At 52.4% G+C, this 549505-nt stretch overlaps 4 protein-coding genes across 7 annotated transcripts; 1 reads left to right on the top strand and 3 right to left on the bottom strand.

Moving 5' to 3' along the window:
* Positions 1 to 1031: 1031 nt before the first annotated feature.
* Positions 1032 to 17378, bottom strand: CPSF4L (cleavage and polyadenylation specific factor 4 like). Its single transcript, XM_060081470.1, has 6 exons — positions 17276 to 17378; positions 16669 to 16719; positions 14310 to 14462; positions 9471 to 9566; positions 8504 to 8597; positions 1032 to 1077 (listed from the first exon to the last, which is right to left on the bottom strand). Exons 1-6 carry the CDS (start codon positions 17376 to 17378, stop codon positions 1032 to 1034), a joined length of 543 nt encoding a protein of 180 aa, XP_059937453.1.
* Positions 17379 to 30623: 13245 nt separating this feature from the next.
* CDC42EP4 (CDC42 effector protein 4) lies at positions 30624 to 52470 on the bottom strand. 2 transcript variants are annotated; one of them, XM_060082512.1, is made up of 2 exons: positions 52324 to 52470; positions 30624 to 33300 (listed from the first exon to the last, which is right to left on the bottom strand). In XM_060082512.1, exon 2 carries the CDS (start codon positions 33179 to 33181, stop codon positions 32135 to 32137), a length of 1047 nt encoding a protein of 348 aa, XP_059938495.1. In that variant the 5' UTR covers positions 33182 to 33300; positions 52324 to 52470; the 3' UTR covers positions 30624 to 32134. The 2 variants fall into 2 exon arrangements, with proteins under 2 accessions (XP_059938495.1, XP_059938496.1); XM_060082513.1 differs by lacking the exon at positions 52324 to 52470 and adding an exon at positions 51317 to 51623.
* Positions 36764 to 52773, top strand: LOC132479126 (basic proline-rich protein-like). The gene is made up of 2 exons (XM_060082715.1): positions 36764 to 36932; positions 52061 to 52773. Exons 1-2 carry the CDS (start codon positions 36764 to 36766, stop codon positions 52771 to 52773), a joined length of 882 nt encoding a protein of 293 aa, XP_059938698.1.
* A 20647-nt stretch (positions 52774 to 73420) lies between these two features.
* Positions 73421 to 337370, bottom strand: SDK2 (sidekick cell adhesion molecule 2). 3 transcript variants are annotated; one of them, XM_060080968.1, is made up of 45 exons: positions 336943 to 337370; positions 215434 to 215593; positions 185599 to 185705; positions 171796 to 171943; positions 166398 to 166531; positions 158883 to 158994; positions 156725 to 156915; positions 156514 to 156597; positions 154452 to 154646; positions 153810 to 153926; positions 152022 to 152189; positions 151004 to 151106; positions 143935 to 144111; positions 143453 to 143589; positions 142356 to 142503; positions 138441 to 138581; positions 136621 to 136802; positions 135964 to 136079; positions 126027 to 126222; positions 125729 to 125827; positions 125151 to 125342; positions 123408 to 123529; positions 122534 to 122643; positions 122282 to 122432; positions 119323 to 119560; positions 118211 to 118326; positions 117358 to 117547; positions 115769 to 115867; positions 114536 to 114730; positions 113276 to 113477; positions 112016 to 112119; positions 111432 to 111502; positions 109367 to 109502; positions 107729 to 107785; positions 106074 to 106175; positions 105786 to 105901; positions 99138 to 99324; positions 96388 to 96525; positions 93962 to 94123; positions 91173 to 91298; positions 87096 to 87260; positions 85679 to 85819; positions 85263 to 85401; positions 82580 to 82706; positions 73421 to 74073 (listed from the first exon to the last, which is right to left on the bottom strand). In XM_060080968.1, exons 1-45 carry the CDS (start codon positions 337004 to 337006, stop codon positions 73723 to 73725), a joined length of 6516 nt encoding a protein of 2171 aa, XP_059936951.1. In that variant the 5' UTR covers positions 337007 to 337370; the 3' UTR covers positions 73421 to 73722. The 3 variants fall into 3 exon arrangements, with proteins under 3 accessions (XP_059936951.1, XP_059936953.1, XP_059936954.1); XM_060080970.1 differs by lacking the exon at positions 107729 to 107785; XM_060080971.1 differs by lacking the exon at positions 138441 to 138581.
* Positions 337371 to 549505: the final 212135 nt, after the last annotated feature.

The raw sequence follows: 549505 nt of genomic DNA, 5'->3' as shown, positions 1-549505 counted from the left end.
TAGCAGTTTTTTGTTAAGAGTCTTTAGGATTTTCTGTGTATAGTATCATGTCATCTGCAAACGGTGACAGTTTTACTTCTTTTCCAAATTGGATTCCTTTTATTTCTTTTTCTACTCTGATTGCAATGGCTAGTACTTTCAAAACTATGTTGAATGAAAGTGGCAAGAGTGGATATCCTTGCCTTGTTCCTGATCTTAGAGGAAATGCTTTCAGCTTTTCACGATTGAGTGTGCTGTTAGCTGTGGGTTTGTCGTATATGGCTTTTATTATCTTGAAGTAGGTTCCCTCTGTGCCCATTTTCTGGAGAGTTTTTATCATAAATGGATGTTGCATTTTATCAAAAGCTATTTCTGCATCTATTGGGATGATCATATGGATTTTATTCTTCAATTTATTAATGTGCTGTATCACACTGATTGATTTGCAGATATTGAAAAATCCTTGTATCCCTGGGATAAATGCCACTTGGTCATGGTGCATGATCCTTTTAATGTACTGTTGGATTCAATTTGCTAGTACTTTGTTGAGATTTTTTTTTTTTTTTTTTTTTTTTTTGCAGTACGCGGGCCTCTCACTGTTGTGGCCTCTCCCGTTGCGGAGCACAGGCTCCGGACGCACAGGCTCAGTGGCCTTGGCTCACGGGCCCAGCTGCTCCGCAGCATGTGGGATCTTCCCGGACCGGGGCACGAACCCACGTCCCCTGCATTGGCAGGTGGACTCTCAACCACTGTGCCACCAGGGAAGCCCTTGTTGAGAATTTTTGCGTCTGTGTTCATCAGTGATATTGGCCTGTAATTTTTTTGTGTGGTATCTTTGTCTGGTGTTAGTATCAGGGTGATTGTGGCCTCATAGAATGAGTTTGGAAGTGTTTGTTCCTCTGCAATTTTTTGGAATAGTTTCAGAAGGATGGGTGTTAACTCTTCTCTAAATGTTCAGTAGAATTCGCCTGTGAAGCCATCGGGTCCTGGACGTTTATTTTTGGGGAGTTTTTTAATCACAGATTCAATTTCAGTACTTGTAATTGGCCTGTTCATATTTTGTTTCTTCCTGGTACAGTCTTAGGAGATTGTACCTTTCTAAGAATTTGTCCATTTCTTCTAGGTTGTCCATTTTATTGGCATAGAGTTGCTTGTAGTGGTCTCTTGCGTCAGTTGTAACTTCTCCTTTTTCATTTCTAATATTTTTGGTTTGGGCCCTATCCCTTTTTTTCGTATGAGTTTGGCTAAAGGTTTAGCAATTTTGTTTATCTTTTCAAAGAACCAGCTTAGTTTCATTGATCTTTTTTATTGTTTTATTAGTCTATTTATTTTTTCCATGACCTTTATGATTTCTTTCCTTCTACCTATTTTGTATTTTGTTTGTTCTTTAGTTACTTTAGGTGTAAGGTTAGGTTGTTTATTTTGAGATTTTCTTGTTTCCTGAGGTAAGCTTGTATCACCATAAACTTCCCTGTTAGAACTGCTTTTGCTGCATCCCATAAGTTTTGGATCCTTGTGTTTTAGGTTTCATTTGTCTCTAGGTGTTTTTTGATTTCCTCAGTGATCCATTGGTTGTTTACAAGCATATTGTTTAGCCTCCACGTGTTTGTTTCCCGTCTAGAGAAGTTGCTCTAGCATTTGTTGTAAAGCTGGTTTGGTGGTGCCAGTTCTCAAGCTGTTGCTTTCTCTGTCAAACCTGAATGAGAGCCTTGCTGGGTAATCTTGGTTTTAGGTTTCTCCCTTTCATCACTTTATAGTGTGCCACTCCCTTTTGGCCTGCAGAGTTTCTGCTGAAAAATCAGCTGATAACCTTATGGGAATTTCCTTGTTGCTTTTAATATTTTCTCTTGATCTTTAATTTTTGTCATTTTTATTACTGTGTATCTCAGCATGTTCCTCCTTTGGTTAATCCTGTATGGGGCTCTCTGCGCTTCCTGGGCTTGGGTGACTGTTTCTTTTCCCATGTTAGGGAAGTTTTCTGCTATTATCTCTTCAAATCTTGTCTCAGACCCTTTCTTTCTTCTTCTTCTGGGACCCCTATAATGTGAATGTTGGTGCATTTGATGTTGTCCCAGAGGTCTCTTCAACTGTCCTCATTTCTTTTCATTCTTTATTCTGTTACACAGCAGTGATCTCCACCATTCTGTCTTCCAGTTCACTTATTCATTCTTCTGCCTCCTTTATTCTGATATTGAATCCTTCTAGTGTATTTTACTAGTTATTGTATTCTCAACTCTGTTTGGTTGTTCTGTTTTCTAACTCTTTCTTAAAACTTCTTGTAGCTCCTCACTCCACATGCATTCTTTTCCCAAGTTCTTTGCCTCGGTTCGCAGGCTGCAAGATTGTAGTTTTCTTGCTTCTGGTGTGTGCCCCCGGTGGGTGAGGCTGGTCTAGAGGCTTGTGCAGGCTTCCTGGTGGGAGGGGCCAGTGTCTGCCCTCTGGGTGGGGCAGGGCTGTAACATGGGGCACATTGAGAGGTGTCTGTGGGCTCTGTGGGCTTGGGGAGTTTTTAGGCAGCCTATCTGCTGATGGGTGGGGCTGTGTTCCCTCTGTGTTGGTTGGTTGGTTGGCCTGAGGCCTCCCAGCACTGGCGCCTGTAGACTGTTGGGTGGGCCCAGGTGTTGGTGCTAATTACCCAAGCAGGAGGGCTGCCCAGGAGGGTCTGGCCCAGGCTTCTATGGAGTCACTGCTTTCGTCCTGGGTCCTGGTGCACCGCACCCTCCAAGAGTGGAGGCTCTGTTTCCCTCCCTCCTGTGGGGCTCCTGCAGTCAAACCCCACTGGCTTTCGAAGCCAAATGCTCTGGGGGCTCCTCCTCCTGACGCCAGACCCCCAGGCTGGGGAGCCTGATGTGGGGCTCCCAACTCTCACTCTTCTAGGAGGAAGTCTGTGATAAAATTATTCTCCAGTCTCTGGGTCACCCACCCAGGTGGTGTGGGAATTGATTGCATCACAGTTGCACCCCCTCCTACCATCTCGTTGTGCTTCCTTCTTTGTCTTTGGATGTAGGATATCTTTTTTGGTAGGTTCCAGTCTTTTTTTAATCAATGTTTGTTCAGCAGTTATTTGTGATTTTGGTGTGCTCGTGAGAGGAGGTGAGCTCAAGGTCCTTTCTACTCTGCCATCTTGTCACCAGTCTGAATGGCTTTCTCCCGCTGGTAAGCCATCAGAATGCAGTGACCGAGCTTAGCAGGGCCTTGATCCCTGATGTCTCCCAGGCTGTTTCTGTTCCAACCAAAACAGCGTTTTCAGTTGTAGGTGCCCATGTTTTTAACATCACCTAAGGAATAGTTACTCTTCAGTTTCTGTTGTGGAATGTACTTAATTATCTCTTTTTTCTGTGCTTCCAGTGCGAATGTCAGTGTAAACTATCTTTGTGACGTTGAACAAGTGATTTAACCTCTTTGTGCCTTGGTGTCCTCATCTGGTGTTTGGCAGAGATGCTTTGCAGCTGTACGTTGAGAGAGATACAGCAGTCGACAGCCCCAGACCAGCTCCACCTTGACCCCAGGAATGTGCCTGTGCAGATGAGCTGAGCATTGATTCTTAAAATGATGTGGGTGACTTTGAAAAAGCCGTCTGAAGTTTGTTCAGATTCTGGAATTATTTGATTACGTCCACAAAGTAACAGGGAAAGGTTTCCCTGTCTACGCATTGCTGCCATCTGAGGTAGGGAAATCCTTGAAGACCTTTTATCAAGTCTTTTAATGATTTCTTAGTAATGTTCAAAATAGTTTAAGAGAGTTAAGGTCAGCTGATAACTGATTGATTCTTTTCTTAGATTCAGATCTAAACAAACGCAGCATGATCCAGGGATATGCCTCTTGGCTCCAGTTTGCAATATTGTAAACTTACCTTACGAGGATGCATTTGTTGTTCGTACTACGACATAAGTTTGTTTGCACAGCCAGGCCCACCCATTTATGTGATCTGGCAGAGTCCAGGCTTCCTTAGGAAGACTGAGGTTCTTTTCAAAGCTGGAGTTGTCCATGAGTGAGGCGCTGCTCCATGCAGGGCCAGTGTGCTTCAGCCAGTCGAGAGGAGCTCGTGTCTCCACAAAGCCAGGCGAGAAGTCTGGAATGCTCTTAACATGTTGTTCCGTTTTAAACAGCCTCCTACATTTTGTCTCTTAAAATCGTGCTCCACATCTTCCCGGGCACTGGTGGGAGCTTCCCTGGGTAAGCAGCAGCGCTTCGATTCTGCTTCCAGGGCAGCCGCGTGCCTTCCCAAACACGGCTTCTAGCAATGTGTGTAGAAACGCAGCCTAAGAATTCCCATCCACCCTGCAGAAGAGTTAACAGTGATACCCAGGCTCCTCTCCATCCTCGAAGATTTACCGGGAAGGTTCGGTTACTGGAGGCTGGAAACATTCACAGGCACGTCTGGACACCCTGCTGTAACGCACATGGTCTGTGTGAGGTGGGGTATCTCTGCTGCCTACTTGAGTTTAATCCTGAGTGGTAATACCTGAAACACTGCCTTTTTTCTATATATATTAAAATATTCAGCTATTAAGAATAAATCATTTTGTATTATCAGTGGAGTGTTTTATACTTTATGGGAAGCCCTATCTGCTGCTACTATTTCTTTCGGTCCTTTTTTTCCTGATTTACAGATGATCCAGTTACTCTCAATACCTGCTCCCCCCACTCCTGCCATGTTCATCCTACATATTAGTTTCCACTCTTCAGAACAAAATATTTTCAAACAATATTCCTCTATTCTGGTTATTTGCCTCTCCCAGACACTTACCTGTGAAATGGGTAGTAGGTGTGTTCTCGGGCAAGTTATCTAACTTAATTGGAGCCTCCTTGGTCCGGGCTGTAAAATGGGGATAATTATACCTACTTTGTGGAGATTTGGTCAGATTAAAAGTCTTGCATCTGTTAATTCCAGCGAAGTGTCACACATAATAGGAATGAAATAATAACAGCTTTTCTAACACCTCTTGTGGCTTCATATTACATTCACATCCTGAACTTGAACTAAGCAAGCGAGGCCCCACCACAATCCACGCCAAAATCCAGCCACCACCTGGGTGCTCACTGTCAGCCCAGTGCCGTGCGGCCTCCTTTACCTGCAGAGTCTCTCGTTTTATCCTCAGGACCAGCCTGTGAGGCCGGAGCTGCCATCACACTCGTTTTCTAGAATGAGGGAGCAGACTCGAAGGAGGTTACGTAATTGGCCTGCATTGGCTGTGTAGGGTTTGTCACATAGCAGCCCAGGGTGGAGCTGGCGTTCAGACCCCCGAATCTGTCTCCGGGGCCGGCTATCCTCTTAGCCTCGGCCTCACCCTCCCGCTCCAGGCTGGATAAGGCAGCTGCCTCCATCTGCCAAAGGTAGGGAGCCTGGTCCTACCGCACACTGTATGTTGTCCCTCTTTTCTCCATTCCTCCAAAAGGCGCAGCCTTGCCTCCCTGCTCCTTTCCCCATGGATTAATAAGTTGCATTGGGGTTTGACTCAGTGTCCTAGACCACACGGCATTCACTGATCCACGTCACTTCCTTACGTTCCCGGGATAAGCCTCACTCGTACCATCCACCTCCCTGTAATTCCTTACAGAAGGCACGCACAGAATCTCGACTTACATTTAGGGAAGCCATAGAGGGAAGCCGCTGTCATGCTAAAGAAACCACTTGATTTAATTGTCCGTTTACAGCAGCAGCTGAGGCTGTGTGCACAGGAAGGCCACGTGCCACCCAGAACTGTCGGTGGCAGGGCGGGAGCTGAGCAGAGGACAGTGACTGTTTCCCATATCCTCGAGCTTTTGGTTTTACGTACATTGTGCTCCCCCGTTCTGTGAATACGTCGTTCCTGCCACACTCAGTCAGCCTCCACTCCTGCTGTATTTTCAGTAGCTCGTTCACGTACAGGAGAAGAGGAAATTGAAACACAGCAGGCTGCTTCTGCACCTCCTTTCCTGGTTAGGCAGGCAGTGGGCTAGCTGAGAACAGAATCCCCCAGGATGGCCTTTTGGTGTCTTCACTAGAAGGTCCTTCCGTTCCCCAGACCGACCAGGGGTATTTTTTGGTAACTTCTACCAGTTGACTCTTACTTACTGGCATAATGGCTCATTTTTCAACACTACAAGAGAAAAAGTTAATGGTGTGACTTTCAGTGAATTCAAATCCTAAGAAAAATCCTAAATTGTCTAGGGCACCATAGGAGATGGTTAGCTGGCTTTCTGAGGAACGTGATGGATTCTGCTCATAAATGAAGCTCCATTTCTGGCCTGAAAAAGGCCTTGAGATTCAAGCCCCATCATCACTAACCCAAAGAACAGGGCTGTGGACGCATAAAGACCAGGAAATCCATCGTGTGAGGAAGGCAAGGCCTGATGGTACAATTCTCTTGCAGACTAGAGGCAAAGGTCAGGACAGTTCAGAGGCCATCTCATGAAAGTGTAAAACATGATTTTCTTCCTGAGGAACCAGAAGATAGCAACCAAGAAATGTAAGGTGTGACACATTCCTTTCCTTACCAAGCCACCCCTTACCAAGATTGTGCCACTCTTAAGGCTGTTATGTATAAATAACTCAAGGGATCGTTAGGCAGCAAAATAGTGCATGAAAGATGTTTAACTTACTAGCCTTTTGAAGAAATAAACAGTCTTGTCTGGCAGGAGATGCAAATAAGATTAGGTTACTGAGAACTTAAAATTGGAACAATTTGGTCTCCCAGCTGAATTCCCCCATTCTCTCTTAATTTGCACTCCTAAACCTCAGTCCGATTTTATCTTGCTAATCACCCCTCAGTCTCGCCCTCAACAGAGCAGTAGCCCAGCTCATCACCACTCACCCTGTAACACGGGCCCTGCTCCAGGGCCCTGAGCCCCAGGCAGTAAGTGACTGGGGGCTCCTGGGGCCTCATCTGAGGGTGGAGAAGCAGACGCTCTTTCGGGGAAGGGGGCTTGTGAGGTTCCCAGGCAGAAGCAGGAGGTGCCGCACCCACTGGCCGGATGACAAGCTGCAGAGAAAGTGAAGCCAAGAGGAAACATTATAGACACTCCCTGTGTACAAAGAGGGCAGGGACTCCGGCCAGGTGTTCAGACTGAAACCAGGTTGTGAAATGCCTTCGTTTACACCTTAATTGCCAAAAGCATACCTTGTGATGGACGTTAGAAATGGGCTTGTGAATTCCCCAGTGTTGACGATCGCTTCCCGCCCGCTGTCAGCAATCCCACTGGGAACCAGCAGGGGTCGCCCTCCTCCTGTGCCAGCGCCATCCCAGCCTATGGCTGTGTACAGAACCCCTAATTAACAAGAGCTCGGTTGCTCCGCCCAGTGTTTGTGCTCCCTCCCCCTCTTTGGCCTCTGTCAGACTTCACTGGCAGGCCAGCATGCAGACATCCCCACAGGGACCAGCAAGCTTTTTCTGCAGAAGCCCAAACAGTAAATATTTTCCACTTTGCGGGCCATCTGGTCTGTTGGAGCTACTCAACTCTGCCATCGTAAGCATGAGAACAGTCAGAGACAGTATGTAAATGATGAGCTCGGCCCTGTTCCAGTGAAACTATTTATGAGCACTGGAATTTTCATTTCCACACATCGCAAAATGTTACTTTGGATTTTTTTGTCACCACCTTTAAAAAGACATTTTTAGCTCCCAGGCTGTACAGAAACAGGCAAAAGGCCAGATTTGACCCCACAGGCTGTGGCTTGCTGACCCGGGATGGAGGCTCTCATATCAAGACTTGGTATCAGTGGGAGGTGGATCTGTTCCCATAGGGACCAGGCACAACCAGGATGGCCCTGATTCAGAACAACTCTGGACCACAAGTCCTCAGCTAGACCCCAGGTTCTTGAATAAAAACCACACATGTGTTCTGCAGCTAAGGAGAAGGAAAGCCTCAGGGGCCGAGGCCTGAAGCAGAGACGATGGAGGTCCGAGGGGGTCTGGGAGGAGTGATCCCGTATATGTGCCTTTCCTAGGATCCGGGAGCAGATGGTGTGAGAGTGAGGGCATCTGGGAAGAGTGCAGGGCTGGGGAGCAAGGGTTCCCCAGGGAACCGTGCAGTAAAGGCGTGAGCCACATCTGCCCCCCTCCTACCTGCACTCACCTTCAGGTAACTTGGGTTGAATAAAAGATTCATCTTGGGGCTGAGGGAGGCATGGAGAGACATAGTTACAGCCGGGCTCTAGGCACCACCCAACTCACTGCTCATTACCATGTCCTGCACCAGCCTGATGCAGGTTGCCTGTTCTCAGAGCCCCACAGTGAAGGAGCCGGCACCCCAGCCAGGGAGAACTGCAGAGGATGAGGGTGGCAGGTGGGTAGGTGTTGAATGTCTCTACTCCTGTTTCTAAGAGCTATACACCCATCCCCAGCAATGGATAGACACTAACAGGATGGGTTAGAGTTCAGTGCAGCCCACAGCACCAGGAGGGGTGGGCGTAGGGTGAGCGAGAACACTGTGGGTAGGTGCTCGCCGGACACGTCACTCCCTGCCTCAGGCCAGTGAAGGTACAGAAGGATCTAGGTCTGGAAGCCAGAGTGAGCCCAGCGCTCGGGGGAGTCACGCTTACTGTGCAAATTGGCATTTGGGTCCCTCAGGGCAGAAGCCAGCTAAGTAGTTAATACACATTATTCTGCGGACGTGGCGATATTTACACAGGGGACCTGCTGGGCAAAGAGAAAACAGCTAGAAGGATCTTCTTTAGCTAATGGGGGAAACACACAGGACAAAGCTTACCGGCAAGGGGAAGCACCAACTTCCCAGCCACATGACTGAGATGGGAAAGGGCACCTCAGAACGTGTGGGAGTAGGTGTCAGCTGGCCAGGCCTGACACAGTAGCGTCAGAAGTGTCCCTAACACGCGGTCTTCGAGGACTTATATGGATGTGGACTGTAACATGCTTTTATTTAGCTGTAGAAGGTTTGTCTGAGCAAAGGCCAACCAATCACACATCTTACTAATCCTCCTTCAGCCTCCCTCCCCTAAAATCCTCCCCGAAGCAGGGCTGCCAGGAGCTCAGTAAGAACAACACACCCAGATACCGGAAAAGAAAGGACGGCGGTGCTCAGAGCACGGGGGCTCTGATGGGGGCCCTGCCTCCGAAGTTTGGCCAGATAGGGACAGTGAAATGTATTTACGTGACACCCAGATGGGTAAAAGGCACAGAGAAGTGTCTCCTATGGGTCAGACCCGATGCGCCAGGCTGCCCAAGGGGTCCTACTTCCACCCGGCCCAACGGCCCTCAGGGGAGCTGGTCCCCTTTTCATATTTGTTCAAGGTCACACAGTCAGTACATTCTGAAGCCATTGGGATTTGAACCGCAGTGAGCCTGCTCCAAGAAGCCCATCAGGTGCCGCAGAGGGTTTCCACTGCAGGGAGGCTGGGGGGAGCTACAGAGAGGCCTGCTGTGGGATTTCAACCTGGGGCAGACCTCCACAGGCTGCATCAGCAATGTGCATCCTTCCCCTGCCGGGAGACTCCCCCAAAGTCCTGCTCCCCCATGTCCCCTAGAGCCCCCTTTCTGTCAGGGCCTCACCGTCCTTGCAGAAACCTTGGTCATACCACGGACAGTCCCGGGTCTTGAAGGCCGGCTTCACATGGAGAAAGGGACATTCCTTGTTGTTGCATTCACCTGAAAATCCCAGTGTTCTTTGTGCATAAGTGGGTTCATCTTTGCAGTCACTTCCGCCCTCCTGGAACAAGACTGACCCTGCCCCTTGCATATAAGCCACTTATCTGCCTTCTGGTGGTCAGCAGATTTTTGAGGACAGCAAGATATTTCTAAACCTTCCTGCAACCTAAGAAAGGCGGATCGCAATCATACCGGCTAAGCGGGACTTGGGTGTGACTAGACACATCTGGAAGAGTTGGGGCAGGGCCAGCTATCCAGAGGTATTTAGAGGCTACTTGGGAGGAAGGAACGAGGAGAGATGGGGAAGGGGAGACCCAGAGCCAGCAGCTTAAGGTCCAGGAAGACACAGACGCTGCGTGAAGATGTTGCTGTGCATGTGGTTAAAGCTTCATCTCTGATGAAACCTACATGGCTTCCAGAGTAAAGGGGTGCAGTTCTTTCTGGGGAAAATGCCAAGAAGAGCAGAACACCGCTTCAGCGTTGGCACAGGGATTAAGATAAATGCAACACAGAGGGACACCTGTACTTTTGCAAAGCCTGTGCTGTAATCTGTCTGTGGATTAGACCAAGACCCTGGGCTCCTAGGAGGAGCCAGCCCTGTCTGCATAGACCACAGGAGTTAGGGAGGGAGTCTAAGCACTCTTAGCTTCCCCTTAGGGACCCAGGGGCTCTGAAGGAACCAAGGGGGAAGATTCAGCCCTGTTTTCACCTCATTCAAGTAGAGAATTGGTGAGTGTTTCCAATCTCATCCTCCTTAAAAGCCTACAAGTTAATAATGAAAGATCAGAAGGAGAAATTAAGGGAACAATCCCATTTACCATCACATCAAAAAGAATAAAATACCCAGGAATAAACCTGCCTAAGGAGGCAAAAGACCTGTACTCTGAAAACTATAAGACGCTGATGAAAGAAACTGAAGATGACACAAACAGATGGAAAGATACACAGTGTTCTTGGATTGGAGCAATCAATATTATCAAAATGACTGTACTACCCAAGGCAATCTACAGATTCAATGCAATCCCTATCAAATTACCAATGGCATTTTTCACAGATCTAGAACAAAAAAAAACTTTTTAAAATTTGTGTGGAAACACAAGAGACCCCAAATAGTCAAAGCAATCTTGAGAAAGAAAAATGGAACTGGAAAAATGAGGTTCCCTGACTTCAGACTATACTATAACGCCACAGTCATCAAAACAGTATGGTACTGGCACAAAAGCAGAAATATGGATGAATGGAGCAGTGAGGCAGGGCTCAGGATAGAAAGCCCAGAAAGAAAGCCATGCACCTATGGTCAATCTATGACAAAGGAGGCAAGAATATACAATGGAGACAAGATAGTCTCTTTTCAATAAATGGTGCTGGGAAAACTGGACAGCTACATATAAAAGAATGAAATTAGAACATTCTCTAACACCATACACAAAAATAAACTCAGAATGGATTAAAGACCTAAATGAAGACCAGATACTATAAAACTCCTAGAGGAAAACATAGACAGAACACACTTTGACATAAATCACAGCAGTATCTTTTTGGACCCTTCTCCTACAGTAATGGAAACAAAAACAAAAATACACAAATGGGACTTAATTAAACTTAAAGGTTTTGCACAGCAAAGGAAACCATAAAGAAAACAAAAAGACAACCTAAAGAATGGGAGAAAATGTTTGCAAATGATGCGACCAACAAGGGATTAATCTCCAAAATATACAAACAGCTCATACAGCTCAATATCCAAAAAACAAACAACCCAATCAAAAAATGGGCAGAAGACCTAAATAGACATTTCTCCAAAGAACACATACAGATGACCATTAGGCACATGAAAAGATGCTCAACATCATTAATTATTAGAGAAATGCAAATCAAAACTACAGTGAGGTATCACCGCACACTGGCCAGAATGGCCATCATCAAGGTCTACAAATAATAAATGCTGGAGAGGGTGTGGAGAAAAGGGAACCCTCGTGCACTGTTGGTGGGAGTGTAAATTGGTACAGCCACTATGGAGAACAGGTTCCTCAAAAAACTAAAAATAGAGTTATCATATGATCCAGCAATCCCACTCCTGGGCATGTATCTGGAGAAAACTATAATTCGAAAAGATACATGCACCCCTATGCTCATAGCAGCACTATTCACAGTATCCAAGACAGGAAAGCAATCCAAATGTCCACTGACAGATGAATGGATAAAGAAGATGTGGTACATACATACCGTGGACTATTACTCAGCCATAAAAAAGAATGAAATAATGCCATTTGCAGCAACATAGATGGACCTAAAGATTATCATACTAGGTGAAGTAAGTCAGAAAGAGAAAGACAAATACCATATGATATCACTTGTATGTGGAATCTAAAGAAAAAAAAACACAAGTGAACTTATTTACAAAACAGCAATAGACACACAGACATAGAAAACAAATTTATGGTTACCAAAGGGGAAAGAGGGGAGGGATAAATTAGGACTTTGGGATTAGCAGATACACACTACTATATGTAAAATAGGTAAACAACAAGGACCTACTCCACAGCACAAGGAACTCTACACAATATTTTGTAATAACCTATAATGGAAGAGTCTGAAAAAATAGTATATATATATATTATAGAATATATATATAGAACTGAATCACTTTGCTGTGCACCTGAAACTAACACAACATTGTAAATCAACTAAACTTAATACATTAATTAATTAATTAATTAAAGCCTACAACTTAGCGCTTTTCAGAGCCAAAAGGAACGCCACAGTGTCAATTCCACTGGTTTCCAAGCAGCTCCAAAGAGATCTATTTTTTACATTGGGCTTGTGCAAAGCAAGGTTCCACCTGACGCTTCAAGAGTACCACTCCTTCTCCAGAGTTTCAACCCCACCCTTACCCAGTTCTCTCATTTCACAAACGAGGACACCAGGGCTTAAAGAGGAGAAACGTGTCCATTTCCACCCACTTCCTCATATTGACCAAGGGTTTTCTTCCTGCTGTTGGTGCGCAGCTCTCGGTACAGTGCTAACTCTGGGCTCTATCCTTCTGAGGAATGGAACTGACGTCCCCCCGGGGGCTGGTGAACATGGGACAGAAGAAGACTATGGGAAGTCCTCTGTGCACGGGGGTGGCTTTTCCACCCTGGCCTGGGTGCCGGCTGTGCATCCCTCTCTCGGCCAGCAGGTGGCACCGCACCCCACCCGCCCGTCTGCCTGTCAGAGCCCCCTGCCCAAGGTACCTTTGGGATGAGGACATCCCGGAGCAGAAGCAAAGCCCCCGGGCTTCCTAGCTCCTTTCAGCTGCCCTTTCCCACTCCTACATTTCCCCAACAATATTTTTTAAGTAAAACGATTTACTTCCAATGAGAACTGTAATTATGCTTTGATATTAGAAAAAGGTATTCATCCATTTAGTCCAAGAGCAAAAACACGGGTTACCTGTTGTAACCACCGGTGTATACGTCCGCCCTCACAGTAGGGATTATTTGAGAGCAGAGCGGACCTAGTTCTATTCCCGTATCCATGCCCAGCACGTCCCCAATCCCCAAAAGAAAGCCAACCAAGGTTTTTGAAAGAATAAAGTAGCATTTTAAATTAAGAGCTTTTTAGGTGACGCGACCAAGCGGGACCGGGCTCCATATACACTTTGTCCTTTCTTACAAGGGACACATGCGGGCAACCCTCATGAATTACCACTGCCAGGTCTCAAGTCCGAGGAGCAGGCAGGAAACAGAATTTGAGCCTGGGGGGAAGCTCTTACTGACCTTGGGGGGTGGGGTGCCTTCTTCCTGGATACCCAGGAATGCCCCCCCATGGACACTAATGAGGAACAGCTGCCCACAGACACCCGAAGTTTCAAAGCCAAGCCGCCTCAGTCAGAGGTGCCCCTGGAGGCTGGCCCAGCTCTCCCTCCAAGTCCCTCTTTGGAATACAGTTTGAAAACTACTAGACTAGATCATCCGTAAGGCTCCTTCCAGCTCTGAAAAGCACTGAACTGTAAAAGTTTATGGAGAAAGATAAGACCTGAAACACATGCACAGATCCCGTTCTTAAACCGGCAGTGGCTTCACCCTATGTAGCCCCTCAGATGACAAAAGACGAGTCAGAGGGGGGTGACATGCGGGTCCAGACCTGACCACACAAGGTCATTTCAGGGGCTGAAGCTCGCGATCTCCCGTTTACAGTGACCTTGTATTGCCAAGCAGTGATGCTAGTTTTCCATTTACCGAAGCGATGTAAAAAGTTTTCTTCTAAAAGAAGAGTTAAAAATAGCAAGACGGTTGAAAGAGGAGGCGATGGTGTGCGTCGATGGGGCAGGTGCTTTGTGGGGACGTGGAGCACCGTGAAAGTGCCTGCTGTTTGGGAAACACTGGCTCCGACCCACCCCAGCCCATCCCGGGGCCCGAGAGAGGGCCTGTTCAAGGCTCGTTTCCAGACAGCCAGTCTGGGTGCGTGATTAGCCAGGAGTGGCCCAGGGAGGGCAACAATTCAGCCTTTGAGTCCAGCCCTCTCCTTCCCTCAGCGGGACCGGCTGCGTGTGCCTGAGCCTGCTGGGGCAGTGAGACGGGGCTCAGAGGACAGTTCCAATTTTTCTAGGGGGTTGGAGAAGCTGGCCCCCCGCAGCCTGGTCTGCCAACCTGGGGCGCGCGAGGCCTCCTTTGGGGGCCCCTCCCAGACTTCATCCCATCCTCGGCTCCCACTGCTACACTCTGGGGTGGGGGGCGGGCACCAGGAAGGGGCATTACCGACCGAACTTGGAGTAGAAGTAGCACACAGGCATCCTGGTGACGTCGTACTGGTGCAGGAACTTGCACTGGTCACCCTTCTTGCACAGCCCCCGGAGCCAGTGCTTACACACCACCATCTTCTCCCCTCGGTCGTGCCGGAAGGGGCACAGCTTCCCTGGGGACACCAGAGCACCCAGCTGGGGGTCCCCGCTCGCCTAGAGCCTGAGCCCAGCTCACCCCTGGAAGGAAGCCCCACCGTCCCTTCCCCTGGAGCCTGGGGGAGGCTAGAAGTGGGGGCCAGACACAGCTTAAAACACAGCTTCAAAGCCCTCTCTGCCTGGCGTGGTGCCCTGGCCCTTCTCGAACCCCGGGGAGCCCCCAGGCTGTCAGGACACCTTCTGCGGCACCTTCCACACCCCTCTCCTCCAGCCTAATGGGGTGCTCCTACCAGAAAGCAGGGCCCTGGTTTCCAGCCCTGGCCCCCTGAGCCGCCACCCATCCTAGCAAGGTGCCAGCACAAAGTAAGGCTCATAAAGGACCTGTTGAATTCACGTCTTAAAAAACCAAATGTTCTGTTTCCTGATTCCAGAGATCTAACATGGTGATGTAGGAGCCAGCTTGGTAACAATTCAGAAGGAACTGGAAATGCTACATTTCACTCTTTGTCATCTTCACTCAGGTGGTCTTGCCGTGGGCAGGTAGGACACCCCTCAGTTTCTTAGCAGGACCCGTCTCGTGCTCGGCCACCTCTCCGATAGAATTTGTGAGGTGCTGGGGAGGTGTTCTTCTTAAGTAGCCTCACCCTCCAGCCCTGGCCATTGGCTTGCCTGGGTCTGACCTTCCAGACCTAAGAACAGTTTTATTTCTTTGCAAGAGGGTATCTCTGTGAACCACTGTTCTAGAGACTGGAGGGACCAAGCTGAGGAGACAGGGCCCCAGGAGGCATCACTAGGCCTGGCTTCACAAAGCCTGGAGTGACCGACAAGCTCATTTCCCTCCTCACCCCATCGTCCAGGGCTGCCCCAAACACGGACGAGGCATGTGGCAAAAATGGCCCCAGGTCCCCCCCCCCCACCGTGCCTGGGCCCCTCCTGGCCTCCCAGCTTCCCAAGAACAAAATCACTTGGATCCCAAAAGCAGGTCCTAAACTCATTCAGAGTTTCTTAACCTGGATCTCTAGGGGGGACTGGAGACCCCCAAATTGGAGGCAAGACTTCTGGGGGCAACTGGGTTTCCATCGGAAGAGCCCGTGAGTGGTTCAGGAGCCAGAAGAAAAGCTGAGAGCCACTGCTTTTCAGTCAGGTACCCCACACCCACCGAAGCGCTGCTTTTGGGTAGAAGGGTTTGGAAGAGCGGTTTTTCTGTTTTGTTTTGTTTTGTTTTTGGCCACACCATGTAGCATGAGGGATCTTAGTTCCCCGACCAGGGATCAAACCCACGCCCCCTGCGTTGGGAGCTCGGAGTCTTAACCACTGGACCGCCAGGAAAGTCCCCACCGAAAAGCATATTGTTGAGCCACATTGGGATGGGGGAGAAATAAGGATGCTTGTTGCAGCAACTCAGAGACTGTGGCCAGAGCTTTCTTAGGACACAAGAAATGGATGCAGGGACTTCCTGGTGGCGCAGTGGTTAAGAATCTACCTGCCAATGCAGGGGACACGAGTTCGAGCCCTGGTCGGGGAAGATCCCACATGCCACGGAGCAGCTAAGCCTGTGCGCCACAACTACTGAGCCTGCACTCTAGAACCCGCGAGCCACAACTAATGAAGCCTGCGTGCCTAGAGCCCGTGCTCCGCAACAAGAGAAGCCACCGAAATGACACGCCCGCGCACCGCAGCAAAGAGTAGCCCCCGCTCGCCACAACTAGAGAAAAGCTGCGTGCAGCAACCAAGACCCAATGCAGCCAAAAATAAATAAATAAATAAACTTATTTTTTTTAAAAAAAGGAAATGGATGGAATGGCTGAGCAGGTCCCAAATTAACTCGGAGGACAAGAGTAGGGGGAAGGAAAGCACTCCCCCAGCTGGGGGAAAATAAATAAGTCAGAGGTCTCCTGGGAGCACACAGCTGACACCCACAAACAATCCCACCTCCAGCAAGGCAGAAAGAAGGGAATGTCTCCTTCAGGGCAGCCCTGCCTGCACTAATCAGTGCTAGTGAATCAGGGAAATGCTAGGGGGGTGGGGGAAGGTAGGCTTCTGGATGGAGCCCCCAACTTGCCCTTTGCCTACTTTTTATAAGACTAAAATTTTGCCCCGTCCCACCTTCCCCTCCCCAGGTGCAAATCCAACACCCCATTCCAGGCCAAGCTGAATCCCGTGTGGCCTAGACAGCCCCCGCTGTCACCCACCCCCCAACCCCAGGCCCACCTGCTGACCGACCTTTCTCGCAGAGCCCTTTAGCGAAGAAGTTGCACACAGCTGAGCTGGACTCTGGAAGGAGAAGAAGGCAAAGGAGGGGGGTAGCTTCTCCAGAGGCTGCGGCTGTCAAAGGGCCCTCACCCCTCCAGCAGCAAGTCTCCCTTCTACCCGCCAAGGCTTGGGCCTGGGGGTCCTCAAGTCCTGGCCCTTGGGATGCCGGCCTCAGGAACCAGCCTTCAGCCTCCACATCTAAGCCCCCCCAACTCTGAAACGGAGGTGCTGGAAGGGCCCAAGGCCAGCCTGGGAGCTCGGGAGGCCAATGTGCTTCTTCCCAACTTCTTTCAATTTACCTCTCTTGGGTCTGCTTGCCCAGAAGCCAGCCCCATTTTTTTTTTTTTTTTTTTTTTTGGAGTCCTGGAAAGGACGTAGGAGGGGGTCCTGAGAAGCGAGGGGCTAAGCTGGGCCTCTCAGATGGTGGGCCCAAGCTCCCCTGCTCCTTTTCCCTGGCGAGTGGCAGAGAGAAGGGGCCGCCCCATCAGGGAGCCAAGCAGAGGGGCCTGCAGAGAAGGCCGGGGGGGCGGGGAGGGAGGGGGAGGTGGGGGGCGGCGGGGTCCCCGTCCTCACTCACTGTCCATGCCCTGGAAAGGCAGGAGTCCAGTGCCCTTCTGCATCTCTACATCCTTCTCGAAGGTGAAGGTGATCCGCTCCAGCCCGGCAATGACCTCCTGCATCCTCTCTCTCCTGCTGGGGCTACTAAAAGTTGCTCAAGCCCCACGCAGATGGGCCTAATATAGCTCATCAGAGGCCCTTAAGGGGCCAGGCTCTGATGCGGAGCCCCATCGCCCCGGCTGACTGCCGAGCTATACTCCCCAGGCACAGCTAGACAGGCGTTACCTGATGCAGGTGCAGACGCCCCAGGGCCCCAGTCCCCTACACCTGTACCTAAGTCCCACTCCCAATGCGCGCTGCTGGGGAAGGATGAGCAAAGCCCCACACGCTGCTTATCTCTGCATGTTGGAGGGAGCTCCCGGCTTCGGGAGACTCCGGAGCCCAAAGACGCCCATGCAGACGTTACCAAGCCCGTGTTCGTACTTTTAATGTAAAGACACAGCCACAGGTGAGCTGTGAGGAGAGTTGCATGACCCAGCCCCCCCGGTAAGGCTGCGCTGAGTCTTCTTGATTCGCGCGAGCTGGCGCCTGGGAGCCGGAGGGCCTGGGGGCGGGGCGAGCGGTGCAGAGGGAGGAAGCCCCCCTCGGCCTCCGCATTTCCCTTCAATCAGGCCCCAACCCACCCCTCCCTCTGGGACTCCTGACGCCCCTCCTCTGGCCTGAGTGACAAACCAGAGTGAGCTCTTCATGGGAGAGAGGGAAAAGGACCGACATCCAGAGGACTCGGAAACAGCGGGATGAATAGCGCTTTGTTTACCACGCACACGATCCCGTGCTGGGCCGGGGGGTGGGGAGGAGGTGAGACCAACCGGAGGCTGCGGCCTCGCAGCCCGGGCTCCACCCGCCACCCCGGCGCCTCCCACCCCTGAGAAAGTGCTTTGTAAACGAAATTTCTATGCAAATGTTGTTTTATCATTATTACACCACCCCTGCCCCCAAGGCTGGGGACGTCGGAAAAGGCTTTCCAAGGAGCATCTGCGGGCTCTAACTGGGGCAGGCTTCCCCCTCCCCCTGCTCTGGTCCCCAACGGGCCTTCCCTGCCGACAGAGCTGAGGTTTCAGACTTGCTGGGGAGCGATGCCCGCAATCCAAGCGCCCTCCTTCCTGGACGCAGCAGGGCGAGGCGGGCCGCGCCCTGTAGGCCTGCGGCCGGGCCAGCAAGAGGGAGCCTGCTGGCTTTTGTTTCCGCCTGGCTGTGGCTCCCACACTTGTTGTTCTTTTGAACCCTGGATCAGAAAAGAAAACGGCCGGAGAGATAGACACCTGGAGCCCAGGCGGGGCCGGGAGGGGCAGGGAAGGGATCCCGGAGTCTCCCGAAGCCGGGAGCTCCCTCCAACTGCACCCCAGGGAGGCAAGGGGCGGAGGGTCCCTGGGGTAGGCGGCCTTGCTTCTTTGGGCCCTTTTCATGTACACTGATTAGTCTCCAAAACACCTTCATCTGTGGACACAGGCTCATGTCAGCCTCCTTCCCGCCAACCTGGCAGGGGGCAGCTACGTGAGAACATGGAGGCCCAGCAAGGCCAAGGGCACGTGGTTGGGAAGGTGATAATGATGGAATTCAAACCCAGGTCTCTTGGTTATTTCCTTCCATAAACATGCCAGAGCATCTCTGTGCCAGAAACTGGGGACCCCAAAACAAAGGACTGTGTCCCTGCCTTCAGGGATGGCCCAGTCAAGTGGGGGAGACTTTCACCAGCACGGTTCTACCACGGTGGGTGTTGGTAGCAGAGGGACAAACGCCAAGAGGGGAGCTCATGTGCAGGGGCAGGGACGGGTGGCATGGGGCCACGAAGCAACATGGCAGGGCGGGGGCACGGGCAAGGGTTTGGTTCGGTCGAAGCGTGGGTTTAGAGAAGGGCAGTGTGGTGACAAGACTGGAGAAGGAAGTAGGGCCCCGAAGCCGGAGTGCCTTTCAGGACTCGGTTTTTTAATCACGAAGCCAGCGGGGAGCTCCTGCAGGGCTAGAAGAGCAGCACACAACACCCTGAAGGATGGAGTGTGGGGAGACCACTTAGTGATGATAAAAAATAAGAATTATAGCCCTGGAGACATCAGCGGGGGTGCCTCTCAGCACCTTGGTGGCCCGAAGAGTTCATCAGGAGGGCGGAGAAGGAAGGAGGCCCCGTGGAGACCCCTCCCTCCATCCACACCCAACCCCGCAGCTCCCCTCCTCTGCCCAGCCAGGGTCCCACGCCCAACCCAGGCTCCCGCCCCAGAAGGTATGCACAGGGTGTGGCATCGAGGGACTCCCTCCTCCCGCTCCCTCACCGTTTATTTGCCATAGAGTGACAGCGTCTTGAGTGCTTGGTTTGTTTTTTCTTTTTGGCTGCGTTGGGTCTTTGTTGCTACGCTCGGGCTTTCTCTAGTTGCGGCGAGCGGGGGCTACTCTTCGTTGCGGTGTGTGGCTTCTCATTGCGGTGGCTTCTCTTGTTGCAGAGCACGGGCTCTAGGCGCGCGGGCTTCAGTAGTTGTGGCTCGCGGGCCCTAGAGCGCAGGCTCAGTAGCTGTGGCACATGGGCTTAGTTGCTCCGTAGCATGTGGGATCTTCCCGTCCCAGGGCTCGAACCCGTGTCCCCTGCATTGGCAGGCGGATTCTTAACCACTGCACCACCAGGGAAGCCCACATGCATGGTTTTTGCTTCCCCAAAATACCTTCTGTAGTGGGTTGACTTGTCTCCCCCAGGATGATACACCAAGTCCTCACCCCTGGTACCTGTGAATATGAACTTATTTGGAAACTGGGTCTTTGCAGATGCAATTAAGTTAAGGATCTCAAGGTGAGATCATCCTGGAATTCAGGTGAGTCCTGAACCCATGACTGGTGCCCTTATAAGAGAAGAGAGAGGGAGATCAGAGACGCTGAGATACAGAAGAGCCCCAGAGAAGAAACCTCGCAAAGACGGAAGGAGACTGGAGGCGTAGAGCTACCAAGGGACCCCACAGGTGGCCGCCCTCACCAGAAGCCAGGAGAGAGGCACAGGCCACTCCTCCCTCAGAGGCTCCAAAAGGGGGACTTCCCTCATGGTCCAGTGGCTAAGACGCCATGCTCCCAATGCAGGGGGCCAGGGTTTGATCCCTGGTCAGGGAACTAGATCCCACACGCCGCAACTGAGAGTCTGCATGCCGCAACTAAACATCCCTCATGCGGCAATGAAGATCCCGCATGCTGCAACTAAGACCCAGCACAGCCAAATAAATAAATAAATATTTTTTTAAAAAAAGGCTCCAGAAGGCACCAACCTATGACACCTCAATCTTGAGAGTAAATTTCTGTTGCTTTAAGCCACCACCTTTGTGGCCATTTGTTATAGTGGCCTTAGGAAACGAATACACCTTCCCACTTGGAAATTGAGTTTCGGAAGTCCTCACCCCTTTCACAGATGAGCAAGTAAAAATGCAGAGAAGTTGGGTGATTGCCAAGGTCTCACAGCTAATGAGAATCAGAATCTGGAGTTGGATCTGGGTCTCCCACCTCCCAGACACTTTGCTTCTCCTCTGTCTCTCTCAGAACTGGGGGAGCTGCCCACCTGACACCCCCCATTTATACTCCTACCTCACGGCTCCCAAGTGGACCAACACCCTCATTGTGCAAAGACAAAAAGCGAGCCCCAGGCCAGAGGAACCCTGGCAATGCCTAGAGGAGGGGCCGGCCTGGGAGCAGGGGCCTCTGGGGTGTCCCCTCTGGAATCTCCCCACTCACTCTTCTGTGCCCTGGAGCTGGTCCCGAGCATTTGTGTTTTCATTTCTTAATTAATTCATGGCTGCGAAGTGGACGCACAAATCACTGCACAAACAGTGGCATTAATTTTTAATCACCATCATTATGAGGTTCTCATTTAACTCTGGCTTCAGATTTCCCGAATCATCATCCCCCAGCTCCCTTCCCTTTATAAACGCACAGCTCTGAAAAGCAGTGGGTGCAGGGAGCTCTGGAATTCTCTGGCTGCCTGGAACTGGCCGAGGTCATCCTGCTCAGCCCAGCCATGGATCAGTCCCAGCCGGTGCTTTTCTGAGCACAGTGTGGCCACGCCCCCTCCACCCCAGTACCCGTGCATCTGCCTTACTCCCCACTCGGCGGGACCTGAGTTGGTGGAAAAGGGGCAGGCTGGCATCAGACAGATCGGGGTTCACATCCTGGTTCTGCCTGTCCCCAGTCTGCCACCCTAGGCCAGTCATTTAATCACCCCCTCTGAGCTCCAGATTCTGCATCAGTAAAAGGGGACCCACATGTGACCTCCCTGGGGGGCTGAGGTTAGTGAGAAGTCCACGCGGAAGCCTGACACTGGAGGTACGTGCTGTGAAGTATGAGCTGGTGCTCAAGGCCCCAGGTGTCCGCCCCTGGGTCCGTGGGGCCACCCCTTCTCCAAAATAATACAAAATGTATTATTCCTTCAGGCCCCTGATAAAAGGTGCTGTGAGAGGCAGGGGACTCCACACTGTCCAGGTGCTGCTGGAGGGGCCGCTCTAAGTCCCGTAGGGACGGGCCTGCCGCCAGAGAGCTGCTGGGAGGGGCTGGAGGTCAGAGGAGCCCCGGGTGACCCACAGCTGCTGCTCTGGCCCAGGGACAATGAGCCAGCGCACCCTGCCCCCTCCACTACCCTTTGTGCCCGAGATGCCACTTGGCGGGGACAGCTGTTGGCCTCCCAGTAGCCACTTGAAGTGCAGGGCAGGGAGGTCCAGCAGCTGGGATGGTCCTGCTCTGTCTTTGCCCGGGAGCTTGGCCTCTGGGAGTCCGGTGGTTCTAGAAACTCTACTCTGGAAAAGGCATCCCTCTTCCCTAGGGGTGTGGGCCCAGTAACAGGACAAATGACCCTGCCCACATTTCTCATCAGGGCCTCCTCTGGTCCTCACTGCAACCACTCAAGTTGCTTCTGCCCGTTTTACAGATAAAGAAACCAAGTCCCGGAGGGGTGAAGCAACTGCTTAAAGCTCACACGGCCAGTTGATGTCGGAACGGGGACCTAGACTCCCAACCATTGCCCCTAATTACTAGGACTTCATCAGGGGAGTGTCCCCATGTACACTGCATTCTCTCTAATTCCCACAAAACCCCAGAAAGAGGTATTCTTCTTTCTCTTCTACAGTCGAGAAAACCAAGGCTCAGCGGCTTACCCGAGCTTCCCAAAGACCATTAGCTCGGTCTGCATAACCCCAAAGCCAAGCTCCTTCCAGCTGACCAAGCTGCAGTGCAGGAAAGGGTCCCACCCCTTGCCAGGCCGGTGAGACGACCAAGACCCCTGAGGCCTGAGACTGTGCCCAGGCCTATCGGTGGGCATGTGGATTATATTTCTAGCCAGAGAGTCAAGGAGACAGGACCTTTTGGGCTCAGGGGGGTCAGTCTCGGCCCAGGGGTTTCCCAGTAGCTTTTCTCCTCCACTGAGAGAGAGAGAGAGAGAGAGGTTGAAATTTTTTTTTTTTTTTTTTTTTTTTTTTTTTTTTTTGCGGTACGCGGGCCTCTCACTGTTGTGGCCTCTCCCATTGCAGAGCACAGGCTCTGGACGCGCAGGCTCAGCAGCCATGGCTCACGGGCCCAGCCACTCTGTGGCATGTGGGATCTTCCCGGACCGGGGCACGAACCCGTGTCCCCTGCATCGGCAGGCGGACTCTCAACCACTGCGCCAACAGGGAAGCCCGTGGTTGAGATTTTTTTAAATATAAATTTATTTATTTTTGGTTGTGTTGGGTCTTTGTTGCTGCGCGCAGGCTTTCTCTAGTTGTGGCGAGCGGGGGCTACTCTTTGTTGCAGTGCGCGGGCTTCTTATTGCGGTGGCTTCTCTTGCTGCAGAGCACGGGCTCTAGGCACGTGGGCTTCAGTAGTTGTGGCACACGGGCTCAGTAGTTTGGCTCACGGGCTCTAGAGCCCAGGCTCAATAGTTGTAGCGCATGGGCTTAGTTGCTCCACGGCATGTGGGATCTTCCTGGACCAGGGCTCGAACCCATGTCCCCTGCGTTGGCAGGTGGATTCTTAACCACTGCGCCACCAGGGAAGTGCCAAGACTGAGATTTGAAGATACTACACTGCTGGCTTTGAAGATGGAAGGTGGAAGCATGAACCAAGGAATGCAGGTGCCTCCAGAAGCTGAAGAGGCAAGGAAACAACTTCTCCCCTAGAACCTGCAGAAGGGAAGCACACCTGCCAACACCTTGATTGTAGCTCGGTGGAGGCCCTTTCTGACCTCCAGAATTATAAGACAATACGTTTGTGTTGTCTCAAGCTACTAAATTGTAGTAATTTGGTACAGTAACAATAAGGAAATGAAGACAGAGGGGAAAGTCACTGATGAACAGGCAGTTGAATCCTACAATGTGGGACACAGGGGCATTTGCAGAACTACTACAAGACCACTTGGCTCTCACCTGGATGGCAAGGACAGGTTTCTGGGAGGATGTGAAACACAGCTGTGACAGGTAGAGCGTTGTCAAGGTGGTAAAGGACAATGTTCCCAGCAGCAGCAGTGCATTTGGGAAACCGCTTCTGGTTCTGCAGGGCTGAATCTGGCAGGTCGGCTGTTGAAAGAGGTTCAAATAGCTGGGGGCTTGGGAAGGGCCTTGACTCTGAGGCCTTGGGAGTCACAGAAGGAGCTGGCCTTGCAGCACTGCGTCTGCTCAGGGTAGAAAGTCAAGATAAACCATAATTATGAGCAAAGTTCTAATGTCTATCCCTGCATCCCGGTGGATGGTCCTGTGTACCTCCTTGGGTGCATGAGCTCCTCACCCTCACTTGGAGGAGGGAGAGGAAGGTTTTTCTAGAACACAGGCCGCCAGCTGGTTGCCAACACCGTGATGGATTAGTTCTCCCTGGCCCGGCCTGGTGCAGTCACTGTGATGGATTGGGGTCAAGGTCATAGGTTTGACCTGCCTTTGGGTCAATGGAGTTGGGAAGAAAAAGTCCATTTTCATCACGAAAGACTGCCCTCTGGTCTGTTATCTCTAAATGATTCTTGGGTCACAAGGCAGACAGACACGGTACAGATGGAAAAACCCTCCAGGGCCTGACTGTCGACAGGGAGTCAATGGTGCCCACGCTGCGTACAAAGCCCAGGGGGTGTGGGTGGCAGGAGCGGGCAAGCAGAGGGCAACCCCTCCCCGCTCCCAGCCTGGACAAACCACCCTGACCCCTGGGTGGGGGGCGGGGGAGACGGCAGGGCCCCGGGGGGAGAAGCTCTCTCACCCTGCCCTTCCCTCCTGTTGGGCGTTCATCAGATCCATCCAGCTGCCCTCGCTCTCGCTCTTTGGCTTGGCTTTGAATTCCATCTCTGGCCCACGACTCCCCATCTAGATGAACAGTTCCAAGCACGTGGGGACTCACCCACTGTCTCAGTCAGCTCGGGATCCACAGACAGGGCGTAAACAGCACATATTTAGTTCTCTCAGTTTGGAAGGCTGGAAGTCCAAGATGCAGGTACCAGCATGGCTGGCTTTTGGTGAAGGCTCTCTTCCTGGCTTGCAGAGGGCTGCCTTCTCACTGTGTCCTCACATGGCAGATAGAGAACACATTCTGGTCTCTCTTCCTCTTCTTATAAAGACACTAATTCATCATGGGGGCCCCACCCTCATGACCTCATCTAAACTTAATCACCTCCCCAAGGCCCCGCCTCCTAATACCATCACACTGTGGGACCACCTTCTCAACACACTCCTCATTCTGACCCCAGGATGAGAAATTAGAAAGCCACCTCCGTGTGGCTGCTTCTCAGATAATACCCACATAGTAACACGTTACGGGCTAAGAAGGGCCAGTTTTCTCAATTAAAGTACGTAACTGAAGATGCAAGTATATCCATTTTCCCCCGTGGGACTCCGTAAGCCTTTCTGTGCTTTGAATAAAAAACACGTGACCCGAAAACATTTTTGTCTTATATTGGCCTTTGTTTAAAAAAAAAAAAAAAAGGTGTCTCACCACTCCTATAAGAGCAGTGGTTTTCATTACCGCGGGGGTGTTTGGCAATGTCTGGGGCCATTTTGGATCAGCATAGGGCATAGCCCATTGGGGAAATGCTCCCAGCATCTAGTGGGCAGAGGCAGGAATGCTGCTCAGCATCCCACAGGGCACGGGACGTTTCCTGATAACAAAGAATGATCCAGGCCCCAGATGCCAATAGTGCTGAGGTTGAGAAATCCTGCTCTGTCTGGTAGAATCTAAATTGCATCTCTGGACTTCCCTGGTGGAGCAGTGGTTAAGAATCTGCCTGCCAATGCAGGGGACACGGGTTCGAGCCCTGGTCTGGGAAGATCTACATGCCATGGAGCAACTAAGCCTGTGCGCCACAACTAAGCTCTAGCCTGTGAGCCACAACTACTGAGCCCATGCGCCACAACTACTGAAGCCTGCGCGCCTAGAGCCCGTGCTCCACAACAAGAGAAGCCACCGCAATGAGAAGCCCATACACCTCAACGAAGAGTAGCCCCCGCTCGCCGCAACTAGAGAAATCCCGCGCGCAGCAATGAAGGCACAACGCAGCCGTAAATAAATAAATAAATAAATAAATTGCATCTCTTGGATGAATGACTTGGATGGCTTGGGTCTGACCCTCCATAGAGTTGGTTTTATTGATCTGCACCCTGGCATCAAGTCTTTGATTTACCCTGGGTGGAAATGCAGCTTGATGGGGTTTGCATGACCTTATCTGTCATGAAACTGTTTTGAAGACACTGATTGGGACCCCACCCCTGTCCCCTTCAGAGATCTCACAGGGATCCCTCTCAGACCTCAGTGTCAGAAAAAGCTTCTTCTGGGATTGTTCCAACCTCATAGACTTCGTGGTCTTGTAACGGGTGGATTTCCCTCTTTGCTTTGACTGATAGGAAGCTCAGAGCCCAATTTTCAGTCTACTTTGAGCCCATTTCTGTGTACCACCCTCTTGGTTCATTGTACTGTTTGTTCAAGGCTTGTTTTCTCTCTGATCTATTTTTATCCTATTGTATTTTAAGTATTTTTGTAAGCTGCCTCCAATCCTTTTTGGAACAAGGCAGGGTAAAAACAAAACAAAACAAAACAAAACAAAAAATTCAGCAGGGCCCTGTGGCCCTGGCGGGCATTTTTTTTTTTTTTTAAGATAGATTTTATTTTATTTATTTATTTTTGGCTGCGTTGGGTCTTCGTTGCGGTGCACGGGCTTCTTATCGCAGTGGCTTCTTTTGTTGTGGAGCTCGGGCTCCAGGTGCACAGGCTTCAGTAGATGTGGCACGCGGGCCCAGCAGTTGTGGCCCGCGGGCTTAGCTGTTCTGCAGCATGTGGGATCTTCCCGGGCCAGGGCTCGAACCTGTGTCCCCTGCATTGGCAGGCAAATTCTTAACCACTGCGCCACCAGGGAAGCCCTTGGTGGGCATTTTTTAACAGAGCAAGTTCATTTTCCTGCCGGGAAGCAGCCCTCCCTGGCTCCTCCTGCCCCTCCTGGGAGTCTCCGTCTTGGAAGACAGAAGCTCCGTGTGTAAGAGCAACAGGCTTCAGAGGCAAAGCCTCCAACCTCCATCTGCCTGCAAATACCTTTCCTCCCCCAGAGCGCTCTTTCCAGTCTCCCATCTGGCTGTTGGCAGGAAGCCACAGGGCCTTGAGAAGCCTGCAAAGGGGAAGTAGAGAGACAAGCTCTCCTGCTTTTATTCCTAACTTTGCTTTCCTGCATTTTTTTTTTTTTTTTTTTTTTTTGCAGTACGCGGGCCTCTCACCGTTGTGGCCTCTCCCATTGCGGAGCACTGGCTCCAGATGCGCAGGCTCAGCAGCCATGGCTCACGGGCCCAGCCGCTCCGCGGCATGTGGGATCTTCCCGGACCGGGGCACGAACCCATGTCCCCTGCATCGGTAGGCGGACTCTCAACCACCAGGGAAGCCCCTTTCTTTTTTATCAATTCTTTCTTTTTTTGTTGAAGTAGAGTTGATTTACAGTGTTGTGGCAGTCTCTGCTGTACAGCAAAGTGACTCAGTTATACACATAGATACGTTCTTTTTTAAATATTCTTTTCCATTATGGTTTATCCCAGGAGATTGGATATAGTTCCCTGTGCTACAGAGTAGGACCTTGTTGTTTATCCATGCTTTCCTGCATCTTAACTCAGGGTCTTTGGGGTCCAGGGATACTTTGCATGCAGGTTATTGCTGCGCCAGGAAGGGTTCCCGCCCAAGTGTGGAGTCCGGGCATTTGGGAGGCTGCTGTGTGAAGGCCGAGGTAAGCTGGGGAAGGGTGGGGGTGCCACACACACACCTGAAATAGCCAACCCCACCCCCTCCGCCACCCCGACAAGGACCGCACTCCCAGCTCTGCCCCACGCAGTCTACCGGCTCAGCCTTTCCCTCGTCTGTCACACCACAGAGCCAAGCCAGCCCCGTCCATCTCACAGCCTCTGCTCTGCTCCACTCACCAGACTTCAGCCAGCGCCGCCTTCTCCAGCCTCTGTCTTCCCATCTGTAAAATGGGTGGAGGCTGGTGGTGAACCAGATCCTAAAATGTGAAGATCCTGAGAACGCCTTTCCCGCAGGTGTCCCAAACCCCTCTATTCCTTTCCTATTCCTTGGTCCACTTTCTTCTGAGAACATGGTGCAACCCTGGTGAAGAGGAGGGGGTGGCTGGGGTGTGAGAATGGAGTCAAAGGGGAGCCCTATGGGACCAGCCTGGACCCCAGCAGGAGCACGGCCCTGAGGCTGTGGACAGAGACAGAGGCCAGCCCTGAGTGACCCCGGGAATGGCAGGGGCTGCTCTGCTCAGCACACTTGGCACCACCTGCAGGGCCCTTTGGATGATGCAAAGCAGGAGCTGCTGAAAGGGTCCTGGAGCTGCCAGCTCCTCACCTGGCAGGAAGCACACCCCCCTTTCTCTTGGGCACACCCCTACCAGCGGGGCTGTCAGCTTGGCCTCTCTCTGCACTACTCTGCCCAGCAGGTCACTGGCGCCACCTGGTCATTCCGGGCCCCAAAGTGGACATCACCAGATTGGGACAGTGATTGCAAGGAAGGGCGGGCTTTGGAGCCCTCGCGTGGGTCCGTCTCCACCTCCTCCACTTGCTAGCCCGGTGGGCCAGTGGCAGTCCTAGAACACACAGCCCTTATCATGTGAACAGTGCACAACAGCAAGTACCCAACAAATAAAGAGCAGAACCCCTTGAGGAGCTGGGGAGGCGGAGGGGAGACACCCCAGTGATGGCTGGACCAGGGTGGGACTCATCCCAGAGCATCTTTGGGCCATGACTGCAGCCCTGCCTGAGGCAGAAGGTTTTGGCATCCCATCACATTTTTGGAAGTATTAGCTGCGATCTGAATTAAAATTACTAAATGATTACCCAGAAAGAGTTCCCAGCTCTTGCTTTGAGTTGTCAGGGGTAGAAGGGGCCCTACAGAACATCTTTAGGGTAAGACGTGCCCTGAGGGGGCCCTAGGCTTCTCCAGCAAAACCCAGAGACAAAGGGGAGGGAGAAAGTATCCGCCCCCAACCAGGGAAGCTCTTGTTGAGTCTGTTTGTGTACCTCCGGACAAACAGAACTTCTGGTAAAAAGCTGAAAATGACTGAGCTACTGCCTAACTGTAAAGATGGAGAAACTGAAGCCGCCCAGAGAGGGAAAAAAACTGGCCCAAGTCCACACAGCAAACCAAGGTTAGAGTTGGTGGCTAGGCTCGTCCTGCCTGGTTATCCCATGCTTGTCTGGTGCGCCCGTTGAGCCCCCAGTCAGAAAGCATGCTCCCAAAGTGTGGGTCCAGCCGGCCCCTGGGTCTCCCTAAACAGCTAGCGCTTTCCCATCAAGTCAAAAAGCAGGTCTGCAGCCTTGAGGAGGCTGGCTGCTCCCAGACCCTCAAGAATCTGGGTGAGTGGATGTGGGTGGAATAGGGGGTGGGTGGTACCCTATGTCTGGGAGGCACAGCTCCCACCCAGGTACCATCCCCCTGAGCCTTGCTGAACAGTGCATTTCTCTCTCCATTCCCCCCAGGGCTGGGGGACCCCATCACTCCCACTGGGCTTGGGTGTGTGCCCATCCCCCCTCCCTCCCCCGGGGGCCACCATCCTACCTACTCATAACTCTTGTCTTAGCCACATCCCTCATTACCTCTAATGAGCCAATCTAGGGACAGAGGGACCTGGGCGACATTTTAATTATGCTTCTAATTGCTTCCCAGGAGGAGGATGAGTACATGCCCAAATTTCTTCCCGGGAGAGGCGCAGGGTTTCCTGGAACTCAGCTGCACTGGGGCCCCCAGGTGAAAAGGAGGGCACGCAAGGGGCTTCAGGGGCAGAGACGCACCCACCCAGGCTGACGTTCTCTCCTTAGAGACGCGCCCACGTCAGAGGGGAAGGGGTGAGGGAGGAGCTGGACCAGGGGCTGGAGGGGTTCCCGGGTCCCACCCAGGGCTGACACACCCCCTCCTCACTTCCCCAAGAAGCTTTGAGGTGCCTGTGAGTGTGGAAAGGGTTCTGACTCTGCCACTCGGTGACTTTGGAGAAGGTGGCCATGTGGCCTCTGGAGCACATCTCTGCTATAAAATGGGGACACCAGTCTACCTACCAGGGCCAGGAGGCTGAACGGAGACCACACCCCCTGTAAGTTGATTCTCCAGGTCAGATGGTGAAAGGGAGGAGGGGAAGGAGGTCGGCACCTTTCCCGGCTGCAGCCCCACGCGGGTCGGGCACCTCCCTCGGTTTAATAACAACTTGGGGGACTTCTCTGGTGGCGAAGTGGATAGGACTCTGCGCTCCCAATGCAGGGGGCTCAAGTTCGATCCCTGGTCAGGGAACTAGATCCCACACGCGTGCCGCAACTAAGAGTTTGCATGCCACCAACTAAGGAGGCTGCGTGCCCCAACTAAGAAGCTGGCAAACCGCAACTAAAGGAGCCCTGGAACCGCAACTAAGGAGCCTGCCTGCCACAACTAAGGAGCCCATGTGCTGCAACTAAGACCTGGTGCAACCAAATAAATAAATAACTATTAAAAAAAAAAGAAACTTGGTAAACACCACGGCAGTGACTGTGTCTGCAGCCCAGCCCTGTAAGAACAGCACGATGCCCATTTAACAGATGAGGAGGATGAGGCACAAGGTGGCTGCATGACTAAGTGCCCGAGGGCCCCCAGCGGTAAGTGGCAGTCAGGACACCAAATCCCAGAGCCCCCAAGGGCCTGCCCAGGCTGATGGGCACATGAGGCGTTGTCCTTCCAGAAGCTGGGGAGTAGTGCAGGAGGGGCAGGCCCCACAGAGACAGAGAGAGAAGCCACCTCAGGCCCCCGAGTGCCGTCAGGGCTCGGGCAGCCCCAGCACCCTGAATCTGCACCCTCACCCCTATCCACCCCCCCCACCCCCACACACACAAAGCAGAGACAGACACCAGGCATGCTGTAAGGCCTTTTATTTTAATGTTTCCTTGCTGTTTTAACATTTTCACGGAAAAAAAATATATACAGTTTAGAATCTGGAACTGACCGCTGTCTAGATGGGTTTCAAGGGCAGCAGCTGGCAGGGGCTACATGGCTGGAAACCAGTGGGCACCCAATTCAAGAACTAAGGTTGTGTCTGAGTCCAGATCTGGCAAAACGCAGGAGGCTAGGGCAGCTACACCCGCCGCCAGCCCTGGCTGGACCCCGTGGCAGTACTGTCCGTCCCCCTCCCTCCACTGGCTACAAGGCGACAGGAGAAGGTAAGTCAGCCTGTTGCCAGGACAGAAAAATCATCATCCGTGAATCCTGGGGGCTAGCACCCGACCTCCACTCAATCCCCTTGGGTGGGGTTCTAAGGGTGCAGAGTGAAATCTGAATTTCAGAAAGACAACAACTAATTTTTTAGCATGAGTGTATTACAAATATGGCATGGGGCATACTTACACTAAAAAATTATCCTTTGCATGCCTGAAACTCTAATTTAACTCAGCATTCTGCTTTCTGTTTTGTTTTGTTGCTAAATCTGGCAACCCTATACCCTCAGGACCACTGACTCAGAAGTGGGGAAGGGGGGTCTGCTGGCAGAGGCCTGAGAAAGGAAAGGGAAGTAGTCAGTCTGGGGGTTGAACAACCCAGTCAAAAGAGGTTTTATCCCCCCATAGGAATGACATTTTCTTTTTAATAATCATTTTCCAGAAATTTTCTACACTGGCTGCCTGTTGTCGTTAATAGCTATGGGGGAGGGGGCCGAGGACAGACACGCACAGACCTCCACCCCATACAGTTCTAAATAAAGTTTGGAAGCACTTAGTATAAAGGTTTTCTAAAAGGATTCGTTTTCCTTCTGGTGGCGGGCCTACAAACACGGTTCCCGGTATCGCTCTAAAAAGATTTAAACACAACAAGAACAAACAAACCCAGAGGGACTGAGCAAGGGCTGCAGCCTGTCCTAGTGTCATCCTGCAAGGGCCCCCTCTTGAAGTGCCTTCCTTCCGTTCTGCATCCTGTTCTCACCCCGCGGAAGGGGTCGCGTTGAGTGTACACATTCAGTCCGCCTTTCCTCCGAGGGGCTCCCCGTACAGGAGCTGGGGATAGAGGGAGGGAGGGGCCGGGACTTGTGACCTGCCACGGGCGTTTATTGCGGCGGCCACCGCCGGTCACTTATGGCTGCACGTGGCAGGGACTCAGGTTGACAGCGGACATCCACTGGAGGCCGGGAGAGGAAAGCCAATTCCCGCGGCGAGAACACAGCCCCGTCCTACGAGCTCAGGCAGGGCAGGGTGTGCAAAGCAGTCAGGCACCCGAGCCACAGCTCCAAGTCCTCCAAGGGCCCTCAGGCTCGGCCAGCGCCCCTTATCCATGAGGTCCAGGGTCTGTCTGGGGCCCGCAGCCAGGCTCCTGGCTGATCTTGCAGGGCTGGGGGGCAGAGGGAGGAGACAAAGCCAAGAGCCCCCACCTCCGGCCGGCCTCACACTCGGATCTCGTCCTCCTCCTCCTCGTCCATAAAGGAGAACTCGGGGTCCGGCTGCCTCGGGAGAGTGGCCCGGGCCCGGTCCGGCCCCCGGAAGGCGGGGCTGCGCTCCTCCAGGACCCCCGAGGCGCAGCTGGACAGGGAGCTGCTGTCCCGCGTGGTGTGGCTGCTGCCCCCGCTGCGGGCCGAGCCGGGGCTGGGGGCCCAGCCCTCCTCCGGCAGCGCGCGCGAGGGCAGCGCGGGCAGGTCCGGGCCCCCCGCGCCTTCCTGCCTTGCCGGGGGAGGGGCTGCCGCCACCGGCGGGGGAGCCTGGGTGGGGCTGCCAGCTGGGTCCTCGTCACCATGGCAACCGGCCTCCCCCTCCTCCTCCGGTTCCCACTCGCCCTTGTCCATGATGCTGAGGACGTCGCCCAGCATGGAGGGCCCCAGGTCGATGTGGAAGGACATGATGGACTCGGCGTGCTTCAGCCCAAAGCTGGCCTTGGGTACCACGGGCAGATCCGCCAGGTCCCCGAAGGCCTGCTCGTCGAGGAGGGGGTCTGGGGAGTGAGGGGCGGAGGCCCCATTCCGCCGAGGCCCCGCCTCCTCTGGGCTGCCCTCCCCGGCGGCCTTCCTCACGGGGCTGGAGGACAGGCTCTTGGGCAGCTTGCTGGAGCCCTTCTCGGCGGCCTCCTTCTCATTCAGCTGAGGCAGGGACATGGCATTCTTGACGAAGAGGGCCGAGTCCCGCAGGGGGCCCAGCACGTCCCTGTGCTCCCGGTCCCCCCTGCTCACTGACTGCGACCGTTTGCTGCCCCGGAACTTCCGGGACAGGAGGCCGCGTTTGGAGGAGGCGGCGGCCTGCTCGTCCACGGACTCACTGTCCAGCTCCCCAGCCTTGCTGTTGAGGAAGGAGGTGTCCCCAAAGGCGTCCCCCGCCCTACCCACGTGCATGGTGTGGCGGAAGTCGCCCAGCGGGGCACTGATCATCTCGGCCGTGAGGTCCACTCGGGAGCGGCGCTTGGAGTGCACGGAGCTGGACACCAGCTGCTTGAGGATCGGCATCTTGCCCGGGGGGCGGCGGGGGAGGGGAGGAGGGGGTCCCCTCCAGAGACAGCAGGCGGATCTGAGGTCAGATCTGAAGTCCGGCGGGCGGAGGGGGCGATAAGGAGGAGATCATAGGGCTGCAAGAAGAGAACAGCAGGGAAAGGGTTAACCCAGCTGTCCGCTCAGCACAAAAGCCCATCTGCCCAGGGGTTGTTGTTATTTAAACCTCTGCTCTCCTACCAAAATTTAATGTGTGAAATAAGCCGGCAATCAATTTCATGACCCTGCCTATTTCCCCTCGCACAGGCTCTCCGGTTAGGCGAGCGCTTTTTGGAGCTCAAGTAGCCACAGGCACGCTCTCCCTGAGACTTGAGCGAGAGAGCCCCCCGCACCCCGCAACCAGGACGCCCCTAGAGGCGGAGGTACACAGGCAACTCCAGGCAGCCGACCCCGGAGAGGCGTGACTCCAGTGAACAGCCAGTCTCGAGACACGTTGTAAGTCAGTTCTCCCTGCTGCCTGACCTCAGCCCCTGTGGAGTCAGTGGACACCTCATTCTGAATCACGGTCCTTAGAGGAGGGAGAGGACGGCACAGGCCCCAGGGAGGCGCTGCCTGGCACCTCCACAGACGTGGGCGGCAGCTCACTCTCTGAATCAGAATCGGGTGGAGCAGCCGGGACCCACAGAACCAGCTCCCCAGCCCTCGGGCCCGTGGTGGGTATCCCGAGGTGAGGATCCTGCCTGCGACGTCTCCACAGTGGAGCCCCAAGCTCTTTGCCAAGGATCCACCCTCCACCTCTCAGAGACCAAGACTGGGAAACTCCCAGTGTCTTCAATCACTAGGGGTGCAGGGAGGCGGAGACTAAGCCCTAGATGGCCGAGGCGCCCTGGGAACGCAGACCCCCAGGTGATTAATGAGCCAAAGAGCATCAGCAGGGAGGTCAGGAGAGCCTCTGAGATCTCCTGGCAGGTACCACCCATGCAGCTCCTGGCAAGGGCCAAGTTGAAGTCCAGTGTTGAAGCCAGACCAGCCCCCAATGCTAAACCCAGCAGCGCAGGGCTGAGCAGAGTGGGGTGATGTGGGCGCAGGGACTTAACCAAGGCTGGCGGGTGAGGGGGTGGTCCTGGGCCACCAGTCCTGCTAACAGCACAGCTCTCATCGGCCCCCGCATTCCAGGCCCATCCTCCCTGTTGCCAAGGGCAACCCAGGATGTCCCACCGGGTTTCTTCCTCACCCCCGATGCTGCCCTAAGCTAGGCCACCACATCCCAGTTGGCCCTGCTTCCCCTTCCCCCATCCTTCACCTTTTGGCTAAATCAAAACCCGACCAGGACTCCCCCGTGCAGACCCCCCGATCCCACCCCCAGTCCCTGCCTCACTCCTCGCTGCTCCCCCACCCCTGCGGTCCGCCCTGGCCCTGAGCTTCCGTCTTCTGGACTCCAGGGCTGGACATGCACAGCTCCCGGCTAGAATACCTGTCACCTGGCTCACCCAACGTCTTCCAGGGCTCAGCTGAGCTGTCACTTCTTACAGTAAAGCTGCTTTAGCCCGGGTGAGACCTCCCGACCACCTCCTGCCCGACCCCCTCCTGCCCGACCCCCAGCACTGTGGACGTCTTTGCTCCCAGCAGGCACTGGCTCTGTCATTCGACCACTGCTGGCTCGGCTCGACTGTCATCTTCCCACTGGACTATGAGCTTCCGGAGGGTTCCAAAGGGCCTGGCACCACTGAATCCCATCCAGCAGTGCATGGCACAGTCGGTCCTCAAACACCTGTTGAAAGGCCAACACCTCCCTCCTACCCCCCACCTCTACCCCAGCCCCTTGGTTGCTCCCTTTCTGCCTTCCTGAGCCCAAGGACAAGGTCACTTCAGCCTACGGCCCGGCTCCAGGGCTCCCAGCCTGACCTCTCTGTGCCCTCTAACCCCCTCCCCATGCTCTCCCGTTCTTTGCTCCTTGTCCCGCTGCTGATGCCCAGCCAGATGGTCCCCCCCCAACCCCCAGGCAGTCATAGTGCTTGTCGCTCCAGGGCAGGGGAGGGTGGCGAGAGCCAGGCACCAGGGCTCACCTGCCACACAGGTGAGCCCGGCTGGGCGGAGTCAGGTGAGGACTCCTCTGAAAGGCCTTGAGATGACCCACTACAGTTGGTCAGCTCCCCCTCCTCTGTCTCCTCCTTCCCCCCCAGACCCTCAGGAAAGTTCGCTTCCCCTACCTCTGACCTGGCCCCTCACTCCTGCCCATGCCCTGGGATCTAACGTCTAAACAATTAAGACACGGAACAGCTAGACCAGGTTTTGGCAAACGTTTTCCATAAAGGTCCAGACAGCAAAGGTTCTCAGCTTCATGACTGACACGGTCTTGGTCCCAGCTGCTCAGCTCTACCTTCGCAGTGGTAGGAAAGTAGCAGCAGACCGTATATAAACAAATGGGCATGGCTGTGTCCCAATAAAACTTTATATATAAAAACAAGTGGTGGGCCAGATTTGGGCCATAGTTTGCTGACACCTTAACTAGACACGTGAAAAGTACTGGCCTTAGGGTCATCCCCTCCACATCGCTCCGGGAGAGAGTCACCATATGTGACCCTCTGGGCCAGCCATGGGCTCTCAGGCCAACGTTGGGGAAAACTGTCTTTGGCTAAACAAGAGAGAAGGAGGATGGAGTGAGTTGGCCTCAGACATGTTCGGCATAGAAGAAACTCAAACCAGGTTTCTAAGGCACTCTTGGTACTGGAGAATCCCTCGGGCTTCTGCTGCCACCAGGGCAGTGAAGCAAGAATAGAAAGGGTCCACGTCTTCAACCTGCCTGCAGTTCAGCTCCTGGCTCTGGTCACAGAATCCTGTGTTCTTCAGCTCTTCTATTTTCCAGATGAGAAAACAAGTTCATTGAAGCAAAGTGACTTATCCAAATTTATGTGCCTAAGAGCAGAGCTGGGTTGGAAGCCGGTCTCCTGGTCCAGTGCTCTCTCTGCTCCGTGCCAGGCCTCTTTCTGGCCTTCGGTGGGTAGCATCTCCGGTCAGTTACCCTCCCCAATTCTGGCTGGAGGAGTCCAGAGAAAGGAGAAGCCTGGCCGCTGCCTCAAGAAGATTCCTGTATTACCCTGGAGCAGATTCTGACACTGCCAACACCTTTAGCCAGAGAATTCTCTGTTGTGGGAGCCGTCCTGCACATTGTAAGATGTTCTGCTGCACCCCTGGCGTCTACCTACCAGATGCCAGTAGCCAAGTGTCCCCTGGGGGGCAAAACTGCCCTGGGTTGAGAAACCCTGCCCTGGAGTGAGCGTGCACATGTGAAAATAAAACACATACTAATCACCAGGTGAACAGAAAAACAAACAAATCAAAAAAAGAAAAGAAAGAAAAATGAAAAAAAAGAAAGAAAAAAAAAAAAAAAAGAGAGAGGGAGGGAAGGGAGGGAACGTAAAGGATCAGAATTGTGAGATCAGTGACATGAAGCTCCAGAGTTGCGTAAGGGTTTCAAAATAACGGCAGGAATCCCCAGAGCCAGTAAGCGTCAGGCGCTGTGGTCTCCCTGATCTTAAGTGCTCATTAAAAAGAACAGAAAGGGAAACCGCAGGCCCAGATGCCCAGGGCTCGGCAGAGATGGTGCAGACCCGTGGCCACCGGCAGGGACCAGGCATCCTGGCCATCGCGGCTACAGGACAGAAGGGCCCCCACCCCTGGCACGTTCTCGAGGGTAGAGCTCGAGATCAGGATAAGAGGGCTGGCGGGGAGGTGCCTAGGCCCCTGCACAGCCCCACAGCCCAGGAAGGTAGAGCAGGTCTGGCCAGTGCTTATCTGCCGTCTGTGGTCTCGCTCCCTGGGGTGGGAACCAGGCTTTGCGGCTTGTGAAAAACCAAACCATCTTCAGTATCCAGCATGAAAATGTCTCAAGTCCTGAGAGATGGGGCCCAGATGGAGTCCCCCACTGGTCCCCCAGCCCAGCAAGGAGGGGCTGCAGCAGCCCTGGGGCCCTACAGCTAGAGCTCAGGCTGGACAGGCCAGGCTTCAGGGCTGGCAAGAGCTCACTCACCGGGTTGTATTAAATCCTTGGTTTTATGGTACCCTCATGACATTGTCACCCTAAGCTTTGACCAGAGAGCAATTTGGGGGTGAGGAGGTGGAACTCTGAGTACAAGTACGAGCAGGTGCCCTGGGCCAGTCCTGGGGGCAGTTCGGGGGGGCCTGAGCACCCACCCGGAAAGGGACTGTGCCTAGGGAGCTGTGGCTTCGGGAGGGGGCGTGGCTAAGCCCTGTGACCCAGCTCTGGGGGAGTGGCTAAAACAGGCCGCCAGATGACAGGCGGCTGCTCCCCACAGCCTGCCCTGGGGGTAACTCCCCGACCCTGCCACCCCGGAAGCCACATCCCCCTTTCCTGGCAAAGCAAGGGAAAACGGAGCAGCAACTTGCATCTCTCCAGCCTCTGCTGGAATCAGATTCTGCTACCATTGGCCCACTGACCACAGGACATTCCTGTAAGCCAGGGGCGATGAGCCCTCCCTGCAAGGCCAGGCCCCCGGTTGCATTGACATCAAGCACACCCTCAGCTCAGCTCAGCTCCCGGGACGGGAGAGGACAGCCCTGGCCTGGACCCTCCCTTAACCTCTCCGGCGGGCCGTCCAGAGAGCACTGCCCTCCCACCTCAGCCCAGCAGCTCCCAGACAGACCCGAGCTCTCCCGGGGCAGCCAGGCAGGGCTTCCGCCGTGCAGCTGACCTGGAAGCTCACCCTGGCACACAGAGCACACATGCCTCAATGCCCACTGCCACGGTCACCGGGCAGCCAGCCCCTCCATCACCATGCCCCCTTCTCACCACCCATCCTGTCCGATTCCAGCCCCCAGCAACGCGGCATTTGACACGATGACTTCGGTCGCAGCTTGGACTGGATGCAAGCGGCTTTGTTCCCTTATTCATTCATTCACTCACTCACTCATTCACTGACTTACTGCACACCCACCAATTTCCCCATAACTCCTCTGGGCCCTGGAGACAGAGCAGTGAACATAACGAGGCGGACAAGCCCAGACCCCCTGGGCACACCTGTGGTGTGAGTGTGGCTGGGTGGGCGACGGGGCTGTAAACACGCGAATAAAACGGTATCTCGTAGTCCTCAGGGTCAAGGGGGAAACGAGGGAGAGTGAGCACGGGAGTTATGGGCTGTGGGAGGCCCCTCAGAGAACCGAGGGATGAGAAGGAACCAGGCATGCCAAGAACATGCCGGCGGCGGGGACAGCATGTGCAAAGGCCCTGAGGGGGAAAACAAGCTTGTGTTTGAGGAACGGAATGAAAACCCAGGGGCCAGGTCACACAGGGCCCTCCCAGGAAGCCCAGGCCGGAGTTTGGATGGCGTTCTAGGTACCAAAGGAAACCTCCCTAAGCAGGAAGCCATCCCATCTGTGTGTTTGGAGGTTCCCATGGCAGTGGCTGGATTGGAGGGGGAGGAGGGGAAGCAGGAATTCAGGGCAAAGAGGATGGGGGCCAGGACGAGGGTGTGGTTAAGGAGATGGACAGAGCGGGGCACATCAGAGGCAGGTTTTGGAGCTGGAGACACCAGGAGCTGAGGGCCCGGATAGGGGAGGGGAGGAGAGGGCAGACTCAAAGGGGAGCTCGAGCCCAGGAGTCCTCTGCCAGGGGTGCGTCTCAGCCGGCACGCCAGAGACCTTTCCCTCGGGGTGCAACCAACTTTCTGCCACCAGAAAGAACTTGATTTTGCCAAAACGGGGGAAGCATTGTGCTACACAACATCTGTCAGCTGGAACAACAGGCTGCAGGGGATTGTGCAAGAAACGCAGCGCGATGCGGGCCACGATGCCCCGTAAGAGGTTAGGGGCTCTGGCTTCTGTCGCCAGAGAAAGATCCAGCGCTTTCTGGAATGCTCCCCAGCCTTATCCTGTGAAGATAAGGAGTCCCAGAGAAAGGGGAAGACTGTTTCGTTCCAACAGCTGATGGACAGCAGAGGGAAAGGATGAGAACTGTGGGTGCTTTGATGCACACTGTTACACAGAATAGGAGGAACTTCAGTGGGGGCTGTGTGGTTATTTTTAGCTGACTTCAGTATATTTGGAATCTTTTAGTTCCTTCACTAACAGTGCCACAAGCCCTCTCATATCTGAAAGTGTGCCGTTTGCACCAGGATGGTAGGAAGCACCGTCTTAAAATAATCTGAGCCTGAATATCCACAATTAAATTTAAAAAGAAGGGCTTCCCTGGTGGCGCAGTGGTTGAGAGTCTGCCTGCCGATGCAGGGGACATGGGTTCGTGCCCCGGTCCGGGAAGATCCCACATGCCGCGGAGCGCCTGGGCCCGTGAGCCATGGCTGCTGAGCCTGTGCATCCAGAGCCTGTGCTCCGCAACGGGAGAGGCCACAACAGTGAGAGGCTCACGTACCGAAAAAAAAAAAAAAAATTAAAAAGAGAAGAAAGAGCCCAGGATAGAAATGTGAAATATCACTATTATAACTCCTGTACTACTTGTGTATCTGTGTCAAATATCACCTTAAAATACCTGGGTGTGGAGCAACCCCACTCAGAGATAGAGGGGATAAATTCAGAGATTTGCCCTGGGTCATGGATGGAAGGTTTTATTCCCACACCCGGGCTCCAGCCACTAAAATAGCCCCGCAGGACCCAAAGTGCAGGGGCCTCCACACATCAAAATAGGGAGCGTGTAATTTATGCACACACACTCGTATATCTTTTATAGCTTATATACATGGCTATTGTCAATCCATGCAGCAACGAATATGTTTTAGTTTTCTTTCTTTTAAAGAAAGTCAATATATGACATAGAAGTTCTGGTGTTTTCTTATCACATCTCAGTGGATTATTCTGCACACCCCTGCGGGTGCCACAATATGGTACCCATAATGTCACGTGACTCCCACGGAGGCATCCACGATGCCTTCAACTTCAGAGATTCCTAAGACTGAGACGGAGGACACCCAGAGATTATCCAGCCTGGTGGCCTTGACTGGGCTACTGGGGTGGAGAAAAGTACTTGCCCAAGGCCAAGGTGCTGGTAAGGGGCCCAGATGGCACCGGCGCCCAGGTCCCCTGTCTCCCAATGTCTAAAGGTCCTTTGCAGATACCATGGGGGCTGACTCACTGCCAGGCACCGGGCTAGACCTTCTTGTGTCTGTTATCATCTTGGTGGCATTGAGCTTGGAAAGGGGAGGGGAAGGACTTCCCTCCCACCCAACAGCAGGTACTAGGTGCCACCAGGCAGGGAGAGTGGTACAAAACCAGGGACCAGAGCTTCCCTGGTGGTGCAGTGGTTAAGAATCCGCCTGCCAATGCAGGGGACACGGGTTCAAGCCCTGGTCCAGGAAGATCCCACATGCCACGGAACAACTAAGCCCGTGCGCCACAACTACTGAGCCTGCGCTCTAGAGCCCGCGAGCCACAACTACTGAGCCCGTGCACCTACAGCCCGTGCTCCACAACAGAGAAGCCACCGCAATGAGAAGCCCGCGCACCACCACGAAGAGTAGCCCCCGCTCGCCGCAACTAGAGAAAGCCCGTGCGCAGCAACGAAGACCCAACGCAGCCAAAAATAAATAAATAAAAAATAAATTCATTTAAAAAGAAAAGAAAAGAAAAAATAGGGATCAAATGCTGCTCAGAGACAATGGTCCCAGGACAGGGTGGTCTTGGGGCATCGGCAATTACGGCAGGTTCTTTGAATAGACTTTCAGTCAAGAATGATTCAGGAGTGCTGCAGTGGGAAGCCTACCCTATGGAACTATTTCAAAGCAGAAAGAAGTCCCTAACACAGACAGTCACTGAAGCCTTATTCATAATAGCAAGAGATTGGAAACAACCTAACACCCAACAAGAAGAAAATGGTTGAGCAAACTAGGAGCCGTTAACTCAACAGATTATCCTGCAGGCATGAAAAGCAGGGTCAGTGAAGACCATGCAGGACATGGAAAACTGTTTACCAAACGACATCAAGTGGAAGGAAAAAAGGCAGAATTTAGGCTTGTTTACACACAGTGATCACAAACTACACACACATACACATTCACAAATAAAGGCAAAAGGGCAGGCAGAGAAACTCAGGAGTGATGTCAGGCTTGAGAGGAAAACAGGCTTTTTTCTTTTTAAGTTTCCTTTAATGTGGTAGTGCTGTTTGGATAATAATAATAGTAAAAACCCCCAAAGCATCAAAGGCTTAAGGCAAAAATCTTAATTTCCAAACCAGCTTTAAACTCTCAAGTTCTCAGGGTCCAGCAGCTGCAGCCCATACAAGGCGCCAGGTGGGGGCCGGGCGGGGGAGCGCGGGGCTCAGACCACACACTCTCATATCAAAAAAATCTCCTGGTGAGGTCTGTTCTCTTTCTCTCCCGTCCCCCTAAATCTGCATCTACCCCAGATGGACAAGTTTATCACATCCTCGTTTTATTTTTAAGTTGTCTGGGAGGAGAAAGTAGGCAATCTATTATAAAACCTGGTGGCAGGGGAAATAGGGAGCTTAGGACCCCCCAAAAGAACCAGCTTCCCAACAGCTGCTTGAGCCTCCGTAACTGAGCAGGTGAAAAATAACCATCCCCACACCCCCACCCCGGAGACTGGCCAGTTTCCAGCGACACTGAAGCCCTAAGCTGGAGGCCAGCCTCCCTCCCACATGGCCATCCCCCAGTGGAACTCTGGGCAGGTGAAGGTTTGGTCTCTGCTGCTTCCACCGCCCCAGCTCAGCTCTCCTGATGGCTACAAAAGAGCAGAGGAAACGAGAAGGGGCGGGGTCACACAAGGACACGCCCATGCTCCAGCCACTGGCTGACCATGACCAGCAGTAATGCAGAAATAGCAGTGCTGTCAGCAGTTCTCATTTATTGGGTGCCTGCTGCATGCCAGGCATTGTGCGGCGACATCGTTAAGTTTGTGCCTCTGACCCTGCAAGGAGGGTGTCACGGTTGCCTCCATCGTAAAGAGAAACTGAGGCTCAGATGGAACGAATGCCCTCGCTCACTCTCCCAGCTACTAAATGGTGGTGTGAGCCCGTTTCTGGCAGACCTTGGAGCACAAGCTTTCCTGTATGAGGTGATGCTCTCTGGCTTATTCAGCTGTCCGCAGCTGAGAATATTGCACATGGACGGAGGGATACGGGTAGGGTGGGATTAGGGAGGCTGTTCATCTAAGATAAGACCTTGGGACCAAGACTCACTTGACTGACTCCCCCATCAGAGACCTGCTCCCAGGGACGGTTTGGATGGGCTCCTCCTTACACAAGATCTCATTCCAGCTTCCTGCTCTGAGGCCCCTCCCAATGTTCTGACCCCCCGGGAGGTAAGAGGTGGGGAGGACCACCCTGAAGCAGAAGCCAGGGCTCGCCCAGCAAAGTTAGAAGAGTGGGCCCAGCACAAAGCCCCACCTTAAGTGTTTCTCATGCCTGTCCTGCTCCAATCTCCATCTTGTGTTTCTTGATGGTTCCAGCTGCCAGAAAGGAAGACCAGAACCTTGACCTCACCCTTCTCCTAAAACCTCCCAGGCTGGGTGCCTGGTGCTTGCTCCACCCTCCCTGCCTGCCAGCCAATCTAGACCTTGGGCTCATTGGCCCAAGGGTGCCACTGTTCAGCCACAGTCAGGCAGATCCCGGGGAAGGGAAAGTGAACAAAGTCCCAATCTCACTACATGCTTTCCACAGCAGCAAACAGCCAATGTCCATTGTCCAGGCATCCCTGTTGGGGGGCAGGAGAGGAGTATTGCTGGGGAGGGTGATGAACTCACTCCAGGTAATCAGGACACCGGGCTCTTGTCAGAGTGGGGCTCACGCGGTGAACTACAGAACTTAATGATGCCCACTCTCTGCTGCTCTCTAGGGGTTATTAAATAATGTACGCCTACACTGTCCAATGTGGCAGCCCCCAGCCCGAGGTGGCCATGGGGCACTTGAAATGTGCACCCAAAGTGGAGGACTTGAAATATCCAAGTTGACATGTGCTAAAGGGTAAAATATACACTGGACTTCAAAGGCTTAGACTTTAAAAAGAGAATGCAAAATAGCTCATTTTAAAATACTCATCACATGTTAAAATGATAATATTTGGAATATACTGGGTTAAAGAAAGTGTTCATTTCACCTCTCTCTTTTTACTTTCTAAAATGTATCTATTCAAACTGTAAATTATGCGAGGGACTTGTGTGCTACTTCTCTGGGATTGTGCTGATTTAGACATGTTCCCTCTTTTTTAATACAAGCAGCACTCTCCATTGTAGAGGGATGAATAAAGCCAACCATCACTCATGTTTGAGTGAAAATAGTTACATGTTCATAAATAATGCTGCACTATTTTAGATTAAGTCCTAAGAGCCTCAGTTTTACATCCAGCAGATCACTGATGAATGCTGGGTTGTTTCAGTTTTGTTCAAACGCTGTAACAAATAGCCTTCCAGCCAAGTCTGTCCGAGTCCTTATTTCCGGAGGATACCTACTTATAAGTGAGTAAAATTACTTTTGTTTCTCCTTAACTTGTTCTCCAGAAGGTTTTACCACGTTGCAGTCTCACCAACACAGGATGACGGTGTCTAACAACAGGCGTTACTGTGTCCTCAGCTGAATTGAAAACAACAAAACTGCAATCGGCACCACGCTCAAACTTATAATTTTCATTTCTTCTGTTACTAAAGAGGGTGAGCATTTAAAGAAAATATCATTTCCCCTGTGAATTGCTTGTTGATGGCTTCTGCACATTTTTTGGGTGGGGGCAAGGGGGCTTCACCTTTTCCAATGGATTTGTATGACTTAAAATATGAAGGCTCTTAAAAATATTGACTATATTTTGCAAATATTTCTGCAAATGTATCATATGCCCATTTTCCATGTGGTGATTTTGTTGTTTTCTTTTCCATGGAGTGCTTATTAATTTTTACACGGTCAAATCTGTTTTACAATTTCTGGCTTTAGTACTATGAAGCAAAGACCTTCCCCACCCCCAAGTTTTATGGAAATATTCACTTCTTCTAAAAGTAATAGGTAAGGTAATAATGAAAAACTACTCATGGAGAAAAAATACTAACAGGAAATACAAAGATGTCTGTGGCTTATCTATTTTAAATGACCCACAATTTTATAAGAAATTAAAATATAACAGTAAAGTTAGTTACTGGTTCTGTATAAAACTGCTATAAAATATGAGTAAAGAATCAAATGCTACCTTCATCAGATATATATAGATACTTCCCACGGTTTCTCCAGACTTCCTTTTCTGCTTATTGATCTCTGTTTATTCCTAAACCAGGTCTATACTGTCAACTCTGTAAAATATGTTTTGAGTATCTAGTAGAATAATATCCTTACACTAACTTTCCTCTGAAAATTTCTTGTCTTTTATAATGCAGTTAGTCTTCCAGATGGACTTTAGAAACATTTTATTAAGTTCCAAAAGAAATCCTGACGGAATTACATTGGCATTGAAAGCAAACAATAAATTAATTTGGGAAGAAGTGACTTTATCAAAACATCATGCCTTCATATCCATTTATTCAAGTCTTTTAGACATTCTCCATTAAATTTTGTGGTTTTTCTTCCTACAAGCCTTACACACGTCAAGTTTATTCTGAGTTATTTTATGGCCTCTCGTTGTGAAAGTGTTTTTGTACCCTGCCCCTTTTATGTAGCTATATCTTCTGACTGGTTGTAGCTGGTATATGGGGAAGCTACAATTTTAAAATTTATATCTCGGGCTTCCCTGGTGGCGCAGTGGTTAGGAATCCGCCTGCCAATGCAGAGGACACGGGTTCGAGCCCTGGTCTGGGAAGATGCCACATGCCGCAGAGCAACTAAGCCTGTGCGCCACAACTACTAAGCCTGCACTGTAGAGCCCGTGAGCCACAACTACTGAGCCCTCATGCCACAACTACTGAAGCCCACCTGCCTAGAGCCCGTGCTCCACAACAAAAGAAGCCACCACAGTGAGAAGCCCGCACACCGCAAGAAAGTGTAGCCCCTGCTCGCCGCAACTAGAGAAAAGCCTGCGTGCAGCAACAAAGACCCAATGCAGCCATAAATAAATAAATGTATAAGGAAATAAATAAATAAATAAAATTTCTCTCTCTTTAATGGCCACCCTACTGAGCTTGTACTATCTTACACACCCTAATCAACCGTATAATTAAATATTTCGGGCTTTGCAAGTAGACCAGCCCATCATCTGCAACTAATAATAATTCTGCCTCCCTCATTCCTCATTCTTATCTCGTTAAATTTGCTACACTTGCCAACACAAAGTTGAATACTACTACTGACAATGAAGATCTCTGTTCCTGGCATTTACAGCGCTGTTCAAAACCTAAGTCATCCAACACAGTAGTCACTAATCACATCAGGCTGTTGAATGCTTGGAATATTTCTAGTGCCACCAAGGAACTGAATTTTTAAATTTTCTTTCATTTTAATTATTTTAAATGAAAAGTTAATGCTTGATTCAGTGATTGGAAAACTGAAGTATGTTTAAAACACCTCGAGTGTGTGAATCTACCTTTTTAGCTGTACATTTTAGGAAATCCAAATTCTGGTTATTTATAAAATATAGCCTCCAAATTGAGATGTGCTATAGTTGTAAAATATACACTGGATTTTTGAAGGCCTTGTATGAAAAAATAATGTAAAATATCTCATTAATTTTTTTATGATTACATGGTGAAATGACAGTATTTTTGATACACTGGCTTAAATAAAGCATATTAAGATTGATTTCACCTGTCTGTAGTTTTTTAAAATGTGGTTACTAGAAAACTTAAAAGTTCTTTATGTGCCTGGCTTTATATTCCTACTGACAGTGGTGCTGTTCTAGGGGTATTTCTGTTAATCATGATACTCACCACTGGATTCATGCAGATATTCTCAACCATCTCAGAGAAGTTACAGTTCTTACAGTTTTAGGAAAATGATACCAGTCACTTAGAGAGGTTGAGTTGTGGGAAAACACAATGTAGCCTGGATAATTAATTTACCCTTTGATTGCTGGAAAAGATAATGTCCAGTCTAGCTTAAAGAGTGGGAAATGATATCTTAGATCCTACCCATGGAGCTCAGGTGGCTATGCCCTCCCTGGACCATGGGTCACAGAGGAAGTATGAGAAAGGGAATGAACCTCACTGAGCCTTTACTCTGTACCAAGCTAGCTGCTTCATTTTGATTAAACTGCTTTTTGGGGAGCAAGTAATAACTCTGTCCTAGGCATTTGAAAGACTTTATCACATGTACTCTTCCCAGCAATCCCCTGGAGTTATCATCATCATCCCCATCTTGCAGACAAGAAAACTAAGGCTTAGAGTTAAATGCTTCACCCGAGTCACACTGCTAAGGACAAAGCTGTTGAAGTCTGCCTGATTCTGAACCCTGGGCTTTTCCCAGTTTACCGAAAGGTGTATCAGGGGAGTGTCATAAGCATCACTGGGGCGCTGGACTCTAAGATCTGATGAAAGTTATGGACGCATGAACATCCACGGGGCACTTTTGCATAGCATTTGACTTAAAATATCCTGAGTCTGGGCTCTCCCACACTCCAGGGAAAGTACAGATAAATGCTGGGAAATATAGACCACGGGCTCCCCGCCCCCCACCAGGAAGTCCATCCTGTTGGGAACCCCTGCCCGTCCTGGGCTGGGAATGGGCCATTCTCTCCACTCTGCTTTGCCACCTTTGTCCTTGCATCCAGCTCCCTCTTCATCCCAGAACCCTGTGCTTCTGGGCCAGAGGAAGGAAAGCAGCAGGAGGGATGGCAGTGAAGGCTTTGGATGGGGAGGGAGAAAGCCCCCCTCACTACTCAGGAGTTACAACAGCTCCGGAGGGAAAGGAGTGAGCCGTGACCTGGGAGTGACAGGAAGTGACAGCTCTGGAGCCAAGACTCCAAGAGCTAGTGGCCCGAGGGCATTCAGCAACTTTGCTTGTTTACAGGCTCTTCCTATAAAGAGATGTGTGTGTGTGTGTGTGTGTGTGTCCCTGGCCAGAAACCAGGGAAGGGGTGCCTGGTGGGAGCCCCACTGCTCCTCCCTCCTGCCTGGGGCCTCAGAAGGCAGGGCTTGAAATCAGATCAGCCCAACCTTGTCTGGTTTCACTTCGCTTCTACTGAGAGCGCAGCGCTCAGCTGAGGAGTGGGTCGCCAGAGGGAGCCAGGTGCATCTGGTCTTGCTCTGGAGCAGGCTGGTGAATTTCCATCTTGACCCTGCTGGATGGAACGTGCAAGCCTGAGGGACCCTGGAGCCAGACTCCCTGATCACGAGCTGGCTGGGCCACACTGCACAAGTTACCTGTGCCTCAGTTTCCTCATTAGTTTTCAAAGCCATTGATAATACCGTGTACTTCCTAGAACTATTGTGAGGATTAAATAAGCTAACACAGGTAAAGCCCTTACACAAGGATGCATAAGGGATGAGCACTCTTAACGTGTTTGCTGCGAAAATGACGCTACAACGTGTTCTTTCTCAGCAGGTGCCCTATGTCTATACCTTGAAAGGTAGAATTCCAGCATCCCCAGTGACACTCTGGCCACGGTCACCCCTCTAGTTCAAAGAGGACACATACCTTCAGTGTCACCTGAGGACACCTAATCCAAAAGGCTCCCAGGCTGACTCCTTTCAAAGTCCCTGGGGGCCCCAAGATGAACTGTTGCGGGGCGGGGCAGTGGGTGTCCTCTGGGCATCGGAAGCCCAGCTATAGATTGTAGTCCAGACCAGCAGTGGGATCGAGCAGCCCCGAGACTTGGTCTCTTTCCCTATCTGCCATCCCTTCTCTCTTCTTTAACCTTTTCAAGATGTGGGAGGAGCCTGGCTTTTCTTAGACAGGACTTCAGTTGAACACGGTGGATGAGGCGGAGGTGGGAAAAGAGAAAGCCCTCCTGTTCCTCCCTAGGATGTAGGTTAGCAAACGTAGGAATTTGGGGGACCAGCTACCAGCAACAAATAATGCACAAAATCTCAACATGATCAACCCCCAGTAAAATATAGCCTGGTCCTTTGGACCTAACCTGATTCTCATTAGAGGTGTAAACAAATGGTACCGCCAGCCCTAAGTGTCTTCTGTGCTCCCTCTGGTTCTCTACTCCCACCATTTGATTGAGCCTTAAACCCCAAGGGTTGCGGGGAACACAGGGGCTCCTTTTTTTTTTTTTTTTTTTTTTTGCGGTACGCGGGCCTCTCACTGTTGTGGCCTCTCCCATTGCGGAGCACAGGCTCCGGACGCGCAGGCTCAGCGGCCATGGCGCACGGGCCCAGCCGCTCCGCGGCATGTGGGATCTTCCCGGACCAGGGCACGAACCCGTGTCCCCTGCATCGGCAGGCGGACTCTCAACCACTGCGCCACCAGGGAAGCCCCAGGGGCTCCTTTTGATGCCTCAGGACCAAGGGCAACATTCTGAGGAACAGAGAAGGGCTGCAGGGAGTGGAAGCCTGAGTGTGGAGAGGAAGGAAAGGCAGGGAACAGACACCGGAACACAGAGCCTGGCTTCACTGTCACATTGGGGAGATCTGAAGCTGGGGTCTGCAGACCAAGTTCAGTTACCCCCAGAACTGCCTGGATGCAGGTATAAGAACCCAGAGACTCTCCCAGGGAGGCTAGAGGCTGCCCTGGCTGACACCATCTGTCACCCCTGATGGCCAGGGCAGAAGACGGTGGTCTGAGCAGCCCTGGCTGAGCAAGAGATGCGGTCCTTGAATACAGCCCCAGGGATCTTTCTTGCCCTGGCACTGTGGCTTTTCAGATGCCCTCAGCCCCTGGGATGAAAGAATGAGGGGGAAATGCCAGCAGTTTCTTACAGTCTGGGTAACCCCAAACTGTGCTCACCTGACCCAAAAGGGAGACCATTTTGCAGCTTGGGAGGCTGAGGGGAGACCACCAGTGCCCCTGTTGCTGGCAAAGGAGGGCTCTGGATGTCGGTGCTGCCACCCTGAGCTGCAAGCTGGCAGTGCCTGGGGGAGACTCTGATGTACGTTACTGGAAGGAAGCCCAAGGCTCCTCGTATTTTAAGCTAGAGCTTCAGGGACACCGTGAGTGGGAATGCGGGATGCTCATGGCTCAACTTCCTTCACAACACCCTGCAAGCCAAGAAAGAGCCAGGTCCAGTCATGCGCACGAGGCCCTCCCAGCACAATCCCACACCCCAGTTCCCTGTCCAGAGCAGGCTGGCAGGGGCCCAGCCTTCCGGAGCACCCCTGAGGTGCTGGCCCTCAGGACATTCTGCCAGGAAGGGTCCAGGGCTCGGTTCCTTTTCCCAAGGTTGAGGAAAAGCCTCCAGTACACAGGTCAGAAGACCGAGGCCCGGGTCGGCTCTCTCAGCTTCCAGGGCCAGATTGCTCAACGTCTCTCCCTCCGCCCCCAAGCCTTATCTCTGGCATCAACCCAGATCCTGTTCCTCCAAGGGACAGACTCCTCCCTCCTCCCACAGGGACAAGATCCTCTGAGCCTGGGGAAGCTCCAGCCACAGGAGGCTGGAGTCACAGCCCGACAGCGAGTCTGGCTGTTCCGGCCTCTGAGCCGTGTCCATTCCCACCTTCCAAATCAGAGGAGAGGGGGCACGGAAGAGGGCGATAGAGGGGTGGCCAGCTGCAAACATCCTGCCTGCCACACCTGGGCACAGCCTGTCCTGGCCGCAGAAATCAATCAACCACTCCAAAGGTGGAGGCGGTTAGGATCCCTGAACCAGAACCAACCCGAGGCCCTGCTGGGAAAGTTCCTGAAGTGCAAAGAAGGGTCTACGAGCCCTCTCCCAGGTCAACATCTGCCCATCCGCACCTCCCCACTTTGTAGACTAGACTCTCACGTGCTGGGGGCTCCCTGGTCTCCAGTCCTGTGAGGGCAGCAGGACAGAAGCAGGCTGGGTGTGTCCGTACATCGGACTGGAAGGAGAATCGGTGAGTGGGCGGGGGTGAGAGAAATGACAGGGAAATGGAAGAGGGGGGTCAAGAAAGAGAAAGGTGGGAATCCCAGAAAAATGGAAGGAATGCTCAAAGTCCAGGCCTGAACTATGGAGTGTCACGTGAGCTATGGGTCATCAGTGAGCAGGGACTCCAGGAACTCAGGGAGATGGCAGAGGGGCTGAGACCCCAAACCACTGGCTTATTTTCAGTCCCTGCAGGGGTCACCGGGATCCTTGGGAAGACCAGGAGAACCCGCTTGGGTATCGCCCAAGGCTCACTGAACCCCCTGTCTGTAGGAAGGAGCAGCTGTCCCCAAGGACTGGAGGGGCAGAGTCCAAGTTCGGAGGAGATAAACCACACTAATCGGTCAGTCACATGGCAGCTCACACAGGGCAGCTGATGTAAGCTGGAACCCACAGGCACCCCCAGACTCACACAGGATCCTAGCTGCCCCCCAGGGATGGAGCCTCCCAAGTCACAAGTGGGTGCCCCATTACTGCTTCGGGACCCCTGGGGCCACCTAGAGGCTTGGCTGAGTCCAGCCCCGGTCCAGCAAACTCCCCATTCCTGGGGGAGATCCACAGCTCGGCTTTCCCCTTCCTTTGTGCCCTGTTCTTTGTTCTCTTAAAATTCAGTCCATCCTGCCGGTGGTCCCCTCCTCCACCCCAGCCTCAGAAAGGGGGCCGAGGGGGTGGGGAGTTATTAGAAACCCAGACTGTGCAAAGAAGTTGCATTGCTGGAGGCCCTCCTGTAACCGGGCCCCTCACTGTTTACGCGGGCTGGATGGGGAGAGGCTTGCTCTGGTCCAGATGGCCTCTGGGGGTAAGGATGAGGGAGACTCCTGCCCCGCCCCCCAGCACCCAAACACCCTAAAGAGGAGCAGGGGGCTTCACACAGCTCAGGGACCCTTGCCCCGTTCAACTGCTCAGATAGAGAGCAAAGAATAGGCACTGTGGACGCAGCCCAGGGACGTGGGAGCCTGTCAGATTGCAAGGGGCTGCAAGAAGAAAAGAAAAAGCATTGTATTTCCCCTCCATTCTCCCGGGGAGAAAAAGAAAACTTCCAAAGCGCAGGCTGCGGCATCTCACCGGGAAACAAGGAATCTGGTTTTAGTTAGCAGAGAGCACCCCTCCCCCAGTCTCTCTCTCTCTCTCTCTCTCTCTCATACACACATACACACACACACACACACACACGCACGCACGCTCACACGCCCCGGCTCGGGCTCCGGCCTCCCCCAGGAAGCCCGCCTAGCCTCGGCCCTCCAGCCCTCGCTCCGGATTCCCGCTCAGCACTCACCGGAGGCGGCCCGGCCCGCAGAGTGGCTCACCGGGACGCAGCCCGGGCAGGGGGGCAGTTTTGTGCCCCCGATGGGGGGCGCTCCAGGGAGTGGGCGGAGCTAGAAACGGCCGATCCCAGTTCCACCCCCCCCGAAACGGGCGATTAAATCATTAACCGACCGCTCCCGGCTCGTGGCCAGGCCGGGAGCGCTCCGCCGGGTCCCGCGCGTAGCCCCCTCCCGGGGTCGGAAGAGGCCCCACCCTGCCGGTTGGCGCCTCGGCCTCCGGGTCTCCCGAGGAGGCGGGCGCGCGGGGCGGGGGCCGGGCGGGGGCCGGGCGGGGAGGGAGGGGTGGGGAGAGAGCATTTGTTCCCTCGGCCGTTCCCTTTCCAGGCAGCTCTTCGCCCCTCTTTTCCCCGGCCCGGTGACGTTGGGCGGCGTGTGCTGCAGCGCGCGTACGAGAGCTAGTGTACACGCCTCCGCCACTACGGGCGAATAATCCCGTTCTTATTCATGGAGTACTTTGTGCACTCACGCCCCCCTCGGGGAGACCGCGGGTCGCGCGCCGCCGAGGGCTGTGCTCCTGCCCCCAGGGACACACCCGGGCAAAGGGGTGGAACGTTAAAAGCCGGGTCCCCCGTCCCACCGCACCCTCATCCCCACCCCCAGCAGCGCCCGGGGCGGCACCGACGAATCCTAGTCTGGGGAGAGGAAGTCGACTGGGAGCGGGATTTCTCCGGACTCTTCCACCTCGTCCTCCCCAGCCCCGCTCTGCGCGGACACAGGGTGCGTGGCCCCGGTCCCAGACACCCGGGCCGCCCCGCACGCGGCCAGGCCCCAGCCCTGCTACACGGGGCGGGCGCAGAAGTGGGGAGCTCTGCCCCGCTCCCCTCCCCACCTCCCCTATCACGGTTTTTTCAATCCCCTCTGCTCCCTAGAGAGGCTCGAGGTCCCCCAACCGAGCCCACCCAGGCCCCGCAGGGCACAGGTGGCTGTCAACGGCCAGAAGCGGGTGCCCGTCGCCTACCTGGGTCCGCAGAGAGGCGAGCGCCGGGACGGCGCGGCTGCGCTCTCCCCTCCGTGGGCTCCGCGAGGCGCCGGGGCTGACGACCCATGTCCGCGCGGCGTCAGTTTCTCTCTGGCTCTCGGGCTTTCGGGGCTGGGAGCCTCTCGGACACTCCCCTTCCAGGCTCCTCCCGCGCCCCTCCGCGCTGATGTCACCGCGCCGCCGCAGCCAATGGCGGTTGGGAACCTCAGCCGGGCCGCTCGGCCTCCGCGGTTCAAATCAGAAAGCCCGAGACCCCGGGAGCTTCGTAGGGGGCGGTTCGGGCCGGGAGGCCAGCCAGGACCCGGGCCGGTGGGGCCCCGGAGCGCCCCCGCCTGGCTGCGCTCCGGCCCTGATCCCCCAACTTCCAGCCTGGGGCCACTGGGTCAGGGGCGTGACTCCCCCCGGGGGCCTAGCACGAGACCCTCCTGAAGCTCTTCTCCCTTCCGAGCAGTGACCAGACAACAATAGCCCCCGCCCCGGGGAGTTTCTGCTCCCTCCCTCCCCGACCCAGGACGAGGGAGATGGAAGCCCCCAGGGTCGGCAACGCCTGGGTCGTGGATTCCATCCCAGGCTCTTACGAGAAACGAGATGGGGGAGGAGCCGGGCCCCGAGGCCAGGCCCGGAGTGGTTAAGAAGGGTTTGGGCCTGGTGACCTGCCTTTGATTCTCCTGCTTTCCCATGTCTGTGTCCCCTGCCTCCTGAGTAGCCTCCCAAACTGAGTTCTATTCCAAGTGAGCCTCAGGGGCGATGCACTCCTGAGACCCGCGGCCTGCATCCTATGCGAATCTTTTTAGAGGAATAACTTCCATTGGTAAATGATCGTTACTAATAAAGTGGCCCAGGAGGGTACACAGCACAAAGTGAAAGCTCCCTAGCTGTAAGCAGCTCCCTCGCCTGGGTTTTTATTTTAAGAGAAGGGGATCCAGGGACTTCCCTAGTGGCACAGTGGTTGGGAATCTGCCTGCCAATGCAGGGAACACTGGTTCAAGCCCTGGTCCAGGAAGATCCCACATGCCGCGGAGCAGCTAAGCCCGTGCGCCACAACTACTGAGCCTGTGTGCCACAACTACTGAGGCCCGTGTGCCTAGAGCCCGTGAAGAAAAAAAAAAAGAGAAGGGGATCTGGGTGGCAGAGGCCACCAGACTCCCTCCCACTGACCTTAAATGGGACCCCTCAGTGGGTCCCTTTGGGCTAGTACCTTCCCAGACAGGGCTCCCAGTAAACCCTCCCCCATTGCTGGTGTCTGAGGTCCCTTCCACCTGAAATCAAAGCTGAAGTCTTATCTGTCCCCCAAAACTTTCCTGATTCTCTGAGGCACCTCCCCCCACCCCTTCTCTTTCCCTCCATTGTTAACCAATTATTTTGTCTTTAGGTCTAGCTGTTAGTAATTGGTTCTCCTTTAACAGGTGTCTGGGGTTTGCCCTTCCCAATTAGATGATCAATTTAGCATACCTCCAGAACAAAGACTTTGTAATTCTTCCACTCCTTATCCCAATTCAATGCTTTGCATCTGAGGCTCCTTCCACAAACATTGAACATACATTGAAGTTTGCCTTTGGGGATAAAGGTGAATTAAGTCCAATCCCTGCCCTCAGAATGCCCTCAGTGGTTACAGGCTGCTCCGGGAAGGAGCTCAGTAGATGCTTCTAGAGACTGGTCACCACTGCATTGCTAGCACACTGGCAGGGGGGCTTGATTGAAAGAAAGTGCCAGGAAGGATAAATTAGGAATTTGGGAGTAACATATACACACTACTATATATAAAATAGATAACAAGGACCTACTATATAGCACAGGGAACTATACTCAATATTTGTAATAAGCTATATGGGAAAAGAATCTGAAAAAATATATATATATATCTGAATCACTTTGCTATACACCTGAAACTAATACAACATTGTAAATCAACTATACTTCAATTAAAAAAATGAAATAAAAACAAAGTGCTAGTTTTCTCTGATAGTTGGAATCCCAGATTTGTGCAATTCGAGTGGCCTTTGCTGAGGCTAATTTCTGCTTCGAGCTTTCAGACTAGAGCTGCCTACAGATAATCAGAGGAAACTAACAAAATGGAAAACTTGAAGCTTGAATACCTACCTTGAAATTTCTGGCAAGTTCCAAGCCCCTGACTTTGGAGAAGGATTTGAGGTCTTAACTGCACCTTTGGTGTAACTTGACCTATAAGCCTTTAGGCCGGGACGTGTGTCTCTGCCTGTTCTAGCTGCTGGGACCTGCCCATGGGACTTGGGTGTGTGTGATCCTCCCAGCTGCACAGGCCTGCCTTCCCACACCTGTCCACCCACCCCAAATACACACATCCCAGCATTTGTGAACACTGGGTTCTGAGCATTTTGGTTCACATAATTTGGCCCCAACCCTAGCAGGGTCAGTTATGTTGGTTAATCCTGTTCCCTTATAGAGGAATTGGAAGACCTCACTCACTCTGGTCTGGTGTTTGCCATAAAGCATGACGCTGGGCAGGTCCTGTCACTTTCTGGAAGGTTCCTTCCCACACAAATGCTCTATGACTTCCCATATCTATTCTGAGTCCCCCACCCCCTGAATTTCCTTCTCTCGAGGTTAGATGAGAAGGTCTTGGATGGACACCTCAGGGTGTCACCAGGGCCTGACATCAGCACAGTTTGGGGTGGAGCCTCGGTGACCTGAGGCCCTGCCCCCTCCCTGGGCCCTTCACTCCCACTGTTCTGGGCAGAGGCTCTTTCATTCCTTGGTTCCCTGTTCTTGGGAATCACCTGGGGCCCTTTCTCGGGGCCTGGGCAACCTCTGCAGTGCAACCTGGGAAAATCCCCAGGATACCAGGCCACTGGCAGAGGGCCTGGGGCTCAGGGTGAGGCCCTCCACTATGTGCTGCAAAGGCCACCTCTGGGGGCTCTGTTGCCCCAGGCTCCAGGCACATGAACCCACCCCGTCACCCACCCTGAGAGTAAAACGTCAGGGCTCTGGGGCAGCCAGTGCACCTAGAGAATAAAACAACAAGTTGTCCCCATGGGATCCTTGGGGACAGGATGGTGTCTGATTGCTGTCTGAATCCCCAGTGTGGGTCAGAACTGAGCCGTGTTTAGTAACCCCCCAATGAGCTCGCTGGGTCTCGTTTACCCTCCTGAGATGGCAGCTCCTGAGGACTCAGAGGGTGAGGGAGACGCTGGGTTTCAGAAGACCCCTGGCCCGGAGGGAGAGACACTTCACTAGGCTGGGGACTCTCTGAGGACAGGAGGTGGCAGGAGGGTTGAGCTGAGCTGGGAGAAGGTGACGGGGGTGTGGGCAGGGCACAGAGGCCATGGAGTTTGCTGAAATGAGTCCAGACGTGGAGTCAGAACCTCTGGATTGCGTGACCTTGGTCTGAGTCACATCTGTAAGGCGGTAACAATCCAGACCACAGGAGGCGATCAGAAGAGCGGGAGGAGATAAGCATGTGGCCTTGCTCCGTGAACTGTCTAGTCCGATGGAAGGGAACCACAGTTACTATTGTCATCGCTGAGTCAAACTTCAGGTTTCTGGGGACTGTGGCTCCTCCACCCCCCTGCCAGGGAAAGAACAGATGACATAGCCCCCTCCCCGCCCCATGCCCCACTTAGGAGGCCTGTCTGTCACTGTGCATCATCATGTTATCAGCCCACTGCCCTGACCACTGAGCTGGGACATTTCCAGAAAGGTGGGCGGTGACACTAAATGTCTTGTTTATCCAGGAGGGAGAAAAGAATGCACAAGAAAGATACAGCCAGGGCCCTGGGCTCCACAGAGCCTTAGCATAGACGTCAGCTAAAGATAGTAAGTTTGGGAAACAGGGACCCTGGAAGGAATGTTCCATGTGGTCCCTAGAGTCCTGAGGCCCAGAGCTTCACCCACCAGTGACCCCTGGGACAAGCAAGAGAGCCTAGCTTTGCCCCCCACCAGCCATGCCCCCCCCCAGAGGCCTCCACTTGCCTCTGGATCAGGACCACAGGCCCTGGGTGTGACAATCCCACTGTCACCCTCTGACCTGAGAAAAGTCACTTGAGCTCCCGGGGCTCAGTTTTCTCATCTGTAAATGGGGACCACATGGTGTGAGGTTGGTGGATAACTCAGGTCAAAGGTCGGCATAGAGCTCGGACCACACCGAGGGCCCCCCCACGTGGACACTGGCCAGTCTCAAAATTAAGGGCCAAGTTAGACCTTCTAGAACAAATTTATTCCTGAGCGTCCCTCCTTGGGCACAGAGTGGGCCCATCCCCGCTCGTGTTTCCCAGAACTGAGCTAACAGAAAGATGAACCACATTATCTGCAAGAGGCCATCCTGGGCTTCTGATAAAGGTGTCTGTCGGGCTCTGGGGCTGAGGAGGAGGAGAGGGCTCCCGCAGATGGCCGTGCTTTCTGTTATTGTCTCTGGGGAGAGGTGGGCAGAGCCCCAACTCTGCTGCAGGGCACCCCTGACAACCAGATGCCCTCCTGGGCCTCCGGAGAGATGGACAGAAAAGGGACTGGAGGAAGGAAAAAGCATTTGTTTGTGCCCAGAAAAGGCTTGTCTTCTCCCCAAGAGACCGGCTCGGAGGCAAATGCAGCCTAAATCAAAAGCATTTAGAAAAGGCAAGGGTTGCTGCCATGTGTTGAGACTTTACTGGAGGTTAGGAATTCTGCATCGCAGTCCTCGTTGCAATCATGCATGAGTGCCATTATTCAGATTAAAAACAGGAAAGCCTAAACAACTTGCCCAAGATTGCACAGCTAAGACATGGGAAACCCTAAGCAGTGGGGCTCTGGAGCCTACAGCTCCAGCCACAAAACCACGAGACAACAGGAAAGGAAACAGATTCTAGCTGAAGCATGAATGATCTTGTTACCATAGAGCCATGGCGGGCAAGGCGCAGTCGCTAGGGGAGACTGGGCACCATCTTACCAAACCGACTCCCATCTGCCCGAGAAGGTTCCACATTGTTTCAAGGAGAACTGACACACCCTGCTTCAAGGCAGTTACGATAATATCATCACCCTCTGCCCTGTCACCACACTCCCCCAGCCCACATTCACGCCGAAGACCTCAATTAAATCTGTTCCTGGGGCCCAGTGCACAGCCCAGGGTTGAGGAGGAGCTGAACCGAAGGCATCGCTCAGCCTCCTCTCTGTCCCAGTGTGATTTGACACATCTGCCCAGATGTTCCAAGCACTTAAAGGAACAGCCTCCTCAAATCTGCAGGTTCTGGTGTCTGTGTGTATTTCGTTGGGGTGCTCCCATCTCCTTCCCTTCCTTTGCACTGAGCCCCCCAAATCCTAGACCTTTGGGTGGAACATCGGTTGCTTATGCACTTCTGTCTGACCCTGGCGTCTCGCTACACTTCCCTAGCCCCCTGGGCACACAAAGGGAGGCTCTTCTGCAAGAAAGGAGCTTTAAGGGACATCTGTCTTACCCTCCTGAGTCTGCTGCCCACGTTCAAGGCAAAGGCATTATGTCTTGAGCCAATGGCTGCAAAGAAGAGGTGAGAGTGGAGAAGGGTCTGACATCTCTGTATCTCTTCTCGTTGTGGGGACAATAAGAGGTGCAGAGAAACAGGTTTGTGGGCTGGGTGTAATTGTCAAAGCTCATCATGGTGGCTACAGAGTTTGTTTTCTCTTCTCCAGAGTTTTCAGTTTCCTAAGTGTGGTCTTGGCGCGCGCGTGTGTGTGCGTGCGTGTGTCTGTGTGTATGTCCTTCCTCTGCTCCTGTTATGCAGTTGAGTCATAACAATAACGCCTCCTAGCCAGATGGCAAGGCTCATTTACACTTCCCAGCTTGATGGCTTGATGCCGCAGGACGCTAGCCGTGTCCCCTCTCCAAGCCCTCTGTCCCTGCCACAAGCCAGTTGCTCTCCAGAAAGCAGCTGCAGCTGAAGGCAAAAGGTGTGTTAGGTAAGTGGGGAATGAGGAGTGAGTTTCAGGCAGCAGACTGCCCCAGGCCCAGTGCAGCAGATTTCTGAGTAGCAAGCAAAATCCCAGCTGAGTGTTATCTAGGGAGTACTCCAGCAAAGAAAAACTTTTCTTGTTCAAGCCCACCTGGGGGTTTCCCTGGTGGCGCAGTGGTTAAGAATCTGCCTCCCAATACAAGGGACACAGGTTCGAGCCCTGGCCCGGGAAGATCCCACCTGCCGTGGTGTAACTAAGTCCATGAGCCACAACTACTGAGCCTGTGCTCTAGAGCCCATGAGCCACAAATACTGAGCCCGCATGCCACAACTACTGAAGCCCGCGCGCCTAGAGCCCGTGCTCCCAACAAGAGAAGCCACCGCAATGAGAAGCCTGCGCATCGCAACGGAGGGTAGCCCCCGCTCGCCGTAACCAGAGAAAGCCCGTGCACAGCAACGAAGACCCAACGCAGCCAAAAATTAAAAACAAATAATAAGGGCTTCCCGGGTGGCGCAGTGGTTGAGAGTCCACCTGCTAATGCAGGGGACACGGGTTCGTGCCCCGGTCTGGGAAGATCCCACATGCCGCGGAGTGGCTAGGCCCGTGAGCCATGGCCGCTGAGCCTGCGTGTCCGGAGCCTGTGCTCCACAGCGGGAGAGGCCACAACAGTGAGAGGCCCGTGTACCGGGAAAAAAAAAAAATAAACACAAATAATAAAATAAATAAATTTATTAAAAAAAAATTTTTAAGGCCACCTGGAGTTTACTGGGAGAGAGACCTGGGGTGAGAAGACTTATAGGTCTTGAAATGGAATCTATAAGAAATTAATTACATGGAAATTTGCAGAAGAGAATGTTTTTCCCTTTTTTTTGAGCAAATATTTGGGCTAATGCTAGCAATCACCTAGGCCACTCACTTTATATAACAGAATGTAAAATCCAAAGAGGTGAAGTGACTTGTCCAAGGTCACACAGCCAGCTACTAGCAGAACCTGGGACAGGACGTGAGCTATTCTAAGCCTGGGGCAGTTCTTGTTCTACTAAGTGGCTGGTTTTTCAAGCATTTTATTTTTGTAAGCAGGGGAGTCCTTCCCTCCACCCTCTAAAGGAAACTGTACAAGATATTATATAATACAGATCAGGTGGTTCTGTTGTGTGTGAAGTGAAGCAAGGATCCCAGAACCCCACCTGCTTTACCTCTTTTAATGCAGTTCTTGGGGCATTTCTGGGAGGCCCTGAGGCTTCACGGCACTGTCTGAAAACCCCAACACTAATCCTAGCAATAGTAAGCCCTCAGTACATAGTTTCCATAAGATACCAGGCACTCTTTTAAGAGTTTTGCATGTATTAGCTCATTTGCTCTCCAAAAAAGCCCCCAGGAGATCCTACACCAGTGGGGTACAGGTTCTTTACAGAGCTCCCTTATCTACATTTCCTGGCAAAGAGCATCTCTTGGCACTTGGGATCTTAAAATGGGATCTTTGCTAGTTGAGGATGACCTCTTGCGTCCACACACCATCCCCACCTGGATGATCCAGTCCTAGTACCCTATCTCATCTCCTCCTCCCTCCTTCCCCTCTTTTCATTTCACCATTGTCTCCCCCTTCACCAGAGGGGTGGAAAAAGCATAGCTCCAGGTGGGTCACCTTTTTAGCCTTGCAGAGTCCACAGGCAGCCTTGCTGGTCTTATCCGAAGGCAAACTGCCGGCTTGTGGGTGGCATGTAGCCTGAAGATACATTCTCTTTGGCACACGCGATCATTCCAGTCACTTTTACTGCAAAACTCCTCCCCACACAACCATTTTATTATGCTTCTGGATTCCACGGGTCTCAGGAATTTGGAGAGAGCACAGAAAGAATGGCTTGTTTTTGCTCCATGAAGTAAGGGGTTTCAGCTGGGAAGACTTGAAGACTGGTGGTGACTCAAGGGCTGGGGGCTGGAATCATCTGGATCATCTTCACTCACATGTCTGGTGGTTAATGCTGGCTGTCATCTGGGATCCCAGCTGGGTTGTCAGTCGGGACACCTAAGTGTACCCCCTGCACACGGGATGGTTTGGGCTTCCTCACAAGATGGCAGCTGAGTGCCAAGCTCAAGCTTCTCAAGAGAACCAGGTGGAAACTCTATATGACCATTTATGACTATATTAGTTTCCTAGGGCTGCTGTTACAAAGTACCACAAACTGGGGAGGCTAAAACAACAGGAATTTACTTCCCCCCAGTTCTGGAGGCCAGAACCCCAAATCAAAGCGTCAGCAGGGTTGGTTCCTTCTGAGGTTTCTAGGGAGAATAGTTTCCATGCTCTTCCCTAGCTTCTGGTAGCCTCAGGCAGTCCTTGGATTGTAGCTGCATCTCTCTAAACTCGTCTTCACATGGCATTCTACTTGTGTCTTCACATTTTCTTCCCTCTGTGCGTGTTTGTCTCTGTGTCCAACTTCCCCCTCTTATAAGGACACCAATCACATTTGATTAGAGCCCACCTTAATGACCTCACCTTAACTCGATTATCTGTAAAGACCTCATTTTCAAATAAGGTCATGTTCACAGGTGTTGAGAGTTAGGACATCGACTTTTTTGGAGGTGGGTGGGGTGAGGGTGGGGGGAGGAACGATTCAACCTGTAACGTGATCTAGCCTTGAAAGTCACAAAGCATCACTTCTGTTGTAGTCACAAGCCCCTCCCACCAGATGCAAGGGAGGGAACATCGACTCTACCTTTCCATAGAGGAGTGTCCAAGTTACATTACAAGAAGAGCGCATGAGATGGGAGATACCGTTGTAATCATTTTTGGAAGATACAATCAGCCACAACAATGCTTAAAGAAAAAAAATGTATATATATATTTTTTTTAGTTGCTAATATCTAGGCATAAGGGGGAGTCACATAAAATGTGGATTTTTGGGGGGTGTGCCGTGCCACATGGCTTATGGGATCTCAGTTCCCAGACCAAGGGATCGAACCCACACCCCCTGCAGTGGAAGTGCAGAGTCTTTAACCACTGGACCGCCAGGGAAGTCCTCAAATGTGGATTTCTGGTTCGTGAAGAATAAGAAGAACCTGACAGCACGGGGCTCTCATTCCCCCCGGCAGCAGTGAGAGCTGCCCCTTGTAGGAGGCTGTTGTGTTCCGTAGCTGACCCACTTCCTAAGCCTCCCTTTTCCGAGGCCCAGTGTCAGTTGACATCTAATCACTGTGCGTGGCTGTTATTTCCCTCCCACTCTGCCTGCCGCTCTCCTATATGTCCTTGCTGCCCACTCCCGGGGCGTCTGTGTGTGCCCCCAGGTCCAGGCCATGCAGAGGCAGGTTCCTGGGGGCAGAACTCCCCCTGGGGTGAAATCCTGGTGTTGTGACTGGAGCAACTCCACCCCCATCCCAAGGGCAACAGAAAGGAGCCGGCCTCTGATTCACGGCCCCCATGTCTGCAGGACTGGTCCAGGCAGGAGGACGAGGCCAGACAAGCACAGGCAGCTGGCTGATTACAGAGGGCAGGGTGACGTGAACAGACGTGGTCACAGCCACCCTCGTGGGGCCCCAGCAGCCCACCGCCTCCGCCTGCCCCCCGCCGCACGGGTCTCCTTCCAAGAAATGACATGGGGGCTCCTTCTGAGGAGGCCTCCCTGCCTTCCCGCCATGCCCAGCCATCCACATCTTCTAGAGCCTTCCTGGATCGTCCTTGCTATTGGCCAAGTCCCTTTACAACACATGCCACTAAAGTGAACAATGCCAAGGTTGCCGCTCATATTTCAATGTCATCCCAAGAGCCCTGAACTTGAGCAATGACTTTCTCCCCAGAAGAGACAGTGGAACAGAAGCAGGCCAGGACCGGGAGTCAGGGAAGGGGCTCCAGCTGGGGTCTCCCACAGGGTGTGGGTAGGCCCCTTTACCCTGAGGAGCGCCGAGCTCCCTTCAAGCTGGGACACACAGTGTTTGAGCTCGGACAGTCCCCGGGCGTTGGGGATGTCACTGAAGACACTGGCCCTGTCACCTGGGGCAGGTTACTTGGGCCTCTCTGTGTTTCCGTGCCTGCCTCTGTAAGAATGAATGAGTTCATTGATGCAAAACAGTTAGGAAAGTGTCTGGCTAAGTGTGAGCCCTTATTCTTATTTACGTGTGTCCTTGATTGCCTTTGGGTGTCCTCCGGGGTTGCTCTGTGGTCAGGTCCTAGTAGAAGTTGGGAAATGTGGATCTTTGCCTTGAGACGGTGTGTGGTCCCAGGTACCAGAAGCCTACCCAGTCTCTCCACCGACCAGACACCATGTCAGGTCGAGAAGACAGGTGGGTCCTGCTCCCACTCACGTATGAGCCCCCTGCCCTCCCTCTGCTCCCCAGCCGCTCTCCCGACCCCCTGTGCTTACCTGGTGACAGCCACAGAAGGGAGAGAGGCCCCCAGAGTTCCAGTCACCAGCACCTGTGATTAATATTTTGCAGGTTGCTGGCCGGTGAGGGTTTTCCTGACCTCAGGGAACGACTGTTGTTTGACTCTTAGAGGTGGAAACAATTTGAGAAGGGGAGGAGGTTGGGGAGAAACAGGAAAACAAGCATCCCATAATTGCCAATGTAATTCAGGGCTGGCTGGTGCTTTTCTACAGAAATCTAAGACTGCTGGGGGAGGAGCGGGAAGGAGGCCCGAAGGTCTGGGAGGTGCCTGGTCCTGGGCCCCTGCCAGCCTCTGCGAGGCCACTGAACCGAAACTCCCAGAGATAAATGTTGCACATCTGTTCCCTAGGGCTGCCATCACAACTGACCTTAAATTGGGTGGTTTAATTCTCTAACAGTCCTGGAGGCTAGAAGTCCAAAATCCAGGTGTCAAATAGGCCACGCTCCCTCTGAAAGGCTCTAGGAAAGAATCCTTCCTTGCCTCTTCCAGTTTCTGGCGACCCTGACAATGCTTGGCATCCTTGGCTTGTGGCTGCATCCCTCCAATCTCTGCCTCCGTCTTCACGTGGCCTTCTGTGTGTCTCCTGTGTCCTTTCCTCTCCTTATAAAGACACGAATCATTGGATTTACAGCCCACTCTAATCTGGTATAACTGCCTCTCAACTTAACTAATTACACCTGCAAGGACCCTACTTCCAAATAATAAGGTCATATTCTGCAATTCCAGGTGGAAGTGGATTTTGGGGGGGGACGCCATTCAACCCACTACAGCACCCTCGACTACCTCATCTGGGGTCACACCACAACCCTGTAAATTTCCAGAAAGTATGGACTAGACCAGGAATCAGCACCTCGGATTGTTTTTGTGTGGCCCAGGAAACTAAGAAGAATTTTCACATTTTTAAATGATTCAGCAAAAATAAAAACCAGAACGATATTTCGTTACGTGTGAAAATGATAGAAAATTCTATCTTCAGTGTTCGTAAATAAATCTTGATTGGAACACAGCCAGGCACATTCATTTAGGTACTGTCTTTGGCTGCTCCCTCCCTAGGAGGGAGGCCTCGTGGCCCGAAAAAGCCTGAAACATTTACTGTCTGGCCCTGTATGGAAAAACCTTTGCCCAGGCCTGCGGACATTGCTATCCGTTATACTGAAACAATGTTTCCTGCCTGGCCTGTGGCCACCCGGAGGATGGAGACTTCTCCAAGGGCCCAGGTCTCCTCCTCCAGACCCAGCAGCGTCTGAACCAGGGGTGAGGCTGCTTGGTGGTTAAAGAGGGGGCACAGTGGAGCCAGGTGGGCCTGGGGTGGGATCCTGGCTCTGGCACTCACCCAGCAGGCAGGTCCCTCGCCTCTCCACTGTCTAGGTGTCCTTATCTGCTAAACGGGGAAGTGGTGAAATTCCTGCACTCCTGGTAAGCCTGCTGTGAGGGAGGCAAGGCTGCAGAAAACGCCTTCAGCACAGTGGTGGGCGGGGCTCTAGTCAACAAAGATCAGCTGGTGTCATTTTGTTGTGTGGCTCCAGCTGGCTCAGGAGGTTACAGGCCATAAATGTCAAAGACCTTTTTACATTCTCTAAGGTTAGATAAAATTCCACGTATCCTGGTGAAACCTTCCCGAAAGCCTCCTGGGTCTAATTCCACTCCTGATCAACACTGAGAAAAGGGAGGAAGGGGGGCATCTCTCCTCTGCTTGAGTGTCAGAGTGGGACTTTCCAAGGGGTTGTCACCATCAGAAGGCACAGGTGCTGTGGGCCCACCTTGCGCTGTCCCCCAGGGGAGCCTGGCCTGGATGGATGGTATCCCAGTGCCCCTGACTACCCGCTGAGTTTGGACCACAAGGAACCCCAGCAGGAGGGTGGAGGACGGAAGGAGAGCCAGTGGGGAGAGGGTGGTTCTCCAGCCCCCTGAGCTGCCCCTGTGCGATATCTGTCTCCATCCCGCCTTCTCTGTCTGCAGGTTCTAGAAACTTCCTTCACTGTCTGCCACGGCAGGCTTAGGGTGGTAGTGGTACCCAGCTGTCCCTAACCCTGGGTCCAGCAGTGCCTCTTCTAGCTTCCCCAAACCTTATCACGACGTGGTGAGTGGTCTTTTTATGAAACTCTCCTCTAATGATCCGAATTTGATGGCTCTGTTGCCTTCCAGCATGTCTGATACATGGCTCTAGAAAGCCAGTTTAACTCTCCCCTGCAAAACCCCCCAAATTTCTAAGATGCAGAAGGTTCCTACTGACATTTCCAGCTGGGAAGAGTCCTGAGGCAGGGTACAAGATGGTAAAGGTGTGGAAGCCGGGACTGACTGAACCAGAATTGTGCTTGAAGCCAGGAGCTCTTCGATGATTCCACATAAATGTCATTTTATCCACGAACAACAGCAATAATCCCTTACACGTGTAGCGTGTTGTATGGCTTAGAAATTATGCTCACGGGTAATCTCCCTGCTAACACCCACACGCTTTTGGTGAGGGATACAGAGCAGTTTTCAGCATCCCGCTTTTCTGGAGGAGGAATGCCCACATTTGGTATATAGTGAGGATTTGCGCCAGGTGGCTGATTTAACAAATAAAAAATAGAGGATGCCCGGTTAGATTGGAATGTCAGGTAACGACACATAACGTTTTAGGATAAATATGCCCCATGCAAAACTTGGTTTGTGTTTTATCTGTCAACCCTAATTTGATCCCAGGTTTGCTATGTCCAAGGCCTGTGTCTTCTGCCATATCAATTATGCTGACCAATAAGATTCCTGAAGATGGCCTAGCAACAGCATGGATTTCCCCCAGATTTCTACCAGATGTCACAAACAACTGGTCAGTCTTGGGGAGTGGGTGTGGAGATGGGGGCGGGGAGATTCTATAGAAGGAGGATCTATCTCATGTTCTCTTAGGCAAGTCTATTAACAAGAACCCCTCCATCAGAAAAGTCTGGGCGAGGCTGTGTCCCCAGACATTCGTGCCTGTGTCCTGGAGCCCTCGGTAGGGAGAACTGGCCTGGGGACAGCACAGACCCTCAAGGGGCAGGACAAAGCATCTGAGAAAGCTATAAGGGGGATGAGATTCCCTCTGAACCTGGGGTCACAGCATCCCCTCCTGGCTGAGGCCGAACTGAGCAGAAGATCCAGCGCTGGACGAAACCCGACTTGCTGGCCCCTCCATACCACTCAAATCATATTTGTGTCCAGGAGATGGTCCTTGGGTCCTCCCAGACCTTCAACATGGCCGTCCCAGGGCCCACCTGTAGGAGGCGCTTCTAGCTGGGCCAGCAGGCTGCCTCCATTGTCAAGTACCAAGCATCGGTAGGAGGACCAGATCATTTATAGACCAAAGTGAAAGGAAGCGCCACAGATAATTACAGAAGGAAAATAGGTGCAGAGCGGGACCTGCAGTGGCCCTATTCATCGGCTACTTTATCCGGGTCCCACAAGGTGCTGCTGAGCAGATCCCAAACCCTCCAAGACTAGGAGGCTGCAGGCAGTTGGAACAGAGGGGAAGTGCAGCCAGCCCAGTCCCCCACTGTCCTGCAGCAGCCCCCCACGCCCAGCTGCAACGAGAAAGAGCCCTTCTGTTCAGTTGGGAGTCAGGTCGGTACTAGATTGGTCCCACGTCCACGCACCAGCCTCCAGGGCAGAGTCCAGAGAGGTCACGGCCGAGGGTGTCCCTGCCTTCAGACCCTCTGGAGCAATGGGTGATATTCTTTGGGCTTTGACCTCCTGTGTCCTCTGGGGTAATCTGGGCCCTGGCTGAAGCTCTGGCTAAGTAGGAACAAGCCCCAACCCGAAGGGCTTGGTTGCCTGGAACGGTCAACTTTGGGAGGAAAGTGAATCAAAGACTATTTAGTTATTTCCATTCCCAGGGTACTGCTTAGCTGCTGAGCAATTGGCTTTAGACAACCCAAATGGCCCCACTGGGAAGTGGTATGGCCTCTCGGGGCCAACGTTTGAGGAGGGTGGGTGTGGTCTGTGCTGGGAGCCTTGGGGCAGGCGGTCAGCCCTTCTTGAGTCTGATGGAGCCAGTGGGCTGACCAAGCTGAAGCTGACTTCTGAGGCCTGCCCCCGGCCCATCCCCGCTTCTTACACTGCAGCTTAACACGACCTCCTCCATACCCAACCTCCAGAGCCAGCTGCTTTGAGTGATTCCTTCCTGCCAGAAGCTAGGATGACAGAAAGAAAAACATCAGTTGCTTTCTCCACCTGCAGACTCCAGCCAAGCCTCATTGCCAAAGTGCTTTGCCATCAAGATTGGGAAACTGAAAAAAAGCAGCTCTGATAGTTCTGGACCTGCCCTTCCACGTGCAGGACAGAGAAACTGGGAAAGGGATGGTAAAATGTCACCTCCGTCTAAGAGGTTATTTCCCTACGCTTCGTTACATGAGTCTGTGGTTGGAAAAGGTAGAAATTGCACCCATTCCACAGATGAGGTAGGGGAGGCTGGTGGAGGTTGAACTCAAGTTCAAACTCAAGCTGGAATTTGTGGGAACCCAGGTCTGCCAACCTCAAACTCTTTTTGTTTAGCCTTGCCAGTCAGAAGTGCTTTTCCTGGTTGGTAACTCGGGGAGTTCTAAGAAAAGAAATCTGAGAGGCCTCTTTGATGTTTTCTGGGTGAGGTTACCTTTGCTCAGTAGAGAGAAGGAACATTATGTATAATCCAAGCCAGTACATTATATCACCAGATATCTCCTTGGCTTTGGAAAGCACCTTCCTTTCCCCTCCCCCTTCCTTCTCAGCAGATTTACCTTCCTCATTGTTTTGGTGAAAGGTATTGTCTTTTTTTTTTTTTTTCCTCCTAGTGTATTTGACTGGTATTGTTGCTGGAAACAGCCAAGATCCATGCCCACTGGCCACAGTTAGGGAGGGGTCAGTCTGGGATTAGAAATGATGAGGAAGAAGACTGGAATTCCAGAATACCATGAGGCTTCTCCCCGGTCTAGAACAAACACACTTGTGCCACCAGGAAGACACGCTTCTGATGGTCCAAGCCTTTCCTTCAAATCTCATTATTTCCTTGGATCTTCCTGTCAGTCTGGTTGGTGGTAGATGACTCGTTTCCCCTGAGAAAACTAAGAGGCACTTCAAGGGGGCAGTGAGGGAGGGATAAATTAGGAGTTTGGGATTAGCAGATACACACCACTATATATACAATAGATAACCAACAAGGACGTATTGTATAGCATAGGGAACTCTACTCAGTATTTTGTAATACCCTGTAAGGGAAAAGAATCTGAAAAAAAAAAGACATATATGTATGTATAACTGAATCACTTTGCTGTACACCTGAAACTAACACAACATGGTAAATCAACTATATTTCAAAAAGAAAAAAAAAAAAGAGGCATTTCAAGTCTCAGTTTGCAAGTGACCATTCTAGAACCAAACCCACACTTCTGACTCCAGTTCTGGAATGTCTTCCCCTTACTACCCTTTAACCAAACATCCTCAAATCAGTTGTGTGGGGTCACAGCTAATGCGGGGCTTGGGTTCCATATTGCGTACAATGTAAAGATTATGGGTGGTCAAAATTGCCCTGGAAAAATCCCTTAACCACCTTGAAAACTAGTCATAAAGTACAGTGTGCAGGGTTTGTACTGTCATACATACAGAAGGTCTCTTATCTGACCTCCACTTAACAAATATTAGCCATATTAATTGATTCTCTCTGCAAAACATGGAGAAACCCATCATACCCTGGAAACTGAAGGCTTATGTCCTGCTTTCTGTGATACCCACACATTCCTGATCCTACCAAACTGAGCTGTGTTTACAAGAGTCACCCATCACTGCTCCCAAACTTGTTTATGCCAGTCATGCTTTTTATAGTAATTATGTAATTGAATGAAATATGATGTAAGTGGATAGGATAAGCGGCCAGAATGAGGACAGTTATTTCTTTGAAAATGACATCGAATGCTGTGGAAAAGGAGTACTTTGATAAAGCAAAGTTGCAAAAATAAGAGAGTGCTGAATTAGTCAGGGACAAGAACAGTAAAACATTAGGGAAAGAGTCATAAAATCTAGGATTCTGCTCTTATATCAACCCGTCACTTCTACTCTGGTAAGTGCAGATTCTCTGTATTCACCTAATTTTAGGGGCAGCAGTTGGTCCTGTGACTTCTCTTATGGATCTAAGAAGAGGTGTTGATCTTTGCACTCGCTTAGTTTTCCACCCGTTGTTAGGACGGGCTGGCACCTCCCAAGCTCCCCACATGCCAGAAACTGGAAGTCTCCACTTCAAAATTTCTGTATATTTTTGCTTTAAAGAGATAGAAACTGGAGTTCACTGATGATATATTATAGATGTGTAAGAAAGACCAGAACTCTACACATGGAGCCCATTCTCAAAAAAGAAGGAAAAATGCTGTACCCAACATGAACAGATTGGTGGATGAATTTACATTTGTGAGTTTTAAGTAAAAATAAAGTGGAGAAGTTGCATACATAATAGGTATTTTAAATTCCCTGCTTTAATTATGTTTTGATTAGTTGAACGGCCTCCGTATGAATAAATGTCTAATATGCATTAAACAATGTAGACTATATAAAATAAGTGTACTGTGTAAAATTGAATGGCTTTACATGTACTATTAAAATTATTTTTCCTTCACTGTTATTTGAATCCATCTGACTTAATTAATGGGAGGTAAGCGTGGTCTATTGTAACACCAGTGTACTCAGAAATTCAGAGATTCCAGCCCTAATTCTAAATCTGGGTGGATTAACTATGTTAGATCCACCAAATGCCAGGGTGGTTTTTATTACATCAAGGTCACTAGGGCCTGAGGTGCTGGCTTTGTCGAAATTAAAGCGAAAACGGGCAAGAAACTTGCCTTCACACATCGGAGAGTCAGCATTTGTCTCTAGAGCCAGACTGCTTTAGAACAAATCCTGGCTTTTCTAATTCTCAGGGGTAAGCCACTTACATTCTCCCTGATCCAGTTTCCCTCCTAGGGGGCGGGCACAAGCATGCCATGGGTTAATCAATGTAAAGTGATTAGAACAGTGCCTGGCACAGGGTGAATGCCATACAAGCGTTAGCTATTGCTATTACTATTAATCATTACCATTTTGCTTCTAATTGGGTGTAATCTGAGAAGCTCTTCTCTTAAAAGTGTAAAATAAATAAAACAGTGCATTTCACTTGAAGGCACAGATGTTCACTCACCTATGAATTAAGAAAGCAGAAAAACTTGAACCCTTGACTCTGCAACACCACAGAAACGCTAAAAAGGACTGTTTGGGGACCAGATTACTTGAGAGCCATGTGGGGCTGGGGAATCCCCATTTATCCTCCAGGGAGGAGAAGAATGAACGTCGCTTCAGGACTCCAAAAAAAAAAAAAAAAGTTTATTTATAAAATACTGACCAGTTTGACGGGACATGGGACTTCTCGTGGTATATATTTCAAATCAATTTTTTTGTTACCTTTCATTCAAAAAATAAACCTGCTAACAAGCTATATAACATATATATATATATTTTCTTACAGATAGACACCTGCCATAATGAATACTCTCCCCATAATTTTTCATTGTATCTTTTAAATCAAAAAAATAAAGATTTGTGTTGGTTTTTGTTCTTGGAGTCTATATGCGTAAAAGAAGGTAACACGTTTAAATGCTTTTGGTTATTCTTACAGAAACAAAGAGAAGCGGGGTGGTCCCAAGAGGGCACCTGTGCTCAGGTGGTGGTCAGGGTTGCCGCTGCCCAGGACCACACAGAGGCACTCAGGGGCAGGTGGCTGCTGTTCAGATGGTCCCCCCTCCCCCTCCAGCCCCTCACCAAGTGTGGGCACCTTCAGATGTGCACCACGGGAAGGTGAGGGAAGCCTCTGCCCAGAGTGGGCTATAGGGAGGCTCTGGCGCCTTTAAAAGCTCTGCCCAGGGAGGTGTGGACAGAGACAGAAGGCCTCCAGCCAGCGTGCGCAGGGCGGGGCAGCCGGCAGCATCCCTGTTTCCTCTGAATCACGGCAGTGTCAGGTGGGCTGATTGGAGGAGAGGCAGCCTGTGTTTGCAAACTCCCTGGAGCCCTGGGAGGAAGGTGCTTCTGGAACCCGGAGCAGCTTTTTGGTTCATCTTGGCAGTCTGGGTGTGGAGCTGATGTGAACACAGGAGGGTGTGGCCAGGAGGGCAAAGGCAGCCCTGGTGTGCCAAGTGTGAGCTGCGGGGTGCAACACCAGATTTCCCGAGGGCACAGCGAGGCAAAGCCAAAGGAGCCAGCGAGCGAGTGTCCTGATGTGAACCCGCTTCAGGTGGCGTCACACAAACACGGGTCCTGGCATCACTGGCCCAAGAAACCAAAGGTCAGGGAGGCTCCCTGTGACCCGTGGGCAGTGCCCACGCACCTTTCCAAAGCAGCCAGGCGTCTGGATGGGGGTCAGGAGCCTCCGCTGCCCCAGCAGGTATGTAAACAAGGGCAAAGAGATGTCCTCTTAGAAATCCAGAGGTCCACAGCTGGGGACCTGGGCTTCCAGATGTGGCTGGGCAGTGGAGGCTCCGTTTCAGGTGGGTGGGGATGGACTGAGGCTGGGACTTTCACCTCTACCGGGCCCGCCTTTCCAGCTCCTCTAAGAGTTCTGCCCTTTCAGACAACAGAACCCAGCCCGCCCCACGTGTGGGAGTGACTCAGGCTGCCCCCGCACAGGAGACGACACGTCAGCCCTCCGAGGGGGCTGCGGACACACGGACGCTGTGCATTCTGTGTATATCCGCGTGTGTGTGCACGAGCCCAGGCGTGTGTGTGTGTGTGTGTGTGTCAGCATAGGTGTGAAGGAGCACGTGGGGAGGGGAGGGCAAGCATCTTAATGCACAAGGTGATTCATGGAAGGCAAAGGGAATTTGGCCTCATGAAATATATACACGCGTACAGAGCATTTCTACTGATCCCTGCTTCCTCCTCCCACAGCCCTCCCTGGGCTACGAAACAAGAACCGAACCGGGAAGGGCTTTAAACAGTTCAACACACAGCAGATAGAGAAAAGGATGAGACTGTTTGGGGGGTGGGGGAGAGAGAGATAAGGAAAGAGAAAGCAGCAGCGTCATCACATGCCCTGCAGCTGTGCATATTCCCCTAGGGAGATGCCAGATGTGTACAGGGGCAGAAACTCAGGCCTGTGTCCTCCTTCGGGGGAAAGACTGTGCTTCCCTTTCTAGGACCCCTTAGTGGAGAAGCTGCTGTTTGGACCTCGGACCCGGGTGAGCCCATCTACGGAGCCATCTTCCAACTTTTCCCCATCACGTTTCGGGGAGATCCCAGTGCCTGGGAGCCCAGGGCTGAGTGTGCCCTTTCCTCAGGCCCCTGGCCCTGCTTCGGGGCTGTGGGGAGGCGTATAGGCCCACTCCTTCCTTGGCTTGTTTCCCAAATCCTCCACTGTTCTCCTCACCCCTCAAAATGGGGCATCACCTCCTCCCAGGCAGGGCAGCAGTGCCCATGCTTGGCGCCTCCAGGGAGCCCTGCACCACTAAGGGGCCCCAAGATGCACTAAACATGCCCCCGCCGGGCCATCCCCTCTCCCAGAGGCAGCGGTCCGTCCCGGACCCCGGGGGATGGGCTGCTTTGCAGGGCCTGTGGGGAGCACCCCAGGCACTAGTTGGAAAGGCTCCCCCTTAAACTCCTGCATCCGGAAGGTCTGAGTTGATGGGAAGATGCAGCCGCCAGAAGGAGCTTTTTAAGGCTTTGTCTCCCAACAGCTATAATTGCCCCTTGGTCCCATCTGACCTGCTCCTGCCGGCCAGCCTGGCCGTGCATCTTGGAAGCTTGTGTTCAGTTTGGATGGGGCCCCTCCTTGCTCTGAGCTCTGGCAGGCTGAGCCGAGTCTGGAAGACATTAATGGGGGCTGGGATGGTCTTTGACTTGTAAATCGGGTGCTGGGAGATCCAGCCTTGGGACCAGAGACTTGGCCCGCCCCTCTGGGTCCCTGGACTTAGGAGGCGGGGGTCTTAGACACAGAGGGCTATGGGTTGAGAACGAGGGACACAGATCTGAAAATGAGTGTCCTGCTGGCTAGGAGGACCCAAAGGGATTTCTCTTGGAGAGGATCTCTGGACCCTTTTCCTTGCCAGGGCATGGGTGTGTGTGTGCGTGTGCGTGTGTGAAAGTGTCTATCCAGGGAGAGGGGCGTGTCTGCCATGGCGATGCCTCACCCCCGTTTAGCCCCTCAGCCCCACAGAAGCTGAATTTCCTTGTCTCTGTAATTCCCTTTTCCCTCTCCCTTTAAGAAGGGGGTCAGGTGGTACCCGAATTGGAAGAAAAGGAGAAGTCCAAGCTTCCTCCTTCGGGTCCTGACTTCTGCCTTATGCCGTTATCCCAGTGATGCCGGGCCAGTGCCCCCATCTCTGTTCCCCAAGTTCATCTCTCCTAGTCTGTGCTCAGGAAAGTGAATTCAAGGAAAGGGAAGGCTGGGTTCAGTGGTGGGGGGACCTCTACCCAAGCCCCAGGGGCCCTCTTCCTTGGGTTCACAACAGAAAAGTCTGTTAGGAGCAAAGGAGCTAGCTAGGCAAATTCTCATCCTTCAGCTGGGTTCGTTTTTCTAAATAAACCAAATGCGTGGTGGGGACATTGAACAAGGGAGGGGGTAGTGGAGGGTGAGAAGCAGGGCTGCACAGGGTGGGGTGGGAGTGTGGGTGCAGGGGGTAGGGGAGCTTTGCCCTCAGGGATGCCCATCCCGGCGCAGCACCAGCCAGCAGCAGGCCCAGGGCTCCAGCACATGCCGGAAGGGAGCGGCCGGCTGGACGTCCAGAAGTTTCTTCACCTCCCCCCAGCCACGCCTGCCTTACAGCCCTCCAGTCTTTGCCTTCCCTCCCTCCCTCCCTCCCTCCCTCCCTCTCTCCCTCTCTCTCCAGGGGCCCAACCCACTTGTGTCCACCGCAGCCAGCCCCCCTACTCTGCTCAGCCCCCCGAAGGCGCAGCAGACCCCACAATCTCGAAGCCACACACGTCCTCTCGTGGTTTTTCTCCATCCTTCTCAACCCCGGCTTTGCTGGCCCTGGAATCTCTGGAAAAATAAACTCAGGAGGTGAAAAGTTGACTTGGTTTCTTGGTGTTTCTGCTTTCTGGCAGGCGGCGCGAGGAGGGGCGGAAGGGGAGTTTGCTGCTGTGTTTTCTTTCTTTTTCCTCTTCCGACAACGAGGATGACATCAAACAAATGATGAAAATCCTGCTATAGGAGCCCGGGAGCCAGGGGCGAGGCTGCTGGGGGGGCGGTAGAGGGTGCTCTGCTGACTCGGGGGGTTCGGGGGGTTTTGGGGCGTTGGGGTCCGACTGGCCTTGGGCCGGAAGAGGCTGCCCTGCTGGGCGCTGCTGCCGTTGGACAGGGCGGTGGGGTCTTCGCCCGGGTCGCTCTCCGTGTAGCTGTAGGCCTGGGCCCGCGAGATCCCCTTCTGCTGCCGCCTCCACGAGTTGTAATAGGTGGGGTCACTGATGTAGTGGTTGACAAAAGAGTGGGCCTTCTGGGGGCTCGGGTCGACTTCGTACTCGCTGTCGCTTCCCTGGGAGGGCAGAGAATCGGGGTGTCAGTGGCCCCCGGGGACAGGTCAGCAAGATGAGGGCTGACAGGCACAGAACACTTCTGATCTGAATCTCCGCTCGGCCACTTCCGAGCCCCGGACTGTGGGCATCTCGGCCCCCTCTCTGCCAAGGGGGGTATAATGCCTGCCTTCTCATGCGCCTTCAGAGCTCATGATGTGCATGAAGCCTCTACCCCAGGGCTGGCACAGAGCCTGAGGACCCTCCATGGGAACCAGAAGACCTGAGTTCTAACCTCTTACGAAAAATCGAAGTGAAATTCACATAACATAAGGTTAACCACTGCCAAGCGTCCGATGCACTGGCATTCGGTACATTCGCAGCGTTGTGAGACCATCACGCCTTTTCATTCCACAACATCTTCATCATCACCCCAGGGGAAAACCTTGTACCCATGAAGCAGTCGCTCCTCTCGTCTTCCTCCCCAGTCTCCCCCCAACCCCTACCCCTGGCAACCACCAGTCCACTGTCTGTCTCCATGGACCGATCCATTCTGGATATTGCATAAAAACGGAATCACACCACATGTGGCTTTTGTGTCTGGCTTCTTTCATTTAGTATAATGTTTTTGAGGTTGAATTCATCAAGTCTTTTCACTTTCTGTATTTCTGATGCTTTGCTATCTGGGGCCTTTGCTGACCCTGGGACGACTGCCCCTCCCAGGACTAGCCAGTTTCCGGAGAGAGTAAGCAGCCTTTCATACCCAGAGTCCATGCCTATACCACCTCCTCTAATGGGCTCTTACACACTGACTTGGACCCATCATTCCCTGTCCCCAGTCACCCCAGGGGCAGGTACCAGACAACTAGGGACAGCCCCTACCCACTAGGGCCCCCTGAATTTATTCAAACTAGCCTAAGCCTGCTTGCCCTGCCTTGCCTTTCCTGTGGGAACCACAATAAAGGCTCCTGCCTGCGTCTTCCTGTTTTCTTCCTGTTTTCCTCCGGCTCCTGACCGAACCTGGTGTCTCCCTGTGTGGTCCCACCTGGCCTGGTGTGTCCCCTCTTCTTGGGAACTGTGAATAACAAACTATCTTTTCACAGGCGGTCATCTCCTGATCTGCTGGCCTCATCACGCCCGAAAAATAACAAACCTACATTTTAAAACAGAGGTTCACGCGTGATACACTGAGTTCTAATCCGGATCCAGCCTCTGACGTACTGGGTGACTGTGATCCAAAATAAAAGCAACACTCAGTTATAAAAGGAGCAAGAGAAAAAGATCAACAGAAGTTCTGAATGTTCACACGATGACCACCCTGAGGATTTCAGGGAGAAACAGAAAAAAAATCAAATTGTCCTTAGCACGGTGATACTTTGGTGTCCTTGGCACGTGCTCTATCTGCCTTTTGGGGAAATCAGCACAGGAGTCAGTCTGGGTTGTAAGGTAAAGGAGCAGTTCGGCTCCGAACTGTGGAGCTAAAAATACCATGCACCCCTTCCCCCCATCCCAAGCTCCCAGAGATGTTTTGAGAACTAATAAGACAACAGATGGGAAGGCCCTGAGAACTCTCTGGCAGACATGCACTGATTTTAGTGAAGAGTACACTCTCGATGAATATGGTTCAGAAGACCGCGCTGGGATTGCTTCATCTCTGCCCAGAGAATACATGCTTGGAGGCAGTAAGTTACTTTTATCAAGTAAAATATACGTTGGAAAAACCCTGCAGCCCAGTGAGCCCAGTACAAACGAGTCTGGGATGATCATCTGTGTTTTGCTTCACAGGTAAAGAAAACGGGGAGTTGACCTTGCCCAAAAGGTCTGAGCTGTGGGAAAGGTAATGTGCGCGTGTTTTCAGGAACTCAAAGTTCTTTATGGCATCTAAACCTTCAAGAGAAATAGGTACAATGCAAAGAACTAAAATGATACTAACTCTGGAGCAGGCTCTTGGCCAGACAGCAGGAAACGCTGACTTGCATTCTCGTATTTAAATTTCACACCTCTGCGCTGTAGCTACTACACTACTTGAGTGCTGATGAGAGGGTGAGGGTTTTGCCCAAGGAAATGATGAGTTGGACTTGAACGCAGGTCTGCCTGATTTTCCAAAGCCCACGCATGCTCTGAACTCCCATACTGCTGCCTGGAGGTCACGAGACAGGAAGGAGAGCCCCTCTACCCTCCCATGGGGATTAATTGCTCCCTGGTTGATCTGCTAATTTATGTTCCCTGGCCCCTCCCCTCCCCCCCCACCCTTCCACAGTCCCCACCACCCCCAGCAGACACCCCCAGGACACGATCTTCTTGGCAGGCAGAGCCGGTTGCCCAAGACAATGGAAAGTCCCTCACCCTTCTTCCCGTGACGCAGAGCGGCACAATACAAGCCCTTTCTTTGCCTACGGCCCAGCTGCCAGCCCAGGAGGGAACAAAGGGGCTGCGCAGACTGGAGGGCTCCATATGGCAGGAGCCCAGCGGAGGGGCGGAGGGGTGGGCACCTGATGCCTGGGGCTGTGGTGAGGCTGGCCCAGGGGCAGGGAAAGTCTGAGCCACCTGTGGAGGAGGAGGCTGGGGTCCCTCCGGTCCAGGAGCAGTGAGGGTCTGAGAGTATGGGGGGCGAGAGGGGCGCCCCACAGTTTTCCCTACAGGTTAGGTCTCTCTGGGAGGGCACCTACCAACTGGCCGGAATCATTGCTAGAGGTTCTAGAACTTCGGCCAGCCCCAGGCCCCAGTTTTGAGGAGAAATCCCCAAATCACCGTGGGCCCGGAGTGAGTCTCCGGGGTGAGAGGGGACAGGGGCACAGTGAAGTCCTGACTCTGTCCCTTCCCAGGCAGGTAAGCTTGGACCCATCACTTAGCCTCTCTCAGCCTCAGTATCCTTGTCTGTAAAATGGGTAGATCCCGCAGTTCACAGGATGAAGTGAGCTAATGTATGAGAGAATAGTGTAAAGGTATTATTAGGGAGAAAGTGAGGGGGTGTCTGGGAGAGATGGGGCCTCGAAGCCCCCAGAGGAGGGATCAGAAGGGTGCCACGGGATGGGGGAGGCTGACTCAGTGCTCAGCTGGGAAAGGAAAAGAATGTATGGTTCCTGCTTCCCCACAAAACCCCAACCCCCAAGGAGGACTAGTAGGTAGGGAATGGGCCTTCTTGGCCCTCCTGGGGGCCCAGACCAAAGCCCATTCATCCAAATCATCTCCTACCCTCTGTTGAGCACCTACTGTGTGCCAGATGCTCTGTGGGGCAGCAATCCCGATGGGGATGGGAAAGCCAGAGGAGGAGGAGCTGGGCAGCTGCGCTGCGGGAGGGGTGTGGGCTACAGTCTGGTCTGCCCCTCCCCCAGCTCTCCAGTGCCAAAGGATGGGGTCTCTGCACGTGTTCCTCTCCGCCTCCACCTCCCAGAACATCTGTTTCTTTTCTGGATGGGGGTGGGGTGAGAAGAGAAGAAAGAAAGCGAGAGGGGTCCAGGGGCTCCCATTCCGGCTTTCAGCTCTTGCCCGGGCCCTCGGTAATTGAATGCAGCTTCCCAGTAACCGGCCCAGCACAAAGAGGGCCTTTCACAGGCAGTCCCTCCAGGCTGCCAGGCAATCAGGTGACTGCTTCAGCTCCCCGGCCTCTTAACAGCAACTCAAAGCCACTCCATCAGCAATCACCAAGGTCTGGGGGGGGGGGGGGAGCGCAGACACCAGGCCTGGCGATGGGAGTGAGCCGCATGGGGACCAGTGGGAGGGAGGACCCCGGAGAAAGGATGGAGACAAAAGAGAGGGAGCAATGGAAAGCCTTTAGCTTTTCTGTTCCTTTCTAGAAGGAGGGACTGTTGTATCAGACTCAGCAGGCGACAGGGTGGGTGCTGTCCTGGGCTTGGGGACCGGTGTTGAGAGCCCAGGGTGGGGCAGGGTGCCCTTATCTTGTTGAATCTCAAGAATTCCCGGCAGGAACGTGTTGCCCCAGATGACAGGTCACCCTGTGCAGCTCCTTGGGAGACTGGGAGCTGGAGCCCCTCCCCTGCCTGTGGCCCAGGGGCTCCCTGCGCGGAGTCTAGCCTGAAGCCTGGATGGGAGTCTGTCACCTTGGATGCTCTCACTCTGGAACCAGCCGAGGCCCCTCCTGCAGGGGCTGCTGCTTCCCGGGGGTTAGAGGTGGGGTGGGGGTGGGAGATGCCTCCTTGAGGCACATTCTTCTCCGGGGCTCTGGGCTCCTTACCCCTGCCAGGTGTCACGCAGGGCCCAAGCTGTGTGTGGCCACTAACACCACCAGGCCTCCCAGAGGGCTTGTGGGTTAAGTGGTACCATTCTCGAACAATCCTTAGAGCCATTCCTGGCTCCTAGTAAGGCCTTCGAAAATGTTCACTCTTCTGATGGTGTGCTCAATGAACAGTGTATAAAATCTAATACGGCCTATATATTTCCTTTTTCTCATAGGTTCAATTTCATTATAATGGGCTTAAAGGGGCTGCCCAGACATCACAAAGAACTGAGTATGGATTAGAAGAGATTTGCCATTGGCTTGGAATTCCTTTCCCATTGAGATTTACTTGTGTGCTAACTATGCGATTTTTCTACCCAACGTGGGCTCTGACTTTGAAATGAAGTAGCACAGTGGCCATACTTTCTTTTTAGAAGTTCCATCAAACCAGCCTCAGCCTTTGTGGGTCCCCCTGCCTGGAACCCCCTTCTCCTGTACGCCTTGAGACGCAGCCGCCAGCCCACCCCATGCCCCCTGAAGGGAGCCAGCCCCTCCCTCCTCTGCCTCCACCCACAGCCCTGTTATGGCCTTTCCCACGTTGTATCATGTGTGTTTGTTTATAAGAAACCTCGACTTTGTGTTTACTACCATATCACAGGAAAATGGCTGGGCAAATTTCCTCCAATTTTGGAGAGTGACTTTTGGGTGGTCTGACTTAGAATACCAGCCAGGTGGCATAGGCAAAATTTACTCTCTGGGGACGTGGGGGGCGGTTGGGGACTTCATAAAGACAGCTGGCCTGAGGGGCTGGCTGTGTGGCTGCAGCCCTTAGGGATGTGTCCTTGCAGAAACTGACACGGGCAGGGCTAACAGTGCATCCACCGTGAGCCCCAAGTTGAAAGTCGTGACGGTGGATGCTGTACATTCCAGACACTGATGTGCAGTACAGCTGCTTCTCGGGGGGGCGAGCGAGCAGCCCCAGGAGCATCAGAGGCAGGCCAGCTGCTCTGTCCCCAGTCTGTCCCCTCCAGCCCACAGGGAGCCCCTGGGAGGCAGGACTGCGTCTCCATCACCTCCTGGTCCTCACAGTGAGTGTTGAGAAGTCACGGTCTGCTTGCCCCCTGCACCCGCTGCAGCGGCCCTCACAGCCCCGGGCAAATGCTGACACTCAGGTCTCCTGAGCTGCTTAGGCGGGAACTTCAATCTGACCCCAGAGGCACAGAGGAGTGGCCCTGGCTGAACCAGGCGTGACCCCACCTGTAGCTGCAGAATCACCGAGTATGCTTCTTGGGGTCCTCCCGATGACACTTAGGGGCTCAGGGAGGTGGCTCTTTACCAACAGGCAATTCAACTTTTTGTTTTTTTGGGTCACACCACACGGCTTGTGGGATCTTAGTTCCCTGACCTGGGACTGAACCAGGGCCCCAGCAGTGAAAGGGCTGAGTCCTAACCACTGGACCGCCAGGGAATTGTCACCATTTAACAATGCACAACGTACCAGTGCCCTGGGGCTGGCGACACACGGGTGACTGATGGCTGAACCTCTCAAGGTCCTCCTGGGCCCTTTCACTTTCATGTCGGAGGATGCTAATGCTCTGACAGTAGCCTCCTGGATCCTATACAACCTGCCGTGACCCTAAAGCCAACTGCCTGGTTTTCAAGAACAATTCTAGAACAAACAGACCCAGGTGATCCTGGTTGCCTTTTCTAGGGCCCCTGTGATGAACCTGGCACTGCACAGGCCCGATTCCATCTCACCTAACGTACTCCTGTAACTGCCCCTTGGATAGACGGTCCTACTGTGCTGTGTGGGTGAGGGCTTGAAGGATCTCTCCCACCCCCATCCCAGGGTCAGTAAAGGGTGGGCTGGGATTCAAGTCCAGGGTCACACACCAACCACAACTAAGTGCTGCTGATTTTCAAACGAGTGTCGCCCTTCAGAGCAACCTCAGAAGTGGCTGGACAATCACTCCAGTGATCCATTGTCCAAAGCTGCTAGGGTGTCTTTCTTGGGGAAAATTTTAGTGCCTGTAGCACGTTCCTCTGAGTGTCTGTCTTTATCTTTTTTTTTTTTTTTTTTTTTTTTGCGGTACGCGGGCCTCTCACTGTTGTGGCCTCTCCCGTTGCAGAGCACAGGCTCTGGACGTGCAGGCTCAGTGGCCATGGCTCACGGGCCCAGCTGCTCCGTGTCATGTGGGATCTTCCTGGACCGGGGCACGAACCCGCGTCCCCTGCATCGGCAGGCGGACTCTTGACCACTGCACCACCAGGGAAGACCCCATATACGGTTTTGAGTCTGTTCAACCTGACTACCTGCCCCAGTGACCCTCTCATGCTTCCAACAGATATGCCCAGGGATCCCACATGCCAGTGCTGTGCAGGACCCTGGGGACACAGCCGTGATCAGACTGTCACGAGTCCCTGATCTTATGCATCTTAGGTTTCAGAGTACATAAACCCAACTCAACTCAACCCAGCCCCAAATCAAATCCAGAACCATCCCTAACGCTGCAGGTGGAACTCCAGGCCTGGGCTATGGTCCTCGGTTTGGGCATTCTGGAACCAGGAAGCCTCCTTTCTCTAGGGTATGTGCTCCCCGAAGGGGTGGCTGGTTCCAGGATGCTATGGAAACAGTTTTCAAATGATGGGCTTGTTCTGAACATATGAGACCAATAGCTAAATGGAGGATTCCGGGGATTCTGCCACCCTGGGGTAACTTCTGAAGCAGGGTGCTCTTGAGATAGGAATTCTTCTCCCAGCAACCTCTTCAAGGCTGGGGGACCCTGGCATGGCCTCAGGGACCAGTTCTGTATCCCATGTGAGGGTCCTCCAGACTCTTGCAGGGATGGCCACAGAAAGTTCCGGAGACATCGGGCAGTATCGTCTGCACTCAGGTGGCTTACTCTCTGAAAGGTCGGGGCTCAGCTGATAAGGGTGGATAATCATGCCCTCTGCAGAAGGTCAAGGGGGGCCGAGCAGAGCAACCCTTCCACCAGGCACCACGCTGCTCTCTCCACAGACAAGGAGTGGGGCTCAAGTAGCCCTTTGTTACCACCCCACGGGCACAGGGGATCCCTTTATCTTTTTGAATTTTACCTTGGGTACCTACAAACCAAGTGCTCATCACCATCTTTGGGGAGAAAGAAAGAAAAATCATGCTTTAGGAAGCATGGCCTTGTAAGTCCCCAGTATGGATATGGTTGCAAAGAGTTAAATACGCATAACAAGATGCCATAACCTGAATCATGTGAGTCCCCGTGTAACCCAGGCTAAGCTGGGGTCTCTGTCCCTGCCAGCTCTGAGCTGGGGTGTCAGCTCCAGCCTCCCTGGCTCTGCCAAGTCCCACAGTAACCCTGGCTGAACAAAACAGCCGTGAGCAAGAGGCCCCCGGTTCACGGGGCCGTGACTGGATCCCAGGCTTGCTGGCACATCCTGCCCGGCCAGCAGCCCCGCTCCCTGCTGGCACCTCTTCCTTCTCATCCTCTCCCAGGACCGGGCAGACAGGTCCAGGGCGTGGGACACAGTAGCCTTTTGCTACCCCTTCCTCGGCAACTGCCAGGCTTGGCCAAGGCCGAGAGGGCTGGGGTAAGAGGCTGTCACAGCACTTCGTTGGAATACACTCAGTCCCCCCTCCCTAAAGTCTGGGGCAGTGTCCCCGCTTGGCCACCTAAGGGCAACCTCTCTAAAGCTCTGGATCTCCCAAAGGCACCATCCCCTTTTCAGTATTAAGAGCTGGCATTTATGGAATGTAATCTCAGCAACTCCTCCCCACAACCCCATGAGCCCATTCTACAGATAGAGAAACTGAGGGTCCAAGACATTACTTAGCACGCCCATGACGCCCGTGGCTCCTAGGCGGCAGAGCCAGGATCCAGCTCAGGTCTGAACCTCCAAAGCTTAACGCTTTAACGGTCTACACTGCTTTCCATCCTTGGGGGTCCAGGGCACCCACCCCCCCATTTCTGGAGCTCATTCTGACCCCGACTAGCTAAGTTCAGTGGTCCTCTGCGCTCTGGCAAAGCAGGGCTGCTGTGTCAACCTCGCTCTCCTCGTCTTCATGCTCCTCTGCAGCCCAGAGCTACTGAGGGACGGAGCATGTGGGGTGACCCTTGCAAAATCCAGAGGGCCATGCTCTTGGGAGTTCCAGGGACCCCACTAGCCCAGGGTGCAAACTCTGAGCAGAGCTCGGGAGGTGGCAGTTGGCCTACACGCACCTTCCGGATAGCTTCCTGGGGCCCCTTGGTTTTTCCGGCCCGTAAAGGAAAGGAGGGAAGGAAGTGATGGGCAGGTTCACACTCTGGGGTGGGCTCTTCACCGCCCTCTCCGGGGCACCTGGCCCTCCTGCCCCTCACCTGAGAGTCAGAGATTTCCGAGGGCTTCTCGGTCAGGCTGCTGCTCTCGGCTGGGATGAGGTCGTTGTACTTGGTGACGTCCTCGTCGGAGTAGTGGAGGCTGCCCGGGCTGGGCCGAGGAGGAGACCTAGAGAGTGGGAGCCGTGGGGGCAGAGCTGAGACCCGGCCTCACTCACAGCAGCCTCCTCCAGCCCGGGAGGCACAGGGGAGCCTGGAGGCCCTCAGACTCCTCCGTCCTGTGTTCCTCCTTCCCGGGTCTGCTCGTCCGGCAGGCCTGGGCCTTGCAGAGGAGGGCCTTGGGCTGGAGGCCCTGCCTGGGGCTGGGGACGCTCCAGGTCTTGAAGGCCTAGGACCAGCCTCCCAAACCAGCTCAGGGAAATGGGGGGCTCGGGGAAGGAGAACCTTGACTCTAAGGCCCCAGGCACTGGGAGCGCTTGGCAGTGAATGTTGCAAAGCAATTCTGGGCGCCATTGAGACCTCCTGAATCGGAATCTCAGGTGAGGTCTGGACACCTGCCCTGCACACAAACTCCCCATGTGACTCTTAAACTCACAAAGTGAGCTTCTGAGAGTTAACACAGAGGATTAGGGAAAAAAGGAGACTCACGGCCTCCCTCCCTCCACATCTGCTCAGAGACCAGAGATAGGTTAAATCACACCCTACCTTGAAAAATCAGCCCTGGAGAAAGTTGTGCGTTTCCCAGGGGCTTAGCTCTGAGTCATCTGAACAAACAGCCAGGACAGGGCGCCTCCTCGGGCACTGAGGGTGGGGTGCATGAGAGGGTGGGGGACAGGATGGGGGCAGGGGAGGCCGGCTGGCAGGCTCCCAGGGGGCCCTGGGCAGGTGGCTGGGGTCCCCCATGACTCTGCCTTATTTGTGTCTTCTCAGGGTGGGGTGCAAGGGGGCCCTGCCCAGGGCCTGATGCCCCCACGATCTGCCTACCCTGTTTCAGGAAGCGTTTATGGCACTGAGGCCCTGAATCCCAGCTGTCCCGCTTGGGCTGGAGGCGGTTTGCTGCCGAAAGGCCACTCTGAGAACAATCTGGTGGCCTGGGACTGTGTCACAAGCAACCCCCGCTGCTACCTCCAACCTCTTGTACTGTATCTGCATGGATTTTATTCCAATCAACAAAGCTGCATCCTTAAACTACTTAAGAGTAAGATGGCAGAACAAGCAGCCGCTTCACGCAGACAAGACAGGCAGAAAAGGACCGTGGCAGGAGGGAGAAAATGGGGTGCCAGGCTAATGCAATCTTGGCGACATGCAGGGTGAGTGGGCGCTGATGTGTCACTGTGATTGGGTCAGGCCCCTGGAGCCTGGGGCTGGTTTGGGGGCCACGGACTTCTGTGTATACACAGCGGGGTAGGGGCCGCAGCGTGTGGACACCGGGGGGCGTGAGAGGCAGGCGAGGCCAGGCTGTGGGTGAAACGTTCTCTTGTTCCATGTGGCAGGGCCCCAGAGCCTGGCCGGCCACTGCGGCCTCAAACGGCTCTTTCTTTGGAAAGCTGGCTTTGGCAGGGGATGAGAGCAGGGCTGGCCGGCCTGCACACCCTTCCCGCTGTCCTCCCGCTGAAGACACACGTCGCTCTTCCTTCCAGGACCAGACAGAGGGAAGCTTTGTGAGCTGTGCCTGGGAGAAGCAAATCCCCCCACTCCCGCGGGCACCTCCAAGGAGCCGGGAATGTTAACAGGGCCGAGGCTGGAGAGAGGAGCCCCTGGGCTGCAGCCCCAGTGCCTCCCGCGCTCCCGGGAGCCTGACACTGCCGGGTCAATCCGGTGAGGCTCACACGAACCAAAGCAGCTGCCCCTGCCCTTGGATACAGGCAGCCTGGCCCGCCGCAGCGAGCGGGGCTAGGAGGGGCCTGGGGCTGGAGAGGTGTCAGGAGGAGACGGGAGCTGGACAGCCTAGACCTTCCCTGGTTGGCCGCTCTCAAGATGCTGCCCTTTGGGACTTCCCTGGTGGTCCAGTGGTTAAGACTTAGCCTTCCAACGCAGGGGGTGCGGGTTCGATCCCTGGTTGGGAGCTATGATCCCACATGCCTCGGGGCCAAAAAACCAAAACATGAAACAGAAGCAATATTGTAACAAATTCAATAAAGCCTTAAAAAAAAAAAAAAGAAATCTTAAAAAAAAAAAAAAAAAAGATGCTGCCCTTGGAGGATGATGCTGAGCCTGTGGACTTGAGGGGCGGGTGGGAGAAAACTGTCTACAACTACAGCAGGTATGAGTAGGTACCCGGGGGAGAGGGCGTCCACACTCTGATGGCCCTCTCTTTCCAGAAGGAGGACAAGTTAAGGCGTAAGCAGTCATGGGGGGGACTCCTGCCTGGCCCACCTTCGCTAGGCGCATCTCGGCTTCAGGGCCAGTACCTCTCACGGCTTCAGGCCTGTACTAGGAGCAGCCGGCCCCACACAGCGGTCGGTGGTTTGCAGGACTGTGCAAGTGATTTGTATTCTGCTGTGTCTGGCACAAACCCTCTGTACCCACCTCCTTGTGACCTTCTCTCCAGCCCCTGTGGAGCTGCCTGGGCCCGGCTCTGTCTTCCTCGTGACCATTCCCAGTGGATGCCGCTCCAGGACAGGGCCCTGCCTGCTCTGTGGCCCTCCCCGGAGTGCCCCAGTCCCTCGGCACAGCTGGCCCCCAAACCTCCATCCCCTGGTCCCCCACGCAGACAGCCCACTACCTGGTATACAGGCCGTTCTTTCGGCAGAAGGAGTTCTTGACGGAGAGCCGCCGGTTGTTGAGTTCTAGGGCAGGAAAACTGCTCTCATCCAAGCTCATCATCTCCCCATGGCCCAGGGCACCAGACTTGGCACTGTTCCCTGGGAAGGGAGAGGGTGGGGATCGACATCCATCACTCACTCCATCCCTTTAGACCAGGTGGCCTCTCCGCCTCCCCCATGGCTGGGCTGCCCCCCTTCTCTTGTTAGGGTCGAAACCAAAATAGGAGATGGGGATTGCGGGTAGGAACCCTAGGCTGCCACCGCCCCCCGCATCAGAGCAAGTGCATTTCCAGGAGAGGGAAGACCCCGCCCTTGCCAAAGGGGAGGGAGCCACGCGAAAGTCCCGTCCAGCCAGCAGGGCTCGGTGCCAGCTCACCTGAGTCTGTCTTCTTGGCATACTTCTTGCTCTGGCCTCGGATGATGAGCACAAAGACCAGAAGCAAGATGAAGATGAGGCCAACGAGCGCGATGACCACCAAGAACCACCACTCCTCGTAGAAGGGGTTGGCTTTCTGGGCTGGAGCATGGAGCGGGTGTCAGGTCCAGGACCGCTCAGCTCCATCCTGCCTCCAAACCTCCTGCTCCAGCTGGGACCCTACCACCTGCTCTCACACTTCACGGGTAGTTGGGTCTGTGCCCTCTGAATGAGGTAGAACCTAAGGTTGGTAGGGACGGTTTCATCTCAAGGGCCAGCTCTGACCAATCAGTAAAGCGCTGCCTGGAGGGCTGTTTTGAGAAAAGTTCTGAGGTCGGTTCTCGACTCCCTAGAAAGAGTGCTGGGATTGATTAGTGATGTCTGCTAAAGACACAGGCGGGAGGACTGGCAGCGTGTTTGCTATCTTTCCTTTCTTATTTTTCCTTGCCACCCATGGCCCAGGGGCTACCTTGACAGACAGACACCAATGTGGTTGGAAAGGTGATTGCCTGGCTTGTGATGGGCCTGGGAGAGTTTCTCCCAAGGTTCAGTTGTGACAGAAATCTTTTTCTGGTAGCAGAAGGCAGGGGGAGCTGGGAGGGTGGAGATGAGTGGGTCTTCAGAAAGCCTTCTCCAGGGAGACTCCCCTTCCTCCAAAGCCCCCAGTACTGTGCTCCCTGCACCCGGCCGGTACTAATCCATGCTGCTGCCTGACAGGGGCTGGCTCTTCTGTTTCAGTCTTGAAGTGTTTACTTCCCATGGTTTGTTTCTATCAGGGCAAGGGTGAAACTTGCCTGGTGAGTAGACATTTTGAGTTATATTCCTGCCTCGAGGGAAGAGGCCTTGGTATTAAAAATGGTTAGTGGTTAGATTTGGGGCCATGGGTTTCGATACTGGCATCCTCTGTGAGCTCGGAGACAATGGGAAGAGAAAGGCAAGGAGGAAGGGGAGGGATGGAGTCCTGCCCCATCGGGGAGCTGCTTGCTCAGGCCTGTGCTTCACAGGCTGCTGGCTCTGTTTTGGGGGGAGGTTTCCACGGAAACACGCAGTTCATGGCCTGGTGCCCTTGAATCTCCCGGGTGACAAGCTCAGGGAGAGTCTCATCTTGGTCCCGCTGATTCATCCTCAAGCCCACTGGGCCCCCCGCCCAGGGCTTCTGGAGTCCTTGAAAAGGAACCCAAAAGACCCCTGGCCCCCAGCTCCTTCCAGAGTCGAAGGCTGACTCAGGCCCTGGCCCAGGGCTCTCTGCTTCAGAGAATTGAAGCGGTCCCCACCCCAGTCTTCGGGAGTTGCTACCTCTCCTCCTTCATCCCTGCCCCAGACTCCACCACAAGGCTCTTCAGTGGGGTACCCTCCCCCCTCCCCCACAGGCCAGTACCTGGCACAGACTGGGAGGGGCTGCTGGGGGTGCCAAAGCCGTAGTCGTTGACAGCGATGACCCGGAAGTCATAGCTCACGCCAGGCTTGAGGATGTCCATGCTGAACGTGTAGGATGTCACCTCCTTGGGGATGTCTTTGATGAGGATGTCCCAGAGCCCCTCGTCTGCAGGGGCACAGAGAGGAAGGTGCCCATGAGGAGGGGCCCTGCCCGAACCTAACTGGTGCTCCCTGATGCTGGGGCCTTCTGGGTCTGCCCCTCCGACACTGCATCTCCCGTGCATGGCACCCAGTAGGTCCTCAGGAGACATTTTAAAAAAAGTATCTGACCTTTTTATTTTTTCTTTCCCTATCTATCTATCTATCTATCTATCTATCTATCTGTCTAGGCTGCACCGCACAGCTTGTGGGATCTTACTTCCCTGACCAGGGATTGAATCCAGGCCCTGGCAGTGAGAGCGCCGAGTCCTAACCACTGGACGCCAGGGAACTCCCTCTTTTTAATTAAAATGTCCGTAAAACATTAAAAAATGTATAATAAAAAAATGTATAATAGGCAGAAACTCCTTTAACACCCAACCCGATATCATCATCCAGAGAAGGAGCCTCACCATTCCAGCACTTTGTGCAGAAGAAATCGACAGATCCGTTTCCCTGTCAGTAAAACATGCTGGTCAGCATGCTTTCAAGAGGCTGCCTAATATGTTATCATAGGGGTAGACCCTCCTTTACTTAACCAGGCCCCTATTTTTCTGATCCCCCTTCCTATTCAAAACACCCACAGTAGTGGCATCAGACAAAAAGAACAGGACTTTTTAACACTCGCTGAGGTTCTGGTCAAGTTGCCTGGATGTGATGGGGCTCCATTTGGGAGCAGAGATCTGAGGAGAAGGAGGGACCAGTGAGGGCTGGAGGGGACTCCATCCACTCTCCCCCTACACCCCCAGCCTTTGAGCTCCTGACTTCACCTTCAGGCCTGTCCCCCTTTGTCTGTGGCTCTCTGGGCCTTGTCCTCTTGGGACATAATTCATTTCCACCTGCTTCAAAAGGAATGAGCGTTGCTGCCCATGCAAGAGAAGAGGCCGGCAGCATCCTCCAGGGCCCAGTGGCATCCTCCACAGATGTTCTGTGTGGGGCCCATGGGGCTGGCCTGGCTTGGGGAAGAAGGTGAGTCTTCCTGCTTGCGTGAGTGCAGGGCTGATTCAGCAACCCAAGTGTCAAGCCACCTGGGCCCTGGACGGGACCCGTTTTCACATGGGCCAGGTGTCCAGAGGTCTCAGAAGGGTCTTGGTGGGCTGAGCGCCCAGGTCTTCCAACCTGAGCAGCCTGCAGGTCATCTAGGCTCCCGCTGGCCTGGACCAGCTGCCACAACATGTCCTCCACTCCGCCAGCTTCACTGTCCTTCCTTGTCTGCTTCTCAACTCCTTGGCGTAAGAGCTGTCTTTCTGGCCCACAGGCTGCTCCCAGCTCGGACATCCCCCGGGGTGGATGGATTTTGTTTGTTTCCTTCCCCACACTATTTTTTTTTTTTTTTTTGCTGTACGTGGGCCTCTCACTGCTGTGGCCTCTCCCGTTGCGGAGCAACAGGCTCCGGACGCGCAGGCTCAGCGGCCATGGCTCACGGGCCCAGCCGCTCCGCGGCATGTGGGATCTTCCCGGACCGGGGCACGAACCCCTGTCCCCTGCATCGGCAGGTGGACTCTCAACCACTGCGCCACCAGGGAAGCCCTTGAACTGTTTTTGAATCAGTGAGTGCAAACCTTTCTTCCCTGGCCTTTCCATAGCATCATGAAACATAGGCCCCAATTTCAGTACTGCAGGCCCCAAAATACAAGTATTGGGGTACAAATCCATTTTCCTCCTGTGACTTTGAATTCTCTCATTCACCCTTGATGACAGGCAAGTGATGATAACAGTGATGATGATCAAACAGTGACACTCACTCCTTATGAAGCATCCTGGTTCCAAGGGCTTTACTGGCAGCCACAGTGAGAAAGAGGAACACTTGTACCCATGTTACAGATGAGGAAACTGAGGCTTGGAGACAGCTGAGCTCATCCTCCCAAGGTCACAGTGGCAGCGCTGGTGTTTCAGCCTTGAGATGTCTGATCTGTCCTAGCGCTGAACTCCCCCTCATGCCCAGGATGGTGCTGACCAGCATCAGCGTTTCCAGGTGGGCTCGGCCAGGACCCCGCTGCCTCCCAGAAGCTGGGGGCCCCGGCCTGCTGTCTGACCCTCCTTGTTGCTCCCCACGCAGGAGCAAGGGTGGAGCCGGGGCGGCGGGGCCAGGCCAGAAGCTGCGGGAACATCATGCTGTGTCTCTGGCCTACAGCCCTGGGAGTTGGCCCGAAAGAATCCCTCCCTGGTCTGCAGTGTCTGGCTTCTCATGTTTAGTTGGTTCTGCCCAGGAGGAAGCACAGGCGATGCAGGCAGAGCCAAGGACGCGAGCGATTCCGTCCTGAGGAGGATGTACAGCCGGGGGAGAAGCACGGCATTGCTCTCGTGTCCCATCCTCCTCACCGCCGTCCAGCCCCGTCACCAGCTCTCGGGTACCACCCCCAATCCCCGCCCTTCAGGGGGTCCCGGCTTGACCCTTCCTCTGACACTCAGTCCTTGACCCCAACTGTGTGCGCCGAGTCGCGGCCCCCAAACCTGGAACACCAGGTCCCCTGCCGGGCCTCGCAGGGGACGCTGGAAAATCCACAGGGCTGAAGTCCAGGACCAACATTCCGTAGCCTGGCGCCCCGGCAGGCCAACTTGGATGGAAACAACAGGCACAGGCCCTGGTTGAGAGAAGCACGCGGAGGTCTCCCAGCCAAGGCAGCAGCTGGCCCTGGAGGGTGAGGGAGGGACCATCTGGAGAGGGGCGGGAGCCAAGGCTGCGTGTATCTTCCGTCTACACGTTGGATCTGAGCTGCTGGATGTAACAGCTATTTGCGACTGCAGTTATTAGCCCAAGATTAAGGCAATGACAGGGTGGTAGCGGCTTCCTGGAACCGCTGGAATGAACTATTTGCTCTTGAGATGTTTAGCGCTCAGCCACCCCGCGGTATTAACCACGTCGCTGGGATGTGTCAGCACCCCATTAGAAGTATTAGCTACTGAGATGCTGGCTTCCCATTCCGATTAGTATTCGCTATTTGTGCTGGAGCAACACAGTCTTTTTGTTTGTTTCTCAACTTCAATCACCTAATCACAGATCCACGGAATACCGAGAACAAGCCTCCAGCCTGCGCTGACTCTGGCACCTTTGATTAACTCAGAAACCTAGCAACGGAGGGAGCTGGCCGCGGCCGGGAGCTCCTGGGGGTAAGGGGAGCCGGAAAAGCAGGAGCAGGTGTCACCGTGACCGTGAAACAGGAGCTCGGAGAACAGCCCCCTGCAGCGACTTATCAACTGCTCATCTCCTGATGGCTTTGGAAGTTCTTGTGATTCGATTTCAGGCTTGAGAGGAGAGACTGGGACATTATAGGAACTGCAGTGACAGCCATGATAGCGGGGACGAGCCTCAGAGAGGCAGCTGGGTCTCCGGGGGACAGCCAGCCTCCTTGTGGAGCACTCGTCAGTGGGGTCGTGTGGAGGACACGGGTGTTCAGCCGATGGGAGCCCAAATCTTTGTTCTCTGGCTTTTTTTTTTTTTTTTTTTGCAGTACGCGGGCCTCTCACTGCTGCGGCCTCTCCCGTTGTGGAGCACAGGCTCCAGACGCACAGGCTCAGCGGCCATGGCTCACGGGCCCAGCCGCTCCACGGCATGTGAGATCTTCCCGGACCGGGGCACGAACCCGTGTCCCCTGCATTGGCAGGAGGACTCTCAACCACTGCGCCACCAGGGAAGCCCTGTTCTCTGGCTTCTTGGATGACCCCTACATGAATCGGTCCTCACCTGGTGATAAGCGCTGTTCTCCGGGGCCTCCTGGGTTTTCCTTAACTAAGGGTGCAAGTCCCGTTTCCCACTCGTCCCAGGGCCACCTCGAGGTTCACCTGGGGGAGCACAAGCCCCTTCTCACGTGACAACAGTGCCCCAAGTGGATGGACTCTGTTCCCGAGGGCAAGCCGGCTCAGCCCGGGGGGGACATACCTGAAGGTCTGGCCTCTATGACGTAGCGGGTGATGGGGCCTTTGCCGGGGTCTCCGCTGGACCAGTGGATGGCAATGGCCGAGCTGTACCGCACGATGATGGGCACTCCGGGCGGTCCGGGGGCACCTGCGAACGGCGCACAGTGGGTGAGAGGATGCGTGGGGGCCAGAACAGGCGCCCAGCCTGTCTTCCTGAGCTCCAGCAGGAAGTGCTGGATGTGAAAACCAACCTCGGCCAGGGGCTCCGGAAACCTGCACGTGCCGAGGCCCAAGGACTGCATCTTGGCCAGGCCTGCTGGATCTGACTTATTCTCTGCCAGGTCACCCAGAGCTCCCACACTCCAGGAGAGGTATATGTGACAATGCCAGAAAGGTTCCCAGCTGCATTTGCTTTAAGGCTAGGCCAGAGAGGAGGCCAGGGCTACAGGAGGATCTGGAACCTTTGCGTCCAACAGGAAGAAAAACCTGGCCCCACTGCTGGCTCTCCTGGGGTGACAGGTGCATCAGGGCAGCCACCTGTTAAGTCGGCCACGCGGGGTGCTGGCCCCAGGGGCCAGAGCAGGAGACAGACGTTAGCCTCCGTGGGGAGAGGAGTGAGCCCGTGCTATCTGCTAAGGGTCCTGTACCCCTTCTTCCCTGGGCTGCCCTGCAGCACCGGCTCCCACTGCCCCCAGGGTCCCTGTCTGCTGTTCCCCACGACACCTGGAGCCCTGTACCCCCAGGGCCTGGCACACAGTAGGTGCTTCCTAGGTGCTTATGGGACGAGGGAGGGAGCCAGGGAGTGAGGGTGTGGGTGACTGGCTGGCCCGGTGGCCCCTGTGGACGCCTGCGGGGAAAGGAGCTGAGAGCCCAGCTTCAGACTGAAGATCCTCCGGGCCTGTGAAGGCTTGCAGCCAGACAGCAGGCCAGACACTCACTACCAGAGCGTGGCGGCCCATTGCCCAGCCCGCGTCCAGCACTGCCCGTGACCTCAGAGGGCCGCACGGCCTTCCTTCCTGCCCCCCTTCCCCCCCTAACGAGCATCCTGCCCACAGCACAGGGCAAAGGTGGCTGAGGGATGGAGGGCGTGGGACACAGCCCGAGGGACATGTGAAGGGTGGGGCAGGGGCCCTTGGGACCCCGAGTTCTCATTCCGCACAGGACAGCACTCGGGGCTGAGAGGAGCTGTCATCTCCTCCTGGACTAGAAGCTTCCAGCATTTCCAGCATTGCCCAGCCTGGAGGGAGGAGGACGCCCAGCTGCACATCCGCCCTTGCTGACCCCTCCTCTGTCGGGTGGGCGCAGCTCAGTGCTTTCTCAGAGCCCCCTCGCCCCAGCTCTGTACCTCCCCCCTCTGGATCCCCCCCACACAACCCTGGGTCATGTCAAGCCTCCGGTTAGAACCCCCTGTCCTCCAGGCGGCCCTCTCCTGTCCCCATGCCACTGCTCTGTCCTTCTTGTCTCTGACGGCTCGCTTCCTGCTTTTGTCTCCCAAGGAAGCCAAGCTGGCTCAGGTGAGAGGTGCTGGGGGGAGGGGGGGAGGCTGGGGGCAGGGGGAGGGCAGAGGCGGGGCAGGGGGCAGCTCCCTGGCAATCTTCCCCCTGCAGCCCTGCAGGCTTTGTTCCCACAGAGCCCAGGGGCCAGAGAGCTTTTCTGCAGAACAAGGGGCAGGGAAGAGAAAAGTGCCCAGTAAGAGAAAGTGAAGGGGGGCCGCCTTGAACTAGTCCCTGGGCAAACCCGCCAGGCAGGTGAGGCAGCCTCAGCAGGCCCAGCTCTCCCTGCAGCGGCTCTCCCAGCCCCCTGCCGAGCTGGGGCCTCTGAGCTGGGGCCTCGTCCACTCCTGGCTGATGGGTGGGGAAGACAGGGAGGAGGGATTTCAGGGGGACTCTGGGGTGGGCTGTGTACTTTCTCCGAGGGGGAAGTTCAGAGTGGCTGGGAGGTGGATTCTATGTTTGGGACACGCTGCATGGGTGACAGAGACGCTGGGGAACTAAGCCTCAACCTCAAGTGGCCCTGAAGAATTCCCCCAGCCTGACAATGACCCCAAGAGGCATCGCAAAACCCAGACCAAGCCACTCGCTCCTCCCTGGTCCCCGGTGTTCCCCTCCCTCCCCTCCCCTCCCCCCAGGCCCAGCGCACAGGGCCTGGCCTGTAACTGCCTGGCTCCTTTCTTGCCCTGCCCCCAACCCTGTCCCTCTGTCACCTCTGTCTAGGAAGGATGCAGCCAGCAGGTGGCCCCTGGCCCTGGCCAGTGTCCTCTTCCCAAACCTGAAGACCCCCAGAGCGTGGGTTCTCACAGTGGGTAGCAAAGAGCTACCTCAGCTCGCGTTCAAATGCACATTCCCAGGGGGGCTGCACAGAGATGCTGAACTTCCTGGGACCCAGAAATCTGTACTTATCACAGGAACCCCAGGGGGTCTGACATCAGTGGCACCTTGAGAAACACTCCAGAGCCCGGCCGGCCTTCCCTCACACCTGGACACCCGTCCCTTCCCATCCTGCTCTGCCATAGCTTCAGAATTCTGCAGGTGCCGGTCTGTGTTCCCATGCATCCATCTGAATGGATGACTTCACCCCCATGAAGTCTCCTGCAATCTCCCCCTTTACATGCCCCCCCTTCTCCTCCCCCCTTCCTCCCCCCAGGCCCACCCTGTACAACCCCAGGGACCCACATGCTCCACCAGAGACCCCGTCTTGCTCAACTCTGCACCCCCAGGCTCCAGCACGGCTCTGGGCACCCCCTTCCGCCTTGGGGGGCTGAACACCGTGTATGGAGTCAGCAGCCCCCGCGTCCGCCCAAGGCTCCCCTACCTTCTCCGGGGCCCGTGGTGACGTTGGCTTCGATCTCGGGCCCGTAGGCAAAGGTCTTGGCTCTGATACGGAACCTGTAGGTCATGCCCTCCGCCAGGTCCTTCACCTTCAGCCACAGAGGGCTGCTGTCCTTCACGTCCACTGTCACGATCTTACTGACTCCTGGGGGAGGGGGGGACACACAGCATGTAGGGCGGGGGGAGGCCATGGGGAGGAGCGGCGGGCCCTGGCCAGGGGCTGCACCCCCTTGCAGTCAGGCTGGGACAAGCACCCTTGGCCACACAGAGTGTTTTCCAGACTGCTCTCAGAACACAGCCCTGCAGGCTGTTCTCAAGAATATATATGTACTGCCTGCCTGCCTGCATGTCTGTTGACTGAAAACCCAGAGGGTCCTTTAGCATCTGGAGGGAAAAAACAACTCACCATCTTGCTTAATTTAACCACTGTATGCCAAACACATTTCACCCCGTTTATGGTCCCCCTCGTCCCATCCCATAGAATTCAAATCCCAAGGATCATCTTCCGGCGAGTGCTTCTGTAAAGACACCACCGTCCAGAGCTGGAGGGGACACCAGTGCAGCTGCCCCTAGAGCCCAGGACAACCTCGGCTCCGCCTGGGCTTCCTCCTTCCTCCTGGGCCAGCAAGAGCCAGAAGCCCACACCCTGCTCTCCACCAGCTGAGCCCGCCAGGCTCTTCAGGGCAAAAAGGAGGATGCTACAGCATTCCAAATCTCGGCAACTAGAGGGGAGGCCTGGATGGCTTCCAGGAGGTGAGAGTTTGCGCGCCGTGACTCCCAAGTCAAAATCCTCCCGACCGCCAGCCCCCCCAGGACCGGGTTTCCTCTCTCATGCACACCAAGCAGCTGGTCACCCCCAGGAGACAGGCTTTGTGGCCAGCAGACACCAGAGCTGCCTAGGGGGTCTCTGAGCATGTCTCCTACCCTGGCTTCGCTTTATTTTACTGAGTGAGGGTATCAATGGCATCTTAGGCCAGGTGTTACGAGATTAAATAACAGAGCATCTGGCTCAGGGTTGGGGCTCAGTGTATTGAATGAATGAAGTCCTGATGGACAGAAAAGTGGGCGATCTCGAGGGGCTTCCTGAAGGAGTGATGTACCCGTGGGGTCACGTGGTGATGTGCCCTGGGACCCGGAACAGCAGCCCTGGGTACCTGGCCCCTCGACTTTTCTGAGCAAACCCTTCATTGGCCTGGGCCTTGGTTTTCCCTACAGGGAAGCAGGGGTTGCTGCATCCTCGTGGGGCCTGTTTGCTGGACTGAGGAACAGACAGGCAAGGTGACCATGCCTCGCCAGGTGTGGATCCCCTGGGGCCACCGCAACAAGAGCTGTCTGTCCCCCTGCGTCCCATCCCCGTGACCTCTGTCCTCTCCATCCTTCCATGGGAGAGGTGGCCCCTTTCCTGCGTCCTGCACCTGACTGTCCCTCTTCCTGGGGCCCAGCTCCCCCTTGGGACCTTCAGACCCGGTGAACTGTTGGCACGCAGGTTGGGCCGGGAAGACTGAGGGCCATTGTTCCCTCGGCTGACCCAGAACTGCTGGCCGCCTCGGCTCCCAGGGCTCCGCCCCTTGTTCTGGTCAGGCTCCACTGTCGGGGAGAGGTGACCCCAGAAGCGGTCACCTCTAGCCACCAGGGTGCCACCTGGTAGGCCAGCCATACCCCCAAGGCCTCACTGGGCTCTGGAACTGGACATAGGCCACCAGGGGTGCAATCTCCTTCCTGCCTTTCTAAGCAAACAGCAGTAATCTTGGCCGGGGGGCGGCAGCAGGTGGAGGGGCCCAGGAGTGGGGCAGGGTCCCAACCGGGGCCTGGATGGATGGGGCGGGGCTGGGGCTGCGGGGAGGGCACTGAGGAACAGGGCTCAGGGCAAGCGGGAGGGAGGCTAGTTGCCGAGCAACAGGCTTGAGCTGAGGTTCCCAGAGGGCAGCGGGGCCGCAGTGACTCCTGGACTTGTGCACCTTCCTGGGGAGAGGTTCCAAGGCTCTTATCAGGTTCTCAGAGGGGTTCCTGACCCCACGAAAGGCAGAGAAGAACTAACCTGGAGGAAGGCTGAGCCCCTAAGGTTGGTGGGCACATGTAGGATAGGACCATCGGGGGATGGTCCATCTTTATTATCCATCTCAGGATACTGTATTTTGTCCAGGGGTCCTTCCACTCCTCCCCACTTCCATCCACTGAAGGGGAGAATGTATTTTAAAGTTCTCTCCCAGGACTCAGGAGGCCGCGGCTACTGTTCCGATTTTGCCTCCAACTTGCCACTGTTTCACTTTGGCGACGCCCCGGCCTGTCGGGGCCTCAGTCTCCCGTTTGTAAGCGGGGAGGGGCTCATGGCTCTGCGTGGTGATCACGGAGGGGACCTGTGCAGAGGGCGGGTTTGGGGAGCCCCGCGGGAGGGAGGGCCCCACTCACCATCCACGGGGGTGCAGGGCTCGTACACCAGCCGGTAGCCCTCCAGGACACCATTGGGGAACTGCGGAGCCTCCCAGGACACGTTCACTGAGGTGGTGGTCAGCTCACTGAACTTGACCGAGCTGGGAGCACTGGGGGCTGGGGGGAGAGAGCAGAGGGGCTTTGTTTCCTCCTTCCTGGAGGTTCAAAGCCCTGGGTTTGGTTCCAAGGAACCAGCAGGGGCGTTTGGTCCCGGGAAGAAGCAGAAAGCAGGGCTTCATGCCAGAGAGGGTGGGAGGGGTCACTAGAGGTCACTGGACCCCCTTCCCTCCCCCGCTGAGGTCATTAGCATTCTTTCCAACATCAGAGTCCAAGTACTGGGAGAAAAGGGGACTTTCTTTTCCCTAAAGTTGGAGAACGCAGGCTTCCTCCTGCTAAGTGGCCCTGAGCTCTGGCTAAGAGCGCAGGACACGCCTGGACTGTACCCCCGGGGTCACTGCGGGGCCGGGCGATGCCCTGGTTTCCCTGGTGGAGGAGGTTGGGGGGTGCCTGGGCCTCAGAGCATCAGGTGGGCCCTAAACAACCTGCCAGAACTGCCATGGACATGGCCTTGCTCTCGTCCCTGGGGCCCCAGGGATTATTGCCGAGAGAGACCACACTGTCTGAAGCAGCTAGAGCCAGGAACGGTCAACGCTCCGGAAGAGAAGCTTCTTGGCCCGAGAATCCCGGAGTGAACCCAGAAACATCGGTGGGGGGGGAGGGCGAGAGGTCAGAGGAGGGGGACAGAGAGGAAGGGAAGGCAACATCAACCGTGCAGCATCCCGAGCTGGCTCCAGGGGGACGACCGGGCTATTATTGTCCGGAGCTGCCCGCCCACGGAGCCGGAGCTAATCTGGGCCAGCTTCCGCTCCAGCCCCGGGAGGCAGCGTCAGGGAACCGTCTTTGAAGGACAGAGGCCAGCTCTGGAGGCCCTTCCTGCCTCCCCTCTGGTAGAGGGACGTGAGACAGAACACTTTGTCCTGCTGACGGAAGCGTCCAGGCTCCCAGGGGCTCACATCCGGCTGATGACACTGACAGAGAGCGGTCGGGATGGACAGGCAGACAGGCAGGCAGACAGACAGACCGACTGACCCTCGGGAACCAGAGCTCGTCCCCAAAGAGGACAATACTTAGGAACCGACTCCACGGGGTCTGACTCTGTCTTTAAGAGAAAGGTAATCGACAGAATGGGAAACAGCAGGTTGGAAAAGATGCTTCAAGCCAAAAGGCCTGTATTCAAATCCACGAGGGGAAAACTCGATGGCAGGCAAAGAAGGGGACGGGTGCCATGAAGACAACCCAGGACATGCTCAGATATCCTGGGCTCCAGGATCTGCTCCCCTATGGACCAGCTGGGGGACCTTAGGGGAGAAGCATCACTTCCCAGGCCACCCTTGCTCATCGTGAAACCGGGTAACTCCTGCCCTGCCCGTGCTCAGGGCTTCCGGAAAGATCAAGTGTACTGTTGCCAGAGAAGTGGCTTTGGATACTATCCAGAGGGCTGGCTCTGCACGCGTGGGCTGCAGGATTCTTAGCACCGCCCACTCCTCTGCCCCGCCCTGCCGTCCAGCCTCCTAATTGGCCTCCCTGCTTCCCTCCTCTCCCCTCCATCAGCCCGTCCCTGGTACAGCAGCCAGAGCAATCTTTTTTTTTTTTTTTTTTTTTTTTTTTTTTGCGGTACGTGGGCCTCTCACTGTTGTGGCCTCTCCCATTGCGGAGCACAGGCTCTGGACGCGCAGGCTCAGCGGCCATGGCTCACACGCCTAGCTGCTCCGCGGCATGTGGGATCTTCCCAGACCGGGGCACGAACCCACGTCCCCCGCGTCGGCAGGCAGACTCTCAACCACTGCGCCACCAGGGAAGCCCCAGAGCGGTCTTTTATAAACACAAACAGATCCTGTTGCCCAAATGCTTATCCCCACCACTGGCTCCCTGTCACGCGTAGAATTAATCCTAAACTTCCTTCCAAGGCCCCCAGACCCTCTACCACCTGACTCTTACGTTCTTTCAAGCCACCTGGCCTTCTCTCTGTTCTCTAATCCCCTCCAGCCTCCAGGCCTTTGCACCTGCTGGCCCCTCTGCCCGGAACACCCCTCTTCCAGAACTTCCCGCGGCTGGCCTCTTCTCACTGAAATCTCAGCTCAGATGTCAGCCACTCAGTGAGCCCTCCGCAGGCAAACCCACCCGAAGCCATCTGTCCACCCTCTGCCTCAGTCCTTGGATCACTCACACCCACTGCTACCTGAGGTTAATTCATCTAGATGCTTGTTTACGATCCGACGCCCTCCCTAGGAGGGGGCCCTTGTTGGTTTCATTCACTGTCGTGTTCCCAGCATATGGCACAGTGCGGGCCCATAGAGAACGCTCAGTAACTACTGGTGGAGGAAACAAAGCCAAGGAGATATGAGAAAGTCAGATGGGAACAGACAAGGGAGCAGAAGGGGGCTGGCTGGGCATGGACTGGCCATCGGCAAGGCGGGCTACTGGGGGAAGATGGGGGGAGGAAGGGCGAGATCTGGGGGCCTCTCCAAGGCTTTCTGGGGACAGTGCTCCTCTTCTGAGCACTCACATCTAGGCCCCTCTGGGTGGGCGGCGCTCTCCCACTCTGGAGGGCGTCCCACGGGGCCCGGCGACCCAGCCCAGATTGCTCAGCTGCCTCCACTCCCCCACGATCCCGGACGCCAGGTGCCCCACGCCCTCCCTGCCATCTGTCCCTCCACTCTCTCCCCCACCTGCTTGCTGGGTCTGGCCCCGGGCCGGGGTACTCCGAGGCCCGTCCCCCGCGGCGTTGAAGGCTGCCACGCTGACCATGTAGGCAGTGTAGCCGGTCAGGTTCTTGAGCTTGACGCTGTTCTCGGCCAGGAAAAGCGTCTTCACCCGCTCCGTGAGGTTCCGTCGCTGGGCCTCCCAGAAATAAATCTGTGGGCACAGAGGATCTGGAGTGAGGGGGACAGTCACCCGGCTTCCCCCTTTGCCCCCACCTGATCCCAGGGGCTCAGACACACCTTCTTTCGTACCATCCACACACCTGTATGGGAGGTGTGAGTCGCCCAAGAAGTAGTATAGGTGGATTTAAGAGCTGTTTTAGAAACCCTTCCAGAGTGTTCCTTTTCACAGCTAATCCTTCAGCCTCTGCTAGACTGTAAACCCCATGAGGGCACAGACCCCATGCGTCTGTTCAGTGCAGTGCCTGCAGGATTTAGCACAGCACGGGCATGGTTGGCCCTCAGAATGTTGTCACTGCAGGAATAACTCAATTCTGTTCTGCAGGGACCCTGAGTGCAGGGTAGGTAGACTGCTGGCGTGGAGTCTACCTCAAACCCAGCCGAGAGTCGAGAGTCGGGTTTGAGGACCAGCCCATCGGCATCACCTAGGAGCTGCTTAGGGATGCAGCGTCAGCCCACCCTGGACCTGTGGCATCAGCATCTGCAGGCTGACAAGGCCCTCAGGGACACACATGACAGCTGGCACAGCTCTCTGTAGAGGCAGGCAGGCCTGGGCTGAGCCCAGCGCACTACTGACTTGCCCAGGTGACTTCGCTGAGCCGCAGTTGTGTCGTCCGTAGAGTGGGGGTCACGGACACCCACTTCCCAAAACCAAGGTGAGGTGCAGAGGTCGTAAAAAGAAGGAAGACACGGCAATGCTGCAGAAAGTTTTAGTCCAGGAGCGCAGCAAGTGTCCACAGTACTTCCAATAATAGTTGAACCCCTGCACAACATGGGCTTGAACTGCCCGGGTCCACTTCTATGCGGATTTTTCTCAATAGACAGGTGCAGTACAACAGGATCTGTGGTTGGTTGAATCTGTAGATGCGGAACTGCGGATACAGAGAGCCGCCTGGGACTTGAGCATCCGCAGATTTTGGTAGTATCCACAGTGGGCTCTGGAACTGATCCCCCGCGGATTCCGAGGGAAGACTCTACTTCATATTCACTGGGGGTTAACACTCGCTCGTCGCCAGCGAAGCAGCAGATCCTTCACTATTTTTATTTTATTTTTTGACTGTGTCATTCTTCATTATTATTTTGGATATCTACACAAAATTTTACTTTTTTAAAAAATGTTTTATCTTTTTTAACACCTTTATTGGAGTATAATTGCTTTACAATGGTGTGTTAGTTTCTGCTGTATAGCAAAGTGAATCGGCTATATGTGTACATATATCCCCATATCCCCTCCCTCTTGTGTCTCCCTCCCACCCTCCCTATCCCATCCCTCTCGGTGGTCACAAAGCACACAGAGCTGATCTCCCTGTGCTATGCGGCTGCTTCCCACTAGCTATCTGTTTTACATTTGGTAGTGTATATATGTCCATGCCTCTCTCTCACTTCGTCCCAGCTTACCCTTCCCCCTCCCTGTGTCCTCAAGTCCATTCTCTACTTCTGCGTCTTTATTCCTGTCCTGCCCCTAGGTTCTTCAGAAGCATTTTCTCTTTTTTTTTTTTTTAGATTCCATATATATGTGTTAGCATATGGTATTTGTTTTTCTCTTTCTGACTTACTTCACTCTGTATGACAGACTCTAGGTCCACCGACCTCACTACAAATAACTCAGTTTCGTTTCTTTTTATGGCTAAGTAATATTCCATTGGAGATATGTGCCACATCTTCTTTATCCATTCTTCTTTCGATAGACACTTAGGATGCTTCCATGTCCTGGCTATTGCAAATAGTGCTGCAATGAACATTGCTTCACTACTTTTAGAACTCGGAATCGAGGCGTTGGGAAAGCTGCAAGTACCTGGCCCGCAGAGGATTAGAGAGCATTTGGCGCCACCTGCTGGCCAAAGGGGTTTCGGCATGCTATTGGCTTCTCAATTTCTCAAATTTGCCTGGAGAAAGCTCATAAAAGTGAGAAAGAGCTGATAAAAGTGTCCTCACCTGGCCTGTGTGAATGGCAGTTAGGATGACTCGGTACCATAAAATCCTTGCTTTTCTCTAACCCCTCCCTTTTTCTTTCTTCTTTTTTTTTCAGTCTTCTGATACAGGTAGATAGTCACACATGAAGTCATTCATTCATTCACTGGAATGAATGAGTGAACCTACTTGGAGTGGATTCAAGAGAGATGGGGCAGAGGCAGCGGGCAGACATTTTTGGGGAGGATTTCTGCTGCAAAGGGACCAACCAGAAAAATGGCTGAAGCAAACGTGAGGTCAGGAAGAGGCATTGAAAGATGCAACATATTTCAGCATGAGAAAAGTGATAATGCAGGACAGGGGGCTCCAGTGGCTGGCGTCACGTTCTTGGGAAGGGGAGGAGGGGGGTCCAGGACCCAGGGCCACCACACGTACATAAACGGGCACCCTCAGGGCTTCCCTGGTGGCGCAGTGGTTGAGAGTCCGCCTGCCGATGCAGGGGACACGGGTTTGTGCCCCAGTCCGGGAAGATCCCACATGCCGCGGAGCGGCTGGGCCCATGAGCCATGGCCGCTGAGACTGCGTGTCCGGAGCCTGTGCTCCGCAACGGGAGAGGCCACAACAGTGAGAGGCACGCGTACCGCAAAAAAAAAAAACAAAAAAAAAACGGGCACCCTCAGCAGGCAGGTCTTACCTGTGTGTACCGAATTCAGCAGACCTTTGTTGGATGAGGATTAAGTGACATTTGTGCAAGTAGCACAAGGGGCTGAGCCTTAACCCCAACCCCAAGGGCACACGGCCGAGTTGCCGTGCAGGCTGATGGGTAGCCAGGTGTCTGCTAGAAAACACGCTCCCTGGAGGGCCCACGTCTTTGGCTCCCTTGCATCTCAAGCACCTAGAATCATGCCTGGCACACCTGCTGGTGCTCAATAAATATCCACTAATGGATAAACACTTTCCTTAGACGGGAACAGGTGTAGGAGTGAATCGTCATCACCACCTTCTCCTATTCTCAATTCCCTGCCCCTTCGGGCTTCACCACAGGCAACAGGCCAAACTTCAGCCTCGGTTAAGTCAGGTTCATGCCCACGTGTCACATTGCTGGCTGTTGCTGGAGGAAAGCCACACTTTCAGCTCACGAGCACAGCCTTGAGCGGCCCGGCCACCGTGATACACTGGCCTGGTCCACTCCCTGCAGTCTCCGGCATCACGGGTCCACACAACCCTTCCCCATTTTCCCTTCCTCCCCATCCTCACTCCTGGCTCGGGACCCTTCACTGAGCTCTGGAAGCCATCACACAAGACTCCACAAGCTCCCTGCCCCAGCTGGACCACCTCCTGCCCTGTGTCCCCACCCTCCGCCTCCCTCCTGTGACCAGGGCTGAACTGCCGGCTCCCTACTAAGGCGGGCCCCACATGACTGCACTAAATCCCAGCCCCCTCACCCCCTCCAGGGCATCACCCCCCTCACAGCTTCCTCTCTTCCCTGACTCACCAAATTCCTCCTCTTTCCAGAATCATTTCTATCAGCACACAAACGAGTTATTCCTCCCATCTTAAAACCTCCTCCGTTGACTGTCTTTTTCCAGTCTCTACCCCATTGTGTGACTTCCTTTTAAAGCAAAACTCCTCAGAAGGGATATTGGTACTGGCTGCCTCTCCTCATTCTCTCATGAACCCACTCCAAGTAGGCATTCCCTGCCCCCAGCTCTTATCAGAGTCACCTGTGAACTTGGCCTGTTGAATGCAATAATCCAGGACTCTGGAAACTCCCTCTGTAAAGGGCCAGGTAAGAAATATTTTAGGCTTTGCAGGCCACACGGTCTCTGTTGCAGCTCTTCAACTCTGCCTGTGACTTGAAAGTAGCCAAAGGCTATCCTTAAACAAATGGGTGCGGCTGCATGTCAATAAAACTTTATTTACAAAAACAAGTGGGGGGCCGGATTAGGCTCATGGGCTGTCTGCCCATCCCTGAATAACTGCTTCCTAGATTTCATCTTGTTTGAGCTCTCAGTAGTAGTTGGCACATCTGCTTCCTCCCTCCTTCTGGAAGCACGTTCTTCATGTGGGCTCTGAGACTTCCATCACTTGTTTTGGTCCTGGGGCTCAGTTTTCAGACTTCTGGTGTTTTCTATCTAATCTCCGGGCTTTCAGGACCATCTATATGCTGAGGATAACACCGTTCACACCTCCATCCTGAACCTTCTCCTTTGGACTCCACACCTGTGTGTCCAGCTCCTTTGGGTGTCTCCCCTTGGAAGTCCAACAGACGTCTCAGACACCAGCTCTCCCTCCGAGCCTCCCCCTCCCACCGTCTCCCCTTTTCCTGCGCTGTAACTGGAAGCTCCGTCATCCAACTGCTTGGAAATCCTTGTTGCTTCTCCTTCTCTCACATTCCACATTCAGTCCATCAGCAAATTCTATCAGCTCTGCCCCCTTCAAATGGAACCAAGAGCAAATGCTTCTTACCTGCTCCTGCGCGGTCTAAACCACCATCACCTGGATGATGCCGCCGCCTCTTCATGTTTTGCATTTTCCCCATTTCAGACTACTCTCAACGCAGCAGCCAGCACAAGCCTTTAAAAACCCGAGTCACCCATGTCCCTCTTCTGTCCCCAAGTCCCCGTGGCTGCCATCTCATTCAGCCAAAGCCCTTGAGGACTCCAAGTGATGCGCCCCATCACACTGGGACACATGGGGCTCTTTGCTGGGCTTTGTACACACCAAGCACCCACGGATCCCAGGGCCTTTGCTCGTCTTCCCCCTCCTCTGGAACACTCTTCTCCCAGATCCACGTGGTTCACGCCCTGTTTGCCTTCATCTTTGGTCACGTGGCAGCTTCTCATTAAGCGCTCTCCCAACGACCCTATTTAAAGCGCCAAACCTGCTTCTTAACCCATTTCATTTACCACCACCTGGAGGTGCCCTTTGCTTTGTGCATCACTGGCTTCCTCCCCTACAGTCTAAGCTCACGTTGTCTCTGCTTTAATCTCAGCACCGAGGACACTGCTAGGCACAAAGTAACTACTCAATAAACACACATCCCTGAAAGGCCGGATGCATGGAGGTGCCTGTCCCTGCACACGTCACAGCTCGTTCTGGTGCAACCACTGGCTGGTGGTGTGAATGTGTGGTTAATGTTAAGGTCAGTGAACGCGGATGTTAACGCAGGTCTGGGAGGTGGCAATTCTGTTTCCTTTGTCAATGTCCATGGTTGGTTATGATGTTTCCCTGAGCACGTGGACGTCTGCTGTGTGATGTGTGGTGTCTGGGCACCCACAGATTTCCTGGGACCGTACATTAACTGGAGACTTCCGCACCTCCCCAGTCTGGTGGCTGCCAAACTGTTGCAGGCCCTGCCCGGCTCCTTCTTCTTCCCCAGGGAGGCATATGCTAGCGGCGCAATATTTAGTTCTCCCAGCTGGCGCTGCGCAGAAGCGTCATCCATCTTCAGAGCATCCTTGGCGAGACGCCTTTCTTCCTCTCTCCCGCCTCCTTCACCCCACACAGAACCAGACTCCTATACCAGATTCTGTCTGAAATGGGGTCTCCACAAGCCGTGGGACTGGGCAAGGCCCTTACCTTTGTGGAAACTCAGTTTCTGCCTGTGGGACGAGGGCTGAGCCGAGGAAGCCGGGAAGCTCCTGGTTGCTCCCACCCTTCCCGCCTTGCCACTGCACTAGGCTACTCTCTGGAATAACAAACAACCACTAGGAATCGGAGCAGCGCTGGACAGCGGCACAGGAGGTAGGCCTCAGACATGGCTGCGGGCTGAGTGTCCAAACGAGCAGCATGTGATTATTATTATTATTACTATTATTGCCATCTCCTCCAGTGGTTGTGTGCTCAGCGCTTCCTCCCCACCTTTCACAGGGTGACGGTAAGCAGACCTGGAATCTGACTCTCTGCTATCTGCTTTTTTTCTGACCTTGTTGAACCACTAACCTGGGTCTCAGTTTCCTCATCTGTACAATGGGCACAAATATTATAACCTACCAGCTTTAGCTTTACTGGGCTTTCAGGAGGATTAAGGAGCTCTAAAGAGCTTTGCGAATTTTGGAGACAAATTGAATCCTGTCATAACACAAGATGTTGCCTAAAACCTAGAAATAACTTTAAACAGAAATTTCCAACACCTGGCCGGTGGTCCTTTGCTAATTGGCCATTCGATTTGCATCAATATGGTAACTAGGGTTGCCCAAATAACCACTTTGAGGGGTCTCACGTTGGCATCGGGAGCTGGTGGGCTGGATGGGGGTGGGGGGGTGTGTACCGCCCAGGGATGATACAAGCTGGGGGGTGGCCTGAATTTCTAGCATCTGAGCGCCGCCTGCCCCAAGGACGCCGGGTGGTGGTGGGGGAAATGGGCGGAGTTTTGCTCCAGCTGCAGGTGTTTCAGGGGATTGGGTGCAAACAGCCAAGGGATCAGGTGTAGACCCGGGACCTCACCACTGCTGGGTCACTCCCAACCACCACCCGGCCCGGTGTCCCTCTGGACCTTGTTCTCTGCCGGAGCGCCTGTACCTTGTAGCCCTGGATGTCTCCGTTCTGGCTCTCCAGCGGGGGTGGGTCCCACGTCACATCCAGCTGCGTGGCCGTGGCGCCGTGGACGGCCACGTTGCGGGGCACTGCCGTGGGCACTGGAGGGTGAGAGGGGTGGTGAGTGCATGAGGGGACCTCAGGGAGGAGGAAGAGGAGGTGGGCTGGGGGTGGGGTGTGCCCCCCGCCCCGGCTCCAGTCTCTCTTCCCGCTGGGCTTCCGGTTTGGGGGGTGGGAAAGGTGTGCTGGGGCTGGAAGGGCAGCGGCGCTCACCTGCCTCCCCAACGAAGACCTCCTGGGGAGGGCTGGAGGGCCCCTCGCCCGCAGTGTTGTACACACTCATGCGTATTTCGTAGCGCCGGTGCTTGTTCAGGTCTGGGGGTGAGAGTGGGGGAGGGGAGAGGCACACAGAGGTCACTGGCCCTGCAGTGGACGGGGGTGGCTGCAGGGGGCGCTCTGATGATGCACCCCTGCGACTCTGGACCCCTGAGTGCAGGTTCAGGAAAGAACAGGTAAGAGGTGGGGCAGCCGACACTGGGGAGAGGGATGCTCTGACTCATCCTTGGGAATCCGGACACAGGGAGACACTGGGTGGCGTCCTGGCCAAGTGTGACCACCTTGGGCATTTTTTTTTTTTTTTTTTTTTTGCGGTACGCGGGCCTCTCACTGTTGTGGCCTCTCCCGTTGCGGAGCACAGGCTCCGGACGCGCAGGCCCAGCGGCCATGGCTCACGGGCCCAGCCGCTCCGCGGCATATGGGATCCTCCCAGACCGGGGCACGAACCCGTATCCCCTGCATCGGCAGGCGGACTCTCAACCACTGCGCCACCAGGGAGGCCCCACCTTGGGCATTTTTGAAACCGAAAGGGGCACTGTTAACATTTATGCTGGGCCAACAGGTGTGAACCAAAACTGTCCCGGACGCGCCAGGTCACAGGTCACTCCTTCCCTACCTGTCCTGGACACACTGGTCACTTCAGATGCTTCAAGTTCCCAGCTTCCCCCCCCACCACCCCCAAGTTTCCATCAACCAGCTCTTAACGTGGGGGGCAGGGCCCAGCCCTAAAGAGAAAAGGCTCATTGGATGCGATTCTGGGGCTAAGAAACTCTATGTTTTTGCTCAGTTGGGGGTGCTTGGGGGGAGATGTTTAGACGGAAGCTGGGAGAGGGGAGCAGCTGCAGGAAAACAGGCCCCGACACCCTGGGTGGGACTTGCTGTCCCTGCTGGGGGGTGGCTGACGCGTTCCCCCAGTCTCCTCTGCGTTCCCCTCCACAGCCCACCCTCCCCAGGTGGAAGTCCTAAGCACCCCGATAGCCCTGGCCCTGCACCCGCGAGGGCTGTCGGTTCAGGAAGGACCCAGAGGGACAATTCAGTGAAATGCGTGCTATTAACAGGAGGCCCCCGGCCCACAGCTCTGGGCCCTGGGGAGAACCGAATGTCCTCTGGGACGTCAGGAAAGAGCTAGGGCTCGGGGCACCAGGTGGGGACATTTCCTGGTCCCTGAGGGAAGACGGGGGCTCTGCTCACTCCAGGGTGGGCCTTGGCTTGAAAGACAGAGCTGAGCTGACAAGTGCCTCTGATGGGACAAGACAGAGCGGCAGCAACGTGGACGCCTGCCCGTCCAACCAGCGGGACCCCTGGCCCCTACCGCGCACCTCCTCTCGCCGTCCCCCGCCCCCCAGGAGGACGAGACCTTAGCCATTTCCCTGTCCTGCACTGATGGACGGTGGCCTGGAGCAGACCTTCCCTGGCGACCCCCTGCTTTTCTGTGTATTTCAGGAAAGTCACCCGTGTGCAGGGGGTTCCCCTTCTTCAAGCAGCCTGAGGTGGGCGCACCACTCAGCTGTGGTCAGGCGCCCTCGGAGGCCCCTCTCCCCTCCCCGTGGAAGGCGGGGCCCGTCGGGGAGCCGCCGTGCAGGGGGACTTACTGTCCAGCTCGTACTGTGTGAGGCTGGGCCGGCTCAGGTCCCGCACGGAGTACAAGGCTACGGGTTTGGGGTGGGGTGCAGGGGGCCGGAGGGAGACAGCAGACAGAGGAGGTTAGTACACGCCCCCCCCGAGCCACACAGACCCCGATGAGGGGGGTGGGATGGGAACACGCATGCAGAAGGAAGGGACCTCCAGGTTCCTGAGTTAGGGGCCACGGTGGGAGTGGGGATGGGGGGGGAGGTGGGAGGGGGGAAGAGGCAGCTCCCAGGACAGTGCCATCCTGTCCTGGTGTGCACCTGCTGGAGGTCACAGGGCACGGGAGCCCCTGGGAGCCCAGCATCCCCAGATGGGGACAGCTCTGGTCCCTTGTCTAAGGCTGAGTTTCTGCCATGATAGAGTGGTGTCGTTAATTTCCTCATATGAACCAGAAACCATTTTACTACCAGGAAATAGGACTGTATTATACACAGGCCTATAAAATCACAATGACCAGCACATGCCTGCCAGAAAATAAAAAAAAAAAAAACACAAGCTGTTGGATCAGCTATTTCTGAGTTTTTCTATTAATTCTCCTTGGCTACGTGTTCAATCATCTTGTCTGTTAATACCCGCTAGAAGACAAGGGGCAGAGTGTTTACGAGAAGGATGGGAGGAAAAATCAAAACGCAGAGGATCTTAAACTGTTCCTCTCCTCCCAGTGTCTCTGGTTTGGTACCACCACCCACCTGGGGACCAAATCCTCCAGACCCCTCCCCCTCCCACCGGCCTCCCTCTCCTCAACTTGAATCAGGGCGCGTGTGTGTGTTGGGGCTCAGAGCACAACATCTCCCCAACGGGCCCTCGACTGCATCTCAAGCCGGCTGCCCTGGCACTGACCTCATGCTCTTGCCTTTGTCACTATATTTGCCTCTAACTGGGGCACCTGCTTCTGGACCCCATCACCAGCCATGGTCCTCAAGACCCCAAAGTAACCATCCTAACCCAGAAGTACGACGTGTCATTCCTTTGCTTGTGTGTGACTCTCTGGGATTTCTACTTGGCTTCTTGAATTTTTTCCTTCCTGCTGCAGAGGCAGGCTGGATTCCGGGGAGCCCAGGGCAGAATGGTCATCTCCCTGAGGAACCAGAGGGGGCCAGATTGCTGCCCTTGGGACATGACCAGGCTTTGCTTTGGGTCCTTCCCACCTCAGGCCCTTTGCACATGCCAGGATCCACCCCCCCACCCCAACCTCCTCTGGACTGGTTGACCTGGAATCATCCATCAGTGTTGGCACCACAGCCATCCCCAGGGAAGCCTTTTCTGACACCTGCTTTAGGCTCTCCCGGAATATGTGCTTCACAGAGGCCATGCCAACGGTCTTAGATACCTATATCAGGGTTTTCTTCTCTAGTGCCTGGCTCCTCCCCAAGCCCGCAAGCTCTGTCTGAGAGGGCAGGGACCTTGTCTGTCTTGTTCACTGGTGTCCCCCCAGTGTCTGGGGCATAGAAGGTGCTCAATAAACATGCACTTGGGGATTGAATGGGACGGGATGAGAGGCAAACACAGGGGAGAGCGCCAGGGTTTCGGGTTAGTGTGATTCCAGGATGCTGAGAGCTTCACGCCCCCGCCCACCCCCGACTCCCTCCACTGTCACTCACAGGTGAGCTCCGCCCACTTGGCCCCCGGGTTGTTGATGCCACGCAACGTGAAGCCCCTCAGACCCTCGTAGAGCAGCTCCCGGTACCGGATCCGGAAGCCCAGGAGGATGCCGTTGATCTTGTCTTCTGACGGTGGCTGCAGGGAAGGGAGTGGGGGTGGGGCCGGCCGGGCTGGACCATGGCTGAGCATCCCCTTCCACTCCGCCCCTGCCTCCCTCCCCATCCTGCGCCCTGCAGCCACAGAGCAGGGACTGTGTCTTAACCGGGAAAAGGAATCAAAGTGGCATTGAGCATTCTTAATTTACGAAGCATTTCCAGTGAGGTTACTCCATCCCTGTAGCGTTCCCTGTGAGGCAGGGCAGGGTGGGAATCGCCATGCCATCCCCACCGAACAGACAGGAAAGTGAGGCTCAGAGATGGTGAGGAACTTGCCCAAGGTCACACAGCATCATGGGGGCCCTGAGCATGACTCTGGACGCAGAACCGTCTCAAAGAGTTGTTCCTTGTCTAGAAACTTCCTCACATGATCACCTGCCCTGGCCAGGATTTCCTGGAGTTGCCCGGGAATTAGGGAGAGTCCTCGCCCTGCTTTTCAGCAAGAACAAGGGTGGTGTGTCTTCATGCGCGGCTCCTCTCTGCCTTGATCGTTTTCCTCTTTGCTTTCTGCTCCCGTCCTCAGATGAGTTGGAGAACAGGCTTCTGGAGAAGGTGGAAACTACTTTATTTATTTACTTTTGGCTGTGTTGGGTCTTCATTGCTGCGTGCGGGCTTTCTCTAGCTGCAGCCAGCGGGGGCTACTCTTCGTTGTGGTGTGCGGGCTTCTCATTGCGGTGGCTTCTCTTTGTTGTGGAGCACAGGCTCTAGGCGTGTGGGCTTCAGTAATTGTGGCCCGCGGGCTCAGCAGTTGTGGCCCGCGGGCTCTAGAGTGCAGGCTCAGTAGTTGTGGCGCACGGGCTTAGTTGCTCCGCGGCATGTGGGATCTTCCCGGACCAGGGCTCCAACTCGTGTCCCCTGCATTGGCAGGCAGACTCCCAACCACTGCACCACCAGGGAAGTCCCAGAAACTACTTTGTTATGATGCCTTTTCTAAAAAACCTGCTGAAATGGTTCAGCCTTTTATTAGCTCCTTAACTGTATTCCTGGCTGCAGCTGGCCCCTCCCTGCCCCCTTCATCACGAGGGCCCCGATCTGCTCCAGCCTTGGTCAGCTCCCCACTGCACTAGGTCATTTTCACTTAAGGGACTGTCCTTCTCAGGTGGGGCCTTGAGCTGGGGGAGGGGGAGGGGGGTCCCTCCTGTTTTCTCTTCAAGGGCTTTCCCTTCATGGGGGCTGCAGGTGGGCAAAGGTTGGCACATGCCCCTCTAATCCTGAGAAAAGGAGACAGGAGTTCAGGGTTTTGGGGCCTCTCTGGGTGACCCGCTGAGTCCCGGGACTGGGCTTCAGGGGCTGGGGAGGGTCCTAAAGGCACCCACGGGCAGCTGGGTCTCTGAGATTCGACCCGGGTCTTCCTCAGGCCATGGAGGGACGGCAGTGCCCACCTGAGCAGGTGGCTGGGGGAGGAGAGGTGGGAGGCTGGTTCTTTGTACCTGGATGATGGGTTCCTGCTCATGGTGACAGGACCGAAGCCCGGCCTGGGTGCAGGTGAGGCAGGCACACCTGTGATTGGTCTCTGTCGGGAATCCCTTCACTCAGAGCAGGGCTGGGGTTCACGGAGACGCTGGAGGCCCTGACGGCCCCCAGCCCTTCTCTGTGCAAGGATTCTGCCGACGTAAGGGCACCGAACCTGGCCCTGCCACCTAGTAGCTGTGTGACCTGGGGCATTCTTGTCACCTCCCCGAGTCTGGGTCCTCATCCACAGAAGGGTGTAGGGTAAGACCTGATTATCTGGAGGTGGAATGAAGGGTGTGTATGTGCACGTGTACACACATCTGTGTGCGTGTGTGTGCGTGTCTATGCATGTGGGTGCCGTGTTCCAGCCCTGCGGGGGCTATTGTCTTTCTGGTCCCAGCACAGGGTGTGTCAGTCCTCGTGGGACACAGGCCCCTCCCCGCCTGCCCGGCCGTACCTGCCATCGGATCAGCACGGAGGTGGTGGTGTGCGGTGTCACCGAGACAATTGTGGGCGCTTCATCAGGGGCTGGGGGGAGAGGCGGACAGGTGAGCTCGGGGGGGTGGGGGTGGGACTTAGGACCCCTGGGAGCCACGGGACCAGATTCTTCAGACACCGGGCCCGCTTAAGCCCTTCCTCATGCCCACTGCCCCAAGCTCTGTACAACAAAGAGCCAGTGTAAAGTGGGAGAGGGGCCGGGACCTTGACCCCAGCCCAAACCCAAGGGCCCAGAGCCCCTCCTCTCCGCACCCAGTGCCACAGGCCTCCCCACTCCCACTGAGGTTTTCTGTGGTTGGCCACGAGCTTCGAGGACAGAGAAGAAACACACGAGGATGCCAGGCTGGGTGTGGGTGCTGAGCCCATGGCAAAGGCCCCTCTGGCCCAAACCTCCTTGGGGCTCTGCCTTGGGAGCCAGACCAAGGGCCCAGCATGCCCAATGCCCCACCCATCTTTGGAGGCTCCTCCCCCAGAAGAGAATGGCCAGTGCCCAGCAAGTACCCAGGGGACCAAGAGAAAGAGACCCCCGTGGAGGGCACTGACCGGCCTGCAGGGTGGTCAGTGGTTCTGACTCCTTGCTGAAATCGCTGTCCCCAATGTCATTGGTGGCCTTCACTCGGAACTTGTAGGACGTGAAGGGCTTGAGCCTGTGTAGGGGAATTGGGTTTGATGAACGGAGGTGTCCCCTAACGGCCCTGCCCCGCCGTCTCTGCTCCCCATCTCCCCAGGGCAGCCCCAGCAGCTGTGGGTCCATCACTCAGACAGGAACGTGGAGGCTCAGAAGGATGGGCTGCTACGCAGGCAACAAGCTCAGGCCAGGCCCTGGGGTGCCCTAGACCAGGCCAGCTCAGGGTGTGGCCTCACTTTGGCCGCTGCTAGATGCCAAAGGTTCCCAAGTGGAAACGTCCACATATGCCCTATCTCAGAGGGGCCTGTAGGTAGGAAAGCTCCAGTAACTTCCCCTCAGAGCTGACACCTCCCCCAAGAACTGCCAGCCCTCTCTTGCATTTAGTAAATTCAGGAAGGGCTGAGGGTCTCAGGAGTTAACCAGCACTTCATCTCTATAAGCCTCATTTCCTCTCCAGGCAAACAGCTTCCCTTCTGATTTATTGAGGGTGGGAGGGGGAGTGAGGAGAAAAGTACTGCTCAAAACTCTCAGTCTCATCAACTGGAATGTTAAAAATACATCCCGGGCTTCCCTGGTGGCGCAGTGGTTGGGAGTCCGCCTGCTGATGCAGGGGACACAGGTTCGTTCCCCGGTCCGGGAAGATCCCACATGCCACGGAACGGCTGGGCCCATGAGCCATGGCCACTGAGCCTGCGCGTCCGGAGCTTGTGCTCCGCAACGGGAGAGTCCACAAAGTGAGAGGCCCGCGTACCGCAAAAAAAAAACAAAAAACAAACAAACAAACAAAAAAACCCATCCCACTAGGAATTAAATTGAAGGCAGAATTTTGGAGCGAAGCTCCACTCCCCTATTAAGGATGGAGAGGGAGACTCCGCCTGGCCGGAGGAATCCAGCTAATGAAGGATGGCGAGCTTTTCACGGAGGGGGCTTCTAGGCTCCAGAAATAGATAATGAGAGGCAGCCCTAAGAAGGCTGCAGAGAGGGTGGGGAGGGAGGTTAGGACAGAGCTGGAGGGCATGAGCGTGGATGCGGAGAGGTCCCGGGGGATGCGGGCTGTGGAAGCGATCTGGGGGTGGGCGGGCTCCGGGTGTTCCCAGGGGCCCCTCCGATGCTGACGCTGTCTCTGGGCCGGGAGGGGTGGAGCGGAGATGCTGGCGGACAGACGGTGGCCTCACCTGTCCACAACGAAGGCGGAGGCGTTGTGGCTCACAGAGGCTGAGTGCAGGGCCCACCTGCCACTGGGCAGCTCGCGGGTCTGGATGGTGTAGTAGCGCACGGGTGACAGCCCGTCGCTCCCGGGCTCCCAGGACAGCAGCACGCTGCGTGCCTTCACGTTCTCCTGCTGCACCACGGGCTTGCTGGGGGGCTGCGGGCGGTCTGGAGGGGGTGGATTGGGGAGGAGCAGGTGAGGCCACGGCGGAGGTGGGGGTGCACTTTTTCGGCCCCCGGGAGGACTGATGCCCCCCACCCCATCCCATTTCTGCACACAGGTCCCGACAGTCAGCACAGTGGCTCCTGGCCAGCGACTCCTTGGCTACTCAAGGCCCAGGTGCCTGGGAATTTACACCCCGAGGGCAGCCCCAGCACAGGGCTGACAGTGAGGTGGTGTGAACGCCCCAGTTCCTTTGCCCTGGTCTGCACGGTGCTGAGATGGAACCTATGCTGTCCCCAGTGGGGTGGGGCTGAGCCCACATTTCCCTCGGTGGGGCTCGGCTTTGTCCCCTGCGAGGGCCTGGCCTCTTCTCACTTCCCCACGCCCCACGGTGGGGATTCTTGGTCTCAGCACTCTGGCACTTGGGTGGATGAGTCTTTATTGGGGGACCTATCTTGTGCATTGCAGGATGTGTAGCGGCACCCCGGCCTCTACCCTCTAGATGCCAGGGGCACTTCCTTTCCACCTGTGACACCCAAACTCTGCCCAGTATCCCAGGGTGGAAGCAAGGGCACCCTGGCCGAGAACCACTGTCCTTCTGGTTTTTCCTGGGAACACTAATAAATCACGCTCACAGGGATCTGGGGCTCAGGCCTGCTTTTGGGGAACCCAACTCTGGGCGAGAAGCCGGCTCAGGGAGGCAGGGCGACGGCAGCCAGGGCTCCAGGCCGCCGTCCCATCCTCCACCCAACTGGACACAGTCTCCTCTTGAGGAGGAGGGGAGAGAGGAAGGAAGCTGGTCTCACCAGCCCGCCCTTTAGAAAATCTGGGCAGGGCAGGACCCTGGGGAGGGGAACTCCCTGATCAGCTCTGGAAGTCTGCTGGAGTCCTTGCTGACCTTGGCCTCAGAGATCTGAGCCCACTTTCCGTTCTGGACCAGGGCAAGAGACTCACAACCAGCCCACCCCCAGCTGTGCACGAGGAGATGGTGTGAGCTCCTGGGCCGGCTGCGGGTGCCCCCAGTGAGGCCCCCCAGGCCTCCCCAGTCCCAGTGGGCAGTCACCTCTCTTCTCTGTGGTCACCACCAAGGCCTCGGCAGCCTCTCCCCAGCCCTTGCGGGTCTGGGCCGTGATGCGGAACAGGTAGACGGACTCTGGCTTGAGGCCGGTGGCCGTGAACTGGCGGGCGCTGGGCGCGAGCACCTCCACGGTGGCAGTGCTAGCCGTGGTGGCGTTGAGCCTGTGTGTGATCTGGTAGGCTGCGGGGAAGGAAGGAGACAGGCCGTGCTGGGAGGTGGGGCAAAAGCTGCTCCGGAGCCCCGAGCAAGGCTCATTCCTTTTTCGGCCACTACTGTGTCTGCCCTTGGGCCACCTTGGCTGTGGTTGGTCCGCTTGAAGCCCTCTGGGTCGCTCCTGCGTCCTCAGCTGTCACCTGGGGGGTGGGACTGTGGGGGGCACGAGCAGGTGCTCCATGCAGTGTCTGCAACCCCCAGCCCAGCCCCCCGACGAGGCAACTGAGGCTCAGAGAGGCCAGGCCACCTGCCAGGAATTGACCAAGCTGGAATTCCAGCCCAGGTCTTTCTAAGCCCAAACGCTTTCCCCCCACCCCCCAACCCCCCAGCCCCATCGACTCTGTCTCCAGAGACGCAGCTTTCACAGGGGGTGGGTGCTGCATGATGCCAGGACTGAGAGCCCTGGACTGGGCACAGGTGGTCCGATCCCCCGTTCTACAGGTGAGTGGCTGAGGCCACGGAGGGAAGCCGACTTGCTCAAGTTCACACAGCTGCTCATTTCAAGCCTGTGAGTCTTCTCAAGCCTGTGTGCGTGTGCGTGTGCGTGTGTGTGTCTGTGTGTGTGTGTCTGTGTGTGTGTGTTAGTAGGAACCGTGACTATGAAATGATGCTTCTGAGCTGTAGCATTCCTCCTGGGTGCCTTAGGCCTCGTTTCCCACCTGTGGGCGCGGCTGGGCTGAGCCAACCAGTGCGCCCTCACCTGGCTACACTTAGGAACGGCGGCCGAGGCTCACCAGATGGCCAGTAACCTGGGGACCTGGGTCACGTGGAGGCACAGAGCTGACCAATGGTCCCTAAGAGACCTGAGCCCCAACCTTGCCCTCCAGCTGATAATCTTACAGGCTGAGATTTCTAGTAGGAGAAATTAGACTCACAACCATTCTTGAGGACATGTGGACACTTGTCCTGGGCTTAGCCTCTCTCCTGCCAAGACTGAATCTACCTCCTTTACACCTTATACCTCCTTCTTCCTGCAGCCAGGGCCCGGGAAGGGTACAGGCTTACCAAGAATGATGCCGTTGGGGGCAGCGGGGGGCTGCCAGATCAGCCGCACCGATGTGGTCCTCACCTCGGGGAACAGGATGCCCATGGGTGGTCCCGGGACTGGAGGGGACAGAGGAGAAGCAGGTGACACTGCAGCTGCTGCTCAGTCCCTAGACCAGCCCAGCTCCAGCAGAGCAGCACGGCGCGTGGCAGGGGAAGGGGTTACTCTGCTCGCTGAAATTTTTTTTTTTTTTTTTTTCGATATGTGGGCCTCTCACTGTTGTGGCCTCTCCCGTTGCAGAGCACAGGCTCCGGACGCGCAGGCTTAGCGGCCATGGCTCACGGGCCTAGCCGCTCTGCAGCATGTGGGATCTTCCCAGACCGGGGCACGAACCCACGTCCCCTGCATCGGCAGGCGGACTCTCAACCACTGCGCCACCAGGGAAGCTCTCGCTGAACTTTTTTGAGGAGTGTGTGTCTGTGCCTGGCACCGTGTCCTCACACAGGACGTGAAGATGCTATTGGTGAGGTTTATGCATTATGTGACAGGAAATAGATGGGACCAAGGTGCCAGCTTTGGGGCAAATGAAAGTGCCAACCCCAAGCACACACCACTCCTCTTTCTAGACCTCACTCTGGAATCCTTGGATCTGGAGCTCCCTGCCCAAACAGCCCCAGGCATGCTTCCTGGTTCTACAGGGGCCCAGAGCCACCCTCCTGAGGGTGTAGACTTGTCCCTGTGGATGGAGGGATGGCCAAGGGGCAGGCGTTTTGGGCAAATGGATGGAAACTGAATGGTACGGGCCAGAGGTGATGGGGGCGGTGGGGAGACAACAGGGTGGCAGAGTCGGGGGACGGCTGGGGGGGCAGCTCTTCCCAGGCTCCCTCGATCTAACACGGAATGCCAAGAAATCTGAGATTTCTAAACTTGAACTTGGCCTTCCAGGTCATTAGGAGGGTATTTCTGTCAAGGCAGGAGGGTAGAACATATTTAATTTAACAGGTCATTAGCTTGATTTATCACTTTAGAACACAGAGACATATGGTGTTTGGGCTTCGTTTTGCACTCTCGTCCCGACCCCACAAGTGTTTTTGGTGAGCGGTATGCGGGGATGTGTGTGGGGAGGAGAAAGGGGGGCAAAGGACCTGTCAGCTCAGCCTCCGATGGGGAGCTTTGCTGCAGAGATGAATGCCTGGAGCCCGGCAGGCATCACTCGTTTGCTAACAGGACCCGTAGGCTTGTGTAAAGGAAAAAATCAAGCCTTTTGCTTGCACAGACCTGCACTCGGAGAGAGCCTGCCCCAGGTGAACAAGAAATCAAAGCGGGTACAAATTCTCTTTTCTGTTCACCTGTCCCAGAGAGACTGGATCAGATGCCAGTCTGCCCTTGCACTGTCATTTCTTCCTTAGGGATGCGCAGTTTGTAATTAGCTTTCCTTGCAGTGGGGTTGGTGGCCCTCAGTGACCTGCCTCCCCCAGCAGAAGCCTGAGGCCACGGTTCCCTGAAGGGTAGAGAGAGACCCCAGAGGGGCAGGGCAGGGCTGGGCAGGGTAGGGGTGGAGGAAGCGCAGCTCCCAGCCTTCCCCAGGCTCCCAGGGACGTGAACGTACCGTCATCCAGGGTCCGCTCCAGGATGGCAGGATGGCTGGGGCTGCCGTCCCCAATCCGCGTGAAGGCCAGCACCTGCACCTCATAGAGCACGTATTTGCCCAGGCCTGTGAGCTGGGCGCTGCGTGACGAGTTCCCTTCCACCAGCCAGAACCGGGGCTGGGAGTCCGAGTCCTTCTCCTTATACAGCACCTGTTGGAGCCCAGCGCAGGGGTGAGGGCCTCCGGCCTGGGTCTGGTCCCGCCAGAACCTCTCCTATTTCCTCCCCAGGAGCCAGGTAGGTGAGGATGAGTGGGTGGACCTGGGGCTCCCTGGAGGGGCTTGGTTCCCAGGTTACACAAGCCTAGTGCTCGGGGAAGGAGGGGGACACAAAGATGCAGTCAGCCATGGAGCTGGAAGGTTCCTTAGAGAGCATCCAGCTGAGAAAACAGGCCCAGAGAGGGGGCGTGACTTGCTCAAGGTCACACAGCCAGTAGTGGCAGAGCTGGGATGTTAAGCTACGTCTCCTGACTTCAAGGCTGGGGCGGTAGGTGCAGCTTTGGGAGGAATTCTAGAAGATAATGGAAATTGAAGCTGGGCCCATCGGGGCTGAGAGTGAGGCTTGGGGCACCCAGTGTGGCCTCCTGGGGGAGGTAGAGCTGCCCCAAGGACCCCCGGCCTTCATGGGAAGCTTCCCCACCCCCAAGGGAGGACTCCTTGGTTGTCATGGTGACCAGCGGATGCCGCCGGCAGATCCCCTGTGTCCACTGTAGAAGGCAGAGTCCTGGGCCCCAGGGGGTCACGAGGACAGGGCGCCGGGACAGGGAAGTGGGTGCAGGGCTCCAGCCCCCTCCCGTGCTCGGATCTGGGACTCACCTTGTAGCCCAGCACCAGCCCGTTGCGGTCGGCCTCTGGGACTTCGCTCCAGCGAACCAGCATGCTGCTGGAGGTGGTGGCCAGCACAGACACGTTGGTGGGGCCCGAGGACGGCACTGGAGAAAGGAGCGGAGAGAAGCAGCTCAGGACCCAGAGTGGACCCCACAGTGGAGGGGGTGGGGTCTGAGGAAGGAAACGGGGCACGGTCCCCAAATAGCAAATTATTCTGCGACGATGATGCCTTTGGCTCCAGAGTGTCGCAGATGCTGCTTCTGGCTTCAGATCAGCTTCCCCGTTATCCCCCCTCAGACTAACGTTAGGATGAGGCTGCATTTCCTGCCAGCGTAGCAGCGAGGGGTGGGGGAGGGGCTAGGGTGGGAAGGGAGCCATCATTTAAAGGGCGTTAGGAAAAAGCCACAGAGCTACACGCCACATGCGGCTGGATGAGGGCTGCCTGTAGGCCGGGAGCACATATTCTGTGGGTGTCCCCTTGCCAGGCCCCTATGAGCCGCTGCTGCTTCTGGAATGTTCTGAGAGCTCACCCAACCCGTACCCTCTCCCCACCCCTTCACCTCCAACTTGGGGTCTCACAGGCACTGCTGGGTGTCAGGGTTAAAAGTGGGGACACATGGGCTTCCCTGGTGGCGCAGTGGTTGAGAGTCTGCCTGCCGATGCAGGGGACGAGGGTTCGTGCCCCGGTCCGGGAGGATCCCACATGCCGCGGAGCGGCTGGGCCCGTGAGCCATGGCCGCTGGGCCTGTGCATCTGGAGCCTGTGCTCCGCAATGGGGCCACAACAGTGACAGGCCCGTGCACCGCAAAAAAAAAAAAAAAAAAAAAGTGGGGACACAGAGGTGGGAAGCCCCTCCTGGGAACCTTTGGAAGCAGTGCTGGGAAGATCAGGTCCTGGAAGGCATGGCCACACACACACACAGAGGGTGCTCTGCTAGACGCTGAGCACAAATAGGAGAATGAGCCCAGGACAATTTCGCACAACAGCTCCAGCCTTTGAACCCTTAGAAGGCCCCGAGGGCAGAGAGACAAAGGTCGGGGGGTATTCCCAGGCCCCAGGGAGGTGAAGCGGGTGGGGTAGCTGGCATGAGGGGGCAGTACCTGACTCCCGGGTCCTGCCCATCACCATCTGGCTCCAGGGCCCACTCCCGATGGCGTTGAAGGCCTGCACCTGGACGCGGTACTCCGTCCACTCCTCCAGGTCCTCGATGGTGTACTCCCGTTCCACGCGGTCTTGGACCACGTGGCTCAGCGTCTTGCCATGGCCGTCCGCCCGGCTGTACTTGATCTTGTAGCCCACTGACTCGGGGTTTCCGTTGTATTCCATCTCCGGGAGAGGCTGCAGGAGGGCAGGGGTGGGAAAAGCAGCTGTGAGGCCAGGCCCACCTAGCGTATGGAAGAACCGCCTGGCTCGTGCTGCCTCTTCCAGGCAGCCTTCGGGATTACCCAGCCCACTGTCCAGCCCGTCAGCCCCCATGGGAGGCGCTCTCACCCCTGGGTGGGGCTTAGTTGTGTAACTCTGTGCTTCTGACAGCCCCACAATCTCCCTGTCTCTCTACCCCGGGCTCAGAGGAGAGGCGGCATCCACCATTCATTGTGCAGGTGACAAATTTATGACCCTGCCAGGGGAGTTGGCCCTGGTGAAGAGAGGCATACAGGCTCTCTGTCCCACACTCAGCACCTTGGCAGTGGCTGTCTCTGCCACTTAACTCCCTCGCTCAGCCTGCCAACATATACGTATTTAATTGTCTACAGCACGCCTGGTCTCAGGTTGTGTCTGCCCTTGGAGAAGCAAGCATGTGAAGGCAGCATCTCAGGCGTGGGTGGAGCTCCAGTCACTGTCAGGAGGTCCTTCCATCCAGCACACCTCCGTCTCTCCTGCTGCAGTTTCAGCCTCCTTCTTTTTGTTTGAGTCTCAGTGAAGAGAAAAAAGACAGCTTCATCTCCTGAGCCTATGATTAGGCTGGTGGGGCTGTGGTCACCGGCTCAAGGTCATCTGGATGAACTTGGGCAGTGCTGATAAGCAGTGGAGGTCTTTGTACACTGGGGGCAGCCTGGGATCTGAAGCAGGTGCGAGCTGAGGGCCCAGCCCTCAGATTCTCCTCTGAAGGTGACAGGGGTGAAGCTGGGGCACCCTCAGCCCTCACCTGCCCCCATTCTGCTTCCCCAGAGGCTCCAACGAGCCCATGATCCACAGGCTCTGCACATTCTGACCTACTTTCTCTGGTTGCTCGGCCTCTGCCTCACTGCCTACATCCCCCGGTCCCTCCTGCCAGCCCCCGCGCCTACAGACACTTAGTGAAGCAGACCAGAGACCATTAAGACAGCAATCAATGGGCCTGAGAGCTTGAGATGGGCCTCGAGCACATGCTCTCCTACCTGCTAAGGAAAGGCAATGGGCTATGTGCCATTAGGTGGGACCGGAGGGGTCCGGGGCCCTGCACAGTGCAACCACTGCCTTTTATTCCCCCTCCAGCTCCCACCCTACATACCAGACTGTATAGCCTTTTAGTATTTGGGAACCTTAAAGTGAGATGCAGAAGGGACGTGGGGAGCAGCCTGGAGGGGAGGAGAGCTGAGGTGAGAAGCGGGGGGTCGGGGAGGGGCGAACGGGGCCTGACGGCAGCTCTGCCCGGTGCTGGTCCCAGCCGCCTGGGAGGGGCATCGTCATTCCTAACTAGCGCTCGTCTGGGCTGATGGCCATTAGCGCCTCCATCAGGCTGTCCAGGCAAGCGAAAGGCAGCAAAGACTTTCTGGTAAACCCCAGCCCACAGCTCGGGGCTTTGCAAGTTGAGTTTGGGGCAACTAGTAAGACATCTTTAGTGGAAGCAAAAAAGAGTTGCGTGGCCGGAGGGACCTGGTGAAGCGGAGCCAGGCAGCTCCCCCTGAAGCTATCATTCCTGGATTCTCTAAGGAGCCGGGCTGTTCGGTGCTGGCCCCATGTCTGCTTGTCTAGGAATTCCTCTTGGGTTGCTGCTTTGTGGTGCCTGCGCCAGGAAACGCAGTTCCAGGCAATGTCCTGGAGGAGAAATGCTCTCTCCTGTTCCCCAGAAGATGGGCTGGCAGCGTGCTCAGGGGTTAGGGCGGCGGATTTTGGGGGCCAGACTCCCTGGGTTGGGATTCCGAGCCCTGCTGTTAACTAGGGGGTGTGGGGGGTCTTGGGCCAGTTATTCCACCTCTCTCTGTCTCAGTTTCCTCATCTGTAAAGTGGGGGCCAGGATCACTGTCACAGGCTCATGGAGAGGGTTCAAGGTCCAACTTTGACAGCACTCAGAACCCTGCCTGGCAGGAGGAGAAGCCCTCTGCACGTATTACTAACTTGTGCAGGGTCACCGCGGTAATGACCCTTGACGTGGAACCCTGATCTGTGGGACAGAGCCTAAGGTCTCCCCGACCTCCCCCCTCAACCTCAAAAGCAACCCCTCACTCTCTGACTTGGTGGGTGAGACAACTTACATCCGAATCCCAGAACCACCCCTGGGAGCGGTGTGACTCTGGGTGAATTCCTAACCTCTCGGAGCCTCAGTTTTCTTAGCTGTAAATTGGGATAGTACCATGTCCTTTGCAGGATTACTGGGAGGATTAAATGGAAGAAAAAAAATGTAAAATGCTTGGCATGTGGCAATGCTCAATAAACAGTACTTTCGAGCTTCTTTTCACGTGGGGCATTTGTTCACTTGGCGAAGACTGATGCTCAGAACAGAGAAGGGGCCTGGAGGTAATCCAGGGGATGCCCGCTTTTTTTTTTTTTTTTTTTTTTTTTGCGGTATGCGGGCCTCTCACTGCTGCGGCCTCCCCCGTTGCGGAGCACAGGCTCCGGACGCGCAGGCTCCGGACGCGCAGGCTCAGCGGCCATGGCTCACGGGCCCAGCCGCTCCGCGGCATATGGGATCCTCCCAGACCGGGGCACGAACCCGTATCCCCTGCATCGGCAGGCGGACTCTCAACCACTTGCGCCACCAGGGAGGCCCGGGATGCCCGCTTTGAGGCAGTGACACCCCTGCGGGGTGCTGAGGCCCGAGGAGTCATCCCACCCCCCCCGCCCTCGCGGGAGCCTCACCATCCAGCGGAGCCACAGGCTGGTCTCACTTGCTGTGCGCAGCGTCACGTTGGCCGGGGCCATGTCCGGGGGCGCCTGGAGGGTCTGGATCTTTCTGGAAGGCTGGCTGGGTGGGCTAGTGCCCACGATATTCACCTGGCGCATGCGGAAGCTGAGATGGGCGGAGAGGGGCGAGCAAAATGGTGAGGGCAGGACCCCACGGCCAAAGCCCGTGCCAGGCCGGGCAGCCCCCTCCCCTTCCTAACCCGTTACCTGTAGTAGGTGAAGGGGTTCAGGTCGGGCACCTCCATGGACCGGGCGTCGGGCTCGTGGAGGAGCTGGTGAATCAGCAGCCACTCCTCTCCCTCCCCGACCACGCCCACCTGAAAAGGGAGACACCCTTAGACCTGGCCAGCCTGCCAGGCTGAGATGGGGGTGCTGAGCCCCAGCTCCCGGGAGGTATAGCCCGGCCCAGGGAAGGTCTTGACACAAACTCCAGGGCTCACCCGGAGGGCACCACAGGGGGCCCCCATCTTTCCAGGCCCTTAAACAAGACTTCAAGTGTGACCCTGAGCCCTCCTGCATCAAGAATCTCATGGGATGATTATTATAAACCCACTCCTGGGCCCTGCCCTTGACCCAGCCAATCAGAATCCCTGGGGGTGGTGCCCAGGAGTCTGCATATTTATCAACAGTAAGCTTCCCAGGTGATTCTCCCGAACAGCCTGGCATGCTTCTTAAAACCCCAGCTAAATCAAAATCAGAATTTCTGGGGGTGGGACCCAGGTGCTGGAACTTCTGAACATTCCCCTGGTGCAGCCAAAGGTGAGACCCATGGGTGTAAAGGGCTGCAGGAAGCAGCTGGTTATTTCTTTAGGCTAGCCAGTCACCACCCTGACCAGAGGAGATGTGTGTGTGTGTGTGTGTGTGTGTGCGTGTGTGTGCGTGCGTGTATGTGTGTGTGTGTATACACAGGTGAGGTGCAGGTGGAACTGTGGGCATTTTTGGTGTATTTGACCTTCTGATAGTTGCATGTGAAACTCACACAGATTGAAACACACATGTGATTTACTCTCAAGAGCCGGGGTGCCGCCAAGGCCAGGGAGCAGGCTGCCCAGGCTGTAGCACTCTCCTCCGGCAGCTTTACCTGGGCCTCCACTAGCCAGCGGGAGATGGAGGTCTTCCCATCATAACCTGGCCTGAACTGCAAGGTCACGGAGCGGGGGCCAATGTTGGAAATGCCCAGGTTGGTGGGGGCTCCTGGGAGTTCTGGAAAAGGAAAACAGGGCAGGAAAGGAGTGAGAAGAAGGTCCTTCCACCTCCCACAGGACTCTCCAGGCACGGAGGGGGCTGTGTGCCACACATTTCCTAGACACCTCGGAGGAGGAGCATGGCCGAGGCCTCAACCCGCAACACAGCCTTCAGTCATGCATCTATGGCTCACTGTGTTCAGACCAGGGACCGAGGTAGGTTCGGGGCTGAGAGAACCCCCCAGGGCCAGGAAACAGGGGCTGGGCTTCCTGAATGAATCCTCCTCTCCCTCTACACATAACCCATTACAGCCCTCCCAAACCAATAATGGCTGAGGGAGGTTAGAAGGAGGGGTGAGGACAGGAGGAAGACCCTGTATTCTTTTTTTTTTTTTTAAATTATTAACTTTATTTATTTTTTTGGCTGCATTGGGTCTTCGTTGCTGCACATGGGCTTTCTCTAGTTGCGGCGAGTGGGGGCTACTCTTCGTTGCGGTGCGTGGGCTTCTCATTGTGGTGGCTTCTCTTGTTGTGGAGCACGGGCTTTAGGCACACGGGCTCAGTAGTTGTGGCTCGCGGGCTCTAGAGCGCAGGCTCAGTAGTTGTGGTGCACAGGCTTTGTTGCTCCGCGGCATGTGGGATCTTCTAGGACCAGGGCTCGAACCCGTGTCCCCTGCATTGGCAAGCGTATTCTTAACCGCTACACCACCAGGGAATTCCCGAAGTCCCTGTATTCTGACCAGGAACCTTGGGGTTCAGGGTGAACAGAAAGAGAATAGATTCCGGGGTCGGACTGTCTGAGTTGAAATCCAACTCCACTGCTTCTGATGCTCTGTGCCTTTGGGCAAGTTACCTAACCTTTCTGTGCCACAGTGTCTTCCTCGGTAAAATGGAGATGATAATAATATTGCCTACCTCAGGGTTGTTGGGAGGGTTAAGTGCATGAATGCACTGAGCTCTGGGCCAGGTGAGCACTACAATTTATCACTTGGGGTCAACTGAAGCTCAGGTATCTCAACGACCTCGGTGGGCAGGTTGAGGGATTCTGGCCACATCGCACAAGCATAGACTTACAGACCCAGACAGGACCACGTGGCTATCCAGTGCGTCTCTCCATAGACACAGATGGGGAAACTGAGGCACAGAGGGGGACTCTTGACTTGCTCAGGGTCAGAGTCTGGCAGAAGTGGGATGGGGGCCAAAGCTTGCTGTTTACACCGGGGGTGAGATTATTCTCACCCTGCTCTATCTCCTTCCCAACCAACATTCCCACTGGTTGGAATCCGTTTGGACCTTTTGGGTGACAGTGAGAATTCTTCCCCTGAATCATAGATACCACTGCTTGATGCAGAGCCTGGAGCAGGATGGGGGAGCAGAGGGAGGGGCCAGTGGCGGAAGGAGGCAAGGGTGGGGTTCTGCGGGGGCCTGGGCTCCCCTGAGAGTCAGGGGAGGAAGTGCCAGCAGCCCACACAGCCTCCCCATCACGAGGATGCAGCCAGCCCTGGGAGGACCCGGGAACCCCAGACTCCAGGGAGGGGAGAGCTGTGTGGGAAGAAGCCAATCTTCCTGAAGAGGAAGGGGCCTCCTCCCGAAGAGGAGAACAAGAGGCTGGGAGCCCAGCGCTGGGAGCAGGTACCCACCTGGAGGCACCCCGGAGGAGATGGTTGAGGCAGACACCTGGCCCTGGCCCTTGGCGGTCATGGCGGCCACCTCGATGGTGTAGGTGGTGAGCGCGGTGAGGCCCGTGACACGGTACTCCAGGGTGATGTTGGGCAGGTAGTGGGTCACGCGGGTGTTGGTCCGGTTATACTCCTCCCAGGAGATCCGATATCCTGGGGAGAGGCCCCAGTGTGGTGGGAGCTTGGCCGGGACCTTAACCTGCTGCCCTGCTTCTCACTTCCTTACTAGTCTGGCAGTTAGACACACATTGGAAGGAGGGGGCCGAGGGAGGTGGGAGCATCATGCCTGGGGCCCCGGGTGTAACCTGGGTGGGTGCCCCCCGATGGGTGTGGATTGCAGGAGGGAGGGTGGGTCACTGCGGCTGAAGATCTGGGATGCGGCACAGAGCACAGGGGCTGAGAGCCTCCTATGAGTCCTTTTTAAGAAAGAGTGGTCTGCTGGGAGATTCTGGATGAACACTAGGTTGAAGGCAGGGGGGTGGACAGGAGGGCCTCTGCCGCCCGTCTCACCCCTGGGTCAGCGATGCTGTGGCGCCTACCTGTGAGGATGCCGTTCTTCTCCCCTGGCTCTTGCCAGCTGACCTTCAGCGAGGTGTCCAGGATTTCACTGAAGCTCAGGTGTCCCACGGGCCCTGGCACTGTACCCAAAAGCGTCCCCCACCCACCCGATGCCAGTTAGAGCTGGAGAGAGACCACCGTCCTCGAGACAGCCCGTGGGGCTCCAGGGGTGCCCCCAGGCTCGAAGACAAGAGCAGGGCCGTCCAGGGCCTGGAGCGCTCGGCCTGGCCCACGGGGCGGGGTGGGGGCAGAGGGAGCCGGGGTCAGGGCGCTGCCTACCGTCCTCATGGGTGCGTGCCAGCTGCGGGGTGCTGCGAGGCCCGTCGCCCGGGGTGGTGAAGCACAGCACTGAGGTGAAGTACTCAGTGAACTTCTTCAGGCCCGACACAAAGCCCACGTGGATGCTGTCTTGAAAGTTGGGCCGGGCGGTCACCATGGTAACCTCCTCTTCCTGCTCTGGCTCCCAGGCCATCAGCTGCGGAGAGGGCAGCCACTCAAGGACGGCGGCAGCAGCGAGCACGTGCCAGCAGAGGCCCAGCACTTTCCCACAGGCTGGGCCAACGGACAGAGAGTGTCCAGGAGCCCAGTTTTCCTAGGGTCCCTCTTCCCAGGGGAGGGGAGGCCGGGTGGATACCCACAGGCCACTGGAGCATCTGTCCTCTGGGAGCTCACTTTGGTGTGCTGCTCCATTCGCTGAGTGATTTACTCTAAGCAAGGTACCGGGCAGGGTGGTTTCAGTGAGTCATCTCCCACTCGATTCCCACAGCAACCCCACAGGGAGGCACTTGACTGAGACTGGCTACATAATTTGCAGGTCCAGTGCAAAATGCAAATGGAGGCCCCCTTGTTCAAAAATTATGAAGAATTTCCAGAGACGGCAGCAGAGCATTTAACTGAACATGGGGTCCTTCTGAGTGTGGAGCCCTGAACGCCTACACAGGCATGAAGCCAGTCTTGTTTTTTACAGATGACGAAACAGGTTCAGAGAGGCTAAGTGACTTACAATATATCACACAGCTCCTGGGTAGCTGAGGGTCTTTGCTTCTACACCTGGGCTCCCATGCCTTTCTCTGCCTGGGCCAGGGCAGTTCTTCCTAAGAACTCCAGTATGTAGATAACTCTCTCTTTTAAACTTGTTCCAAGTTGGGATTTCAACTTTAACCATCCTCTAGAGGTGGAGTGTAGGCAAGAAAACCCTGTCTGGAAATTCAGCATCACTTTTCCTCTCATCTCCACTCTACACATCCCAGCCATAATTGCATAAACTCCCCACCTCCCCTTCCTTCTCTTCCTGCCTCTTTTTTTAAAAATTGAAGAATAAAATTGATTTACAATGTTGTGTTAATTTCTGCTGTACAGCAAAGTGATTCAGTTATACACATATATACATTCTTTTTTTTTTTGCGGTACGCGGGCCTCTCACTGTTGTGGCCTCTCCCATTGCGGAGCACAGGCTCTGGACACGCAGACTCAGTGGCCATGGCTCATGGGCCCAGCTGCTCCACGGCATGTGGGATCTTCCCGGACCAGGGCATGAACCCGTGTCCCCAGCATCGGCAGGCGGACTCTCAACCACTGTGCCACCAGGGAAGCCCTATACATTCTTTTTTTAATATTCTTTTCCATATGGTTTATCACAGGATAGTGAATATAGTTCCCTGTGCTATACAGTAGGACCTTGTTGTTTATCCATCCTATATATAATACTTTAGCATTATATATAGCATCTACTATGTTAGCATCTGCTAACCCCAAACTCCCAATCCATCCTTCCCCCAGCCCTCTCCGCCTTGGCAACCACAAGTCTGTTCTCTATGTCTGTGAGTCTGTTTCTGTTTCGTAGACAACTTCATTTGTGTCGTATTTTAGATTCCACATATGAGTGATGTCATATGGTGTTTGTCTTTCTCTGTCTGACTTAGTTCACTTAGTAGGAGCATCTCTAGTTGCATCCGTGTTGCTGCACCTCCCTGCCCCACACTCCTATTTTCTGGGCCCTTCATCTGTCTCTAACAATGACAGCTGGTCTCAGAGATTTCCTCAATTATTTGAAATTGATTAAATAGCAATTAATGGTGAAAAGCAATGCTGGATGAGTTTTAATAAGCCTGGGTATTTATAGACATAAAACAATACCACGCCAATGTCTCTTGATTAACTCACGCCCGTAACGATGCTTCATCTCCTTTTCATGGCCGTGTGTTTATAAAGGATGTTTGGAAATTTAATTGGAATTGTGAAAAGGTAGCCTATAGCAAGTTAATTAGATACCAATTAGACCCTAAAAATACTAATCAGAAATACTACGTGGCGTTTAATATGTAGGTTAAATACCCTCCTTATTTCGGTTATCTTGTTTCATAGCAATTAAATTGCTGAACTTCGTTGGAGTAGATTAAGAAACAAGTTTGATGTTTTAATTTACTTTAATCAATGTAAATTCGAATTAATTACACCATTAGAATTGTGTGGTGCATTCTCCAGTAAGTGCAAAATCTGGATAAATATTATTTTTTCGGGTTTAGGCCAATAGTGATCACTACTATTTAAAAAAATAAGGGACAGGGCTTCCCTGGTGGCGCAGTGGTTGTGAGTCTGCCTGCCGATGCAGGGGACATGGGTTCGTGCCCCGGTCCGGGAGGATCCCACATGCCGCGGAGCGGCTGGGCCCGTGAGCCATGGCCGCTGAGCCTGCGCGTCCGGAGCCTGTGCTCCGCGGCGGGAGAGGCCACAACAGTGAGAGGCCTGCATACCGCAAAAAAAAAAAAAGGGACAAAGAATGTCTTGACAGGTGCCTTAAAGCAAATTCACAGGGAACTGTCTTCAGATATGACAAAGAAGATGGGTACAGGGTGATGGCAGTGCGGTTGGGTGGAGTCATGACCACATCATCTTCCTCCAGGTCCAGGCCCAGAGCCCAATACAGAGGCAGGACAGGGGTTGCTTCAAAATATTTACTCTGGGATGTGAACCACTTGTCCTGTAGCTGCATCCAAAGAGAAGGAGGCTAAGGGTTAAGAGGTCTCTCCCTCAGGTCCAGGAAGACAATAGAATTGTCTTCTGCACATTCTATTGCCTCCAAGGGGTTGGGCTCTGGGCAGCCATGGGGTGGAGGCTGTGCTCCACACATGCACTGGGCTCTGGTCCCATGAGCCCTTCCTGTGTGCCTGGTACTGGGTTAAGCCCATCACGGACCAGTCCCGTTTCACCATCACAATGAGGATGACATGAGAATCACTGTCCTGTGCTGCTATAAAAAGGAAACCAAGGTTCAGGAAGGTTGAGGACTGGTCAGTGCACAGGGGACCACCAGGATCTGGCTTCAGATTTGTGGACCTGAGACCTTAGACGCAGCCCTCTATCTGCCGAGGTACACACAGCTGCCAGGTGAGGGCTGGGGGTTCTCCATGCCTGCTCTTGTTACTGGGGGTCAGCGCTGATTTACTTCGTTAGGTCCTTGGTCTTGGATTCTAAGCAGACTGGGCTGCCCTGAGCATGGCTGGGGTGTGTGTGTGAGTGTGCTTGTGGGCAGACTTCAAATCTAGATGCTGGGACAGACAACTTCACCTTAGACAGCGGAAGGCTAGGGGGTCACCCCTGTAACTGAAAGGTAGGGGTGTGTGTGTGTGTGTGTGTGTGTGTGTGTGTGTGTGTGTGAGATGGTGGGGGGGCCGGGGTGCAGAATGTGCAGCCAAAGCCGAGAGAAAGGACGACAGAGCACAGCTTTGTCATTTACTGTGTGACCCTGGGAAAATCACTCAACCTCTCTGAGCCTCAGGCTATTACAGGAGACAGTATTAGCTACCTCGATGGTTGTAGAGAAAAGGGCTGAACTGACGTGCCTCCTGTTTCCGATGGAGGCAGTACATCGCGGGCTCGAGAGTCTAGGAGAGTATAACCTGCTAGATTCTAGAGTTAAAAACAAGTAGGGGAAATTCTCTTTTTCACCCTCCCTTTGTCTTTCCCTCTACTTTTCTATCTCTTTGCATTTGCACGGATTCATGCAAAACATCCTGGAAGGATATGTAAGAAATTAACAACAGTGGTTCCCTGGAGTGCGGAGAATTTCAAGGTTGGGTGGGATAGAACCAGGCAGATGAGGGACTGGGGTGGCATGGCGTGAGATGGAGGATGTCTGCTATAAGTTTATCTTTTTACATTCGTTGGCTTTTGAATCATGTAAATATATTCCCAGTTAAAAATTAAACTAGGGCCTCCCTGGTGGCGCAAGTGGTTGAGAGTCCGCCTGCCGATGCAGGGGATACGGGTTCGTGCCCCGGTCTGGGAGGATCCCATATGCCGCGGAGCGGCTGGGCCCGTGAGCCATGGCTGCTGAGCCTGCGCGTCCGGAGCCTGCGCGTCCGGAGCCTGTGCTCCGCAACGGGGGAGGCCACAACAGTGAGAGGCCCGCATACCGCAAAAAAAAAAAAAAAAAAAAAATTAAACTAAAAAATTAAAAAAATAATGGGGGCGATTTGGCAATAGCAGCAAAATTATACACATTTACCTTTTGACCCAGCAATCTCATTTCTAAGAATCTATTTCAGAGTTATATGTGACAGTATGAAAAAATGTATGCACAAAACTATTCACTGCAGAAATGTTTGTCATAGTAAAAGACTGGAAACAACCAAAATGTCATCACTAGGGAGCTGGCTGACTAAACAATGGGAGGTCCACATAATGGAACCCAATACAGATTTTTAAAAAAGGGACAAGGGGGCTTCCGCAACGGGAGAGGCCACAACAGTGAGAGGCCCGTGTACCCCCACCCCCCAAAAAAGGGACAAGGAATATCTCTATATACTCCTACAGAGAGATCTCCAGGATACAATGTAAATGAAAAAGCAAAATGGAGAAAGTATGTAGAGTACACTGTCATTTATCTAAGGCGACGACACACATTTATACATGCATAGCCTTTGTTTATGTTAAAGACATGGAAGGGAAAACCGAACCAAACCAACAAACAAAGAGAAATCACTTCTCTCGGGAAGGAAGAGGACCAGAATTCAGGCTGATTTTTTTTCTGAATTAACTTTGCTTTGTAGATTTAACTTTGGAACCATGTAAATATGCTACATAATTATAGAATAAAATTAAATAAAAAAATCAATCCATAAAAATCGAAACCCAAATGAAACAAATGAACCTCACAGTCTATTGAATCGTAGCAAAATTACACAGAAAGAAACCATTTCAGAGACTTTGTAGCACAGAAAGTGGGGACTGTATCCCTGGTGGGATACATCCTAAGAACTACAGATAATCTGAAACTATCTTCAGTAATCACAGTGTTGATATTGCTGTTCTGAAACTGTTGTGGGTATTTGTGGGATCAAGTAGGTGAGTAATTCTGTTGCTGTGGAAGAAACTAGATTTTCAGAATGGAGAAAAGAGAGACAAAAGACCAATGAGATTATTTTTAAAATGTTAGAGTCCTGAAATTGAATTGGAAGTATCAATATGTGTTTTATCTTTAAAAAAAATATTTCTGAGTTGTCCATTCACAGGGCCTTGAAACAACAACCAATGCTGGAACCAGGAGCACCCCCAGTGCCCAGATTTTGGTATCTAACTATCATTAAAAGAAACAAGGGCTCCTTGATGACATGGCTGATCCCAGGCACAGGGCAGGTAAAGGAGCTAGCTTGGGCCACCCCGTCATACCAGATAGCAAGGAAGCTATCAAAGACTCCTAGGACGGGCTTCCCTGGTGGCGCAGTGGTTGAGAATCTGGCTGCCAATGCAGGGGACATGGGTTCAAGCTCTGGTCTTGGAAGATCCCACATGCCGCGGAGTAACTGGGCCCGTGAGCCACAACTACTGAGCCTGCACACCTGGAGCTTGTGCTCCACAACAAGAGAGGCCGCGACAGTAAGAGGCCCGCGCACCGCGATGAAGAGTGGCCCCCGCTCGCCACAACTAGAGAAAACCCTCGCACAGAAACGAAGACTCAACACAGCTAAAAATAAATAAATAAATAAATAAATAAACTAAAAAAAAAAAAGAATTAAAAAAAAAAAGAGAGACTCCTGGGGCCACATCAAAAGGACTCACCAACTTGAAGAGGTGGGTGATGGGTCAATTTGGCATCAATAAGAGTAATAATGGCAGTGGATTGAAACATATCAGACGTATTAAAAATCCTTAAGGACATAATAATACAAAACAAAATACATAACAAAAACAAAACAAAAAGATGCCTCCCTCTGCCCCCATCCAAACTCATCTGTCACCTTAGAAGATGCTAGGGAACCAATTCACTATTCTGAAAATTGTTAAGTCATGGAAAAGAACTGAGCATTTACCATGCTTTTCCTAGATGAACTAAACCTTCAGGTAACCAAAAAGTTGTTAACGGAAAAATTCTTTTTTGGGGAAAGTATTTCAGCTCATAAATCAAGAAGAAATCATAATATTCAAGTATCCTCATTTTGATACTTGAATACATTTCATATCCTCAAGTATCCCCTATTGAGATAATAGAGTACACAAGGGTGGTCAATGGTCACCACATCCTAGTAAGAGAGACAGGCAGACTGTGCCTTCTAATGAGAATGCACAGCGCCATCTAGGAAGTAATATTTTGAAAAAAAAATCATCATATCTGAATATGATCAAGCCTCTAGTTCTAAATTCCAATTTACTGCAAATATAGTGTTTAGAGGAATATATTAAATGACCCCACAGGGATGCAGTCAGCAAATCCAGGCTGTGGAAAACTCTATAGGACAAATGACTGAGTTTCTTTACTAAATAAATTAAAAGGAAGAGAGAGTGAGAGAGAGAAAGGAGAGAATCTGTAGATCAACTGAGACCTAGAAAACTTCAACCAATTGCAGTTGTGTGGCTCTCATTTGGACCCCGAGGCAAATAAACCAACCAGTAAAAGAAATGACGTGGGTCTTCCCTGGTGGCGCAGTGGTTGAGAGTCTGCCTGCCGCTGCAGGGGACACGGGTTCGTGCCCCGGTCCGGGAGGATCCCACATGCCGCGGAGCGGCTGGGCCCGTGAGCCATGGCCGCTGAGCCTGTACGTCTGGAGCCTGTGTTCCTCAACAGGAGAGGCCACAACAGTGAGCGGCCCGCGTACAGCAAAAAAAAAAAAAAAAAAAAAAAAAAAAAAAATGACGTGGCAACTGGGGAAATTTGAATGCTGACCGGGTATCTGATGCTATTAAGGGGACTGTTGATATTTTAAGGCAGTGTAATGAGAATGTGGTTATTATGTTTAGGTTTTAAGTAGAGACTTTATCTATAATATTTCTCTGCAGAAATATTTATGGATGAAAGGATACAATACCTGGGATTTCCTTACAAATATTCTAGGGGAGAAGCAGAGGGCTGGAAAATAGAGGGAACACATTGGGCCATGAGTTGGTAACTGTCGAAGCCAGGGTGCATTGTGGTTTTATCAAGTCATCTTAGTCTCCTCACTACTTTTGTAGATATTTGAACTTGTTCACAATTCAAAGGGGAAAAAAAGGTCCCTTCTCACTGGAAGGATGGAAGGGACAAACACTGCTTTTTTTTCCTCCCTGTGATACTGAAGGCCAAAGGAGCAAGAAACAAAATCCCTACTTGTACCCATTTATACTTAGAAAAATTCAAGTTATAGTTATTATTTTACCATTAAATCATACAACACTTTCTTTTTAATGCAAGACAAGGTGCGGGCTCTGGAGTTTGAAGCCAAGCTTTGCAGTTACTCTGACTGTGAACAAGTCACTTGCCCTCATGCCTCAGTTTCCTCCTCTGTAAAATGGGGTGATGATAACAAGCCTTCCTTCTTAGGGTTCTTGTGCAGCTTGCATGAGACAAGAATGTGAGGGAAGCCCAGGCATCCTGCCTGGCATGTAGAAACTGCCCTGTAAGCGTGAGCTCTTCTTACGCACTAGTTTCTATGCTCAAGCTATCTGGACAATTCATTTCTGCTGACTTTCTTGGAGCAGTTACGGGGTGCTGGGCACAGACTGGACCTGGGAATCAGGTGGGCTTCTGCAGCTTCCTCTGGCTCTGGGTCATAATGGGTTGTTGCCCTAATTGTCCCGGCCACTAAGCTGGTCTCCTTGGCCCTCTGGGAGCCACTTGCCTTAGAAGTTTGCAGTCCAGGCCTCCCCAAAGTGGAAGGAAACTTAGAATCGGCAGCAAGAAGCTAATTGTTCCCAGCTCAGCTCCTCTGCATGATGCAAACTTCCCTCTTCCCTCCACTGCCTCCCCCCAGAGTCCCAATTAGGAGGTTTCTCCAGCCAGCCGGCACTACCAGCGAGCAGCTACAGCCCTGGTCCAGGAGGGCCCCGCTCGGCCTCAGTGATGCACTTTCCTGGAAGCGAGATGGCTGCGGCTGGGGTGTATCGGGATCTGGACCCTCCCTCCTTTACTTGAAACACCAGCAGAAAATTCTCTTGGTGATTTAATCTCAGCCCCTTCCTGTCCAGCCATCTCCACCTTGCAGCAACAAAGGCTAAGGCTGCTAGTCCTAGAAATGGTCCTTGTTGTCACACACGGGTGGTGTGGGAATCTTCTGGAAGTATCTGCGGTCACCTCGAGGCCACCAGAGCCTGCGTTTCCCTGCCCTTCATGGCTGGCTTCCTGGTGACATGCCTCTCACATCTGGAGGGAGCCCACTGCCTCCTCCCACCCGCCCCACTCAGCTGGGGCGAAGCTGTAAAACACGGCGTGGACCACACACTCTGTAATCTGCCATCTCCCATTCTCTTAGGGAAGGTCAGCTCCGTGCTCTTTGTAGGGTGAGAGGAGAGACCCAGGAGTGGCTGCCAGAAGGGGATGGTGGAGAAGTCCTGACTTACAGCCCAGCTCCAATTATAGCAAATTTACTACCATCACCATCACCACCGCTACTAGTGCTTTTTGTTATGGCTGAATTGTTTCCCCTCCAATTTTTATGTGGAAGCCCTAACCCCCAGGACCTCAGAATGTGACTGTGTTTGGAGATAGCCTTTAAAGAGGTAATTAAGTTAAAATGAGGTCCTTAGTGTGGGCCCTCATCCAATAGAGCTGGTGTCCTTCTAAGAAGCGGAAATCTGGACACAGACACACAGGGAAGACGCGTGAGTACACAGAGAAGGCGGCCGTCTACATGCCAAGAAGAGACGCCTCAAAAGGAACCAGCCCTATCAACACCTTGATCTTGGACTTCTGGCCCCCAGAACTGTGAGGAAATACATTTCTGCTGTTTAAGCCGCCCGGTCTGTGATACTTTGTGAGGGCAGCCTGAGCAACGAATCCATTTCTACTACGATTGCCACCGTTTTCTGAATGCTTGTTATGTGCTTGTCATTCTGCTCAAAAAATTACAAATATTCTCATGTAATCCACATGCAATCCTAAGGAACAGAAATGATCATCATCTTCGTGTGCAAATGAGGAAACAGGATGTCTCTTGGTTCCCCAGCAGCCAGAACAGTGCCTATGGTCGGGCTCAATAAACACTTATTGAAGGAAGGATGCTCAGACGGTTGATAGGACTTGTCCCGGGACCGGGCCAGAGGCAGAGCCAGGACTTTGATCTAAGCTCTCTGAGTCCTAGTTCTGCCCTTAAACCCACTGTGTAGGGTCAAGTACAGTCCGAGGACAGATGACCCTGCAGAGTGCCCACTAGCCCATGGCTTGTGGGTAAGAAGTGCGTTCTGGATTTTTCTTTTCTTTTTTTTTTTGCGGTACACGGGCCTCTCACTCTTGTGGCCTCTCCCATAGCAGAGCACAGGCTCCGGACGTGCAGGCTCAGCGGCCATGGCTCACGGGCCCAGCCGCTCCGCGGCATGTGGGATCTTCCCGGACCAGGGCACGAACCCGTGTCCCCTGCATCGGCAGGCGGACTCTCAACCACTGCGCCACCAGGGAAGCCCCGTTCTGGATTCTTCTGATGGGGCCATGGCTGTGTGGGGATCCTGAGCCTGAAGCAAACTTGGTTTTGTTTACAAGGCAGGCTCACTGAGACTGACTGCTCCCTGCACTGGGAGGTCACGGACAGGTCAGTGTCCGTACTCCCCGCGGCCTGGACGTGGACCTGGGGCAAGCCCGCATGCCCCTTGCCTTGATCATGTGTCCTCTGCTTGGCTTGAACCAATGATTCAGAGTCAGAGCGGGGACTCCCTCCTCCCCCTTCCTCGCCTTCTCCCTGCCTCTGCGGCCTGCGTCCTCCTTCCGAGAATCTCCAGGCTTCCTCTCGGGGCGAGGAGAGGCCTTATGTACCTTGTAGCCCTGGTTGATGCCGTTGATGAACTGGGGGCTGGGGGCAGTCCAGGTGAAGCGGATGGTCGTGGAGTTGGTGGCTTCTGCGTGCACGTTGCCCGGAGGGACCGTGGGGACTGGAGGAGAGCAGAGAGGTAGGGGTGTGTGTGGAGGAGGCACAGTCTGACTGTCTGGCCCGGTTAAGCAGAGAAAACACATGAGGTCTGCAGACACTGCTTTACACCCCTCCCCCCAGCTCCTCCCCTGCTGCTGTGGAGACTTCAGATGCCCTCTTTCTGTAGATTAGTTTGGGCTTAATAAAACCGGTCTGGCCCATTTCACAGGGTACCCACAAATAAAGGTGATGGATCTGAAAAATGCTCAGGGTGGTTTTTTAGGTACAACCCTAAATGTAAGCTGTTTCATGATCCAGTTAATGGGAGACTTTGCAGAAGGGCCCTGTACCCCCGAAGCCTCTGCCTTCATCACACCCACCCCGACCTCTTCATCTTTCCCTCCGTCCTCCCACCCTACGGGGTAGCTGAGCACAGCAGGCGACAGCCTGGGACTGGATAAAACAGGTGACACGTTTGAGGCCGTCAGGACTGGACAGTCAAGACCCATCAGGCACGGAGAGGGGGAAGCACCAGCTCCTCCACGGCCACTGTCCCCACCCACCTCCCTGCAGTGTCCACTCGGTGACTTTGCTGCTGTAGACGCCCAGTCCGGCGCTGTTGTAGGCGGCCACCTCGATCTCATAGTTGGTCCAGATGATGAGGTCCTCCAGCAGCAGGTTGTTGACATCAGCATCTGTTATGTTCTTAAACTGGTACCCAACAGGCAGCCCGGCCAGGCAGTACCTGAGGGGAGAAAGCCAGGATGCCATGGGTTGGAGTCAGCCTGCTTGTCCTCGTGCCCAGGAAGCTGTCTGGGATGGTGGAAGCCCACATCCATGCTGTCCAACATGGGACCTGCTGGCGCTTGTGGTTTTGGGGCACCTGAAACGTGCTTTAATGTAACTGAGGAACTACGTTTGTCATTTAATTTACTTTTTTATTAAGTTAAATGGCTGCAAGTGACCAGCAGCTACCCCACGGGATAACACAAGTCCGGGGGATGTGTCTGGACTCTTCTTTTTGATGGGGGAGGAGGACATTGGTAGGATGGCTAGCCAGAGATGCTGAGAGTTCCTGGGAAGATCTCACTGGTCTAGCTTTGAGGGGTCGCTGATCAGAGACTGGTCTCCAAAGGTTGGGCTAATTTTCTTTCTCCTTCTAGGAGAATGGCTCCCTCTTTTGACAGCCATTCACTGAGGTGGAAAGAAAAAAACCTGAGGCTACATACTCTACCAAGTTCCACCTTCCACTGGAAAAAAGAATGCAGGGTAATAAAGAAACGGGATATGTACAGGCAAATTTTGGAGGATGGATAGCTCATAGGAGAACAACGATGCGCACATACTTTAATGTCTAACTACTGGGAAATCAGAGGCCCCAAATTATTTTGATGCTTCACGAAACCCCACAGCAGTGGTTCTCAAAGCCTTAGTGTGCATTAAAGACACCTGAAAAGCCTGTTGAAACACGGATTGCTGGGCTTACCCCAAAGTTTCTCATTTCCTAGGTCAGGGGTAGGACTTGAGAATTTGCATTCCTATCAAGTTCTCAAGTGATGCTGATGTTGCTGGTCCAGGGACCACACTTTGAGAACCACTACCCTTTAGGATTCACCAAAAAGCCCACTATGAAATTAACTGATAATGGAGCAGCCAAACCAACAGTAACTGCTTCCAAAATTTGGGAATTCCAGTGCTGTGAGTGTACACATTCAGGAAAGAGACATGTGAAGTTGCCTAGCATCTTGCAACCAGCCAGAGTTCAGATATTGACACAAGTTCTCAGAAGTTTCAAGTAGCCGGCTAATTTTCTTTTATGAATACCAAATTTTAGTAACAACTTAATAATACACTTTCAGGTTACCAGTAAAGCACCCACAGTCAAATGTAAAAATAAAAGGCTATTTAACTGGGCTTCACTTGGCAGTAGGGACCAAAGACAGGACTTCCACTTTTTAACCAGTTCTTGGCCTAGTAATTCGTCCACTCATTGTCTGTCCTGGGGAAATCTGGATTGCTAGAATATTCTTGGTTTCCCAGGTGGTTGGTCCCCTGGATAGCTATGTGTCTCCGTGTAGCCCTATTCCTATGTAGCCCTGACATCTGGCAGACTTGTCATCCATACAGCCTTAAGGAGGCTTCACTGTGTCTCCTCTCTAACCATTTCTATTGGTTTCCAAGGCTCTCACTGCTAGAAGTTCTTTTAGATGTCTAACTTCAATCCTTCCTACTGTCGTGTAGGCATTTCTTGTTGCCTGGTCCTTGTTGATGAAGAAGGACCTGCCATGAATCTGCTCTGTTTTCCAATCTACTCCCTGACCCTCCCTCATCTCTTTCCTCTTGAGTCTGGGCGGCCCCTCCTTTCCCTGGTGCAGACGCCTACCTGATGATGTAGCCCTTAAGGATGCCATTCTGGTGGCTCTCGGGAGGTGGCTGCCACTGGATCATGATGGACTGGTTGGTCCGGCCGCTGGCGATGACATTCTGGGGAGGGGCTGTGGGGGGCTCCTCAGGAAGGGAGACCCTGGATAGGAAAACACCAAGAATGGGCAGGGCTTTTCACTCCTAGTCTCCACGGTAAATACAGGAGTTTAATGGGATATGAAGAGGCCCCACCCTGCTCTGTCCCTGGATGACTCTGCACAATTGCTGTGTGCTTTTGGGCTAGTCACTTAACCTCTCTGAGCTTGCTTCTTTACCTGTAAAAGCAGTATCATAAAGTCCACTTGCCTGCTTTATGAGTGGTTGAAGCTCGAATGACACAATGTATATGGAAGTCTTTTTAAAACACTGTAAAGCATCAGATATGTGTATTTTCTGTGTGGTTGAGGGACACAGACCTTGGTTTCCCATTTGTCAAAAGAAGCTGCTGTCGGGGTTGATGACGTCATGAGTATTCAAGTATTTTAGAAGCAGGTGTGTCAAATACACACCTCCCAGTTACCAGCTGGTGGTGAACTTGAACCGCGCTTCCTTTACGAACCAGCTGAGCCCAGGCAGGGGTGGGCCAGGCCGGGTAGGGGTGGCGTGGTGTGTGCGTGAGAGCTTGAGCATCCCCCCTCCCCCCGAAGCCCAGTGCTACTGCATTTCTTTCTCTGGCATGGCCAGGGGACACAGCATTCCACTTCTGTATTTTTCACATAACTGACATGCATCCATTAATAACAAAAGTTGATTATTTTTGATGGATATCTTTCCCATTTTGTTTATGTTTTTGTTTCCTGATTGATAGCTTTTCCAAAACATCCTGCACCCTCCCACGGCTTTGTAAAGCCTAAAGTGAGGGTAATTTAACCTTTTTCTTGCTGACTCAGGACGATTCATTAGGAAGATGAATCAGCATTATACAGGGAAGCCTGAAGGACTGGAGAAGTTATAGGATGGTTTCCCTACACTTCGAGGCCTCTTATTATTGGGATTTCATAGCTCTGAAGGATTCGGGCTATGTCCATTTTTTTCCCCTTCACCACCTCTCGTGGTCCAAACATGGCCTGGCACATAGTAGGTGCTCAGTAAACAGTGAATGAATAAATTCTCCTATAACCGCTCTCCATGCCAGGCTGTTAGCTGTCACTTCTCCCTCCTGTTAGAGTGTCACAGCCTCTGTGGCATCCCCCTAGTAAAAGCCAGAGGGACTCAAGCTTATTGGAACTGTGGGGAAACCACAATGATTGATTTAACCCAGTGGCGGGTCTGTGTACACACCAAAGAGCATCTTTTAAAGAGCAAAGCGCATTCTTGGCTCCCTTAGCAAGTACTGTTTGCTATTTCTATTTGCTATTATTTCTGGACTCTCCATTCTGTTCCACTGGTCTATGTGTCTATTTTTTTTTTTTTTTTTTGGTTGCATCATGCAGCTTGCAGGATCTCAGTTCACCAACCAGGGATTGAACCCAGGCCACAGCAACGAAAGTGCTGAGTCCTAACCACTGGACTACCAGGGAATTCCCTATGTGTCTATTTTTATGAGTAGCATACTGTTTTGGTTTACTATGACTTTGTAGTATAGTTGGGAAGCAGGAAGTGTGGTGCCTCTGGCTTTGTTCTTTGTTCTCAGGATTGCTTTGGCTATTTGGGGTGTTTTGTGGCTCTATACAAATTTTAGAATTGTTTTTTACTATTTCTGTGAAAAATGCCATTGGAATTGTGATAGGGATTGCATCGAATCAATGGATAGCTTTGGGCGATATGGACATTTTAACAATATTAACTCTTCTCAATGGGAAAAGGATAGTCTCTTCAATAAATGATGTTGGGAAAACTGGATAACCATATGCAGAAGAAGGTAACCAGGCCTCTATTTTACACCACTCCCAAAAGTGAACTCGAAATGGATTAAAGCAAACTTAAGACCTGAAACTATAAAACTCCTAGAATAAAACATAAGAGAAAAGCTCCTTGATGTTGGTCTTGGCAGTAATTTCCTGGATATGACACCAAAAGGACAAGCAACAAAAGCAAAAATAAATAAAAGCGGGACTATATCAAACTAAAAAGCTTCTCCACAGAAGAAGAAAGGACAAAATGAAAAGGCAACATAATGGAATGGGAGAAAATATCTGCAAACCATATATCTGATAAGGGGTTAATATCCAAAATATATAAAGAACTCATACAACTCAACAGCAAAAAACTAAATAATCTGATCAAAAAATGGGCAAATGAGCTGCATAGACATTTTCCCAAAAAAGACATAAAAATGGCCAACAGGTCAATGGAAAGGTGCTCAACGTCACTAACCATCAGGGAAATGCAAATCAAAACCACAGTGAGGGGCCTCCCTGGTGGCGCAGTGGTTGAGAGTCCACCTGCCGATGCAGGGGACATGGGTTCGTGACCCGGTCCGGGAAGATCCCACATGCCGCGGAGCGGCTGGGCCCGTGAGCCATGGCCGCTGAGCCTGCGCGTCCGGAGCCTGTGCTCCGCAACGGGAGAGGCCACAACAGTGAGAGGCCCGCGTACCGCAAAAAAAAAAAAACAAACCCCACAGTGAGATATTACCTTACCCCCATCAGATGGCTATTATCAAAAAGACAACAAATAACAAGTGTTGGTGAGGATGTGGATAAAAGGGACCCTTCATGCACTGTTGGTGGGAGTAAAAATTGGTACAGGGACTACGGGAAACAGTATGGAGGTTCCCGCCCAAACTGAAAACAGAACTGCCATGTGATCCAGCTACTCCACTTCTGGGTATATATTCACCCCAAAGAAATGGAAACAGGATCTCGAAGACATATCTGCACCCCCATGTTTACGGCAGCATTATTCACAATAGCCAAGATACGGAAACAGCCTAAGTGTCCGTCAACAAATAAATGGATAAAGAAGATGTAACCTAGCTATACAATGAAATATTTTCCAGCCGTGAGACAGAAAGAAATTCTGCCATTTGCAAAAACATGGATGGACCGGCAGGGTATTATGCTAAGTGAAATAAGTCAGAGAGAGAAAGACAGATACTGTAGATCTCACTTATATGTGCAATCTAAAAGAACTGAACTCAGAGAAACAGAGGAGGTGGGGGCTGGGGAAGATGTTAGTCAAAAGGCATAAATTTCCAGTTATAAGAATAACAAGTTCTGGTGATGGAATATACAGCATGGTGATTATACCTAAGAATACTGTATTATATACTTGAAGGTTACTAAGAAAGTTGATCTCAAATGTTCTCACCACAAAAAGAAACGGTAATTATGTGACAGGATGGAGGTGTCAGCTAACACCATGGGGGTAATCATTTTGCCAGAGAGGAGTGTGTCAAATCAACGCATTGTACACCTGAAACTTACATAATGTTACAAGTCAACGATATCTCAATAAATCTGGAAAAAATAAAAATACACATAAAAAAATAAAGAGCAAAGCACACAGCTTTGGGGCATGGGATTGGTGTCACTATCATTCTGACCTGATGTCTTCTTTCCCACTAGAGGAGGCTGCTTGTTCTATGGGGGTCTAGGTGGCTAGAACGCGCCTCCTACACAAGTGGGTATTAAAACGTATGAACTGCTGTTTTTATTAAACATTCATCATTTTAAGAAAAGCTTTGTTGGAGGCTTCATGGGGTCTGGCAGCATGCAAGACATTGCATACAGAGATCCATGTAGATCCCAGATGTCTTTGGAAATTCACGTGCGTTTAACAATGATGGCAACCCATGGGGATGTAGAGCAGAATGGGGTTAAGTCTTGGAACTTGCATGGCCCCCAGTGAGAGGGACAACTCAACTGGGTTAGTGAGTGGAGCCCCTGACACCCACCGTTGGAGCCCCTGACACCCACCCAACTCCCCTCACCTCTCTGTTTCCTTGCTGAACTGTCCTTTCCCCACGTCGTTGACGGCACAAAGACGGAACTGGTAGGAACGTGCGGGAACCAAGCCCTTGACCATCACCGAGGTGGCCTCGGGGTCCACACTGGCCAGAAGCACCGTCCAGGGGGCATCTACAGGGACAGAGGGTGGAGGTTGAGGTAGGCATCTTGGGGGCGCACGCTTCTCCCCCACCCATTCCCAGCAGGGGTCCAGCCTTGTTTGGGCTGGCAGGGTAGTACCTCCCCAGCTTGGTCCAGTAGAGGCTGGTCATGTCATTTTTCTGGGTCCCCTTAGCCCCCATGTCCCAGGGGGTTGGGGGGCCCTGGGGAGGGAGCAAGGGCTCATGGGAACTGAGAGGCATTTGTCTTTTCTATCTTTTTTGATTTTTCTCAAATTGATGAGCTCTAGCAAACTGTATTTGAAACACCACTCAAATGATGCCTGCTAATTTTGGAGTTCATGGCTTGGGGATGGAGGATAAAAATTAAAAAAAAAAAAAAAATAACGGCCAGGGACTTCCCTGATGGCACAGTGGTTAAGAATCCACCTGCCAATGCAGGGGACACGGGTTCGATCCCTGGTCTGGGAAGACCCCCCCCTTGCCGTGGAGCAACTAAGCCCGTGGCCACAACTACTGAGCCTGTGCTCTAGAGCCCGAGAGCCGCAACTACAGAAGCCCGCGCTCCTAGAGCCCGTGCTCCGCAACAGGAGAAGCCACCGCAATGAGAAGCCCGCGCACCGCAACGAAGAGTAGCCCCCGCTCGCCACAACTAGAGAAAGCCCACGCGCAGCAACGAAGACCCAACGCAGCCAAAAAATATATATAAATAAATAAATTAACAATAATAAAAAAACCCAACAAAAAACAAACAAAAAACTAATGGCCAGTGTCTTAGAGGCTTCTGGGTGGCAGTTCCCAAGTCCAGCCTGTGCGTTATCTCGTTCAATTGTCACACGACTGCAGGATGCCGTGGCTCATTTTACAGATGAGGGAGCTGGGCCGTCCAGAGGGTTGGCTCAAAGGCACAGAAGTGGTGTCGCCCTGGCTGCGGTCAGTGGAGGGGGTGCGAGCAGCCTTACTGTTCTCTGACATCTCCAGGACGTAGCGGATCAGTGGGCTGTTGCCGTCAAAGGGCTTGGCCCACGTCAGGTTGATGGCCCTTCTCTCTGCAGCGCTGAGAGTCGCCACTGGGTGCTCAGGGGCATGAGGCAGCTGCCTGGAGGAGACAGGTGTGGAGGGGCCCCCCCGTGAGGTCTAGAATCAGGTGACACCCAGGACTCAGTCTGAGCTCCCATGATATCTGGTGCTTAGCCCCCGAACCCAGCCTTCGGGGCCATCTAGCTGGAGATTCTGTGCACTGGCTTTGGAGCCCACCTGTCCAAAGCCATAACCCAGACTCCCCGCCCTTGACAGGGGCCGAACTGAGCCGGCGAAGGCCTGGAGGATGCTGGGGTGAGGTGGGCAGGCTCAGGTCACACCTCGCCTGGTGGCCTGCCTAGACGCAGCCTTCCCTTTGCTGCCTGCACCTCTTTACCCCGGAGCCTGGGCAGGCTGCCCTCACCTCACACGCAGGTGGGCACTGCGAGAGTCGTTGCCTCCGGCTGAGAGCACCCGGCAGGTGTAGGTGCCGATGTCCCCGGACCACGTCTGCGAGATGTGCAGGGAGCCGTTTCTGTCCAGACGGATGCGGGGGTTGCCCTCCATGCTCAGCGTGGCCCCATCCTTCTCCCAGACGTACCTGAGAGTAAGAAGGACCACTAAGTAAAGAGAGGCAGGGAAGGCAGGGTTGGGGGCTGCTGGGGTGGGCACAGCCCAGGGCTGGTCTGGAGCAGGGAGCTCCAAAGGCGGGTAGGGGGCAAGCCCCCAGCCACAGCGGGGGCACCTGCAGCCCATCACACCTGCGGGTGGGGCCCTTGGTCCAGGAGCGTGACCACATCGTTATCCACCGTTCACACCTTCAGTTCAGGTCCAGGTCACAGCCTGGTCACTTTTGGCCGGAAGCCATTACCAAGCAGCGCAGAGTGAACAAAAGGTATTCTTCCAAAGAGGTTAAAAGATTAGGGCTGGAAAAAGAATGAACGTCTCCACGTAGACTACATGTGGGGATTAGTTTTATGAAGGGAATCATTAGATCAATGCATCACTGTGACAAATTAACTTCGGCATCCAGAAAAATCACTTTAGCTTTGGTCAGTCAGTACAAAGGGGGCCTTGAGAAATTACACACATGCCCGTGCCTGACAATGAGAAATATCTGCTCTGGATTTGTTCTGGAGGAGACACAATAATTGTCATCAACACACACAGGGTGCCAGCTCCTGGGAGGATGCTGGGCTGCTACCTCCCAGGGAAGGTCGATCAGGGTGACCAGGGCAGGAATGCTGTCGGGCTGGGATGCCTTCCTAATAGCCCATCAGTCGCTCAGTGAAAGGACAGGGTGATGGGGCTGAATCACAAGGCCCTAGAACTCTCTGGGTTTAGGGAGTGTGAGATGGCTGGGCAGAATGAGCCTGTAATTTTTTTTTTTTTTGCGGTACGCGGGCCTCTCACTGTTGTGGTCTCTCCCGTTGCGGAGCACAGGCTCCGGACATACAGGCTCAGCGGCCATGGCTCACGGGCCCAGCCACTCCACGGCATGTGGGATCTTCCTGGACCAGGGCACGAACCCGTGTCCCCTGCATCGGCAGGTGGACTCTCAACCACTGCGCCACCAAGGAAGCCGAAGCCTGTAATATTTTTAACCTAAGTTTAAAATAATCAGAAAAGTAGCAAGTACAGATGAGAAAAGAGCAAAGGAAAAAGGAAAAAAAACCTCAAAAGCTTTCCCCTAAGGGGTAATCATGATTCACTTTTGAGGGTAAACCTTCCAGACTCTTCTCTCCTGGGCAGTTACCACATTGCTATTATGTTCTGGGGTCAGATTCTTGGGTCGAATGTTGCCCTGGTCACTTACCAGCGTTGTGGTCCTGGGTGTATTTATTTAATCTGGTTGTGCCTCAGTTTCCTCATCTGTCATATGAGGGAAGTAATACCACCCACCTCATAGGGTTGCCATCAGGACTGTGTGAGTTAATATAAAATACTTGGAGTAGTGCCAGAAACATGGTACGTGATTGATAGAAGTTAGCCATTGATAGAAGTTAGCCATCACTATATATTTCTACTAATACAGCATATTTTTAATATAAATAATACCTAGCTATCTATCCATCCATCCTGATTTTAAAGCTGCTTTTTCCACCCAAGACAGTATTATAAATTCCTTTTAACGTGACATTTCCTCACCATGGTTCACGCTGGCTGCATAGTGCTTCAGTGTAACTGATCCCGTAACGTTGGACATCCAATTTAGCTCCTTGTTTTCTGATACGATAGCTAATGCTGTGATGAACATCCTTGTGGCAAAATATCTGCCACTTTCTAAATCATTCCCTCGAGTATAAATTCTCAGCGGTAAATTGACAAGTTAAATGTTAAGGCTTTTTATACATATTTGCAAATCGCCGAAAGTAATCACCGAGAATTCATTTCTTTAGCTAGAAAAGGATCATCCTCGCCAGCACTGATGGGATGGATAGAACTTTACTTAAAAGCAAATGTAGCTGCAGAGAGTAACTCCTGCTTAAGAAACAACCTATAACAAGTGGACATAATTTGTCCCAGGATGTGGTGCTTTAGGAAGTATCTATCACCACCTGCAAAGTGTTTGTTCCAAAACTACTGAACTTGAATCTAATGATCAGTTACCTGAATCTAATTAGAAACACAAGGGACAGAATAAGAAGTGAACCACACCATGAAAAAGCAGCTAGCCAAACCCAGATGTGGACTATTCTACAGCAGGGATATTCTGCAAACTATGGCCTGTTGCCTATTGCCTACTTATGTAAATAAAGTTTTATCGGAATAGACACACACACACACATGCACACACACTGACCTCCGTCCTGCAGAACCTGGTTTCTCCAACTAATTAAGTTCATGAAAACAAGGCAAAAATGAAAACAAAAATGAAGACAAAAATAAAAAGAATGGGAGAGGGTACCATGTAGAATAAAAGAGACACACCAATCAGACACAATGTGTGGACCTTGTTTGGACCCTGAGTTAAACCAACCCACTATAAAAAGACACCTTGAGACAATCATGGTGACTGGAATATGAGCTGGTATTAGAAGAAACCAAGGAATTGTTCATTGTGTTAGGTGTGACAGGGGACATGGCTGTTATATTTAAAGAAAAGTCCTTTTCAGTAAGGAATGACATATTTAATGGTGAAATTACGTTTGAAAGTGGCTTTTTAAAAAAATTTGCAGTTAAAAAAAATAAATGTGGGGATGGACTTCCCTGGCAGTCCAGTGGTTAAGACTCGGTGCTTCCACTGCAGGGGGCATAGGTTTGATCCCTGGTTGGGGAACTAAGATCCTGCATGCCGCGAGGTGCAGCGCACACACACACACACACACACACACACACACACACAAAAGCATGGGGGTAGACACATGAAACAAGATGGGTTAAACGCTGGTAATTGTTGAGGCTGAGAGGTGGGTACAGGAGGGTTGAGGATACAATTCTCTTCTTTGGGGTATGTTTTAAAATGTCCATAATAGAATGTTAAAACAAAAAAAGAACCTATCAATCCATTTAACTTAGGGTAAAACTTCCCCAAATAATCTGTAATGATATAGCTGGCTATTAAACAATTTTGATGAGTGGTTTTCAGCTTTAAATAATATATATATATATATATATATATATATATATATATTTTTTTTTGCGGTACACAGGCCTCTCACTGTTGTGGCCTCTCCCGTTGCGGAGCACAGGCTCTGGACGCGCGGGCTCAGTGGCCATGGCTCACGGGCCCAGCCGCTCCGCGGCATGTGGGATCTTCCCGGACCGGGGCACGAACCCGTGTCCCCTGCATCGGCAGGTGGACTCTCAACCACTGCGCCATCAGGGAAGCCCTAAATAATATTTTATAGTCCTCAGGAAATCAAAGATGTGCAAAAATATTTAGTTATAAGGACATTCAGAATGATATTTCTTTTTTTTTTTTTTTTGCGGTATGTGGGCCTCTCACTGTTGTGGCCTCTCCCATTGCGGAGCACAGGCTCCGGACACGCAGGCTCAGTGGCCATGGCTCACAGGCCCAGCCGCTCCGCGGCATGTGGGATCTTCCCAGACCGGGGCACGAACCTGTGTCCCCTGCATCGGCAAGCAGACTCTCAACCACCGCGCCACCAGGGAATCCTGATATTTCTTAACATTAGCAAAAATTCAGAAACAATCCACATACCCAGCATTAGGGAACTGGTAACAAATGATGTGGCATCCACACAGTGGAGGACTGAACAGTCATATAATTGACAGAGGACGAGATTCACAACAGGTTCGTAAGGGAAAAAGCAGAGTAAAACACTGTTTCTAGTTTTTTCAAATGACACCCAAATATTACTATCTCTAGTGAAAGGAAACACAGATTAACCTACTTTTCTACTTCCTCTCTCTCCATCCCTCCCCATGGTCTTTGGTTTACCTGCATTTTCTATATTGTCCTCCTAAAATGGATACCTATTAGCTGTATAATAAGAAAAAACAGTAACAATACTGATTCATATTAACAAGGTGGACTGTTCGGATTCAGTCTAGATCTGGGTTCAGATACCAAACAGAAGCAATTTTGGAGGCTTTTCATGCTGCCACCTACACCTGCCCAGCCTGCGTCCCCTGGAGCCCAGCTTTATTCTGAGGATATGTATGTAACCAGGATTAAGTGGCTTCCACTTTAGTCTGATTTGGTTGTTCAAATCCTTTCCAGTCTGTCTGCTCAGGGAACCCCTGGTATGTTTCCTGCCGCCAGAACAGGGATTTTAATTCTGGCTGCACAGCAGAATCACCTCGGGGACTTCTAAAAACTACTTAAGTCTTTAAGTGGGGTGGTGGCCCACCCCACCCCTAAGACTCACCTCAAGGACGTGGAGGGCTGCCGGGAAGCTCCCCTCCCCCAAGGTGATGGAAGCCAGACATGCGTGGGAGATTTCAGGGTGGCCTTGGCCACAGATTTTGCCAGTTTGGGGGGATGATGGACCAGTTCTGTTCCCTCCCCCATCTAAAAAAGATTGTCCTAGATGGGTAATTCCAGTCTAAGGCGAGGACCCCCCCAGTAAACTGGAACAGTGACTTGAACGTGGGCCTGCAGATATATTGCAAAGGGTCCCTAAATCTCTTTGTTCATAAGAATTGTCCAGAGGATGAATAAAATGTGCAGTTTTTCCCAAGTATTAGTAGGTAACATTTTAATAAAATACCAATTTATTTTAAAGTTTTACTGACTTAATATAGCTTTTCATTACAATAAAAAAATTCAGTTAATGGATGCTAAAATGATAGCGACTATGTATGGGTCTGAGACCCACAGCAGTGTTCTATGGGGAGAACATGTGGGTTCTCCTGGAAGACATTTTTACAGTTGGTATATTAATTTTTTAATAAAAATCTAATAAACCCTGGGATAAGCATATTCTAGATTATCTGTCGGCCATGTTCTAACTACATCTATGTGATTTCAAGGCTCATGTTTGCATTTGATGATGACTATCCTAAAGGGCCAATGTTTAATGTTTAATGAGGTGTTTCTCCAACTGAGGTCTGAGACAGATCCTCTGAGAATGGGTGTGGATCTAAAAGCCTAGTACCTTTGAACGTAAGGTGGTGCAGCCACTGTGGAAAACAGTATGGAGGTTCCTCAGAAAACGAAACCCAGAACTACCAAATGATCCAGCAATCCCACTCCTGGACATATATCCAGACAAAACTATAATTCAAAAAGATACATGCACCCCTATGTTCATAGCAGCACTATTCACAATAGCCAAGACATAGAAACAACCATGGATGTACATTGACAGAGGAATGGATAAAGAAGATGTCATACATACACACAACGGAATATTAGCCATAAAAAAGAACAAAATAGGGGGCTTCCCTGGTGGCACAGTGGTTGAGAGTCCGCCTGCCGATGCAGGGGACACGGGTTCGTGCTCCGGTCCGGGAAGATCCCACATGCTGCGGAGCGGCTGGGCCCGTGAGCCATGGCCGCTGAGCCTGCGTGTCCGGAGCCTGTGCTCCGCAATGGGAGAGGCCACAGCAGTGAGAGGCCCGCGTACCGTAAAAAACAAACAAACAAAAGAACAAAATAATGCCATTTGCAGCAACGTGGATGCAACTAAAGATTATCATACTAAGTAAAGTAACTCAGAAAGAGAAAGACAAATACCATATGCTATCACTTACATGTGGAATCTAAAATATGACACGAATGAACTTATCTACAAAACAGAAACAGAATCGCGGTCATAGAGAACAGACGGGTGGTTGCCAAGGGGGAGGGGTGTGGGGAAGGGTGGACTGGGAGGTTGGGGTTACAGACGTTAGCTTTTATACATAGGCTTTACACAACAAGGTCCTACCGTGTAGCACACAGAACTATGTTCAATATCCTCTGATAAACCAAAATGGAAAAGAATATACATACATATGTATAACTGAATCACTTTGCTGTACAGCAGTAATTAACACAACATTGTAAATCAACTATACTTCAATAAAAAATAAAATAAAAAAGGGGAAATAAAGCAAAAAAAAAAAAAAAAAAAAAAAAGTTGTAGTACCCTTGCCGCCAACCTTGGTTTCCGGGGTCCCATTTGTCACGGCCATACAGAGTGTCATATACCCAGTGGCCACCAGGTGGGGCCCCAGGACACAACTGCCTCCTGAGCAGAGCGGGCCGTTACTCCAAGTGGCATCAGTGCCCAGCCCTTCCAGCTCCGTGCCAGTAGCTTTGGCAGTGACATTGCCCATAAAATAGAGAAGCAGCACGGAGGGAGTATTTATTTCTAAGGAAACAGTGACGTTTTTTTACTCAGCATCCCAGAGCTCAAGGGAGAGCCTGAAGGGACCGTTTTGTTCCTGTTTTAGTTCCAGGAAGTGTCCTTGTGCCCAGCCTGGGAGGGCTCCCAGCTTTCGTGACTTTCTTGGCTGCTTCTGTGCTCCCTGGCCTCTCCAGGGCCTTCCACAGCGGGACCTGGTTCCCTCCAGGCCAAGTGGCTTGCCGAGGTCTGGGCTCCCGAGGAGGATGGCAGGGGTGGCCCCAGGCTGGGCCTCTGTCCCTCACATGTGTCCCTTTGAGGGTCACCTCAGGGACCTTTGCCTTCCCAGCCCTGTCACTGCTCCCACGCCTGTTTACCCAGACACCCCTGCTGTCCACGCAGTGGGCGGAGGGTCTAAGGCCTGGGGTGGTGGTGCTAGCAGGGGGTCCCGAGCAACCCAGAGCCTCCACCTCTCCCCAGACAGATGCCTCTTTCTCATCCCTTCCCTTCCGCCCTCTTCCACTCCCTTTCCTCCACTTCTTCACCCCCCAGCCCCTTCCCCTCCCCGCCCACCCTGCCCAATTCAACTCAGGCTGGTCAGTCCGCCAGGCATTTACCTAGTGTCCCCCATGTCCCAGCCCTGCACTAGCTCTGCATGGGCCACACCTACCCGTGTAGACGCTCGTCCAGCAACCAGCTACCCCCTAAAGCTGCCCCTCCCCTTTTGCCTCCAAGGGGCCACAGCCAAAGGAGTACCTGACAGTCACTCGGGGGTCGTGGGTCACTCCGCACATCATGGAGGCCTGGGTTCCCTTGATGACGCTCTGGTCCTGGGGGGGCTTGGTGATGCGGGTCCGGGCTGAAAGAGAGCAGGGAGACAGCGTGGTGGGAAGGGAAACAGGTGGGTCCCACAGAGACAGGTGAGATGCAGGTGTAGGGGAGGGGGACCTTCAGGTGAACGGCACCCGAGTGGCTGAATTCTACGGGTGGACTGGTCTGCTGTGGTGAATGTCCCAGAACGTTAAGAACCATGTGCTTCCACGGTACGTGAATTCTTGGAAGCCACGATCACGGTGGGGGCTCTTTTCATTTTGCTCCCACAAACCCATGCAAGGGATGAAGATCAGGGCTGTGTTCCCAGCACACCAGTGGTCCAGCCAGGGTAAAAATAGGATCGTCTGATTCCGGGTCTAATGCATCCGATCACCCACCAGGCCCCTGGCGCTCAGCCTAGAAGGGTGGCCCACACCTACATGTGGTACGAGATCCCAAGGGGTACAATCTGAGGGCGGGAAGGGGCTTGGAAAGTTGCCCCAGAGCAGGGGTCACAAACCACAGCCTGGGGTCAAGCCCAGCTGGGGGCCTGGCTGGGTAAATTCCCCCGTCCTGGCACTCAGCCACACCCGCTGGATTCACCACCATCTACAGCTGCTTTCTTGATGAAACAGAAGAGTTCATGGAGCTGTGACAGAGACTGTTTGGCCCACAAAGCCTAAAATATTTACTAACTGGCCCTTTACAGAAAAAGCGTGCTGATTTCGGCCCTGAAGTCTATGCCCATCAGCTCTCTCTTCTCTCAGCTTGGCCACACGGCATCACCCGCGGGACCTTGGCCTTCCTGTGACCTGTCCTCTGCATTGATCCATCCAGGTCCTCCTCTTAAGACGTGCCGGCTGGACAGACGCGCGGATGTGGAGCTGCAGGTGCTCGCGCGCGCTCAGCGCCAACTGACCCGCAGGCATGGAAGGAGCTCCCGCTCGCCCTTCACACTCACCCCACACGACCAGGTCGGCCGAGGCTTCATCGACCCCCCGAGAGTTGGTGGCCAAACAGGTGTAGGTGCCGGCGTCGGAGGTGTGCGTGGGGCTGACGAGCAGGCTGCCGGATTCCAGCAGCGTGAAGCGAGGCAGCTGGACTGAGCCGCTGGCCAGGATGCGCTCCCCTGGGGTGACACGGTTGGGGGGATGCATGGGTTCAGGCTGCCGCCCTGGCACACTGACATTGCCAAGGGCCTGGACGGCACTCCCACCCGTCCCCGGCCCGTCTGGGGCAGGGTGAGCTCAGGCAGGCTCCCAGCTTTAGAAAGGCTGGAAGGGCCACCGGTGGGGGGATGGTGGTTGGCAGCGGGGCTGGGGACCAGAATGGTTTCTGGCTTGGTGACGGACACAAGGGCACACGGTCACAGAGCGGGTGGCCCAGAGCTGGGTCTCCTGATGTCTCTCTCTGCCCTTCACCAAAGGAAGCCAGCACAGTCTCTCAATGCTGCCTGGCACAGCCCTCGGAGGCAGCTGGCACCTGGGCTGGTGGGGAGGGGACAGAGAGCTTTGACAAGGTGGTGACAGGCATCCTGTGGAAGGATGCTTCTGGAGAGTCACCTGCAGGGGAGCGGAGGAAAGTGATGGGTGGGAACAGCAAGGGGTGGGGGCGGAGAGGGACACATAGGGCGGGGGCAGCCCTGGTCGGGGACGGACCTCCCTCTGCAGTGGGACCTAGGGGGCCTGGAAAGAGGGAGAGGGAGGGAGGGGGAGAGAGGATACGCCGCGTGTGAGTGAGTCTGAGAGTGCAGGTTTCCATGATTGTACCTATTTTAAAGAAAATCCCACCTGTCTATAGAGGGGACTGTCCATGTGCAAGTCTGGGGGTGAGCGGGTCCCCCTGCACACACGTGCGGGCATACTGAACAAGTGAGCGTGTGAGGTGGGTGTGTTTATTTCTGGGCCTGAGTGTGCCCACACTCCCCCCCTCAATAGGGATGGAGTATCTACTGTGGGTCAGACTCTGTTCTAGGCCCTGGGGAGATAGCAGGGGACAAAACCGAAAGCCCTGACCTCGTGGGGGGCCAGGCAATAAGCAAAACCAAGGCGCAGATGATCTTGCGTATTAGAAGGCGGGAAAATAAACCAGCGAGGGGTTGGGGGAGGGCCTGGGTGAGTCCTGTGGGGAAGGTTTATCTGAGCAGAGGCTTGGGGGGGTGTGAGTGAGTGACTCTGTTTGTGTGTGTGTGTGTACATGTGTGTGTGTCCCCGGGGAGGGTTGTGAAGCTGAGTGTACAATGCAGAGCATGGAGGAGTCACGCGGGGTGGGTGGACCTAGGTAGATAGCTTGGGCTTTGGTGGCTCAGGTGTCTGGAGCCCTGCAAGCTGCCTGCGGAGGGGGGATGGCCTCCTGCCTGTACTAACAACCTTCACCGGGATGTTACATCAGCCGTCATTGTTTGGGCTTCCCGACTTCCCAGGCACAGAGCAGGCCCTTCATGAGCATCCTCTCGTCTAGTTTTCATGCCACTCCCAGGTATGTGTCCTACTGTCCCCATTTTACAGATGGGAACCTTGAGGCTCCAAGGTCATAGGCCTCACAAGAGGTAGAGCTGAGCCTTGAGCCCGGCAGGGCGGCACGTGGTACCTACCGCCGTGTGAAAGAAACCCTCTTGGGTTGTACAGTGCACAGCCTTCCCAACCGTACACGGGAAACCCCACCTGGCTGGCTCCAGAACTGAGCCCTGAGGACTGCCCTAGACTTTGTCAGGTGGCCATGCCCTCCAAAGCAGATCAGTCTCAGCTACCTTTCTGCCAAGTGATGGCCGGCCGGGGTGCCCCCGAAGTCTCACAAGCCAGCACCACGGACATGCCATCAATCACCGTGCTGTCCAGGGGGCCCCTGGTGATGTTGGGGGCGATGCCTGCGAAGGGAGACAATGAGGCCTCTTAGGCACACCCCAGGTCCTTGTTGTGCCCTGCCACTCCCGCTGGCTGGAGTGGGTCCCTCTGCAGGGAAGGATGCAGGTGTCCTGACAGGGCCCCAGCATTGGGAAGAAGCCCGGAAGGCCCACGAGGGGCTCCCCTTACCACCTACCCTGTGGAAGGACCCAGGTGACACCGGTCCCCACCCTGCCTTGATTCTCAAGTCTCCATTTAGGGGAAACTGAGGACCCCCAAGGGCAGCTGACACCCTCCATGACAAGGTAAATGGGATTCATCCTTCATCAAATGTGAAATCGAGGCTCTGGTTTGTAAAAGAAAAAATGGTGCTGGCTGTAGAAGCAGCAGGTGTCACTGGCCAGAAACAGTGACTGACCCCGGGGGACAGCCTTCTGGGATCCTGTCTCTGCACTGCACAGCATCCTGTTCTCAAGAGGCCCCTGGCTTGGAGGAAAGCTGCGTCCTGGGCGGGAGGGAATCGTGCAGGACAGGAAAGGTCAACTCACTGGTGACGGCCAGGTAGGTGGAGGTCTGCACCTCGCCGGCCGCGTTGCGGGCGAAGCACTGGAACATGCCGGTGTCGTCGGGCACTAGCCCGCTGATCTGCAGGCCCCCGTCGCCTCGCTGCCGGAAGCGGCTCAGCCTCCCCACCTCCACCACGGCCGAGTCCTTGTACCAGGTGATGGAGGGTGGTGGCACACCTGTGGGAGATGAGCACCCACCGTCAGCCGCCTCTGAGGGATGCTCAGGTAGGGGCTGAGGCAGCAAGTCCTCGGAGGGGGGAGTGTCCCTGGGGTGTCTTGGTTTCTAGAACCTTCTCAGAGGTGTCACTGTTGGTCTTGGGAGTGGGGAAAGATGTTCTCAGAGGGACAATTCTCAAATTCTCATCAAGTAGACGTCCCAAGAAAATTTAAAAGATCCTGGATTGGGGCTTCCCTGGTGGTGCAGTGGTTGAGAGTCCACCTGCTGATGCAGGGGACGCAGGCTCGTGCCCCGGTCCGGGAAGATCCCACATGCCGTGGAGCAGCTGGGCCCGTGAGCCATGGATGCTGAGCCTGCGCGTCCGGAGCCTGTGCTCCGCAACGGGAGAGGCCACAACAGTGAGAGGCCCACGTACCGCAAAAAAAAAAAAAAAAAAAAAAAAAAAAAAAAAAAAAGATCCTGGGGTTAGTTTAGCTTGGAAAGGCTGGACTGGACAAGCTATATTTTTCTGCAATATTTAGCAGAGTCTTTTGTGTGCTCTGGGAACCTCCATCTGGGCTTTCACAAACCCAGGTGACCAGAGAACCCTGTGTCAAGGGGCATGCAGATGGAATCAGCGTTCCTTTGGAAGCCCCCTCCTACCAGGTAGCACAGGGAGGTGAATGGGGCTCCCCTTACCCCTCAGCCTTCCCCAAGCTGCGTCCCCAGCCTGGCATGCTCTTCCCATAGGTATCCCCTAGCCCTCTCACCTCTCCCACTGCGTCTCTGCTCAAATGTGACTTCTACAGAAAAGGTCCCCAAACCCCGTTCGAAAGAGCACCCCGTGGCTCCGAGCCCCCTCAGCCTGCCTGTTTCTCCTTCCCAGCACTTTTCAACCCTGACGTCCTCTAATATTTCATCCAGTCCAAGCAGTGCCTTCTTTCACATTGTAACAGCTCAAATCAGGACGTGTCTTACAATCGACAGCATGTCATAATTTAATTGGCAGTCCCTTTTCTTTCTTAGAGGTACATAAGATAATGCGGCATCTTACAACCCATGGCATTTTAGATGAAATGAAACACGCTATCTTTATTTGCTTATTGGTTTGTCTGCCTTCCTCATGAGCACGTTAAGTTCTGTGAAAGTGGGGATTTGGCTGTTTGGTTCATTCTGTGTCTTTCCAGCCCCGAGAACAGTATCGGCACATGATAAGCCCTCCAAAAACGTTTGTTCAATAAATGAATGGATCTCTGTCTTCCCCTGGTATGGTCTCAGAATGGGTGTCAGTATCCCCCCTCCTCCTCCACTGGACCCTCCCTCCTGCCTGGGCTACATTCTCCTCTCTGTTCAATGTCAGACCCTGTCCCGCCATGCACACTCTCCCCTATCATCCCATCATCTCAGATTTCACCCTGGTTTCGGGGTGCCTTTTAGCTCAGTGGAACCTGAAGGAGGGGGGGTGGGGATGGGAAAAGTAGAAAGTCTGCAAGAACTCTGACAAGGCGGGGTTAAGTAAAAATGGTGGGAGGAGATGAAGCCAAATGGCCCAGACACCAGGCAGAGATGCACTCAGTTCTGACATAACGATCATTTGGCATTGTCTACAACTCTCAAATTATGGGCAATTTGGGCCTGTCACCTATCCTGAAATTACGGTAATTTGGATTCATTTGTAACCTTCAAGTTATGGTAACACGGGGTTGATTTCCAGCCCTGAGATTATGGTAATTTGGCCTGTTGTTTCCTGGGGTGTCTGCCTACAGCCAGACTGACTCTCTGCTCAGTGATGAGAAGGAGGCGGAATTTAGAAAAGTCCGTGTCAGGGAGAGGAGCGGCTGAAGGTCCGGGGGTCCCTGTCCCCCTCCATCCACACCACCGCGTTACCTTTGGCCCGACAGGGGACGTCCACCACTTTCTCCATCTCTGCTGTGATGTGTCTCTCTGGCTCCTTGACAAACTGAGGCGGTTCTGCAGGAGGGGGGGATGGGGGTGGGGTGTCAGAGCTGTGCTCCTGTTGGTATGGCCACCATTCGGGTCACCCTTAAGTAGGCCCCAGCCATGCCTGGGGGACCCCAGCAGCCCCACCCCGTCTCACCCAGCACAGACAGGTAGGCGCCACGGACGACAGAGGGGGCACTGCTGCTGCGAAGGATGGCCTCACACTCGTAGTAACCGGCGTCGCTGCCCGTGGGGTTGGGGATGGTGAGCCGGCGGTTGTAGTCGCTGATGCCGCTGGACAGCAGCACCCCATCCTTCTTCCAAATGATGTGCAGCTTGATCAGGGGCCTGGGGGGGCGGCGAGGGAGGCAGGCCATCAGCCACAGAGACTTCAGAGGCCCGAGAGGCAGGTCAGGGCATGGTAAGGAGTGCAGGGCCGGGGCCAGGCTGGCTGGGTTTGCCCATGCCCCTGACACTTTCTAGGTGCAAGCCGTTGTTTGGTGCGGTTCTTTCAGTGCTCTGGGCCTCAGTTTCCTCATCTGTGAAATGGGGGCAACCGTGCCCACCTCGGGGTGGTGGTGAGGGTGGATGGATTCACACAGGACCCGGTCCCGGTGGTAACTCATGCTAGGGGGCTCTCAAGAGCAGAAAAGCATCCTTTCCACGCATCTCTCTTTCTTCTGCTCTGTTCCGTGGGCCGCGCCCCATCCCACAGAAGTCAGTGGGTAGGAAAGTGTGAAAGGGGAGGGAAAGTGACAAGTTGAAACGGGAGAGAAGCACCCGAAGTTTGGAGATGGGGAAACAAAGGCAGGCAGGTGGACATACGCACCCCCAACTTTGAGAGAGGGCTGAGGGTGTGAGCTGGGCCCCCTTTCCTCCATCACTGACCCCGGCTCCCCAAGGACCCCTGAGCTGGGGTTTGCCCGGCTCTCCTGTTTAGCACCTGATGGATCCCCAAGGGCGGATCTGCCAAAGTGGGGTCCGTGCTAGTTCCCCGGGGGCTCAGAGGGGTCCCGTGAAAAAGGGGTTTCGTGGTCGAGTGAGTTTGGGCAGCCTGGCCTGAATGGTGTTATGTAGGTTCTTCTCTGCTCCCTTAATGTGCTCTGTTGCATCCTGGCGGCCTTTCCCTTACTTGTGAGAAAGTTGGGTTCTGAGAAGTGTACTTTTATGTATTAAAAAATTTTTTTGGCTGCGGCACGTGGGCTCTTTCGTTATGGCGCGCCGGCTTCTCTCTAGTTGTGGCATGCGGGTTTCCTCTCTCTAGTTGTGGCGCGTGCGCTCAGTAGTTGTGGTGCACGAGCTTAGTTGCCCCACGGCATGTGGGAATCTTAGTTCCCCAACCAGGGATCGAACCTGTGTCCCCTGCGCTGGAAGGCGGATTCTCTACCACTGGATCACCAGGGAAGTCCCTGAGAAGCGTAATTTTAGAAGCACTGCTACAGAGACACGCTGTCTGGGAACCTTCAGCTGGGGGTGACCTTGGGGTCACTGGTCTAACTGCCCACTCCATCACATTGCATCATCTTTCTGGAGCACTTAGGGGGTGTCAGGTCGGGCTGAATCCAGCATTCTACCTGCATGCCTCACTGCCGAGGTAGGTGCTGCATCATTTCCCACTTTATAGCTGAGGACACTGAGGCCCAGAGCCTGGCAGTGAGCATGGGCCCGAGGGGTGGTGGCTTATTGTATTGCAACTCTGCTATCGGTCAGCTGGGTGACCTTGGGTAGGTTGCTTGCCCTCTCTGGGCTTCAGGGTAGTGACACCTACGTGGATAGCTGTTGGAAGAAAGGAGGTTTTGTGGGAGGGCACGTAGCACAGTGTCCACACACGACCAAGGGAGAGAAGTGAGGGTCGTACACGGCTGAGAAGGGGCCGCATTTGCACCTGACCCCAGGTCTGCCCTCCTGCAAAGTCCATCACGTGACCTGTCTCCTAGCACAGCTTCCCTCTTGCCCACGCCTGCACGCGAGGAGCGCACTGCTGGCAGAGGTGAGCCACCCCTCTCCAGGCTGCTCTGAACGTTGGAAGTATGAGTGGATCCCCCACCAGCCCCAAATATCCCGGGCTGGGATCTGCTGCCCTGTAACTGCTGCCACGCCTCGAGGCGTGGGCTCTCCTCTCGGGCGGGCCCTGCTTGCATCCGACGGCTCTCTGACGGCCCACCTATCACCCCTCCTCTAGGCTAAATACCCCATCTTCTTTCATGGGTCCTCACGTGACACTTCTGGGCCTGTCTGAATTCCGACTGGTCTCCTCCGAGCCCACAGGTCAGGAGCGCTCGCTGGAGTTAAAGCGGGGGAGGGGCACTGCCCACCTGGCATTGGCCACGCACTCCATGGTCACCTCCGAGGTCCCGGCCACCACGCTGGTGTTCTTGGGAGGAATGATGATGGTTGGAGCAATGGGGTCTGCGGGGCCCCCTACATCTGGAGAGAGGACAGGTGTCAGCTGGGAACAGAGGCCGGAAATCCCACCCCCCATTAGAGGGATGCCATGGGAGACCTTTGTCCTCATGGAGGGGGGGCAGGTGGCCATGGGGCAGACGCCCCAGCAGCCCCAGAGCCGAACCTCCAGACACTGACCCCGGGGTCCCTTCCACCTCCTCTGCTGATGGGTCTCCACACAGTGTCCAGGGAGAGTGCACTGGAGACCTCAAGGCCTCTCCCGCTCTTTCTGTAATGCAGCCACTCCCTCGTCCCCATCCCCCTGTCCTGGTTTTTTGCCTTCAAAATCCTTCCCTCCACCTGCATTTGTCTTGTTGGCTTACTGCTTCATTTGCCACCTCCTTCTACCAGAATGCAAACTCCCTGTAGTTGGCTGAATACTGTCCCCCAAATTCAAGTCCATGGCAGCTGTGAATGTCACCTTATTTGAAAATAGGGTCTTTGCAAGTGCAATCAAGTTCAGATGCAGTCCTACTGCATCAGGGTGGGCCCGAAGTCCAATATGATGTGTCCTTATAAGAGGAGGGAAATTTAGACACAGACCCGCAGGGGAGAAGGCCAGGTGAAGACAGAGGCAGAGACTGCAGTAATGAATTATAAGCCAAGGAACATCAAGGATTGCCCACAACTGCCAAAGCCTTGGAGAGGCAGGAAAGGATCCTCCCTTACACCTGTCAGAGAGAGTGTGGGCATGCTGACACCTTGATTGCACACTTCTGTGCAGAGTAAATTAAATTTCTGTTGCGATAGGTCACTCAGTTTTTGGCCCTTAGGAAATCAATACATTCTATGAGGCAGGAACCTCATTTGTTTTTGCTTTGGACTGAATTTTCCCCACCCCCACCCCCACCCCCATTCATATGTTGAAGCCCTAACTTCCCTGTGTTTGGGGTGGGGTCTTTAAGAGGTAATTGGGTTACATAAGGTCGTAAGGGTGGGGCCCTAATCCAACAGGGTTAGTGCCTTGATAAGATGAGGAAGAGGCCCCAGATCTCTCTCTCTGCCATGTGAGGACACAGTAAGAAGGCAGCCATCTGCAAGCCAGGGAAGAGAGCCTTCAGCCCAAACCAACCATGTTGGTACATTCGTCTTGGACTTCCAGAACTATGACAAGTAAATGTCTGTGTTTGAGCCCCACCATCTATGGTATTCTGTTACAGCAGCCTGAGTCAAGACAGTCCTGTTCACCCCCACTTCCAGAACCATGCCACACAGCACATAGTAGGTGCTCAAATACATCTGTTAGGTGAATGAATGCATGGGACTGGAGCTATCGTTGTATAACTTCCAGGGTCGATGATTAAACTGAAAGAGAACTTATCATGATTGGGTTTTATTAAAGCAAAAAAACACCCCAAACTCTCCTAACAGAGGCAGGAACATTTCCTTTTTTATATTTTTTGAGCTGTTTAAGAAGTGGCCAGAAAGGGAGGGGATATGGGAACATATGTATATGTATAACTGATTAAATTTGTTATAAAGCAAAAAAAAAAAAAGAAGTGGACAGGTTCTTAACTTTGTGGGTCAGTGCAGGCCCAATACTGGCAGAAACTCCAATATTCTCTGTACACCTGCTCTATGGCTCCCAGAAATACAGCCACCACGGACTTTCTCTCACAACAAATCCATCCAGGTGGCCCCTAACCGCGAGGCTCTGGAGGTGGCAGGCCATAATGGAATGCACGGCCTCCGGGCAACAGCAATAAGACACGCTTTATGGGGAAGTCAGTCCACCCCAGTCAGCCCCGGGAAGGGTTTTCCTGCCGGGCCTCCAGGCCTTGCTGGGAAAGGCCCAGGTAGAATGGGAATAAAATGTAAAAAATAAACTAAAATGAAGAGGGGAAGAAAGGAAGCATATAAACCCAAATAACTACAACAATATAAAAGCCTCATGTAGGTGCCATAAAGAGCGATTGGATTGAAAGCTGCTGATGTAGCTGAATCCATAAAAGTGTGCTCCACATTGTTTACTATACATGCCGGGGTGCGCAGGTGCGGAGGCCCAGATTACTGGTGCACGAGGAGAAGACAGAGAGTTAGAGCCCCATGGTGTCAATGGGTAAACAGAGCCCTCAGAGTTTAAAAATATGAGGGATGCCCCCCCCGACCTCAGGGCTGCCTTGTTGGCTTTACGAGGTTAAAGGGGAGACTGACACCCACCCAGGGACCCTGTCCTGCCCAGGTCCAGGTGGCTGCTTGCAGGGTACGAGGGAAGGAGGGCCTGGCGGTCAGGAAGACCTGGCTCCAAATCTTGCTCTGCCCCAGGCAGCCTGGGCGTGACTCCGGCTGGTCACCTCATCCCCCGAGTCTCGGTTTTTCTCAGCTGCAGAAAGCGGGTAGAAATCACCGCCTCTCAGGGTTGTGTGGGATCAGCTCCCGACTCAACAAATCTTTTCTGGGTAAGGGCTCTGTGTGTGCCAGACTGTGTACCAGGGATTCCCCGCCGAGTGAGATGGGTAGGGGGTCTGTCCTCATGGTGTGCAGTCTGGGAAGCAGTCAGATCCGCGCTTGGACGTCTAAGAGATTAAAGATGCACGTGACGGGTGTTGGAAGGAGGGTCCTGGGGGGGCACGGCTAAGCTGCTCTGGGGTAAGCGCAGAGCCCCTGGCACATAGTAGGTGCTCAATAGATGACAGTCCCTCCTGTGGGGATTTGTCTGCCTGTGCTTGGGTGGAGGGATGTTTCCTTCCTTCTTCCCTCCACCCCCAACCCAGCCTGGACCAAGTGATGGAGCCAGAGGCTACCAGGAGGGGAAGTCATGGACTCTCAGGGGCCCCTTGACCGAGGGAAGGAGGACACACGTGTTCAGGGCTACAGGAGATCAGGCAAAGCCTCAAGTGCTCCCTGGGGACGCACAGGAGATGGGGGAACTTGAGTGGAACTCAGAGAAGCCAGAAGGAAGAACATTCCAGAACAGGAGCGCTGTGTGAGTGAAGGTGAGGTGAATGGGGGGATCCGGAGGTAAATGTGGGCACGATGCCAGGGTGGCCTCAGAGCGCTGGGATGGATGATGGGGGAGAGCCTCAGAGCAGACGTGATGGATCCTGGCCCACATGCTTGCTGCCCCGTCCCCAGCCCACTCTCCTGATTGGTCAGTGCTTTTCTTGGCTGAGCCCAGAGGTGTCCTCAGAATCCTTCTTAACAAAGCACCAACAGTGGATCAGAGCTGGCCGATGAGGTGAATCCCATTTTCCATCCCTGCTAGGGGGAGTAGATCTGACTGGGAGAAGTTGGGTCAGGGCCAGATTACTGAGAATTTACAAGCTGGGCTCTGGGCTGGAAGTCGGCCCTAGGTGGGCACATTACAGGGAGGGACAAGACACGAGGGGGCACAAGACACGAGGACAAGATGCCTGGACATGGGGCCCCCTTTACAGAGTAAAGTTAAGCCCAAGAGGAACAGGTTTTCAAAGAAGGGAGATGGCTTGGGGTTTTGTCACCCTGGGGTGGAGATGGCGGTGGGATGTCGGAAGGAAGGTACTCAAGTGGGGGGACACTCAGGAACACGAGGCAGGAGCCCCGGGGGATGACGCGCCCGGAGAGAACAGGAGGGTGGGGCGAGGGGGACCCCGGGGACCAGGGGTGGGGGAGTGGGAGGGACAAAGGGCAGAGAACCAGGCATCGGCTTGTTCACATCAGGGGAGAAGGAAACAGGAGACGGGAGAACTGGGGGAGACACGCAGGGCTGAGGAAGCTCAGGTCACGGGGTGCCAGGGAGGGGGGTCAGTGGAGCTGAACGTCCTGAGCGGTCAAGGAGAATCAGGATGCAGGAGGTGGGTTTGCAACCAGGAGGTCACCAGTGGCAGGGACTGGAGAGAGCCTGGGAGCCGGTGGCAGGCATGACTGGGAGGTAAAGCCTGGGGCGGGGTAACTTCTGGAGAGTCTTGAGAAAGCAGAAAGCAGGTGCCTCTCAGGGGGCAGCAGTGGCCAAAAGGGAGATCTGTTTCCCCCTGGGACATCTGGGGAGCTGTTAATGAGGAGAGTTTGGCAGCCAGGGAAACATGGTTCCATTCTCGGGTTTGTGCATCATTAGCAAATGTTGCCGGGAAGTAAATTGCTTCACCTCTTAGGCCTGTTTCCCCCGCTTTCTCATCTGTAACTCGTGGAGGGGAATAACAGACTGCCTCCAGGGGTTGCTGTAATGATGGAGCACCAGAGTGCCGGACGGTGCCCAGCACGTGGGGTGATGGAAAGGGAGGCTGTTGGTGTGGTGTGGAGGCAGAGGGGGACCGCTCGGGTGGACCCACCCATGGCAGGATGCACCTTTCTAGCAGGCACTCTCTGCAGGGAGGCCTGTACTGACTCAGGGTCTCTGGAGGGCCAGCCAGGGGGACAGGGACAGCCTGGCCATGCTCAGGCACTGCTCTGGACAGCGGGGTGAATGGGGCCCTAAAGGTCAAGCAAGAAAACCACATGCACACCAGAGCAAGGACGGGCATCTTCCGCATAAGCTCATGATGTGGACGGGGCCCTGTGGCACGAGGAAGCTTAGGGGCTCCCCACATGGGGGCAAAGTGGGGTCTCGCTGCCCCAGGACGATTTTGATAACAGGTGCGACGGGGGACACCCACTCTGATCCATTCTCCCCGAGTCATCCCATCGAACTCTCCTCCCAACTACGCTTTGCCACAGGTGAGGAAACTGTGGCTCGGGGACCACGTGACTGGGCCATGGGCCCAGTGGGTGGGGAGCAGGGAGGCGAGCTGCTCCCCTCTGCTGGGCAGACTTCCAGGTACTCAAGGGCCCAGGGCAGACCTAACCTGTCCAACATGGGCAGGGGTGGGGCGAGAACCACAGGTGGCTACGAGCTCTTGAAACGTGACTGGTGGCCCTTTGATGCAATGGGATTTAATTTTACCTAATTTACATTTAATTAAAAGCGGATCCCCGAATCAGTTATTAGAACACTCTTAAGTATGTGTGGAAAAACTTGGGCATACGATCCCACCTTTCCAGCTGTAAATTTTATGAAATCTAAATACAGATCACGTATTTCAGATGAAAATCCAGCATCCAAATTGAGATGTGCTTTAAGTGCAAAACACACACGGATTTTGAAGACTTAGTAGGAAAAAGAAACCCAGTGTGAAGCATCTCATTAGTATTTTCTCTATTGATTGTATGTTCAACGGCTAATATTTTGGATATGTTGGGTAAATGAAATATAATAAGATGAATTTCACCTGTTTCTTTTTCCTTCTGAAAAAGTGAGGCCAGTGGCAAGTTTTAAATTACGTATGTGGCTCATATTATAATTCTATTGGACAGTGCAGCTCTGATTGCCACCCAGTGGGACCACCAGCCAGGTATGAACTTTTCAAGAGCTGTGACACTCCGTGTGAGGTCACCTGGGTGACACCTGGGCAGAGGGCAACTCGGGGGGGTCACTGGTCTTTGTTCTCTCCTTCTCCATTTCTGAAGAGCATGGATGTCCCCTGAGGGCTGCTGAGAGGCTGAGCTGCCCTGAGCAGAGGAGGGAGGAAGGGGTGAGGGGGGAGAGCAAAGGGAGAGGTGAGGCTCGGGCGAGACAGATGAGGGGAGATGCAGCCGGTGGTGGGCGAAGTGGCAAATGTTCCTAGGAAACTGGCCGGCAGGCAGGCAGGCAGCTTGGGGATTTGTGTCAGTGACAGGAACTGGGATTTGAAGTGCAGTCACTCATGGGAGGAGAAATTAGCTGATAATCAGCTGATTTTGCTCTCAATCCAGTACAAATCACCGTGAGAGCAGGAGACGAGGGGCGATGGGGTGGGGGAGAAACAGACAACGGGGGTGGGGCGGGGGAGGCTTGGGCACACATGGGGGTCCCAAGGGACCCTGCCTGGCTCTCTTGGGCCAGCCGGAGGGCTGGGGGAGGCAGCAGAGAGTGAAGAGCCCGCCTGGTTGGCCAGGAGAACAGCTGGTGCAATTCCCGCCAGGACGAGGGTGCTGGAGGAGGTCAGCTGAGTCACCCAGGGAGATGCCTGGCCTTGACTCGGACCGTGAGCATCCCTCACACCAAATGATTCAATTCCATTAGACTCTAGGTATTCTAAGCGCTGGAAGATACATGGGGACAAACGTCTCTCTGATGGTTACCTTCCTTTTCCTGTAGAAACAGCAGCCCCAGGTCATGGGCTAGGCCCCAGGTTGCCGGGATGAGACTGAGACCCTGGCCCAGGTCAATGTCAGAAGTTACACCCGTGACCCTAATAGGTCAGTATCCAGACTGGAACTCTGCTCGCTGCACCCAGGTTTCTTTCTAGGCAGACAGGAATGTGGTCTGGGGGGAGGAGGTCACTGCACGTATGGGAAGGGGTTCTGCTGGTGCTCACAAGGCCCAGGAATGGGCAGGTCGGGATTGGGGGATGTTCTGGGCTTTCTGGGCCCTTGAAGACAGAGGCTGGGATCAGAGGAAGGACATGGGAAGGTTCCGAGCTGGCGAGCACCCTTCTCTTGCTGCTGGCGGGTGCATCCCAGCAGGACCGTGGATGATAAATGAGGCTGGCTTTTGGAGCAGCAGTTGTACAGATGTGGAGGGACGTGAGCATCTGGCTCCCCCAGCCTGTGTGGCTGCCTGGCCGCTGCGGGAAGCTCTGGCCTTGTCCTGCGTATTCTGTGACACCCCCCCCCCCCCCCGCCGCCACCTCTCCATCCCAGGGATGGAGCATGGAGCGAGCGGGCCGGGGAGAACCAGGCCGGTGGGGGGGACACCCCCAGCATCTCCATCACCGATCGGAAACCTGCCTTCAGCCTTGGCTGGACAAATACTTCTTTGCCAAAGACACCCAAGGAGTCACCCTTTCCATTTGCTATCCTCTGTGCTCTGCCGCTGGGGAGAGCCTTGCCTCTCTTCCAGGGTGCAGGGCGGTCTCTGGGGATGGACACAGGGGCACTTTTAGGCAGGAGCCTGGGCAGAGAGCACGTGTTCCCATCGGTGAGGATGGCTTGGCTCCAAGTAAAAGTGGCGCTTTTTACATGCCAGCTGAGTAGAGGCAGTCAGTATATTTCTTTAAAAAGGAGCTTCCCATCTCCTGGCGGGCTCACCCCACCAGCACCTGAGCCCCAGGGGTGGTGGTAATCCTCTAGTGCACATACTTTCTCCTATACCCCATGCCCTCCCTGGGCCCCCAGGGGCCCAGCTAACAGCCAAGCTAAGTGTCCCCCGCTCCTGATAGGGTCTCAGGCTCGTCATGGGCATGGGGTCCGGAATTCAGCTCCATCTCGGCCTCCACCTCCCACTCCCACCGCCAGCTGGGCCTCCTCCTCCTTGGGACGGCGCCTCCCCTGCCCTTTCCCAGCCTCCCCCCTCCACCGCCATTCTATCTTCCCAATGACCCTCCGGAGCCCCATTCCCAAGATTTAACGACGCGCTCCACCATCGGTCCCAGGCCCTGCGGCTTACTTACTCTCCACGGCGAGAATGATGGGCTGGCTGGTCTTGTTATCCCCGTTCTTGTCATTAACTGCTTGCACGTAGTAGCGGCCTGCATCCGGAGCCACTGTTGACAGGATGACAAGGGTGTTCTCCAGGGTGATGGCTCTGGGAAGAGGAAAAGGACGCCTCTGATGGGCCTGCTGAGCCTGAGCGTCAGGGGATGCGAGCGGGGACTTGAAGCCAGGCACCCCAAGACCCCCTTCTCCAGCCCACCCCCTGGAACCACTTACTGCCTGAACTCCAGCCATGCTTAGTTTGCAGAGAATCCCAATACTCCACCAGCGCTGGGGATCAGACCCCAGTACAGAACACGCCCAGGCGTCTGAGACTGTCCAGGTGACACTTCTCTGCCACTCCCTGCCCCCAGGCCTGGTTAGGGGCGAGAGCTCCCCTGGAATTCTACCCTTTCCTGTGTCACAGCATGGATGGCTGTGTGGGGCTACCTCTGCACCAGGAGTGTTAAACTAAAGAAATTCATTCACCGGAATCAGTGAATGAATGAATGAATGATGAGAGACGAGAATGAATTTAGAAATGAACACGATCATTCCAGAATCACTGCCTTAATCTAATCCTGAATCTGTTTAGGTTGATTCAAAGGCTATCGCCTGCCTCTAATACAGCCTTCTGGGGCTCACATCTCCCCCCCATCCCCCTCTTAGGGTATCCGTTTACTTCTCCCCAAATCTGGTCAATAAAAGAGGGGGCCATCGGGGCTGGTGGAGAGGGAAAAAGGAGATGGGTCGGGTAGTGGGGTGTAGACATGGGCTGTTTGCTCCCAACCTGGTTCCCACTGCTGGGATCCCATCCTGCAGCCCCTCGGCTCCCATGTCCGCGGGCCGGGTGCAGGGCTTTTGCAGGCGGGAATTTGGGGACCCCATTGGACGTGGGTGCAGGAGCACTGCCCACCCTGGCTCTGCCAGGCACCTCCTCTCACCCATCCTCCTGAGGACAAACAAAACCATTAGTGTGTCAAGTCTCTCTCTGGATTTTAATGTGATGTGCCCGAGACAGCTGTTAAACATCCTTAATGTTCGTTTAACAAGGACAAATCCAGTTGAATTCTTTTCAAATTTTCCCATTAGGTGAATGTAACAGAGTTTTAAATGGACTCTCAAATAAACATCCCCACGAATGCCTCTCCAGCCTGGTCTCTCCCAGCCAGGTTGTGCTGAGGTCTCTCTTTCTCCTGGTTTTGGGGATTCGCGTGCTGAGTCTCATGCTGCCTGCCGAGCTCCAGGAAGCAGGAAGACAAAGCCCTCCTGCCCCAGTTCCTGGGAACCCTAATGATGTCCTTTTTTTTGTTTCTGTTCCCCTGGAGAGCTCTTTTAACCTCCAGCTAATGAGGTGATGGGAGGGAACAGAGCCAGCTAAAATATTTTAAACTCGACACAATGGGACAGGGAGGGTGACCATGTCCTCACGTGGGACTCTCCTGCAGGGGCCCTGGTCCTTTAGTGGAGCTTGTTGGGGTGGGTGAGGGCTGGGGAAAGGGATGCTGGGCTGTGCCAAGGCAGAGGGGCAGCTCTGGGGTGGAGCTCCGGCCCCTGCCTCTAAGGAGCTCACAGCCTCCTTCTTGCTGGGCTTCAGTCTCCTTATCTGTGTAAGGGGTGGAGGCAGATGCAGGTGAAGACCCCTTCCAGCCCTGAGGCTGAGGCTGATTCTGATTCCTGTGGCTGCTTCTGTTAGTCCCCAGGTGGCCTGAGGCTGTCCCCTCCCTCTCACTCAGCCCTCTCCAGGCACACAGTCCAAGGTCAGGGCTCATGACAAGCAGTAGTGCACGTGGACCCCCTGGGTTCCAGCTTCCCCCGCCGCTGCCCTGGTGATATAGAAGCCAGCTAGATGAAATCTTTGGCAGGTGGGCACCCTGGGCATGGCCTGGTCCCCCTCCCCAGTACACCCGCCTGTCCTGAACTCCTGGCCTCCAGAGAAGGCCTCCCACCTCCAATTCCTTCTCTCCTGGACCACACAGACTCTCCCCACCCCCTTTCTCTCCTTTGCCTATATTTTGTCTATATTATGATGGATCCTTCTAGGTCAGTGGTTCTCAATCAGGGGTGGCTTCACCTTCCAGGGGACATTTGGCAGTGCCTGGACAGGTTTTGGTTACCCCAGCTGTGGGGCTGTACTAGTAACTAGTGGGCAGCGGTCAGGGATGCTGCTAAGTGTCCCACCACGCACCAGACAGCCCGCACAATGATTTGTTGGGTTCAACATGGAATGTGTGGATTGTGCGGTGGGTGGTACCCTGTCCTGGGTCGGGGAGGGGACGGCATATCCAGGTGGCAGAGATGGTCACCATCTACCTCTGTTTCTGGCTCCCCTCCTGCAGAGAACTGAAGATCTTGGGAAGCCAGGGGTCACCCTTCCCAGCCCCCCTTGCACCCAGGTGGGCAGTTGGCTGAGCTAGTGGGATACGGAGGATGTGCATTGCTTCTGGGCTTGGACCAGCGGGGCCGCTGGGAGCCCAGTGTGGATGAGGGTGGAGCTCCCACCAACTTGGCTGTGGAGGAGGGTGCCTTTCCCATCCCTCGCCCTCGGTGGGACTTTCAGTTGTCAGGAAATAAACTTTTCTGGTGCTAAGTCCCTGGGATTTGGGGGTCCATCTGTGATGCAGCTAGCGTGGCCTTGACTGGAACTAGAGGAAAGCACTGTGTCCGGGACCCTGGGGCCTGGGTTCGAGTTCCCAGTGTGGAGTGAACAGGAGGCAGAGAGCCGGGGAAGGGCCAGTGGCCTTTTGACCTGCTGTCCCTCTGTCCTCAGCAGGAGGCTAAGGAAGGTCCCTGGGCTAGCAGCCTTCTGCAGGATGACCTTCCCCTTGATAGATGGTTCTAGAACGACCCTGCCCCTCACCTCCAAAGTGCACAAAGCTATTTGTGGCTGTCAGGAGGGCTTCCGGCCTATTGCCCCCAGAGGCACCCGCATTGAAGGAAGCTACTGGAATTCTTGCAGGGCGTGGACATCAGGGCTCTACTCTCAGGCAGGGGCTTGGTGATATTTTTCAGCCACACACTCTGGTTTCAATTTCCTAGGTCTTTCCCGCTGCTTTGATGGGCCTAGCTCCCTCCCACCTTCCATCTCCCACTCCTATGAAGTGTGCCCTTTTTTCTGAGCTCCATGGGAGCCCAACTGATCATTTAATTAAGAATAAAATAAATCACCCTAGAAGCTTCCCAAAGCTCCCAGCATGTGTCTTTGATGGGAATCTTGTCTCCTTTTCAACAATGAGTATCAAGGAACGGGCCAGGGGTTACTAATCTCCACTTCTGCCCTGGGAGGGAGAGGGATCCTCTGTAGACAGCACGTGCCTTCAGCACCCTGTGCACCCTGCTGAATGACAGCGCTCATCAGACGCGTGTCTCCAGCAAACAGACACCAGAGAATTTGTTTCCAGGGACCTTTCCTCTGGGTTATGAATATTAATCTGCTGTAATTGCTGAGATGAAATCCCCAAAGTGTTCTCTCGTGCGTTCGGTACGACTGGAGGAGGTGGGGAGGGGGTAGGAGTGACCAGGAAGGTGTGCGTGTGTGTATACCCAATCATCACCTGCTCTGTAGCAGCACCTTCGCCAGGTGACTCTGTAGTCCTCTCACTCAAGAGCAGAATCAATTTCCTGGCTTCTTGACCTGAGTTCTACCATGTGACTTGCTTTGACAAATGGGATATTAGCAGAAGCTTGTGTTTTGCTTCTTCTGCGACTGCCAGGAGGAGATGCTAGGGGCCACTGGCTAGAGGCTGGGACATGTGGGGCAGAATTGAGTCACCCAGGCATTCTCATCAGCCAGCCCCAGCCAAGTGAGAGAGCCAGGCCAAGCTCACCAATCTGCCGGTTCACATGACAAATACATGCTTATTGTGCCAGGCCACGGGGACCACTTGTTACGCAGTACTATTGTGTCTGTAGGTAACAGATACATTCTAGGACACTGGCTCTCAAGTGAGGCTGCACGCTGGAATCACGGGGAAGCTTTTAAAAATCCTAAGGCCTCGGTACACCCCGTTTCAATGAAATAAGAATGTGTGGGGGGGTAGAATCTGAAAATCAATATATTTTAAATGGTCCCAGATCATCTCAGAGGGCAGCCACGTTGAGAATCACCAGGACCAATTCTCCAAAAGTACAATCACTTTATCCTTTTTAGCTCTCATGTCTTTGTACCTGTTCTCATATAATTTCCACATAAGGCAGAATTAAGGACCTGACTCTGAAGTTGGCAAGCCTGGAACCAGCTGCGTGAGATTTGGCAAAGCAGTTAAACTCTGGGGGCCTTCACTTTACCGTCTATAAAAAGGGGGTAAAATCAGCCACCTTGTAAGGTTGTTGTGAGGGTCATTCATTCAACAAATATTTCTTGAGGTGGACCTGGGGGTGGAAAAGGGAACGGGACAGAGCATCTCGCCCTGGGAGGTGCGTGTCTGTCCTGGAGGAGAGGGTGATGGGGGGTGTGCTTAGCCCAGGCCTGAGAACACAGCAGGCACTCCATAGACGCCAGCCACTGTTGTTGCCAGGATATCATCATGTTATTAAGATCATGCTTCTCTCACTGGACCTCACGTTCCCCAGAGGAAAGAACTGTCCGTCTCGGCTTCTGCTTCCTACAGAGACCAGAATGGGCTCCACCCACAATGGACCTGCGGCCCGAGTGGACTAGGACCAGGGTGGTCTTTCTTCTCTTCTGGGAGTAGAGTGTAGGGGAGAGTGCGGGTCCCAAAGAGAACAGCCTGGGCTGGCTCTCCCAGGGGGGTCAGGAGGGCCACTGCATCCCGTGCTTTGCCCCTCGCCCTCTGTGGAGGCGCTGCTTCTGTCACTCTGCCCACAAGCCAGGCTGCCACAACCCCCTTCCGGGCTGCACAGAGGGGCCCTTGTGAGCGCTGAAAGGACCGTGTGTTCCTCTTCCCGCCTCTCCTGGCCTCACCTCCTCCCTGGAGCCAAAACACACACAGCCGTGCACACCAGTGGACACCCAGCCACACACGCACTGCGGAGACACCCTGCTGGGGGGGTGGCGGCATCCTCCCGTGTGCCCTGAACCCTGGGCCTGTAACCATGGCGACAGAGCCTCTGTCTGTGCCAGTTCGGGTTTTTTAAGTGCTCTTAGAGGCAGAATTATTCTCCAGCCGAGAGTGGAGCCAACGCCTGGGATTCCCCGGGGAGGCCACGGAGCTGTCATGGCTCCAAGACTCGTCCCGCACTTTCCCAGAAAGGCCCCTGGAAACCAGACTTTCCTCATCGGGGATATCCCCCATCTGGCTCCCACCCAGAGCAGGGAGGGCCCTCTGTCCTCAGCATCTGGGGATGCTACGTGGCCCCGCATTTCCTCTCCTGGGGCCAGCCCCCCCTACGCCCCATCAAGGGCAGGATGCTCACATGCGGCTGCTGGGTGGGATCTTGCGGCCTTCCCGGAACCAGGTCACCTGCGGCCGTGGGAAGCTGGCGATGCGTGGGGCGCGGATGACGGCTGCTTCTCCATGGGAGACGCTCTGGTGCTTCTCACTCTCCTCAAAGCTCCCCATGTCTGTGGGAGGGAAGGGCACATGGAGGGGTCAGGGGCCGGAGGTCGGCAGCCAAGACCGCCCAGCTCCCGGGCTGGGAGTGGTGGTAGCGGAAGGAAGTTGTGGGGACAGACAGGATGATCGTGGGGCACGGCCACCATGCTCGGCTACCTCACGTGGCCCCATCACCCCATCCGTCACTACGACATGCTCTGCTTTGTACTTCTGGGGTTTGTATCCATTTATATCCATAGGTCCATGAAGCAATGGATTCATCCAACAACCATGAGACACGGGTCATTATGTCAAACAGTTTACAAAGGAAAAACTTCTGAAACAGGCCCGTTGACTTGTCCAAAGGCACGTGGCTGGAACAGGGCGGAGGCAGGATTTGAACTCGGACCCCAGAGTCTGGAGACAGGCAGAGCTGTCCCTCCTTCCCTGCCCTGTAGTGCGGCAGGGGTTTAGGTGCGGGGTGAAGGGCACATCTGGGGAGCAGTTTCCCGAGCCCTTGGGTGAAGTGTGTGAGGCTGCATGGATGTTGCACACAAACACCACGTTGCTCCTTTGAAAGAATGCCTACCCCCTTGGCAGATAAAGAGGGGACCGTTCGTCCAGCTCCGATGTTGCGTCAGCCTGGAGGGGAGCCGCGGAGATGCAGGTGGGAAAGTTCTGGTTGCCCACTTGCCTGCTGGGATCTGGATGGACTCTGACTCAAAGAGCAGAGGCGTGGAGATGGGTGGAGTGTGGGAAGGGGTGTTGGTGCTGATGACCACGACTCTTGAAAATGAATGCACATCCTTGCTACCCAAAGGGTGGTCCGTGGGCCAGCACATGGGCACCACCTGGGCGCATGCTACAAAGGGAGAGCCTCAGGCCCGCCCCGCCCCCCAGACCTGCTGAATCAGAACCTGCCTTTTAACAAGACTCTCAGTCAACTGTGTCCACATCCAAGTGTGAGAAGTATTGTTTGCCCTCAAACCTGGCCCTGTGTCACTGAGTAACATGTCAAGAGTTAAAAGCACCTAATGCTGGGGTTTCATCCCCAAACTTCTGATGTCCGTGGTACAGGGTGTGGGCTTCCCATCAGAATCCCATGTGCAGTAAGGTTCAGACCACCGAAAACTGGCTGTGAGTCCCCGTTGCCCACCTGTTCCCTCCTGGGTCAAGGGGGCCGCATGCTAAGCCATATGGGTGTCCTGCTGCTTTGATTTCTTTCTTTTTTTAAATTTTTTTGGATTTATTTCTTAACCGCTCCAAGACCACTGCTCTTCTTCCTCTCCTTCAGCCAGGAGTCCCCAACCTGACTGCCCCTTAGAACCCTCTTTAATATTCTCAGAGGTAAGAACCTTTTGGGGTGGCTGGGGTCCAGACATCAGTATTTCTAGAGCCATTCAGGGTGTTCCAACACGATCCAAGGCTGAGAAGTACCGCTGGGCTGAAGCCAGTGGTTCTTACACTTTGGTGGGTCTCAGAATCCCCAGGGAACACGGTAAGCCCAGAAATTTGCTCCCACCCTTCCCTCGTCCCCTAGGGCACGGAAAGGCCCTGCTTCAACGTGCCTGGGTCTCTGAGTCCTTGACTCACCTCCCCGAGGATTCTGCTGTAACGCCGAAGTTCGAGGACCACCGGCCTACACTCTTGTTTTCCAAAGCCCTGGGCTTGAATCTCTTCTTGGCCACATTCCCCCTTGGAGGCCTTGCCTAATCTGATGGTTTTGGCCACAGTCTCTCTGCAAAGGCTCTCACATCTGGCTCCTGGCTCCTCCCTGAGCTCCAATACCCAACACCCGACTTGCCACAGGAAATGCTGGGTATTTCTTACCTCCCTGCCAAGCCTCCCTTCTTGCTTTCATAGTTCTGCTAATAGCTGCCCAACCTGTACCTGCCCAGATCACCTGGGCTCAGATCCTTGGAGACTTTCGTGGTGCTTCCTTTCCCGCACTACGGCCCCTCTGTTGGCCCAGGCCCCACCCACACGCTCGCCCCATCACTTGGCTGCACGGACTCCGCCCCTACATCATGGCCTACACTGGATCCCACCTCCCCCATCTTCCATACTGCTCCTGATTAATTTTTCTGACTTGCTCAGATCCTCTGGTATCTCCTCATTGCCCCAGGAAAGTCTACATTCCCTTGCCTGGATTCAAGGTCTTTCCCTAATTTGACCCCAACCAACCTTTCTTGTCCTAACGCCCACACCACGTCCTGCATCCCCCACCACAATGAATTACTTACACCCCGCTTCTCACCTCAGGGCCTTTCTTTGTGTGGGGGACCCTTCCTGGAACGCCACCAGAGCAAGCCATGATTCACCAGGGCACCACGATTCAACAGCATCCCAGGAGGATCTAGTCAAGTAAGTGTCTCAAGAAATGAAACCTGCCGTTGGCATCCTTGTGCTAATTTGGCAAGCAGTAAATGTAACGGTGGTGGCTTTGGAGTCACTGAGACCTGAATTCAAATCCCACTTCTGTTACTTATTAGGCATGACCTTGGGCAAAATTTTGACCTTGTTGAGCTTTAACTTCCTCTTCTGTAAACTGGAGTTAAGAAGAGTATCTCTCAGGGCTTCCCTGGTGGTGCAGTCATTAAGAATCTGCCTGCCATTGCAGGGGACACAGGTTCGATCACTGGTCTGAGAAGAATCCACATGCCACGGAGCAACTAAGCCCATGCACCACAACTATTGAAGCCTGTGAGCCTAGAGCCCATGCTCCACAACAAGAGAGGCCACCACAATAAGAAGCCCGAGAACCACAACCAAGAGTAGCCCCAGTCGCCACAACTAGAGAAAGCCCGCGTGCAGCAACAAAGACCCAACACAGCCAAAATAAATAAATAAATAAATAAATAAATAAAAAGAGAATGGTCTACATAAAAAAAATGATACAGGGCTTTCCTGGTGGCGCAGTGGTTGAGAGTCCGCCTGCCGATGCAGGGGACGCGGGTTCGTGCCCCGGTCTGGGAGGATCCCGCGTGCCGTGGAGTGGCTGGGCCCGTGAGCCATGGCCGCTGGGCCTGCGCGTCTGGAGCCTGTGCTCTGCAACGGAAGAGGGGCCACAGCAGTGAGAGGCCCGCGTACAGCAAAAAAAAAAAAAAAAGATACAAATGAACTTATATACAAACAGAAATAGACCCACAGACATAGAAAACAAACTTATGGTTACCAAAGAGGAAAGGGGGGAGAGATAAATTAGGGATTTGGGATTAATTTATACACACTACTATATATAAAGTAGATAAACAACAAGGACCTACTGTATAGCACAGGGAACTATACTCAATGTTTTGTAATAACCTATAAGGGAAAAGAACCTGAAAAAGAATATATATATATGTATGTATAACTGAATCACTTTGTTGTACACCTGAAACTAACACAACATTGTAAATCAACTATACTTCAATAAAAAAAAAACGATGGCTACCTTACTATTTATCTCCCATTCAACATGATCTTCTTACAGTGTGATTGATACTCCTGCCACTGAGAGGTGGGAGCTAAGACCCCTCCCCCTTGAGTCTAGGGGTTTTGTGACTATACTGGTAGAATATGCTGGAAGTGATGCTACGTGACTTTCAAGGCTAGGTCATCAGAAGGATGTGGCTTTCACCTGGCTCTCCAGACACTCCTGCTTGGAATCCAGCTGCCATATTGTAAGGAAGCTCAATTTAGCTCACACAGACACAGGAACAGCTCTTGTGCAGAGGAACTGAGGTCCCAGATGATGGCCAGCATCAAAATTGGACATGTGAATGAACATGCGAGCCCTCAGATAATTTCAGCCCCCAGCCTTTGGGTCTTCTAGTTGAGACGTCAGTCATCCAAGAGCAGAGACCAGCTGTTCCCACCGTGCTTGGTCCAGACTCACAGAATCTGTGAGCATGATAAATGACTGTGGTGCACCATGATGTTTGTTATGCAGCCATAGAAACAGGAAGAGTATAGTCAAGTGCTAAAAACTGTGTCTAATATTTATAATATTAAAATACTGGAATCCTATACATTTTTCACAGTTTAAACATCAACCTCTTCAACAAAGATTATCCCATGCCACCCAGTCACTGACCCTACGTCAGGTTTCTTTCTAGGTGGACTTCACACAGATTGTCTCATTTCATCCACATAATGACATGACAAAGCTCAACTTTCCTAAATACACATTTTTAAGTTGTTTACTAATTTCTGTTACTTGGCTCTGTCTATAAAAAAATTGCATCAATAAATCACATTGATTTCAGTTCTTACAATAATTTTATCTATTTAAAAAACTTTTCACAGAGCTCCGAAGATATATTTGAACAATTTAAAGCAATTTCATGGTAATCGTGTTTTTCCTCCTCTCTCGGGTTTTATTAGCTCCATTTCGTCAGTGAGGAAATTAAAGCTCATGGAGATAGAGTGGCTTATCCAACGTACGCAGTTAGGGCTGGGCCGGCCAGCATTCAAACCCGGCTCTCCCTTTTCACTTCCTCCTCACCTCTTCCATGACTCATCCCCTGCGTTAAAATTCTTCATGCACATTCTTTATCTCTTTCTACTACACTGAAAGCCTCAAGAGGCAGTTCTATTCAATTATATTCATGAGCAAATCCTTATACGACACCAGGCCCCGTCCTCTGCACACAGTAGGTTCTCTCTAAACTCACCCAATGCCATCATGCAATGACTCTTTATTGAGTCCCTACTATGGGTCAGGCAGGTTCTGCAGAAGGTGCTGAAGAAAGACCCGGTCCCTGTCCTTGTGGAGCTTATGGTCTGGTTAGGGGAACAGGCATAAGAAAACCAACCCAACGAAATTCAGGGACATATTGTGACAACTGTTAGGAAGAAGGAACAGGGTTTTTTGTTTGTTTGCTTGTTTGTTTTTGCGGTACGCAGGCCTCTCGCTGTTGTGGCCTCTCCCGTTGTGGAGCACAGGCTCCGGACGCACAGGCTTAGCGGCCATGGCTCACGGGCCCAGCCGCTCCGCGGCGTGTGGGATCTTCCTGGACCGGGGCATGAACCTGTGTCCCCTGCATCGGCAGGCGGACTCTCAACCACTGGCCACCAGGGAAGTCCCCAGGGTTTTTTTTTTTAATGAGAGGCGACATGAAGGGAACCTACTTTAGACTGGGAGGTGGGGGTGAGGCTTTTTTGTAAGCAGAGACATAAATAAAGGGTAGGTGTTAGCCAGTGTGTGTGTGTGGTGGGGGGCGGCGTGGTGATAGTCCAGAGGAAAGAGAGTATGCGAAGGCTAGGAGGTAGGAGAGAAGTGCTAGTTTGAGGAAATTTAAAAATGCCAATAGGGCAGGGTGGTGGGTTTGTTCAGTGGACGGATGAATGAAGAGATGGATGGATAGATGGGTAATTGGATGAGGGCAGGGATGGATGGACGGATGAATGGATGGAGAGGAGGCATGGATGGATGAAGGAAATGCAGGATGGAGGGATGGATGATTGTATGTATATGTGGATGCATGCACAGTTGGATAAGTAGGTAGATGGGTGGATGGATGGGTGGATAGATGGAGAGAGGGAGGCATGGTGGATGGAGGGATGGGTGATTGTGTGCATGTATGTATATATGGCAGGATGGATAGGTGAAGGAAGGGCACAGCTGGCCTTGTCCAAGTTTTGCGGTTGATGCTCTCATTCACGCTTCCATCCCACAGTCTCCCCTCCCTATGGCTCTTAGGGCCCCAGAACCCTCCCAATTCTCTCTACTCCATTTTGCCACATGGGCCTCCTAGGTCAGGGAGTCCCTTCCCTCTGCTCAGGGGGCCCAGCGCACAGGCGTGTATGTCCTGAACACCAGCTGCAAGGGTGGTGCTGAGAAGAAGTCTGCTCAGCCAGCCAGTGCAGGAGAAAGGCTAGAGGGAAGTGCACACTGATGGGGCTGGGGATCCAGGATCTCCTAGGAAAACTCACTCCCACTGAGGTGGAAACAGATAACGGTTTATCTACTATACTTCCTCTCCAAGATACATGCTTGTTAATATACCACGTTGTTCCTTGCAGCGCTGATCCAACTTTTCCTAAAAATTCCCCCAAGAGCAAAGAAGTATGGGCCTGGGGCACAGCTGGACGTGACCTAAAATTAATTCCTGATGTTTTTGTTATATATTGAAAGGTCTTGTAGGGCTGTAGGGCTTCCCTGGTGGCGCAGTGGTTGAGAGTCCGCCTGCCGATGCAGGGGACACGGGTTCGTGCCCCGGTCCGGGAAGATCCCACATGCCGCGGAGCGGCTGGGCCCGTGAGCCATGGCTGCTGAGCCTGCGCGTCCGGAGCCTGTGCTCCGCAACTGGGGGCCGTGACAGTGAGAGGCCCGCGTACCACAAAAAAAAAAAAAAAAAGGTTTCGTAAATTATGCATTCCACTTCAGAATATATTTATTGCTTTTATTTATAAAACATTTTTTATCATGAAATATGTCATGCATAAAAAATAGCGAATATAATTATATGAATAGTTCAAGGAAGAAGAATAGAATGCACACTCATGTACCCACCAGCCAGTTTAAGGAACAGCACATGAACAAACCTCGTCCCTCTCCCCCACGGCATTCCTCCCATCATATCCCCTCCCTCGCCAGAGGTAATTGCCGTCTTGGATGCTGTGTCAATCATGTCATTGCTTTTTTTTTTCTTTCAAGTTTCACCACACGTAGATGCATCCTCAAACAATTTATTGCTAATTTAGCCTGTTTCTAAGCCCTTTGGGTTATTTTGTATGTCACCTACTGTGATTTGCTTTTTTTTGTGCAACATGTTTTTTGGGAGCTCCATCTCCGTCCTTGTACTTGGTTTAGTCATTTTCATAGCTGCTTGGACGTCCATGTATCAAGATAGCACAGTGCTGCTGCAGGCTGGCTTTGTTATCAGTGTTTTGCCGTCCTGCTGACAACAGTCTCATGTGGATCTTCTAGCACATGTGGCTGAGAGAATCTCTGGAGGATGCACCTAAAGGTGGAACTGCTGGGTTGTAGGTTGTGCAAATGTTAATCGTATGAGGTTATGCCAAGCTGTTTTCCTGACATGCACCAATTTGCTAATTCACACACCCACCAGCAGTGGTGAGACTTTGTATTAACACCTTGTCTCGCTAGACTCTGGTTTTCGCAATGGGATTGTACTTCCCTGTGGTTGTGCTCGTTTCTTATGAACATGCTGTTTCTCCCTCCAATCAGTTGTATCATGCCTCTGACTCTAACCATCCATGACTTCCACTGCATCCTGAGTAACACTGAAACGCCCAATCGCATCTTAGAATGTCACCATCTGTCCCCAATGCCTCACCTCCTCTGCCGCACCTCCTTCCCCATCTCCATTCTACATTCAACATACACACTCAGGTTGAGGATTAAGAAAAATGGGCCCATTGGTGGCACTCTGGACATCAACTCGAGTCCATGTGACAATGGGTCTGATGCCCTCAGCTCTCATTTTGTACAGGTGGCTGCCAAGCTGCCCAGCAGAACGGGGGGCAGGCCAGACTCCCCAGTGGAGCAGGGGCTCTTGGCCCTCTGATGTGTGGGTGGGCTTATTGCTGGGGCTGGGGGTTCCAAGTCTGAGCCATCCGCCCACCTGGTGAGGGCTGGGATGGGGTCAGGGATGTTGCTCAGGTGAGTAGGACAAAGAGGTGCCCACGGGATCTGGATGCCAACTCCAGAACCATTGCCCAACCCTCTCAGCCATTCAGTCCACTTGCCACATGCCAGAAATTTATGGCGACTTCATAAAAACAGACTCGAGGTGGGGTCAGGAAGGGAGCTGGGGAGGTGGGTGGATATTTTCTGACTTCCCCTTAATTGCTGTAATTAAAAACATGTAAAGAGGGGACTTCTCTGGTGGCGCAATGGTTAAGAATCCACCTGCCAATGCAGGGGACACGGGTTTGAGCCCTGGTCCGGGAAGATCCCACATGCCGTGGGGCAACTAAGCCTGTGCGCCACAACTACTGAGCCTGCGCTCTAGAGCCCATGAGCCACAACTACTGAGCCCACACGCCACAACTACTGAAGCCCACGCGCCTGGAGCCCGTGCTCCGCAACAAGAGAAGCCGCCGCAATGAGAAGCTCGCATACCACAATGAAGAGTAGCCGCCGTTTGCCACAACTAGAGAAAACCCGTGCACAGCAACGAAGACCCACCACAGCCAAAAATAAAGTAAATAAATAAATTTAATAAAATAAAAAAACATGTAAAGAATCTTTTTGTAATGACTTCGCTATTATCATTAGTGGTTAGCACAGCTGCCTTATTAATTTCTCATTAGAACCCAATTCACAGCCCCTCTTTGGGAGGGGGGGATAAGAGCCAGGGGTGGGGCCTGCCTGGCCTGGCCTGATCCAGTCCCTGTGGAACTGGCTGCTTGAAACCCCAGGACAAAACCCTCCCACCCCGGGAAGCAGAAACAGCCAAGGAGGGAAGATGAGGGGTTTGGAGAAGCAGCCATGCCCCATCCGTCCTCAGAACAGTGAGCATCTGTGTGTCTGTGTAAAAGAAACAGACGGAGGGACAGACAGATGCAGGAGGTCTGCAGGGCACAAATCTGGGAGAGGCCCAGGACTGGGATGGGTGAGGAAGGTGAAAGATTTAAGGAGGTACAGACTGTCAGGGTCCTGCAAGCGCACGCTGAGGCCCTGAGAGGCAGTGCCTCCTTAAATTCTTTTTTTTTTTTTTTTTTTTTTAAATGATACACTGGCCTCTCACTGTTGTGGCCTCTCCCGTTGCAGAGCACAGGCTCCGGACACGCAGGCTCAGCGGCCATGGCTCACGGGCCCAACCGCTCCGCGGCATGTGGGATCCTCCCGGACCGGGGCACGAACCCGTGTCCCCTGCATCGGCAGGCAGACTCTCAACCACTGCGCCACCAGGGAAGCCCCCCTCCTTAAATTCTGCATCCTCCCTGCCTCACTTGCCTCACCCTAGCCCCAGCCCTGGAGAGCAGAGGTGGCGCCTAGGACCATACCTCCGAAGGTAGACAGAATGAGAAAGGGTGTGAATGTTTATCCCAGGACGCCTTCCCTGGTTGGCCTGGCAGAGAGAAGACGTGTACACTCTGCCACCCCGAGTGTTCCCTGGGCTGGGCGCCATTTATGATGGCTTGTGTGCACTGACTGATGACTTATTGTGACCACCCGGCCAGGTAGGTACTAATATGAACGTTCCCTTTTACACACGAGGAGGCAAAAGCACACAGAAGTTAAGTAATTTGCCCAAGGTCGCACAGCTAGGGAGAGGTGAGGGGGATCTGAACTCAGGGTTCATGGCTGGGTCCATGGCTGGGTTCATGGCTCCACTCTACGGCTGCTGGTGGCAAGGCAGGAGAAAGGAGAGGGTAGAAAGACTGGCTGTGGGAACTTGGGTTGTCCTCTGACCTTTCTTTTAAGAGCCCTTATCTTTTTTTTGGGGGCAGTACCACGAGGCACGTGGGATCTTGGTTCCCATACCCGGGATAGAACCTGCACCCCCTGCAGCGGAAGCACAGAGCCTTAACCACTGGAACGCCAGGGAAGTCCCTCCTCTGACCTTTCTAAGCCTCACTTTCCTCATCTCAAGATGTGGCTCCCTAGACATGCCTTCCTACATCTGAGGCCTGTCCTAGGGACCCACGGAGGGAAGAGTGCACGTTTGCACAATTTCACCGGAGGGCAGAGAGGTTTGGAGGCTCTGCTGCATCTCACTAGCATCTCCTTAGGGACGCGGGTGTCCAGCCTGGACCTGTGATTGTGATTGTTCTGAAGGCTCTCGGGCTTGTGCTCATCTTTTCAGGGAAACAGAAGCTGTGCTTCCTTCTCCATCTGCACCCCGGACCCCTACTCCCCAGGTGTCCAGAGCCCTAAGCTAGTCCCCGACTAGACTGGGACTAGAATCCACGGTTTCTCCCTCGCATCCTCCCAGGGGTCATGCCCTGGCACACAAAGAACCCGGAAGCTAATTTTTTGTCTGCTGATAGCAAAGAAAAGGGGTGACGGGTCAAGGCCACCTGGTGGCGTGAGATGGCCTTCAGCCTAGGTGGGGGCCGCATCTACTCACAGGGCTGTCTGGACACGAATTATTACAGTCCAGAGGTGTCCCTCTGATTCTCTTTGACCCCTGGCCCCAGCAGCGACTGCCCTCCCCTCAGCTGGACCCCATTTTGATCTTTCTCTTCTCGCCCTCAGGCAGCAGCGTGGGGAGGTGTGGACTCAGGTCATGGCTTCAGCTTCTGCCTCTGGTGCCTCCTAACTGTGACTTCGGCGAGTCCCCTCAGCCACACCGAGCCTCAGTTTTCTCATCTGTAAATGGGGATGGGGGCTTCCACTCTGCAGGCTGGGATGAGGCGGGGATGGATGGGGGAAGGTGAGTGAGTTTCCCTTCTCTCCCACTGTGGCCACCAGGGCTGGGCGAAACCGCCATCTGTTAAGACGAGTGCTTTTCTCAGCTGTCAGACGGAAGTTTCTAAGGCTCCCCTAACTCTTTTGCTTTAGGGTCCAAAGGGCTGCACAGGGTGCTTTCTGCTTGATGACGCTCTGGAGGACAGAGCTTCAGGCTTGCAAAGCGGCCCGGGGCAGATGAGGCTGGGGTCTCGGCACCGGCCCCCGGATACCAGCTCAGGGAGCTGCACCTGGTGTGTCAGGAAGGGCTGAAGCTGGCTCTCCCCACACCGCCCCTTTGGCCCCTTCGAGGTGCCCCGTGCTCTCTGCCAGGGGCCTGTAACCGCATCTGCACAGCTCAGCAGCAGCAACACCATGTGGCCTGGTGGCCACATGGTGACAACCATGGTTGTCACTGTGTCCAGAAGGTGCCTGGAGCCCAGGGTGACAGGTAGCTCTGAGCAGCAGGGCAGGGATCCCCCTGTGAGAAGTGGTGGAGGGGAAGGGGCCGGGCTGGCCGATGGCCCAGGGGACAGTGGCAGCTCCCTGCTCTGCATTTGGCCAGGACAACTTTTCCCGGAAGCCATTCCATCCTGAGGCCTGTTTCTTCCTTCTTTAAAATGATAATATAGAATATTCATTGTAGCATTTACTCTCACTGAATCAAAGTGTATCATCTGTAGGCATTGGCTAGGTGCATTGGTGGATACGGGCTCAAGGAAGGGCAAAGCCTAGGGGGAGGTAGTACTAGATGCACATTACAGATGAGGAACCTGAGCTGGGTGAGGCTCAGAGAGGGTCAGTCACTTCCCTGGGGTCACACAGTGACTGAGGGCAGAGTTAGGATTCGAATGTGGTCCGTCCAACACGAAAGCCTAACCTCTTCATCAACCGTGCTGCCAGTCATGGTGACAGGCACCCCACAGCCTGCCAACACTGTTTTTTTTTTTTTTTTTTTTTGCTGTACGCGGGCCTCTCACTGCTGTGGCCTCTCCCGTTGCGGAGCACAGGCTCCGGACACACAGGCTCCGCGGCCATGGCTCGCGGGCCCAGCCGCTCCGCGGCATGTGGGATCTTCCGGGATCGGGGCACGAACCCGTGTCCCCTGCATCGGCAGGCGGACTCTCAACCACTGCGCCACCAGGGAAGCCCCTGCCAACACTGTTAAGCACCCTCCCTCCCAACCCTTCCCCCCTGACTGGACCTCAGCACTGCAGAGTCCCAGGCTCCCTCATGGGTTTGGGCCAGGCCCCCTGCATGTCACCGCTACCTGGGGTCATTCCAGCCGGCATCACCTGGAGTGGTCCAGGACCCTCAGGACCCAGAGAGCCCATATTGTGCGTGTGTGTATATGTGTGTACGTGGGGGGGACCCCCACCTCGAGGGTCTGTGACTGGGCAGACAGTTAGGGTGTTGGCTAGCTCGAGTCTCTGCCATCTGCTTTTCACCCCCAGGTCAGTCTGAGCCCTTGTCTGCCACGTGCAGGGAATACCAGGGACACCTGAGTCCTTAACAAAGGCCTCTGCCCTCCATCCGTGCACGGGCTCGCTTGCTCTGCACATGGGCCTGGTCACAACCCATCCCTCTGCTTGGGGGCAGGAGGGTACCTTTGGGTCTGGGGACAGGATCCATACACATGCAGGCCCGGTTTCAAGGGAGCATCCTCATGTGAAAAGGAAGATGCCTATGGTGGGAGAGGGGTCAGGGGGCCGAGTCCTGGGGTCCTGGATCCCTACCACAACCAAGGAAAGAAACATCTCAGCCACACAGACACTGCTCCTCTTCCTTTCTCTTTCTGATTGGCAGAGCCAGCCCAGGGGAGACTCATGTCATCTCTGCGGCTTTCAACTCCAGAAAGTTCTATCGTCTCCTGTGAGCAAAGGCTGTGGAACAGACACTCGCCTGCTTCCCCCGACAGCCTGGACTGACTGGTGTCCTGAAAGGTATTTTCAACTGCACATACACACACATGTCCTCACGTGCACACAGGTGAACAAAGACGCCGACCAATCCAGACACACATTTGCACAAACACATGCCTGAACCCACACCCACCCTGGAGTGCACACAGTCACACACATGAGCAGTCTCTCTGCGGGCTGACCCACGGCTACCCCTGCACTGCTGGACTCTGGGCACCGGCTAAATGAAGCTCTGTGGGAGCCCTCCAGCTGGCTGCCAGCAGCCCTGATCCATCATTTTAATTCGGGGCTTTTCCACTCCTCTGAGTAAGCTGAGCTGCCTTTAGTGCTGATTTATGGGACAATCGGTCCTCCACTTCTGATTACGGTTGTTTTCCATAATTATTATAAACACTCTTTGCCCTCACTTGAGGTTTTCTTCTCGATTTCTCTCCCACTTCTCTCCAAGTAGCAAGCTCTCTCCTGCACTAAATCTGAGTCAAGCCCCAGTGGGCCCCAGAGGAGAGGGTGTCCTTTTTTTTAAAAAAAGGTTTAAGGGCTCATTAAGGTGTTCCACACCCCCGTGGCCCACGGTGCAAACTTGGACCTCTCCTCCTAAAAATCCCAGAATGAAACAGCCCATAATGAGGCTCATTTCTAAGGCAGCTATCTTAGAATGGGGGGCAGGTCTGGGCAGGTCTGGGAAGGGGATACTGGGTCACAGGGGGAGGGGGTGGATTGCTGCGCTGGTTCCTGAGATGCCCTTGGGTTCTTCTCAGGCTTCCCTCTTGTCCTCCATCTGAGGGAGCCCTCTGGGGCTTGGTGGCAGTGGAGGAAGTCTGTTACCCCAAAGGCTCGGCGAGGGTCTATTACCTTACCCTCTGCTTGTCTGGCCCTTTCAGGAACCCTGACTCATCAGGTCCCCTCTCCCTCTTAGAGCTACGGTACCCACACCAGCCATCTCCCAACGCCTCCTGAGACCGTGGAGACCCCCAGGCTGTTACTGCTCCAGGGCTGAGCAAGCTGGAAGATGGAAAAGTTAAGGTCATGGGGGGGCCCTGGGAAATCTGCCAAGAAGAGCCCGGGGAGTCTGCCATGACGAAGACCCCCCAAGTTGGAGGCCAAACCCAGAGGAGTCCCTTGAAGCAGGTGACAGGGCCTCCTTTTCAAAGCAGAAGCAGCATCTAGAGAGTGCTGAACTCATAGCCAGCAGATGTGTGTCACGTGTCAGCGGTGTGGCCTTGAGAGCGCTTGCCACCTCTCTGGGCCTTGGTTCCCAGATGGCGGGAAGGGTCACCATTAGCACCCAGGGAGCGTGGAAAGCCACAGCTGGGATTTGGCTCTGCCCAGCGTGTGGCCGATGGGTGACGACTCTGCAGATCCTCTCCCGCTTCACGCCCTCCCCCCACCCGCCCCAAGTCTGCGTGGTACTCACAGGCCACCTGGACCTCGGTTTGCCGCTGCAGCAGAGCGCCCATCCGATTACGCACGATGCAGCGGTAGAAGCCGGCGTGGGTGCGGTCCAGGCTGGTGATCATGTACCTGGGGGCAGACGAGACAGCCAGTGAGCCAAGTCGGGCAGCTACAGGGATGCAGAGGTCAAACTAGGGTCAGAGGGCAGAGGTCGCCACATGACCCTCTTCCATAATGAAAGGTGCCAGGGAGCCCTTGGCTCTACCATGGGGGTCACAGAAGGGTCTTTATTAATAAGAGGTCCCTCCCAAAGGCTTTTGCTCAGCTGCCCAGGAAGGAGCCTGCACTTTCCCAAGGACAGGAGATGCTGAGCCTGAGCCCTTGACCGTGGCCGTGACCAGGCCTCCCAGGACTGTTTTGGGTCTGTTGGAGGCGAGTGTCCTCCCCTGACTGTGACCTGAATGACTGAGAAAGGTGGGGGCATTTTCTTTAGCCTGGACCAGGGATACGCCATAAATGTTAACTTAAATGGATGTAGGTTTGTCATAAAGCAGAAACTAATACACCATTGTAAAGCAATTATACTCCAATAAAGATGTTAAAATAAATAAGTAAGTAAGTAAGTAAATAAATAAATGGAGGCAGGGAAATTTACGTTTTCCCAAACGCTTTGCATCATTCCGTGCTTAGAGTTGCAGACAGCTCCACTGAAGCTCTGTGAAGGGAAAAGGCAAAGCCATCTGGGCAGGGCAGGTTGGCTTTCTGTACGTGTGGGCCCTGGGGCCAGAATGCATGAACCCAAGGAGGCTCTAGGGTATCCTGCCTTGGGAGCACGTCACTGGCCGGAGTGCTGCAGAGTCTGGTGTTGGGGGGAGGGTGGGGGGAGAGCAGGTGTGTGGGGCGCTAACCTGGCTGGGAGGAAAGGAGGAGGCCAGGCAGGTCAGTGCAAGGAGCTTCTGGCGGCGAGACACGGCAGATGATAGGTGCTCTCTGGTATGGAGGGGGCTAGTTCCCCTAGCACCCATCTCGTGATCACCTTTCTGATCCTTGGGCAGTGAATGGCCCAGCAGAGACCTCTGAGGATCCAGGGGCTTGTGCCTAGGAGACTTCCCCTGCCCTTGGGTGTCCTAGGTTTTGCCAGCTGACTTGGTGAACAAGCTTATTGCCACCTGCTCCCAGGCTATGCCAACCCTGGGACAGAGCAACCTTATTTGTAGGATTTGCCAAGTTTTCTTTTACGTGAGTTCTAGCCAGTGTCCATCAGCATCTCACAATGATGAAACAACTACCACTTTCTGAGCACCACCTATGCTTCAGATGCTGTATTCAGTACTTTTCATTCACTTCATTTCATTTCTTTTTTTTTTAGCTGCACCACGTGACTTGTGGGATCTCAGTTCTCTGACCAGGGATCGAACCTGGGCCCCTGGCAGTGAAAGCGCTGAGTTTTAACCACTGCACCACCAAGGAATTCCCTTCATTCATTTCTTTATTTCACACAGCAGTTCCCAGACTACTGTATATCATGGACCAGTAACACTTAAAAAAATGGGGCCAGACATAAGATTGTATTACGTACGGCCAAGTAAGACCATTAAAACCAACCAACCAAAAAGCAAGCTGGGAAACAATCAAGCAACCAACCAAACAAACAAAAAGATACAGGCATGGAGAGAAAAAGGAACAGATATGGTCAGTATTTTATCTAAAAAGGACATTTTTGAGATCACAAAAAAAGAAATGTAATCTCAGCATCAAAGCAATTTTAACACATTTTAAACTGAAATTTTATGCCGCGCCCACGACACTAGCTTCACTTTTCTCATTTGACGTGGACAAGTGCAAAATGTCGTGGGTCTGAATTTGAGAGTCTTTCACCTAATCTCCCTGCTAACGCTATGGAGGCAATACTTTTATTAGCTCCCCCTCCCCATTTTAGAGGTGAGGAAATTGAGGTTCAGAAATATCACATCATTGACCTGTGGTCTCACAGGCAGTAAGAGGCAGGGCCAGGGTCCCAAAGAACCTTTCTGACTCCAAGCCCAGCTGCTAACCTGCTCAACACGGACATCCTACCCCAAAGGGCCCCACCTTCCATCCTGGGACTGCACGAGCCCCAGACTCACGGGTGGCTGTGTGCCAAGCCTGCTCTGGCTCTGCATTAATATCCAGAACCTTCTGGCTGTCCAAGTCTCTTATCTCTGCCACCGGCTGAAGCTCTTATCTGTCCTTCGTTACTATGCACAGAGTGATGATGGGGAGATAGCGGGTGCCTAGGCTCTGGCAAATTTCCTATTCTCCCTCTTTACATCCTCAAGCCCATCACAGGCTCTCTTGCCTCTGACCCATCACTCCCTGGGGGAGGGGGGGGGGACAGCTTTGGGTAAACTGTTTGGGTCTTAAAAGTAATGGGGTGACCCAAGAGGAAGATGGAAGGAGAGATTGGCTGGAAAAGCTCTCTATCTTTGAAAATGGAATCAGATATTATTAAAAAGCACCAGGGAGAGGAAAATGAACAGAAATGGCCAAACACAAAAAGATGCTCGGCCTCTGTCACAGTGAAAGAGAGTCCAATCAAAAACAAGACAATATTCACATATCAGATTGCCAAAAATTTTCTTGTATGATAACACCCATGGCAAGAGGGAGGGGGTAGGGAGGCTGACCTCAGATCGGCTGATGAAAGTGTAAATTGGCCTTTCAGCCTTTGGGGCAGAATCGATCAAAGTAAGAATATTCCAGTCTTTTGACCCAGAGGCTGTACTCCAGGGAGCCGGCCTTTCAGATGTACTTGCAAAAATGTGACAAAAAACAGGTATGAGGATGTTCACTGTGGTTTTGCTTGTAACGGCAGAGATAAACGAACAAAAACCAGAAGCAGCCATCAAAACTGTTCTGTCTCATCCATCAAAAATGGAACTGAATCGACTAATGATGCTGTAGCCACAGAATGAACGAAGAACACCTGTATGGGATGAGACAGAACCGTCTCCAAGATGCACAAAGCACGGAAAGGAAGTCGAAGCTGGAGACCGCGGATGTTTATGGAAATTAAAAACACGAGAAATAAGCTAAATAGTATCACAGCTGAGTGTCAGGGACATGAGAGATAATGTATTCTTATCACTTGATAAGTTGTTGTTTATTGATACAGGCTACCAAGCCCTTAGTCTAATGTTTAGGATCATGCAAATTGACCCAATAAAAAGAATTTTGAGTTTGTGAGCCAAAAAAAAAAAAAAAAAAAAGTCAAAGAACAGTGTAAGTGTTATGATACCATGCGGGTAAACTGGAATAGTACATATTTGTATATATCTGCACATGCATAATCATATATACCCTCTAGCATGGACATAAAATTTTTTCGGGATGGATACTCCAAAACATGTGATCTGCCTTTTGGGAGATGTATTAGGAACGCAGAAGGAGGGAAACGTCTACTTTTCGATTTTATGTCTTTCTACGCCATCAGAATGTTCTTTATCGTATGCATATGTTGCTTTTATTTTAAAAATAAAATTAAAAAATGCACTTTGAGCATATAATGTCAGGATATATTATAAAAAAGACACCAGGGACTCATTGGATCTGGGTTTGTTTGCTGATGTCAGTGATGTGTTGTGAAATTTAAACTTTAATAAAAGTTGATTTCTGCAGAAAGCTCTAGTTCATTTGCTTCAGCCAGGAAGCCCCAGGCCCCATCTGGGGCCCTGAGGAAGGCCAGTTGGGTGCAGGTCTGCCCCACCCTGAGGTCAGTAGAGGGGGCCTGGCTCTGGGCCTCCCCTCGGCCCCCACTGTGGGGAGGTGGGCATCCTTCTCTGAGCATCCCTGGCCGGGCAGAGAGCAGGGTGCAGCCCCCCTCCCCGGGCTGTCTCTGGTGTTCCCCTCCCTGCCTGGGAGCACTATTTTTGGCTTGTAAGCAACTGTTATTTAAAGTAACCCTTCTGCCCACTGCCTTTCCTACCAGGGAAACCCGCTTCGCTCCACCCAGATCACCTTGCAGGCGGGTGGAAGAGGCAGTTGGCCAGCATCTGTTTGCAAATCCAGCGCTGCCAGCACTGTGAGCATACAAGCATCCGAGATAATGACAGTGACAGCTCATTATTCCCCCATAGTGCTCCCTCCTGGGCGCTCAGGAGCACTTAGCCTGCAGCTCTATCTGTCCCACCCACCGGTGGCTGCTGGCCTGGCAGGAAACCGGATGAGCCCAGCCCTGTCCAGGTCCCTTCCAGAGGCAGGGGGATGGCTGGAATGCCCTGTGCAGGAGGGTGCCCTTATGATCGCCCAAGACAGAGCCTGGTACTGGAGAGTGTGCTGAGGCTTCTGATGTAGGGGAAATTAAGCTTGATTTTCGCTTCTGCACTTTCTTAGGAGTGTGGCCTGGTCAAGTTATAGAACCTTGCAAGCCTCAGTCTTCTCATCTGTAAAATGGGGACAAAAATGGCCACCTTTTTAAAAAAATTGAAGTATAGTGGATATACAATATTATATAAATGACAGGTGTACAATATAGTGATTCACAATTTTTAAAGGTTATACTCCATTTACAGTTATAAAATATTGGCTATATCCCCCGTGTTGTACAATATATCCTTGTAGCTTATTTCTCACCTAATAGTTTGTACCTCTCGCTTCTCTACCCCTATACTGACCCTCCCCCCACTTCCCTCTCCCACGGGCAACTGTTTTCTATAGCTGTGAGTCTGTTTCTTTTTTGTTATATTCACTAGTCTATATTCACTAGTTTTGTTACATTCTCTATTTTTTAGATTCCATATATAAGTGATGTCACATAGTACTTGTCTTTCTCTGACTTTACTTAGCATAATGCACTCCAAGTCCATCCATGTTGCTGCAAATGGCAAAATTTCACTCTTTTTATGGCTGAGTAGTATTCCATTGTATGTATATGTATATATATATATATATATATATATATATATATATATATATATATATATACACCACATCTTCTTTATCCATTCATCTATTGATGGACACTTAGGTTGTTTCTATAATGGATGTCCGGGTTGTAAGTCCTGGACTTAAGTGCCTGGCACACGGCAGGTGCTGCACAAATGCTTGTCACACGAGGGAGCAAATATATGAGTCACTGGCGGGGAGTGGAAGGTAGTGGGGTGAGGTCAGGAGGATCAGAGAGGAGGATGAGGCGGGTGAGCAGGAACCTGCTCCCCAGGGTAAGGGCTCCATACCAAGCATCAGGGGACCACAGATTCCCTGGCAAATTCTTTGGCTTCCCCATGGACATGTCCCAGCCACCCACGAAGGATCTGCCACACCCGTCGGTTTCCTCATCCTTCTTCCTGGGCTGCCCCCTTGGCCTCTTGGTCCCAGGGAAACTCTCTTCACCAGCCTGACCTCCTAACCTCTCCGTCACCTGTTTGTACCCTCGTCCTGGCTGACCTGCCATCTCGTCCTCCATCCAATGAGGAACAGGCACAGGGGTGTGGCTCCAGGAAATGGGAACACCTGGATTCACCTGCCTCTAGATCCCCTGCAAAGGACCGCTGATTTACTGATTTATTATAGGAAATATGTTCCTGGGACTCAAAATTCAAAGAATAAAATAAAAAGTACACAGTACACATCTCTTCCATCCCTGTCCCACAGCTGCCTGCTCATTCACACACACACACACGGAGGAAACCACTGTTAGTTCCTTGAGTATCTTTTCAGAATTCTTAGGCGAATGCAAGCGAATGTAAATTCATAAGGTGAGGAATCTCCTGGATGGAAGCAGCGTGGCTTTCCCCCAGTCAGAGGCAGCAGGTGGTGGAGAGAGAGCCTTGGGGGCCAGGGTAGAAAGAAAGGGAGACACAAGAATCCACACTGTCTGCTTTGCTCATCACAGGGGCCCTGATTTAACCTGCGGGACCCCGGTGGCACAGTCCCCTCCTCCGAGATGAAGGGCTGGGCTCAGGGTGGGGGGCACATGACAACAATGCCGGGAGGAGCCGGGACAGATAACTGGAATTTTAGAGACACAAGACGTACAGGGGAGAAAATACGTGCCTAATAAACGTGGCGTCTTCAGCGTACGAGGAAACACACAACGCCCTTTTTGGTTCGAGTCCTTGAGTGTCACAGTTGATATTTAAAATGATTCTTATTCACATTAAATAAGATATTTCAATTCCACAAAGCTGTCAGGAGCTGATGCGGACACCAGAAATAACAGGCACGCTCTCCTTGTGTTGTCCTCGTGAATAAGTCAGACGCCAGAGATGCACGTGCGATGCTCACGGTGGGGAGGGAGCTGAGGGGCAAGGGTGCGTGTGCACATGGGCACACGTGTGTACTCCCACCCCTGTGCACACACACACATTCATGCACACACAGCCCACACACACATTCATGCATATATGTATGTGTACACATACACGTGCAACCCATACCCACAAACTTACACATACACACGTGTGTACTCGTCACACCAATGTCCTCATGTATACTCATGCACACGTACACACTCACCCGTGTGCACGCACACTCATGCAAAGCACACACTTGGGTATGCACATGCACACAGGTACACTCCTACAAGCCACGTATGCGCACTCCTGCACACACACGTGTGCACACACCAACCCACATGAACACACACAATTCACTCCTGCAAACACAGTCACACCTGTGCACAAGGGCAACATGCCCAGGTGAACACACGTCCCTGGCCACGCCCATCCGAGGTCACCCAGGTGCACCCAGCCCAGTTCCAGGCCCCTCCCCACTCTTGCCCTCACACCGAGGCCGCAGACACTCTGTGTTTCCTCATTTAGATGCACCCAGGAGAACGACAGCCACTGCCAGGCAGGTACCCTCCCACCCAAGCCTCACCTTCTAGGGTCTAGGTGGCCCTCAGGACACAGATTTCTGAAACAGTGGTCCCCTGGCTTGTCCTAGGGCTTTTCTCTCCAAAGGCCCTGCATGGGGGAGGGGCGGCCCTGAGGTCTGGGGGGAACAGAGCTTCTGCAGCCAGGCCCCCTCCCTGGGCTCTAGGGCTGAGGCGTGAACCCTCTGCCACCCGCCCACCCGGCCTCTGCTCCTCAGTGACCTGTGCTCGGGGAGGGGGGGCCGCGGGGACCGCCCACAAGCATTGCCGTAGGTGTCCACGGCCTCCTCCCCTCTTCCCACGGGCTTTCAGGCAATGGCGAGGCACCAACTCCAGGAAGTGTTTGTGCCCGTGTGTGTGTCTTCAGATGCGCCCCTGCCTGCATCAGGGGGACAGCTGCCCCACGAACAGGCCACTGAGGTGCTGGCAGGCTGCACATGCACCCCATCCTGTGGATTTGCTTTTGCAGAGATTCTTCAGGAAAGAAGACAAAACTCTGTGCAGGGTGATTTAAAGGGGAAAGTACATGTACCAGGTAATAATAATAACCATTACCATTACATAATTAACATAATTATTAGTAGTGTAAGAAATGTCCCTGTTCTGAGGGCTTTAACATGCATCAACTCAGTTAATCTCACAATACTGTAGGAGCCTCATGCTAACAGAAACCTCAGTTTTTAGATGAGAACACTGGGACTCAGAGTGATCAAGTAACTTGCCTCAGGTCACACAGCTAATAAGTACCTAGTAGCCTGGACAGTCTACACAGAGAGAAGACGAACCTCAACTGGACACACACTTGATAGCTTGGGGTCTCTCCTTGAATAAGGGTCGTTTTGACTGTCTACACTCTCCCCCTCACACACAGACAGGCCGTGGATGACAGAGGGAAGAGGGGTGCTTCTGAGAATTTAGTCTAGGGCCTGTTAAAGAGGATGCTATTGCTAAGAGTAACAACCTAGTAACAGCGGAGACCCAGGGGAGGGGGCTTGGCTGCTCTGGGTAGCTCTTTAGCGGGACTTTTGGTTTTGGAAGGTGGTCAGGTCTGCGAGGGCCCAGGACCGGAGCTAAACTGCTGTGTGTGACGGTCCCCAGAGTGCGAGTCTTCCCTTGTCAGCAGTGCTGAGGATCCTGAACTCATGGGGGTGGTGGAGGGGAGAGAGATAGAGAGAAAGGGATGGAGGGAGGGAGGGAGAGAGAGACAGACAGAGACAGAGATGGAGACAGAGACACACAGAGACACAAGGCGGGGAGACAGAGAGGGAGACAGAGACAGAGACACAGACACAGACACAGGAAGGGGAGACAGAGAAACAGACAGAGAGGGAGAGAGACAGAGAGGAGAGAGAGGGGAAGGGCCCACCGCCCTGCACAGGGAGTAGATGGGGCCTGAGGACCGCAGGTCGGCAGGAAACCCTGGGCTGGGGGGCTGGCAGGGCAATTCAGGAGCCCAGATGTCTGTTCTCTTTTAAGTGGTTTCCATCCTGGGTTGTAAGTCCCCTCCCACACCTTCATTCGGAGTCCTTGCCGCACACAACCGGCTTCTGCTAACGGGGCTTTGGGGATGGAAGGGAGCCGCCATGCTCCCGCTGGAGGAGGGGGTCCTGGGGGGGTGCCCAGGAGCAGAACGGGGGCTGGCGAGGTGGCAGGTGAGGCCCAGGACAGGTAAGACCGTCCTCAGAGTCCTGGGAACGCAGGGGGCGCCCTGGATTCTTCCCCACACAGCGTGTAGACATTTGTGTAGTAAAGAAGACAAAGGCCCTTGGAAGCCGGTGGCGGGGTGCGGCGCTTGGGCACGCTGGGTGTCCCCCGCCGCTGGGAGACTGCAGGATGGGTGGAGGGCTGTACCGCAGTGGACGGAAGGGGGAGGAGCCCCCGCCTCTGATGACAGAACATGGGGGATAAAGTGATGCTGGGTCCGAGGTGCGGGTCTACGCACCCCTTTCTGCCTCAAGTCACCCCCTCACCGGTAGCCAGGGGGGGCGGGAACTTTTCGAGCGCTGGGCCCCCCCGGCCACAGTGCAGGGGACGAGCAGAGGCACAGGGGGCACAGGCCCTGCTCACACGCACAGGAGTCTGCAGGACCTGCAGCATCCAGGGGACAGCCGGGCATTGGGCTCATAGAGACCCTGCCCCCAGGGAGTACAAAACTCCCCTTTGGCCCCAACTCTACCAAACTCCCAGCAGTTTCTAATGAAAACAAGCCACTGTCACCTCTCCACGTGCCTCTCCTCAGCCCGCAGGGAACGTCTCTGGTTTCAGCTCGCATGTTGCATCCAGGAAGCCTTCCTGAATCTCCTCTGGGCTACCCCAGGGTTGCCCCTGCCAGACCTGGTGCATGTGTCACGATTTAACGTTCTGTGTACTTGTATGTGTGTCCCTGAGGCCAGGTCTCGTGTACTGGCTCCACGCTCCGTGAGCATCACTCCTAGTATAACACGTGCTTCAGTGAACACTCTCTGGATGAGTGAATGAAACAGCCGGTACTGAAGGCCAGATCAGGCCCCCGAAAGGGGTCCACATCCTGCTTCCCAAAGCCTGGGAATATTTTACCTTACAGGCTATGATGGTTGAATTGGGTACCCCCAGAAGACGTGTTGAAGTCTAACCCCTGATACCTGGAAGGCCCCGGTGAGGTGGTGCAAACCCTAGTTTGTAATGGCGCCCCCCACAGGCATGTGGTATTCTCTAGCAGGGCTCGGTGGCCTTACTTAGGGAGCAAGATGGGTGGAAAGCTAGAGTGACCCAGGGCTGGGGTTCTTCCAGGAAGCCGTAACAGATGGACCACAACGCCAAGGAACTCAAGATCCTGGCAAGATTGAGCCGAGATGATGATGTGACGTGTGAGTTGATCATGGACGATGAGGGCTGAGGGCACAAGGGGCAAGAGGCTGGAGCTGGACCAGCGGCACGGGCAGCCTGCGGAACCAGGGCAGAGATGCAGGATCCCGAGCCCCACCCCAGCCCTGCTGAGGCCGGATCTGCATTTAAGATGTTCCCAGGGTGGAACCCTCCTATGCTGTTGCTAGGAATGTAAATTGGTGCAGCCACTATGGAGAACAGTATGGAGGTGCCTCAAAAAACTGAAAACAGGGCTTCCCTGGTGGCGCAGTGGTTGAGAGTCCGCCTGCCGATGCAGGGGACACGGGTTCGTGCCCCGGTCCGGGAGGATCCCACGTGCCGCGGAGCGGCTGGGCCTGTGAGCCATGGCCGCTGGGCCTGCGCATCCGGAGACTGTGCTCCGCAACGGGAGAGGCCACAGCGGTGAGAGGCCCGTGTACCACAAAAAAACAAAACAAAAAACTGAAAACAGAGTTGCCATATAATCCAGCAATTCTACTCCTGGGCATATATCCAGACAAAACTATAATTCGAAAAGATACACGCACCCAGACGTTCACAGCCGCACCATTTACAATAGCCAAGACATGGAAGCAACCTAAATGTCCATGAATAGAGAAACGGTTAAGGAAGATGTGGTATATATATACACACATACACACACACATACCCATATATATACAGGAATATTAGCCATAAAAAAGAAATAATGCCATTTGCAGCAACATGGATGGACCTAGAGACTATTATACTAAGTGAAGTAAGTCAGATAGAGAAAGACAAATACCATATGATGTCACTTATATGTGGAATCTAAAGTATGATACAAATGAGTTCATTTGAGCTCAAATCAGTTCGGTATCTACGAAACAGAAACACTCACAGACGTAGAGAACAGGCTTGTGGTTCTCTACGGGGTGGGGTGGGGTGGGGAGGAATGAATTGGGATTTTGGGTGGGCAGATGCAAACTATTACATACAGAATGGAAAAACAAGGTCCTACTGTATAGCGCAGGAAGCTATATTCAATATCCTGTGATAAACCATAATGGAAAAGAATATGAAAAGGAATATATATAACTGAATCACTTTACTGTACAGCAGAAATTAACACAACATTGTAAATCAACTATACTTCAATAAAATAAATTAAAAAGAAAAAAGATGTTCCCAGAGTGATTCCTTAAGTGTGTCGCAGATGGAGACCAGGTCAAGGAGGTGGGTCTAGGACAGGTTCAGTGGGCGATGGGAGGGAGGTTGGGGGGTGTGACCATAGGGCGGAAAGTCTGAATTTAACATAGACGTGGCCATCCCACGTGAGGACAAGGGCCAGGGTGTGGGCTCCCCAGTCCTCAGTTTCCTCCTCTGTGACATGACTCTGATTATTGTCCGATAATGAGACTGATCAGAGTCCCAAAGAATGACAGTCCTGAAGAACCCCGTTTTGGCCTCGGATTTTCACTCCGATCTTAGCTGTGCTATTTGCTAATAAGCAAGGGATCTTAGACAAGAGGCCGAACCTCGTTAAGCCGGGGGCACCATTCCTGTGTAACAGGCAAAATAAGGGCGGCTGCTTTCCAGAAAATACGAGTAAGGGCAGTTCTGCTCTAAGGCATGTTTTGAAAACATGCATTTGTTCCGATGCCATTGATATATTAGGGAACAATCGGAGCATAACTTGAGTTTTGCATCTGCTGTGTGTGCTTCAGTCTGCAAGAAACACTGGGTAAACCCAGAAACCCGCACGCAGCTGAGCGGAGCTGCAGAGTTACCACAATCTGCACACCCGGGAGATCTCAGCTCCCATGTGTGTGACGAGCGCACCCACCCACATCTGGTCTTACAACTCTCCTTTACATTGCAGACAACCCTCCTTCCACCCTGCACAATAACTCACCGGCTGCAACCCACCGATGCCCACTTTCACTAGCAAATTTCAGCCCCTTCGAAAAAGGCCAAGTACCATACTTATTGTGGTCTTTACGCATTTCTTAACCACTGAATGCTCGTGAACCCGAGCAATCATCCTCATGATGCTCCTCTTTTTTTACATACCCCAATGAAGTTTATTTTTTTAAATAAATTTATTTATTTATTATTTATTTTTGGCTGAGTTGGGTCTTCATTGCTGCGTGTGGGCTTTCTCTAGTTGCGGCGAGTGGGGACTACTCTTCGTTGTGGTGCGTGGGCTTCTCACTGCGGTGGCTTCTCTTGTTGCGGAGCACGGACTTCAGTAGTTGTGGCACGCAGGCTTCAGTAGTTGTGGCTCGTGGGCTCTAGAGCACGGGCTCAGTAGTTGTGGTACGTGGGCTCAGTAGTTGTGGTGCACGGGCTTAGCTGCTCCGTGGCCTGTGGGATCTTCCCGGACCAGGGCTCAAACCCGTGTCCCCTGCATTGGCAGGCTGATTCTTAACCACTGTGCCACCAGGGAAGTCCCCCTAATGAAGTTTTTGAGGGTGGCTCCCTCACCCCATTTCCCCCATTAGTCCTGTGGTTTTTACTGCACGATTTTGCACAGTGCGGTGACTTTTGCAAATGTTTTATACCTAATTTTAGCAGAACTGACTGCCAAGTGCTTAGCTCGGGGTCTGACATTCAACATGCACTCGAGAAATGTGTCTTCATGTGTTTGCCTTCGTTATTAATCATTTGACCCAGAATGGAGTGCCCACAATGATCCAGGCACTGCGTTAGGCTCTGGGTGTCAATAGTAATAATACCAACCATAATAATAGCACGAACACCGTCTTCGTGGTATTGGGGTACCCTCAGATCCTTACATTTAGATGAAATGTTACTGCTTCTGCCATACCTGCTTAGAAAGGCCCTCTTCCCCAGTCCCATGACCAGTCCCTCACTTCCTTCAGCCAGGACCCAACCCTTGGACATCTCATAATCTCAGGGGACAGAAGGGAACAAGGACTTGCTCCTCTTAGGGCAGAAATGACTTTGCCACGGCCCCTTTAATTACCACAAGGGATAACAGCTCATTAATACTAAGGAGGGTGGGGCCAATGTGCATCCGGTGGGCACGGAGTGCAGGTGATGCTGTGAAACCACCAAGCTCTGCCCGACCAGCCCGAGCTTCCTGCATGGCTGAGTCCTGCTCCCTGGTCTTCACCGGACTGCCAATTTCCCCAGGCCAGATGTTTGTGGGATTAATGAATGCTGATTAGGCTGGAGGATGCACCACTGTCCCCCCGGGTTTCCCCCCAGCTTGCCCAGGCAGGTCGAGGGGAGCTGGGAAGAGGCCTCCCCGGCCGTGCTGCAATGCCTGCCGTTGGCAGCTCGGGCGGGGCGGGGTGTGCGGTGAGCTGCCCATTCCCTTCCCGCCCAGCCCTGGCCCAAGGTCGGAACTGATGTCCTTCCTCTCTACCTGGGGCGAGGCTTCAGGTGGTGCTGCATCTCTCCTTTCTGAGTCCCAAGGCTCAAGCATCCAGGCAGGGAGGGTGTCCACTCCCCGAGCCCTCCCCTAGCTCCCAGCTCTGGTGTGTCTCTCCATTTAGGAGAGTCTTGGCTACACTTCCACTGAAGTCAGAAAACAGGCACCAACAACTACTAGTGTCCAGAGCTGTGCTGGGGGGCTTGGGAGGCAAATGCTCTAGGGTGTGGTGGGCACAGGTGGAGAGGGAGGGTTTTGGAATGTCTGTGTATTTTACTTGCTGTGTGACCTCGGGCAAGTTGCCTAATCTCTCTGTGCCTCCATTTCCTCATCTATGAAATAGGAGTAATAGTAACAATTATAGTAAATAAACCAGGCAGTTCTAACCACTTTACATGTGATAATGCATTTATTCCTCTTTAACTACCCTATGGGGTCAGAATTCATTTTATCCAAATTTGGCAGCTGAAAAAGATGAGGAAAGCAAGGCACAGAGAGGCTAAGTAACTTGCCTAAGATCACACAGCCAGTAGGTGGCCCCTAGATTTTGTGCTCTTTACCACGACACCATGGTCCCTACCTGAAGGAACATTGTGAGGATGACATAATACCTGTCACGCGCGCTTATTTGGACAGGGCCTGGCATGAGGCATGTGGTAAGCACACGCCAAGAGTTAGCTGCCGCTGGGATTATTCACGTTCTTCTTCTTATTCGCTCAGTGTGTCCTGGGGGAAAGGAGCACTGCCCTAAGCCCCCTCTAACAGCCGCCTAATACCAGGCCCAACGCTTCTGCTCAGCAAGTTAGCCTGAGCAGCAGCGTCTGAGCTGCAGCTGCCACGACATCCAGTGTCAGCAGCTGCGACGGAGGCCGCCCCGAGCCCAAGGGTCAGAGCCAGCCTCCCGCTTCTCTGTCCTTCCCGACATCTGCTCAGACCCTGGGCAGGGGGCCCCACAAACAAGCCCACCGGCCCTGACAGTTCTGGCCTCGGTCCAGCACGACTCACCTCTGACCTCTGCCCATCCTCTCTGGGCTTTCCAAAGGCACCGGCGAAGGTGACTTCAGAGATACTTGGTGGAAGAGCTAGACCAGAACCACGTTAAGGGGCCCTGGGGACCCGCCTGTGAGCCGCCATCTGGAAAAGGTGATCTGTGCAGGCTGCCAGGCACCGGCCAGACCTCGGTGGAGCTGGGAGCCTGAAGAGCGTGGTCCGAATGCTTTGCAGCCACTCCAGTGGGGATGTGGCGTCCACTCTCCCGTAAATCTGGCCTGGCCTCGTGACTTGCCTTCACCCACAGAATGTGGTGGAACATTCCAAAGCCCAGGCCTCAGGAGCCTTGCAGCGTCCACGATGGCCCTCTCAGACCACTGCCCCAGACCACCATGCCACCAAGGATGGTAAACCACAGGAAGAGAGACAGGCAGCCCAGCTGTCCCCACCGTGCCCAGCTCCCGCTGACCGCCCGCCGAATGCAACTTCATGAGAGCACCCAGGAGGGACCAGCACAGAAGCGACAAATCACGCCTGTCTAAGTGACTGAGGTTTGGGGTGGTTTTCTAGACAGCAGGAGGTAACTGACCAGAAGCTGTGGCAGAGGCCAGGCTGGGCGTCTCCTGCAGGCATGGTCCCTGCTCTTTGTATGCTCCCTAGGGGTCGAAGGTAAAGGAGGAGCAGTGGCTGAAGCTTCTGGATGTGCCGTACTGTGGGCCAACCTCCAGGGACTGTGCCCGATCTCCTTTGGGGACACTGTCTTTCTTGGGTACTATTCCCTGTTCTGCAGGCAGGAAGCCCCTCCCTGATCCCTGCTCCCACTGAGCTGTAGAACTCTCCGGCATCTCCCAGCCCCCAGGGACTGCTGGTTGGAGCTGTAACCCCTGCTCCCAACCCCCCACCCCTCCTCCAAGCCCACCCCCAGGAGGCTCTGCGCCCCAGGGGACTTGGGCAGCCAGCTGGGAGCAGACCTCTTCCTTGGCTAGGGTGGGAAGTTCAGAATCACAGAACCCCCGGCGCCCCATCAGTCAGAAAGCAGAAAGTGGGTCACAGCAGAGACTCCTCCTGGCGGGACAAAGACACAGGGGAGAGACCACCTGAATCCTGCCACACTGAGAAATCCCATGAACGGGCCTGATGGGTCTCTGAGGGGTATGGGTGGGGAGAGGGGAGTCAGGCACCAGGTCAGCCCCCAAGAAGCAGGGGTCATTACCAACTCCCCAGGCATCTGTCTAGACCATTTGCCTGCCTGAGTGCAGAACACAGTCAAGATCTAATTAGTTTTTGTGTCCTGGCTGAGAGCCAAGGTTGGGGGGGGTGCCTCCAGGAAGATCTGGGGAAGGGGGACGAAAGAGAGAGGCTCTCAGGGCAACCTGGCGTCTCCAGACCAGCTGTGTGAGGAGGGAGAATGAACATCTCATTTCCATGCATTGAAATCTCCCTCATGACAAACATATGTGCCTCTGCTGGGGACCACCTCCCATCCCTCCCCAAGGACCTAGGTCATCATCACACGTCCACTGCCCTATGCCCATCTTTGCACACTGGTTACCAGGGATTCAGGCCAAATTTACATGTCAATTTCGGGTGACAAATGATCAGACCCTTCCTAATTCGCATGTTAAGTTTCCTAGTGGTAGAAATAAATAGCCTCTGTTCATCAGAGAGCAGCTTTCCTCAGGAGCCTTATCGTGAAAGGCAGCGGTGATGCTTCATGTGCATGATCTGTCTGCACTCTGGGGAGTCTGGGCGGACGTAGCCACCTGTCCCCAGGGCTGCCCGGATCAGAAAGTAGGAGGAGAGGAGAGGGAGAGAGGGTGTGGCTCATGTGTGCATACCTGTGTGTTCTAGACTGTTCCGTGTAGCGGGGCCGCCAGCGGGTCTACGTCCCTTGCTCCAGCCCTGATTTGCAGCATGACCCTGGATGTGTCACTTTACCCCCTGGGCCTTAGTTTCTCCATCTATACAATGGGAGGCCTAGCAACATCCTCCTCCAACCACCCAGTGAGCATTAAACTCAGTAACGAGGGCTCATGTGGGCCATGGATGGGCCCCCAGAGCTGTGCCAGCTGCACAAGTGTCAGTGAGGACACAGGGAGCAACGCCGGCCCCAGCTTCAGGGGGAACCTACGGCTTCAGGGAAATGCCCTTCCTGCCCCACTCCCAAGGGTTCTCAGGGCTGTGAAGCCTCGGAGTGATGTTCTGAGCCACGGGGACATCAAGAGGATGCAGCGGATACCCAAGGGGAGAGAAAGGAGCCTGAGACCCAGGGCCTGGGAATGACCCCCACCCCTAGCTTGGTGTGTCCCCCGCATATCCTGAGATGCTCAACCTGACGAAGGAAAAATCACTGAATCTAACTGGATCTTGGAGTCTTCGCGTTCGCCCATACTCGTAGCCTGACGAAATCCAAGCAGCGCTGGATGGAGACTCAGGGGGCCTGGGCGTGAATTCGAACCTTGACATTAACTCAGGCCCCGTCTCCGGGGCAAGTCATCTTCCTCTCAGGCCATGGTGGCCTGTAAGGTGGCGAGCTTGGCCCGGGGGCCAGGGAGCCATCCTGTGGCTGTGACTCTCCCAAGGCCCCAGGCGTGTGTCCCCCAGGCCCCACTGCGCCCTTTGCTCGAGTCCAGCAAGGTAACACCTACCATCCATCTCCGGCTTCCTTGGCAGTGGGGGGCCCACCCCCTGCCCAAGCCAGGACCCATTAGTGAGAGTGAGGAAACAGGTTGCCACGGAAACCGAGACAGCCAGTGTTTTAGAATCTCTTGCTTCTTTTTTTCCCTCTTTCCCCTCACATTTTGAACCTATTCATCTTAATTGGCATAATTATTGCAACGACACCCTGAGGCTGGGGGAGCCAGCCGTGCCCCTCGCTGCCCACGACCTGTCCTGGTCCTCCGGGGCCTCTCTGCCTCCTGCCCGCCTCTCTCCTGGCTTCTCCTGTCACTCCCCATCAGAGTGGCTGGTCCCCTTGGGTCCAGGAAGGACCTGTCCTAAAGCAAGGGGAGGCCTCCACCCCCAGGAGTGGGATAGGCCAGGTTTTACGCCTCAGGACCCTGTCAGGAGGTGTTCTTGGGCACCTGTAAGAACCGGGCCTGGGCTGCTCCAGGTAACTGAGACCCCTTCCACCAACGGCCTCAGCCTTCACCAAGGCTTTAAAGAGCAGGACTGCCCAGAGGAGACCAGGGTACAGTACTGACGCCTGGGGGAGCTGGTGCCTTCCATCCACGGGGTGAATGAGCGTGGGCCAGGCTCTCAGAGTCTCTGAGCCTCTGGCCTCGTCTGAGCAATGGAGCTGTCAAACCTGCCCTGCGCATTCCGCATTCCACACCGCATTCCGCATTCCACACCGAGGACCAAATGCAAATGCAGCATTGACGAAAGCAACTCTGTGCCACAGGAAGTCCAGTCGACTGGGGGCAGGAGAGACCCCAAGAGGGACCAGAGGGTGGCCAGCCACCTCCAGCCTCTCCCTCCCATGCCAGGCCCCTGACTCTGGCTCCAGCTAGGAGAGTCTGGGGCGCATTGCTGCCTTACTCTACATCACTGGTTCTCAGTGGGGGTGACGTAGCCCCCCCACAGGGCACATTTGGCGGCGTCTGGAGACATTTTTCGTTGTCACGTTTCGGGGAGGGGACTACCAGCATCTAGTGGGTCCAGGCCACGGCTACTGCTACACACCCTACGATGCACAACAAAGAATAACCCCGCCCCAAACGTTAAGAACACCGAGGTAAAGAAACCCCAGTCCCATTATTACCTTCCTCACGGGCAGCACGGGGTGTCCTCGGAGGGTCCCTCAAACTCTGCTCCTACCCCGCTGCTGCGGGCCCCCTTGGGTGCACGGGCAGGGCAAGCCGGGCAACTCCCTGCAGCCTCCCCCCACCCCCGGATCCTTGGGAGCCGGGAGAGGGGCTTCCGGGTCAGGGAGAGGACAGCACGCTCGGCTGGGGGCCTCTTCCTCCCCTCGGTCCACTTCCCCCACCCCTCCCGGAGGGTTACGACATTTCTAACCTCATTAACTTTTTTTTTTTTTTGCAGTACGCGAGCCTCTCACTGTCGTGGCCTCTCCCGTTGCGGAGCACAGGCTCCGGACACGCAGGCTCAGCGGCCATGGCGCACGGGCCCAGCCGCTCCACGGCATGTGGGACCTTCCCGGACTGGGGCACGAACCCGCGTCCCCTGCATCGGCAGGCGGACTCTCAACCACTGCGCCACCAGGGAAGCCCTAAACTCGTTAACTTTTAATTACTACTTTCCCTCTGCCTCAGTACGCTGGCTCCATGCCATGGGCATCTCTATTAAAATTCAATTTATGCCCATCATAACTAATTCCTGCACTTCAGCTTTCTCACCAGCAGCCTTCAATTTTCAGACAAGATGTCCAGACTCACAGTCAAATTGGAGTCAATTCGACCCCGAAGAGGTTGCATATAGACAGATGGGATCTGGCTTTGTTGAGGAAGAAGAGCCCAGGCTTCCCAGGAGGGTGGGAATGAGGCCGGGGCCAGAAAGAGTAAAGTGGGGAGAGAGGTAGACGAGATTCGGGATTTATTTGGTGGCTTTCAGGCCACCCTTTCCACTTACAGGGCCGTCGATGACCAGACATCCTTCCGCATATTTGATCTCATGGACCTCCACCCCTGGGAAGTAGCTACTCGTTTTATTGTTCCCATTTAACAGACTGGGCAACTGAGGCAGGGATGAAGTAGTTTGCCCAGAGGCATACAGTGAGTCAGGGTCGGGACTGAGATTCCTACTGAGGGGATGCTGATGCTGAACCTTGGAGTATCAGGTAGAAGAGATGTGTAAGGACAGCACAGGTGGAGGAGACAGGTGAGCAAAAAAAGCACAGCGATGTTTAATAACAGAGACGATCAGGAAACCCATCCTTCAGCCCATTCGTGCAGGGGGTGGGCGAGAGAACAGGCTGGAAAGAGAGGCAGGACCAGGTTACACGGGGTCTTGAGCGCCCCGACCCAAATCCTCCAAAGACCACCCACCACCTGCAGGACGCAGCTCCGAACATTCTCCCTGGCATCCATGGCTCTTCCTCCGTCATCCTGTGCTGGCTGTGCTTCCCCCGGCTCCCAAGGCAGCACCGGGCATCAGCCGGTCGCCACCGTCACACTCCTCCCGACGTCCGCTTCTTCACTCCTGTTTTGCCTTGAGGATCCCCTACACTCAGTGCCTCCTTCACTGGCTCCTCAACTTGCCCACCCCGACTCTCCTTAGGTCACCGGACATCCGTGTCCCTAAATCTAGCAGAGGGTTGCTAGCATCCACAGCAGCTGACACAGTTGACCACTTGGTCCTTCTCAAAACACCCTCTTTCCTTCCATAACACCCCAGTCTCCGTTTCCTTCTTCCGTCTTGGCCTCTTGGCCTCACTGTGCTGGGCTGACTGTCACCTCCTTTCTTTTGTCTACCTTCTGGGACCCTAGCGCTCTCTCCTCTGTGTTGGGTCTGCTCCCTCACCCTCCCCATCCCCATGGTTGTCATGGTCACGTGGACTCCTAAATCAAGACCATCAGCTCGGGCTTTTCTTCGCATCCACTTGCCTGTTGGCCGTCTAGACCTGATGTCTCGCCAACCACCCACCACCATGCGCAGCGACGTCCCGCAAAGCCCCTGCTCTTCCGGTGCCTCCTTCCTCAATCACCTCACCGCCTGCCTTCCTCCCTTTACTGGCCACGCCCAGCTGATCGAGTCTCATCAATTCCATCTCCTACAGAAGTCTCAGACCCATGCATTCCTCCCATCTCCACTGTCACCAAGATGGTGCAAGCCATCACCCCCTCCCACCGTGACTGAGCAGCCCAGCTCCTAACCGTTCTCCTCCAGTCCACTTCCCACCCAGCTGCTGGGCTAAATATTTTTTAAATGGACATCCGACTGTGTCCCTTCCCTGTGAACAACCATTCAAGGGCTCCACACAGCTTTTCGCAGAAGATAAGAGCGCCCCAAGACAGAGGACGAGCGCCACCTTGGTCGGCCCGTCCACTTCTCCAGCATCCTGCCCTCCCTGGCCTTCGTTTGGCGCCCCCCGTCTCAACATGTGTATGCACCGCTCCCTGGGCAACCGGCCTGCCCGCCGCCAGCCCTGGCTAACTCTGCACATCCAGGTCTCAGCTGCCTCACTAACGTCTTCTCTGGCCTGTGCTTTACCTCAACAGCACTTATCAAAACTGGAGTCCCGGGCTTCCCTGGTGGCGCAGTGGTTGAGAGTCCGCCTGCCGATGCAGGGGACACGGGTTCGTGCCCCGGTCCGGGAAGATCCCACATGTCGCGGAGCGGCTGGGCCCGTGAGCCATGGCTGCTGAGCCTGCGCGTCTGGAGCCTGTGCTCCACAATGGGAGAGGCCACAACAGTGAGAGGCCCGCGTACCGCAAAACAACAACAACAACTACAACAAAAACTGAAGTCCTGTAAATTCCCTGGCGGTCCAGTGGTTAGGGCGCCGCGCTTCCACTGCAGGGGGCATGGGTTCGATTCCTGGTCCGGGAACTAGGATCCCGCATGCTGGGCAGCGTGGTGAAAAAAAAAACACCCAAAAAACAAAACAAAACAAAAAAACTGGAGTTCATTAATCCCTATAGAATTATTGAAATCTGCTACCCCTCTGGGCTGTATGATCTATGAGGGTGGGGTCTTCCTGTCCTATTGAGCACAACGCCAGCAGCACCCAGCACCTGCTGCCCCAAGAGAGCTGCCCCCCATCCACTGCCTGGCCACACCCAAGGGCTCCTCCCTTCTCCGTTCAAGCTCGACGACTTCCAGAGGCTGCCCGAAACCTCTCTAGGATACTCTCTTGGCCTCCAGCATCTGCTGTGGCACCTTGGTCCAGGCGCTTACGGGCCATGAGTGCACACCTTGCCCCTTGGCTGGAACCAACATTTCTAAAGGGCAGCAGGAAGGGGGGCTTTGGGGGGGGGGTCTGGCACTGCCTTTGGTCTTGTTCTCCTTGCCTAGTTCTGTGCCAGGCAGGCAGAAGTTCCTAAATCTCCGCCTGGTGAACGAATCAGCATCTCCTGATGTTTCTTCATCAGGCTTGGAGGGAGAAGACCTGGTCCATCTTAGTCCTATGACTCCCTGGGTGGGGAGCTAAACCAGGAAGATGCATCCCTCATGTCTCTTCCCTTAGGAGTTGCTGATGTCCAGGGATCGAGAACAAGAGTCTAGGTGAAAGTGGCCCTCACGGGCCAAGCATGGGGTGGATGACCATCTGGAGTGTTCGTTATCAAGAGTTAACGTACATGGGGGCTTCCCTGGTGGCGCAGTGGTTGAGAGTCCGCCCGCCGATGCAGGGGACACGGGTTTGTGCCCCGGTCCGGGAAGATCCTACATACTGCGGAGTGGCTGGGCCCGTGCGCCATGGCCGCTGAGCCTGCGCGTCCGGAGCCTGTGCTCCACAACGGGAGAGGCCACAGCAGTGAGAGGCCCGTGTACGCAAAAAAAGAAAAAAAATAAAAAGAGTTAACGTACGTGAAGCACTTAAAGCAGGGCTGGGCCATGCTACGTTCCATATATTAGCCGTGAATAGGTCCTCTGCCGTGGTTTAGAAGGCTAGCTGGGGCCATGCCCAGAAAGCTGGGCCCTGGCAGTGCCACTGCCCTGGCAGAGGACAAGCACGGCAAGACAGCTCGGAGCAGGGGGCGGGACACAGGCTTGGGGTCTGAAAGATCCTGGGTGAAACCTGGCTCTCCAGATCTGGCTGTGTGACCTTGGGCAAGTCGCTGGACCTCTCTGAACTGTGATTCCTAGCTAAGAAGCAGAGAAAATAATAGCACCAATCTCCCAGAACCGCTGCGGGGAAGAGCGTGGCTTGGTTCCTGGCACCCACGTGGCACGTGCCCTCTGGAAAGCCCACCAGCCTCTGCCTCCCTGGCCCCTGCTGCCTGCTCTCACTTCTAAGGGGAGGCCAGAGGAGAAGGCAGAGACAAAGCAGCTGGCACTGGAGTTTCTTTTCATCCTCTCCTCTGAAGGATTTCAAAGGCTGCAGCTGCTCTGCAGGAGTCTCCTGTTTTGTGACCACAGCCAGGGCCATCTCACGCGTGGGTCTCTGCCTCGACTGGGCTTTCTTCTCCCCACCACCGAGCCTGTGCACCTCCCAGATGCTACAGCTCCACCATAAAGGATGTCAGGCTGGCAGCAGGGCTGAGGACACAGCGGGGACCAGCCAGACGCCCGGCCTGGCTCACCTGAGCTTCCCCTCCACACACCTGCCCGTCTCCACACCCAGCAGGGCCCATGTGGGGCCTCAGGGGAGGGACTCAGCCTCAGCTGGTCTCCACACGCCTGCCTCCCAGAGGGTCTGAGGGGCCCTCGGCTTCTTGTCTCTTGGGCCAGAGAACGACACACAGTGACAAAAGTGGGCAGAAGGAACCCAACCGGGAACCTGTGTGCATCTGTGTAGAAAGGACAAGACGCACTCAGGGGACAGACCCCTTGGATCTGCCACTTGCTCCCTGGATGAGCCCAGCCACATTCTGCAACTTCTGTGAGCTTCGGGTTCCTCGTCTGCAAAATGAGGGTAATAACACTTCCCAGTGTTGCTGTGAAATGATGTATATTAAGTTCTTGAAACCGAGTGAGTCTGGATAAACAGTTTTTCTATGGATACGCGTGCCTGATTGCGTGTGGGAATCTGTGTGTGTGTGTGTGTGTGTGTGTGTGTGTGTGTGTGTGTGTGGTCTGCCTAGCTGATTTGTTTTTCCTATTTGATTTTAAGTGTGAGAATAATTATGGCATAAGGCATTACCCAGGTGGGGCAAAATAATCTGGTTGAAGACTCTGCCAGGACATGGTCACAAGGACGGGAGGTTAATGTCCATCTCCCTTCCTCCCCTACAGCCACTGCCTGACCTGCCATTTCTTGAGCTGGCGGGACAGTCCCCACGCATGCAGCCCTGGCTGGTGACATGGATGCAAACGGAGGCTGACCTGATTCAACCTGGAGAGATGCCCCCGCCACGGGAGGGAAGGGGGGTGGCGGGAGAGGCTCCAGAGGCAACAGAGAGGACCTGACCTTTATGTGAGTTACTAACCCCAGAGTCAGGAAGTCACACAAACACGTCTATGTGCTTTGCACGCTCATAACCATTAAACGTGTATATGAGACCTAAAGAATCATATATAACCAGAGCCCCGTGACCCCTTGGAGGGAGGTGTGCTCACCTGCACACGAGATTTCTGGCGGCTTTGTTATTTGCCCCGTTATTCTATCAAGATGATACCCTGTATAATCCTAACAGGTACCCTTTAGTTCATGTCTGTTGCACCCGGAACTGGATTTGTCCCATAGCATCTCATTTAATCCTCACGATAACCCTCTAAAGTAGGCATTACTGTGACCAGTTCCAAAGTGAGAAAACAAACTCAAGGTGCCTAAGTATTTCTGCCCTAAGTCACAGAGCTAGTAAGCGGTATGCGGGCCTACCCCCAAAGTCCAGGCTATTTCCACTCTGCCCCCATGGATGGATTCGGACCCACAAACTCCCCAGGGTCACCGGTACTCAGAAGGAGAAACTGGCTTTCCTTCTTGTAGATTTCTCTCTCTCTCTCACACATACACACACCCCTGGCCCATTCTGGTACAGATCCCGCTGAGAATAAACACCCTTGGAGACTGAATGGGAATGCAAACTTCTTTCTCTGGAGACGGCGTGGGAAACAGTTAAATTTACGGCAGTGTTTCCAATCTTCTTTTCACTCAACCTGCTGAGTCAATTCAGCCATCTTTCTGCCTGAAAATTGGATATTATCACTCGACTCAAAACCTGGAGTTTGAAAAATAAAAATAAAAACAAAAACAAAAGAAAATCCCTGGGGTTTGGATGAGATAGGAAGTCCTCAGCGAAAAGCAGAGGTGAGAGAACCATAATGAGAAGCTGACCAATCTCCTACATGATGGGATTTTCAGTAGGTATTCATTCAAAAGAGGAAACGAATATTTTGTTGAGGCAAAAAGCAAGAAAGTGCTAGAAATCCAATGGGGACATGTCAAAAGGACTCAAGATCCAGCTTGAAGAAGCTCCATTGGCAAACTCTGGGTTACTACGAGGGTCCAAATAATGACGGGAATGGATTAAATTAGGAAAAATTAAATAGAAAAAATTATCCGTGAGTTTGTACCGATGCTAAATTATTTTAAAGGGGATGAGAAAGGAAAGATCCCTTTCAAGAAAGAATGCCAACTGGGCTTCCCTGGTGGTGCAGTGGTTGAGAATCTACCTGCCAATGCAAGGGACATGGGTTCGAGCCCTGGCCCAGGAAGATACCACATTCTGTGGAGCAACTAAGCCCATGCACCACAATTACTGAGCCTGAGCTCTAGAACCCGCAAGCCACAACTACTGAGCCCACGTGCCACAACTACTGAACCCTGCGTGCCTAGAGCCCGTGCTCCACAACAAGAGAAGCCACGACAATGAGAAGCCAGCGCACCACACCGAAGAGTAGCCCCTGCTCACCGCAACTAGAGAAAGCCCACGCACAGCAATAAAGACCCAGCACAGCCAAAAATAAACGAAAGAAAGAAAGAAAAGCAAGAAAGGAAAGAAGGAAGGAAGGAAGGAAGGAAAGAAAGAAAGAAAGAAAGAAAGAAAGAAAGAAAGAAAGAAAGAAAGCGAGCCAACTAATATAAGTAAAAGGAATGATGGAAAATTTGCTTATCACAACCACCTTGGTAATAATTGATTCAGGTAAGACTCATCAATGACTATTAAACCACTGGGTGGGAGATTCCTGGGGAGGAGAATATTCACAGAGTCTCAAGTTTATCATTCAAAGGGGAGACGACACATCAATACCTGGACAAGGGAGAAATCTAGTGAACATCACCTTGACCAGATGGTAAGACCTACCATCACCGATAATGGTGCAAACTGACTTAGGGTGCCTGTAATTGTGAAGCATTGAAATGGATGTATATCTACGTAATATTCTTGGATGACATCTTGCAAAACTGGCTGAACTCTCAAAACTGTCAATGCCGTGAAAGATAGGAAAGAAAAATGAGCAATAGTTCTAGATTTAAGGAGTCTAAAGAGTCATGACAACTAAATCCAATGTGTGGTCCTTGATCAGATCCTGTATTGAACAACAACAATAAAAATGTCCACAAAGGATATAATTGGGACAGATGGAGAAATCTGAATGTGGACTGTGTGTCAGACAGTAGTATTTTATCAATGTGCAATTTCCTGAGTGTGAAAATTGTGTGGTAGTTCTGTAGGAAAATGCCTTGCTTTTAGGAAATTCTACTTAGGGGTGAACTGACATGAGGTCTGCAACTAACTCTTAAATAACTCAGCAAAGAAGATGCGTGCATCTACGTGTGCATAGAATGAGCAAGAGAGAGTACAAATGATACAAAATATTAACAACTGGGGAATGGTAAAAAGGTATACAGGTGTTTACGGTACTATCTTATAATTCTTCCAAGATTTGAAAATTTTCAAAATTAAAAAAAAAAAAGAAAGAAGGAAGGAAAAATACCTGCTATGAGCCAGGCCCTCACAGGAGGCAGGGGTGGTAAAGTGGACACAGGGGGCTACTGTCTGCCCCACCACCCTTTTCCCTTCTTCTGCTAAGAGCTCTCACTCTCCTTTCCACCACGTGGCTCTAGTGTGGGGGCTGCCTGAGCAACGTCCTATGGCTCGGAGTAGACACATGATGCAGGCCTGGCCAATCACAGCACTCCATGCTGCTTCCCATCGGGATTGGTCAGGGTAGATCCAAGCTGGACCAATCAGAATCCTTCCCTGGGACTTTCTACATGGAACTCCTATGGGGAAATTCCTTCTACTCTGAAATCATGTGGCTGTGAGCCTGTGATTCCCAAACTTCTCAGTGTCACTCACTGCATGAGAATGAAGTCTGAACCCAGAGGCAGGCACAGCCAAGCAGCCCAGAGGGGAGAGGGCCTGGCAATATCAAGTTCTTGGTTCTGAGGTTCCTGGAACCTCCAGGAACCTGAGATTCCTGGAACCTCCAAGGTGCCTGAGGCTCTCACTTCATTCTGTGGTTTATTTGCAGGCTCTCATGTAAATAATTAGAAGGCAAAGTATAATGGGATGTATTATGGACAGTCACAAAGGGCAGAGAGAGGCAGAAATGAGTGTGTGTGTGTTTGAGAGACAGAGAGAGAGATTTATTGAGAACACATACGTGTACTATCAGGAAAGGCTTTCCGAAAGAGTTGGAACCCTGCAGGAGAGAGACAGAAGGTTCTGAAAGGGGCAATATTCCAAGTGGAGGGGACAGGACAGTTTGGACAAAGGCATAAAAAAAGGCATGTGGAAGGAACTGTCCTGGGACCTGTGGTGTGAGGGTCCTGTTTGGTGGGAATGTGTTACCTCAGATGGGAACAGCAGGAGCTAAAGCAGGTGCTATCAGGAGCAGAACATGAAGAGTTCTGAAGGCCACACTGAGGAGTGTAGATCTTTCCCTGTGAGCACAGCTCATTTTTTAAAAAATTAATTTATTTATTTTTGGCTGTGTTGGGTCTTCGTTGTGGTGCGAGGGCTTCTCATTGCGGTGGCTTCTCTTTGTTGTGGAGCACGAGCTCTAGGCGCTCAAGCTTCAGTAGTTGTGGCATGTGGGCTCAGTAGTTGTGGCCCACAGGCTCTAGAGCACAGGCTCAGTAGTTATGGTGCATGGGCTTAGTTGCTCCGCAGCATGGGGGATCTTCCCAGACCAGGGCTCGAACCCGTGTCCCCTGCACTGGCAGGCGGATTCTTAACCACTGCACCACCAGGGAAGCCCACAGCATATTTTTGATTAGAGGAAAATCCTGATTGACTTGTCCTCGGGCACACAGCAGGCACCCTGCTGTAACAGCCAGCCTTTCTGGGGGTGAGGAGGCAGGAGGATGAGTTTCCCGAATGGATGTCCATTTACGTCTCCCTGAATAACTTCCACCCCACCAAGCTCTGAAATGGAGCTTTGTTTTCTAGAACGTGCAGAGCACAGTTAGCAGAAAGATGCTTAGGACACACACGGAGGAGGCGATGGCTTCAATCTTTCTTCAATGAGAGGCAGTGTGGTGGATGGTAAAGAATTCAAGCCCTGTAGTCATCTGACTTATATGTGAAGCCCAACTCAACAACTTGACCTTGGGTGGACTGTTTCATCTCTCTAAACCTCAGTCTGCTCGTCTGTAGAATGGAGAAAACACTGGAACCTACTCATAGGATTGCTGGCAGGATTAAACAAGATGCTCTCAGAGCGCCCATCATGTCTGCCAGGTAATAAATTCTTTTTCATTGCCAATGACTGTTATCATCATTACCATCATCAACAGTTGCACCCTGACAACCATCTGGATGCCTCCAGGGACAGGTTGCTGACTGTGTCCAGAGGAAGCCCATTCCATTGCTGGGCAAGTCTGAACCTGAAGCTGAGCCAGAATCTGCTTCTGTGTAATGCCCACCCCACATCCTTGCAGCTTCAGGCACCAAAGGAATGGCTGTGAAACAGATAAAGAACCAACTCTCCTCCTCCTCCTGGGTCCTGCCTCCAGCTCAAATCAAGGGCAAGGACACCATTAAGAGTGTGGTATGCCATCACCATGCTCCTGGGGTGCCCATTCAGGCATGTTCACCATCCAAGCGGCTGCCGGGGCTTTTCATGGACACTGCCAAAACTGCCCAGGGTGCCAGACAACATTCAGGAATGGCTCTGGGCCCCAGCTGAAAACCATCACGGGGACCACCCTGGGAGGCTCCCTGGAGAACCGAGGCCCAGAGTGGCCAGCACTGGAGGGCCTCCTGCATCCTGGTCCAGGTCTCTCCCCATCCACAGAGGGGAGGGTGGTCCTCCTGCCCCGGCCTCTCCTGCCCCCTCCTTTGCCAAAGTGGCCACTCCCACTGAAACCAAGCAGAACCTCGTGGGGCTCCTAGGCACCAAAGTCCTTCTGTGTCCCCCATTTCTTGTTTGTAGGGAATAGCCTTCAGCCTCCATGACCCTCCCTGAGTCCCAAAGGGCAGATCAGAACAGTTGCTAATCAGGGAAGGGAGGGGATGCAGAGACAAGGGAGGAGCAGTCAAGAAACAATAGTGCAGCCTTGGGGCAGGGTCCTGGTTCCCCCTCAAGGGACACACATAACAGTATCTTTGAGCTCTTTACAAAACTAAAACCCCCAACAAATGTAAGATGAACTACTTGATGAAGCAGTCTTCATTTCAGAGAGAAGGTTACAGTTTGATGACCTCAAGAACCACAAAAGCTCATCAAGAGGCCACCTGAGGAGCCTCCCTGGTGGCGCATTGGTTAAGAATCCGCCTGCCAGTTCAGGGGACACGGGTTCAAGCCCTGGTCCGGGAAGAGCCCACATGCCGCAGAGCAACTAAGCCCGTGCACCACAACTACCGAGCCCATGTGCCACAACTAGTGAAGCCCGCACACCTATAGCCCGAGCTCTGCAACAAGAGAAGCCACCGCAGTGAGAAGCCCGCGCACTGCAATGAAAAGTAGCCCCCCACTCGCAGCAACAGACCCAATGCAGCCAAAAATAAATAATAAATAAACTAACAACAAAAAAAGAGACCACCTGAGGCCAGATTAAAGGACTGCAGGCCCTACATACACCCTAATTTTATCAGTAACCCCACCCTGAACTATTGCTATAAAACTCCTCACCAAATCATCACAGGTTGGGACACAGTTTTTGAGGGCATGAGCCCACTGTGTCCCCCTTTGCCTGGCAAAGCAATTAAGCTATTCTTTTCTACTTCACCGCAAACTCTGTCTCTGAGATTTGGCACTGGCGCACAGAGGCCGAATTTTCAGCTCTCATCACCATCCCATCCAGGCCAGGGCTGGGGCGGAAGGAACCCGGGCATGGGGGTCCCCCCAAACCCTGGCCTCCCTGCTTCATGAAGAAAAGGATGGTTTTCTGGAAAGGATCGATTCTCAAGCAATTAAATCCCCCTCCTCTCATTTGCATTCCTGTCCCTGGCGGCAGATTTGTATCAACATCCCCAGGGCGAGACAATCTTGTTTCCCCAACAAAACCAATTATGCACATCAGGCCTGGGGATTAATCACCAGGCACAGGGTCAGGAGCCAATAAAAAAGGCCGAGATAGGGGGATAGAAGCAGGGGGAAGGAGAGCCGGGAGAAAGGCTGGAGGCTACCCGGCTTGGGGAGTAGCTGCCCCACTGCTCTCTCTTCTAGTAGCAAACTTGCCCTCACGGAGACCCTGTGTTTTTCTCTCTCTCTCTCTCTGTTCTCCCTTATCCCCACTTGGCAGTGTCCTGGGGAAGAAAGGGCAGCCCGACCCAGAGCCCAGTGCAAGGGCACAGCACAGAGTGGGGGAGGTCCCGCCTCCATGTCCCCCCTGAATTGCCCTCCCAAGTAGAATCTGTCCGCCCCTTACAGACCCCAGGTAGCTGCATGCCCTACCCCTCTGCTGGACCCAGGCCCCTCCAACAGCTCTCCCGAGAGAGCAGGGCTCTTCTCGGTGGGGATCTGGTCACAGCCGTGGCCACAGTCTAGCTGCTGGCAGCGGGCTCCCCTACCTCAGTCATCCCCTCTGCCCCGTGCACGGTTGCCTGGCCACCCAGCCGTCTTCTGCTGGGTGCAGCAGGGCAGAGTCTTCTCACCCTGGGCAAGGGCGGCCCTGGCCCCCTACTTCCGTCACCCCAGCCTCCCAGCAACACTGGAGCAGGGGCTCCCCCACCAAAACCGCCACACGGTGCCCCTGCCCACTGCCCTGGTACCCCCTCAGGACGCAGCAGGACCCTGGCGGCTGGGTGGGAAGAAAGGGGCGGCACGCTTGCCTGTACTCCAGAGAGAACTTGGTCAGCTCCCTGTCGTTGTGGAGCCACTTGAACTCCAGTGGCCAGCTGCCCTCGGCCATGCACGTGAGTACCAGGCGATTCCCCTCCAGGTGCACCTGTGTTCGCACCGGCTCCGTCTTGAAGTAGGGGGCCACGTCATCTGCGGGAAACAGAGACACAACGTTGCTGGTTATCACTGGCTCACCTGCCTGCGGTTGCTCAGCTGGAGCCCTGAGGCCCCGAGGCAGACGGGGCAGGTGCAGCGGGTAACCTGCCAAGGTCACGTGCCTGGGAAGAACTTGAACTCAGGTCAGTCTGACTTCAGGGCTTGTCTTCAGAGTGAGTTCTCCCCGCCACCCCCCTCCCAGACCCCACCAGGCTCACCACCACTGCTGCCAACCCTCCGCTCCAGTACCTTCCATCTCTCTCCCCTCGGGATCCCCATCCAGTCCATACCCTTTGCTTCTGGTTTCTCCTTCCAGAGCAGAAGGTGGTGGTGGTGTGGGGGGGACGGCGCTTGCTGCACTTCAGCCAAAGGGAATATAAATGTCACAAGGGAAAGGGAAACAGGGACACCTGCGTTGACAGAAGTGGCAGGTGATGGGGCTGTCCTGAATCCTGCTTCCCAAGGCTGGAGGAAACCCTGCACAGGCATCAAGGACAGAGTCCCTCTAGTGGGCCCCCTCCACTGCCAGGCTGCTTGATCTTCCATCCCGGGTCCTGGGCCAGCCTGCCTCGGCCTCCCCATTCCCACACCAGGTCGCCGTCGGGGCAGAGGAAATGGCACTGCTGGGCCGTGGGTGTGGGTCCAGAGCTTGCTCCCTACCCTAACCCTGTGACCTGACTCAGTCCAGCCAAGCACGAGCCCCCCGCCGCGGCTGCCCTCGATGGAGACCAACGCGCTCCGGATCCCGGACTTCAGGGGACCACTCAGACCAACAGCTTTGGGTGGAAATAGAGGCCTTCTGCCCTCTGGCCAGTGGGAAAAAGGGCAGAAGTGAAACAGATAAGGAGGTTGACAAAAGGACAGGGAGAGAGGGGGGAAAGGGGAGAGGTCCTCCAAGCCCATCACTGAGCAGACCTGCCCTTTAGGGGATGGGCTGGGCTGGCGGAAGAGCCAGGATCTGGAGACAACACAAGGACTAAAGCACCTGCTAGGTTCTGGGCTGTTCCTGGGGCTTTAACATATGCTCATTTAATCCACACGCAAGCCCACAACCAGACAGGATCATCATCCACCTTTTAGAGAGCAGTTAGAAACCCGCCCAGGGCAACACAACCGTAAGGGGAGGAGCCAGCCCTGCAGGCTGAGCACCTAGGGTCCTGCACCTGCCTTGATGAAGGTGGAACGCAGATGGAGGAGAAGATGGGCTTAAGGCGAGACTCCCAGAGCTCGTGCTGCTGCCGAGCCCTTGCATTTGACAGATGGAGGGAGTGAGCTCCAGAAAGCACCATTCACCAGCTCACCCACTTATCACCTGGCGCTCACAGCAGCGCTCCCGTTGTGGTAAGGGATACGGCTCGGGGACCCCACGGCCACATGCCACTAAAGGGGAGTCAGGTCCAGACTTGCCAGACCCAAGTGCAAACACCTTCCACCCATCACACTGTGCCCCGAGGGGCAGGCAGTGCTCAAAGCTAGGAAGCTGCTGGCAAGCCAGGCACCGGGCGTCCTGACCTCCAGCCCCATGGTGGGGGAGGGGTCCTGGCACCACATTCCCATCTGTGCTCAGCCTGCGACTCCCAGATGCCTGGGCGTGGACAAGCATTCATCTGTCTGAGTCTCAGTTTCTCCACCAGGAGACACGGGAAGAGAAATAGCCACCTTGATATCTCAAGGGTTCAATGAGATAGGAATTGTGAAAATGCTAGGTCCGTGCTTGGCCCAGAGTAAATGTTCTGCAAATGTTCATTTCTTTCCCAACATCAAAGAGTGGGTGTCCCCACCAGGGTGGGTGTTCCATCATCCTCGGTGCTGGCTGATGCCCCAGATATGCCTTGGTCCGAGTGCTAACTTTCCCCTGGGGGACCAGAGGGTGAAAACCATAAGACACTATTCTTTTGGCCTAAGATACGGAACAAACCAAAGAAGAGGAAGGGGCACGTGTCAGGAGTCGGGGAGGGGGTGACTTCAAGGGTGGCAGGGAGTGAATCAAGACGCGGCCTGGCAGGCTCGTCAGCCCGCTGAGGGTGGGGGCATCGGGGCCCCTCCTGCATCACACGTTGAATCTCTGGAGCATCAGTGGGGCCTCACCCTCAGATTTAACCAGAATTGGGCACCCTTGGTTTTCAGCATCTGTGACACAAAGCCTCACTCTGAGCTCACACACAGACTGACAACTCAAGACAAGCCGTAACGCAGGTCTGGGCCCCAGGTCAACCTGCGGGCTGCACAGCATCCGCATGCCCTCCGTCTCCACTGGAGACTCCGTGGCTGAGTCTTCCTTGAACCCCATCCCTGCTACTGACGCTCCCCGTGGGGGCCACTGGAGGGCAGGTGCAGACACGCTCAAGAGGCGCACCCTGGACCAGCCTGCCCCACCTCGTCTCTCTGTGTGACCGCGCACGTTCCCATCTTGGAGTTGAGGCTACGTATTCGCAGGTCTCTCCCTCACTCTTAACGACTGTCATGTGAGCACACTGCCTTCAAGGTGGTTGAAAAGGCGCCTCTTGATATGAAGAACCTAGGGGCAGGACAGGAATAAAGATGCAGACGAAGAGAATGGACTTGAGGACACGGGGAGGGGGAAGGGGAAGCTGGGATGAAGTGAGAGAGTGGCATGGACATATATCACTACCGAATGTAAAATAGACAGCTAGTGGGAAGCAGCCACAGGGAGGTCAGCTTAGGTGCTTTGTGACCACCTAGAGGAGTGGGATCGGGAGAGTGGGAGGGAGATGCAAGAGGGAGGAGATATGGGGATATAAGTTATACGTATAGCTGATTCACTTTGTTATACGGCAGAAACTAACACACCATTGTAAAGCAATTATACTCCAATAAAGATGTTAAAAAAGAAAAAAAGAAAAGGCGCTTCTTCTAGAGTGTGTCCTGGGAGAGTGACGCCGGATCCCTTGCTTTGGGGTCCTAGCGCACCTCTGGACGTGGCGGAGGGCAGAGAGGGAGGCAAGCCCCCATTTGCCAAGGAAAACGATTCCCCACCCCTCGGAGGCAGCCGGCTCGCTCACAGTTTAACAAATAGACACGTTCGCACTTCAAAGGCGCATTCATTCTCCAGCAGCTTTCAAGAGCCCTTTGAATCGCGTCTCTAAGAAGGGGGAAGGGTAAGCTGTGACAAAATGAGAGAGTGGCATGGACATATATACACTACCAAACGTAAAATAGATAGCTAGTGGGAAGCAGCTGCATAGCACAGGGAGATTCGCTAGGTGGTTTGTGACCACCTAGAGGGGTGGGATAGGGAAGGTGGGAGGGAGACGCAAGAGGGAGGGGATATGGGGATATATGTATACTTATAGCTGATTCACTTCGTTATAAAGCAGGAACTAACACACCATTGTAAAGCAATTATACTCCAATAAAGATGTTAAAAAAAAAAAGAACCCTCTGTTAGTTCCTGTCATCCCCTGTTTGTTTAAAAACAACAACATTCCCAGCCCCCACTGATTAAATCCCTTCGAGGCGGGCCGACTCAGAGCCAGAACAGTCGGTGCGCGCGCGCGCGGGCACACGCGCTCTGCACCCAAACCCTCGCCTCTGCAACCCGGCTCCCTGGGCGATGCGCCCCCATGTCTGCATTTGCCAGTTCGTTCCTCAGGCTCTCCCGGGGGGTGGGGTGGGGTGCCAGTCTGGAGCCGAATGGCTTTTGCTTGGATGGGTTGATTCCAGAGGCCGCTGGAGACAATGACTTGGGGGAAGTGGAGGGGTGAGGGATGCGGTTAGCCTTTCCTGAGAACCTGCTGGGTACCCAGCTCAGAGCTGCATCCCTCATCCCAGGTTATCCTAACAAGGAGGTCTGGCAGAAGCCGAGGCTCCCCTCCCCAAGTCCCTGCTATGCGGTCACACCTCCTTTTCCTGAAAGGCTAAAGGCCTCTGACTCTCTGGGTACAGGGATTTGGGAGGGAGGCCCTATGCAGAGCTGAGAGCCAGGGCAGGGAGTCCAGCCAGGCGGTTTTCCTGGATGGACTGGCCCTGCCCCAAAGCAGGGGGACTGGGAGTGTGTGAGCCATTGAAGGAAAGACTCTGATGGGAAAAGGATGCTGGTGGGAACAGCAGTGTGTGCGTTTGTGTCTGCATGTGTGCGTGTCTTTGAGCGTCTGTGCCTGTGTGCACCTGTGTATGTACGTAGGTATGTGTTCACGTGTGTGTCTCTGTGTATGTCTGCATGCATATCTGACGGCATGTGTATCTGTATGTCTGAGTGTGAATCTATCTCTGTGTGTGTGTGTGTGTGTGTGTGCGTGCACGCTTATGTGCAGGAACAGATTTCTGTGTCATGACTGCACAGGTGGGTAACACAAATCATTGACCTTGGGCAAGTTACTTCGACTTTTTGCACCTCAGTTTCCTTAGCTGTAAATTGGGGATATATTTGTTGTGAGGCTTAAATAAATTAAAAAACATAAAGTGCTTAGGAAAGTGCCTGGCGCATGCTATAGGAGAGGCAGCTATTATTATTCTTGATCAGATATGCAGATGGGCAGATCCCCTGGAGGGAAGAGCTCATACCCTGTTGGCAGGGGCCAGCAGCTCCTCTCAACCTTAGTTCTAGGACTGTGCAGTACACAACTTGGACTACTGTACACAACAGGCCTGCTAGCCACATTCTCAGTGGGAAGGGATAACCAGAAATGGAGAATAGTGGACAGAATCAACACTTTGAAAACACACACAGAGAGGATTTTTTAACTAGACAAATTGATTTGAAAGTTCACATTTTAAAAGACCATAAAAGAATAGCCAAGAAAATTCTGAAAAAGAATAGTAAGCAGAGGAGACTAGCACAGATATTGAACTATATTATAAAGCTGCAATAATTAAAGAAGTGTGTTCTTGTCCAAATAGACTGATGAAGCAATGAACGAGAGTCCAGAAATATGCCCCAATATATACGGGATATTTAAGACAGGATGAAAGTAGAATTTCAGGTCAGTGGGGAATAGATAAATTATTCAACAAATGGCCTTGGAAAAACCAGGATGCCATCTGGGGGAAAAAAAAATCAAGCGGAATCTCTTCCTCACATTTTACCTCAAAATAAATTCTAGATGGATCAATGTTTTAAACAAGAAAAATGAAATTCTAAAAGAACTAGAAAAAAATCGCCAGGGTTTAAAAATATACAATCTTGGAGAAGCAAAGAATTCGCCAAGTTCTTTCTAAGTACTACACAAACTCCAGAAAGTCATAAAACAGATTGATACCTTCAACTATATAAAAATCTTGCATGGAAAAAAAATGCCCATAAACAAAAAGCAACAAATGACAAACCGAAGGAAAATATCTGCAACTTCTATCATGGACAAAGAGCTCATTTTCCTGATATAAAAAATATTCCAATAAATCAATAAGAAAAAGATGAACAGACCAACAGAGAAATGGGCAAAGGATATGAACCGTTCACAGAAAAGAATTACAAATAACTCTGAAACACAGACAAAGATGCTGAACCTCGTGATAAGAGAAAGGCAAGGCAAACTCAATAAGGCACTTCTTTTTTCTATCACTTTGGCCAAGATCTGAAAGTGTGATAATACCCCGGGCTGGCCAGCCTGCAGAGACCCAGGTTTCGCGCACACAGCTTTGGGTACTGTCCTTGGTACCACACCTATGCAGAACAATTTGGCAATTCTATGGAAACTAAAACTGCACCTCCCCATCCGCCAATTCTTCAAGGAATTTCTCCTCCACACACACCCGTGCACGAGTGAAGTGACAGCATTTCATGGCAACACTATGTTTTGTAACAGCAAAAGCTTGGAAATGACCTGAATGTCTGTCAAGAGGGTGATGATGGTTAAAGAAATTATTGCACCTCCAAACAGTAGAATTCTCTATAGCGAAAGGCTCTGGAACAAATTTTGAGAGCTACTGTTAAGTGAAAAAAGCAAGGTGTAGAATGGGGTGTGTAATCTGCTACCAGTTGTGCACAAGTTTGTATTTTTCTTTTTTCCAAGGATAAAAATAGATTTGCCTGTATAGGCGCAGGCTTTTTCTAGGGGGTCACGTAAGAAACTGGGCTCAATGATGCTTTAGGGAGGAGAACTGGGTGGCTGGGGGCTGGGTGGGGAGGGGTTTACTTTTTACTCTACGCTTTTTTTTTTTTTTTTTTTTTTTTTTGCTGTACGCGGGCCTCTCACTGCTGTGGCCCCTCCCGTTGCGGAGCACAGGCTCCGGACACACAGGCTCCGCGGCCATGGCTCGCGGGCCCAGCCGCTCCGCGGCACGTGGGATCTTCCGGGATCAGGGCACGAACCCGTGTCCCCTGCATCGGCAGGCGGACTCTCAACCACTGCGCCACCAGGGAAGCCCTACTCTACGCTTTTTTGCAACTTTTCCATTGCGTCCCACAGGTATGGATTGCTTATTTATAATCAAATGTGTTTATTGCTTATTTATAATCAGATGTGTGCACACAGATGCAAACACGTATGTGACTGGGCAGGGTCAACAGTCGCGGGCAGCCCTGCTGGTGATGCAGAAAAGGACAGGCCTTCCGTGTGCATGGGACACGGGGGTGTGGCGTGGCTGGGGGTCCCTGACCACCAGAGCCTGAGCCTCTTGAAGGAAGAGCTGCCTTCAGAGGTGGAAAAGAGGCCTCAGTCCTGGGTTTCTTTCTCGTTTCCCAGAACAGCTCAGGGGGCCCCTGGCTGACTTTTCCTCCAAATTCCCACTAAATACACTTAGCGTCATCCTTCTACTCCAAGCTCCAGGCTAAATAGCCCCACACAGACGCTTATCTCAACTTCAACCTCTCCCCTCCCTTCAGCCCCCAGCACAATAATGCCATCTTTCTCTAGGGGTCCCCCTCAATCTCTCCTGGGATTTGACTTCCCAGCCAGCCCAGGCCTGGGAACCCCACCTCCCCTGGAGCCAGACCCTTGCCAGCTGGCAGTGCCAGTGAGGGTGAAGACCTCCACCCACCACCAGTGCAATTAGTTGGCCAAAAGGTGTCCATCTGCCCTCCAGAGCCAGCTTCATGGGGCACCGGGCCTGGACCAGTCCCCTTCCAAGCTCTGAAAGACCCCAAAGCTTCTCTCTTTTAGCAGTTCTCCCTTCTGGGCACGCAGTAACCACACAGCCATCGGGAGTGTCTCTGGAAAGCTCAGGGACGGGATGGAGGTTGGGATTCTCTCAAACTTTCTCAGCTCATCACCTCCTAGCCTCTGCACCGTCACCTTTGTCCTGGATTGACCTCCATGCCCTCCTAACTGGTCCCCTCCCTGGAGCTGGCTGGCGGCCACAGACCTAAGCAGGCTGGGCCCCGGGTCAGAGGAATCAGGGGCTCTGGACAGGCCCCTCTCTACAAACCCCACTTCTCCCCACAAATCTATTCCTGCTGCCTTTATTTCATACGACCTATGGAACTTCTCACACATTAAGTGCTTTACGTCCATCTCTTCAGTTAAGTGTCACGAGAACTTCTCAAGGATGCTACTACCTTTATCCCCATTTTACAGACGAGAAAGCTGACACTCAGGAACGGTTGGTCTTTTGACCTTGCCACACAGATGGAAACCCAGATCTGGCAGGTTCTAGAGTTCTGGACCTTTCTGTAGGTGACATGGGGCTTCCTTGAGCTGTCCCACTCTTCACATCCCGACCCGTGGCCTCACGGGTGGTAAGTGAGGGATGGTGGCCTCTCTCAGGGTCGTGGCTTTGAAGCCACAAGCAGCGGCCACGCCGGTTGTGTGGCAGGGGCATTCTTACCCCAACCTCCAATGTCACGGCCCTAGGACTAGATCGGGGGTGAGGGTGAACCAGGCAGGCTGACCGGGCATGAATCCAGAGGATGCTGGAAGGATGATGGGGCAGAACCGCCCAGGGGAGACGGGTCCACCTAGGGGTGGGGTTTTGGAGGGTTGGGCTAGTGGGGTGCAGGGAGAGAAGCCTGGGATTAAGGGAGCTCAGAGTCCAGAAGATGAACAGATGTGGGCGGGAGGGGTCAAGTAAAACGAGGCAGGGGTCGGAGCCCCGGGGGCTTCTTGGGAAGGAGCCGCTGACCTGGGGCCCCCATCCCAAAGCTCTTCTCCCCACATAAGCCCCCAGGTACCACCCTTTCCCTAGGGTCTGGCTTGAAGGTCCCAGTGGGGGAAGAGAAGAGAAACGGGGTTTAAATGCCAGTTGCTATTCCAACTAAAGTGTGACCTTGAGCAGAGTAACCTCCCGAGCCTCACTTGTCTGTCCGTGGAAAAGATGCCAACTCCTGCCCCAGAGGCAGCTGGGAGGGCCAAGCGAGCGAACGTACGTCAAATTCGGAGCTCAGGGCTTGGCACCTACGGGATGCTCTTTCTGCCCTTCAGACCCCTGGAGGTGACTGCATGGGGAGGAGATGGGGAAACGGGGGCCAGGGGCGCTATCACTGCCCCACCCGTTTCCCCTGACTCGGAGGCATCCCGGTTATAGAGCCCATAGTCTCCTGAATACCTCAGATATGAGCCTTCTGAATCCAACTCCCTCACGGCCACTGCAAGCTGGCTCAAGAACCAAGTCTTGCTTAGGGATGGCTGGTAAAGCCTTGAGCAAACGTTCAGGACTGGGGTAGGAACAGCTGGAGCTGCAGGAGCTTTTGCATAATGTCAGCGATTCCTCTTCCTCGGAAACCCAAGAGTCGCTGAGGTGCTGAGCCGGGGAGCTGCCTGGGCGGGGGCTCAGAAGTAGGGAGCTGTGGGACCCGGAAGATCAGCCATGCATGGGGGTGTTGGAGCCCCGCCCCCACAAGAAATGTTCGGGGCGTGCGCACAGCAGGCAGACGCTAGCAGGCAGAGGACCCCGGGCTCCCCAGCTGTGCCCCTCCCCCCACCATGCCTGACACGGCCTGCCGGCTCCTGCCCACCCAGCCAGGGCCTCGAAGCCCCCCAGCCCCCTGGTCCCTCCCCTCCGGCTTCCCTTCTCCTCACTGCCTCGACCACAAATGAGATGCTAATTTATGCCCCTTCCCTGTCTCCTGGCAGATGCCCCGTCCAGCTCAGCCTCGGTGCTGCCTGCATGCCAAGTGCTTCATTAGCTAGGAAAGAAGGCTCTCGTCCGCCTTAATCTAATCCTCGCCGGTGACCTTCAGGAACCAGGCACCTTCTGACGTCGGGGGCCTGGCGGGGGGCGACAGTCAATTATGCCTCGGCCTCCACAGCTGCTGCCGAATGGATTTCTCGCTCAGAAAAGCGTGTTCAAAAAGCATCTAATGGAACGGATCATCAATTTGTTTGAATACACATCTAATCTGATTAGAGGGCGCCCAGCCACCAGGGTAGCCAGCACAACTGAGCCCCGACACGGCCCTGGGGAATGGCGAGTGGGGCCGAGGGGCCCAGCCTGGTGAAGGCGGGGGTGTGTCCCAAGATCCCAGCCTCCCTCCCCCGAGCCAGCTCGGCCGATTGTACATCCAGCCAAAAAAAAAAAAAAAAAAAAAAAAACCCCACAGTCCTGCCCGCTGCCCCTCCGAGGCTCCAACGTGCTGTGCTCTGTAACTCTCTTCCTGCTGTCCAACTCCACGGCCCTCAGACTTTTGGGATTAACGTCCCTTACAGCATGCAGGACGCACATGAGAGCCGCACGCGTGGTGACTCTCATGCCAGTGTGTCAGCCATGGGAAGATGGGGATGGGGCTCCTTCGCCGCCCTGGTCCCAGAGCTTGGCAATGAGTCTGACATGCAGGAGGCCCTAGAGCCATGAAGGAAAAAGCCAAGTGAACTCGCTGTTGAACTCGGCCAGGCCACCTCCCTCTCGAGAGCTGACATTCCTCTATGTTCCTCCAGCTCTGGCATTGCCAGGTCTGAGCAGCAGTGTGGTTTGTGACCTGGGAGTGGGGTTACTTGGATTTGAATCCTGGCTCGGCTACTCACTAGCTACGTGACCCTGGACATCTCCCTGTAACCCCTCTGCATCTCAGGGTCCTCAACGGAAAAACGGGATAATAGTGGTGCGTATCTCATAGGCCTATGGAGAGGGGAAGGGGTTCAGCCAGTGCCTGACACAACGCACCCACACAAGGGGGTTTGCTATTATTCCTCACCCTTACTTGGTGTAACCCCTGCACACCCATCTCCCAGCCGGGGCCTCCCGCCTGGACTGCACAGGTAAATTAATGCCAAAACATCCCCAGCCTTGCGTGGAAAAAAGATGGTTCTCATTTCCAATGGGTTTATTTTGCAATTAACACAGGGGAAGGGAGGCCTGTCATACATTTCAGCTGGAGGGTTCAGAGATTAAACTTATACCGTCGATTAGAATGCTTTTGCCTAATGGTCCTATTACCATTTTAGTGTGTTCAGATTCATTTCAGCTATAAAAGCAGTGATAATAAAATTTTCCCTATCCCCTGGAATCTCTTCCAAGAAGCTCCACGATGCTGTGTGGATGACACTCATCTTCCCCTCGGTGACCCCCAGGAGGGACACCAGCTTGGAGCGATTCTCCAGTTTCACAGCTGGGACCTGAGACCCCCAGGGATGAAGGGCTTGCCAAAGCTCAGCTTTAGGGGTCAGCTGCCTGGCCAGGCCCACGGAGACTTGTCCCACATGGCATCTGTCACTCCCCCAGCTGATTCTCTTAAAGATTCCCTAGCAGGTGAGTTCTCTCCATCCCATGGGTACCACTCTCAGCCTGGCCCTTAAGCTCTGGTGATGGAGAAACGTCCGCCACCCACTGGCCTGGAAAAGCCGAGGGCAAGGGCTGGTAGGCTTGGGGATGCTTCCAAGAACCCAAAGCCTGGGGATCCCCAGTGTCTACCTTGGCCAGCGATGGCCCCACCGGACACAGGGCGCAGAGGGCTGTGCAAAGAGAGTGGACAGCATTCCCAAGCTTTGGGTGGCACGCTTCGAAGGGTAGCCTCCTTTTCTGCCTCTTTCCCACCCTTGAGAAAGGCCATGCCCTCAAGAAAGATGGTGCTCCGGGCCTGAGGAAGGGGAGACAGGGAGTGAGGGAAGCTGGTGGAAAATGTGACTTAGCATCAGCACCAACTTCCTGGGTGGGCAGCTGGCCTCACCACCCCCAGATGGGTGCGTTCCACCAGTGGTTCCTCCCCACCTCCCCTTCCCTGTGTCAGGTGGGCAGCTCAGCCTTGGGAGAAGGGAGGAGAAGGGGTCGTGTTTGTTGCAGGCCTAATGCACGCCGATCTCCCTGTGTTTTCTCTTTTAATCCTCCCAGCCACCTCGGGGGCGAGTTATGATTCCTGCCCTTTTATTTCTCTCATCGGAAGCTCAGAGGAGACGGGTCACACGAGAGTCAGAGCTGGGTTTCGAACCCACGGCCGCCTGCCCTCCTGCAAGGCCTCTGAGGTCAGTGCTGCGCCTGGATCACAGGGAAGGAGTCTGCGGCTGGGCCTGCGGGGAGGCTGCGAGATGGAGCTGCCGTCACCAGGAAGAGCACACATTCATCAGGCTGCTGACCCCAGTGTACCGGCGCTTTGTGGTGTGTAACAAAGACTGCGGAGCAGAAAATTGGAGTTCAATTTGCCGTCCATCCCGTGCAGCGCGCAGCCCATTCCAGTCCCTGGCAGGCACCTCTGTGCTTCATCATAAATAATAACACCACGCAGCTGGATGGCCCTTTCAGCAGTTACAGGCGCCGAGCAATTGACAGGCTGGATGATACACAGAAGCCCGCACGCGCCTGCCGGCACACACGGCCCCTCCCCAGTCACTGCACGGGCACTCACGCCACCCTCCTTTCCAGCTGCCACCACCTGGGGGTCATGCCCAATCGGAGGGAAACAGGCCCTGGTGCAGCCCTGCCTTACTGGCCCTGGTCACTGGCAGAAAGCCCCCCAGGCCTGGCAGGGACCGAGTCCTTGCTGCCCCTGCCGGACTAGGAGCAGATGCCACTGTCTCTCTCTTTCCTCCTGTTTTAGAGTTTCTGGATCTCTGATCTGGCCTGCCTTTGCCATCACACAAGGTCCCATTTCTCGCCTCTGAACCTCACGGGGCAGGGGTGGTAATAGTAGCACAGCAGTCATTGAAACTCAGCCCTTCAACCTCCCACTTAACAGGCGAGATGCCCAGGGGCCTACGTTAGCGGCCGCGCTGAGACCAAGCCCAGGGCTCGGGCGCCCAGTCACCACCCGGGACAGCCACGTGGAAGCAGCCATACCCAGGGGCCGGGGCAGACCTGCCGGCTTCCTCTGAGCAGGCCTGGGGCTTTTCCAGCAGGCAGGGGCTTTGGGGCGGAGTATGCAGGGGGCTCGGGCCACATTTCTCTGTCTTCCCATCAAAGAGTGCACATGTATGATTCAAAGTGTATGAAACAGCCAGAAGAGATAAATGCATAGACAGGACAGAGATTGGCGGCTGCCAGGTGGCCGGGAGAAGGGGGATGGGGAGTGACTGCTTAATGGGTACAGGGTGTCCTTCTGGGGAGATGAAAATGTTCTGGAATTAAATAGAGATGCTGGCTGTACCACACTGCAAAGGTACTCAGTGCAACAGAATTGTTCACTTGAAAGCCATTGATTTTACAATATGAGTCTTATCTCAGCTGAGAAAAAAACAAGTAAATCTGGTGACAAGGTCACCCCCCTCCAGCCCTCCCCCTCCCCCCCTCTGCCCCCTAGCCCCACATGCTCCTTAGTGGCGAGGGCAGGGAGAAGCTCTTTCACATCCTAAGAAGTCACCTGGCTCTTACCTTCACCTCCTCCCCGCCCTCCCCCGATGGGATGCTCAGGGCCCCTCCCAATTCGGGCGAGGGGCCCACTCTGCAGGTTACAGAGGGTGGGCTGGGTTTCTAAGCAGTCTCACAGGCACAGGGCTAAAAGCCCATCCTGGTTGCAAGTGAACGCCCTCCCCGGCCGCTGCCCAAGTTGACAGGCTGTTTGAATGAGGGCAGAGGGACTTCCCTGGCGGTCCAGTGGTTAAGACTCTGCGCTTCCAGGGCAGGGGGTGCGGGTTCGATCCCTGGTCGGGGAACTAAGATCCCAAACGCCGCGTGGTGCAGCCTTTAAAAAAAAGAAAAAAAAAAAAAAGAATGAGGGCAGAAAGCCTCAGCTTTGCAGGTGGACCATGGGGTCCTCTCTGTGCTTGCGAACTGAGTCAGCACCTGAGTTTTCTGAGCTGTCGCTTCCTCGGTGCACGAGGAGAGTCCTGCATCACTCCCCTTGCCAGGTCTCAGTAGGATTCGCTGGGATAGAACTTAAAAGACCAGGATCCCAGGCCTGGCTGAGCGTTCACCCTAGGGGGTCTGGTGAGGATCTTGTGCTCCGCTCCGGGCCTCAGGTGCATTTTCTTATTCTCACCACACAACAATGTGGGGTAGGATTAACCGTCCTGTGATCCAGAGCGGGATGGATGGCGTCTGGCGGGGTTGAGTCCCTCCCACGTCTGGTGCCTGGGAAGTGGCCAGGGTGGAGTTACGGATAAAGCACCACAAGTCAGCTTTCTCGATGCTCCCACCAAACCCAGGGTCACCAAAAGCCAACCCGGAGTGTGAACTCAGGAGGAGCAAGGGAGGAAGCAAACTCAGCCCAAGATGCGGGCGGGTGGGTGGCCCCAAGCGCAGGGGGGATGAGGCTGAACTTCACGAGGGCGTCCTGATCCCTGTCCCAGGCTGCAGCTGCAGCTGCCCCCACTGCCCGCCCGGCCCTGGCTTGGCTGCCTCGGCTCACGTGCCCTGGTGGCAGGTGGCCTTTCCGCACAGCAGCCCGGCCGCCGGCTTGGAGAAGCAGAGGGAGCCCGCTGAAAGGAGGGGGGTGTTGGGGAGGGGCAGAGACAGGTGGCAGTGTCCCCACCCTGCTCCAGAGGCTGCATTCATAATCCTTGCCCGGGAGCCAGCCGGGACTCCCCGCCCTGCCTCTTCATTCTGTCCCTCTGAAAACCCAGAGCCCATCTGTGGTGTGTGAAATGTGGCCAAGCCAGAGGCTGCAGGAGGGGGGCTCCGGTATCTGCTCACTGCTGTTGATCCCCTGACCATTACCCACCCAGGGAGGTCAGGGGGTCTCCCCTCCGCTCAGCGGCCCCCCTTCCTTCTCTCGCTCCTTACGCCGTGTCCCCAGATCTAATCGGGCTCCCCAGCCCTCTCCAGAGAAGCCTGGGCCTGGCAGCTGATGCCGACGGCAAATGAGAGAGACGGGGACCCATGAAATTCATACTAAGGAGAGACACACCAGTTGACCAAGAGATCTCCACGGGTGCCGCGGTTCACGTCAAAATGGGGTTTATGTTCCTGGCGCTGGTCCCCGGCCCTCCTGTGTGTGGGGGGCAAGGAAGGAGGCGGCTGCTGGGGCTGGACATCAGACAGAGCCCTGGGCTGTAGGACTGCCCGTCCCAGCTCTGACCCCAACAAACGAGTGCCCGTGGCCTCCCACTGGCTCCACGCACCCCAAGCGGGGAGCATCCGTACAACTTGCCTAGTCCAGCCCCTTTTGTTGGCAGACGGGGAAACTGAGGACGAGGGGTTTCAGGGGGGATTCGAGCCTAGTTTTTCTGACACCAAGTCACCCTGTCTCACTTGATAGCTCTTGGCCTCATTTCTCCCATCTATAAAATGGGCACAAGGGCTTAACAGATGTCCACTGCTGTCTTCCAAGTCTGGCCTCCACCCTCCTTGATGGAGTGAGGTCTGGGTGCCACGGAACGGTCTTCGTGGATTCCTGCTACACCCCTGGTTATGGTTGTACTATGTTCCCCCAAAGATACACTAAAGTCCTAACCCTGGTACCTGTGATTATAAGCTTATTGGGAAATAAAGCCTTTGCAGACGTGATCAGGTGAAGATGAGGTGGTCAGAGCAGGTCCTAATCTAATATGACTGATACACAGAGCGAGAGACACGGGGGAAGACGGCCGTGGGATGCCAAAGGCAGAGACTGGAGGGAAGCCTCGACAAGCCAAGGAATGCTGACAACACCGGGAACTGGAAGAGGGAAGGAAGGGGTCTCCCATGCGGCCTTCAGAGAGAGCGCGGCCTCCAGAACTGAGACGCAAAACCTGCTGTTGTATTAAGCCACCTAGTTAGCGGCACTTGGTTATGACAGCCCCGAGAACCTGATGCACCCCCTCAAAGTGACCCCCACAAAAGCCAGCATCGAGCAGAGCCCCCTGCTCTATGGAGGTTTCACAGATGCTCCCCCGAGTAGAAGTGAGCCCCCCTTTTGTGTTCACTGAGCCACCACAGGAACCCTCGGGGGTCCCCGCATCTTCTGAATGCCCCGACTGGACTCCAAGCTGTGAGGGGACACATCTCGGTCATTTTTGTGCCCTCGGTCCCTTCCCTGGCTGCTTGCACAGAGTAGGAACTCAATACCGAAGGAAGAGAGAGTGAAAGGAATTCTCTTGTTTCCAGAGGCTTCTATTATGATCTCTGACCGCCTTGCCCCTGACTGATCGCTGCCCAGCCTCACTGGTCACCTCCGACGCGCAGTCCTCAACGTGCCCTCCTGACCCCAGCCTCATCCCAGCTGCTCTGCCCTGGGGCCCCAGCTCCGCTAATGGTGACTGATGACACCCCACTTGCCAGGGAGCTCACGGCAGCCAGGACTGGCATGTTGGCAGGAGGCACCTGAGTGATGGATGGCCTCGCACGGCCTTTTCCAATTCATTCCCCAGAAGCTGAGCCTTTCTGGGAAGCAGAGAAGAGTGGCCGCTCCACCGCCCACCCACGCACACGGCCAGCCCCCTTCCTAGGACCGAAGCCCCCGCCTTCCCCCGGCGATTGGGGCACAGCCAGCTAGAGGATATTTAGCTTTCCTGGGCTCAGAAAGTAGATGAGTTGTTCCTTGCACTCCCCCTTTTCCTGCAGGGACCACCATCCAGAGACAGCGATCTGGGAATCGTACCCTTACTGCCCTCTCCCCTCTGGCTCGGCTGGAGAAGTGACTCCCAGCCAGGGTCCCACACCCCCGAAGCCAGCCTCTGTCCTTGGTTATGAGGACCAGGTGTCCCCATGCTCTGTGTGTGTGATCCCTGAGCCCAGGGAGGTACGACTGTCCATTGTACAGATAGGAAAACTGATGCTCCAATTCATGAAGTGTCTTAGCCCAGGCTACACAGATGGCCAGTGTGAGCACTAGGACCGGAACACAAGGCTGTCTGTCCCCAAAGTCCACGCTCCTTCCACCGTGACACCTGAAGTGGGCTGCAAAGGCGAGGTAGCCACCTCGGGGTGCCCTGTCCTCGACCACCCACGAGTCCCAGGGAGGCAGGGACAAGAGTTCCAGCCCCTACCATGAGCACACCGTTCCCGTGGACACAGGCTTGCCTGGGGTCCCAAGGGAAAGGTCAAGGTCAGGCCCCCAGCCCCCCAGGGCCAAACCATCACACACACAGCGCGTGGTTGGGGTGATTGAGATCCACTTCCCCAGGACCTGTGTGACCTTGGGCAAGCCGGGCTAGTTCTCCTGGCCTCAGTTTCCCTTTAGGTCACGGCCAGGCTCATCTCTGCCCATCCCTCCCTGGGGTGCCGAGGAGTCAGCAAGGGATGGCACTTGAGGCAAGAATTGAGGATGGGTGAGGGTCTTGTTGCCAGCACGGGGAGCTGATATAAGAAGGTGGGCTCCAGAAGCCGTCCTCAAAGGGCCAAGGCCAGGAGGGTCCCAGGAGACCTCTGCTCCCTGTCCGGCCATGCTCGGGCATGCTCTGGGAGCCGTGCTTTGGCAGTGGGCAAACCCAGCATGGGAAAGGGGGGCGTTGACGGGAAGGCTTCAAGTTACGGGAAAGGACAATAAATTAAAATAATCGGGCTGTTTGGCTGGTGACAATGGATAAAACATGTGGTCCAAAAAAGCCCCATGTGAGACTGTCACAGGGATGAATGAGAAGGCGGGATGGGGAGAGAGCAGGGAAGAGGCCCACGGAGGCCGAGGAAGCTGAGGAGGTGGTGGGGGCCTGGCTGGGCCTCCTGACCTTCCTGTCATCCCTCCCCCGCCTCTCCTGACTCTCCGCTCCCCCTTGCCTTCCCTCAAAGCAGCACACTCAGCATCAGGCCCAGAGCCTTCTCTCCAGACACTAGGTCCTGCACTGGCTCCTCCATCCCCACTGAAGGCCCCCACCCTCCTCCCTAGAGTTTCTGTGCCTTGGACGTCCATCTCACACAAATGCCCGTGGCCCTCAGTCATAATATAAGGTACACATTTCATACATTCATTCGTTCACTCAACTTCCTAATTCAGCAACTGTTTTTTTTTAAGCACCTACTATTTGCTGGGAGATGACACGGTGAACTGGAAGACACCCGCTGCCTTCCAGCTGCTCACAGGCTCACAGAGAGATGGATGAGCCCTGTGACCGTGGAGGGATGCCTGTGACACATCAGGCCCACAGCGCAGGCACAGCTTGCCCCCCAGGCCTGGAGGGACCATCAGGAAAGGTGGTCCCCACAGCATCCTAAAGGGAGGGCAGGATGTGCACCAGGCGGGGGCTGTCATGGGCAGAGGGTGCCATGTGTGCAAAAGCCAGGAAGCATGAGAGAACAGTGGCTTCTGGGAACTTCAGGTATTTCCGGACGGCGGGGATGGAGGGTGCAGGGTTGCAGCTGCAGGGTTGGGGGAGGCTAGCTGGCCCAGCGGCCATGGGCGCAGGCCTCTGCAGAGGGAACTTGGATTCAAGCCCTGGCTTCTCCAATTAGGAGCTGCACGACCTTGGGCAAATGACTTAGTCCCTTTGAGCTGATTTCCTCATTTAAGGAGAAGGAGGTGAAGATAATAGCGCCTGCCTCATAGAAGTGGGGCAAGGAAAAAACGGGAAAATGCAGAGGTATCTCCTAGCTGGGTTTTTGAATAAATGAATAGGGAGGGTTGAGGTTCCAGAAAATAAAGGGCTTATCAATTGTGCTCAGGAGTTTGGATGTCATCCTGAGGGTGGTGGAGAGGCACTGGCGTTTCTGAGTGTCTGTGCATGTGAGCATGCACGCGCGTGTGTATGTTCATGCCTGTGCATCCTGGGGGCTTGCTGGGGTGGTAGGATTAGCCCAAGCTCCATCTCCCGCCTCTCCCAATTCTAGTCAATTTTGTTCCCTGCTTCTCAGAGGAGAGTCCAGTTGAGGACGGTCTTGAACGACCCTTGATGAGGATGGAATAAAGGACCTGCACCTTCTCAGCCCAGACAGTCTCAAGGTCATGACTCATCTCACTGACCCTTCTGCTCAGTGAACACCAGTTACAGCCCTGGAACACAAAGACATGGCCACACCGGAGGCCCTTCAGGCCAGCTGGAGAGATAGCATTCAAACGGGTGAGGCATCTTGGAGCACAGCCTACCGCTGATGGTTCCTAAGACCCAAACCTTGGAGCAGGCCCTGCTTTGGGGGAAAGATGCCGAGTCTAGTTTTAGGTGCGTGTGGATATCCAGGTGGATGTCCAAGCCTGGGACCCAGGTGCCATGGGTCCTGGGGGCAGAGGGGGCTGCCGAGGATTAGTGGGGCAGTCAGGGCGATCCTTGTGAGTCATTCTCTCATGGATTAATCCAGTGGCTCTGGACTGTCAGCTCCGCACCGGCCTCCATGTGACACACTGGGACAGAGTGGGGACCAAGACCGTGCAGTCTTGGAGTTCATGAAGTGACATTTGCAGTTTCCTCTGTTCCTCCTGCAGTGCGGCGGGAGGGGCAGGGATGGAAGAAGATGAGAGCAGATGCCAGAAGTCCATGGTGCAGGGGCTGCTGTTGGAGAGTCCAGGGAGGGATGATCTCCAGGGAGAGATGATCTCTGGGGAGCAATACCTCCTTCTGGAGACTTCACTTTCTTTTTAATTTTTAAAAATTTATTATTATTATTATTATTATTATTATTTGGCTGCATTGGGTCTTCGTTGGCTGTCTTTCTCTAGTTGCGGCGAGCGGGGGCTACTCTTCGTTGTGGTGCCCAGGCTTCTTATTGCGGTGGCTTCTCTTATTGCGGAGCATGGTCTGTAGGCATGCCAGCTTCAGTAGTTGCAGCACGTGGGCTCAGTAGTTGTGGCACACGGGCTTACTTGCTCCGCGGCATGTGGGAATTTCCAGGACCAGGGATCGAACTCGTGTCCCCTGCATTGGCAGGCGGATTCTTAACCACTGCGCCACCAGGGAAGTCCCTGGAGACTTCACTTTCTTTCAGTCCCGGCGAGAAAGTATTTCCCTGCCCAGGGAGAGAGAGATGATGCTGAGCTGAGAGGAGGTGGTTTAGCTTGGACCCTGGTGGTGGTGAAACCGAGCAGGACCCTGTGGGCCTCCTGGGCACGGAAGCCTTTCGTGTCCCCCATTCCTTGTTTGTAGGGAACAGACTCTGGCCTTCATGACCCTCCCTGAATCCCAAAGGGCAGATCAGAACAGTTGCTAATCAGGGAAGGGAGGGGATGCAGAGACAAGGGAGGAGCAGTCAAGAAACAATAGTGCAGCCTTGGGGCAGGGTCCTGGTCCCTCCTCAAGGGATGCACATAACAGTATCTTTGAGCTCTTCTACAGAACTAAAACCCCCAACAAATGGAAGATGTCAGCATTCTTCATTCCAAAGAAGACCACCTGAGGCCAGATTAAAGGAACCAGAGAATCTCAGTAAGAGACTACCTGAGGCCAGAGTAAAGGAGTACAGGCCCTGCACACACCCTAATTTTATCAGCGACCCCACCCTTGAACCACTGCTGTAAAACTCCTCATCAAATCCTTCCAGGATGGGACACACAGTTTTTGAGGCAGGAGCCCGCTGTGTCCCCACTTTGCCTGGCGAAGCAATAACTCTCTTCTTCTCTACTTCGCCCAAAACTCTGTCTCTGAGATTCGATTCGGCACCGGTACACAGAGGCTGAGTTTTCAGCATCAGTGACAGTTGGGGTGGAGAGAAGCATGGGGACGTGGAAGCTACTTTGGAGGCAGGATGGAGACGGTCCTTGTTAGACTGTGGGGCTTGTCCGAGCGAGAAGGTCAGTGGTGATGGTTCCTAAGACCCGAACCTTGGAGCAGGCCCTGCTCTGGGGGAAAGATGCCGAGTCTAGTTTTAGGTGCGTGTGGATATCCAGGTGGAGGTCCAAGCCTGGGACCCAGAGCCGGAGAAGGGGCATGGAGCACACACCAGCCAGGAAGGGGAGAGCGATGAGGAAGGGGTTCTGACCCCTGCTGAGCATAGCTCTGCAGCCTCAGGGGGCTATGCACCCATTCTGGGTCCTGAGGCCCACCTGATGGTCTGTGCACACACCGAGAAAGCACTAACTCGTATTAAGCGCCTGCCTTGTGCCAGGTTGTCCCAGGGGCCTCAGATGCACATCTCAACAAATCTGCACAGCAACCCTTCAAGGTCATTACCACCCTTCTAACAGATGGGGAAACAGCCGTGCAGTGAGGTTGAGGATCTGTCCAAACCGAGGAGGGATTCACACCCAAGTCTGGCCAAGTCCAATGCCCAGTCGCTTGTCCCAAGGAAACCTCCCTCCCTCGTTAAGCTCCAGTTGAACAGGGATCTGCCTGAATTGTGTTCTCCCAGGAGAGTTTAAGAATCAGGAGGGTGTAACAGAGCACCGGCCCTCACAGAGGGGCAGGGCTTAGGGGGTCACAACCCCAGGACCCCCAGCTGCCGGGCACATATGGCACCACCCCTCTGCTTCCAGGAAGAGGCCACAGGGGCGGCCAGAGAAAGGATCCCAGCGGGGATGGCAGGGGCCCCTCTGCCTCCTTCCCCCGCGGTCCTGCCCCTCCTCCCGCTATGGCCATGTCCGCCCATCCTCCATCCCGCTCCCACCCTCTGCTTGGACACCACAGAGTCACCGTTCGCAAGGGCAGATCAATCTCTCCATGGCTCATCCACTCAAAACACATCATTTATCCCCTCAAGGTCGAAGCGTTTATTTCCGGGTGAGAAGAGGGCTAAGAGAAGACTCCCTCTGGCCGTGCCCCCGTCCCAGATAACGTATGGACCAATCAGTACCTCCGCCTGCTTTGCACTGGGGCACAGATACAGAGGGGCAGCTGGAGGAGCTGCCTTTGCCCCTGCAGCTCTACCTCTTTTGGGGCCCCTGAACTCTCCCCAACTTCTGCAGCTCCCTTGGGTGGCTCTCATGGGCCTTGGTTATTGTTTTTCTCTGCTCTCTCTTTCTTGAGTCTTCTTAAACAATTTTGAGGCTTCTGTAAACATCTTTTGGGAGACTTGACTCTCTTTTTATTCCTAAGGAGAAAATATTTCTCTGCCCAGAAGAAAGGTGATTCTGGGGAGAGAGGGGGTGGATTAGCTTGTATCAAAAAAGCACTTATGAGCGGGCACCAGGGCGCCCTGTTAATGAGTGGCCAGCATGGAGGCAGGTGAAGTGTAGCAGAGGGAAGACGGGGCTGGATGCTGAGAGGCTGCCTTTGGCCCGTCGCCACCGCCTGGAGCTGGGAGACTTTGGAAAATCCACACCACCCCTCCAGGCCTCAATTTTCTGGTCTGAAAAGGAGGGAGCAAGGCCCAGATTAAGGGTGGTGTGATCATTAAACAGGATAGGGTAGAGAGCTGGCCTAGAGAAGGCTTTTAATACATGAGAGCTAGTTAGGGTGGTGTACTGGGTTGAAAAGGGTCCCCCTTGCACCCGAATTCATGTCTACCAGGAACCTCAGAATCTGACCTTAACTTGGAAATAGAGTCTTTGCAGATGGAATTAGTTAAGATGAGGTCCTACTGGATTAGGGTAGGGCTTGAATCCAATGCCTGGTGTCCTTATAAGACCATAAGAAGAAGGGCATGTGAAGATGGAGGCAGAGATTGGAGCTGTGTGTGTCCAGAAGCCAAGAAACGTGAAGGATTGCTGGCCGCCACCAGAAGCGGGGGAGAGAGGCCTGGAACAGACTCTCCCTCAGAACCTCCAGAAGAAACCAACCCTGCTGACCCCTTGATTTTGGACTTCTCCAAAATTGTGAGAAAATAAAATTTCTATTGTTTTAAGCCAGAAACTTTGTGGTAATTGGTTATGGCAGCCACAGGAAACAAATGCAGTTGGGGATAAGATAGGAGAGGAACTTTCTTAATGCTGGACCCATTCCCGTCTGCCTGTGGGGTTGAGCGGAGCTCTGTACGGAGGGGGAGGGGGAGGGGGAGACCCCCTCCTTCCGCTGCCTCACGTTCCAGGTTGGACCATTGCTTGAAGACAGGGGACGAACAAGATTCTTTATGCTTTGCTCCTGCTTCTTATTTCATCTCTGGCGTGTTTATTCTTCTCTCCAGGATCCATGGAAGACCAACAACCTGGTAAACAGGTGCAGGGGCTGTAAGCTCGGATAGGGTCTGGTCGGGGTGGGACGTGGGGAACAAGGATGGGCACCGTGGTGTCTGGCGGGGATGCCGGGGCAAACAATACTACTAACTGCGCTGGAGAACTGGGAGAACTCTACAAGCTTGCAGAGACCCGAGTTCAGCTTTGGGTCTTTTGACCTTTAGAGCCTGGAGGTCATCAAAATCGGGTTGATTCATTCAGGCAAGAGATGAGGGTGAAAGATCTGGGAGGCATCAGCATCCATGCGACAGCTGACAGTGGAGAGGTGGATGTTCTCACCAAGGGAAAAGCGCCATCACCCAGCTCACTACTTAATGAAAGGGATTTCCAATCAGGTGCTTCTTGCTATAACTCCTTCCATGGCACCCTATCATCTATAGGATAAAATACTCCTTAACAAGTAGTACAAAACCCTTTTTGTCACTGAACCAGACACATGATGAGTGTTCTGGAAATACTGGTGAAACAGAAGAACCCAGCAACGGTGGTTTCCTACCCAACCGCACAGCCTTACCCCTGGGTCTCTGCTCCTGTCAAGCCACCGCATGGTCCCCCCACCAACCTCCCCTGGGCACTACGACCTGAACCCCATGGCAGGTAAGATGCACACCTCCATCTCTGCACTGTCACCTCCATTGGGTCGCCTTCGAATGATCTCATTACACATTTCTCTCTCTGTCTAGACCAGGAGTTCTCAACCAGGGGGGCCCACCTTCCCAGGGGACACTTGGTGACGCCTGGAGATATTTTTGGTTGTCACAGCTGCAGTGGGTGGGTAGTGCTATCAGGATCTAGTGGGTAGAACCAGGGATGCGGCGATACATCTTACAATATAACATGTAGGATAGCCTCTACAGCAAAGAATGACGTGGCTCAGAACGTCAATGGTGAGATGTCCTGGGCCAGACTCGGGCTGGTTCCATATCCGTGTGTTCCCGTGCTCCAGGGCCTGCCTGGGTGTCCGCCGCATCCTAGGCCCTCAACACACGCTAGTGGAGAAAACGGCCCCACGGTGAAATCCAATCACTTCTCCAAATGGGAGGCCACAGAGGAAGGATGCTGGGGGCCATCTCCAGCCCCAGAATCAGGGGCCGGGGAAGAAGGCCGCTGAGAGCCCAGCCTTCAGAGAGGAGCTGCTGCTTCCAGGAGCCAGGGCAGATGCCACCGACATTGTCGCTAACAAGTTGCCAGGGCTGGGATAATGTTGCCAGACAATGAAATTGCCCTTCTTACCCACAAGGACTGCCAGGATGATGGGACAACGGTCCTGTTAAGTAGGCTGTGATGGCAGCCACAGAGGGGACAGTTTTGCCAAGGGAAGGGGGGGCTGGGGGCTCTCGTCCCACTGGAGACGGAGCCTGAGGCTGGGCTTTGTTGCCTTCCAGAGAGGGAGGACGGCTGCCTGTCACCAGAGCTGCAGTCCGGGGGCGGGGTCGGAGGCCTGTCTCCAGTCCCAGGCTTCCCCAGCCCAGGGGACTCTCTGTGGCCTCAAGCCCAGCAGTTTGCCCAGAGGAGCACTTAATCAAGGCATTTAATAAAGAGGAGTGTGAACATCAGAGGGCCTCTCAGGCTCCACCTCTGGTGCCCTCGCCAGCCGTCTCCCTGGATGCCCCGTCCGGCTCTCGCCTTTCTTGGGGACAACTCCCTCCGGGTAACACTCGTGCCCCAACCAGACACAGGCAGAGCAGCACGCAGCCACGCCAGACCCAAAGAGGTCCTCCTTTCTGGGTCCCCTTGAGTTGGTGGTGCTGATGGGGACGTGCCAGCCACCGCATCCCAACCCACTTCCTCAGCATTCCTGGTCCTGCAGTCCCTCGGATGCAGGCAGGCGAGCCCATCTCCCGGCAGCCTCTCCGGTCATCGGGCAGTGGCCGGTGACACAGGTGTGTGTCCCCAGCAAGAGTGTAAACAGCCTGGGAAACCCCAGGTCCCTGGACACAGGCCCTAAGGCCCTCTAGGCCTCGCCCTGGCTCCGGCTCCACCCCGGTTCCCACGGTCATATCCACGGGGGCTTCCCTCCACTTACAAAACTCCCTCTCCAAGGCACTCTGTGCTGCCGGGTGGACTCACCCAGCTAGACGCGTCAGGGCCACAGACCCGCCCCTACAGGCGCCAACTGGCACCTTCTCTGCAGACGCCACCGACCCCGCTGGGGCACCTGTCGCCAGCAGGTACCGCCGTGGCCCCCTCCTCCAGCCTGCCCTCCAGCTCCTGCAAGGAAGTGCCTCTTTTTGAGACTCCGCCCCAGAAGAAGGGTCATTATTGCTAATGCCTTTTCTCCCCCATCTGTTGTGACTGTTTACACTCCACTTGCTAATTAGAGACTAATTAGCTGGTGCTGAAATTCATCACTTTCCAAACACAACACAGCAGCAGGAAGAGCACAGTGAGGAGGGCCACATCTGCACCTCTGCTTGGAGCCAAGGCGCCATTCTGTTCCTCCCGCTCCCCTACCCCTCCTTCCCTCATCCCCCTCCTTCCCTCCTCCTCCCCTCCCCCTCCTCCTTCCCCCTGCCCCTCCCCTCGTCCCCCTCCCCCTCCCCTCGTCCCCCTCCCCCTCCTTCCCTCCTCCCCTCCTCCCCCTTCCCACTCTTCCAATAAGCCCCCGGAGGGGCTGTGGATGCCTGCTCTTTCATTCGGTCCCCCCAGCACAGTGCACAGCTCCTGGTAAAGACCCGATAACGTCTCTCTGACCGAGCGGAGGCAGGAATGCATGGGGACCAAAGAGTAGCTGCTGAGGCCTGTATATTGTCAGAGAAAGGGGAGCAGAACTCACCCACTCACTGGCAGCCAGACCAGAAGCTGTCGTGACTCCATGGAGGATGACACTGAACAGTGCAGGGGCCTGGGGAAAAGCATGCCTGAGGGGCGGGCAGTTCGGAAGGGATGCTCCAGGCTGGAGACCAGGCCTCTGGGGGTACTGGCTGTGAGCACGGAGGTAGAGGGAGGAAAGATGGACCAGAAGGAGAAAGAGGGAAGATTAAGTCACAAAGGGAGGGGTGGAGGACAGACAGAGGCCCAGAGAGAGGGACAGAGCTGGGGTCAGCGGGGTGGGGGGCAGGCCGCAGGAAGGAGTCACGGCCCTGGCTTGGGGTGACGATGCCTGATTGCATCTGAGAGAAATCTCTCTGGCCCGTGGGGCGGCCTTGATTGAAACCAAGTACAACAGCGGGAGCAGAGAGGGTCCGGCCCTGACCTCTCTTCCCCTCAACTCAGAGAGAGCCGCTGCTATCCACCAAAGCTCCCTTTTTGTAATGAGGCATGGGCAGCGGGGCTGGGGCGGGGGGCCGCCTCTGCACTCTCCTGCACCTTCTAGGCCTCCCTGGGGACACGCTATGAGCTCAGCTGGCTGCTGTCCAGGGTCTCGGGAGCCCAGGAGGGAAGCAGCATGAGCCTCTGAGAGGCAGGCCTTACTTTGAGCATGAGCTGGGGCTGTTCCAAGGAGGCCCCCAGCACAGCTGGAATCTTGGGGGGGGGATGCGTCCCTCTCCTGGGGACATCCCCAAAGACACCATTGACCCCTACAGCTCTGGCCAGGGAACCAAGGTCACCTCACTCCAAACCCTAGTCCGTGTGTTGGAAACACAGGCTTGCCCTCAGGTCTAAGCGTGCAGGCTGTTTGCGTGTCTCCCCTTGGCCTTCCCTGAGGGCTGGGTTAAGGAAGACAACAGCCTGAGTCTAACCTCCCAGTGCCACTTTCTTGCTGTGTGGCTTAGGGTATGCCGCCTAACTTCTCTGAGCTTGTTTACTCATCTGTAAAATGGGGATGTCGACATCTCCCTCATGGAGGTGCCATTAGGACAAACGAGATGCGTTTCCCTTTTGAGCGTGGTGAGTGGTGCGAGTCCGGCATCCTGGAGGCTGGCTGTCCCACAGAGAACATGGACCATTTCCTTCTTCCCTTTTTCCTCACCTGCAGCAGCATGCTGGTGAACGTGTAACAACCCTCTCTCCGGGAAAAATAAAAAAAGCCCCGAGTTGCAGTGTTTGACGATTTCCACTGTGTAAATATTCCCAGCATGGCCCATTTTCAGCTCTCAGTGGGACATCGCTGGACTCAAACCAGGAAGAGAGCACAGTCACCGCCTGCATGTCACCAAAGTAGGACTACATAGCAGAGATCTATCAGTGGCTGTGACAGGCGGGGCTTACTGGGAACCTGGGTCAGGCCAGCCGAGGCCCTGAAGCCAAAGCTGCTCGGAAAACAGGTGGTCACTGTCCATGAGTGGGCTTGGCCTTGTGTGGGCATGGAAGGCAGGGGTGTGGGCAGCTGGGGTCACGTACGCTGCCCTTGGTAAGGAACACAGCCACCCACCAGACACACCTTTCTTGCTAACTGCCCCCCCGACACCTATCCTGACACTTTCCTTTGCTCCCATCTTTTAAACACTTGCCACGTTCCAGGTGCTCCGCCCACCCTGCAGACAGGCCCGATCCCTGCCCCACAGACTTCATGGACCAGAGAGCAGTGGGTCTCACCCTTGAGCCTGTATCTGAATCGCCGGGAGAGCTTATTAGAAGACACGGTGGGCCCCACCTGCAGGCTGTCTGATGCAGCAGGTGGAATCTGCGTTTCTAACAAGTTCCCAGGTGCAGTTGCTACCCCTGGCCCAGGGACCACACTTTGAGAACCCCTGGCTGAGCGGGAGAACCAGAGAAGGAAGCAGGCAGTTGCCACCCCGGCAAGGTAGGTGATGCTGGGCTGGGAGGACTCGGGGGTGACGGAGTTCAGAGGCTCTTTTCCATCCCAGGAAAGGCCTGGCTTGATTCCTCACTTGCCTTCCACCTCCAAACCCTCCCCAATCTAAGTAAGAGACAATCACCAGCCTGGGGAGGGATAAGGATCCGCCTCCCATCTCTCCAAGCCCCTGGCTGTGCCACCTGGGCACCTCCCATCATCCGTCCGCCCACGAGATGTGCCGACGCCTTTTTAAGCAAAGGGAGAGCGGGCCAAGTAGGCCACAGAGAGACAGCAGGAGCCCCTGCCCCCCAGCAAATGAGGGGGTCACAGAATCATTCATCACTTTCCCCTCCCTCCTCCCACCAAGGCCCACGGGGGGTGGCCCTTACCTGGGCAGACAGGTGCAGAAACCAGCAGCACAAAGCTGGCTTCCACCTGCCACCCCCTGCCCATGATGGGGGCAGGTGACCAGAGGCTGCTGGGGCCTCTTCCAAGTTGGGGGGTTATGACAGGGTGCAGGCACCAGCCCCCTTCTCTCCGAGGTCCCCCTCGCCCCTTCCTGCTGACATTCTAATCTCCCAGCCTCCTGAGTAACTAACCCTCCCTAATGGGATCAGGTCTCTGTCCCTGCGCTTCATTACTTAAGGGGCATGGGGACGCCTTCCTCTGATCGGACTGGAGGGCAGCTGGGGTGGGGGGCAGGAGTGGCACCTGGGGTGCAGGAGCACAGCCCACCCGGAGGCTCTGGGGACAGTGGGGATGGACCTTGACCCAGCGGCTCGGGATAACGATGTGTGTGCACGCGTGTGTGTACACGCGTGTGTCTGGGTGCTCAGTTAATACTCAACCACAGATATTAATTAATCCCTTTTTATGCAGAGATGATGAATCATAAGCCCCGAGAAATCAAACCTGAAACTCGGCCGGCCTCGCGCCCCACTCCCCTCGCCCCTGCCGGATGGACATGTCTGCTAATGGCGGAGATAAACGGAAAGGCCATCAAAGCAGATTTTCAATCTGTCGATTTCACTTTGGGGCCTTCAGAGCTTGATTTCGCCCACCCCCTCTGCCCCAAATCCTGCTTCCTCTGCCTTCCGCTCCCCACTCTGTTCCCCAGCCCCCAGGCTTTGATCTCCCAAAGTGGGATCTAATGACCCAGCTCACACGGGCTCCTTTTATGGGCTCCAGATCTGATAATGGACAGGCAGGCCGAGGGGGTGGGAAGGGGCAGAGAGGTTGGCCATGCAGCCAGCAGGGTGGGGGCTGGGAAGGGAGGGGGGCCGCTTTCCTGCAGCAGACTGAGGCCTAGGCAAGCGAGCATGTGCCCAGCCTGGGGACAGCTTCTCCCCTCACAACCCCCGCCCCCCAGTGGCTCAAGGAAAAGAGGATGAGGAAGGGGAGGATGCACTTGCCTTTCTGCACGGCTGACCCCAGCCTGGCCCACAGCACCAGCTGCCTGATGAACGTGGTCCCATTCAACCTGCAGGATGTGTGGTTTTATACCCGTTCTGCACATGACCAGGGTGTGAACAGGTAACCTGCTCTGGGGGCAGATGGCTGGTACCTGGCAGATGAAGACCCATGACCCCCAGGGATGGCGGTTTTCACCCCCTGGCAGGAAGGGCCAGTGAATATTTGGGGTTAGAACACAGACTCAGAAGCCAGACAGACTGGTCTCAAGTAGGTGCCATGCTTGTGCCCATTTTATAGATGGGGAGACTGAAGCACAGAGAGGTTAACTACCTTCCCAAAGTCACACAGCTCATGATCCTTAGACCTGTGTGTCTGGCTCCTGAGTTGGTAACCCCTATATCAGGCTCCCTGTACCTCTCCTCTGCCTGTTCTCCCCCACTCTTTCCCACTTTGTCTCTCTGCTCCCCCTATTTTTTTTTTTTTGCAGTACGCGGGCCTCTCACTGCTGTGGCCTCTCCCGTTGCGGAGCACAGGCTCCGGACACGCAGGGTCAGCGGCCATGGCTCATGGGCCCAGCCGCTCCGTGGCATGTGGGATCTTCCCGGACCGGGGCACGAACCCATGTCCCCTGCACTGGCAGGCGGATTCTCAACCACTGAGCCACCAGGGAAGCCCTCTCTGCCCCTTTTTAAAGGGGTCACTCAGGAACTTCTCCCAAGAACTCACTCTGTGATGCTGGGGCCTTAAACCAGGCTTCTAGTTTTAAAATGTGCAAGGACAGCTTTTCAATAAGTACGTAAATAAGTAAATATGCGTGGGTGACATTAGCAAGGACAACTCACTGAGCGAACCACCTTCTGGCTTCCTAACGAACAGTGTCATACAAGGTCAAGGTCACGCTCAGATCACCCAGGCCCTGCTGGCCCACAGTGGGTGTTCAGTAGGGGCTGCTCCTGAGAAATTCGATGAGTCCTTTGAAAGCACCAAACTCTGCCGCGCGAGGGTGTAGGAGTGGGGGGGAGGGCAGGGAGTGACATTTCACTGGGCACGACGGTATGCCACAGCTGTTTCTTCTCAAACTTAAAGGATTGGGAGGACTTCGGCCCTGGGGTCCCCAGGGCTCCGGACTCCCCCACCCAGTGCTCGGGTGGCCACCTCATCACTGCTCTAACCTTCAAGGGGCTTAGTGTCTCAACCATCAGTTGCCATTCTGGTCCTCTCTGCACACCCGGGAGTGTTAACTGGGTTAAAGTGACAACCCCCCCCCCAAGAGGAAGGGGGCTAGTGACCTCAGGAGAAGGGCAGACAGAGGACAGGTGAGGTGGTCCTGAGCAGCACCCAGGCCTCCTGCCTCAGTTGGTCTGCAGCCTCCAGCCCCAGAGAGGAGAGGAAGCCAAGTGTCCCTCCCCGCCACCCCAATCTCCCAAAGAACTAAGGAGAAGCCTTGGGGACATTTCCTAGTCGCTTGAAATTTGTTTGGCCATCACTCACCGGCCAGGCTGAGCGGGCCCTTTAAAGAGGAAAAACAAGCATAAACGGGAAAAGAGAGAAATCATGCGTTTGTCAACAAAGGGAGGTAAAGTCTGGGAGGGAACCAGCCCTGGAGGGCCTGGCAGCGGGAAGGGAGAGGGATTAGACACTCAGCCGTACATCAAGCCCGCTCTGTTGAGCCCAGCCAGACCCCGAGAAGCCGGTGGGAGAGGGTGGGGACTGGGAGCTGGGGAGACAAATAGCACGGGGCTCAGGCCCAGGGGCGCCTTGGTTAAAAAAAAAGTGACCCGGCATCACAGTTACAAGCCTTTTGCTTGGGTGAGAGCCAGAGCCCCTTTACGGGTTGAATTGCATTCCACGCCCTACCCATCCCCCACCCCCCAGCAAAAACGTGTCGAAGGCCTCACCCCTGGTACCTGTGAATGGGACCTTTCTTTGCAAATAGGGTCTTTGCAGATGTATCCAAATTGGAACGAAATCGTTAAGGTGGGCCCTACTCCAACATGACTTGTGTCCTTATAAGAAGAGGGAAATTTGGATGCAGACACCCAGGGAGAAGACCACGTGACGACAGGGCAGAGACTGGAGAGATGCTGCTGCAAGCCAAGGCTGACCGGAAGCTCGGAGGAGGCAAGGAAGGATGCTACCCAGATCTCAGAGGGAGTCCGCCCTGCTGATACCGTGAACTTAAGACTTCTGACCTTCACAACTGGAAGACAATAAACCTCTGTTGTTTTGAGTCACCCAGCTTGTGCTACTTGGTTACAGCAGCCCCAGGAAACTCACACAGGTCCCAAGAGTGCATCGTGTCCCCGAGTTGATTTTTTCCAATAAACTCTGAACCCCTACCTTCCACAGCTGTCCACCTAAGGAGGTGCAAGCAACCATCAACCTGGTTGCTTGAGCCCCAACCTAGGAGTCAGCCTGGATCTTCTGTCTCCTTCAGCCCCATGTCCAGTCAGTTACCAAGTTCTGTGGTCACTTCCTCCAAGACATATTCCAGAATCCATCCACCTCTCCAGCCCCACGGTTACCTCTCCCTGGGTTGGTACCACCGCGGCCTCCCGTCGCTATGCAGTCGGGGAATCAACTAGGCACGACGACTAGACGCATGGAAGCAAGGTTTGCAGAGACGGTCTTGTGTCTGCGGGTCAAGGTTAAGGTTGGATACAAGACAGAGATAGAAAATAGAAAGAGGAACCTCTCACTCGGTCCTGACGGAAGGAGTATTAGGTGGTGATCGTTGTTAATGAACTTTTTGCTTTTAGGATAGATCCAGATGTACAGAAAAGTTACGAAGATAGTTCAGAGAAGTTCCCATACACACCCCATAGGTTTCCCCTATGTTAGCATCTCACATTATCACGGTGCATTTGTCACAGCTAAGGAACCAATACTGATACCTTCTTACTAAGGAAACTACATCGTCTACTCAGATTCTTGTTGGTTTTTCCCTAAACGGCCCTCTTCTGTCCTGGGACCCCCTCCCGGATCCCACATAACGTTTAGTTGGTTCCCTAGGCCCCTAGACACAGGGACAGTTTCTCAGATCTCAGATGTTTTGGATGATCTTATAGTTTGGATGGTCTCAGGTATTTTATAGACGGTCTCTCAACTAGGGTTGCTTGGTTTGTTTCAATGCTTAAAGACCAGGGGGAAAGGATGTCCCCCCCGACATACACACCGAATAAACACACTTATTGCATCTGACTTCAATTCCTCCTTCTGTTGACAACGATACTACGGTAGCTTCCATGGGGTTTATCTTTTAACACCTCTCTGATGCTGCCAACAGAATATGGTACCAGGTATGCCATTTATTAGAACACTTATTTCATCAATGAAGACACGGAGGCTAGCTGGGACACCCAACAACTGGTTGCAGAGTCCCCAGACGTGGGTCCCCAGGCCAGAGTCCTTCCCTCTGCCTCTCTGCCTCGAGGGGGCTTCGGCCCACTCCCCAAGTCAAGCCCTGTCTGGGAGGCAGGCGAAGGGAGAAGGAGACCAGTCAGTGGGCCAGCATCTTCACTATGGCAGGGGCAAGTTCCACGCCCCAGAGTCCCACCCCAGCCAGAGGTGGAGGTGCCCAGCTGTGGCTACCAGCTCATTCCCTAGCCACCGCACCCCCCAGCCTGGACACACAGCTGTGCCCTGTGATCTCGGTAGAACAAGCTGCCAGGGCACAGCTGCCCATGCCCTGTGAGTGAGCCTCTGCCAGCTGCTGTGGGATGCCCCCTCCCCACTCCTGGCCAGTGTGGCAGGAGCACCTTCACAGCTGCTATGAGGGCAGTGCTGGCTGGGGAGAGGCGGCTGGGCCCAAGGGGGCTGGGGAAACAGCGAAAGGCGGGCTGCAGCGTGCGCAGAAGGCTGACTGCCAAGGGCTCTGCGACCTTCGGAAAGAGAGAACAGCGCCCGGCCCTAGCTCTCCCGGCTGGCTGAGCGGATGCAGAGGCACGGATTATCCCCAAACCGCAGGTGACAGCAGAAGGACCAAAGTGAGCCAACTTAGCAAGAGTGGCTCCGCACTGAACACTTCACCCACCTCGTCTTTCAGCATCCTCACCCCGTCTTAGAGGCGCGATGCTGTCCCATCCCCATTTCACAGATGAGGAGCCTGAGGCCTGCGGAGAGGCCAGGTCACTTGCCCACAGACACCTTCACGGCCGGCTTCAAGGTCGCAGCTCATCCCATCCTCCCTGTCTCTCCCTGCTGGCTCTGCATTTCTCCTGGTGTTTACCTTCCTGATTTGGCCTGCTTTTGTTTGGTTTGATATGAAAGTGAGTTTGCGCAGAATGCACAACAGCAGAAGGAAGGGGGCTTGGGCGGACCCGTGCTGAGTGGCAGGAAGCAGCGGACGTGGAATTCAAAGCAGGCTGTCACCAAGGGAATCCACCCATGGAAAAATCGGGATGGATTTAGACGTCAGTGTAAGATCCTAGTCAATGGGTTCGGTCTGGTGGAAACCGCAGCGGGCGTGGGGCCTGAGGTGTCAGTGCTGGCCTGTTCTTGACTGTGTGTCCTTAGGACAAGCCCCTAACCTCTCTGAGCCTCAGTTGCTTCTGCTGATAAATGGTGACAAGCATACCTCTTTTACAGGGTCGTTGTGAGTCTGTGAAGCACCTGTTGTGAACTGCCAAGTGCCATCGATTGGAAGGTTGTATTTCTGGATTCTCAGCTCCCAGGGCCTCTGAAGCGCTGGGGACCCACCAACCCCATGATGGTGGAGGGAGGGAGCAGGCTCTCAGACCCTCTATGGGCCTCTCTTTGTCTGGCAGGGCCCATCCTCCAACCTGCCCAGCCCTGGGTCTTCTGAGCAGTTCTGGGATGGGGCACGGCTGGGAGAACAAGGCTGAGGTTGGCACCTGCCCCATGGCAGCAGGGGCTGTTCCTGACCTGAATGGCCGTTCCGTGGGAGGGGGGAGAGGGAGGAACAAGACAGGGCAGGGGTCTTCCCACCTGTGCTTGCCTGGAATAGCCCTGGTAGAGGGTGCTGGTGAAGCAGCTCATTAAGAAAAGACACATCTCCCAGCCAGGGCCAGGCGGGCAGGGAAGAGCCCTGCTGGACAGGCCGGGCCTCCGTTCCTCCAAGAACAGGTAGGGGCAAGGCAGCCTTACAAGGCATCAAGGGGAGACCAAGCCCCCAGCGGAGGGGCCCTGGGCACTTGGCCACCATCCCAGGCCAGCAAGGGGCCTGAAGCTTACGCGATCTGGTGGTTGTCTTTAAGAACACAAACTATCCAATACAAAATTATGTGTAGTCCTGGAGAGGCCCTGAGGCTTAAGTTCATTAGCTTCAAGGGAAGTTGCCTCTGATCCCAGAGGTGGCCGGAATCCCACAAAGGCTCAGAAGTCATGACACACGTTGGGAAACACAGCCCCTCTGCTGCAGATGCAGCGGGCTCTGGGACACCCAGGGAGGGGCAATCCCTGCCCTCCTGTCCAGGCCTCCAGGGCTCCAGATGGGCTGAGGAGGGAGGAAGCCACCTGGGCTCCAGGGCAGGGACGGTGTCTGACATGAGCAAGGCTCACCTTCCCGCTCAGTTGTGGTGTGTGGCGGGTCCCTCCTGTGTCCCCGAAGGAGGAGGCCAGGGTGGGGTCACCAGACACCCACCTCGCCTGGGAAAGGATTCACACTCAGGACAGACGTCCCGTCCCATCCTCCAGCCCTTGACAGTGTAGAACCAGAGTCTACTCAAGCAGCATTAGGCAGCTTTGCCCTCCCTTCTCCCACTGCGCAGAGAATCTCTCTTCAGAGGTGAATATCTAGTTCCCCAAACCTTTCCCCTACTGGATGCAGGATTATCATTACAGAAGATGATGTAGGCTGGGGCGGAACATCTGACCCCAGAGCTATTGATTTGGGTCAGCCCTGGGGCAGGGGCTGGGGGCGGAGTCAGCCATGCTCCCACCCTCTCACTGGGTCTGGCCTGACCAGCTCCAACGGTGGTGGTGGGGCCGGGGGAGGACGAGGGCCAGGCCTGTCCTCCAGGAGCTCCAGGAGGAGGGGGAGGCAAGGCAGCTGCTGTGCCCTGGGCCCTGCCCTTAGCAAGCGTGGACTGGGCGCCTTCTGGGTGAGGCCACCCATGTGGCCCTGTGACCCATGCCCCATGGCGGGGCTCATATCATACCCAAGTGCTTCAAAACTGCAGCGGGGAGAAGGAACACCACCTGAAGGAAGTCACACCAGTGCGGTGTTAAAGAAGAACGGAAAGGCCAGCAAAGGAGAGAGATGAGTGTGGTGCGACTGGGGAACAGGAAGTGGTTTTTATGGGGCTGGAGGTCAGGGGACTCAGAGATGAGAAGATGCTAAATGTTTATCCCATGAGGATGGTCACCTGCCTTTACGGAGGCTTTCCACCTCCTTTACCTTCGGTGAACTCATTGAAATTCTCACAACAAACTTCGAAGCTTGCCTGGCACCCTCGATCTTCAGGTGGCAGCTCTGGAGACTTCCTTCGGGAATCCTTCCTTGATACTCCCCAGTGGATGGGCTGGGGCCTGTCCTGTGTGTCCTCATAGCTCCCCCTCTTCACAGATCACTGGGTCATCGCCAGAGTCTGCAGCAGGATCTGGCAGGTAGCAGGTGCTTCATCTGTTAGACGGATGGATGGATGGATGGATGGATGGATGGATGGATGGATGGATGGACGGACGGGTAGGTATGTGGGTAGATGGAAGAACAGGCACACAGATGGACAGATGAAATGACGGATGGACAGACAAATGTATGTATGGATGCACAGATGAATGGATAAATGGATGGGTAGATGGATGGATAGATGGATAGATGGACAGGTGTGTGGGTAGATGGAAGGACAGGTGAATGGATGGACAGATTAATGCATGTATGTATGGACGGACAGATGAATGGAGGGGCGGGTGGATGATGGATGGATGGATACATAGATGGATGGATGGATGGATGGATGGATGGATGGATGGATGGAAGAACAAACAGCTGCGATACCATGAAGTCCCAGGATCCCGCCATATCATGCCAAGAAGCATGCCATGAACCTCTCAGGTGTCATCAAACCCAACCCCTTCATCTCCCAGGTAGAACACAGAGCCTCATGAAGGGGAAATGCTCACATGAGACCTCTGAGGAGAGCAGGGGCACAGCCAGAGTCAGAGCCCAGGTCTATAGCCCCTACGCCAGGGCGGGTCACTTGCCCAGAACGCTGGGCAGCAGGTCCTCAGCAGACAGAAGTCAACCACTGATGGTGGTCCCCGAGACCTCCTCCATCCTCTTTGCCTGTCCCCGTGCAGAGAATGGTCTTTGGACCCTCACATCCTCTTCTCAAGGCTGGATGTCTCACCCTCTATGTCCTGTTGGGGTTCCCCTCCCGCAGGACACCACTGCCTCTGGGAGGGAGATGCCGGGAGCTCAGCCCCCCTGGACTCCCCAAACCTCCTGCCCTTTCCTCCCCAGCTGCCCATCCCCACCCCCGTCGTACACAGGTCATCCCAGCAGCAGGAGGGGGCCCTGCGGAGAGCTAACTGTGTCATCCTCTCAGTAAGACTTTCTCCTTAATTAATTAATGTATGTGCCTGAGAGACAATGGGGGGGACAACTGGGGACAAGGGGGGTCAAGAACAAGGACCAGGGACGGGAGAGAGAGGGCACCAGGACATATGAGCCAAACGGGCCCTGCTTCAAGTGGTAAAAGGACCAGACACAGGAGGATTCCCCCCACCCCCAATTCTCAGGCCCCAGAAAGCTGACGAATGTCACACTGGGAGGTGATTAGGGGACAGCAGTGCCACCTCCCACTGCTCACCCAGTCTGATTAAGGCCAGTCAATGGCAGACCCCAGTGGCGGGATGATGCAGCCACCAGCTGCTCTCAGCGGGGGCTTCTCCTCTACATGAGGCTGCCCAGGGACATCCAGCCCAGCTGTCTGGATGGCCCTGGCCTCCTTCTTCCAGGACCTCATGGTGTGCCCTGGGGCACGACCCTTCTTTCTGGAGGGTCTCGGCCGCCCCCAGGCTACTCCCATCCCTCCCACAGAGCTGGGGCTTTCCTAAAACCACATCTGGGAGAGGCCCGGAAGGGATTCCCACCTGGTGAACAGTAGAGAGCTGGGGAAATAGCCTTGGGGCTGGAAGAGGTCTCTGAGGGGGCCTGGGGGGTCGCACTACTCAACCTCTCGGAATAGGGTTCGTCGGATGAGCTGGGGGCCAGTAGTTCTGGAAAAGGCAGGCTGCAGTGGACGAAGCCTTCTGTAACCCAGAACTTAGAGGAGGCCAAGCCCCACCAGACACTCGGACCGCACCTCAAAAGATGACGACTGTCGAGGGAATGGACAGAGAAACCGCAGACTGGGAGAAAGTGTTTGCAAAAACACGTCTGATAAAGGACGGTTATCCAAATTATACAAGCAACTCTTAAAACCCAACAACGAGAAAACAAACAGCGCAATTAAAACATGGGCCAAAGACCTCAAAAGACACCTCAGAGAAAAAGAAAGACAGATGGCAAAAAAAGCATATGAAAGGACGCTCCACATCCTATGTCATCAGGGAAATGCAAATTAAGGCAACAAGGTACTAACTCAGGCCTATGAGAATGGCCAAAACCTGAAACACTGACAACATCAAATACTGGCAAGGATGTGGAGCAACAGGAACTCTCATTCATTGCTGGTGGGGATGCAAAATGGTACAGCCACTCTGGAAGACAGTTTGGCAGTTACTTACTAAACTAAACATACTCTTAGCATGTGACCCAGCAACTGTGGTATTTTACCCAAAGGAGTTGAAAACTTGAGATTACACAAAAACCTGCATGCAATATTTATAGCAGCTTTATTCACCATTGCCAAAACTTGGAAGCAACCAGGCTGACCTTCAGTTGGTGAATGGATAAATAAACTGTGGTCCCTGCAGACAATGGAATATTATTCAGCACTAAACAGAAATGAGCTACCAAGCCATGAAAAGACATAGAGGAACTGTAAATGCAGAGTGAATTACTATGCACTGACTTAATAAACAGAAGCCAATCTGAAAAAGCTACATGCTGTATGATTCCAACTGTATGACATTCTGGAGAAGGCAAAACTATGTAGGCAGTGAAAAGATCAGTGGTTGCCAGGGGGGAGGGGGGAGGGAGGGATGACGGCGGAGCACGGAGGATTTTGAGGGCAGTGAAACTAGCCTGCATGATACCGTAATGGTGGGTAAATGTCACCATACATTTGTCCAAACCCACAGACTGTACAACACTGCGAGTGCACTGCAAGGTGAACTCTGCACTCTGGGTGGTAATCATGTGTCCATGTAGGGTCATTGATTGTAACATGCGGGGGCAGGGGGTCTCTGGGAAATCTCTGTACTTCCTGCACAGTGTTGATGGGAAACTAAAAACGTAAAGTCTTAATTTTAAAAAGAAGACAATTGGAGAGAAGTGGGGAAAAGGAGCCTCAAGGGGGTTTCAGGCGAGGGTGGGGGAAGATGGGCGGGGAGGGAGAAGGAGGGAAGCCTGGATCAGCCACGCTGCTCCCTCCGCCCTCTCCCCTCCCCAGCCTGGTGGCGGCGGCAAACTGAGCTGCAGAATTCGGCCCTGCTTTCCCTCTCCTGGCAGGCGGGGGGAGGAAAGGACCAATTAATTCAATTAAGTCGTTAGGCTGACATGTCTGCGAACATCGCTCCCGGGACGGGCCTGGCAGCCAGTGGTGGTTTAATGGGCACTTTAGCTCTGAGATGACACCTGGGCTAGCTGCTCCTTCCACGGCGTGAGACTCGCGTGAGACTCGTCCTTGGGCCGGGAAGGGACGGCCCCCTCCCGATCTCTGCTCAGACTGCACCTCCTCCATCCCCGGGTGACCAGAGGACAGCAGGACAGGGTTGGCAGGGAGACCTGACTTCCCATCTCCGGGCCTCGGGGTCCTTGTGGGTCCGTGGAGGGGCCAGGCCAGGTGGCCCCTAACCCCTTTCAGTTCTGACATTCTAGGATCTGTGGTCTGGAAGGGAATTTACATTTCAGAATCTGTGGATGGTTTCCAAATGCCCGACCACTCCGGCGTCAGAGATCAGAGAACAGGGCTGCTCTGAGAGGTGCAGGCATGTCTCTGGCCACACAGCTCATCAGGGGCACAGCTGGACGCAGACCCAGGTGCTGGCCCCATAGCCTGCACCCTCATGGCTTCCCCGTGCTGTCCCCCTGGGAGCGGGGAAGCTGGGCCCAGGTTCCAAGTACTCACCTTTGGGGCCCCCCGGCATGCATCTCCCGGGGAATCGCCTGTGCTGGTCCTACCGTCCATTTAGGGAGCTGAGGGCAGGTCTGCAGCAGGCGGAGGGCGGCGGTGAGAGTGCAGCTAGTCACTGCATCCCCTCCCCTCCTATCAGGGCCTGCCTGTCCTACCCCAGAAGGGCAGACGCCGCCGTGAAGACGTCCCTAAAGGCTCCCACTGGCCTCCATCAGGCTCCTGGTCAGGAGCGGGGGACAGGGAAGAAGAAATGTGTTTTGAGAGTTCAGGATGCCAGGCACGGTGCTGTCTACTGTTCACATTTTTCATCTAACTTAATCCTATCAGCTGAGTTTTATCAGCCCATTTTAGACTGTCCTCAGTTGAGGTGGACAGGGGTTAAGTCACAGTGTCTCAGAGCTAGGAGGTGGCAGCGGTGGAATTCAAGCCCGGGGCCTGTGCCCTTTCTGCTCCCCCAAAGCTTGGAGGATCCCGTGATGCCCCTGCTGGGAGGGAAAGGCCCCTGCTGTTCACCCCCATCCTGTCACCCCCCGGGCCCTGCGGAATGTCCTGCCACTGCAGCAGCAAACCCGGCTTCCTTGTTTCCTTTCCAAGCCCCTCCCTTCAAATCCCTGGGCACAGGGCGATGGCTTCTCCCGGGGTGGGCACACAAATAATCCCGATCCTGTTTCAGGGATATTGAAACTGATGCCCATGGTCCGTCTGGTACAGAAGCCGAGTGTGCTGTGCTCTCTCTTGACCGGCCTCCCGTCTACCCTCCGCAGCCCGAGCTTGCTGGGGTTCCCTGTGGCTGGCTCTTGGTGCCCACTGGGCAGCGTGGCCTGTCTCCCCCCTGAGGACATGGCCATGGACACCGCCCAGTGCCCAGCCCTGTCCAGGGAAACCAGCGTGGGGGGAAAATCAGGCCTCCCTCTCACCAACCAAAGGTTCAGCCCCTGTGTGACTGAAGGCTTTGACCGTACACTCAGGTCTGCTGCTGTCCCAAGGAGGGGATGGCACCTGGCCCCAGTCACAGGCTCAGACACCCTGAGATGTGGCATCCACGCCAGCAGCTGCTGCTGTCAGCTTTCTCCTTCTCAGCGCTCCGAGTTTCGGGATGACCCCAGTTGCCTCCTAAAGAGGCACGTCAAGGACTCCTGTCACCATGCCACCATCAGCCTTCTCATTGTTCGCTGAGACACTGGGCATCAGCAGTCCCCGCCCTGGCCCTGCTGCCGGCTGATAAAAAAATGATTTTGCTGCCAAAGGCAAAAACCAGCAAGGCTTTCCTTGTGAGGAAGCTCTTAGGCTGATGGGAGAAGCCAGAGTGGGGAGCAGAGAGGGGGCGAAGGAGAGAGGAGTGGGAAGAGAGGAGGTGGCTTCCTCTTCCAGGCAGCCTTCCTTGATTGCTGTGGAGCAGGTGGCCAGCCACCTGGGGCTGCTCTCTGTTGAAGAAATCTTCCCACAACTTCATCACTCAGGGTTCTGTAGGTACTCTTTGCCCTTTAGCTTCTACTTGATTAATTAATTTTTATTAAGTAATTTGATCCTTCATTCATTCACCCAGAAACCATTCTCCGAGAGCCTGGCATGTCCAAGGCGCTGTCAACAAAGGTTCAATTCCTGTTCTCGAATTGTTCACAGACCAGGGACTCGGACAAGGCACCACGAAGTGCTATGGGGGGAGAGAAGCAGGTTAATCCAGGCTGGAAGCATCAGGGAAGGCTTCTTGGAGGAGGAGGTGTCTCAGTCAAGACTTGAAGGACAGATGGGAGTCAGCCAAGCAGAGATGCGGGCGTGCTCTAGAGAGCGGGGACACGTGCAAAGACCCATAGGCCAGAGGGAACGTGGCAGGTCCCACCTGACTGCATTTGACTGGAAGTGGCCAGGATTCTGGCTTGGACAATGGCTGTTGATGCCATAGACTGAGACTAGGAACCCTGGAAAAGGTTCCAGCTTGAGGAGGGAGATGGCAAGTTCCTGTGGTCTTGTGGGGTGTGTGCTGGAGCCACCTTGTACCACCTCGTGAAAGGCCACATGCATATCTCTTCCCAGTTCTCTGTTCAGAAATGTCAGGTTGGTGGCCCAAAATGGCCATGGTGGGAGTGCTTACCCCACGGCAACTGGCAAATGCTATGAGCCCAGAGCCAGTTGTCAGACACTCCCTAGCACGGCGCTGCTCCCCCACCACTCTCAGTTACATTCAACCGGAGAAAGTCAGCAGGATGTTGGAGGATGCTCTGTGCTCAGGAGAGTAATCTGGGGTGGACCTGGATTTAGAGATGACCAGTGTAGTGACAGCAAGTGATGAGCCACTCCGAGTGGCAGGGTGGAGGGACAGGGCAGAGGAGAGTCTGAGGGTCCTACAGGACCCCAACCTTCACAAGGAACCAACCGGCAGGCTGTTGGAAATGGTCCCCTCTGAGCATCACTCCTCATGACCCTCACTATGCTTTATTGTCATTACTTGCTGGGCACGTGTCTTCCTAGAGTGAGTTTTCCTTGCTCGACTGTAAGCTCAGTGAGGATGAAAACAGATACCTGACAAATTCACAACTCTAATCCCAGTGCCTGGACGGTGCTGGGCAAGGAGTAACTACTCAGTGAATATCTGGTGAATGAACAAACGAACCAACGAATGAATGACATGTCCGTGCGTGCACCTGTGCCCCTCTCTGGGCGGGCTGACTATATGCTCCCAGCATCCTCAGGTCCAGGGCAGGTACTTAGTAAGTCTTGTGGGAAGTGATAAGGAAGAGAATTAGTGAAGAGAGGCAGGATGAGAGTGGGCAGTACGTGGTCCTGTCTGTGTGACCCTGGACCAGCCACTGACTATCTCTGAACCTCAGATTCCTCAATCTATAAGAATAATGATTCCTACTTCATAAAATATAGTGAGAATTCAGTTAGATGATGAAAGTGAGAGTACCTGGCACATAGTAGGTGCTCAACAAACACTTACCCTCCCCCTCTCTGCTGTGGACTAAGCCCTGTGTTTCCCAGGCTACAGGTCAGCTGGCGTCTAGCTGCATCACCCAGCCTCTCTCCCTACCTGCTCCCTTCCTCCACGACTCTCCTTGCTCTTTTCTGGTCTAGTGCCCTGGTTATTTCTAGATCAAGGTGAACTGGCCTTGCTCGGAAATATGCCTGATGGAGTTCTGGCTAAGAGGACTCAAGCTGAACTTGATGTGGTACGGGGGCAGATGGAAGTAGGGGGGCCGGAAGGGGCAGGGGGCACGGCTCCCCCTGGCCCCCCCAGCCGCTCTGCTCCAGGGTTAATGGCTCTGTAATTTATTCTGCTGGACGCTACATTCCCAGGAAAGGGCCCTAACCGGCTAACCCTTTGCCCAACTGGGAAAATAGCTCAATTACTGCGAAATGAGACGCTGTCGCATGTGGCTGGATCAACATAAAATGATCAGGAGAGAGGGCTGGACAGGAGTGGCCACCTGTCTGGACACAGCAACCTCCCCTGGGCAGTGGGAGAGCCAGGAGGGGCAGCAGGGAGCCTCTCCCACCCCCACCCTTGCCAGGGCAGCACCGCTGCCCCCATTTCTCTCCCTGCAATGTTCACAGAGCAGGTGTTAGCTGGAGTCCAACCAGGAAGAGGAACGACTTGATGTATTAAAACGCAAGGAATTTGCTACTGGAAACTGGTTACAGGAGAGCTGAGAAGGCAAATGGGGGACGGTGGACAACACAGAGCCGAGCAACACAGGAAAGCTCTACCACCCTTAGGCTGGAAGGGTCCGGGAGGAAGCTGGGTTATTGGAATCCAAGGCAGGTCACTGGGGGAAGCTAGAACAGGGCCGCCTGTCTACTAGGAGCTGGAGTCATGAACAAAGCACAGCAGCTGCGAGGAACGCCAGTGGAGACACAGAGAGAGGGGGACACCCCAGCTTCTCTCTATTTCCCACCTGCTGGTGCCTCCCATTGGCCACACCCAGTCTGAGACCAGCTGACCCGGAGCCTGGGAAACCAGGAAGACGGGCCCCTGCGATACAGGACAGTAGCCTTAAGCCACAAAGCATGTAAGCCAGGGCCTCGGAGACCCTCGCCCCGCTTTCCTTCCTGCCCAGCGCCGAGGGCTCAGCCGACAGTGCTGGACAGTGGCATTTGGCTCCTACCAGCTTCTGGTGCCTCGGTGATAAATGCCCAGGAGCTCCCATGCCCAGCCCGATTCATCAAGCTCACAGTGGCAGGTTGCACGGCCAGAGACCTTGCCCATCAGGAGCTTAATCTCCCAGACAAAGAACAGAAATGCAGTTCGAGCCATGGAGACATATAACACATCAAGGGCAGTTACCAACTGTGTGAGTCAGCCTAGGAACCTTGCAGCTCCTGCCAGGAATGAAGAGGGAGGCTGTCTTTGGTTTTCCGTCCTCCTAACATCTCTGGAGGGGGTGCAGAGAGGCCTGGAAAGGAAATCCAGAGCTTTTCCAGGCCGTTTTCTGCTCTCCTGTCTCATTACTCTCTGCCTAACCCATCCTGGACCAAGCAGGCTCTACTAATAGCCTTTTCTCTCTCCCTCCCACCCTTCCTTCCTCGACAAGAATCATAAGCCTCCACTCTATCACTTATGATGCTGGGAGCTATGGATTCAGCAGGCAAGCTCCCTGCCCTCACGGTGCCTGCACACAGAGCTTCCAGAACCTTCCTCAGTTGCCCCCACAAGGGCAGGGAGAACTTCAGGTCTGCCCCACCCACCCCACCCTGCTGCTTTCCAGAAGGAGCTGAGACCCAGGCACCCAGAGACCCAACTCCGGGCTTCCCTTCTCCCTCCAAGCCCTTTCCTGTAGGGAGGAGGACAGAGAGGAGGGTGGGGAGGGAGGCACTAGATTCAGAGGGCTGTGATTGGCTGCTACCAGGCTGATAGATGGCTGAAGAGACCAATCAAGATGGGCGGGCGGCCAGAGTGACAGTCAACCTGGCATCAGAGGCAGATGCCGCCACAGTTCCCTGCTGCCCGCCCCCACCCCCACCCCCACCCCTCGGCCAGCTTCTCCCTCCCATCTGGAGCACAGCTCTAAATCTCTTTGACATAAAATATCGTCGGAGGGCCGCAGCACAGAGAGATTAAAAAACAATAAAGAGAAAGCAAAACTCTCGGCTATAACTACCAGCTTCTAGCCGGCAGCAGCAAAAACGCACTAAAATTTTAATAGGAACCACGGCATTTAATTTAATGACACATTTTTTCAATTACCAGAATAATTGTTTTATTCATAAAATGAGTTTCAATAAAGAGGGTCATTTTCCTTTGTTTTTATTATTCATTTGTGCAACATATTTGAGATAGAATTCCCTCATGTTAAGGCAGCTTGGAGGGGACTCATGACATCTGTGTCATGAGTGAAAACTGGAGGGGGCAGGGGACCCGAGGAGGTGGGCGTCCACACGCCCAGGTGATGACTGAGAGTGCTCTGCCAGGGCATCAACCCCCGCCCTCCCCAGAGAACCTTCCAGAGCACACTTCCGTTCACTTCGCCAGGCTCATCCGATCTCTCCAGCCGCATCCTCCACTCACACTTTGCTGAGCGCCCCGTGGCCACTGGGAAGGGGAGACAAGAAATGCAGCTCCTTCTGCACTGGAGGAGGGAAGCAGGAGCTCAGATCCTCCAAAAAATCACTCTGCTAAACTGTAAGACAGCCAAAGCCCGGGGCTACTTGGAGGAGCAAAGAAAAGTAACAAAGTAACAAAGGAGCAAAGATAATATGTAAAAAAGACACCCTGTTGCTAGGAAATTGAAGGCTGGCTGCCCTCAAGGACCCCTGAGCCTCTGTCCCTGCCCTCCCAGAATCCAATCAGACGATCATCATGGCCATCACTTACTGGGTGCCGATCCTGTCCCAGCCGGATTAACTTCCCAGCACCCAACAGAGTGCTGTTGCCACACCCACTTTAGATATGAGAAACTATGGCTCGGATAGATTGAGCTACTTGTCCCAGATCTCCCTGGGAGGATGTGGGAACAGGAGCTGAACCCGGCCAGGCTGACCGCAGAGCCTGCAGAGGATGCTACATACGACGGTGCCAGCTGGCCTCGAGGTAGGCTGCTTCTCGGAGTGCCCTCTGCGACTTCATCTTTGAATCAACTCATTTGCACTTCTCGCTCTGGCTTCGTTTACACTGCACTCTAAGCTCTCTCCCTGGCAAGCTCTCAACTCAAGAGCCCTCACCCTGAGCCTCTGGCTCAGAGATGCGCCAGCTCCCAGGCCAGGGCAGACGGTCCCAGCCTCATGCCGCTCCCAGGGATGGAAGGATGGATGGATGGATGGATGGATGGATGGATGGATGCAGATCAGAGTGGAGGCTGGTGTGAGGGCTGGGAGCAAAGGGCCAGTGGGGAGCTCTGGGGTCCCCCACTCTGGGCATGGATGTGATGCTGAGCATGGAAACACACTTGGGTGTCTGCCCATTCTGAACTCCATTAGAGCCAAGAGTGGGGAGACAGGACACAAGGAGCCAGTGGTGGGAACCCTAGGCTGCCTCCAGTAGGGAAATTGACATTGATGAACCAATTTCAGTGTCAAGGCCTTTGGGCACACATTACCTATTTAGTCCCCACGGCTACCCTGAAAAGTGGTTATTATTCCTGGGCTAAAGATGAAGAAACTGAGGCCCCAAGCGGTCAAACAAGTTCTGTCCATGATCACTGAGTTAGTAAGCATCCTAGTGGGGGAGTCACCCATAAGCCTTTGCTGGGTGCAGCCCCATATGATGGAGTCCCCCCCTCCCCATGCAGGGAGCTGCCCTTTGAAAAGACAGGATGGCACGAGGCTGGACAGGTGAGGATGGAGAGGAGGAAGGTCTGAGGCTCAGCCCTGACCCCTGCACTGGCCACACTGGCCATCCCACCTGCGATCTTCTTCCTCTGGCCTGTGAGCCCGGCTTGCCGCCCTCCTGCAGGTGAAGGGCCTCAACCTCTGACTCCTTACAGCACAGGCCTGGCCCAGGGACACAAATCACTCCCTTCCTGGGTGGGTGCAGGAGGGGTGAGTTCAGCTCTGGGCTGAAGCCTCAGCTTTCCTCGAGCCCTTCTGGAAGTTCCTGATGCAGGGAGGGTGGGCGGGGGGAGGTGGGATACAGGGGTGGGAGCACCTCAGGACGGTTCTCACCCCAGGTGCAAGTCTGGTCCCCAGAAGTCCTCTTTGGGGCGAGACATTTGGTGGCCCCAACACATCCTCTTGGAAGCCTGGCTCCTTCCCACTGAGGTCCGTCTCTCCCAGTGAGGGAGAGGATGGGAGGACAGAGGGAGGGTTACGAGGAATGCTGGGGCCCTAAGCCTCACATGGGGCTGAGGCCACCTGTGCCTTCCCCTTGCGCAGCCCCTCTGTCCTTACCAGCTCATCACCACCTGACTGTCTCTGACTCCAGGCGTTCTGCTCTGGGGGCTTCCCCCAGCCTCGGGCTTAGGGAACTCCAAAAACGCCCAGGGCACTCACACACCTGGCCATCTCCTCCAACTCTCACCAGGCTGGTCTTGCTGACACCCCTTCCCAGGTCTTTTGCTCCTTCCAGAGGGGCTCTCCCCATGACCTTGGGCTCCTGAAGACAGGGACAAGATGTCCCTGCCCTTGGAAGCCCAGTGCTTTGCACAATGCCAGGCACGTAGGAGAAGGGAATCAACGCTCTACACAGCAGCACGGCACCTAGACTACATGGGACACCTTCCACTCTGGGATGGGCTGAATTAGGCTCCGCCTCCAATTCAAGTGGTGAAGCTCTGACCGCCCCCCCACCACGTTTATCTCAGACTGTGACTAATTGGAGATAGAAACTTTAAAACAGTGATAAAGGTTACATGAGGTCATTGGCATGGGACCTTATCCAATATGACCAGTGTCCTTGTAAGAAGAGATCAGGACACAGACACGCGTGGAGGGACGACCATCTGAAGACATGGGGAGAAGATGGCCATCTCCGAGCCAAAGAGAGAGGCCTGGAACAGAGCCTTCCCTCCTGGTCTTCAGAAGAAACAAGCCCTGTCAACGCCTTGATCTTGGACTCTGAGCCTCCCGAGTTGGGAGAAAAGAAAATTCTGTTTTTACCACTCAGTCTGTGGTATTTGTTACAGCATCTCTAACAAGCAAATACACTTTTTTTTGGCGGTACGTGGGCCTGTCACTGCTGTGGCCTCTCCCGCTGCGGAGCACAGGCTCCGGACGCACAGGCTCAGCAGCCATGGCTCACGGACCCAGCCGCTCCATGGCATGTGGGATCCTCCCGGACCGGGGCACGAACCCATGTCCCCTGCATCGGCAGGTGGACTCTCAACCACTGCGCCACCAGGGAAGCCCTACAAATACACTTTTATACATATCTCTTCCCTTCCCTGGAATTCATCCTCTTCCTTCTCTGCAAATGTGAGTTCTCTTCTTCCAGTCCTGCCTCAAAGCCCACCTTCTCCAGGAAGCCTGCTTGGATTAAACCTGATCTTTCCCTGTTAACTTAGTGGCGCTCTTGGCTGTCCCGTTTGAAGAGTATAGATTTATACTCCTTCGTGGGTTGTTCTATACCTGTCACTAAGTCAATCTGGTGTGGGTTTTATGACAGGATTGAAGCTGAGAGCTTCTTCCTGCCAGGGTCTGTGTCTCTTCCATCTTCAGAAGCCGTTCTATGTGCTCTGAACTCAGCCAGGGGCTTGTTCCCCAGACAGCCTGGGGAACCAGGCTGGGAAGAAGGAGGAATGGGGAGCTCTTCTGGGTTTGTCCCTCTGACAGTGCAAATTCCCATTGTCCCCACTCCTAGTTAATCCAAGAGCACTTGTTTTCTAGCTGCACACCCAGCCTTGAGCTACGGGCTGCGGGCACACAGTCCTGCTCCCAGGAAGAGTCACATCCAGCAGGTGAGATCGTGGGGACCAGAGAGAAAGAGAAGGAGCGGCAGAGGCACCCTCTGTGCGGATGAGCCAGGGAGAGCCACATGGAGGACACGAGCCTTGACTTGGCCTTGAAGGCTGCTAGGACTTGAACTGGTCGAAGGCAGAACGAAGCACCTCCCGGGTGGGGACAACAGCTCATGCAAAGGTGTGACGGCCTGGAGGAGGTGCCTGCTGGGAGCTTGATGTTAGATCCTGGACGCGTGCAGCCTGTCCCCTCCTCTGTCCACTGAGCTAAAGCCCATGAGAGGGAGGAGTCTGCCCAGGGTGGCTCGTCTTGGCCAGGTCCCTGCCCTGGGCCTCAGAGGGGACTTGGAGGTCATGATTCCCGCCCCCGCCACGGGGTAAGCACGCTTGTCTAGCCTGAATCATCCTCTCGTTTTCCGTCTCGAGGCCCTGGAGCTCAGCTGGGGTGGGGGGCCGGGGGAGTGAGGCTGCTAGGTGCCAAGATCACATAAGTAGCAGATGTTGGCGGGTTAGCAGCCGGCCTCCCAGAGACACCTGAGCCACTTAATATTCTGCAGATGGATCGCGTCCCTTTCATAAAAAGCAAGCATGGAACTGAAATGCTGCAGATTCCAAACACCTGGGGAGGGTTGGGGTCTCCAAGCCGTGCACCTTGGGGAAGGGGTCCTGGAAATGAGACAAAAGGATGAGAGGGATGGGGGAGCAGGCCTCCCTGCTGGCTGGAAGCAGTGACAGTCCCCGCTGGGAGCGGGGCTGTCGGGGGTGCAGAGGGCCCTGGGGAACGCCCAGGGCTTTGGGAGACACGAGGGCACTGCCCAGGGGGCTCGGGCTGGGGGTGGACAGTTGGCAAAGCCTGTCGCGTGCTGGAAGTCGCTACCAGGAAATGAGACATTCAGGGACCGTTCCGCTCCCTTTTCGTGACACCAGACACTGGGATGGAGGCCCAGCCACCGAAATTGGAAGCAGCAGGTTCTTTCCAAACAAACAGATCAACAGAGCAAAACAGCAAACAGCTTTCGTTAAATGTGAATAATTCCGAGAGGCCAGAGAGCTTTTACCTTGTGAGCTTTTTCTTAAGTACTGGAAGATGATTTCCTTGGATTACACAGAGCTCACCTTATCCAGACAGGACAGAAGCAGAAGAGCTCTCTCCCGCAGCCTCACATAAGACCAGGAGTGGCTGGGCACAGGCCGTAACAGGTGGCATTCCCTTGGGTGTTGGTTGGACAGAGGCCGTTTGCAGCCGGGTATTTACAAACCATGAATCATCTTCAGTTGGGGCACTCATGTTTGACCTCCACGGGACTTTATTTTTAAGCACACATTTTGTGAAAAATACTGTTAATTCTCATGCCGTTGCTGTCCTGTGGTTGTTCCATTTCCGTCCCCTTTGGAAATCCGTTCCCAGTTTTAAAAGGAATGTGGTCAGATGAGTAACCCAGCTTGCCTGGGAAGAAGTACAGCACGGAGGCCCGACTGCCTGGGTTCACATCTGAGCTCTGCCGTCTACTGCCTTTGAGACTTTGGGGGATTTTCTGAGCCTCAGTTTCCTTATCTGTAAAAGGGGGGTGTTGATTATAATGGAAACTCCCTCACAGGGCCTTTGTGAAGATCATGAGTTAAAACATGCCAGGAATTTAGACAGGACTCAGTGGATAGAGCTACTATTGAGATGCGAACTAAATCTCCATTACTGTCTTCTCTTAGAATCTAGGAAAGGCCATGCAGCACTTAGGAAGGGCAGACACTCAGCCTGCCGTGCATGCGTCTGAACTCCTCAGAATGTTCCAGCTGTGAAACTGAGCAGGTCACTTAACTTCTCTGAGCCTCAGCTTCCTTATCTGTAAAATGGGACTAGCAGTAACACAACACGCCTAAGTGACTGAAGCTCGCGGAATAACAACACATAGTACGTGCTCAATAAACGTGACTGGCCTGGTTGACTGAGGCCGGACCTTGCTGAGGTTTAGAACAAAGGCCTTGTATGGGCTGCTGGACCTGAAAAGAAGTTTCCCTCTTTCCCCCTCCCTCCCTTCCTCCTTCTTCCCTCTTTCCTTTCCTTTCCTCTTCTTCCTTCCTTATTTTATTATTATTAAGCAGAAGCTCCTCTTTCAACAGAGGATGCAGAGTACTGGACCCTTGAGAGCCCAAAGCTCAAAGCCCAGCCATTCTCATTTCTTATCCCATTAAGAGGGGTCCCTTGAACTCTGTGAGTCCAAATGTCCCGCCCTCCCTATGATCTGCTTGCAGCCTCTACACGTAGTGATGTGATGGGCAACTCTGGACTCAGCAGCAGAAATGGCGGCCAGAGTGAAGCCGCCTTCTCCATCCTCTCTCACCCCCTCACCACCAGGGCTCCCTGGAAAGCCAAGCCATATTCTTCCTTCTGAGGAGAACCCCTCCCCCTGACACTCTGTCCGTCTGCTTCAGGCCCCACCCCCAACACCAGGAGGCTGGCAGCCTTAGGGGCGCAGAGCAGCACCAGCTCCAAGCGTGTGAGTGAAGCGCCTTCTGATGAAGCAGGAAGGATGCCGGTTAGTGAAAGGGCAGAAAAGCCTAAGGTTCTGCCAGTGAGCTGACAGAGGATACAGACTCTCGGCCCACAGCTCCACGGGGCAAACGCCGGAGGAGCCAGCCAATCTGCGAATGTACGCCTGTGCTTAGCTCTGCGTATGGTTCTGCCGGGTTTCCTCTGGAACCTTCCAGAATTCCTCCATTAATGACAATGACTCTACCCAGGCTGCCATGGAAAGGGACATGGATGCTTTGCTCTGAAACTAACTTCAGTTGGAAGAAAGAAAGGGAGGGAGGAAGGAAAAAAAAAAAGGAAGGAAAGAACAGAACAAAAGCCCGTTTCTACTACCTGCATGGCACTTTCAAATGTCCCAGCACATTTACATGGACTGTGTCTCCTTTTATCATCCAGCCAGTGATGGTCACAGCTTGGGCATTATTAGCCCATTAGACAGATGAAGAAACCAAGGTCCACAGAGTCTTCCAGAGGCACATGCTGAATCAGGGTCCAAGCTAACAGGACTTCCCCCAGGAGCCCCGAGGGAAGGCTGCCGCCCGGGGTCTTGAGCCTCCCCGCATGGGGGTTCCTGGCCCTGACTACTGGGGTTGTGGGTCAACCCAGATGGGAGGGATTCCCACCCACTGCAGCCCCAGACCTGTCTGCTTCCAGCCTCTTCCAGCCGGTGGCCCGGCTCCCAGGATGGGGTCTCATTTCAAAGGATGAAAAGTCAACCAAGAAACAAAGTGAGATAGGAAAACACATGACAGAAGGAAAACTGAGAGCCTTCTCTGTGGGGAGAAAGAGAAAACTAAACGCTGCTTTCGTTTGCTGCCCAACTGGAATCTCCCGCCTGCACCAGGGCCCCCCATGCGCAAGGGCTAGGCCCCGAAAGTATGGCTCAGTCCCAAGGGGACTTGGGGGGCACAGGGGCTGGGAGAGGAGGCCAAGTCCCACCCAGACAGAGGAACCCCGACAAGAAGACAGCACACCACCTGAGTGCATACACTGACAGTGCAACTCTGGGAAAATTACTTAACCTTTCTGAGCCCTAGGTTTTCTCATTAGTAACGGAGAGGTGACAGAAATACGTATACCACAGAGTGGGTCACATGGCAAAATGCAGATCAAACAGTTGGCACGGTGTCTGGCGCAGAGCAAGGAGTGGATAAATAGAATGTAATATAATAAAGTATAGTAACTATAATATAATATAATATAAATTACATTAGAATGTGTGTTCTTTTTGAGGGCTCTTGACATTGAGAACTTTCTGCTGACATGGGAGAAGGAAAAGGGGGTCGGGAAGTCTACGCAGGTGAGGGCGCTAAGCTCCCAGCCAGGATGCAGGACAGTATGGGGGGCAGGTCCCCCCCATCTGCCAGCACCCCTTCATCCCCTCCCCTCCCCCCTTTCTCCTGCTCTATGATCAACTACACCCCAGGGTGGCTGCTTTCCAGCTTGTGAAGCGCCTCCCCACGGCCAGGTGGGCAGACTCAGCAGCGTGGGCAGGTAAGGTGAGCTCCTCTTCTGTCTTTCCGTTCACACCTTCCTGTCCTAACAGGGACACGGCCCTAAAAGTCTGTGCTCCAGGGTCCTGATGCCACAAAGACCTTGCCAAGACAGGACCTGAGAGAGGGCGAGACAGCTCAGAGCCTTTAGTCCCCAAAGCCAGAGCGCCTCCGGTCGCTGTGGCCCCTTTAAAGTATTTGCTCTTGACCTCTGGTCAGCATGCAAGGTTGGGGGTGCTCTAGGTTGTCACGCAGGGGAGGTGGGTCTGTGCCCCAGAGTCCTGCCTTGGCCCCATCTAGAAGGAGTGTAACCTAGAGAACAGTGCAGAGGCTCCAGACCCCCAGGGAGCCAAGTTCAAATCTAGCCTTGATCAAATGGCTCAGCCCCGAGAGCCTCAGCGTCCTCATCTGTGGGATGCAGTCACTTCCAGTGCCACTACCTTAAATCCTGAGAAGAAACTGCAGACAGGTGGCATTAAAATATTTAATAAGCAGGAGCACACGTGCCACTTGACTGGGATGACAGCCGGGCTATGGGGTCGGAGCAGGGCTGGGCGTCCTGACTGCTGAGGCTGTGCCTGGCATCCACCCTCCAGCAGCTGGAACATGGAATGTTCTGGAGATGTCAGGACAGCGCTATTTCCTCAACAGCTGAACATCCTGCATGATGATGGCGGATTCGGGGGGATCCTGCGCCCCGCCTAACGGTTTACTGGGAAGTGGCCTAAGATCACGGGTGCGCATACCCTGCCTGGTACAGAGCAGCTGCTCCAGAAATGCCGGGTCCCACACCTTCCCCCGGGCCTGACTCAGGAACACCCGGGCTCCCCCACTGGGGGACGGGCCAAAGCTCCCACGTGCCGGCAAGGGTCGTCACAGGAGCTAGGATACCCGTGGAGGTCAGGAAGCAGAGAGGGTGGGACGACGCCAATAGGCTGGGCTGGCTCCCTGCAGGATGTCAGGGGCCCCCTTCTCCCCCACAGGTACAGGAAGAGGGGACACGCCTGCCCTGTTCCTAGCCTCCCTGCTCAGGCTTTGGGGGATCTGGTGAGCGCCCTGCCCCGGACACCCACAGCTTGGGCATCTCTAGTGGTGCCAAGGGTGGGGCTGGGGGAGCTATTTTGGGTCTGGAGAGAGGGCTGTGGGGAGCGTGCAATGGGAGACAATGACAGGGCTGGGGCCCCTCCTCTGGCCTCTGTCCACCAACACCACCCACCCTTGCCTGCGGCCAGCCCTCGGTGCGGCCACCCCAAGTGATGGAGAGGCCGAGGGGGAGGGGGGAGGGGGAGGAGGAGACCAAGACGGGGGCCTGGTTAGGGAGAGGAGCCGTCATGACGTCCAGGGCCCGGGAGGTCCCCAGTAGGGAGGTAGCCAAGAAGACACACCTCCACAGGCTGCCTCGGAGAAGAGTCGGCTTCCTTCTTCAGGCCATACCCTGTGGTGGTCTTGGCGGGCCCTAAAGGTACACGGTACAGGGGTCATTTAGATCACCGTGTCATGGGGAGCTTCTTCCTTTTTCCTTCTTCCTGTGGCTCAGGGCTGCCTCGCCCAGCCTCTAGTGGCCACGAGGCTGGACAAGGAACAAGTGGCCCGAGAGGGCTCCCTGGGGACTGTTGAGACCCTCCCCCCAGCTGGCTTCCCCTAGAATGAGCCTCTGCTCGCAAGGACTCTCTGTTCCAGGGCCGGGATCAGGGTGAGGAGAGTGAGGCATCGGGGCAAAATTTCAGGGAGGGGTGCCCAACAAGATAAACCTTTTAATGCAATGTTTCAAAAAATACAAGTTAACGTAAGACATTCCATGATGAGCAAAACAGCAAAATGTTAAGTAAAGTCAGGCCCCGACAGGGCTGGTGCTGGGGGCGGGGCTGGGGTGAGCCGTGCAAGGTCAGGGTCAGATCCGGTCTTTTGTGAACATTTTGATATTTTGTTCATCGTGTAGCTTTTGCATTAATCTGGATTTTTAAAGATATTGCACTGAAACGTTATTTATCTTGATTACCGAGTTTCTTGGGCAGCCATTCAACGTTGTACTTGAAGTGAGGGCCTCACTCGTCTGACCCTTGTTCCGGTCTTGCTCTATTCTCTTTTTATATCCAATTCGTCCACCCTGTCCTCCCACGTCCCCTGAAAGAATTAGGGCAGGTGGAAATATGGTAGAACGAGAGCCACACGGAATCTGAACGGAACACGAGGTCAGATGCTTCTCAGAGGACAAGGAAGGGGTGGGAAGCAGGCAGGCAGGGGAGGAGGGGGTGGAGGCAGTTCTAGTGTCTGTCCAGGGTGATGCACGAGGGCTGGGGAGACAAGGGGTGAGCCGTGGGGTTTGGGGACAGTCAGAAAGATGGGGGAGAGGGAGACAGAACATGGGCATGGAGGAGGGGTAAGTAAGAAAGAGAAATACCAGCAAGACGTACTGAGCATTTTACCACGTGCCAAGCGCCGTTGTAAATGTTGTGTCTGTGTTCTATATGCTTCAACACATGCTTACACATTCCATCCTAAACAGCCTTAGGAAGTGGGCTGACTTATTGTCCCCATTTTACAGATGTGTACGTTGAGGCACACAGAAGCACCCAAGCCCAGAGCGCTGTGTTGAAGCTGGAATACCATCTCAGGCAGTCTGGCTGGAACCTCAGCACTCTTACTACTCCCAGGAGGAGGGGGGACGATGCCCCCACCTGGTCTTCAGACCACTGCTGGCAGGGAGCCTTGGGCAGGTGCCCACCACCCAGGAACTGCATGGCTTCGGGGCAAGGCTGGGCTGAGACAAAGCCAGAGATGGATAACTTCGTTTCAAGTTAGAGATACGCTCCCCCAGAAGTAACAGGCAAATCTAATTTTTATAAATCATGTCCTATCTCGAATACCTTTGGGGAATTAATAACTTAAAAACACTCTTTTGTGTCCCTTTGTAACTGCTCTCTAATATAGCTCTCGGTTTGAAATGCCATGAGCAACTCTGCAGGGCAACAGGACCCTGAAAGGGTCTATTCTAGGTATATGTACTGTTTTGGGGGAAGGGAATAAATGAAATCCTATTTCAAACACCCTAGCTGAGTTTTATTTTCTTCTTTCTTACAGTAAATCTTCTTGTAATTCTTTTTTACAGTTACCCTGTTTTCCGTTTTTCTGTCAATGCAGACAGATTTCTTGAATTTGCTTAGACCTGTACTAATACAGCAGCCACTAGGCACGTGAAGCTACTGAAATTTTAACTTATCCTTGAAATGACATAAACATTTTTTATTGAAGTATGGTTGATTTACAATGTTGTGTTAATTTCTGCTGTGTAGCAAAGTGATTCAGTTATACGTATATATACATTCTTTTTTTTTGAACTATTCCTTTCCGTTATGGTTAGAGGATACTGTACAGTAGGACCTTGTTGTTCACTAAAATGAAATAAAATTTAAAATTTAGTTTCTCGGTCACACTGACCACATGTGGCTAGTGGCTGCCAAGCTGGGCTGTGCAGAATATAGCACATGCCTATCACCATAGAAAATTCGACTGGACAGGGCTGGCTTAGAGTATGAAGTCCTCTTTCTCTTAAAAGTAAGTCTCGGGCTTCCCTGGTGGTGCAGTGGTTGAGGGTCCGCCTGCCGATGCAGGGGACATGGGTTCATGCCCTGGTCCGGGAGGATCCCACATGCCGTGGAGCGGCTGGGCCCATGGGCCATGGCCGCTGAGCCTGGTCTGGAGCCTGTGCTCCACAACGCGAGAGGCCACAACAGTGAGAGGCCCGCATACCACACACACACACACAAAAGTGAGTCTCATCTGCATTTCTGCATTCTCTCCTGGGTCTGAGCCTCTGGAATGTTCGGCTATATGTTATGAACAACTGTTGCAACGAATGCCACTGGATGCAGGTATAACCCAGAGAGATGCCTGGTGTCCTCCCTGCCTACTCCCTATGACCTTGAGACACCAAACAGCTGGGCCTGCCTGGGCTTCTGGTCAAGGTGGCCGCTATCAGACCAAGCCCCCTCCAGCAGATAACAACTATAAACCAGTGCCTGAAGCCATTGGACAGCAGCCAAAAGCAGGTGACAAGGGAGGGGAGTCAATACTTAGAAAATAGGAATGGCACTTGGGTGAGTTTCCCGTATGTATGGGGTTCTGTTGAGGGCAGGCTCCAGCCTCTGCCAAGAGGGGGGCAACTAAAATCCAGATAGAAACCCCCAAATCTTACCGACTTAAAGAGCTAGAGGACAGCGTTTGGAGCGACTACAGTAACTGGAAAGTGAGGGTGGGAATCCCAGAAAGAAGGGGGGGCGGTTCAGGTCCAGGTATTAGAAATTTTTAAAGCCCCTCCAGGTGATTTTAAGGTGTGGCCTGGGTTGAGAAGCACTGCAGACATTATGTTGCAGTCTGGAAAATTCCAGACAAAGGAAGAGAACTGGGTCAATCCGGCTCACACAGGTGGGCAGTGAGAACCCTCGGTAAAGGCCCTTGGGACAAAGATGCAAGCCCAGCCCTGTGAGTTTGTAACCTTCCACCTCTCATCTTTTTCCCGGATTTCTAGGAAATGCATAGCCATCCCCTGCTCTCAGCTCCAGAAGACATGGGGGTGATAAAAGGGTCGGAGGAGCCTCTCTGCAGCAGGGCTTGAGTTACAGGAGGCTGCAGAGCCGGACGCAGGACACTTACTCTGGGCGAGGAATGAGCAGTGAGCCCTCAGAGCCCTAACTCTCCCAGCTTTGGCTGGGGGAAGGCAGAGGGCCAGACAGCCCCCATTACTCTCTCAGAGCCCTCGGGACTGGCCCACGGTCCTGGGGAGAAAGCGAGCCTGCGCTGGGCAAGGCGGATGCAGGGCAAACGCCCCATGGGTACAGCCCTGCCACATCCCCGTCCCCTCCGTGCCACGCTCACATGCCTGCCTCCTAAACCCAGCCCGGCCTCAGGACAGCACTCCCACCACCCCCTGCACCCAGCCCAGAATCCACTTATGAGCTCCTTGCTCTGTTTCTCCAAAGCCCAACACAGAGTAGACGCTCCATAAATAGCTTCTGAATGCATGTGAGGGTGCGTGAGGCTGGCTCCCACTGCTGGCTGGCTCAGTTTTGCCATTTGATGCTAGATTAGCCAAACCGCCCAACCAGCAACAACAAAAACCAAAAGCAAGACAGTGAGACCCGCTGAGCATCCCTCTTAGAATGGTGGTAATGATGAGATGATGATGATACTGATGGTGATGCTGATGGTGTTGATGCTGATAGTGATGATGATGAGATGACGATGATGAGATGACAATGATGATGATGTAGCTGCCACCCTCCGCTGAGCCCTGACTACACGCTAGCACTTCACATGCATCACCTCGCTGCATCCTCAGACCCACCATGCCAACGGTGCCGTTCCAGCTCCATTTTACAGATGGGGAGACTGAGGTTCGGAGAGGGACTATCGCTTGCCTGTAGCACAACCGAGATCAAAGCCAGGTCTGTCTCTAATGGAGGAGCCCTCAGAGGCGGCCCTACTCTCCCATTCCCATGTTCCCCCAACACTCACTGGACTGAATCAGATTTAATCCTAAAAGGGCCCCCTGGCCAAGCCCAGGCCTCCAGCAGCGTAGCCAACCCCACATGCTCTGTGTCCACGTTGGGGTTCCTGCTCTGGGGAGCTCTCCACTCCGGGCCAGCTCGTGGCCTGGGGTCAAGGGGGGCTGCTGTGAGCCCCGGCATGGTCCCCAGGGACCGCCTGTGCTCGGGGAGGTGGTGGCCCACCGAGGCCCACTCCTGGCTTATCGATCTGGGTCTGGCGGGGAGCAGATGGGAGCTCCCCGGCGGCCTGGCAGGCGCTCCCAATGGACTGTGTCTAATGACCGCAGAAAGCCATTACAGCACACTTAGCTGTAAACAGGTCTCCACAGCACTCATTAGGGCCGCTGAGCAGCAGAGAGAGCCCTGCTCCTAGAGCGTGGGCTGTGCCAAGCTAGCAGGGGCTGAGCCTTCTTCTTACTGGAAATGCTGCTTCCCGCCTGGCCTGGCTTCCAGGAAAGGTGAACCCAGCTGGGGCCCGGCCAGCCCGCCCGCCTGCCCTGCCCTCTGAGACCAGGGTCCCCCACGGCAGCAGCTCTGTGCCCCCGGTGACAGCATGGGCCAGGCTCTCCACATCCCAGCCTGGCCTGACATCCAACCTGAAGGACAGCCAACTGGACAGACTCCCCTGGGGTGTGCTGGGCGCCCAAGAAACACTGGCTGGGCTGGTCCCCACACAGACTCCCTCCTTTCTACAGTGGGGACATTCTGCCTGTCGTTAGAGAGGATGTGCATTTCTGGGGTCTAAACTCCAGGCAGGTGAGACCCCCGGGGCTTGGACCAGATACAGTCTCCCCCCAGATCAGAGCTTTCAAGCAGTCTTAAGCCTTGATCCTAACAAAATCCCATAAGGGTCCCAACAGAAAGAACAGAGCAAAGGGCAGATGCCCTCCTGCAAAGAGGGGTTAGGGTGGCGGGTCCAAGGTCTATCCGGGATGCTGTCCCCTCACTCCCCACCCTGACCCATCCCCACGTGCCACGATGGCTGGAGCACCTGTGAATTCTGGGGTCCTCAGGACACGGTGTAATAACCACTGACCCGGCCCACATGCTGTTTTCTCTGCCTGGAGCCCTTGAACCCATCACCCTCCGGGCCTTGCGGGTCTCCCTCCGAAGCCCCCCTCTCTGCCATGCTGGTTCTTTTTTTTTTTTTTTGCGGTACGCAGGCCTGTCACTGCTGTGGCCTCTCCCCTTGCGGAGCACAGGCTGGCCATGGCTCACGGGCCCAGCCACTCCACGGCATGTGGGATCCTCCCGGACCGGGGCGCGAACCCGTGTCCCCTGCATCGGCAGGCGGACTCTCAACCACTGCGCCACCAGGGAAGCCCTGTGCTGGTTCTCCTTATCGCCCGGGTCTCATCCTTCTTAGCATACACCATATTTTCTAATCACATATTTCTTTGTGTCGTGATTTGCTTACCATCTGCCTTTCCTACTGTTCTCTGAGTTCCACAGGGACGGGGACCATGTCTGTTTCGTCTCCTTATCTCCAGCGAGAGCCCAATGCTTGCACACGGACGGTGCTTGGTAAAGATCTGACTGATGAATGAATGAATGAGTGAATGATCGATCCAGGCAGGTGCTGTCCAGCTTTCTTTGAAGCCTTCTGGGGAAGGGGTATCTACATCTTACTGCCACTGACCTTTCCCATGACTCCCATCCTCATGGCCGACATTTCTCCCAACTGTGTTCACCTCCTGCTCATCTGATTCACTCCTGTTTCTCCTCCACCTTTCAGCTGAGACACTTTCCCCCAGGAAGCTGCCGAGCCCCATCAAATACCCAACACACTCCCTGGTCATGGCCCCTTGCTTCTTTCTCTCTGGACTATGAGCCCCTTGGGGGGAGGGACTGGCATCTCTAGTGTCAACATGTGCCTAGGCGCCTGATGTAGGTGGGTTGAATGAATGAATGAATGAAGGAAGGAAGGGGTGGCTACCATATGGCCCAGCAGCTACAGGTCAGCACCAACTCCCTGGCTGGCTCCCAGGGACACGAAGGCAGTAAGCTAACACAGCCCCTGCCCCCAAAAAGCTACGAGAGAGTGGGGAAGAGACGGCCCCACAGCTGGTGTGCAGACTGGAGGGTGTGGTCCCCACCCTACAGGACCATTTATCAAAGCGTCAGGTACCCCTGGGAGGTCCAGGCACCCCTCATCCCTCCCTAAGAGAGGCAAGGGGGTGGGGTAAGTGCACAACTTGACAGCCAGCCTGCCCGGGGTGTGAATCCTGGCTCCTCTCCTGCTAGCTGAGGACACTGGGTAACTCCTTGACCTTCTTATGCCTCAGCGTCCTCATTTATAAAAATAGGGAGGCTGATCATACGTAGTCAGCAGGATAATGCCCCCAAAGATGTCCACGTCCTAATCCCCGGAATCTGCGCATACGGTATGTTACATTGGAAAGATGGAATTAATGTTGCTAATCAGCTGACTTTAAATTAGGGAGATGATCCTGGGTTACCAGGGTCAACTGCAGAAGAGGGAGGCAGAAAGGGAGTCAGTGTCAGAACGGCCCAGTGCTGGCATGGAAGATGAAATGCAGGAGGCCTCGAGAAACGGAAAAGGCAGATGGATTCACCCCTTGAGTTTTTTTTTTGCGGTACGCGGGCCTCTCTTTTTTTTTGCGGTACGCGGGCCTCTCACTGTTGTGGCCTCTCCCGTTGCGGAGCACAGGCTCCGGACACGCAGGCTCAGCGGCCATGGCTCACAGGCCCAGCCACTCTGCGGCATGTGGGATCTTCCCAGACCGGGGCACGAACCCGTGTCCCCTGCATCGGCAGGCGGACTCTCAACCACTGCGCCACCAGGGAAGCCCCCCTTGAGTTTTGAGCCCTCCAGATATCTTGATTTTAGTCCAGTGAGACCCGTTTTGGACTTCTCACCTCCAAAACTGTAAGAAAATTAATTTGTGTGGTTTCAAGCTACCAAGGTTACGGTAATTTGTTACAGCAGCCATTGGAAACTAATACATCACAGTACCGACCTCACGTAGCTTGTTGTGGAGATTAATGACTTAATGACACACAGCAAGGGCTGTTGCTGGGTATTATTATTTGAGGAACTGTGAGGGCAAGATTCCGTGGGCCAGGCCTGGGTAGGGGTTCCTCCTGAGACAGCAGAAGGTCCAGGAGCCCTTGGGACACTGGGGCACCCAGGTCAAAGGGCCAGGGGCAGGGACAGGGGTTGCTCCAAGTGCATGAGGAGCTGGGCTAGCTGGAGCAGGTTGGACAGGTAAGGGTGGGCTCACTCTCCTCTGCCCAGCCACTAATGCTGGCCCGTCTCAAGGCACAGTCGAGGCCAACTCCTCTCTCCATTCTGTGCCTTGCCCCTGGATCATCACAGCCTGCCCAGGTCTGTACTTTCATTCATCTTGGCTGCTTGGTGTCTCCAAACCTCCTTGGAATTACCATGTCCCAAACCAAGCTCTCCCCCTCTTCCCATCTTCCTGCCCCAACTCCATCTCAGACTTCCTCTCCAGTTGGGCTCCCTCAGGGTGTGGCACCCCTAGCTGGCCAGGTCAGGGTCCTAAGGGCCATCTCAACACCTCCCTGCCCATCACTGCCTTTGTCCAGTTCCCCCCCAAGCTGTGTCAATTCTTCCTCTTCTCTCAGGCATTCTTTCACATCTCTCCATCCCGGCTGCCACAGCCCCAGCCCTTGCTGCCACCATCTCTTGCCTGCCCCCTTCAAGAGTCTTACTTGTCCCCTTCATCCTCCTGTAGTCTTTCCAGTCTGTGATGGTTAATTCCACGTGTCAACTTGACTGGACCACGGGGTGCCCAGATCATCATTTCTGGGTGTGTCCGTTAGGGTGTCTCCAGAATTGGTGGACTCAGTATATCGCCCTCCCCAGTGTGAGTGGACATCGTGCAATCTGCCGAGGGCCTGAACAGAAGAAAAGGAGGAATTTGCCTCCTTTCCTTCTTTTCCTCTGGAGCATCCAGACTAATATACAGTCCATTCTCCTCACCAGAGTCAAAGCCATCTTTTCAGGAGCAGCTCACACCAGGTCCTGAGAATAGAGACCACCATTCTTACTGGGGCCCGTGGGGTCAGACCCCTGCCACCCTCTGCAAACTCATCAGGTGTCACTCACCGGAATCTTCCCCTGTGCCCTCGCGCACCGCACAGCGCCTGCCTCAGCAGCACCCTGCAGCTGCTCACCCAGGCCTTCTCAGATGATGTTCCCGTCTGGAGAAGCACCCCCTTTCCCTTTCCCTAAGTAACCTTCTACTCACCATTTAGATCTGAGCTCAGACAGCACTTCCTCCGGGAAGCTGTTATGAGCTGAACTGTGTCCCCCTTGGAATTCAGACGTTGAAGTCCTAACCTCCCCGCGACCCTGCCCCCGACCCTGCCCCCGACCCCAGTACTTCAGAATGTGACTGCATTTAGAGACAGGGTCTTGCAGAGGTAATGAAGGTAAAATGAGGCCCCATGGGTGGGCTCTAATCCAGCGTGACTGGTGTCCTTGTAAGAAGAGATTAGGACACAGACACACAGAGGGAAGACCATGTGAAGCCACAGGGAGAAGACGGCCGTCTGCAAGCCGTGGACAGAGGCCTCGGAAGAAACCAACCCTGCTGACACCTTGATCCTGGACTTCCAGCCTCCAGAACCCTGAGACCTGAGACAATAAATGGCTGTGGTTAAGCTGCCCAGTGGGTGGTGCTTTGTTACAGCAGCCCAAGCAGCCTTCCCTGACCATCGGGGGTGGGTTCTCCTCCCTGTAACACTCCTGTCTCATCCTGTGCTTCTCCTTCTTGGCTTGTGCAGATGCATCATCATACATTCCTCTTTGTCGGACCACAGAGTCCGTTCCTCCCATCACTCGGCCTACGACATGGTTTGCCCTCCATGTTGAAATCTGTTACACCCACTCCAGGCTGCTGCTGTCAGTGTCCCTCTGATGTGTGGCCCCCAGCACCCTGTCCCACACCCTGAGCAGGGAACCGTGGGCTGTCCCCTCCCTCGTGGGGACAGCCTTCTTGCCCACAAGTGCACTTGCTTCTCTGTGACGCAGTGGCTCACACCGAACCAGGGCCAGTGTTGCAGGCGGTGAGCCCCATGCTCAGAAGAGGCCGTGCCTAGTTTAGTGCTCTGTGGTCGCCGTCTTGAAATTCTCAGTAATTGTATCTCTGAACTTGTGTTTTGTAAGTGAAGTACGGAGCTTCCTCGATTTACGACGGGGTCACATCCCAGTAAGCTCATCACAAGTTGAATGTGCATTTAATACACCTAACCTACATCACAGCTTAGCCTCGCCGACCTCGAACGTGCTCGGAACACCTACATTAGCCTACGGTTGGGCAAAATCATCTAACACAAAGCCTATTTTATAATTAAGTGTCGAATATCTCACATCATCGATCGATTACTATACTAAAAATGAAAAACGGAATGGTCGTCTGGGTACAGAATGGCTTTAAGTGCACTGTTTTTTTTTGTTTGTTTGTTTTTTGCGGTACGCAGGCCTCTCACTGTCGTGGCCTCTCCCGTTGTGGAGCACAGGCTCCAGACGCGCAGGCTCAGCGGCCGTGGCTCACGGGCCCAGCCGCTCTGCGGCATGTGGGATCTTCCTGGACCAGGGCACGAACCCACGTCCCCTGCATCGGCAGGTGGACTCCCAACCACCGCGCCACCAGGGAAGCCCAAGTGCACTGGTTTTTGACTCTCATGATAGCGGGGCTGCCTGGGAGCTGCGGTCACTGCCACCGCCCAACATCACGAGAGAGGACTGGACGGCATACTGCCAGCTGGGAAAAGATCAAAGTTCAAAATCTGAAGTACGGTTTCTACTGACTGTGTATCACTTGCGTGCCAGTGACCAAAGTCGAAAAATTCGAAGTCGAGCCATCGTAAGTCGGGAACCCTCTGTGCACTGGAACGATGGCCCGTGCACATGAGAAGAGACATGCAGAAGAAAGGAAGAAGCTGGCTATTTTAGTAGCTTTAACAGCACTTTTTTGTCTGCTTTTCAAACAAGGGTCCCACATTTTCATTCTGCCCCAGGTCTTGCAAATTATACAGCTAGTCTCACAGCAAATTTAAGAAAACCTCCTAAGCCCCCAAGGCATTTCCCTCAAAGTGCTAGTAAGGTGAGTCTGTGCTCTTAAGGATTTCCTGAGCCTCCCTGAGGGGACCTGCATGCATTCCTATGCCCTGTGACTACCTTGGCTAATCCTGGTCTGTAATCCAACTGCCAAGGGCCCAGCTCAGCTCTGACAGCCCGCCTGCCATGTGCCCCTCTGTCACTGATGGAAATGATGACCGGGCAGGGCCAAGGACATCGCCCCCGCCACCACACTGAGACTCCCTCCCTCCAGACTGACATCCGTCCCTGGATGAGCCGCCGCGGCCCGCTGGAAGAGGAACGCTCCCGAGTCCCAGCTTTGCAAAGCGCCCCTCCTGGTATCCCATGGGAAAACCGCCCTTCCAGCCCGGCCCCAGCCTGACTCAGGACCTCTGGGATTGCACCGGGGCTGGGAGCTGGGGTGAGGGAGTCATGTTTTTGGGGAGGGGGATATATGGGAGGCTGCACGGCTCACGCTATGGAACCCTGACCTGGGGCTCTGATGGGTAGGGTGGGGACAACCCCTCTTCTCTACGACCCAGCACCCCAGTTCCGGCTGAGCCCCAGAAGTGTCTGATCTCTTGGGGGAGGGGAGAAACAAAGCAGAGAGTGGGGCGCACAGGTGCGAGCGTTTGTGGGTGTGCACCGCGCAGGCAGGAGCGTCTTGCTTTCTTCTTTCATGCTGGCAACAGCTGGCGCTGCATCTCGGAGCCTGCGGCTGTGACCATTACCAAAATGTTTACTGTGTCACTATTAATAATGCAGAAGCTCCGCCAGCCTCTTACTCAGAAAAAGAGCGCGGGGCGCCTGGGAAGGGTCCCGCTCTCCTGCCCATTCACCCTTGACTCTGTGCGGGCGGCCTCGGTGTAAGGACACAGGCTGTGCTCACCCCCGTGCCTGGGGGTCCCCCTCTCCTCCTACTCAGCTGGCCCTCCAGACCAGCACAGAGCTCTCCCCCCGCCTGGGTATCTCCCTTGCCCTTCTGTTAAAGGCTTTAGAGCCACCCACCCAGGAAGCCTTCCAGAAGATTCCACCCCCTGCCCCTGCCACGGCACTGCACCCTCACCTCTGTGTGTAGAAGTGTGTGTGGTGGGGGAGGCTCGTGTCTCGCCAGCCTGCCCCCTACCCCATCCGCTCTGTGAGCTCCTTGGGGATAAGACCTTCTCTTCCCTCCCGCCCGCGCCTGGAGCTCTACACGCGCTCCCAGGAGACTCATCCCTCACCTATTTGCCTACTAACTCCTACACATTCTTTGCGGATCAGCTTAACTGTCACCTCCTTCGGGAAGCCTTCCTGGACCACCCCCCCCCTTCTAGATCATAGATCCCCTTTTGAGTATTTTTACAGAATCCTGTACCTTGCCTTACAAGGCCAATCACTATAGCAATGAGATAATTTTCATCTAACATTGCCTTCTCCTCTAGACTGTATGCTCCCTGAGAGCAAACTGGTTTTTGCCCCCTGCTGTGTTCTTGCATCCAGTAGTCACTTAATGAATGCGTGATCGCCCAAGGACCAGGCCTGATTCATGCAGACTTTATAACGTGCAGCACCAGTGGCCCTGCCGTCTTCTCGCCTGCTCGAGTGAGCACTTTGGGCTGCTGGTGAGTGCTGGGGTGTCTGATATGGGGGTGCAGGTACCCCCTTCTTCTGGAACAGTCCCTGCATCTCTGTAATGCACCCCATCCCCATTGTAAGACAGTCAGCTCCCCAGAGCTAAGAGGAGGGAGGGCTCTGAACAACTGCCTCCACCCAGCAAGTCACTGTCCCAGCCCCTGCCCTGCCTGCCTGGGACCTCAAAGCCTGGGGGGAAAAGTTAGACGCGACCCCCCAGGCGGGATGTCTTGCCTGTGCTGACAGTCCCCGGTCTCCACACCTGCCCACAGACAAATGAGTTCCTGGGCTGGTGCAGACGCCCCTGGGTGGGAGAGCACCCCTGCCCATTCACAGCTCCGTCTGGGACTCCGCCCTCAGCTCAGGAGTCTTGGCGGATGAGTGGGCACACAGGCTGAGGGCAGGCTTGCCCACAGCCGCTGTGCCGGTCTGCCTGCCACCGGGCACCTGTCTCCATCTCAATGCAGATTCTGATTTCGAATGACAGGGCGCCGGGGACAGAGTCTACCTGGAATGGCTGGATCGGCGGAGGAGGCTTGGGGTGAGGGAGGAGCCCTCTAGGGAAGGGGTTCCTTACCCAGCGGCACCCCCCAAGCATGCCAGCCTCACCTCCCCGTTGCGTCCCCACAGGGGCCAGCCTGCAGAGCTGGGCACGGGGATGCAGCTTCACCCAGGCTTCTCCCAGCTCCAGGACGGGTGGAGGCGGGTGGCTGGAAGCCCCTGATGACGGTGTGGGTGGGGGCGGAGGTGGGCGCGGCTGACCAGGGCTAGGGAGGTGGGGAGACTCCTCAAAGCTCTACTGGGTGGCATCTCTTCCAAAGAGGCTCGTGTCCTCGGGAGAAAAGGGCAGCACTTTGCAGGCCTGAATATCCAGTGAACCTGCCCTCCCTCCTCCCCAAAGAGGGCAACGGCCTGCACCCAGGAGGGCCAACGCCACCTCTGTCCTGTCCTGCCCTCCCTCTTTCTGCCACTGACTTGCAGAGCAAGCTTGGGCAGGGTGTGTGCCCATCTGAGCCTCGACCTCCTTAATGCTAAAATGCGAGGGGCAAACTCCATATGCCAACAGGGTCTCCCAGCTCTGACCTTCCAGGCGTTTCTCGCCCTCTGACTCCCTCTGCCCGAGGGGCTTCCCTGCCCCTCCTGCCACCCCAGCCCACCCCAGCCCTCGTGTCTCCATAGCAGAAGAGGCGAGGGTGAGTTGTAAGAGGAAGGGTCAAAGGTCGCAGAGTCTGTTGATTTGTTACAGGTGATGGATGCTGGTTGCTACTCCACTGTCCTTACGGCTGATTAGAAACAGTCTCTGATGCAAGATTAAAGGGGGCAGGGGTGAAGGGGGCAGAGGAGGATCCAGCGTAGCCAAAGAGCTCGCTGCACCGCAAGCCCACCCTCTGCTCAGGTGGTCCTGCTCTCCATCATGGGGAGGTCAGGGAGCTGTGACCCAACACTGGTTTCTCACTGTCACACTGCCTGGCACCAATTCACTGAGTCTGATCAGCCACCCAGCGAGGAAGGTGGTGCTGTGCCTGTTGGAGATGTGAAGAATGGAAGCTCAGAGAGGTTAAGTAACTTGCCCAAGGCCACACAGCTAGAGACAAGAGACAAGATTTGAACGTAGATCTGTCTGATTTAGAATGCATACTCTTCCCCCCAGGCCATGCACTTCCTGCCATGGGTGCCAGGGTCTAGGGTGATTCAGTAAAAAGAGCATGGGAATCAGGAGCCTGTCCAAGACCAGCCTTCCACCCCCTACAATCGCCATAAATAAGCTGTGTGCCCTTGGACAACTCGGGATCCCTTTTGGGGCCTCAGTGTCACTATCTGTAAAAATGGATGATGCAGTACTTCTCAACTAATGTGACTAGGCATCACCTAGGGGGGATTAAATACAGATTCCCGGGGCCACCCCCTAATATTCTGATGCAGTTGGTCAAGATAGGGCGATGCTGATGCTGTTGATCTGCGGACCATGGTCTGAGCTGCAATCCACTCCTGGGTTCCTTTCGAATCTCAAAATGTGTGACTGTTAGAAGCCTAGGATAAGGAGAGGGCAAGTAGGGCTCCAAGACACTGGATCAGGGCAAGCTCTGGACAAAACCCCCACATCCCCCATCAATCTCGCAGAGGATGTGCTAGCTGCATCCCTGTGGTGTTCCTTTCTTACCATCTCCCACCCTCCACCAGGCCTGGCTACTCCCTATACTCAGTACCTACCCACCTCCTGTTCATGGGGGGCAACCCCACCCCATGGGAAGAACCCCAACTCCGTCTGTCACACCTTGAACGCAGTGCTCAGTGCAAGCCATAATGATGAGAAAGGGGCTCAGGAGCCAGGCACTGAGGTTTGGGGCTCCTCCCCTTAGGAGCTGTGTGACTCTGGGAAAGTTACTAGACCTCTCTGAGACCCCCAGTTACCTTGTCTCTAAAATAAGAATAAGACTGGAGCAACATATAGAATGATACCATCCACATTCAAAGCATACACTCATGTCTACTGATACAGGCTCATATGTGTAGATGTATATGGGATGCTTCTGGAAAGGTACAAGAAATGGACAGTTGGATCTTTAGCGGGAAGGTAGGTCAATGGCAGGGAGGGGAGACTCAGCGGTCACCTAATACCCTTTTGGAATGTTTGCATTTCTTCCTGCACACTCATAGTAGTCTTCCAAAAATGACTGTCTACCTGCTTACAGGGCTGCGGTAAGACGATCCACACAAAGGGTTTAGCACGATGCCTGGCATATAGTAAGCGCTCGGAACATTGTCAGTGCTTCTTCTGGGTCCTTTCCTACTCCTGATCCCTCTCCGGCCAGCTGTCTCTCCCAGCCCACCTGCCAGTCTCCTGAGCTGGAATGCCTCTCTTCTTCCTGCTGCCCTTTACGTATGTGAATATTCCCTTCAAAAGAAAGGCCCGGGTGTGATTGGATCAATCCATCCACATCATTCACTTTGCTCCAGTGCCCGCCTCCGTCCACCCTTCTCCCCCTCGCTGAGACCAAGAGTGTAAATTCCTTCTGGCTATTAATTAAAAGCAGTCTCTTCCTTAGAGCGAGTGTACTTGCCATAAATTAATAGCAGTCTTCTTAATCAAATCTTATCTCCTCCTCGAGCCATAAACACATGGAGCTCGAGTTGCTATCTCTGTGCACCCAGCCGTGAAATTTAATTTCTGATCCTTCAGCAGACTGCGTGGGGTGGGGGTGGGGGTACCTATTTGGGGGGCAGCCCCACCTTGAGTTCCCACACCAGACTCCTGGCCGACCAAGTGGGTAGACTGAACCATCACCCCTGATGTTCAGAGCAGAGCACGCCTGGCTCTTAAAACCTGACGGTGCAGAAGTTTAATCGTCATGAATATAACCTCTGGCGTTCATATAGCTTATAGTTTCATACATTTTTATCCCATCTGATTCCCATGACAGCTCTAGGAGGCAATGGGTTGGGAGTCTGAACCTCATTTTAGAGACGGAAAACGAAGTCGAACATGTTCTTTAAAGTCAGATCTGGGTGGAATTCTTGCTCTACCACATTCTAGCTGCCACTCTGACCCTCAGTCTCTTCATCTCTCCAAGGGGATTTGTCCTGTAGTTCTGACGTGAAAATGGGATAAATGTAATATGTAAAAGGCCCGGTAGGTGCCACACAGGGTAAAGATCTTTTCCTAAGTGACCCCTCCCAGGATCATCTATCTAGCTCCAAATAGAGGAACCTGGACACAGACCTGGACTCAAATTCCACACCCCTGGAATTCCATCTTGAGACTCTGGAGTCCAGGGTCACTGGGCTGGTCCCTGAGCAAGTTCCGCTCAGCCTGCTTTCTACTCCTGGTCAGCTGAATGCCCTCCCCCGTGTGAGTCCACCAGCCACAGGACAGAGGTGGAGCCAGGAGCTGCCTGGACGTGACCACGGATGGGCCAAGGCAGAGTCTGGATGGAAGATGCTCCTGCTAGCCCAGCTGCAGTTGCTAAGTTACTCTGAGCTGCCACCACCACAGGGTGCCCCCTCGACACCCCTCTCCCCCTGGGTCACGCTGGCATCACCCCTCTGCTGAGTAGGTGAGTGTTTCCCGTGATTTCCTCTGGGCCAAGGGAAGCCTCGTGGCCGTACATTATCTCCTTTACTCTCGCAGGGACTCATGTCAACCTGGCTCAGGTTCATTCACAGATGAGACAGGAGTCTGCGGCCACTTCTGGAGCCGCTTTTCCCATCCAGAGCTGTGTCACTGTCTCTCCAGGCTCTTCTGGCCCTTCAGGAAATGAGCCTTTCTGTCTGGGTCCAGGCACCCCCAGCCTCGGCTCCTGGGCAAACAGCCCTCCTCACGCCCATCAGGCCGTCTGTCAGGCTCCTCTGAAGCTGGCTCACAGAAATCTCCCTGAATTAGCTTCTCCTTGCCTAAGCATGCAGCCGCTCTCCTTTCAAAGTCTCCTCACTGCTTCGGAGTCTGTTGTTACTGTTTTTTTCTTCTTTTTTTCTTTCAGTAAAATCTACACGTTTGTTCCTAATGCTTCCCACCTGCAGGGAGGTACCTCTCCCAGAAACTCCTCTCCTGTCCTCTCCTCAGTACCATGTTCACTAACCTCAATACCTCTAAAGCCTGACCATCTTACGCTTGTTCGATGGTTCCCAAAGTGGGGGTCCCTGGCACAGCTGCAGCAGCAGCACCTGGGAACTCGTTAGAGGCGCAGATCCTGGGGGCCTTCCCAGACCCCAGGAATCAGCAACTCTGAGGGTGGGGCTACACGGTCTGTGTTTTAGCCAGCCCTCCAGGTGAGTCTGATGCATTCTCCAGTTGGAGAATGTCCTCACCCAGCCTGAGGCCCCAGGGCAAATGTCCGGAGGCATTTTGGGTTGTTATAATTGGCATCTAGCTGGTAGAGTCCAGGGATGCTGCTAAACATCCTACAAGGCACAGGACAGCTCCCTTCCCCTCCCCCATTACACAGAATGCGCCGGTCCAAAGTGCCGAGGTGCCAAGGCTGAGAAACCTTGCGCTCGATCCACCCAGGCTAGGATTACCTTGCAATTCACATCTGAGGAGGGTGAGGAAATGTCACAGTGCCCTGAGTTCCCGAGGGCCAGCGTGGCACAATCCCAGGCTTTGGATGTAACAGGGCGCCTTTCCTCGCACTGTAGGTGCTGTAGACACATGAAGCCACTTCACTCCCACAGCAAACCTCGGAGGGGGGGGCCCTTCTGGTGGCCCATTTTACAGACCGGGAACCTGTGGCACAGAGAAGCCCAAGGTCTCACAGCTAGTGCACAGTGGGGATGGAAACCCAGAGTAACTAAAGCCAGAGCTGGCTTCCTCACCGTGATGGCACACACAACTTTCTCAAGGGGAGATGTTCACTTGTGAGTCAATGATCTATTTAAGCAAGAAAGAAAAACTGCAGGCATTGCAACCACTCAACCTGTCTAGGAGTGGTTATTTAGTGCCGACTACATGCTCCTCTCTAAGCCAGCGGCTTTACGGTGTGATGGTGTATTTCCAGGCCACCAGAAATGCACAGTCCAGCTAGGAGAGATTCAGATTTAGCGCACACACATAGACACAACCCTGGAGCATGACGCAGCGTCTCTTTCGATCTCTTTTGAGGTGCACAGTTATAGGTGCTCAACGCATTTAGAGACACAGAACAGGAGTGAGGGAGGCCCCGAGGGAGAGCTGAGCCTCGAGGTGTGGCTCAGATTTGCAGAGCTGGGGAAGTGAAACAGAAGGAAGAGCATGGGGCAATGAACGTGGCCTTGGAACCAGACAGAGGTGGCTCTGGATCCTGCTCTCCCACGTACCAGTGGTGTGAATCTTGAGCAAGTCCCTTATTCCTCAAGCCTCAGCTTCCCCATCTGCTAAGTGGGGACATTGCCACCTGCCACACAGCATTGGGTGGGGATGAAACAGGAAGTCACGGGACAGTGCTCAGCCCTGTTCACAGTGCTGTTCGTATGTCAGCACTGCCTGGCCCTGAAGCAGGGTTAAGTCCGGTCATTGGAAACTGAAGCCCCACTTGGGGTGTGAGATGGGATAAGGGGAACAAGAGTGTGTGTGTTTAGGCAGTAACAGAGCCCCGTCCCCAGCCAGCAGGGCAGAGCAGTTGGTTCATCCTGAGCGGTCCTGTAGAGCCACTGCGATTTGCAGGTGTCACAGAGGTGCTAAGTGCCATTAGTATCTAATTATGCCTTTGTCCTTGCTGTAATCAGGTGAACTGAAAAGGGCTGGAAAGGGGACAGCCTTCAAGAGAAAGCAGGCAGCTACTGGCCGAAAATACCTGCAAACATGCCCATTCCTCTCTGGAATGTGGCCTCTTGCAAATGGCCAAGGGCCTGGGGGCAGCCACATGGGCAGATAGGAGGCTGCCAATTACAGACTCTTAAAAGGTGGGGCCGGTCGACGTCCTGGCTCAATAGGAAACGGGGAGCCAGTGGGTCCTTTGAGAAGCAGAAGGCATTTGATGAAAGAGGACGTTTAGCAAGAAGGCTCAGACAGCTGTCTGCAGGATGGAAGGAAGGAAAGGCCAGATCAGAGGGGTCGGTTAGGAGGCTGTTAGTGGAATCCAGGCGTGAGCAGACGTGGGAGGCTACCAGGGGGGCGTGAGAACTGACAGCCCTGGCAAGTGATACCTCCTTCCCAGGCATCTGCTTCCTCCGTTGGAGACGATGCCCCAACGCCTGCGGGTCCCACAGGTACATGCCAAAGACTCAACACCACCCTTCCATGGTAGAGAACAGCCCACTCTGCCCCTTGAGACCCTGGACTCTTGGAATTTACAAGAGTCCAAATTTACACTTGGAATTTCCAACACTCCAAACCTTCAGAAACTAAGGATCAAAGACGCTATATCTCAGGAGCTAGAGGGCCCAGATAAATCTGCCCTTCCTCGGCGTGCCCACCTTGCTAGGTGATTCGTTGCCTGGTGGCAGCTGGTTCTTATTCTCCTGCTCTGGGTGGGGGTCACATCCAGAGGGCAGGGCAGGGGTCTGCTGAGGTCAGGGGAGTCCACAGGTGACTAGTGATGGTTGGGGCATCGTGCCTGGGGAGAAAGAGCCAGGGCTTCTGGTCACCCAGTCCGGCCTCTGCTCCCCTGGTTCCCAGCACACTCCTCCTGGGCCCCATTCTGGGTTAACAGGACACCCGGTTAAATGTCAACCCCAGACTGTTAGAGCTGGGGTTTTCAATAGTCCAAACCTGCAGGAAATGCAGCATATACACCTGATACTTGGGGACATACTTATACTAAGAGATGAGTCCTTGTTTATGTGAAATTGACATTTACCTGGGCGTCCTGTATCTTACCCGGTAGCCAATGTACCTGGAGAGACCAGGTGGGCAAGAATAGACAATAGCATGGAAAAGAACTAGAAAAGTGCACTGGACGCCAGGACACCTGGGGGCCCCTCCTGCTCTCCACGTGGCTGAGACTGCTCACCTGCGACATGGGGACAGAGCCAGAGGGCAGCGATCACACAGCCGTTAGGAAACCTTACAGGTGAAAAGTACCAAGCACTCAAAAGGTAAGCGGGGCCGAGGGCAATGCAGTTGATGTTCAGCTAGAGATCAAAGGCCTCCAGCAGCACACTTGGCCCCTCTGGGGACACAGGATGGTCGCCTGGGAGAGGAGGGAGTTGATTTCCCCCCAGCCACGTTCAACTTAAAAATCTGATGATGACTCTAGGTGCCTGCCTTCATTTGTCAGTAAAGACGCAGTCAGGGAATTGCAACTTGTATTCCACCAACAGCCCCTCAACACCTAGAGAAAGGTAATCCACAGCCAGAAAAAAGTATCGTGTCTTGTAGTCCACAGACAAGCCTCCATGACCTTGGCACCATCTACCACTTGGAACGATCAAGGCCACGGTGTCCCCTCATTGGGGAATTAGAGGCTGGCCACAAGTTGCTGCCCCATACCTGCCAGCAGGATTACACCTGTACTATTCGAGCAGATTTTATAAGATATATAAGATAGGGCTTCCCTGGTGGCGCAGTGGTTGAGAGTCCGCCAGCCGATGCAGGGGACACGGGTTCATGCCCCGGTCCGGGAAGATACCACGTGCCGCGGAGCAGCTGGGCCCGTGAGCCATGGCCGCTGAGCCTGAGCGTCCGGAGACTGTGCTCCACAACGGGAGAGGCCACAGCAGTGAGAGGCCCGCCTACCACAAAATAAATAAATAAATATAAAAATTTAAAAAAAGATATATAAGATATAAGAGCAGATTTTATTGGGATAATACAAATAAAAATGATTGAAATGAAAGCGGAACCCAATCAAAGAGGGAGCATTGGAGGGAAAGAGACGGAGGCTTTTTGAGGTTTTAGGCAGGCTAGCGGGTAGAGGATGGGACAGCCTCTCTCTGTGCCCCTGCCGATGTCCCCAGCCATCTGTCCCCGTCAGCATCCTGCCTGGTTAGCCCACTTACACAACTGTGTCTGGAGTCTACCCAGGGCATGCCGGGAGCCAAGCTCGGAGGGAAGAAGGGCGGAGAGGGCAGGGAGGGGCGGCCTGGACCGAGGGCGGCTCGTCAGGGATGCACAGGTAAGAAGGGGTGACTGGATGGGCAGGCAGGCCCTGGTGGCTTCCGGCCTGTCCCCTTCTCCAGAATGAGGACCCTGGGTGACACCACGCACTTTGGGGAAGGTACGGAATAAAGGGTCATGGATTCGTGGCCCGTCCGCATGGCCTTCTCCCAATATTTTGGGGTGTTGGAAACCTCTGTTCACCCAGGAACAGTGTTGCAGCACACGGAGCAGGGTGATGCGGGAACAGGGCGCAGAGCCCAGCTGGTCGACCTGCTCATTCTGCAGGTGGTGAGTGAGAGGCCCAGGTGGCCTTCCCTAAGCTCTCAGCATCCCAGCATCCAGCATGACCTTCCCCTCCCCCGCCCCCCTCCTTCCCCGAGGGGCATAACTGGCTACTGCTCCAGGTCTCTTCCCTCAGCAGGTGGGTGGCTCCATCCTCCCCTCCGCCAGGTGTATGTCACCTGGAGCAGAGTGGGGGGGGGTGTCTCTGCAGGTCCCTCAGCAGCCTGGATTCACAGCTGCTCCCAAGTGTCCACACAGGGCAGGGGCCCAAACACCTCTGTTCTTCAAGTCGCTGGCCGACTCTGAACACCCATCCCTTCACCCTCACCCCCGCCCCTGCCCACACTCGTTGTCACAATTGCAACTTTCCTCCTTACTAAGCAGGCACGCCCCACCCAAGGGAGCAAGGATGGTGGGCCAGGGTGAGGGGAAGGCTTCCCCTCCAAGGCCAGGGGGCTAGAGGTAGACGGACAGCACCTGCTTTCCCGGGCACCAGGGGTGGACGGTGGTGGCACAGGACTCTGCACCTGGCACCTGCCGGGCCTGCCAGAGGCAGGACACCCAGCTTGGAAGGGCCAGAGGCCTCGGGGAGGAGCAGGTGGCAGCCAAAGTTGAACCCCTTCTCTGCAGTGCCCCCCACCGCCAACCCGCGCCACTCACATGATGTCTTCTGATCAGATCTGGGGTTTCTTTCATGGAGTAATCGGATCACAGGGAGTGTTAAGTAGATTAGGCAGATGTCTTCTAAGAGACACAGGCGGGAAGCAGCTACTGCACCGCACAGGGGCCTGGGCAAGTGACGAGGGCTGGTTTCCAACCCTGCTCTTTCCTCTCCTTCCCTCCTGGGATGGGGCGGGGTGAAGGGGCATGCAGAGGGGGCTTGGAGCCGGCCCTGGTTCCTCAGCCCTCTATTTAAGGTGTCCCCGTCCCCTCACTTCCCCACCCAGTTCTTGTCTCAACGCTTTTCCCTCTTGGAGCACAGACCACGGAGATTCTTTGCTTTGTCTCCTCTAATCTCCACAGGGAATTTACAAGGTAGGTTTCAGCCTGCCCACTGAACAGAAGGAAAAACAGAGGCTCAGAGGTTAAACAAATTACTCCGTAACTCACAGTTAATCAGCGATAAGTTTGCGGTTCCAGTCCAGGTCTGTCTGCTCTTACTTCCATCTCAAGAACCATCTCCCCAAACCTAGTCATGGCCAAATCTCCTAACTTCTGGGGCCCAGCCATGGACCGTCCACCCTTGCCAGCCTCTGAGGCCGAGTGTTGGGCGGGGAGGAGGTGGCGTTGGTGTGGATTTATGGGCTCCAGAGAGAGGCCAGACACCGGACCACTGCCCGGACGCCCAACCACCTCTGGCTGGAGTGTCGCCTTCCTGATCAGGGTACCAGAGGGCCTGAGTCACATGTCGTCAGACTGTCCTAGATCAGACGCCTCAAGGCCGACACGCACACACACACAGACCCACACACGTACACATGCACACAGACCCACACACAGACACATGCACACAGACCCACACACATACACATGCACACATACACACACACATACACATACACACACATATACACATGCACACACGGATACACACACACACATACACATGCACACACATACATAGACACACAGAGACACACATATACACACGCACACAGACACACATATACACATGCACACAGATACACAGACACACACACAGCCACATATACACACACACACACAGACATATACACATGCACACACACATACACATGCACACAGACCCACACACAGACACAGACACATGTACACAGACACACACACACATGCACACAGACACACACACATACACGTGCACACACAGATACACATACACACACATATACACATGCACACAGACCCACACACATACACATGCACACATACACACACACACACACATATACACGTGCACACACAGACACAGACACCCCCACACACACCCCCACACACACCCCAAAAGGCCTTCTCTTCCTTCCTGCTTTATTCCCCCTCCTCTCCCTCCCCATAGCAACTTATCAGCATCTAATACATATAAATTGTACTTATCTTCCTATGATACAACTTATGTTACTTTAGGTTGTCTTTCATCTGAGGCCCCAGGAGGAGGGGTGTTTTGGGTATAGGAGGGACACATCAATAGATTTCAGCATCCTACAACTGTATATATAAGGTGGTCTCAAAATATAAGGACTTTATATTACTTAAAATACTGATCACTTTAGAATTCTAACTTCTTTTATGTTATACTGAAAATGTTGTCGTGATGTACTTTCTCTCTTTTGCTTTTATTAAAGTAGAGTTGATTTATAGTATCATATTAATTTCAGGTGTACAACATAGATTCAAGAAGCCTCTAGAAGCTGGAAAAGGCAAGAAAACAGACTCTCCCCACAGCCTCCAGAAAGGAAGAGACCTGCTAACACCTTCATTTTACTCAGTGAGACCTGTGTCATATTTCTAATCACCAGAATGGTAAGATAATAAATTTGTGTTGTTTAAACTAAAAAAAAAAAAACTGACTTATCTATTCTGTTGGTTATCTTCCAACCAGAAGGTAAATGTCAGGAGAACAAAGATGTTTGCCTGTTTCTTTTTTTTCCAATGACCCAATGGTCAGCTCCTAGAACAGAGCCTGAGACATGCTGGGTGTTCAATTAGCATTTGTTAATGCTAATGAATGAATTCGTCAGGGAGGGAAGGGGCATGAGAAGGAAAGGTAGCGGGAAAGTGGGGAGGATACGCCTGCATTTGTGCGAAGGGGCGAGAAGATGGTGAGATGAACACGTGGGAAACAGGCCTGGGGGCCACAGATGGGCTGTGTAAAGGGGGTAGTTTGTGTGTATGTGGGGCAGGGCCTGGGTGGTGGTCCTGGGAAGAGCGTGGATGAGATGCCCCAGCCGTGTGACAGTCAGACGTGGAAAGGGCGCAGCAGAGGGTGCGCGTGGGGCGGGTGGAGTGGGCCCAGGTCGGGGGCAGCGTGTCCCCGCTGTTTGCTGTGTGATTCTCTTGCCCCCTGGCTCCCGATGGAGGGTGGGCCCAGAGGACAGCCGAGCATGGCGTCAGAGCCCCCATGAAGCTCCCGGGAGTGGGGGACAAGGCTCCGAAAGGGGGCCCCCCATGCTGCCCGGACGCCCGCCCTGCAGCTGCATGAGTGGCGCTCAGCTCTGCATGTGACTGGATGCTCCCTGCCACAAGGACATGCAGGGCAACCTCAAGTGGCTCAGCAGCATGGCCAGCACCACAAACTGCTTCCTAATGAGGTATGGAGTCATGGGAAGGCGGCCTGGGGTCCAGATGGCCCAGGCTGCTCACCACAGCCCCAGGGATGGGCAGGAAGCGGGAGTTGCCACTGATGGGGGAATGAGAGGCAGGTGGGAGAAGGGCCTGGGGGCGGGCAGCGTCAGTGCAGGCCTGACGTCACCCACCACCCCTCCCTCCCCAGGCCCCATCCTGTCGGGCTCTCTGCCCCACAGGACCAGACGCCCAGCAGCCTGAGGGCGTCATGAACACGGACCAGGCGTGCTGACCAGGAAACCTTTGAGACACGATATTACAGAAATCAGAGATGCTGGCCTTGGGCGGGGGGTATGCAGGGAGCCCACTGACCCCGAGGCCCTGCCAGCTTCACATCCCAGGCAGGCCTCCCCACCACCAGCCACTGCCCGTCCTAACGTGCTTGGCCTGTTCTGGGCACAGACACTCAGGTAGAGCGTCCTGGCCAGAGGCAGTGGGAGGTCTGCAAGACGGGGGGTGGTGGTCCTGGGCAGCTCTGGAATGGAACCGCTGGGCAATGTGGAGCGCAAGGCGGACTGGAGCGAGGGCCTATGCGTGGGTGTGGAGGCCACGGGGCCTCCGTGGAAAAGCAGCCTTGCAGTGATCTCTTGATCAGTACGGGGTTGGGCACATCTGGGTCCCGTCCTTACTCTGACTCCTAGCTGGGCGACCTGGAGAGGATGCAGGGCATGGTATCAAAGTCCAAGGGGGCTCCACACCTGGCCCAGAGGCCGGGGACAGGTCACTTCACTCAGCCTAGTAAGCCTTGGTTTCCTTATCTGTAAAATGGGTTGGCAGGACTATGAACTGAGGTGACCGGAACAAAAGCACCTATTCTGATGCACTGTTTACATCTCCACACACTTGTGTATTTATTCATTCTGTCCTCCTCCCTTCCCCAGCCTTTGAAGGGACGGTGCTGGTCGGCTGACAGCAGGTCTGGTGCCTGCAATGCCGTGTCCAGAGCCCATGGCCACCTTCCCTCCCAGCAGGCCCCAACTTTCAGTGAGGCCACATGACTCTGATGCTCCCCCCCCACCCCAGGAAATGAGAAAGGACAGGGACAGGGCACACAGGCCAGGGTGGCAGGTACCAGCCTCTACTGACCTTCCTGCCACCACTCTCATCTGGTGGTGCCTTCAGCCCTCAGCCTCCATAGGCTCCCCATGGCAGGCCCCGGTCACAGCCCGGCAGTGGCTCAGCAGAGGAGGGAGATGAGCAGGGTGGAGGAGAGGGGTGACCTTGGCATCAGAGGCTGGCACCTGCCTCCCCTGACCCTCAGCCCAGGAAGGCACGGCGGGACCCTGACAACTTCCTTCTGGGACCCTGGTTCTCAGCCGGGGGCCCAGGGACCGTCTCCTAACGCCATTCGGTACTAAGTCCACGCCCGGGTGCCTGGTCCAGTGCACCTGGCCTCAGCTCACCTGCATCGCACCTGTGCTCACTCCTGCCAATAGCTGGGCTGCTCCTAGCCTCACCTGTATTTCCTTTACCTTGAACAGTCCCGACTTCGGAATGCTTTCCGCTCTTCCCTATTTCACTGGGGGCTGCAGGGCGGAGACTCTCCCTCACTTCTGGCCGCCCAGTACCTCCCTGCCTGGCACAGGCTTCTGGCCACTCCCACTGCTGATGTAGGAGGAGCTGACGTGGTGGAAGATGAGAGCCTGATGCTGTAAGATTTCTGGATCGGGACACAGGAGACCCAAGGTCAAATCTCAGCCCTGCCATTTACAACTGTCTGACTGTGGGCAAAGTATATAACTTCTGCGAGGTCCGTTTTGTAAAACAGGGGGAGCTTAATATTTGCTTACGGGACTTTCTGGGATTATGTATGGAACCAGCTGGTAGAGAGAAGGCGTCGAATTCCTGGAACCACAGACATCACGGTCCATGCCATTCACTCTGGCTCTCAACTCTCATCCAGTGATCCAGTGAGAGCCATGTATATTTATATGTACAGATCTATCTATTTACCAGTATCTATAAAGATGATGTTGGGAATCCTTATATATTCACAGGAGTGTTCACCTTGTACTCTGTGCTTACTGTTTTATTCAACTTTGGGGCCATCCCTGCAGACTAAATATTCTCCTTCCAGTTTTAGCACATGAGAAAAAGGAGGCTCAGAGGGCTTGGGTCACTGCGCTGAGGTCACACGGCCAGTTGGTGGCCGAGTGAAGAGCTGCTGGCAGGTGCCCTAAATCTCAGCCTTTTCTCAGCGCACCTCCCCAGGGGGAGGTGCCAGGGGTCCCCCTGCCCCAAAGCTGGTCACCACCAAGCCGCACACCATCTGCCCCCATCGCTATTCGGGAACCATCTGCGCACGTGCGGAATGTAAAGGTCTGCAGGAGCTCAGGGGCAGCTGCTGGGGCTGGGGGTCGGAGGTCAGGGGTCAGTCCTAGCACCTAACGCCCTGCCCTCCCGGGTCAGGCCACTCGGCCAGTGCCGGATGGCCTGGGCAGCACAGGCCCTCCTGCCAGCCGGCTGGCCGAGGCAACGCTGTGCACCAGCCAGTTTTAACTGTTTATTCTCCAGCCTTGTTTATGACTCGATATAATCCATAACAGATAGCGCCTGTCCTCCTCGGGTCCCTGCCCCCGCCCGGCTCTCGCTCCCTGGGGACAAGGCTCTGCTCTTTATAGAAACCACTTGCTAAACTGGACCCGCTTTAAACCCGTAATGGTCAGTAAATGACCCTCCCAGAAGAGAAGCTGCAAGTTAAGTGTGAAGCTCTGGGCAAAACATGGATCGATGGCCTCTGCCTTTATCAGGGACATGAACGGTCCTCCCGGGAGCAGCAGACTCCCTTCCAGGCCAGCACCCAAGCCTCCACGTGAGCCACTGGCCGGAGAAGGAAGGAGGGGCCTGGACGGGCTGGTGAGGGCCCACGGGTGCTGGCCCAGGCCTGCCACTGACACTGAGCCTCTGGGTGAGTCCCAGCACCTCTCTGGCCTCCTGATAACACACAGCAAGCAAGTGGATTCGACATCAGGAGCTTCAGCCTCCTTTTGAATTTTTTTAAGTGGTGAACCCCTTCTTTAAGTGAATTTTTAAAACAGATCCCTCAAAGACAAGACAACTGAAAACAGACTTTTCTCGTTAAGGGGCAAGTGGGAAAAGGAGCCCCCGCCTTGAGGGAACCGCCCCCTTTTTTTGCTTCTCCAACTGAAGTCCAGGAGCTTCTGGAAGGCTAAGAGGGGGCCTTTTTCACTGTTGTGTCCTGCACATTGGGCCTGTCCCAGCACTGTGTCCCCAGCACGGCTTAACACGTGTGCAAACGAGAGGGGAGATGAGGGACGGAGGCAGGAAGGAAAGAGGCGGGGAGGGAGGCAAACACACGAAGCCACTTTTTTTTTCCTCTCACAGAGCCCAAATGCGCTCCTCCGTCCTGAGCCCTGCTCGCCTTCCCGGGACTCAGGATACAATCGGAGGCCCTCCACAGTCCCCGAGCAACCCAGCCTGCTCCCGGGATGCTCAGAAGTAAGCCAGGGGTCCCCAACACGGGGGCCAGGGCAGCGCACGTGCAGCCCACACCATCTGCCGACAGAATTGATACGTCTCACACACCTATGGCCATCTGTCAAAAGCGAAAGGCTGCTGTTGTGACTAAAAAGGTAAAAACCCATTGAAAGGCGGTACTGCATTCACAGCAGCCGTATGTCACGTGTCTTCACCAACAGCGACTGCTACGTGAACAACCACTAGCGCGTGGAGATGCCTGAGTTTCTCTGGAAGAGGGTCCCTGTGCTGGGAGAGGAGGGATGCTGGTCCCACTTGGCCTGAGCCTTGGGGAGCCTGACCCCCCTCCTGCCATCTGCACGCCCACCTCATCCTCCTTCCCAGCCAGGAGCTCCGGGTTCCCCCCCAGGAGGCCAAGGCAGCTGTCTGCTGAGCCAGAGGCCACATCTGGAACGCATCCTCTTCATTACATTAGTGGCTGTTTCCCAAGCCCTGGTTCCCTTGATCCCTCAAAGCCCTGTTCATGCCGCTAACAAGGACAGTAATTTGTTCATTAAAAATAGGCTGCCTTCCCAACAGGCCTCCTGGCTGCTGCCGGTTCTGGGGGACGGAGGAGTCGCAGGGTCTGAGCCGTCCCACCCAAGGCCTCTCCAGGGCAGAGCCCCACCGGCTCTGGTCACTCGACCCCTAACTCCCCCGAGTGACTCCTAGGAGGCCTGGGACAGTCTGGGGACAGGCCCTTAGGCAGCCCCTGCCAGGTCCCCTCCTGCTGCATGACGGCTTTGTGGCCACCCAATCAACGCGCACAACTCGATACGGCATCGAGTCCCCATGCAAACCGCAGCCCTTCGACAGGCATTTATTGTCATGAAAACACACAGGCCCCCTCCGCCCCGCCTGCCTGGGTATCCTTTGCCTGTCCTTGGAGCTGCTCAGACCCACACTAATCCAGGGCCGCTCGCTCCTGTGCATTCCAATCTCCGCCCAAGCCGGGCTGGTCCACCAGGGGACAGGAACCAGGGCCTGGGGGGCAGGTCCCTGCAGAAGGTAACCCACCAGAGAGGGGCCTCCAGGCCTTCAGTCCCTGCACCGTTAGTTTCCAGCCCTTCTCCCCTAACGAGCTGAGTTTAACCACATCAACCCCTCGAGGTGGGGAACTGGGCTAAAGGGTGTCTCCCAAAGTCTTGTCCATCCAGCACCTCAGAATACGACCTTATTTGAAAAGAGCGTGGTTGTATCTGTAATCAGTTAAGATGAGGTCATCCCGGATCAGGCCCTAATCCAGTCATGGTGCCCTTCTGAGAAGAGGGAAATCTGGACACAGAGACACACCCAGAGAGAAGGTGGCGAGAGACAGAGAGATTCAGGGAAGACGGCCATGTAGCCATGGAGGCAGAGGTTGGAGTGACGCGTCTTACAAGCCAAGGATTGCCAGGAAGCCACGGACTGGCTTCTCCCTCAGGGCCTCCGGAAGGAACCAGCCCTGCCGGTGCCTTGATTTTGGACCTCTGGCCTCCTGAACTGGTTTCAGCTGCCCAGTTTGTGGTCCTCTGTGGTGGCAGCCACAGGAAACTCACACAGATGGGTAGTGGGGTAGGCAGTGTGATAGTTTGTTTTATGTGTTCACTTGGCTGGGCTAAGGGGTGCCCAGATAGCTAGTAAAATGTCATTTCTGGGCGTGTCTGTGAGGGGTCCTTCTGGAAGAGATTAGTATTTGAATTGGTGAACTGAACAAAGCAGAGGGCCCTGGCCCATGTGGGTGGACATCAACAAATCTCTTGGGGGTTCCAAGAGCCAAAAAGGTGGAGGAAGGGTGGATGCTCTCGGTTGAGCTGGGACGTCCATTTTCTCCTGCTCTTGGGCTCCCGGTTCTCAGGCCTTTGGACTTGACCTGGGACTTACACCACTGGCTTCCCAGGCTCCCCCGGGCTAGAACAACCCCAGCGGCTTTCCCCGGTCTGCAGCTTGCGGACGGCAGATCCTGGGACTTCTCGGCTTCCATAATAACAGGAGGCGATTCCTCACATAAAGCTCTTTCTGTATGTCTCTAGATGGTCTCTTGGTTTTTCTTTCTCTGGAGAACCCTGACTGGTACGGGCAGGTTTGGGAAACTGAGGCCCGGAAGTTGGAGCAGTTTACCCAGAGGTCACAGGAAGAGAGCAGGGACGGTGCTGAGCCTGGAGCTTCCAGCCCTTCTCCCCTAAGAATGCCTCCATGAGCCCTGGAGGCTGAGAAGAAACACAGGTCCCTCACTCCAGCCACGCTGTGAAGAAGGCAGCCGGGCTGGAAGGCCTGAGCATCCGAAGGGCGGAGACCATCTTCCTCCATGGCATCCCCAGCTTCAAGCCCAGCCCTGAAATAGGGCCTCCACAAAAGGCCCTAGTCTCGGACCCAGTGTCTCTGATTCTCCAGCCCATTCACAGGGTGCCTAGTAGATGCCAATAAGTGAATATACAGGAGGAAGAAAAAAATCTAAGCACTTTGTATGGAGTTCCTTTGCAAAATTCTCCTTTTGGATGCCAGATGGAAATGAAGTTGGATGAGTTTTCTTCCATTTTCAGTCTTTTAAATCTCAGGAAACCCACACAAGTCGCTCTGTGTTCAGGTCTGGGCACAGCTCTTAAAGTGGGATGTTGATTTAAGGCAGAGTTTCTCACCCTCCGCACGACTGACAGTTTGGGCCGCATCATTCTTAATCACGGGGTGTGTCCTGTGTATCCTTGGCCTCTACCCACTAGAGGCCAAGAGTACCCGTGGCCTCCCAGGTTGGGACATCCAAAAATGTCTGCAGAAATGGTCACAAGTCCTTGGGGGGCAAGTCACCCCCCGCCCCTGAGACCACCATATGCTGGCCTATATGGGTGCAGAGACAAAGACAGCCCAGGCCCTGCCCTCAGAGGGCTTCCCTTTTGTGAAGAGTAGGGGTTGACAAAACAAGGGATGTGCATCCGGGAAGAGGGGAGACCATGCTGCCCGGGATCCAGGAGGCTGCCTGGCAAAGAAGAAGCTTCCAGTCCTAGGGAGTGTCCAGGGAGAGACTGGTCCCCCCTGTGCTGGAGGAGAATTCCTGTTCTGGAGGGAGGATCCACTCTTCCCCTAGAAGATTCTAAAATACCCTGTGTTCCTACCATACTGATGAGATGGCAGATGACTCCTTTCTCCTCTGAAATATAGCCACCACTGGGCCCCAAGACGGCCTACGCCCTGGGATGCCTGTGATACCACACAAGGCAGGATGGCCTTCCCAGAGTGCCTGGCAGCTTGGGCCCCCAATGCTCCCCCACGCCCACCCCCCTGCCAACTCTGAATCTATAAATAGAGTAGCAGCGACTGGTATTTTATAGTTCTATGCTAGGTACTCTTCAGACATTTCACTATCTCTACTCTTTGAAACTACCCTATTGGAGAAGTATTATTAGTCCCACTTTAAAGAAGAGGAAACCAAGGCTCAGAGAGGTTAAGGAAGTTGCCAGAGGTCACACAGCTTGTGAGTGGCGGGGATTCCAACCCAGGTCTGTCTGGCTCCCACTAACACAGGCCGTGGCATACCTGGACCCTCTGTGGCATCCCCCACCCGGGCCACTTCCTGGGAGAACAGAAGCCAGGAATCATCAATGAGCCTCCTCTCCATAGGAGCCCCAGGAAAGAGGTGTCAAAGGGAGGAGGATGGGGACCAGGAGGGAGGCCCAGCAGCCTGCCGGCAACGTCACTTGGCAGGAGGACAATGGCTGTCTCAGAACCCAGGGCCAAGTGGGCAGCAGGTCCCCTGAGATGCCACACAGGGGGAATGCTCCTGGCCATGGGAGTGTTGGTTTCCAGGGCGAGGCCGGGAGTGGTTTCCAGGTGGGGCTCCGTGGAAATAACGCGCTCACACACACTCTGTCTCAAGCTGCCCTTGACCGTTGCTCAGGAACACAGCCCCATTCAGCCCGTGCAGCGGGGCCGCCTGTGTGGCTGGCAGCCCACGTTCCCGGGAGGGTGGAAAAGTCAACTCAGAGACGAATGCCCCCTCCACCCTTGCCACATCCTCACAGCCTCTCCCGAGAGGACAGAGCACGTGCAGGGCATGGGAAAGGGACTAGCGCTTGTGGCACCCCAGGCTGCCCCGGGGGAGTCACTGACCCCCCCCCCCACAGCATCCTGACAACACTCAGCACATCCGGAGAGCCCAGTGGGCGGTGGGCTTGAAGGAACAAGTAAGTGGTGGCTCTGGGAGTCCCACGGACATCTCCTTTCCTAGCCCTGCCGAGTCCTGGGGCTGAAGGCCGGGGACAGCCAGGGGTTGTTGCAGAAGTCCAGCAGGATGGGCAAGACTTTCTGAGCTATTCAAACGGAGGGGCCAGGGGAGAGGAGAGAGAAGGGACAGCGGCAGGTCTAAGCCACTGGGTGACGGGTGGGTCTCTCTCGGGGACAGCAGGCACACGGGTGTGGAAACCTTGGGGGCTCAGCTTGGAGTGGTACTAAGGGCAGGAGACATTCAAACAGAGACGCCCCGCCATCACAGACATTCTGGCAGGAAGTGTGGGCAAGGGTGATGCTGGCACAGAGATGGCAACCGGAACCGGGGGCGGGGGAGGGGGAGGTGTGGAACACTGGCAGACACCCACATTTAGGGGACTGACGCAGGAAGAGGAGGCCCCAAAATGGGCCTGGGAAGGAAACTCCGAGAGGCAGGTGGACTCCAAGAAGCCCAGAAGAAGGGAGAGGTCACCACTGGGCAACGATGGGCAGGAGGCCAAGGCCACTGAAGGGTCCGTTGGATTTAGCAACACGAGATCACAGGCAGCCTTGACTGGGAAGCTTCAAGGAGGGGCGGGGGCAGAGGTGACGGTGGGCGGGCAGGGAGGGACGTGGGCAAACGCAGGTGGTACCGGCAAGAAGGCTCGGCAGGAAGAGGCCGAAGCAGCCAAGAGAAGTCTCTGCGAAGATGCAGGAGGCTCAGCAGGTGTGCGCTGATGGGAGGGACCCAGCAGAGAGAGAGAGAAAGGATGCAGGTACAGATGCCAGGGCCACCTGAGCAGTGAGCGGGGCGGGACACGGGCTCAGGTGGAGGGCCCGGCCTTGACCCTAGGAAGTGGGGGCGGAAGAGAAAACACAGGAGGAGAAAAGCTTTGCTAGAAGTCAAGGGGGTTCTCTCCTCTCTGAGAAGGCAGGTGGGGTCGTCGGCGAAGGGATGGAGGAAGTGACAGAGATGAGTGACCCATGACTCCTGTCCCCGAGTTCCCTGCGATCCTTTCCTCAATCAGCTCAGCATCACCTCTCCCAGGAGTGCTTCCTCGCTACCTAGTCCTGCATGGGTTTCCCGTCACTCCTCTAAATCCCAGCACTACCCGCACACCTCCGTGCAGCAGCAGCCGGATGCACCAGAACCCAGTTCTATGTGGGTGTCTGGGTTCCTCACTAACTCTGAGCCCGTGCTGACAGGTCACATCCACGTGTACGTCACCAGCCCCTCGGGGCGTGCCTGGCACACGACAGATGCTCCAAATGTTTGTTGAGCGACTTACAGATCTTCTCCCCACCTACAGACTCAGCCTCAGGGGATCAGCCGAGTCTGAGAAAGCTGACACCCCTCTTTTCTGCCAATCCAGTGAGACCACAGTAAATTGCGGAGTTTGCTTTTTTTCTTCCTGTGTTTTCAGGAAAAGAAGAAAAAAGTCATCCACTCACATCGAGCAAACAAAACGAGGGGGCCTTGTTGAAGTGCTGATGAATCTAATTAGCAGAGATGGGGCTGTGTTGGTTTTCCTTTGCAAACATCCTGTTTATTTGTGGGGGGCCCGTCATGCTTGTTCTTTATTATTACTTTGCTTCACGTGGGGTCAGGAGGGGTCCAGGGAGCCGGTGCAGGCAGCTCCCTGGGGACACGGGATGTGGCAGGGGGCAAAGAGTGGCCTGCGGAGCCCCTCTTATGAGGCGGGGCAGGGAGCAGACAGCTGGGAGGGGCTCCCAGGGGGATGCTGACTATACCAGCTTCCATCTATTTGGTGCCTGCAGTGCTCCAGACCCTCTGCTGTTTTCCATATATCATCCCTAACCTTTACAACAAACTGTGCAGGCAGGGGTGGCTATTTCCATTTTGCAGATGAGGCTCAATGAGGTTTCGTAAACAGAGCAACGTGACGTGGCTAGTAAATGGTCACATTAGGTTCCCAGCCCCGGTTTGGCCCACTCCGGAGTGAATTTCCTTTTGGAAAGCCACGATCTAAATCCATGGGGAATCCAGATTTTCAGTCTGGAGAATGGGGAGGGGAAGGGAAAAATCAAAGACAGAGGCAATAGATTCTCTTAGTCATGGAAACTGGTATTTTTCATTCTGGAAGCACACAGGCTGAGGGTCCAGGAAGGAGCTGGGGGAAGACCAGGCCAAGGGGAAGATTCCCAAGGCCAAGTCCAACGGAGGGGTCTCAGATGGGAGTATAGAAACAACTTTCCAGGCTGCCATGACAGGAAGCAGTGGAACGGCCCAACAGCCAACGTTGTGAGGGTCTCCTATATTTAAGGCTCCGAGCCAGAGCCTGGGGCTAGACAGTGATAGAGGATGGTCCCTTTCCTCCCTGATTCATTTGATACCCTTCCCAGGAGTGGCCTCTTGTCCCACATTCTCTGGGAGATAAGATGTGTCCCTAAGAGGCAACTACTAACTCAAGTGCCAAATGAGAGGTGTGGATGGCAAGCGATCAAGAGTGCTTTGTAGACTCTTCCAGATCTCCAAGAAGAAGGAGAGGAATCGTGCTTCCTGCCAGGACAGTCTTGACATGAACAAGCCCAAATCAGAAGGCAGTGCTGGGCATGAGCATACGTGAGGTACCCGCTCTGCATGGCTGGTCCCCTTGTTAACTATTTTAACTATTACCTGCCCCGAAAGCAGGGGGAGGCCCTCATTCATTCATTCATTCATTCACTCAAAGATATGTACATGTCCAGCGCCTACCACATACCAGGCACTGTTCTGGGCATTTGATTCGCCCATAAACATTGAGACAAAGATCCCCGCCCTTGGGGAGGTGACACTCTGAGGAGGGGGATGACAGTAAACAATAAACACGGTAAATAGGTACGTGCTCTGGTATGTTAGAAGGTGATACGTGATGTGGAGAGAGAAGGGTCTCAAGCAGGGTAAGGGGTCTGGGGGTGCGGAAAGCAGATGCTGGGGGTAGATTACAGTCGGGCTAGACCCCACTGAGGAGGTGACACCTGAGCAGACACTGAGAATCGAACCAAACAGCTTTCTGTGGGAGGAATGTTCAGAGCAGCCGAACCAGCTGGCCCAAAGGTTCTCCAGGGGTGCTGCGTGGAGCATGTCAGGAGCAGAATAGCGGCCGCCTGGCTGAGCTGGGAGAGGGAAGCAGGGGGGCTCAAAGAAGCAGCAGAGAGTCTGAGCAACGTGGCCTCATAAGCCACCGTAAGGACAGTGCCATTTACTCTGGGGTTTTTACACTGCTGGCTTTTGAGCAGAGGACAGAGGCCCTGATTCCTGGGTTTTAAAAATAGTATTTTAAATTAGAACAGTTGTAGATTACAGAAAAGTTGCAAAAATAGAACAAAGAGCTCCCATCTACCCCAGTCATCCAGCTTCTCTTATTGTGACCATCTTACATCCTATGGGACATTTGTCACAGCTAAGGAGCCAGTCTGGTACATCACTAGCAACTACACTCCACAGTGTGTGCAGATTTCACTAGTTTTTCCCTCATGTCCCCTGTTGGTTCCAGGATCCCATCCAGGATTTAGTCGTCATGTCTCCTTGGGCTCCTCTGGGCCGTGACAGTTTCAGACGTTCCCTGTTTCTGATGGTCTGGACACTTTAGAGGACTCCTGGTCAGGTATTCTGTAGAAATTCCCTCCATGGGGGTTTGTCTGATGTTTTTCTCCTGGTCAGGCTGTGGTTATGGGTATGGGGGAGGGAGATCCCCAAGGTGAAGTGCCTTGCTCATCATGTCACATCGGGGTACATACCCTCGATGTGACTTTTCACTGATGATGTGGACCTTGGTCACCTGGCTGAGGTGGGCTGTGTCAGGTTCCCCCACTGTAAAGTCCCTTTTTCAATTCCTCTTTCCAGACCCTACTCTTCAGAAGCAACTGCACTAAGCACAACCCAGAAGAAATGGGTCGCCTCTATTTGGAAAGGGCCGCCGTAGCTCCTGTCTGGTCTTAAGAGGCTATTACGGCAGCCCAGGGCAAGATGATGGTGGCTGGGACCTGTGTAGCAGCAGAGAAGGTGGTGAGAAGCAGGTGGATTCCTCATATATTAATAAAAGATACTAATTTAATTAGGTTATTCTACTGGATGAGACGTGGGCCTAAGACAGAGAGTGAAGTCAAGGGTGGCCTGAGGGTTTTGGCTGTAGACAACTGCACCTGGGCATTGCCCTCCACGGAGCTGCCAGAGGAGGGCAGGTTGGGGGAAGATAGGGAGTTTGATCTTGGGTGCTGTTAGCTTGGGGTTCAGGCACAGCCGGACAGAGGAGCCTGGAGTTTTGAGAGACAGGTCTGGGCTGGAGGGATACACGTGGGCATCGCAGGCGCAGGGACAGGATGAGATCACCAAGGTGATGCGGACACACAGGGAAAGGATGAGAGCCTGAGTCCCAGGACGCCCTGATGTCAGAGGCTGGACCAGGAGGCAGAGGCAGCGAGGGAGGCGCCTCACAGAGGTCAAGTCCTGACCACCGCGTGTAAGGACCAGGAAGCCGCCCCATAAGCGCAGCGGACGGGCAGGATTCCGAGTAGACGGGTTGGGGGGGAACTGGAGATGGGGAGCATGAGAAACTTCTCCATGACCTTTTGCTGCCAAAGGAGCAGAGAAATGGGGTGGAAGCTGACAGGGGAAGTGGACTCAAGAGGTTTATTTTTCAAGAGGGGAGAAATCAGGAGGGACCCCAGAGGGAGGTGACAGGGCCCCCTGATCTATGTGCCAGAGGCTCTCCAAGCCCCGCAACGGGCACACCGTGCGGAGGAGTTGCAGGAGATGCTTCTGGAAATGGAGACCCCCGAGGGCACCGGAGACAGAGCCCCCGCCGTCTGGGCGCCCCCCACCTGCCCTGGTATAGCATCAAGAGTCAGCTGTTAGGAGATGAGAAGAGCTCCCAGGGCCCAGAGCAGGGCTGGGGCTGGTGGGATAGCAGGCCTGGAGTGCGGACAGGCAGCCTCGCTGGAAACAACTATCATGGCACCAGAGAAAGGGGATGGATGGCGCACATCAGCCCTGAGAAGACGTGGGGAGGCCCCCATCTCCCTCTTCCAAGTCCCGGGGGGATGTCACTGACCTCTGGAGGCACTGAAAGCTCAGGATGCTTTGGAACCACTGCCCCCCAGGGGTCCTCAGACATGGTGCTGGCCCCCCCTGAAATTATACCCCAAACGCTGCCTGCTCAGGCATACGCCAAGTGTTTTTCTGGAGAGAGGCACCCATGGGGTTCACTGGCTCTTCAAAGGGGTCCACGTCCTCTGGATAGGAGCTCAGGAAACCTCGAAAGGCACCCTGTCCCCCCACTCCAAGTCCCAAAGCTGCTTGCCCCATCCTAGACGATGCAGAAAGGGGGAAAATAATCAATTAGCTATTCCGCTGCCGGCCCCAATTTTGTCCCATCACACATCCTAAGCAGCTGCAAATCCCAGGGACGGTGTGATTCTCAGTATCTGGGTCACTCTCTGGGTCTCTGACTCACAGGGCTGCTTCGCTGCAGTTAGGACACTGATGGCCAGGAGAGTTAATGGCATTGCTGATTTCCCCAGAGCGGCTGGAGGGAAGCGGGGAGCACTTACGTGTATTCACGCACAAATGTGTGTAAGCGTGCAACTGGTGTGGGTTTGCATGTATATGAGATATGTTTGTGTGTGTAAGGGCATATGCATACATAGTGTGTTATGTGTTTCCAGAAAGGATTGGGAGGGCATGTGCGCATACGTGCATGTGTGTGTTGGAGGTGGAAGGGGATGGGACATCGACAGGGTGTGGAGGGGAGACGTGCCCCGCACCCTCTCAGGATGAACATGAGGATCTGTCAGAAACGTGGAAATACTCTCCAAAGAATATGAGAGCTACAGGTCTCAATCCTCTATTTTCTGCACAGAAGGAAATTACATTTTACTAGAAATCGTGCCCAACAAATGCCACGGTCCTGCTGTGATCACGCACGAGTCCGCCCAGGCGCTCAGAGCAGCTATGATGTGGCCAAGGTCACAGCCCTGAGGTAGATGTGTGGGGACAGAGATGAGCTTCTGATTCTCCTCCAGCCCCTCCCCTCAGAGTCAGAGCCCAGGGAGAGGGATTTGATCATCTCGCTCTCTCTCTCTGCCCCCTGACACCATGGAGGGGCAAGGACTCCTCTCCCAGGTTCAGGCTTCTGGGTTCTGTCCCTCTCTCTCCTGGAAGTGGGGCTGTGACAGAGGCCAGGCTGTCCCCAGAAGCCTCTCTCTGGGCAGGACCACCCCTCGGAAGGCCCACCCAGCCTGGCACCCAACACTTTCCAGAGGACCACAATGGAGCCAGCATCTCTCTCTGGCTTGGTCAGGCCTGCTCTGAGCCGCCTGGACCAGCTCCAAGCAGAAAGGGCTGGGGCCGGGTGCCCCTCCCTGCTAGACCCCAGGACCCCTGGGACAGGTGCCTTCAGGAGACCCAACACCAGGCCCTCCACGGTTGCTGCTCACGTGGTCAGTGGATGGAGGCCTGAGTTTGCGATCAGGCTCTGTCGTGTGTGACAGACTTGCGACAGCTTGTGCGGACTGCCGAAGTTCTCTGAGCCTCAGTTTCCCCATCTGTAAACTGGTGGTCCTGACACCATCCCTCACTGGGCTGTCCTGCTGCTTCCCCCGAGGGGAGGACCGGAAAGACCCCAGCAAGGGTCTGCACGTCATCGGGGCTCGGGAAGGGGGTCCCCCGTGCCCACTTCACTTTGGGGTCCACCACTCACCACCCCTCCTGTTGGGACCACGTCCTGGCTAGCTCTGAAGGGGGGCAGGCCCGCCCAGCCTCTCACCAGCTTCCACCCCCCGAAGTCCACTGGGAGGGAGATACCCCAGGGTCCTGGGGGCAGATGAAGGCGTCTCTGGGGCAGTACCTGCAGGACAAGGCGCCCACTGCCCTTCCCAGGTTTCTGGACCCTGCGTGGGGAACGGGAGAAGCAAGTCCCCACCCCGTGCTGCTGGCCACGGAGACTTTAACTACCACAGACCCTCCCGCCATCTCAGGAGGGAGCCTGTCTTACCCATCAGCCACCAGGGAAGTCTCCCCACAGTACAGTTGTGAATTAAACATGCAGTCTAATGAGTTGATTTTATTAGTTTGCAAACGCATTGAGCACTCGTTATCAAAATACACATCAGTTCCTCTCGCCCCTGCAGCAGCCTCTTCAAGCAGGGAAGATCAACACAAGGAGACAATAGCTGTGACCCAGTAGCCCGTGTGGCTCCAAGTTGGCCCAGGTGTGGTCCCACCATCTCTCCGGGACCCTGTGGCCCTGCTGGGGTGGGGACAGAGGAGGAGCCCAGGGAAGCGGGTTCTGCTGTTGATGACAAGACCAGGGTGGGGGTCTGAAGTCTGTCCCAGGTCAGGCCCCTCACTCCAGCTGGACTCTCAGAGTGGGGTATGGGCAAGAGCTGGGGCCCAGAGGACCAGCCAGCCAAATAATACTAATAATTAATAAGAGCAATAGTAACAGCAGCAGCGTTTCTTACGCACCAGGCTCTGTGCTATGCGTTCTTCTACTAACCCTATGGAGGGGGGGGGGGGAGGAAATATGATCCCATTTTATAGATGAGAACACTGAGGGCACGGAGAGTCCTTTCTCCTGCTCAGGGTCCGGGGGATGGGGGGGAGCGGGGGATGCAAGCCGGGGCTGATCCCACCATCCTGGCTCCCAGGCTCTGCCTCTGTGGACACCCCCCAGCCCCACCCAGTCCTGAATGTGGCTTTCTGGTGGCATGGGAGATTTTAGTTACTCAGGAGACTTTCTCCTTGCCGAGTTAAATAAGGGCTGGGTTAAAAACAGCAAAGCTCATTTTCCCTGAAAAAGATCCCCATAATCCTGTGGTTGGGCAGGGGGCCGGGAGATGGGCAAATTGACCTTTGGAGGAAGCTACTCCCCCCACCAGCTCAGGCCTTCTCTGGCTCCAAGCCTGTCTCCCTGGAGACGCCAGTGAGTCGCCGGCTTCCCTCCCCTTTCCCCTGGCCCCAGGCCCCTGGAGAGAGATGGTTCCAGGCTGGCGGAATTAGCCACAAAGCCAGCAGGACAGGGGACCGTATTGTCACGCTCTGCGGTCCGTGCTCTCTCTTTGGAAAAGGATGTTCTAATCCCATCTCATCCACTTTCCATGGCTGTCGGCTGTTTGGAGGCATTTGGGAGGCAGGTTTCTGAAATCAGAGCCATGGTGTGGTCCCACCCCCATGGCCGGGCCCCTCCCCCGCTGGTGTGTGCTCATCCATCCATCATGCTGTCCCCGACCTCTTTGTTGGCCAGCCAACCCCCATCCAATGGCATCTCGGGCCTCACCCCCCTGCCAGCTGCCCACCTTCCCTTCTATTTTGGGCTCACAGCAGGACAGGGCTGGGATGCATTAGCCAAGCCCCCTGCAAAGAGGAGGGCGGGTACGTGGAGGGGGGAACCTCCTGGATTCCACAGGGGAGGAATCAACTAAGTTTGGGGATTTTCTGCAAGCAAGGTTAGATGAGGGCGATCTCTGAGAAGTGAAGGGAACTGAACTTCTTAACTAGATTTCTTCTCCTTAGCGCAGCAGAGAGATCAGCTACTAAAACAAAAACAAAAACAAAAGAAAAACCCTTGCCGCTGCCCCCCTTCCCCAGCCCCAAGGCACACAAGCTACAGAAGATACATCCAGTGTCCCCAGCGGCCCGCATGCTGCCCTCGCCCTTCCCCACCCTTCCCTCCCTCCCCTGGGCCCCTGTACTTTAAACTCAACTGCTTTTAGTCTCCCAAGCTTGCCAGGCATGGCATTTCCAGCCTCTAGGCCTTCCTCAGCCTGGAATGCCCTCCCAGCCTCCTCTGCCAGCCTGGTTCCCACCCTGCTTCACAACTCAGCACAGGTGAGCCCCTCCAGAAAGCTTTCCCTAACCCCAGGATGGACCCCGGACCTGCCTCTATTCTCCCGAAGGATCCTATGACGCATCCTTCTTAGCACTTGATTTAAATATCCTATGGGATCTGTCTGGGCGTATCTTGTCTCGCCCTGGACTAGACTATGAGTCCAGGCTACACTTGAGGTCAGGGACCACAAAACACGTCAAAGTAGGCATCGTGCAAAGATAGTTCATAGAGGTCTTGACTGTCGTATGAATCTGCCTGGCACAGGGTAGGTGCTCTGTGAGTATCAGCCACCTCTGTTGTTGTCATTATTCTTGTTCTCATTTTTATTTCCCCAGCTCCCAGTACTGTGCCTGGCACACAGTGAGTGCCTACTCGATAAACGTTAAAACAGGTGACTCAATCGTGTGGGATTCTATTCAGGGTCTTAGAAAAGGTACAGCAAGAACACAACTTGAAAAATCACTGCTTTGAACACTCTCCGTTGTAAATGATGAATTTGAGGCCCCAGAAGTAAAGTAACTTGTTTGAGGCCCCCCGAGTAGGTCTCTGGCCGAGCTGAGCCTGGAACCAGATCCCCTGGCATCCTGCCGATGTACTGCCCACTGCCTAAGGCCCTCCCCACTGCAAGCTGGAGTTCACTCCAGGCTATATGCTCCTGAAAGCAAAGTAAGTCTGCACTGGTGTCTTTGTAGAACCCAGTTCTTTGCATAACGCTTAGAGGACGTGGGGTTAGGGGCTGAGGCAGACCCACTGTGTGTGCTACTCGCCAAAGGAAGAGGAAACACACACATCTTCCCAAGCTCTGTTCCCTTCTCCATCCCCAGTCTCGTTCTGACCACTACACGTGGTCCCAGGGCCTGAGTGGTCGCTGTGGGGATTGGTCTAGAATAAAGCTCCCAGGGTGGGGATGCCCAGGATGGGGGCGTGGGAAGACAGGGTAGTGGGCAAGGTGGTCATGCAGCCCTTCAGAAGCTATGTTTCTGGGCCACGGTCGTGTGAAATAAGCAAGTGTACACATACACATACAGACACACACGTACGCGTGCACAAACACACGAACACATGCATTCACCTACCCACATACACACGTGCACACAAATGCATGCACCCATATACCTATGCACACATATACACAGACCCAGACAGTGCACACACACACACACACTTTTTCCCCCTGCATCCTGGCTCGCCAGGCTGCACAGAGCAGGGACACAGTCCAGTTTGTGGAAACAGTACCGCCTCTTTCCCAGGATGCTGTGAAGGGACCAGAAAGGCTATTCCTTTGCAAACCGGCCTCAGGACACTGCAAAACCAGTGCTCGGCTGCCCCAGCCTTCCCAGGACCCCTTCCCTCCCCATGCAGCCCCTCCTCGGGCAGTCCCTCCTCTCCTGAGCTGGGTAAATTCCTCTATCCCCTGCCCCACACCCCAACCAGCCCTAGCTCTGAGCAGCACGTGCAGACACCAGCTCAGGAGGGGGAAAAGGAGGCCAGCCACCATGACTTCATTTCACTCGGGCAGCCTGACCAACTGCCTCTAGGGCCACTGCCTGTAATTTTTTGCGCTGGGTATCTGTCTTTGTTTTGTTTCGTTCTCGGGGCTGAATTACCACGTGGCAGCGGATTCTTTCTCTGGAGTGATGGAGTCTTAGTCCCGGATGTTTGGGGCTGGGAGAAATGAACGTTCCAAGATGGTACAAAAGAAGGAAGATAAGAAACGAACGAGCCTTGGAGTACAGCTACTTTCTGCAGAAAAACTATGAGTCACGAGGCTGTGAAGGCACTTTCTTCCTCAGCCCAACACTTCAAAAGGTGCCTGAGAGATGGAAGGGGGGAGGGGGAGCAGTGGTCTGCTCAGCGGAGTTGCAGGCCCTGCGTGGTTTCCTTCCAGGTCTCCGCTGGATGGGCTGCCTGGGGAAGGGGTCAGATTCCAGGGCGCCAGACAGAGGGGCCCCTTCTCAAGTGGGGACAGCTGAGCCTGGACGGGGCGGGCGGGGCAGGCTGAGAAGCATGCTCTCCTTGGAAGAGTGGAGAACAAGGAGTGGGACATGAGGCCAAGGGTCTTCACAGGCCCACCCAGCACATGGGAGGCGCCGGACAAATAGTTACTGAAGGAGGGAAGGAAGGAAAGAAAGGCCGGGGCAGTGAACACACTTGTGGGCGGCGGTGGGGAGGGTGAGAGAGCTGCCCTCCACCTAGTGAGGGGGTATAGAGGGCTGCCGAGGGGAGGGGAGGGGGCCCAGGGGTGCCTTTTAGCAGCAGCAAGAAGAACCCACATCACCTTTCTGATTCTAGACCTCGGAGCTGCTGGAGGGGCCTTTCTCAGGGAAAGTCACCCCATCTCTTTGGGTCTGAACAGTCTTGCTCTAAGGCAAGTGGATGAATCTGGAGACGCCCCCCCACCCTTTCTGGTCCCTGGCTCTGGTTTCGAACTCCAGGCAACGTGGGGAGAGAGGTGGCAGGTAGTGCCGCCCGGAGACCTCGTCCGCCTGGCTGCAGAGGGCTCTCCCCGTGCAGTTTAACCAGTAGCATCCCCCGGGGATACAGAGCTTCAGGGGGACGGGGGTCCCTGCTGTTTACATGGTTCTCCTGAATGATTTACCGTCCCTGCCAATATAACCCCCTCTCCTGGTGAATTAACTGGCTCTTCTGAAATCATAAATAATTAGTGAGTCCAGCCGGATGCCACTTAACAGCTTGTGTTTTCAAACCACTTTATAGCCCATTAACTAAAGAATTCTAGAGGCATCTCCAGAAGCAAAGGACAATCATGAGAAGGAGGTTGAAAAGACCTCTCTGGAAATCATCTCCTCCAGCCCCCTGCCCCTGGGCAGCGCTGTACCAAAGAAGAGACAAAACATACAAACAATCCCCCTTTTAAGAAGACACCAAGGGCTTCCCTGGTGGCGCGGTGGTTGGGAGTCCGCCTGCCGATGCAGGGGACGCGGGTTCGTGCCCCGGTCCGGGAGGATCCCACATGCCACGGAGTGGCTGGGCCTGTGAGCCATGGCCGCTGAGCCTGCACGTCCAGAGCCTGTGCTCCACAACGGGAGAGGCCACAACAGTGAGAGGCCCGCGTACCGCAAAAAAAAAAAAAAAAAACACCAAGATGGAAATACCCAAGACAAAACAGAACAAAGTAAAACAAGTCATAACCAGGGCAAGCTGCTCTCAGATGAATTCACCACCAGACGGAGCCTAGCCTGCGGGACGCCGGGGAGGCCCGAGGAATGTAGTGGGTCAGAGGGGAAAGCCCGTTAAGGAACTGGGGGTGGTTAATTTAATCCAAGGCAAACCGGAGAGACCTTGATCCAATAAGCAGGTTTCCTCACCTGCAAGTAGGGAAAACGGTGATTTTCTAAGCAAGACCCGTTCATTAGTCTGCAAATGACACAGTTCTGATACTTAGGAATGTCCCTCTTAATTGGCCCCCCTGCCTTGGCCCAGCAACATTTAAAGTTTTGCTTCTGGCTTGGGGTATAAATGGCCATTCATGCCAATTTGTCTCTCCCTGTGGAAAGGGAGGGCTTGAGGTCTGTGTTGATTCTTGTATAACTTGCCCAAACAGGATCTTCCCGGGGGGCAGCAATTGGCCAACCCCGGAGGGCAGCAGAGCCAGAAGGAAACATCACTCCTCTACCTTTGTTAGTCACAACCACTTTATTTTTCAATGAGGAGCTACTGGAAGCCTACCGTGTGCCCAGCACAGTACTGACAAGTGAAAAAGAAAAGGAGGAAAAGAGTGAAAAAGGAGGAGACTTCAGCTCTGTCCTATGAACACAAGGGCATTTCCCTCTGGAATCTCCATCCACTTAGAGCCCAGGAATGATACAGGAGGAAAGCATCCCCCTCCCCGCACCGCCGTATTCGTGGTTCAGGGGAACATGGGCCAAGCAAGAAGTCTTCTCCAGGGAAAGTACCTGGGCAGGGAACTTCCCATCCCATCGCTTCTGCTATCCTCACCGAAAACATTCTCGGGCTTCCCTGGTGGCGCGGTGGTTGGGGGTCCGCCTGCTGATGCAGGGGACGCGGGTTCGTGCCCTGGTCCGGGAGGATCCCACATGCCGCGGAGCGTCTGGGCCCGTAAGCCATGGCCGCTGGGCCTGCGCGTCTGGAGCCTGTGCTCCGCAACGGGAGAGGCCACAACAGTGAGAGGCCCGCGTACCGCAAAAAAAACAAAAAACAAACAAAAAAAACATTCTCACTTAAAGCCAAGGAAAGCAATGGCAGGAGGAAGGGGAGAGTCAAGAGGAGATTCTGCTTCTGGCTCAGCCCAGTAAACTCCTGCCAGAGCAAGCAACCCACAGTTAACAGCCCACAAACTCTGGACAGAGTACAAAGAAAGCAACAACCTGAAGGCACTGGAGAGTGAACCAAAGCAGGCAGCTTCTGGAGATGACTTGAAGAAGCCCATGGCACAAGGTGAGTTTCCTGTTTTGTATGGCTCCCCCCCACCCCGCTTTTTGTGCCTTTGTTGCTGTTGCTGTTTTATTTTTATTTTAAAATTTTATTGAAGCTTAGTTGATTTACAATGGTGTGTTTAATTTCTGCTGGACAGCAAAGTGACTCAGTTATCCATATATATATTCTTTTCTCTTATAGTCTATCACAGGATATTGAATATAGTTCCCTGGGCTCTACAGTAGGACCTTGTTGTTTATCCATCCTATATATAGTAGTTTGCATCTGTTAATCCCAAACTCCCAGTCCTTCCCTTCCCCACCTCCCTCCCCCTTGGCAACCACAAGTCTGTTCTCTATGTCTGTAAGTCTGTTTTTGTTTCACAGATATGTTCAACTGTGTCGTATTTTAGATTCCACATATAAGTGATATAATATGGTATCTGTCTTTCTCTTTCTGACTTATTTCGCTTAGTATGATAGTCTCTAGGTCAATCCATGTTGCTGCAAATGGCATTATTTCATTGTTTTTAATGGCTGAGTACTATTCCATTGTATATATATATACACCACATCTTCTTTATTCTATATGGCTTTTAACTTGAGGGCTGGCTGAAGTCAGCACAGCACAAAGAGCTAATCTCTCAACAGAACAAAGCTATAGTCATCAAAACAGTGTGGTACCACCAGAAGGATAGACACAGAGACCAATGGAATACAACTGAGAGGCAAGAATTAGACCCATATATCTACGGCCCACTGATTTTTGACAAGGTTGTCAAGAACACTCAATGGGGAAAAACTGTCTCTTCAACAAATGCTGCCAGGACAACTGGATCTTCATATGCAAAACAATGAAGATGAACCCCTACATCATACCACCTATAAAAATTAATACAAAATGGATCAATGACCTAAATATAAGAACCAAACCATAAAACTCTTAGGAAAAAAACACAGAGTTAAATCTTCATGACTTTGGATTTAGCAATGGATTCTCAGATATGACACCAAAGGAAAAAATAGTTAAGGTGGATTTCATCAAAATTAAAATCTTTTGTGTATCAAAGGGCATTATCGAGAAAGTGGAAATGCAATCTACAGAATGGGAGAGAATATTTGCAACTCATATATCTGACGACGGTCTAGTGTCCAGAATATATAAAGAACGCTTACCACGCAACAACAAAAAGATGAGCAACATGATTAAAAAAATGAACAAAGGACTTGAAGAGACATTTCTCCAGAGAAGATATACAAATGGCCAACAAGCAGGTAAAAAGATGGTCGTCATTGTTACTCATCAGGGAAATGCAAAATCAAAGCCACAATGAGGTGCCACTTCACTAAGATAGCCATACTTTAACAAATGAGTTAAACAAGTGAATTAATTAATTCAAAGATAATTGTTGGTGAAGAATGTGAAGAAATTGGAACTCTGGTACATTACTGGTGAGAAATGTAAAATGGTTTAGGAACTGTGGAAAACAGTGTGTCAGTTCCTGAAAAAGTGAAGCACAGAATTACCGTATGATTCAGCAATTCCACCCCTAGGTATACACCCCAAAGGACTGAGAACAGATACCCAAACAAATGCAGATACACACATGTTCACAGAAGCACTAGTCACAACAGCCAAAAGGTGGAAAGGGCCCACGTGTCTATCAACAAATGAATGGATATGGGACTTCCCTGGTAGTGCATTGGTTAAGAATCCACCTGCCAATGCAGGGGACATGGGTTCGAGCCCTGGTCTGGGAAGATCCCACATGCCGCGGAGCAACTAAGCCTGTGCGCCACAACTACTGAGACTGTGCTCTAGAGCCCACGAGCCACAACTACTGAGACCATGTGCCACAACTACCGAAGCCTGTGCACCTAGAGCCCATGCTCCACAACAAAGAGAAGCCACTGCAATGAGAAGCCCACAAACCGCAATGAAGAGTAGCCCCTGCTCACTGCAACTAGAGAAAGCCCACGCACAGCAACGAAGACACAACGCAGCCAATAAATAAATAAATTAATTAATTAAAAAAAACACGAATGGATAAACAAATTGTGGAATATACATGCAATGGAATATTATTCAGACATCAAAAAAGAACAAAGTACTGAGACATGCTACAACATGGATGAACCTCAAAAAGTCACGCCCCATGAAAGAAGCCAGACACAAAAGGTCACATATGGTATGGTTCCGTTTATATGAAATATCTGGAATAAGTAGATCCATAGATACGGATTGCAGATTGGTGGTTCTCATCACTCCCTTTTGGGGTGATGAAAATCTTTTGAAACTAGATAGAAGTGGTGGCTGTACAACATTATGAATGTACTAAAGTGAACACTGATTGTTCACTTTAAAATGGTTAATTTTATGTCATGTGAACTTTAACATAATAATAGTAATAATAATAATAATAAAACTCCAGTAGAAAACTCAGAGTCTTTCTGTCTGAAGAAGTAGAGAATATGGGGCAACCACAGCCACTGGACAAGTGAGGGGTGAATACTGGAAAGGAGAGAGCCAAAGGGAGAAACACCAAATTCTGTATCTAGTCTCTGCCCAAATCTCTGGCTGACCCTCTAACCATGCAAGCTCAGGGCAGACTGGAAGTAACCCAGCTGAAGATAAAAGAACTGAACTGAGATTTGAGCTAACTGTTCCAAGAGACGGCATTTGCAGTTTGATTCAACTAAGTGAATTCCCACTAAAACAGAAATAAAATCAATACTCTTGGAAGAAATATAACAGAATTCAGGTTCTCCATAACATACCAATCACAATGCCCAGGATACCTTCCAAAGTTACTCCACATACAACGAACCAGGAAACTATGAAGTATTCCCAAGGTTAAAGACAACCAATGGAGAATGACCCTGAAATGAAGATGCTGCAGTTAGCTGGCACCGACTGTAAAGTAGCTCTTATAACTATACTCAGTGAGATAAATGACAATATGCTCTTAATGAAAGAAAAGACAATACATCTTTAGCAAGCTAGAAAAAATACATATAATCAATATAGCCATATGGAAATTTTAGAACTGAAAATGAAAGTATGTGAAATTTTGAATTTCAGTAGATGGGCTTAATCACAGAATGCAGAAAACAGAGGAAATAGTGAACTTGAAAATATACCTATAGAAACTATTTAATCTGAAGAACAGAGAGAAAAAAATTTTTAAAGTTAACAGAGCCTTAGGGACCTGTGGGGCAATATCAATGCATCTGATATAGGTGACAGTAAAGTTCCAGAAGGAGAGGAAAGAGAGAATGGGGCAGAAAAAATATTTGAAGAAATAATGGCTGACATCTCCCCAAATTTCTGGTGAAAGACAAAGTCCTTCCTGATTCCCCAGGGGAAGGCATCTCTCCCCCACTGGATTACTGCTTCCTATTTCAACTTATTTAACAAATACTCATGTAGGGTTAACTATATGGCAGAAGCTCTTCTAAGACATAATAATGTTTAATTCTCAAGAAGCAAGTACTACCATCCCCAACTTACAGATGGGGAAACTGAGGCTCAGAGAGGCTAGGTTGCTTGTCCACAGCCACAGAGGCAGTGTGGCCCCAGGGTGCTAGCTCTTATCCACGACCTTAGTTGGTTGAGTCGAGAAGTAGGGAATATCGCACTCGGTCCAGAGCCCTGAGTGGGAGGGAGGAGGCCTTCCCATGCCCCTCCAGGCCCCACAGAGCTTGAATGGGAAGAGAGACTGGGGAACTGAGACTGCACCCCAACCTAGTTAAGTTCCCTCTTTGCAAAAGTGGGATGGGCAGGGAGGGTATCACAGATCTAGCCTAACGCCGCCTTGGGGACTCGGACCCCATCGGGTCAACTCCACTGCACCCCACCCCCTCTCAGACCCTGACACACTCAGCTCCGTCCTGCCTGTGGGTCCGGCTGGGCTGCTCTGTGCTTTTCCCTGATATTTAATGGATCCACACTGTTTGAGGAACTGCACTTAAATAAGTGATGAGTTCTCACAAGTACGCTCCTGTGCTTGTGCCCTGGAGAATCTTCCATTTTGTTTATTTAAAGGGGTGATTCCTTTTCATGTTCCTGAATCAAAGATGGCACCGCAGAGAGACCATTAACAAAGCAGGGCCTCTGGGTTGTTCTTCCAGGAGGAGGAATGGGGCGGGGGACAGCTCAGGTTCCACAGTCCCTCCTCCCAGTGGGGGCTGGGGCTGGGAAGAGGGCTGTCCTCAGCAAAAAGAACTGGGATTCAACAGACCGGGTTTAGGCAACCACTAGCCCCTCCAAACCACTCCATGAAAGCTGATGGCACCGACAGCACATATTTCAGGAGGGCCTCTGCCCTTTTAAAATATATCTTAAGATATAGCAACAGCAGCGGGGCTTCCCTGGTGGCGCAGTGGTTGAGAGTCCGCCCGCCGATGCAGGGGACATGGGTTCGTGCCCCAGTCTGGGAAGATCCCACATGCCTCGGAGCGGCTGGGCCCGTGAGCCATGGCCGCTGAGCCTGCGCGTCCGGAGCCTGTGCTCCGCAACGGGAGAGGCCACAACAGTGAGAGGCCCACATACAGCCAAAAAAAAAAAAAAAAAAGTTAGCAACAGCAGCAAACGAACTCCAGTGTTTCCCAAACTTTAATGTACATACACATCACCTAAGGATCTTCAAATGCAGATTCTGATTCATCAGCTGTGGGGCTGAGCCCGAGAGTCTGCATTTCTAGCAAACCCTGAGTGGTGCTGATGCTGTAAGCACCGCTCTCAGCCACTCAAAGCACTGGTGCATCCCAAAGCCCCGAATTCACCTGGCTGAACCTGGGGAAGACACAACCGTAACAATGGTGGTAGCGGTACTGCTGTGAATAGTCACCAGTATTTACTGAGCATCTACTATGTGCCAGATGCTCCATGCCACCGCCGACTGTAGAAGGAGGATCTATCCAATGTTGCTGAAGGATCTTCCTGATTTCCCTCAAAGAGTCAGCCAGTCACAGGGAAGGAGGACTCTGGATACAGGAGGATTAACATTTTCTGAGCAATGCATATTGCTGCCCCATTCGACAGATGGGATAACAGAGGCTGGGAAGGTATCTTATTGAGGTCCTACAGCTAGCAAGCAGCAGGGCCCGGATTCCAGCCGAGGTGTGCTCTGGCTTCGAAGACAGAGGCGTTTTGTACACGGCTTCTCATGGGATGAGGAGACAGGCAGTGCATTCCAGACAGGACCAGACAAGAAGGCCCCCCAGACACGGGGCTGAATTCCAGATACTTCCCCTCCATTCTCCTGCTCACAGTGATCCAGACGATTCACTGGACAAAACTGGCGAACTTCATGGAGAAGTGTCTACACTCGCTCACCCTTTGGCCTCCTCTTCTCTTACCCCGAGAGCCTGAAACAGGAGAACGCCTGGCCTTCTCAGCCCAAGGACAGGTAGGGGGTGGCCAGGGACGACGGCAGGAGGAAAACAGGATCCTGGATGGGTCAACTCTCTGCTTTTACAGACCAGGAAACGGAGGCCAGGAGAGGGGAGGGGAATCCCTGAAGGGTCTCACCAGTGGGCGGGGCTGGCCTCAGGGGCCGGGACCCATGCTCAGGGGTCCTGTTCTTAGTTTAATGTTTTGCTGTCACCACCTTGAAATTCTTTTTTTTTTTTTTTATGGTGCGGGCCTCTCACTGTTGTGGTCTCTCCCGTTGCGGAGCACAGGCTCCGGATGCGCAGGCTCAGCGGCCATGGCTCACGGGCCCAGCCGCTCTGCGGCACGTGGGATCCTCCCGGACCGGGGCACGAACCCGCATCCCCTGCATCGGCAGGCTCACTCTCAACCACTGCGCCACCAGGGAAGCCCCTTGAAATTCTTAATAATTATCAAGAGGCCTGCGTTTTCATTTTGCACTGGGCCCTGCAGATTATTTCGCAGGTCCTGCCAGTGGGTTAGAGGTCTTGCTGGAGCTGGACCCTCTTTCGGAGCTGTCCCACTGGCGTGATCAACGAGCAGCACTGAGCTAGACAGAACTGCGTCCAATGGGGAGGCCAGTGCTGGCCCACACCTCCACGCATGGAAACCTTTGGACACTCAAGGCATGAGGAAGGACGACCTTCTGAGGGCCGGGGAGGTAACACCCCAGAATGGTGCCTCATGGGGGGCCTAGAACAGACTAATGGGTTGGCCAAGGCTGGGGAGGGGTGGAGAGAGGCCAGCTGTCTTCTGGGCCTTGGCCTCTCCATGGAAACCACCAGCAACACCACGCAACACCCAAGGGCTGGGCGGATGCAGGGTGCTCAGCTGTGCCAGCCTGTCTCAGGGATTCGTGTAATTAGAGCCGAGCCCTCCACTGGGCTTTCGGGGTTGGCCACAGGGGAGGAGAGAGCCAAGTGGAGTTGATTCAGAAGCTCTGGCCCGGCCTGGAAGTCCCAGCTCAGAGGGGAGGCCTGGGGAGGAACCGAAGCCAGACATTCATTCCTCTGGGGCCACTGTCCCCCAGGAGACAGGTGCTGGCATCAGGCGGAGCTTTGGGAGGAATGCGGAGCCCGGGGCAGGACGGGGAGAGACTTCATCAGGCCCAGCATGTGCCAGGAAGATGGTGATGGGGGAGGGGAGAGTGTTCTAGAGCCCTGGAGGCAAACCCAGGGGTCTGAGCCTGGGGAGCCTGGTCCATGGTGGGTCCCCAGAGTTTTCTGATGCACACATGAGTTTGGAGAGGGCAGTATTCAGTCCACTGGGGATGGCCTCTTAACCCTGCAGCCCTTCTCCATTGTGGCCTTCCTGGGCCCAGATGACAGAGTTAAGTGCTGGCTGGGGCCCAGGATCCCAGGGGAACCTCCACGATGTTGGCCAATCCGTGAGCACCACCAAGATGAGCATCTTAAATTTTCTGAATCGATTCTATTGGCCTGTCTTGTGGTTGAGAGCATGGTCGAATCCAAAGGAAGGGGGTTGCTGTGAGGGTAAAATGCGTTAATACATGCAGGACCCTCAGAATGGAACCTGGCGGGGGGTAGGGCAGCATTATATAAATCATGGCTGTTATCCAATTTCAGGGATTCCAAATGCATTTTTACATCTCTGTAGTCAGAATGCATCTTACTGCAGATGAAATGGCTGCATTTTTCCTTTCTCAGTGGCACGTAAAATAATGATGTGTCTTACCAGTGATGTCTTAGGTTCAACCAAATATGGAATGATGACAATGGCAGCTGCACATCTCGACTGCATTTTTTCAGCGATGCCTCCTCCTTCCATATCAGTTGAGGTCTGGGGTGCTCCAGTGCCCTGTTCCATGTGGAAACAGGCCTGGAGACCCCAGGTTGCTGGAGAGGGCTGGAGCCTGGGGTCCCCAGGGGCAGGGGTTGCTCTTGGGGGGAATGAGCACAAAGTCATGGGCAGAGGCTGCGACAGGCTGGTAGAGTCCTTGGCAGGTGGGTCAGGAGCACGGTGGGCACGGGGTGAGCCCTCAGTTCCTTAACCCACACGATGGGGAAAGTATGCTTCCTCACAGGCTTGTCGAGAGGACCAGACAATCTGTGTCTGGTTCGTGGCAAAGGCTCGGTCTGTGGGACCTCTTCTTATCACACCCTGACTCCAAAAGCTAACTGTCTGGGAGATAAGCTGCCTTGTGTGTCTGGGGCTGAGAGCTGGGGTAGCAGAGGGGAGCCTAGGCTGAACGTCTGGGCAGGGGGCTCTAAGAGCTGACTCTCAACACTATAAAGGGCTATTCAAGCCCATCACACTCTGGGAGACCCTGGGGCTTATGGAAGGAAATGTGAGAGGCTGGCCCCTCTTCCAAATCCACACCTGTGGCTGATTCTTTTTTTTTTTTTTTAATAAGTTTATCCATTTTATTTATTTATTTTTGGCTGCGTTGGGTCTTTGTTGCTATGCGCAGGCTTTCTCTAGTTGTGGCGAGCGGGGGCTGCTCTCGCTTGAGTGGGCTTCTCATTGCCATGGCTTCTCTTGTTGCGGAGCACGGGCTCTAGGCGTGCAGGCTTCAGTAGTTGTGGCACGTGGGCTTAGTTGCTCTGCGGCATGTGGGATCTTCCCGGACCAGGGCTCGAACCCGTGTCTCCTGCACTGGCAGGCAGATTCTTAACCACTGCGCCACCAGGGAAGTCCTGTGGCTGATTCTTGACCTCCCTCCCCCTCCACCTGGCAAAGACCCTGTCTGCTCCGTGGCTGTCTGCACCCAGACCTCCTGGACCCCAGCTGGCTGCAGCTCTCCCATGTCCCAATTCAGCTGCTGTGACCATCCCCCTAGCTCAGATGGAGCTGAGAAAGAGGGTTTAGAGGAATCACAGTCTTGCCAGAGGCTGGCTTTTCAGCTAAGGTGAAAACCAAAATGCCAACACTTGCCACGGGATGGAGCCTGCAAAGGGTACCTGAAATCCCAAGCTCAGAAGCCCTGTGACTCAGGACACCTCACTGCGTCCCTTGGCCCCATGTCCTCCTCTGTGAAATGGGTAGCCCTTTGTAATCTGACCTTAGTGGTTCTCTGAGTTGCCCTACAGTTCTAGCTCACCTACTGCCCCTTAGGGAGGAGGCTCCAGGACTCAGCTAGAGGAAGGGTCTGGGGAGGAAGACGCCCCCCCCCCAAATGCACGTGCTAATCACACGTGTGGACACACAGAGACAACAGAGTCACTGTGCTTTTGTTTCCTGCTCCCCTCCTGAAGCTTGCAGAGGTTCTATAGGCTGGTTGAGGCCAAAGAGTGCACGTGCGGCTGAGCGTAAGCACCAGGGGTGGGGGGCACGGCAGGAAGCACAATCTGACCTCACTGGTTAAGCCACCAGGAAGGTGGGCATTTGCTGCCCATAAGTGCTGCTCAGCAACGGAAGGGATGAAAACAAAGGCCCCAGGCAGGGTCTCATCAGTGTAACAGGTCAAGAAAGAGAAATGAAAGGGATCCAGGTTGGAAAAGTAGTTCACCTGTGCCTTTGGAGACAACCTGATCACCTGTGCAGAAAATCTGATGTGGAGTCTACAGAAAAGCTACTAGAACCGATCACTGAGCTGAGTCAAAATCCGCTGTGTGGGCTTCCCTGGTGGCGCAGTGGTTGAGAGTCTACCTGCCGATGCAGGGGACACGGGTTCGTGCCCCGGTCTGGGAAGATCCCACATGCCGCAGAGCGGCTGGGCCCGTGAGCCATGGCCGCTGAGCCTGTGCGGCCGGAGCCTGTGCTCCGCAACGGGAGAGGCCACAACAGTGAGAGGCCCATGTACCGCAAAAGAAAAAAAAAAAAATCCGCTGTGTTCCTATATCCTGCAGACAAACCACTGGAAGTCAAAATTTAAAAAAGCATTTACAGTGGCATCAAAAACCTGAAATATTTAGGGATAAATCTGACAAACGATGTACAAAACATACTGTGAAACCCACAACATGTTGCTGAGAAGAAATCAAAGAACTAAAGAATGGGGTGATAGCCCATGTTCATGGGCTGGAGGACTCAATGCGGTCAGATATCGACACCCTTCAACTTGATCTGTATTATCAATGCAATTCGAAAGTCCCAGCAGGAATTTTTTTTGAATGAATGAATTAATTAATTTTGGGGGCTGTGTTGGGTCTTTGCTGCTGTGTGCGGGCTTTCTCTAGTTGTGGTGAGCGGGGGCTACTCTTCGTTGCAGTGCACGGGCTTCTCACTGTGGTTGGCTTCTCTTGTTGCGGAGCACGGGCTCTTGGCATGCAGGCTTCAGTAGTTGTGGTGCACGGGCTTAGTTGCTACGCAGCATGTGGGATCTTCCCAGACCAGGGCTCGAACCCGTGTCCCCTGCATTGGCAGGCAGATTCTTAACCACTGCACCACCAGGGAAGCCCCCCAGCAGGATTTCTAAAAATCCGATTCTAAAATTCATATGTAATATAAAGAAAAATATAAAATGCACATGGCAATGGAAAGGACCTAGAATAGCCAAAACAACTGTGAAAAAGAACAAAGTCAGAGAACTAACACTACCTGCTTTCAAGGCTGATTACAAAGCAACAGTAACCATGACAATGTGCTAGCGGAATAAAGACAGACAAATGAATAAATGAAGCACAACGGTGTCCAGAGGTAGACCCACACCTATAGGGACAACTGATTTTCAACAAAGGTGAAGAGATAATTCAGTGGTGAAAAGAAAGTTTTCAAAAACTGAGGCTAGAACAACTGGATATCCATTGAAAAAAAAAAAAAGAAGGAAAAGAAAAAGATCTATACACCAGCCAGAGAGGGGTGACCGAAGGCACAAGAAAACTTTTGGTGGTGATGAGTGTCATCAAGATTTTGGTGATGATTTAAGGTGTTATACGTGTGTCAAGAAAAATCAAGTTGTACCCTTTAAATAGGTACAGTTCGTTATGTCAAAACAAAAACAAAGCCCCCAATGTTCCCTGAGGACGTTGGGGGCCGCTCCCATCCTAGAAGACCTCAGCTTCAAGGTCACCTCCTCCAGGAAGCCTCCGCTGGGGCAGGATTGATTCTCAGGTTACCCCTCTGCACCCCCCATCACCTGGTTCCCACCTGCACGAGCGTCCTTCACACAGTCCTCTACTACTGACCACATGCTTGATGCCCACACTTGACCATGAACAATTTGAGAGGCAGGACCTGCCTTAACCTGTGCTGGAGCCCAGGCCCTGTGTTTGGCACCCAGTAGGTGCTGAGAAAGCGCTCAAAGAGCAAAGAGAGGTTTTGTTATCCACTGACGCATTAGGGTTACCTTGGCGCTTCTAGAAAAACTGCTTCAGCCGGTGAGGACGTCACCCCCTGCCCTTCCCTTCCCAGGAAGGAGGCCTCTGGGCTGGGGTTTTTTTCTTTCCCTTTTAAGGAAGGACTTTGGGAGCAAGAGCTTCTGATGATGAGATAAGAAGAAGGAAGGGGAGGTGGTCCCCGCTTCCCACGTGCAACACGTATTTCACGGGTCCTGCTAACGGAGCTTTACCACCGTCCTCTGCGGCGGGGAACGGGCAGAGCCCATCGCGGCACAAGTGGCTCAGCATGGCCACCAGTGTGGCACCTCGGATTCTCAAACCTCTAGGCTCGCTTTTCTCAAAGTGTGGCCCCCGGACCAGTGGCAGCACATCACCTGGGAACCTGTTTAGACACTCACACTCCTGGGCCCCGCCCCCAGACCAGATGCTCTGGGGGCAGGGCCCAGGAATCTGCATCCTAGCGAGCCCTTCAGGAGACCCGATGCAGGTTCAGGTGTGAGCCCCACCGCTCCGGGCCACCTTCTCACTTCCTGTAATGAGGCAGGTTACACCTGGGCTCCAAGAATGTGCTCCTGAGGCCCCAGATGCAAGGGTACCCCTCCTTCGTTGGGCCTCTCTTCAGTCCCCGGGTGTCCCAAGGCCTAGCACGATGAAGGGGCTGCTCCCTTGTCCCCAGCTGTGTGTCAGCATCTCAGAGGCATGCCTTTGCTGTGGCTCGGACGCTTAGGCTGGGCTCAGCGGGTCCAGGGCCCCTGAGCTCTCACACAGCAGAGGCACAAGAGAAGCTGTAGTCAGAGGCCTGCTCCCCGCACCCTGGGGCTGGACATTCCAAGTTCCTGGAGAGACAATGGGTCCTAACATTGCAGGCGAGGTGGCAGGCAGGGGGGCGCAGACAATGGGCCTGTGTTTCTCCCCATGCCTTCCTGTGGCCGCTCTCAGTCAGGGCCCTGTGAGGGAGGCTGAACCATCAAAAGCACAGCGGTTCACCCAGCAGATCCCCACTGCCTCTGCCCAGGGTCCAGGCTGAGGCTGGGGCCCCCTCATCACACCCTCCCTCGCTCCCTGGGGTCGAACAGTGTTCCTTTTTCCTGAAGGCTTCCAGCATCTTCTAGGCTCTTCAGCTGCTAAGGCCTCGGGAGAAAGCGGTTAAATGCCAACACCTCTCTCCTTCTCCCTGACGCCCTGGCCTCTGTCTTCCTGGGGCAGGGAGAATGGGCAGTGGACAGAGCTCTGCAGCCCCCCGGAGCCGCAGCCAGGGGCACCTCCTCTCGCCCTGGCTGATTTCTCTTCATTAGTGCAATCACATCAACACTGACAGCAGCGTATTTATTACCGCCCTGACGACAACCATTTTTCACCCAGTGATGCACAGCCCGGTAATGAGCTTGGGGCAGAGCTAATGAGGAACTCCCCCCGGGGCCTCCTGGGCAGCTCCGGCCCCTCGATGGCCTGCCCGCCGACCTGGCCACCCCCTGCCTACAGCCGCTCCACCAGGGCAGGGAGACAGGGTTCCAAACTGGGAGGTCAAGGGCCACTGGGCCAAGCCTGCCGGGAGCTGCGCAAAGCCAGTGAGCATCCGCTCGAGTGGGGAGACTTCAAGGTTGACCGAGCAAGAAGGCGTGAGTGCTGGGCCCTGTCTCAGGGCAGGAGCACTGCCTCCAGTCTGGGGCAGAGAGGGACAAACAGCCGTGATAGGGAAGGCTGGCTGCCCCGGGGGAGCCTGGGAGGGCATGGATGCTCTGGGCTTTGCTTCCAGGAGCCCAAGAGCTTCAAGGGGATTCGGGAGGGGGTGGCTGAAGTTGATCTGGAACATTTAGTTAGTGCTGCAAGGGCCGGGCGTGGAGCTGCTGCTGGGATGCAGATTACACTAAGGCCCCGCTTTGCTAGAGGATGGGCTTCTGGTCACCTCGGCTCTCCTGGAAGCCACCGATGAGTGTCAGTGAGAAAGACCCCTGGGCGGTGGGCACAGTTATCATGAAGCCTAGTGCCTCTTACTAGGGAAAGTCTTCAGGCCCTCACTCAGTGCCCTGCCCCCAGCTCTTTTTCAGTCACAGCTACAGTGGTAGAGTTGATGATGTCTGATGCATTTGGTGGCTTGTCCAGTGCAGATTAAAAGGGGAAGGAGGGAGGGCCCAGGGAGAGGCCAGGAGACGGGCCCACTAATGGTATGGAAGCTAAGGGAATACCCAGCAAACACCAACCATCCAAGCAGCAGGGTTCTCTAGGGACCTAGGAGGCACCAGACCACTCCAGCGGATGGTCAGAGTGGCCCGGGGTCGGTTATATTTGGGACACAACTACTTTAGAAAGTGGATATGTAGATAAAACGTTACAGAAACATTTAAATACAAATGCTTGAAATATATATGTGTAAAGCATCTTAGAATCTCACAGATGATGTGACCCAAAAGATCACCTCATTCAAGTTTTTCAAAGCCAAGTTTTGCCCTCTATCCCGGGGGTTCGGGAAGCCAGGGGGCAGACATACCACATCTTCCAGCAACATCAATGGGCTTTAAAATCTCCTTTGTGTGTTAAAATAGAACTCAGGGAGACTGTGGAACGGAATGCAAAATTTCACGCATTAAATATTAAATAAAATAATAAATATTTTATTTTAATATTAAATATTTATATTTATATAATAGTATTATTTATTAAATATAATATTATATAATATATTATATATTATATACAATATATAATATATAATAATATATAATATATATTATATAATTATATTATATATTATTATATAATATATTATATATATTATACTATATATTATATAATATATTATTATATATTATATAATATATATAATATATATAATATATTATATAATATAATATTATAAATTATATATTATTATTTATAAAATATAATATTAAATATAAATATTTTAATAAAATTATTAAATATTCACGCATAAAATATTAAAAAGGAAAATGTTGTGAGGATGGCAGGCAGCTTCAGGCTGCATGGTCAGATCCCCCAGGGCACGTGTCCACCTCCTCCACTGCTAGAGCCCTTCTCGGAAGCGTTTGGAAATGCTGTACTTATGCACCCACCTTTTCCCACGGAGGACATGGGGGCCAAGAGGGACCCAGTGAGAATGGGTTGTGGCCTCTGAGGCCCACAAGCCTATTACCTTCTCTCTGATGTTACTATTACCCTACAGCACCTTGCTTTAAAGGGTTAACTTCATTAATGGTGAACAATAATTTATGGCTAATACCTCTCTCCTTGTGATGAAGGGTTATTATCTAAACTCAAGGAGTTTGTAATTAAAGAAATCAGTCACACACACGAAAAGATAATTCAGAATCAACAAGGCCACGTGCCAAAGGAGACATCTAGACCACTGGCATCCCGACGGCTCGGAGGCATCTGGGAGGATGCGTTCCAGCCATGGGACCCAGGGGAGGATGGGAGGATGGGAGGATGGGGTGCAGAGGGGAGGCAGGAGGGAAAGGCGCAGATGGCTTGTTGGGGGTGGGCAGTGAGCATGGTGGAGGATGAGAGTGGGGGGAGGGAGAGGTGAGATGGCAGCCGTGCACAGGGCCAGACTGGGGAGGGCTTGGTGGTGGTACCCAGTGGGGGAAGCCATGAGGGTAAAGGCCTATCAGTGGGGTGGGGAGGGGGAGATGCAAGAGGGCTCAGCATTCAGATCCGACCGCTAAGACCCTGTGGGAGAGCAGACGGGGCATCTTGAAAGGGCTTTAGAGAGGGGAGAGGCCATTCCAGCCTACAGCCCGTGCCCTACCCCTGCACCCACCCAAGCTGGGGTAGAGCCCGTGGTCCAATGAGACGGCTCCCAAATCCCCAAGCAGCGTGGTCAGGCATTCCTGAATGTGGATGCCTTGACCAGACCAAAAGCAATGACCTAAGAGGCAGCTGACCTGCCCTCGTTGTCTCTTTCTTACAAGTCAAGGGACCTTGGCAAGTTTCTTCATGTTTCTGAACTTCAATGCTAACAAGGTAAATAACAACACCTTCTGGCCAAAATCCTTCATAGGTTGGGGTGAAGAGAAACATGAGATGTCTGTGAATGCGACCCTCAGAAATTTGAGTTTTTAGGAAAGGGTCCAGTAAAAACATTCACCTCAAGGCCTGAACAGCTGATAATAACTTAATATGTGGGTTCTCAGTGACATATTTGCATTTTAAGCTGGAGGCAGGGAATGTCTCAACCAAATAAATAAATCCCTAATAATGGAAGTTTAGATGCTACTGGCAGGTCTGTGAAAGAGAAAGAGAGCAGCCGCATTTGGGGACAGGGCGTGTGACAAATTGTAGGCCCAAAGCTGACCTTGCTTCGCTGACACCAAGATGGCAATAATGACAAAGACGAACAGTTACTCAGTGTTTGCTATACACTGAGCTCTGTCCTGAGAGCTTAGCATATCTCATTAAATCTTGTCACAACCCTGTGAGGTGAGGACGACTGTTATCTCCATTTTACAGATGGAAAAACCGTGGCACAGATAGGCTATGTAACTGATCTAAGTTCATCCAAGCAGTAAATGACGGGTACCTGAATTCAGGGAGTCGTGTATGTTTCAGGCCCCTTAGAGGCCTGTTCTATCCCACCTGGACCCTCTGATGGCACACTCTGGATTGGCCCTCATAGTTCAAAGCAAGGAATGGAGCATCTGTACCAGATTCAGAGCTGGCTCACGTGATATGGGACAAGGCAGTCGTGCAGGCGCCATTGCTCAGACTTTACACAACACACCTCCCTCCCCATTTGCACATTTGCACCCCCGTGGAGGAGTCCACGTGTGGGGGGCCCGGGCCCGGGCTCCAGCAGGCCCTGGAGAGTCACCGTGTCCACCCCAGAAGCTGAACTCCCTGAATGAGCTGCATTACGGCCAATAATATTTCCTCCTTTCAGGATTAGCACATCATCAAAATTTCATCACCCCTCTGGGTCACTAATAGCATCCAAGTTTAATTGCTGCTTTTCTCCACCCCATTCAGCTTAGAAGACTCTGGAGCTCGGTCACCGGCCAGCCAGTCATGAACGCCCCAGGTGACCCTCAGGAGACTCCCCAGACATCTCCAGAGAGGGGACAGGGGAAAGCAGGAGAGGAGGCATGGGAGGAAGGGGTTCCCCTCCTGACCGCTCATGTTCTGCCGGCTTAAGGCCCACTGAGGACACAACTGGGGCAGAGGCAAGAACCAGGAGGGTCAGGAGGGGAAGGAGGAATTCCCAGGGCGACTTCCCAACTCCACTCCCACCCCTGGGCCACACAGCACAACAGGCTGGGCATGTCTCATCAGGAAGATATCAGTGAAGGATGTGGTGCAGGTGCAGGGCAGCCCGGGGCAGTGGAAAGATGCCTCATAGAGCCCTGGGTTCAAATCCTGACTTCTTTTTTTTTATTATTATTGGGGTACAGTTGTTTTACAATATTGTGTTAGTTTCTACTGTACAGCAGAGTGAAGTAGTGTTCCCTGTGCTATACAGCGGGTTCTCATTAGTTATCTATTTTATACATATTAGTGTATATATGTCAATCCCAATCTCCCAATTCATCCCACCCCCCTCCCTTCCCCCCTTGGTGTCCATATGTTTGTTCTCTGTCTGTGTCTCTATTTCTGCCCTGTAAACCAGTTCATCTGTACCATTTTTCTGGATTCCACATGTATGTGTTAATATACGATATTTGTTTTTCTCTTTCTGACTTACTTCACTCTGTATGACATCTCTAGGTCCATCCACGTCTCTACAAATGACCCAGTTTCATTCCCTTTTATGGCTGAGTAATATTCCATTGTACATATGTACCACACCTTCTTTACCCATTTGTCTGTCGATGGACATTTACGTTGCTTCCATGACCTGGCTACTGTACAAATCCTGACTTCCTACCTGTGGGGCCTTGGGCAGGCAATGGCTCTGAGCCTCAGGTTACCCACACATTGGAGGTGAAGGAGGTCAGAGGCGGGTAACGACTGTAATGCACTTGACACAAAGAACTGGGTGGCAATTGTGAGCTGGCGTCCCCTCTTTAGATGCGTAGGATGGGGAGAGGAGGTCAAATCATTCTACACTGGGGAAGAAGCAAAAGAAACTGAAGCAAGAGGAAGATACGGGGGAATTATGGAGAAAAGATAGCAGGGGGAAAAATCTGGAAACAAAATGCAACCTGAGGGCTTCCCTGGTGGCGCAGTGGTTGAGAGTCCGCCTGCCGATGCAGGGGACGCGGGTTTGTGCCCCAGTCCGGGAAGATCCCACATGCTGCGGAGCGGCTGGGCCCGTGAGCCATGGCCGATGAGCCTGCGCATCCGGAGCCTGTGCTCCGCAGCGGGAGAGGCCACAACAGTGAGAGGCCCGCGTACCACAAAAAAAAAAAAAAAAAAAAAAAAAAAAAAAAAAAAGTGCAACCTGAGACCCAATCTTAAGACCCTTTGGCGGGGCAAATACAGAAGCGCAAATATAGTTACATTAGCTTATTAAGTGCTTCTGATATGTCAGGCTCCATGCCGAGCGCTCTGCTTGTGTCATCTCATTTACTTCTCCTTGTATTACAAACAAGCCAACGGGGCTTGAACATGTAAGTGATGGAATGCAAAGTGGCAGAGATTAACCCAAACTGACAGAGCTGGAACCCAGGTCCTCCCAGTTCCAAGGCACTGGCCCCCCTACATGCCACTTCTCAACAGCTTAAGGAAAAAAAAAAACCTCAAAAGGCAGGAAAGTAAGAGCACAGACAGGGAGGGGTATGCTTTAGGGATGGCCCTGTCTTGGGTGAAGTGATTCTCTGTATGAAATGCTCTTCTGCAGACCACAGTATCATCTCTGCAGTTATTAGGAATGCTCGACATCACCAGTGCGCGTCGAGATGCTCTTTTTCCAGCACACAGAAGACCGCACTTCCCAGCTCCCTTGCCTGGGAAGGACCACTGGGTGGGACCACGTGAACAGCTCTGGCCAATGGGCTGCCAGGGGAAGTGAGCCAAGCTAGAGTATTTAATTGTAAATGCATGTCTTCCCCTCTCACGTATTTCAAAAGGTGCCTCCACGCCTGGATGGGGGCATTACCTAAGCCCCCTACCAGTCCTCCCAATTTCCTCCCCATCGAAAGACGGAGCTCAGCTGATAGAGATTCAGCAAGGACCCAACCCAGAGGCCCTACTGCTAGAGGTAGCTTCACCTGCAGGGCCAGAGGTGGGAAAAGATGGGAACAGGGGCGAGGAAGTCTGAGCAAGGGCTCCTGGCTCAGCAAAAACACTATTCTGGATTGACACATACACACTGCTATATTTAAAATGGATAACCAACGAGGGCCTACTATATAGCACAGGGAACTCTACTCAATATTATCAATGTGTAACAACCTAAATGGGAAAAGAGTTTGAAAAAGAATCGATACATGTATATGTAGAACTGAATCACTCTGCTGTACACCTGAAACAAACACAACATTGTTAATCAACTAGACTCCAATGTAAAATAAAAAGTTAAAACAAATAATCACTATTTCACGGAAGCCCAGGCTGGGGGGCGGGGCTCCCATCCCTGAGGGGCTTGGCTGCTCATCGCAGTGGAGGCTCCATGGCACGGGGCGTAGGTGATGCGCAGAGGGGCCCGTGAGAGTGCGTGAGCGGCTAGAGAGGAGCTGGAGAAGCAGGTAGAGACCAGAGGACAGAGGGCTTTATGCCGTAGGTAAGTGTTCATTCATTCACACATTCACTGATGTATTCTTCGTTCACTAATTCATATTCGTTGAGCTCCTTCTATCTGCCAGGCACTCTCCTAGCAGCTGGGGATACAGCAGGGGATAATATAAAGCCCCGCCCACATGAGAGAGACCAGCAATAAACAAGCCAATATATGTCAGATGCAGCTGAGGGCTGTGGAGAGAGGAAAGCAGGCTCAGGGGTGGGTGCTTGGAGATGCCACCGTTACAGGGTGTTTAGGGACGGATCAGGGACATCAGAGGAAAGGCCCGATTAACTTAGGATTGAGCTGTGCAGACATCTGGGAGGAGTGGGCACGGCTGCAGGGACCACAGGACCCTCCAGTGCCAGTTCAGAGGCCAGAGCACGGTGGTAAGTTCTAGGAACGCAAGAGCGGTCAGCGCGGTGGACAGCAGTGAGCGAAGGTGAGGCTGGAGAGGAGGATGTGTGTGGGGAGCGAGGGGTGGGGATTATGACACCCTTATACCTGGTGGCCCACACGTTATAAGCACTTAACACTTACTAAGGGCATTTTTAAAGTGATGGAGATAATCTCATTTAGCATTACCAAAAAAAAAAAAAAAATCCTACGAGGCAGATAACAAGACTTATTTTTAACTCCGTTTCCTCATTTTACAGATGAGGAAACTGAGCCTCAGCTCCGGGTGGCTCAGTGATAGAGGAAGGCCAGGACCAGGCTGGAAGCCATCTCCATTGCCATGCTGGTACCTCCAGTATCGGCAGGAGAGGGGCCTCAGTGGGGCTCCCGGGCTCAGGGAGGGGCTTTCTGGACCAGACACCTGGCTCGGGGAGTCTGATGAGACACGCTGTGCAGCCCCTCCCTCCCCTCCCTCCAGGACCCTGAGCAGTCCCGGTGGGTCCCTGGCTCAGCATTACTCACTGGCCCCCGCCTTCTGTCCCCGGAGGACAGGAGTGGGTGGGAGGACGAGGAGTGGTGGGGTGAGTAGCGGGGATGTCTCAGCAACCCGGCTTGTTTTCCTTTCCGTTACAGGCAGTGGGGCTGCTGCTGGCCCATTTGTTGCTATTGGCATCCCAAGGCCCCAAATTTATGATGACTAATTCCCACCGCTTCAGGCAGCTCCAGGGCTGTCTGTGGCAACAACGTGCTCCAGGCGGGGCCAGGGTGGAAATCCCGCAGGCAGCACCCTAACACCCTGCATCAATTCCAACTCAGCTTCCTGACTCCCTGAGGGGCCAGGAGTCAGAGGGCACGGAGGGCAAGGTTCCAGCCAATCAGAGGACTCCTTCACCCACAGCCAAATCCTAGGATAACCAGCCACAGGGAGGTTCAGCAACATAAAGCACGACTGTCTAACAACCAGCCTGTTTTGTATGGTAGTGAGCCCCCCATCGCCAGGGGTATGCAAGCAGAGACCACATGGCCACCTGTCGCAGGCTTGTAGGCAGGGGACAGCACTAGATGATTTTTCATGTTTCTTTCAGGTCAAATGTACTGATCATGTTAGTCCTCAGGACAGAGAACAAGCTCATTCTCTACCACCATTTAGCTTACAGCCCAATTGTGTCCTGTGGTACAAGATCGAGTGCATACCAATATGCAGTTTAACACATTATTTTAAGGTCAGCCGTTCAGGCACTGTTTAAACAGAAAACTGCTGTAAAGGACTTGGCCTCTTTCCCAGCCTCCCTTCCCTGATGGAACAAGGTTCCTGGCCCCTACTCTGGCCTTCCAGCAGAGGACATAAAGGAAAGGCGGTCGATAAATATTTGCCAAACAAATATACGAAAGAGAGAGTTTCTGAGGCAGGTATCAGGCTGCCAGCATGATTTGGTCTCTGGACGGGGGGTCCTGAGTCCGTCCACCCCAGGCAGGGGTGGTCTTCTGGGGCCAATACAAGCACCAAACAGTGTCACTCATCAATCCACAGTCAGAATGTTCCAGACTGCCCAGCTGAAGCCCAGGGGTGCACAGGGCGAGGGCGAGGGGTTTGCGGGGCCGAGAGCCACCTCTCCGGCCCTGGGAGAAGGGGAGGTAGGGAACAGGGACACCCCCGGGGCCACCCTCGCGTGGGGCGGGGGCTCTTGGCACATACCAGCTGAGCCACAGGCAAGCAGGCCAGTCGGCCTTGTGGTAATGAGTATGAAGCCCTGATCAATAAGTTATTTTTTGCTGTCAGTAATTAATAATTATAGCTTAGCCACAGCATTAAACTTTCATCCCACTCCCTTGAGTGCTGTTTGGCTTTTATTGTGATTACCTCCCAGCAGTAAACTTTCTCCCTTTGGGGCCTTCGTGATCCTCCGGGGCTGGGCTTCCCAATCCCCGTTCACGGTTTTCCCACTGCCTGGTTCCCTCAGCTCAGACTCCCCTCTGTTCCTCCCCCAGGCACCGTTCACTTGAAAGAAGCTTCTGGACCAGCTGGCTGGGCTCTGCCGCCCTCCTTCCAGCCTCCCAGCCTCCGAGAGATGTCCACCAGCAGTGACCAAGCTTTGAGGTACGTGAAACATCTTGCGAGGTGCTTGTTAAAATGCAGACACCCTCCAATCCGAATGCCTGGGAGTCTGGATCGGGACCGCTGGAGGGCCACTTTGGGTCATGGTGATGCGGCCACAGAAGGAAGTCAGAGAAGGGTCTTGGGTGAGGAAAAGGCATTCAAGGCCTTTTCAGTGGGTGGCCAGGAACCACTCCTCATGGTCCCTTGGCTAATAGTGTACAAAGAATCATAATATCAACAAAAATAACAATTACCCTTTATTAAGCACCTTCTACGTGCCAGGCACTTGCTAGGCACCCCCTGAATACCTGGTATCCTCATATGTACTCTGCTCTTTTTACAACACCCCTGCGCTTAGTTTGGGGAAAGAGTGGGAACCATGTGACACCACGTTTCAGGGGAAACGATCAAATGGTAGCTTTCAGTATAAACAGGTAGCATTGCCCAGGTTCTGCACCTGAAAAATAGTAGGTTAAGTCTGGATAAATCCGGCAGCCAATGTGAGGTTTGTCCCAAGAGAGGAAGACTGCTTGGTCCCTCACTCTGTATCATCATTAGAGAACGGGGCTCATGGGCTCAGAAGTGACACACAGTGCCAGTGGCCCTAACCACCCCAAAGGGTTCATGGCATCGCCTCAAACTCAAAAGCAAAGCAAAAGGAGAAAAAAGCAAAGGAGAGACTCCACTCTCTAACCCCAAAGCAGATGAGAAACAACCCCCTGGAACCCCATGCTTGACCCTGTTTCCCCGACACACAATACAGCAGTGCCCCCAGACCTGGGCCGAGACCAAGTTCCCATAATCCTCTGCATGGTTTGCCGCCCTGGAGACAAATGCAAGGAGAGTACCCGATGGATGCTGGAAAACACTCTCTGGGAGCCAGAGAACACAAACGCAGCAGCAGGGAACCTGGGCAGCCACACTCAAGCCCGCAGCAAACAAGAGAAGCGGGAGAGAGAGTGAATCAATCAAAGAGACCTTCGCCACTTCTGACAGGGCGAGCCCCTCCCTCTGGAAGCACAAGGACAGGAGGTGGCCTGGCCTGAACTTCAGCAGGACGGACGCGTGGAATCTTGGACTTCGGTGGATGGGACAGGTGTGGAGGTGGGACATGGAAATGACTTGCTGACCCAGAAGGAAGGACCTTCAGGTGCCCTGGGGACTCCTTACAAGCCTGGTTTCGGATGGGACAAGAACTAACGAGCCGCCTGCCCAGGGAAATCGTGGCGTTACTGGAGTCTGTGCAGTAATGAAGTTAGAAGCATCCAGATAGAGACGGACACCCCTCCGAGTCCTCCCAGTAGCCTGGCTTTCAGCTAGTAAACCCATGGACATCTCAGAACACATCTGCGAGATGCCCCAGGCCTAACCTGTTCTTTTCTGCCAGCCTCACATTCCCCCTGAACCCTTAGAAGAAGGGCCCCGTCCCAGCAAGCCCACCCCAGCTGCAGATGGTCCTGGTTCCAGGGAGAGAGGGGCTTAGAACCCACCTGGTCCCAGTCCAGACTCCCGTCCCCAGATCACCCAGCAGCCTTCGGCAAGTCACCTAATGCCTCTAGACCTCAGTTTTCCCATCTGTTAAATGGCTACTAGAATAAGACGACCTCTGAAGTCCCTGCCTGCTGGAAGATTTTTTGATGATCATAAAAATAATAACTTTTATTACCTTACAGTTACAGGGCCCCGTTACAAAATTTCTAAGCGCTTTAACGCAAATTACGTTGTAAAATCCTCCCCTCAACCCTGTGAGTGAGAGCTGATTATTTTTATCTGTTTGATCTTGCCTCTCTGGGCTGCCTGACGCTGGGCTCGCTGGAGTCCCTTCTTCCCTGCGACTCCGGGACTCCAGAGATGGGGTGGGGCCCTTTCGAGGCTGCAGCCTCCGCAGACCGGCGGCCCCTGGGTGGGTCCAGGCCCCATCCCGAGCCTGGAAGAAGGAAGGCCAAGCCCTGGGAGTCCTGGAGCTCAGTCCAGGCTTCGTCTCCCGCCGCCCCCAGCAGGCGCCGCTCGGACACCGCTGGCACTGCTGTCTGGATCTGCGAACACCAAAGGCAAGGAGGCACGGGTGCAGCCGCCCTCCCCCGCTGGGACCTGCCCGAGGACTGGCGGTATGTCTGGGCATCCGCCCTCTGGAGGGGGGCAGGGCGGATCGATCACGCCTCCTCCTCCTTCCCAGCACTCCCACCCCAAACCCACCAGCCCTTCTCCACCCTGAGGCTGCGCCAGGCAGCTACAGGTCAGAGCGGCGGCGGCAGAGGCACTGGAGCGGCCAGTGGAGCTGGAGGCAAAGGCGGGACGCTGAGTGTATCTGGGGGCGGGGGGAGGGGAGGGGAGTGGGCGCGAGAGGAGAGGGCCTCAGACCTCGCCTCCGGCGAGCACCGCGAAGCACCCCCAGCCCCGGCGGCCGGCCAGGCAGCCAGGCGCGGGCTCCGAGACTTAGCCAGGCCCCGAGTCTGCCCTCCCGGGGCGACCATCCAGGAACCCAGCGCTCTACTCCGGCTCCCTCCCGCCTCCCTCCCGCCCCACTGCCTCGCCCCGGGGCGGCCAGCGCGTGCCCGACAGGGCCTTGCCCTTCCCCGCGGACACCGAGCGGGGACCCAGGAGCCCGGCCTGAGGAGCAGGGTGCAGCCGGGCGCTGAGCCCGGCACGTAATGGCGCGCCCCTCCCACACCAGCCCGAGGGCACCCACAGCCCGGGTCGGGGGGTAGCGACCCCCCGACTCCTCTTAGGCTCCACGAGCGACGCCTCCCAGCACGGGCCCCCACCTTCCCTTATTCGGAACTCACAAGTCTCAGCAAGACCGCTCCAGCCCCCCAAAGAGAGCCCCCAAACTCGGGGAAAGGGGCCTGAAACTCCCGGGAGAGGGCTCTGACCAGGCCAAGCCCGGGGTCTCGGAGGCGACCGTGAGGCCATCGAGCTCCCGCGCCCCTCCGCGCGCCCCTCCCGCGCCCCTTCCCCAGCCCCACTGGGGGTGGCACTGTACCTTGGGCTCCGGTCGCGCGGATCTGGTGCAGGGCCAGCAGAGTCCAGATCAGTAGTCCCCACATGGCAACCAGCCTTTTCTTCGTGGGGTTGGTCTTCCGAACAGTTTTATAATCCTGGTGAGGTCCCGTACCCCGTGGCTACGTCCCGGGAGGCTGTCTACGCGGCTCCGGCCCGGAGCGGTATCCGCCGGGGAGGGGAGACGCTGGCGACCCCAACCCTTCCTCCTCTTCTTTAGTACAAGTCCGATACCCGCGGCGCTCCGGGAAGGCGAGGGGCGAGCAAAGAGAAGGAGGATGAAGCCGCTCTCGGTCTCGGGGCACCTCCCCGCTTAGCACCCCAACTCCGACTTCTCCCGGGCAAGGCGGCCTCGCCGATCTGACCGGTTCGCGGGCCGGGCTCCGGAATAAAGCGACAACTTCAGGAAACTTCCTCCCTTGGCCACGTTGCCCGCCCCCTCCCCGCCCCCTGCCCGCCCCCTGGTTGGGTGCTCCGCGCGGACGCAGTCACCGCCGATCCGGGCGCCGGGCCCCCGGGGCCGCGCGGGAGGCGAGCGCGGCGGCAGACGCGGGTGCGGGGCTTCTTTCAGGGGCGCCGGGTTCGGGAGGCGCGGTGAGCATAGCGGTCCGAATCTCCCTGGAGCTGAAGTTTTCTTCTCTCTAACTTTGCAGGCGGCATCTGGCGGGGCCGAACCACCTCTCTCGGCTCCACCGCCCCGGCGCCTAATCCGGGGACTCTTGGTCCCTCCTGGGGACGCCGGGCCCGGGCGCTCCCTCGGCTCCGCGTCCAGCGGGCTAGCAAACTTTGCGGGTCCCGCGGCCCGGCGCGCCGCCCCGCGAGCCCATGTCCGCTCTGGCTGCGGGGCGGCGGAGACGTCTGCTGGGCTCGGCGACCCGGGCTTTTCGCCGGCCGGGCGCGGAGCCTCCTGCTGGCCCGAGGCTGGAGCCGGGCGGCTCTGCCCTCCGCCGCTCCCCGGCCGGAGCTCTCGGCGAGGCGCGCGGAGAGCCTGGCGGGCGGCCCCGGCTCCGGGGGCGCGGCGCCTCCTCGGACGCCCGGCGCGCGCCGACCTCCCGGGCAGGAGAAGCAGCGGCCGCCGCGCCCGCCCCAGCGCCTCGGCCGCGCCGCCGGCCGCCTCGGCCGCTCGCTCGCAGAACCCGCCGCCCTCGGCTTCCCGGGCTCGGCGTCCGGAGAGCCACTCCTGCCTGCGCCGAGCGGGAGCTGCGCGGGCCGCGTGAGCCGGGGACGAGCGCGGCGGAGGCGGAGGCGGAGACGCGGCGAGGGGGGCCGAGCGCTACCCCGTGGCCGCGACTGAAGAGCAGCCTGCGCCCGTGGAGGGGGGGCGGGCGGCGGCGGCGTCCCTGAGCCAGGCCCGGGAGCGAGCCCCGTGGAAACACGAGCCGTTTGCGCGGCCGCGGGCGCCCAGCCTCTCCGGGATCCGCGGGAGAGCAGCAGTGCCAACCTCGAACCTGGCCGGGGCGGGATGCGCCCAGAGCCCCTCGGCTCTCTCGGCCAGCCTTCCCTTCCAGCCTCGGCCCCGCACCGCGCTCTCAAAGGCCTCATCGGACCTCTCTCCCCGGGTGTCGGGAACCCCGACACCCTTCCCGGACGTTGAGTAATAGGGGTGGGGGGGTACTGGAAAGAGGGGTACAGGCAACTGGTTGATTCCAGTTTCCCCTTCCCAGGTCAGACTTTCAAAAGAACCGCTCAGGGCGGAGAGCAAGACAAAGGAGAGGCCTGGGACTTATAGACGGCTGAGAAAGTGAAGTTGGTGCCAAGGCATGTGCATTCTTTGTTTCTTCTTTTTTTTTTTTTTTTCCTTTTGAGCTCTGCTTGCAAAGCGTAGAAGAATGGGAAATTAGCGAGGAAGCTATAAAAAGGAAGCTCGGAGGCTTCCTTGCTTGTGGACCACAGGAGTTAGCAGCCCTGCTGAGGGAGAAGGCCAGCTCGGGTTTGCAGGACCCAGTTAAACATTCCTGGGTACTAGACAGCTTTGCTTCCATGGATCCCTTCCTCCATTAAAAAAAGAGAGAAATCTATCTATATATATTTAAAATAATATTTATGACTGCGTTGGCACAAATATATTAATATTACATATTAAAACAATTTTCTTCAACCTAAAAGTTCATTGATTTCTTCTGATTTTAAAAGAAACGAAAACATTTCCATTTCATGCTCCCCGGCACTGTGCCTGCGGAGCCACGTGGAGTCTCCCTGTCCCTTTGGTGTTTCTGCTGGGAGCAAAGAGCCACTAGATTCCACCTGTGGGCACAACGCTTTTCTCCTTTCTCTCCCTGGCGGCCCACTCCAGCCCAGAGGGCACCCCTTCTGCTTGCTCTGGAGCAGCCACAGCCCTGCAGACGTTTCATTACTTTTATATTCCCATCTCACCTGCCTTGGAAAAAGAACCATGGGCATTTTCTGAAAACAGCTGCGAAGGCAGCCCACTTTCCCTACATGCTTCCATCGCCTAATTCAAACATCATTTTGCAACTTTTTCCCCTGGCAACCTGTGCTCCATCCCAGACCAAAGTCCTTCTGGCTGGCTGACTGGTAAAGGGGAGGGCTTTGGGGGCAGGTGGCCCAAGTGTGGCCAGCCCTCCTTCGTCTTACTGGCCATGCCATTGCCAGTTGCTTAGGGATGCCCAGCTGGGGCCTTGCACACTCCCTGCCTGCTCTAACTGCCCCCTCCCAGAGCGCAGGCCCTTCCCAGACCTCGGAGAACAGCTGTCTCCACGGTGCTATTACGCTCTTGGCTCACAGAGGGGGCCTGAGAGCCAGCTTTGCCAGGGACCTCTCCTCAGCCAGGAAAGGACCAGCAGAAAGGCTGTATCTCTGTTCTCCGAGGGCGGGAGCTCACATCCACCCAAACGTCTACCCTCTTCATGTCCAGTCCCAGACTTCAGCAGCCAGGAGTCTGAACTGGAGGCTCCGAACAGCATTTGTTCTCTTTGTAGAAAGAGATATGTTTGCACAACCATGTGTAACCCCGTACACCCTCTTCTGGGGGTTTAATCCCCAAAGGCCAGGGCAGGGCACCAACCAGTGGCTGCAGTGAGGGAGGAGGTTGTCCCTTTGTGTAGGACATCTCCAGGCATGCCTGCTTGTTAGAGAGCTACAAGGATGGTACCCTTCCAGTAAATCTTTGTCTCTATCCATCTTAGGCTGTTTCTGGCCTCGGCCTGCACACGCACACGCGCACACACACACACACGCACACACACACACACACACACACACACACAGAAGGGAACTATCTGATTTTGCTTCTTATAGTTTCGCCAGCCCAGGAGGAGGCTGAGCAGGGAGACTGCCACATTGAGAGGGGCTCGTTACTGAGGAAGTCACTTGCAGACACCATGACCTCATTCTTGCCAGCAGCGGTGTAATTAGAGGTTGCAAACGGTGCAGTTACAGTGGGTGCCACATCGGGAGGGGCCGCGTGGCTTTCCCAGGCCCTCTTCTGCCGCCCTCGTGCAATCCAGCCCCTTTAAATGTGAGTCTGTGGGTACAGCTCTCCCGGAAAACTCGGGACAGGATCTGGGGCTTCTCCCTCATTTCCATCCGATCGCCCTCCATCCCCAGAGCTGGCGCATAGAAGTCTCTTCATCTTGGAGATGCTCTCTCCATCCATTCCAGTCTGTAAATTTGAGGCGGGGGGTATGGACATGAGCACAGTTCATTTCAAAAGAGAAGGAAAGGCCTGGGTCCCTCTGCTTCCCCTGCCCCTTTTCCCTTTCCAAGTGGATGAAGTGTGTGTAAAACATCACCCTTCCTGTAGAAAAACCTTTGCTAAGCCCCAAACAGGACCACTTTCTTAGCCTCCCATCCCACACATAGAGCCAGTGAGAGAGCATTACTGCAGAACTTTGCCAGGGAGACTTTGGAGTGGGAGGTGGATTACACCCTGTGCCAGCCAAGAGCAAGGAGACAAACCCCAGGAAGGTCAGATGGAGCTGTTCAATATCACAGAAGGCCGAGAGCCTCCCTCCCCATCATCCTTGGCCTCCGACCCATCTTCCGCCCCATTTTACACACAGAAACCAAAGGGGAGGCCAGGCGGGGTCCGCTTTTCAATGTGATTATTGTATACTTTTTTCTATTTTCCATCTCAAATGTAACAGCAACGAGAACAGACTGTTCGTTTGCAGGGCTGAGCACATTCTCCACCAGCGGGGACCAGGCAGGTGGCAGTGACACCGGAGAGACAGACTCGTGTGCCCGCTCCCTGTCCCCATCCCCTCATCCCCGGTTCCCTGCTTCCCAAGGTGCTCCAGGTGCCGCCCGCAGCCAGGAAGCCCACTCCGGTGCTTAATTTGCTGAGGATGAGAAGGCAGAAAGAGTGAATCTCGAGAACAGGGGAAAAGGATTGGGCACGACTCAATCTAGAAGGAAGTTGAAAGAGAGACCAGAAGGAGAGTCAGGGTTGAAGTGGTCTTTTAACTACGGGTTTCAGGGCAAAAATACTTCCCACACCCGTCTCTTCCTCCCCAGCACCTCATTCCAGGCGGCTCTCAGGGTTGCCGCGGGTGGGGCTGGGAAAGGGCCCCCCTGAGTAGGAACGCTCAGCAGAGCCATCTCTGCTCCACCTGAAGGGAACTCAGACAACTAATTGCCTTGAAACACGGCTTCTAGTAAATAATTAATAGCATTCTTTTTTCGTTTTGTTCTGTTTTGGGGTTGGAGAAAAGGATAGAGTAGAGTTGATGGAAGTGGTTTATTAATCTCCATCGGAAAAGAGGGAGGCTCTGGGGCCGTCTCAGTCAGCTCGGGCTGCCATAACCACATACCACAGACTGGGGGCTGGGAAGTCCAAGATCAAGGTGCTGGTATATTTGATTCTTGGTGAAGGCTTGTAGATGGCCACTTTCTTGCTGTGTCCTCACATGGGAGAGAGAGAGGGGGTAGGGGGGAGAGGCTGGAGGGAGAGAGAGAGCTCTGGTCTCACTTCTTTTCATAAGGACACTAATCCCACCTTTGGTGTCCCATCCTTATGAGCCCATCTAAACCCAATGACCTCCCAAAGACCCCATCACCTTCCAAAGACCCCATCTCCAAATATTGTCACATTTGGGGAAGGTTAGGGCTTCAACATGTGAACTTGGGGAGGATACAGTTTACCCCAGAGCAATCCCCTAATGCAAGATCTACCCCCATCCTCAATTACCCACTGTAACTTACTTTCACTCCCTTAGGAGAAAGGACCTAAGAGCACAGTGCATGTTCATGGCTGGGCTCGGAGCGGCCTGCTTCTCTGGCTTTTCTGTGCTAAGGTCCAAACCACCGTGGGTGTAGCTCCTGGACTCCAAGCCCCAGGATCTGATTGGCTAGGAATTTACCTAAACAGACTGGGGTTCCGTCTTCCATGCCCACCAAAAAGAGGAAAAGAGACACAGAGAGATGGAGCAGAAACCCACCAATACTGGTGCAGAAATGAAATGCACACGGCTTGCTGGTCAGGAGCCAGATGCAAGCCAGAGAGAATAGAGGCTAACAGACCACAGGAGACAGCATTTTTAGACAATAAAACTGCTAAATGTAGGCTAGGCTGGGAAAGGAAGTGAACGCATGAGGAAACATAGGCATCTATTATGTCTAGGCCATTTTCAGCCACTCTGAGCCCCCGGCTCAGCATGTGGTGGGTGGTGGCTGGTGGCTGGTGGCTGGTGGGTGTGTGTGCAGCCCAGTCTTGCAGAGAAGCATAGTGCTGATGCCAGACAGGAGAGGGTGCTATAAACACACACTGCTGGAAGGTCCAGGAAGGAGGAAGTTGGTTGGGGCAAAGTGTGTACTTTGTGGTTGTTTCAGAAGTAAAACCAGCACACATTTCACTCAAGAATGTCCTTAAAGTGTCTACAATACGGTCTACAGCACCACAGAGAAGACTGCCTCTGGGTGGCCGGGACATTGATCTTTAAATTAGACAAGGATTTAGAATCATTTAAGGCCATTCAAAATCCCAGAGCAATGAACTCGAAATTGAGCAAGGTATATTTCATCTGCTTAGTACAAGAGGAGACTGTGACTGCCTTTCAGAGCCATCAAAGGTGAGCTTTCACAACTCAAAGGGTGAGTGCCTTTGATTGGGCACCGTCTGCTTCAGGAGCACCCACCTCCTGGCTGTTTCAAAGCCATGCCACACACGGGCCTGCCTTAGGGCTGGGGCTTGTTGATCCCTAGGCCTGAAATGCCATTCCTCCAAATGTCCGCCTGGCTCACCCCTCCAGCTTCACTGTGTCTCTGTTTAAATGGTACCCGGCCAGTGAGGCCTCCCTGCCAATCACTTTGAAAAAGCAATCCCACCTGAAGGGTGATGTTCAAAACAGTCACCAGTGGTAAGGCAGAGGCACTGACCAGTCAGCACAGTTGCTGCCTGGGCCATTCCACGAGCACCTAATGCCCTGCATACACACATATGTGCACGCACGAACATACACAGACACAGACACAGACACAGACACACACACACACACACACACACACACACACACACTCCCCCTATGTCTCCTCCGACTTCCTTTCCCTTTAGCACTTTTAGATTTTACTTGTTAGTGTATTTATTGCCCATACTCCCTCACTGGAATATAAGCATCTTAAAGGCAGGGATTTTTACCAGTTTTACTCTGGGCATGTAAAATAATCACAATCAGACCAAGTGATAATATATGTTTAATGAAATCAAAACAACGGGAAAATGTATATGAAGTGTGAACCACCTTTCAGTTTCATTACGGTGTCTTTCCTTCTGACCTTGCAAATTAAGCTATTTACACCTCAAGTGTGTGTTTTCCGATATTTGTATTTACAGCAAACATTACTACTGCCTGAAAATGAATCCAATCTCCAACTAACATCTGTAACTTATACAATCCCATACATTCGTTTAATTTCTAAGTGAGGTTTTGCAGAACTAAGTAAGTTGAAAGGCGGTGTGGATTTTAGGCACGAGGATACTTCTCATTACAGTGCAGTTAATATTCCAAGTTGTGCTATGGCGGAGTTAGGCCTCCTTACTTGCTTAATTTGCTGAGGATGAGAAGGCAGAAAGAGTGAGTCTTGAGAGCAGGGGAAAAGGATTGGGCACGACTCAATCTAGAAGGAAGATGAAAGAGAGACCAGAAGGAGAGTCAGGGTTGAAGTGGTCTTTTAACTATGGGTTTCAGGGCAAAAATACTTCCCACACCCGTCTCTTCCTCCCCAGCATCTCATTCCAGGCTGCTCTGAGGGTTGCCGCGGGTGGGGCTGGGAAAGGGCCCCCCTGAGTAGGAACGCTCAGCAGAGCCATCTCTGCTCCACCTGAAGGGAACTCAGACAACTAATTGCTTACTTGTTTCTAAAGAGGACTCTTCTCTTTGTAAACGTTTACATTACAGAATTCTTAAAAGTTGCTGCATATAAAATATGATTCAGTTTGTGTTCTAAGATCAAAGTCCACCCATGCTTGGGATAAGAGGGAGGCATTTTTTTGGAAGGCAAAAGGCAAGAATGGCCAGAGCTGGAACGGGGTCTCAGGGATCTGAGTTCAAATTCCAGCTCCACCAGCACTAGTGGAAGATGCTCCCTTTCTAAGCCTTCATTTCCTCATAGGTAAAATAAGACTGATAAAAGTACCCGCCTTATAATATTGTAAAGATTAAATGAGATAATACACAGAAGCTCTGGCATCTAACAAGCAATCAGTGATATTAGCTATTCTTTTTTTAAATAAATATTTTATTAGTTGTTTATTTATTTGGTTGCGCCAGGTCTTAGTTGCGGCTGGCAGGCTCCTTAGTTGCAGCTCAAGGGCTCCTTAACTGAGGCTTCCCAGCTCCTTAGTTGTGGCATGCAAACTCTTAGTTGCAGCATGCATGTCGGACATAGTTCCTTGATCAGGGATTGAACCAGGGCCCCCATGCATTGGGAGCTTGGAGTCTTAACCACCTGTGCCACCAGGGAAGTCCCATGATATCAACTATTCTTAATGAAAATCATTCCTCAGTGTTCTCTTAGAGTTTTGGAACAATCCTGCAGTTACTTCTCCAGGTAATAGAACTAGGCTTTGCTCTAGGGCAGGCTGGTAAACTACAGCCTGGGGGCCAAATCCCACCTGTCGGCAATTTTTGTAAATAAGGTTTTATTCGAGCAGCCACGCCCATTCACTTACATATTGTCTGTGGTTACTTGCAGTTAACACAGTAGCAGAGTTGAGTAGTTGCCTCAGAGACTTTATGGCCTGCAAATGTTCAATATCAGCTACCTGGCCCTTTACAGAAAAAATGTGCCAACTCTTGCTCAAAAAGAAAATGATGGCGGGTAGCCCCATACATGTCCTAGACTTTTGGATTCTGAGACTGTCCGTTCTGCCCTTACCATTTTCTTGCAGGCCCAAGTATCAGCCTGCCCTTCCGTACTTGCCTGAAGTCATCTGAGGGCAGCAGTGCAGTGATGTGAGATGCTCCTAGCTTTCCTGCCCCGACTTGTATCTGGCTAAACAATTGCATCCAGCAGGAATTTATACAATATAAAGAATGGGCCAGAGAACATGTGCCAACAGGCATATGAAAAGATGCTCAACATCGCTAATTATTAGAGAAAAGCAAATCAAAACTACAATGAGGGATCACTTCACTCTGGTCAGAATGACCATCATCAAAAAGTCTACAAATAGGGCTTCCCTGGTGGCGCAGTGGTTGAGAGTCCGCCTGCCGATGCAGGGGACACAGGTTCGTGCCCCGGTCCGGGAAGATTCCACATGCCGCGGAGTGGCTAGGCCCGTGAGCCGTGGCCGCTGAGCCTCCGTGTCCGGAGCCTGTGCTCCGCAACGGGAGAGGCCACAACAGTGAGAGGCCCGCATACCGTAAAAAAAAAAAAAAAAAGTCTACAAATAATAAATGCTGGAGAGGGCATGGAGAAACGGGAACCCTCTTGCACTGTTGGTGGGAATGTAAATTGATACGGCCACTCTGGAGAACAGTATGGAGGTTCCTTAAAAAACTAGAGTTAACATATGATCCAGCAATCCCACTCCTGGGCGTGTATCCGGTGAGAACTCTAATTCGAAAAAATACATGCACCCCAATGTTCATTGCAGTGCTATTTACAATAGCCAAGACATGGAAACAACCTAAATATCCATCGACAGAGGAATGGATCGACCTCTTTGTTTCAAGTCTCTGCCATCGACTTCTCCTTGCCTCTCCTGGATGACATGACCTACTCCCTCATTCCTAAATGACTGTTCCTCATTTTTTTTTTTTCCTGTATCTCCTTCAATTCTTGACTTCCTCTAGATAAATTCAGAAAATCAGATCAGTATATCTGGACTTCATTACTTTTACTGCCTTGTTTTTACTGAATTTCAGATTGCCGTTTTCCCAGTAGACTCATGGAAAGATGAAATGAGAAGAAGCCCTGAGAAAGCAAATCCATAGGTTCTTGTTGAGCAAGTTGTGCTTTTGATCTGAGTATCCTCTTGGAGTGATAGTTGGGCTGGGTATATTACATTCCAGGTTCAGAATAATCCTCCCTCAGAACATTGTATATATTGGAGCCCCTGCATTTCTGATGAAACATATACTAGTTTTATTCTGCTAGCTTTGCAGCCAACCTGTTGGTTATCTCTGGAGAGAAGTTCTTGTGGTCCTTGTTCTGAAATTAACCAGGATGTCTTGTTTCCTTCTGGGTTGTCTTGTTTCATTCATCCTGCTTAGGGAGCCCTTTCATTCTGGAGACCTTCATTCTCCTCAAGGAAGTTTCCTTTGATTAGGTTTTTGATAATTTCCTCTTTTCCATGTTGTTCTCTGTTCCCGTATCCTAAGACTCTTAGTAGTTGGATCTTGTACATGAAGGCCAGCGGCAAAGGCACCACCTGGGAACTTGTTGGAAATTCAGATTCTCAGGCCTCGCCCCAGACCTACTGAATCAGAATTTGTATTTTCACAAGATCCCTAGATGATGTGTACGTACATCATGTTTTGAGATGTGCTGCTTTAAATCATTATCACTTCATATTTGATTGGAACCATTAAGGCTACACACTTGAAGAACCATTGCATACCACTACCTCTGTCCCTGGAGCCCTCCTCTCATCTTTCCAGGCTTAGAAATCCCGTGTCCCTCTTTGAGGTGAGAAGCTTTCTAACTCCCAGGGGATCCTCCTCATTTATGTACTTGTTCCTCTCTGACTTGTTCCTCTCTTTTTCTTTTTACTGAATCTTTTCATAACGCCTTTAAAAAAAACAGGTATTCCCAGCGTGAAAAAGTTTCACTTGACCCTTTTCCCTCTTCCAGTTACCATCCCATTTCTCAATTGCCTTTTCCTGCCGAATTTCCTGAATTCATACAAAACAGGCTCTAGTTTCTTTCTGTATCTCCCTTCCATAACGCCTTGAAACCTGGCTTTTGGCTCACTGGTTTTAAAAACTTTTCTAAACGTTCTTTTTGGCTGTGGCTGATTACTGTGGCCTTTCTGGATCATGCCTTTCCCCTGACTTTCATGACACCTTGGTGTTGTCTTATCCCATAGAAGGAGTAGGAAAAATGTCAGCTGGGTGATCTCCCTCTGCCTTCCCTCAATGCTCAGTTCCAATATGGCTGCTTCTCCGAGGCTTTTTCTGACTGTTCTCTTCCAGGTTGATCTGCTGAATACACCCCATTCCTGCCTGAGTCTCTCCTGTTGGTGCACCTACACATAAAGCCAGGAAAAAACATAACGTCATATAGTTACTGCAGTTGCTCCTCATCACACCAAGCTGATTAAAAGCTGTTAGGGGCAAGGACAAAGTCTAGCACCACTGTGAATGGTTGCTTTGGTATTTTCCCACTGCCCAAGGACAGCTGGACAAGGGGGTGCCCCACGCCCCAAAGAAACGCCTTTCCTTCATTTTCACACAGATAATGTCCACCTTCAGAATCGCATGCCTGGGGCCGCCATCTGCCCAGAGGAGACGTTTCCTAATTCACCCAAAGGCACAGCGTGGCCTGCAGTGTCCCCGGCATGGGCCATGCCTCTCCTACATTCTCTCGAGTATTTATACCCGTTTGGGGCCATCTTGTGAATGCGATTGTTTTAATGTCTGGAAAGCTCTCCATTCTCCTTTCTCACTCAGGACATGAAAATGTGTCAGAGGTGACTGCTCAAGGCCGGGGTGTGGAGGTGTCCTGAAGCTGAGAGGGCAGAACTCGCTCCTCAGATGAGGACGAAGCCCCCAGTTGCCCACAGACAGTGGCCCTTCTGGAAAGCCAGAGGGCTCCTGTGCTCCCTTGGTGTAAAGCCTCAGGCCACACAGCATTTACACAAAGCCTCCTACTCCTAGGACATGTGGCAAGTGTGGGGGAGGGGAGGGGAGGGGGAGGGAGAGGAGGAAGGGCAGCGGAGGTCAGGGACTATGGCAGGCACCTCTTTCATCACCCCCTGAGCAAACACATAGGAGCAGGGAGGATCCGTAAAGCCGAACTCTTCATCCCCCTTCTTCGGCCCACACCCCACCACTGCTCACCCAGTGTCCTCATCTCGGTAAGCGGCACCTCCACTCTCCCTGATGCTTAGGACGGAGCCTAAGGTGCATCCTGGGCATCTCCCCGTCTCATCCTCCGTATTCCATCCATCGCCAAGTCGGTGCATCCACCTCCCCAGTGGACCCACGTTTGCACTTCCCTCCATGTCCTCTTCCACTGCCCCAGTCTGTCCTCCACCAAGTGCTGTCTGGACCACTACCATGGCCTCCTAACGCTCTGCCTCCAGTTCTCCAGCTCCGAGTCTGACCTGCACAGGGCACCCACGATGGTTATTAGAAGTAAATCACATAATGTGATTCTCCTGCTTAAAACCCTTCAAAGCTTTGATATGATTCAGAAATTATTATTCAGTTTTTAGGTATGATATTGTATTTTGGTTATTTTTCCCAAAAGAAAGTCCTTCTCTTGTAGAGGTACATACTGTAATATTTCTATGTGAAATGATGTGATGTATTGGATTCTCTCCAAAATACTACCCTGTGGATCAGGGAGGTGAGATTGGTCGGGTTGAAGCTGAGTACCCAGGGTTTCATTACGCTCGTCTACTTTTGTGTGTTTGAACATTATTTAATTAATTAATTAATTAATTAATTTTATTTTTGGCTGCATTAGGTCTTCATTGCTGTGTGCGGGCTTTCTCTGCGGCAAGCGGGGGCTACTCTTCGTTGCGGTGTGCGGGCTTCTCATTGCGGTGGCTTCTCTTGTTGCGGAGCACGGGTTCTAGGCATGCAGGCTCAGTAGTTGTGGCTCACGGGCTCTAGAGCGCAGGCTCAGTAGTTGTGGCGCACAGGCTTAGTTGCTCCGCAGCATGTGGGATCTTCCCGGACCAGGGATCGAACCCATGTCCCCTGCATTGGCAGGCGGATTCTTAACCACTGAGTCACCAGGGAAGTCCCTGTTTGAACATTTTTATAATGAAAAAATTAAAAAAACAAATTGCAAGGATACTTTGTTACTCATAAGATGAAAAAAAAATCCGACTTGTGAAGATACTCCATTACTCATAAAATTAAAACAAAACCCCCAAATATCCTCCAGCCTGCACTTGCCCTGCCAATGCTTCTGCCTCATCTCTTGCCGGTAACATCCTTCTATGAGGCTCTGCCCTGCACCCCCACCCCCCCAGTGAGCTCCTCATTTTCCTTCCCTTCAAGGAAGTCATCTCGGACCTGCCTGGAAGCTTTTCCCGTATCATTCCCAAGACCCCCAGTGCAGTCCACCCCTACCCCAGTCCCCACTGGCTACTTCCTGCTAACCTCCCAGGCCTCAATTTAAGACCAGTCTTTCAGAGATGCCCTTTCTAATGGCTCAATTTAAATGTAACCTCCCTAGTTTACTTTATCTCTGCACCCTATCATTTCCCATCCTTGCACTTAGCACAGTTTTAGTGTGCTTTCCCCACCAGGCCATGCACTCCACGAGGACCAAGTTCATGACTTTCATTTTTCACTTGTGTGTCCACCAGCATCCAGCACAACATTGCAAAATGAAGTGAGGTGGTCACCACACCCTCGGTCCCCTCTGAAGAAATCTCCCCTCAGCCATTAAAACAATAATTAAAATGAAAAATACAGTAGCAAGGATGCAAGAACCGATGTATCTGCTAGGCCAGATTAACAAAATGCTAAGCATTTTTTCATTTTTTTAATGATCGTTCTCTATTTTATTAAGGAATACAAATTGAGAGATAAGATTAAAGTCTCCTGTAATCCCCCCACCCTCTCCCACCTGGCCACCTCCCTTCCTTCCCCTAAGTAACGACTAACATGATTTTGGCGTGTATTCAGTGCATATATATATCTATTTTTTAAATAAATTTATTTATTTATTTATTTACTTTTGGCTGTGTTGGGTCTTCGTTTCTGTGTGAGGGTTTTCTCTAGTTGTGGCAAGCAGGGGCCACTCTTCATTGCGGTGTGCGGGCCTCTCACTGTCGCGGCCTCTCTTGTTGTGGAGCGCAGGCTCCAGACGCGCAGGCTCAGTAGTTGTGGCTCACGGGCCCAGTTGCTCCGCAGCATGTGGGATCCTCCCAGACCAGGGCTCGAACCCGTATCCCCTGCATTGGTAGGCAGATTCTCAACCACTGTGCCACCAGGGAAGCCCCAGTGCATATTTTTTATATTTTTATTACAAATGTGTGCATCCATAAACAATCCATGGTATTGTTTTATGTGTTTTTGAAAATGTATGTAGATGGCATAGTTTGCTACGTAATATTGTACAGCTTATGTTTTTCACTCAACATTGTCATATATATGTGTGTATGCATATATATTATATATTAGTTCATCCATTGTAACTGTTAGACAGCAATCCACTGTATGAATACATCACAATTTATTTATTCATTCCCTTAATGAGGTGTATCTGGCTTATCTCCAATTTTATCTCTGACAAGAATTCTGGGAAGAATGTACTTGAACTTGGGTCTCCCTAAGCACAGGCCTCCTCATCGCCATTAGACTGGCTAAAATAAATGAAAGAGGGCTGGCCAGGTTGTAAGGAAATGGGAATTCTCATATGCTGCTGCTGGTGGGAGTGGAAATTGATATAATCATTTGAGAGAGTAATTTGGCAATATCTAGTTAGGATGAAAACACTCAACCTTGCGGTCCAGCAGTTGTGCCTTTATAATAAATCCGTATCATCAAAGCTAAATGATGTAATTCTTTTCTACTCAACAGAAAGCATTAAATATATAATATTCCTTTATGCCTTAGAGTTTACAGTCCATTTGCACATAAGTTACCTAATCTGACATTCCCAACCGTGGGAGAGTAGTATTAGCCCCTATTACAAATGAGGCTAAATGTAAGGGCACCTGGCTGCAGTTTGGTGCTAGGGCTTAAATCCCACTGGTTTCACTTTTTTGCCCAGTGCATTTTCTACCACTGCACACTGCCTCACTGTGTTTTTATGCTACGAAGAAAATTAACCAGCTCCAGGTCCTTTGTAGGAGATGATGTTGGTGCCACAATGAGATGCTTTCCACCATGCCTTGTACTCACGCATTGGGGACTGTAAGCGTTGGTGGCTAACAGCTCACAGCTTTTCCTTCTTCAGAGAATTGCCCACAGCCATCTGGAGCAGACTTACTTGAAGATGCCTGGAAATTGTCCTCCACCGCACTTGGTAGGGGGTGCCTTAGCCAATGGCTAACGATACAGTTGTACGCAGCTGGCCTCATTGCTGTGAGGGTGGACAACTCCATGGTCCCATTTATGCTCCAGAGCTCCCCGTGGGATCAGGCTGAGGCAGAACTTTTCAGCTGAACCCACACCTCAACCTTGCTTCTTCCTCTGCCTTATTATGCTTCCTCACTTCCTTATACCTCCTCCTGAGAGCACATCTTCGAGAAATCACCTGCACAAAATCTTATCCCAGACTCTGCTTCCAAGGCAATGGTCCTCAACATTTAGCAACATCCAAACCACCTTCAGGCCTTGTTAAAGCACAGATCGCTCACCCTCAGAGTTTCTGTTTCAGTTGATCTAGCGGAGGGTCCAAGAATTTGCATTTCTAACGAGTTCCCAGGTGATGCGGATGCTGCTGGTCCAGGAACCCACACGTTGAGAACCATTGTTCTAGGGACCTGACCTAAGAGAGTTGGTGCCAGGAGAAGCAGACTCTAAGGCTGGGATTTTGGAGTTGGGTGACCTGCTGGCCATGAGGACCCCAACATCAGTGGTAGAAGGAGAATTGGTAATTCTTGGCACGTGGTAAACAATTTCTGTGACAGCGAATAGCTGGAAGGGGATGCACTGGCTTTTGCAATATTTCTAGCATTGGAACCGTAAAACAGAGATAGTAATGATAAAGACTGTGGAATTGAGAGGCTGTATCTGAGAGACACTGGTGCATCAAAGAAGGAAAATGAGAGGTCCAAGTAGTTTAATTCAGAGCAAAGTGTGACAGTCAGGACCTCTGGTAGGAAGGGCCTTATCTCCTGTAGCGGAAAGACTGATCAGGCTGAAAGCCAGGTTCAGTGTCTACTAATAAGAGATGCAGGACTGGGCTTCCCTGGTGGCGCAGTGGTTGAGAGTCCACCTGCCGATGCAGGGGACACGGGTTCGTGCCCCAGTCCGGGAGGATCCCACGTGCCGCAGAGCGGCTAGGCCCGTGAGCCATGGCCACTGAGCCTGCGCGTCCGGAGCCTGTGCTCCATGGCAGGAGAGGCCACAACAGTGAGAGGACCGCGTACCACAAAAAAAAAACCACAAAAAACAGAGATGCAGGACTTTGGGGAAGTTTGAAGTCTCAGCCTCAGGGAGTCTCCCATGTCAAAGTCAGGGCCCTGATGGGACGGGGTGGCACCTGAGACTGAGGAATGGGACGTCCATATGATGGTGATCAAGGAGCCCTGGAGGATTCCCCTGAACCCTCAGGCGCCTTCGGAAGTGGCCCAGTTCCCCTTGTTAGAAGATAGTCCGTTAACGTGGGCAACTGTACCCCAGGCAAAGGGAATAGCCAGATCTTTCAATGGTTGGAAATGAAGTCTGAGTTGACAGTGGTACCCAGTGCGACCATGGCCCCCTATTAGAGGCATATCTAGGGGGTCAGGCAATAAATGGACTTCTGGCCCAGGGTCATCTCACAGTGACTCTGCTAGGTTCATGGACCCAAAGGGAGGTCATTTTTTCAGGTTCAAGAATGCATCATCACAATGAACAGACTTAGAACCTGGAAAGTCCTCACCTTCATTCCTTGGCCTACAGAATAAGTGCTATTATAGTAGGAAAGAATGATTATGGTAGAAAAGGTCAAGTGAAGTTCTGACCGACCCACCCCCACTGGATCAAGGTAGTAAATCAAAAACAATACTGCACACTGGAAATAAGGGCGGAGATCTGTGCCTCAGAGATTTCCCGGATGCAGGGGTGGTGGTCCTCATCCTATTCATGTTGTCTGACCCCCATGAAACCCTATGGATCATGGCAGATGACCATGGACTTCTACCAGTTGAAGCAGGTATCAGCTCCAACTGTGGCTGCTGTGCTTCATGTAGTACCTTTTTTTTTTTAATGTAGTATCTTTAATAGACAAAATTACACAGCTTCTGATCTATGATATGCAGCTACTGATCTGGCAAATGCATTTCTTTTCAACAGCCCTTGAGAAGGAGGATCTGAAGCAGTTTGCATTCCCAGGGGACAGACCACAGTCAGCATTCACAGTCTTGGCCCAGGGCTATGTTAATTCTCGGGCTCTGGTGCAAAAGGATCTGGATGTCTGGATGTCGCACATGCATTACACTGGTTACTATATGGAGGGCATCATGGTAATGGGACTTAATAAGTGAGAAGTTCAAGTGTCCCAGACACCTTGGTAGGATATACGTTCTCCAGAGGGTCAGAAATAACCCAACAGGAATTCAGAAGTCTGTGACATCAAGGAAGTTTTTAGGGGTCCAGTGATCTGGGACGTGCTAGGACATTCCCTCCAAACTAAAGGAAAAATAGGTGCACCTTGGACCTCCTACCGCACGCAGAACCATTCAGAAGCTGCAAACCTGACAGTGGGATGGCCTCTTGGAAGTGCAGCTGAGTGGAGAGGACAACCTCTCTACTTCCGGTTGTAGCACCTCAAACCAATGGTCACCATGTGGTGCTGTATCCTCTGTAGACAGAATATGTGGGCTTAGAAACCATGGGATGAAGTAGGGGTTGCTCTGGTCACTGTGAATTCCAGGACTCACTTGGGTCATTTGCGTTTTGATCCCTTACATCCCTCAGTCTGTGAGTCTGGAGGAGTCCAGCTCCCAGAGGGAGGATGATTCCGCCAGGAGACACAGGAAGTTCTCCCTAAATTCAAAGCTGTGGTTGGTGCTCCTAGTCACTGGGGGACCTTCATTCCAGTAGGACAGCAAGAAAACTGAGGAGTTTTCTTCCTGACCGTCATGGTGAGGGCTGCTCCATCTTGGGGACAGGGAGCAATATATTGACACTTGGGTGACAACTGGAACATCTCCAGCACTTTCACGCATTTTTAATTGAAAATGAGCAAGTACAGTAACCATGGCTGAACCCTGATAAGCATGGGATCCAGGGGCTCAGAGCCCCTGGGCAAGCCCCCTAGACCAGCAGTGGTGGGTGATCTAGAGAGGTTACCAGAGGAGGGAGATGGTGGACATTAGTTATGGCCTTGGGACTAATGGCAACAGTGATGGAAGCCTTTGTCCCACTATCCCTCCTCTTTTAAGTTTTCCCCCAAATTGTGACCCAACAGGAATCTGGAGAAATGGACCTAGATAGGGTGAACTTAATGGGAGAAGCAAGAGGGGGGTCAGGTAGTAGATGCTTTTGGTGTCTTGCCCTGAATCCTTTCACCAGGAAGGTGCATCTGTTCTCCAGTTGGGTATTGACTGCTACAGCTCAGAGCTGTATCTTTGCCTAGAAAGTTGACCTTGAGAATGACCTGGACACCCCGGCCATCAGCAATTGCTTTGCCTGGAGATGCTGGGAGGTCATGCAGCCATCCCCTCAGAGGAAGCCTGCAACCAATGACACTGATATTGGGGTACACAAGCCCAACCCCCTTGCCTTGAGAAGGGCCAGCTCATGGTACCATTCCTGCTCCAGAGAATGTCATGGGATCAGGCTGAGGTTGGACTTCAGCGAAACTCACATCTTTGTTTAAAGTTCTTCTCTTTCCTTATTCTGTGTCCACCATTTCCTTCCAGGCTCATCCTGTAGGAGCTCTCCCTCAAAAAATCACTTGCACAAGAATCTCTGTCTTGGGCTCTGCTTCTAGGAAACGCAACAAAAGACGCTGCTCTCTGTCTTGTAAAATATATTTCTCAAGATTCAACTAGCAGGAAAATATATAGAAAAAAGTGAAACTCTCCCATTCCTCACTTTCACCCGTCTGCCCTTCCTAGGATGGCAGTTTGATGATGTGTCAATTTTGTCTCCTTCCTGTGCAATTTAATCTATCTATCTATCTATCTATATATATATTTATGTACGTATGTGTGTGTGTATATATAGACTTAAAAGTAAATTGGATAATTCTATACATATTTTTTCTGTGACCTGTTTCATTTAACAGTATGTCTCAGATACCTTTCCATGACAATACCTATAGGTCTATCTTTTTTTTTTAAATGGCTGTATAGTATGGCATATATGGATACACTACAATTTATTAAATGACTTCCCTGTGGGAAAATAGAGCAACATTAAAGATTTCAAGTTGAAGGAAATGAATAGAGGGAATTGTTTTCACATGTGTTAGGAGTTTCAAAAGAGTAGAAGGGGACAATGAGATAATTTGGGTATTAATGCACACCTGGGGCTGAGATCACTGTATCATAACTGCAGGAAACAGCAGTCACTCCAAGGACTGGGGACACCAAAGGGAAGAAGTGGGGTTACCCTAACCTAAGACTTGCAGAAGGTGAGTGGGTGTACACAGCAAGCCACAGTTTTCATTTAATGAAACTGGTAAGTAAAAAAAAAAAAAAAAAAAAAAAAAAAAAAAAACAAACTTCCTACCCTCATTTGCATATTTCTGATTACCAGTTAAGAGGTAGTTTGAAAAATAGTTATTAGCCATTGTTTTGGTCCTTTAAGACCATGAATTATTTGTATCTTTTCTTCCATTCTTCAGTTGAGTATTTTAGCTTTTCTTATTGAGTTGTAGATAGATGCTTTCTGTTTATTCTATGAATTGTTCTTTTGCTCGTAACTCTGCTGTAATTATTTTCTCCCAAACTGTCACTTTGGTCTGGTTGTTTTTCTGAAAAATATTGGTTGGATTGCATTTTTTCCCCTTTATGACTACCAAGTTTTTTCTTAGAAAAGCTTTCTCTACCATAAGAATGTGTGTGTGTGTGTGTTTGTGTGTGTGTGTGTTTTAAATAATGGTATTAATCTAACACTTTTTTCAAAGGTTGGATTTTGTTTATGTTTGGATCTTTAATTTGAGTTTATTTTTGTCTCAGACGTGATGCAGGGCCTAACTCCCTTGCCCTAAAGTGGGTAGACATAATTTACTGACTATGCTACCCTTTTCCTGTTGCAATGTCACCTAAATCTTAAACTAAATCACCTTGTATAAATGTATCTGTTTTGGGCCTCTGTTCTGCTCATTTGATCTGCTTGTCTATTCTTCTGTTGTTACTAAGTTATCTTAACAAACGCCTGGATAGTATGTTTTGCTGTTAATTGTGTAAGACCCTTCACATTGTGCTTTTCTTTTTTTCCCAAAAAGTTCTCAGCTATTTTTGGACATTGCTTTTTCCATATGGATTTTAGGATTGACTCATCAAGTTAAAAATCTCCTGTCTGGATTTTAACGAAGATAACATTTCACGTATATATTAAGATAAAGAGAATTAATGTGTTTTCAAGGGTGAGTCTTTCCATAGAGGAACACTCTCTAAGCCCTCTTTTGTGTCCTGTGAAGTTTAATCATTTTTTTCATATGTATATTTATTAGGTTTGTCTGAGTATTTTATAGTTTCTGTTGTAATTGTGAATGGCATCTATTTTTCTATTAGATTTTCTAATTGGTTATTGCTATTGAATATAAGAGCTATCAGATTTTGCCTGTTGACTTTAAATTCAACTTAATTTTATTTGTTCTAATAGCTTTTCAGTTGATTCTCTTGTATGCTTTAGGTTGATAATCACATTATGTGAAAATAGTGACAGTTCGGTCTCTCCTTTACCTGTATATATACCTTGTTTTATTTCCTTATTGCACTGGTCTGTAGTGGTAAATGAGGTAGGCATTTAAACTTTTACTGAAACTGTTTTTAGTGGGGCTGATTGTAATATGATGTAACTATTAAGTACAATGTTAGTGGTTGGTTTGCTATAGTATAAAGGAAACTTTACCAGGTTAAGAAATGTTTAGTCTAGTCCAGCTAGTCTTTCATTATTGAGATGGTTCAATATCAGTAAGAGACTTGTTGGAAACAGGAGAGCTTTACCTGATAAACCTGCAGATAAACCCAAAACTTCCCTTCCTGTGGCCATCTGAGCACCAGATAAGGCTGCATGCAAAGCTGATTTAGTTTTCCTCTTGAGAATGAGGGGAAAAAATTACTCCCCACCACGGCCTTGAATTCTGCAAAATAAAACCCTGTCAGAGCTGCCAATGCTTTTCATCTTTAATGAGAAAAGGTGTTGGATTTTATCAAATCTCTCTTTAGTATCCACCGAAATGATCAGAACACTTTTCCTATAATTTGTTACTGTGAAAAATGACATTAATATGTTGCCTAATATCAAACCATCCTTTCATTCCTAAAGCAAATTAAACTTGGGTATAATATATTATTTTTTAATACACAGATGAATTTGATTTATTCATTTTTTGTCGCTAATTTTTAATAATGAAATTGGCTTTTAGGTGTTTGCTTGCCTTTTGGGCTACTCTGGGTTCAGTATTTGAGTCCTGCTATTTCGTAGAAATAATTTGAAACCTTTTCATTTTCTTCTGTGTTCCTGAATAGTTTATATATCATAGGAATCAACTGTTCCTTGAAGGTTTAATAGAATTCGTCCATTAGCTCCTTGGGACTATGACCCTGAGCCAGGCATGCCCTGTTTGCCATCAGATTCATTGCCCACCCTTCCCTGTTTTGCTCTGTATCTCAGGGAGCTACGTTTCCAGGCTCACTTGCCCTCTGCTTCCAGGTAGGTTGGCCAATGGGAGGCACTGGTCCAAAAAATGAAAGAAGGGGAGTGGGAAGAAGCAAGGGTGTCCCTTCTCCCCTTCTCCCATGGTTTGGGTAGCATCTCTGACAGCAACTGCACCCCCTTTGTGGTGTGGCTTCAGTCACCATTCTCAGCCCCTCCCTCAAAGACCAGACTGGCCTCTGCTGGTGGTACCTCCCTGCTTCATCCTGCCAGCTTCCCACTGTTGCTAGGCAACCCTAGTGAAAGAGGAGGGAAGGAGGCAGGGCACAACCTTTAAAAGAATGACACAGCCATAGTACATGACATAGACCAACTAGGTCTAAGACGCCTGAAGATTCAACTTCCAGTAGACCTTAAGCCTCATTATATGCTCATTGTAATACATTAGCAGGCTAAATGACACACCCACCAGTGCCATGACAGTTTTGAGGCCAACCATAAAAGGTCAAAAAGTGGGCGGTGGCCCAATTCCTGGAAATCCCTGCCCTTTCCTCAAAATAGTTAGAATAATCCTCCCACTCATTAGCCTATGAAATTATCAACCCATAAAAACTAACCATGCCATATTTTGAGACTCTCTCTCACCTTCTGAGATGGCCCACACTCTGTCTGTGGAGTGTGTTTCTCTCTAAATAAATCTACTTCTTACCTATCACTTCATCTCCAAATTCTTTTGCGATGAAGAAAAACCTTAAAATCACCGGGAATACTAGGAGGTTTCTTAGCTCTTCTATTACCTATGTAACAAATTCCCTGTATTAAACCCCCTTGGTTTGAAACACCTAGCATAATGTCTATATTCTGACTGATTCCTGACTCATACAGATATTGATTTGATATCTCTTCTTTAATCGATTTTGATTATTTACTTTTTTGGGGGGAGTCATTTATTTCATGTTGATTTCAAATTTGTCGAGTAAAGTTGTGTATACTATTTTCTTATGCTCTAAAAAATTGTCTCCATTTGTTTCTAAAGTTGTTTACTTGCAAGTCTGTGTATTTTGTGACCAAACTAGTCAGACGTTTGTCTATTTTATATTAGCATTTTCATGCATATGTTACATAAATCCTGATTTAATCTTCTCACCAACTGCACAAAAAAGGTTTCTATATCAAGAAATGGCAGCAGAAAATCATTCCTTTCTTTGCCCAAGAGTACATACTTATTTGCAGAACTGATACTTGAACTCAGATCTCTCTGAATTCAAAACCCAGACTTTCCTCATTGCATCAGAGAGCCTAAACATTCTGGGTGAGATTAAAAGGATCATTATAAACAGGCTTGACATTTCCTACAAAGAATACAAATTTGTCTTTTAATTGGGGGGAAAAAGTTAATTAAGCTTCAACAAATAATTATAATAAAAGTAGCTTTGAGAGGAGAGGAGAAGAAATGTCACAGCAGAGCAACTGAAAGCTTTGGACTGTTTATAAAAGAGACGTGCATCCTTACCAGGTAGCTATCTCCATCCTGCTTTACCTGGTCCAGCAATTAGACCTTGGCCTCCCCTTCCCCACCAGGTTAGAAAGAGAAGTTGTCCCAAAAGGTGAAGGTCATCCTAATCACCCTGATGGGTGCTTCTCCTGGCAACGTTCAATGATATATGCTTTGGGGAGATGACCACGTTGCCATGCCCATCATGGCACATGTGGTTTGGAAATTCCACTCTGCTCTTTCTCAAAAGGATGTGACCGGAATGACTGGAGTCACAGAAGCTGAGATTCTCTGCGAGACGGGGCTGATCCCCACTGGCGGTGTCAGTTGCCCATTCTCCTTGGTCAGGGCAACGAGAGAAGGATCATTTTCTATTTCAACTTCCTCCAGCCCTGAACTCAGCTTCTGATGGCAGAGAAGTCCCTGAAACCTCCTAAAATAGCCTCCTGCTGGAAAGAAGTAATGCAATGCACACCACAGTATGCATATTGATTTCTATTTTTGGTTCTTATCAAGATTTATTTTTCATCCCTTCAGGTAAATAGTGACCTTGGACACGCTGCCTTCCATACGTGCAGCCTGGGTCAATGAATCTTGGTATCGACCTCGGGGGCCATCAATAGCTGCTTATTGTTCAGATATTTCAATGTCAATAAGTGGCCCCATGGAAGTGAGAGGGGGGTTGCCCAGCAGCTAAAAAAACAATCCCTTTTCTCCTCGTTGTTATCTCACACAGAAGGGGCTGGTTCTAAAATTGGTTAACTTTTCTGCAGGGAGTGGAAAAACAAACTCCCCAACATAGCCTGAATCCTGTAAATGGAACCTTCTCAGAATTACTATCCATTATTATGAAAGGAGAGAAACACCCATGTGTGTTCTATCTTCTCTCTCTGTCTCTGTCTCTGTCTCTCTCTCTCTCTCTCACACACACACACACACAAACACACTGTCACACTCAATCCCAGAAGAAGATCCAAAACACTTCGGAAAGAGAGACCTGGTTCCTAAAACAGCTATTAGGAACCCATCACATCTGTCCTTACAAACCCAATTCACTCACCCAGGCTTAACCAACTGAAGAGTAGGCAGGTTCACACAAAAGAGCTTACACTTTGGCATCTGACCCTCCTAGAAGTAAATCCAGGTTTTATTACTGACAAGCTATAGTTTCCTCATCTGTACAATAAGGGTGCCACCTGCCCTTCTGTGATCAGAGATGCTGTCAGTAGGTGCCTGGTACTTAGTAGGTGTAAATTGCATGAATCCCAGTTCTTGTTTCATTATGATTCTACTAGCTAAGCGGAGCTGGTAAGGGACCAGGACTCTCCACTTGGAGTCTCAGCTACCTGATATTCTCCACTCCTCACTTACTCCTGTTTCAAATTCAAAGGAAGATTTTTAAAAAAAAGAAAAAAAAGAATGAACATGTGACTGAGATTAAATACTCCCTTACTATCAAATCACGTGTTTATCAGAGTTTATTGGCCATGCTTTCAGCTATTGGCCCACTTATTTGTCCATCTTGGTGTACTTGGCATGGCTTGGAGGCTCCAAGAGGGCAGGGCTGAGGCTGGGCAGAATTCTCTGGACCGAAAGTAGGGGAAGGGGGTCATCTTCCACTGGGCAGCACTGGTTTTCCTCCCTCCAGTGTGTGGTGGCTCACCACCCCTACCTACTTCCTTTCTCTCTGGTCACATCAAAGTTCCCAGCAGCCAGGTGATGGAACTCTCCCGGCTCCTTTCTCCCCAGGTCATGCCCTGCCCAGAGTGGCCGTGGACTACAAGGTAACCTTGGTAATGACGGAGGAGTGAGGGAGTGAAGGTGACCACTCTGCTATGCCTCATAGACAGAGTGGTGACTCATCCAGGCAGAACTTGTCCTGGTGATAACGGAGAGATGCTTAGACTGAGGCAGGTGGAAGATGCTGGGAAAGAACAGAAACCCAGGGCAGGCATTTTACAAACAGCATTTCATGGAGTGCTCAAAACAACCCTGAGTGATAGGCATCAATATCCTCATTTTACAGATGAGGAAACAGAGGCTCGAAGAGATTAAGAGCCGAGAATTGAACCCAGGTCTGTCTGATTCTAAATCCCATGCATAACTAAGCAGTTGTGTTTGAAGGATTCTGGGGGCAGAGGAGAAATACGAAGGAGACATTCAAGCATCTGATTTGGTTAAAGGGTAAGAACAGATACCCTAGGTGCCCTTATCCTGCCCTGGATCTGAAATTCTAAGAATAGAAATAAGGAGTGCCAGCCTTGCTTAAGGCCATTCCTGGTATAGCATCTCAGCCCTTGAAGCCCAATTTCCCTTTCAGAGTAGATTTCATTAACCATGGGCCAGCTTTGGGCAGATTTCAAAGTCCTTTGCCTATTGCCATCTCTGGACTCCCGACCCATGCTGCCAGAAATCTAATCTCTAAAGCAAACACCCCAAACTCAGACTACTCAGGCTGAATCACTAATTTGAATATGCAAATCAATACTTGTCCTCACACACAGTCCCCCTCCCAACCGAGCAGAAAGTAGATCACATGTTAGCAGGTGGTAACCATATCTTCTGCTGATGCAGCTTCAGAACAGAGAGCAGGGAGTTTGTTCATTCATTCATTTATTGATTCATTAACTCTACAAATATGTATTGTGTGCTTACCATGTGTCAGACAGGGCAATAGGACCTGAACCTGGACACAAAGAATGAAAATTCTTGTGTTAATTGTTACAATAAGCACATATTGGTTTAGTAATTAATATATATCTCTCTCTGTGTGTGTGTGTGTGTGTGTGTAATTTATTAACGGGGTTCTTGCCCTCAAAGAATCAAAGTTCAACAGAGAAGACAGGCTTGCAAACCATTATGCTATAGTAAGAAAAATAGCATTAATGTGGGCAGGATCAAAGAACAGAGGAGACTAGAATAACAAGTGCCCTAGGCTACTTGGGAACTTGGGAAAGACCTTAAGGAGGAAGAGGTGAAGGCTGAGTGAGCATCTTCCAGACAGATAAGGAGCACAGGAGCTGCCCAGGCAGAAGGAACATTCATTTGTTTAATCGTTATTTATTAGAATATCTGCTTCTGGTTAGAATGAAGTTTTGTGATCAGTTAGGATGTAAAAGTAGCAAGAGACAACCCCCTCCCCAACTCTACCCTTCTATCCTAAAAATGAGAACAAGCTGGATAAACCACATAACTGCATCTTTAAAAAACCATCAAAGAATGGAGGACACAGATCCCAGAAATTTACAAGTTCTTCCTAGGGTAGAAGAAAGCCATACTGCGGGCACGGCAGGAGGAAGACTAAACCCACCATAGATGGGAGTAAAAAGAAACAACCAAACTTTAATTACTTTTAATGGGCACGTGGAGGCTGACACAACAGATTGTATCCTGCAGAGCCCAGGCACTCCTTCCAGTTCTTTCCCAAGAGCATGGAGGTGGCTGAAGACAGGTCAGGAGAGCTGAGAGATGCCCTCAACGTGCCTCAGGCCTTCACCAAGTGCATGACAGTGTCCAGCCAAAGGATATGGGCAGGAAAGCAGGGTGGGAAGAGATTGCCCAAGGAAGAAAGCCAGGAATAGAGCTGGAGAGCAAAAGAACTTCCCAGTGGACCCAAAACTCAACATCTGGGCTCTGAAACAGAGAGATCAACTGTGGTTCAGAAGGCTTGCTGGTATTCAGATCCCAAGCTGCAGGGAAAGCCCTGATCCAACCCTCAAAACATTTGAAGTCAGTGGTGAACCAAAGGTGTAACTAAAGATGCAAAGAAGTTCAGACTTGACTGAACTCAATTCAACCACAGATTAAGTTGCCTTGGCCTCCCACTTTAGTGAGTAATTACTACATACTTTAATCTCTACTCTTCTTTTATATACAATGTCTGAAATGTAATTAAAAATCACAAAAACACTTGATGAAGCAGGAAAGTGTGACCTATAATCAAGAGGAAAAAAGTTACTGAGGCAGAACCACAGATATTCCAGATGTTGCAATGAGCAAACAAGGACTTTAAAATAACAATTAAAATATTGTAATGAGTCCAGTGCAAGAGGTGAACAAGATATGTGAACAGATAGTGAATGTCACCATCAAACTGTAAAATAGAACCAAACGGTTATTCTAAAACTGAAAACTACTGAATCAGAATTAAAAATTTTACTCAATGGGCATAATATCAGACTGCCATAACAGAAGAAAGACTCAGTAAAATTGAAGACAGGTCAATAGAAATCCTCTAATTAAGCAGAAAGAGAAAACTACAATAACAGACTGAGCAGATTATCTGAGCCCTGTGGGACAATATTAGTATGATCTAATGTATTTATTAAAGTCCCAGAAGGAAAGGAACAAAATTCAGTGGAAGAAATGTTTAAACAGTTATAGTCAAGGATATTCCAAAATTGATCAAGGACATCCACAGATCTAAGAAGTTTAACAATCTCCAATCAGGAAAAATATAAACAAAAGCATACCCAGCCAGATGATAGTCAAACTCCTGAAAAACAAAGACAATGAGAAAATCTTTAAAGACAGCAACTAAAAAAATAATGTAATCATTAAAAGGAATAACAATTAGAATATTGAGCGGCTTCTCATTTTAAAAAAATGAAAGCCAACAGACAATAGATTGATGTTTTTAAAGTGTTAAAAAGAAAAACACCAAACTGTCAATGTAGAATTTTATGCCTGGTGAAAATATTCTTCAAAAATGAAAAGGAAACAGAAACATTTTCAGATGACAAAGCTGAGTAAATTATCTCCAGCAGACCTGTACCAGAAGAAATGCTAAAAGAAAATTTTCAGACTGATAGGACATAATACCAGATGGAATCCTATATCTGTGGGAAGAAATGAAGAGCCAAAAAATGTAAACCTGAGGATAATTGCAGATTATCTTTACATTTTATGAGAAAAATATTTTTAAATTTCTGTAAAAGACTATTGACTAAAGCAAAAATTATAACAATGTGGGCTTATACCTTATTACAAGTAAAGTATATAACAGCAAGAGCACGTTATGCAGTAGCAAGATTTTTTCATAGTTTATAAAGCAGTACAAAATGATTTAAAGGTAAACTATGTTAGGTTGAAGATATGTATTGTAACCTAGAGCAACTACTAAAAATTAACACAAAGAGGTATTACTTTGGAAGAGATTAAATGAAACGCTGAAAAGTAATTAATCTAAAAGAAAGCAACAGGGCTTCCCTGGTGGCGCAGTGGTTAAGAATCCGCCTGCCAATGCAGGGGACACGGGTTCAAGCCCTGGCCTGGAAAGATCCCATGTGCCGCAGAGCAATGAAGCCCATGCACCACAGCTACTGAGCCTGCGCTCTAGAGCCCGCAAGCCACAACTACTGAGCCCGCATGCCACAACTACTGAAGCTCGCATGCCTAGAGCCTGTGCTCCGCAACAAGAGAAGCCACCGCAATGAGAAGCCTGCGCACCACAACGAAGAGTAGCCCCCGCTCACTGCAACTAGAGAAAGCCTGCACGCAGCAACAAAGACCCAAAGCACCAAAAATAAATAAATAAATAAGTAAACTAATTAATTAAAAATAAATAAATAAAAGAAAGCAAGGAATGGGGAGTAGGATGAGAAATAACAGGACAAATAGGAATATTGAAAGCAGACTTAAATTCAACTATATCGATAATTTTAAAAACTGTAAACAGACTGAATTCTGAAATTTAAAGACAGAGATTGTCAGAATGGATAAAGGCAAGACCTGACTATATGCTGTCTATAAGAAACACAATTTAATGTAAAGTCATGGACAAGTTGAAAGTAGTAAAAGCTATCCCAATGCAAATACCAATCATAAGAAATTTAATGTGTCTAGAGTTTATCAGACAAAGTAGAATTCAAAATGAGGAGTATAGGAAGCATTTCATCACATTACACTTCATATTGATAAAAGGATGAATTTGTCAAGGAGAACTAACAGCCTTACGTTTATATGTACGTCATAACAGAACTTAAAAATACATGAAGCAAAAATCAACAGAACTAAAGAGGGAATAGACAAATACACAATAATAGTTGAATATGTTAATGCCCCTTGATCATCAGTTGACATAATAAATAGGCAAAACATCAGTAACAGACATATACTGTTGGAAAAATACTGTCAAACAACTTGTAGTTGAACAATACTTACAATCAATGTATAGTTGACACTTGCAGATCACAGCTACACTCAGTAACTGTAGAAAACACACACCTTCCAAATGTACATGAATATTCATCAAGATTGATCATGTGCTGATCAAAAAAGTTTCAAAGATTAAAAAATTTAAATGTCACAGAGTATGTTCTTTAAGCTTTGCATAGTTAAATTAGAAATGAATAGCAATAAAATTCTAGAAAATCTGCAAATAGTTGGAGATTAAGCAATATATTTCTAAATAACCACTGCTCAAAGAAAAAAATCCTAAAAGTAATCAGAAAATATTTTTAATTAAATGTAAAACACAAAATATCAAAAGTTGTGAAATGAAGCTAATGCAGCTCCTAGTGAGGCTAATGCAGTGTTCTAAGGGAAATTTATAGCTTTAAAAGCTCATAACAGAAAAGAAGAAAAATTTTAAATCCACTTTAAGAAGGTAGGAAAAAAAAAACAAATTAAACCCCAAACTCCAAGGATGGAAATATTAAAGTTAAAAGGAGAAATCCATAATACAGAAAATGGAAAAACAATAGATAAAATCAATAAGAATGGCAAACAAGCAAAAAACCAGTCTTTTAAAAAGATTAATAAAATTGATGCAGCCCAGCAAGACTGACTGACAAAGAAAAAAGAGAGAGAAAGACAAATTGCCAATGCTAGGAGTTAAAAAGGCAACATCACTACAAATCCCATGGACATTAAAAGGATGATATGGTAATATTATAAAAATTATATGCCAATAATTTTGACAACTTGGGTGAAGTTGAAAAATTATTTGAAAAACAATCTGTAACAAGAAGACTTAGAAAATCCAAATAACCTTATATCAACTATAGACATTAAAATAAAAAATAAACCCTTTTCACAAAGAAAGCAACAGTTTCAGAGAGTTTTCTTGGTGACTTCTCTCGAACTTTTAAATAATACCACTCTTAACAAGATATAGATAAGAGAGAACACTCCCCAACTCCCTTCATGAGGCTACCATATCCCTGATACCAAAAGCTGAAAAAAACCATTCTGAGAAAAATGTATATTGTATATATATATCAATATCCTTATGAATTTAGTTATAAAAATCCCTAGAAAATATTATGAGATTTAATCCAGCAATATTTTTAAAGGATATTTCAGTGATCAAACGGGTTTACGCCAAGAATGAAAAGGTTAATTTAACATTTCAATGTCAATTAATGTAATTGATCATAGAATAAAGAAGGATAAAACAGTAGGTCATCTTAATGGATGCAAGAAAAGCACGTGACAAAATATCACCCCATTCATGATTTTAAAAAAAATCAGTGTACTAAAAATAGAAAACAGCAAACATTTTCAATTTAATAAAGGGCATCTATGATCTATAAACTATCTATATAGGTTATATGGTTTTATCTATAACCATCTATAACCTAAAGTTAAATCATACTTAATGGTGAGACACTGATGCTTTTCTCCTAAGATTGGAAAGATTGCAAGGATATCCATTCTTACCACTTCTATTCAGCTTTGTACTAGAAGCCTGGACAGTGTCAAAAGGCAAGAAAATGAAATGAAAGCTATAAAAATTGGAAAGAAAGAAGAAAAGTGTCTTTATTCACAGATGACATGATTATAAACATAAAAATTCTAATGAATTTATGTAATAATTCCTAGAATTCATAAGCAATTTTAGCAAGATGGCAGGATACAAGGCCAATATACAAAATTCAATTGTATTTCTATACGCTAGCAATGAACAACTGGAGAATAAGATTTTTTAAACAACTTCATTTAACGTTGCATAGGAAAAAAATCAAATATCTGGGAATAAATTTAACAGAAGACGTACAGCTCTACACTGAAAACTCAAACCATTTCTTAGAGAAATTAAAGCTCTAATGGAGAGAATTAAAGATCTAAATGGAGAGATATACCCTACTTATGGATTAAAAGAGTACACACTTTTAAGATGGCTGTTCTCCCCAAATTGATCTATATATTCAATACAACCCCAGTCAAAATCCCAACAGACTTCTTCATAGAAATTGACAAGCTGTTCTACAATTTACATGAAAATAGAAAAGATTCAGAAGCGGCAAAAGTCTTAAAAACAACCACGAAGTTTTACTAGAGAAATATAAAAACATAGGGCGACAAAGAGACTGGTACAAACAAGAATGTTCAAAGTGGCCTATGTTTAGTAACCCCCAAATGAAAACAACTAAAATGTCTATCAACAGGAGAATAGATAATCAAATTATAACCATAGTACATGCATACAATGGGATACAACTCAGTAGTAAGAAGGAATGAACTACTGAGACACACAGCAACAGGGATGAATCTCTGAGACATTATTTGAAACAGTGAGGTCAGACACAACACACTGTATGATTCCATTTGTATTAAGACCTTCAAGAACAGGCAAAGCAGATGCAGGGTGATAGAAATCAGAAGAAGAGTTGCCCTTGGGTAAGGGTAGTGTGGATTGACTGGTAAGAGACCATTCCTGAGCTGACGTAATGTTCTATATTTTGCCTAGGGTGGTGATTGCATGGGTGTGTACTATTGTCAAACCCCATCAAAGTGTTCATTTCATTTTATGTACCTTGAACCCCAACATCAGAGAGAGATAGGAGGGAAAAGAGTGGAGGGGAAGGAGAGGAACTTAAGAAAACCAAATGCAATATTTGGACCTTGTCTGGAACCTGATTCAAACCAACCAACCGTAAAAACCCATTTTTGAGACAATCAAGAAAAACTGATCATGAACTAGGTAATGGAAAATATTCGATAATTACTGTTATTTGTTAGAAATATGGGTGGATGGCTATAAGGGCAAAATGATATGATGTCTGAGATTTGCTTTAAAATGTTTCAGCAAAAAAGTAGGCGGAGATAGAGAAAAGCAAGATGACAAAATGCTAGCTGTTGAAGCTGCACAAAAGTATACATGGGGTACATTATTCTATTCTCTCTACTTTTGTGTCTGTTTATAATTTTCCATAAAAATGATAAACAATAAAACAAATGAAAAAATTAATCATAAGTTAGGTCATGTCCCTCCTCTATTGAAAATACCCCAGCAGCTTCTCATGTCAGAGTGGAATCCAACAGCTTCTCCATGTACACAGAAATCTATTAATAGGTCATGAAATCAATCTAGTGGGTCATGATCAGCATTTTTATTATATGGAAGAGAACAAAACAGAACAGAGGAATAATGAAGAAAAAATACTAGAGAAGCATAATATGTATAAGAAAGATAAGTGTTGCTTCAAGAAACTTTGTTTGAGTGTGTGCTTGTGTGTGTGTGTATGTACACACACGTGCATATGCAGATATGTTTTTTTCCAGTAGATTGTGGTGGAAACTGTTTACGAAACACAGCCCTATGTGATATCCACCCTGACACCTCATATCTCTCTGCCTTTGTCTCCACCCCTCACCCGACCCATCCCATACAAACCTTCTCATCGTGCATCTGTTATGCCAACCTCCGCCCCAGGCATCTGCACAGCTTCTTTCCTCATTTTCAAGTATCTACTCAAATGTTACTTTATCAGAGAGGTTCTCCCTGGTCACCTCATACAACATCACCCTCTAGCTTCCTTCTTCAGTTTTTGTGCTTAATTCATGGTACGTGCTACCACTTGGTATACCATGTACTGCTTATGGGGTTTTGCTAACTGGCTCCCTCCTACCCTTACCTCCATTCCAGGATGGCAGTCTGATGTACAGACTACCACAGCCACGTACAAGCCACGTGACCTTGGACGAGTCATTTAACCCCTCCAAGCCTCAGTGTTCTCATCTTTAAAACGGGGATAATACTAGCACGTACCTTGGTGTCCTTGTCTGGACTGAATAAAGTGGTACAGGGAAAGAGCATGGCAGAGTGCCTGGCCCTGGGTGGTGTTAATCATCATCAATGCCATTGCATTGCTGGTGTTTTCGCTGCTTGAGCCCCTGCCCTGCCTGGTGCCCTGCCTGGCTTTACTCTCCTGAAGGAAGCTCTGCTCCCACTAGAGGGAATGGGCTCCCTGCTTTAGTTGCACTGGGTGTTAGTTGTGGCAGGCGGGCTCCTTAGTTGTGGCATGTGAACTCTTTGTTGTGGCATGCATATGGGATCTAGTTCCCTGACCAGGGATCGAACCTGGGTCCCCTGCATTGGGAGTGTGGAGTCTTATCCACTGCGCCACCAGGGAAGTCCCTGGGCTCCGTGCTTTAGAACTCTGGTATAACGAGTGTCTTGTTTTCCACCAGCAGCCACTGCCCAGGCAGAGGCCCACCACTCCTTGCTATGCTAGAGGAGGAGCCAGCCCAGTCTATCCCCCTTCTCCACCTCCGTCCCATCCCTTTGTTTTCTTTTTGTTAATTAAATATGGGTCAGCTATTTACATGAATAACTGTTGCCATGCCAGTCTGGAGGGCATCTTGAAGTGACAGCATCCTTTGCCCTCTGCTCTAGGAGAAGCTGCTCCTCCAGCCTCTCTCTCCACATCCTGAGCCTGTGTCCACGCCTCCCTCCCTCCCTCCCTCCCTCCCTCCCTCAGGGAACTGTTGTAGGTAACCCCTGTTTCCTGACAACCAGCCCCTAAAGAGAGCAGGACACAAGGCCAATAAGTCTTCCAGACAGGTCTTAAAGACCTTTTTTTTTGTAATGTTCAAAGATATCTTAGCTCTTGTTCCCACCGTCCCCCATATGTTTAGCATCTGTCAGTTGAGAAAATGCGTAACAATGAAAAGTTACTGTGAATTCCGTAATCCTTTTAACGTGCTTCATTCATCCTCGCCAGCGTGAGGAATACTGATACCTATATCTGAGAGACGTGTAATTAATTCTGATTCAGGCACAATTCACCACCTCATGGATCCATAGCTGACTGCCCTGCCTGGCATCCTTTGCTGCAATTCTGGGAAGAGCCAGAATCCTCTGTGTATAGATTAGCACTCCTCACTAGCCCCTGCCGCTCAGGTTAGGATCCTTGGACCTGTATCTCAAGCATCTTCTGGGAACTGGCTAGAAATGCAGAATCTCAGGCCTCACTCCAGACCTACTGATCAGAGACTATAGTTTAACAAGATCTCCAGGTAATTCTTGTGCACACTGAAATTTCTGAAGGCTGATTTAATATCAACTGTTAGGGTCACCTACAGTCAGTCAATCAACCAGTTGTTGAGTGCACAGGCTTTGAAACCAGCAACCTGGGTATGGATCCCAGTTCTTCATCCGTGCAACACATATTGATGGGGCTCCTCCAAGTATCAGGCCCTGGGGTGCACGCTGGTGATATACTAGAGGGAAAACCAGCTGTGGGTCCTGTTCTCTGGGCGCCCACGGTCAAGTGGGGGAGACACGTGTTAATGAACATGTAAATGAAAGGCTCTGGAAGATGTAAATACAGATCCATCCATTCATTCTATTCATTTAACAGATATTTACTGAGTGCCTACTACATGCCGGATACAGCTGTGAATGGAACGCACGGGAACGCATACAGTGGAACTTGACCTACGAGGGGTAGTCAAGGAGGGCTTCTCTGAGGAAGTGACACTTGAGTAGAGACCTGAAGGATGCGCTGGAGTTTACTGAGAGAGGAGTGAGGTGGGCAATTGCAGAGGGTTTCACGGTCAACAGGCTCAAATGTTGCTAGAAAAATAAGCATTGAGGGCTGAGAAATCCCCATGGGATGTAACACTGAGAGGTCACAATTGAACTTAGTGGAAATTATCTTGGGAGCACTTGGGCTGAAGCCAGTTTGCATGGTTGGAGGAGTGGGTGGGAGGTGAGAAAAAGGAGAGGGTGGGCAAAGCTGGACTTTTAAGCATTTTTTTCAAGGTTGTGGTGGGGGGAGAATACAGCTGTTAACGTGAAGTAGAGGGTGAGACCTATTTTATTCATTCTCTGTAACTAGGGAAGACTCTGCTTTGGATGAGCTGTGTGTCTTTGGGCATGTTGCTTACCATCTCTGAGAGCCAGTTTCTTCTTTCTCTATAAAATAGGGATGATAACAGTAACAAACCAAACCCCAAACCTTCTGTATATTAGTCGTACTGGAATTCCTCTTAGGTAGTGAAGTGCTTCTCTTTGGAGGAATGCCCTGATTGGAACTGCTGGAGGGTTCAAGAGGGGACCTGGGGCTCTGGGTGTGGGTGGAACCGATTTGCTGAGACCCAGGAAGGGAAGTGGCCACAGCTCTAGAGAGAAGAAAGCAGAGAGAGGGGACATGAGCCAGTAAACCAGAAGGAGGTGATGTCCCCAGGCTTCCCCAAATCCCCAGCAATCTCCTCTGCCCACACAATGCTTGGTGCAGGTGGATGTTTTTTCATGGAGATTCCTTGTCTGATCTAATGAGAATCAGACAGGCTACCTGGGAGGGGCAGGAGCCCAGCACAGCAATCATGGGCTGGGCTTTTTGAATCACAAGGATAGAGAAACTGAGGGCTCAGGTTAAGTTTTCCCAGGTCCCCAAGATTCATGGAGGCCCCAGCTAATGTCCAATGAAACAGGAGGAGGCACTATGCTAAGTGAGGCCGCTGCAAAGCCACCTTATCGGGAAGAGGTAAAGCCTCTGCACCCCGTACCCACCACCATCAGTGCTGGTCTAACTGTGCTCTCTTCTTTACACGTGTCTCTACTCTGGAGACTGTGCGCTCCCTTTGGGGCTTGGCTGGTCTGTGTGTTTACTATGTCTGGTGTCCAACATGGGGCTGACACCTGGAAGGAGAATTTGGCTGGAGAGGGGATTTGGCTGGAGGTGGGCAGGGGCTGGAAGGTAGGATGAAGAGAGGATTGGAGACCCGAGTGGAGCTGGGACGTGGGAACGTGAATCTGGCTGTGCCGTGTATGATGCTTTACAGGAGGAGGACTGGGGGCAGGGAGATCCACTAGTAAGGATGCCAGTGTCCCCAGCATTGGAGAGGGCACTTGCCCTCATCCTGAGTTGAGAGAATGAGGAATAAAGGAGATGGGGGAGAGACCCCAGGAAGAACTTACATAGTTTATCTCAGGATGCCCTGCATAGACCTTGTCTTCATTTTACCCCCTGGACAGTGACTTTTCAATGAAGTTCCAGACATTGGAATTTGAATATCAGCCTTCCTTTAGGGTAGTCTAATGGCTATTAACAGACATTCGTGTCAATCCTAGGTGTCTGTGCTGTGGAGAACAGTATGGAGCTTCCTGAAAAAACTAAAAATAGAACTACCATATGATCCTGCAATCCCACTCCTGGGCATATATCCAGAGAAAACCATAATTTGAAAAGACACATGCACCCCAATGTTCATTGCAGCACCATTTACAATAGCCAGGACATGGAAGCAACCTAAATGTCCATCAACAGAGGAATGGATTAAGAAGATGTGGTACATATGTACAATGGAATATTACTCAGCCATGAAATAGAACAAAGTAATGCCATTTGCAGCAACATGGATAGACCTAGAGATTATCATACTGAGTGAAGTAAGTCAGAGAAAGACAAATAGATGATATTGCTTATTTGTGGAATCTAAAAAAATAATACAAATGAACTTACTTACAAAACAGAAACAGACTCACAGACACAGAAAACAAACTTATGGTTACCAAAGAGGAAAGGTAGGGGGTAGGTATAAATTAGGAATTTGGGAGTAACATATATATACTGCTATATATAAAATAGATAAACAACAAGGCCTTACTATATAGCACAGGGAACTATACTCAATATTTTGTAATAACCTATATGGGAAAAGAATCTGAAAAAGAAAAAAAAAATATATATAGTATGTATTGTGTATATATATATATATATATATATATATATATATAACTGAATATAAATATATATATACAAAACTGAATCACTTTGCTGTACACCTGAAACTAACACAATATTGTAAATCAACTATACTTCAGTGAAAGGGAAATCCTAGGTTTCTGTAGTAGAACCTGGAAACTAGCCTACAAACAGTCAATGACAATAAAACACCAGCTGAGCAGAGCCACTTGTGGTTATCCTGTAAGACTTGATTCATCAGAGCTATGAAATAACGATGAGGGGAAGCCTACATTGGTAGAGCACATTCAAATCAGATTAATTAATTACAAATAATACCCATTAAGATCATTAGGAACACCTCAACTCGATTTAGCATCCCAGCTGTAAATTCCTCACAGCTTTTCTCAGGACTGCCTCATTCAGACAGGTGAGACCAGACCTCACAGCCTGATTTGTGAAGCTAAATTTGTAGGCCTTCATTTAATAGGCATTTATTGGGTGTCACACCTTCCGCTGGGCCTGGGACTGTAAAGATGTGTGAGATAGGGCCTTGTTCTTGAGGGGCTTGCCTTTTCCTGGTGGGGGAGACAGGCTTGGGAGTGGTTAATGATGGCTCAGGATGGGGGCTGAGCACCGGGAACTCAGAGGGAAGCACAGCTTGTTTTGGGGCCAGGGAGCCTGAAGCCCAGAGAGGCTGACAGAAACCATCACTGACAGCCATTGGCACTGCCTGCGATGATGACCATGGATACATGGCTAAAATGACCCTGAAATCCCAGTTTGTCAACTTGTGTATTCTCCACGAGGCAGAGAAGTAAGCGGTACATGTGCTGGTGGGCAGAGGGAGCCACAGTTCTGGACCCTTCTCTCTTATTACACTCAGTGTCCTCAAAGCACCAAAAGTTGGTTCAGAGTCTGAACGTTCCTTTGTTGAATAAAGGCCAAGGTGACCCCCACCCCGGAAGGAGACCCCCCCCTCTACAGTGGACATAGTGAGGGAGTGGTGGGTAGGCACACGGGGCTCCTACCTGTCAGGGTCTGGTCAACTCTATATGCTCCTGGGCCTGTTTCCTGGATGTGTACCCATCTCTCCCTTCCAGGCCTGAGACAAGAAGGAAGGAGCCTCTGGATTCAGAGAATGGCCAGTGTAAAGGCCCTGGGGTTGTGCAGAATCTGCATGTTCCAGACACGTTGGAGACCAGTGTTGCTGAACTCTGACAAGGTAGAGATTGGCCTAACGTGAGGTCAGAGAGGAGCCCGTGAGAAGGGTTTGGACACCATTCTAAGCACAACGAGAAGACACTGAAGGGTTCCCAGTAGGGCAATGATGTGGCAACATTCTCATTCTCAAAAATATCCTTCTGGGTTTCTAACTGGAGAATGGGATTGAAGGTGGGTCTCCAGACCAGAGCTATCCAATAAAACTTTCTGGGATGATGGAATGTCTATGCCTGTTGTCCAAGATGGCAGCCACTCAGCGCCTGTGGCTCTTGAGCAGCTGAAATGTGACTAGCAGCTAATTTAAATATAAATAGCCCACGTGGCTAGTGCCTAGCTTATAGGACAGCACAGCTCCAGACTTTTCTCTATACTTGGGGAGGACCCGGGAGACTTTTATCCCCAAGTCCCTGTTTGTCTTTGTCTCTAATTTCTGGTGGATACATTTGGAGAAGCACAATTGCTGGGTCGAAGGGAATGCACACTTCCACGATTTTTTGATTCCTGTTATCCAGTCACTTTCCAGAAAACATCTACCACTGCAGTGAATATGATGGAAGCCATGGCCCCGTATCCTCACCGACATTTTTTTTTTTTTTGCGGTACGCGGGCCTCTCACTGTTGTGGCCTCTCCCGTTTTGGAGCACAGGCTCCGGACGCGCAGGCTCAGCGGCCGTGGCTCACGGGCCCAGCCGCTCCGCAGCATGTGGGATCTTCCTAGACTGGGGCACGAACCCGTGTCCCCTGCATCGGCAGGCGGACTCTCAACCACTGCACCACCAGGGAAGCCCATCACCGATATTCTTATTCTCTCTTTTTTCTCTTTCACCTTCTACAGGCTTGGGGGTAGTGGTGGATGACCAGGAGCTGACTTCAAAGACAGCCTAGGGCTTCCCTGGTGGCGCAGTGGTTGAGAGTCCGCCTGCCGATGCAGGGGACGCGGGTTCGTGCCCCGGTCCGCGAAGATCCCACATGCTGCGGAGCGGCTGGACCCGTGAGTGGTGGCCGCTGAGCCTGCACGTCCGGAGCCTGTGCTCCGCAACGGGAGAGGCCACAACAGTGAGAGGCCCACGTACCGCAAAAAAAAAAAAAAAAAAAAGACAGCCTTTACGCCTCCTTCTGACGTGACCCCAGCTTGGTCTCCTCCACCCTCACCTTCCCTGGGGAGTCCACTGCAACCCATAAATCCTCCCAAATCCATTCACCATTTCCCAGAATTCAGAAAGAATCATGACGCTTACTGGGCTTCCCAGGGCACATCCCATCCCCTCCAAGGGAGGAAGCCAACTGGCATTTCTCTTCCCTTTTGCGGCTCCACCCACATTGTATCTTTTCTCGGTGTTATGTTTCAATGAACAACCCCAGTCCTCTGGATTCCAGTTTCTCATTCGCCAGGGTTATGAGTAGGGAAAAAGCTCAAACTAATGATAAATATTCGCTGCGGCTCTGTGCTCTGCCCAGGGCCCTGGCACTGCCGGCTCGGCATAATTAAAAAGCCTGCCATGTGGGCACATGCAAAGCCTGGATGCCCCCTCCGGGCACGGAGAGGACACGGGAGGCTCGTGGACCCCAAACAGGCCGTCAATGCCGGGCCAGAGCCACCAGCAAATATGGAGCAAAATAAATGAAGCCAAGGGAGAAGCCTAATAAATCTTGCCCAAAGTAGCCATCACTTGGGGCCGTGAGCTGTAACTGGGGGTGGGGTGGGACAGCCAGCCGCCTGCTCTGGAAGGTGGCTTGCTCTTGGCCTTTGCTCTGAGTGCTGATTCCTGGGTCCCTCCAGAGAGGGCGGGGGACACAGCTCCCTCTCACTTCCTTCGGATCCCACCCTGACCTCTGCCCTTTGGGGCTCCCGGGACAGCCTCGCCCTCTGTTCCTTCCAAACTCACAAAACACGCTCTTCACTCCATCCTCAGACCTCCCTCCACCGTCACCCCGACCCGCTGCCTTCCCTCCCACACGGTTTGTTTGCTGCCTTCGTGCTCCCTGTTCCCCTCCCTCTCCTAACACCCGTATCTTTCTCTCACCTTCTATGCCTTTTCCTTTTCCCAAAGCGGGTCTCCCAAGTTGCCCCCTCCCAGCAGCCTCTTCTCCTGCATCCCACCCTTCGTAGACTGTATGTTCCTTCCTACGGGGCCCCTCAGGGGTCCCAGAGGAGCTGACTTCACAATGAGCTCTGCCCTCGAGTGAGCTGTGTGACTCTGGGCAAGTTAATCCCTCTCTCTGGTCCTCGGGGTCCCCATGTGCAGAAGGGCAGCTTCCTCATAGCTGTGCTCCGGGAATTAAGTGAGATACTATATGCAGAGGGGTTTTGTACATGGTGGGTGCGCAACTAAAGTTAATGGGACAACCCTTGTATCTGCCCCTTTCGACTTGGACACAGTTCATGTGGACACTTCTTGTCCTCATGTCACAGTGGGTATGTTCTCTGTCCCTTCAGTGTGCTTCCCATCCGAATGCTTCTGTTTGTCCTTCCTTAGAGCTGACGTAGGGCTCTACAAGCTGGGGTTGCCAAATTCTTGATGCTAAGAGAGGAGATGGGTGAATTACTGGTCCATGTCCCCTTTCTCCTTGTCCCTGAGAAGCTGCCTAACCAATACCTCCAGCTGGCTGGGATCCCCCCAGAGTTATTTGCAAGGGTGGCAAAAAGGGGTTCTGGGTTACTTGCTTCTGGTCTTCAGACCTGATTTTGGGGCAGCACATTTTTCCCTGAGCCCCCAAGAGACTAAAAATAATTCTATTTCCACAACGCTATAGTCTGAGCTTCTGTGCACCTCAATCCCTGCCACACACCCACTTTCCTAAAGGACAGCGTTCCCCTACATCTCAGAATGCTCTGCCTATCTTCTGCCATTGGGTCATGGAGCCTAACACAATCTGTATTTCCAACAATAGGAGTTTCTTGAATTATAATGCTATTTATATTTTCAATGCAAAAAAGTAGGTTTCAAAACAGTATGTAAAATAAGAACCTATTTTAGTTAGGAAAAAACCCTCAACTATATTTGTATGGGCAGAAAACTGTCTGACAGAATATACACCAAGATGTTAGCAATGGTTTTTGTTTTTTTCTGAGTGGTGGGCTAAGAAGGGATATTGATTTCCTTCTTTGTGTGTATCCCTCTTTTCTCATTCGTTTACAATGAGCAGATATTTCTTCTGTCTCGACTCAATAAACAAATAAAGAAAAGCAGCACCAGTTCTCTGAGGCCTCGTTTGCATACATTTGCATGCCATCTCATCAACGCCATCCATCAAAGCTCTACGCCATCAGCCTTCAAGAATCTAGGGGCCCCAGTGTGCCAGCATCCTCTGTGGTCCTGAGGCCACGATGGCCAGTAGCCCACCCCTCTTCCTTAGGAGGGCCCTGGCACCTTCCATGTGAGACCCCGAGCCCAGCCAACCTCCCACACCAAACCCTCTAGCTAGCATCCCAGTCTTCGGGGTGACTGTGGCCACGACACCAGCCCAGAGGCAACCACAGTTCTGTTGTCACATTTCCAACCTCGAAGCCCTCTTGCTTCCGCTCCGTTGGCAGTGTTTTTGTGTTATTCTCACTGCTTTGACCTTAAGTGGTGGATTTTCCTTTCTTTCTCCTTTTCCTCGTGTTCCGCCTCTCTCCCTCCCCTTCTCTGTCTTGGCTGCGACTGTCTGAGCCAGGCATCTGAGCTGTCTCGAGCTTGCCTATTTTTGTACTTTGTGCAACCGGGGGATACAAAGGGCCAGGAGTGCAACGCGCCTCTGGGTCCTGTACTGACCTGTCTCCTCACCTTGGCTGGGGCCCGATCGCATCGCAACAACAGTTGAGAAGCATAAGCCGGGGACCATCACATACAGTCTGGTTGCTTCAAGTCTTAGCTCACCCTCCACCGTGGTAAAAATGATATGTCCAAAACCACACACACGCGCGCGCGCACACACACACACACACACACACACACACACACGACCGAAAGTCGACTGAGAAGTAACGCTGTCGCAACACCTGCTCTTCAATCAGCTGCACGAGAGATCGTATCCAGTGATTTTAGGCGGGCCAGAGACCCCGAGGGCCAGGAGCCCCCTGGATCACAGCATCCACAGTCCATCTGTGCTCGTGTTCCAGGACAGCCGCACCAGCACGTCACAGTGTGGGGGGCACTGGCTTTGCCCCTATAGAGGTGGCCTCACTCAGTCCCAACACAAGGATCGATAGGCTATGTCCTGAAACCTCACCGCCTTTGCTCAGTCCTCCTTCCTCCGCTTACAAGCTGCGTCATCCTGGTTGAATGACTCAGCATCTTTATGCCTCAGTTTCCTCATCCATCCCTAAGGACAAAATAGCCCCTGCCTCCTAGGCTTCTCGTGAGAAGCAAAGGACCTCACCCACAGAGAGCCATCAGAACAGCGTCTGACACTTGGGGAGCATTCCCTACGAGTTATTGTCCGATGTCCCCCCTTTGACAAGCCTGGGAAGTAGGGGGTACGGCGTGGCCATAGTGTCTGGAAACACAGACTCTTATTCTATTGCTCATTACGATCTCGATAATCCGTTCACTGTCTGTTCACCCTAGAGTTTACCCTCATTCCAACATGGAAAACGAAAATGGAGGCGCAATTCTTACCTGGCTGGTGAGTAGCGGGTGGTAGGATTGGCAGCCTTTTCTGTGTGATTCCAGGCCCACTGGAAGTCCTCCCTTGGGCCTGGCCTGCGTCCCCTCCTCCCGTAGCTTCTTGTCTTGTTCTGTCCTTGGCAGATGATCGTCCTGTACAGGACTGTCCTTCGAGGGCCACAGCTGGTTATCACATTCTTTTACCTCCTGTGACCCCACTTCCCCACCTGTCCTTGGGAGTGACATTTGCCTGCTCACCCTTGCTCCGGGTTCGAGATGGCGTGGAGAGAGAGCTGGGTGTTGGGGTGGGATTTCTCTTCCCTCTTCCCACGGAGTCTGTGGACAGAACACCGCAGGCCCACCTGGAAGATTTCACGTGGGTCTCACAAGCGTTTGCTGCCAGAGCTACCAGTTTGCCTGGCTGGACGGTAAACCCCTAGGGGTGGGGCTTTGTCTTCTGTGCCCCTTGTTTGGTGCCGGCCGTGCTGTCAGCACGGAGCAGTTAACAATAAATACTAGTGATGATCGTGGTAATGCGGCGGGCAGAGCCAGACGGGGCTCCTCTTGTCTCTGTTTCTGGAGGTGGATATGCAGGAGGGCACCCTCTGCCTGGAGCCTGGACAGGCCTGGTCCCTGGTGCCCAGCGGATGGGACCCCCTGTGTCTGAGGGGCCAGCAGATACGAAGCCCCTGTGGCAGCTGCTCTGTCCCTGTGTGAGGAGAGATGCTCCACAGCAGTGTCCACAGCACGACCCCTCACCTCTCCCTCCGGCTGACCACCTGCGGGACCCCCAGGCAGCCTCTGAGCCCGGCCTCCGGGAGGGATGGTCTGGGTGGAGTGAGAGTGAAGTCTGAAGTCACATAATCTAAGTCTGTGATTATGCGTGGCTCCAAGAGCAGGTCTGGGCTGGGGGAGAGCCCTTCTCGAAGGAGGGGTTTGGCTGCTGGGGGAACCTGACCCCCAGAGCGTGAAGACTCCTCCTGCCATTCTCCAGCAGCTCCTTGCTGCCCTCAGATCACGGCCCGAGGGACCTGGTGCTGCAGCCTGGATGCTCGGACCGCCTCCTGCAGCCAGGAGCCCGACAGCGTCTCTCGTTGACGAGGTGGGCTTTGCACCTGGGTCTCCTTATCAGGCGGTGCCTCCAGGTGCAGGTGCTTGATGTGAAGGGCTCACACCTGAGCCTCTCTGGCAGCTTGTTCTCCCCCAGACCCCCTTCAGGGCAGCCCAGAGCCGCTCTCTGTGGTGCAATTCACATGCCAGAGCTCCCCATGGGATCAGCTGGGGCTAGGACCCCCTCACCCCACTGACTGTCTTTGCCTCTCCACCCCCCATCCCACTTCCATCTCCGCCTTTTACACACGCCTCCTGAGATCACTGTCTTCACGAGTCATTTCACAAGAATCCCCCTCACAGGCTGTGCTGTCAGAGACCTGCCCTGAGACAACGTCCCACCGGCTCTGGAGCTCAAGCCGTAAGTTTCCATGGTCAGGGTGTGCACCCAGACCCAAAGCCCTGCCCGCCATGCTCTGGGGGAGCTGCGAATCTCAGGATTCACCAGCCTGACCCCCATCCGCCCCATCACCTGCCCCTACCTACAGCCACTCACACACATACATGAACATACAATCACACACAATGCACACAGCCACATATGCATGCACACACAATCATATACACACACATGCACACAGACACACATGCATGCACACATGATCACATATGCACATACAGTCATACACAGAATCACCAGTACCTGCACACACAGTCACACATGCATGCACACAATCATGCATACATACACAATCACACACACAGCCGCACATGCACAAATGATCACAAATACCTGTATGCACACATGCGTACACAGGCACACACACAATCTTACATACATATACACAGTCACAGTGCATGCACACAGAGACACATACATGAACACAAGTCACACATATATCATGCACACAGAGTCACACACACACACACACACACACCACATCCTGGGGTTGAGGGGCCGTGGATCCTGAGGCTCTTGGGTATTTGAAGTTTAAGAGGAGTTGATTGCCAAACCCACTGGCCTCTTCCCTGGGCCAAGGTCTTGCCGAGGGCTCAGCACCCCCTATCTCCTTTGCACTCGCACTTTCTGGGGAGAAGGAAGGTCTTCTAGGAAGTCCCCAAGGTTGGAAATTGATTTCTTGATTTCCACACGCCCTTTGCTTCCAATCCAGCATGTGGAAAGACTCAGCATCTCTTTCACTGATCCTCGTCAGGAAGCGAGTGAGGCGGTGACCGGAATCAAAGGGGACAGGGCTGCCGGGGGCTCCCCAGCATCCTGTGGGACCCAGGGAGAAATCGGCTTCAGAGCCAGTGATCTTGTGGCTTTTGAAAATGTGCAACCTGTTTCCTTTGTTTCTTGGTTTGTTTTTTTCCCCCTTTGCTGCGCCCTGCCCAGACAGGAGGGCTTGTAACCAACTGCTGTCTTGGAGCTGCATTCCCCTTGCTGGGGAGGGACTAGGTCCACTGTTTTGGATGAATAACCCATTTACTAAACATTCTGCCCGTGCTCGGAAGCTGAGAAGTAGACCCCCCTAAGCAGCTCGGGTTCCCCACTTGCCAGCACCCTCTGCCCACGTGATGAGAAGGTGTGATAACCTGAGCTCCCCTCGAGCCAAGCTCCGTCTGCAGAGCCTGTGGAGATGGAGGCTCGCAGATGTTATTCATGGACAGTATGGCAGGCATATGCCTGTGGATCTCACCGGCCTGGGGGTCCAGGGCTGGGGTGGGGTAAGGCCAGCAGCAGGAGGCCCACATCCCTTGGCCCTCGAAGCCCCAGGGCTGTCTTAGTGTTGTTTCTGGCTCTTTCCTCCTGAATCTTTCCCCTGTTTTCCTGAGCAGGTACTGCTTGCTTCGTTGTCCCAGCCGAATTGTCCTGGACGCCACCCCAGCCTTGGGGCCCCGAGACTTGCTCCTCTCCTCTGGCAGACCTCTGTACCGCAGGATGACACACCCATCCCCAAGAGGAGGGACAAGCCCTCTCGGCAGGAGACCACCGTGCAAAGAGAGAGGAGACCCAGCTTCTGAATCACAGGCGTGGGCTTCCGTCTCATTCCGGCCATTCACCAGCTGTGGTACCTGCAGTTTGTCATTTAACCTCTCTGACCCTCAGTATCTTCGTCTCTCTGTGAAAGATGATGCTAGGCCCCTCATAAGATTACACAGTAGGGATGACATAATAGTTTAAGTACCTAATAATATTAATAGTCAGCAGATAAGACCTATTTATTACATAACATCTATTAAAGTAGGTAAAACATATATGAGAAAGGGGCACGTGTGATTTTACATTCCCTTTTCCAGACTGGGGCCCTTTTTAAAGGATAACACTTGACTGTTGACAGGGCATCTTCCTGAACGTTGGGGGTCCCACAGACTCACAGCTGAGTTCCACTCTGGTTAATGGATTCAGAAAAGTTCCTGGTGGGTAATTATATTCGATAAGGGTCTGTCAATATAATTTTCTGTCCATTGTCACTTTGTGCTATGGCGGGGAGAGTGGACTCGGGGGCTGTGGAGGGTGCTGATAGTGGAGGTCAGGCCTGCTTGAGCGAGGGCCATGGGGCTCCTGACCCATGGGACAAGCAGGCTCAGCGGAGTCCTGTTGTCCCGCTAACCAGAGAAGACTGGCCGGGCAGCGCACTGGTCAGAACCTGTCCCCAGGGGCTACACAGGAACTAACGATGCCCAGGAGCCTGTGGGAATGCTGGGGACAATGAGGCAGGCCCGGGAGAGGCTCACTGTCCTTCAAGGAGAGACACTGCCTGACCCCCGACTGACCTCCCGGATGTCCACGTGAGCTCCAGCGCATCCTGAGGACCAGGGTGGGCGATTTACCAAGTTGACTGAGGTTTTATTAACCTGCCACCCACCAAGGTGAGTAAATCAAAGAAGCCCACGTTATTGAACCGCTGGCCTTAGGAACACAGACGCTGTCTTGGCTCCAAGCGCCTGGCTGTGTGACACAGCATCAAATCTCATTGCCTCTCAGCGGTGACAGGTGCAAAATCAGGACACTTAGATAATTAAATTATATTTCTTCTGGGCCTTGAAAGGCACTAGCAGACTGTTTGGGTTCTTGTTTTTTTTTTTTTTTTTTTTTTTTTAACAGTATATCTGTTGTCCTCGTTTTATTTTGCACTGAATGATATTGAAATGAGTTTTCCTTTCTGGGTTCAAACCCCCAGCTGACAAGGAGTCATCCTGGATGTGTCAGGTGGGGCTGCCGAAGAGCCTTCTCTTAAACAAGAACATGGGAAGTAGATTGCCAAAGAGTTAGCGCTCCTTCAGAGCCCCAGGCCTCTCTACGCTCTTGTGCTCAAGTAGACCTCCTTCCTTAATTATTCCTTTTTTTTTTTTTTTTTTTTGCGGTACATGGGCCTCTCACTTGTTGTGGCCTCTCCCGTTGCGGAGCACAGGCTCCGGACGCGCAGGCTCAGTGGCCATGGCTCACGGGCCCAGCCACTCCGCGGCACATGGGATCTTCCCGGACCAGGGCACGAGCCCGTGTCTCCTGCATCAGCAGGCGGACTCTCAACCACTGTGCCACCAGGGAAGCCCCTTAACTACACTTTTGGAGTCTTCCTTCCTTCTTTTTCTTCCTGATTTCATGTATCTATATGTCAGTCCATTTGGGCTGCTATAACAAAATACCACACACTGAACGATTTAAACAGAAACATTTCTTACAGTTCTGGAGGCTGGAAGCCCAAGTTCAGGCTGCCAGCATGGTCAGGTGAGGGCCCTCTCCCAGGTAGCAGACTTATTGCATTTTCACCTGGTAGAAAAGGCCAGGGATCTCTCTGGACCCTCTTTTATCAGGGCACTAATCCCATTCATGGGGGTTCTGCCCTCATGACCTAATCACCTCCCAAAGGCCCCACCTCCAAATACCATCACCTTGGGCATTAGATTTTCAGTATATGAATTCTGGAGGGACACGAACTTTCAGACCATAGCACTATATATATTTATTCATCCATCTGTCTATCCACTTATTTATCAAATCATTTTTTAATTCTTGTGCTTGGTACTAGGGATTCCATGGAAGAGGGGAAATGGCATTGCTCTGGCTGTGTGGCAGACTGCATTTGTCAAAGATGGCTGCAAAAATATACCCTATCCCATAAGCTCTTCTGCTGTGTCATCTTGCCACTCCCACATCAAGAGGTGGGGTCCAGGCCACTCTCCTTGAATCTGAGCTGGTCTCGGTGACTCGCTTGCAGCTGAAGTCATGTGACACTGAGTGGCTTCCAAGGCTGGATCAGAAAAAGCCATACACCTCTCTTTGGGGGCTGTATGTTCAGTGCCCTGAGACTGCCATGCTAGGGAGGCCAGGTGAAGATGCTCCGGTCAGTAGCTCACCCGAGCTTCCAGCAGCTATCAAGTGCGAGGTGTGTGAATGCGCCCGCCATCTTGGATGTCTAGCCCAGTTGAGCCTTCAGATGACCACAGCCCCAGCCGACATATGACTGCAACTGCATAAGAGATCCAAATGGGAGCTGCCTGGCTGATCTTTCTCCAAATTCCTGACCCACAAAATCATGAGCAAAATGCAATTGTTGTTTTAAACCACTGAATCGGCAGGTAATTTGTTACACAGCAGTCCATGACTGGGACATACTCTTGTGGAATTTACAGTCCAGTAGGAGCCACAGATATTAAAGTCTCTTCCAAACTGACATGAAATTATTATGCTTGAGGTCAGTGCTACGTTGAAAAACTCTGAGGGTGCATTGGCCCGGTGAGAGCAGGGAATCTGCCAGAGGAAGGGCTGATTGATTGAGAGCTAAAGGAAGGAGGGATTTCATGGGGGATGAGAGGAGGAGTGTTCTGGCCCGAGCAAAGTCCCTGTGGCAGGAATGAGATACTGAAAGGAGGCCAGTGATGCTGCAGGATGGGGAGCAGGGGAAGCCAGAGAGGAACACAGTGTCCAGAGCCTCAGGGCAACCCTTGGGTGCCACGCTAAGGGTTTGGACCTTCAGAAGGAGCATGATGGGAATCCGGCCACAGCTGAGCCTGGAAGCAGCATCTGTGGGCGGCGCCCGGGCTGGTGAATGAACACAGTGAGCGCCCTCCGTTGAAATGATGTGTGCAAATCCCAATCATCCAGCAGGACCCAAGTTCTCACTCGGGTTGCTTTCCTGTTAAGGGGCCCGAAGCCTACCTTTCCTAGAAAAGGCCACCACTTCAAATTTAATTGCACTACCTTGGGTAGGTCACTTCACCTCTCTGGGGACAGGCTTTGTATGGATGATTTATAGGTCCTTTCAAATTCTGTGAATCTAAGAATCAATTCTCAATGACTTTCCCATCATGAATAAAGCATTCGCTAAAACTTACATAAATAGATTAAATAGGCCAACGACATGAAATTATATTTAATATGATTCATTATCATAATGTGCTATATACAGAGCTGTCTCTTTTCTCCCTAATGCCTGCCTTGTTTTTTTTATGGCAACACAAGGGTTAGGGAAAGCAGCCACTGAGCAAATGTGCTGGGGCTCCCTGGGGAGAGTCTGGCTGTGAGAAGCTACAGCAGAGAAACCAATGCTCTACGTGTGGCCGTGGACTGGCCGTGACCCTGCCCACCCACTCACTCACCCAAAGGTGCAGCCGCTGCCTGGCCAGGGAGGCTCACCCACCAGGCGAAGACTGGTTCGCAGTGTTGTAAACAGCACTGCGTTAAGACTCAAACTCAGTACCACTGAAAATGCAGTAAGCAGCAGGGCACCCGGCTTTGACGTCATTTACTCTCTGTGACCTTGGTCCCTGCACTCAACCTCTGTAAGCAGCCATTTCCTCTAAAACGGAGATAAAAATACCTACCTCCCGACCTTAAAGGGGCGACATGGAGATTAAACAAGATCATTCCTGTCAATGGGCAATCTGCTAGGTGCCTGGCGCACAGCCTGTGCTGAATAAACATTGACCGTTGTTTTTCCAGCCTCTTCCTTATTGCTGTTCTTGGGAAACTGAAGCTACACACAATTGAGGTGACAAGTGTCAAACCCACAAATACCGAGGGTCTGCTGTATGTCTTTAGGTTTAAACTGACTGTTCGGAAAACACAGAGTAGGTTTGGCTCCGTGCCGTGAGATCCCTTTTGCTATTTTGATACTGTCCCCAGTGACAGAGAAAAGCAAAAACACGATCCTAAGTAATGTTTAAAGAGAGGTGCCCCAGCCCGGTGGCTCCAAATGACATTTGAAGTTACTTGCAGAATAACCAGCAAGGCCCCGTCCCTATTTGGAATGCACGCTTTGGGCTTGAGTGTGAGTGGGCTGACACACACGTGCTCACGCACGCACACGCACCTCCTTGCTGAGCGTGTGCCTGGAAAACTAACTCCCATTTCCTGACACAGTCCTGCTCTGCTTTCCAAGATGAAAAACACATCGCCGCCCCCAGCAGCAGCCTTGCTCCTGTGTGACGAGGGCGAAAGGTGAGGCTGGCAGAACGTGGAAAAGGCAGGGCATCCCGGATGAGACAAGGAGGGTATCGATTCTGGACCAACACCTCCGCCCCTAGCCCGCCAGGCCCCTCCCAGGCCAGGGTGGGGAGTGAGGGGCAGTGGCGAGTGTCTTCAGAGCAGGTGAGATAAAAAAAATCGTTACATCCTGAATCCATCTAGACAGTAAAATTTTGAGTCCCTATAAGCTAAAATCAATATTGGCACAACTGTGTGTCATTAAAAACTAAATGAACATGACAAAGCCAAACTGCTGCCTGTTAAACAAATGAGTTTTCTCCCCACATCAGCACCGCGGGTTATTAAATTCTTTATTACAGGAACATCACCATTTGAAGCGGGTAAAAAGCTGTCTTTATGAGTCACCTGTATGTGTGAAGCAGCCTGGCCTTCCTGTGCTCGCCCCTGAAGATGCTCTGACAGTCCCTGACCTGGTCCTCCCACAGGAGGATGCAGTTTCTCAGAGCTGCCAGAAGAGGGGAAGAGAAAAGGGTGAGGTGATGGCGGGCATTCACTCACATGGCATGGGTCCCTTCGATCTTTACTGATTCATTCAACAAGTATTTAGTGAACACCTACTACATGTCAGGCATTCTGCAGGGTCCTGGGGATACAGTGGTGAACCACTACCACCACCACCAAATAGTCCACTTGCCCAGGCCAGTCCTACCTCATTAACATATCAGCAGAGATACTGGCAACAGCATCACAGAAGACCCAACTGTATGTGACCTAAAAGCCAGTTATTTATTTTTTTCACTTAACATACAGTCTGCAGGCAAAGGGGTTCCAGAGTTGTGTCATGATACAGTCATGTGATCACAGGCCCAGGTTTTTTCCATCTTTGTGCTCTGCCCTTCTCAACATGACCCTTTGTGCCCTCATGTTGCAAAGTGGCTGCCATAACTCTGAACCTCCTGACTTCACACCCAGCCATATCTAACTGCAGTTTCTATTCCTCCATGTCATTAGATTAGGGAGTAAAACCTTTTCCAGAAGCCCCCAAAGTTTCCCCTCAGGTCCCACTGGTCACAGGTGTTGCATGTGCTCAAGCTAGCTGTAAGGGAGGCTGGAATGTGAGCCATGTGGGACATGTGTGAACAGTGGTCCACAGGCTCCCTCTACTCCTCCAAAAAGGTTTCTCTTTCTATTTTCCAGGCATCTGCGATTCTCTTGGGTCCTCACCTCCTAGTGGCCCCCACGCCTGCTTGTTCTGTTGATGTAAAGGAAGGAGAAGAAAGAGAAGACTTGCAAAGGTGTTAAGGTTAAGGAGATGGTTGGGACCCTTTCTGAGCAGACCCACCCTGTCCCTGAGGGGTGTGCAGGACTGTGCTCCTGGCTTCCACCGAGAAAGTGAGGACAGGGGCAGGTGCTCCAATCAGCCTTGGCCGCATGCCCCCAGGGATCTCTCATTTGCACTAGGAGGTCACCCGTCTTCTCTGCTTCAGCTCAGGGTCGTGTCCCCACCTCAGCCAGGAAGCAGCAACTCAGGACTCAGACAGCACTTCTGTGTATGTTGTTGCTCTTAAGTTTCACAATAGCCAATCAAAGTAGACGTTATAGTCTCCATTTTACAGATGAGGAAACTGAGACACAGAGATGGTAAGCCTCTTGCCCAAGGTCTCATAGTATTCCTAGCAGGACTTGGACCGGAATCCTACCCCTTGAGTTCAAATTCCATGCTCTTTCCTCGATGCTGTGGTTTCTGGTCTCTGCTCTGAACAATTTTGGGGACTGCAGGCTGAAATGAGAGGCTTGTTCTACTGGTAAAATAGGATAATGACTGGGTCTTTTTTTTTTCTCAGTTTGTAGTAGAATACATTTGTATGTATAATTTCTTTGATTTTTCAGCTTGGTTTCCCAATTTTTTTGGTCTTTTGACACATCATCCTATCATCAATACCAGAATCTCACATGAAATCTGATATGATTTAGCATGGCATTACATACTTAAATCCAATGTCTCAGTAGTTCACAGTGTTTTGTACCGATTATCATGTGTTTCTCTGTGCTTTATGCCCAGATTAGTGGTTTGAAAACCATTTTTCCACAATTGTTTTCAGCCTCTGAAAGGTTAATCTGGACCTCGGATAGCAAATAGTTTCATATCAAATTCTAGCATGAATAAACTGGTGGTGACTCTGGGAGTGCTTGTTGAAAAGGATGTGAGGCTGCATTTGGACTCAGGGGGAAAAAGATAGGGGCTCCATTAGTTATGCCCGCCACAGGCACGGGCGTTGGGATTGTTGACATTCTTCTGTTTATTTACACACCTTCACCCAGGCCTGTCCCTCCAGCAGAAGACAAGAAGCTGGTTTCAATCCTTCTTGGATTTTGGGCATCTCTTGGAACGACGAAGGTGTTGGAGAGAAGACAAGCTGGCCTCATTTCCCCTGCCTGTTCTAAGCGGCAATCTTGATGGCATAAAAGATGATCCCATAATATTACTTAAACATGCTTTTTAATAGCCATGAGAATGGCCAAGCTCCATCCGCAGACTGTGACCACAACCTAGTCAAGGGCAATGGTTTGGTAGGATGAGAACATTGTTGGCATGGAACCCCTCGGCCATCCTTGCTCGACGAAATCCAGAGCTGAGTCTCTCTGGAGGTAACATGGCAGTTGGTGCGGTGTGGAAGTGTAGATTCTCTGCTCCTTGGATGGAGCTGAGCTGGAGGCAAGTCCCATTGCCCAGGAAGTTTAAGGGCACATGGAAGCAGTGACCGCTTCTGGTCAACAGAGGAATCACATGGGCTTGGTAGTGAGGGTGAGGGAGAATTAAGGGTGAGCGTATGTGAGAAAGGACATGCATGACCCCACAGAGCAGGCCCTGGGAAGGGTAGGCAGATTTGGGGTAAAAAATGAGAGTCTGAAATGGGTTGAGCCTTTAAGTCAAATCAAGGGAAACTGAGTCATGTGAAGCCTCTACTTGTCTCCACCGTGGGCTCAGGAGGGAGGCTTTTATGGCATCTGATGGATGCTCTGAGCCAGAAGAAGAGAACATGAAATGTTCTGAATTCCAAGGACATGGGCTGGTGGCATCCTGGGTTGTCTCACAGCCCTGAGGTTCAGCCGAGGGGCCTTCACCACATAAGCACTGTTTCTTCCCTCTAAAGTAAGGGATTTTAAGTGATTACAGACCCCTCGGGAGTCAGTGAATGTGCTTTGAAAGGTCCATGGGCTCCACAGAAATTGTTTGTGAAATTTAGTGTGTATTATATGTACATTTTCTTTCCCTAAGGAGAAGGGTCATAGCTCCCGTCAGATCCTCAAAGGCTTCTGTGACCCCCTTGAAAGAGGATTTATTTAAAGAATGTGTCTGAAAGGAGGATTATCCTATAAATGGTATTGGGATAACTAGCTAATCTTTTGGGGAAAAAAAAGATAAAGCTGATTCCCACCTAACTATTTACACCAAAATACATTCAAGATGGAGCAAGGATTTCAACGTTAAAGAAAAAAATGAAACAATGAAAGTTATGGATGAAATGTGGGTAAATAGATTTATAACCTTAGCATTGGAAACCAGCTTTCAAAGTGGAACACAAGATCCAGAAGCCATTTAGAATAAGATTGATTAATCTAGCACAGAAAAACTAAACTTTAGGGTGAGAAAAAGGAAACAAGGGACACATTGAGGTCAAAGCACAAGGGACGAACAGGGAAAAATATTTACAGTACAAATCAGAGGACAAGAAGCGATTTATTAATGTCCAAAGAGCTAAGGCAACCATAAGAAAAAAAAATTAAAATAACCAAACATAAAGAGGTACACAGGACATGGGCAAGCAGTGCATCCGAAAAGAAACACAATGAACCAAGAAACAAATTTTTTAAATGCCCAGCAATTCATTAAATAATTAAAGAAATACAGATCAGTACCCAAAATGGGATTACCACTTTTCACTCCAAAGATTGAACAAAATTTATATCGAATCGTGTTTTATGATATGGATGCTTTGTATTTTATTTGGTTGGCTGTGTCTTAATATTTATATTGCAGCTAGTTCTCAGGTATTATAAACAATGCTGTCAAGAACAATTTTCTAGCAAATGCAAGATTATTTACTTAAGATGGGTTACTGGAGGGATCATCAGCATTTAGCATCTTGTAGAAGATCTGATTTTTTCCGAAGTGATTCGAGCAGGAAGGCTGGAGCCGGGGCCGCAGTACAGGGTTTAGAGCCCTCCTGGGAATGGCAGCTCCAGATTTGGAGATTTTAAAAAATGGTAAATAATGTTCCTTGAGCATCTATTAAGGGGAAGGAGTGTGTCAGACATTTCCACATTTATTAGGCATTTTGTTTAGCCCTACAACAGTGTTAAGAAGTGAGGCAAGCATCTTTTCCCCATTTGTACAGATGAGCAAACAAGGATCAAAAAGGCTTAGTAACTGGCCCGAGATTGCACAGTGAAGCGAGATCTGGGGCTCCAGGCACGGGTCTCTCTGGCCTGAAAGCCTAAGAACTGAAAAAGTTCTTTTTGCTTTGAACCAACCTTGCTTTGCTTCCCTCCCCAACCCTGACTTTTTAGGTGCATTGAAATGGGCCACCCACGCAGACCCTAAGCTTTCAATCACCAACATGTGTACACAAGCTGACACACAGCTCAGCAACGGAAAAGAGGCTTCTGGGTTCTCTTAAGTCCCAGGCAATTCCAGACCGGTGCTCATCTAATTGTTCTTCTTAACCCTTCTATGGGATCTTCCCCAGCAAAGCCAATTCATCTCCTCTTCACCTTTGCCCGGACTGGTCTCTCCCCAGATCATCCAGTTAAGAAATCATGTTCAGGTCATAGTCGTAGACAGCAAAGGTCAGGTCTGATGTTACCTTTTAAATAAATTCTAAAGCTCCAACCAAGTTAGAAGGAGTTTGGAGGCTCAGAGTTAATTTTCTAAGAGGAATCATTCTTCTCCACCACAGCCTTGTCTTCAGCTCTGCTGCAGCCAACGGAGATAAACGATGATTCTGAAAAGAGCCAGTGGAAGCAGAGAGATGAATCATTCCGCCATGTCTGTGATGGACAGTAACTCACTTTCCGTGCTCTGTTATTATCCTGGAGTGGTTACTGGTCAAAGTTATTCCAGAAATATTTGGCTAGTCCTAAAGACACATAGTAAGAGAGAGTGTAGAAGTATCAAAAGACTTAGAAAATGTACATCTTTAACTAAGAATTTAATTTAGCATAATTTCACTCTTATGAATTTATCTTAAGGAAATAACCTGATTTGTACAAAGATCTACATACAATATGTTCTTCACGGCATCTTTTATACTATCGGCGGACTGGAAGCAAGCCAGTGTTCAGTAAAAGAGACTGACTGAGAAAATTAATGTGGAGATTAAAAACCATGCTGTAGGAAGGATAGGGATGGGGCAGAAAGTCACAGTATAGCCTGTAGTGAGCTTGGCAGGAGAGCAAGCTGGAAAACAGCATTACAATATTAAGTATTTTAATGAAAGAAAAATATTGGGGGGAAAGAGAAAGAAGTCTGGAAAATCTATGTATCAAAAATGCTATGGAGTTTTTCTCCACATGACAGATTTATGGGCAATTTTTCTTTTCCTTGTGCTTTTTGGTTTTCCACGTTTACTGCATCAAGTACCCCTTGTCATAAGGAAGACCATTTTCAAAACGATGGTTCTGGGACTGGTGCTTTCGTGGGTGCCTGAGGATGTCTGTTTCAGAGCAAGGCAGCCATCGGGCTGCGTCCAGGATGCAGGGAGCCATGGGAGCTGGTCTGCCGGGGGCGAGGTGAGCCTGGCTCATGGATTCATCTCCTGTGATCGCTCTTACATCTGATCCACCGGGGACAATAAGTATCCCAAATACCCAGCCTGTTAGACACAGTGTTTGATGGAAGATCGAGTTCCTTGGATTAGTGCTGGGTTGAAAAATGACCCACGAGTCCCCGGAGAGAGAGCAGAGCTGGAGAGAGCTCGGTATTTATAACCCAGTCTCCTGGCTCGGGGTCTGGACACCACACAATTTTGACAGATGATTCTCATGAGAAACTTTCCGTTTCCATTTGATTATGGGCCCATAAACACAGATCGCAATTGAGCAGAGTGAGGGCTCTGCCTGCACTGGACCTGCCAGGGCTCAGGAAGCCTTTCTGGGTGGCTCTGGTATGCCTGTCACCTGCTGATGTCCCAGGATGTTCCTGGTTCTGAGCAGCTGCCCTCAGTCACACCTGTGCTCTGATGAGGCTGTTGGAAGTACCCACCTGCATCCTTTATGTGGACGTCTGCCTCTCCTGTTACCCGGGCAGGGGTGTGTCTTTCCCCTGGATCATCTAATCCTACCCAGCTTTGGGGGGTAGAGTGTGCCCAGCTGGTTCTAGGAGGCTTTTACACTGGTCTGGGGTCCACCATCCTGCTTTTTCTCTTCTTCACCCACTCATTCATTCATTCATCATTTGGCAATACTGAGCAGCTGCCACGTGTCAGACACGTGGACCTAGAGTTACCAGGTAGACCCCAGGAGTCATGTTCTAAGTCAGTGTCATACGCATTAACTTAGAAGGAAACTCTGGGAGGAAAGAGAACACAGAGGTGGAAGAAGCCGGCCTGGGCTATGAGAAGGGATGTTGGTAACTCAATTCAACAAAAGTGTCCAGAGCATCTTCACTACGCTAGTCCCCATGGGGATGAGACAAGAACAGTGAGCGACAGTGTCTCCACCCTTGTGTTGCTTATCACCATCAAGCATTGCTTCTTTCTTTTCTTTCTTTTTTTTTTTTCAGTTGGGAAAGACATTTAAAGTTTTGTTTATTTTTTATTGAAGTATAGTTTATTTACAATGTTGTGTTAGTTTCAGGTGATTCAGTATATATATATATATTCTTTTTCAGATTCTTTTCCCTTATAGGTTATTACAAAATACGGAGTACAGTTCCCTGTGTTATACAGCAGGTTCTTGCTGGTTATCTATTTCATGTATAGTAGTGTGTATACGTTAATCCCAAACTCCTAATTTATCCCTCCCTGCCCTTTCCCCTTTGGTAACCATAAGTTTGTTCTCTATGTCTGTGAATCTATATCTGTTTTGTAAATAAGTTCATTTGTATCATTTTTTAAAGATTCCATGTATAAGCGATATCATAAGATATTTGTCTTTGTCTGACTTACTTAGTATGATAATCTCTAGGTCCATCCATGTTGCTGCAAATGGCATTATTTCATTCTTTTTTATGGCTGAGTAATATTCTGTTGTATATACACCACATCTTCTTTATCCATTCCTCTGTTGATGGACACTTAAGTTGCTTCATGTCTTGGCTATTGTAAATAGTGCTGCTATGAATGTTGGGGTGCATGTATCTGTTAAGATTGCTTCTTCCTCCTTCCACGAGGGGGAAAAGATTAGGAAGTGCTTCCCTTGAGCAAGGGGACGACATGAATCCATGACAGAGTGACGTCTATGGGGTCTTGAGTCTTCAGCTGAAATTAATTCAACTAATAGTTATTGTCCATGTGCCGGGCACTGTTCAAGGCACAGGGAAGCATAAAAGGCCGAAGGAGGCAAAGTCCAAGGATTAAGGGAGCCTCCATTCTATGGGGAAGAAAGAGAGAGATGATGACCATAGCCAGGAAGACACACACACAGGAATATGTGTGTGTCCAGTGAAGATGGACAGCCTAAAGCCGAGAAGGGAGAGAGAGGGTGGGCGTGGGCATCTATTTTGTACAGGGATGATGACGGTGGCAGTTTGGACCATGGTGCCAACAGAGGAAGTTACCAGACTCTAAGTGTATTTTGAAGGTAGAGCGTTCAGGGTGAGGGGTAGAGGGGAAAGAGGGGCGTGGAGGATGATTCTCTGGTTTTCGCTTAAGAACTGTGGGTGGGATGGGGGCAGAGTTGCCGATTACTAAGATGGAGAAAGCTGGGGAAAAACCTTTGGGGGAATGTCACTTCTAACCCACAGCTCCGTCCCAGGGGCTCCCCACATGCCACCCCTACCTCATGGCCCCTTACCCAGTGCTATGATGGGTCACACTGTCTTTTTCGTCAATCCCCTACATCCTCCTGCCTTCCCTGGTTGAGGCATCATTTGCACTGTTCTCTGGGTTGCAAATGCCACAGAAAACAAGAAAGTACCTGCTCTCATGCCCGGTCCCCCCTAGCCCTTTTCCACTGTGAACTCCAGCTCAGTGTGCTCCAGCCCAGAGCCCGAGGCAACCTTCCCATGCCTGGGCTCAGAGGCCAGGCCATCCAACACCGCCTCAGGGCCCAGGCGCCTATGGGTGCTGCTTCCTCTTTGCCTCGTGCTGCAGCTCAGGCTCCTTCTCCGTAGAAACACCCAGCCCACCTGGCACGCTTTGCACCAGCCTCTTTTGTGGACCAGCTGCTGGGTCTCTGCTCTTTCATTCCTGATCCTGGGAGGCGTTGGTTCTGCTTCCTGAGCAAATGCATCTGGACTTCTCAGATCGCGCGACAGCAACATCTGCCGCCAGAAAGCCAAGGAGACAGCGGCCCATTTGTAACCACTCCTAAGTGTCTCCAGTCCCAGGGGCACTTGCATTTGGGTCCTGGATTTAAGGACTTTCAAGATGTTTCTAGAAGCGTATTATGGCCTTCTGTGGTCCAGGTGGCGGCAGGAAGAAGGGCGTAGTAGGGGTGCAGAGGCTACTGGGATTGAGCAAAAGGGCTGATGCAAATCTTTGGTCCCCAGCATCCCTTGGAACAGGACAGGCACACAAGGGCAGAAAACGAGGTGAAGTAGCAGGTGCCCACCGGACCCCTTGGCCTCACCTCTTCAGGGGTCTCCTGTTGTCTTCTACCTGCTGGGAGCTCCATCTCTTTGCTTATGGTTTTTTTCTGAAGCCCTGAAAGTTTGTTTTGCCACAGGTGGGAGCATGAACTCTCACCTCCAAAGCAACCCTTGACAGTGGCTGAGGGGAGGGAGTGTAGAAGTGCCCCAGTCGCCTTGCCCCTGGGCTGGGCTGACTCGGCAACATCCGTCCTACGGGTGTCCTGGAGATCCCCATGGGAGGAAGTTCCAGTTGCCCATGTGGGAGCTGGTGTGGTGACCTGCTCTTCTGGCTGCCTTCCCTCCCCTTCCCCTGCATCACCTCCCTCCTCTCCGCCGGAAGTCCTGCACCCCCTAAAGGCGCACCAGATCTGCCTCTCAGGAGCCGCTTTTGGCTGAACCCAGACTAAGACCAGTGATGGCAAGTGTCAGCATCTGTGGATTTACGGGTTGCTTTTCATTTTTTATTTTTTTATTTTTTATTTTTATTTTTTTGCTGTACGCGGGCCTCTCACTGCTGTGGCCTCTCCCGCTGCGGAGCACAGGCTCCGGACGCACAGGCTCCGCAGCCATGGCTCGCAGGCCCAGCCGCTCCGCGGCATGTGGGATCTTCCGGGATCGGGGCACGAACCCGTGTCCCCTGCATCGGCAGGCAGACTCTCAACCACTGCGCCACCAGGGAAGCCCCATTTTTAATTTTTTTTAAAGGGTCAAGTTTTTATTTTTAAATTTTTATTTATTGATTTATTTATTTTTGACGTGAACCATTTTAAAAGTCTTTATTGAATTTGTTACAATATTGCTTCTGGTTTATGTCTTAGGTTTTTGGCCGAGAGGACTGTGGGATCTTAGCTCCCCGACCAGAGATTGAACCCGCACCCCCTGCATTGGAAGGCAAAGTCTTTAACCACTGGACGACCAGGGAAGTCCCTATGGGTTGTTTTTAGGTCAGTTCAAACAGGCACCAAGAGTCTGTGGATGTTCTGGGGCCCCGGAAGAGGGGAGAGACACCATGGGGCAGGCTGAGCACACTGTAAGCACAGCTCCCTTGTTTAATAGTTCTGACCTGGACAAGCTCTGAATGTGACTGAAATCCAGCAAAGGCTCAGAAAACCAGCCTTTTATAAGGTGTGAAACCACCGTCACAAAGGGAAAGAGGTCCTCTGTCTTCTCCACATCCCACAAAAGCAGGATCATGCCTTCTTGTTAGGATTCTAAGCCATTGAAACCTCCATTCTCTGAGTCAGAGATTTGGGCTGGGTTAAGCTAGCTAATTTTGACATAGTATAATGTTAAAAGAAAGTGGAGAGAACTATAGGTTTCATATCAGCCAGATGGACAGGGGTCATTCTTTTGCTGTTGCCATTAGTGACATGGAACTTCTGATGTCCAGAACCCCTTAGCCCCATAATTCAGCTGATGGGATTGTTCCCTGGGTAATCTTGACATTGGCCATGGTTCAGTCCTAGAATCGTGGAGGTCAATCTTTTCATTTTACAAATGGGGGAACCGAGCCCCAGGGACCCTCTCCCCCTCCTCCAAGGTTCACGTGTTCTCATGTTCCTTTATGAATGAGCTCTGCAAATATTTATAATGTATGTCCATCCTGATAGCCCATCTCCTGCATCCTTTATGGGGTTTATCAGGGATGGCCAACGTGGAGGACCACCCCAATCCAGATTAACTGAAAGAGCCCCATGATTCAAAAGAGGGCTAACAATAGAGCAAACACAACTGAGCCCTCATGTGCAGTTGGTTGAAAGGACACATAATAAACCATTCAGAATGAGCTTTTGATCCCTTAGGCCTTGCGACCTTGAAAGACATGGAGGGGAGCCTCGCTCTCATTCCAGCAGATGGGCCTGTTTGCAAGTACACTTCCTTAGCTACCCCCAAAACACACAACCTCCTGTCCTGGGTGGGTGATTGTGACACAAGGGACTGAACAGGCCTCAAAGAAACACCTGCCACAGAAGGAGCAGCCTCTGCCTGCAGAGCCAAGAGAGCGTTTGCGCCGCTGCCTCTTGGTCTAGGGATAATCCTGTCTGGCTGGAGAGCAAAGCGGATGAGACCGATGTCTATTCTCTGCAGCATCTCTCCAGTCCGCCCCTCCTACTTCTCTCTCTCTGCTAAGCTCCCCTTAGGAGGGTGCCCCTATAAGTTATCATCTAAACTGGGAGGGACCACTATTAATAATTACACCATAACGACACACCAAGACACTTTGTCATCAATGAACGAAAGGTATAAACGGGAGGTGTCCCAGGCAAACAGGGGTGTGCGAATCCCGGGCCCCTAGGCCCTAGACTTTTGTATGGGAATGTGTATTTGTGTGTGTGTGATGGACATGTGTGCCAAGAAGCAGAAAGAGGGCTTCCCTGGTGGCGCAGCGGTTGAGAGTCCGCCTGCCGATGCAGGGGACATGGGTTCGTGTCCCGGTCCGGGAAGATCCTGCATGCCGCGGAGCGGCTGGGCCCGTGAGCCATGGCCGCTGGGCCTGTGCGTCTGGAGCCTGTGCTCCGCAACGGGAGAGGCCACAACAGTGAGAGGCCCGCGTACCGCAAAAAAAAAAAAAAAAAAAAAAAAAAAAGAAGCAGAAAGAGAAAGCACAGCCTCCTCCAACCTGGACTCCCTGCCCCCTCACCGCCCTGTGTCCCTCTGGCCTCTCCGGCCAGCTCTCAGGTGTGACAAGTACAACCGATGGAGCTCCTGGCTGAGTTGTTAAGGCTTCAGGGGCTGGAGCAATTAATTAAGCCTTGCCCTGCTCTCAGCATGGCCTAGGGCCTCTGCAAGGGCCTTCTAATTGCCACTTGAGTGGGTAGCTCTTTTGCTTCTCTCAAAGTTGAGATTCTGCTCAGCCCTAGGAGAGGGAAGCTGGCGAGTTGGTAGCTCTGATCCATCCAGCGGGTGAAGTCCCCAATTCTGAGCAGTGCCCAGGGAAACTCCCCTCCAGCTGCTGCTTCCCGGATATGCCCACTTCGGGATCTTCTGTGTTGACGAAATTCCTACCATTGAAAATGGAAGGGACTTTGGAGAACTTTGAGCCCAACTGAAGTCCCCAGAGGAGAAGGCTTCCTGGGAGTTTCCGTCCCCTGGGAGGGAGTGGAGGGGGCAGGCCGTTCCAGCTCTGGTCCCGGCAAATGTCACTGGGACCGGGATGGAAGAGACCCAGTTGCTGATGCTGCCGGCCGTGTGGGGCACAGGACAAAGGGCCAGGCACAGTGAGCACTGGCTGAGCTGCGAGCCCTGTCCTCAGAGTCCCTGTTGAAAAGCCTCGCAGAAGTCTCTGAGAAACAAGCAAGTGTAGCCCATGGAATCTGGTAAGCAGCTGCATGGAAATCAATCACCCGGAAAGCCCTTCTGAGGGGCTCGGGCGCTAGAAGAATCAGGCCGACCCCAGGAAGAAGAATCAGGCCGACCCTAGGAAGCCCCAGCAGGAGCCGCCAGAAATGCAGTGACCTTAAAGCTTCCTCTTGACTGAGGTTCTGGATGGTGATTCTGTAACAGATTCACATGTAGCCAGCGTCCAACACTGAATACCTGTGCCCCCGACCTGCCCTCACCCACACGGGGAGGTGGCCGTGCAGTTCTGCCTAAACAGCCAATAATGCAATCATATCTATGGTGGCCCAAAGCCGCCCTCCTTCCCCTTGGTCTGTCTTACACTCACCCCTATTGGGCAGGTGCCACTATGGCCCCATCCTACAGATGAGAACACTGAGGACAGAGAGGTTAATTAAAAAGGTCCCTCAGCTGGTAAGTAGCACACTAGGATTGAAGGCTTCTGTCTGCTTTTGGGGCTCCCCGAATCTGTCACCCTCGGGCAGAGTTAAGGATAGGCAAGCTTCCAGACCAGTGGGTTTTCAGCCCTGAAGAAGTTAAGAAAGCTGCTGGGAGGATGGGTTCCCACGTGTCCTTCCTCACCTGGGGCTGTTATTCATTTTCCAGGCTGGGGGGAAGCAGGGTGGGCCTTGGGACACACGGCAGCATTGCCGTTCTTTGTGCTCCTGGCCACGTGGGCACGGAACGCAGCAGGCTACTGACTCCCAGTCTGAGGGGTTTTGGTAGATGTCCCGGCGCTGGATCGATAAGGCAGCTCTACCTTCATTAAGGTCCCAGGAAGGAGCAAGAACCAACTTGCTTGGTGCCCAGGGTCCCTGGGGTCACTGCTCTCTGACCGGACGCCTCAGGGCCGGGGCGTTGAGTGCAAGGGGGCTGGCCAGGTGGGCAGCATGCATCCATGCAGAGGGCATGCACCCTGTTTTGTTTTTTTTTTTCCAGAGAAGTGCAAAATCAGCTTTCTGGTGGTGAGTGGCTGAGTCTGGCCAAGTGAACAGCAGGAGGGCAGCGGGCAGCTCCCTGGGCCCTGCACCTTCAGTGCCCGTTGAACTACGGCAAACCCTGCCTGCTCAGGCCTCCCTCCACGGAGCCCAGGTCAACAGAGGTGGGCTGGGGACTGTGCGTGGGGTTGGGAGGGGGGCTGGTGGAAGAGCAGGGAGAGAGAGAAAAAGGTTCTATCAGGCATCTTGATCAGAGGTGAAAGGAAACCCTCCTCAAAACGGCTTAAGAGAAACCAAAAGGGAGGGGATGTCTCTTCCTGATTGCTTTCACTAAAATATCCATGCCTGGCTGGATCCAGGTGCCTGCATGCTGTCATCAGGATGATGTCATTTTGGCCTGTCCCCATTTCTCAGGGAATTGAAGCAAGATGACCGCCCCCAGCTCCCTGCTTTGGGGAAAAGAGTGAGTTTTTCCTCTTCAACCAATAAAAGCCAGGTTCCAAGCCTGATTCTCTTCGGCCTGAATTGAGTTACATGGTGATCCAGGAACAAAGCCTGTATCTACTGATTGCCACTTCCTGGAACTGGAGGTGGGATCAACCCCGCAGGAAACAGGATGGGGAAAGGGTGATGTTGCCCAAGACCCGAGAATGGGACTGGGTGCTGGGTGGCCCAAGGAACCATCCCTGCCCATTAACTGGGACAATGTTAACCTGGACGGGTCAGAGAGTATTTCTTGGATGGAGGTGTGTCCGGAAGCTTGTGCCCATGGGACAGAGGAAGGAAGATGCACACGTGCAGATAGGAAGACACTGAAGGGTTTGTTCCGAGAGAGCACTGGGGTGCAGCCTCAGGAGGGCATCAGATGGGGGTCAATGGGTGTGTGTGGGGGTCAGGGTGTCCACTTGTTCCCTGGGAACATCTAACCTACAGACCCTAACAAGCCCCGCCCAGCAGTAGCTGATATTTCCCTAGTGCTTCGACACCACCAGGCTTTTCATGTCATGTGTCCTTGGATCTTCTCCATCTTCCTGGGCAGCAGGTAAGGCTGTTACCATGGAGATCTCCATTTAACAGGAGAGGCACAATGTAGCAGGTAGGCGGGCCTCCTCTAGGGCCAAGTTGTGTGGGTTGGATCCTGGGCTCTGCTGTGTGACTTCAGACCAGATGCTCAACCTCTCTGTGCCTCGGCTTCTACATTTGTTAAGAGGAGCTGATAGCAGTGCCCACCACACGGGGGTGGTGAGGCTGAGATAAATTGGTGACATGCAGAGATCGCCCCTTGGCGTGCTGTAGGAAGGATTATCTGGGATTTATATCTTGGACCATTGGACTCAATCCAGCAGCTGGGCCAGTGATTTCTGGAGCCTATAGCCCTGAGCTGGGCAGCTTCAAATAAGCCTTTCCATGGAAGTCTCTAGAGCTCTTTTGTGAACACTCCTTCCTGCGGCCAGGAGTATAAGCAAGACAGAGATCCTGTGGGACTGTCTGGCTGATGCTGAACTGGTGAGGCCACGCTGCACTGTTATTAAACAGCCCGGCTGACGCTGCAAATCTGAGTGAAGCCAGGGGTGTGGGACCTGGAGGTCCCTCTCCTGTTATTTCCGCCTGGGTCCAGGCCTCCAGGGGAGGGACACTGAGTGTTTGGTGCTTCTCTTCTTCAAAAGGGAGACACGGGAAAAAGCAGAAGATCATGGTTTAGGCAGGTGGGGTGATGGAATGGGTGCTATTTGCCTGCCAGAAAGACAGAGACCTCAGTGCTCGGCTACCCAAGGTGGGGTCCATTGTCATCACCTGGAAACCTTGTTAGAAATGCAGACCTCAGGCTGACCCCAGACTATGCATCAGAATCTGCTTTTTTAAAAAAAATAAATTTATTTATTTTTATTTATCTATTATTTTTGGCTGCGTTGGGTCTTCGTTGCTGCGCGTGGGCTTTCTCTAGTTGCGGCGAGCGGGGGCTACTCTTCATTGCGGTGCGTGGGCTTCTCATTGCATAGCACGGGCTCTAGGCGCACAGGCTCAGCAGTTGTGGCTCACGGGCTTCGTTGCTCCACGGCATGTGGGATCTTCCCGGACCAGGGCTCGAACCCGTGTCCCCTGCCTTGGCAGGCGGAGTCTTAACCACTGCGCCACCAGGGAAGCCCTAGAATCTGTTTTTAATGGGTTGTTTCAACGTTCATGTTTGCGAAGCACTGCTATGGTCACCTTCAGCCTGCGGAGGTTTCTGTTCCCCCGGCTGTGTTGAGCTTCCACGGAGGTCCCAGAACCCAAGAGAGAACCTCAGGCGCAAGTCAGACGGCTAAGCTCTAGCCCCCGCTTTCGGGCGCTGTGTTATCCAAGGCAGGCAGCAGCCACTAGTCACCCGTAGCTATTAAAGTTAAATGCAAATTAGTGGAAACAAAATACAATGAAGCATTTTAGTGGCTCAGTCACAGAAGGCACATCTCAGTGCTCCACAGCCACAGGTGGCTAGTGGCTACCATACTCGGCCATGCAGATTATAGAACGGTTCCATCATCATGGAAAGTTCTGCTGGGCAGCATGGGTCTAATGGTCATTGTGTAGCCATGGGTGATGGATGTCCCCACCCAGCCCCTGCTCTCACCGAATGGCAGCTTCCCTGTTTGGGTGGCAGGGAGGGTGGGCGTCTATGGCAAACGTGCAAGTGACAGATGCATGCGTGGGAACTCAGGAGCCTGTGAGTGGGGCGGGGGAGGGGCACGGGGCACTCAGGAAGTAACTGCATAAGAACATCTGGTGAAAAATCAAAGCTTGAGTCAGTTAAGGTGAGAAACACAAGGAGGGAGTCTAGACATCATTTAGCTTAAACCTCCACCCTCACTTTCCCACCCCCTATGTAATAGAGCAAGACCTAGAAGCTGGAGAGAGACGGGCAGCAGCCAGACCTAAAGATGGATTTTGGACTCCAAGCCTGGTGCTCCATTCGTTTTGCTAGTGTGACAGTGCGACAGAGCCGGTCTGTGGAGGCTTCACCAGGATGAGGGCGTGTGTGGTGGTGGGGAAGCGGCGGCCGTGAAAGAGGCCAGTTCTCAGAACCGGAGAACCTGCATCTACAGTCGACAGTCTTGGCAGGAGGAGGTCAGAGGGGTGCAGCTGGGGGTGTGTGGGGGTGCTGGGGAAGGACATCTTCGGTGAGGCCAGGAGACGGAGGGCAGGAGGGAGGAGGACCTGGGCTGGGAAGGGTCTGCCTGTCCCCACTCCTCTTACTCTATGTATTAGGGCTCTCCAGAGAAGAGGAACCAATGCACACATACATACATATATACTGCTTATATATACACACACACACACACACATACTATATGTATACATATATACTATGTACCCACATATATACATACATGCTACTTATATACCCACATATATACATACTATATATATACACATAGATATTACATGTATACATATATACTATACACACATATATACATACATACTACTTATATATACATATATGCTACAATATATACACACATATATACATGTATACTATTTATATATATACTGTATATACACACAAATATATAAAACCATATATATAATAACCAATAGGATATGTAACCAAAAGCATATATAATATTACATATAATATCTATATTATATGGGATATGTATATTATTAAATATAATGACATGTATTATGAGGAACTGGCACACTGATTGTGGAGGCTGATAGTGGAACTTCCCAAGACCTGCCGTCTGTAAGCTGGAGACCCCAGCAAAGCCAGTGGTGTAGTCTGAAGGCCTGACAGCAGGAGAGCTGTCAATTCCAGGTGGTGTCAATTCCATTCTGGGCCTGCAAGCCTGTGACTGGGAGCTCTGAGGGCAGGAGAAGATTGATGTCCCAGCTCAAACAGTCAGGCAGAGCACAAATTTTCCCTTCCTCTGCCTTTATGTTCTGCTTGGGCCTTCAGGCGATTGGAGGGGACCCATCCACGTGCTTTACTCAGTTCAACAGTTTAAACGCTAATCTTTTCCCCAAATACCCTCCCAGACACAACCAGAACTAACGTCTAGGCAGCCATCAGAGGGCCCACCATGGCCCAGTCAAGCCGACACATAAAATTAACTATCACACTCTGTTGCGTGACCTCCTGCATGGGGCAGAGGTTGGAGGATTGTTCACCAGTGTTCCTGCCCTCTGCCTCCTCGCCCCACATTTCTGGGCTTCCCCCATGTCTCCACCACCAGACAGGTGGGCCAGGTGACTGAGTTCTGGCCTCTGGAATCTGGGCAGAAGGGATGCTGCCACTTCCAAGCCTGGGCCCCCAGAAGGCTTCTCCTCTCCCCTGGCAGCCCAACCAGACACAGACAGCCTAGCAAAGGACTCCGCAGCCCTGGAAGACAGCTGAGGTACCAGATAAGTAAAGCCCTCAGCCCAACAACCCACCAGAAACTGAATCCTGCCAGCAACCACAGAGTGAGCTTGGAGGTGGAACCTGCTCCAGTGGAGCCTGCGGATGAGACCCCAGCCCTGGCCAAGACCTTGACTGCAGCCTTGTGAGACCTAGAGGTGAGGACCAGTTAAACCATGCCCTGACCCAGAGAAACTTTGACGTGATAAATGTGTTGGTTTAACCATTACATTTTGGGGCATTTAAAAAATGCAGCAGTAGATAACGAATATACCCACAGGGAAAAACAATTTAATGAAGGAAGGCAAATTGGTCCTGGCAGTCAAGCAGTGCAGTCAGTGATTGGGGCTGGGTTGGTGGAGATGCAGGATGTGGAGATAATCAAGGGGAACCTTGGGTGAATACAAGGGAGGTGACCCGATCACCACCAGGGACCCTCTCAGGTGGGCACCTGGGAATGACCCTGGGGGCAGCCCCTGTGGATTTGTGGGTCCTCAGGTCGGGGACAGCTCTCCTAAACCTCTGCTCCCAGGGCCGACAGGCTCTCACACTCCCCATTCTGTTCACACATACAGCTATAAATATTAAAAGGTGCCAGAGGAGAGATTGGAAAATAGGGTTGTGGGCAAAATATTGCTCTGAGCTGGCGAGAGGAAATGCGAATGAATTTCTTTCTTCCCATTCCTGCTCCAGTATGTCTACTGAAGAAGGTGATAAGGAGTGGAAGCCTTGTGCCCCGAGGGCTCTGAGGGGAGGTGTTTCCTCTGGGGTCACCTGGAGAGGGTGGGGATGGGCACCACCCGGCCTTGGGCGCTGGCATTCTTCACGCGGCCCCCTGAGGATCGGAGCCCCTCCCTGGACCAGCCTGGATGCCTGCTCCTGAGCAGAGCTCTGAGCCAACCCTGCTGGTCCACATCAGGGCAAAAATCAAAGATAAGTTAAAACAAAATAAAGTAAAATAAAAGCAAACAAAGTGCCCCCGTGGGGCAGGTGTGGGTGATTCGTGGGGCTCTCCGTGACAGGGTCTTAGCTGTAGAGAGAGGAGGAGAATCCCAGCCGGCACCTCTAGTCTTTCTCTTCACCCACTTTTCCTCCAGAACCTTCTTTCGGTCCACCGTCTTCTTTTGCATTCCTGCTGCCAGCATCCCATTTGCATACAGTTCAGTTCATCACCTCCCCATCCAACGATTACCATGGATTTCTGATGGGTCCTGCCTTGCTACATCACTTCCTATTTAAAAATTTTCTATTTGTCTCAAACCACTGGTAGGACCAAGTCCAAGAGTGTTGGCCAGACACACAGGCCCTCACGTACCCCATTCTACCAAGGCCTCTGAGGTCTGACCCCTGAGCACCCACTCCATGCCCCCAACTCCAAGTGCACCCTGAACTCTGGTCTTTTCCCACACTTCCTGTGGCCTGGCAGATCCTGACCAGCCCCCAGCCTACATTTTTCCTGCACTAATGCTACCCTTCCTTCTTCAAAGCCCAGGTCAAATCTTACCTCCCAGCAAAACCATCCCTGACAATTGAAGCCCTAAGCGCTTTCTCTGTCCTCTGAACTTTTATGCAATTTTAGCCTATGTAGTTCATTTGTTAATTAATCATGCACCATGCAGCCTTGAGACACTGTTTTTTCTCTCCTAGCCTTGCACTGATAGTTAACTCTTTGGGGGTAGTTTAAATTTTGCTTGTTTATCCCTCGGCTTCGCGTCCCCTGGTGATCTCCTTGGGGGTGGATGCTGTGATTATGCCCCTGGGCTCCCCCGCAGAGCCCAGCACTGCGCATGGCCAGTCTGAGGGTGCAAGGGGTTTTTGTTGGATTTTTTTTCCCCCTCCTTTTTGCAGTATGCAGGCCTCTCACTGCTGTGGCCTCTCCCGTTGCAGAGCACAGGCTCCGGACGCGCAGGCTCAGCGGCCATGGCTCACGGGCCCAGTGGCACGTGGGATCTTCCCGGACTGGGGCACGAACCCGCGTCCCCTGCCTCGGCAGGCAGACTCTTAACCACTGCGCCACCAGGGAAGCCCTTTTGTTGGATTTTATTCTCTCCTTGCATTGGTCCTGAGATACAACCCTAGTTTCTTCATTCATTCATTCATTCATTCACTGACAACTCCTTTGGGAAGGCATCTTTTCACGCTCGTCCTTAAATGGCATTTCCTTGGGGTTCTGCCTGAGTCCTGTGCTGCTCTCATAGTTCCACTGTCCCCCGGATAATCTCAGACATCCACTCTCTCCGCTACCATGTGCGTGCTGAGAGCATCAGGGCCCACCCGTCATTGCTTCCTAGACCTCAGGGCCCTGTAGCCACCTCCCTATCGGACCTCTCAAAGCTGAGCGTCTCCAGAGTTCAGCCCAATGCCTTTCAGAGTCAGAGCTCCATGGGTGTTTTCCTGGATGGATGAACGAGTGAGTGAATGAATGTCTGGCCTCTCTTTCTCGTGCTTCCATTGCCCATCCCGCTCAGACTCCACCATTGCCACCTGTTGCTAAGCACCTCTGGAGGCTGCTCAGTTCCTCTCTGCCCATCTCCTCCTCCACAGATGAACTTTTCTCTTCCATGCGGTGTCCCCATGCGAGCTCCTTAGTCTCACTCCTAGCCGGCCCCGCCCTCTGTTTTAACTCTCCTCCAGTGGCCCCAGGCCTCCTCCTCCCCCTTCCCGCCCCCTCCACGGTCCAGCTGAGTCCCCGGAAACCTCCCCCTGATGCGCTCCTGTTCCCACTGCCTTTTCTCTTTCCTCCCCATGCCACCTGCACACCTGCTTCAGCTGAACAGCTCCCCGCTGCTTCCTCTCCCTGCCACGTGCCCCTCCAGTCACCATCCCCGCCAGGGGCCGAGGCCTGCCAGAAGGGCCTCCTAACCTCTGAGTGTGTGAAGGGAAAGGTCCACAAGACCCTGGGCGGGTCCTGAGTCCAAGGAGGACTTCCACATGAAGCAGATGTGCCAGCCACACTCCCCGCCCCATGACACGGGGATGGCTGTGAGGGGGACAGCTATCCCCCAGACCAGACTTGAAGATGGACAGTTGGGACCCCTGTTCCAGGATGAGGTCTCGTAAGACAGACACAGACGTAGACTGTATTGATTCACTGCAGAGACAGCAAAAGTGGAGACACTCAGGTGTGAATGTCAGGGAGACCGCAGGACGGAGATGGAGGAGTGAGACAGACAAGAGAGAAACACAGCCAAGTGGACTGAAGTGCAAGGCCTGCCATTCACCTAGCTGCCACCTCCCCCTCCGGATGTACAGACCTGTTGCTCTTCGTGGGGCTTTGCTTCTGTGAGTGCAGCCCCAGCTCTACTGGACCGATCTGCTAGCATCCGTGGTTACCATCGGTGCTGTTCGTCTCTCTGGTATTAGTTCCCTGGGGCTGCTGTAGTAAACTGTGACAAACAGGGTGGCTTAATACAATAGAAATGTACTCTCTTACAGTTCTGGAGGCCAGAAGTTCAAAGTCAGCTGCAGTGAGCCAAAGTCAAGGTGTCAGGAGGACCACGTTCCCTCTGGAGGCTCCAGCGAAGGATCTGTTCCTTGTCTCCCGGTGGCTGCCCACACCCTTGCCTTGGGGGCTGCACCACTCCAATCTCTCCCCCTGTGGTCGCGTTGCATCCTCCTATTCCGTCTGTGGTCAAATCTCTGTCTGCCTCCCTTTAAACGAGTCTTATGATTGCATTTAGGGCCCACCCAGACAATCCAGGATCATATCCTTCTCTCAAGAAGGTAAATTTAGTCACATCTACAAAGTCTCCCCACCACCACCTTTTCTTTGGCTGTGTAAGGTAACATTCACAGGCTCTAGGGATTAGGACGTGGATATCTTTGGGGGGCTATTATTCTGCCTACCATTTCCCCTTTGGGCCCTACAGATTTTATGAGATGAGTGCTTCTCAATCAAAGGTTCACGGGTGGAAGTGATGTGTGTGGTAGCCTCTCTCGCTCAGTGACGATGGAGGCAGGTTTGCTCTTGTTTCCCTATTCCCCCTCTTCTCCCTCATTTTGGGGTCCATGGTACCATTTGGGTTTGGAAATGATGCCCCACGTCACTAGAATAAGCAAGCATGAAACTCGGTGCATCCCATCACTCCATCAAAAGGATTCCTACTGGGGCAGCTGGTGCCATTTTCAAATGGATGAGTCACAGTTTCCTTGGGTGCCAGGTCCCAGCCCCTTTGTCTCCCTGCGTGTTCACCAGGAAGTGAACTGTGTGGCCTGACCTCCTGTATCTATTAGATCAAAGAGAATCACTGGACCACCGCCTACCCCCCCACCCTGGCATGGCTCCTGTCTCCCTCATCCCAGCCGGATGTGACTCAGAGGAGGGAGGGCAGATGGGCTGAAGATCTGTGCCCTTCTACCACTGGGATGGCCGACCCCTCACTCCATGCCTGGGGACTAGGTCTGGCAGGACAGACAGCACGAGAGAGGCTGGGAGAGAGGAAGAGTCTAGGAGGAAAGAAGAGCTGAAATGCAGAGAGTGGACAGCGTGCATGACTTGAAGTCAAAAGAACTGGATTCAAGCCCCACCTTCCCCCGACTCTCTGTGTGACTTGGAGGAGTCAATTAACTTCTCTGAGCCTCATTCAGTTCCTCTGTCAATTGGCAAATAACAATACCTCCCTAATAGGGTGACCGTAAAGATCCATGGGATAAGGCATGTGGATGAATTTTATAAATGCTGTCTGTGTGCAAAGGATTTCTATCATTCCAGGCTCTATATCCTACCTGCTAAGATAGAAACCCACGGTGATATTTAGAGGCTTCTAGAACCAGATGAGGGTTGATGACTCTTGCCACCCAGGCTCTGAGAACCTGGAGGGAGGGGATGCTGCCTGTCGGGATGACTTGGGAAAACCCTAAACTCCTTCCCCTGTAATGAAGGGAATGAGGGAGCAAAGACTCCCTAACCTGACATTGCTGCTGTTTGTTATTCTCGGGAGGAAAGGCCTCCACCTGATTCTGCTTGAAGCAGGGCTCTGCGAGGTGATGCCTTGACAGGATGATGGATGGTGACCAGGCACGGTTTCGGACACCTCAGCACATACTCTGCATTCTTTATCTGGAGCTGCTGGTGGCAGAAGGCTGCAAATTAGCTCTCCAGTTCCAGGGATCCCTGATGAAATTCCATTATGGGCCCGGGAGACCATCAGGCTGGATTCAATCTCCCGGCCGACTGGGGAGAAGCTCGCTGCCACTGGCCTCCCCAGCCTGTCCCCGAGCCTGGGGGCTCTCGCACCGGAATTCCATAGAAGTTACCTGTCTGGGTCTGAGCCGAGACTCAGACCATCTCTGACATTCAATTGTCTTTTGCATTTGCAATTCGAGGAGAATTACGTGGGCCGTGCTGTTGCCCGAGAGGCCGAGACCTCGGTGCTGGAGTCTACTCCGTGTTATTGAGATGTCAGCCTTCCCCTCGGGGATGTGTCCACGGGAAGCCAGCTTGGTTGCCTGGCTCACTTTTTGGCCTCCAGCTGATCCATCCAGACACTTTGATGCCCCTTGGTGAATACATCACCCTCTGCCCCTCGGAGATTTCAGAAAACTTGGCTCAGACCCTCAGTGTTGTGCCTGCAGCCACCCCTGGGGACATTATCTGGGCAGAAATGGGTATAAAACCCAATCCACTGGCTTTAGGAATTTAGTGAGTTCTGTAAGACTTGAGGGATGCAGGGGGAACCTCCCGGGCTTCCATGCTCCCTGGGTCACCCCACCCTCTCCCCGATCCTGGCTCTTCCTTTTATCCTCTATCCTTGCAACCAACAAACTCCTCCTCTGTCCCTGCAAGGCGACTGTTCCCCCACCAGGCTCCCAAGATCCAGCTTCTACCTCGCGTGGCCTTACAAAGGCAGGTCTCTCCCTAAGAGGCATCTTCTACCAGCTGCTCAGGGAATGAAACAGCACCCATTCTGCTGTACAAGCTAATAGTTAATGCGCAGTGGTCCTGCCTCCGGCCAGGCACCGTGTATGGGTTTTTCATGTATGGACCCATTTGATCCTCTCAGTGACGTGGTGCCGTCCTTGCCCCATTTTACAGATGAGAAAACTAAGCCACAAGTAAAGTGAGTCCCATGGCCAAGGTCACACAGTAAACCCAGGCCATCTGGCACCTGTTCTCTTGTCACGACCATTACACTGGATGGAAATGGGCCCCTGAGAGCCCTCCCCCAGCCAGCAGCGCCCTGGGAACCCTTCCAGAGGAGGCGAGAGACCCTGGCCGACCCCAGTCACACCCCAGCTCCTGTTAAGAACTTTGGTCCCGGTCATCCCAACAACGCATGGCTTCCAAGGGCAATGGCAGCACCGGGTCGAGGCTGAGTAACCTGAGTTTGCATCCTGCCCTTGCTCCTTGTTCCCTGTTCTCACCTTGGCTAATCCCTGAAGGAGAGTGAGTATCTTCTCAGCAGGTGCATTTGAGATGTCCTGGTCTCACCTCCAAGTCCCTCGTCTAGAACGATCCTGCTGCAAGCAGGGTTTGGTGTTCTCTGCCAGGCCCCGAGCAGACTCCATCCCGGCACCATTAGAGGGAAAACGACTCAGATGAGTTTGGGGTGCACACCCCACTGCTCCCACAATTGCAATTTTGATTCAATTAGCCTTTCTGTACAGATTTGGGAGACCTACCTGCTCATCCAAACATCTCCATCAGCCCAGATTCTTGACTTCTGGTTTGTGCCCGCTCTTCTGAACCTGCCCTGACATCCTAGATTACCCATCTCCAGCCTCAGTGTGACGACTGCTAGCCTGGGGGGTCTCACCCTCCAGCTTAGGAACCTAATGGCAGAGACAGGTTGGCTTCGTGAGGCAGGAAAGAAAGAGCCGGCTAGTCAGACAAATCCAGGTTAAAATTCCTTGTCTTCCACTTGCAGACTGCAGTGCTGGAAAATCGCTCAAGAAGGCAGAGGGGCGCGTTGATGACAGCAGCCCAGTCCCCCTTCTGGGGCCGCTGTCCCAGTTGCTGCCTGAGACATAAAATGACACACATAGCAGGCCCTGCCCAAGCAGAGGGAAGAAAAAGAGAACGAGCCAGAAGCTGGGGCTCCTTGAGCGAGGGGCTGCCTGCTTTCTGCCCTGGTGACGGGCAGTGCCGCCACTGGGTCGATTAAAGGAGGGTCCCCAACAGACTTCAGTGTGGGCGTCAGGCCCTAAAACCCCGGCTGTGTGCCTCCTTTATTGTGCATTGTTATGGGCTCAGCTGTGTCCCCCCCAGGTTCACATTAAAGAGAGGGTTGAAGCCCAACCCCCCGGCGACTCAGAATGTGACCACATTTGGAGATAGGGTCTTTAGAGAGGGGATTAATTTAAAATGAGGTCATGAGGGTGGGCCCTAGTCCATATGACTGGGGTCCTTGTGGAAAGAGGAGATTAGGTCATAGACACTTACAGCAGGAAGACCACGTGAAGCCACAGGGAGAAGACGGCCGTCTGCAAGCCAAGGACAGAGGCCTCGGAAAAACCAACCCTGCCAACACCTTGATCTTGGACGTCCAGCTTCCAGAACCGTGAGAAAATTCATTTCTGTTGTTTAGGCTGCCCGGCCTGTGGTGCTTTGTGAAGGCAGCCTGAGCAAACTACTGCATCCTGACAGCTGACCGGGCCGGTGGGCTGCAACAGGTGGATGGAAAGAAAAGAGCGGAGCAGGTGGGGAGAGGTGGAAGGCCCGCTCCTACTAGCAGGACGCAAGTGTGGCTCCTCCTGGGATTAGAATAAAAACCCGGAAGAGGATGGGTGGGGAATCTGGACTTTGTCAGGACCTGCACGAGCTGGAAGACCATTGTGTGATGCCAGAGCTTGAACCCTGCCCAGTCACACCCCGCCAGGCAGGGTGTGCTGGGCCCACCCCATGGGACCTCGCTTCTCCTCTCTCACACCCTCTGGAATAAGGACAGCCTTTCCTTCATGGCTTTTTGTGTCCGTCGCGAGGAACTAGCTGTCCAGCTATGCTGGTCTCTTTCCTAGACAGCGCCTCCTCCAGCTGCCCGTCCTCCGCTTGTACCCTCAGCCTTCACCACCCCGGTTCTGGTTCCTCCCGCCCTTGGCTTCCTCTCCCATCTGGAGCCCCTCCCCTCCTCTTGTCCCCAGCCCCGCACCGCCACATCCCCTGCCCCTGCTGCTTCTGTTTCCCGTCAGTTCATCTCTGGCTCACGAGTCACTCGAATGTAGAAGTTCAGTTTCCTTCTGGGGAGTGTTCCATGCTCCTCCCGAACGGGGGGACACGGGGTGTGTTTCTCTGGCTCCATTGCACGTGGGGCCTGGTGCTCCCTGATGGCGTCTACCGGACGCCCTTCCCCCTTGCCTCCGGCTTGCATTTCCTCCTGGCCCGTCCAGTAGGATCAAGGAGCCCAGCTGTGAGCGTTCCAATACTAGTCCTTGAGCTTTTCAATTCTCTGTTTCTCATTTATTAAAAAAATATGTCTTCAGCAACATTCCCAGTTCTGTTCTCTGAAGAACTAGGAAGGAATCAAACATTTTCTTATTTTCCCTCTCAAATATAAATTTTGTGTAAACGGTTTTTACTGCCTCCTTCTCTTCCTTTTTCTCCTCTTCCTTCTTCCCCCTCTTCCCCCCTCTTCCCCCTCTTCCCCCTCTTCCTGCCTCCTTCTCTTCCTTTTTCTCCTCTTCCTTCTTCCCCCTCTTCCCCCCCTCCCCCCTCTTCCCCCTCTTCCTGCCTCCTTCTCTTCCTTTTTCTCCTCTTCCTTCTTCCCCCTCTTCCCCCCTCTTCCCCCTCTTCCCCCTCTTCCCCCTCTTCCCTCTTCCCCCTCTTCCCCCCTCTTCCCCCTCTTCCCCCCTCATCCCCCTCTTCCCCCCTTCCCTCTTCCCCCTCTTCCCTCTTCCCCCTCTTCCCTCTTCCCCCTCTTCCCCCTCTTCCCCCTCTTCCCCCCTCTTCCCCCTCTTCCCCCCTCTTCCCCCTCTTCCCCCTCTTCCCCCTCTTCCCCCTCTTCCCCCCTCTTCCCCCTCTTCCCCCCTCTTCCCCCTCTTCCGTCTTCCCCCCTCTTCCCCCTCTTCCCTCTTCCCCCCTCTTCCCCCTCTTCCCTCTTCCCCCTCTTCCCCTCTCTTCCCTCTTCCCCCTCTTCCCCCTCTTCCCTCTTCCCCCTCTTCCCCCTCTTCCCCCTCTTCCCCCTCTTCCCCCTCTTCCCCCCTCTTCCCCCTCTTCCCCCCTCTTCCCCCTCTTCCCCCTCTTCCCCCTCTTCCCCTCTCTTCCCTCTTCCCCCTCTTGCCCCTCTTCCCCCCTCTTCCCCCCTCTTCCCCCTCTTCCCCCCTCTTCCCCCTCTTCCCCCCTCTTCCCCCTCTTCCCTCTTCCCCCCTCTTCCCCCTCTTCCCTCTTCCCTCTTCCCCCTCTTCCCCCTCTTCCCCTCTCTTGCCCCTCTTCCCCTTCTTCCCTCTTCCCCCTCTTGCTCCTTCCCTTTTCAAATATGTACCTTGAGTCAGACATTTTTCTGAGGGTCACTGGCCCCATATGGAAAAAGGGTCTTTGGTTCAGCAAAATACATGATCAATTCCCACTTGTTTCTCAGACACGTGCAGCCATGGTCATTCTGACGTTTCCTGCAGGGGAGAAGGCGGGACAGAGGAAGTGGTGGTTGGAGGAGCTGGAACCCAGGCACTGGGCCCGCTGCAACCTCCGGGGCGTTACCACCTGTCACTCTGTCCCTGAGGCTCAGAACCTCTCCCTCCTGCCCATAGCCCGCGGCCCCTGCCCAAGTCCTGCCTCTGGAGCCCACACCCCACGGGGCCCTTCTCTGACCTCTGACCTGGCTGGCAGACATCCTCTCTGCCCGGCTTACCTCTGAGCTCACTACCTGGGTGCCCCTCCACCTGGGTTCAGCTCTGATGGCTCTCCATGGAGACAAAGCCACCTCCTTCTCCTAAATTGTCCTCCCGGGACAAGCAAATCGCCCGTACTTCTGGTTCTCCCTGACCCTGTCCAGCCCCTTCCTTTTCTCTTCATTAGAGGTGCCAGAAACTCCTATCTCCCTTGATGGAAAGTTTCTAAGAGGTTGAAAAGTTTCCTGCCTTTTTCCCTGGAGCCCCGAGGAGAGGAGGGGACCAAGGACCGCAGAAAAGGATGCTGGCCCTGCTCCGGCCTTGAGCACTGCAGTAAGGACCAGATGGGGAGCCACAGGTGGATGATTCCCAGATCAGCTCAGGTTGCGTGCCGCGCCCCACTCCAGCCCCCGCCCCATGGGATAGCACATCTCCCAGCCTCGCCCTGACCCTGCCTCTCCACCGCCCGCTGTCACCAGCTCTGCACAGCACAGGCGCCCGAGCAAGGGATCTAATCAGACTCTTGGCTATTAGCTCCCGAATAGTAATTGAAGTGGTCTGATTGGACCTATCTATTAGGCCCGGAGAGCTGTGGGGAGACGGTTCCCAGAGCATTTCCTCCGCCTGCTAATCTATCTGTCTGGCGTTTTATCTGGAGCTCAAAGCCCATGCTTGAGCACTCAGGCATTTTACGGTATTATTATTACTTACTACTTATAACGCACTTCATCAATGAGAGGGCCGGGCGGCCGCAGCCAGAACAGTAAAGCACGGTGCGACAGATAGAGAGATACAGATCTAGCTCGGGTCTGTGTAATATTTGATGCCTGTGTCTTTGGTCCCTTGTGATCGGGTTATTAGTTATGTCTCCTCAAGGAGAAAACCAATTGTCTTTCTCCTGATAAATGGGAGTCGGGTGGCCAGGAGGCTGGGGTTGGGGGACGTGCAGGCTGGAGGAAGGACACACAGGGGAGATCTTAGTGGGGGTCCCCCAGGGAGCCAGCCTGAGGCAGGGTGCTGAGTGCAAGGAGTTTATGTGGGGAGGTGATCCTGGGACCAGGAAGGGAAGGAAGCCAATACAGGATGCTGTGCTGTTGGGCAGGTCACTGCCATGGGCAACGGGCATTCAGCTCCACTGGGGAAGTGGGGACAGGGTGAGGGGCACCCCAAAGTTATTCCACCCAAGGATCGAGGAAGCTAGAGCTCTTGTCCTCTGATTCCGAGCTCCCAGGAGCTCGAGCTCCCAGCCCTTTGACCTTGGCGCCCCTGCCTGGGCTGAGAGAAGGCCTAGCTGGGGACTCCCAGCTGCTGGTCCAGTGGGCGGCCAGGAGATGGCAGGGCCCTGGCAGTGGCTGATGGATGGGCCGTGGGGTCTGGAAACAGGTGTTTTGATTGAAGGACAAGGCCAGGCGAGGGGCCTTCTTCCTCCCCTCGCTCCCTGCTCGCCCTGACTCTCCCTGCATCTCCATAGATTGATCCTGGCCCGATATCGTGCGGGTCAGTGCGGGGAGGACCAGGGACCCTGTCCAGCTGCTCCCCCTGCCTGGATCCTGCCCCAAGTGGAGCATTCAAGGAGAGGCGCAGAATGTGGTTCGGGTTCAAGTGTCAGTTCTGGCGCCTCTGGATGCGTAAGCCTGGGCAAGTGACTTATTCTCTCTGAGCCTTGGTTTCCTCACCTGTGAAATGGGGGCAATACAGCCCTGCAGGATTGTTTTTGAGGATTGAATGAGGTATTGTCCTCAGAGCGCCTGGTCCTTTGCCTGCCACGGAGCGAGGGTCCAGCGCGTGTCAATTTCCCTTCCACCCCTGCCCACACCGGCACCCAGGACTCCACTTCCTGTTTGGAATATTTCGAGTTACAAGAATTTCCTCCGAGGCTCACATTCCCAGGGGTGGGTGAGGGACTCCCCGCCTCCGGGACACTGTGCACCCTTTCCACGCAGAGGGCAGGGCATGCCCCTGACCGGCTACTCTGACAGCCTCCCGCCTGATGCCTGGGGTTGAAAATATCCCTGTACTCACCAGGCCAAGGCAGAACCACATGGCATCCCCTGAGGGGCCAATTTATGCAGAAGCATAAATATCTTTTAAAACTCCTTCCCATTCCTGGAGACGTGAGAGTCTGCCGTTGCTGCTCATGGCTTGAGGCTTTTCTTCAAAGGGCATCCCCCATGGGCAGATGGAAAACTTGCTAGGAAAAGCTCTTTTCTTTTTTTCTGACATATTTTTTCTCCTTCACAGAATTCTTGCTCCTGCCTCAGCCCCTGGCTTCCAGAGAGCAATCAGGGAGCCTCCGGGAATCAGACATCTCCAGCCCCCTGGGGACACCTCCTGCAGGAAGTCTTCCATAATTACCTCACCACCTCCAGCATCCCTTCTCTGCTTTCTCTTCTGCCTCTCTGGTTTGCGGGCTTCTGGCAGCCATATGCCTGACTTGGGGGATTGTCTTTAAGGTCTGAAAAGCATGTGCGTAGAGTGGGGAAATTGACATCTATCTCTCCAGAGGGATGAAAGCGTCTCAGAGGCCTGGAGTCGGGCCCCATCCTTCCTCCAAGCCTTCTGCAAGGCCCAATCCAAGGCCTGGGCCCAGGGGCAGCTGCTGCCAACTGGCAGGGCCTGGGGGCAGTGGGCAGTGTAAAGCCTAATCCAAGCCCACCATGAGGCTGCCTGCCTGGCCCAGGCAGGCTCCAGGCAGGAGCTGGTGTCTCTGCTGCAGAAAGGATCCATCAGGGCTGAAAGGCCTGGCAGCCCTTCTTCATATTAAAGACCCATTCAGTGCAGATTAAGAGGACATAGCATCCCTTCTCTTGGGTTTGGGGAAACCATCCATCCTCCTGGAGCCGCTCAGGGGCGTGGCGCAGGCTGGGGAGCTCTCGGCAGGGAAGGGAAGGGACCCAGGTAGCGACATGGTGAGAAGGAGTCCTTTTCCTGTGCTTGGAAATGAGGCCCCAGTGGGTTGTAGTGTCTGGCTCTTTGGTGGCTCTGATTCCCTGCCAGTTGCTGAGCACTCTGCTTCCTGCATGGGGCCCTCTTTTCATCCAGAGCCCCGAAAATGCTCAGGGACCCTGGTTCTTTCTTAAGATCAACGCTTTGGACTTCTTCCAAGGTCAGGAGCCTACCGCTGTCTGGGACACTGCTAGCCATCTTTCTCCTTTGTCGGCCCTTCCTGCATTGCCAGCAACCAGGGATTAGCCATGCCTTGGGGAAGGACCACCTCTCCCTGGCAGGCTGGCCGGGGAGCAAAGGCAAGGGGATGGGGGAGGGGGCAGGGATACCCTGTGTATACTTTTCTTGGGGGGAGGGCACGCGAGCAGCCTGAAGCTGGATGCTGCGCTGAGCAGGCTGAGCTGGGGTTGGGGAGAGCTCTGCTCACAGCAGGAAGGGCAGAGAGAAGGGGATGGGCATTTACTGGTCCCCTTCTGTGCTCCCGGCTCCGGGCCAGGCCTCTTTTATGCGTTATCTCCTAATGTGAATCTAGCATGGCAGTCAAGAGCTTGGGCTCCTGAGTCAGCAGAGCTGGGGTAGGATTCCAGCTCCCCTGGTTTCTGGCTGGGTGGCCCTGGGTAAGTGATTTAACCCACCTAAGCCTCAATGTGTTCATCGGTAAAGGGTGACTAATCAAAGTCCCTGCTCCAAGAGCTGCTACGTCCTAGGTCTAGAGCTCCTGGCAGCATGCCCGACCAGTGGATGCACCCCTTAAGTGTTCACTCTATCTGTTAGTAACACCCCTGGGATGCAGAAGTCACTGCCATTATTTCTGCTAGAGGTAGCCAGGGCTCTGAGATATTCAGGCTTGCTCAAGGCCACCGAGTTAAGAGGTTGGCAGGCTAAGATCCAGCACAGACATCCTCTCAGACATCCTTCAGCCTCCAAGGGGAAGGGATAAATGAGCCCGGGCCTTGAGAGGTGCCCGCCGGCCCAGCCTCATGGCAAGGGCAGAGGCAAGGCTGCCAAGCTCATGACAGCTAACACGGCCGGGCAGGGCCCTTTCCTTGGAGTCGGTGGAGAAGCTGCTCCAAAGTGGGCCCCGGATGTGGAAGGTGGTTGTGCTCCCACAGCTGCAAACTCTTTCACCTTGTGCAGGGGGGCTCTGTCCTTCAGCAGCCCGGGGAAGGGGAGGGATCCGCAGCGGGAAGGATGGCGGGGGAGCTGGGGGCTGCGGCCCCCCTTACCCACTCCCTCCCTTACTGCAGAATTGAGTCTGGATAAACAATTACAGTCTATTTACCTCAGACCATATGGTGCTGGGAAACAGGTGTGCAGGTAATGAAGAGCCCGGCTCCAATTAAGCGTCTGGGAACCCGGCCGGATTCCTGCTGCATCTTTTGCTTGGGCTAAGGCCCACTTACAAATGAGAGCTAAAAGGGACCATGGCTTAATAGAGGCAGAAATGGGAGCCCAGAGGCGCCCGAGATGTTGGACTGGACCACGCGGGTGATGGAGAGGGTGCAGGGGCAGCCAGCGGCTCCCACCCTCCATCCCGTTCCTGCTGGCAGGGAGGGCGGAGCCCGGGACCTCACCTGGGCCCCTCATGGCAGCAGCCGTGCACTTGGAGTTGTGAAGGGAAACAGTTCAGGGCCATTGATCTCTTGGCAACACCATCCTGGTACCTGCACGGGTGGGAAGCCTGGAGGAGATTCCCATAGGACGGTGGCGGCGGGGGGGCGGGGGGGACTTGGCACTCTGCCAGAGCCATTTCACCCTGCCCCTCCCACTTGCCTTACTTCCCTCTGCCTTAATTCCCAAGCACTCCACGCATCTTTCTGAGGACTTGCCGTGTGCCAGGCCGAACCAAGCCCTGGGGACACACAGATGAACCAGATAGACAAAGGCCTTGTGGTTCCATTGTGTTTATTTTATGAGCATGGAGATTTCAGGCATTTTAGGGGATGGAAGGACAGCCACTGAGTCACAGGACACACATGAGGTCATTTCGGGGAGCGTAAGTGCCACAAGGGAAGCCAGTCCTTTCTGCTGCTGGATGAAGGCCCAGCTCAGGTCCTCTCTCTTCAGACACTTCCCAGATGCCTCCAGTGGCCAGTCCCCTCCTCCTCCGGGCCCCTGGCCGTTCCTGTCCTCCCTCCTATTACTTGAGAGGTCTTGTAAACAGCTGTTTCTGCATCCCTCTCCCTCCAGGACACTGACCTTCTCCAGGGCAGGGAGGGTGTCTGGCTCACGGCTATTTCCAGAGCATGGCGCAGGGCCAGGTGGGCTGGAAGGAGGGTTTGGGGAGGGATGGAGCAGGCTGGCCCGGACCCCTGCAGTTCCATCCTCCCGGGGGATTTGTCCTGCCTGCTGAGAAGACACTGGCCACTCTGGCCTGGCCTGAGACAGTGGACAAATGGTGACTTTGGAGGGTGCCAGCTTTGGGGAGGGACCTCCGTGCCCCATCTGATCAAGAGTCAGGCAAGGTGCCCCTCACCCGTGCTTTGGAGGCTGCAAGCTGAGCCAGAAGGGAGATGAACAATGCCTGTCCCTGTGGTGGGCTGATGGGAGGGGGACCAGGGCACATGTTCCTGGCAGAGAGATGACTCTCACGTCAGGTTTTACTGCAGAGCAATGAGGCTGCACGAAGCTAGGAAGGTGGAGGATACGTTGCTTCTCCTAGAAGCCCCCCCCCCACCCGGCTTGAGTGGCTGGTGAGGAGAGAGCCAGAAAGGGAGTTTTGTTTTTTTTTTTTTTTTGCTGTACACGGGCCTCTCACTGTTGTGGCCTCTCCCGTTGTGGAGCACAGGCTCCGGACGCGCAGGCTCAGTGGCCATGGCTCACGGGCCCAGCCGCTCCGCGGCATGTGGGATCTTCCCGGACCGGGGCACGAACCCGTGTCCCCTGCATCGGCAGGCGGACTCTCAACCACTGCACCACCAGGGAAGCCCAGAAAGGGAGATCTTTTCATGCCCTTTTGCCTACTTAATAGTTTTCCTTTCTTTTACTCTTGGATTTATGCCTGGCTTTAGGATTGCCAAACCCAAATCAGCACCTTCCCAAATCTCCCTGCTGGGAGAAGGGAATGTCCCCCTGCCCCCACCCCCACCCCCCCGTGGTCCCACTCTTGCCCCCTGGGTCACTCCCATCATTCCTCGGGGACACTGGCCCGATCCACAGGGCTCTGCCCAGCTCTGTCTGATTATAAAGAGGATAGCTTCCCTCAGAAATACACAGCTGCACTATGGGAAATGGGTAACAGATAATTGCAGGGAAAATGCAGGTTTCAGATGAGGGGCTTGCTCTCTTTCTGGGTGGGCAAGGTTTTTGGAGCCAGGGTTCTGGAAGGTTCCAGGCTGCAGCCTCCCTTCCTAACACAGAAGGCAGGAAACAAAGCAAATGGTTTTTGAGATGGGAAACAAATTGGATTTTAAAAAGATGCCCTGGTTCTAATGATCGGAGGGGTTATTCATAATCCCGGAGTAGAAAGTGTGTCTCGAAATCTGTTTTGCTTTGACAGCTTCTTCCTAATGGGCAAGATCTCACACATGAGAGGGCCATAAAACACAGAGCTCTGGCGGGCCCTGCTGCTTGTCTGATAAGGGAGAGCGACTCTCTCGACTCTCTCAGTAGCAGGCAGAGGGCAGGGGACCAGAGTCCCCCACCCCACCACCCCGCCCCCGCTGGTCCAAGCTCCTGGACCTTCCCCCGACTGACCCCCAGCAGGTGGGGAGGGGGAGGGGGAGGAGGGGTCAGAAGGCAAGTCCTCGATACAGAACGATCCTTGGAGCCAGAAACCTCCTGAACGCCAGAAAGGATGCTCTCCAGAACACAAACCTCCTGGCTGCTTTGCAGTGGAAGAGTTTCATGCCCAAGTAAGTCCAGAAAGTGAGGAAATGACACCTAGCCTGCCCCCTATTGACAGCGAGTCACAGCAGCTGTGAGCATGGTCAGGGCTGCAAGGACTCTGGCAGTAAACAAGAAAGCCACGTAGTTTTGCTTAACCCAGTGGTTCCCAAACGTGTTGGACAATGAGCCGTGTTTTGACACAACACCCAGTGGATGCCCTACAGAATGAGCATTCCCCGAAAGCACAGTGGTAATAGCCATATTAGTTTCCTAGGGCTGCCACAACAAAGTACCCCAGACTGGGCGGCTTAAACAGCAGAAATTTATTTGCTCACAATTCTGGAGGCTGGATGACTGAGATCAAGGTGATGGCAGGGTTGGCTTCTCCCGAGACCTCTCTCCTCGGCGTGTAGATGGCCACCTTCTCGCTGTCCCTGTGTGTGTGTCCACATTTCCTCTTCTTAAAAGGACCCCAGGCCCCCAGTCTTACTGGATTAGTGTCCACCCATAAGAACTTGTCTTAACTTAATTACCTCTTCAAAGGTCGTATCTCCAAATGCAGTCACATTCTGAGGACCTGGGGGTTAGGACTTCAACATACAAATTTGGGGGTGACACAATTCAACCCATAGCAATAGCAATGGATCTCAGCATTGTGGTCATTGGTGGGATCCTGAAGGTGGCGGGGGGGCAGAAAGGTGGGTCCCTGGCAGAGGGGACCAGTGCTGTGCAGCCCACACCTTCTAATACACAGTAACGACATTGACAGCAGCCACTTTTGTGAGGCACTTAACAGATGCACAGTACTTTTCCATCCATCAATTATTTGTCTGATCCTCATGGCAACTGGTGAGGTGGGAGGTCCCATCATTATTCCCACTTAACAGAAGAGGACACCTACACTCAGAGAAGTTGCATCACCAGTTTTAGGTCAACCAGTAAGTAGTGGAGTGGAGAAGTAAACCCAGGTGGGCTTAAAGAACCAGGCCCGAGGGCCAGGGGCGGATGGGCCCCCCTGCACCCTGAGATGGATACGGCTGTAGCTGGCAGCAGAGGCAAGAGTCATCTCAGCACAGCTCAGAGGCCCTTCTGCCCTGGAGCCCGAGCACCCACAGGTGGCATTTATCCTGACGAGTCTGGCCCACGCGGGGGCCCACGCTCACTTTGCCAGCTCGGATGGAGAGACATCCCCTGGGGCTTCTCAAGCGGTTTCAGATGAGCGCATCCTGCCGGATGCTCTAGGCACCTGGCCGTCAGAACTGGAGGCCAACCAGGAAGAAAGAGCTGGAGAGTTCTCGCTGTCCCATGGACCGGACCAGGTTAGAAAGCGCAGAACACGGAGCACGAAGCAATGCCAGCCCCTTGTCCGTGGAGACTGAGAAACGGGTGTGTCCATCGGTGAGCTTTCTCCAGGAAGGAGACATTCAGGCGGGTAGGAGCTGACTGTAAGTGAAATCAGAGAGATCGCAGCTCTGCAGCCGGAGAGGGTGATGATCTAGCGGCACCGGGAAACCAGCAGATTCGCTTCCTGGCCCCTCGTGGCCTGCACACCTGCTGTTTGTCTCCTTGAGCTTCTCGGCAAGTTTCCTGCCAGGATGCAAGGCCTGTGTTTCATTGATTCTTCCTCTTGGCGCCTGGACAAAGTGCCCGTGGATCGCTGCTCTTGACCCTGAAACTCACTGGGCACATCTGCCGGGCATTTAGTCCAAGACGCCTGGCAAAGGCGGAGCAGCAGTTGTCCTGAGGAAGAGACAGGGATTCTAGGCCTGAGCCCCCGTTCCAGGCCGTGCAGCCTGGGCCAGCTTACTTGGTCCCTGAGCAAGTTCATCTTTTTTTCTTTTTTCTTTTTTGCGGTATGCGGGCCTCTCACTGTTGTGGCCTCTCCCGTTGCGGAGCACAGGCTCCGGACGCACAGGCTCAGTGGCCATGGCTCACGGGCCTAGCCGCTCCACGGCATGTGAGATCTTCCCGGACCGGGGCACGAACCCGCATCCCCTGCATGGGCAGGCGGACTCTCAACCACTGCGCCACCAGGGAAGCCCCAAGTTCATCATTTTAAATGGGGCTAATGAAAGAATGTCAAGGTCACTGTGAAGGTCCAATTGAAGGGGAGGTAAACACTGCTTTGCAAATTGCTAAAGAGCTGTACAGGTGATGAGCACAGCCCTAGAGGGTGAGCAAGAAGGAGGAAGGGTACATAAACTTCCAGTGACCTGCCACCGGGTGTGGCAGCAGGGGACCACCCACAGGAAGCCTGGAGGGCACCACGCTGGCGAGACTCACCCTCAGCCTCCAGAGGCTGAGGTCCATGGAAGGGACATGGAGGCCTCTGTGCTCTGCCTGGGAATACTCCCCATAACCACAGAATCTGTCCACTGCCCAGCGCCAGGGGCAACATCCACGTGCACTACGATGCTTTGTGAATAATGCAGCGAATAATTCCTAGGGAAAAGCAATTCACCACTGTGCATCCTTTCCTCTTTTCAGAATCCTCCCTGACTCTGCACCGGGCAGGGACAGTGGCCAAGACCCCTGGGAACCTATAATGGCACATGGGGAATAATAAATACAAAATTTTAAATTTACTGCACAAGCTACCTCTGAGTGGGAGGTTGAGGAGAGAGGTGGGGGAGTGAAGTATACCGGGGCCTTTAACTGCACTGATAAAGATTTAGTTCTGGGCTTCCCTGGTGGCGCAGTGGTTGAGAGTCCACCTGCCGATGCAGGGGATGCGGGTTCGTGTCCCGGTCCAGGAGGATCCCACATGCCGCGGAGCAGCTGGGCCCGTGAGCCATGGCCGCTGAGCCTGCGCGTCCGGAGCCTGTGCTCCACAGCAGGAGAGGCCGCAACAGTGAGAGCCCAGCGTACCGCAAAAAAAAAAAAAAAAAGAAACCCCTGACCCGAACTTTCATTACACAGGGAGGGGCTGGGGCTCTGAGAAGTCATGTGACTTACCCAAGATAACCTGGAAGGGTGAGACCAGAGCCTGGCTCTCCTGCTCTCCAGCCTAAGGGTTGTTTGACACTCCTCTGACCCTCAGTATCTGCAGGGCCTCTGCAGAAGAAGTCCTGTAAGACCCTTTCTGTGACGATAGCACATCATCTGTGAGCAGGAGGAAAGTTGCTGAGGGCGGGGTGGTGGTGACGGCGGCTTTGACAATGGCTTTTGCTTCTGATGGCCTGATGTGACTCGTGATTTCGGGTGGAAGTTTTATTTAATGCCATTACAGCATGTCACTTCCTGGGGATGGTGCCCGCTGGGGGAGGAAGTGTGAGTAGGGGTGCAGAGGGGAGGGGTGGGATGCAATACCCACCTTGTCTGGCCTCCCGTCTCCCATTCCTGCCCCACTTGCAACTGAGCATCGGCGAGGGATTGGGGGGTTAAAAAGTGGCCGTGAGAAGAGAGCACGAGAGGCCTGCACCAGCTAATGTGGAGTGTCTCCATTACCATAATAACTAACCACTTAATAGCTGACTTCCCCGCTAATTCTAATTGACACACGGAACGATATTTCCCGGCGGAGAGTGGCAGGCTCAAGTCTGGGCAGACATCTCCAGGGGCCCCCTGGCTTCACATGGCGAAAACCGTGCGGCCTCTTCGAGCCTTCTGCTGGAATAGACGGAGGCAGCGGCTCTTGTACGGCTGCCAGGAACCACAGCTGATGATAAAAGCCATTAAAGGTCAGCTGGGAGTAGAAAACTATTTATGTTAAATGTCACAGATGAAGCCGCAGAATGGGTCTCGGGTGGGGAGCAGAGAGTGAGGTGAGAAACACCGGTCACCATGCTTGCCTCTTGGGGGGCCTTGAAGGGGCAGGTGGTGTTGAGAGGTGGCGGACGGGGAGCGGGGGAGGCGCTTAGTTTCAGGCTTCTTCAGCCTCAGGAAGCAGGTGGATGTCGGCAGCCACAGGTGATTGGCCAGCCTGGCTGCCTGTCTAGGTTGCTAGGCGACCTGAGTGGGAGATTTGGGGAGTGAGGACTGAGCTGGTCTCCATCACAGCATAGAATGGGGCCCGGCGTGTCTCCGCAGGGCCAGTGACATGGACTCGGAGGCCAGGCACACTGCTCTCACGTACAGTAGGGACCCAGGCTGGCTCTGTTTTCCTGTGGATCATCCTGGATTTGGCGTGGGTGTGCTTAACCATGATGGAGATGTAATGTGACACAGCTGAGCCGCAGGAGGTCATGGAGAGAGGACGGCACGTTCCCTTCCCCAGGGATCCTGGACGCTGGGCTTTGAAGGACACAGGAGGGACTGCCAGCGCGTGGTGCTCTTGGGAGGGGCCTCAGGGCTCAGCAGGGTCCGGACCAGTTCTGAAGGGGCAGTGCCACCCCAGAGCTTCCCCACTGTAAATGCACTGGGGCTCCCAACCTGGGCCTGAGCCACCGGCAAGAGCCCCATTGTGTTGTGCCTGGGCCCCATCTATTCGCCAAATGCACCTAAAGGTGGAGTCCGCTGACAGGTGAAAATACCCCCTAGAAGGCCCCACTGGAAAAATTACTACAACTACTAAAACTACCTACGTGGGGATTGTTCAGTTTGCAGGTTGAGGCAGAGGCTTAACTTCTGTTAAGGGCTGGGCGTAGGGGGCGGGGGAGGCTGGAAAGGAAAGTTTGGGGAAGACGGTGAGAGGCCTTGAACGCTGTGCTTAACAAGTTAATTGAAAATTAATTCTGAAGGCATAGGAGAGTTTATACATTGGTGCTGAAAATGAGAGGACATGGCCTGGGTTTCAGAAAGAGCGCGCTCTGGAAGCGGCAGGGAGGATGTGCTAGACACGGGGGTTCCCAACCCTGAGCCCATGGGAATCACCTGGGGGCTTGTTGAAAGGCGGATACCGGGCCACGCCCCCAGAGTTCCTGGTCCAGCAGGTTGGGGAGTGGGTAGCAGAATCATGATATGGTCTTGGATTTGCTGAAGGTGATGGACAAAGGCCAAGAAGTACAGAGCAGGGAAATCGGAAGTGGGATGCAAGGCTTAGTTCCTTGGGGAACAAGGCGAGAAGCCAGATACCGGGGCTGAGGTCAGAGTTCCAGCTCAGGTTACTGAGCTGGGGCCTCATTCACCTCCCCCGCCTTCAGTTAGACTTCAGGTCTGGGAGGCAGTTGCAGCTGCAGATGGGCCTGGATTTGAAGGTCAGGAGGATGCAAGGGCAGTGAATCAAGCAGATCAGGCCCAGAAATAGCACAGGTGGGAGAAAATCTGATTCACTGTGTGCGGTGAAGCAGCAGCCCAGTGAAAACGCCCTGTTGCTGGGCCCTGATTTGCATCCCAGACCCAAGAGCATCAAAGCACCCAGCCTCCATCCGAGGCCAGACCCCCAGTGACAGGGGCCCTGCTCAGACCTAGCCCCAAAGCCTCAAATCCAGGAGCTGGCCTGATTGCCGCAGGAGGGACCATCTCCTGGGAGGGGTCAGAGCAGCAGAAGGTCCCTCCCCTTTGCTTCTGCTGTAGCCCAGGAGCAGAGAAGAGGGCTGCTAGGGAGAGCGGGGGAGCAGACAGACCTCAGGAAGGCGTGGCCATGAGTTATCAGCTAAGGGAGCCCAAGCAGACACCTCTACCCACTTCCTGGTTCTCGGGCCTCTGTCCCCAAGGCCATGTCCCTAAATCTGAGTCCTGATCCCTCCCCCTCCACTGCGTTCTTGCCTGTGACCCTCTCGACAGTTTATTTCACGTACATGAAATATTTAACTGCGATTGAAGGGAAGCTGGTATTTGGACATGCCTTAGTTACAGTTTTAAGCACAGTTTCTCAGCTCACATTGGAATGGACTCCCCAGCGAACTGGTGTCTGTGTATATACTGGCCAGCCAATAATATGCATAAGTATTACTCCAAGCCAGGGTTCTGCCTGTCTCAATCTCAGCACTGTTATTCCTGGTTAAAACGGTTCTCCAAGAGAGAACACTCATAATCCTATCTTCCCTTATTATTATGACGGTTTGGTTTTTTTTTCCCCCGGAAACACCCCAGGGCAGTGCAGTGTCTTCTCCGGGGTCGGCTGCAAGATCTCCACCCACTAAACCTACCCATTTTTTTAGCATTTGGACCCCCAGGATCTCAGGTCCTGGAATTGTTCTTGCTTTCAGACTTTCTGATCCCATGGCCCCAAGTCTCCTCACGCCCTGTTCTGCTTCACTCTCCCGCTCGTGGTCACCACTGGGGTCTCCGTTCCCTCTCTGCCTCCATCTGTGCCAGGTTGAGCAGCGGCCCTTATGCTGGTGTGCACCATCTCTCCCGGTACCCACCTTAGCAGGGACATCTGGGCTCTAAAGTCCAGTGATGTTTCACCGTCCAAGGTTTCTCCCCAGCCCACGGCAACTGTCAAGGAGGCTGTTTGGGACCCCAGGGAGAGAGGGTAGTGTCTCTGGCTGGGTGACCCTGTCTGGAGGACATTTGGAGGGCAGGAAGCAGCCCAGGAAGAGGGGAGAATGCAACAGAGCGCAGGAGGATGTGGGTGCTGGAAGGAGAGGGGCCCAAGTGCTTGCTCTCCAGCGCCCCCTGTGGGCAGCCGTTCTGGCAGGGACAACACCCATTGCACGTGGGGGGCCATCAAGGCAGGTCAGCAAAGCAAGGGCAGCCGTCAGGGGATGGCAGTCAGCTCGCCCAGGCCACCTTCTGCCTCTATTGACAGGGGGTCCAGAGGTGCTGCCATTCGGCAGAACGCACCCCTGTGCTTTTCCACTCGATTCTCTTTGACATGTTCTATTATTTTTTTTGGCCACGCCACGTGGCATGCGGGATCTTAGTTCCCTGACCAGGGATCAAACCTGCGCCCCCTGCAGTGGAAGCGCGGAGTCCTAACCACTGGACCGCCAGGGAAGTCCATCTCTTTGAAACTTTGGAAGAGCAGAGCAGGCCCCCAGAAGCATGATCAGAAGGGAAGTTAGGATTTTGATACGTTTGGGAGTAAAGGGGACAAAAGTCCTAAAACCTTCCTGCAAGGATTCCCCTCTGAGGGTCAAGGCACCAAGGCCAAACTCACTCTATTATAATCACCCCTAGAAGCTGACACCCGCTCAGCACTTACGCCAGACCTAGCACAGCTTCATGTGCACCATCCCCCGGGAGGAAAAATGATTATCATGATCAATTTGGGGATGAGAAAATGGAAACTCAGAGTTTAGCGTCTGACCCAAGTTCACACAGCAAAGACTGGAGATGGGGGCTGTCCCCTCTCAAAACCCATATTTGCAACTCTGCCAAGGCAGAGCAGCCAAATCATACTCAGCGCTCCCTGGGCTGATGTGGGTGTGGGATGCTTTCAGACAGAGATCCTCGCCCCGTGGCACCAAGGGCCACCTAAGCCAGTCACACCAGCTGTGTCCCCAACACTTAGCCTTTGGCAGGGCTCAGCAGACTGGCCCATGGGCCAAATCCACCCTGCCACCTGTTTTTATGAAGTGGTGTTGGATCACGGTTATGCCCGTTCATTTATGCACTGCCTATGCCTGCTTCCGTGCTCCAACGCTGACTTGAATGGTTGCAACAGGGACCATATGGCTCATCATACCTGCAGGATTTACTCTCTGACCCTGGACAGAAGAGCGTGTCAGCTCTCGGCCTTTGATAAAACCATCAGCTTGCCTGAGTCTCGCAGAGCTCAGCTGAGGTGATGCAGGGGGTGGTGTGCAGGTAGGCACGTACGCGCGCCAGCGAGTGTGCAAATGGCCCCGACAGCGTCGGTGACATCCAGCTCCAGAAGAGCAGGAGTGGGTGTTGTGTGGGCAACGAGCTCCTTTCGAAGGCAGCTGGGTTTAGAGGCTTTTATAGTCGGAATGGCACAGTGGCTGCTGCTGCTGCGATTTAATTTTCCCCTAATTAAGCAATTATCTCGGAGAGAGATGCTCGCATCTCCAGGAACTTTTCTTGTGGAGGGTGGCGGGGAGCAAGACAGATGTGTAGCTTTCGGGAAGGCCCGGATATAGAAACACCCTAACTGAGTTTCTCCGCCGATGGACACAGCGGCAGGAAGAGTGCAGTGGACATCAAAGGCACGCTGGAAAGTGACATGACCCGCCTCGAACCCTGCCATCCCATGAGCCAAACACGCACAAGGCAACTAATGCATCACAGGAGATCTGAGCCCACCAAGGCTGCTGAGAAAGAAGAGCTGGATTCAGGGTGGGGACAGGTCCTTTTTAATAGGCAAGGGTGAGCAAGCAAAGGCTTGGAAGTTCTGGAGGCCAGAAAGGGGGGTGGGGTGGGGTGGGCTTCAATCTTTTGTTGGGAGGGCAGAGCTGGACCACCCTGAAGAGCCAGTCCTGGGGCACGAGGCTCACCCCGTCTTCCTGCAAAGACTTCACCCAGTCACGGGTGGGAGTAGTTATGGGCTCAACCTTCCTCCAGAGGCAGACAATCCACAGATGCCCCAACCTGTCTGGAAGCTGAGCCTGCAGCCCAGGGCTGGACTGGTCAGAAAAGACAGGATGCCCCGATACACTGGAATTTCAGATAAACAACGGAAAAGGGTGTAATGTAAGTATGTCCCAATTATTGCACAGGGCATTCTTATGCCCAAAACCTACTCATTGTTTCATTGTTTTGTTGTTTCATTTAACTAGGCAGTTCTGTAGTTTTACTTGCTAAATCTGGCCTCTTTACCCAGGGTCCACCGTCTACATACCTTCTCCCCACAATTCCCAAGCAAGGAAATGATTATTTGTCCCTAGGCAGTCACTGGATCCAACCCAGACAGCCCGAGGGATCTAGGCTGGAGATCTAGAAATTTCTAGCTCAGAAGGATGTACGGAAAACCAGAGAGTTCCTCGTTAATCAGTTCGAGGTAGGTGTGTGTATTAGGCAAACCATCAAGGTGGCTTGTTGCCTTTGAATTCAGATAGAAGAAAGCTAGAAAGGAAGGGGAAAGAGGCCCTTGCTTTTTGGTGGTAATCATTTACTGTATAGGAAAATTTTTTTTAAAAAAGACAGTGGTCGACAGGGATGTTGCTTTGCAAAATGGGGTTGACAGGATCGTTCCCATTCCCTCTTCCAACAGAGTATTGGACCCTCACACAGTTCTTTCCATGGGAACCAGGAAAACAGAGGTGGTCTCTGTTTGTCCAATGTAAAACATCATCAGGGACTACGAGCCTTTGGCTCCAAGCTAGCAGGCATATGAGTCAAGTCAGGTTCTGCCTGGGGAGCCCAGGTGGGCCAGCACCAGCAAGATGGAGCTTTTTCTGGGACTGTTGAGTCCTGGCTTGAACATGGAGAGGGACCCTCATTCCCCAGGGTGGCCGCAGACCCTGCATCATTGGCCTGGCCTCTATCAGCACTGGGTCTTGACCCACAACTGAAATGTTGCAGGCATTCCTTCTAGCTGCTCCAAATCGCTTCATAGTCGAAGGGTCGGTTGGTAAGATGCAAGGAGGGGTACAGAGAGGGGCCCCAGCTGCTTCTCAAGGGAGCGTGTGGCAGGAGGGGGCAGCTGAGGACCAAAAAGGAAGCCATGCCTGGTGGGTGAAGACCCAGGGGGCCCAGAACGAAATGCATCAGGCTCAAGGGCACAGGGTGATCCCGATGCGCCCCCCCTCCCCAACTTCCTTCCACCCGAGACTGGGGTTCCAGGCAGCTCCAGACTCCACCCAGCCCTGAAGGCTCCAGCGATCAAGGCTGAGAAAAGTTACACTGCATTTATTTATTCCCAAGAAGTACAGAGGGACCTGCATAAAAGGAAAGGGCAAAGCTGTGTAGAGACCATGAAAAGAGAGTTTAGTTTTTATGCAGTGATAACCCGGGGAATTAATTCCCGGCTGACAGAGGTCACACAACAGTCACTGAGTTTTAAACAGGCAGAGAAGACCCTGGGGGAGCAGGGAAGAGGCAGCCGGGCCGAGGAGAAGCAGAGGAGGGTAGGGTGAGGGGGTGGGAGGCTGTGGGCTGGTCCTGGAAGGTGTGGGCGCTGGAGCCCCGTTTCAAAGCAAGTTAGGCAAGGGCTTTAAAGGCGGGTAAACTTAGGGCTGATCTCATTCAGCCCACATTTATCCGGCACCTACTGCGTGTCAGGACCTGGCTTGTTGCCATGGGGATTATAGTGATGGATAAACTGGGGTTCTTGCTCTCAAGACCCTCTGTCTTTGGGGGTACCAGGAATTATGCTTGCAGTGATGGGGGGCATCAGGCATGTTAGACAGAGTGTAGCCAGGGAAGCAGACCCTGCGGGTTGGAATTCTACTTCCTGTACCATAAGCTCTGCCGTCTGGGACAAGATGCTAATCTCTCTGTGCCTCAATTTCCTGACATAGAAAATAGGCATAACCAGAGTAGCTATCTCCTAAGATTGTTCTGAGGATTTATATGAATAGACGTGGCCTGCCACGTAGGGCTTTCTATCTAAGGTTCTATGAGTGCCCAGAGTGATTAATTCATTGAAGCAGTCTGGGAGGGCTTTGTGGAGGAGGTGACTTCTGACCTAGATTTTTAAAGGAAGAAATAAGACCCACATGGATGGAGATAAGGGGCAAAACTTCTTGGCAGGGGCTCCAGGATGAGCAAAACCATGGAGGTGCGACAGCAAGACTAGAGGGGGCCGCCTGGCACTGGAGGCTTGGTGTCCTGGGGTGTCTTGGCCAAATTTGGGGAGACCCTCTTAAATATGTAAGGCTGAGCTCAGGGTCCTGGGCGGTGGGCAGGCAAGTCTATCAGCTCAGCTGCCCTGTCCACGGGAACACTAAATATGGGGGAATATTTTAGCTGAATCCAGCAGTCCCCCACTTCTGAAGGCACAACGCTAACCAAGTCAGAATCCTCAGGATGGGGAGAACAATGCAGTTTAAAATTTTCCACTAGCCACATGGAAAAAGTAAACAACAAACAACCAGGTGAGATTAATTTTAATAGCATGTTTTATTTAACCCAACATAGGCAAAATACTGTCATGGTATCATGTCAGCCTGTAATAACTATAAAGGAATTATTCATGAGCTAGTTTGCATTCTCTGTTCTATACTAAGTGATGGAAATCTGGTGTGTAATTGACACTTGCAGCACATCCCTAGCCCAATGTCAAGTGCTCACTAGCCACATGTGGCCTATGGCTACCCTATCAGACGGTGCTGGAATAGAAAACTCACTGAGTGAAACTTTTCCTCTGTTGGATCCAGAGATGGTCCATTTCCCTGTGGCTCTCCAAACACACACATCTAGAAACAATGGCCAAGGGCTGCTTGCTGGTCAAGTTGTCTTATGGTGCTGGTTTGTGTTGATTCCTTTCGTGCTGGCCAGGGAGGGAAGCAGCTGGAAGTGATTGCGGGGTGGGGTGGGAGTTGGACAGCAGGAGGGGTGGGGGTCTCAGAGCGCCCCCTACAGAGCCTACTCCAGAAGTGCCTCTAATAGCCGTGCCCTTTTCAATGCCAGTACCAAGGCCACGGTTCTGGGACGGAGCTGAGGAAGCCATTAGCCTAGAGTGAGAAGCCTGGGAGATGTCCAGCTGGGAAAGTGGCAGCTTCCACGATGGTGGAGAGATCACCCATGCTTCTGGCCGTCACATATTTGAAAAGACCCAAAGCTAGAGCCCCCCTTCTCCCCAACACACGGGCACTTCCTACCGTGTACGCACATAGAGATGTGATCACAGAATCAGTTTATTCACTGCTTTCTAATGTGCGTGTTTTACACGCATGAGCGCAGGTAAGCCTCACAACCACCCTTGAGATATAGGTCCTATTATTTATTATTATCTCCATTTTAAAGATGAGAAAAAGGGGGCACAGAGAGGTTAAGCCCCTTGCCTGATGTCACACAGCTCGTCTGTGGGGTGCCCGGGATTTGGAGCTGAGTCAGGATCCACCGAGGTGACAGCCATTCACCACGGCCCTGGTAGCTGGTGAGTCTGCCGTCACCTGGAAACTACATCGTGACGAGAAGAGATGGAAAGTGGGGAGGCTGTCATTGGCGACAAAGAGGGGGAAGGCTGCGTCTGGCACCACCACGCAGCCGGTCCCAGATGGCGGAGAACCTACAGCAGCTGCCTGGCTGGGTTGGAGCAAGATGAGGCACACAGACAGGCTCTGGGATGAGGGTCTCGCGTTCCACCTGGGAGGGAGGGAGGGCGCGCAGAGGGAAGGGAAGCCTGTGACCTCACCGGCTGGGCCAACGGCCAATGACATCACCAGGAGGGCAAGGAGCCAAGCCTGGCAAGTTATTTATGGAAAAGGCTGGCGGCTAGGTGCAGCAGCTCCTGAGCTCTTTCAGACGTGGTTGGGAGGAAGCCTCCAGCTGGCCTGGGGGCGCCGCCAGGGCTGGGCAGGCGACTATGGAAGTAGGAAGGCTGGAAGAGACAGCCAGCTGGTGGGGTGGGGGGCTTCTCGAAGCCTCCCTGGGGGCGGGGGCAGGCATCACTGGGCTTCTTCTTCTTGGTGTCTACCCACTCCTCTCCACCCTTGCTCTGGGTGAGCCTCTGATCTCTGCAGCCCTCCCTCGGGGTCGCCCATTCACAGCTCAGAGACCAGATGGGCTCAGAAAAGGCAGCCTGGGGATTTCACGGGATCTGCATTTGTGCGCATGAGGGTGTGTGCCCGTGTGCATGGCTGTTGTGTGTACTTCCTTATCAATGGGAAGATTCATTCTCTGGTTCCTCGTATGTCGGTGCCTACCGTCATCAGGTGTGCAAGTAAGTTTGTGAGTGTGTGGATATATGCATCTTTGCATATTGTGCACATGCATGTGTGTGTGGGGGTGGGTGGGTGGGTGGGTGTGCCTGAGAGAGGGAGAAGGGAAGAGAGTGCATGAGAGCCAGCAGACAGGGAGAGAGGAGTCGCTGGGGGAGAGAAATCACCATAGGCAGTTGAGAAATATAATTTCAGTGGAAGATACAGAGGCACTTACAGAAGCTTTAGCAAAACTAGACAAACCTTTCAATCCATTTATCAAAAATGCCTGCAGCTCTGCTGCCTGGGCAGGTGCAACAAGAATGAAATATTGAGCAGAACCAGCAACTGTGGGGCTGGAGTCCAATAAGTAAGGGGTTACGGCCACGCTCCCCCTGACTCGGCTGGGTTTGGTGCAGCTGGTACCTCCACCCTCACGTCCAGTGGGGTCCTCTGGGCGCTGCCTGCGGCCCAGCTGCCTGCATCTCTGGGGTTCTGACAACAGGCCTTGCGGGAGGGTGACAGGGATTCATGGAGACCAAGTTGCCGAGCCCCATGCAGATGAGCTTTGGTGTGATGGCAGCCTTGCTTCTTGTGCCCCTGGGGCTTGCAAACTGCCTTCCTTTCCTTTAACATCCTCCACGAGGGAACCAGATCCATGGGATCTCAGTGGAGCTTGGGTGGTCATTCTATGGGCCCCAATGGGCAGCAGCAGGGGCTGCAAATGGGGACCAGGTTGTGACAAAGGGGACTCCTGCACCCAGACCCCAGGCTGCACCACCTACTGAGACCCCCCCCCCCCACCGCACCGACCCAATCCCATATCTTGACACCTTGGGCCTTTTGAGTGGTGGTGGGTGGAGGGGTAGACATCACGTCACATCAAGGGAATGGGGAACCCATCCTCCAATACTTCTGTACCCCCCTTTCATGCCACCCCTCCTCAATGCCAGAAAAGGAGACGTATCTCCACGCAGTAATTTTCAAACACTCCTAAAACTTGAGCCCATAAAAGAGGATGTCTGCATTGATTGGTTCACCTCCAATTCCACAAGGGTAGTGGGTTCCCCCTTCCCAACCACACACACACGTGCACAGACGCACACGCACATGCACACAACTCAGCGTACCACCCCTGCACCCCACCGCTCATCATTTGCTTTCCTCACCACTGGCACCACCACCACCTCAACGATATAACCTGCATCATTGCATCTTGATGTCAGGGACCAAAAGGGCAGGAGATACCACTGGGGAGACACCATCCAGGGCGGCAACTGCAGGAGGCCATTCTCTGAGCTCCTCCGGCTGAGACGGGGGCATGGGAAAGGCACGGCTGAGTGGCTCTCTGGGTTGCCAGACTAAATACCTGGAATGCAGGAAATAGGATTAAACCTCGGCAGGAAACAGGGAGATAAAGGTTAATGAGGGAAGAGGGGAGTACACTCAGACTGGCCGTCCCCAGGGAAAAAAGGGCAGCATCTCAGCTCCATGGGAGCAGCCTGAGGTCACGTGGTCCACTCTCCTGGTTTTACAAACCCAGCAGACGGGAGCCCCACATCTTCTAGAATGTGCCTGGAAAGCAAAAGCCCTATCCACAAGTTGCTCTTTGGCCACCTGGATCACCTGCTTCATTACAGCTTCTGCTTTTATTTTCTGTTCCCCCCAAGAGCTTGGATGATCTATGGTTCTTGTGGGACCAGCCAAGAGGCTCTCACCTCTTCTGAACCTAACCCAGGCCTTCACCTGCATCTTTGTTTTCTCATGCATCCCAGGGACGGCAGGAGGTCCATCTTAGGACCCGAGCAAGATGCAATGTCACTAGGGTCGTGTGACCTGGTAAAAGCACCGATCGCATCAGCAGCTGGGTTGAGCCTTTCACTTCTTGCTCCAAAGGCATCCTTTTCTCCTTTGAAAGGATGCGGGTGGAACAGCAGAAAGAACTTCCCAGCAGCCGTCACTCTGGAATTTTCGGGACAATTGCATCCAGGGACTTCGATGGGGATGAGCTGGGACTCAGGGAGGGGCGCTCTTGTTCTCAGGAGCTTTACTGTTTTGTCCTGCAAAATGCCCTTCCAGACTGCTGGCCCCCCGGGAGCCGCCCCTCTCCAGCCCAGTTTCCAGGCGAAGTGTGGGGAGGGGCGTGAGTAAAGTTGCCAGGGCGACCATCACACCTCCCTCTTTCCTCTGCCTTTGGAAATCTTCAAGGAGAGGAAGCAGTCATTTTCCTGGGGTGCTGGGATGCGGCCCCACGGCATCAAAACTATGCAAGGCCTACAGCGCCAAGCAAAAGGCCCTGGTCCCAGCCCATCATCTGCATCACAGCTGCCTGCATTAGTGGCTTCTTTAAAGACTTAACATCTGGGCTTCAGCCAGTGCTCAGATGGAGGGTGGAGGGGCTGCGTTTGCTGTGAGCTGGTGAGGGAAGGATGTCACTTCTTCCAGGAGGGCCTTTCACCAATCTCTTCCTTTTTTCATGGCCTTTTGCTTAAAGAGATGTGTTCAGATGACGATCCTGATGAAGACAATGATGACATTGTCATGGGCTCACTCTCTTCCCGGCGACCGTTCAGCACTTCACGTGCATTATCGCTCTAATTCTCACAGCCATGCTACGAAGTAGGTAGTTCTATCCCCATGTTTCATATGGGGAAACTGAAGCTGAGGAAAGCTATGGAACTTGCCAATGTGCACAGGTAGTAAGTGACGGATGCTGGGCCCAGACCCTGTGAGGGAAGTGGTTTAAGGCAAAGAAACAGAAAAGCCAGCCTGAGCAATTAGCTCTTCTCGGGGCAGATGGACCAGAACTTTCTGGCAGAGGATGCAAAGGAGGTGACTGATCCCAGTGGGCCTGGGACTTTTTTCTGTTTTAACACTGATAGCCCTGCATCTGAGAAAGCCCCCCGGTCCCGGGAGAACAGAGATGGTTTGTCCTTCTAGGTGGGATGCACACAGAGTGCGGGATGGGTACTTTGATGGGCCTTGGAGACCCACCTGCCACAGGGGTTTAAGGTTGTTTAAGGCTCAAGTCCATGGGCAGGATGAGAGCTGCTTGCAAAGTGTCTTCCAGACAGCTCATCTGTGGCTCTGAGGACCACCAGCTTGATCTCCTCCTTTCTCCACTAGAAATGATGTATAACTTCCGCCCCTGCAGTCTTTTACCAGGACAACACTTGGCTGCAAGTATGCTCCAAGTCCCTGATGCCCGCCACGTCTGGCCCTCACCCTGACCACACCTGAATCTGATATTCCCGTAGACAGAGAATGAGAAGAGACTGATAGTGTTTTCAGCCTCTTGTGCCCCCCAAGATCTCCACTTTCCATGAGTCAAGTCAGAGAGGGGTCACAGAGGGGGCTGAGTTCATCAGGAATGAGAGCCCGGGCTGCTGGGGACCAGGAGTGGTGGGAAAGGTGAGGAGAAGAGAAACAGGAGGAAGGCAAAACTCCCAGCAAAAAGAAAAAGTTCAATCAGATTTGTAAAGGGCACAATTTACAAATCCGTCACATATTTTACTAGGCTGGGATTTACGGATTAGCCTGTAATACTTAGGCGGCTTTTTGTAATAAAACTCTGAGCCCAGGCAGCCTTGGGGAAGTGAGGAGGAGGATGGGGCCTTCTCTCTCTATCTTGCTTTCATTTTCCCGGCATTTTTTGATCTAGGCAGACCCATTAATCTCTGCTTTATCTGCCTATGGAGAAGGATTGAGCTCTTTATTGGATTTTTGTCAAGAATAAATGATTTAGTTTGGGATATTGTGGAAACGATTTTTGTGGTATTACACCATCTAATAAATGAAACAGCAGGGATCAATTCCTTTCTTGCAATGTGTTCAACAGGCAGGGTGAAATATGCCCCACAATTATTTGGTATTGTACTCTATAGATATTTATAACTGAGTGTGACTGCATGTATATGCGTCTGCCCAGGTGTGGGCACCTATCCAGCGAGATGTGATCCATCAGCTCTAAAGCATGAGACTTGGGACCCATGTGACAGGCCGGTCAAACATGTACATCAAGTTCACTTGAGCAGACACCTGAGGCCCGAGTGCAGGCAAGGAGTCAGGCTTAGGAGTGAAGCCTGGAGCTGAGAGATGATACTTACAAAGACCCTTGGCTGGAGTGCTTTTCCTGGAGGGATGGGAAACTAACAGGGAGGGAGGGACGTCACTGCCATAGCAAGCCTGGCAAACGCCCAGTGTGAGGACACAGTGCAGAGAACCCGGGGTCTCATCCCTTCCTGTCCTGGGTGCCACACCGCCCTCTCTCCCAAGACGCCACTTCAAGGGAAGATGTCTGGAAACACTTGGAGATGGAAGCTGGCCTTCTGCCCAGGTAGGCTTACAAGGTTTACATCTCTTTACAAGGTTTACAAATATTTACTGAGGGCCTATTATATGACAGTGCTTAGCACAGCCCTGGCACAAAGTAAGCCAAAGATAGATACTTGTTCACAGATTGACTGATAAACAGAAAGCTTTCAAGATTCCCACCCCTCCCCAAAACTCACACTGTCCTCATGAGCACAAACGGGGAATAGTAAGGGGGAAGCAAGAAATTATCAGCAGGATCCAGCCAAGAAGTGGGGGAACTGCTTTCCCACCCTTCACCCAAGCCCCTCCTCTAGAGAAAGAATAGAATTACCCCAAATGCGGGAAGCCGGGAGGGATGGTCCTGGGTAACATGGACACGGACAACGGCGCATCATGCCCCGTTGAGACACCTGTGTAAGAGATGTTTGCTTATTCAGGTATCACATTCTGGACACCAGCACCTTGACTCAATTTGTCAAAAATGGTCCCTTCCATCAACTAGACTTGTAGGCACCGTCAGAGAAAATACCTGGCTTGACATCTCATCGCTGTGAACTTTGCTGTGCTTGGGACATAGGAAAAGTTCAGTAAATGTTCATGACATGACTGCCTGAAGGAATGGATATTGGTACCTAGCGGGGTTCTTTGACCTGGAGATTCTTGGAGTTGGTGAAAGAGATGGTTGAAGTCCACAGTCTTGGTCCATTCAAGCTGCTCTAATCCAATGCCACAGACTGGGTGGCTTAACAACAACAGACATTGATTGCTCACGGTTCTGGAGGTTGGAAGTCTGAGCTTAGGGCGGCCGCATGGTCCAGTGAGGGCCCTCTTTTGGGTCCCAGACTTCTCTCTCCGTCCTCACACAGCAGAAGGTGGCAAGGGAGCTCTGTGGAGTCTCTTTTATATAAAAGGCACTAATCCCATACATGAGGGCGCCACCCTCATGAGCTCATCACCTCCCACAAGCCCCACCTCCTAATACCATCACCTTGGGGGTTAGGATTGCAACAAATGAATTTAGGGGGGACACATTCAGATCATAATGATCATGGATTGCTATAACCTGCAAGGAAAGTTTATTCTATGTACTCATATAGATAACCACAGCCAACCGAGCTGTGCTGTGCTGGCAAGGTGAGGTCCTCCCTTGAGACCCCCATATTATTCTATTGTACAAGGTCTGAACTGAGCCTTCTGTCCTTGCACTGAAGCCTTTGTTATTAATCTTCGTCCCTGTTTATGGACTCAGAGTGTCTGATGCGTGAGTACTGATTTCTTTAGGGGGTTAATTTCCTCGACAGGCTCTGCCTCCCCTGCCGCGTGTTCTGTAAACGTTGGCAGTGACAGTGAGACCTTACAGCTGTCTCTCTACTCTGAGTGTTGTATTTTTGTCCTATTTTGGACTGTCTTCACTGGCTGTGTTTTTTCTGCCACAGTCAGAATTCTTGGAGCTTGGTGGTGATGGGAGGGGAGTTTTAAGTGTCTTAGGCATAAAAAGTCTCTTCTGCTCAGAGTTCAACTTGAAGATGTCTCCTCCTTCCCACCCGCTTTGCAAAGAAAGAATTAATGATGTGTGTAACCAATTTAAAAATCATTGACAATTCCCACCCCTTTCCCTGACAGTGGCAGCTCAGAGGCTTGACTCTTGGAACAATTCCCGTGCAGTCACATGGATGGGTTGTGGGCAGAAGCAAGATGTGGCTAACAGTGGAAGCTGGGTTTGAGCTTGGGGTCCTATGGTACCATTTGCCCAACTCCCAGCCAGGGGACAATTAGGAGAGGTTTCCTTCTAGCTCCCGAGTCTGACTTTTAGGAGGCTAACTGGGTCTTGGCCTTGAGCCCTTTGTGTTCTTTGATGTTTCCTCTTGACACGCTCAGAGGCTTTCCGCCCTGTTGGATATGGAAAGCATCAAGCAATCATTATTATTATTTCTATCCCAGACTCCTTTGAAAGCCCTCTCCCTTGGATATGACACCTCCCTAGCAAGGCAGTTATTATCATTCTAACGTGTTATGCTGAGATTTTGTCTTCAGAGGGAGTTGCCACACTTGTTAGAAAATAGACATTCCCTGTGTCTCCGCGGAGAAGCAACGCTGTCTTCTAGCCAGTTCCTCAGGCCGCGGCTCTGAGCTATCAGGGTTGCTTCTCTTTCTCCCACGTTCCACTTCCCACGCACTGGAAAATCCTGTTGGTTCTACTTCAGATTGTCCACAATCCCACCACTGGTCCCCTCCATTCCTACTGCCGCCATCCTGGCAGAGCCACCGGCATCTCTAGCTGGTTTTCCTGATCCATCCCTGTTCCTGGCAGCCTACAACTCAAGCCAGCAGCTGGAGCAAGCCACCCACTGATTAAAATCCCACACATCTCCCCTCTCCCCAGAGCAAAGTTCAAGTCCTCACCGAGGCCTGAGTGACAGCTCTGACCACCTTCCCCCTGCTCATCCCTGCCAGCCACACTGGCTACCTTGCCAGGATGGCCAAATAACTCAGGCATGCTCCTGCCTCAGGACCTTTGCACTGGCTGCTCCTTTTCCCGGGAATGCTTTTCTCACTGAGACGTGCACGGCCGACTCCTTTATGGCCTTGAGGGTTTTACTCAAATATCAGGCACTGTTGTATAGAGAGCAGTGGTCCCCAAACTTTTTGGTACCAGGGACTGGTTTCATGGAAGACAATTTTTCTACAGGGGGATGGTTCAGGCAGTAATGCGAGCTATGAGGAGCGATGGGGAGCAGCAGATGAAGCTTCGCTCCCTTGCCCACCGCTCACCTCCTGTTGTGAGGTCCGGTTCCTAACAGGCTGTGGACCAGTACGGGGGGTTGGGGACCCCTGGTATGGAGGATAAGAAGATAGACCGGAACCACGCCACCCTGGCTCACATCACTTTTCTGCCACTTGCCCATGCTGCCAACGTTATTTCACTTCTCTGTGCCTCAGTTTTCTCATCTGTAAAATGGGGATAATAATGGCATTCCTTCGTAGGACTATACGGAAGATGAAATGATGTAATATTGGTAAAGTTCTTAGAAACTGACACCAAGCAAGTGTGAAATAAATGATTACTAAAGGAATGAATCAAATGAGGCTGACACCGAGCACACTATTTACACATGCAGTCAGGTCCTCACCCCCACCTCCCCACCCCCAATCTCCCTCCTCTGCTGTACTTTTACTGTTTTTCCATTGCCGTGGATCCCCTCTAACTTCCTACCTGATTTGCTTCTTACGTTCACTACTTACTATCTGTCTCCCCCAAACAGAATGGCTAGAACAGAAGCTCTAAGAGGGAAGAACTCTTTGTTTTGTTCACTGATGTGCCCCTAAACACACAGCCTTCAGCAAAGTATTTGTGGAGTGAACGAATACAGTCCCTTGCGCCCCCTATTATAATCATTTTACTTACTTTTTAAAAGAAAAAGAATGTCTTTCTGACCATATAAGTAAGGTATGTAGAAAAGCTCCCATGGCAGGAAGCCAGGCACAGTTGGAGATGCCATACTGAACAGAAGGGAATTAACTGAAATTCTGCATCTTGGGATGGGGTCCTCCAAAAGCTGGCCCTGAGATAAGAAGGCGTGTGAGTTTCCTATGGTTGCTGAATAAGTTGCCACAAACTTGGGGGCGTAAAACAACACAAGTCTTTTACGGTTTTAGAGATCAGAAGCTCCGAATGAGTCTCGTGCAGCTAAAATCAAGGTATCCACAGAGCTTGCCTTTCAGGAGGGTCTAGGGAAGAATCTGCTCCTTGCCTTTTCTGGGTTCTAGAGGCTCCCTGCCTTCCTGGGCTGTGGTTCCCTTCCAGCCAGCAATCCGGTCCCTCTGCCCTCTTCATCACATCTTCTCTGAGCCTCCTGCCTCCTTCCTGTAAGGACCCTGTGATTACTTTGGACCCACCTGGGTAACCCAGGCTAAACTCTCCACCTCCAGATCCTTACCTTATTCACATCTGCAGAGTCCCTGTTACCATGAGGATAAAATATTCACAGGTTTTAGGGATTAGGAAGTGGACTCTTGGGGGGCCAATATTCTGCCTCCCACTTAAGGATTCCAGTGCAAGTCATTTATTGGCTAGAAAATATGATCTCATTCAACCTTAATTACCACTTTAAAGGTCGTATCTCCAAATATAGTCACACTGGGGATTAGCGCTTCAATGTTTGAATTTGGGGGTTGGGGGGGGACACAATTCAGTCCGTAGCAGAAACTCACCTGGGGAACCAGGTAAAAACACAAAGGCCCTGGGAGTTCCCTGGTGGTCCAGTGGTTAGGACTCTGTGCTTCCACTGCAGGGGGCACGGGTTCAATCCCTGGTCAGGGAACTAAGATCCTGCATGCTGTGGCACGGCCAGGAAAACCCCCCCAAAACACAAAGGCTATTCTGCTGCTCGTAGAAGTCGGAGAAGCCCCTGGGATAGAACACGGGCTGCAGCCCCCGCCTAGGGTGATACGGATTGAGGGCTACCAGGGTCATTTACTCTCAGGCCCTTCTGGCCTGTGCCTACCTTGCTTCCTCAATCAGAAGAAAGCTCTTGAGTGGATGGTCACAGGCATTCCCATGAACCTGGCATGTAGAGGTGAGAGCCGAGGGGAAAAGGGCGGTTCAGTGGTCTGCACTGAACATAAATTGCTTGTGTTTTCAGAAAAAAAATTAAACAATGTTTACTATGAAAAGCAGCCTGATGATGTGCTCATAAAATAATCTGAATAATAACATGTATACATGTATTTTAATCTCATTACTTTCTCTTTAGTGTTAAAATTCATATATATACACATACCTCTATATGTTATCATATGTGTTATATCTATACATACATGTGATAGGTATGCACATGTATATGCATAGGTAAATAGATATTATATATATAAAGTTCTGGAGACTATATATCAAATGACTAACAATATTTATAGCAGGGTACAGCTTTCCTTTACAATATAATTTGAATTTATTTCTACATGGAGAATGTTTTATTTTGTACTTTAAAAAGGTTTTAAAATAAAGAAAAATTTTAAACTAGAAGGGATAAAGGCAAATTGCAGGGAAGATGGATAATCTTCCTGTATAAAGAAGGAAACTTTTGGTGTATTTCTTCTGATCCTCCTTCAACATGTGGCTTGTCCTAAATATTTAATTCTAAGTTCTAGGTTTTTTTAACTTAATATTGTATTGTGAGCATCTTTCATGTCATTAAATATTCTTTGCATATGTATTTTTAATGGCTGCATAATATTCCTTCATGGCTATGCCATCATTTATTTATCCACCCCCTCCACAATTCCCCACCTCACCCTCTTCATCACTGCCCATTAATACCTTAACTACTTGGATGAGAAATAGTGGCTTTCACCGTCCCCAGTCAGTGAATGTATATCAGGAACATTTCGGAGGATATCAAAGTCGCTGCTTCATTAATATAAAAAGGACACAGACCAAGCAAATCAATATCTCCACGACGCGTCCTCCTTGGAGGAGCAGATGCCCTCAGCATCATGACATGCACTCAGATATCTGCATCATCTCACTTGGGTCTCCGTGTCTCCCCCGGTCCCACCCCCCGCTTTCCTGGCAGTTGCCCTGAGCAGAGCCAACTGACCTATTAGCTCATGAAAAAATAAATTTGGGATAAAAATACAGTTGGTATACGAGCTTAATAATTTTCCAAAAATAGACCTCCCTAGGGTTTGCTGTCTGTTCCTTTGTGGGAGAATGTACCATTTGGCCAACAAAGATGGCGTGTGGGCCGGACTGGAAATGTTGAAAGCCAGTAGAAGCAAATAGAGAAGATGTGGGTGGTGCTCATTATCTTTTTTTTTTGCGGTATGCGGGCCTCTCACTGTTGTGGCCTCCCCCGTCGCGGAGCACAGGCTCCGGACGCGCAGGCTCCGGACGCGCAGGCTCAGCGGCCATGGCTCACGGGCCCAGCCGCTCCGCGGCATATGGGATCCTCCCAGACCGGGGCACGAACCCGTATCCCCTGCATCGGCAGGCGGACTCTCAACCACTTGCGCCACCAGGGAGGCCCGGTGCTCATTATCTTAACAGAATTTCTAAGCAAAGTACTGATGCCTCCTTGCCGTTGCCCCAAGGAGATGAGGGAGAGGGGCTCGGGAGGCTGGGGAGGGGCACGCCCAGGGACAGTCTTCCCCTGCATCCTGGCATTTTACGTCCAGTTGACGACTCCGACCACGTATCTCTGGCGGCACAGAAAGAGCACTGACTGATTCTGGTTTGGTATCAATACCATCACAAAGGTAATCCTAAAAGAGCTTTCCCGCCTTCGGAATAAAACCTTTTGCATTGAGTGGAATCTGGGAGAAGAGGTTAATTGAAGATTGACTCACAATCTTAGATTTGCAAAAAAGAAGGTTAAGTGGAGCCCTTTCACAGCAGTTACTTACCTCAAAGCTCCAGCCTTTCCACCGTGTGGATTAAGCTGTCAGGGAAGACTGAGTCCTCCCCTGGCTTAGTCCTGGTACCCAGGAACCAGGATGCTGGGTCCTACCCTCAGGGAATTATAATCTGTGGGTACTTCATGATAAAGGAAACTTATGAAAACCCAGTCCAGTTTTTGGGAGACTCCAAATTTGGCATTCCCTTCTTCCCTGAGCAAGAACGTTGGATGATCTTATTAGCGACAGGGTCCCCCGGACTTCAGAATTTCATTGGGTTCAACTCAAAAAGCACATATAAAGCCAGCCACTGTTCTAGGGACTATGTGTACAGAGCTGGATAAGACAGTCTATGTAGTTGTCGGGGTCTTGGTCTAGAAGGAAAACAGACATGAAAATAATTACAGTGGGGAGGGAGGGGTACGCATACTGTTTATTCATTTATTCACCCAGCAACTGTGGTCTGCGGTGTGCCAGGCACCATGCTATGTTACGGATTCCATGTGTCACGACAGATGTGGCCCTTGGCCTCATGAAGCTTATATCCCAGCAGGCAATGGAGACACTGAACACATAAAAACACAATACATCTTTGATTTTCATTTGTGATAAACACATGAAAAGACATGCAGGGAGCTATGAGTATAATACAGGAGAGCTTGCGAGCTTAAATAATTTCCCCAAACCGGCTTCCCTAGGACCCCATCTGTCTGTGTTACACACACCCTCCTCCTCCACCAGGTCCTGACCTTTGACCCCTCGGATCCCACAGGTCCTGGTTGCCTGCTGGTGGGGGGAGCACCGCCCACAGCTTCTGGAGCCGGAATGCTTGGTTTCAGAGCCCACCAACTTGCCTCCGGGTGCCTCAGTTTTCTCCTCTGTACAATGGGGCTAATATCTGTGTGTAACAGGGTGGTTGTGAGGATTCAGTGGGTTGATGGGAGAGTGCCTCACACATGGTCTGTGGACAGGAAGCTGCTCTTCTCACTATATATTTTGCGTGATGGTTAATTTCATGTGTCCACTGGACTGGGCATGCCCAGATTGCTGGGTAAACATTCTGTCTGGGTGTGTCTGCGACAGTATTCCTGGAAGAGACTAGCATTTGAATTGGTGAACCAAGCAGGGCAGATGGCCCTCCCCAGTGTGGGTGGGTTTCCTCCAAGCCATTGAGGAGGGCCTGAAGAGAACAAAAAGGCGGAGGGCTTGAATTCATTGTCTGCCTGACTTAGAACTGAGACATCAATCTTCCCTTGACCTCGGCACTTCTGGTCCTCAGGGCTTCAGATTCGGACTGGAATCTTCATCATCAGCTCTCCAGCTCCCAGACCTTCAAACTGCACCACTGGCTTCCCTGGGTCTCCAGCTTACAGACAGCAGATCGTGGAAAGTCTCCTAATCAGCCTCCATACTCGTGTGAGCTAATTCCTTACAATTGACCTACCTGTCTACCTATTTCCCCCATTGGTTCTGTTACTCTGAAGAACTCTAACGCATATGACTTCTCCTCCAAATCCATGTGACTTAGAAGGTAGCAGAGCGATTTATGGCTTAATAGATGTAGCATTGAGTGGTCTCACCCATGGTTCTCACCCTAGAGGGCTTGTTAGAACAGATTGCTGGACCTCGCCCAGCATTTCTGACTCCGTAGGTCTGGGGCAGGGCCTGAGGATATGTGTTTCTAGTAAGCTCCCTGGTGGCGATGCCCCTGGTCCTGGTATGGGGACCACACTTGGAGGATCACTCAAACTCAGACTTTATTTGCATAAATCTAGAACTAGAGCCAGAGGTGAGCACTCACAATGCGCCTGCCCCTGTGTTAGGAGCTTTCACACAGGTATCACTTTATTTTTCACCACAGCTCAGCAAAGCCAGCTTCATTCTTCCCATTTTTGGAAGATGAAATTACCAGTGCCCAGACAAGGTACATGACTTGCCCAAGGCCACGTGACTTGGAAGTGACAGAGCTGGTCTTGAACTCTGACCTCTGGGTGTCCTTTTCAATGTTCTGCTTTCTCCATTGCTTTTGGAAGCCGATGTGGGGATAGAAACTGTAGCAGGAGGAATCTGAGGAGGAGGATGAAACTGGCTGGGAAAGGCGTCTGACAGGCAGATGAGACCACGGACGTGTGATGCATATTGTGGAGATGATAGAAACGCACCCAACTAAGAGGTCCAGACGGACTCAGCCAGCTGATCGTAGAGTCGGGATGGAATCTGCCATGGAGCGGCCCTCGGGGGCTGGAGACCCGATCTCTGGCCTGGGCAGCTCCCTGTGGCTCAGGAGTGCCACCCCGCTCCGTCCCACCCGTGGCCTGGGCCCCCCCCCCCCGACTGAGGCTGCTCTTCAGCCTCTCCTCCATCCCCGCCCTTCCTCCTGGCAGCCCAGAAAACAGCTGCTGCCCACTAACAGGCGAGCCAATCTGAAGGAACCACTGAGCCATTAAGGCCTTGACATCGTGCTACAATTCTGACAAACAGGACCCAAATGCTCGAGGTGCCAAGAGCCCCCAGTCCAGTCACATCTGCCGGCTTGAGTAAGGAAGATCAGGGAATGGGGGCGTTGGCCAAGACACGCCCGGCACAGGCAGCAAGGAGCCTGGGGCGCTTCGGTAGCCAGGCCTGGGCCCAAGGGAGCTGATGACCTGGAGGAGGAGATTCTGGGGCGCTGGCAGACCCCAACCTTACCGTCAGTTTTTAATCTCACCTGCAGGGTTGCAAGGTTCTCCCCAGCCCCGATCCCAAAAGGTGCCAGGATGCTGATTTGCGTGTGATTTGCGTGCTGGGTCTGGAGGGCCCCTCTCCCCTCCCTACCCCTTTTCTACCCTTCTCTGTGGGGCTGAGTTGGAGCAAGCTGATGATTGACCCAGGAGGAAGATGCCTCTCCTATCCTGGGAACTTGTGACCCCACATATGGCACAGCAGGGCTGATAGAGCAGGGAGGAGTGGTGGCGAGGCTACACCTCTACAGGGGATTTCCATAGCTCAGGCAAGATACTTAACTGTCACCTGGGGATCTTGTTAAATGCAGATTCTGACTCATCAGTCCTGGTGTGGGGCTTAGAGCCAGCATTTTTAACAAGCTCCCAGGTGAGGCTGAGGTCCCAGCCCACACTTGAGCAGGAAGACTGTAGGGCAATGATTCTCAAACGTGGCCCCATGTCGGAATCACCTGGGCACTTTACCAATACTGTTGCCCAGTCCCACTCCCAGGGCTTCTGATTTATTGGCCTTGGGCATCAGGTGGTTCCACCATGCAGCAAGTTTGGGCCCCGATGCTATAGAGGATGGAGTCTGGCTGTGGAGACAGACCTGGACTCATGTTGCTGATCCAGTGAGTCTCCACATATCCATCTGTAGAATGGAGCCACAAAGGTGGTGCTGACCTCCCGCTGCACAGACTGGGAGAGGTGAATCGGGAACCTCTCTTTACAGAGTAAGCACCCAGCCAATTGTACTGTAATACAGGAGATTACTAACGGAGAAGAACCCCTCTCTCCTCACCATTTCCCACACATTCCAGGTCACTTGCCAAGCAGCAAAAACATGCCACTTGACCGTAAGCTCCGTGGGTATGGACCACATTGGCTCTTGCATTTTTATATCTAGTGTCCAGTGTCTGGAACACAGTAGGTGCTGAAAGAAGGCAGCAATGGACCAACACATGGAGGAAGGGGCTTTGGCTGGTGATGGGGAGAGGGCCCCATCCTCATCCCCAGCCTGCCATGTTGGGCGTTACAATGCGGTCTTTTCTGGAATGGAAGGAGAGAAAGGATTTGTGAAAAGGACTTTTTCTAAGTGAAAAAGCATCCTCACGCCCCTTGTTAATCAAGCTTTCTTCCTTGGCAGAAAGGATGGAGAGGAAGAGAAAAACTTTCATTCCACAGAAGGGCATCTGCCAGTTTCCCACTTGGAGACGGGATTGAAATAGCTTTTTCAGATCCTCCCGTTAAGCTGACACATGGGGCCCCCTCCAATCCTCCACTGGGTTCCCTCCCAGCAGCAGTTATCTTGACTCCAACAGGACAGCTCTATCTCCCTGCAGCTTGCAGCTGTCTCCTTTCACAAGAGAGAGAGGCTCGGGCCCCAAAGAGAGCCTGATGCAAATAGCATCAGAATACAGATGGGCTGGAGTGCTGGGGGGTGGGAGGGGGAGGACAGGGGAGGGTCACCCCTCTAAGGCCGCATCAGTCAGCCTGCACCTAGGGAGGCGTCGACATCCTCCTTGGGGTACATGGGGATGCAGGAACAGTATGGGGCCAGGGCTGAGAGTGATCTGAAGATGACACAGCTAAAAAAGCATCACCTAAACTTGTGGAAGGTAAATGCCACTTCTAGGCCAGCACTGCTCCCCAGGCTTCGGAATGAGATAATGAATTATTACCCAAGGAAATGAAACTGCTAATAAATTCGAAAGCAAACCTAATGGAGGTTAAACTCCAGTTTTAAAAGGGAGCTGTTCGGCTTCCCTGGTGGCGCAGTGGTTGAGAGTCTGCCTGCCGATGCAGGGGACACGGGTTCGTGCCCCGGTCCGCGAAAATCCCACATGCCGCGGAGCGGCTGGGCCCGTGAGCCATGGCCGCTGAGCCTGCGCGTCCGGAGCCTGTGCTCCGCAACGGGAGAGGCCACAACAGTGAGAGGCCCGCGTACCGCAAAAAAAAGAAAAAAAAAATTATTAAAAGGGAGCTCTTGATTTGTAAAGTGCCCTCTCTCCTCACCTCCTGGGGCTTCATCAGCTTCCCTGTCCCCCTGTCTCTGATACAGCCTGGCCCCTGGCCCTCTGGACACATGGCCCTGGTCTCTGGCTGCTCCTTTTGCCCTTCCCCTGTGAGCCTCGCCCACCCCCAGTGGGAATGTAAAGCCCAAACTGGGCTGAGATTTGGGCCAATTGGTTTTGAGAGCTCAGTCCTCAAGGAACGACCAGAGGAAGTCTGTCTTTCTAAGAAGTCCATTCTGACCTTGGAGCCAACAAATGACAAGTAGAACCAGCTCCGAATGGACAATCAGGCTCTGGGGGGTGGCCCTGGGCAGGGGGCAGTTTCTGCAGGAAGTGACCAATCATCTTTGCCTCTCAGCGGCGGCCTTGCCTTCCGGATCTGCCCCTGTTTAGGGAAGGTCGCGGGCTGCATTTTCAGCTCTCCGGATGTCAGGTGTCAAATCTAATCCCCCCCGGGCTCCATTCCCACAATCCTGGCGCCCCAGATCTCGGCGCCCCTCCTTCCCTGCCTGAAGCCATCACCCCCAACCCCCTACTCCCACCCCCATCCCCGCTGCTTGACCTCATTGCCCGTTTCTGCGGCGACAGGCCTGTGATGTCACTCGCGGAGGCCTGTGAGCCTTCAGGTGGGTAGGACGGGTGCAGCAGGTACCCAGGAAGAGGGGAAGCACAAAGCTCTAGCTTCTATGCCATCACCCTACCTGGAACTTGGGGAGGGAGGGAGGGAGTGGAAATGGAGGAGGGGCAGATGGAAGGCTGCAGCCTTGCCTAACCTCGCCTGCTCTGACGTGGCCCTAGCTCCGCTATGGAAGCCAGAGAGCCTTCCCAAAGCCCCTGCCCCACACTCCTGCCCGGAACAGCTACGATTTAAAAGCCTCTTGAGTCCTGGAGGGACTCAGTTTCCCCCAGTGAGCCATGTCCCACAGCCTACCCTGAACCTTCTGATGGTGTGACGCAAAGGGAGACTGCCCTGGTCAGCTCGTGGGCCCACATCCAGCAGAATCAGGCTCCAGGGCTCCCTCCTCAGTCTGGGTTCTGCAGGAGGCCCCCTGCCAAGTGGCTCTCAGAGCTAGCCTCAGCTGGGACCACGGCTGCTAGTTCAGTGATAGGGAAGCGGTACCTCCACCTCCCCTAAGTGTCTCTGGTCTCTTCTGTTCCCGCCACGTTCCAAGAGGAGAATGCAGCCTCCCTGTGGAAACAAAGGCTCTGGACAGCAGGCTCTCCTTGGTCTGAAAAGCCCACTTTCACCTGAGTTTCAGGTAATTTGCTTGCAGCCTGTGTTATGTAGACAAATTAGGCTCCGTGGGACTTCAGGTGTCCCAATTACCTGAGTAATTTGCATGTTTATGAGTGAGGGGGATTGAAAACCAGCTCAAAGCAAATGGAAAATTCTGATTTTGGAGGCCCCGAAGCCCTCCTGCGCACCTTTGCTCACCACAGACAGAATGAGAGGCAGAGGAAGCCTGCGGCATCGCGTAACCCCAGAGCAGGCGACAGAGGGGGCCCGAGCCTGGTCCCCGGTGCTGGACCTTGCCTTAGCTTCTCCTTCAGGATCTGTCAAAAACCCAAAGCAACTGCCTAGAACAACTCCAAAGAAAAGTGGACGAAGAAAGCGAGAAAAATCTTTTTTATTGATTGTTTATACCTAAGGAAAGAGAGGAGAAAGGATTCCCGATAGCCCAGCCAGGAGATGAAGAGTTAATCCTATAATCTAGTCTGCTGGGGAGCAAGGAAAGACTAAAGCTATTTTCAAGCTGAAGTGTGCGTGCAGAATGCTTGATGCTTGGGGGGTGGAGCCCAGAATCCTGAGACCATTTTAAAGCATCCTTTGGGTGCTCAGAGTGTATAGAGCCCTGTTCTCAAGGTTCCTTAGAATTCCAAATTTCTGGGCCACTCCCCTATCTTTTATTAGAGAATGGACCACCGACCCCCCCTTTCAGTTTCTTCTGTGTGCCCACTCCCCTTGCCCAGGCCACAGCTCCCCGCTGGGCTCAGTGAAGCACTTGCAAATGCCTGGTGACCTTTTCGGAGTTATACCAATTACACTCCAGTGAAACAGCTTAAGAATTGCGAAGTAGCACATGCAAACTCTTCTAGTTAATCTGAGTGAGACCGGGAGCAACACTTCTGTCCCTGGCTATGTATTGGCATCACCCAGAGAATTTTTCAAACTATGGGTATCCGAGTCCCACTCCCAGAGAGTAAGATTTCACTAGTATTGGAGGCAGTGGAATTTTTTAAAAAGCTCCCCAATGACTTAAAAATGCAGCAAAGTGAGAACTGCTGAGCTGGAGGATTTGGGATTTTTGAATTATTTAATGGTGAGTCTTTGGGCTGAAATTGATCAAGTTTGATACTGTGCTAATGGGATCAGGGCACACTTAACATTCTATTTGGCTGGTAGGCTGCCATCTTGAAACAAAATAATGGTGGCAAAGTTTTCATATGGATATTATTTTATGGATTCTAATGTGAGTTGGTAGGAAGGGGTGGGATTCATAGAGAATAAAGTCTTCACCAAACTATCATTTAGTTAAGGGGGAGGCAGCAGGAGGAAATAACCGATATTTCTTGAGTGTCTGTTGTGCACCAGGAACTGTGCTTGAAAGGCTACACGGATATTTCATTTAGTCTTTCCAGCCAGATGGGTATTATCCCCATTTTACAGATCAAGGAACTGAGGCTCAGAGATGAAGACACAGCTGTTGAGTACTGGGAGACGGTCTTCTTTGGGTCTATCACATTTCTGTTTATCTTCCAAGCAGAGATGCAGACTGCCTTTGTTCTGATCTTTGTAAGGATGCTTGCATGGTAAACAGCATTGGAAGCCATATGTCACCCTCTTGGAGCCAAGGGCAGGTATGCTTACTATCCATTATAAAAGATTCAGCTTCCCTAAGCTCAAGGTTCCTCTGTTGTAACACACCCTACTGTGTATGCCCAGGTGTCACCTGGCCCTCTTTGCATTGCATTGTGGGAGCTGTGGCTTGAGGAACAGATGCAAAAACAATGACAATGCCACTCTGGCTACCACTCTTGCTGTGATAAACTGTCCTGTGTCTCTGACCCATGAGTTTCAATATCAAGGAGTCTGCTAATATCAAGGAAACTGTCTGGGTCCTGGCTTTGCCTCAGCACCCAAACCCCACTCATATTATTGTCGTCAGAAGCCGATCACCCCGTGTTACCTACCTATTTCCCAGACTGGAGAGAAATGATTTTTCTTCTGGTATTAACACCACTGGCCCCTTCATTGGTGACCATTTCCCTTTGAGGTCCGAATCTTTAAAAGACAGATTATGATCAGGCTGAGTCTCTTTCTCAGCCCTTTTCTTACTCAGTTCTTAAACCAACTAAGTTGCTAGGTAAAAATACTTTTGAAAGGATCACTTCCTTTTGTATTAATTACCTCCTCTTCTAATGAATGAAAATTTAATATGCAATGGTAATTTCTAGTAGCAGCTTCGGTATAATTTTCAGCTGCTAATTATTATTATTAAAATTATTAAAACTAACTACTATTTATATGCCAGGAAGTTTTAAAGTGCTTTATAAGGTATCTTAAATCGACTCAACAACCCTAAGTATTTTCACTCGAAGAAGCTGAGGTTTCAAGGAGGTTAAATGTCTTGTCATCGGAGCTAGGAAGTGGTAAAGCTGGAACTCAAAGCCGTGTCTATCCAGCCCCAGAGCTATACTTTTCCTTCCTTCTACACCCAACTGCCCTTTTTGTAAACAGCTTTCTGGAAATACAGTTCACCTAGCATACAATTCACCCATTTACAGTGTAAGATTCTGTGGTTTTAGTATATTCTCAGATATGTGCAACCATCACCATAGTCAATTTTAGAACTTTTCCATCACATCCAAAAGAAACCCTGTACACTTTAGTTACCACCCCCATCTCCCCACCCTCCCCCTCAACCTTAACCAACTGCCTTCTAACCAAGTCTCTTTCTTAAAAAAAGCCAAGCCTTTTCTTCCCTCTATATTAAATATCAATGGATATTAATATGCATTTGGTAACTGGTTGCCTCTTTGGGTTACTGAGAGATTGAGTCGCAAAAAAACACCCCCCAAAAAGCCCATGTGCCTTCTCGCTGATGTTCCCTGGGGTTGGTTTTTTCTTCCTCCTTCTGCCCAGAGACCACCAAGAAGAACCTCAAAAAGGCCACGGGGAGCCCCAGCTGGCTGTGTCACTGCATTTAGTACCTGGTCCCAGGAGGTAGCTCTTGGGTCTGGGATGATGGTGAAAAGGATGGGGACACCAGAAAACTTCCAGCCTGGACTCGAACCTCACATCTTAGGACAGAGAGCAGCCCTCTCTGTCTCCTCTCAGACATAGCCCATCCCCCTGAAGGAGCGTCTCATTAGTCCTTCCCGTGAAGGCTGGCTCCTTGGGGAAGCTGACCTTGCCCAAGGAGGGTCTTGTCAGTATCAGCCTAGGGCCCATCTGACTTTGCAAGGAGCGAGGTCTGCGTATGTGTTAGTTTGGGTTCCCCAAAAGGATTCAGGTGCTCGGAGATGAGTTGGGAGATACAGAGACCGCTGGTGGGGTGGGGAGGGCATGGGGAAGGGGCACAGGGACAGGACGGCGACCAGTAAGCAGCGTTCTAGGAAGCCAGCTGCCCCGGTGTGAGACCAGCTCTCGCTGGTGTAGGTAAACTCCAGGAGACACTGGGAACACACCTCAGAGTTATCCACCCCGCCCCCACCGGAGGATGAGGTGGCCCAGGGGTTTAAACACCAACTCCCAAGAGTCCCTGGTTAAGGGCTGCTCGCAGAGGGTATTCAATCCTCAGCTCTCCTGGCCTGCTGTGCTCCTGTCGCCTTACGCAGTTGTGGCAAATGCCCTCCGGACGAGACATGCAGATACTGGCCGTCAGAGGTTGGCGAGGGATCACAGAGTGGTCCGGTCTAAGGGATACAGATGGGTCCTCGCAGCAGCTGCTGCAGGCTGGCCCTGTTCTAACTCCTGCGTGCATAGGTGCACATGCACGCACACACCCACACACACACATGCATGCACACACAGTGAGAAGGGTGGGAATACAGCCTCAGTAGAGCGCGCTTCTCCATCCCCAGGCTCCACTCTTGCTGACAATAATCAGTGCTCACCTTTCCATAGTAATGCGGGGGGCAGCAAGGCGTTCCCTCCACCTTCTACCTACATCTTTTACTTCCGAAGCTGGCAGGATTGCCACCAGGCTTTGCAAAGAGTTTAGAACCCCAGACAAGATCGCATGAGGGTGGGGTTCCTCCAGAACGGAGGAAGGAATAAGCTCCATCCCTTTGGGTCCAGAGGAAGGGACCTCAGGTTTGCAAAGCTCATTAGAGAGTCTGGCTTTCAAGCTGCAGCCTGTTCCCCCGCCCCACCCACAATCACAGAGGCTCAGAGGCTGGCAGGTAGCTTGGCTGAGCTGGAAAGACCAGTCACCTTCCTCGGTTGATCCTTTCAAAGCTGAGCGCCTTGGGGGCGCCTCTTCTCCAGGAATGGAATGGAATGTTGGAGATCTGGGCAGCCCAAGGCCATGTGTACCTTGTTGCTAGTTGGCAGGATGTTCATTCATTCATTCACTCACTTATTCGTTCATTCTTGAACTCATTCATTCATCTTCATGGCTCAGGAATTGTACGTGTGAGTCCACTGTGGTCTAGACTCCCTAGCCCACCTCCTTAGCAACCTCTTCCTCTAGCTCCATGCCTCTGTGGGATTATGTCTCAGCACGTCAGTAGGCTATGAGCTCACTTAGGAGATGACCCGTGGTCCTGTTCACCACTGTATCCTCGTAACCCAGCAGCGTCCCTCACACACAGGGGGGGCACGCGATAAATATTTGTGAATGAATGGATGGATGGATGCCTTAGGGCAAAAGGCAGCTCCTTGTATGTATTTTAATGTATTTCTATGTCTCTATGTTTGGGTATCATTGCACATGTTTCTGTGTCTGTGTCATTGTTTTTTATACTTATATAACAGTGTGCATATATATGTGTGTGTGTGTGTGTGTGTGTGTGTGTGTGTGATTCCTTAATAGACAGTCTTCCCTTCACAATATTTCAAGAGAATGAACATTTCTTCTTCTGGTATCTGACTTCAAAACCCCAATCTGCATTTTCTGCACATATACAGCTCCCCAGATTTTCAACTATTTATACTCCTATATTTAAAATCTGTGAGATTTCTCTCTCTTTCTCACCCTTCCATGCTTGTGCTCTCTCCCCCTCCCTCCCACCCAGCCATCAGCTCTTCCTCTCTACCTTATTTCCTCTTTTCTCCCAAATACATATACATGTCGGTGAAGAAACTCCCAGACCAGCCCACACTTTCACTTCCAAGTTGGGGGTCACCAAGGGACACGTGTGAGCCACCACCGTGGCCCTTTGACAAATCTTGAATGTTGAGCCCAGCCAGGGAGGGGTGTAGAGACTCCAGCGCCCCTTCCCCAAACCTTGGTGGCTCCTGAAGAGGGCCTGCCCTCTGTGGGGGGAGTTTCCTCTGGCCACCCTGCTCTGGGCCCTGGGAGGCTCACCCGAATGGACCACATCCACGGGCTCCCGTGCTCTGTGGCTTCCAGCTGGGTTCAGCTGATGGAGTCCTGGCCACAGATCAAAGGGAGGGAGAATAAGGCCAGGTCTTCATTGCTTTGGCTGCCACCCTGCAGGGTCAGCTCAAGGTGCCCAGGTCCCACCACCAAAGGCCACTGCTCCTCTCGTGACAGCTTCTGCCCTAGAGATTCCCTCCTGAGCTGTGGACTGGCCCCTCCCCTTGTCCTCTCACTGCATCCATCCCTGAATCCTGGCTTCCACTTGCCCTCACCTTGGAAATTAATCCCCTTGTAAGCAAACCCTCCCCCAAATGACCTAATTTGAATGTGTCTCCAGTTGAAGCTATAACTAAGAAATAACAGGGCAGATCAGGGAACTTTGTTACCTTGGATCGGATTTGGTCAGGGACTTGATGCCAACCTGTTCATCTTCATTATTGCCAGCGTATGAGTGGATATAGGAATTCTGTCTCTACCATTTTAAGAAGTGTCTATTTACAACTCTCCCCAAAACTACAGGTTTAATAGGTTGCTAGATACACTATAAATCTGGGTTTCTCAAACTGGTAGTTGTCCCAGCGGGGCAGAAGGGGTGTCAACGGCTTATTGATCAATAAATCATTTTCAATAGTTTGTTGATAAACCACTGGATCACTTTTTGACACCCTTTTTCATCTTGAGGGGAAATCTAATAAGAAGAACCTCAGATTGTTTGGAGCTTTTATTGACCTGCTGTGACTTCTGACTTCATGGAAGTTGGTAACTGGCCAACAGTTATGAGCTTAATGGAGGCGGCTTGGTCATAGTCTAAGTGTCAGACGCAACGTGAATAGTCACCCAGCAGATCTGGGGAAAATTCTGAGCAATGGAAAAGAAGATTGTGCTCTGGCCTCTTCCTTTTGAAAATATATCTTAATGATGTGAGACTCCTTTTGGATTATCTCAATTCATGCCCTCCTCTTATAGAAAATAGAAAAAGGGTGAGTAGCTTCCTTTTTGCTTTGTTATCACTTCATTGTCACAGGACAGAAGTGGACCCAACTGATAGCAGCTTCTATTACTTAACTACTGTCAGAACAACTAGCTTAAGAATAACTAGTCTAAAACAAAGTGACTTGTGTTGGGTAGGTGTGCCTACCACCTACCCAGCAGAAGGGGTTCCTATCCCAATAGTTCTATATTCCAAATTAATTTCTTTTGTTACCTAAGGATGCATTTTGCAACTGCCCTGCAGGATTTATATTTAGCTCCATCCCTTAAAATCAGAGGAAGCGTGATCTTCATTGGAGATTTATTTATGACCATGGTGAGGACCTGGTAACTCTTGCTTTGAAAAACAGCCATACTCAAGTCATCCTGTTAAATCTTGGGACTTTGCAGGCTTTTCTTTCTTTTTTTTTTTTAAAGAAGATGTTGGGGGTAGGAGTTTATTAATTTTATTTATTTATTTTTGCTGTGTTGGGTCTTCGTTTCTGTGAGAGGGCTTTCTCTAGTTGTGGCAAGCGGGGGCCACTCTTCATCGCAGTGCGCGGGCCTCTCACTATCGCGGCCTCTCTTGTTGCGGAGAACAGGCTCCAGACGCGCAAGCTCAGTAGTTGTGGCTCACAGGCCTAGTTACTCAGCGGCATGTGGGATCCTCCCAGACCGGGACTCGAACCCGTGTCCCCTGCATTAGCAGGCAGATTCTCAACCACTGTGCCACCAGGGAAGCCCAACCTTGGGACTTCGTATGTTCCCCAGCCAGGGTAGAGCCAGGTTGTTTAGCCAGGACAGGATAGGTTATGCTGCTGTAGCAAACAACCTCTCAACCTCAGTCAATTAAAAACACAAGGGTATGTCTCCCCTGATTTACACGCCCATGTAGCCAAGCTGGGGCTCAGCCCCCCATTGTCGCCAACCTATCTGGGAGCCAGGCTGCCGGACCACCCACCGTGTGGAAACTTGCCGTCTTCACAGCAGAGGGAAAAGGGAACATGGCGAAGCGTGCGCCAGCTCCTAGAGCTTCTGCCCTGAAATGACAGTCATCCTCCTGCTCACATTTCACTGGCCAAAGCAGGTCACGTGACGAGACCCAACAGGTGGGGTACACGATCCTACCAAGTTCCCAGAGGGAGCGACAGCCCAGATGATGTGATTAGCCCCAGTGACTACAGCCCTGATGGGTTCTTAGGACAAATGCTGCCCCTGCCTATGGAGGACCTACCTGCTCCTAGATACTTCCGCTCTTTTGGGGTACTGTCCATGGTGACATTTCGGACTGGGAGCCTGACGTTTCACAAAAGGATACTGTATCTGTTTCTGAGGGCTGTCCTGATGTACCACAAACTGGAGGGCTTAAAACACCAGGGATTTATTGTTTCACAGTTCTGGAGGCGAGAACTCCAAGATCAAGGTGTCAGCAGTGCGATCAAGTGTCAGCCTCCAGGGGAGGCTCCGTGCTTGCCTCTTCCAGCTTCTGGCGGCCCCAGGTGTTCTTCGGCTTGTGGCCACATCACTCCAGTCTCTGCCTCCCTCTTCACATGGCCTTCTGTGTGTCTGTCTGTGTCCAAATGTCCTTTTGATAAGGACATGAGTCATTGCATTAGGACCCACCCACCCGAATCCAGTATGACCTGATTTTAACTTAATTCCATCTGCAAAGACCATATTTCCAAGTAAGGTCAGTTCACAAGATACAGGCGTAAAGATTTCAATGTATCTTTTTGGCAGGGAGAGGGGGCAGTTCAACCCATGGTAAATACCAAGCCTAACATCCAGGCGATTGATTTTCTTAAAATGTTAGCACATGATTTTGTTTTGTTTTGTTTTTTTCTGGTGGGCTATTCAAAGCATCCAAATCACTCGTATTCAGCAGCAGAAAATCCATACCCCAGAGCCCTGCTCGGTCAGAAAACAGAGCCTGACCTCTCTACTGCTCAGTGTTGATTAAAAGCTGGGCTGGGCCAGTGGGCAGTTCACAGAATCTCACTGGGCCAGTGGCTGGTTCCTTGTCTCAGTCACTGGCTTCAGTATTTTGGAGGGCTTTTTTTTTTTTTTTTTTTTTTTTTTTTTTGCGGTATGCGGGCCTCTCACTGCTGTGGCCTCCCCCGTTGCGGAGCACAGGCTCCGGACGAGCAGGCTCCGGACGCGCAGGCTCAGCGGCCATGGCCCACGGGCCCAGCCGCTCCGCGGCATATGGGATCCTCCCAGACCGGGGCACGAACCCGTATCCCCTGCTTCGGCAGGCGGACTCTCAACCACTTGCGCCACCAGGGAGGCCCAGGGCTTCGTTTTTGTTTTGTGGCTTAGTTATCGCTTTAGCGGAAGAAACTCTTTTTCAAATGAGAACTTAAGGAACTCGCTAGCAATCCCGAGTTATAAGATGGATAAAAGCAGAGCTGCCCTGCCAGAGGGGCTGTTGTCCCATGATAAGGAATTCAAAGTCCCTTCTCCTTTCTTCTTCCTCTCTTGGCTATCAGTTCTGAACGGGCAGTATGCATGTCTGTCTTTCTCATAGGTGTGACCCCAGTGCGTAGCACATGGCCAGCTGCGGAGTAACCATCTGAGAACATTTATTGGATAAGCAAATGAAAATAGCTGCAAAACTATACTGCTCAGTGAAATACAAAGGCTGTAGGATAAGAGTAGAGAAGGAAAGAGAAAGACAGACAGAGGGGAGAAAAGGGCAATGGGTCGAACAGAAGACAGAGGCGCCCTTTCAGCCTCAGAAGAAGGGAGTCCAGAGGAACAGACACTCTTTGAGCAGCTCCTACGTACCAAGATCTCACCTAGAGACTCTGCAGACAGCATTCCGTTTTATCTTCACAACATCCTTCCAAGGCCGGTCGGCTACTCCCACTTTACAGATGAGAAAACTGATGGTCGAAGAATCAAAATTGCCTGAAATCTACAAAACCCATAAGTAGCTGAGTCAGATTTGAGTTCAAGATCTGGGGCTTCAGAGCTGAGGGGTTGTCCTCTGCAGCACAGCGGGAAAACCCTGGAATCCAAAAGTGGCCATGCCCACAACAGGGTGACTCCGCACGCTGCTTGCCGCTTGGGTCCCCGTCCATCTGCTCTGGAATGAGATGCTGCTCCCAGCGGGTCTCCACCCACGTGGGCGGCTGGGCGAGCAGCCATGCAGGGGCGAACAGAAAAGCAGATCCGAGTGATGCTTCAGCCTTGGCACCCAGACTATAACCAGGGCCGGCTGGGGGCAGAGCAGACAGGGCACCACACCCCTCACCTTGCCAGTGAGTGGGGTGGCACTGGGGGCAATGGGGAGGGCCACGGCTCCCCCACCCCTACTCCCCCAACCTCCATCCACACCTCCTCCCAGAACTGGCTGCAGAGTAGCCAGCCAGGCTGAGCTGGAGGGTGTCAGACTCGGACTGGCCAGGGGTCGAGAAGGGCGGATACAAGCTGGGCCCCTGCTTCAGACAGGCAGCCGGAGCTGCGCACCCCAGAGTGCGGGGTGGTCTTCCTTCCTCCCAGCTGCAGCAGCTGCTCAGCTAGAAGCTGTCCCTGGTGGATTCTTGACACTTGTAATCCAGTCTTCGTGGGTGGGAAGAAGCCTCATCCAGACGCTCCAACCCAAAGAAGAAACACCAGTGTGCACTCGTGGGGTAGCAGGACCTTATTTGCCCTCCTCATGTCCTTTGATACGGGGACTCTGGGGACACTGACCGAGATTCATTTGATCCAAAGCCTTTGCTTCCAGCTGTCTCCGCCATCAACCAGAATTTAATTTCTTATGGGAAAACAAAAATGGCAGTGGGAGAACAGAACCCTTGGAGAAGTTGCCTAGAATGTAAAGGCTTAAAAATCCCAAAGTCAGTAAGGTAGAGTCGTCTCCTGGACTCGGCCAACAGTGTTGACCCAGGAGGCTCTGAGGGTTGGTCAGGGTAGAGAGAGAACCACGTGTGTCCTTGGGCCAGAGCTCACCACCCTGTTCTCTAGAACTCTTCCAACCTGGACTTAGACTCTGCAAATAAACTTGTCTTAGCTGGTTTCTCTACACTTGTAGAATCTGAGTATCTCAGATCCACCCATTTAGTAGGATTCCTGGATTTACAGTCCTCCCAGAAGTCTTATCAGCTATGACTCAGCCATCGTTTCTACACCAAAGGGAGCAAAGCAACAAATAATACACTTCGGTGTTTGCATGATGGATACAGATTTCAATCAGGAAGAACTTCTCAACGAGAAGGTCCTGAAACGGACTGTCAAGAACAGTACCGCACCTGGTCTCCAGAGATGTTTAAACTCCGAAGGATTTGTCATCATCTGGGGAAAAGCACAGAACCAGGCAGATACCCACGCTTCTTCTTGGCCCTTAGATTCTCTAGACCCACAACTTTGGCTAAAAACAAAATGTGGAGGAACGGCTGCTGTTTCTAGAACAGTTTTCTCTTTGCTCCCTGGGATCATGGAGCAGAGATCTAGCTTGGTCAGAAATATTGCCCCCTTTCCAGAGATGTTGTCAAGAGGCAATAGTCAGGGAGATGGAGAGAGAGGACGGGCGACTATGGTGAATCTCATCCAGAGCCCGAGAACCACGTGCCCCATTACGTCACACACAAGAAAGCTCAGCTATAATCACCAACCCACCTGCTTCCCTGTAAATTAACTATGTCACAACCAGTTCCTCTCGGAGGTTTAACATCGCTTATCCCCTCAGACTAATCAGGATCAGAAGGACATCTGGAAGTCATCCTGAGACCACCCACCTGGCTTAGCTTCAGAACCTCGGATCTTAAAAGCCATCTGGCCCAGCCATCCAGTGCAGGGGGGGTCCCCGCCGGAACACTCCAGCCTGCAGCATCCTGCTGTACACCTACATATCTCCAGGGAGAGCCAGAAAGATCCATCAAATGACGTGGTCCCTGTTCCCTGGGAGTCTGAAGCTTGGGTGAAGGGCCGACTCCACACCCCACCAACTCAAAAACTAAGACTCAAATCAAAAAGTGCCAGGGGATCTTAAATAGATAGAGACTGTATGACCCCTACCATAGGACATTCTGGAAAAAGCAGAAGTATGAGACAGTGAAAAAAAAAAATCAGTGGTGGCCAGGGGTTCTGGGGTTGGGGGTGGAGGAGAACAGGTGGATGACGAGGGACTTTTAGGGCAGGGAAACTATTCCGTATGTCCCTGGACTGGTGGATGCAGGACATTGTGCTTGTGTCAAAACCCATACAACGTACAACACAAAGAGTGAACCCTGATGAAAACTGTGGACCTTATTTAATAATTCTGCATCAACCTCGGTTCATCAGTTGTAACACGTGTACTACACTAATGCCAGGTGTTAATGACAGAAGAAATTGGGGTGGGAAATCTTTGTACTTTCCATACCATTTTTGTCTTCTTTGACCGCACCGCGTGGCTTGCGGGATCTTAGTTCCCAGACCAGGGACTGAACCCGGGCCCCCTGCAGTGGAAGCGAAGAGTCTTAACCACTGGGCCACCAGGGAATTTCCTCCACTCCATTTTTCTTTAAACCTAAAACTGCTCAAAATAATAAAGTCTATTAAAAAATTTTTTTAAGTGCAAGGGGAAGTGTAAGGTAAAGAAATAATGGGGAGGGGGGTAGAATTCTGGACAGTTTCCTGGAAAGGGTTGAGTTGTAAAGAGGGGGAGAGTGAAGAACAGGAAAAGGCTGGGGAGACCACTGTGATTTCCCCAAATTTCTTAAAGACACTCCTCCCCACTCAAAGCCCAAATCTGCCCCTTTCTTGGACCTGGCAAGGATTTTGTAAGTCAGAGACCCTAGAAGAAGCAAGGTGAGAAGGAAGGGAAAAGAATGGAGGGAAACAACAGCCAGGGAATAGTTCTCTGGTACAGGAGGCACAAACCACAAGTGCAATTAGTCAAAAAAGAACTTGAAATTAAAAGTGATTCCAAGCCGAGGAGGGGAGTACATAAGTTTCTGCAGCTCCAAGACATTTATGAATAATACAAATGCCGAGAGATGGTAGAGCCGGAGTGCAGTTAATTAATATGTACAGGCGGAGAGATGCACTTGAAAAACAATAGTGCTGTTTCTCCCGCGCTCGAAGTAAAAATATTTCCAGAAGAACTGACACGTTTGTTATTTTCTAACATAATTATCTTATCGTGGAGCATTTGTAATGGAACCCATTGGAGGCGCTAAGTAAACACCTGCCGGCTCCCGTTCACGCGGTCTGGTTTCAAGGTACTGGGGAGGGAACGTAGAGGCAGGCTGGTGGGGTGCGGCGAGGCAGGTGCAGGGGCGTCCTGGGAGAGCATTGCAGCTTTACACGTGCAATGCCCTTACTCCCCTGCCCTCTGCCCCCCCTCAGCCAAGCCCACCTCAGTCCTCTGCCTTCCATTCCTTGTCCTGCCTTCCTGAGCCCACCGTCACCCCGCTGCTGAGTACTTCTGCGAGCTGGTGTGGGCTGGAGGGGCAAGGATGTAGCCTTGGAACCCGCCCCCCCCGCCCCCTCCCCCCCACCCCCTCCCCCCCCCCGCCCCCTCCCCCCCCCCCGCCAGCGTATGAAGGCTGAGAGGAAGTGGCTGCCACTGAAGCCAGAGATAACGGAGGAAGCAGGATGGATGGGTGGGGGAGGGGAGCTGGAGCCAGAGCAATCAGCCCAAGTTCAAGACCAGCCTAGTGGGGAGAAAGTTCAGCCTCGATGTTGCACTTGGGATTTCATGGCAAAGTTGGGTGGGAACATTGGCCCTGGAGGCTGGGAGCCGGGGCTCTGGTCCTCCTAGCTCTTTTGGACCAAAGACCAAAAGGCACTTTGCATCTCTGGCTCTCAGTATCCTCACCTGTCAAACGGTGCCCGTGCAGGGTGGCCGGGGCACCTGGCCTCCAGCGTTCTCACGGCCCCACATTCTACACACCAGTCACATCAGACAAGAGGTGTTTCTTGTCCTCACGTCTGGCCCTTTTCCTCCGCAGTTAGGGAAGCCCGCCTTAACACATAGGCCTCCAAACTACTCTTTCCCTGGAGAGGAATGCTGTGTCTTCCCCACCATCATTGGAAACCGGAAGCCGCCATATGCATGGCGTGGCATCCTGGCCACTCCCTCCTGCATGCTCTCTGTCCTTGTCCTTGACGTCTGGCCACATCCCAGCTGTCCCACTGCTTCTCCTTGTCTCTTCCTCTCTCGACCCTTAAACACCGGCTCTCTCCAGGATTTTGCCCTTGGCCCTCCTATGGCTTGAGGGGACAGCTAAATCTCGTATCTGTACTAAAAGCCCAGCCCTTTCTTCTGAGCTGCAAAATTTGTAAATCCAGATGCCCGTGGGTTACCTTTATCTACTTAAGAATCAGTGTGCCCCAAATCAAGCCCTTCATCTTCCTGCCTAAACTTTCTTGTCCTTCTATCCTCTGTCTCAGGGACTGGCATCTTCTTGCTCCCACAATTTAGAAATCCAAGGAACTTTCCAAAATCCCTCTCCTCCTTCATGTGCCTTATTCATCTGGCCATAAAACTGATTTTATTCTTTAAATACCCAGGGCTCTCTTTTCTATCTTCACTGCTGCTGTGTGTCTTTCTTGAACAGATCTGTGGAGTAGCCTCCTACCCTCCCTATGGGTCTGACCCAGAGATGGCACTTGGGTGGATGGTAACAGAGAATTTTTTTTTTTTTTTTTTTTTGCGGTACGCGGGCCTCTCACTGTTGTGGCCTCTCCCGTTGCGGAGCACAGGCTCCGGATGCACAGGCTCAGCGGCCATGGCTCACAGGCCCAGCCACTCCGCAGCATGTGGGATCTTCCTGGACCGGGGCACGAACCCGTGTCCCCTGCATTGGCAGGCTGACTCTCAACCACTGCGCCACCAGGGAAGCCCGTTAACAGAGATTTGAATCAGTCTTATGTCTCTTCATTCCATTGTCCACTGGTCCTCATCCCAAATTCCAGAGATGATTAGGTCTTCCTTCTGCCTGAAAACCTCAAAAACTCCCTGTGATGTACAGGACTAAAGCCCCACCCTTGCGCTGTCCAATCTTGCAAGCTTTTCCCACCCTCCAACCCCCTGCGCACCAGACTCCCACAACACCAGCTCCTGTGGGTCTCTAATCACAAGGCTCTAACTCATGCTTTTGTGCTGTGCGTGTACTGTTCCTTTTGCCTGGAACACCACTCACCCACCACCTGGTCAGCCTCTGTTGTACCTTACGAACCAGTATTTTAGTTATCTATCGCTGTGCAGTGAATCACCCCAATGTAGTGACGTAAAACAATAGCAATCATTGTATTACGATATCTCACAGTTCTGGGCCTGGCTGGGCTCAGATAGCTGGCTCTTGTTCATGGTCTCTCTATGCTGCAGTCAGGTGGTGGCTGGAGCTGGGGTCCCCTTGAGGGCTCTCTCACTCACGTGTCCGAGAGTTGATGATGCCGGCTGCCAGCCTCTCCGTGTGGCCTGGGCTTCCTCCCAACATGGCATCTGCTGAACAAACATTCCAAGAGAGGCAACTGCAGAAGCTTCATTGGCCTTTTATGAACTTGGAAGTCATGCAGCATCACTGCTGCTACATTCTATTCATCAAGGTTGTCGTCACAAGGGCCTGCCCAGTTTCAGGGGAAGGAGGGCACAGGCTCCATCTCTGAATGAGAGAGTGGCAAGGTTCTGAGAAAGCATCCAAAACAGAAATGATGTTGTGGCCCCTTTGTAAAAAGACAATCTGCCTCCAGGAAGCCCTTGGATGCCTCTTTCCCTCCTCCAGGTGACTCCTGTGCCTACCTCTTGTATTCCCCACCGTACGTATTGCAATTATTTTTTATTTTTTGTCTGGTCCCTTGAAGGCATGGTCTATATTCTATTCACCCTGGTGCTTGGCCCATAGTTAGTGCTCATTAAATGTCTGCAAATTCATGACTGAATTAGTGAGAGGTTGATGGTGACCGTACCACGCTGTCGGGGGATGCTCTTTCCAGAGGAGGCCAGGTGCCTCCCAGGATGGCCACTGTTCCGGTGAACATGGCCGGAGGCCCCAGCACCTCCATGCCCCCACTGCCACCGTTCAGAGACAGCCAGCCTCCCCCATTCAAGGTCTGTGACCTGCCCTGACAGGTAGGCACAGGTACAGACCCTGCGTCCGGAATCTTCCATTCAACCCCAATATCACCTCCACCTTCTTGCTGCTCTTTTAAAATGCCCAGCAGTGGAATGAAAGCTCGTCCCACCGAAGAGGGAAAAGTTCATCACTGGGAAGCTTGGAGGGCTGGTGGAGGGCCAACCCTTCCTTTGCCCTCCCTCCTGTGCCCCTGACCTCACTGGCCCTCTGGAGCCAGGGAGGGCAGAAATAGCCTTTTTCGTTTCCCAGCATCATTCCCCAGCTGCCTGGCCCAAATTGTTGGGCCTTTGGAGCGGTTGTTTGCCGAGCCGTTCAGCAGGGCAGCTCCCTCGTGGGCACCCAGCCCCACTGCCTGACAGGCTGCATGCGAGGGGACAAGCCTGAATGACTGTAATATGAACCATGAAAGTGGATATTAAACACTTTATTACAGGGTGAGGACGGCTAATTGCGACATTCCTTTCAGGAAGCCGGAGCTGGTGAGTTTAAGTTGAAGCACCCAATTATTATAACTCTGTCAGCGCCGAGCAGGGTGGAGGGGGTGGGGCGGGGAGCCGGGGGAGGCCAGCTGAAGACACAATTACCTGCACTTTATCCAAGGCACACGCCGCCGGTCTGGAATTTTACAGGGGGATCAGTTCTGCTCTGAGCTTCCTCTCTGTCACCGCCAGGCTGCTCTTGAGGACTGATCCCCCTGCTCTGCCCTCCCTCTCCCCAGGCTTCTTGTGGAAGAGGTGGCATTTGTGAATATCTATAGGACACCCCAGCCCTCCCTGGGCCCTGCTGGTGACACAGCCTCGTGCTGAGATGAGAGGTTGTCCAGGGCACCTCGGGGTCAGTCTGTCCAGCTCTCATGTTTCAAATGAGAAAGCAGACTCCAAGAGGTTGAGGGACCAAGATGGGGGACCAGGACGAGGGACCCGTCTGGGTTACCCAGCTGGTAAGTGGCAGAGCAGGGCAGGACCCTTCTGGTCTGCTTCCGGCTTCGAGCTCTGGCTGCACCTTCCAAGAGATACGCCAGGACACGTGGGGGCAACCAGAGTCTCCTTAACGTGAATCGGCAGGTATAGGCATGGCCTACCAGGTGCGTGGGAACCTGGCTGCATCTTGGGATGAGCTCATGGAATAAGACAATGCAGTCCTCTCTGGGGAGGTTACTTGTAAACAGCACCATTAAAAGTCGTCATCACCTTGCTCCAAGGGTATTTTGCGCATTACCGTTTCAACAGTCGTGCGTTCAAATGTTCTTGGGCACCTACTGGATGCCAGGCGTGGGAGATAAAGGATACAGACATCTTTGTATGCAAGGAGCTCACAGCTTAAAAGGGTAGACACACGAGGCAGTCAACAATTAGGATACAGTGTGGAAAACCCTAGATAGAGGTGGGCACGCACACACGTCACCTTCTTTAATTTAATCACATAAATTTAAGTGACTATACATAAAAAGGGACTACAACATACGAGCTGCCTGGTGCTGAGTGAGTGGTGCAGACGGCAAAGCCTAGAACTGTTCTGAGATGGGCAAGCCCACCATGGCACACGGTGGTCCCGGCGGGTTCACTAGAAGGACAGTTTCTGATGGATGGGTGGGAGTTCAAAAGGCAGTGAAGAGGGGTGGGAGTTGGGACTGGGGAGAGAAGAGGTGGGTTTTTTTCCTGCATCAAACTCAGGAAAGTCAATACTCAGAATACTGACTCCTCTTTATCCCCACCCAAGAGCATCCAGGTTGCCTGTGCCATCGGGGAAGCAGACCAGCATCATGAGCGTGCTGGTCCATTTCCAGGGAATTCAAGATGCCCCGAAACAATGATGATAAAGAAGGGGAGGGAGCAAAGTTATGGAGACCCCACCCCCTTTCCTTGGACTTGTGCATGCCCAGAGTTAGCTTGCCTGACTAGTGTTCCCCAGCCATGGTGCTCAGCCCAAAGAAGCCTGATGTGTCCCATCGGCCAGGAGATGTGTCCTATTTACTGAGATTCAGGAGGTCAGGGAGCAGCAAGGAGGGCAAGAAGTGGATTCAGGGGTCCTTCCTTAGACATGCTAAGTTTGAGCTGCCTGCTAGATAACTACGTGGAGGTGGATGGATTTGGGTAGAGAGTTTGGGAGTTCAGGAATTATATATGGGCTGGTGCTGGTATAATGTGGGTGTCTTTGGCATACGGATGATATGTAAAGCCATGAGACTGGAGGAGACACACCTAGAGAGAGAGATGAGAGAGAGAGAGAGAGATCGGGAGAAACAGAGGGGAGACAAAGAGATGGACAGAAACAGATACAGAGAGGAGGTGAGCATACTGTTGCACTCTGGTGGGGACAGGTGCCAGTCAAGGAGACGGAGGTGGGAGGAAACACAGAGGACCATGATGGGCTGGAAGTAAAGAAAGAGATGGTTCAGGAAAGACTGGTGCTTGGGGTGGAATCCTGCAGAGACATCAAGGAAAATGAGGATGGAAGAGTGGCCAGTTTGTCAGCGTGGAGGGTACTGGGAGTCCTATCTCAGACAGCATGTTTAGAAGCCAGGTAGGAGGGATTGAAAAGTGAATGGGGCAGCAGGGGGCAGCACCATGCAAATAAGTGAAACTTGACCCTTACCTCACACCATACACAGCTCAATCAACACCAAGCAGATGCAACCACACCCTGTACTATTAGCTTTTTATGTGCAATCACTTATAGTTATGCAATTTAATTAAAGGAAGTGAGGTTTGTGTGAACACTTCTATCTAGCACTTTCTACACTGTATGATAATTGTTGGTTGACTTATGTATCTCCCACATTAAGCCATGAACTCCTTGAATACAGAGAATCTTGTCATCTTTTTATTTCCAGTGTAACTCAAAATGGATCATAGACCTCAATGCCAAATCTAAAACCATAGAACTTCTGGAATAAAACATAAAAGAAATTTTGTAACCTATAGGTAAAGATTTCTTAGGCTACAAAATATTTTTTAAAATTGATGTTATACGTCACAAAAATTTTTAAATTCTGCTCTTCAGGAACATCATTAAGAAAATGAAAAGGTAAGACAAGACTGGGAGGAAATCTTCACAACACATTTATCTGACAAAAGACTTGTATCCAGAATGTACAAAGAATTCTTACAGCTCAATAGTATGACGATCCGATAGAAAAAAAGGAAAAAGATTTAAACAGACACTTCACCAAAATAAAGGAGCACATGAAAAGATGCTCAACAATACTATTCATCAGGGAAATGCAAATTAAAATCACTATGAGATATCACTATACATATCTACTAGGATGGCAAAAATTAAAGACATACTTAGTACCAAGTGTTGGTGAGGAAGTGGAGCAACTGGAACGCTCATGCATTTTTGGTGAAATGGTCCAACCACTTTGGGAAATAATCTGGCAGTTTCTAATAAAGCCAAACATACACTTAAATTATGATCCAAAAATTCTACTTCTACATATTTAGAAATGTAAATATGTACATGTGAAAACATGTCCAAAGACTTGTATGCTAAAGTTTCTAACAGCTTGATTCATCAAACTCTCAAACTAGAAATGACTCACTTATCCACCAACAGAATGGGTAAATAACTTGTGGCATATCCACATAATGAAACTCTGCTCAACACTGCTCAGGACGAATTGCTGATGTGTGCAACAATTATACCCCTCAAAAAACATTATGCTGAGTGAAAGACCCCAGACACCAAAGAGTACATGCTGTAGGATTCCATTTTTATGCAATTCTAGAAAAGACAAAACTATCTGTGGTGACAGAAAGCAGACCAGAGGTTGCCTGGAGCTGGCGGTGGGCATGGAGATCGACTGTAAATAGTCATGAGGATACTTTATATTGTTCTTTGGTTTTTGGCGTTGTGTTGCATGGTTGTATCTATTTGTCAAAACTGAGCAAACTGAATACGTTTTGTTGCACGTAAATTGTATCTCAATAAAGGTAATCTTTAAAAGTGAATAGGACAACCCCATAGTATGATACCATATAATTTTCATATATGTGGAAATATACACATTTCCACGTGAGTACATAAATGTATAGAAATATCCGGAAAGATGCACAACAAAACGGCTGTATTGCTGACCTATGGGTAGAGAAGGGGAGAGGACTGCAATTAAGGTAAGTGGTCAAAGGGATTTCAGCGTTAACAACAGTGCTTTCATTTTTCAAAAGGAGAGTGTGCCACGTATTCCCTTGTACTCAGATTTTCAGGAAGAGTGAACAGCAGAGGTGAGCAGAGTTTGTTCCACCATCAAAAATCAGTTGACTATCTTTAACCTGTTTGGACCAGCCATTCCCTTCAATTATTTACTGAGCATTGATGTTTCTAGCAATATACGCTGAGACGGGGTCCTTTTTTTCTTGGCTCCAACTCTTCCTTTGGCTCACCCCAAAGTAGCTAGAGAGCCCAACCTTCGACACCCATCATTTACTGGCTGGGAGACCAATTGACTCAGATTTTTAAACCTTGTTTCTGCTGGATCATAATTGCATCTGTTACATAGCGCTCCTGAGGGATTCCATGAGAAAACAGAGGCAACGTACATGGCATAGAGCTTAATAGATAAGAGCTGAGATTTGTGTTTTATTATTATTACCATACTTTATTGATTTTTAAGACAGTTTTTTCATACTTTAATATTTCCGGAATTGGGCTCATTTTACAATCGCTGTCGCAATTTATTTGGCCGTATTTTTTTCTTCTCGGTCCATAAAATAATGGCTCATCTTATAATCGCTGGTGTCTCAGATTGTATGAAACATGGTGATAGCGTTTCACTCATGGCTTTCCTGTGAGGCCCTGCTGATATTTAACCAACATTAGAAACGGAGAAACGCTAATCCTACCAGCTGAGGGAGAAAGAGAAAAAGCAGGAATGGCTTAATTAAATCATCACTGCCACTACCCCAACAATAGAATATTCCATCTGGCACAGCCATCAATTTGGGGAAGGCTCAGCTGCCCAGGAGCTTCTTAGGTACCACTTTCTGGATACTTGCTATTCATACCTCGTCCCTGTATGGCCAAGGCTAGTCCCTGGCATTTTGGTCAAGTGACCTCCATCAGCCTCTTAAGCTTCCCCACCTGCAGGCTTTCCTCTGTAACAACAAATCATGAGCATCCTTGGGGGTGGTTCTTTACCCATTGACTCTGTTCCCCCCATGCCATGGACATCTGAAAATTCTGATGCCACTGTCGTGATATTCACTCACCACGAACCTTTCCAGAGCATTCAGTGGGTTCTGAGTAGCAAGCCACAGGAACCAACCCTGGCTAACTTCTGCAGAAAGTGATTGCTTTGGAAAGAAAGCAGGAAGCTCACAGAGTTGATGGGAAGGATGGAGAACCAGGCTGGGAAAATAAAGTGGAACCAAAGAAAGGCAGGCGGAACAAAACAGCCGGGGCACTGCTGCTATGGCCAGTACTTATTATATGGCCAGTAGTCATGCTGGTACCTTGGACAGCCCCACTCAACAGACTCTTAACCTAGTCAATACTTCCAGAAGCTGGAGTTACGGAGCTCACCTGAGTTACTCCCACTCATTCTGATATTCAGGTGCGGTGAGTCATCGAATCATCCTGAACCAATTGCAACAGTCCTGCTGGCTGAGCTGCCCATGGTCCTGGTAATATGGGGGCTGAGCAGGTGATAGCTCCCGTGGGGTGACAGCCCACTGGCAGGACACAGGGTGTTCCCACCATGCCCCTCAAGGTCCTTGGGGCACCCTCATTAGCATATGGCCCCTTTCAACGCCCAACCTGCAGGTGGTGGCCATTCAATTTCCATTTTCCACAGAGGCTGTGCCCTAACTGGCTTCACTGAATTAGCAGGGCTCAAAGGGAGCGCTTCAGTGAGATCGCTCCTAGATGAACATGTAAAATTTAATTACAGAAGCCCGGGCTATCGCAATGTTTAAAGCCATTTACAAAGCCTGGGAACTACAGAGCCTTCCCACTCCTGTGCCTAGGGAGGGCAGGGCAGCCCTTAGATCATTAGCCGCTGAGAAAAATCTCAGTTTGCATACTAAGGTCAGGAAATTATCCTTTCACTTTCCTCACTAAATGGCCAATTCATCATGTGGAGAAGGAGCAATTCTGAGACTCCAAGAGGATGCAAAGACCTCCAGAAGTCATTGGTCCAGGTTCCCATCGCTAAGCGGCTCAACAGTCTAATTCAATTGCCAGATAAAGGCCAAAGGTACAGGTGAGACAAAAATCCCAGTCAGTAGGGAACTCCTAAATGAATAGGGCGACAGACATATAAGCACCAATAAGTAAATGCAGGATAGAAGGGGAGATTAATGCAAGCCTTGGGGATATTCCTAGAAGGCTTCCCAGGGGAGGTGGCACTTCGGGGTTTTGAAGAATAAAGAGGAGTCATTCTTGCAAGTGAAGGAGTAGGTGGGCATGAGCCAATGAAGGACATTTCAGGCAGGACTCGGCTGGTTCTGAAATTTGTAGGAACAAAGTTTCTTCCATCCAACTTGCTTCTCTCTGGAAGATTCTCTCCTGCTTTGCTCTCTGTAGAGCTGGAGGACTGGTCAGCACCCATTCCCTAAAAACTTTAGGTTGTAAACTCCTTGATGGCTTCTTTTAGATTCCCAGCAGCATCTGAAAGGGCTGAGCCCATACCAGTGGAGCCCGTAATTGAACTTGAAAGCAGAACTGGAACCTTTAATACCTGATTTTCAGGACCCTTTTCTGCATGAGCCAACTTGTGCCCAAATTCAAAACCTTCGGAAGTCTGATTTTTTCCATCAGTTTAATCCTCACAGAATTAAGAGAGTGAGGTAGGATACGTGGATTTATGGCCTCAAATGAATTTCAAGAAGAATAAGACAATCACAATTAAACTCAAATTTCTGAGAGAGGATTTGCTCTCTTTCAAGGAAAGAGTGAGCCCAGCCTGCCGGCAGCCACAGCAGCTCCTTAATGGGAATTTAAATGCTAGAAGCCAAGAGTCTGGAGCAAACATCTGGGGAATGCCACCACCTTTGAAGCTAATTTTGTGACAGCTCTTTCACTGTGGTACCTCGGGAGACCATACACGGCTTTTAATTACGAAAGCACGAGAAGTTCCTCTTTTTAGGTGAGCCTCTACTAAACTTGCTTGCACTCACATCTCTCCCAGCTCTCTCTGCTCCGCTGGATGAGTCAGCTATTTTTCCATGGCCCTGAGGAGGATAAATGAGGGCTCCGGGGGGTCAGGGATTTGCTGTAGTTGGTTAGAAAAAACTTAACAGCTGCCAGACCCTGAGCCCTGTGCCCGAGGCTTTACACACGTTTTTCTTTGATCTTAGAACCCCCGCACCCCGCCCCAGGTATTATTTGCTTTATTTTGTAGATGAGGAGACAGGCTCAGAGAGGTCAGGAAACTAGCTCAAGGTCACCTAACTGGTGGGTGGAATTTATTTTTATTTATTTATTTTTAAAATAAATTTATTTTATTTTAGGCTGCGTTGGGTCTTCATTGCTGCGCGCGGGCTTTCTCTAGTTGCGGCAAGCGGGGGCTACTCTTTGTTGCGGTGCGCGGGCTTCTCATTGTAGTGGCTTCTCTTATGGAGCACGGGCTCTAGGCGTGTGGGCTTCAGTAGTTGTGGTGCGCGGCCTCAGTAGTTGTGGCTCACGGGCTCCAGAGCACAGGCTCAGTAGTTGTGGCGCATGGGTTTAGTTGCTCCGTGGCATGTGGGATCCTCCCGGGATCGAACCCGTGTCCTCTGCACTGGCAGGCGGATTCTTAACCACTGTGCCACCAGGGAAGTCCCAGCTGGTGGGTGGAATTTAAACCCACATCTTCCGACCCCAAAGCCTGGTGGTTTCCCATCTGCCATCCTGATGCTCAGAGGCCAAGGAGAGGGAGGAGAGGAACTGGATTCGGCTCCTTCAGGGAGTCCAGGTCTCTGGGAACTGACTGTCCACTGCTTCCCCAGCCTTCTGGAACATTCCTGGGGGTCTTCAGAAATGTGTTAGGTTCTTCCCTTTGTCCAGAAGATATGGTCTTCTTCCTCAGTTAATTCCTTATTACAGTGCCGTCAGGTGAACCTAGGGCCAGACCAGCAAGGGATTTTCTATGTTAACCTAGAAGAGCTCACCTCTCTACTTCTCCCCCAGTGGGGGGTCCCAAAGCCAGAGCCTGTAAACCCTGGGGGCTTTGCCTCCCTCCCCCAGGGGACCTCTGGGAATGTCTGGGGACATTTTGGATGTCACATTCCAGAAGGAGAGGTGCTACTGGCATCTGGTGCGTGGAGGCCAGGGATGCTGCTAAGCATCCCCCGAAGCACAGGACAGTCCCCACTGCAGAGAGTTATCCAGCCCCAATGTCAACAGTGCCGTAGGTGAGAAGCTCTACTGTAAAAGGGGACACGGGGAAGAGGACGGAGCCCCTTGATTTCAATGTCCTGGGCCTGTGGGGTGCTGACATGCCAGGCAGGACTGGCTTCGTAGCAACTTTCGTTGGGGGAGGTGCAGCAGTGTAAAATGAAAACGCAAAACCTCTCGTAAAACACGATTTAAAATTTCAAGACGGGGGCCTCCCTGGTGGCGCAAGTGGTTGAGAGTCCGCCTGCCGATGCAGGGGATACGGGTTCGTGCCCCGGTCTGGGAGGATCCCATATGCCGCGGAGCGGCTGGGCCCGTGAGCCATGGCCGCTGAGCCTGCGCGTCCGGAGCCTGTGCTCCGCAACGGGGGAGGCCACAACAGTGAGAGGCCCGCATACCGCAAAAAAAAAAAAAAAAAATTTCAAGACGGCAACACCGGAGTGTTAGAGCAAGGAAGAGCCCAGCTAAGCACGGGGCAGGTGTGAGCGCGTGGGTGCCCCCCTGCCCCCACCCCCCGTGAAGCCAGGATTGAGCTGCCTGCTTTCCCTGGGAGTCTCCGCCCGTGTCCCGTCCCTGGAACCCAGCCTGACTTTTGCCCCGATGCGCATGGCTCTTCCAAGTTAGTTCAGGCCCAGATGGCAGAGAGGGCAGTGCCTGCTGAGAATCCAAAGTGGCCTCTCCCCTTTCCTTGGAGGAGAAAAAAGTCACTTCTGCCTGGAGCAAGATAGAGGGCACAGCCTGGGAGGTGCTGAGTTGTCCCTGGTCTTACTGCTTCTTGGAAGGCACCAGGGATCAAGGTGTTGGGAGGGTTTGCCAATTCCAGAGCAATTAAGGGGAGCGGAAAAGAGAGAGAAAGGGAGGGAGTTGGGTGTGGGGAGGAAGAGACAGAGGAGGGGGGCGTGGGGAGAGAGAGATTTAGCTCCTTGGATCCTTACCTGTTGCTGGGGACCCCTAGGGCTAAATCGTGTGGCCTCTCCCCTTCCTGTGATCTTTCATCAACAGAGGTTACCTGACCCCCACCTCAACCACGACTCTAGGAAAGGAGGGGACACAAACGTGACTCAGCCTGAGGAGCAGGAACAACAGGCCACCTGGTTCCCCGCCCCCCCAGCACCTGGGAGTCACCTTCTCTGCCTCCACTTACAGCCCTCGCCCAGCTCCCCGCAGCCCCCCAAAGAGCAATCTCCTGCTGTGTACTCCAACGATGCTGCCTTCGTGTTGCTTCCTTTTTCTTACATGTTTCACAATGATGCTATTCTGCTCTGTCCCGGGTGTTTTTGCAAACCACCTCCCACGCCTCTAGGGAAGATGGTGCTGGGGGCCTGCAGAGGGGCTGCAGAGAGGCGAGGGGCCTGGATGAAATGAGTGCAATTTGTCGCTTATGGAACAGGTGAGGAGGACCCCGTGTCCCATGCTAGCAGCGCACAGGCAGACAGCTGCAGAGATGTCCCGAGGCTTGCCTTCTTTCTCAAGATCGGGACGGAAAGGACTTGAAGAAGGCCCACCGGATAATGACCACAGGTCAGAGCCACCACTGGCCACAGCTCCTGCAGCCCAGGTCTACTGATGATCAGAACTGATACTGTAAACAATTAGATGCCTTCCGTTCTCTGATATTTATCTCAGGAGTTCAAGTGGAGGGTAAGTTAAGAGCCTGGATCCTTGAGCCAGAAGCTGGGTTCAGATTTCAACTCTGCCACTTCCCAGCTGTAGAACCTTAATCCTTCTGTGACTCAGCTTCCTTAAAATGTGGGCCCGACCTCATCAGGGTCGCTATAAATGGCTAAACGTCTATAAAGTGCTTAGAACAGTATCAGGCATGAAAAACACGAGCAGGATTATTTGTTAAACAAATGAAAGGGCCAGATTTAACCCCCACGGCAACCCTCTAGGTAGGTTTTATTACAATCAGCATTTATATTTGAGGACACTTGAGCACAGAGAGGTTGAGACACATGGCCAGAGTCACACAGCTGGTCTGTGGCAGAGCTTGGATTCAAATACAACAGTGCAGCCCAGAACCAAGACTTTGTGGGTTGTGTCCTCCCTCTGAGATTAGGATGGATCTTGAGTCCACAGGCCGGATACCAGTGTCAGGGCCAGAGGCTGGTTCTGCTTGCAGCCGGCCCGCCAACTAGCTTTGGGTGTTGGTTTTCGTATCTGAAAGCGGGGTGATTCCACTGATGCTGTAGATGGCTCCTCTGGTGTCGTGGCTCTAAGAGGCCAGATAGGCCCGGGTTCTGGTCCCATCCTGGTCCCAGGCCTGGCCTCGGGGACAAGTAAGGAGCCGGAGTTGGGGGGCGGCAGCTAGCCCAGCGCAGGGTGGTCCAATGGCGGCTTTCCGGCCTGGCTCCCTGCACGTGCCAGCAGCCCAGCCAGGGCCTGGGCGACAAGACAGGCACAAAAAGGATCTGAAGTGGATCTAATCGTTGCTCTGGTGCCTGCCAGCTCTTGTCAAGTTAACGGTTCCACCTGCTTCTCTCTGACATGACAGTCTGGATGCTTCAAGGCAATGGGGCTGGAGGAGGACCCACGTCCTGGACTTGGCCCATGATGGGCCTCTCCCAGAGCACCTGCCTGAACCTCCATCCCTGACTCCTTCACCTTCTCTGCGGGACCCAGTGAGGGGCGCAGGCTCGGAGGAGTCCTTCTGACATCCTCTAGTTTCCATGAGGCCTTACTCTGGGCAGGCGTGGGGGGTGGGCAGGAGTCTCCGTCCCCCTCCTCTGTGGCCTCCTCCTTAAAGTGACTCAGGATAGAATCCCCGGGGGGCTCTGATGGTGCTTGGGGCAAGGTTGGGAAGGGAGTAGCCTGTAGCAGAGCAGGCCCCAGTCCCAGGCCCTTGAGCTCCGCCCCGCACCCACCTGCTTGCTCCTCAGCCTTCCAGGGAGGCTGGGCTCTCCCCAGTCTGGTCTCCAGCTTCAGTTCAGCCCCGCCCTGTGCATCCCTCCCCTAGGACCCGCACAGGTACAGAGGGCCCGGACTTCAGACCAGCCCAGGGAAGTGTGCTGCGGGTCTGCGGGGCCGAGACAGATGAAAGTGAAGGTCACGGAATCCCCGACACCATGCTCTGAATATCATGTTTCTCCGGCTCCGTCGTGTGCATCAGGATGCCTATGCGGGCTGTTTTATTAAAGATCCCTGGGCCTCAGCCCAGACTTCTGGAAGCACAATCTCTGGAGGGCAGGAATCTGATTCTTAAAAAGCTGTGCAGGGGATTGGTACCCACGTTAGAGCCCTGCTTCTCACCTGGCTGCCCATCAGCATCTTGCGGGAGTAGAAACAGCACCCATGTCCGAGCCTCACCCCCAAACCAAGGAAATCAGCTTCCATGCTGGGCATCAGGCATCAATATTTTTAGAAAAATGATTAAAATGTGCAACCGGGGTTGAGAGCTATTGCTTCAGCATTTGAGAACCACCTGGATCTTACCCTGGAAAACAGGAAGCAAGAGACCCGGGGTCAGCTGGGACCCTTCAGGTCAGATCTCCCAGGATCCAGTCAACCACCCACTGCCAGGCCAGTTTAAAAGAGTAAAGGAACTTTGGGAAATGGATGCTACTCCTCCAGCTGAGTAAGGGGCTTCAGGAAGTTGGAGGTCAAGGTCTTCACCTGGACAGAGGCAATGGTCTGGAGGCATGTTTCATTGTCAAATTGGGGCAGGATGCTACTGGCCTCAGGTGGGTAGAGGCCAGGGTGCCACCAAACACCCTACAGTGGGCAGGACGGCCCTGCAACAAAGAATGATGCAGCCCCCAACATCCACAGTGTCAAGGCCATGGACCCCTGGTGTCGAGAGGATGAGGGAGGGGTGCTGGGGTGCTCGGACGGGAGGAGGCCTGAGCTCAGTGGGGTCCTGGCTGAGGAGGCTGAACCTGGCCCTACGAAAGGGGAGGTTTCTGGAAGTCTCACAGTTGTGACTAAAGAATCAAAGCACGGGAAGGGGTCTGCAGGGATGAAGGGGCAAAGGGGAGGAGAAAGGCCAGTGGGGGAAAGGAAAAAGTAAAGCAAAGTGGGCTACAGTTAAAGGGCACTGGAAGTCCTTTTGCTAAGGATCTGTGCACCAGAGCTTGTCCTGCCTTCCTGCCCGCACATCGGCAGGAAAGAGAAACCAAATCCTTGTTCTCAGGAGCCTCCGGGTTGGAAAAGGAATCAGTGGCCAAACAGGGAAGACAGGAGCCCATACCCCAGCTGGCCGGAGAGAGGTCCCCAGAGGGGTTGCCTGGGGAGTTTCCCAGTGGGGATGGAGGCTGGGACAAGGCTTAGAGGGCACGGCATTTAAGGAAGCACCTTCCTCTCAGGGGCTGCCCCTCCCTTGCACAACCCTGAGAGTAAGTGCCTCCTTAAATGCTGTGCCCAAGGGGTTCCCCTTTTGCTCCCCCCCTCCCCCTAGAGTCTACTCTGAGTTGGGGGAGGGGGGTGGTTTCCTTTGTGTTTCCAGAAGTAAGAACAGTCTCCTCTTTGAGGTGCATCCGTTGTCCCCTCAACAGCCCTTGAATAAAATACACAATGAACGTGACTCAGGGCAAAAATGACCTCCCCTAATGATCTGGGGATAATGATCTGGCTCTCTCATGGCATCTTCACACCATCTTTCTCCCCTAACCTGCCCTCCCTGCCCCTTCTCGGTCTTAGCTGGTGACTTTGTCTCTTTCTGGACTGAGTGCAACTTGTTAGGAATTTGGAAAGAGGAAGGGAAGACCCAGTGGGAGGAAGCCTGGGTGGTGACACCCCCTCACCATGTACCCATCCCTGGATGGTGCCCGGAACCCGAGCTCATCTACACAGCCTCAGTGACAGTGCCTCTCAAAGGCAGGGTTCGGTGGTCCAGCCCCCTACCTCCACCCCGCACCAGGCCGAGCATGGATGCCAGATGGGTAGTCAGAAAACACGTGGGCTAACTCCTCGGGAGTTGCAGACTGAACCCCCAAGACAGCAGCTTCTCTCTGAGGTGTCTGTGGAATGAAACGAGCCTCTGTCAAACCTCCTTTCCGGCAGGATGTCTGAGAAAATCCAAAGGGATGCTCCTTCCTGTGTACAGGGGAGGGGCTGTGGAAGGGGTCTGGTCCGGTCTTCCCAAGCCACCTGGACCGGAGCCATTGAAGATGCTCCAGAGGTGCTGTACCCAGGGCGCTGATGACCTCGATTTCCTGGCTGTCTGCCTTCCCTGGCCCGTGCTGAGGTGGAGGCGACTTGGAGCTGGATGAGGTGAGGCATCTGTAGGCGACACAGCGTCAGATCCCAGAGACGCCCTCCCTCTGGAGCCCGGGCAGGGTAGAGCCACTTGGTGTCGTGAATGTCTGGCGCCTGGCATGCTGTGGCTGTTCCTCGGTTTTAAGGCGCCTGCCAGGAACAGAGGGAGGACTGGTGAGCCGAGGTGCAAGATTGCAACCGTGGTTCCATTTCTCCCACCTTCCTGCCTCCTCACCCTTTGCGGCTTCTCTCATCCAGAGATGGAATCTATCTCCCACCTGCATGTGTTTCCCAGGGCGGCTGTAAGAAATCATCGTAAACCGGGGGGCTTAAACAACAGAATTTATTCTCTCATCGTCCTGGAGTCCGGAAGTCCAAAGTCCAGGTTTCAGCAGTGCCGTGCTCCCTCCAAAGGCTCTAGGGGAGAATCTCTTCCCTGCTTCTGGCGGCTGCCATCAATGTCTGGCGTTCCTTGGCTTGTACCTGCCTCACTCCAGTCTTTGCCTCCAACGTCACGTGTCTTTCCCACCGTGTCTCTCTGTCCCTGTGTCTTTTCTTCTTCTAATAAGGACCCCAGTCATTGGATTGACGGCCCACCCTAAATCCAGAATGATCTTACCTGGAGAACCTTAACTTAATTACATCTGCAAAAATCCAACTTCCGAATACCGTCACATTCTGAAGTTCCAGGGGGAAGTGAATTTTGGAGAAACACTATCCAACCACGCTCTGACTCTGAACTGGCCTTGTATCTTGCTTTGGCCAATAAAATGTGGTAGATGTGACGATGCTCAGATCTAAGGCTGTGAAGTTTCTGCCCTTTTGCCCTCTGAACGCTGAGACCACCCGTGGACAAGCCCAAGGAAGATGAGACACAACATGGTGAGGGGCTCCCATCATCCCTTATGGCCTGGCTGGGGCCACTCTGTATTTTTTTTTTTTTTTTTTTTTTTGCGGTACGCGGGCCTCTCACTGTTGTGGCCTCTCCCGTTGCGGAGCACAGGCTCCGGACGCGCAGGCTCAGCGGCCGTGGCTCACGGGCCCAGCCGCTCCGCGGCATGTGGGATCCTCCCGGACCGGGGCACGGACCCGTGTCCCCTGCACGGACTCTCAACCACTGCGCCACCAGGGAAGCCCCTGAGGCCACTCTGAACCAGGCAGCTCCTGGCTAAGCTACCCAGCTGAGCTCCTGAGCTCAGGGAAGCCTGGTCCACATCAGTAGAAGCTCCAGACCAGCTGAGCCCAGCCCGGCAGAATCAAGACTGAATAGTTATTGTTTTAAGCCACCAGGTTTGGGGTTATTGGTTACACAGCAACAGGTGACTGATTCACAAGATGTGATTGGTTCCAGGCCAATGGAGGAAGGTGGTGCCATTTCTGGGGGCTGCTGAGTGTAACAAAAGCTGGTGGCTTAAGAGCTCGACCATCCGCTAGTGAGCTGGTAATCTGGACATCTTCTGAGCCACCCTCAGAAATAGTAACCGACGTTACTGAATCCATCAGTGCGTTCACACCCGTGCACCTTCCAGCATCCCTCCGCAGTCACCTTAATGTGGAGTCACGCACACAGTGGTGCCTATTAAAAGTATGGAGGTGCTGGTGGCAGTGGTGATAGTGACAAAAGCTAGAGTCAAAGCCGCCAAGATTCAGGAAAAAAATGAGTAGTCGCTGCCCACCAGCCTCTCCATCTTTTGGAGCATGAAAAATGTTCTATTCCTCCTGCACCCCAAAGTCACGTGGACACTGAGAAGTTGACAGTTTGAAATCCCGGAGGTGGGACCCCCCGCACACACACTTGTCCAGGGACACCGGTTAAGAGCCCAGGAGCCAGCCATCAGCAGGAACCTTGAACATGCCGGCTGAAATTAATCACTTTCCTTGCAAGGGTATTTATTTCCTCCTTTATACCTGGAGAGAAATGGGCCGTGAACTGGAAATTTCCTGAGCAGTAGGCTGAACTTTTTGTCTGAATGGGAACAACTTTCTTTTAAAGTGCAACCATTTGCTCTGTTCAATTCCACCGTTAAAGGACCATGGCCAGTTTTCTGCAGACCTGGGATGTCCGTTTTGCCTAAAGAGTGAGCATGCGGCTAATTTACTAACCTGGCAGTGAGGAGGCAGCTGGCGAATTGGAGCAGCATCTTTCCCTTCTAGCTCTTAATGAGATAAGACGGGAAATTTGGCAGTGATAGATAAGAGACAGGCAGAAAGAGACAAGACAGAGTCAGGGCCAAAGAGATGGGTGGGATGACCCCAATCAAGAGAGGGCGCCTGCTCTTTTTAATGTGATATTAAAATAGGTGTGTGTTCATTCAGTCACTTTTCCACCAGTTTCATTCAACAAGTGTTTTTGTTAAGGGATCTGCTGAGCTCAAGGCTCTTGGATGGTATCAGATCAAAGCAGACTCCAATCTTTGTGGGCTTGCCGGAAGAGGCATTTGGAACCAGTTCTTAACCTAATTTTTATTGCTTCTGCCAACTGTTCCTTACCAAACTCGTCCCCTCTCCCTCTGATCTTGTGGCTGGTTAAATGAAGGAATGACTAGGATATGGGGATTAGTGCCAGGAGGTTGGTTCTTCCATTTACTGACTATAACCTCAGGTTATTGTATAGCCTCAGTTTTCTCATCTGTAAAGTGGGACTATCACCTAACTCCAGTGATCATCTTCAGAATTAAATAAAAGTGTGGGTAAGTCTTCTGGCACAATACCAAGCATACATGAGCTAAACACAAGTGCCAGTTTCCTCTCTCTTCCCAGTTGACCTTTGCCAGGCGACATTGCTCTCTAAAATCTGTCCAGGACTTTATCGCTTCCAGAAGACTTCCTTCTGCCTAGAAGTTACTAAATTTGGGGTGGCCCTGCCCTTAGCAGCACAGTGCAGTGTCTCAGAATGAGGGCTGGGGATCAGACTTTGAAATTCAAATCTTAGCTCCCAGCTGTGTGAAATTGAATGAGATATTTAACCCTTTCATTCTTAGTTTCTCATTAAAGACAGAGTATCATTGCATGCTTCCTAGGGCATCAGGGTTAAATGAGGTAACCCATATAAAACGCTGTCCTGGGGACCAGGCACATAGTATGTGTTCAATAAATGACAGCTGTTAGCCCCCATTGTTATGACCCATGACCATGAATGAGGGCGGTTCCCTAGAGGAAGTCTAATCCACAACTGCCCTTGGTAAAGAAATCTTTGTCCTTATTTGAAAAGCAATAGCAAATCACCCCTGCCGGAGCCCACACAGACACCACACCTTCCAAGCAGAAAGAGTTTTACATCCAGGCTTAATTTGCCCAATTACCCCACCTGCTCACAACTTAGGCTCTTCCAACGCGCGCGCACACACACACACACACACACACACACACACACACTCTTTAAAGTGGGACTGTACTGGGGGAGGGAACAGAAAATGCTCATTTATCTACACACATGGCAGGGAAGAAACACTCTTTCCCTGCTGGGCTCAGGCATGTACTTTCTGACGTCCTTATTCTGCAGCCTTACCTCCTCATTCTGTTCTGCTTCCTTGAATTTCAGAATGACTTTTCATTTCCTGCAATAGCTCTGAGATAGATGGGAGGTGGAGGGGAAGAAGCCAGAGTGGATGAGCAGTATAATACCCCAGCAATACGCTTTCCAAACCCCAAATCAAGACCCCACAGCCTGAGAAGATTTGCGTGTGAGTGTATTTGGGAGGTGGCAATCTAAGAGACATTGTTTGGTTGCTGAAATACTGGAATTTCAATGGTTTATGGGCACAAAGGAATAGTGTTCTTGAAATGAGAGCTGTTCTAAAAAATCCAGGATGTGTGGGTACCATGGTAAGTCCAGGGAATCTAACCTTGAAGTTTTCAGTTTGCTGCAAAACATAAAATCAGAAGCAAGTAACACAAAACAGTGGGAGTCTCTGGGCACCCACTGAGAGCTGGGTTTGTCATAGGACATATCGTTCTCTATCAGAGTCTCTCACTGCCCTAGACATCAATGATTAGTCATTATTATTTATTAATTAACTGTCATTAACTATTGGTGTGCTATTTCCTCATGGGTGTCTTCCCCAGCTTTATCCTGAACTCTTGATAACAAGGGCTACACAGTGTCACACTCTTAGTAAGAATCTCAATAGATTTGCTGAACAAATGAACAAACGTTTATCTCTGGAACATGCTCTTTATCTTGGAAGGAAGTGGGCAGGAGAGTCAGCACCGAGAAATCTTATTATCCATTTGGGCCCCCGAGTGGCTCGCTCTGCATATGGCTGCCATACTGGAGGAATCCAACAACCACGGGGAATTGCAGTGGGAACACTCAACGCCTGCCCCAAATCCCACAGCCTGGTATACTTGGACTTCATCTATTTCCTTTTCTGGTTCCAGCAATGTAGTCCAACATGTACAGGATCCAAAAGGTGGTGGGGACCAGGACTCGGTGGGCTGGAGTTTAGCCTACTGTCCTCCCACTGCTGCCAACCCAGCCAGCAGGGGGCCAGCAGCATCAGTGGTCTCAGCCCCAGCCTTCTCCCTTGTGTCTTCTCCTCCCTGTCCTTGGATCATATTAACACCTCATTCCTTCTTGAAGTTCTCCTCTGTGTCACGCCCCCTGCATGAGCTGTCAATCTCCATCAACATTGATTCTCTAACCTGCCCCTTGTTGCAAAGGGATAGGGGAAGGAAGGGTGGATCTTGAATGTGGGGTGGGGAGAGAGAGGAGGGAGGACAAAACACATAGAATTAATTGAAAAAGCAATTATATTGAAACATGGTTATCAAATATTAAAAAAAAAACACCAAACCTGTAGCAATTTGTAGTTTGAAAAACAAAGGTATGGTAGTTCATGTGCTCTTTCATTAATACATTAAAAACAAGATCTAGCTGCAGGTCTAATAACTACCATAGTTTCAAGGTAGTGATGAGCATAAATAATATTTTGAGATACCTGCCACAGCTAGAGTATGATATGAAAATATCTGTATTTTCTGTTGGTGCAAAAGTTTCAAGTGCTGCTAATATTTCTGTGGTTTGTCACCTATATTCACAGTTAAAGGAAATGATAACTTTAATTTAAGGTTAATGAAAATAAGGATGTATTTTTCCCCAGTTAAGTTCACAGACCCCCTGAATTCTATCATGGACCCCAGGATACAAGCCCCCATCAGGTAAGTGGATCTCCTGTGGTTTGTACATAGTGTCTGTTTAGTTACTAGTTCCTAGTCACGTCACAGAGAGCAGCCCTCTTAGCCTTGGGAGACCCCAGGAGGTGTGGCTGGAGGCGGGGGTGATAACCATTCCCATCATGGAAGAATGAATGGACTCTCCAGGTTATGGTTTACCTGCTTGATTCAAAGTAGATGCCAAGCACCTGAGGATAAAGACACAGGCTGCTCAGAGATCTGGTCTACCCCCAAGCAGTAGAAATATCTGTTCTCCTGAGTCTGGGGCCACAAGCAAATAGTGAGAGAGGGGTCTCCCTCTGTATCTGTCTCTATCAGCTCCCTCACTGGCTCCCCTGGGACCCTCCCTTCCTTGAGCTCCCACATCCCAAGGGCTGCTGGCGGTTTCCGCACTACAGGGGGATATGCTTGTGTACTCTTGCATTCTCCTTAAAGCCATGCCCATGTCACGGAGCCCTCAACCCCTAGAGGCTCAGGGCTGGAGAAGACCTTAGTCTTTTTAGTCCAGCTCTGTCACTTTACACCCAGGCAAATTTGGGCTCTGAGATGTTAAGAGGTTTGCCCGCCATTACCTGGCTGACATGGGCTCTACACCATGTTTTACGGTTTCCCATCCGGGGCTCTTCCCATTCTGCCTTTGAGAAGCTGGGAAGACTCCTGAGGGTGAGGGTGGGCAGCCTGTCCTCTGAACTGGCTTCCTCTCCCTGCTGACCGTTTTGCTCCATCACCTGCAGTGGTGTAACGCATGGCATTTTCAGGACCCCCTCTGCCTGCTGTAGGAGCAGACCTACTGCTAGCTGCCCTCTGACTCTGAGCCCCCGTGAAGAAGGACAGGAGCTCCCACGCCCTCTCCAAGGTGGAGGGTGGGTGTAGGAGTTTGGGAGAAGCCCAGAGACAGGTATCTTCTCAATCCCAACCCTCTTGGGAAACGGCTGCCTGGCAGGAAGCTGCGGACATGAGGGTCCAGCAGCCAGAGGATGGTGGGAAGCGGGGACAGTGCCAGGGTAGCTTGGCACCTCACTGGAGCAGAAAGACGGAAGGGTGAGAGGAGTTCCAGGCAGTTGGGCATGTCACATAATTACAGGAGAAAAATTAGGCCAGAGCCTGGCTCTCTCTGCCTCTGTCTGAGTGATCATCGCCTTTATTATAAAACAACTAATTATTAGCCTGGCTCATTAGCAATTATAAATCTCTAACTCCAGAATTTCATTTTAAAAAATGACAAGTTAGCACTTAATTAGTTTCCCGACTGCCTCAATCATGCATGATGTTAAGGGACCCAGTTCCCGTGGTTCGTAGGAGCAGTGCTGGCCCTCAGGTACCAGGGAGGGGGTCCCTGCTTTGTTTCCCATCCAGAAACTTGAGTGTCCCTGTCTGGCTGCAGTCAGATACCCTGAGATGTGGGGAGTAGAGAAACAGAGGCAAACTGTCCTCTCCTTCTGCTTTCCAGTAAAAATAGAAACCATACATTTATTAAGCATGCCAGCTGCTTGGCACGCCGTGTCACATTTAAATCTCTCCATAACCACGTGGAGCTGATATTATTCATCTCCATTTTACTGATATAGAACCTAGGCCATGACAGCTGTCATATAGATCACAAGCCACCAGCTTGGGGAGTAAACCCAGGTTGGCCTGACTCAAAGCCAATACCTTTAACCACTCTGGTCTGTTCAACCAGAAGCCTCAAGCTGGGAGAGGCTGGCTCTGATTAAGGAAGTTCTAGGTAGGTGATGGCCAAGACTGTCTACACTCCGATTCTCCCCCAAACTTGCTGGCCGAGGGAAAGATAGTCCACTGGATCCTGGTGTGTCTTATCGGTAAACAGTGAGTGGGTGGGTAAGTGGGAGGAAGGAAGGAAAAACCCTTCCCAATTCCTAGTGCTGACATTTTTCATGATCCTACACGTAGCTTTCCTAGCTTCTTCATCCTTCCCCAGTCTTCTCCATCTCTTACCACTTCTTCCTCTTCTTGGGCAATACCTGAAAGATGTGATGACATAGAAGAGGTTGCTTGAGGACACCCCTTCCCATTTTTTGTGGCTTCCTCTCTTTTGAGTCTGAGGGAACGACTAGACCAAGAAGAGCTGCCTGAGATGGAAGAGCTAGAGGTGGGAGACCAAGAGAAGACAGACCATGAGGCCTCAGACCCACAAGAGGGAGGAAACACCCACCTGGGCTCGTGGGACCCACCCCCAAGGCAGCCCAGCGTGGTAACAGGAGCCCAGCACAAGTGAAGGGTCCTGGTCTTGACTCCGCCCTGACAGATCGTGTGATTTTTACAGGGGGAGTGTTTTCCCACCTGTAAAGTAAGGAGTATGGGTTAGACAATGCTTCCATTGCTGACTTGGATGGATGTTGCAATGGATGTTCCAGTGAAAAAACCTTCTGGTTTTTTCAAACAGTACCTACACTCTGAGGTAGGAAGCTAACACTTTAAATTACCCAGATCGGGCTTCCCTGGTGGCACAGTTGTTGAGAGTCCGCCTGCTGATGCAGGGGGCGCGGGTTCGTGCCCCGGTCTGGGAAGATCCCACATGCCACGGAGTGGCTGGCCCTGTGAGCCATGGCCGCTGGGCCTGCGCGTCCGAAGCCTGTGCTCCACAACGGGAGAGGCCACAACAGTGAGAGGCCCGCGTACTGCAAAAAAAAAATACCCAGATCACAAAATTTAAAGAAATGAGTGATTTCCATGACTTTGTGTATTTGAACCCATGCAGTTACGTGGGAGTGGAGCGGATGGGGAAAAGGAAAGATAATTATAGGATGGAAGAGTTACTCACGCCATGGGTTCAAATCCCAGGTCCATAAGGACTCCAACAACGAATAGCTTAACAAATATAAGGACCACCAGGAGGCAATGCAGAGTCTGGAGGATGTACTATGGATGAAGCCCATTCCTCTCATCCTACAGACCTAGGAAGGCTTCCCAAAGGTTGTGAACCCTCCCAGTCAGGGCCAGGTGGGCAAGCAGGTCAGCTAAAAAGGGCAGATGTCCAAACGCCCAATCCACAAGGCTCAATAAAAGTCAGTAGAATGTCACCAAGAGAGAAATCCAGGGAGGGTGGAGGGAATCCTTTGATAAGCAGCTTGGGGAGGGTGGGCACAGTTGAGTGGCAGTGATCATGAGATTGCTCTCTAAGGAGGGGGTGTGGTTCCCTGCAGGACTTCTGTATCCCTGAGGGGCATGTAAGTCTGGGGTCAGTGACAAGTTGCCACAAATGGTCGCGATATGGGCTGACACTCCTTAAATGCTCCACGTGTATTAACTCATTTAACTTTCACAAGAACCCCGATATCATCCCCATTGTACAGATGGGGAAACTGAGGCACACGGCCTGGGAGCAGGGGAGTGAGGATTTGAGCTAGATGGTCTGGCTCCAGGGTCCCCTGATCTTCACTACTAGGCTCTGCTGGGTTTTTTTCCCTTAATAAATTTTATTTATTTATTTATTTTTGGCTGCGTTGGGTCTTCGTTGCTGTGCGCAGGCTTTCTCTAGTTGTGGCGAGCAGGGGCAACTCTTCGTTGCGGTGTGCCGGCTTCTCATTGCGGTGGCTTCTCTTGTTGCGGAGCACAGGCTCTAGGCACAGGAGCTTCAGTAGTTGTGGCACACGGGCTTAGTTGCTCCGCGGCATGTGGGATCGTCCTGGACCAGGCCTCGGATCCGTGTCCCCTGCATTGGCAGGCGGATTCTTAACCACTGAGCCACCAGGGAAGTCCTGGCTCTGCTGTATCTTGATGAGAGAGCTGAGCCTGCCTGGGAGAAGGGCAAGGAAGGGGGCTCTATGGCAGAATATTGGCTTTATATTGTGCTAATACCGGCTGATATCTGCCAAGGTGCCCACACCTTCATCAGAGCCTACTCCCCTCCCACAAGATGCTCCTGGAGATGAGGGGTCCCGAGAGGAGAAGTGAGCTCCTGGTGGGTCTTGACCATCCCTGAATCCCCAACTCCCAGCAATGCCCCATCAGCGTGGGGGTGCAGGATGACATGGAGCACAGCGTCCTCTGCTGGCCAGAACAGGAACACATCCTGGAGAGCCCAAGCCAGAAGGAAGCCCAAGCTGATTGGACCTCTGGAATAATGTTCTATTAGAGAGAGGCTCCAAGAATTCCTGGGGTTCAGGAACAAGGAGAAAGTGGGGAAAGGGATAAAGATGAGATGACCCCACTGATCCTTAAAGGTGTATCCTAAGTTCAGGACTGACAGCCAGGGAGGGTATCCCAGAGTCAGGTCACCCAGGCCAGGGGGCAGCGGACATTCTTGGCAGAGAAGAATCTGTTTCTCAAGCATGAGGACCAAAGGCGACCTCCATGTAACTCCACTTAGCGGAGTGGGGAGGGGTTGCTGATGTTGACAGTTGATCCCTAGAGTTTGGCAAGGGCCACACAAGTGACCCTTGAGGGTTATAATGACACCAATGGTGAACACCATGGGCAAGACTCTGACCTGGTCAGGATCAGCCACGTGGGCCAAAGTGGACCTGGGCTGCCTCTCCACCTAGTGAGCTCCCTGTCCGCCAAGGTATTCAAGATAGGCTGGGTGACCCCTGGCAGGAATCAAGCACTAGAAAGGGGTAGGACCACATCATGATAACCAACAAATGGATAAGTTGGATTCCATCCACAGCCCATTTTCCCCTAAGGAACAGAGAGGTTAAGTAACTGCCCAAGGTCACACAGGGCTGGGGCTCCCTTTGGGCTGAACCCGACTGCAGAACCCAAGCGTTTATAGCCATTCTTGCCACTCCCTCTGTATGGCCACCTCATACTGGGCTTGAACGGTTTGGCCCACCCTGAGATGCTTGAGTTCTGTTAGAAGACCCCCAACTCCCCAGAGACCCTGCATTCTGTTAGAAGACCCTCCACTGCCCAGAGACCCTGCATTCTGTTAGAAGACCCTCCACTGCCCAGAGACCCTGCATTCTGTTAGAAGACCCTCCACTGCCCAGAGACCCTGCATTCTGTTAGAAGACCCCCAACTCCCCAGAGACCCTGCATTCTGTTAGAAGACCCTCCACTGCCCAGAGACCCTGCATTCTGTTAGAAGACCCTCCACTGCCCAGAGACCCTGCATTCTGTTAGAAGACCCCCAACTCCCCAGAGACCCTGCATTCTGTTAGAAGACCCTCCACTGCCCAGAGACCCTGCATTCTGTTAGAAGACCCTCCACTGCCCAGAGACCCCAGCCCCTTGTTGCTGCCTCCCCCCGCCCTCACCCCAGGCCACTGGCAGGGTTCTCCTTATTGGGAAAAGATGGGACAGCCTTCCCTGACTCAGGGCTGGTCAGGGTCCAGCCGTGCTTTGTCCTCCAGGGCACCTCCCTGAAGCTCCGGACCCTCGCCTCCAGCTAGAGAGAGTGCGCCCCTCCCAGCTGCCAGCTCCTCCCACCCAGCCACCCTTGCTGTCAAGTAGGGCTTCCAGAAGCCACAGCAGGTGATACCTTCCTGCTTGGGAACAGCACCTCTCAGCAAACTGACAGGTAATTCGTCCCTGAATCCCCGGGCGGTGGGGGGACACAGGGAGGATGAGGAAAAATTACGGCTGTGGAGTCTTAAAAATTATATCACCTTTGCTGACAGCGTAATTACTCCTTTTTCTTGAGACTTAGTGCAAATCTCCAATCCTTAAACAATTGAGGGGTATTTTAAGGCCTCTTTCTTTACCATTCTCTCCTTCTCCTTGGCCTCTGGAGGTTGGGTTCCTGCCATTTGCTGGCTTCTCCACCACTCCTGGGACCCAAAATGTCCTGGGTTTGGCAGGATGAAAGACCACCCAAGGTGGGAGGTGGTGATGGAGAGAAACCAGGACTCACGGTCTTAGCCAGGACTCACTGTTTGGGCCAGCTCGGGGCAGGTCCTGAATGACTCCTGGCCACCTGTCTGAATGTCCCTTAGTTTCTGGAGCCCTCCCCTAGCAGAGGTGGCCAGTCCCCCCCTATAGCCCCTTGGTCTGCTGCAGAGGCCCCCTGCAGGCAGATCCCACCCTGGCCCTGGTTTCCCATGCCTCCTGGCCTGAGGGGGTCTCTGGCATGGAGCAGCCTACGAGTCCCAGGAGCTAATTCCTCATCCTCCAGGGGCAACTCTCAGCCCAAGTGGATGAATCCGTGGAGCAACCCCCCAACCCAGAGCCCCCTCGGGATGAACCTCGGGTGACTGCTGTGGTGGTAAGCAGCTCCCTGACATTTCATCAGCTTTCCTTCCTCCCGTCTTGATATCCGTCTCGATATCACATACTTCCTGGATCGGCTACCTGCACCCAAATCCTCATCTCGGGGTCTGCTTTGGGGGAAACTCAAACTTGAGGCTCCCTCTGCCGCGGCTTGGACTGAGTGCCATGTGTGCACCGGCTTCTGTTTGGAAGCGGACGTTCTCTGAATAAAGCAGGATGGCTCGAATGGTCCAGGGGTTTGCATGCCTTCAGCTACAATGTTCTACAGGGGCAGTGTCGCTTTCTCCAAAAGTAAGGAGAAAGATTTGGGGACCTGAATTCTGGATGCCACGGATGTCTGTCTCCCCAGGAATCATCACCCTCTCTCTTGCCTCTGGATCCACGTGTGAGGGTCCCTCTGGCATATGTAGCTGGAATGGAAGATGCTTGTGACCTTAACGTCCCCTAAGCTCTCAGTAAGAGTTTACATGGGATTCAGGCCCTGTGAATAGAAGCGCCAGCCTGTTTCATGATCTGATGGGATCGGGAATCAGAACTATGAGATTTTATCTTAAAATGGCTGTCAGGACAGCACTCTGAGAAGCGAGGCAGAGGATGAGAGCAGATTATCCTGGGTCAGCACTGGCCAGGAATTGGACCTGCAGCTAGGAAAAGACATACCTTAGGAGGGTCACAAAAGTCCATGGTCAAGGGCCAGATCAGGGAGACGAAAAAGCACGCTTGGGTCAACAGACTCAAGCAGGCTCTAGAAAGCATTTTCGACATCTCTCAAGTTTGTGCCAGACCCCTGTGCTCATGGGGACACCTCGGGGAAGACAAGGCAGGAGCTGAACTGGAATTGATGTTTCCCAAGGCAGCCAGGGCTGTGCCTGAGTCACCAGGCAGAACCCTCCCACCCTTAGACCTTCTGGTCCTGGAGTCTCCATCCAGGCTGTAAGGGTGGGGGTGCAAGCAGGAGCTGCTCCCCAGCCTCAGCTCCCCGACACCTCCGTGCAATCTCATCACCACCCCTCACCATCCCCGCCTCACCAAGCACCCCATCACAACAGCTGTCACCTGACATGCTAACATCCTGCCTCTTGTAGGAGAATAATGATAACTCACATTTCCTGTGTGCCTACTGTTTGCCCAGCAGTGTTGTGAGCATTTTACAGATATTAATCCCTCTGTCCACAAAGCTGTGAGGAAGGTGGTGGTTTATCTCTGCCTTACGGATGAGGAAATGGACACACAGAGAGCTCACCTCCCTCGCCTGCAGGCGCCTAAGTCATCTCAGGGATGGGGTCTGAACTCAGGCAGGCTGGATCCAGAGGGCTAGCAACCACCCTTGAAGTTGATCTTGGAACTGGATCTTGGAAATTGGCATCTCCCCCTCCTCCTTGCTTCCCTCTGCTTAGACCTTGGGTATTTTTCCCCAGGTGGGTGTGATGCTTAATTTTGTTTCAATTTGACTAGGCCATGGGGTGCCTGGACTATTGGTCAAACATTATTCCGGGTGAGTGTGTAAGAGTTTTCTGGACGGGATTAACATTTGAGTCAGCAGACTGAGCAAAGCGGATGACCCGCCCTAATGTGCGTGGGCCTCATCCGAGCCCTTGAAGATCTAAATAGGGCTGAGTCAGAGGGCACTCCTCCAGCCTCAGACTCACCTGAAATGCTGGCTCTTCCGGGGTCTGGAGCCTGCTGGCTTCAGGCCGGAACTCACACCATGGGGTCTCCTGGTTCTCAGACCTTAGGACTTGGGCTGCAAGCACATCATGGGTTTGCCTCATCTCCAGTTTGCCGACTGCCAATCTCGGGACTTCTCGGCCTCCATAATCGTGGGAGCCAATTCCTTATAATAAATCTCTTTGCATGCGTGTGTGCGCGCGCGCACACACACACACACACACACACACACACACACACACATCCTGTTGGTTCTGCTTCTCAGAGAATCGTATCTAATACAGTGGGATTGTGTACTTTGCCTCATGAGCACCAAAGGGCTCAGCTTCCTCAAGGACATCACCACTGTCCCCGTCAATGGGACGCCACTGGCGGAGGCCTGCCCTGGAGATATGCGTCAGGAAAGAGCAGCTGGAGGTCTGACCGCGGTGACTTAACAGCCGGCACAGGCTGGACCGATCAGAGTTGACCTGGGACACAAACGCCAGGTGAAAATAGCCTTGGGGCTGCCCACCTCCAGTGACAACAGAACATCAAGGTCGTGGCTACGTGGGACCATCCAGGATCCTAATCCCCTCCCTGTGTCTGGAAAACGTCCCCAGTATAGAATGTAAACATGCCAGTAACTTACTCGCCAGCCTGCCTTGCCCAGGACCAGACTTGGCAATCAGATGCACCCTTCCGGGACTTCGCATCTGGAGTTGGCCATGCAGACAAGCAGGACGCGTGGAGAACGTGAAGTGGTGGTGGCAGCGGTCACCATCCATTTCCCGGGGGGCAGCATCGTGTGGTGGTTTCAGCGCTGCCCTGAATCCAAGGCCCACACCCCAAGGCCCCTGGTACTCCGTGGAGGTGGAGGGTCCTCACTGGACCAGTCCCGGGGTGTGACTTTGGCCATGGTTCTGGCTGCTTCATCACAAAGCCTGGCCCTCCCTGCATCCTCTCACCCAATTTCTTTGCCGCTTAAACCAGCCAGAATCATCAGTGTTGTACCTAGAACACTCATGGATGTAACCAACACTGGCCCAGGCAGTCAGCATTCTACCCACGTGATCTCCTTAACCCCACCCCCCCTCCACAGGCCTTTGAGGAAGGCAGCTGTAATTGCCACAAAACTGAGGCTCAGAGAGGTTGTGTAATTTTGCCCAGGTCACAGAGCTTTTGGTGGAGCTCTGATGCAAACCGAAGTCTAGGTGACTCGGAGTCTGCGTTTCTAGCTGCCACGATGTCCGTTTTCTCCCTGGATTCTTTCCCCACCACCTTAATTATACCAACGAGCAAAGGAGAAGGAGAAAATCCACTGTGCAGAGTTGGGCCTGGGAGCCAAATTGTTTCTGAGCTAAATACTTTCCTCCAAGCCTTCAAGGAGGTGTCGGCAGCTCCTTTAACTCCAGTTGCGGCGAGAATGCAGCCCTAATGTATATTCACAAGCCGGAGAGAAAAAGCTGCACGGGGCCCGGGCATTCAGCCCAACACGGGCGGTCCACATGGCATCCGATGAACTGCTTTAACACAGAGGTGCATTAATGCTGGAGGTGCTGGGAGTGAGCCCCAAATCCCCAGCCGGGGGCAGGTTTTATTGTCCGCCCTTACACCCCAATGGCCACTTCAATATTTCGTGGCCACCTCAGTGGCTGGTGACAGATAAATAAGTGAGTTGGCCCCGAGCTACAGGACTCGTGCCCCAACAGAAGACAGAATTTAAGAAATCAGAGCCCTCAGCCCCCACTCCGTCTCCCTCCTCACGCCCAAGGTGGGTGAGTTGAAAGCCTCTTCTCTGGTGAGGGTGAGCTGAGACAGTCATTTTTCTGGCATTGATCCTTGGATTTTTCATTTGCCAGTCGCGTTGCCAGGAGAGGCTGGAGCGAAGCGTGAGCAAGATGAATCTGGAAGGCCTTCCCCTGACACTGCCCGGGGAGCCAAGCCACTGGGGTGCAGAAGCGCAGGGCCTGGATGCAGGGGGCTGTGTGGCCAAGTTGGGGGCAGCTGGGTGCCGGGTTTGTTAGTTTTGCAGATCGCCAGAGCCCCAGGGAGACTGTGGGTCCATGTCCAGCGCCATGTGGCTGGAGCAAAGCTACAGGATGGAGGGCAGCACATCGAAAGCACTTGGTATTCTAGGAACGGGCCTCCCAAGCCCAGCCTGGCCACCCGCCGGCTCTCCCTCCCTGCCGCCCCCTCCCCACTGCCAGCCTCTGACCCTTCCGTGCTCCATGCTCCCCTTGGCCTCTCTCTTCTGATCTCTGACCTCTGACCTTCCTCACTGCCATTGGCTGCAGTTTGATTGTCCTTCTGGCAGATGCCTCCTCTCTGGTCGTGGGGGCCCTCCACCCCCGGCCCACAGAGATCTGCTCCCAGGACCCAGCTGCCACCTGCACCTCCTGAGCAAGCCTCGCAGCTGCCGTCCCCCGAGTCCTGCCTCCTGCAAAATGCGCTTCGGAATCCAGCCGGAGCGCCTTTGGTCTCTGCTACTTTGCGGCAGCAAGCCCCGGGCAGGTCACTCGGATCCTCTGAGCCTAGACTTTGCGGATGGGGCGGTGAACGGCAGCCACCTTGCGGAGCTGTAATGAGGTCAAATGAAATCATGGTCACAGAGGAAAATGTAGAGCTTTTGAGGTCAGAGGGATGAAGACTAGGAAGAGATGGGAAGGAGAAAAAGCAAAAGAGCCAGCAAGACAGAGAGGGGAGGCCTGAGCACCACCAGGGACAAAATGACTGATGGAGATCGACACTGTCGTGTTGGCCCAAGAACTTTGTGACCAGGAAGTTGCAGAGCTATTTGCGGCGCTGCTCAATTTCTCTGCAAAACCTCAATGGCTTTGAAAACCTGAAGGAGGGGGGAGGAAGGGTGGCTTTGTTTTATTTGATGGAGATTCAGAAAGGACCTGCCTGGTCCGGGACGGTGTGCACGAGACCTAGGTGGGTCTTCAGTCCAGAAGTGAAGTCAGACCCACTGAAACAGGATTCCAGAGCCAGATGGAGCCACGAGGGCATGGCTGTGGCCTCCCTTGGGTATAAAAGAGGCACAGGCCACTTCCTCTAGATTTCAAGACTCCATCTGACATCTGTTTCTTTGTCTGCTCTGTTGACCCCTGGTGACCCCTGAGGGCTCCCAGATTCTGACTCAGTCCCTCTTCCTCCTTAAAATTCAGTGCAAATGGTCCCAGGCACAGACCCGAACGCCCTTCTGGGGAGAGCGTACGTGACCCTGAATTAGGCCGGGGTAGGGGTGGGGAGGTGGGGAGGCTGACCTCAAAGGACCAGCTGCCTGGGATTCATGACCCCGGGCCCCCTCCCTGCCCCAGGTCGAGAGCCATGTGTAAGTCAGTTAAATAGACAACACAGGCCTGGAACAGAAAGCCTGTTACTGCTCCTGCTAACAGGCGATGACAGTACCAACCGCGTGGCCACCTTCCAAATTAGATGCTGATAAGTCATTAGTTAAACTTGTCAAATCAGTCAAGGGGTGCTGGGCTCTGGCCAGCGGGGAGGTGCCCCGCGGACCTGGTGTGACCCCCTGTGGTCTGACGAGGGTCAGTGGAGAAGCCGGGGAGACCCCCCTCCTCCCCCAGTACCCACACCAGGATGTGCTGTCCCACGAGGCTCACGAGGCCTCCTCCACCCTGTCCTCCCTCCTCGGCTTTCCGGCCAGCTCCCAAACTCCGGAGCCCGCTGCTCAAAATCCCACCACATCCTCCCCGCCAGCTTACCCTGTGCAGGTTAGCTAACCTCTTTATACCTCAGTTTTCTCATCTCTAACATGGGGACAGTAGCACCACCTGCTGCACGGACCTGAGGGGAAGAGGAAATGAATTCATTTATGGAAAGTGCTTGGAATCATACCTGGAAGAGAGCCCTGGACAGGTGAGGTGTTATGATTCATCCCCACCGACCTCTCTGAGACCACCCCTGCCACAAATAAGGCCAGGCTGCTGCCCGCGGGTGGGGAGGAAACGTTCTTTTTGGTCTTAGTGCCTCCTCTGAGTTGCTGGAGCAGCAGTCTGGATCCTGAGCTTTCCCTTCCTATACTGGTGGTATCATGACCACAAGCAAGAAGTGGGCATAAAAGAGCTTCATGGTCTTTAGGGGGAAAAAGGAGAACCAAAGTCAGCTCTCTGCTACCCACCCTCCAGGAAGGAATCAAAGCAGCAGAAAATGCAGGAAGGAGCAGAGAGGGAAGCTCAGCACTGCCTTCCAGCCTCTGTGCAGGTGTAGGACACTTCATTCCACCCTCCACATGGACATAGTTTTTCTACCTTTCACAGACTTTGGAGAACTTCCTCCGAATCCATCAGGGTTCTGGTTGCAAGCAACAGAAACCTAGACTCAGGGAGTGTTCTGGAAGGGTATTGGGGTGCACAGCATCACTGAGAGGATGAAGAGATACCTAGGAAGTAAGGAGCAAGGGGGTCCTGGAGGCTGGGCAGCAGGATCTGGTTGGGTGTGACACTTCTGTCACTATGGTCACTGGTCATGGCTCCTCCCCAGAGGCCACACCAAACAAATTCTAACTGTCCCTGTGTCTTTCACTACATACGCCACAGTCAAAGCGGAGTGTATGATTGGCCAAGCCTGACTGGGCCCTGGCTGTTGGGATTGGCCAAGGTACATCACTTGACTGAGCTCCAGTCATTGGGATTTGTCAAGCCAAGTCACCTGACTGGACCCTCGCTGTCAAGATTGGCTAAGCCAGGTCACCTGACTGGGCTCTGGATGCTGGGTTTGGCCAAGCCAGGTCATCTGACTGACCTTGGTTATCAGGGAGAAGTGGGAGGCCGGTGGGGGCGGGTCCCTTTTTTGGGCTGAGGAGTGGATGGAACAGAGCTGTATCTTGCAACACTGCCCACAGTGACAGCTACCCCAGATATATAAAGTGGGCTGCTCATCGAAGCTTTTCCCCTTACCGCCTCCCCAGCTGACCTGCTGGTCTGGCCAAGGTCAGCGCCCTATTAGCAACGTCCCAAGTCTTTCCCTTTAAGGCAGACAAATTGGAAACCTCCCTGGGGTGGGAGGATGGCAGGATGGGCTCTATTACAGAGCAATATTCTGAAGGAGAAGAGAGCCATTTGGACGGGAAGATGGAGCCGGTGAATTTGTCTTGTCTCCTTGTACCGGGAGCAAGATTGATTTTGTTCATGAATGTTCTCGGTGATCTTGAATGCCAAAGCAGGCTGCAAATGGCTACTAGTGAGTCCCTTTGACCTTCCCTCTGCCCACCGCCCTAACCAGACCCTGCCCCTTTCTTCCCTACTTTATCAACTTGATGTATTTCATGTAGAGAATCCTAGGGAAAGTGACAGTGAGAGCCAAGGCCAAAGTCTCTGAACGTGGTGGGGACCTCAGTGTCCCCAGACCTTACCCAGCCCCTTGAAACAACTTTCCATCTGTCACTCAACCCCACCCGGGGGGGCCCCGTCCCTGCATCCTAGGCAGTGTCCTGGTGCACTCAGCATGGTGCCTTCCTGGTGTGGCCTCGGGCCTCTGAACTCTCCCCCGTAACGGAAACCTGAGTCTCCCCACCACAGCCCAAACCCATCACAGCCTCTCCCGTCCCCACTGACTGATGAGAATAATTGTGCCTGCCCGTTCTCCACAGACCCTCTCCGTGTGGATCTGTAGACAATGGATTTCAAATTGATTTAAAGCCTGTGTCATGCTGGCTTAAAGAAAAATCCCCACAGAAATTAGCTAGTTTAACATTTGGGGGATGCTAGGCAGAGCTCAGGCTACGCAATTACAGAGGATGTGCCTTTTCCCCGGGAGGAGGGTGGAAGCGCAGAGGCGCCTAGGAAGTTCGGACATCCTCCTCTGAGAAGGCAGAGCCACTGCTCCCGTGTAAATTGCCCAAGGACGCCAGGGCATCCCTGGCACTGGCCTCCAAATCTACGTCTTCCAAGACACAGTAAAGCTGGCTCAGCTGATGATTTGCTGTTTTGCTCACTCACGCCTTCATCCATCAAGCCAGACGAGTGCACAGCGTGTGCTTTAGTCTAGACCCTCATCATCTGTTGCCGGAATTGTTTTACCAGCTGCCTGAATGACCTTCTTGTGTCCGGTCTCTTCCTCATCCCATCCACCCCCCCACACTGGCACAGGACAATCTTGGGGAAGCAAAACAAGTCACCCTCCCGGAGAAAGTCCTGGACTGTCCCCACGGTGCCTGCAGGATACAGATCCTTGCTCCCAGTAAGGCTGGAAAAGCTCTTCTCCTCCTGGCACAGCTGAGGTCCCCAGCACATCTTCCATACATACTCCCCAGCTCTTGGATATGGTGATTGAGCCACACTGATGTCTCCTACTACCAAACCAGCTGTTCCCTCTGCCTGGAGCACCGCTCTCTCCAGAGCTTCTGCCAGATTTACTTCCCTCCCAAAACCCTGTGGGCATTGCCACGTCCTTGGGGCCTCCTTTGGAAGGGATCACCACTCCCTCCTCCGTATGATTTCCATACCTTCCTATACATTCGGTCCATGTGTGTTTGCATTAACTTGCATCTAAGTGCCACGTGGTAAGCCCTTGACAGGCGAAGGCTGATATTGGCAAGGCCCCACCCAGCACAGTGCCTGGCTTATGGCTGATGACCAGACGTAGTGTTGAACCACAGGCAGCAAACTATGGATGGAGATGCATAGACACAGCCCTGCCCCTAAGGGGCTCCCCTTCTCCTGGGAGAGGAGCCTTTCTGCTCACTGTCTCCCCAGTTTACCAAGTGGCCCTGGGGGGTGTCAGTTTTGTTGGTTGTTCACCAGCATTGATTTCTTCAGTACTTGTTTTGGTGGGGACTTTCTTAATCACCACTTTGTTAATCCAGTGGTTCGCAGCATCACCTGGGAACTTGTTAGAAATGCAGATTCTTAAGACTTCTCCCAGACCCACTGAATGAAAGACTTGGGGTGGTGCCCAGCAGCTATGTTTAACAAGTCCTCCAGGGAATGCCAATGCACACTCAAGCACACAGCCCCCCCCAGAAGAATTACTGTACCCATTTGTAGGGGAGGAAACTGAGGCTCAGCCACATAGAGGGACCTTCCAGGATCCCACAAGGAGGTCATATCTTGATTGGAGCATGTGGTAGGCTGAAAAAAAAGCCCCCCAAAATAGCCACGCCAAATTTGGACCTGCCATTGTGATCTTATTTGGAAAAAAAAAAGCCTTTGCAGCTGTGGTTCAGTTGAAGATTTTGAGGCAGGGTTATCTTGGGTTATCTGGGGGTGTCCCTTACATGCCATTGCAACTGTCCTTGTAAGAAAAAAGCAGAAGGAGCTTTGACATCCACAGAGAAGAGGAGGTGAATATGAAGACAAGGCAGCGACTGGAGTGATGCGGCCACAAGCCAAGGAATGTCAGGAGCCACCAGAAGCTGGACGAGGCCAGGAGGGAATCTTCCCTAGAGCTTCCCAAGGGAGCACGGCCCTGTCAACGTCTTTTCCCCAGAACAAAAAGAGAGTCAAATTCCTGTTGTTTTTAGCCACCAAGTTTCTGGTACTTTATTACAGCAGCCCTGGGGAGCTAACGCAGACAGTCATAGAGGCTGGGGCTGCTCTTGGGGATTCGCTCAGACTCCAATGAGAGAGTAAGATGCTTGGTAATTCTCACAGGGGGTTAGCTTTGCTCTCAGGCATCTTTTTAACCCGGAGTGGGGGGCCTACCTATTCCTACTGGAGAATAATTTCCCTGAGGGCTGGACGTGGGTCCTGCTTGTCTTTTTATCCCCAGACTTTTATTAAATCATTGATTAAATGAACACTGGCATCTTGGGGCTCAATCCACAGGAACTGGCTGGGACTTCAGAGCCAATTCCTTTTCAAGGTTAAGGTTCTTGTGCAGGAAGAATATTTCTACGAAAGTTTTCTGAGGCCAGAGAAGGTAGTGAATCATCCCCCCTGAGAGAGTTCTTATACATGTTCATTTCTGAAGTAACCCAATGAACAGAGCTGCTGAAGCAGGCTTCGCACACTTTAATGTGCTTGTGGAGCCCCTGAGGGTCTTGTTAAAAGGCAGACTCTGATTCACCAGGCCTGGGTTGGGCCTGAGAGCCTGCATTCCTAACAAGCTCCCTGGGGATGCCTGGCATGCTGGTCCATGCACCAGGCTTGGACTCACAAGCCGTGAACTGTTGCTTCTGGAAGAGACTCTAAAATCACCTGCTCTGACACCCCCATGACACAGAGAAGGAAATGGAGGCCAAGGAGGAGCAGAGACTCGTCCAAGGTCACAGACCTAGGAATCAGTATTGATGCCAACCTAAGTGGTGGGCCCTGGCTTGTCAAGGTGAGAAAGAGGATGGGGGGCCTTCCCTTTGGGGTAAGAGCATGCCCCCCACCCCGAGACCCTCACCCCGCTGGCTCTGCTCCTGGTCCCCACCCCCACGTTTGTTTTTAAAATGAACGTCAGCTGCCAGGCTGATCGATAGCCCGCTCATCTGTGAGGTTTGAGCCTCTCTCCACAGACGTAATCAGGGCTCTGGAGACGTCCTGGCAGCGGCCATGTGGGGAGGGAGCACAGTAATACATTTAATCAAGAAACAGATGGGGAGCTGATAGAGTGTGAAGAAAAATCAGGTTTCTGTGATAATGTTCTCTTCCCCCACTCAGCCTCTGCAGCCCGCAGCTTCTCCACCAAGAACTGCCGGCACCAACTCCAGCCCTGCCCTTTCACAAGATGTTTTTCCCGGGAACCTCAGGGCCCCTGGAGATGCGCGTGCTGCGAGTGGGGTGGAGGCTGCTGCCTGTCGGGCCCATCCCTCCCCTCAGGCTCCCCTGTTCCCCAGCCTCCTCCACGACTCCCCCACTGCCCCAGCTCCCCGCCTCCAACCAGAGGTGGCAGAGGCCGGGAAGCCGACGAGCAGACGGCCGAGCGCCGAGTCCTCAGCTCGGAAGCGTTCAGAGATGCTGTCAGGCCCGGACTCCCGGGAGCTTGCAGAGAGGAAATGGAGCCCCTCTGTCCATTTAACCCCTCGCTCATGGCCAAGTTCACGGACCCGTGGCCCCCCACTCTTTTTCCTGCGGAGGTATCTGGGTCCAATGAGAAGATGTCTCAAGACTCTACAGCAGTGGTTCTCAAGTGAGGTGACAGCCCCCAGGGGACATCTGGCAGAGTCTGGAGACAGTTCTGGTTGTCATGACTCAGGGAGGATGCTCCTGGCACCTAGTGGTGGAGGCCAGGGATGCTGCTAAACATCCTACGACGCCCGGGGCAGCCTCCACCATGCAGGATGATCCCACCCGAAATGCCGATAGAGTCCGACTTGAGAAATCCTGCTCTTGACGGAGAGCCAGGTGCCCAGGCTGACCCCCCTCTAGGTGGATTCATCTGGTTTTTCCCATCTGCACCCGGTCCTCAAATTAGCGTGTTCACTGTCTGCCGAGGTCCTCCCATACCACGCATGCGCACACGGGCGCACGCGCGTACCAATGATGCGGCGCTAGGTGAGTGCAGACAGGGCTGGGGATTGGCTTGGGCAGGATGTTCACTTCGAGGTGGGGTAGGGGGTGGGGGGCGTGGTCTCATGTACTTACCGTGATGAAACCGCTCAGCTCAGGCTGCCCCAGCAGTTGTATGATTTAAACAGTTGGTAGGTAGTAAAGAAATAAATGCACGAGATAAATTTCCACTACTTCTTCAAGGCCTGATCTCTTACTTAGTCCCTGGAAATCCACCTTATAAGCAGGGATGTGGTGGGCGGGAGCTGGTCACGGTCATCCTCCGCCCCGCCCAGCGCCCATGCCCGCAGGCTTTGCTCTGGACCAGACATCTTTCTGTGACCGGCCCGTGGCCAACAGGCCCAGGGGGTGAGGCTGGTCTGTGCCATCTCCCTGAGATCCAACCCTCCCTGACACCAAAGCTATAGGGAGAGCAGAGACTCTGGGGTCACTGCTCAGAGCTTGGGGTGACCTCCTGTGGCAGTAGCCTTGAAACCGCACTTCTTCCCGCTTGCCCTGATCTTCCTAATAAGCTTTGACATTGATATAATGTATTGTTGGTAATAACTTAAACCCTCTTATGTATTGAGAGTTCATTACATCCCAGCCTCTGAGCTCCATGTGCTTACGTCACTGAATCTTCCCGGCCATCCTGTGATGCTGTGATCCCCATTTGACTCATGAAGAAACCTCGGCCCAGAGAGGTTACATAACTCACTCAAGGTCACAGAGGCAGTAAGTAAGCAGCATACCCAGGACTTGAACCCTTGACTGACTACAAAAAGCATCCTCCTAGCAGCCCTGCTCCCCACTGCCCCTCACCCCTCAAGGTGTCCATGACACCCAGTGTTACCTAGAAGCTTGTTAGATAGGCAGGGTCCTAGCCCACCACCAGGTACTGACTTGGAATCTGCACACGCAACTTAAAGACCCCGGGGGACTCAGCGGTGTGTTCTGGTGACAATTGTGCAGGACAGCGACCGACCACACTGCGCTATCTGCCCTCTGCCTGGGCACAGGTGCTGCTTTCCGGGAGGGTGGTGGGGCTGGGCTGGAAGTAGGGGGATGAAGATGAGTCCCAGGTGTTAAGAAACCCAGGGGAACTGGGTGGGTTCGGTGTGCATCTGGGCCAATTTGGTCAAGCTTATGGAGTGTTTTACATGCTGACCTCCCGGGCTGGACATCACCTGTGTCTGGCCTCATCCCTGCCTTCTCTCTGGATATTCAAGAAGGCTGGTTTCCCACTTGAGAAATTCCCCTCCTGGGATCCCACACCCTTCACCTGACCCCCCGAGGATGCAGCTGTTTTGTCTGCTTTCTAGGCCTGGGGAGCCCAACCTCCTGTCTTCAAGAACAAGCTTTCCCCAGATCCCCACTTTCTGAGAATTCTCCCAACTGCTTCCTGCATTTTTTTTTTTCCTTGTAGCCATCTTCCCCTCTCATTGGAAACTCTTTCATCTTCTGTTTGATCTGGGACTCGAGACTTCTCCTGGGCCTCTGAAGTGCTGTTTCTATTACCAATTAGAATATAAAAGTGCAGCCATTTATCAAAGGTACACATAAAGCAATACACGGGCTGCACTGCAGAGAGGCGTGGGTTGGCAAACCCAGATGCGGCTGCTTCCAACACCGCCACCACACGTGTCAGGAGGCCAGCAGTCGCGAACAGACATTTCCCTGCAATCCCACGGGCAGGTGGTATTATTTCCATGTCACATCTGAGCTGCACATAGGTAAGTGGCTCCCTCAAGCTCTATGAGTCACTGTACAGTTACAGCTAGAAAGAGGCAACGGCTGAATTAAACCTGCTTCCTTTTTCACTCTAAGTGATGAGGATCAGCCAAGAACTCAAGCTCTCTGTGGGGTGCCATAAGTTTCAACGTATCCAGAAGGTTCTGCGAACAGGTTGTTCTAATGAAAGGTTGCATATACTTGAGATTTATTTATCCATTTCAACCGTAGATCTGCCCAACTCTGAGACAATGAAACAGATCATTTATAGGGAGGTGACTCCGTCTGATGGAAACTTCTAGAACTCGGGTGGGGTGAGCTGCCACCTGCCCGTTAGTGATGGGAGGCAAAGATCTTCACATCGTTTTTAAAGTTTTCCTACCGCAAAGGGAGTAGATTTATTCTAAATTGTTAGGAGATTATATGAGGATCAGTAAGTCGAATTAGCAAGGAGACATTTGGATTTATAATTATAGCAGTTAACAACAGTAGGAGCTGGCATTCTTGAGCACTTATAGTGTTTCAGGCACATGGATTCTTCTCCTACCATTAAGTTTCCACCTTGGTCTAAAGATGAGAACCCGCCAGGCCCTCCCAACGGGAGTGTGTTGGGGCAACAATTTTTACTTCTCCCTAAAGATCTGCTTGGAAGGCACCTGACATCAGCTGGGCCGTGTCCCCCACCAGGGCCTGTGCTCTTTCCGTTCCCTGGCACCTCCCACCAAGAGCCTGATGAGAAGGGCAGGCCCTGGCTTGCTTTCCTGTCCCTGCCTGGTCACCACGCTTGGGGCCGGGCCAGGGCCTGGCTTCCCTCGACCAGCTGGAGGCCACCACTCTCTACCTCCTGGCGCCAGCTCTCTCTCCATCCACGATGGGTTCTGCCAGGCAGGCAGCAACACTACTTGACCAGCCAAGGTCTCCCCCCAGGCAGGACCTAAGACCTGGACTTTGAGTAGGCAGCCCTAACCTTGGCCCTGGGAGCATCCTCCGGGCCAGCTTTCTCAGGAGCCATGGGCTCTAGAGCAGGGGTCTGCAAGTATTCCCTGTCAAGGTCCAGAGAGTAAAAATGTTCAGCTTTGTGCCCCAAACAGTCTCGGTGGCAATGACTCACCTCAGTCATTGGAGCATGAAAGCAGCCACAGACAATGGGAAAATGCGTGGATATGTTCCACTAAAATGTTATTTACAAAAAAAGACAGCAGCAGGGTAGCCCGTGGGTGAGAGTTCATCCATTTGCTTTAAAGTCATTGGGCCTCAGTCGATAAGCTGGCCACTCTGACCCCCACCTGGGTCCATGAGCTCAGCCGAGAGGGTAGGTGAGAGACAGGGGCTCCTGGGGTTCAGCCTGAGACTGGAGGATGGCTCGTCAACCTTGTAAATCTCCCCAGAGCCTGATCGATTTGATTGCCCCCATTTCACAGATGAGGAAATGGAGAATGAGGCTCCGCCCTTTGCCCGGAATTCACACAGGTGGTGACATTTCAGTTGGAGCCACATCCATGGGGCCTCGAGAGCCACGTTAGTGCGGCTGTTGGGTTTCTGATGAGCAGAGGGCTCGACAAGGAGACCATCCAGCCTGGAGAGGGCTGCGTGCACTCAGGTGGGTGTCCCCCCAACCTCTCTGGACATCGTAGGGACCTGCCTCCTTGAAAGGCTCCCTCCAGCTCTGACGCCAGGCTCACCCGCTCTCTCTCCCGAGGTGCAGTTCATGCTCGTTGAGGTTGGGGACACCTACACCCTGTCCCCCAGGGGGCCTGGCTGACCAACCAGGAAATGCTAATATGGGGGAGCCGCCACTTCGAGCTCCCCAGGCCCTGGGAGTGGACTAGAGCCCCCAAGTCGGTGGCCTTGGTCCCCACCAGGGAGCCTCCACCTCCCAGGGATGGAGGCAGGGAGAGAAAAGCATTGCATTTTAAAAAGAATAACACGCAAATCGGTTGTCTGACTCCAGTACTCCCAGGGGGGAGATCCCAGCACAACCTGCCAGGGGGGAGATGGTGACAAATGCCACTGCCACACCGTCACAGCGCAGCGTTGGTTGGAAGGCGAGAGTGGGGACCTGGGCTATGACATCTACTCTGTTTTCCTAGGCGGGGCTGAAAGCTACTGAACCAGTGAACGCGGGTGATCCCTGCCATTGTAGATGCGGACACTGCTGCTCTGTCAAGGTCAGCAGTGCAGGCATCTACCTGGATTCCTGACCGTCTTGGCACGATTATAAATACAGTTAGTTCTAGAATTACTTGAAGGGGAAGGGTTCTGTCTGCTCGTCCAAGGCTGTACAGCAGCTGGCCCATAGTAGGCGCTCAAGAAACGTGCATCGAATGAATCGGTGGTGACTGAGGTCTGGAAGGGGGAGACCACCCAGCACTCAGCTCTTCCCTGCTTGCCCCCTTCCCCCACCAGCTGAGTCTAGAGTTACATCTGCTTGGCAGCCAGACACTGGGGATGCTCTAGGGGGGATGGACATGCACTCTTGTGAGTTACCCATTCACCTCCTACAAGACAATAAAAGGACTAATAAATTTAAAGCCCATGTAAGGCTCCAGCCAGGTGAGCACCACTAGTTTACAAGCCTATCTGGGTTTAAATTTTTCTGAGGGGAACGTGAGCCACTGCAGCGGGAGCTTCCGAGGGGCCGAAACAACTCCAGGTAGCCACCTGCCGGGTGGTGAACCGGGCCAAAGCAGGGTACACGGCTGAAGTAGGTCTCCCCGTATGGGGCCATTTGGCCAGAACATGGCACTGCAGCGGTGACCCAAGAGCAGACACAGCCTCGGCAGCCGACCTGCCCCAGTGGCTGATGCCATCAGCGGCTGAGCCTGTAGCTTCATCTGCAGATGGGGGCTGACATCTCTTGGAGGTCTGCGGCCCCTAGAAACTGGTCCAGGAAGGCCAGAGCTACACTTACTGACCCTGAGCACTTGACATGGGCTTCAGTTTGTCTTTAGCCTGCAGAGGGACATGGATTTCATGGAGGGCTGGGATCAAGTCCAGAATTGGCCACCCCTCACCCACTGTCCCCAGGCAAGTTATTCAGCCTCCAAGTTGCCATTTTCTCACCTGCAAAAAAGGCAATCCAGTCGACCCTTGAACAACACGGGTTTGAATTAGGTGGGTCCACCGATACACAGATTATTTTTTCAATAACTATAGTATCTGTGTTTTCATTTTACAGATCTTTAAATTTGGTGAGGTTTGTGTTCGATTAGAGATCACAATATGTGGAAGCAAAAGAACTAGGGTCTGAGTCCTGATTCTACCCAAACTCTTTCAGCTTCCTGCCCTTGGGTGAGTCATTTATCAATTCCTTTGTTTTTGAGGCAGAAATAGCAGGGCGTGGATTTTTGAGGGCATGGGGGTTGGCACCCTAACCCCTGCGTTGTTCAAGGGTCAACTCCATATGGAAGGCCCTTAGAATATTGCCAGGCAAAAAACAATCAGGCGAGAAATGCAGCCTGCTGATATTATCAGATTAATTCTCCAGTCAGTACCATGGCCAAGGGGCACAGAGCAAGAGAGCAGTCCTGTCTCTGGGGCCAGGTGCCTGTCCCTGGTTCCCGTCCACTCCCCTCGTGCCTCTTACACTGCTGGTCCCTCCAGCCCAACACCAGCTAGAGGCCCAGGGAGGAGTAGTCAATCTGTTGACAGAAATTTCCGCTCAACTTTCCCTTCTTTTCAAGGACCTCCCTCCAAGGCCGGATTTCAGGACACATCCACTGGCTGTAGCTGTGGGGACACAAAGATGCCCCACCACGGAAGGCTTGGAGCAGGACGTGCAGGCAGCCTCAGCCTCAGTGGCAGAGACCTGATGCCTTGAGGCCACCACCTTCTGGGGCAGCCCTGCATCCAACCAGATGGGGTCTAAAGGCCTGGCCACGTTGGCCCATCTTCTACCTCTGCTCCACTCTGTTTCCTCCCCTCCCTACACAGGGTTGATCCCTAATCAACATCATGTACCTCCCCCCTCAGTGTTATTTCCAGAGAATCTAACTTATGCCAGCCACCCCCTCCCAGCCCCGCCCCTTGGCGGGAAAGCCCCGTCCCAGGAGCTCCCCACCACCTCGGCAGCCCACACCCCATCCTTCTGTCTGCACCCCGAACCCCCCGGCTCAGCTCACATCTTACCTGACAGCATCTCTCTTTTCTTTTCCCTTCTCCTTCTCAAACCCCTTCATTTCCCACTGCTGGCTGTCCGAGGAATTGTTTACCACCATAAACCACAGTACAATTCCATAAATGTTATTTATCCTTCTTATTATTATTCCCCGTTATTTATTTCTGAAACTATTATTAAATAGGTAAATTGTTCGGTGATACACTGGCAATGAATGACACTATATAAAGGTGAGTTTATTGTTATTATTACTTTCTGATTAGAACGAGGAAGAGGGCTTAGGGAAGCCCACTGTGGCTCAGTGGTTGAGAATCCGCCTGCCAATGCAGGGGACACGGGTTCCAGCCCTGGTCCGGGAAGATCCCACATGCCGTGGAGCAACTAAGCCCATGTGCCACAACTACTGAGCCTGCGCTCTAGAGCCCGCGAGCCACAACCACTGAGCCTGTGTGCTGCAACTACTGAAACCCGCGCGCCTAGAGCCCGCGTTCCGCAACAAGAGGAACCACCGCAATGAGAAGCCCGCGCACCGCAACAAAGAGTAGCCCCCGCTCGCCACAACTAGAGAAAGCCCACGCGCAGCAACGAAGACCCAATGCGGCCAAAAATAAATAAATAAAATAAATAAATTTATTTTTTAAAAATAAGTAAATAAATAAAATGAGGAAGAAAAATGAACTGTATTAAATCAAACCGGATTCCCTTTTGCCTGCAGGGGCCCCTGCTTTTAGGTGAAGGACGGCCCCCGGGCCTGGGCTGGGTGAAGGCTCTGTCTTCCACGTTGGCAGCTCTCCTGGCTGGTTCCATCACAGCAGCTGTCGGTGACACTTGGGAGAACCACAGATTTGCAGGAGGCTCCGTCGCCGGGTGGAGTTTGTTCTGGGCAAATTGAAAGCGATTCCGTTTGCAATCTTACTTTTCGCCATCAGTCACCGCCAGTGACATGAAGAGGTAATAGAAGTGACCAGGAATCCTGCATTTTATTTCCACTTGGCAACGTTTCTCTTGCTGGGGAAACATAAATTCAGCCGATTTTTGTGCAGACTTTGCAAAATTAGGCTCTCTCCTTCTAGCTCTCTGTACGTACATGACGCAGGGACAGAGGCAGTGTTCTGCCCTGCAGTTGGAGATGGTCTCACCGAGGAAGCCTCATCCAGGGAGAGATGTGGGGAAGGAACTGGGGACCCCATGGAGAGATACCTGGTCCGTGCACAGGGGTAACAAGTTAGGGAGCTAGGATGGGGAGACTTTCTGCATCACCTGGCCACATCCACCCTTTAGTGCAATGGTTCTCAAAGTGTGGTCCCTGGACCAGCAACATCAGCATCACTCAGGTGTTTGTTGGAAATGCAAATTCTCAGGCCCTGCCCCAGACCAACTGAATCAGAAACTCTAGGGGTAGAGTCCAGGGATCTGTTTGAACAAGTCATCCAGGTGATTCCAGTGCACCCCAGAGTAGGAGAATCACTGCTTGAGTACGTTGGATTCAAAATGCCATCCAGTAGCAGCATCTAACCGGGAGCTTGTTAAGGATGCAGCATTGTAAGTTTCCCCCAGGACCTACTGATTCAGAATCAGCATTTCCGCAAGCTTCCCAGGTGCTTCTTTCACCCATTAAAGTTGAAGAAGCACTGCCTTAGTGTTTTTGCCACTCTCTTCGGGTCTGGTGGGCAGAAGACAGGAGCGAGCTTGTGAGAGTGGAGGCGAGGGACCGGAGCCGCGGGGTGATGGGGAAACTCGTGGGACATTTAGGGACGAAGGACCTGGGACAATTGGTTTGGGGCATCTGGGGGTCCATTAGCTAGGCACAAATCATTCAGTCTGACTTGAACTTTCCCTATGTCGGAGTTAAAGACAAAAGTCATCTCAACAGGCTGAACCTGGGATGCCTGACTCCTTAGGAGCCAAACTGACATCTTGTCATGGTTGTCAATCTTTATGACAACCCCGCCAAGAGAAAGCACAACAGAGCATACGATTTGATTATTTTGTGATAGCCTTCGGGTAATTTTATATACTCTGGGATGTCACAAAATCCTGCTGACTCGTCACCAGGTTGGGAACTGTTGCTATGGAAACCACTGGAAGGAGAGTTGAGACTGGGATTTTGGACCCCGTCCCCCACTCAGTGTGACCTGAGGCAAAGTCACCCCACTTGTCTGTAGCTGACCCCCACTTCTTACAACAGGAAGTGGTCTGTGAATTGTGGGTGAGTCGGTGTGGTCACGGGGGAAGGAGTGTCCAGGGCTGTTTATCCCACCAGCTTGCTGACATCACTTGGCTCCCACTTTTTAAATGTCTGTTCTGTCCAGGTGCAGGGATTCTCACTTCATCTTCTCATGTCTGTCCGGGGAAGTAGGTGTCATCGGCCCCATTTTATAGAAATGAAAAGGAAGGGACAGAGAGATTGGGATCTTGCATAAGGTCACACAGCTCCTGAGTGGCTGAGCCAGGGTTTGAATCCAGCCTGAGAGTTTTCAAAACCCACCATGGTCCATAAACAGTGGATCACAGGGAACCCTGATCAATATTCTGTAACAAGCTAAATGGGAACAGAGCTTGAATAAGAATAGATACATGTATATGTATAACTAAATCACTTCGCTGTACACCTGGAACTAACATAACATTGTTAATCAACTACACTCAAATAGAAAATAAAAATTAAAAATAATAATAGACAAACAAAAAAGAGTGGATCAGATGACTGCCATTCTCTCCTGCCTCAGTTTGCCCAGGTATGAAATGGGGAGAAGCATGTCCACTTTAGTTCTCCTTCCAAAGTTTGCTGTGAAAATGAGAATTCATCGTTTTTAAGGGCTTCCAGCCACAGGGAAGGCAGGGGTCCCTCCCCACCTCCTCTCTGCCCAGTCTAATGTTTGGCTGAAGCTAACCGGTGAGAGTGGCCAGTGGCCTTTCTGACTGGTCAGTCCTCGGGCCTCCCTGGCTGTCAACCCCTTGGAATATCATCTCCACCTCTGATGCAAGAGCATGTTGGGTAGACGTGAGGACATGACTCAAAGATTGCTTGGCAATTTTCTGCCTTCGAGAGAGAACTATTAGTGGTGGTGACACAGAGGGGATGAAGGCACGGTAATGTACGGAGGCTCTAAATACCTCGGGGGTGACACCGCTTGATTAACCTAAGTACTCATGGTGGCACCTCAGCTGTCAATTGTTCATTTATTTATCTTAGAAGAACTGATGTTTGCACCTACACACTTCTTCATAAACTCCAGACACTTCCCAGCTCAGGCTGGCCCGGACATGGATGCCTAGGGATGCGACCTTTCCTCACCTTCAAATGACTATCCCACCCCGACACCACCACTCCCCTCTGCGGGGAGCTGCCCAACCTGTGACGTGTCACCCTCACCCCTCCACATTCACACGCCCTCCTCATGGGCCGAGGGCCCCGGAAGCCACAGGGCTGGGCTCAGGGAGGACATTGCCAAGGTAGCTCACAGGACTGGGGTCCCCCACCTTCAGGACCTTGCGCCCCTCGAGGAGTTTCTTGGAATGAGGCCAAGTGGACCCTCACTCTTGCTGAAAGGTGGGGTAAAACGGGGCCAGGAAAGGGCAGTTCCAAGCCAACTGCTTCCAGAAGCCTGATCAGAGTCCCGATGGGCATTTCTGGAGACCCACGACTTGCCTGTGAGTGACGGCCATTGCCTCGCCTGGATCCTGAGTAATGAAAACAGCAGCTACCACCACTGAGGACACCTTGGGCCAGACACAGTGTTGCTTTCAGAGGCCCCCTAACCCTGAAGGTGCAAACTCGGCCTCTCCCGTCTCTGCTGGAGTCACAGGATCTAATTGCTGGAAGGGGGGGACTTCCCTGGTGGTGCAGTGGTTAAGAATCCGCCTGCCAATGCAGGGGACACGGGTTCGAGCCCTGGTCCAGGAAGATCCCACATGCCGCGGAACAACTAAGTCCGTGCGCCACAACTACTGAGCCCACGTGCCACAACTACTGAAGCCCGCGCACCTAGAGCCCATGCTCCACAACAAGAGAAGCCACCGCAGTGAGAAGCCCGCGCACCGCAATGAAGAGTAGCCCCCGCTCACCGCAACTAGAGAAAAACCCCCGTGAGGCAATGAAGACCCAGCGCAGCCAAAAAGAATAAAAAATAAATAAAATAAATAATTGCTGGAAGGTCTCTTTCTGGGTTAAAACTCAGGCCGTGAGCTGTGCCTATTGAGGAATTGTGTCCTAACACTGAGAGGTGGCCCTGCCACCTGGGAAGACCAGTACCTGCGGAGTAGATGCATGCATTTATTCATTTGTTCTTTCGTTCTTTTATTTTTTCATTCATGTGTTCAACAACCTTTTGTGTCCTACTATGTGTCAGACAGCCATAGGCATAGAGGATGGAGTTTGGGCCCCAGGAGAGTTAAGAAGCTAAATGACCTGCCCTGGGCTGAAAGCAAAGCCCAGGGAGGGTCAGGATTGCCTGTTAGAAAGACCTGATGGCCCCAAGTGTTTGTTAAATGAATGAAAGAACAAATAAGTTGCGAAAGAAAACCTGCTGGACCCCCAGGGGCCAATAAAATCTGGGAGGGTCTTGCCTGGTAACTAGGTTCCCCAAGGTTTGTGCCTTAAATGACCAGTACCGCGGTCCATCTCTTTGCGCCCCTGCCTTTCTTGAAATGGGACTTGAATTTCCAGGCGCTTAGTTTTCTCACCACCTGAGAGCCGGGTACCTTCCCATAGACCACCCACTGGGGAGCCCAGCATGATCCGTCACCTGCCCTGCTCAGCACCTCTTCGGCTCAACTCCAGGTTTACTGATGGGTCATTTCTCTCCTCCCTGGAAACATCTGGATTGTCGGAGTTAGCGGTGAGTTATGAGGCTGGGAGACCCTCAGTTTCTCTTCAGCTGTATTTCAACCCGGACGGTGCTGCTAGGATGTTCCCCAGCCCCAACGGGCCACATCTGCCAGAAGGTACGGGGAGCTGGGGACGGAACCCCAGGAGAGGGCATCCTCTCCCGAGTCCAGCCCAAGGAGCCTATCTTAGCTACGTGCCTGGGAAGCATGGGCGTCTGCATGGCAGAGCTGTCAGCCTCGCAGTGGATGCTTCCGGCCTTTGATGGACCCTCTCCTCTGGGAAGTGGGACCTTGCTGATAACCAAGCTTGGGGTAGGAACAGTCTCTCCCACCTGGGCCTCTCTGGGGAAGAAGCATCTGGAAAGGGCAAGTCCCCACCCCGAGGACCACATCAAGTCTCCTCCATTTGCCTCCGAGTTTGTAGTCTGTGATCCACCTCAGGGGCAGGGCTGTGCCTCCGTCATCCCCACTGGCTTCTTCTCCACCCAATTCAGACTCCGTTGCTCACGAATGCCAACCTGCAACAATAGGCCACCGGTTTCCAACCCCTGCAAGAGGAAGTTACATTATGACAGATCGACTTGGTGCAGAGGTAACAAATTGTCCGTATTATAGCACTTTACATCTTGATATCCATTCTCCTCAACGGGCTTATCTGTAAACTGACTGAATTCACACTGGGATGCTAAGAAAATAGCTGTCATATAATAGATGGGGTCTCCTGGAAAATGAACATTTACAAATGGCTGTAGCATTTACTTAAAATGTCATGCCAATTGCTTGCTGTTGTCTTTATGCAAGACATTGATTTTACTGCCCCTCCGAGTCCTTGGCCTTGATGGGTAATTTTTAATGCAGCAGGGAGATGCTTTTTGTGTTTAATCTATAAATAGTCTGCAAAGGCATGGGCTCTTTAAGGTGCAGCCTTGGAGTGGTCCAAGCCTCTTTTTCCGGGATCCTCCTCTTTGTTTCTCCCTCTTCCTCCCTCTGGGAGAAGTTGGACCTGGGCAGGGTCTGAGGTGATCTTATTCATGAATTCAAATGTATGTAGATGTATGCATTTTGGTTAACAAGTTAATTCATTTGCCAGGCCAGGCAGTTAGGGGTTTTCACAGTGTAATACCCACACTTGACTCTCCCTTCCACACCCGATTATGCCCTGGGGTTTTACTTGGATAGAGTTTATAAAGTTGGAGCCTAGGATGGGGTGGGGGAGGGGCAGCTTGCCTCTTGCAGAAAATGGCTTCGAGGTATCCTCAAGATGACACCCACACTTCTGCCTAGTCTCCCCAGTGTCCCAGAAGCCAAAGACAGCCCACATGGACATTACTTAGGAAGTTCACAGTTTACCTCTCCCCTCACCCCACTCCACCCCACAACATGGCCACTTTCTCCTCCTTTATCTCCCGAAAAGCTACTTACAATCATTCCTCGGTTGGCAGTCCCAAGATGGGGGAACACAACTTCCTGCTTGTCCCCAGACTCAATGCCCTGTGTCCCCTGCAGAACACAGCCTCCTCCTTCCCCAGACACTGTGCCCCGTATCCCCTGCTGAGTTTTGCTTCTTCCTCCTTAAGGAAGTGGAAAGGTAAAGCTGGGTGGAATAGCCCACTTTGATTCTCCCTCCTGTCTTCTCAAGGAAGATTTTCCATAGCGTTTAGGAGCCACAATATTGCCCTTTTCTATCTCTAGAACTCTGGCTGCACCTGTGGGGGAGCCACATTTTCATCCAAGTTGTTCAGAGTTTGCAGGTCTGAATAAGATCCAAGTTGCTTTTAGATGCCAGCTTTTTCTTCACAGGAGGAATTGGAAGCATCTCACTGCTTACCATCATTAATGATAATGATGTCTTCACCTGGTGTCCCGTTCCGCAGGAGAGCGTGCCTGTACATCACGCTGCAGGATCCCAAGAAGCAGACAGGGGTGTGGGCATCATCTCTATTCCTTTGCTCAACAAATATTTATTCAGCACCTACTATGAGCCAGGGGTAGTGTTGGGGGCTGGGAACAGATCAAGAAGCACAGCAGACTCGGTCTCTGCTCTCAAAGGCATCTATGTTCTGGGGGGATGGAGAGGCAAGTATTGCAGCCCTGACAGGCCGGGTACCTGCCACACATGAGCCCGCAGGTGGGCTGCTTTCCCAGCCTTGGCAGCAGTAGCTGGGGAGGGATTCAGGGCAGGCTTCCCGGAGGAAGTGCTATGGAAGTGGGGGTCTGAGGGATGAATAGGAGCTGGCCAGCTTAGGACTAAAGAAGGGCAAAATACAAAAACAATGTTTTCCGAGGGAGGGGACAGTATTTTTCAAGGAACTGGAGCTCAGAGAGAGCAAGACATTCCCACGTCACGTAACTAGGAAGTGAATATGAGACCAGTTTCTTTAACCAACCTGACTCTGGGGTCCCCTGGTGGGAAATTCTACGGATGGGGAAGCAGAAGCCATGGTCAACACAAGTTTCCTGACCCTGGGGTCACCCTTCCTCTTAGTAGGATGAACATCAACAAGCCAGCCCTCCAAAGGAAAATGATCACCACTCAGACAGATTAGACAGCTGTGGGTAGCAATGCTGGTCTGAAAACACGATTAGACAGAATCTAAATAGTGATTTAGATTAATCATCTGCAAATGACCCTCAACAGAGACAAGGAAATAATAAAGAAAGCCAATGTGTTCAGAGCATTATTAATTACTCAGATCCAGGGCCTTAATGTTCAGTAAATGGCCAAAGGAAGGAGAGACCCCCTTCCTCCATGGAGTCACTGGCCTCTCCCCCGTTCCTTGTACCAAGTACTGAAACACTCATGGTCGAATTCAGAAACTATGCACACTGTAGAGTCAACAAATTGACTCATACAAGCCTGGAGCCAAGAGACACCCAAGAGCTCACTCTGTACAACCTACTCTTTACACAGATCTGGAGCCAGGGATGGGGTGCTAGTCTGTTTGGGCTGTTATAACAAAATACCACAGACCAGGGTGCTTAACAGCAAACGTTCATTTCTCATGGTTCTGGAGGCTGGGAGTCTAAGATCAAGGTGCCGGCAGACTCAGTAACTAGTGAGACTCCTCTTCCTAGTTCATAGATGGCTTCCTCTTGCTGTGTGCTCACGTGGCTGAAGAGGAGAGGGAGCTCTCTGGGGTCTCTTTAATAAGGGCACTAACCCCATTCATGAGGGCCCCACACTCATGACCTAATCACCCCCCCCAAAGGCCCCACCTCCAAATACCATCACTTTGGGGACTGGCTTTCAACCTGTCAATTTGGGTGAACACAAACGTTCAGTCTACAGCAAAAGGGCCTAAAATCGTCAGAATTGGTGCTGGAATAAGAGCTAGAAGGAAGAGCATTAGAGTCTTTTGCACTGATCAAGCCTTGAAAACGCAAGCAGCCATGGGCGCTTCCTTGAAAAGTCCACTCCCACACCTCAAGCAGAGGACCCAGTTACCCTGGCAACCACTGACTGGCAGGGGAGACCACCCTCCTGCCCAATAGCAGTTATGGGTAAACCAGACAGAAAGGAGGCCTGCAAGGGTGCTTGTATTCAGTGCTGATTGCATCCGTGGTCTATTACTGGGTAACAAGTCACTTCAAAACTAGATGGATTAAGACAATCATCACTTTGTTATCTCTCACAGTTTCTGGGGGTCAGGAACTTGGCTGGGAAGACTAGAAGATGGGGGTGGGGGGGCAGCTCAACAGTGTGAGGCCGAAAGCACTGGGAGGCGTCTTCACTCACGGATCTGGTGGCTGGTGCCGGCTGTCAGCGGACCTCAGCTGGGCTGTCAGCCAACACACCTACGTGGGGTCTCTCTGCGTGGACTAATTTGAACTTCCAAACAGCATGGCAGCTGTTCCAAGAGCAAGTGTCTGCAGGAATCAAGGGGGAAGTACATAGCATTTTTATAGTCTAGTTTCAAAAGTCACTTGGTGTCACTTCCATATACTCTCCCCGTCAAGACGGCTAAAAGGTCCTCCCAGGTTCTGGGGGAAGTGGGGGGTGGAGTCAAGGTCAGACTGTAAAACAAAGCCTGTGGAGTGGGAGCTATTATTAGGGCCATCGTTAGACCAGGCAGTCTGTGCTGTAACAGCTCCTCCTAAGCAATCTAACCAAATTCGTTTATTTAAAAACCAATATGTATTGAGCACTTATTGCATGCCCAGTACTGCACTAGGGGCTCTCCTATTTCTTTTTTTTTTTTTTTTTTTTTTTTTTGCTGTATGCGGGCCTCTCACTGCTGTGGCCTCTCCCGTTGCGGAGCACAGGCTCCGGACACACAGGCTCCGCGGCCATGGCTCGCGGGCCCAGCCGCTCCGCGGCATGTGGGATCTTCCGGGATCGGGGCACGAACCCGTGTCCCCTGCATCGGCAGGCGGACTCTCAACCACTGCGCCACCAGGGAAGCCCTCTCCTATTTCTTAAAAGTGCCGGCTGCTGTAAGGGCGCTGTGGGGAGAAGCAGCCTAAAGAAGCTGGGTGCCGGGGGAGAGGGTGCAGGGGGGCAGTCCCTGGCCCCTGGTCTTTCCCTCAGAAGCAGTCACCTTTCCTTACATCTGTCCATCACCTTTCCTTACAAACTGTCCATCTTCACCCTTGCCCCCAGCAAGGGCAAGGTGAATGCTCCATGGCATTGCCATGACAACCTGGGGTCCGACTGAGCCTGTGCTCCTGTCACATGGCGAGGGCAGCCACTGGGTCCACGGGAGGAAGAGAAATTCTGTGTCTACAGCCTCCCGCGGAGCAGGGTCCCAGGTCCCCGCCAGCCCCTCCTACTGAGCACAGCCCAAACACCACCATTCATCTTCCCCCAGCAGAGCCAGGGACCCCTGCCGCTCCTGCCCTTCACACACAGAAGCTGGACCAAGGCTCTTCCTGGCCCCAGAAACCCTCCCCCACAACTGCAAAGGGCTGAAGCCTCGTAGGTGTGCCTGGATTTGCTTCTTCCCTCCTAGCCAAAGATTTCTGATTTGAAATTGCCATCTTTATTTTCAGTGCACCCCATTAAATCTCAAAGGCCTCTCAGGGGCAACTTGATACTTGAATACAGCCAGCCACGGGCAGCTCACTCCCACCCATGCCATTTGCAGACAGCTGCACCTCTTAGGAAGTCCTACAATCTCATTCTTTTTTTTTGAACCTTAAAGTTTTAATATTAGATTCAGAATACATGGAAGAATACTCTGACAAATTGTCATAATACCTTCTAAACACATACTCTCAATTATGTCCTCATTTTGGGGAGCCAGAAAACAATGGGTGGTGGACCAGTGCCTGTCTGTAGGCCACAGTCTACTGATACCGCTCTATATCCCTGAAAACAAAGCAGTCAGAAGAGGCCTCTCTCATACCCATCACCCATATCTACCCATGCACCCTTCCCAAATATTCTCCCTTACTAGATATAAACTATCAGTGCTTTTATAAAGAATTAAACGCTTTTGTCTACTCCATGAAATTGTTCTAGCAATTATTTTTCCTTTTTCTCAAATTCCTTTTTTTTTTAATGTCTTTATTGGAGTATAATTGCTTTACAATGTTGTGTTAGTTTCTGCTCTATAACAAAGTGAATCAGCTATATGTATACATATATCCCCATATCCCCTCCCTCTTGCGTTTCCCTCCCACCCTCCCTATCCCATCCCTCTCGGTGGTCACAAAGCACACGGAGCTGATCTCCCTGTGCTATGCGGCTGCTTCCCACTAGCCATCCATTTTACCTGTGGAAGTGTATATATGACAATGCTACCCTCTCATTTCATCCCAGCTTACCCTTCCCCCTCCCTGTGTCCTCAAGTCCATTCTCTACGTCCTGCAATCTCACTCTAAACAACACTAAACTCAGCTCTAGATCATACAGTGACAAAAGTGCCTCCCTTGCCCCATCAAAATAATTGTGGATTAAGGGATCTCCCCAGGCAGGGCTGGCACTCACATTTATATATAAATAGGGAGCCTTTAAAAAAGTTAATTGTGGTGGTGGATGATGGTGAGGACTCCCCAGAGAGAGATGGGATGGTTTTAATGAAGCAAACGTTTGCTGGGGACCCCTGAAGAGGAAGGGGGCTATGGAGCAAGAGGGTGAGTCAAGCTGATGGTCTGAGCAAGGGAGGGGGCGAGAGGGTTGTCAAGATCCAGGGGTTGCTGTTTAGGAAATGGTGATTTCAGACAGGAAAAGTAGGTCAAGGGGAAGATGGATAATTTGTTCCAGAGCAGATTTGATGAGGGGAAAGGCTAGGAGGAAGGGCGGGAGAAAGTAAATATGAAGCCAGCAGCATTCCTAGCGGTAGACGGAGGCCAGAGGGGGCTCCAGCGTGGTTAAAGGGGAGGATGGCCACTGGGGGCAGCTGTTTCCAGCAGAAGCCAAACTGGAGAGACCCAGGGATGAAGCAGAAAAGGACCTGCTCTTCCAGAAACCTTAGGTGTAAAGAGATAGAACTCAGAGATGGACCGGGAGGTGGGAAGAAGGGGTGGTGTGGCAACAAAAGCTGTAACATTCATTCATTTGTTCATTCATTCATTCAACAATCACTTACTGGGTTTCTACCCCATGTAAGCACTGGATTACTCCCCCTCCCCCGGATCTCCTCCTCCAAGCCGCTGATGGCTGCCATGTGGGGGTTATTTTCAACCCATCCGGGAGCATTAGAAGCCCACTATGACCCCATGCCCATGCCTATTCAGCTTTCAGGGGAATAAAGCTGAGATTTTGAACTTACTTTCTCTGATGCCTGGGTCCATCTCTCAACTGGTTCCAAACTCAGAGATGGGACCAAGTTTGTGACAAATCATCACTCCTCCAAGCCCAGTGGAGGTCTGGGCCCAGAAACTGCAGACCCAGCCAATAAAACCTACCCACTGAATTTCTAGGAACAGGTGACCCTACCTCCCCCCCGCTCCACCTCCCTTTCCTCATGCACTAGAGGTCAGATTTCTTCAGAGACCAAGGGCATCTCCGGTGCAGCCCTGAAGCCACAGTGCAGGGGACCAACCGGAAAGAGATTCCTTTTCCTTGTGTCTAAAGGGCGGGGATGGCAAGGATGGGGCATGAAGGAGGCTCAAAACATGCCTTTGAGAAATCTGATCAATGTGAGAAAGTTGTGCTTTCATTTTTACATTGCTCTTGGACATGAGGACACCTGCACCCTGTGGAGCCTTTACATCTGTTCTGCTTTTGGCTCCAAACCAGAGAAGGACAGATGTATGGCCAGACCAGAGCTGCCTTCTCTAACCTTGCCTGCCCTCCTCCCCCGCGCAGCCCTTTCTGCCCCGTCCCAGGCAGCAGCAGGGGCTGTGGCCTTTAACAAGCCACCTGAGAAGGGGCCCCAGGGACTCTTGGTGGAGAGGGAGAGCTTGCTGCCCCAGAAAGAGTGCGGAGCTGGTGTTCACAGCTACTCAGCCCTCGGCGAGCGCGCGGGGGACGTGGGTGAGAGCTCCCCCTCCTTCAAACGGCCCCGGTCACCGTTTGAAAGTGGCCCCGGCTTCATCAAGAAGGCAAGCGGCCCTTCTTCACCTCCCATCCACAGGGAGCCCTGGGTCGTGCCTCCAGCTCAGAGGAGCTGATCCAGCCCTGTCCCAACCGCAGCTTCTGAAACGTGAGTGTCCACCTTGTATCCCAACCAGGACGCCAGGATAAAACTCCAGCCCCGGCCACTCTCCACGTACGTCACTCCAGCCCGGCCCACCGTGGCCCAAGTATGGCAGCGAGGAAGACTCCAAGGTGTCAGTTTATTTCAGGTTCAGAGCCAGGCTGCTCAGGCTACCTTTCCAACCCCGTGGGACACTGGCCAGGAGCCGATTTGCCCCCAGGCAAGCACTTCCGGTGGAGAAGACTGGCTTCTTCTCCCCTCCCAATGGCTGGTGCTCAGCGGAACCCTCCTGCTGCTCTGCCCTGATGGAGAAGAGAGACTTTCTTTCTTTTTTTTTTTTTGCGGTACGCGGGCCTCTCACCGTTGTGGCCTCTCCCGTTGTGGAGCACAGGCTCCGGACGCGCAGGCTCAGTGGCCATGGCTCACCGGCCCAGCCGCTCCGCGGCATGTGAGATCCTTCCGGACCGGGGCACGAGCCCGTGTCCCTTGCATCGGCAGGCGGACTCTCAACCACTGCGCCACCAGGGAAGACCAGAGAAGAGAGACTTTATGAAGGCAGACAGAGAGCCAGACTTCCAGAGCACTCCTGGTCCACATGAGCCAGTCCAGCCAGGACTCAGCCCTGACTCAGCACCACGGAGCTTCTCCAAGTGCACCTTCCTCATCGGCCGGGGACGCCCATAGCCTGGTGCCGCCTGGGTCATCAGACGGTTTCCAACACACCAGACGGCTCAGCTGAGCCGGGCCCTTGCACATCCTCCCTTTACCGGGCAGGAAGGCACCACCAGAGCCACATGGACTTTAACTCCTTCCCTCCTACAAAGTCCTTCCTGGGGCTGGTTCTCCCGCTTCAACTGGTTCCCTCGCTGCTGTGAGCAAGAACATGGGAGTGGGGCATGGCAATGTGACTGGTGGCTCCTATAGGACACCGGGGACTCCAGCCTTCTCATATGCTTCCACCCCACCCTGCTCCAGTCTCTACTGTGTACCTCAGCTCCAGGAGGGCCTGGACCAAAGGAAGTGGGAACAGGACGCAATTCACAAGGTGTGTAAAGCCTCTGAGTATAAGAAGATGCAAACTTGAAAAGGCTTAGAAAGGAGAGAGTGCAGGTCATAGAGGCCTCTGAACCATTTCCCGTTTTTGGATGTGGCATTTGGCAAAAATCAGATTGGACTGGACACCCCTAAGACCAAGGACTTGCTGGCTCTTTGGCAGGATGGCGATAGCAGGACAGACCTCATCTCCAGGCTGCGAGAAAAGAAATGCCCAGGACTGAGGGTGAGTGGCTGGGGGTCATGGAACGCCCTCTCCTGAATACTGTGAGGGCTGCAGGGACCTTACTCCAGTCTCTGCTTTTCCCTTGAACTTGCGAGAGGAGGGCTGTGGGACTCGGAACCTCAAGGGACCACTTGGAGCTCACCATGCCCTACATCCACAGGGGACTCAGGAATCCAGGCCCTGGGCTGGGACCCCCAGTGCCTGCAGCCTGCCAGACCCCGCTGAGCGGGAGAGAAGGCGGTGTTCCGGGCACCAGGGAGTAGGCTAATCCACGAGCCGGCACAACGGATGGGGGCAGATCTAGTTTGAGAGTCTCCGAAGATGATATTACTCCGCGCCCTCACGCTTTTCATCTGGAACTTATTGGAAAACCTCGCTAAGGGGATCAGCTGCCTTCCGGGCACCGACTTCCAGCTCACATCCAATTGGCGTGCAGGCCCTTTAAAGTCTTACTTCTTGACACCATGAGCATTGTATGTTCCTGACAGGATAAGCCCACCACAAATTAATACCTGGGGCAGATCCTAAAACACAATTCTTCCCGGCTGCAATAATTCCAGCCAACCCCTCTATCTGCGCTGACAGATGCGGTAAATCTTTCATGGTTGCCATTCGTGCATTGCTGTTTTCCTCCGGTATCGGAAACAGCCCAAACAATAAACTTTACCTCCTGTTATGATTATCCATGTGGTTATGGGGAACCCATGCTGCACCGCCAGTGACTAGCCAAGGGCCCCTTAGCTGCCTTCAGGGAGCCTGCTAAGTTGGAGCTGGCGTCTGGGAGACAAAGGAGAGTGCGGCTTCCCGTCTCGGGGCAGCTGAGGGTGGCGGTAAGCGGGGAGGGAGAGGCGCTCAGCCCTTGTCATCCAGGAGAGATCAGGGCATCAGCCTCATGCCTGTGAGACAAGGGGAGAGCCTCAGAACATGAATGCCAGCTGCCCGACCTGGCTCTGGCCAAGCTCAGCCAGGTAGCGTGAAGAGAGGCCGGGCCCGAGGGACTCTGGGAATCACCACGCATCCTGCCTTGTTCCACATTTTGCTTGTGGCTGAGACCGGCACAGAAAGCCAGGCCTGGGTCCTATTCCCACAGGCCTCTGTTTCTCCATCTGCAAAATAGGATTGGTGACACTGGTCCTGCCTGTTCCAGGGAGCCATTGGAGGACAAGGATGCCTACTGTAAATGGTAAAAAGCCATGGCAACAGCTCAGAGGCCAGGGACGTCCCTTCTAACTGATCCTTGGAGACTTGGGGTATCCCAGGGATACTCTGCCCTGAGACACTCCAGCTCCTTGTCTGGCCAAAATGCAGCTGAGCCCCTCCACACCTTGGTCACCTGCTCTTAAAGAACCAGCCCCTACCTCCCCTCCCCGTCCTCCCCCCTCCTCAACTCTGAACTGTTCCTCCAGGGCCTATGGGGCAGTCTTAGGCGGTGCCCGGTGGGAGCCCAGTCCCAAATTGCACAGTTTAAATTATGCATTAGCTTTTTAAACAGCACTTTAAGGCTGGCAGGGAGACAGATTTTTATCAGTGGTGAATGCCCACCTAGGGCTGCTACATTTCATCTTGGGTTCATGTGATGGGTAATAACTCTCACCTCCCTCCCTCCCTCCCCGTCTCTCGGCTCGGGGAGGGCACGGTTGTGCACACACCCTGCCCCAGGTGTCAGAACTCGAGGGCATCCTCCTCCCTGTGGGCCTCCAGCCCACCCACCGCACCTTCCCTGCCATGGCAACCACTGGAGGGCCCAGGAGGACCCCACGATGACCCCCATCCGTGGGGCCCGGGTCATTCTGCCCAGGGACACAGGATGCTCGCTCTATATCACGCCCCGTCCGGTTTAATTACTGGAGAGAGGCGCTCTTGCCACCACGGCCTCACTGGGAGGGGTCTTTGTTTTCCTAACCCTCCCCCAAATCTCCAAATCTTGCCCCTCCTGGATGACTTCCGTTCCCTCCCCAGCCATGAGCTCTGAGGCCCTCTGGGGAAAATCAGTTTGTCAGAAGCGAGAGCAGACACTCCAGTCCTGCTGGCACTGTGGGTGTGAAGCCTCGGCTGAGGCTGGAGGCTTTGCCACTGACCTTGGCACTTAGGAGAGGGTGGCAGTCTCGTGGTTGTGTTCTCACACACACGAGTACCCCAGGCAGTCTACCACGTGAAAAGGCTTCCGAGAAGCTTCTCCGTCCTAAATAAGTTGTTAAAAGCCAAGATCAATTTGCCTCTGAAAATATGGTAGATCGATATGAATGGTGCTGTCTGCAGAGGGACACGTGTGTCCCTGCTCCTCTGCGCTCGGGGAGGCGGGCCCCCAGCTGCCGGCCTCACTTTCCCTCCCACCCCCCAACTCCCCTCCTACCCCATCGTATTTGCATCTGCGCTCTGTTCCCTAACTTAGCCCATCTTGTCATTCCGGAAGGGACAAGACATTCGGGAAAGGGACCTGATCCCAAGGAAGTGGGCGTGTGGTTCCTATGGTGCAGGGGACATTGGGATGCACACTTCCCAGGAGGAGGGACCCCTGCCCTGTGGGTCCCCAGCCCCACTCCTCCTCTGCCTCCCCAGGGCTTCAGCTGAATCCCAGCAGCTCCACCCTCAATCTGCAGTCTGCCACTCACCTTGGGGAGTGGTGTCTAAGGCAACTTAACGGGGAAGCCTACTGCCTGACTTAAATCAAGGTTCTGCCCTCAGCAAGGTGTGTGTGTGACCTTGGATGTGACTGAGTAACCCCACCAAGCTTTAATGTCCTTATCTAGTTATTAGGGATGATGAGAGCCTGCCTGGGTTATACTTGACACAGAGTAAGCTACCAATTAATAATATTCATAGCCAAACATTAAGCAGGCAAAGCTGATCTGAGCACTTTATCTCTAGTAACTTTTTTAATCCCCACCTCATGATTAGCCTCATGAATTACCTACCATTATTATCTCCCCATTTTAGAAAAGAGGAAACAGAAGTCCAGAGAGGTCAAGTAACTTGCCCAAGGTTGCACAGCTAATAAGTACAGAGCCTGGATTTGAACCCAGGCAGTCTGGCCTGGTACCCATGGGCTTCACCCCTGCCATTGTTGTTATATTTTGTGCTGGGTCAAGCTGGGGACACAGATACAATGTCCAAAAGCACTGGTCCAGCCCTTGCCCTCAGGAATCTTCCTCTTCCTCCAGGTGGTCTCCAGGTGAAGAGAGAAGGCTTGGGCCCTCCCTAGGGTCTTGTGTTGGCTGAAGCTCCAGCCACCAAGCATGGTTTAACCCTCATTAAGCCTGTCATTCCTGCTATACTCAGCAGCTTGGCTTGGAAAATGATGATGGAGTAAAATTTAAAAGCCTGAAGAATGGACTATTATTCTTATCAGTGCTAATAAAGGTGAAAGCGTTTTATTTCCTCATCTGCGTGTGGTTCAGACTGCAAGAAAGTCCTCCCCCACCTCCCCCCATGACCTCGCGCCCTCCCTGACTCCTGCATCCTCTGAGGTCCCCCAGGACGTGTATTCCTGAGAGGCCCACCCCTCCACGAACCCCAGCTCCCTGCAGATGTTCCCAAAAGCCCAGTGGGGTAGAGGGGTGACAAAGCAGGGTGCAGGTTCTCCCATCAGTGATTCACTCAGCAAACATTCAGCCTTTGCACACTCCATCCTGGGCACCAGGGATTCCCTAGTGAACAAAGCAGAGTTCCTGCCCTCACACGGCCTGCATTAGAGTGGGGGAGAAAGACCATAGAAATAGTCCGATATTTATATAATGCAGTGTAAGGCAACTATCAGCCTTCAAAGCAAATAAAGCAGGGTAAGAGATAAAATTGTGGGAGGAGAGGCATCTGTCAGGTATGAGGCAGGAAGCAGACAGGTCCTCAATTGCATAATAGAGGAGATTTCACAAAGGGACAAAGATGTGGGAAGGGTCAAGAGGAAGCAATCAGGGAGGGCCCATCACCCTGGACCAGTCCACTAGGGAGAGACCTGATTCTCCTCCCACCTTCCAGCGACTTCCATTGGCCAAGCCCAACTGGCAGGCAGAGGGCAAGGGGACAGTCTCTTCCATCAGCCTCCTGTGACACAGAGCAGGGTGGAAAGTATGGGGTGGGGACCTGCAGGGTCGAATGGAGAAGAGGCAGCTGGGGGCTGCTGCTATTTTGTGTAAGGTGGTTGGTGAAGACCCTCTGATGAAGTGACATTGCAGCAGAACCCGGAAATATCCAGTCTCGACCTCCCACTGACCCTCTATCCTTTATCCTGCTTTATTTCTCTCCCCCATCATGACCTCCCACAGATGCATCCTTGCAGCCCTGAAGGAAGAAGGAACCAGAATGATCTTCCCCTAAGACCAGGCTACAATGGGGATGGGTTAGATATGGGATAGACCTGCATCTTGGCTGCAAGACACTGACACGTCCTGGGCCAGTGGGAGTTTCTGTGACGCGTGAGGGTCACCACCACTCCCCTAAGCGGTCTCTGCTAATTCCCTGGAGAGGAGGGGAAGCCGCTGGGAGAAATGACCAGAGCTGAGGCTGCCACAGTCCCTTCTTCCTCTGGTCATTCGTGGAGAGCTACAGGCAGCGCAGCTGTTGCCAGAAGATTCTCTAGCTGTCCCTCTGTGCCCCTGGGGAGGTTCTACATGCAGATCTTGCCATTTCATCTTGCCCAGACTTGTCTACAAAAGTTGAGTCGATGAGACTATGAAACTTCACATAATTTCAGAGATTGGCTCAAGAAATTAGACTTCCCACCCCCAGCCACTACACGCACCCAGAGTACTTTCTAGCTCTGCAAAGAGAAGAGGGTCTTCTGAGCTGGTTCTCTAAGAGATCCTTTCCCTGGGATGCATCCCTGCATGATAACTGATGGTGCATGAGTTTGTTTTTAAGATGCTCTTTGTGCATCACCCTTTTCCTTGGAGTTGGAAACCAAATGCAAACAGCTGGCTGCATTCATGTGTTTTATTTCCATTGCTCTTGGAATAAATTTCCAATTTCTTATGGTGACCTGCAAAGCGTGTGCATGATGAACCTGCCCAGCTCCATCACATGCCCCTCTCCCTCTGGCTCACTATTTCCAGCCACATCAGTTTCCTTTCTGTTCCTTGAAAACACCAAGTCCTCTACACTTGTGTCCTTGCTCTTCTATCTGTCTGGATTCTTTCCCTCCAGCTCTTACCTTGCGTGATGCTTCATTGTCCTTCCTCAGATCTTAACTCAGACGTCACCTTTTCCTAGAAGTCTTCCTTCTCTGTCCTATTAATGAAGTCTCTCTCTGCTCTTGTCTCAGCACCCTGAGATATCCCTGACTATTTCTTTCACAGCACTTATGACCATCTGTAGTTATATTGTTGTTAATTACCGTTGATGGTACTGTGTGTGCATGAGTGTGAGTGTGTGTGTGTTTGTGTGTTTATCTGTCTTCCCCACAAGAATGCATACTCCTTGAGGTCAGGAACCTAGTCTGTATTTGTACAGTAAAGGGTTAATCTTGTCCAAAGGGAGGTCTGACTTTTGCCTTCAGTTCCTGGGAGGTCACCTCTAAGCCCTTGGAGTGTCCTGCCTGCTAAGACTGTCCTTGTTACCTGGGGACCTTGGGCCAGCAAGATAGTCTATACTTCATTGTGATTTATGGGCTGGGGAGGGAGGCTTCTGTCCCATGGTATCAGTTTGACTTCTGGGAGGCTGGAGACTAAGGTCAACCATATCTATATGACTCAGTCCCAATAAAATCTCTGAACACCAAGGCTCCGGTGAGCGTTCCTGGTTGGCAAAACTCCCTGAATGTTGTCACATATTGTTGTTGGGAGAAGCGAATGCTGTCTGCACAATTCCACTGGGAGAGGACAGTGGGAAGCTCCATATCTCATCTGTCCTGAATGTTGCCCTGTGTACTTCTTCCCAGTGCTGACTTCAATCTCCGTTCACTGTAATAAACCATAACCATGAGTCTAATGGCTCTGCTGAGTTCTGCAAGTCTGAGTTCTGCAAGTCCTTCTAGCTAATCATTAAACCTGAGGTGGGGGGGGTCTTGGAGACCCCCAAATGTTGCAGTTGGTGTCAGACAGAGGTGGTTTGGGGGACCTCTGACCTTTGCAGTATTGTTCACAGTTGTCTTCCCAGGGCCTGGGACCATGTGGGGTACATAGTAAGAACTCAAGAAGTATTACTGATAGTGAATGTTCTTGCTGGGACAAAAGCCTCCTTCATAGAGCCAGCATCCCCAGGACATGTTCTCAATGACCTGTGGCACCCTCATCCTTCTGCATTGAGTTGAACTCCACCAAGTGACTTCTCATTATCAGAAAATGCTGAGCTCTCTTAAGCCCCCAGACCTTTGTATGGACTGTGGTTTTTGTCTGGAGATTCCATGTTTTTCCTCCATCACCTCCCCAATTCTTTTTTTTTTTTTTTTTTTTTTTTTTTTTGCGGTACGTGGGCCTCTCACTGTTGTGGCCTCTCCCGTTGCGGAGCACAGCCTCTGGACGTGCAGGCTCAGCAGCCATGGCTCATGGGCCCAGCCACTCCGCGGCATGTGGGATCTTCCCGGTCCGGGGCACAAACCTGTGTTCCCTGCATTGGCAGGCGGACTCTCAACCACTGCGCCACCAGGGAAGCCCGCCTCCCCAATTCTTCATCATGCTCCCAGACCCAGCTCAAACATCACCCACCTCCCCTGAGAAAAATCCCATAAGCACAGCTCTTTCCAAGCCTGGATGAGCTCACGCCTCTGGATTCCCATGGCATCCTGCACTAACCTCAATTGTAACTCCTGTCACCTGGGCTATCATTGCAAAGGCTTCTTCTTAGCCTTCTCTGCCTAGAGCTGTGTTGTGCTTGAAGAAGATCTTCTGCCTGGATAATGGCACTTGAGCTCCTTTAAAGCCAGAAACTGTGTATTTTATCTCTAGGTCTTTACTAGCAAGCACTGTGCCAATTACATAGTAAATGCTCAATAAATGTCAATTAACAAATGGATCAACCTCTCAATAAGGAGAGGTACACAGAGAGTCAGGGACATGCCAGTGGGAAATTGTTTTAAACTGATGGCCATATAGCAGTGCTCAGCACCATTTTCAGAGACGATATTCCATCTACTCATTTTGATTCCTACAGAAGGAGACAGAGGATAAAACTAAGGAGGTCACACTGTCAAGGAGCTGCTTTGGAGTAGAACTGCTCTGGGCACAGAGAGGAAACCCAAGCCCCTAAGATTTGCAGAATGCTTACCTAGTCTTAGATTTGGGTCATTAGCAGTGGGGCTTGCTGCCCTCTCTCCTCTGTGGCAGGCTGACTCTAAGATGGACTAAGGTGATCCCCACCCTTGTGTAATCTTCTCCCCTTGAGTGTGGGCTGGCCTGGTGACTTGTTCTAACCAATAGAGTATGGCAAAGGTGATGTGATGTCACTTCTGAGGTTAGTTTATAAAGATTGTAGCTTCTCTCTTGCTAGTGGACTTTCTTCCTTGCTGGACTTCTTTGTGGGACAATGACCTGAGGGCAACCTCCAGCCAACAGCCCACTGAGAACTGAAGCTCTCAGCCCAACGACCATCAAGGATCAGAATCCTGCCAATAACCACAGATGTGAAGTTGGAAGTGAGTCCTTCCCCAGTCGTGCCTTTAGATGGGACCTCACCCACGGCTAACACCTTGATCACAGCCTGTGAGAGACTCCAAAGCAGAGGATCCAGCTAAGCCACACACAGATTTCTGATCACAGAAATTGTGAGATAATAAACGTGTGCTGTCTTAAGCTGCTATGTTTGGGAGTGATTTGTTACACAGCGACAGATAACTAATACACTCTCCCAATCTCTGATCGACATCAGGTCATATTAAACTGTATGGTTAGCAGTACAGTATAGTAGTTAATCCATGACCTCTAGAGTCAAGAGGCCTGGGCTCAAATCCCAGTCTTCTACTTAGTGCGACCTCAGGCAAATTACTTAGCACCTGCTCTCTCATTGGGGCTGTAACTGCATTACCTATGTTGTAGGATTTTTGTGAGGATTAGAGTAGATCATACATGTAACATGCTTACAGCAGTGGTAATATTTATAATATTTATTGCTGTCCATTATATCACATAAATATTGATGATGTTTGTTATTCTAAACCATTGTGGCTTAAGTTCCCAACTGTATGAGTACATACAATTGATCACACGCCACCCACATATCCCAGCTCTACCACAGGCTCATGGAGGGAAGACCCTGGGGCAGAGAGCAGCCTTCCACACCCACCCACCACAGACTAAAAGGCCAGGTCTGGAGTCCCACATCCTCAAAGCCCACCTCCTTCCCTCTGCCCAGTGTCATGACCGCCCCCGCTCTTGGCACACCAAGAGCAGAGTTGCGCACACAGGTCTAATCATTCCACTATTTGAAAACACATTTACCAACAGTCAGGATCCATTCCCCTTGATTGTTAAGAGGAATTCAATACCTAATCATTACAATTAAATCCCATTATGGATAGTTGGAACATAAACCAGTCCTCAGCAGGAACACGCCAACGCAGTCAAAAAGCCACCGCTCCGCTGCCATGGGTGTTCACAGCTGAGCGGTCCCTCCAGCCCAGAGGGCTCCACACTTGCTCTCAGCAACACAGCCACCCATGTCCAGGGAGACAATCTTCTAGGGGAAATCTCTGTGCTGGTTTAGGGCAGACTCAGCCGCAAGAGTTTGCTCTGGAGTTAGAATGCTTCCTCCTGTTGCCATCACCATAGTCCTAGGGGCAGCCTGGCAGATAGCAAAGGCTCTTAGAGCACAGGTGCCTTTGTTGGGGGTGGGGGGAAGTGAGCTGGGGAGTGGCCACTGGGAAAGGTTCCATCCCTCTTCTGCAAGGGCCTACCTTGGCTTCTGTACCTTGGGGATTTCCCCAATTTGCATTGGGAAATGTGTTCCATCCTGGAGCCAAGCTACATACAAAGTGAATGCAACCGATGAGCTTGTCTGCAGGCCAGGCATGGATGCCGGGGTTTGGATTGGAGAGGAGATGGAAATCCTGCATGACAAGCTAAGAAGGAAGAAAGCATTCTCAGAGCAAGAGTCTGAGCACAATTTATGTCCTGAGCCATGAAGATCCTGTCACTGATTTCCCCTGATAGAGTTTGACTCCCATTTACTTTTTTAAATTGCTTGTGGGCATTCAGATGCCTCTGAGGATTAGTATCTCTGGTGTCCCGCCTGGGTCTCCCCTGGGAGGTGAACGTATGTGCCTTTGTTCTGTTGTTCCCTCAAGGTGATGGTTCAGAGATGTTAGGAAATGAACAGCAGGCGAGTGCCTGCTGCCACATGGGACCCAGTGTGTGTGTGTGTGTGTGTGTGTGTGTGTGTGTGTGCATGGCTATGTGTGTTGTAGCTGATGAACATCAGTAAGTATCCTCAGGAAGATAGGATCAAATCATCACTGTCAGGGCTGTGCTCTGATTAGCTTTCTAGTCCCAAAGCTAATTGTCAAATTTAACAGGCATCTGCTCTTTTTTCATACGTGTGTTTGAATTTCACAAGCCAAGAGATTTATTTTAGCAGAGAGTCAAAAACCCGGAGAATAATACATTTCGTATTTTATCTGGCCCAATATCCCTTCTCAACCAAATGACCAAGTTATAAAAGGAAGATGAAACAGGAGTACGATGCACCCACCTACCAATCAGCCCCCTTGCTCTGGAGCCAGGAATTGTTTTCCACTTGATGAATGTGTTGATCCTAGTGTGCTCAGAGGACATCATGCCGTGCACGGGGGCAGCATTGCTCTCCCTGCAACTTGGGGCCTGCTAACAGAGAGCCGATGTGCAGCAGGGAAGGGGACCTGACACTTGTGCCGGCCCGGATCAGGTCTGAGCATGTGTGCAGTCTTCAGGAGGCTATGTTCTTTGTCTTGAGGATCTTGGTAGGCTTCACGCCATGTTCAGCGGGAAATAAGACGATACAGGTTTGCAGCTTGTTACCTCTGGCTTCCCACAGCCTTCGTACTGTGCATCTGTAGCTGAGTAACTGCCAATGGAGCAAACATCTGTAGTCTTGCAAGAAAATATCCCAGCTTCCCTAGTGTTGACCCAGTGTGCCCTTCCCGCAATGGCCAGGACGACTAAACTAAAGTGTAGTACTGAAGAGCAGGGTGTATTAGTTAGGATAGGATAGGTGAGGCTCCAATAACAAACAACTCCAAAATCTCAGTTGCATAAACACTCAAAGTCTATTTCTAATTCCTGTTCTACATCCTCTGGGCCCCTGCCCGTGCACTGTCATTGTCCTTGCTCTGGAATCCAGGCAGATGGAGGAGCCACCAACAGAAACCTTGCTGATCACCACGGCAGAGGGAAAAGAGCCATAGTGGATCTCACATTAGTTAAGTAAATGCTCAGCCCAGAAGTGACTCAACTCATTGGTCAGAAGTGGTCACCTGGGTTCATCCAGCCATAGGAGCCAGTTAGTACAACTCTACCATGTGTGCAGAGGAGGGCAGAAGCAGAATACTGGACAAATGGCACTTAGGATTATCACAAAGGTAATTAAAGCAGCTCAGAGAGACTCATTGGTGAAAGCAATGAGGTGACAGATTTGATTCTATTAAGGAAGAACTTGCAAACTTCCAGAAACTTCTATGGGAGGTGGCACAGCCATAGTTAGAGTACAATGATGTGTTTAAGATCACTTCCAAATGAATTAAATCAGCTTTCATCACTCATCTAATTTTAAATAATCCTTGTCATAAAGACTGGTCACTCGGATTCTTGTAGGACTAAGCAGTCTAAAGGAAAAGCTGAAATCAGGAGACAGGTTAAGTTCAGAGGTTAGGGTCAGGCAGGGGGCAATATACAAACTCCTGTTGTGGACTTAGTTACCCCTAAGTTGGCTCCTTCTTTATACCATGGTGCTAAGGAGGTTGGGGTTAGGCTTTAATTCCCAATCTGTGGTCACATGAGTTTGGAGTCAATCTTTCCCCAGTCAAGCCTTGAGATGAGACCTCAGCCCTGGCCAACACCTTGACTTCAGTTTATGAAAGACCTTGAAACAGAGAAGAGCCAAGAACATCTGGCTCAAAGAGCTTAGATAGAGAGCAGCAACAGGAGCTTAGGCAAAGGGGTTGGTCAGATCATCTGCCAAGTCAGGCTGGGGGTACCTTATACCTTCCCAAGACATCACCAAGGCAGAGAGGGCTGGAGTTGGATGGAGTAGTTAACCTAACTCTCAAAGGCCAGTGAGAGTCTCACTCTGCCCTACTCATAGATGGGTAAGTCAGTTAAGCCCTAATTAACTAATGGAGCTAATTACAGCTGCCATTATTGAGCAGCTACTATGGCCCAGACTCAGTTCTTTTGCCAACATGATTCAATTTATTCTAGTGACGGCCCTGAGAAGTAGGTGCCATTAAACTTATTTGAGGATTAGGAAACTGAAATACAGAGGACGAAGTAACTCGCTGAAGGCCATCCAACTTGTTAAGTGACAGAGCTGGGTTCTAACCAACGTTGGGCCCCAAAGTCAGTCCTCTTTCTACTCAAATCCCCCCACCCTCCAGGCAAGCAGAGGGGCCTTGAGAAAGTGCCACTCTTGGCTGCCTCCCTTCCATATGTCTCAAACCTGGAAAACAACTCCAAGCCAACTGTCTCCCCAATAAGTGAGGGCTGGCTCCTTCCACAACCCTGTCATAGCCAACTTGAATCATCCCTGAGCCATCACCCCACCCATATAACCTCATCCCTATTAAAAGGTGTTCCCTTGCCCCTCAGCACCCTGATTGTGAACTAGAACAAAAACACCATCTTTTGCTTAATTTAAAGATATTTACACCACACTTTGAAATGTCAAACGTTTTCATTAAAATCCTCTCACACTTTGGGCTGACAAAGGGATGCCGGGATCTTTGGGAGACACTTTAATCTCAATCAATTAGGGAGAGAGTCGTCCTAGCAGTGTGGCAATAAAAGGAAGCTTTAATTTTAGAGCTAATTAAATATCAACAATTGGAATGTGGCAACAGACACTTAACCTGCAGTAACCCATTATTTATTAGGAATATAATGCATTGACTCTGGGTATGATGTGAGTTGTAGTCATTTTAATATCAGCTGTCACAGTCTAGCGGCTCCCCTTTGTTTTGCTCCAGTACAATCATCTCCCAGGCCCTGCTGGGATCACTCTGGCACCTGGGCTCCACACAAGATTAATTAAGCTGACTGGCACGAGGGTGCCTTGGCCCCAGGCAACACAATCTGTGACCAAGGGAGGGCAGCACAGGTAAATAACAGGTAACAGTTTGGTCTAGGCCCACCTGGGCCAAGTGGACAAGTCTGGGCCTTGAAATGGACCAGGTAGGATGCTTTCAGCTGCAAGTAACAGGAAAAACAAAAAAACAAAAAAAAAAAACCTGTCTCAACCTAAAAGTACTTTAACAAAAAGGGTTTATTATCTCACATACAGAGAAGCAGGTGGGGCCAGGTGGGGTTACAAAATTGGATAGTTCCAAGGCTTGACGATATGGTCAGATACTCAGGCTCTCACTTCTCTCATCACCCTGCTGCCCTTAGCAGGTGACTAATGTCACCCTTCATGGTGTCAAGATGGCCTTGACACAGAATAAGGTCTTGCAAAGAGGAGGGTCCTTCCTTCTGTGCAACATTTTCCCCCATTCTATTTTTTAAAATATTTTTTTTTCATTCAGCATAAATTTAGATTTACTGAAAAGTGGCAAAGGTAGCACAGAGAGCTCCTGTATACACCTCACCCAGCTCCTCTTTTTTTTAACTAAACTACAAATTGCATTCGAATTGCACTCACTTTTCTGATCCAGGGTCCCATCTTGGATACTTATTGCATTTAGTCATCCTGTGTCCTCAGTCCCCTTGTGTCTGTTGCAGCTTCTCCGTCTTTCCTTGTCTTTGGCACCCTTGATAGTTTTGAGAAGCGCTGGTCTATTTTGTAGAAGGTACTGCAGTTTGAGTGTCTGATATTTTTCTCATGGTTAGACTGGACTTATGATTTTAGGAAGACTGCAGAGGTGTGGAGTGGCCTTGTCACATCATATCAGGGGGTACATGATAGCATGCGACTTATCGCTGATGATGAGAACCTGGATCACTGGGCAAGGCAATGTTTGCCAGGCTTCTCCACTGTAAAGAGACACTCCCTGGCTCTCTCCCCACTACCTGTATCCTTTTTATTATTGAGGAAAACCCTCCTCAAAGCTTCCTTGTTCATGTCCCCTTGGTCCCATGTCCATACCTTAACCAAACACCAGAGAAGGGAACCAGATAGGCTTTCCTCCATCATAATTCAAACCTTGGGAATTTGGGCCAGTGAGCAGGGATCACCACTCCTGAAAACACTTGATCAAGAGCCAAAGAATACAAAAACACTAATTCCAAAAGATACATGTACCCTTATGTTCATGGTGGTATTATTTACAATAGCCAACATACGGAAACAACCCAAGTGTCCACTGATAGATAAATGGATAAAGAAGATATGCTACAGACACACACACACACACACACAAAAGAATACTACTTAGCCTTAGAAAAGATGCAATCTTACCATTTTTGACAAGATGGATGGACCTTGAGGTTATTATGCTACGCAGTCCCCTACAGAGTGCTCACCACCCAAAATTTCATTTCCATGTATCACCATACGGTTGATCCCCTTTACCTATTTCCCTTTTCCGGCTACATGGGTCCTGAGTTTAGGCCCTGCCCCTCGCTCAAACATCACCCACCCACCAACCCAGGTCCCACCCCACCCTAAACCCCACCCCTGCATAAGTTCCACCCCCACCTAAACTCCACCCCCATAGCCAAGGCTTTTTTTTCCCTTTTTTCCTCTTTTATTTATTTATTTATTTTTTGGTTATGGAGTTGTTTTTTTTTATACAGCAGTTTCTTATTAGTTATCTATTTTTATACACATTAGTGTATATATGTCAATCCCAATCTCCCAATTCATCTCACCACTTTTTTTTTCTTTATTTTTTCCTCTTTTAGATTGGGATTCTGTTTTACCTTGTTGATTCATTGTTGTTGATCATTTATATTTTTATTTTTCCTAATAAATCTTATATTTTTCTAATTTTATTTTATTCTTTATACTTTGTTATTGTTCTCTCCTTTTGCCTTCCCTACCCTTTTCCTTTCCTTTTTCTGCTGTGGTTTTAGTTTACCTCATTGCAGCTATTTCATTTATATTTTTATTTTTCCTAGTATATTTTTTATCTTTCTAGTTTTATTTTGTTTTTTATTCTTTGATATTGTACTGCTTCTTTCTTTCTTTCTTTCTTTCTTTCTTTTTTGCCACACCACACAGCTTGTGGGATCTTGGTTCCCAGGCTGGAGGTCGGGCCTGAGCTCCTGTGCTGGGAGCTCCGAGTACAAACTTCTGGACTAACAGAGAACCTCAGACCCCAAGGAATATTAATCAGAGTGAGGCCTCTTGGAGGTCCTCATTGCAGCACCAAGACCCAGCTCTATCCAACTACTTTCAAACTCCAGTGCTGGATGCCTCAGGCCAAACAACCAGTAAGACAGGAATACAGCCCCACCCATCAAAAAAAAAAAAAGAAAAGAAAAGAAAAGAAACAACAAAAAAATACATTGCAGACAAAGGAGCAAGGTAAAAACCTACAAGACCAAATAAATGAAGACAAAATAGGCAACCTACCTGAAAAATAATTCAGAGTGATGATAGTAAAAATGATCCAAAATCTCAGAAACAGAATGGAGAAAATAAAAGAAATGTTTAAAAAGGATCTAGAAGAACTAAAGAGCAATCAAACAGTGATGAACAAGACAATAACTGAAATTAAAAATACTCTAGAAGGAATCAATAGCAGAATAACTGAGGCAGAAGAACGGATAAGTGAGCTGGAAAATAACATGGTGGAAATAACTGCCAGGGAGTAAAATAAAGAAAAAAGAATTGAGGACAGTTTCAGAGACCTCTGGGACAACATTAAATGCACCAACATTCAAATTATAGGGGTCCCAGAAGAAGAAGAGAAAAAGAAAGGGTCTGAGAAAATATTTGAAGAGATTATAGTAAAAAACTTCCCTAACATGGGAAAGGAAATAGTCACTCAAGTACAGGAAACACAGAGAGTCCCATACAGGATAAACCCAAAGAGAAACATGCCAGGACACATATTAATCAAACTATCAAAAATTAAATACAAAGAAAAAATATTAAAAGCAACAAGGGAAAAACAACAAATAACATACAAGGGAATCCCCATAAGGTTAACAGCTGATCTTTCAGCAGAAACTCTGCAAGCCAGAAGGGAGTGGCAGGACATATTTAAAGTGATAAAAGGGAAAAACCTGCAACCAAGATTACTCTACCAACAAGGATCTCATTCAGATCTAGAGAAATTAAAAACCTTCACAGACAAGCAAAAGCTAAGAGAATTCAGCACCACAAAACCAGCTTTACAACAAATGCTAAAGGAACTTCTCTAGGTAGGAAACACAAGAGAAGGAAAAACCTACAAAAACAAACCCCAAACAGTAAGAGAACAGTAATAGGAACATACATATCAATAATTACCTTAAATGTAAATGGATTAAATGCTCCAACCAAAAGACATAGGCTGGCTGAATGGATACAAAGACAAGACCCATATATATGCTGTCTACAAGAGACCTACTTCAGACCTAGGGACACATACAGACTGAAAGTGAGGGGATGAAAAAATATATTCCATGCAAACAAAATCAAAAGAAAGCTGGAGTAGCAATCCTCATATCAGGCAAAATAGACATTAAAATAAAGTCTAGGGCTTCCCTGGTGGTTCAGTGGTTGAGGGTCCGCCTGCTGATGCAGGGGACACGGGTTCGTGCCCCGGTCCGGGAAGAACCCACATGGCATGGAGCGGCTGGGCCCGTGAGCCATGGCCGCTGAGCCTGCGCGTCTGGAGCCTGTGCTCCACAACGGGAGAGGCCACAACAATGAGAGGCCCGCGTACCACCATAAAAATAAAAATAAAATAAATAAATAAATAAAGTCTATTGCAAGAGACAAAGAAGGACACTACATAATGATCAAGGGATCGATCCAAGAAGAAGATGTAACAATTGTAAATATTTATGCACCCAACATAGGAGCACCTCAACACATAAGGCAAATGCTAACAGCCATAAAAGAGGAAACTGACAGTAACACAATCATAGTAGGGGACTTTAACACCCCACTTTCACCAATGGACAGACCATCCAAAATGAAAATAAATAAGGAAACACAAGCTTTAAATGACACATTAAACACGATGCACTTAATTGATATTTATAGGACATTCCATCCCAAAACAACAGAATACACTTTCTTTTCAAGTGCTCAAGGAACATTCTCCAGGATAGACCATATCTTGGGTCACAAATCAAGCCTTGGTAAACTTAAGAAAATTGAAATCTTATCAAGTATCTTTTCTGACCACAGTTCTATGAGACTAGATATCAATTACAGGAAAAAAACTAAAAAATACAAATACATGGAGGCTAAACAATATGTTACTAAATAACCAAGAAATCACTGAAGAAATCAAAGAGGAAATCAAAAAATACCTAGAAACAAATGACAATGAAAACACTACAACCCAAAACCTTGGGATGAAGCAAAAGCAGTTCTAAGAGGGAAGTTTATAACACTACAATCCTACCTCAAGAAGCAAGAAAAATCTCAAATAAACAACCTAACCTTACACCTAAAGCAATTAGAGAAAGAAGAACAAAAAAAACCCAAAGTTAGAAGAAGGAAAGAAATCATAAAGATCAGATCAGAAATAAATGAAAAAGAAATGAAGGAAACAGTAGTAAAGATCAATAAAACTAAAAGCTGGTTCTTTGAGAAGATAAACAAAATTGATAAACCATTAGCCAGACTCATCAAGCGAAAAGGGAGAAGACTCAAATCAACAGAATTAGAAACGAAAAAGGAGAAGTAACAACTGACACTGCAGAAATACAAAGGATCATGAGACATTACTACAAGCAACTCTGTGCCAATAAAATGGACAACCTGAAAGAAATGGACACATTCTTAGAAAAGCACAACCTTCTGAGACGGAACCAGGAAGAAATATAAAATATAAACAGACCAATCACAAGCACTGAAATTGAAACTGTGATTAAAAATCTTCCAACAAACAAAAGCCCAGGAACTGATGGCTTCACAGGTGAATTCTATAAAACATTTAGAGAAGAGCTAACACCTATCCTTCTCAAACTCTTTCAAATTAGCAGAGGGAGGAACACTCCCAACCCATTCTACAAGGCCACCATCACCCTGATACCAAAACCGGACAAAGATGTCACAAAGAAAGAAAACTACCGGCCAACATCACTGATGAATATAGATGCAAAAATCCTCAACAAAATACTAGCAAACAGAATCCAACCGCACATTAAAAGGATCATAAACCATGATCAAGTGGGGTTTATCCCAGGAATGCAAGGATTCTTCAATATATACAAATCAATCAACGTGATACACCATATTAACAAATTGAAGAAGAAAAAACATATGATCATCTCAATAGATGCAGAAAAAGCTTTTGACAAAATTCAACACCAATTTATGATAAAAACTCTCCAGAGAGTTGGCATAGAGGGAACCTACCTCCATAATAATAAAGGCCATATATGACAAACCCACAGCCATCATTCCTCTCAATGGTGAAAAACAGAAGCCATTTCCTCTAAGATCAGGAAGAGGACAAGGATGTCCACCCTCACCACTATTATTCAACATAGTTTTGGAAGTTTTAGCCACAACAGTCAGAGAAGAAAAGGAAATAAAAGGAATCCAAATTGGAAAAGAAGATGTAAAGCTGTCACTGTTTGCAGATGACATGATACTAGGCATAGAGAATCCTAAAGATGCTACCAGAAAACTACTAGAGCTAATCAATGAATTTGGAAAAGTAGCAGGATACAAAATTAATGCACAGAAATCTCTGGCATTCCCGTACACTAATGATGAAGAATCTGAAAGTGAAATCAAGAAAACACTCCCATTTACCATTGCAACAAAAAGAATAAAATACCTAAGAATAAACCTACCTAAGGAGACAAAAGACCTGTATGCAGAAAATTATAAGACACTGATGAAAGAAATTAAAGATGATACAAATAGATGGAGAGATGTACCATGTTCTTGGATTGGAAGAATCAACATTGTGAAAATGACTCTACAACCCAAAGCAATCTACAGATTCAATGCAATCCCTATCAAACTACCAATGGCATTTTTTAGGGAACTAGAACAAAACATGCAGCATGCAGCTCAATATCAAAAAAAACAAACAACCTAATCAAAAAATGGGCAGAAGACCTAAATAGACATTTCCCAAAGATGATATACAGATGGCCAACAAACATATGAAAGGATACTCAACATCACTAATCATTAGAGAAATGCAAATCAAAACTACAATGAGGTATCACCTCACACCAGTCAGAATGGCCATCATCAAAAAATCTACAAACAATAAATGCTGGAGAGGGTATGGAGAAAAAGGAACCTTCTTGCACTGTTGGTGGGAATGTAAATTGATACAGCCACTATGGAGAACAGTATGGAGGTTCCTAAAAAAATGAAAAATAGAACTACCATATGACCCAGCAATCCCACTACTGGGCATATATCCTGAGAAAACCATAATTCAGAAAGAGTCATGTACCACAATGTTCATTCAGCACTATTTACAACAGCCAGGACATGGAAGCAACCTAAGTGTCCATCGACAGATGAATGGATAAAGAAAATGTGGTACATATATACCATGGAATATTACTCAGCCATAAAAAGAAATGAAATTGAGTTATTTGTAGTGAGGGGGATGGACCTAGAGTCTGTCATACAGAGTGAAGTAAGTCAGAAAGAGAAAAACAAATACTGTAGGCTAACACATATATATGGAATCTAAAAAAAAAAATGGTTCTGAAGAACCTAGGGGCAGGACAGGAATAAAGACGCAGACGTAGAGAATGGACCTAAGGACACAGGGAGGGGGAAGGGTAAGCTGGGACGAAGTGAGAGATGGCATGGACATATATACACTACCAAGTGTAAAATAGATAGCTAGTGGGAAGCAGCCGCATAGCACAGGGAGATCAGCTCCGTGCTTTGTGACCACTTAGAAGGGTGGGATAGGGAAGGTGGGAGGGAGACGCAAGAGGGAGGGGATATGGGGATATATGTATGCATATAGCGGATTCACTTTGTTATAGAGCAGAAATTAACACAACATTGTAAAGCAATTATACTCCAATAAAGATGCTAAAATTTTTTTAATTAAAAAATAATTTTAAAAATATTTTAAATACCTTCTTTAAAAAAAAAATCCTGATTCAACCTGATTCACCTGCTCTAGGATCTTGGGCAGGTGCATTATAATGTCTTCCTCATGAGGTACGTGTGCAGCTCAAATGAACACACAGGGAGTCTGTATAAGCCTTAGCAATTAAATGCTCAGCTCAGAAGCGACTCTGCTCACAATACTTACCTCGTGGATTGAATGACCACGTAATTTATTGTCCAAACTGGGACAGTAATGAGAGTTCATTACGGCAGGAAACAGGCCTAATAGGGAATCATTCCAGAAAAGTCTGAGAGGTGTGTGGTCACCTTCCTCATGGGGACATTGTCAGGATGCAAATGGGAAACACTGATCCCTTCCTGGAACTAGCTGTAGAAGCACATCTGCTCTCCCCTGCTCCCTTGTCTGCACGGGGCTTGAGGCTGCAATCACTCCCCCTCTCTCCTGCATCATCGTGCTTCCCTCTCCTGGGTCATTTCCACCAACACCAAACATGCATAAGAGCTCCATCTCTAAAAGGAAAAAAACCAGAAACTTCCCAGGTCTCTCCCCTTCTGGCTAGTACCCATCACTCTGCTCCTCTTGGGCTTCCTCCCACTCAGTGACCATCAAACTCCCCGCTCCCCCTACCCCATGACCCCCAGGCCCCACTGACTGCTGTACCCCATCTTCCACTGCCCTCCACACAGCTGACTCTGCTCCAGCCCACAGGCCTTCCACTGTTCCTCTGTCATGCCAAGCTCTTCCCCACCTCAGAGCCTTCCCCTTGGCTGTTCCCTCTGCCTGGAACACTTTTCCCTAGGTCTTCGCATGACTCATTGCCTTGCTTCCCTCAAATCTCAGCTCTAGCCCCTTCCCTCCCTAGTTCTTCAGAATACATCTACATCCTGAAATTAGGTCATGCATTAATTAATTGGATTGGGTTGGATTTTGGGTCCCTGTCTGAAAGGTGAGTTTCAGAGTCAGGGACTTGTTTGCTCACCACTGTTTCCTATGAACCCAGCACAGCGCCAGGCACGTGGCAGGTGCTCAATCAATACCTCCTGAATGAATGAAATGGTAACTAGCATCGTGGCTGTAATGATTCACGGTGTACACTTTCGTTGTTAGCAGCCACATCTGGAATGAACTGACCACTATCCCAGCACATTGGGATGTTTTCAGAGCTGATTCCTCACGCCACCCCACCCCGACCCCCACCCCGTGCCTTTTGACAGGCTTTATGTTCAGGAGGGCAGGTGTTCTCCACCTGGGAGGTGCCTCAGCCCGCAGCTTTCCAGATGGACTCGTGGCATTTCCTGGACACCAAGCTCCTCTGATGTGATTACCATAACAGGGGCAGCCACGAGGACCGTGAGCCCTGCCCATCATTCAAGGCTGGGAGCGGGGATCTCCACTGCCCGTTCTTGGTCACACACAGTCCCCTGCAGCTTCAACTGAGCATTAATTATGCAGCCAGCCTGGCCTGGGCAGAAAAGCCCAAGGCAAACTCCAGTCCAGAGGACACCGGCTGGTCTAAAAGTGGGGTAGACAAGGGCAAAGGGAAACCCAGGCCGGGGTAGTGCCGAATTGGCCAGGCTGACTCAAGGCTCTCTGGACCCACTCTAGGCTCCAGGGTTGGGGGTGGCAGAAGCTGAGATCTTGGTCTGTCTTTCTGCAGCTGAGAAAGGATGAGTCCTGGCAGGCAGGATCATTACCAGACGGGTTAGGAAGACCCTCACTTCCCTGGAGACCTCCAATTGCCTGGGTCCTCCGCTCCCCGGCCCCTCACCATCCAGGGCTGTGCTGGAACGGAGCTGGTTCTACTTTCTCCCCTCCCCCATCACAATGGCTCCCCTTGCCACCCAGCCCCTCCCATTTGGGGCCTTTAAAGCCCCCCTTCGTTAAAAAGCTTCAGGAACAAAGCTGGATTGAAATGCCACCTCTGCTTCTTTCCGGTGCTGTAACTTCAAACAGGCCTTTTAACCCAGGGGTCGGCCAACATTTTCTGTACAGGACTGGAGAGGAAATATTCTAGCCTTTGGGGGCCACACGGTCTGTTACTGCTACTCAACTCCACCTTGCAGCGTGAAAGAAAGCAGCCACAGACGGTACATGAAAGAACAGATGTGGCTGTATGCCAATAAAACTTTATTCACACAGACGAGAAGTGGGCCAGATTTACTAATCCCTGAATTAACCTTCCCGAGACTCAGTTTCCTCCTCTGTAAAATGGGGATAATGATACCGAAGTAGGTTCACTGAGAGTTGATACTGAGATGAAAGTATTAAAACTGCATGATAAATGTTTTCATTTGGTTTCATTTTGGTGGGGATTTGGTGGCAAATCCCCACCCTGTCCCCCAGAGCAGAGCAGCCACCTCTGGGTGCGTCAGTGAGCACCACAGGCGAGCACATCATTGTGACCTCTTGTCTGGGAGTCTGCAAACCTCGGACTGCTTGTGTTATTACTTATCAGCGTGGCTACTAAGCTGCTTCTCTCCGCACAGAGCGGTGATGCTGGGGATGACCTGAAAGGCATGCTGGCCTTTCCAATGAGGTGGGATTGTATTAGCTCCTGATTACACGGTGCAGAACACAATAGAGGCGTCCGGCCCGGAAAGCAGCCCCCTGCCTTTGCCTCATCTGGGCTGCTTTGTGCTTGATTTCCTTCTCTGCAGCCCCATTTCCCTTTTTCTATTTTCTTTATTTTTCTCACACTCACCCCTGCTAATCTGCTTAACAATTTGCCTCTCTCCTGCCCGCCTCCCCGCCCCTCCCCCCCCAAGCCTCGCCCACTCTTTCTGAGCGCCTCTCCGCGTCCTTAATGGCACCGCTGTTTCTGCATTTAATAAAAGCTGCTGACAGGGAAATCTGGGCTAACTGAATTACTTCCTCATTAAAGAGGCGGGCGGATTCCCGGCCCCTCGATGCTCTGCAGCCCCCCTGCCCCCTCCTTCCTGCTGGGCCCCTCCCAGCCGGCTGCAATTAGGTGAAGATGCTTTGGGCTCCAGTGGGGGCTGGGAGGGGCTGGGGGCTTCTCTCCAGGGTAGTTCCCAGCTCTCCTTACTTTCCCACCTTCTTAGATGTTCGGTTCCCCAGCCAGGGAGCTCCAGGCCAGCTGGGAGGATGAGAGAAGGGAGGTGACTTGCCCATGGTCACTCTCTGCCTCCTCCTGTTCCCAAGGGGCTTTTTGCTTTGGCCTTGGCAGGTGAGCTGGTGATGCCCAAGGCCTGCCTTTGGCTTCAGAGGAGTCTGTTTCCTGGCAAGGCTGTGAGGACATTCTCTCCAACCGGCTGGATTCCCCTAAGAAAAAGAAAAGAGGAACCAGACTCCAGGGGTCCACCCATTAAGCATCCAAAGCTAGTTTCTCTGTCCTGTCAATTCCTCCCAAATGTATTGTTTCTTTATCTACAAAGCATAAAAGCTTCCTCCTCTGCCACTTCTTAGGTCCTATTTTCTATGAGACCTTCATGTGCACAAATGAAAATTTGTTCCTTTTTCTGCTGTTAATCTGTCTTGTGTCAATTACATAATTAGTCCAACCAGAAGAACTCAAGAGGAGGGGAGCAGACATGTCCCCCTTTGGGACATAAAGTAGCCAGCTTTCTGGGGTCTCTGGGGTCAGCACAATGCCTGTGAAGGGGTTCAGGACATGCCACCCCAAAATATTGTCAAGTGTCGCCTCACTTTGTCATATTGGTTATTTTGAGCTGAAGACGCTTGAGAAATAGCAGATGCAGGCAGGGCTCTCTGACCTCTTTCCTCCTACCTAAAAGCAGGTCATAACCTTTCCCGTGAGAAAAACACCCTCCCTGCACCAGGATGAGAACATTCTTATCGCCAGACACTGGGGAGTCAATGCCGAAATGGACCCTCAAACAAACCTACTAAAATAACTGTGATCCTCCATTAGTTTCCCCTGTATATTTCCCAGTCCCTGTCCCACAAGCCACTGTGCCTAGTCCCTGTCCCACAAACCCAAGCCCCTTTGACTTTTTACATCCCCACAATTTATTGTTCTTTGTTTAAAAAAGGTATATAGGGCCTCCCTGGTGGCGCAGTGGTTGAGAGTCCGCCTGCCGATGCAGGGGATACGGGTTCGTGCCCCGGTCTGGGAGGATCCCATATGCCGCGGAGCGGCTGGGCCCGTGAGCCATGGCCGCTGAGCCTGCGCGTCCGGAGTCTGTGCTCCGCAACGGGAGAGGCCACAACAGTGAGAGGCCCGCACACCGCAAAAATAAAATAAAATAAAATAAAATAAAATAAAAAATAAAAAAGGTATATAAGCTTTAGGACCTAATTGCTTCTTTGGGTCTTATTTCCCTTATGAAGACTCCTGTGTGCATGTAAAAATACTAAATAAAACTTGTGCACTTTTCTTCCTTTAATGTATCTTATGTTAGTTGAATTATTGAGCCCAGTCACAGAACCTAAGAGGGTGGAAGGAAGTTTTTCCTCCCCAACGCTGGGCTTCCCCAGGCCTCCTTGCCCACAGACCCTCTGCTAGTTCTGATGAAAGCACGCCTGACGTCTGTTGGGAGTTTGGGCAATTGTAGCCCTTAGACACGTGGCCAGGGACCCCTCCTCTCTTTCACACTGGGCTGCAGAACAGACAGTGAGGCCAAAGCTGGCTTGAATTTTGTTTTGTCTTTTATCCATGGGCTTGTGTCTCCAGCTCCAGGTTGGCTCATCTAAAGGGGAAACCGTGGACTTCCCTGATGGTCCAGTGGTTAAGACTCTGCGCTTCCAATGCTGGGGATGCAGGTTCGATCCCTGGTCGGGGAACTAAGATCCCACATGCTGCGTGACACAGCCAAAACAATAAAAATAAAAACAAAGGAGACTGACAGATCTGGAGGGCCGCAGACAAAGCAGCTCACACTCTTTAAAAAAATAAAAATAATAATAAAAAATGAAGTGGAAAAGCTGCTCTAGTTCCAACTCTGGGCTTGAGAAATATCTTGCTTTTGTTACAGGGATATAAAAGCACAACAAGGTCACAGAAATCCATACATGGCTCTGCTCTCCTCTGTTCCCTGAGGGTGGGTTTCCTCACACGGAGACCCTGAGACAGGGACTTGAGTTTGGGCAGCTTATTCAGAGGGTGGTCCCAAGAAGCATAAGTCAGTGGGTGGAGAATCTGAGGCAGGGAGAAGAGAAAAATCCTTGTTGGGGTGGGGGGAACCACTGCGGGCACCCATGCAGATTAATTTCGTATCAACTTGACTGAACCATGGGGTGCCCCCCGGACATTTGCTTAAACATTATTCTGGGCTTGTCGGTGTGGGTATTTTGGGATGAGATTAACATTTAAATCTAGACTGAGTAAAGCAGATGGCCCTTCCTGATGTGGGTGGGCCTCATCCCATCCCTTGGGGGACTAAACAGAAGAAAAGGGCTGAGTAAGAAGGAACTCCTCCTGTCTGTGTGCCTGTAGCTGCGACATTGGTCTTTTCCTGCTTCCAACGGAAACATTGGCTGTTCCTGGATCTCAAGCCTGGTGGCTTTCAGACTGGAACTACCCCACTGGCTCTCATAGGTCTTCCTCTAGCCAATTTCAGATCCTGGAAATTGGCATCCTCCACTGTCATGTGAGCCTATTACTTACAATCAATCTCTCTCTTTTTCTCTCTCTCTCTCTATATATATCTAGCTAGCTAGCTAGCTAGCCAGATATATAGATATATACATTCTATTGGTTCTGTTTGGAAAACCCTGACTAATACAGCAACCAACTCTCAGTCCCACGGGGGACCTGCTGAGGAACCACGAAGAGGGTGCTTTGGGATTATCCACCCCCACCCCCACCCCCCCGCCCCAAGGGATGGGGAAGCCAAAGGATAATCCTCTGACTCTTGTCCTGCATTAGTTGAGGGTCACTCCTGGGGCAGTAAATCCCCTGACACTTCTAGGCTGCCCTGTACCCAAGTTGCATGTTTTGTACAAGATCCCCAGGCATTAGGGAAAGATCTCAAGAGAGCCACAGAGCTGAGGTCAGAGGCCAAAGCCTAAACAGGAGCTGCCTACCATGCCTTTGGGTGAACTTCAAGATGGGCTGGGAGGTAATGGGATGGAATATGAAGAGCCCTTGCTGTAAACCCCTAACATCACTGAAGCTGATGCCACAGAGGGATTTAAATAAACTTGGTGATGCTAGCAGAAGCACGAATAAGCTGGAAAAGCATATTCTCTTGCTTTGCTTCTCCAGATATTCCTACCATAATATCTTAACAAAGAGCCTATATGCCTGGAGGATAAATTGAGACCCACAGTTCTGGGTTTTTTAATGGGGTTGTCTGTCCAAGAGGCAGAGGCATGATGAGTTTAGGAAAATTCAGGATGTATACAATGAAGAGTTTATAGCCATAATATATAAAGACTGGCCATATTCAATAAGAAAAGCCAATCTCACAAACTGATAGAGAAAATAGTCAAAGTATACAAACAAGAGTTCAGCAAAAACAACATGCACATTGCCAATAAATATCTGAAACTATTTCAAGCTCACTCATAATCAAAGTAATTTAAAACCAGGTATGAATTTTTTTCCTCATCAGATTGGCAAAAAGTTTTTAAGTTTGTTACTAGACAGAATGGGTGAGAGTATGGAAGGCCATCTGCACTTTTTGGAAGGCGGTTTGACCATATGTATTACAAATAAACAGTGAGGTTACCCTTGACTTAGCAGTTCCACTTGTAGGAATATCACCAGACATGCACAAAGATGTCATATACAAAGAAATTCATTTCATAACTGTAACAAAATTCGAACCAATCTAAACATCTAGAGGGATGTGGTAAATTACAGCACATCCATGCCCTGACTGTACAGCTATTAAAAACAAACAAGATAGACTTATCAGAGGTCCATTAAGTAAAAGAAGCAGGTCTCAGAGTAATATTTCATTGTTATTCTGTTTTTGCAAAACAAAGAATTCTATATTTGTGTGTGTATGCCTTGAAAAATATCTGGAAAGGCACACAACTAATTGTTCACAATAATTCCCTCTAGAGAATGAAATCAGAGTGGGGACAAGCAGAGGAAGGGATAGAGGTAGGTGACAACATAGAATTTTTAACTTTATAGATTCTGATATTGTTTGTTACCTAATGAGCATGTGTTACTTATGCGATTTGATGAAAACTGATAAAATCTAAAACGTTGAAATAAGTAGAATTTAAGAGTATCCTAGCAACTCTCAGTGTCTAAATTTGATTTTTGGCTCATCATAGAACAATTCCAGGCTCCTTTCATAAATGGAATCTTGGGCATCAGAGATACAGTATCTTCTAGGGCCCAGCCTGGCTTCCTTCAAGCTGATCTCTGGAATGGCTTTAATGTATTGATAAAGGAGATATATGTATCAGTCAGCTACTGCTGCATACCAAGCATCCCAAATAGTAGTGGCTTATAACAACAACCATTTATTATTTCTCATGAGCCTATAGGTTGACTGGGCTGGGCTCAGCTGATCTCAGCTGGGCCTGCTCATGTATCTGTGACCTGGGTTGGCTGGTGGCTGGCTGGTCCAGAATGGCCTGGGCTGTGACAACTTGGCTTTCCTTCATAGACCTCTCACACCCTTCCAGCAAGGTAGCCTGGGTGTGTTGCTGGTGAAAATGCACAAGAACTTCAAATCAAGTTTACTACTGTCTCTACTGTCCCATTGGCCAAGGCAGGTCACATAATCAATGTGAGACTCTTAGGGAGTGTGGGAGGTCACTGCCAAAGTGCCTGGACACAGGGAGGCCATTCACAGGGCCATTGACACAATCAATCTACCACAGAGACCAGCTCAGGACCTTCAGAGGTCAGAGATGATTGGAGGCCCCTCCCTCCCATGACCTTGGAAGTCTGGCTGTGGGGAGTCCAAGTTCTGAGTTAGATACTGGTGATTGCAGCCTCCTCTGCAGTGGGGCTCAGCCTGGGGATAAAGAAAGCCAGTCTCTCTGCTGCAGGAATGGCAACTACGGGATAAAGCAGCGGAGGAAGCATCTCGTCCGTGATTTGTTGGAGATGAGTCACTGGTGATTAGCCACCTTCCAACCTCACCTGGGGCCCCAAGGTGAGCCTGAGGATGAAAGAATCAGGGGAGTAGAGAGGAGTTAAAACACCTGGAACAACCCCAAAAGGTCTGAGTGTTGCATGGTCTATTTGTCCTAGGTGTTCATCAAACAGCCGCCATCTGGCCTCCCCACTTTCTGTCTCCTGCATCCCCTGACCACTGCCTGGTGGGTGCATTAAACCTGGAATTCATTGTGCAGAAACTTCCTTTTTAAAAAATGTTCAGGGCTTCCCTGGTGGCGCAGTGGTTGAGAGTCCGCCTGCCGATGCAGGGGACGCGGGTTCGTGCCCCGGTCCGGGAGGATCCCACATGCCGCGGAGCGGCTGAGCCCGTGAGCCATAGCCGCTGAGCGTGTGCGTCTGGAGCCTGTGCTCCGCAACGGGAGAGGCCACAGCAGTGAGAGGGCCGTGTACCGCAAAAAAAAAAAAAAAAAAAGACACATGCACCACAGTGTTCATTGCAGCACTATTTACAATGGCCAGGACATGGAAGCAACCTAAATGTCCATCAACAGAGGAATGGGTAAAGAAGATGTGGCACATATATACAATGGAATATAACTCAGCCATAAAAAGGAACGAAATTGGGTCATTTGTAGAGACATGGATGCACCTAGAGACTGTCATACAGAGTGAAGTAAGTCAGAAAGAGAAAAACAAATATAGTATATTAACACATATATGTGGAATCCAAAAAAATGGTATAGAAGATCTTATTTGCCAAACAGGAATAGAGACACAGACGTAGAGAACAAATATATGGATACCAAGGGGGAAGCAGGGGGTGGGATGAATTGGGAGACAGGGATTGACATATATACACTATTGATACTATGTATAAAATAGATAACTAATGAGAACCTTCTATGTAGCACAGGGAACTGTACTCAGTGCTCTGGGGTGACCTAAATGGGAAGGAAATCCAAAAAAAGAGGGGATATATGTATACATAGAGCTGATTCACTTTGCTGTAGAGTAGAAACTAACACAACATGGTAAAGCAACTATACTCCAATAAAAATTTAAAAAAAATAAAGAACCTCACATCAATCTGGGACCTCAAAGAGGGTTCATTATATGAGGGTAAAGCCTGGGAGACAAGGAGGAAACGTGGTCATCTTGCTTAAACTTGGCATTGGATGGAGGGGGGGAAATAAACTCACCTGAGGCTTGGTAACCATGAGCTAGTCCTCTTGTGGGTTCGTGGTCATAATTCAAGAGACCTGTAGTCCAAGAGACCTCAAGAAGAAGATCAAATTTAAACTTGTCCAAGCTTGGTAGACCAAAGAAGAAACAAATACAAGTTCCCTCTGGGAAACTCTACTTCCACACGCTTCCTAGAATTTTTATAAAGTTCTAAGGAATATAGTGGTCAATAGTCA

The sequence above is a fragment of the Mesoplodon densirostris genome, chromosome 18 (assembly GCF_025265405.1).
Source record: "Mesoplodon densirostris isolate mMesDen1 chromosome 18, mMesDen1 primary haplotype, whole genome shotgun sequence".
Lineage (NCBI taxonomy): Eukaryota > Metazoa > Chordata > Mammalia > Artiodactyla > Ziphiidae > Mesoplodon > Mesoplodon densirostris.
This window is presented reverse-complemented; position numbering and strand designations above follow the sequence as displayed.

Bases quoted from the DNA above. Each gene is read 5' to 3' on its own strand.
- CPSF4L (XM_060081470.1), bottom strand. From the start codon at position 17,378: ATGCAGGAGGTCATTGCCGGGCTGGAGCGGATCACCTTCACCTTCGAG. The intron at 14,463-16,668 runs GTCGGTCAGCAG...TGGTGTCCCCAG, and splicing joins TAAAGGGCTCTGCGAGAAAG to GGAAGCTGTGCCCCTTCCGG. The intron at 1,078-8,503 runs GTAAGCGTGACT...ACAAATTCTTAG, and splicing joins CCCAAATGCCAATTTGCACA to AAAGGTACAATCTCCTAAGA.
- CDC42EP4 (XM_060082512.1), bottom strand. From the start codon at position 33,181: ATGCCGATCCTCAAGCAGCTGGTGTCCAGCTCCGTGCACTCCAAGCGC.
- LOC132479126 (XM_060082715.1), top strand. From the start codon at position 36,764: ATGGTGCAGACCCGTGGCCACCGGCAGGGACCAGGCATCCTGGCCATC. The intron at 36,933-52,060 runs GTAGAGCAGGTC...CGTCCTCCCCAG, and splicing joins CAGCCCCACAGCCCAGGAAG to CCCCGCTCTGCGCGGACACA.
- SDK2 (XM_060080968.1), bottom strand. From the start codon at position 337,006: ATGTGGGGACTACTGATCTGGACTCTGCTGGCCCTGCACCAGATCCGC. The intron at 96,526-99,137 runs GTGGGGGAGAGA...CTCTCCCCCCAG, and splicing joins GGGCCAGACCCAGCAAGCAG to CCCCCAGTGCTCCCAGCTCG. The intron at 74,074-82,579 runs GTGAGGGGCAGG...CTGCCCTCCCAG, and splicing joins CGGAAATCTCTGACTCTCAG to GGAAGCGACAGCGAGTACGA.